This window comes from Lissotriton helveticus, chromosome 8 (assembly GCF_964261635.1).
Source record: "Lissotriton helveticus chromosome 8, aLisHel1.1, whole genome shotgun sequence".
Lineage (NCBI taxonomy): Eukaryota > Metazoa > Chordata > Amphibia > Caudata > Salamandridae > Lissotriton > Lissotriton helveticus.
In genome coordinates this window covers 282,135,700-282,712,415 of record NC_136069.1, presented here as the reverse complement: position 1 = coordinate 282,712,415, position 576,716 = coordinate 282,135,700, and the positions used below count along the sequence as shown (strand labels likewise).

Genomic DNA, 576,716 nt, shown 5'->3' with positions numbered 1-576,716 from the left:
ATAAGGATATAGCATAAGTCATTTATGTTACTGGTTGGTTTTCCATCATTACAGAGTTTGGGGTGTAAAGACAATCATAATTTGCAGGACTTCCGTAACATGCCTGTTTACTAGCATACCCTTTAATGTGGACCAAGTTATCACTACTGCAACCCTTCATATAGCCTTATCTGTGAGAGATATTAGCCTCACTGGGTAAGGATCTATGGGATTTGGCCTTTTAACAAACTACAAACAGTGTAAACTTTAAGAACCTACTACAGGAAGAGTGTGGGTCCTAGATGCAAGAAATTGGTCAAAATCAAGAGGGTGGGGGTGAGAGGATCCCATAGTCAACATCTTATTCTAAGATTAGAGTCATATTTTGTATATTTTAGTGAGGGGGTAGAATGAATTGGGGGTCACTTTTTCTCGTATTTTATTTACTGTTAGGGCGTGATGGCTGTGCTCTCCGCCTCTCCCCCACCTACTTGCCCCCACACTCATCACTGCTCTCAGGTGAAATTCCTTCCAGGTTTTACAAGGCCATATGTATTTCAGCACACAGCCCCGATATGGGGCGCTGCATTTTCCTGTTTGGAAATATGATTGATGAAATACTTTTGTGATATTGGGTCTAAGACATTGCCCGGTTGCGGACAGGAAGCAGGAGTGATTTTAATGTTTTAAACATTGATTGGATAGTGGACCGCTACGACGAAGCTGCTCGAGCCCCGGACTCCTCGAGGGTCGCCTGCTGCCCTCTCCAGCCTGGGACTCCGCCGTCTCCTCTGGCTCGTTTTTGCTTGTCCTGTGGGGCCAGCTGCCCACCACCCGACCGGCGAGATCTCCTCGAGACGAAGCTGCCGCTCCCCTGACGCTGATGGGGACATTATCGACTGGGCTCTGCTCTGCGTGATGAACAACACGATTAGGGTGGCCCCCTGCCCCCCAGTCCCGTTATAAGCGGAGACTGCCGCTGGAGGGGACTGCGTCGACGGGGCTCTGCACTGCAGGATGTACAAGGTAAGCGTGGCCCCCTGCCCCCCAGTCCTGGTATAAGCGGAGATTGCCGCCTGACTGTGTCGCCTGAACTCGCCCGACCCCCACCTCTCCCAGCGTCCGGACCTTTCCCGACCTTTGCGGCAATCCTCGCCTGTGCCCCTGGGGCACCGCAGCCTTCTACCGGGTGCTCGCCTCCCGCTCCACTGAACTCCCCCCGCTGCAGCCCCAACCTCACTGATCTTACCTGAGGTCCCGGGGAGCTTCATCTCATGCCGCTTTCAGGCTCCTTACAGCACGCGGGCTGAGCGGCTGCGAGGCATCCAAAGAACTGCTCGGCTGCCGACTTGGAGCTCTTTATTGACCCTCGAGCACTGCATTATTTTGTATCTGCTACGTGCAGCCAATCAACATTCCTCAGCTGCCGTACCTCTCCGTATTCACATAAGGCAGCCTCTACAACCTCGTGCGCCCAGACCCACCTAAATATAAACAATAAAATATTTAAGCTATTAAATAAAAACAGATAAACCCTACAAAACGGACTCAAAATGGCAGCCCTGGACAGAGCCCATAGAAAGAGGACTGCGCCTCTAAACAAACAAGGTCCCCTAACTGGACCTTAACCAAGCTTGCTCTCAATCAGCTACAATTAATAGAGGACTACACGAATCCAGCCTCTAGTAACTGAAAGAGGACCGCGCAACCACTAGCTACGGAAACAGAAAGAGGTCTGCTCACTCCTATAATCTTGGGGCGGCCATCTTGTAGTGGCACTGACTGACTGCAGTAACTGTAAGAGGACTACGCAACCACTAGCTATTGAAACAGAAAGAGGACTGCTCACTCCTTCAATCTTGGGGCGGCCATCTTGAAGTGGCACTGAATGTCTTCATCTTTTCAACAACCAGGACAAGCCGTTACCCCCCCTTCAAGCACCGCTATCCTTATGGCCATGTCCACAATGACTGCCGCTCACTGATTCCAGGTCCCCACGAGTGTGCCCACTCCAAGCCAACATGGTGGGCCCTGGTCTAACTGCCTTTGGGACAATCGCTTACACCTTGGTCTACCCCCCAAACCTCTCAAAAAGGCGCCTCAAAAGCCTACAAACACCTCACCCTGAAAAACCACCCCGAAACCCTGATCTCGGACCTTCGCTTCTGTACGGACATTGGCTTCATCACTAATGACCTCGTTTTCTACTCCAGTAGAACCCCCGCTTGGCGCAATACCTTTTCAATACTCCTTAATGTCCGCTCTTCTAGGATCATTCCATATGGCACCAAGCTCACAATAGTCCCTGCAGCAACCCTTCAAGCTACCCTCACAATCACCCTCTACAAGAGCGGCATTGTACTGATCCAAGCCTCAACAAAAAATCTTGAAAAATTCTCAGATCTTTTTATCACTCTCCGTAACCATGTCACCGGGACGTCAAACAACTCACGGCCTAACCTTACTCCAACACCCCTGCCCAACATGGAACACCGCAACCCCCTCACTATTCCTACCAACCTCCTTAACATTTCGGATCTGAGACCCGTGATTCCACCCGTCCATGATCCCCAACCCAACATGGAACACCGCAACCCCCTCACTAATCCTACCAACCTCCTTAACAATCCGGACCTGAGACCCTTGATTACACTCGTCCTTGATCCCCAATCGGATTCCACGGCTTCCATCACAGCACACCTCTTACACATCAAGCCTCCCACAACCACCCCGAGCGAAATAAACCCTGGACCCTTGGTCTCCTCCCGACATGCTCCCCGCTCGGACGCTAAGACCATTACGTCATCTCCATCTTGTCCTGTGGCAAATCAAGCCAGCCCCGCTAACACTCAAGTCATCCTCTCAACGACCCCCAACACAGCCCTCCCTTGCCCTACAACCACCCGCTCCTCAGTGATTCTTCCTGTAGCAGGTCCTGCCAGCCCCGCTTACACCATAGCCCCCTTTCCATGGCTCCCAACACAGCCCACCCGTTCCCCCCAGCCCCCCTCCCCAGCGACTCCCGCCGCTGCAGGTCATGCCAGCCCCGCTAACACTTGCCCTCCAACCCCCTCCTCCTCAGTGACTCTTCCTGTAGCAGGTCATGCCAGCCCCGCTAACACTATAGCCACCCCATCCATGACCCCTAACACAGCCCACCCTTGCCCCCCACCCCCCGTCCCCAGTGACTCCCGCTGTTTCAGATCATGCCAGCCCCGCTAACACTCAAGCCACCCCCCCATGACCCATTGCACACCCACCCTCACCCTCCAACCCCCCCTCAGCAGCTATCCACTCTCTGCACTCCAGAGCCTCCAAAATAATTCAGAGCTTCCACTCCTCCATCCTCGATCTTACAAACCTCCTCCACGTCGCCGAACTCTCTCTCTCAAACCTCATGCCTCAGCTGTCCTCCCTTTCTATCCCAGAGCTTCCCAAACGCCCTCTACCGACAGCCTTGAGACATCTCCGCCCCCGCAAGCACGCTAGCTGCCTATCTGACGAGGAAACCCTTGACCTCACCCTCTCCTACAACTTTACCCTCCCCAAAACTAACTCACAAGACCTCACTGAAAAGGAAATCCAGGATCTTCTCAATGACCATAACGCAGCCCCTACCTCTCCTTGCCTACCTGACGCGAGTGCCGCTTACCCCATCTGCACGGTCGCTATTGACCCATACAGATCAGCCTCCCTCCGCAATAGAAGGGCGATCACAAACAACCTTGCACCCGTACCCCTGTCCATCCCGACCTCTGCTACCACCCCCCTCCCTGATCTGTCTTGGCTTTTAATCAACTGCCGTTTCGCAGTAAAGCATGCAGCCGATGTCGCTGCTCTCATTCTGAACAACAACACAGACGTAGCCATTCTAACAGAATCATGGCTTAATGATGCATCATCCCCATGCCTCGATCTCTTAATCCCCCCCAACTTTAACATTACCAGACTAGACAGACCACATAACAAAAAAGGTGGTGGAATCGCCTGCATCCATCGCTGTAACCTCCTTGTCACAGAGCTTCTAACAGATTCCACTGGTTCCTGCGAATACCTAGCCCTCTCAGTCTGTAGTAACACCACCCACCTATGTAACCTACACATTTTTTACCACCCCCCAGGCACTAACGAATCCTTCACCGACTACCTCATGGAAGTCATCACAACCAAGTACTCCCCCAACACTTTCCTCGGCGACTTCAACCTGCACTGGAATGACCCCAACGATCCTCATGTCAACACCATGAAAGACCTCATGACTGATCTTGCCTTGACCCAAGCTTGCCCCCTCCCAACCCACTCGAAAGGGGCCACTCTAGACTGGATCATCTCCAATGAGACAATCGCCAAACTCATATCGATCGACCCTTGCGACTGGTCAGACCACCATGCCATCACCTTCCTGCTACCTGGCACACGCAGGACATGGACACCACAACCGGTGCTCCCTAAACGCTGGGCCAGAGACACTAAAAACCTTGACCTCAATGAACTTGAGATTCGCTGCATATCCGACCTCCCCCCCGCCCCCACCACATCACCTCGGTCAGTGACCTAAATGATCACTACTCTGTCACAATGTCGAACATCTTGGATGACCTAGCCCCTCTTAAACTAAAAAGAACTCAAGTCAAAGTTAGAAACCCATGGTTCACTGGTTCCCTCAACGACGAGAGGAGATCCCTCCGACAAATCGAAAGAATCTGGAGACAGCACCCCTCGGTAGATCACCTAAAACTTCTTCGCCAGGCCAGAAATACTTACGACAAGAATATCATCAACTCAAAAAAGGAGTTTTTCAGAGCGGAATTAGGAAATGCCCGGAACAGACCTCGCAAACTCTTTGAGATGGTCAAACTTCAATCGAACAAACTGTCCAAAACAACGAAAGAAACCCCCAAGTCTCTCATCTCCTCCGAGGATTTCTCCTCCTTTTTCGCAAACAAAATTAAAGCCCTAGATATCAAACTCAAGGCTCCCTCACTCCCCCCTCTGAACCTTGACCTTCAATGTCTCTCCCCTTGCCGCCATTGTCCGCACCGAAGAATCTAGCACACTGGTCCAAATTCACACCCTATGATGAAGACGCTGTCGCTAAATTCCTCTCAACCCTGAACCCTAACAACCATTTCAACGACCCGCTCCCCTCGAACTGTCTCGCGACTGTTGACAAATCCATTATTCCCAGCTGGACTGCTATAATCAACGCCTCTCTCCGACAGGGATCAATACCGGCCTCACTGAAAGCTGGCCAAGTCCTCCCCATTCTGAAAAAGCCGTCATTGGACCCAGCCTCTCCAGACAACTTTAGACCAATTTCCAACATTCCTCTTTTGGCCAAAGTGCTGGAAAAGTGTGTCCAAACACAGCCAAGTCACCACATCAACAACTTCCATCTACTGGACGACTGCCAATCCGGATTCAGACCGGGTCACAGTACTGAAACCACCATGCTCCACATTGTCGATGATGCTCTTCTAGCCCTTGACCAAGATAAAACCTGTCTACTGATCCTCCTCGATCTATCCTCCGTCTTCGACATGGTCAACCACGAGATCCTACTCGAACGCCTTAAACTGAGAATGGGATTAGATGGTACAGTCCTCGACTGGTTTAGTTCCTACCTTCAAAACCGATCTCAGAGATTCTTAATCAACGGTGAACTGTCCGCCCCCTCCATGGTCACGGTGGGAGTCCCGCAAGGATCAACGTTGTCCCCCACCCTCTTCAATCTCTATCTTGAACCCCTTGCCGAAGTCCTTCGCACTGCAAATATCTCCTTCCATATGTACGCTGATGACACTCAGATCTACATAAAAATCTCTTCCCTTGCGGAGATCCTCACCTTGAATGAGGCCCTGAAGCTGACCGTCAGATGGCTCTCTTCAAACCAACTTAAACTCAATGCTAAGAAAACTGAGTTCCTTTTAATCTCCCCGCCCAAGAACAACCATGAGATCCAGACATGGATTAAAGCCATCACTGCCTTAAACTGTTCTCCAACCATTGTGGATTCGGCCAAATCTCTGGGAATTACCTTGGACCACAACTTGAACATACAAGACCATGTCAACGCAATGGTCAAATCTGCCAGATTCCACTTAAGCTACCTATGGAAATTGAAACCCTTTCTTGACGCTCCTGACCTAAAACTAGCAGTCCAATCATTAGTTATTTCTCGACTGGAATATGGTTGCTCCACCCTCTCCGGCTTACCTAGGATCTCGCTGGCTCCCTTAAAAGCCTACCTCAATGCAGCCGCCAGACTACTTACAGGCTCGAGAAAATTCGATCACATCACTCCTCACTTGAAAGCTTTGAACTGGCTTCCCGTTGAGGCTAGGATCCACCTCAAACTGGCATGCACCACGCACAAGGCTTTACACGCTAACTCCCCTGCGTATCTTGCACAGAAGCTTGTGTTATCTGGAGGAAGCAGAAACTCACGATCGGCTAACACCCTCCTCCTCCGGCCAGCACGCTTTAGGAAAACAAAAACCTACAATCGAGCCTTCGCCGGATCTGCACCAAGAATATGGAACTTCCTCCCTCCGGACATCAGAACAATCCCCTCCCTTGCACGCTTCAAAAAAGTGGCTAAATCCTTCCTCATGGGTAAATTCCTTGGCTAAACCTGCTCCTCAGCTACCTAAGAGACTATTGCCTCATCCTGCGACCCTGTACAGTACTCGTGTGATTTCCTGCCTATTGTATGACTTGTGTCTCTGTAAAATACCCCGATGTATAGTCTCTCCTTTCCCAAATGTGCAGTATTTGTTGGAATCTCCTGCCTACCTTATGACCCTGCAATTCTGTAAGCTCTATGATGTACAGGTCCTGTGATATACTGCGCTCTATACTACCCTTTGAATATGTAAAGCGCTCTGATACCCTCACGGGTCAAGTTCTATAAAACCTTAAAATAAATAAATAAAATAAATAAAATAAAACATTGTTTGTATGTAAATGTATACGTTTTAAGATGACTGGAGTTTCTTTGGTAGCATGTGTGTATACGAATTGTTTGCATTGCCTTGTTGGCATGATAACAAACTGCAATGAAACTAAAACTCAACTAGTTGTACTCTCCCATTATTACTAAGTCTCCTCCAACTGCTAATTGTGAAAGATGTAAATCTATGAGTGACTGGGTGTCGTCTTCTACATTTAATGTCTTGACATTGGTACCTTGCTTTCATGTTCAGTTTGTTTTCTCTTTGCTTAAGTAATTACATCCGGTTTTTTGATCCAGATAAGCCTTTGAAAGAAGTTAATTTCATTCTGTTATGGTTTGTTGCTATGCGTGTTATGGAGGAAAGAGTTTGTTAGGTTAACGTGACTGGAGTGTTTCAGTTGCTTTCCGTAACACTTTTCGACTTTTAAGACCTAATTAGGATTTCCTATAGAATTTTTTTTATTTCTTTTTTCAATCAAATTGTGAGACACTGTAACTCTGAAAATGAAGAAAATCATGTGTAACTGCATTGCTGTTGCAACCTGTAAAAAAAAAACCCAGAAAGAATGATTTATATTTCACTGGATGAGCTTGATTACAAAAAATATATATTTTAAAGTACTGATGCTAACATTTAGGAGAAACACTGAAAAATTAAAAGTGCAAATTTCCAATGGAACATATATTTACAGTCACTTTTTCATGGATCGTATGGATTTAGGTTCTTGTTGTATTAACTAAAATGATGAGCTTTCAGTTCAGGAGGATGTCTTTAGCAAAAGCAAAGACTTTGAAAATTGTTTTTTTATTTAATCTAGTCCTCGTGGAATTGATTTTGTTATCACGTTTTCTACAGGAAAGAGAATAAGAGAGTTCAGAATTGTATTTACGTACACTAAGGTTGCTAATTTTCTATGCAATGAGAGTGTGTGAAGATTTCTGGTGGAGGATTAATTGAACACTAATGCATACCCTCTGTTCTTCTAGTCTGCATTCCCCAAGAAAACAGAAACGGTCAGTGTTTATTAAAGATAAGGGGGAACAGGAGAGCATCAGGTGAAAATAAGTGTACACTGAGATGTAAATGTAAATTGATACTTGTATAGCGCACTACTCACCCGCAAGGGTCTCAAGGCGCTTGTACGAATACCGCTGTGGAACCCATCCTGGCTTTCCCTGTGAGGTGTCCACTCCTGGGCACCCCCAAGGTGGAGGCCAGGCATCCTTAGCGTTGTGGGGGCAGTTGTGGAGATTAAGCAAGCTATTGCCCAGAGTTGCAGAGTGGGACCCATGATTGGAATAGGCACCAAGGCGAGAATTATCAGGTCCGTGGAATTTTGAGCCCAAGACCCACCGAGGCGGGGAATTGAACCCTGGTCCCGGGCTAGACTCTGCATCAGGGTCTGCCGCTCTAACCATTGAGCCACACTTCTCCAGATGTAAACTAAGTAATAAACTGAAAAGAATAGAGAATTACCAATAACTAACATCTGTTACATTCTCAGTGGCAGGGAGAGTTGCATTAGCAGCACAAGGAAAGATCAGAGTCTAACTTAATAAAGTTCAGTTGAGAAAGGAACAGGACTCTCAACATTCAGAAGATAAATCTGTAACATTTGAAAGCCTGTCTTTTTGTCTGCTTTCATCCACTCCTCTTCTCCCTGACAAGTTGCCAAATTCTTTATGTAATTCACCGGGATTTGTCAGTTTGGATTAGATCTGGAAGAAAATCATCGTCTTGAAATCCTTGTTGTTTCCACAGCATAAAAGAAAATTGGGTTAGTGCTCAAGATTGCGACACATAGCGCTCACTCTAGATGGCTGAGGTGCAACTTTACTTCGGACTTCCCAAATCTGGGTTTATCTAACACTAAAATCGTGACCCATGGTACGGCCAGCTGTAGTACGTACCTTCTTGCGAAGCTTCATAAGTTTGACCCCACCAAGATCAAAGTTGTTCATTTAAGATGCACTGAGGTGACTGAGCCACCATGCAACAGAAAGAAGCAGAAGTACACAAACAAAGTGGTAGCGTCAACATAGATGAGATTATTTCCATTGCCCATCAGATGAGGCACCGGCCCTGGCCAGAGAACTCTCTGGTACTGTGAAGGAAATCCTTGGCACTGCACAGTCTGTGGGCTACAAACATAATGGAAGGCCACCACATGAGATAATTGACAATATAAATAGTGGTGCCATCGAATGTCTAGCTAGTTAAACAGTTGGAAATATGCACAGTTTAATAAAAAACAAGTTTCTGCCTTCATCAGTCGAAACGTTTAACACTCATGCCTTTAATACTTTATTAATATAATCACACCGCTCTGTGTCACTTATTCACAAGAAAAGAGGGACTAGCATAGCCTGTGGAACTTTATTTTGAGTTGCATTGCCCTATGGAAGTTAGTTTCTTGAAGCACAATTTTGGGGGCTTAACATTTGTCAGCCAACTAAACAGAGTATTACATTTACACCCATTAGTTAAGCCATTGATATTTAAATATATTATTTTTAGTTGCCTATTTAACCGCTAAAAATTAACCACGTAGTCCAACACAATGTCTTCAACTGGCTACATTGACCTCAATAAATTGTTAGACTTCTTTGTTTATCTTTTAGGTTTTATCTTTTAAGGTTTCCTTTCTCTAGAAATCCTTAACGTTGCTAGCCCTCCCTATTAAACCCTCTCATACACTCCCTTTTTGCAATAACCCTGGCTGCCTCTAACTCACCTTGACCCTTCACCAATTCCACAGTGATGCCTTGGATGAGCACCATTTACACAATACCACTAGGTGCTGGGTAGAGACTTATACCTGACACAATGTAAATCACATCAAAATAGAATTAGCTTTACTTCGGACATCTGTTTTAAAAATCATAATATACCTATTTAGTACAGCTTACCATATTGTATTTGTGTGAGGATACATTTGTTTTAGGCTTGCTCCCCATTCTAACCCAATTTACATAGTTCCATGATTAAGCCACCATTTCTAAAAATATATTTATATCACACAATCTATTAGACTTCAACTTTACTGCAGCTAACTCAGCTACTTGTGGAAGACTTAATATGGATCAATTTCAGAGAAGTAGTTACATTTTCCCCTGCAATGACTTTTAAACATGACTAATTTCACTATCTGTGCATCCATGCCAAAAATGTCAGAATAAGCTGTCTGAATTCCTATCATTTTGAGGGTTCACTCATCATTTCTGAGAAAATCTGAAAGATAAATTGTTGACTCTGAAGGAATTCACTGGCTCTTTTATATGGTTGTCAGTAAAAATTACCAAACTTGTTTGAGAAGGGCCTGCAAATGTTCTTTAAAATGGTCATCAGTGATATGTACCAAGATGGTATGAGAACAGCTTGCAGATTTCAGAGGGCTGAAGGGAACTCTGTGAGCTCAACTGATCATCAAGTCCCATTTGATCTGGTAGAATGTAGTCTCTAAAGAGTGTCCCAATTACTGCTAGAGACATAGACATATCTTCTTGTTACTCTGGAACTCTAGTGGTCCAAAATTGCACCCTCTGGCACGAGTTTCCAAATCCTGTACCTTTCCCTTCTCTGTGTGCATTAATTTACTTAATTGACTGAGGACTGAGTGTTGGAATACACATCTTCTATGAATAATGCGCGCTGACCAAACTCTGTCATTCTATCAAAAGTAATTTTAGGTCCAAATTGTCCATTTTAGAATTGAGAGAGGCTATTGCAATTTCTTGGGAAAGTTTTAACTTTTCCACATTTTTAAGAATATACCCTCATAGTTTCATATCTGTCTTAGTATTCGGCCTACTGGTTTAGTTCCACTTTGCACATTTTGTCACGGGAAGGTTTACTACCTCTTACTACAGGGAACTCAGCAGGATTTACTCTATCCATTGTTTCCATGCTGCAGGTGGCTGCTAGTGTGCTTTTGTTAGGGTCAGTCGTTCTGGGTGCAGCATTACTCCTGTGTCTGAAGCATTTCTGTTGTTTCCTTGCAATTGTTTTTATGTTCCATTAATAGTCTGTTTGGACTGCCATTCTCCACTGAACTCTTCCGTTGTGGGACCAAATTTCTCCATATTGGATTGTGTATGAGGGAGTTCGCCTCTTTTCCCAAATGTGTTACGTATGTGGGACCAAATCCGGTTTTGAAAGTTGCAGGCTTTTTCCTTTTTTTCCGACCCTCCAGATCCTGGACTGATATATTTACACAGTTTTCAGGCTGGATAATGTTAGGATTATGCCATTAGGTGGCGCTAACGAGGGCTATGTGGGGTTCTGCCTGTACATCAGTTTATGTAAAAAAACACTCTTCAGCACATTTCACACCTTGCTCCAAATCAGATTCCAGGTCTGGTTTCCTCACCACCATCCTAATGTATAATAGTCATGGTCAGTAGAATTATGCAATTTGATGGTTGTCGCTTTTTCCACATAGATTTGCCACATTTAGCAAAGAAAACAAATTGTTTATAGCTAACAAATTAGAATTATTGAAAATGCAGCAACATGTGTTACCACTCACTGGAAGGCCTTTTGCAAAGGTAGACTAATCATTTTTAGTTGCTTATTGCTGTATTTGGATATTAAACTGGTACTGATGAGATGAAACCTTAGCCCAGACATATGTAAAAATGACAAAATATTGGATAATGTCACAAAATGCGCCGCAGATGTTGCATTTTATTGCCAAATAATTTAGTCAATTCTGATACATAATTTGGTCCTTCTCTCTCCCATAATTCCAGTAGCCCTGTTTATAGTTCTTGCAGTTCCTTCTTTTGTCAAACCTTGCCAAAACCATGCCCCAGGGAAAGAGTCATATTCAGTATCATTGTTCCTGGTTCCTACGGATGTTCTGAACCATATATACACCTTTCTGGACTTTTCTGTTTCTCAGCTCCGAGCCACACTCCATTTCTAATTTCCATTTCCCTTTTTTTGCCTTCTAGCTCTCCTAATCTTCCCTTTTCCAAGTCCCAGTGCAGCTTTCTCTCCATTGGTGCACCACTGATTCCCAGCACTTGCTCAGTTACTCTTATATGTTGCTCTCCCTGCACCTGTGTTCCTCCCCTGAGCTTCCAGCTATTTCTGCTCTATGAGCTCAGTGCTCTGTATTCTCCCAGTTGTCTTTACTGAGGAGCCACTTTGTCTAGCTGCTTTGCTTTAAGGAGGTCTTCTAGTTTCTGTGTGCTTTGACCATCTTATTTGTGTCACCATTGCTTGTATTGCTACATTACTATCTCTGATTTTGTTCCTTGTTGTTGCAAATCCCCTATCCTTGTTTGGATGCAGATTCTTTGTCTTGTATTCCAGTGTTCCTAGTTCTGCAGACATACTTCCAGTCCTGTCCACATTTTGCATTCCAACATTCCTAGTACATTCTGAGCATTCCAAGTCTTGTCCTTCTTTGTGTGCAGATTCCTTGTCCTGTATTTCATTGTTCTTGATCGCCATACCTCCAGTCCTGTTTTTGTTTCTTAGAATCCGGTTGGGCTTTTTCTGAGTCTTGTTACTGTATGTAGTTGCCCTTCCTCCTGTCCCTTTGCCCTCTCAGAAAAAGTGATGTTCCTACACGTAATGTGGAAGTGCCCCTAATTGAATCCCTTCTGGAAGGAAGTAAAGGGAACCCCCTTGGGAGCACTGCAGAGCTCCATTAAGAATTGAATGTTTAATTATTTGTTTTGGGGCTATAGAGTGCTTAAATCATGTTTAGACCTATGAAACTATACTGTAACTTGGAACTGATGGTTACAAAATGAAATGAGGTCAGATCATGGGTTGGCAGGCACACCACCAGTATAAATGAGTGGAAAAGGTGATATACAAACTGAAAATATGAATATGAAGCAGAGAATGCCCAAAGAAACACTGGACAAATTGGATGCATGGGAAACATAGAGAAAGCTATGATACAAAATGAACAATAACTTACGGTGTGATAAAAATGGAAAAGGACTTGGAGTTTGTATCAGCGTTTTTCTGTAGGCATAAAAGGAGTATGATGTGATTAATTGAATGTTGCTAAAATTGGATATAGATAGGTACATTAAGATGATGGACCTTTAAAATAAGTAAATCGAATTGTGCACTGCTTCATGTGAAAAACCAACAAAAATAAATGTAAAAGAAAAGTTGTACAATTAACTATTCCTCATGAAGCAGGAAGTGCTAGGGATTAGTCTGAGTGTTCTTTTGAGGGTGTTCCAAAGGATACTTTCCTTGTGCTGATCTTGTCAATGCTGGTCAGTTAGTATGTGAGGAGAGTGTATTGCGAGCAGCTGGCCATCCAACAAAGAATGATGGCGGGTCCTGTCAGGTTCAAAGATTTTGTTATCGACCGAACTCTCTTTTGACAAGAAGAAGAAGATGTCTTATTCCATGTACTTGTTATTATTGTGTAATCTCTACCCATGTTTTTTCCTTTCCTCCTATCTTGTCTTTGCGTCTGCTTCCCCGGTATGCACTGTTATGTTATTATGCTTCCTGCTGTCTTGTGAATATGAGGTAAATATTCCATTAAATAACTGTTACAAGCACTCTGGTCTTGACACTCCGATAGTGACATAGTGCCCAGTTACTTGCTGCTAATCTTCTTTAAACCGGTTCCTGGATTTCCCTGTCACAGTTCTTACACCATGAGCGAAGGCTCCTGTTCACAGAAAAGCTAATTCCTTCAACATGGCCCCATCTCCTTCCTGGCATACGATATATAAAGATAGTTGTCAGAACCCCTATCAGAGGGCCATAAGGCAAGCAGGAACTACCAGACACAACCATGTGGTTTGTGACATTTTACTAGTGATGATGTGGGGCCTGGCCTAGTATGGGTCCTAAGCAACTGGGCCAACTACTACCCCTTCAGCACTTGACTCTCAGTGGTAGCGCCAGCCGAGCAGTTGAAAGCTCTTCAGAGGGAAGAAAGTGCAAGGTAGGCGAAGAGACAACTCAAAATACCCAAAATGACTCCAATAAGATGACTGTCCAGTCCAATATTGATCTTTACTGTAAGAGTATGTATTACAAAAGCAAAACATAGCACACTAAGTGAGCCGCAAAAGTAGTCTCTCAAGACTAATGCATTCATGCTTGTCAAGTGTTGCCCCTGCGGGGTCTCTGGTTCCCCCTCTCCTCCTTCACTCTATACTCGGCAGCCCTGGCAGAGTTTTGGAGGTGACCCCAACTGCTGCCACATTAGCGATGCGTATCTAAGTCTGACTTTGGCTTTGAAAGTTTTGAGTTATCCTGGTGGTAAACTGCCGGCCTGGAACAAGTCTCAGATGGGCTTCGGCCCTGCTTCCACCTTACCCCAACCACTGCCTTCAGAAGAGCCCAGCAGCCGGGGTGCTTCTCTCCCCGTGCTCCACAATGAGCAGCTCAAAGCGGGTCCTTCCTGTGGTCCTTGTGCTAAGGCAGTCGCCAAAGGCAGTGACTTCCAGTTAGAGAGGCTCATTCTTCTTTGCCTTCCTACCAGTAGATCAGTGAAGCATATGCACTTCGTCTTTAATGTGAGACAGGAGTAGGTTATTCATGATGCACACGCTTAATCCGTGTTCATCCAAGGACAAATACCATGAATCCATGTATTTTTGCAGCTGGGGCACTCGGGACATGGGTGCATGTCTGTTACCAAGCGAGGGACTTTTCTGTCCCAACAGAAGTACACTGACCTCACATTCTGTGATATTCAATTACCCATAAATCTGAAGCCAAAACCTCGTCGGCCAGGATAGAAGGGAATCTTTCCCTGTGTTGGGAAAGTTTAGGACTAGGAGTAATGAAGATTACTGGTAAGAAGCAGGGCATTTCCTCCTCAAATATATGATGCTTTACTCTTTAAAAAACTAAAACCAAATGACACATTATAGCCACTACTGAATACATTCACAGTTCTGTGCAGCATGCAACACAAAAAAAAAATGTTACACAAATTTCCCTACAATACAAATCTATAGTGGTAAGAGGAGATGACCAGGTATGTCGCATTACAAACTTCTAGCATTGATGCCCCTTTGGCCCCTGCCCAGGAGGAGGCAATACTACTTGCCGACCTTCCTTCAAACAGTCCTGTCAAAGACTTTCCCTGAGTTTCATATGAAGTAATGATTGCTAATTTTAACTATCTACTCAAGGTAGCCCCTAAAATGTTTCAGACCTTGACCTGCCAGATCAAACATGATAAACAAAGCATCAACATTCCTGTAAAGCTTTGTTCTGCTCAAAAAGATAGCTAATGGGGGCGTGGCCAGCGACATGGTGGAGTAAGACGTGTCTCCACTAGGCTCTCGGTGCCCTGCTGTAATCCGTCGATTTAATAGCGTTGAATACTTCACAAACCCTGCCAATTTAGAGCCAGAGAGGCTCCGGGACCTCTGCTGTCGGACCCGCTTGCAACCCTGCGGGAGAAGAATTGAAATCGGCGCCGTGAGGGAGACTTTAGCTGGCGAAGCAGAGCGGAGACAAGATGGCGGCTGAGTCGAACCCTTTGGCCTGAAAGCGGCTCTGCCCGAGCCCCGACGTTTGCACCCCCTGGAACTCTCTGCACCTGCCGGATCGGCGCCGGAGCCCAGCATACAGGGCGGAGAGCCTGTCCCCCCCATCCGACCCCCGGTGCCTGCTGTGGGGGCTTGCGGACGGCTGCGGGGATTGACGGAGGCCTGCAGGGAGACTGGCCGCCCGGCCCGGGAGAGGAGGAGAGGAGCGATTCCGGAGGGAGATCGCCGGAGGGACGGCCCTGCGCGACCGGCGGAGCGGGTACGGAGGGGGGCTGACCCAGCTTAGAGGCCCTGGGGGTGCGCTCTTCTCCTCCCCCCCTCCCCCCCTCCCCCCGGAGAAGAGTCTCCGGCTCCCGCCGGCCCTGCTTTGCCCGCGGCTGCCCGGCCCGGCTGCGGGGGGCCCCGGAGGCAGACCGCTGCTGGGAACTGCGGTGTCCTTGCCTGCTGATGCGTGCGGAGGCGCCCCGAGCTCTCGACCCCTCCCCCCGCGTTCCTCGGCCGCCGTGGTGTGGAGGAGGCTCCCTGGACCACCTAGAGTGGGCTCTGCGGCCCCCGTGGCCATCGGGAGGAAGAGAGCCTCGTACACCCTGGGCCACCCTGTGGACTGCGCTGTATAGCGCCGGCGACTGCTGCCCTGTGACCGGGCCTGGCTTCCCTCCCACCCGACCTGAGACCTGAAGCGACTGGGGCCCCAGTGGAACACATCACACTGCCCGGGGATTACTGGGTGGAGGCCCACGATTACCGCCGCCTTCACGAGGGGGGTCCTGCCGTGAGCGGTGGGCGCGAGGAAAAGGAGGGGGCCCGCTGCCTAATCCGCAGGTAGACCCGCGCCCGTGCCCTGAATACCTCTCCGCCCTCACTCTGAAGGGGCCTGAACCGGAGGATTCACGCCCTCCATAGCCTACTATAGCCCTTTGGCCGCACCAAGAGCCTCCCGCATAGGGCCAAGCATGGGGAAAAGGGATCCGCCGCCGCGGCCGGCCAGACAGGAAACCATCGACAGTTATGCCACGACGCGGTCGCAGAGGGAGACGGCCCCGCAGACACCAGACGCACGCTCGGACACGGCCATAATTATGGAGGCGATCCAGGCCTCGAGGGCGGATATTCAAAGCTCCAGGACGGCACTTGAGACGAAAATAGGTGAGGTGGGCTCAGAGGTTCTCTTGCTACGCCAAAATTTCCGGAATCTAACGGAAAGGGTGACTGCCACTGAAACCAGAATTGGCGAGGCGGAGGACTCACTTGCCACGCTCCGGAAAGATATGGTGGAGCTGCAGGCGTCCCACAAACAGCTGTTATGGAGGGTGGACGATGCCAAAAATAGGGGGAGGCGCAACAACCTCCGCTTTGTGGGCTTTAGGGAAGGCATTGAGAAGAACGACGTAGCGGCCTTCCTCCGCGACTGGTTGCAATCGACATTTTCACAAGCCCAATTTTCGAACTGCTTTATTATAGAAAGAGCGCACAGGGCTCTGCTCATGAAACCTCCAGAGGGGGCTCGGCCACGGCCGATCATTGCCCGCTTCCTCAACTTTGCGGACAGAGACCTCATCCTGAGAGAGACGAGAAAACAGGGGGAACTCAGACTGGAAAATACAACCATCATGATCTTTCCAGATTATAGTCAGGATGTGCAGAAACAGCGCCGGTCTTATGACTCAGTTAAGGCAAAGCTCCGAGCTTTACATATATCCTACATGCTACTCTTTCCAGCAAAACTGAAGGTGCTTTATAAGGGCAGATCGCTCTTCTTCAACCATCCTGAGGAGGCCTGGCAGTGGCTGGAGGAACGGCCGATGCTCCGTGAAGCAGAAGAGGAGGGTCGCAGGATCCGCACAGAACTGGCGGCAGCCAACTTCCGGAGAAGCCCACCAAAAACGCAAAGATCCCACATCCCGAGAATGAAACGACACACATCCTCCCCGACAAACTCGGATAGGCCCGCGATAATCAGAGGAGAGGGTAACCGAGGTATGATCGCGGAGGAGAACCCGGCGCCGGGGTCCAGATTCAGCAGCTTGGCTCACCACACCGTCGAGGGGATGGAGGATACAGAAAATGACCATCTGTCTGAAGCTGAGGATTTGATAGACCGCTCGCTTCACCCACTGGTAGCAGCGATCCGTGAGATGGAACAGGGAGCGACTGGGGGAGCGGATGACCGTGATATGGACACGCAGGATTCCCATTCATGAAGAAGTATGGACCAGATAGCCGTGACGGCAGGGCACCACTGCCGAGGACATGCAAGTTACAACCACTACTCTCTGAGTATATTCTGACACTATTGTTGTTTGTTTGCCTAGTTGCCACCTTTGGTGGCCCACGGGACTGGGGATCCCCGTCCTATTGTTGGTCTGTTACCTGAGCCGGGGGCAAACACGGCTGATGCCCTAGTCTCAGTCTAGTTGGGGGGGACAGCGGGAGGGCGACAGACCTTTACCACCTGTAAGTCCTGTGCTTCATTGGTTACGAGTATGGGAGGGATGGGAGGTGAAGGTGGGGAGGGGGTGGGGGGGTGTTGGGAAGATCAAACAGTTTGGTGTTGGGGTTGTTGGGAGGAGGGGGGGAAAAAGTTGGTCATGCAGTCAAGTTTACTGGTGTTCTATGCCGCGCCCCCACACCGTAAGTCATTCCCACATGCCCGGGTATGCCCCTGGGTACACCAAGACATATCACATGACTGTCTGGGCCGCCTACCATGGGGGGGCCGTCCGCCTGACTACGACAGAACAGCACCATGCTAGCCGACCACGACGCACACCTGGAAGGCAGGGGTGGACTTAGTATCTTGTCTTGGAACGTGAATGGATTGGGCAGTAAGATTAAGAGGGGACTGGTCAGCTCGTATTTGAAACGTACAGCCCCGGACATCACGCTCCTGCAAGAAACACACCTCAAGGGTACTAAGTGCGGCTTCCTAGTTAGAGGTCGTTTCAAGCTACTGGCACACGCAGGGTACACTTCGGACTCTAGAGGAGTCGCCATTATTCTGAAAAAGACCACTCCATTTCTCACAGCACGAACATGGACAGACCCCCAGGGAACATATGTGGCTGTAAAGGGGACATGGAACAGATGTGCCTACACTATAGTTTCAGTCTATGCACCACCGAAACTCCAGGCCCCCACACTTAAGAAAGTGGCGGACATTCTGCTGGAAACAGCTGATACCATACAGATTGTAGGGGGAGACTTAATGACGTAATGGATGTCTCTAGGGATAGATCCAGCACGGCACTGAGGAGGGAGACTCAGACCCCTTATCACAATGGGCGATCAACCTGGGCCTCACGGACACATGGAGGTGGCTGCACCCTGAGGCACGGGTCTACTCATTCTTCTCGGGTGCCCACCAGGCCTTCTCGAGATTAGACTATGTCTTTCTGGCCCGCCAACATCTGACGATACAAGACGCTGCAGAATACAAAGCTAGAGGGGTTTCGGATCACTCCCCACTGCTAGTCAAACTAGGGGCGAAACGCCAGGGAGATAGACGGCAATTACACTTAACGGCATGAGACCTGCAGAACCCAAACGTCTTACGGGGACTCAGAGTGGACATTAAAGTCTATGTTGCCGAGAATGAGGGCTCAGTGACTTCGAAAGTGGTTTTTTGGGAGGCTTTCAAGACAGTTATGAGAGATAGGGCAAAGAATAGGCTGGCGGAAGAGCGAAGAAAGCTCCACACTGAGGCCGAAATCATCGAACAAGACATATTGGATCTGGAAAGGGAATGCCAGACCTCGAGAGACCCAGTGGCAATCAGGAGACTCACAGATAGACAGTCTCAATACAGAGAGCTGGTGACAGGAGAGGCGAAAACCCAGGCACTGGCCACCTTGCATCGCCTATATGATGTAGGAGACAAGTCTGGCAAACTCCTGGCGTGGCTCAGCAAAAAAGAAAGGGCCGAAAGATGGGTGGAGCAGATTACAGACTCTCAGGGAACGACACAGCAATCAGATGTACATATAGCTGAGGCATTCGCAGACCATTATGAACATTTTTATGAGTCTAGAGATTTGGGGACACGGGAAGATGCGCTACTGTACATGGACCAAACTGATCTCCCGACCTTGTCCACTGAGGACGCAAAAGCGATGGACTCGGACATTGCACTTGACGACATATCTGATGCACTGGCCAAACTGAGACCGGGGAAAACACCAGGCCCCAATGGCTTCCCAGCCGAATTCTTTAAACGAACGGCTGATCTACTAGTAAAACATCTGAAGGGTTTATATGAGGATGCCCTCCAGGAGGGTAGGCTCCCCCCTGATCTGACCATAGCTACTATTGTCCCTATCCACAAGGACGGCAAACCAAAGGAGCTCTGCGAGTCTTACCGTCCAATTTCATTATTGAACTTGGAAACGAAGCTATTGGCCATTATCCTGGCTTTCGCAGCTGATCCATCTTGATCAGACTGGGTTCATACCAGACAGGGCTACCAGACTGAATCTTAGGCGCACTCACAATTGGCTGCAGGAGGTTGGAGATAGGGGAGACCCGCACTGGCTCTTGTCCCTAGATGCGGAGAAGGCCTTTGATGCGGTGCACTGGCCTTTCCTGGAGGGTGTCTTACAGAAATTCGGCTTTGGGCCGAATTTCCAGAAATGGGTGCAGCTGCTGTATACTGAACCGAGGGCCAGGGTGAGAGTGAACGGAGTCCTCTCACGGGAATTCAAAATACGACGGGGGACCAGACAGGGATGCCCCCTCTCCCCACTCTTATTCGCTCTAACGATAGAGGTCTTGGCGGCTAGAATACGCCAGAACCCGACCATCAGGGGATTTCAGCGGACCGAAGGAGATGTAGATGAGGAAAAGATCTCGCTTTACGCAGATGACGTCCTCTTATATGTCACCTCGCCAGAGACGTCGATCCCGCAGCTATTCCATGAATTGGAACTGTACGGTGAACGTGCCGGATACAGAAAAAACTGGCATAAGTCAATCCTATATGACCCCGCTGGGAGAGAGGTGTGGCCAGACCTCCCGAGACGGCTGCTCACCACGACTGCGGGATTTCAGTATTTGGGGGTCTACCTCACTTTAGATAGACATGTCTCATACACACGTAACATTGAGCGTATCATGGTTAACTCCATTGCGGTGATGGACCGCTGGAGACAGCTTCCGCTCACCCTCCTAGGCCGAGCGGCCATGTATAAAATGATTGTCCTCCCCAAGTACCTGTATGCCCTTCAAAACGAGTACTACCCCCTCCCCCCGAAAGTCTTCCCCAAGATGCACGCGGACCTTCGTGCCTTTATATGGCTAGGCAAACAACCCAGGGTGGCCCTGACCACCTTACAGAGGCACCAATATAGTGGGGGGATCTCGCTCCCGAATCTGGAAGCATATTACTGAGCGGAACACCTGGCCCCGATAAACAAATGGATACATGCGCAGGCAGACCACCCTTCATACGCACTAGAGCGCCACAAATTAGCACCCAGACACATCCTTTCCTAACTATATGGGGGAAATAGCAAGAAACGTCTACTACCGGCAACTGAAATCACCATTCAGGCCTGGAGGGCATCCACGAAACGTATGGGGTGGGACGGGAAGCCAACGAAACAAACACCAATCTGGCACTGCACGTGGTTGGCGGAGCTCCACAAACTGACGGGATACAGTAGGTGGGACGACATAGGGATCTCCACGTTGGGAGACATCCTGGCCAAAGGGCAACTGAAAACATTCACGGCTCTGACCACGGAATTCGGCCTACACCCCACACAGAGGTACAAATACACTAGATTACAACACGCATGGGGGCCCCAGAATATTGACACCGTAGATCTGGCAGAATTCGCCCCACTTGAAGGCAGACTCCTGCAGGAACATATTCAGCAGAAGGTGGTATCTCTGACCTATAAGACCCTCACGAACAACATGTTGGGGGACCTGGCCAGGCTACGACAACAATGGGAGGCAGACGTGGGGGGCATGGAAGACATTGACTGGGAACTGGTCTTAACACACTCCAGGGATGTAGCAGTTAAATCCCGACTCCGCCTTATCCAATTTAACGTGCTCCATAGAACTTACTTTGACAGGGTGCGGCTCCAGAAGGTGGGGAAGACAGATGATGCCAAATGCCTGCGATGTCACGACCCCAAGGGGGACTTCTTTCACGTTCTGTGGTCGTGCCCTAAAATACAGGGGTACTGGTCAGATGTTTTTGCGGAAATGTCGGCAATACTAGAGACTCCATTGCAGCTCGACCCCAAGCTGGCTCTGTTGGGCATGACAATTGACGTAGACCTCCCGCGCCCTCAGCTGACCTTCCTAGTACTAGCTTTAGTTGTGGCAAAGAGGGACATTGCAAAATACTGGGGGGCACCAGTGTTACCATGTCTAGAGGAGTGGAGGGGGGGCCTTGATATGTATATGGCGGCTGAGAGGGTTACATATAAGGCAAGGGGGTGTCCCAGGAAGTTCAGAAAAGTGTGGGGGAAATGGCGAAATTATCACGGACTGGATGCTGGATTGTAAGGGTTCATGGAGGGAGGTTCAATGCGGCGGACAAAGAGACTTTCTAATACTGGACACGCCGATGATGTTGTGGAAAACCTATCTGGAGCTTATTTTTGTATGTGAATTACATGCCTTCTCATGGGTAATGGCTGGGACGGGGCGGCGGGAATGGGGGGACATGCATACTGCACTTTATGGTAGTGATGACTGCATTGTTAAGTTTGGAGAAAATGTCAATAAAAACGGTTTAAAAAAAAAAAAAAAAAGATAGCTAATGCCCTCTTGAGATCAAGGGTACGTACTCTTCACTCATCCAAAGAAAATCAATGGTATATCCAAAGATGGTAAAGAGGAGCAAATAACATGTTTTAAAGAAATAAAGAAAAAAATACGAATCAGAAACCGAGAAACTAACGGAGCTGTAGCTTCTATCTCATGGATTATAAAAGCCTATAGTAGTACCCATTGTGCCACAAAGTTGATACTGCCAGACTTAACTGAACCCCATCATTGTGAAAATCAAGGAACGTAACTGGCTCAATCATAATCCCAGAAGCTCCTCTCTTTTTACACCATTTATCAAATGACTACCGGTGGCAAGAATAAGATTTTAAAGTTTATGCGGGTCTAGATTGTTGGATTAATAATGCTACTTCTGGAGAACAACCCTTTGCTTCTATGCTCAACCTTTCAATATCCATGCCTCTAGCTGCAGATGGGGAAGAACTATTAGGCATCTGAGCTGTCTTCAGTAGATATGGATCTATTGGGATCATCCACCTAGGCTGAGCAGCCAGCTGAAAATGTTATTGGAACCAAGGATGACGGCTCCAGCGTGGAATCACTATGAGAATTGTCGCCCTATATTCCATTAACTTCGGCTTCAGCGGAAAAGGAGGAAAGCCATAGAGGAAGGATCTGGGCCACTTGAAAATACAACATTTATCTTCCATGTTGGTTGGCAAGGCATAATTGGGTAAAATTCTGAAGCCCAGCATTCTCCCCCCATGCAAAAAGACCTATGGCTGGCCAAAAGTATTCATTAACTGCTGGTATATAAGATTCATCAATGATAAGACTGTCATCAGAGGAAAAACCCTGCTTTAATAATATACTGCACAATATTCCACTTCCTTGGCAGATGAACCGCTCTTAGAGAGAGCCCCTTGTTCTCTGTCCATTGACATATTGACTCAGAGATTGGACTGGACAACCCCCTTGATAGTTGATATACCTCATAACTGCCTGGCTTGTCTGTTCTTATCTGTACTTGCTGGAGAGAGGTCTGCTGAGTAAAACTGAGAAGGGCTAATTAAACAGCCTTCAGCTTCCTCCAATTGGACAAAGCTTCCAGCTCCAGGGCTGATCACTGCCCCGGTACCCTCAAACCGCACACCAACCCTACCTGCTGGCATCTGTATTTACTACTCTGGTCATGAGTGTTTGGGAAGGAGTCCCTCCCAACATAACCTCTTCCTTCAACCACCACTGCAGTGTTTTGATGAACCTCCTAATCTACGGAAATTTCCCACATATAATCTTGGGTCTCTGAATTCCAACATCTCAATAAATGATTGACCAATTGGTCCAAATGTTCATGGAAGAATCATCATTGTTAAGGACATGAGACACTGAACTCTCAACCAGTCTCTGACCGATGGGGCTCCACTCACCAGAAGGCTTAATAGTTCCCCCTTCAGCTTCTGAACCCTTGGTAGAGGCAGAAATACTTTGTCCAAGATTGTATTGAAATGGGCTCTTCCAAAGTGCAGATGGCACTTGGTTTTGTTAAGTAAAAATCTGTATTGAAAGATCACAGTGCACACCTCTTCGACATGTAGTTGTGGCTTAGAAAAAGAAGAGGAACAAATCGGTGAATTAATTAAACATGGATACGAATGAATTTCTTTAGAGTAAATAAAGCCCACCAAAGCAGCCAACACCTTGCTGAAGACCCTTGTACAGGAAGCAACGCCAAAGGGAAGTATGTGGAACTGGCAATGCTCCTCCAGGGCACAGATATGAAGAAATCTTTGCGAGGCTGGAAGAACCGGTATATGAAGATAGCATCCAGAAGAAATAATCAGGCTAAAAAGTCTCCTCTGTTTATGAATGGAAGCACTGCCAGCAGAGATAACACTGTAAACCTCATGTATGGGATGAATGCATTTACCAACTTTAGACCTAGCTCTTGACTCAACTGCCCTGTTGTTTTTCTCAGAAAAAACAAGGTTGAGTATGTCCCTTTTTGCCCCTGATTTAAAGAAACCTGAACTGATCCTTTTTCTTAAGAAGCGTTTGCAACCCATCCAGCAATGTCTTTTTTTGGATTGTTCGGAAGCAGGATTAGAAAAAGAGTCTGGAGGAACAGAATGAAACATTATTTTGTAACCTTCTTGGATGTCTTGCAGAGCCCACGTGTCCTTGGTTGATGTCATCAATACAACAACAAACAATTTTAGCTGACCTCGTACAGCTAGAGGTTTCTCTGAATCAGCATAGTCAGGACTTAAGAGCTGGCTGCCGCTGGTTTGCTCCCAGGAATTTTCTGACGGGGGGCACTCCGACCATCTCCACTCCCTCAAAAGGGTTGATTGCAATGAAAAGCTGGTCCAAACGCTATACTGGCTCCAATGTATTTTCCTCTCAATGGCTGTTTCACTGTTGCAATCAATTTCCTATTGTCTGCTGATTTCTTAATCATGGTGACTTCTAAATAATTTTGATACAGCAAATGAAAGCTTCATCAAAATATTCTTTTGGGATGTATCTGCTTTCCAAGATCTCATCCACAATTGATGTTTTGCTGATACTGATGACCCTGCTGCTGCCGCTTCACTAAGACAGTCGAAGGATATATCAGACAGAAAGCATATTTGCTGCTCCATGATTGCCAGTGTTGGAGTGATAGCTCCCTTCTTCTCCAGTGGGTCTGTTATTCCTTGAACATCCTTAATCAACGATTCCATCTAACAAATGGAATATACTGCTGTGCTAATAGAAACATTTGCTGCAGCATTTCTTCTCTTGATTACCAAGTCCACCCTTGTATCCCCAGTGTCAGATAATAGTGCCAAGTCCGGCTTTAGGGCAGTGTGACTGGTGCGGCCGCTCCAGGCGCAGACCTGGAGGGACGGGGGGGGGCTGTGTTTAGCAATAACATAGGATCTAAAAGCCCCTGCTTCAGAGTTCCTTGTGCGTTCAGTTTTTAGGCAGCAATGAAAATGTCATGTTAACTCATGTGATTAAGGGTCCTTCTAGAGAGAAAGATCATAGTTTTATCTTGAGGCAATTTTGACTCACCATAAAGTAGCACAGAAGGGTAATATGCCTGCTGCAAATAACAGATCTGTATTTTATGTGGATAGTAAAGCAAACCTTCACCAGCGAGTTGAAACAAATGACATGTATTTGAGAGAGGTCCTACTGAGAGATACGGGGCACTTTTGCTTGGGTGGTTGTGAGGGAATAGGAGGAGGAGGCCATACGGGGGAGCGCCAAAATAGATAGTTGCACCGGGCACCACCAGCGCTAAAGCCGGCACTGAATAGTGCCATGGGTTGATAAGTCAACCATAAGCAAGTCAACCTTGACAATAGCAGGGAGTTCATAAGCAAAGCCCTGCAACTGATATCTTAAAACCATGGAATACTAGGTTTGTCCACATCGCTCCATTCTACATCTGTGACCTTTTTGAGGGTGTTATGCTGAGGCAGAGTCTCTGTGTCTTTAATTTGATAATGGCAAACAGAGTCCTCTGACCACTAACAGGTATTCTGGGAAAGGGGCCTTTATTTTTAATATGTTGCATAACCACCTTTGGTTCATGACCCTGAATATATCTTCATTTGATCTCTTCCTCCATGCCCTTATCATCAGGATCAACAAAGTCAATGAAAACCTTCTTGGGTGAAGAAGTAACTTCTCTTGCCTGAAAGGCAGCTGAAACAGTGATTTCAATTATATGCTGCATGGCAGACAAAGTTAGAATCCCTTCACCTTTTAGGTCAGACCACATAGTGCCCTTTAGCAGTAGATTTCTTATTCTCCTCCATCTCATCTATAATCAACTCACTATCAAGCACCACATAAATGTGCCTTCATTAAACTATCATCTTTGGAGGGCATGACCAAGATGGCGGCATGAGCAGACATACAGCTCCGGAGCTCCCGCTGACGGCCTGCCATAGCACCGGCTTCTTGGCCCTTTTAGCAATCGTCGGCCCACGCATCGAGACAGTTTGGTTCGGACACTGCCGAGCTGTTAATCTGGGGCAGTAGCAGAGTCTGGACGAGCGTGTTTCCCTGGCAGTGAAACGTAGCCCGGACAGGGTGACACGCCGACGTGGCCACGAGGAGAGGCGTGAGATCTACGGACGGGCCCGTGCGTGGCCCGGAGAGCAGAGTATTGGTCCCTGCATAGTCCGGCCCAGTAGGAGATCGGAAGGCGGAGGAGCTTCAGGACCGCATTGACTAAGACCCAGTGGGGCACGGAGGAGTGAGACCCCGGGCCGCCATTTTGTAGAGGTGACTGCCGATCCCAGGCTTGCACGGTGACTGGGGCTTCCTCCTGTTGCGGGGCAGCGGTATTCCCTGCGACACAGATGAGCAATCGGGGGTCAAGTGACGGGGCGGCTGCCAACCACCAGACTGCAGTGTTTGGAGTGCAGAGGGAGGAGCTACCCGTACCCGTGTCTGGGCCTCCTCCCCAGACTGGCAGGTAAGAGCGAGAAGCTCGAGAGGCGCCAGAGGAAAGGGGGGGTAGAGAGCAGCCCCGGCGGGTGGAGCTGCCGGCTGCTTTGCTGAACTGTGAGGGTTTGAAACGACTGGCTGGACGTGCAGTGGCCGGGCCGCTGGGTGAAAGGGGTCCGACTAGTGGCACGGCCTTGTGGGCCTCACCAGCGACAAATGGAGGGGACTGCTGACTGGCTGTAAGAGGAGGGGTCAGCCTGCGCTGATACAGGCTGCAGAGCTGCAGGGTTGCGCCAACGGAGGCCCAGTGAGTCGCTAAGGAGCGGATAGGCGCCCTGGTCCGCCATTTTGTGAGGGTGACTCCGCCGACCCCGGACTCGCACGGCTGAGGTTGAGGGCCCCACAGTGAAGTTGATGCCCCCCTCATAGCGGTGAAGCAGTGCAAATCCAGCGGTATTTCAAGTGACTCGGATGAGACGCTGTGAAATGTGAGGTAGGAGGGCCACTGATCGCCGGCCCACCACGACTGGGGTGCGGAGGGAGGAGTAGACTGTGCCCGAGCCTGGGCCTGCTCCTTGGGCTGAGTTGGAGGGTTGCTGTGCTTCGAAGGCGCCTGAGGGGGAAAGAACTGAAGTGCGGCCCGACATACTGCGCAGCAGGTGGAGGAGTGGCCGCCATTTGATTGACTGTGGTAGCGAGCACGGACAAGTTGAGCAGACGACGTCCTGGTCCCTGGGCGACATGAGCCCATCAAGAGTTCCATCCTTGTGGGCCCTGCCGGTGGAAATCAGAGGAGACTGTAAGCCGCCCACGAGGGGAGAGGTCGGCCAGCGCTGCTGCCAGGGGCTTCAGTGAGGCACCAGGAGGTGGGGAACTGCACGGTTACTGACCGCCACATGGCGATCGCCTGGGTGCAAGAGAGCATGACCTGAATTGGCGGCTTTAATGTGGGTGTAGAACTGCTTGGCTGGACGGGGGTCTACTGCGTGAGAGTGAGAGCTGAGGACCCAGCCTGAGATGAGTAGATAGTGCCATAATCCAATCGCAGGGCAATTGGCCTGTGAGACACACACAGGACTGACTGGGGGCCCTGGGAGCCTGGAGGAACCCCCACGCCGGGGCGCATGTCTGGGGAAGCCTACTAAAAGACGGACCGGCCACTAGAAATCACATGCAGACGGCCAGGGATCCCGGACAGTTTGGCTAAGCGCCACACTATGGTGCTGCTTTGGGGCGAGTGTGAGAGGCGAAGGCGCCTACCTTTGAGAACGGTGAACCACCGGTGGATATGGGTGTCAGTCGGAGCGAGAGGTCCAGCCTACTGGAGGGAGTATATAGTAAGAGACGCCGAGGAACCCTACCCTGAGTGGCTGCACAGCCTCTGGGTCACCCGGTCCCACCAATCATTGCTCCCTATTACCCACCAGCACCACATACAGCGAGAAGGCCAGACATCCCGGCCCCTGACCATGGGCGTCCGCAGACATTTTTCCAGGGGGGGGCAAAATGTTAACGTCATCACCATCCTTCAACATGATGTGTGCCAGGTGGGGCACAAGAAACACTGGGGCGCAGAACTGGGATAGATTCAATTAAATGCCAGGAATCCAGGACATGTGACTGACCCTGCCACAGGCCAACAAACACCACCTGTAGGGAAAACGCTAAACTTTCTGACAAGGTGCTTTATCTCTGTCTACTAGGTGTGCAGACTTCCGGGTCCTCGATCCAACACCAATCAAGGCTGTCTTCAGCACGATTCAATTTTTATCAGAATACTTTAAAACAACCTATGATTAAAGCACGAGATTAAATATACTGTATGCACAGTGTATGTTAGGGATTATTTGTAGCACACATATTTGCCAATATTGGCTTCTTGGTGCTAAAATTCATGATAACTTGTATCCAAAGTTAAAGCACAACGTCAAAATTAGTAATAAATAATGCATCAATCACACACGCTAGTGATTCGCCAATGGGTGCTCCCTTTACTAGAATTCCCTGGGCATTGCTAAATTTTACACACATTCAATTAATTTATAGAAAATAAAATGTATAGGTCCAAATGTTAGCTATATTTTCGAAAAGACACTTAGGGTCCCTCTACGTGTAGTCAATGTCAAACTGACAACGTGCCCAGGTTTAGAGAGATGTGCTACCCTCGTTCTTTTGGGGTAGAGGGTTAAGAGGTTCCTTGCTTGCTAGCGCTCTGAGACCTTCGGGGGATTTATGCGCGATATAAATGCAAAAAAATGGAAAAATGGAAATGGAAATAATGGCCAGCTCCCTTATGCGGAAGCCCGGCACCGTAAATGTGTGGCACATGCGGCGGCACATCACAGGTCCAGAAATACTGAGTCTTACACAGTGGTCGAAGTGGGGGAAAAAAAGTAGGGGAACAGTGGGCGGAGAATCAAAGGGCAGGAATAACCCAAGGATTGGATCTATGGGTGGAGCCAGAGGTGTGGCCAGAATGCGCAGACATCCCAATTTTTAGTATTTGTTTGGCATTTCACGGCCCACTTTAATCAACCAATGGATACACATGATTATTTAAGGTTATAATGAGTTATTGACATTAAAATATATTCACAAAGTGGGATATGCTTCTAATCACAGATGTACCAAATACGATAAAATGTTGAAACACAAGCCATTTGTCTCCGAGCCATGGAGTTTCTGTCATCAGCACTACTCCCTTTTTCCACAACAGCAATTCAAACATGAATGGCAAAATATCCTAGTTTGCAAATGTTTTCTCTAAAATTATGGCTCTGCCATATTTGCCTCATAAATGCAAGATCTGCTGCATGATCTGACCATTTAAACTAATAAATTGTCTGTAGCTCAAACATATCAAAAGTTCATATAAAATGTCAGTTTTGTTGCTGCGGAGTGGATGGCCTATTGTAAAGGTTGACTGATCACCTTTCTCACTGCTGCGTTTGTATGTTACACTGGTACTAATAAGGCAAAATCTTTCCAGAGACTGTTAGCATGTGTACACGTGTCAAAATAATAAAATCTCTGAAAATATACTGCATTACGCTGCAGCCTTTTTTTAATGCATAATTTAGTCAACACTACGGCATAATGTTGTCATCCTTTGCTGCATAATTAATTCCAGTGGCCCCACAGCAGGCAGCACATGTTAAAAGTGCTTTTGAATGAAGCCGGGTGACTGTAAGTTTGCGAACTTAGTTTGGTGTGCGTGCAAATCCTGCATTGGCAATCCCTGGTGAATTGCAGCTACTACTGCTGAAACCAGGCCAATGGAGGTACCTATGGGTGATGCAGACTGCCTCAAGGGCAGGGCCATCCATAGCACTGGTGGTGTCCTGTGCATTAATGTTTGTTAGTGCCCCCCCAATGACCACCTCTGCCATGGATTCCCTCACTACCACCCTTTAACTGTGCCCCCCAAGTTTCCATGACCACTCTCTCTCGGATGCATTTAATTTGATTTACAGCGCCACTCATACCATTGTAGGGTGTCAGAGCACTTTACATCACACACATTACACAGAGACAATCAATATGTGTGTAAATCACTGTATAGAAAATGTTACATAAGACTAAGGACTACAAGGTGTAGGAGTCACATGACAACCATACTAGTAGCCCGTATAGTTTTATAGTGATTGGTCTGGAGAAACACAATACCCGGAATTTAAAACATAATACCATGGTTGGGGGTTCTCCTTAATAATCAGAATTGATTTCCGTCCAAAAGAACACTTTTTGGGACATTAGGATAATCAAAGACTTGGGGTGGGGGGGAACATAACGCTCCAATTTATACCTTGCAGTTTGTATGCAGCTCTTAGATGACAGTTAATAGCTCACTGTTCTAAGTTAGGATTTTAACTTATAAACTGCAAGTAATAAAAGGATCTCTCTGACAAAAGCAGTAGCCCACTGACCTATTTACATTATGTGCACTTTGTGATCTGCATGGCGCATGTTCTTTGCAGCCGGTACATTAACCCTCTGAGCTACCTTTCCATGAGTCAAAACTTCCACTAGACAAAATTCTGATCTCTCTCTAGGAAGAACATTAATCACCAGAGTCATCATGACATTTTTATTGTTGCCGAAAATTGCTGGAGGCCAGGAAGGAGGCAGCAAGCATTTTCTTTTTAAGTTTAGAAAGCTTTTATTGAAGAGTATAAGCAATGTAAACATCAATACAAAAATGTAAAGAAACATAGCAATGAAGATAAAATGAAAGTAATAAAATATACAAATGAAGGAAATGTCCCAAAAAGGGACTAAGGAACATTACTAAGGGAAAAAGCTTTTAAAGATTTTATTTAAGGGGGGAGAGAAAGGGACGAAAGGAAGAAGAAGAGAAAAGTAGGAGAAAGACCAGAGAAGGAGGAAGAAAGAAAGAGAGAGAAAGAAGCAAGCATTTTTAAAACCATAATATACTTGCAAACATGATGCCTCCACCTAAAGTCAGCACCCGGTGCGGTCACACTGGTTGCACCGCCCTAGAGCTGGCCCTTCTCAAGGGTCCTGTGACCTCAGTGACAGGGTCACTGTTGCTCTAGGGTGTGCTGCTTCATAGGCGTGCCCGCAAGACTGGCGGTGAACTTCAGTATGGATAGCGGTGGACAAGCCTTGAAGGTTAACCTACACTTGTCATGCTACGGTCCACCTGCTGGTGCGAATACACCAGGACTTCTAAGGTGTTGCGAAGCCTTCTAAGGTCTAGCATGTGATTGTGCTCTCGCAGGAGAGTGGTCTGGTAGACTGGTTATTAAGGCTAAACTTGGTTCCCAGTTCCAAATTCAGCAGCTCTGACCATAGTGCCACATCCTCTCCCCCACTGAACACCGTACTGCCCCACTGAGAAAAACTCCCACTGTCTTCAACTACAACCCAATTGTTGCCCGCTATAAACACCTGGATGCGGCTCAATTTAAATTACGCACTAGACAAGAGCAATATGCAGCCTACAAAAGAAAAAGTAACAACATCCTGGAAAAAAGCAAACACTTATAGGGGATGCAAAATTTAGCAAACCATGGGAAATGTAAACAGGAACAACATGGTTACCTTAATGCTTTTGCACTCACTATTCAGAAAACAGTGAGTTTTTTTCCTGAAAAGTTAAGGACACGACTACAGGGCCCTGCATGGACCCATTTCAATGGCCATTGCTTATATCCTTACAAAACGTAAGCAGTATTGTAAAAAGACCACATCCCTGGACGCAGAGCCGCAGCACACATTTTGTTTTCCAATCCTCACATTGTAGTACGCCCAGGATTGGTGCACTAGTTCCAAGTCCAGGGAAAACAAAGACAAGAAAACAAACTCTGTAAAAGTGGCGTGTTTCAGTGTGAATAAAATCAGTTTGGCTAGTTTCCTATCACTCTGTCTTACTTTATTTAGTTATTTATATATGTTTAGCCTTTTATTCCCAATGCTGCACTTTGGAATTAAAATGTCAGAAAAATATGACATTTCCAACAAAAGCGTCTTTCTTTTTTGGATCCATTTCACAGGGAACCAAATAAAAGAAAGGAGAGGAAAGAGAGTTAGAACCCCGTCTTGAAGTCACGTTTTCATGGGCTTCCGCAGGGTGGGCAAGGAGGGTCGCTCCAGGGGGGGGCAAGTGCCCCTCCTTGCCCCCCCCTGCGGACGCCCATGCCCCTGACGTTCTTTGCGGTTGTGGTCTTACTGCTCCGGGGGAACGTGTTCAGCTCACAGCTCTTCCGGAACTCAATTAAGCGCCATATGTCCACTTCCAGAGGACGCAAAGTTAAGACATTGAAGGATTTGTTCGCCAAGGCCCAGGCGGGTCAGCAGTCCACGAGCATGGCTTCAGGCACTGCCCAGCCCACATCTGAGCGGGATGATGGAGCGGAACCGATTACCAGGGCATTCTTGGAATTCATGTTTGTCGCACTGAGAGAGGACATCCAAGCGCTAAAGGAAGAATTTACAGAGGAAATAAAGGAGGTTCGCAGATACATGGCGGCATAGGTGGGCGAGTTGCTGAGCTAGAGGCCAAAAGCGACGGAAGAGACACAGAAATAGCAGCACTGCAGCAGGAAGTTCTCGGGATCCATGACCAGCAAGTTGATCTTCAGACCCACTTTGAAGACCTGGAAAACCGCTCCCTGAGCCATAATATCAGGATCCGTGGAGTAAAACTTGAAGACGACACGAAGGACCTTTTCAGGTATACAAGGGAGCTACTCAATCACTTCATAGGGAGGCTGTTGGAAACAGAACTCCGTCTGGACAGAGCACACCTTGGGTGGGCCCCCCACGAGCCTCTTCAGCTCTGTCACTAGACATCCTGGTCTGTGTGCAAGATTATCGCACCAAAGAAGAGATCCTCCAAAAAGCTCGACAGCTACATCCTTTGATGTTTCGCGATCAGACACCGGTTCTGTACCAGGATTTGTCAGCACTCACCCTGCAAAAGCGTAGAACCTTTAGACCCATCACTGCTTATTTAAAACAGCGCAATATTTCCTACAGTTGAGGCCACCCATTCCGCCTGGTGTTCCGAATGGACAACAAACTCTACCAGCTACGATCCCTGATGGAGGCCTGCCGCTTGCTGGGCGTGGATCCTCCTATGGAAGAGAATCATACGGTAAGCCCCACAGCGGAACTGGACGACTTCAAGCACCGGAGGCGTCAACAGGGCCGAAGACGCCGTGCTAGGAAACCTCCTGCTGCAGAAATCATAAAGGGCCAGCAAGCCGTACTTGAAGCAGCATCGACGGAGCTGACCACATCCCAACCTGGCTGAACCTTAAGATATAATAGGGCCAATTGATTGTTTGTTTTTTGCTCCGGGCCGTTGGCGGGAGGGGGGCTTTTCGGATCTTGACGGACTAACCGAATTAACCACACTTCCAATCACCTACGGATGATGGACAATATGTCTTTGTTCTCTTTTTTCCAAATATTGCTTTGGGGGGTGGGGGTTGTTTGTGGGTGCGTTCCGGTGTTCCTTGTCCACCTTCCTTTCAGAGCTAGCATAGGCCCACACCACACGGGCTCTCTAGGGTGGAAACACATCCTGTGCCTTGATAGTATCAGATTCCGCGCCCCACTATTGCTTTTTATAATACTACCAGGGTGAATGCCTGCTACCAAGCTTAAAATTCTCACCTTGAATGTGAGAGGTCTTAATAATCTAGTGAAGCGCAAAGCGGTTCTTTTGTGTCTAGAGCATACCCAGGCAGATATCAGTCTGCTGCAGGAGACGCACCTTTTGTCGAAAGATTGTCACCGCCTCCGGTCCCAGAAGTTCCCAACTCAGTTCTTTTCTTCAGCCACCACTAAAACGGCCGGGGTTGCTATCTTGGTGGCCCAGCGGTTTAGTGGAGGCCGACATAAAAGATAGGCTACTGACTTATAGATTTGCCATAGGCGGTTCCACGTTCATTATTGGTTCAGTGCATGCTCCTAATGAAGGCCAAGAGCGGTTCTTTCACTCTGCTCTTACAGAGGCCTCAGCCACACCGATCGCCACGTTCTTCTGGGGGGAGATATAAAGCTGGTTCTTGACAACACCTTAGACAGATCATGTCAACGCACACCTCAGACGGGCGCCCTTTCCACAGAGGGTCTGACCCGTTTACATGACTTAGGGTTCAGCGACCTATGGCGTAGCTTCCACCCCCAGGACCGCGAGTACTCGTACTATTCCAATGCACACAAAACATACGCCCGGTTGGATTACCTGCTGGCATCTGCGCCCATACACGCACTTGCAACAGAGGTAGAGATAGGGTTCACCTCCCTTTCAGATCATGCCCAGTGACAGTTGTTCTCTCCCTTCCACCAGCCCACCGACCCCCTAGGACATGGCGCCTCAGAGAGACACTATTGCACCGCAAAGATGTGGTTGCACGGATACAGCGAGTCATCACTGACTACCTCTCTCACAACAGTAACACTGACACCACTCTTGCAACACAGTGGGAGGCACTGAAGGCAGTCATTAGGGGGGAGTTAATAGCCATCTCCGCTGCAGTCAATATTGAGCACAGTCGCAAGCAGGAAGAACTTACCCAACAGACTAGGGAATTGGAGCAGATGCACCAGAGAACAGGAGCCCCTCGAGTGTGGAGGCAACTTAAAGCTGTGCGCCAACAGCTTGCAGCTCTCGACCAAGATAGGGCGGAATTCGCAGCCTTGCGGCAGAGACACGTTTATTATACGGGGGGGATAGGTGCGGGCACCTGCTTGCCCATAAATTGTGCAAGACTAGACAAAAGCAAAGGGTGCAGTAGATTCTCCGGAAGGACGGTAGGCGTGTCTCGGAGTACAGCGACATTGCTGAGGCGTTTCGTGATTTTTACGCCGACCTCTACGCTAGCTCTCCACTTGAGAGGTCAACTGGGGCGGCCTTCCTCGACTCCATCCCTCTACCAGCTCTAACTAAAGATCAAGCCGATTACCTCGACAGAGACATTCGGCCAGAAGAAGTTATCGCAGCCATTTCGCGTCTTAAGCTAGTGAAAACACCCAAGCCGGATGGCTTTTCTGCTGTATTTTATAAGAAATTCTGTGCCCAGGTCGCCCCTCTCCTCACTCGACTTTTTAATTCCTTCTCAGAGCTCGGTGCGATCCCGGGGGACCTTCTGGAGGCCTCCATAGCAGTAATCCCCAAACCGGGGAAGGAGAAGACTCAATGTGGGGCATATCGCCCTATCACCCTTCTTAACGTGGATCTTACACTATATACCGGGATTCTAGCTTCACGCCTTGCACCTCACATGACTGGTCTGGTTGATCCGGATCAAGCGGGCTTCATCCCGGAACGCCAAACTTCTGATAACACGAAACGGGCCTTGCATCTTATCAAAAAAGCCACACACACACAGGGGGAATACATGATGCTGGTTATCGACGCCGAAAAGGCGTTCGGTAGTGTCCACTTGCCCTATCTGGAGCAAGTTCTGGAAAAAATGAGGCTGGGCGTGAAATTTCGCACATATGTCTTGAACTGCTATAAGTTTCCAATGGCCACAGTTCGAGTCAACAGACGCACATCTCCCCGGTTCACCACTGAGAGAAGCACAAGGTAGGGGTGCCCTTTGTCGCCCCTCCTTTTTGCTCTCTACATGGAGCCACTGGCCAAAAGGATGCGGCTCAACCCATTGGTTACAGGGATCAAATTTAGCAGCTACGTCCATAATGATTAGTCTTTTCGCTGATGATGTTCTGATTTCATTATTTAACCCGCGAGACGCGCTGCCAGCATGCCTGGAGGACTTAGATTTCTTTGCACAAACTGCTGGGTTCAAAGTGAATATGGACAAGTCGGTTGCCCTGGACCTGTCTCTGGAGCGGCCCACTTGGGAACATTTTCAAAGCTTACTCCCTATTCAATGGGCGACAGAAACGATCCCATATTTGGGGATCCAGTTAGCCTCCTCGCTTTCGAAAACGGCTATTACTAACTACACCCTACTGCGACAGAAAATCCGGCGGGAACTGGGGCGATGGAAACATCACCCTTAGTCGTGGTTAGGCAAAGTAGTCGCTGTCAAGATGACCATTCTTCCACAGATCCTGTATCGGTTTCGTACCATTCCTCTCAGGCCACCTTCTGGCTGGATACAGCAAACGCAATCAGAACTTGCCCAGTTCAATGGAATGGTCGGAAACCATGCCTGAAACAGAGGTTGGCAATGCTTCACCCAGAGGGAGGGGGACTGGAACTCCCCGATCTACAGCTCTACTTCTAGGCTGCACAATTGCGTTTACTGGTCGAATGGAGTCGATGTGAGTCAGAGAAACATTTGTTATTCCAGGACCAGGCGGTAGCCGTCAGACCCCTGCAGGAAATCCCATTTCTTCGCAAACAACAAAGACGACCTAACTTATATGCTTCGTATATCACTAGAGTCCCAATGGAGATATGGGATCAAACCAATATTAAGCACAAACTTACCACTTTCCTGTCTTCACTCACTCCATTGATGGACAACCCAGACTTCACCCCGGGTATGGACACAATAGCTTTTGTGAGGTAGTGGCCCTCTGGGTGTCGATACCCCTACCACATCTATTCCACAGAGGGAGTTATCCCTTTCTACCAATTTAAACAAGAATATGGGGTGCCTGAGATGGAGATACTTCAATATGTGCAAGCGCGACATTGGACGCTCAGTGACCAAGTCGGTCCATGGCTGATAGGCATCTTCTTCCCTATGAGCATTGGATTATTACACGCAAGGCAGACAAAAAGCTAATATCCGATTTATACAAGATGCTCCAGGCCAGATTTGCCCACACTTATAGCTCCGGACGGGCACGATGGGAGAGGGAACTGGGCAGGACACTCAGTCATAAGAGTGGGAAGGCATATACTATAGAGCACGTCACTCCACCTATCACATGGGATTTACTAACACCCTCACAAAGATAGCAACCTACTGGTATTATACTCCTGAACGTATCCATGCCATGGACCATACTAGAGAAGTGACATGTTGGCGGGGCTGTGGACAAGTAGGCACATTAGTACACCTGCTGTGGGACTGCGCTCACCTCCAATCCTATTGGAAACAAGTACTGGACGAAGTAGGTACATATTTTGACACAGAAATTCCACGACTTCCCTCATATGTCCTTCTTGGCTTCCCAAATCTTATGACCTATCCATTGCGCTCTCGCAGAGGCCGCCAGATAGCGATTGCGCTGAGCACAGCAATGCAAAATATACTCACACACTGGCATACCACCCAAATCCCAACCTTCACAGGCTGGCTACACTGCTTGTGGCAGGTACTTGGTATGGAGAAGCTAACACTGACCATGGCAGGGGAGGGACCCAAATATATCGAACTGTGGCAACCCTTTCTGTCCCTGTTAGCCTTGGAATTTCGGGAAATTACTTGCCCTCGATACCTCCGCTTACTGTGCCTCTCTGATATGAAACAAGTGACATAGAGCTAGAGGCAATGAATAGCCTAGATAGCTTCGGTGGTGGACTTGGAACACGGGTGGTGGGTGGGAAGGGGAAAGGGAAGAGTTTAGGGGTTTTCGGACTGTTCTGTTTTTCTGTTTTTTCTTATCATTTATAGTATATACAAGGCTTCTTTACATTGGCACAGACCCATTTTAGCACTGACGGATTTAACTTGTCCTTTTCGGGTCCTGGATTTAGCAATGTTAAAGGATTCGATGGCGAAACCTGCATGTATGTTTTTGTATATGCTAAAAATTTTCAATAAAAAGATTTAATACTAAACTATCATCTTTTACTCATGCCACTTCCTGGTTACCTGTGTTACTAGACATTACATAATCAAATTAGAATGTGCACTCTAAAGCCAGACTTTCGTAATAAACATGTTTTGCCTAGCAGTGCGTTAAACAGAAGCTTGCAACTCCGCTCACTAAATACAAGGCTGCCAAACAGGAAGGCAAAAGACCAGCTGTGCACCACTTATTCCAATGCGCTTGCGCTCTATCCTTCATCGATTTGCTCTGCTTCAATACAATTCTATGTCTGGACCAGGAGTTTAGATTATGCTTCTCTTTTATTACTGTATTTAATAAAAACTAGCATTGGCAAAGCCAATAGGTCTTGCCTTTGGGACCTTCTAAGTGTTTAGCTAGAGCTTTTGGTTTTGCTAATGAGGTGTTGATGCACTGGTGCTGAGGTGGTGCTGCACAGAAGTTGTGTTGGTGCTGAGTTGGTGATGTGCTGGTGTTTTTGCACCAATGCAGAGGTGGCACTGAGCCAATGATTTTGTTGTTGCTGTTGTTTGTAGGGTTATAGTGCTTTAAAGTTCTATGAACAGTTAATGACAACATGCTTGCACTATATAAAACACACAAAAAGGTAAAATACCTTACAAAATACACCCGAAGTTTTGATGTCCATGGAGAGCAAGAAATGCCCATACTTTGCCAGGTCTCATCTTAAGAAATGCAAGTCTAGACAAAACCCTAGATTTATTAAAGGAAATGATATCTCAGAAAGGAGTCTTTGTAAAAGTTTACACCTTTAATCTTGCTTGATTGAACACATACTTTTAATAACATTTAAATTATAGTTTATAATTTGACAAGCTTTCGCAACAATATCACCCAAACCAATTTACTTCCTTTAGTTCAATTGACTGCTTATTCCAATACCACTGCAAAAGCAATATATTTGTTATTAACGATACATTTGCAAGATAATGACTCATTTAAACAGAAAGAGCAGGCATGTTCAGTAGCAGGGTCTATGAGCATTGGAGGAGCAAGAGGCTTTAACAGTACTAAGCTCACGCAAACGACTGTCTACGGATGAACAATGGCCTCGCAGTGTAATATTTCATAACACTCGTGGAAGGCAAAAAAAACTGGATCACAAGAAAAATGTGTACAGCCCACACTGTATCTCCTTCTGTAGCACCAAAACAACTCAACACGACCAGGGCAGCAGAGGCGGGAAAGGCAACACAGGTAATGCCTCGAATGGCGCTACGGCCCTGCCACCGTAATAAACAAGCATTTACAATGCAATGGTTTTGCCTTTGTTAAAGTTAGAGCTATTGGCATTGCTCTTGACATTATTTTTATTTATGTTTTTTTTTAACATAAATAAATGGCATTGTCATTTACAATGCCACTAGCTTTATCTCTCGCAAATGACACACACAAACACACACAGAGCCCCCCACACAGAGCCCCCACACACACAGCCACACAGAGCCCCCCACACACACAGCCACACAGAGCCCCCCACACACACAGCCACACAGAGCCCCCCACACACACAGCCACACAGAGCCCCCCACACACACAGCCACACAGAGCCCCCCACACACACAGCCACACAGAGCCCCCCACACACACAGCCACACAAGGCTTCCTACACACACAGCCACACAAAGCTTCCCACACACACAGCCACACAGAGCCCTTCACACACACCCACACAGCACAAGCAGGCAACAGGAGCACACGGAGGCACAAGCAGGCAACAAGGGCACACGGAGGCACAAGCAGGCACAAGCAGGCAACAGGGGCACACGGAGGCACAAGCAGGCAACAGGGGCACACGGAGGCACAAGCAGGCAACAGGCGCACGAAAACGGAGGCACAAGCAGGCAACAGGGGCACGAAAACTGAGGCACAAGCAGGCAACAGGGGCACACGGAGGCACAAGCAGGCAACAGGGGCACACAGAGGCACAAGCAGGCGACAGGGGCACACGGAGGCACAAGTCGGCGACACACACACAGGCATACCGCGCCCCAGGGCTCTCACAGTACCCCCAAAGAGCCCGGCTCACACCACAGACCCTTCTGTAAACATGCGTACAGACCAGCTCGGACCACCTCCGAAAGCCCTCTGGGGAAAGTTGGGCGTTTGCAGGAAACATTAAAAAATTGTAGTAAAACAATTGAATGTGTTGGAACAGGAGACCTCGAATAACAAAACTGTATTTTTTTTTTTTTTTTAATGAAAGAAAGAAAATGGGTGTCTCCTTGAAAATCTTGACCACTAACCAGTGCAAGCTGCAAAATTCACTGGCTGAGATCTGCTCAGAAGACGCAGACACCCCCGATGCCCCCCCCCCGCACACCAGGAAACAGACCATCGGTTCTAAGAAAAGAAGGAACTCACTTGAACTTGCAAACTTAATTGGGGGGAAACGTATGAACGCTCACAGCAGGGGACTGGCGATTGCACTCAAATGAATGAGAGGCGTGTGTCCCAAATGAGGGGCGTGTGAGGCCCCAGTCATCAATAACACCTGACCCCCTACAAGTGAATTTGTGTGTAAACACGAGCAGGTCGTCTAGAGCCGCAGATGTCTGGCCTCGGACGTCCCTTCGGAAAGACGCCCAGAGGCACCAAAGCCGGGACACACCCTCACCCATGGCTCCTCCTACCCGAACCCTCAGGAGATGCGCCGTCTCTAACATAAACACAATCACGTCTTGTAAACTCCCCTGAGTGGCCTCTCACCTGAATCCAACTTCGGGCACCCCCTCTCATAGACGCCCCCTCAGATGAAGTCTAAACAACAGATATCCCCTCTCCCTGCTCCCAGGAGACACACACCCGCGACACTCAAAGAAATCCCATCTCCCCCACAAAGCAAAAAAGTTGAAACAAAAAGTGTGTCTCCTACAATGCAGCGGGAGGGGGGCGGGAACGGCCACACACTGACAGCGGAGGGGGGGAAAGGGGGGTAGCGGAAACAGACACACACCTCACCCCTCGCCTTATTAAAGCGCTGAAATAAATACGGGGGTGGGAACGGGCAACTATGTCAGTCGGCGGGCACCCCCTCTCATAGACGCCCCCTCAGATGAAGTCTAAGCAACAGATATCCCCTCTCCCTGCTCCCAGGAGACACACACCCGCGACACTCAAAGAAATCCCATCTCCCCCACAAAGCAAAAAAGTTGAAACAAAAAGTGCGTCTCCTACAATGCAGCGGGAGGGGGGCGGGAACGGCCACACACTGACAGCGGAGGGGGGGAAAGGGGGGTAGCGGAAACAGACACACACCTCACCCCTCGCCTTATTAAAGCGCTGAAATAAATACGGGGGTGGGAACGGGCAACTATGTCAGTCGGCGGGCACCCCCTCTCATAGACGCCCCCTCAGATGAAGTCTAAACAACAGATATCCCCTCTCCCTGCTCCCAGGAGACACACACCCGCGACACTCAAAGAAATCCCATCTCCCCCACAAAGCAAAAAAGTTGAAACAAAAAGTGCGTCTCCTACAATGCAGCGGGAGGGGGGCGTGAACGGCCACACACTGACAGCGGAGGGGGGGAAAGGGGGGTAGCGGAAACAGACACACACCTCACCCCTCGCCTTATTAAAGCGCTGAAATAAATACGGGGGTGGGAACGGGCAACTATGTCAGTCGGCCGAGCTCCGGTGTACTGCCCTCTGTCTTGAAGAGCCACACCCTACACTAACCTTAATCGTACACGCCATAAAGATATTTCTCTCTGGGGTGCCGTGTTTGTACAGCCTTTAAGCTCGCTGGCCTTCCTGTGCGCTCTGGGTCCCCTCCCGCCGGGCTGCAGTCAGCTCCCTAGCTCTACAGATCCCGCCTGTATGCGAGACCTTTCTACGGGTGCCGACGTCACAGTGCTACACCAGATCAGCTCACATGGCGGCAACAAAGCAAACGAGAGAAGGCGTGCAGCGGACATCCCAGGACTCGTGGAGGGGGCGCCGAGTGCCGTCAATGGCGGACCAGATTCGGGGGCGTTCCCGGCTTTCGGCTGATGTCGCGTGACGTCGGCAAAAGCCAAAGAATCTCGGGAACGCCCCCGAATCTGGTCCGGCATTGACGGACAGGCCCCTCGTCCAATGGCTATGCTCCATTTATGGAGCTAGCCAATAAATGACGGAGGCCGTTCCAAACCACACTACAGTTCTCATCAGGTTTTCGCCTGCGCGAAAAAGATGCGCAGAGCGCATCTTTTCGCCAGGCAAAACCTAAAAATGGACTTGCCTGAATGTGTTCAACCAATTTCTCTTACGAGTGACAATCTCCCCTGTATAGTGTAATCGTGGAGAGGGAATGCGCAGCTAGAAAACTGCAGGAATCTCGACATCTAGTTCTTTGGGCGTTGCGGCTACAAGGTTTTTAGTGTCAGTGAGCAATGGGCGCGCAGCCTATGATAGCAGCACAGGAGTAAAAGTTCTAAGCAAAAATTGTATTGGTGGTGCAACTGGGTGAATGGAAAACCTTACTAACCATTCATGAGTTTAGACCAGCAAGCTGGATAAAACCCGTATATCACGATAAAAGAAGTACCCTATGCACACACATCTATTCATCAGATAATCAATAAATTGTCAAAAAATGTAATAAGTAACACAATTAAAGTTGCAGAGGAACGATGATTCTTTTTGTAGAATAAGATCTTCAGTTCTTTATTTGGTCAAACATGTAACAGCAGCCAGCCGACACGTGTTTCATTGCTTATGCGAATCTTCAGGGCTTAGGCACTATAAAAGAACTTTTGAAGGTCGCTCTACCGGTGATATTTCCGACCCGGTAAGGCCCTTGACCAATTTGAATCAAAACGAAGACGTGAAGAAGGTTGCTGTCGATTATGTGAAATCTGACAGGAATTCCGGGAGCTCTGGGACAGTGAAAAGCGGAAGGTCGAGCGGATAGCTCAAACCATCGAATTCTTGAGTCGTAAGATGCCACTCATTAATAAAGTGTAATTGTTCCAATTTTTAGGAGTAGTATCAAAAAATAACGCGACGTGCGCGACGTTAATCCTGCTCCTGGGTCATCGTGTTCTAAGTATCGAACCAACTTTTATAGTTCTTTGGACGTTACAGGTCCATTTTAACAATGCTGGGCGCAAGAGGTATGAGATGAGAAAAAAACTGCTACATTCTACCACACTGTACAGTTCCTCTGATGTGCAATGCGGCATTTACTTAGTGAATATTGCAAAAAACACAGTTGATGGACAGAATGTAGAACAATGTCATACATTCACCCCAGTACAAAGATCTGGGCCTAAATCCATCGTTTTTTTGCACTCCACACCACCCTGGGTTAGACACTGGCTATATGCAAATCAGCTCTGACCCTGTACCTCATGGGAACAGTCCAGTCCGAACTACCAAGCCATGTCTTTCCCAGACCGGAATCAAGCATCCAAGGACCGGTTTCTGGCTATCAGCCTTCATTCAGCCTGGATAGCTTGACTCCAGTGGTGTGGAGAGCCTGGGACTCACGTCTGAGCATACCCAGCCCACTCGGGGTGAGAATTGCAAAAAACACAGTTGATGGACAGAATGTAGAACAATGTCATACATTCACCCCAGTACAAAGATCTGGGCCTAAATCCATCAGTTTTTTGCACTCCACACCACCCTGGGTTAGACACTGGCTATATGCAAATCAGCTCTGACCCTGTGCCTCATGGGAACAGTCCAGTCCGAACTACCAAGCCATGTCTTTCCCAGACCGGAATCAAGCATCCAAGGACCGGTTTATGGCTATCAGCCTTCATTCAGCCTGGATAGCTTGACTCCAGTGGTGTGGAGAGCCTGGGACTCACGTCTGAGCATACCATTGTCAACGCTCCGTCCATCATCACCTTTGGTTTTTCTATGTTCGCTCTAAGTTGGCAGGGTATGCTCAGACGTGAGTCCCTTGCTCACTTTGCCATGGGAGTCAAGCAAGCCCGGCTGAAGACGGCTGTAATGCCAGAAACCGGTCCTGGGAAGCTTGATTCCGGTCCAGGGAAGACATGGCTTGGCAGTTCGGGCTGGACTGTTCCCAGAAGGCACAGGGTCAGACTGATTTGCATATAGCCATGTCTGAACTTTGGTGGCGGAGTGAGCTAAAGAACGGTGATGGATTAAACCCAGATCAGTTGACTGGGGGTGAGTGTGTGTATTGTCATTGCTCCGTCCATCATCACCTTTGGTTTTTCTTTGTTCGCCCTAAGTTGGCAGGGTATGCTCAGACGTGAGTCCCTTGCTCACTTTGCCACTGGAGTCAAGCAAGCCCGGCTGAAGACGGCTGTAATGCCAGAAACCGGTCCTTGGAAGCTTGATTCCGGTCCAGGGAAGACATGGCTTGGCAGTTCGGGCTGGACTGTTCCCAGAAGGCACAGGGTCAGACTGATTTGCATATAGCCATGTCTGAACTGGGGTGGCGGAGTGAGCTAAAGAACGGTGATGGATTAAACCCAGATCAGTTGACTGGGGGTGAGTGTTTGTATTGTCAACGCTCCGTCCATCATCACCTTTGGTTTTTCTTAGTGAATATACATTTTATGCTACAGTTACAAAACAGATTAGTGATTGTGGGACCTAATGAGCAAGCCCTTCGCACAACAGTCCAAGTCCCCGCAGCCAATACACATTTAATGTGGTTGTCATAGGCTAATGATGAGATAAGCAACCACCTCAGGTTAGAAGGCTTTTTTTGTGCCGACACGGCGAAGCAGTTTGTTTTATCATAACAACCTTTAGGTAAAAAAAGAAAATTCTGAACGATGGCAAGCTTTTTTTACTTGCCTTAGGAAACTCGGGTCCCGAGGGGATCATGGCACGAGCCGCTGTCCCCTTGGGGAATTTCGTACGGTGGATCAGTCCACACAGCACGTGAGGGCTCTAGGCAGTCGGGGGGCAGGGCTTATCAGCACGAGCAGAGCAGGCGGCGGTTAGGGAAAATTGTGTTTTTTTTCTGTGAGGGGTTTGGGAGGCTGTCGTTTTTGTGACACAAGCCTTGCCATTTCTTCAAGGTTTGGTGTTTTTTTTTTCTTGAGGCTTTGCTACAGGATGGCAGAGTCAGAGGCTGTCAAGGAGGCACTGCGCATTATTTATGATGCAGGTCGTGAGGACCTATTGCAGCCTAGTGTTTCAACTGTTTTAGCGGCAGTGGGGAGACGCCCGAAGTGGATGGCAGCCCAAGGAGTTTCAGAGGCAGTGGCAGCTTGTTCACCTGCGAAGAGCCGGTCGCAAGGGACTGTCGGTCGTGCTGAGGTGGAGCCATCAACGCTGCAACATAGAGGTTGTGCGGCGCGCCGCAGCTGAGTCAGCAGGTCACAGGCTACCAGATGTCACTCGCTTCCTGACAAGTCTTCAGGTCAGTTGTGGGCGGTATCTTCTCTCCGCATGGGTCGTGCTAGGAGGAGAGTACAGGGCAGGGGTGGTACTGCCTCCAGAAACCTTACTACAACAAGTTCCCTGTCAAGCAGGGGGAGGGGGGGTTGTTATGACTTTGCGGTAAAGGAAAACATTTTTTGCCTCCACCTCTGTCAGCTTTTAAGAGAGCGCACATCAGTGGCAAGGTGCTCACAAACATTGCTAATTTTGAAGGAATGTCTTCCATTAATATTGCGCCTCCTGTGTCTTTTGAGGGACGCTCTGCTATTTTGGTGGATTATTCCACTGACAGTGGTGATGACAGTGATGGGGTGCAAATTTTGGCAGCGGGAAAGCACAATAGCCCGAACAATAATGTTGCGCAGGTGCAGGGTACTGCAGGGGAGGGAGCCGTTCCTGAGGTGTTTTTGGCTACGGTGCCTAGGGCCCGCCTGGGGAGTATGCCAACTCATACTTACAAAACAATATGAACACTTTAGCTTTTGATTTAACGGACTCGGCGTTGGAGGAGGTTCAGGATTTGGATGGAGTTGGCTCACTGTCTCACAATATAAACCCTATGTCACGTTCTGAACCTCCTGGTTATTCTTCAGGATGTGAAGCTATTTTTCCGGAATCTCGTTCTCCTCCTTGTTTCTGACAGATTTCTTTTGACTCTGCATTAGGGCCAAGCCGAGGGCAATGGGTCTGGGTGGATCATGCCACTCCTTCATCTTCGGCAACGGGCAGTGCCACGTAGGTTCGGGATGGTGGTAAATTGGTAGCGGCGTCTGGCACAAGCGGCTGGAAGTCTTCATCTTACAAGGTCCCGCAGATGGTGGCGGGCGTTTCCAAGTACAAGAAGGGGAAGCAGGGTGCGGCTGTTGGTAAGGGTGTTGTTTTACAGATTGGATTAAAGGCGGATTTTGCTGTGACCAATTGGGATTGTTATGATGGTGGGGTGGGAGACGGGGAAATGCCGAGTGGGAGTAATACTGATTTGGTCATACCAGATGAATATGCTGGTCAAGGTTTGGTGGATGAAAATATACATGAAGGTTTTCTATTCGATGATGGGGTCTTTGACTTAAGAGCTATGGGTCAAGAACAAGTCGGGTCAACAAAGGGGTCGGGATCAACTGTTCTTGCTAGTATTTTTCAGAGGTCACGAGCGGACAAGACAGTGGAGCAGGAACGGTTTCAGGGGCAACTATGGCGAGAGGATCCAAAGGAGTTCCAGAAGCGGGCTACTCAATTGACATCAGGTAGGCCTCAGTGGTGGTCTTCGTGGCCGCAACCTTTGACAGACAAACCCAATGTACGTTCAGTGGGGGTGGGTGATGACTCAGTGAAGGAAGGTTCAGGTTTCGGGACAAGAGAGCAGAGCAAGAACGGGTTCGGGGGCAACTACGACGAGAGGATCCAAAGGAGTTCCAGAAGCGGGCTGCTCAATTGACATCAGGTAGGCCTCAGTGGTGGTCTTTGTGGCCGCAACCTTTGACAGACAAACCCAGTATACGTTCAGTGGGGGTGGGTGATGACTTAGTGAAGGAAGGTTCAGGTTTCGGGGCATGGGGAGACGGTTGGTAAATCTGCAGAACAGGTGAGAGTGGGTTCAGGTGCTGTGGGATAAAATAAGGCGACAAGTACTGATAAACAGGTTTTGGATGGGTCTGAATTCTCCTCTGGGCAAGTTTCAGGTGCCGTTCACCCCATACATAAAAAATTACCTTACATGGGTTTGTCCATGCCCCTGGGAACGCATTTGGCTGAAAAAACTAAGAAGAGAATTTGGGACCACAAATTTGTTGACATCTTCAAGCTCCTTCATAGGGATATTCAAGTGAAGGATGGGTCCAAGGAAGAAGAGTGGGAGCTTTCGAGGCATCCAAGGGTTCCAAAAAATATCAAAAATTAGACGGCAGCATTTTTAATCTATGCAAGCATCTATTGTGAAAAACATCAGGACAGGGCTGTCGCAATGTTTAAGTATATTGATATCATACGCAAAGCACACTTACAGCCTGGGGGTTCGCATGGCTCAACTATGATGAGGAGTTTAGGGCTAGAGTAATTCTTTTTCATGATAAGCCTTGGGAGATGTGGATCAGGAACTGTGGCTTCAGCGGATGTCCTCGACTCAAACGCCCGCGACAACGCATACTGCAAGCGGGCTCCCAATTACTTATCGGCCCTTTCGGCCTCGCCCCGCCCAATTTGGGGCGGGTGTTGTGGGTAGAGGACACCTACCAGTTACGGGATCCTGTTGGAACTTTAACCCCTTCACTGCGGGGGTTATTCCCCCGCTGTGCTGAGGGGGAGGGGGGCGCGCACAGCGCCCCAATGCTCATGACGAGCTCAGCTCGTCATGAGCTACGGCCCTCCGGTGCTCATGACGAGCTGAGCTCGTCACAGGTACATTGGCTCCCGTGGAACGCTCAGCACAGCGGGGGAATTCTCCCCGCACCTGAGCGTTCCACGGCCCATGACGAGCTGAGCTCGTCATGAGCACCGGAGCGCCGTGGCTCATGACGAGCTCAGTTCGTCATGAGCGTCGAAGAGGTTAATCGAGGTTCCTGCATCAGGCAATGTTGCAGGTTTAAGCACGAATGTTCACAGTGCGGTGGGAAACATGCCATCATCCAGTGTTTTTCCAACCAAAGGTTTGGGGATCAGGGAAAATCACCAAGAGGTAGGGGAGCTTTTCCGTAATTTATCTCAAAGGGCTCATACCCAATTAAGGAATCGGTTATGACTCAGTGGTTGGAAGGGTATCCTGATGTGGAACCTGCTTCAAAACTCTATTAGGGTTTAAAGGAGGACTTTAAGATAGGTTACCAGGGTCCCCGTTATAATAGATGGTCTGACAATTCAAAATCGGCTATGGAGTTGCCTTAAGTGGTTCAGAAGAAATTGGATTTGGAGATACAGGAAGACAGGATAGCAGGCCCATTTAAGCACTGTACTTTGAATAATTTGATGATATCTCCGTTGGGTTTGGTTCCCCAAAAATTGTCAGGTGAATTTAAACTAATCCATCACTTATCGCGGCCGGAAGGCCAGTCTATTAATGACTTCATTTCCCCGTCAGACTCCAATGTGTCTTATACATCTGTTGATGATGCACTGAGGATGGTACGCATAGTTGGGAGTGGTGCGGAACTTGCTAAATGTGATATCCAGTCAGCGTTTCGTTTACTGCCCATTCACCCATCGGATTTTGAGCTGTTGGGCATGTTTTTCAATGTTTCTTTTTACATAGAGAGAGTCCTCGCAATGGGTTGTTCGGTGTCATGTGCACTTTTCAAAAGGTTCAGTACTTTTCTGCAGTAGTGTTTTCCAGACAAAAGGGGTCACAAACAGGTATGCCACTATTTAGATCATTTCTTGTTTATTGGCAAAGCCCAGTCAGATCAGTGCCACTGATGCCTAAACATTTTCCAGGAATTGGCTGAGGAGTTCGGTGTTCCGTTGGCTCCGGGAAAAACTGAGGGTGCAGGTACCAAACTTTCATTCTTAGGTATTGTAATTGACACGGAACTTAAGATGGCTAGGTTGCCAGCGACTAAAATGAGTGAGATTAGGTCCTTTTTATTGGAGATCATTGGCAGGGACAAAATTCAGCTCAGGCAGGTTCAGCGTCTATTCGGGCTATTTGAATTTCGCTTGCCGAGTGGTGCGTGCTGGCAGGACCTTCTGTAGACGTTTGGGGATAGCGAAGTCTGGGGCATTTCTTCCTCATCACAGGATTAGGCTCACCAAGCAGATTAAGGAGGATTTACTAATTTGGCTGCAATTTTTGAGGGATTTTAATGGAGTCTCTCTATATTTTGTGGAGGATGATACAATCTGGCATTTTCAAAGAATTTCAGACGCTTCTGGTGTCAGGTTTGCACTCCGCAGGATCCGCATGTAGCAACAATGCTCCACCTCCGGACCCTCCGAACACCCCGAAGTATATACACAGGGTGTTCAGACGATACGGTGAGGGAAAAAACCCCAAAAGGGGAAAAACCCAAAAGAAAAGAGAAGAAGGAAAGGGCAGCAGGGAAAAAGAAACTGGAAACAAAAGTACAATGGTTAATACGATGTTAATTGCTACACTCATGTAATTCTCACTAAAGCACCACCCAGAGAGTCACCTGCATGAATTGCGAACAGACCCCATACTGCAGTTTCTTCAGCCTTCCTTCTGACCTGTTTAACACAAGAGAAACTTATAAACATGAGGCTGTAAACACCATCTGCCTAAATCTGTGATTCTTACTAGCAACATACCCTATAGCCTCCATACATTAACATCTGGAGCGTGGTTCCAAAAGTTATCCAGAAAAGCACCAAAAAGAACCGTCACTCCGTTAATAAGTAAAGAAACCCAAAATATCCTTTTTGTCATCCCAAAACTCCTTAGGTACACTGGTGTAAATGACTCCTTTACACAATATGCACAGTATATGCCAAATAATGTTTAATCCAAACACGGCATGGTGTAGTGCCTACTACTACCATCCGCTTTGGTATTTATAATCCCATCCAGAAGTTGAACGAACTCCACATTACAGGTTCATGCCGGTAGTGCGGAGGTCCTCATCCACCCCTGCACTCCGCCACAAGTTATTCCACGAAATGTATCAGAACCAACACGCCACTGTTGGATTGCACAGTGCGTGCGTCCATGGACTCTGCAAAATCCCAAGAACTGCTTCCTCGCAGCCGCGAGGTCAAACAAACATTCAGAGCCGCTCCGCTCCGTTGAAACAGGAGTTAGAACAGTAAACAATTATACGCGCTAGCCAGCGCGATCCACACAAGAACTAAACGCAGTCTCAAACCTCTCGACGAGTATTTGGAAGGTCAAAGACATCACAGGAAAACTCCGGGCTCAAGGAGGAGCAGCCGCTCCCTCCACACAACCAGGATCACGAGCACCGATTGCCAAACTCCGCCCAAGGATATCCTACCCAGACGCCGGGAATTCTGGGATTAGTAGTTAAACCCCCGGTCCTGCTGGGAATTGTAGTCAATTGGGCAGGCGCGCTGACTACAACCTGACAGTACGCCCTCCTCCCAAGCGCCTCCTAGGCCCAGGCTTCGCAGGACACCTCCTGTGGAACGCCCGAACAGCCCGAGGAGCATTGATGTTGTGCACTGGCTCCCACGAATCCTCCTCCGAACCATACCCTTTCCATGAGACAAGATACCAAAGCGCCCCTCTACGGAATTTGGAGTCACGATTCACGAATGGATTTCACCTCATACTCCAGATTACCATGGCCCGCCACAGCAGGAGGCGCTGAACGGCGAGAAGAAAGGGCTCTCTTCAACAGCTGCACATGGAACACAGGATGTATACGCAAGGCAGCAGGCAACTTCAGTTTGTACGCCACAGGGTTGATTTGTCGCACAATGGGGTAGGGGCCAATGAAACGCGGATGGAAAATGCTCCTTAGTTTGAAGCGTATGTATTTGGTCGAGAGCCAAACCTTATCCCCAACCTTGAAATGAGGACCAGGAGTGCGATGCCTGTCCTCCCATCGCTTGTACACCTCCTTGGCTTGTAGCAAACGTTTTTGCACTGCTCTATGAACTCTCCTTAAGGTCTGTACATGCTCCCTTACCGAGGGCTGGTTTACCAAATCCGAAGGGATGTTTACTGGCAGGGTGTTAGCATCGAACCCAAAATTGGCCCTGAAAGGTGACATACCTATGGAGCTGTGCCAGGCGTTGTTGTACGCCAGCTCCGCCATCCACAATAATTCCACCCATGACTCGTGCGCTTCCTTAGAGTAGCAGCGCAGATACTTTTTAAAGTCTCGTTCAGACGTTCAGTCTGCCCGTCTGTTTGAGGGTGGAAACTGGTAGAGAGCGCTGACTCTATCCCTAATGCCTTGCACCACATACGCCAAAAACGAGCGATAAATTGAGGCCCTCTATCAGACACGATGACTCGTGGAATGCCATGCAAACGTATGACTTGAGAGGACAACAGCTGCGCTGTTTGACTAGCAGTGGGAAGGGTCACACACGGTATAAAATGCCCCATCTTGGTTAGATTATCCACAACAACTAGAACTGCGGTGTTGCCCCGATCAGATGGTAGTCCTGTGATGAAGTCTAAACTTATGTTCTGCCATGGCTGATCAGGGGTGGGCATAGGCATCAGCAGACCTTTCCTTCTGGTGTTTTCCCCTTTTGCTCTGGCACATGTATCACACCTATTTACCCAGCAGTTAGCGTCTCTGACCAGTGACTCCCACCAGAAGTGTCTTTTAAGCAGATTCACGGTCTTTGTAACCCCAGGATGTCCAGCAACAGGAGCTTTGTGACACCAACGGAAGGCCTTCTTCCGTATCTCCTCCGTAGGTAGAAATAAACACTCCCCCTGGAAAGGCAAGCCCTGTTTCACCATCCGACCTGGTTTGGCAGCCGCCCACCGGATCCATGAACCCAAAGACCGGGAGCCCTTGATGTCATCCAGAAACCTTTCTGCCCGGACCACACACACCACCTTAGCTGCCGGGATGATGGAACACGCCTCCTCGCACAGTTTCATAGGGCTCTCCTGTCTGGAAAGAGCATCAGCTTTCCTATTTTCCGAGCCCGGACGAAACGTAACCACGAAGTTGTACTCGGAAAAGAACAACATCCACCGCATTTGCCTTTGCCTGAGATGTCTAGCGGAGGACATGTACTGCAGATTCCTGTGATCTGTATACACTGTCACCGCCTGACAAGCCCCCACAGGTAAGGTCTCCACTCCTGAAATGCCAGTTTTATAGCCAGGAGTTCTTTCTCCGCTATGGAATAGTTGATCTCAGCCGGACTCAACTTCCTAGATAGATAGGCAACCGGATGAAGCTGACCCGTGTGTGAATTCCGCTGGGACAGGACTGCTCCTATGGCTTTATCCGAGGCATCTGCCTCTACAGTGAAAGGATGCTCCAATACCGGATGGGCCAACACAGGTGCCGTGGTGAAAGCTCTTTTCAGAGCCCCAAACGCTTCCTCAGCATCCCTTGTCCATTCAAAAGCCTAGCCTTTCCGTAACAGCCTAGTAATGGGGATAGCAACCTGAGAAAAACGCAAAATGAATCGGCGGTAATAGTTCGCGAACCCCAAGAAACTCTGCACCTCCCTCACATTCTTTGGGGCTGGCCAATCCCTAACCACCTGCACCTTTCTTTCTGACATCTGCAAACCGTTGGGACTGAGATTTACTCCCAGGAATTCCACTTCAGTTACCCCGAACTCGCATTTACTCAGTTTCACGAATAGTTGATGTTCTCTTAGTTTGTCCAAAACCATGCACACATGAGTGGTATGACAAGACACGTCCTGTGAATAAATCAGGATGTCATCTATATACATGACAACGAAGTGGTCCACATATTCCTTCAGTACGTCGTTAATAAAAAAAACTGGAATGCCGCAGGAGCATTACACAGTCCAAAAGGCATCACCAGATATTCATATAAGCCATATCGCGTCTTGAACGCCGTCTTCCACTCATCCCCCTCTCTTACTCTGACCAGGTGATATGCTCCACGGAGGTCCAATCGAGTGTAAATTTTGGCCTCTCTCACTTGGTCAAGCAAAACCGAGATGATGGGAAGAGGGTATCGGTTACGGATGGTATTTTTATTCAAGATGCGATAGTCCACACACGCTCTCAAGTCCCCATTGGCCTTTGCAATAAAGAAGAGAGGAGAAGCAGCTGGAGAGCGGGATGGCCGGATGAACCCCAAACGAGAGTAATGCTCTATATACTCTTTCAAATGGGCTGTTTCAGGTACTGACAAAGCATATACTCTGCAGGACGGTATCGTGGCCCCCTCCACCAGATCTATGCGGCAGTCATATTCTCTGTCGGGGGTAGAACTTCTGCCTTTGATTCACTAAACACGTCACTGTAAACTGAGTATTCTATAGGTATTGTAACATGTTTTTCCACAGCAGTAGCTGCCAAAAAAGGGCTGCCTAACGTAGTGACATTAGCAGAGACACATGGCGCTAAATGATCATGACAATGCGCAGGAATGAAGTGAAAAGTTTTCGTCTGCCAATCCACCACAGGGTTGTGCTTCCTTAACCAGGGCATACCCAGAATTATTTCGTACTGCGGTGCAGCTATTATGTTCAAGGACAAGACCTCAGTATGCACAAAACCTTGTACAACTACTGACAATCCCAACTCACTGGTTCTTTCAGTAATCTGGCCTGATGTTAAAGGTTGCCCATCAACCGCTAGTACTTCCTCTGGAGTCTCCCTAGAGACACGAGGTAAGGCCAAGCGTCTCACCAAGCCTTCATCCACAAAATTACCCGTGGCTCCAGAATCTACCATCACCATCACCTGATATCTTTCTAGGTCACACTCTAGTGTCATAACAATCACCAAGTGAGGTTCTGTTTCATCGTCACCCAAGGAGGACAAAGAAGTGAGTTTCCAAGCAGGCCCTCTCTCTTCACTAGAAGCGTTGTCTCCCGTCAGCTCACCTTCCTGCACTGTTTTTGATACAGCAACCTTCTTGAATCTACTGACATTCCCTGATGTCTTGGGTTTGGAAGGACATTCTCGGACGTAATGTCCCTTCCTCCCACAGTACATGCACAAGCCCTGTACTCTTCTGGTCTCCCTCTCTTCCCTAGATAAAGGGGCTCTGAGCGCTCCTATCTCCATAGGTTCGGGTGGGTTTTCAGTCCCCCCAGTCGCCTTACGCGGGTTTCTCTCACCACTGTAAACCCCTTTTTCCCATCTTCTTCGATTACACCCCCTGTCGGACAGACGGCTATCCAGCCTTAACACCAGATTCACCATGTCAACAAAAGATGTAGGTTGAGGATCAACCTGTGCCACTACATCTTTCAAATCGTCATGTAAACCCTGATAAAAAAGGGACATCCTTTTTTCCTCCGGCCATTCTGCTTCGGCCACTAATCGGTTGAAAGCGGTTAGATATGTAATTAACTCACCCCTGCCTTGTCTCAAGGTTAACAATTCTCTATCCGCACTGAACGTCGTTGCTCTGCGGTCAAAAACCCTCTCAAATTCAGTTTTAAACGCTGACCAATCCGAAAGGATGGCATCGTCCCTTTTCACTAAGGGTACCGCCCAATCGGCCACATCACCCACCAAATATGAAATCAAAAACGCCACTCTAGAATGATTAGTAGGGAATGATGAAGGTTTACATGAGAAATGCATGAGGATTTGAGTCATAAAGACATGCACCTTACGGGGGTCCCCCGAAAACCTTTCAGGAGTGGCCCGTGGAATGGGAGGTGGCACCGTAACCTGGACATTAGAGGACGAGGCTGAAGCATTAAAAGGATTACTGCTCAAACGCTCCACTTTGTCTCGTAAAGCTGCAGTTTCAGCTTTGGACGAGGCCAATTCCTGCTGTACCAATACTAACGCATGCAACACATCCTCCATAGACGCCATTGTTGCTACAAGCGGACCGGGCAGAGCGAAAATTCGTGGGCTCGTGATTCTGTCAGGTTTGCACTCCGCAGGATCCGCATGTAGCAACAATGCTCCACCTCCGGACCCTCCGAACACCCCGAAGTATATACACAGGGTGTTCAGACGATACGGTGAGGGAAAAAACCCCAAAAGTGGAAAAACCCAAAAGAAAAGAGAAGAAGGAAAGGGCAGCAGGGAAAAAGAAACTGGAAAACAAAAGTACAATGGTTAATACGATGTTAATTGCTACACTCATGTAATTCTCACTAAAGCACCACCCAGAGAGTCACCTGCATGAATTGCGAACAGACCCCATACTGCAGTTTCTTCAGCCTTCCTTCTGACCTGTTTAACACAAGAGAAACTTATAAACATGAGGCTGTAAACACCATCTGCCTAAATCTGTGATTCTTGCTAGCAACATACCCTATAGCCTCCATACATTAACATCTGGAGCGTGGTTCCAAAAGTTATCCAGAAAAGCACCAAAAAGAACCGTCACTCCGTTAATAAGTAAAGAAACCCAAAATATCCTTTTTGTCGTCCCAAAACTCCTTAGGTACACTGGTGTAAATGACTCCTTTACACAATATGCACAGTATATGCCAAATAATGTTTAATCCAAACACAGCATGGTGTAGTGCCTACTACTACCATCCGCTTTGGTATTTATAATCCCATCCAGAAGTTGAACGAACTCCACATTACAGGTTCATGCCGGTAGTGCGGAGGTCCTCATCCACCCCTGCACTCCGCCACAAGTTATTCCACGAAATGTATCAGAACCAACACGCCACTGTTGGATTGCACAGTGCGTGCGTCCATGGACTCTGCAAAATCCCAAGAACTGCTTCCTCGCAGCCGCGAGGTCAAACAAACATTCAGAGCCGCTCCGCTCCGTTGAAACAGGAGTTAGAACAGTAAACAATTATACGCGCTAGCCAGCGCGATCCACACAAGAACTAAACGCAGTCTCAAACCTCTCGACGAGTATTTGGAAGGTCAAAGACATCACAGGAAAACTCCGGGCTCAAGGAGGAGCAGCCGCTCCCTCCACACAACCAGGATCACGAGCACCGATTGCCAAACTCCGCCCAAGGATATCCTACCCAGACGCCGGGAATTCTGGGATTAGTAGTTAAACCCCCGGTCCTGCTGGGAATTGTAGTCAATTGGGCAGGCGCGCTGACTACAACCTGACAGTACGCCCTCCTCCCAAGCGCCTCCTAGGCCCAGGCTTCGCAGGACACCTCCTGTGGAACGCCCGAACAGCCCGAGGAGCATTGATGTTGTGCACTGGCTCCCACGAATCCTCCTCCGAACCATACCCTTTCCATGAGACAAGATACCAAAGCGCCCCTCTACGGAATTTGGAGTCACGATTCACGAATGGATTTCACCTCATACTCCAGATTACCATGGCCCGCCACAGCAGGAGGCGCTGAACGGCGAGAAGAAAGGGCTCTCTTCAACAGCTGCACATGGAACACAGGATGTATACGCAAGGCAGCAGGCAACTTCAGTTTGTACGCCACAGGGTTGATTTGTCGCACAATGGGGTAGGGGCCAATGAAACGCGGATGGAAAATGCTCCTTAGTTTGAAGCGTATGTATTTGGTCGAGAGCCAAACCTTATCCCCAACCTTGAAATGAGGACCAGGAGTGCGATGCCTGTCCTCCCATCGCTTGTACACCTCCTTGGCTTGTAGCAAACGTTTTTGCACTGCTCTATGAACTCTCCTTAAGGTCTGTACATGCTCCCTTACCGAGGGCTGGTTTACCAAATCCGAAGGGATGTTTACTGGCAGGGTGTTAGCATCGAACCCAAAATTGGCCCTGAAAGGTGACATACCTATGGAGCTGTGCCAGGCGTTGTTGTACGCCAGCTCCGCCATCCACAATAATTCCACCCATGACTCGTGCGCTTCCTTAGAGTAGCAGCGCAGATACTTTTTAAAGTCTCGTTCAGACGTTCAGTCTGCCCGTCTGTTTGAGGGTGGAAACTGGTAGAGAGCGCTGACTCTATCCCTAATGCCTTGCACCACATACGCCAAAAACGAGCGATAAATTGAGGCCCTCTATCAGACACGATGACTCGTGGAATGCCATGCAAACGTATGACTTGAGAGGACAACAGCTGCGCTGTTTGACTAGCAGTGGGAAGGGTCACACACGGTATAAAATGCCCCATCTTGGTTAGATTATCCACAACAACTAGAACTGCGGTGTTGCCCCGATCAGATGGTAGTCCTGTGATGAAGTCTAAACTTATGTTCTGCCATGGCTGATCAGGGGTGGGCATAGGCATCAGCAGACCTTTCCTTCTGGTGTTTTCCCCTTTTGCTCTGGCACATGTATCACACCTATTTACCCAGCAGTTAGCGTCTCTGACCAGTGACTCCCACCAGAAGTGTCTTTTAAGCAGATTCACGGTCTTTGTAACCCCAGGATGTCCAGCAACAGGAGCTTCGTGACACCAACGGAAGGCCTTCTTCCGTATCTCCTCCGTAGGTAGAAATAAACACTCCCCCTGGAAAGGCAAGCCCTGTTTCACCATCCGACCTGGTTTGGCAGCCGCCCACCGGATCCATGAACCCAAAGACCGGGAGCCCTTGATGTCATCCAGAAACCTTTCTGCCCGGACCACACACACCACCTTAGCTGCCGGGATGATGGAACACGCCTCCTCGCACAGTTTCATAGGGCTCTCCTGTCTGGAAAGAGCATCAGCTTTCCTATTTTCCGAGCCCGGACGAAACGTAACCACGAAGTTGTACTCGGAAAAGAACAACATCCACCGCATTTGCCTTTGCCTGAGATGTCTAGCGGAGGACATGTACTGCAGATTCCTGTGATCTGTATACACTGTCACCGCCTGACAAGCCCCCACAGGTAAGGTCTCCACTCCTGAAATGCCAGTTTTATAGCCAGGAGTTCTTTCTCCGCTATGGAATAGTTGATCTCAGCCGGACTCAACTTCCTAGATAGATAGGCAACCGGATGAAGCTGACCCGTGTGTGAATTCCGCTGGGACAGGACTGCTCCTATGGCTTTATCCGAGGCATCTGCCTCTACAGTGAAAGGATGCTCCAATACCGGATGGGCCAACACAGGTGCCGTGGTGAAAGCTCTTTTCAGAGCCCCAAACGCTTCCTCAGCATCCCTTGTCCATTCAAAAGCCTAGCCTTTCCGTAACAGCCTAGTAATGGGGATAGCAACCTGAGAAAAACGCAAAATGAATCGGCGGTAATAGTTCGCGAACCCCAAGAAACTCTGCACCTCCCTCACATTCTTTGGGGCTGGCCAATCCCTAACCACCTGCACCTTTCTTTCTGACATCTGCAAACCGTTGGGACTGAGATTTACTCCCAGGAATTCCACTTCAGTTACCCCGAACTCGCATTTACTCAGTTTCACGAATAGTTGATGTTCTCTTAGTTTGTCCAAAACCATGCACACATGAGTGGTATGACAAGACACGTCCTGTGAATAAATCAGGATGTCATCTATATACATGACAACGAAGTGGTCCACATATTCCTTCAGTACGTCGTTAATAAAAAAAACTGGAATGCCGCAGGAGCATTACACAGTCCAAAAGGCATCACCAGATATTCATATAAGCCATATCGCGTCTTGAACGCCGTCTTCCACTCATCCCCCTCTCTTACTCTGACCAGGTGATATGCTCCACGGAGGTCCAATCGAGTGTAAATTTTGGCCTCTCTCACTTGGTCAAGCAAAACCGAGATGATGGGAAGAGGGTATCGGTTACGGATGGTATTTTTATTCAAGATGCGATAGTCCACACACGCTCTCAAGTCCCCATTGGCCTTTGCAATAAAGAAGAGAGGAGAAGCAGCTGGAGAGCGGGATGGCCGGATGAACCCCAAACGAGAGTAATGCTCTATATACTCTTTCAAATGGGCTGTTTCAGGTACTGACAAAGCATATACTCTGCAGGACGGTATCGTGGCCCCCTCCACCAGATCTATGCGGCAGTCATATTCTCTGTCGGGGGTAGAACTTCTGCCTTTGATTCACTAAACACGTCACTGTAAACTGAGTATTCTATAGGTATTGTAACATGTTTTTCCACAGCAGTAGCTGCCAAAAAAGGGCTGCCTAACGTAGTGACATTAGCAGAGACACATGGCGCTAAATGATCATGACAATGCGCAGGAATGAAGTGAAAAGTTTTCGTCTGCCAATCCACCACAGGGTTGTGCTTCCTTAACCAGGGCATACCCAGAATTATTTCGTACTGCGGTGCAGCTATTATGTTCAAGGACAAGACCTCAGTATGCACAAAACCTTGTACAACTACTGACAATCCCAACTCACTGGTTCTTTCAGTAATCTGGCCTGATGTTAAAGGTTGCCCATCAACCGCTAGTACTTCCTCTGGAGTCTCCCTAGAGACACGAGGTAAGGCCAAGCGTCTCACCAAGCCTTCATCCACAAAATTACCCGTGGCTCCAGAATCTACCATCACCATCACCTGATATCTTTCTAGGTCACACTCTAGTGTCATAACAATCACCAAGTGAGGTTCTGTTTCATCGTCACCCAAGGAGGACAAAGAAGTGAGTTTCCAAGCAGGCCCTCTCTCTTCACTAGAAGCGTTGTCTCCCGTCAGCTCACCTTCCTGCACTGTTTTTGATACAGCAACCTTCTTGAATCTACTGACATTCCCTGATGTCTTGGGTTTGGAAGGACATTCTCGGACGTAATGTCCCTTCCTCCCACAGTACATGCACAAGCCCTGTACTCTTCTGGTCTCCCTCTCTTCCCTAGATAAAGGGGCTCTGAGCGCTCCTATCTCCATAGGTTCGGGTGGGTTTTCAGTCCCCCCAGTCGCCTTACGCGGGTTTCTCTCACCACTGTAAACCCCTTTTTCCCATCTTCTTCGATTACACCCCCTGTCGGACAGACGGCTATCCAGCCTTAACACCAGATTCACCATGTCAACAAAAGATGTAGGTTGAGGATCAACCTGTGCCACTACATCTTTCAAATCGTCATGTAAACCCTGATAAAAAAGGGACATCCTTTTTTCCTCCGGCCATTCTGCTTCGGCCACTAATCGGTTGAAAGCGGTTAGATATGTAATTAACTCACCCCTGCCTTGTCTGAAGGTTAACAATTCTCTATCCGCACTGAACGTCGTTGCTCTGCGGTCAAAAACCCTCTCAAATTCAGTTTTAAACGCTGACCAATCCGAAAGGATGGCATCGTCCCTTTTCACTAAGGGTACCGCCCAATCGGCCACATCACCCACCAAATATGAAATCAAAAACGCCACTCTAGAATGATTAGTAGGGAATGATGAAGGTTTACATGAGAAATGCATGAGGATTTGAGTCATAAAGACATGCACCTTACGGGGGTCCCCCGAAAACCTTTCAGGAGTGGCCCGTGGAATGGGAGGTGGCACCGTAACCTGGACATTAGAGGACGAGGCTGAAGCATTAAAAGGATTACTGCTCAAACGCTCCACTTTGTCTCGTAAAGCTGCAGTTTCAGCTTTGGACGAGGCCAATTCCTGCTGTACCAATACTAACGCATGCAACACATCCTCCATAGACGCCATTGTTGCTACAAGCGGACCGGGCAGAGCGAAAATTCGTGGGCTCGTGATTCTGTCAGGTTTGCACTCCGCAGGATCCGCATGTAGCAACAATGCTCCACCTCCGGACCCTCCGAACACCCCGAAGTATATACACAGGGTGTTCAGACGATACGGTGAGGGAAAAAACCCCAAAAGTGGAAAAACCCAAAAGAAAAGAGAAGAAGGAAAGGGCAGCAGGGAAAAAGAAACTGGAAAACAAAAGTACAATGGTTAATACGATGTTAATTGCTACACTCATGTAATTCTCACTAAAGCACCACCCAGAGAGTCACCTGCATGAATTGCGAACAGACCCCATACTGCAGTTTCTTCAGCCTTCCTTCTGACCTGTTTAACACAAGAGAAACTTATAAACATGAGGCTGTAAACACCATCTGCCTAAATCTGTGATTCTTGCTAGCAACATACCCTATAGCCTCCATACATTAACATCTGGAGCGTGGTTCCAAAAGTTATCCAGAAAAGCACCAAAAAGAACCGTCACTCCGTTAATAAGTAAAGAAACCCAAAATATCCTTTTTGTCGTCCCAAAACTCCTTAGGTACACTGGTGTAAATGACTCCTTTACACAATATGCACAGTATATGCCAAATAATGTTTAATCCAAACACAGCATGGTGTAGTGCCTACTACTACCATCCGCTTTGGTATTTATAATCCCATCCAGAAGTTGAACGAACTCCACATTACAGGTTCATGCCGGTAGTGCGGAGGTCCTCATCCCCCCCTGCACTCCGCCACAAGTTATTCCACGAAATGTATCAGAACCAACACGCCACTGTTGGATTGCACAGTGCGTGCGTCCATGGACTCTGCAAAATCCCAAGAACTGCTTCCTCGCAGCCGCGAGGTCAAACAAACATTCAGAGCCGCTCCGCTCCGTTGAAACAGGAGTTAGAACGGTAAACAATTATACGCGCTAGCCAGCGCGATCCACACAAGAACTAAACGCAGTCTCAAACCTCTCGACGAGTATTTGGAAGGTCAAAGACATCACAGGAAAACTCCGGGCTCAAGGAGGAGCAGCCGCTCCCTCCACACAACCAGGATCACGAGCACCGATTGCCAAACTCGGCCCAAGGATATCCTACCCAGACGCCGGGAATTCTGGGATTAGTAGTTAAACCCCCGGTCCTGCTGGGAATTGTAGTCAATTGGGCAGGCGCGCTGTCTACAACCTGACATCTGGAGCACATGGCTTCGGCATTTTTTGGGAGGGCCATTGGTGTGCGGAAAAATGGCCTCCACATTGGCTACAACAGGGCCGAATCATAGCCTTTCTTGAATTGTTCCCTCTCATTGTGGCTGTTTTAGTTTGGGGGAGGAGTTTAAGGACAGGAATGTTCTTTTTCATACTGACAATATGGCTGTTGTGGAGCTAATTAACAAGCAAAAGGCAAAAGATGTGCATGTGTTACACCTGTTGCGTGTTTTTATGCTGCAGAGTCTCAGATTAAACATTGTGTTTCGAGCGAGACACATTCCAGGTGTTAATAACGCAATTACGGATGCTCTGTCTCGATTCAATTGGCAGAAATTTCGCAGTTTGGCGCCAGGGGCGGATGGCTGCAAAACTTCAATCTCGAAAGACATCTGGGCGCTGGGGGAATGAGAATCGTTGATCTGGTGGAAAACTCTATAGCCCCTTCTACTAGACGCAGTAATCGTCAGGCCTGGTTGGAGTTTTTAAGTTATTTTAAGTTACACAAAATGGATCTTTCTACAGAGGGTATCAGAGAGGTTATGTTACGGTTTGTTTCGCATTTGGTCAATTTGGGGTTATCTCATACAACAACCTCAGGAAAATTGGCTGGCATTTCGTTTTATAGTCAGTTGTAGTGGGGACAGGAGTTTACGGGGGATGTTTTATTAAGGCATATGTTGAAGGGTCTGGGGAGGAACATTCTTTTTCTTTGGAGTTACGTGAGCCAATCACTTTTCACATTTTGCAACAAATTTTAAAGCAGTTAACAGTGTGCTGTTATGATTTGTGGGAGGTTTCACGTTTTAGACTTTATATGATTTCGCTGTTTTTTGGCGTTTTTAGAGTTTCCGGGTTGTTAGGTTTGCGGGATCAGAAAGGCATGCAGGTAGAGGATATTCAAGTGCAAGGTGGGTTGGTTAGGATTCTTTTGAGGAAGTCAAAAACTGATCAGCTGGGTAAAGGCACTTGTATATTTTTAAAGGGTAGCGGAGTGCATGAGTGCTGTCCAGTAAAGGAATGGAAGTCATTTTTTGTGTCCTTAGGCCTGCAACCTGGGGACATATTCATTCACAAGAATGGGCGCAAAATTACTAGTGGACAACTATTGTCAGTTTTACGTAAAACTTTGTCATTGTTGGGGAAAAAATCTGCACTTTTTGGGACTCAATCTATTCGGATAGGGGCAGCGACTGAAGCGTACAGATTGGAATGGTATTTGGATGACATTAAAAAGATTGGGAGATGGAAATCTGATTGCTGCACATGTTATGTAAGGAAATGAGATGTTATTTACTATGTGGACTAATTTTGGTTTTTTCCCACCTAGGTCGTGTTAAAAGTTCCGTATCATCAAAGAGTTGGACATGGATAGTGGGCCATTCGTTGGTAAAATGGTCAGCCGGCTTTGCCCAACAGCAGATTTATGGCCGAGCTCTTGGTTTGCCTAGCAAGGGACATGAAGTTGTATGGAAGGGGAAAGGGGGGAGGAAGTGGGATGATTTATTTCCTATGCTTTCTGAGCTGTTTTCTGCTAGAGGTTTCCCTGATTTATTAATAATTCATTTGGGGGGAAATGATCTTGTGGCATTGTCTGGTTTATCCCTTTTGAAGAAAATGAAATTGGACTTGGCGGTGCTCAAGAATAACTGGGTAGGTACAAATCTGGTTTGGACTGAATTTATTTACAGGCACCATTGGAGGGGAGCTCGCAACCACACGGCGATGGAAAGAGCTCGCAGGAAACTCAATCGGGAAATGAAAATCTTTTGTTCTGCAATGGGTATAACGTTTTTAGCTCATGATAATATCACGGGTGCGGAATATCATCTTTTGAGGGAAGACGGGGTGCACTTGTCACAAATGGGCCAGGCATGCTATTTAATGGAGTTGAGAGATCTACTGGCGGATTTTTGGTGCGAGAATCTTTGGTGTTCATTTAATATTCACTAAGGTTTATGGCAGCAAACACTTTTGGATTAAGGGGGGGAGACCAGGAAAACTCTCTGGTTTTCCTGGGTGGCGTTTTTTCTTGGGGGTTGGATGGTCTGGAGCAGCTTATCCTTCCCTCTGGGGTGGGGGAGGGGGGTTGGAAAGGTTGATTGGGATTGTGCATTTCATGGGGTATTTTTTATGAGAAGTCTTGTGGGGAATATTTGGTTGAATAGCAAACAGTTTCAAGAGTAATGACAATGTGGTATTTGTTCCAATAATGTTTATTGTAGCAAGATTCTAATTTATGTTGCCTGGCCTAATAAAGTGACCTCTTATGCTAAGTGGAAATATGTGGTGTGGTTGTTCCTACTGCCCGATGGGGTCCCAAGGGGATCGCGGCACGAACTCTGACCCCTTGGGGAATTTCGCACGGTGGAACAGTCCACATAGCGCGTGAGGGCTCTAGGCAGGCTGGGGCGGGGTTTATCAGCGTGAGCAGAGCAGGCGGCATTTAGGGAAAGCAGTGTTTTTTCTGTTAGGAGATTGGGAAGCTGTCGTTTTTGTGACTCACCCACCATCCCTATAAGAAATACAATTTTTAAAAAAAGTCACGTTAGGTCAGGTAGCATTTTCCTGGTTCGCTGATTTTCCTTTGGGGCGTTTTTTCTTGGGGGTTGGATGGTCTCGAGCAGGCTTATCCTTCCATCTGGGGTGGGGAGGGGGGTTGGAAAGGTTGAATGGGATTGTGCATTTCATGGGGTATTTTTTTTTTTTTTTTAAACCTTTATTGTACAAAGAAAGCTCACAAATACGGGCCTACAACCCCACGGGCTGGCCACCACACGGTAAAAAACGTAGCAAAGGAGAATAGGTTCTTCACAGGATATGGCACCAGGAGCACAGGAGAAACCACAAAGGCCATCGAGCAATCAGCACAAACAGGATAACAAAAGGTTAATTTTCTAATACGGGGCGGGGGAACAGAAGAATAACGGGCCGTGGAAGAAACAACAAGGGAGGGGCCGCGGCAAGCCGCCATTTTATGAACACAGGATGAAACAATAAGCCATACAAACATAGCTACCAAAGAATATACACATAATCGGAGTACAAAGAAGCTACAATGGCATCAGTCAAACCACGCTCACCCGTCACCGCCCCCACCCAAATTGAGGAGACAGAACCAAAAAGGCCCCCATTGCAAAATACAATACGATACGCACCCCAACGGAAATAAAGAGACCCCCATAAAGGAGGAAGGGGAAGAGGGAAAAAGGGGACAAAAGAAGGGACTCCCACCAAATCACGCACCCCCAGGAGACAATACAGAACAACATGACCCGGCAAGTGATATACCAAAAAGTCGATACCAAAATAACCAGCGGGCCACAATCAGACACACACCGGAATACGAACGCCACAGAAACTCCCCAGGGGGACACGTGAGGAGACAGAGTCCCGAAAAGGTGAATACACAAGAGCCATAGAACAAAAAAAAGGAAGAAATAAGGGGGGAAAAAGACCCCCCAATAGAGACAGACCCCCCCTACCCACCCCTAAGCCCACCCTGCACCCCTGCAGAAGGCTACGGCCTACCCCCCCGCAGCGCGCCTGTCGCCCTAATTAGAACCCGAAATATAGCGGAGCAAAGTGAAGTCGGAAACAGAAGACAAAAACGGGAAGGGCAAGGGAAGGGAACACGGGATGGGAGACACATACATACACCTACACGGGGGAGGGCCGGGAAACAGGAGGAAACGCACCCGGCCACCCGCCTGAGTCGAAGGTCCGAGACCCCGGGAAGCCAAAGATTATCAGGTTACAGTCCAAGAGCACCAAACAGTCACACATAACCATACCAGGACACGTTGACCATCCAAACCAGTACAAGACTACCGCACGCAGATGCCAGTGCACATCAGCCCTGTCCCTGTTTGTCCAAAGTGGGAACAGTCCGGTCCAGCGAGGTCCAGGCCACGAAGAACAGAAGGCAGACAGCAGGAAAATCCAACGGCAGTCCAGAAAATACACGTGAAGGACAACACGGAAGATCCAGGAAAGTCACGAAGTGTAGCAAACGATGCAGGCACAGGTCCAAGGATATGTCCAAAGAAACCGACCCATCTGGGCCAGCACAGGAGAGATCGCCGGGCAGCGGCGGCAAAAAGGAACCGGGAGAGTCATGAAGGTCAGGCCGAGCAAAATCCAGTTCCCGGGCCAGAGGCAAAGGAGGCAGAGCCGGAGGAGGAGGCACCATCAAGTTCCGCACACCCACGGACGCGGTCGTAGCCGGGGCCAATTCTGCCAGGATAATTCCAGCCGCACCCCGCAACGGCAAAGCCACATCCGGCCGTGGGGGCCCGGGAGGCCCGTAGCGAGGAACCATCTCCGAAGTAATGACAGGCGCGGCCACCAAGAGTCGCCAGGAGAGCAGGGCATCCAGGACCTCTTTAAGTGTAGGAAAACCTTTACAGTAATCGTCACCCGGGCCATGCGGCGGGCCTCCAGCGCTCGTCCAGGCCCGGCCAAGACAATTGGGGTCGGTCGCCATTTGAGAGCCCAACAAAGCCGCGCGGCCCCCAACCTCCGCCGGGGCGACGGCAAGGCAAGTGTAGTCGCGCCGACCAGCGGCAGAGCACCCCGGGCAGGAAGGGGGGCCACCAGAAGAAAGGGACCTCACCGGCCACCCAACGCCGCCGGACCCGTTCTCCGAGTCCGGGCGGCAAAATCAAAATGGCCGGACCGGAGAACAAAGGGGGAGCAAGCCAGATACACGAGGAGCTCCGGCAATGGAAGGCAGCGCCCCCTCCAAAGGCCTCCTCCCCACGGGAATCAGCCAGGAAGGACCTCCGGCCCACACGAACAACGGCCTTCCGACCACCTCCACCGCGCCCCGAAGGGCAGCGCCGCGGGCTCCGTCCGGGCCGGGAGCCAGCAAGAAGATCCAGGCCAGTCCGCCTCCGACTCCCCAAAATTATCGTGGGCACCGGATCCACAGCAGCCAGGACAACCGGAACAAGAGGTAAGTGCCTGCAGGGCGTCGTAGCACTACCACACAGCAAAGAGGGCTTCCCGGGGCAGGATAACAGCAGGATAAATGTGAAAATACAGGCGGGCGAACGGAGCCGAGCTAAAGCGCGGCCATCTCGGTCGCGAGCTAGGCTCCTCCCCCCTCATGGGGTATTTTTGATGAGAAGTCTTGTGGGGAATATTTGGTTGAATAGCAGAAAGTTTCAAGAGTAATGACAATGGGGTATTTCTTGCCTGGCCTAATAAAGTGACCTTTTATGCTAAGTGCAAATATTTGGTGTGGTTGTTCTTATTGCGCGATCTGCCCTGGTAGAAGAGTGAACATTTCTGTCGGACATTTCACCTTTCTAAATCCATTTCCTTGCGAGCCCAACGTTGCACGCGCTGGGCTCTGGGAGCAGGCGCAAGCCTTGCCTTGCCTCCCCTTGCACCAATTCAGGGAGGAAACGCTCAGGCAAGGGTGGAACAACCACTTTATTCTGGTGCTGCAGATCACAGGTTGCCGAAGGCAGAGTGGAGTGTTGGCTTCAGTTCAGCAAACAAAACAGAGAGAGAAACACATCATAAAAGAAGCACATGAAATAAGTTTCCGAACCCAAGGTCATTTTAATTCTTGGTTACATCAAAAAGGGACGTTGGCTTTGATATTCCCTTCTGAAAGGTCATTGCTTTTTAAACATTGTCATTAAAGCGAAGGATTTCACTTTAAAGTGTGCTATCAAAGGGTGCAGGGATTGCAAGTTGCAGAAACTGTAATGTGCGATCAATTGTTAGTCGACTCACTAAAGTCCACTTAAAATTAGATGAGCACTTTTAGTGAGAGCCACTTTGATACAGCCTGCTAAAGTTGCGCTTCTTCCACTATTTGAACATTTGGGAAAAGAGATAATGAGAGAAAACTTTTCTAAATGTCCTTTTTGTGTTCATTTTGACCAAGTCCAAACGAAGGAATCCTTGCTCCAAACTGTCAAGTTTTTATCGCACTGCAGGTGAGCTAATGGTGGCCGCCTCACAGCGCAGGGACAATAACATTACCACCGGTAGGTAGGTTTATGTTAAGTGTGTTTGTACAGCACATTGAATCACTTGTAAGCCCCGAAGCGCATTTGAATCCGGGAACCTTTACGTTTCTGGGATTCTCGCTGATGGGAGTCAAAGGGACCCAATGATCTTGTGGTTTAATGAGTCATGACTGTTGGATAGTAGCCAGCAAAATTGGGGTAGATTGGTGTTGTTTGACAATGGATTATATTGGAAGTGCGTGTAACAAGAGGGAGAGAGAGGACTAGATAGCTAGTCCGAGTCCCCGAGGGTTTATATGTGATTAATCAAAGAGGACTAGCTTAAGTTGACCAAAGTGTTGCAGTACTCTAATTAGTTCTGTCACGGGCACCTTGTTGGTGTATTCATGAAGCCCTCACCCACCAACCTAGTTGGAGGCATGCTTCATCATCGGGCCCACCCAGTGACACCTAGTATGTCCCGGGTGTGGATTGGAAGTTGCCAGCTAGATCTTGCTATGGATTTGTGAGGCACATTAGGTTAATTGATGTATGCCCTGAAGGGCATTTCCATTTGTTTAAGTTTTGCTAAATTGTACATTGTTGCTGCTGAGCTTCAGGTGGGTTTGGAGTTTTGCAACATCTTTGCCTATTATGTGTCTGTGATGCTATCCGGGTGTATGTGGTTCAGTTGGTTTAAGTTCTCCATCATGCTGTGTATTGTTGATGCGATGAACACTCAGCTTTGAGGCTTGGAGGCATTGTGTGCATGAGGGTTCCAAGGGTTTTGTCTAAGGCGTACTGTTGCAGAAAGGTGGTGTGAGTATAAATAAGTATGCAGTTGAGGTTACAAGCACTTAGCCAACATATGGCCTAGCACCCTGTTTTGCGCTTTATGTGGCCACAAGTTGTATCTATGTGTTTGTGTAACTGAGATGTTCTGCGCACAAAGGAGGGTTGATCAAGGAATGCACGTGTGAAAACGCGCTGAAAGTTTAAAAAAAACAAGGAATGCCCGTGAAAGAGAGGGCGAGCAGGAAGGGAATCCGGGAGTGGTGCATGCGTGCGCCCACAGTCTGCTCTTTTTTGAAGCACATACTCGTGCTTATGGCACGCTCCTGCTCGCTCGGGCAAGGTGGATGCCGCCACAAGCACGAGTATGTGCTTTGGAAAAGAGCAGAACGATGGCTAAGGGTCTCCTATGCCGCACATGCACGCTGCGTAGGCGAGACCTAAAAATGATAAAGAAGGTTAACAACTGCAACTCCCATGAGTCACAACAGTAAGCTCCCCTCCCCTTTCCTCCTCAGTTCACCAATCATAGTCTTTTATCATAGTCCTTTGAAATTGTCAAAACTGAGAGACACCATCTTGCTGCCTCTTTCTTTGCTGCCCAGTAGTCAAGATAAGAGCATCTCAGTTTTGATTCACTCTGTCATTCGTTGTATTTCTATTGTATTTTCTGTTGTACTTATATTGTTGCATATTGATTTATGTTATTGAATAGTGGTCTATCATGCATTGCAAACTGTGTCCTATAATTATTCCTTTTTGCCTGTGGTAAGTCTAGCATCTGTTGGGTGGTACCTTCCACCGCTTTCCCGGTCAAAGCAACCTTCACATTCCTTTTAGATGGCTTACTCCCAGCACTTTCTCCGATTCACCCTCTTACCCCCTTTCCAGAAAAATGAAGTGTCCTGGTTGGGGCTGTAGTGGCTGACCGTCCATAGCTGTGGTAGCAAGGACTGCGCGCATGGACCAATTGGGCATTGTGCGCAGTCCTCTTCCTATGTCCACTGCCTGTGCTTCCTGAGAGACGGTCAGTGACCCCAGTAAATTAAAAGGAGTGAAAGACAATCCAACTCTGGGCCGCAATAACAGAACAGGAACGTTTGGCATGTTCCCGTTTAAACTTGACATCTTTTCATGAATATTGAACATTGCCATTTGATGTACATTTGATGTACATTTCATTGCGTGCTTGTGCAGAATAATATTCTCCGAAATGGCTTTTGATTAAATTTCCACTTCGTAGGTATGTTTGTTTTGACTGCTCTGCGACAAGTTATCTCAATAGAATCAATACCAGAGGTCTGGCTGGAACTTCGGCTTGGTAATTTGGGTGATGTTTATAATATAAATTACATCACTTTCTTGTTTTGTTAGAGGGGCATTTAGCTGGCACTGAGAGGTTGCCTCATGGCGAAATTTCAGCCCAGCTGATTCCTGTTTACCTCTTGCGAGGAATGATGCCCAGCTCTCCAGCAAGATAGGCACCCTACTGATGACACTTAACCCATGGTCCTATTCCTTACCCACAGGTAACAGGGGAGTTAGATCACCCTACAGGGATTCTGGCAGATTCGCCCATCCTACGCATACTAGGATAGGTAGCACTAGGTAGGAGTACAATATATTACAGTACTTATATGCAAGCATATATTCTCCACAACAGCAAAATAGTTGAACTGTTTAGCTTATTCACTATTCTCATAATGCTAATCATGTTATTCTGTTTTCTTCTATTGCTTATTGAAGCACACATATTTTATGCAAGAATCCCAATGCTTCAATAGATTTTGAAGCTGCATGTTGTGTATTTCTTGGGTATGCATGAGTTACTAGACAAAAGGGTTCTAGATCTGTTACCATGATTTACTTGGGGAGTCAGGGTTGTCAATTTCTGAGGTCGCACAATCCATTTGTTGCCTTGTCAGGTTAGAAGGTTAGGTGTACAGATGGTGCACTGTGAGCTAGCAGGACTAAGGGCAACTATACAATCTTCCTTTGAAGCGTCTTGTAGACTAGAGACTAATGCCTCCTCCTCGCCCTGCCGTAAGATCCAGGGGGGAAGTGCGTCCCTCTCCTATTTTCGTCCCATTTCCCTAGAAACCTCCTTGATAATAATGAAGGGCCTGAAATCTGGCTTCCCTTCGGAACCTTTCCCTGCAAAATTTCTTGCCTTAATTGCGGAGATACTTAATCCTACAGTCAATAGCATTCTGAACTTGTCTTTTTGCAGTGGCCAGGTTCCCTCAAATTGGAAGAGCACCAAAGTCATTCCTTTGCTGAAAAAACCTTCAGCTGACCCAACAATACTATCCAATTACAGACCTATCTCATTACTATTGCTTTTTGCAAAAACAATAGAAAAATTCTTACACTCGGTGATCACCAACTTTGCTGAAGTAAATAATCTCCTCCATACGAGCCAAGTCGGGTTTCAGACCAAACTTTAGTACAGAGACAGCTCTGCTTGAGGTCTCTGAATCCATTAAAGAGACCCTCAATAATGGAGGGAAAGCGGTATTGATCCTTCTGGACCTCTCTACGGCTTTCAACACCATTCCTCCCTATCGCCTCCTGCAGAGACTGCTGGAGTGCGGCCTAGGGCAGCACAGTGTTGAAATGGTTTTCCTCCTGTTTGAAGGATAGAAAACAAGAGGTCTGCCCCCCCCTTCGCAGCCAGTATACCTCCCTTGAAAGTCGGTGTTCCGCACAGCTCCATCCTGAGCCCAGTACTGTTTAATCTGTATATGGCCCCCCTGGCCACTCTGGCGGAAGCTGGTGAGGCAATGATTATATCCTACGCCGACGACAGTCAGTTGTTGTTTACGTGTAGGAAGGGGGAGAACTTTAACAGGGTTAAGATTAATAATTGTCTGACAGAAGTTTTCTCCTGGTTCAGACTTAACCAACTCAAATGCAACCCCGAAAAGCCGGAAATTATCTTCTTTGGTACCCCTACGCAGGATGTCTGGAAACAATGGTGGCCAGCTGAAATGTCTCCTCCCCAGGCAGGGGTTAATACTGTCAAAAACTTGGGAGTAAAAATGGACGATGCCTTATCCATGAAAACACAAGTCCAGGCAGTAGCTGACATGTGTTTTGGACTCCTGAAAATGCTCAGGAAATTTCTCTACCTGCTGCCAATCCCGCACAGAAAGACGGTCGTACTGGCCCTTGTCATCTCCAGATTGGACTATGTAAATGTTCGCTATTTGGGCCTGCCGAATTTCTTACTGAACAGACCTAGAGACTGGATTTCCCACCACTTGAAGAAACTGCATTGGCTGATCGTCCGCTACAGTATTCTCTTCAAAGCCCTAGTCCTTGCTTTCAAGGCGTTACACGGTCTGGGGCCCATTACATCCACAGAAGAGGCTTATATTACGCTCTACACAGATCCCTCAGATCAGCACACCAACATCTGATTGTGACACCTACTTTTTTCAGAGCCCGTTGTGGCGGTCGCTCCTTTCAATTGCAAGTTGCCCGTGCATGAAACACCCTGCCATTACCACTCAGGCAGCCCACGAACCTACTGGCCTTCAGGAAACAGCTGAAAACCTGGAAGTTCCAAAAAATACTTTAATGACTGCCCCCCCCCCCCCGACTATGAGTTTTTTCATAGGTCTCCCGTCTCTCCTGTCATAGTGCCGGGACACTCTGTTGAGTAGCTGTGCGCTCTACAAATCCTTTTTTAACATAACATATCATATCCTGAAAGTGTGCGTGGAATCAGTCTTGCATAGTGCTGACGTTTATGTTGTAAAACAAACACACATTTTTTACTGAGAAGGTATAAGCCGTATGATATGGCATTACCAATGTTCTAGCTCGGGTTCTTATTTAATGGATCACCCGAATAGTTTTCTTTTGTGTACCGAAAGGCCCCTACTAACCAAAAACGTCTGTAGTGTTAGGGAAAATTCCCTTCTGCTGAGTAGGCAACTGCTATGTATTGGCTGTAGGCTGCTCAAGCTTGAACCTTTCAATGGATCATCCCATAGTGTCACCCTCTCTGAATTCCACATATTCATATGGCTGACAACTATGCAGCAATTAACATAACAGTAAACTGCAGACATGCAGTTACTCAAATGCTGCAACATCGTGGGCTGCCCCTTGCAGGTGGAGACGTTACCTTCGTGGTTGAGGACCATGAAGCATTCAGGACAGATGTATTGTATTAATGGGTTACATTCCCAGCAGCAGATGCATGAACAAGACATTTTCATGCCTACACTGAAACTACAGTTCCTAACAACTTCACAGCTTATGAAGGACTAGAAATACCAATAACATACCAAGAACACCAAAAATTGGTTTGAAGGTACCCTACCACACATATCAAATGATGTTAGGCTAGGTCCCCTCAGCAATGAGGGAGCAACATGGCCAGTTTCAGTCAGTTATACACCATACCCAGAAATACCAAATCTGATCGCTGCACAACTACATACATTGTACACAGGTCTAGTCAGACTATACAGGTGTTTGACACAGTTCATCATGCGAACAATAACAGTAAATCATGCAAGGGCTGTACATCCACAATTGGCTACACCTGGAATTAGTTCAGTGCCCACCAATGCTGTCATATGTAAGGTAACCATCAGACAGGAGGAAATTCCGTTCTGGATTGCATAAAAAAGGAATCCGCTTGAAGCACTGTTTCCCCATACAGGACCTGAAGAAAAACAGAGTCCTCACAATATGCTTGCCAATGGGGATGGCTTCCCCAGTGGAAGACTGCGCCACGTGGAGTATAGTCTTTGCTGCAGTGTATACCAGAACACATGGTACACCCTTATTAACTGTTTTGCCAGTAGTGCTTAAACAGATCCAAAATGAGTACGGGGGATCTGCTCAACAGGAGAACACTAAAAAATGCTATAATTTGCATAACTGTGATAATATTAAATATGCCAGATAGCTATGAAGATATTGATAGACGTTCCTCTCGTTCCTTTCAGGATTCATTTTTAAAAAATTTGGAGAGAGGGGAATGATCGGAGTGCAGATCCGAGGAGTACATGAAACCAAAGAAGGACTCACAACACTCTTCTGACTTTATAAAACAGGAAGACAAACCCAAATAGTCCAAGCCTCAATTCATAAAGAAGTAGATAGCTGGCATTAAAGTCAAGCATGCCAAGGATATTGAGGACACTGCTTCTAAGTGGGGAGTGGTTCTGACCATACTGAACAGCGCAGCAGAAGTCACAATAATTCACCGGTATCTTATGGAATGTCTGGCGGCAGTAGCAAGGAGTGACTGTATCGAGGTGGAAACACCGGATGGGAGACTAAGTGTCCCGCATCAGTTATATGAAATGCAACTCTAAATAGACGGGGATATACAATTTCCAATAAATGTTCTCTTTTGGGAGAACTTATCATTCCACTATGACATTCTCTTGTCTGAAAAAAATTGGCTACCAGAGTTTGTTATGGATTGCCTCAGAGGAGAAATGGTAATTTTACCTGCCTTTTCCGACCTCGTCCCAGATGCAGTTAAACATTCTTAAACCAAGGTGTGGGCCTTAGCGCAAGCTCCTACATTTCACCGCAACCATGTGGGGTGAGATGACGCACGGTTCACCTTATTACATCATACCTGTGAGGTCAACCCCACTACCTCGAAGACAATACCCCATTAAAAATTAGGCTAAAACAAGTTAGAGAAATCCTCATACAACTTGAATACCAAGGTGAATTAGAGAGTTGCACCTCCCCTATGAATAATCTTTTGTTTCCACTAATGAAACCAGACCATTCATATCATTTGGTGTTAGATTACAGACACTTGAAAACTGCTACATGCACATTCGCTGTACAGAACATGCATAGCGTGGCACTAATGAACAAGATAGTGTATAAAACATCCAAAACAACATTAGACATCTTGAATGTATTGTTCTGCCAAAATATATTGTCTGAAAGCAGGTACTTAACTACATTCAGCACTTTAGGTTTATATAGGCAGTTCTGTTGATTGCCTAAAGGATATCAGAATAGCCCAGGGCTGTTTTCAGCAAAGGTAACAGAAATTGTACAACATTTTGACAACCAGACATTGTCCTATGTTGATGACATTTACTTGATTGATGTTGATCTATGAACTCACTTGGCAACAGTAGATGGCATAGTTTTGAGATTTTCTTCACATGGGCAACAAATTTAATTTCAAGAAATAAAAAATCTCAGTGTCCTGTTCTTGGAGTACGAGTTTTCAAGTGAAGGCAGAAGCCTCACAACACATTTCTTAGAGGAGTGTGCACTTCTGCAATGACCAAACATATTGAAAAAACTCCAATCAATATTGGGTTTCCTACATTTTGGCAGAACATACATTCCAGGGTAAAACCGTTCTACGACTTGATTCGTCCAGACTTTTCAAGCACACTTTGGGCATCTGAACACACAAATTCACAAATTCACAAATTCACAGTCCAAGCTGACATGTTCAAAACACTTGCACCAGTAAACACCACAAACCTGGTGATCTGTATAATTGCAGGTGCATTAGGAGACACCGATGTCACATTCAATTAAGGAGACATTGTACCAATTGCATTTAAATTTTAAAAAACATTTATTTGTAGTGTTATTTGCATGAAACGTAGCTGATTACAAACACATGCATTTCTCGATTTGTATAATATACAAGGTAGTGCCTGAGAGTAAACAGAGTATAAATAATTTCGCTTCTCCACCTCTCCCACTAGACCCACTTTCACAGTGAACAAAAACTTTCCCATGGGGAACGTCGTCTGTGTACATCAGTAACTCAGTTCCGGATCGGATTCTTCAGGTGGAGGGGCGCATATGTTCCCTCAAAAGGTGTTCCTTTTCCCCCACACTCGAGTCCATTTCCGGGCTCACCCTCTATGAATAAAGACTGCCTATTCCGCTACCATAGCTCTGTCTAGGTCGCAACACCACTGCTGGTGAGAAGAGACCGTCTGCGCTCCCCAATGCTGAGCAATGTTCCGCTTAGCCAGTGTGACAAGTTCATTGGTTACCGGTGAAGAAGAGATCAGAATTTAAAGCCTTGTGTTTAGCGTTCAAGGCGCTACAGGGCATAGTACCCGAATATCTGAAACAGCACTTGCTGTGGTATCTCTCAGGCAGAACATTGCGTTCAGCTCAGAGCAACCTTCTGCAGATGCCTAAATTCAGGAGAGTTTGCTGGGTAGGTAGTAGTTTTCTTCTCAACACTGTCAAACTGTGGAATTCACTTCCTTTACCCATAAAAAACTGCCCAACACTACCACTGTTCAGAAAGGCTTTGAAAGCTTTTCTCACTATAATGCTTAATCATCCTTTATCTCTGACATATCCTCCACTGTAGCGCCTAGACGCCCTTGGGCATTCGAGCGCATATACATTTTAAATTCATTCATTCATTCCCAGGGTCGCCCAGTCCTGCTCTGCATGGTTAGGGTCTGTTGGCTCCCACACATTGAGAAGGCACCTCCTTGGTTCAGGGGAGACGCTGAAGCCACATACCCAAGTGATCATGGCCATGACAGCCCTCCAGTATTGTGTGATGTTGGGACAGTCTCATAATGTGTGGTAAAAGGTGCCTGCCAACACGCAGCCCCGAAGACATAGTGGTGTATCAGTCCTCCCTATTTTGTGGAGTGTTGTTCTGGTGTAGTATGTTCTGTGCAGTATTTTGAGTTGCACGAGTTTGAGTCTGGAGGGGATCGCCACTTCTCACAAGGATTCTAAGTCCTCCTGCCAATCCTACTCCTCCACCTCTCCCACCTCAGCCTGCCATTTTTCTCTAAGGTTGTGTGTGGGATCTTTCTGATGGTTAACCAATTTGAGGTATGTTAGATAGATTGCTTTTTTGGTTAGACAGTCCATCAGTAATCAATCCTCAAGGGGCGCGGACTCAGGAGATCAGTTCCTGGAGGTATGGCTCTCGTTAGTGCATGTTTAATTTGCAAATATCGGTATTGCTCCATCTTTGCCATCTGATACGTTGCCTGTAGCTGAGCAAAAGTGACCACCACCCCTTTTTCCACAGGTCCCCAACCTGGGCATGCCTATTAGATCCCATCGGGAGAAACCTTTACTAGTATGCAGCTTGCCCAACCTTGGGGTGTCCCAGAGTGTTGTGTGTTGTGTTAGCACTCCCTCTGCCTCAATTGACTTGGAGTAGGAGTGTGAGACTGTAGTTGGTGTGTTTTTCAGAGTGTATAAAAACCTGGGAAGAGCCATCATTTTAAATAAGGCGGCTCTACCCAAGAGTGTCAGTGGCAGGGAGTGCCAGTATTTCACGTCACTATAGAGGCTTTTCAGGGGTGGCAATAGATTACGCTCAAAAAATTGTGCAAGGTGAGGTGTGATATGCATGCCCAAATATTTTAACCCATCTTCTGCGATCTGGATCGTAACACCCCGGGCAGGCGTGGAGGGGGGCCCATAAGTATATATAAAACCGATTTTGCCCAGTTAATAGTGTAGCCCGATAATCTACCGTATGACTCGCAGATGTCAAGCAAGCAAGAGAGTGACCGTCTAAGGTTTGCCATGTATAGCAAGATGGTGTCTGCATATAGAGAGATTCGGTCCTCCCAACCCTCCGCCCACCTCAATACACGTATCACAGGATCTCCCTCCTTATCCACGCCGCCAATGGCTTGTGCACTAAAGCAAACAAGAGGGGGGACAGGAGACATCCCTGCCTGGTCCCGCGCCCCAGGGGAAAGTCTTCAGAGATCGGCCTGTTGACCACTACATGTGCCAATGGCTGTGCATACAGAAGTTGAATCCAGGAACAAAATTTGGGCCTGAAACCAAAATGTTGCATCACCGCAATTATAAAGGGCCATTCCACCCAGTCAAACGCCATACTGGCAAGAAAATGATTGCCTCTTCTTGGATAGTGGGTATGCGAGCCAGCACGCCATAAGTCTCCTGAGGTTCATCGTTGTGTTCCGGCCCGGCATAAAGCAGGATTGATCGAGGTATACTAAGGTCGTGAGATAGTGCTGGAGCCTGGCCGCTAGCGCTTTCACAAGTATTTTCGCTTACTTGTTGAGGAGCGAAATTGGGCAGTAGGAGATGCACTCCTGTGGGGGATTACTTGGTTTTGGGATCGCTTTAAGCGTTGCTACTCGCTGGTCTCTAGGGAGAGTTCCCATCTCTAGACTGGCCTCGTACATTCTCAGCAGATGCAGCACCAGTGTGTCTGCCTCTTTTTTTCATTAAGCTCCACGGGAATACCGTTGGGACCCAGTGCCTTCCCTGGTTGGAGCCCTCTAATGGCTGCAGTGATTTAATCGACCGTGAGATCTGCCTCTAATGCCTGTACGTCCTGCGGCTCCAGCCTTAGCAGACGTATATCCTTAAGGAAGGCCAATGTCTCCTCCACGGATGTCGTTGCAATGGGAGTGTATATTGTTTCGTAGTGGAATGCTGTGACTATGGCGTGTGGATCTGTTACTGTCTCCCCAGTGGTCAAGTGAAGTTGTGCTACCCAGCGACTGGCCCGTTCCTTTTTATCTAACCAGGCTAAGAGTTTGCCGGCCTTGTCCCCAACTTCATAGATGGTGTGCTGTGTTTTCGTGACTCTTGCCTTAGCTTCCTCCCACACGTGGTTTCGGTATGCTTGTTTTGCAAGGCATAGTATGTGGGACGTTGAATCAGTGGGTTCCGTTGCATGCGTGCTCTCTGCCCCCACCTGCTGTGCTTTGTCCCGCTTATGTGCCGTGATCACGAAGATAGCCTGTCCGCGTAGGGCCATTTTATATGCTTCCCATAGTATGGTGAAAGAGGTCACTGACTGTACATTTTCTTGGAAATAGTGCCCTGAAGTTTTATGTAGGCCCTTCCATATGGTCAGGTCTTTAACGTACCCAGGATATATAGGATATGTACGTCTCCTCCCCGTGAGGTGGGATGTGCATGTCACTAACGTAGGGGAATGGTCCAATATACCTCTGGGGAGGTGTTTGATCTCCAGTACTCTTTCTAGACCTGTTGGTTAGGTGAGAATGTAGTCTATCCGTGATAGGCTATTGTGCGCACCCGAGTGGTAAGTGTACTGACGTTCTTGGGGGTAACGCGTGCGCCAAATGTCTACCAGCCCAAGTGCGTCCAGGAATTCCCAGAGGTGTGACGAAGTTGTCCCCTGGTCTCTCTGTGGGTGTCTGTCCCATGTGGCATCCAATGCGGCATGAAAGTCGCCCCCTATGATTAGTTCCCCGGGAGGTAGTGTGAGCAGGAATTTACCAAGGGCTGGAAGGGCGAGATTGTGAAGCACCTGAGGAATATATACGGAGACAAGATTGTATGCCTTTCCTTCCAATTGACAGGAGAGTGCTGCAAAGCGCCCCGATTGTCCGTCCACATCCCGGTTGTTGCCAGTGGACAGCTCTTCTAGATCAAGATCCCTACCCCCTGGATCCAGATGTAAATTCAGAGTGTGCCACCATTTTAAAGCCCCATCTATCCAATGCTTTAGTGGCTGTACCCACCAGATGCGATTCTTTTAGAAGGGCCACAGACGTAGCCTGCCTCTTAAGATGTTGTAATACCAGTCCCCTCTTTATTTTGTTACACAGGCCATTTACATTCCAGGATATTACGGTAAGGGGGGAGCTCAGCATGTGTCCACTCTCCGGTTGCGAGTGTGTACGGTCAGGTATTATGCCCCTTGGGTACTAGAGCGATTGTTACACATCAGATCAGATCTAGTGGTGTACCAATTCCATCTTGCACTGACCTGGTATCAACTGTAGGTGTTCTTGTGTAAACGACTTGAAATTAACAAACTTAAACATGAAATGAACCCCTCCCTCGCTGCTCCCCGGCTAGACAGATTCCCCACTACCGCCACCCCAACAGTGCAGAGTGCTTTAATCCCATAAACAGTACTTGCGTGCGGGGGGAGGGAAGTCCGGGAAACACTTTGAACATCCCCCTGCCCAAAGACAATGTTGTTAGGTTTAGTTTGTGTACCATCGGGTTTCAATTGTAGCGTCCCCATCTGTGATCCAGACTGGCCGGCCCGGTTTAGTTACCCAACGCTGTCCATGCTCGGATGCCGAATCTCATTGTAGGCTTCAAGTAGATTCCTCTATTGTTTGGATACCCTACTGCTGGGTGCCGCCCATCTTCATTTTCCTGCCTCCGCCTGTGGATGGTCATCATTTTCACTACCTTCGTCTCTTGGGTCCTGTGGTGTCGCCCCCATTGGATGCCGTTGTTGTTTTCTGCCTGCACGTCATGGTTCTCCTACCTGACGCCAGCCCTCAATCCAGTCGTGGGCCTCCTCGGGTGTATAGAAGAACCAAGTTTTCACATCCGCCACCACCCGTAGCTTTGCCTGGAACAGCATTGAGTAGGCAAAGTCTCTGCGTCGGAGTTCCTTTTTTACTTCAAGGAAGCTTCTCCTTTTCTTGGTGACCGCCGCTGTGTAGTCTGGAAAAAATGAGACCACTAAGTTCTCTATGCGCAATTGCGTAGCCACTCTTGCTTTCTGCAGTATGGCATCTCGGTCACAGAAGTAAAAATTACGAGCCAAAATTGGTCGGGGGGGGCCTACCCCCCGGCACTCTGTGAGCCCTCTCTACAGAGAAAAAACTAGAGAGTCCCCTCGGCTGGAGCCTTGTCGTGATGAGGTCCTCTATGTAGAGGTCCATTGCTGGCCCCCCTTCGCTCTCCGGAACGCCCGTAAATCTAACATTATTACATCGAGATCGTCCTTCTTGGTCATCAAGCTTTGCTGCCATTAACTTGTTTTCCTCTTCTAACTGGTTGACTTTCCGTTGCAGGGTTGTGGTGTCTTTTCTGAGAGTCGCCGTTACATTCTACCTCTGATACTCTTGTGGCCATTTTTTGAAAATCGGCGCGGAGGAATGAATCGTCCGCTAAGATCGACCCCACTGTCGTCGGGACGCTGGTGAGGGCGGACATGATATCCTGCAGCGTGACCTCGGACTGACCCTCGGGCGTAGGGTTTGTTACTTTTGGGGCATGTCGTTTGGACACGTCCAACAGGTCCTTAGAATACGCATATTTGTCCAGTTTGAGCTGTGGGGCCGTGCGTTGGCCTCTGCCCCCATTGATATCCGTACACTGGGGCAACGTTGTGCCTGGTCCAAGTGCGGTACAAAAGGGGGTGGTGATGGACCACCCCCTTTTGTACCGCTTTTGGCCACCATAAGTGTGGCAGGGTATGCTCAGACTGAGTCCCTTGCTCACTTTGCCACTGGATTCAAGCAAGCCGGGCTGAAGACGGCTGTAATGCCAGAAACCGGTCCTCGGAAGCTTGTTTCCGGTCCAGGGAAGGCATGGCTTGGCAGTTCGGGCTGGACTGTTCCCATGAGGCACAGGGTCAGACTGATTTGCATATAGCCATGTCTGAACTGGGGTGGCAGAGTAGGCTAAAGAACGGTGATGGATCAAACCCAGATCTTTTGACTGGGTGTGAGTGTTTGATTGGTTCAGATGCTCCGTCCATCACCACCCCCTTTTGTACCGCTTTTGGCCGCCATAAGTGTGGCAGGGTATGCTCAGACGTGAGTCCCTTGCTCACTTTGCCACTGGATTCAAGCAAGCCGGGCTGAAGACGGCTGTAATGCCAGAAACCGGTCCTCGGAAGCTTGTTTCCGGTCCAGGGAAGGCGTGGCTTGGCAGTTCGGGCTGGACTGTTCCCATGAGGCACAGGGTCAGACTGATTTGCATATAGCCATGTCTGAACTGGGGTGGCAGAGTGGGCTAAAGAACGGTGATGGATCAAACCCAAATCTTTTGACTGGGTGTGAGTGTTTGATTGGTTCAGATGCTCCGTCCATCACCACCCCCTTTTGGTCCAAGTGCGGGGCAGTACTCGCTGCTGCCTGCCTTGTGACTATATGTCACGCGAGGCCTTTCGGGTTTCCTGCCACGCGGTGAAGGTAGTGATGGTGGGCAGCGTTAACTTAGGTCTCAGTTCCGGGTCTGGGCGACTCCCCTGTAGTCTTCGCGCCAGGTAGTATTAAGAGTCGCAGTAACCCCACCCGTTGCCCCGCATTGTTGCCGTGAGCAGGGTTCTGTCTCAGGGTGCTAACTGGTTCGGTACGCCTGTTGGAGCCGCTGCTTTCAATCTGCGGCCATTACTGACGTACCGCTCAATGTTCTTGAGCCGCCCCATGCCCATGTGTGTGCCGGGGCTTCTGACCCGGGTCTGCGTGCGTCCCTGTTTGAGCTGTTGGTGGACCGAACTCTCTGGTCAAGGATGGCATCCCCCCTTCACATCCCCGGTACCTCTGTAACTGAAGGATGGCAGTTGACGAGTGGCATGGGCACTCCTGCGCGGCTCTGTCGATTTAGCAACCTGCCCTCTGGTATATGCTGCTCCGAGTCTTCAAACAAGCCTCACACCGTCTTCTCAGCCCTCGGGCGGCAATGTAGTTTGCAGCAGGACAGCCGGTTTCACACAGGACCGCTGTTAAGCAGTTTCCCAGCCCGGCGGCTTTGATGAGGGCGCGCCGGCTCAGGCGCTCTCCCGCTGGGTAGCGGTGTTACGCAAGGCCCCTGCTCCAGCGCATGGAGGGCGCTTCCTGATCGCGTGTAGTGGTTCCCTTAGGATTTATGTTGCGGGCTCCATCTGGGGTCGGATGGTGCCCCACGTGTTCCGATGCTGGAATTCAGTCTTTGGGGTCAAATTAGTGCACTGATGATGTGGCGGATTCTTGGGGATTTCTCTGCATTCTCTGAGCTCCTATAGGCTGCAGCCATCACGCACGGCTGCAAGCCACGCCCCCTATGTAAATTGCATTTATATATAGATGTATAAATTAGTTGTGCACAGACAGAAAACAATTCTGATGGCGGTATAGACTGCTGTGGTGAGGGAAAGATCATTGGCTCAGGGGTAACAAATAATTGTCATAAATCCAGTTCCAGCCTTTGAGGCTTTCACAAAGGCCAGCTTTCCATCCATGATGGATACAATGTGCCAACTCACTTACAGCAACAGATGCTGACTACATATTTGACTCTACACTACAAACACAAACATATCTGCAATATGAAAATTAATATCTTCTGCCCAATAAAGTCATGCCTCTAGATCAGTGTAATTGCATCATCTATACTGATGGTTCTGCCCAGGCTGTCGTAGAGACAAAGCACCAATACACTGCCACGTGAGCAGCAGTTAAGGGTCGTATGGAGGATGGAGACCTACACACAGTCACTTGCTGATTGCACAGTGTAGCTGGCTAAACTGAAAGCTTTAATTCTGGCACCTTAAATTACAGGTCCCGGATTCCTCAAACCTAGTGTGTGATTTGTATGATTATGTCTAGTTGTACAATTAGTACTTACACTACTAGAGTCAGAATGGATTCAGAGATGCCAAAAGGTCATAATAAAGCACAAGCTGCTTTGGGGACAGGTAGCTAAACTAAAAGTATGCTTGTGGCAGACTCATGTGATTCACACTCTGAGTCCTCAACGTGTAGGAATATTTATTGCAGGGGATTCCATAGCTCATGAAGTTGCAAAAGCGACAGTGCAACTGTCGCTGCAATTACTCGTTCTAATACAAGGATAGATGGACACATCAGGACGGCTGTCAACGCTGCTTGCTATGGCACCCAGTTACTGAAGATTTTCCAAATAAATACTCCTACCAGTTAAGGTCACAAAACATTCCATTTGCTCTTATTCCCAGAGAAAGGGTCTAGCATCTGCTCATGTAGGAATGGCAGCTACAATTAAATTATTGCAGCAATGCTAATGGTAGCCAGGTTCATACAAACAGAACAAAGACTTTTTCCTTAAATGTGTAAATTTGCCAACAGACTAATGTTTCTATCATAGTACGCCATTCACAAACACCTCTATTGATCACAGACAAGACTCTCGCATGTGTTTATCTGGACCATTGTGGTCCCTTACAATCAGATGCAGCTCACAACTCCATCTTGGTAGCAGTTGATTCCTGCTATCAATTCGTATTGGTATGGTCAGAGTGACTGGCTGATGCCCGAACTGTAATAAAAGACCTGCAAGTCAGACACAAGCAGTAGCCACATTCCATTTGGACCAGGGCCTGGCTTTTGCCTCCAGGGCTTACAGTAGTGGTTCCCAAACTGTGCGCTGTGCCACCCTGGTGTGCCGCCAAAACCAGCCAAGGGCACCGCCGTCACAAATGCTGATCATAATCCATTATGAATTACACCTGCCTCTGGAATGCAGGCTTGGTGCACAGAGCCTGGTGACCTCTAGGTTTTGAGTTTTCTGCCTCGTAGTGTAATAATTTATCATAAGTGAAAAAAACACACAGTGACAGAATTTGCCCTCATTGAAAGTGTTTTCACTTTGTTTGAGCATCTGTTGAACCATTCCCAAGCGAGGACAGCAGGGCAGGAAACGGTATGGTATTTTTTATGAACACGTACCACTGGAATTGGCACCTCCTCTCAGAGGATGTTTCCAAATCAATGGCACAAGGACATTAAGATTCACTGTATTTCAAAAAAGAATCGCGGTCCACAATGTCCAATGCTCACAGTGATGGATATTTTCATTTACTTACATTTCTGTTAGCTTTTTTACAGTATTTATGAAGGATATAAGATTGGGGATGCATAGCCCATATGTTACCATGTGATACCTTCACTGTTTGACTTTGTTAGCACTGAATACGATCCTGTGTAATTCCAACACGGTTGCACAGTACAAGTGTCTTCATTTCTTTACAGCACTGCTGTGTATTTGCCCATATTAATAACACTGAGGAACACATCGAAAGTTGGCCTTTTTCATTAAAGAGGGGGTAGGGAGATATTGGCTAAAACCTATCTTATTACATCAAAATAAACCCAGAAGTGGCTGGGGTTCTTCCTCATAACAAGATGTCCAGTTCTTTTGCAGAGTAACAGTTTTCACCAGTATGCTTGTCCGTATTTGAGGATGGCTTTTTCTGATGCTGGAGCCACATTCAGGGTTTTGGTCACTATATCCGTCCTGGCTCTGTGCTCTGCCTTTCAATTGAGGCATTTGATCTAAGCCAGGTAGTAGAACATTCTAGACAGATTGCTCTCAGGAGGTATATAATCTTGGGGAAAAAAAACATTTTGATCGCATTTACTCTGCCTATAAGAGAGAAGTACAGGTTATCAAGGCACTTGAGATCTTTCTGAATTACACTAGTTATTGGCTTTAGGTTTATATTAACAAGATTTTCAAGGTCAGATGTAATTGAGATGCCTAGATAGGTTGCATGTTCCGTCACTCTATTATCGCTCATTGAACATTCTTTGCCTAGAACAATCTGGGTTTTCCCTTGATTAAGAGCATATAATGACAAATCTCCAAATTGTTTTGCCCTTTCCTCTATTGCCGGCATGGCCCTACATGGATCAGTTGTAACAATAGCGATATCATCCGCATAGGCTAATGTCTTGGTCGGAAAGGATTTTAAAATTACCGGCTTGATTGCTCTATCTTGTTCTAGATGTCTAATAAATGAGTCTATATAAATCGCAAAGAGTAGAGGAGAACACGGGCAACCTTGGCGAGTCCCGCGTGAGATTCTTAATTCTTCTGTCAGACTGCCATTTACCATCACTACGGCCCTAGGCTCTATATATAGTTTTTGGACGGCATGAATGTACCCGTCTTGGATCCCTATTTTGGCCACGCTTTTTCCGTGTCGGGCAAGACCGGCGCCATCGGGTCCCCTGCTACCTCCATCCCATCAAACAAGGTGATTACCCGATGAATATGATTAACGGTCGATCTCCCTGGTGTAAAGCCATGTTGGCTCGGTGAGATGACTTTGTGCATTAAAGGGGCAATTCTGTTTGCCAGGATTTTTGCATGAATTTTCGAGTCTGAATTAATTAGGATAATAGGACGGTATGAGCCAAGCTGTTCCGGGGTTTTTTTTTTTTGGGAAAGATAATTATTTTTGCCCGGGACCAGGACTTCGGTGGCAAACCCCCTTTAAATATATGTATGATTAAGCCCACCAGAATTTTTTAAATTTGATTTAAGAACACAACAAAAAATTCTGAGGGGATACAATCTAGCCCAGTGGCTTTTAATTACCCCTAAAATGTCATCCTCTGAGGGCAGTTCTTCTAGGCTATTTGCATCCTCTATATCAAATCTAATAGGTCGGGAATTATCTAGGTACTCCTCAATTTCTGACTGATTGGCCTCTCCTGCCCCCAAGTATAGATTTTGGTAAAACTGCCAAAACGCGTCCCTAATAAGTTTGGGGTCCTCTATTCGGGATCCGAGGGTATCCTCAATTTTGCGAATTACATTTGATGTGGCCTGTTGTCTCATCCAAACTGCTAGCTGATGCCCAATTTGTTCGTTGACTTCGTATTTCCTCTCTTTTTGAGCTAGAGCTTTTTTGATAGCTTTCTCAGTAAAAATATTCCAGACTTCCGCTTTTGCAATTGCCACCTGATTCTGTAATTTTACCACCTCATCTCGACTGATTTGGGAACTACTGGTTGTGCCATCTATAGGGCTTCCTCGGCTTTCCTCACATTATCAACCAACCCCTGCATAACTACCCGGTTCTGTTTGTTAGTTTTTAGTGAGTACTGCATAGTTTCTCCCTGCACCCCGGCTTTTAGCGTGTCCCAAAAAACTTCAATTGGAGCGCTGCCTTCATTATCCTTTAAGAAGGTGGGAATCCACTCCTTCATATGTTTGCAATAGTTTTCGTCTGTCAGCAAGGTTTTCTCGAAGGTCCATACATTAGGTGTAATAACTCCGGAGTCTAGCTCCAATGCACAGATAAGGGGGTTATGATCTGACAAGATCCTAGGGAGTTTCATTATCCGGCATTTAGATTTAATGGAGTTGGACACAAAGAAATAGTCTAGTCTAGCATGGGTGAGATGTGGGTTGTAGTAGAACATCTCACCCATTCTACTACCAAGTTCTAAGGTTGTTTAGAAGGAGTTTCCTAAGTCTACCTATTGACATTGTAATTCATACAGAGATGGGCAAGCCAGTTCAGTGTTCAGGTAGAGGAGAGTATGATGTGAATACATTTGAGGGAGAGATATGGAAGTTAGGCAGGATGTTTTAACCTTAAAATCTTGTCTTCCAACTGCAAGTTCCGTCACAGTGTTTTTCCTGGATGCGAGTGGTTAACATAGTGCAGAGTAAAGACCATTCCAATCCTTAAGGGAGGATTCTGACGGAATCTCTTTTCCTATTCCATTCCCCTTTTCCCCCGGTGGCTGCAGGAATACAGGTTTGCTACTGGGCCTGTGCTTGTAGTCGTGAGGGAGATTTGGGAACCTGGCACCTGCTCCTGTGGAAGTACCAGCACTAGTAAGTTGTTCTGAAAGAGTTCAAATGCCTTCACTGCAGCCTACTCCCATTGCAAATGTGTTAGCTTTTAATACATTATTTAATGTATGTGTCAGTACAGTGTAGAAGTGAAGCATACAAATGACTGACCTACAGCAATGGGATCCTGTAGTTCAACTGGGCATTGTGAAAGTTTTTTTCCCATCTCCATATTATGGCTATTGCTGCTGTTGTGTTGTTAATTACAGGGTTTGTATAGGCAGACCATATTTAACAGCACTAACTTTCTTAATTGAAGGTATAACACCATTAGAGTCAACCCCCAGTTTTATACAGCCTCCAGAGCTGCCTAACATAGAAGAAACAGCCTCCAGCAAGGTCATCAACGTTGATGACTTCTCTTCAGGTTCATCTGGCCCACCTCTACTGCATACATTTTACATTTTCCTAAAAAAGACGTATTTTATCCCTCCATGGATATACATTTGGATTACAATTTTGTTACTTTTTCTCATTCTTTGGATTGGTTTTGTGAAAGTCTTTTTCTTGCTTCTGAACGGATATTAACTCCCAGAACGGTCTGCTGTTGAACTGGTAAACTTGGTTTTAACACCCCATAGTTCATCACGCAAAGTGTGAAGAGACCTTTTCCTGGTAAACATTTCTGCTGTTTCGGTTCCTGATGGAATTTTTGGGATAAGGTTTCATATGATGTAGTTATACCGACTGAAACTCTTCAAATTCCATATGTATTTGATATTTTCTTACATGATGTGATCACTACTAATACTATCTCTGAAGACTGGGACATTGATACAGTACATGAAATGCTAGATGATCTACAGCATTCTACCGTTTTTAATACTGAAGAAATGTATGAAGGCACAGCTAATTCGGATAAAATGTTCTGTTTTCAACATTATGTTCACCATTTTTTGCATAAAGCAAGTACTCTCCGTGCAGTCTTTAATTACACACAAAGGGAACACTGCCCTACTCCACCAGGAGATAGCTCAAAAACATATGCACAGATGTTTGCGTATATACAATTCGGCTGACCCACAGTCTTATTACTATAAACTCGTACCTGCTAAGGCAAAGAAAAATAAGCTCAGTCACGCAAAGTTGATATACTCTGCATCTTTTTTTCCCAACTGTCGACACATGGGCATGACTTTTGGAGAGACACTGTAGATTTGAAACCTATATGGGGAACTAGAGATTGGCATGTGCTGGGGAACAAGTCTTTATTTAGGGCATGCCTTTTACCACTCCAATTGATTGTCCTGAACAAAACTGTGCAGCAAATGTCCTGACTTGGTCTGGCTAAGATATAAGATTTAAATGCACCAGAATTCCCACATTTAAGCTATTTGCAAATTTGCAACGGTTCACAAATTATATGGAGGAAATGTTTGACAACATGCTTCACAATGGCACACCCAATTCTTCATGTAACAGTCTGAAGGGATGGTTGGGTGGCCATTAGATACTAACGGATGTCAGGCCTATTTTCTTGAAAACACCAGAGGGTTTGAGATCAATAAGCCCGACCCATAAATTGTGCAGACAAAACACTCTAGGTGGTAACAACATACAGTGTTGGGAAGTTATGCCTATATTGGCTAAGAACAAATAGAATAATTGATGGACAGAATGTAGAACAATGTCATACATTCACCCCAGTACAGAGATCTGGGCCTAAATCCATTGTTTTTTTGCTCACCAGGCCATTCCAGTTGTGACCCAGCCATATGCAAATCAGTCTTGACCCTCCACCCAATGGGAACAGTCCAGCCGGAACTGCTAGACCAGGTCCTCCCTCGACTGGAAACAAGCATCCTAGGACCGGTTTCGGGCTTTCAGCACTCATCAGCCAGGATAGCTTGACTCTAGTGGCATGGAGAGCACGGGACTCACGTCTGAGCATACCTGTTCCACTCGGGGTGACAAATGCAAAAAGAACAATTGATCGACAGAATGCAGAACAATGTCATACATTCACCCCAGTACAGAGATCTGGGCCTAACTCCATTGTTTTTTTGCTCACCATGCCATTCCAGTTTGGAACCAGCCATATGCAAATCAGTCTTGACCCTGCGCCTTATTGGCTAAGACACTCAACATTGTCTCAGGTAAAAATAACACTTGTCTCTTATTTCTGATGACATTGGACTACAGGACTTTTTACTAGGTCCTCGAAAACCATGTCAAAATCACCTTCTGTATGCTGTATACAATGAAGTGTGGAAGGTTTCACAGCAGGAAGCTGATGAGATATTGCGTGAAATTGACAGGGCAAATTTAGAAAGGGCTCTGGCAGTAGTTGATAATGGTATGACTACTTTGTCCTCTAGGATATACTTTCTGGGTAACATTGTGTCATCTGTAATTGACATCATACAGAGTGACATGTCTTCTTTACAACATGTGCAGTCACAACTTAGGTCTATTATGATACTGAGTTGGACTCTACAGAAACGTTGTGCAGGTCAAGTTCCATGGAAACACCTTAATGCCACAAGCTTGTTTTTACCTTACAATCTTACCAAACAACAAACAATCATGGCCAAGAAGGACACAACATAGAAACACCTTCCACAGATTGGATAATCCACAGCTTTATTTCCCTGCCAATTTCATCTTTTCACTTCTAATATTGCTTACAACACTATCAAGTAGGCAGTTAGGAAGTGCTAGGAGAGGGTTATTGTTAGACTTGGCATCTTTTGGCGTGTTTCCCCTAAGCTTTTGCTTTATGACCTCCTGGTTTTGACTCTGTTTGTGCTGGCTTAGTGTTTCTGCACACTTTTCTCACTGCTGATCAGTGGTAAAGTGCAAGTGCTCCTGTGTTAAAATGTGTTATGGATGGGTGTTTCCATGATTGGCCTATTTGAGTATTTGAGTGTGCCAGGGCCTGTAAATCAAATGCTGTTAGTGGGCTGCAGCACTGGATTGTGCCACCCACACAAACAGCCCGTAAATGTAACTCTGGCCTGCCATTGCAGAGCCTGTGTGCAGTCTGGTACTGCCATGTCTACTTGGCAAGTGCACCCACTTGCCAGGCCCTAACCTTCTCTTTCATATAATTCAGTCACCCCATACACCCCTAAGGTAAGCCCAAGGTACCCCTGAGGGCAGGGTACAGTGTATGTGAACGGTAGGACATGCCCTGGTGTGTGTGGCATGTCCTGCTAGTGAATTACTGCCAAATTCGTTTTTCACTATTGCAAGGCCAACTGATCCCCATGGGCCAGAATGGGGAGTTTGTTTATAACATCTTAGAAAAATAAGTGGCCCTGGGAACTAGGTAGGAAAATAAAGTTTAGTATGCCTGAACTCAGAATCTAAAGATGCATCTTTTAGTGAAGGTGATTTTTACATTCTGGGTTTGAAAATACCACTTTTAGAAAGTAGGTATTTTCTTGCTCAGCCATCCAGCAGGCCTCAGCTGGGTTTGTGGATTAACTGTCTGGACTTTGGATGACAGGGGCTGGGGAGCAGCAGTGGCTCCCATAGTCTACGTTGGCCAGGAAAGGGCTGAATAGACATGGGCGGCATTTAGAGTAGGGGGAAGAGATTTCCTTGCATCTGAATGGGCCTGGTCTGCCTCTGACAATGCAGTCTCCACCTCCTGCCAGGAAGCCACACCAGAAAAGGCAGAACTGGTTCTGGCTGGGCACAGACAATCTCTGCCTGAGAGGACAAAGGATTTTGGGCTATAGAAAGTGGAGCCCAAATCCCTGAACTTTAAAATTCTTTTGGACCAAGAAGACTGCTAAGAAGAAGAGCTGGAGAAGCTGTGAGGAGGAACTACCACTTTGCTGTGTGCTTTGCTGTGTTGGCATGCAGTGGCTGCTTCTGTCTTGGGCAGTGAAAGGACTGGACTGAACTTTCTGCAATCTACTTTTGTGAGTTTCTCCAAGAGCTTGAGGTAGAGCTTGCCCCCTATTCAAGAAGTCTCAGGAACAGCAAAAACTTCAAGCTCTTCTGCCCTCAGCACTAGGAACTGTGTGTTTTGTGCTGCAACAGAAGAAAAAGCAACCCGACGCCGTCTACGACACCGCTGCCAACTCCGTGTCCTGAAGGCACTGCAGAGGGCACGGCCGCAACGCGACCCTGGTCTCACCGATGACACCTGCTGATGCCACTATGAGCCGCTGCTCGCACGCGACCTGTGGGCACAGCTGCGCTTCACGACAAAGCCTTGGTATCCCCGACACCGCCGCTCCACGCCAAATTCGACTGCTTGCTTCTTGGTTCGAGGGTACCGCTCGTAAAGTTACACAACGCACCGCCCTCATCCCGCACCGCAGCCTTGGCCTACCAACGCTGGTGCCATTGGCTCCAGTTCGTCAGCCGACAGCGCTTCAGCAACGACGCTGCCGCTGCTTGCACCGTGACCTGCCAACACAGCGACGAGCACCGCATCACTTCGCATCGCGACCCTGGTCTCACCGACGACGCCATCTGATGCTGCCACAAGCCGCTGCTCACACCGTGACCTGAGGGCACCACACGCCTCACTTCACACCGCAGCACCCGACGCTTGCCAACGCCAGCGCTCCTGACTTCAACCGCGAGGAGTTCGATCTGCAACGTGTGTGAGTTCAAGGGCCCCAACGACTCCTGCACTGACCTGCGGAACCGACGCCTGCGGACGCTGTGCTTTCTGAAGCTCAACGAGAGGTCGCCGAAGCCCTGCATTTCTAAAGGTACTGTTTTGCGGGTTTTCCCGACACCATAGTTGAGTCGCGACGCCGCGGTCAGCCAGAATTGTTTGGATTTGTTTGTTCAGGGCACCGTGATAGCCCCGGATGGAGCTATCGACATCAAGGAACTGTTTTTCAAGGTTATTTTGATAACTGAAGATTTTTAAGTACTGTATTGTGGATTTTATCATTTTTGATCTTGTCTTAAGTATATAAAAATTGGATATTCTTCTAAACTTGTGTGGTGTCCTTTTGTAGTGCTTACACTGTAGTACTGTTGGTTATGTGCAAATGCTTTACACGCTGCCTCTAGGATAAGCCTGACTGCTCGTGCCAAGCTACCAAGGGGGTGAGCAGGGTTTATTTTAGGAGTGTAACTCCCTTATCCTGAAGAAGGTTCCCTATATGGACAAAGGTACTTACCTCTGCCAAATAGAGACCCCCATTTCTAACAGTTATGTACACAAGTCATGGATCTCACCTTTGAAATACCGCTGTAAGAATAGTAAGACTGAGGTCTTTCTTAGTGGGACTGACTGCAAGAGTACCTTGGGACATTCCTTAGTTTGCAGGAAAGTTTTGCTTCATGACGCATGTAATGCATATAAGGTAAACTTGTCAGGTTATCTGAAGGGTTCCCCAGCTGCTGTGATCCATCCAGATTTCAGATTACTCTCTAATGGGCGTTATTTGATGTTGAATGATCAGAGCTGTGGGATGAAACATGGAGTTGCCCAACTGGTGACGGTTTCTGTGGTTGTGACCTGTTGCACGTAAGTACTATTTCCTCCTGCTTGTACAGTTAGGGATGCAACGCTTTGGCATTCAATAAAGCAGCGTTTCCCAAAGTGTGGTCCGCGGACCCCTAGGGGTCCGTGACACATTCCCAGGGGGGTCCGCAAGACTTGAGTGATTAACGTCAGTAGAAAAACAAAACGCTTATGAAGTGTGAATGTACTTGGCGCCGGGCAGCAAGAGCAATACAATCTGGGCCCCCAGGCGCACAGTACATGAGAGGTGTGAATGTTGCTGGCGCCTGGGGCCTGGGCGGCAAGACTGCAGTGAAATTTGGTCAATCACCCTTCAGCTATAGGTGAAAGCTGAAGGGTGATTGCCCTTATATTGTGCTATTTACTTCTGCCCATCACCCGACGTCGAGCTCGCACAGGAGTGCCTGCGTTTCCTGTTCTGTTTGTGACAAGGCCCAGGGCATTTTACTATCTGTCCCCATTTGCCCTGAAAGCAGCTGCGTGGCGAGATAGAAGAGCATTGGAGGCTGGAACTGCATGTAAGTGTTTAATTCGTGTGTGCGTGTTTCTGTGTGCATGTTTATGTGGGTATATTGGAAAGCAGTCCAAAATCTGTGATGCACCCACTCAGGACTACAGCATACCAGATGAGTAATTAGATTTGTAAATACGTGCGCTTTTCACAACTTCCCTGAAATTAAAATGATTCATGAATTTTAATTTTTTCTTTTCCTTTCGCTGACTGCAAAAGCTTCTTAAACCATACCCAGTAGTGACTGTATATTTCCAGGTACAATCTTCTTTACTGATGACCCTTCCCCTTTACTTCTTGTCTTTTCATCTGCTGCACACTTGACTATAAATTAATATAATGAAGGCCTAGGATTTCATGGCTTCAGGATTGATGCGCTGTAGCAGTTTCCACACACAACCACTTTCTTCACATTCCTCAGTTTGATCCAGCTGAGAGTCAGAGGTTAAGAATAGCACTTTTGTAAAACGTTGTGGTGGGGACTTCCCTGTGCCCTAATTTTATTTTTATTTTAAAAGTGTTATATAGCGTTAGCTTTACCCGTAGGTATCAAAGCGCTTTACATACCTTCTCTCTCACTTTAAAATGTGCAACAGTCAGTAATAGGACTGAGAGCAAGCCTGTGGAACAAGATGCTCACACCACACGTGGGAAAGCGTGACATCTCCCAAGTGTCCCTCGTGCAGTACCCAGGAGCGACAATAAACGTGCCCACAGAATATGAGTTAATGATCATTAATGTATATTTACACTTGGGTTTATCATGAAGAAAATACACAAGCACGGTGAGAAGCATCAAGTCTGTAATTAGGAGTGACATTTAACAACTATGCGGTACAAAAGGGGGTGGTGATGGACGGAGTATCTGAACCAATCAAACCATAGCCAATAGGACTCGCATTAGGAAAGTGTAAGCTATTGGCTTTGTGAATAACAATGCTATTAATTTATATATTTTCTAAGCCAACACATATTAAAAAAAATGAGTCATTTACAATACCAATAGCTCACACTTTTCTAATGTGAGACCTATTGCATTGTAAATGCTTGTTTAAATGATTTTTATGCTGCGTGTGTCAGACAGGCCTGTAGGGAAACCCGCAGATAGAGAGACAAATCTGTACTCATAGTTGTTGAATGCGGTACAAAAGGGGGTGGTGATGGACGGAGCATCTGAACCAATCAAACACTCACACCCAGTCAACAGATCTGGGTTTAATCCATCACCGTTCTTTAGCCCACTCTGCCACCCCAGTTCAGACATGGCCATATGCAAGTCAGTCTGACCCTGTGCCTCATGGAACAGTCCAGCCCGAACTGCCAAGCCATGCCTTCCCTGGACCGGAAACAAGCCTCCTAGGACCGGTTTCTGGCATTTCAGCCGTCTTCAGCCAGGCTTGTCACTTTGCCACTGGATTCAAGCAAGCCTGGCTGAAGACAGCTGAAATGCCAGAAACCGGTCCTAGGAGGCTTGTTTCCAGTCCAGGGAAGGCATGGCTTGGCAGTTCGGGCTGGACTGTTCCCATGAGGCACAGGGTCAGACTGATTTGCATATGGCCATGTCTGAACTGGGGTGGCAGAGTGGGCTAAAGAACGGTGATGGATTAAACCCAGATCTGTTGACTGGGTGTGAGTGTTTGGTTCAGATGCTCCGTCCATCACCACCCCCTTTTGTACCGCTTTGTTCGCCATAAGTTGGCAGGGTAAGCTCAGACGTGAGTCCCTTGCTCACTTTGCCACTGGATTCAAGGAAGCCTGGCTGAAGACGGCTGAAATGCCAGAAACCGGTCCTAGGAGGCTTGTTTCCGGTCCAGGGAAGGCATGGCTTGGCAGTTCGGGCTGGACTGTTCCCATGAGGCACAGGGTCAGACTGATTTGCATATGGCTATGTCTGAACTGGGGTGGCAGAGTGGGCTAAAGAACGGTGATGGATTAAACCCAGATCTGTTGACTGGGTGTGAGTGTTTGATTGGTTCAGATGCTCCATCCATCACCATCCTCTTTGGTACCGCTTTGTTCGCCATAAGTTGGCAGGGTATGCTCAGACGTGAGTCCCTTGCTCACTTTGCCACTGGATTCAAGCAAGCCTGGCTGAAGACGGCTGAAATACCAGACACCGGTCCTAGGAGGCTTCTTTCCAGTCCAGGGAAGGCATGGCTTGGCAGTTTGGGCTGGACTGTTCCCATGAGGCACAGGGTCAGACTGATTTGCATATGGCCACGTCTGAACTGGGGTGGCAGAGTGGGCTAAAGAACGGTGATGGATTAAACCCAGATCTGTTGACTGGGTGTGAGTGTTTGATTGGTTCAGATGCTCCATCCATCACCACCTCCTTTGGTACCGCTTTGTTCGCCATAAGTTGGCAGGGTATGCTCAGACGTGAGTCCGTTGCTCACTTTGCCACTGGATTCAAGCAAGCCTGGCTGAAGACGGCTGAAATGCCAGAAACCGGTCCTAGGAGGCTTGTTTCCGGTCCAGGGAAGGCATGGCTTGGCAGTTCGGGCTGGACTGTTCCCATGAGGCACAGGGTCAGACTGATTTGCATATGGCCATGTCTGAACTGGGGTGGCAGAGTGGGCTAAAGAACGGTGATGGATTAAATCCAGATCTCTTGACTGGGTGTGAGTGTTTGATTGGTTCAGATGCTCCGTCCATCACCGCCCCCTTTTGTACCGCATTCAACAACTATGAGCACAGTTCTGTCTCTCTATCTGCGGGTTTCCCTACAGGCCTGTCTGACACACGCAGCATAAGAATCATTTCAACAAGCATTTACAATGCAATAGGTCTCACATTAGGAAAGTGTGAGCTATTGGTATTGTAAATGACTAATTTTTTTAATATGTGTTGGCTTTGAAAATATATAAATAAATAGCATTGTTATTCACAAAGCCAATAACTTACACTTTCCTAATGCGAGTCCTATTGGCTATGGCAATGCTTGTTGGTAGCAAGAAAGGACAGTGCTGTTGTGGTGCTGAGTGATGATGTGGTTGGGCTGAGTGATGTGGTGGTGTCCCCCAGAGTGATGTGGTGGTGTCCCAGAGTGATGTGTTGGTGTACCCGAGTGATGTGGTGGTGTCCCCAAGTGTGATGTGGTGGTGTCCATGAGTGATGTGGTGGTGTCCCTGAGTGATGTGGTGGTGTCCCAGAGTGATGTGGTGGTGGTGTCCCTGAGTGATGTGGTGGTGCCCCTGAGTGATGTGGTGGTGTTCCTGAGTGATGTGGTGGTGTCCCCGAGTGATGTGGTGGTGTTCCTGAATGATGTGGTGGTGTTCCTGAGTGATGTGGTGGTGTTCCTGAGTGATGTGGTGGTGTCCAAGAGTGATGTGATGGTGTCCCTGAGTAATGTGGTGGTGTCCCCGAGTGATATGGTGGTGCTCCTGAGTGATGCCCCTGAGTGATTCCCCTGAGTGATGTGGTGGTGCCCCTGAGTGATGTGGTGGTGTCCCGGAGTGATGGGGTGGTGTCCCAGAGTGCCACCCATTTTTTAAAAACAAATACTTTGGCAGTCAGTTTATATGCATGAACTTGTGGATTATCTTGCCCAAAGAGCACTGAAGAGAGTGCAAATTCAATGTGGCGACGGTCAGATCTTCGTATTACCAAATTAACACACACTGTACACACTTGGCTGGCTGCAGCACTCACTTGCGAGTCCCCGCACCACTGCAAAGGTACACGTCTGATGCGTGATACTTGGCTGCTGTGCCTGGCCTTGAGCAGGGGGGCAGGGGATGCATGGAGCTTCGGAAGGTTTGGGACACCCTTGCCTGCAAGGGCTTCAGGGGCTTGTGTTCCGCTCGTGATGGGGACTGAGCATGGGTCATGTTAGTAGGTTGTTGCTGCATATGAATATGTGCAATATTGTGGCTCGTAGACAGAAAGATTTCTACGGTGAGACCTTGCAAAAATAGTCAAACATTGCAATTAGAAGGACCTACATTTTATTTCTAAGTAAGGTCTCATTGACAAATTGTGAACTTTGTGTTTTCCAATACAGTTTGTGGAAAAATGGTGCGGAGAGAATTTGTGTTTATTATAACCGTCTTTAAGCACATGAGCACAAGGGACAAAAAGAAGCTGCGACAATGAAAGAATCGCCGTTTCTCATATTACGCATCCAAGACCCGGGTCGCAAATGTGTAATTTGAAATTTCCCATAGTTGTACCACGGTCTTTCATTTGTCAGTAAGCGCTCTCTCGCCTCCGTTAACCTCGTGCTTCTCCATTTATTTTTGGGTTCACAAGCGTTCGTTTATTATTTTATTATAGTTATCGTTGGATTGTAGTTGTTGCACTTTTAGATCTTTTCTTCTCAATTCAATAAAATATTTTTGTAATTAAAAGAGTTCTTCGTTTTAGAATAAAAAATTCCCCCTGTCAAACTATACTAACAAGTAAACTCAACTTCTGAATGTGCACAGCCTTTGGCCAGCCGGGCCCTGTGCCTAACCCACAATTAAGCCTGGGTGGAGTTTGCTTCTGCCACTCCTTTGTTATAACTTTCCAGCATGCTGCAGACTTCTGTACAGCACAGCTTAAAGACATAGGCAAAGTCAATATCTCTGGCTAAACACTTATAAGGTCCCAAAGGCGAGAACTATTGGCTATGCCAATGCTTTTTCTTTCAGCCCCACCTTGCCCCTGCTTCTAAATTTAAAGAGGACTGTAATGGAAATACTCATCTGATAGACTCACGGAAGTGAGGACTGTACCACTGACCCTCCCGGGGGAGACTGAGCTGGAATTCAAAAGGTGTTTTGCTTCGACAAAAGAATCACCTACATATCACTGATCACCAGGTTGACAATGTAATATATTCTTGTTTGGGGATTAGTTTGCACACAAAGACCTACTCCCCTGCTGACTTTGAACAGGGCTGTCCTGTCATGGGAGGTCAACCTCGAAGCTGGTGAACCGGGTTTGAGTCTCAGCAGGGACGCTCAACATCATGTGATTCTGGGCAAATCACTTAACCTCCCAGTGCCTAACAACAATGAATGTGTCCATCTGTAACGAAACTGGTTGTCATGTAAAGTGCTCTGATACCTAATATCCTCGTGTCTACTTTGCGCTATATAGAACTCTTTAAAAAAAACTGTATGAAGGTACAAAGGTCTGAACCTGGAGGAACCAGTCACTAGGGTCTTCGGGGAGCTACGAGTTGCCCCTGTGTAAAAATCCTATTTGTGTATGCCTGAACGGTTGTGGAATATGCTCCCTTATCAGGACCACTTAATAGACAATGTGTAGCCTTTGTGGTTTGTTGTTGGCACGGGATGGAGGCAGTGGGCACCTTAACAGGAGAGGGTCTCGTCAGGTGCCATGTGAGGCCTCTATAAAATATGCCTTAACTGCACTGCTCACCCATTAGTGGTAAAATGTTGTTCTACTGTCTGTGACTAAAGATTATGCCTACCAGGTGTTTATGGTAATTGGAATAACATTGTTCCATGATCTTGCTGGAACAATATGCCTCCTATGCAGATACCATACTGCCATCTCTTGCACTTCCATGAGGAACTCCTACTGTAGGGCTTAATTGTGCTCTATACACTGGGCTCATCGATGTGTGTACTATCTTGTTCGAATTTTCACATTGGTTTGCTACTTGGGGCATGTCTTTATTATAATGTGCTTCATAAATGTATAATACTTTTAGACCTTTTTAAACGGTGTATAGGTAAACATGCTAATAATTCAGTCATTCAGCCTGTTTCAGCGAGGAAGGGTCACCACTTATAGCCTCTGAGAGGAGAATGTATAGGTGCTGCTATGGCTGAGAGCAGGAGGCTTGTACCACTAACTAATACACCACTGTATGCATACATGGCCATGCCAATGGACCCAATTCAGGCTCTCTCCCGCCTGAAATTGCCTCTGCTTCGATAGACGTAAATGGAGGAAATACATTCTCTAAACATTTTTTTAAATAACCCACTTTCCTCTTCTTTTTTTTATTTTATTTTTTTATTTTTAAAAACCTTTATTTGCAAGAGACAAATAGAAACAAAGATGTGCCTACAACCCTCTGGGCCGGCCGGTGCAGCATCTCAAAACAACGTTAAGGTACACAGCTCATCAGCCGACAACCAGGGGTCCGGCAGCCATGGTGCATGACATCGATCAATCACAAAACGACAGGATATAAAGAGGTTTCATTTTTTAAAACAACTAAACAAACGAAGAAGAAAAAGACAAGGCTATGCCCGAGTTGTTACGTCCGTTTCATAAGATGCGGGGCGAGTCAGACCTAGAACAATAGGGAAAGACAGGAGAATCTTCAGAGGATAAAAGAAAAAGGGAGGGGGGGAGAGGGGGGACCCAGCGCCAGTGGTCTAACAAAAATACAGCACGGGAAAGAGCCGAAACACACAGCTAAGGGGAACAAGGAGTATCAGGGGGATCAGTGAAAGGGGGGTCGCAGACATCCCCACGGAACGAGTTCCATTGGCCCCATATCCTACCCCATTTTTTGGGCCTGCCACGGGAGACATACACAATCTTTTCCTTGAACATGCACCAGTCCATACTATCTTCCCACCCGGAGACTGATGGAGCCCTCTGAGATCCCCAAAATTGTGCAATGTCCCTCTTTGCAACCATGTTCCCCAGCGTCACCCATTGAGTCTGAGCAACATTACAATCAGTCGGCTCCCATACATTCAAAAGACAACGCCGGGCTTCAGGCAGCAACTGAACATGCGTAACTTCACTCATCACCGCATACACTCCATTCCAAAAAGATACAACCTCCGGACACTCCCATATAATATGGAGGAAGGTGGCAAGCATACCACAGCCCCGCCGACACAATCCATCCTCTGAAAAACCCATATGCATCAGTCTGGGACCCGTGACATGAAATGAAATGAAATGATGTGGATTTGTAAAGCGCGAATTGCTGCCCGGAGGCGTCCAAGCGCTCAGAATACCATACACCCACCAGAGAGGATCTACCGGGGGCAGGGGAAGAGTTAGTAGGGCAGACTGAAGAGAAGAGTTTTCAGCTGTTTGCGAAACGCAGACATATTGGAGTTAGCTCGGAGGTGAGGGGGTAGGGCGTTCCAGGCCCTGGCAGCATTATAGGAAAACGTCCTGCCTCCAGATCTAGACCTATTTATTCTGGGAGCCCTTGCGAGGAATGTCTGACTGGAGCGGAGGTTCCTACTGGGAGTGTAATGGGTGATTAGGTCACGGGTAATCGTGGGACCAGTGTTCCAGAAGGCCTGGTGTGCAATACACATTGCCTTGAACATAACTCTGTGGCGCACTGGTAACCAGTGAAGGCTGACCAGTCCGACCCTCACTGATTGTCTGCGGGGAAGCTCGAGCAGAATGCGAGCTGCGCAGTTCTGCACTATCTGGAGCCTTCTCAGGGTGTATTCTGGGGCGCCGAGGTAGAGCACGTTATTGAAGTCAAGGCGTGACTGTATTAAACCCTGTATGGTCACCAGTTTGGCTTCCATGGGGAGGAGAGGAAGGATTTTCCTTAACATCCTCATGATGCCAAAACAGGTGGCTGAGAGTTTTGTGGCTTGTACGTTGAAGGATAGGGAGCTGTCCAACCAAACTCCGAGACTTTTAATGTTGTTTTTCGGGGTTGGAGGGGGGCCCAGACAGGATGGCCACAGGGTGGTGGGCAGGCTGAGATCTAATGGGCCTAGGAGCATTAGCTCGGTTTTGTCCCCATTCAACTTTAGGGACGATAGGGACATCCAGGTCTTCACCTCCTCAAGGCACTCTCTAAGCCCGCCTGACGCGGGTGGGTTGGCTTCCTGCGCCAGGGAGACCACCAGCTGCGTGTCGTCCGCATATGAGATGATCTTAACTCCAAATGGACGGACGACATCAGCCAGTGGCCTCATGTACAAGTTGAAAAGTACTGGACTTAGAGAGGAGCCCTGGGGGACTCCACATTTCAAAGATTTTCTTGTGGATACAGACTCGCCATCAAACACTCTGAAGGATCTATCCTCTAAGAAGGACTTAAACCATGACCAGGCTTTGTCCTTGATCCCGGCCCGGAACATACGGTGCAGCAAGGTGTCATGGCTGACCGTATCGAAAGCCGCGCTGAGATCAAGGAGGATCACTGCCACTGATCCTCCTTGATCCAGGATTTTCCTGGCTTCCTCTGTGACCATAAGGAGGGCGGTCTCAGTCCTGTGTTTTGGTCTGAAACCCGTTTGGGTGGGATCCAGTATATGGTGGTCTTCCAGGAAGTTTACCAACTGTTGGTTTATGTATTTTCTAGGAGCTTACTTGCCCATGGGAGCAGGGAGATGGGACGATAGTTAGACAGGTCGGTAGGGTCTAAGTTAGGTTTTTTCAGTAGTGACCTAACCATGGCCTGTTTCCATGCGGTCGGAACAGTGCCAGAGGAGATTGAGGCGTTTAACACCTCCCTGATAATGGGCAGAGTGACCTGAGAAGCTGCCATTATTATATCTGGCGGGGCTGGGTCATTAGGGGAGCCGGTTTTACTTTTCGTGCTAAGGATTCGAGGGTGATGAGATCCAAAGGAGGAAAGTGGGTCAGGGTGGGTGGGGACTGATCGGTTGGGGAACCTATGGGATCCAGAGGTGGGACTACGCGGGTCAAGCTTTTGGGGGGAAAGGCTGAGTAAATAAGATTTACCTTCTGATGAAAGAATTCCGCAACACTATTGCAGTGGGTAGTGGACTTATCCGCCTGCAAGCTGAGAGAGGGTTTCGTTAATTTTTTAATGATTTGAAAAATTTCCTTGGGTTTTGATTTTGCGAGCAGAATTCTCTTGGAGAAATATGTAGCCTGAGCCGCTTTTATTAGAGTTTTATATTCCCTGATGGCTTCTCGGCAGTAGGTTTTATTCTCTGCTGAGTAGTCAGAGCGCCATCGTCTTTCAGATTGCCTGCAAAGGCGTTTCTTGTCCCTGAGAGCCTCCGTGTACCATGGTGCGGTTTTGTGGGAGCGCTTAAGCGTGATACTTTTTTTGGGAAGTATGCCATCTAAGGATTTAGTAATCCAATTGACATATGCCTGGTTGGCTAGACATGGGTCAGGGATAATAGGCGGTGGATTACTAGTAAGTTTGCTAGACCAGTTGTCAACTGCTAGGCGGGACCAGGCTCGACTGAATCTCGTGATTGGTACAGGTAGTGGGGGTTTAGGCGTAGTCCAGATTATGGGGACCAAAAAGTGGTCCGTCCAAGGCAGGGGGGTGGGTGCAGTTGTTAAGAAATCTGAGCAGTTGCTAAAAACAGGGTCCAGTAGATGGCCCTTCATGTGCGTGGGAGTGGTAACACGTTGGGTAAGTTGCAGAGCTGCAAGGTCGTCAGCCAGAGTCGAGGCTATATGGTCTAAAGCGGAGTCGAAATGAAGGTTTAAATCGCCTAACAAAGTAAAATTGGGAGTAGTGTTGAGTCGTTCAGCCATGCTTGAGGGTAGACTCAAGTGAAACTGCTTCAGGGGGCCTGGGGGGCGGTAGATGAGGATGCCAGAAAAGCAACTGGTTGGTGAGAGTTCAATGTTAAAAGCGAGGCTCTCACAGTCCGAGATGGTTTCAGGGGCAGCTCGGCAGTGAAGCTGTTCTTTATAAATAATTAGACATATACCCGGTGTAGAATTTTCAGCTGAACGAGTCGCAGACGCGCCGGAATCGCAACCTCCTTAGGAGAGGATATCGCGGCCTGCCAATCCTCATCATCCAGCTCCAGTCCGTCATCAGTCCAGGAAGTACGCAGATGAAGAAGCAAATCCGACCGAGTATTAATAAGTTTCTTATATATAAGAGAGATAGTGCTGTCCGGCACATGTCCGTCCAGCACCCTGTCTTCCAGGGGGGAGCTCTCCGGGATGGCAGACCCAGCCGGAAAAACCGACCCAATGGCATGACGAACCTGAAGGTACCGGAAAAACTCCGAATCAGTCAAACCATATTCCTGTTGCAATTCAGCAAAGGACTTAACCCTGTCCTTAACCCAGAGGTCATCCAACTTACTGATCCCGATGAGGTCCCATCTATCAAACCCTTTTGAGGTCCACAACTCACCCAGCCTCTCCGCGGCAAATAGAGGGGTCGCTCTGGTCAGCCTATCTGTCCATCCGGTAGCCGCGGTCGCGCTGCCCCATACCCGCACCGCCACTCCAGTGGGTCCCGTCAAGTTCTTCCTAGCACCCCGAGAATAGAACGCCCTGTAATAGTTTCCCCCGGGCAAGAGCCACCGGTCCATTTCGTAAGCAGGATTCGGAACTGGACCATACATAGCATGATTCACAGCACTCAGTTGAGATGCCCAATAATACCGTCGTATATCAGGTAACGCAATGCCCCCATCGTACCAGGGTAACGTGAGCTTAGCCAACGCAATACGAGGTCGGCCAGCCCATACCAGCTTCCTTTGGAGGCCCTCAATTTCGCGGAAATAGCTAGTCGGCACTAGATCAAGTGTATTTTGCACAACATATAAGAACCGGGGAAGAGACATCATTTTAAACAGGGCCGCCCGTCCCAGGGGGGATAAGGGCAGATTACACCAAGCCGCGACGTCCGACCGAAGTCGGGCGAGTGGAGGCAACAGATTCCGATCATAGCGCAACACAGGGTCAAGTGAAATATAAATACCCAAATACTTAAAACCCTCGGTGCGGACCGGGATCGGGCACACTCGGGGCAAAGAGAGAGGGTCACCGGTAAGCGGGAAAATACAGGATTTGGACCAATTGATAACCAACCCGGAGTTACGTCCAAAGGAACGCAGGACATCAAAGAGGACTCCCAGTGACTTACGGGGGGACGTCAAATACAACAAAATGTCGTCGGTATATAATGAAACACGGTCTTCAAAATCAGGGGACCACCGAATACCCTTCAAGGAGGGTTCCCACCGGAGCCAGGCGGCCAGCGGCTCGAGCGCGAGGGCGAACAACAGCGGTGACAAAGGACATCCCTGCCTCGTGCCTCGCCCAAGAGTGAAGGGCCTTGAAGCTCTACCATTTACCACCACCTGCGCCAACGGTTGCTCATACAGGAGTTTAACCCATGCAATAAATTTCGGCCCAAAACCAAACTTGGCGAGAGTAGCCCACAAATATGGCCACTCAACCGTATCAAAAGCCATCGAAGCATCAAGAGAAACCAAGATGGCCGGCTCACCAAGAGATCCCGCCCTCGCTATGACGCCATGCAGTCAACGAAGATTGAGTGCAGTATTACGCTGGGGGATAAAACCGGACTGATCAGGGTGAACCAGTCCGCTAATCACCGTGGCTAGTCGGTTTGCCAGTAGTTTCGCCAATATCTTGGGTTCCGCGTTCAAAAGCGAAATCGGGCGATACGAGGAACAGCACTCACGGGGTTTGCCGTCTTTATGAATGACCACAATAGAGGCCAGCCTCTGGTCTCTAGGAAGACAGCCGAGGTCACGCGACGCCGCAAACATACGCAGCAGATACGGCGCCATTTTATCCGGGCATAGCTTGTACAGCTCGACCGGTATGCCGTTAGGGCCCGAAGCCTTTCCTGAACGAAGAGAGCGAATAGCGAGCGCGACCTCATCGATGGAGAAATCAGCCTCCATTAAAACCCCGTCTGATTCCGAGAGACTGGGCAGCTCAAGATCACGAAGTAGCAAGCGCGAGTCCTCCTCCGGCAAGCCCGAAACTGGCGCATACACAACCCGAAAGTGCTGGGCAAACACCTCAACTATCTCAACCGGGTCCACTACTCGCACTCCATCAACTCTCTCAACCACAGGCACCACACGATTCAGTCTGTCTCGCTTATCCAGCCATGCGATCAACTTCCCTGCTTTGTCACCCACGTCGTACAGAAGCCCCTGTTGCATACGATGCAGTGCCTCAGCCGAGGTAGTAACCAAGGCTCTGTAATCAGATTGCTTAAGAGCCAAAACATGCAGCGTCTCAGGCGTAACCTCAGCTTCCAACCGCTCCTCCAACACAGTAATCTCAGACTCCAATCTCACCACCTCTTCTTGTGTGCGCCGCTTCTTGTCAGCAATTAGGGATAAAGTCTGACCACGGATAACAGTTTTATAGGCCTCCCATAAGGAGACTGGGGAAGACACCGATCCCTCATTTTCAGCAAAATAAAAATTCATGCATTTGACCACCTCTGCTCTGATCTTAGGGTCCTGAAAATGCCATGGATTTATCGGGGCAATTCGGCCCCCATTCCCCAAACAGATATCCAAGTTGAGCCATATCGGGGAGTGGTCTGAGATCCCTCTAGCCAAGTGTTTAATTTCACGCACAGAGAGCAACTGCACCACCGGCACGAGGAAATAGTCAATTCTCGAGAGACTGCCATGAGCCCCCGAGTGGAAAGTGTACTGAAGCCGGCCAGGGTGCAGCTGCCTCCAGCAGTCGGCCAAACCAAAGGCATCCAAGAATTTCCCCAACCATAACTGCGAGGCAGGGAGGAGCCTGGGGGGGCTACGATCACTCTCTCCATTCGCCACAGAGTTAAAGTCCCCACCCAACACCAGTAAGCCATCGGGCAAACCAAGGACAACCTCACCCAAGTCGGTGAATGTGGTAGATTGCAGCCCAGGCGGGACATAAATAGACAGTATGGAAATCAATTTCCCCTCCCATCTCCCCGTAATGCCAGCATAGCGGCCCCTGTCATCCAGCACCGTGCTATCTATCTCCAGGGGAAGGGAATTCCTGACCAGGATACCAACCCCTCTTGACCCCGAAGTAAAGCCGGAATGTGCCACCAAACGATAGCCTCTTCTGTCCAATGCATGACATGTATTGCCCACCAAATGGGTCTCCTGAAGCAAGACCACATCTGGGGTGTGTCTCTTCAAATATTGTAGCACAATCCCACGTTTTATCCTGTCCCCAAGACCGTTAACATTCCAGCTCAACACCCTGAGTCCCCTACCCCCCATCCCGGAAGAAGACCGACCGCCCCTCCCATCCCGAAACAGACACATGAAAGCAATTGTAAAGCAAAGCACAGCCTCGAAACCAACAAAGAGAAAAGAACCCCACCACCACCCCCAAGGAACCCATCAAATTCAAACCCCCCTCCCTGCACCCCTGCGGTAGACCTAATAGCCACCCCAACTTGCAGTGTGCCTGTCGCCCCATTGAACTAAACTACAGAAAGAGAGAAAAAGTCCCCAGAGGAGGAAGATCCCCGAACCCCCCCACCCCCGGGCATTCACACAATGCTTGAAACAAAGTCTCTAAGCCACTGCAGCGGATGATGGCTCGCCGATGTAGACTCACTGCTCCTGGCCCTCCACGCCTCCCTCAGCGCCTCTCTAGTCCTCCGGGCCCTCATGATGCGTCGACAAAGTGTCTAACCAGTCACTAACCACCTCAGGGCGGTCAAAGAAGAATGCACGATCAGCATGTTCGATTCTCAGGCGGGCCGGGAAGAGCATAGCATATTTCAGTCCCAGGTCCCTGAGTCGTCTTTTCACACCCGTAAAGCCCATCCTCTGTTTCTGAACTGCCTAAGTAAAGTCAGGGTAAAAACTAACTGAAACGTTCTCAAATTTAGTGGGCCCATTGGTGCGCGAAGCTTGCAGGATAGCGTCCCTATCACGAAAGTTGAAAAGTCTAGCAATTATGGGCCGCGGAGCGGCTCCCGACTTTGGCTTGCCACCCGGAACACGGTGGGTGCGCTCCACAGCGAAGAATTTACTGAGGCCTTTCGGCACCAGATGCTTCAACACGAGGTCCTCCACCAGGATATCAACAGGCATGTCGGCAGAATTCTCCGGGACACCCACAATGCGGACGTTATTGCGCCTGGCCCGGCCCTCGAAATCTTCCAACCGATTGGCAAACAGGTCACAAGTAGTCCTAAGATGGTGGACCGTGGTCTGAAGGTCCGAGACATCCGTGGTCAAACTAGCAGTCTTGAGATCGAGAGATTTGACACGCTCATTCGTTTTCCCAAGGTCCGCTCTGATGAGGGTGACATCAATCGCCACCGTATCAATCTTAGCCGCTAGTGTTTCATATTGCTGACCCATGGCGGATTGGACACTCGCAATAGCGCCCATAACGTCCTTCAACGTTGGCTCCTCGTCATCAGGAGCACCATCCCCAGCTTCTTCCAGGGCACCACTCAATCCGCCCGGGGAGCCCCGTGGTCGAGTAAATCGATCAATGGTCTGAGATTGGGTGACCCCCCCTCGGGACGAGCCTCTATTGCCGCGCCTCTCAACGACTGTTCTGCCCGTCATGTCGTGGAAGGAGCTCCAACGGGAATTGTAGAATCAAGGCAAAGCGAACTTCGTCGTGGCAGGCTCTGAACTGCGAGTGGATAAGGGCGCAGCATAAGCAGCAGGCTGGCAGCGATAGCAGAATCGGAACTCGGATCTGGAAGTGAGCATTCACTACAAAGAGAAGAAACGAAACCGAAAGTACACCAGGGGCAGCGGGCGTGGCTTATCCGCCGTTGTTGTTCGATCGCCACCTGGGTACCTCGGGGACTCAAGCCCCCGGCTGGCATACGATATAGGCCTCAAAGTTCAAAGCGCAGCAGGTCCAGTATCCGACGGCCAAATCGATTTCTGAAAAGAACGCTGGCATCAGCAGGGCTTCAATAAAGAGCACCCATCGTCAAAATCAGGATCTTGCACAGGATAGTCACGGGAGGCGGAAGGGGTATCGGGAGCCCTTAGCTCACGCGTCCATCTTGGAATCGCGCGAAGCTCCTCCTCCTCTCACTTTCCTCTTCTAAAATGTTTGTATGTATTGTGTATGCATTTAACTATTCTCAATGTCACATCAGCTGCTCATGCACAAGAACCTGGAGTGGAATACCACCCCAACCGGATGCACAGCTATTTTCCTTTGCATATATAAATGCCACAATTTCAAATTTCACCAATTTCTTTATTTGTTGTTTTTCTTTCATGTAATCCAAATTTTCAGTTGTTCTTCACATTCCTCATGTCACAAGGGAGACGCTTACATTATTACTTTATGCTTAATGCTGCAAAAATGCCAATCCAGGCCTTATCCTGCAACATGCCAGTATACATAAGCTTTATCCACAATCATTGTTCGTGTTTACCCAATGCATTTCAGGCCCATTTTTGGCCCTTCATCACGGGAATTTCTGAAAATTCAAACGCATCAATTAGACTTATGATTCACAATGCATCTTCAATAATTATGCATGACATCCCATTGATTGATGTTTCCCCAACACATCAACGTATTCCCGCTACAAAAACATAGTTAAAAACTACCCCTCTTTGGATACTCGAACTGTTTCTACTATAGTTACCCCACTTGTTTAAACCCCCCTCGCTAGTCACAAACACCTCCTTAGTTCCATCCCGGCAATCTTAGATCGAACTTGTTCGAAATACATCATCATTACTGTTAGTTCGTACCTGTAAAGCTGTAATCAGAAGCATTCTCCCAACGTATTCACCATTACACCAAACCTTCACCGTCAGTTCACTCCCTGTTTTAACATCACGTGTCTCCACCTCTTAACTCCACCTGTTCTTAAACACATTTCTCCGCCCATCCTTCGTCCTACTTCAATATGCTCTCTGCCTACAAGTCCCACAGTGCCCTACTTATGGCTACCAGTACATAACTAATTCAGCAGTTCCCAGTGTCTATCCCATCCTTCTTAAATAATTAACGTCCCAAATATCCAATGCTCATGCCATGTCCCATGGCTGCCAGAAACCATACAGGAAACTTCTGTGACACTCAGGTGTAAATTGAATCTCAACCTCAGACCAACGGTCAGTGTGTAGCAGAAAAAATGACTTTCTGAAGTGTTCTCGCTTAACTCCAACCCTGATGATATTTTCCCATATTTTTGTGCGAATCTCTCTGTGCAATCAACAATGGACTGCTTCCACAATGGAGGCCAAATGAATGAGCTATGTTTAATTAAACTGAGCAAGTGGAATTACTTGAAGCAGTGTACATAAAATTCTCATATCAATGCATATGATTTGCTAGTGTCTTCTGTCTTTTCAACGAGTGCTAAAACAGTGTTAAAATCTTCTTACAGGTGCTGCTTCATCTCTAAACGTCAAAGCATATGTAGTCCGGAAACATCTGATGAGGGCAACCTGTAGTAGGTAAAGTAGTGAAGGTCTACTATGTGCCTCACCAAAAAGCTTGGATAGAAATTGATTCCATAACCTGTTGTGAAATAGACTCGTCATTTGTATCCCAAACATAAGGAAGATGGATCGCTGGCTTAACCTTAAGCGGAAAGCCACTGAAGAAATCAATGATGGGCCATCATGGTCAATACAAAGTGATTTAAGTGAAAAGAAAAGGAAGTATCGGAGATACGATGGTGAATATTTACTAATGGGTTTCACATGTTCAGGTTCAGGTTCAGAACATGAACTGCAACCACAATGCGTGCTATGTTATGAAATGTTGTCAAATGAGGCCATGAAACCTTCTAAATTACGAAGACACTTGGAAACTAAGCATAAAGAACATGCAACTAAATACATAGAATTCTTTAAAAATAAAGAGCAAGAGCTCCTAAAAAGTAGAAAAATAATTAAGAAAACAGCAACAGGATCTGTTAATGAAAATGCTCTGAAAGCTTCATATGAAGTGTCCATGCTCTTAGCAAAAGCTGTAAAACCTCATACAATTGCTGAAGAACTAATAGCACCTGCTGCTAAAGCCATGATGACGGCAATGGTTGGAGAAAAAGCAGCAAAAGATTTACATTTGATGCCATTATCTAACAACACTGTAAAAAAGTGAATTGACAAAATTTCAGGCAACAGAAAGGAACAGTTGATCGAAAGAATTTGTAAAAGTCTACATTATAGCCTGCAAGTAGATGAAAGTACAGACATAGCGAATAAATCTCATCTCCTGTGCTATGTTAGATACGATTTTGAGGGGAACATTATTATGGAATTCAGTGGTCCAAATGCATAGGAATCAGCACAGATGGGGCATGTGCCATGTCTGGGAGACTAACTGGACTTGTAGCACGAATAAGGGAAATTAACCCTTCAGTTGTATGGCATCATTGTTGCATTCATCGAGAATCATTAGCCACTAAGAAGATACCAGAGTAATTAAAAAAGGTCTTGAATGAGTCAGTCAAAATTGGAAATTTTATTAAAGCTAGGTCACTAAATTCAAGGCTTTTTGAACAGCTTTGTCAGTCCATGGATAGTGTTCACCATCAGCTTTTGCTGCATACTGATGTCCGATGGCTGTCTCGTAGTAGAGTTTTGTCTCGGCTTTTTGAATTAAGAGATGAAATCAGAGTTTATTTCACTGAACTGGAATCTCCATTTCCACTCCACGAGCGTTTACATGACTATACTTGGCTAGCTATGCTGGCATATATGGCAGACATCTTCACCCATTTAAATGCACTCAATTTGAGTATGCAAGGAGTATGTATCACAATTTTTAATGTTGAAGACACGATTGAGGCAATGATAAAAAAATTAGACTTATGGACTTGTCGCTTATCACAAAGAAATTTTGATTCTCTTCAGAACCTGAAGACATTCTTGGAATCTGCTGATGATGAATTATCGAACAAAGTCTTAGAACTTTTTATCCAGCATATCCAAGATATGCGGTGTAGTTTTCACCAGAACTTTCCACTTCCAGATGAAAGCAAAAACTGGATTAAAGATCCTTTTAATGTAGATATTGACAATTTAATGGGCCTGACCGCATCTGAAGAAAACGGTTTGATTGAAATCTCTACAGATAGTGCACTTAAACTTCAATTCAAGGAAAAGTCTCTGAGTCTGACAAATTTTTGGCTGCATGTACGAACAGATTACCCTGAATTATCGCACAAGGCACTTAAGGTTTTACTTCCTTTCCCCACCACATATTTATGTGAGAAGGCTTTCTCAAATCTTATGTACCTTAAAAATAAGTGCAGAAATCGCTTGCAAAATGTTGAATCTGACCTAAGGATTCAACTTTCTGAAATAAAACCAAGCATTGAAAAGTTAGTAGCCGAAATGCAGCACCATCCTTCCCATTAAAATGTTTTGATTTTTGCATATTTTTCAATATAAAATAATAAAAGCTTTAGTAATGCAAGTATTTGTTTCGTGTGTACTTGTTTGTGTATTTTTTGCAAATTACTGTTTTGATTTTTTTAAATTGAAATTGTACAAATTGCTTGGGGGTCCCCGGCTTCCAGTAGTGATTCAGTGGGGGTCCTCAGGAGTCAAAAGTTTGGGAACCACTGCAATAAAGCTTTCAAATGTGCACTTTGATGCTTTAAGCAGACTGAAAACATTATTGTTCCAGAAGGATGTGGCCTTAACATCTGCAAGGGAGACGTTTGACCTTCAAGCTGCAAGGCCTTCTTCTGAGATACCTTCTCTACTCTGCACTACTTTTCCACCCCATTTAGGGGAGCTTGTACACAGCATTTTTAACATGCTAGTACTGTTGGTATAGCACACTTTTTAAACAATTTGTTCCGGTTTGGTTAGTACCTTCCAGACGGTCTTTCGAGTTATTCCATCATTCATACACTCCATGCCTTGCAAGCATTTTTGGAGGTTTACACTTGTCCTTTGCCAAGTTATCAGGACAGTGCTTTTATTCTTCTGCTCCACAGTGGATGCCCCATCACGAGGTTAAATGGGAATGGCACTACCAAATGTGCTTCTGTTTTGTGAAGGAATGATGCAGTCCTTTGGCACACTCTTATTTGAGAAACTGAATGACTACTGGTTCTTGTCCTTTCAGCCTGTCTGACTGCACTGCGTGCAGCCAGTTTTTCCGTCAGCTGTGCACTTTTTAGTGTGCCCTGAATATATGCCTAGGAATGCAACTGGTTCAATCTCTGGACATAGTACTGCTGGTGGCTCCCTTAAAGACCCACTTGTACCATTGACGTTTGCGCTTACTGTTGCTTCTAAACCCATGGTATGAGCCTTCCTAGGATGCTTCAGCTCCTGGTGGTCTAGATTCTGGCTCTTCTTCTTCTGATTTGGCACTAGCCACTCCTCCCTTGGTGGGTGCTGAGGGGGATGGACTAGGACATGTTTGCTCTATGGAGCTGATGTGTTGGATGCATCTAGGAACATCGCCTGTGGTTGCTGGAAACAGCATTCTTTTGTCTAATACTCATAACATGTAAACAATCTGGCATTTTCAAGCACTACAGTTTTTTAATTTGCCCTTCTTTTTATTTGACTAAATTGTACCCTTTTTTGCACTCGCTATTTATATTGATTTTAAAATAATTTGGCTTTCTAAATGCTTTCATTTTCAAAAGAGCACAATGCTTTTTATGACTTTAGGTTTCTATACCACCATATATTGTAGCATTCATTGTTTTTAGGAAGCTTTTTAGTCATCTCACGTCCAAGGCATGGGTGTCATGTGGTCACGTTTTAGGTCTGAGTGGGAACATGTTCACGTTTATACTTGACATCTTTTCATGAACGTTGCCATTTGGCACACATTTCATTGCGTGCCTGTGCAGGATAAAATTCTCCGAAATGGCTTTTGCTTATATTTCCACTTTGTAGCCATATTATCACATACCTTGAACGTTCTGGACAAAGGCTAAGTTTACTATGCAAAATATTGTTGTTTATTTTGACCACTCGGCGAAAGAGCAATCACAATAGAATTAACAATAGCGGCCTGGCTGGGTCTTCCATAAGGCGACATGGGTGATGTTTAATATATAAACATATAGAATTCACAAAAATTGTGAGGGTGATCCCTACATTGGTGAATAGCACACAGTGTTTTTAAATACCCCTCACACACCAAAAGGACCCTTGGTGTCATGCAAAAACAACAATTGATCAACAGAATGCAGAACAATGTCATACATTCACCCCAGTACAGAGATCTGGACCTAAATCCATCGTTTTTTTGCACTCCACACCACCCCAGGTCAGACATGGCAATATGCAAATCAGCCTTGACCCTGTGCCTCATAGGAACAGTCCAGCCCGAACTGCCAAGCCATGTCTTTCCTGGACTGGAACCAAGCATCCAAGGACCGGTTTCTGGCTATCAACCTGGATAGCTTGATTCCAGTGGTGTGGAGAGCATGGGACTCACGTCTGAGCATACCCATCCCACTCGGGGTGACAAATGCAAGAACAACAATTGATGGACAGAATGCAGAACAATGTCATACATTCACCCCAGTACAGAGATCTGGTCCTAAATCCATCGTTTTTTTGCACTCCACACCACCCCATGTCAGACATGGCAATATGCAAATCAGCCTTGACCCTGTGCCTCATGGGAACAGTCCAGCCCGAACTGCCAAGCCATGTCTTTCCTGGACCGGAACCAAGCATCCAAGGACCGGTTTCTGGCTATCAGCCTGGATAGCTTGATTCCAGTGGTGTGGAGAGCATGGGACTCACGTCTGAGCATACCCATCCCACTCGGGGTGACAAATGCAAAAACAACAATTGATGGACAGAATGCCGAACAATGTCATACATTCACCCCAGTACAGAGATCTGGGCCTAAATCCATCGTTTTTTTGCACTCCACACCACCCCAGTGTGTTGGAGTGACAATATTTGTCTAGTTGCTGCTGCCCTCACAATAATTTTTTCTAGGTCACTGAACCTCTTTGAGTTGGCTAAGGATCGACATATTACCAATCCATTGTTCCACTCTTTATGCTCCTGTTTCAGGTTCTCTATTGCAGAAATCTTAACAAAGGAATTCAGGCACATACTAGCCTTTATTATTTTTTCACTTTTCTGTAAGTACCAGACTTTTCAAACAAACGTGAGTAAAGTGGGGATTTGTGTACCCTGTCCTAAAGAAGGAGCTATGCTCCGAAACATGTTGACACACACAAGAGGTAACATACTTTAATATACAAATTACCTCAAGTTTTCACCCCTTTTAACAGTACCAGCACGGAGGTACATTAAAGTTTTTTTGCAAACCCCACGTGCCAGGTCCTTTTGTAAATTTTTCACTCTATTCACTATAACCCCACCTCTCACCAACACTTAAATTACCCCCAATACACCACACATAGCTAAAAAAAGTGCTCCCGCGTAGTCGTAGTGTAGCAGCACGCCGCATCCCGTAGAGGGGTGCGAAGACCCCGATGATGAAGCATGACACCAAGGGTCCTTTTGGTGTGTGAGGGGTATTTAAAAAACACTGTGTGCTCCCCACCAATTTAGGGATCACCCTCACACATTTTGTGGATTCTACTTGTTTAAATAAATCTGTATAGGGAGAACGAATCCACTATTACTCTCTCTCCTTCCCCCTTTTTCTTATTATTGTAATATATAAACATTGCTTCCTTGTTTAGTTAGCTGGCACTGAGAGGTTGCCCCAGGCTGGAATTCCAGCCGAGCTGATTCATGTTTACCTCTTGCAAGGGATGATGCCCAGCTCTCCACCAAGACTGGCACCCTGATGACACTTACCCACAGGTAACAGGGGGAGGTAAAACCCCCTACAGAGATTCTACCAGATTCACCCACCCTAGGCACACCAGGGTAGGTAGCACTAGGTAGGAGTACAATATATTACAGTGCTAATATACAAGTCGTAACTAGACATAATATCAAAAAAAATATATAGAATGGCCATAATATCGAAGTAAAAATATAGAATGGACAAAATATCGAATGGACACAATATAGTGGTTAAAAATATTGAATTGAAGGTAAGTAATATAATATAGATTGTCAAAATATAGAAGTCAAAATATCGAAGTATATAATATAGGCATTAAAATATATTGAATTTTTAATAATATCACATTTTTTAAAGTGTTTTGTATGTTAGTATATGTGTGAAAAGTGTATATTATTTTTGTAATGTATGTTTAATTTATTTTAAGTAATGATTTTTATATTATTTAATTTTTGCGTTATTTAGTTCTGTAGCGGGTTGTGGGTTTATAGGGGAAAAGGGTGGGAAGCAATTTAATTATATTAAATTAAATATTAATTTTTTGAAATTACTTATTATTTTTAATTTAATATTGCTTTTTAGTTCTGTAGTGGGTTGTGGGTTTATAGGGGAATAGGGTGGTAAGTAATGTAATTGTAATTAATTAAATATTTTTATTTATTTATTGGTATTCATTTTGAAGTTATTGTTAATTAATTTGTAATTGGTAATTAATTTTTATCAATTGATTAATTGATAATTATGTTAATTTTATTAATTTATTTTCCGTATCGGGTTGTGGGTTTATAGGGGAATAGGGTGGGAAGTAATTTAATTGTAATTAAGTAAATAATTTGTGTTTATTTATTGGTATTGATTTTTAATTTATTGTTAATACATTTCTAATTAATAATCATTGTTTATTAATTGGTAATTAATTTGATTAATTGATAATTATGATAATTGTATTAATTTATTTTCCGTAGTGGATTGTGGGTTTAAAGGGGAATAGGGTGGGAAGTAATTTAATTGTAATTAATTACATATTAAAAATACTTTTTGTGTATTGATAATTGATTTACTGTTAATTAATTATTAATTGGTATTAATTTTTATTATCGATTAGTTTTTATTATTGAAAATTAATTAGTTGTTAATTAATTATGAATAGGTAATTAATTTTAATAACTAATATTTATTAGTATTTCTAGTTGATTAATTATTACATAATATTAAATTGGTAATTAATTGTAAATAATTTTTTATTGGTATTGACATTTAATTTATTTTTATTAATATATTAAATCATTACTTTCCCTACTGTTAAACTCACTACAGTGGGAATAGTAATTTTTACCCCACGCTATCCAACCGTTTCCCCACTGTTGCACTCACTGGAGTGGGAATAGTCATTTTTACCCCTACGCTATCCAACACTTTCCCTACTGTTGCACTCACTGGAGTGGGAATAGTAATTTTTACCCCTACACTCTCCAACACTTTCCCTACTGTTGCACTCACTGGAGTGAGAATAGTAATTACTACCCCTATGCTATCCAACGCTTTCCCTTCTGTTGCACTCTCTGGAGTGGGAATAGTTATTTTTACACCTACGCTATCCAACGCTTTCCCTACTGTTGCACTCTGGAGTGGGAATAGTAATTTTTACCTTCCCGCTATCCAACGCTTTTCCTACTGTTGCATTCCCTGGAGTGGGAATAGTAATTTTTACCACTACGCTATCCAACGCTTTCCCTACTGTTGCACTCACTGGAGTGGTAATAGTAAATTTTACCCTCCCGCTATCCTACGGTAAAAATATTGTATCTTTTTTATTAATATTACGTTAATATATATATATATATATATATATATATATATATATACATATGTATTAAAAAATAAAATGGTATGTTTATTTTGTTTTACTTACATTAATTATTTATACATTTTAAGGTTATTTAAGTATTTTTAAGTATGTTTTATTTAATTATATTTATTATTTCATTAATTTTAAATTTGACTAACTATATTTTTTACAACGATATTTTTGAGTCGATATTTTTTTACTTACCTGTTTGTAGATAGGAATTCGATATTTTTGCATTCTATATTTTGTCAAGGATATTTTGGTAAGTTTATATTTTGGTATTCTATAGTATGTCAGTGATCCATACAAGCATATTCTATCTATAACAGCACAATGGTTAAACTGTATCTTATTCACCATTCTCATAATGCTAATAACATTAATCTGTTTCCTTCTATTGATTATTGCAGCACACATATTTTATACAAAAATCACAATGTTTCAATAAGTATTGGAACTGCATGTTGTGTACTTCTTGTGTATCTCTTTGGGTGTGCATAAGTTACCAAATGAAAGATTATAGATCTGTTACCACGATTTCCTTGGGGAGTCAGGGTTGTCATGTTCTGAGGTTGCACAATCTATTTGTTATGTAGTCAGGTTAGGGGTACGGATGGTGCACTGTAAGCTAGCAGGACCAAGGCAAACATATCCTGATGGTGTGCATGGAAACTTTCTGACGTTTATGTTGTCCAACAAACGCACAGTTTTAACGGAGAAAGTATAAGCCGTACGACAATTTACTCGCACCTATTGGACGCCTTACCCTCCGGAGGCAGTCAGGGTTGCAAGAATTATGAGCACAGGTGGAGCAGAATAAATGATTACTCCTTAATTTGACTAATCGTATGTTAATCAGTGTGTTGATGCATTAATTTGTGATATAATATGACGCAGTATCTACATAAATTAAGAAGCCACAGTTATATATTCTTAGTATAATGCTTAGTTATGGTGCATTGTGTTAACCAAGTGTATTGTGAACACAGGCATTACTGTGAGTAGGCCTTAGTTAAGCAGAGTTTTTCTCATTTTATACATGTCAAGTTCTTTTCAAAATGCTCTCACGTTTTCTTTTTGAAGTGATATAAAGCCCCAAAATTAATGTTTTGTGAAAATCAATCCATTCCATCTAACAGTCAGCCAGAACATATACTATGCATGTAAATGTAATACACGTAACATACAAAAGGCTCGACTGCACTTCTCCAATGACTTTGTTGTCTTGAATCATGCAAAGAGAAAATAATGCAATTTGTTGGCATCAATGAGTTGCTTCTCACCCCATTCAGGGATCACAGTATCCTAGAAAAGCATGCTTGCTATTATTGAGTAAACATATAGGACAAAAAACATGAGGCAAACTATGGTCATGTTAGTTGAGGAAGTATTCACAATTGTTTAACCTGTAAGCTTACACTCTGCGAGACTATAAATTATGCAGTACAAGTGCATCATTAACAAGGTAAGCTACCTTACAATAAATTGTAAGGATGCATATGTCACATTAGCAGAGTGGGGGAAAAGCCTCTGTAGTCACACTCTGTAATGTTGAGTGGGAACATAATATCACATCCAGAAGAAACACCGGGAAAACAGTGATGTGCTTGTTTGGGAGAGTAAAAAAGAGCAAGCAGTAAGTCAAATGCGAACTCATCGAATTCAGTCCGAAAACGTAATGGATCCCTAATCACTCACTTCCTCAAGGGTGCCGTGTTACCAGCCATACCTAGTTGTACCCCTTCTCCTCCCAATAAGTGAAAAGGGAAGGACACACCATCCATTTATGTCGAGTTACAACAAAGGCAGGGGCTTCCGTTGCGTTCCTGCGTCACATTGTGGAGTACGTGGCCCTACATGCGTGTTGGACAAAGAAAGGCCACAAGGGAGTTGTGATTTTCGTGGCCTAGTTTAGAGCCCTGCTCAGGTGCATGCACGTATGAGAAACACAGCCCATGGGAGCTGGAGTCATAGGGGCCTTATGCAAGACTTGTACTGAGGAGGTTGTAAAACAATAATGATAAGTGTGTAACTACACAGAGTAAATAAAAGCCTAAGCCATCAAGGTGGGGGAAGGTAGGTGCTGAAAGGTTTCATGAAGCGTGTGCGTGTTGGTAATGCAAAGCACCATGAGAGGTGACTTCTTAATGGCCTTGAGTGAGATTTGAACTCGGATGCGTACGCATAGGAAAACACAAAGCCATATAGGAGTTGTGGTTTCAGAAGCCTTTGCTTGACTCGGATTGGGAGCGAGGTATAGTGATTGTGCTTATTGTTGTATCCAAGGAAGACCAAGTAGAATATATCAGGGAAAGGAGATTTATTCTCCAGGAAAAGTACAGCACTCAGATCCAACACAGTGTTTCTTCATTCAGCTCCAGCATTCAACTGACTGCTTGAAGCCTACCATTCCATAACTGCTAAACATCACAGTAATCAAAAGATGCATTCCCATCTAAGTTACAAGATAATATAGACACCTATCTAAAACATAACAAAAGAATAAAGACGAGTACAACATAATAATTAATAATAAATTACAGAATATAACACACCTCCCCTCCTATACCAACAAAGGAAACAAACAAACTAAGTAATACGATCTTCAAGAAATTTAGGTTTAAATTTCAACCTTGAACTAGACCTTATGCAAGAATTAGATAAATTGGAAGACAAAGCAGAATCATTGACAATTTCAGCAGAAAAAACATCATCAATAGATTCATCAATTTCCCCAAGACAATGTTCAACATTTTCTTCCAAAAGTATATCATCTAGTTGTAAACTCTCTGTTTGGGAGGTTAGATCTCCAACATGGAAAGATATACCCCCTGCAGCGCTAGCCAAATCCTCTTGCCCATGACAAACATTATCAGAAGTAATAGTGTTCTCTGGATGTTTCACCTTGGCAACATTCCTTTTACTCCACCACTTGCCACCCAAGACCTTAACAGCATGTTTACTTATCTTCCCTATCATGGTCTCTGGATAATATCTCAAACCTCTTACTTTGAATGGTCTCTTAATCCTAACTTTATCTCCAACTACAAACAGTTAATCTTTTACATGCTTGCTTTCATCATATCTAACTTTAGATCTAATCTGAGATTTCTCAACCTTCCTTTTGACTTGATCTAAACAGGGAACACCCCACTTCGAATTATTTTTCTTAACAACCCATTCGGGGGATAACTCATTGAAAGAATACCTCCCCCTAAGCATAGCAAAGGGAGTTACTCCTGTGGTAGCATGTGGAGTATTGTTGTATAACAAAATCCTGTCACTCACAACCTCTTGAACTTGCAACCCAGAAGACGAAGCTAATTGGATAGACTCCTTTATTATGCGGTTCACTCTCTCCACAAGACCATTTCCTTGTGGACTGTACAAAGCAGTGGTGAGATGTTTAATATCAAGATTACTTAAAAAATCTTTCATGTCATGTGAAACAAATTGCACCCCATTATCTGAAACCAGAAAGGCAGGTATGACCTAAGACCTAAAAAGTTGCGTCAAAAACTTAATCACATTCTCAGTGTTAGGATCCCTCATACACTTATACGACACCCACTTGGAGTGGTAATCAACTACTGTAAGGATGAACCTAAAACCTTGATTCAATCCCCCTACTGGTCCCAAAAAGTAAATCCCTAACTTTTCCCATGGACTTTCCGGAAAACTGACAGGACATAAAGGGGAATTCACCGTGTGCAAAGACTTCTCAGCACGTGCAGACTCACCGCAGTTGCTCAACAAAGTATCCACACAAATATCCATGCCAGGCCAACAGTAATGCAACCTTAATCTTTTCTTGGTGCTGGTAATTCCACCATGACCTTTGTGAGCTAAAGCAATGATTTTGTTTCTAATAGAAGTTGGCGGAACAAGAAGGGAACCTCTCATAACGAAGTTATTCGCCATACTCAACTCCTCCTTAACTTTGGAAAAAGGAAGCAATTCCTTGACTTTCCCTGGGCCATCCATTAGAAATGAACTTTTTTACCACAGTTAAAGAATTGTCTGCAGAGGAAGCTTGCCACCAGTCTGACTGAGAAACAACCTCTTGCATTAACTTCAAACCTTCCACCAAGCTAACCACCATTTCTGTATCATCAATGACAGTATCAAAATCAGGACCATTTGAAGGACACCTTGACAAAAACTCAGCCTTGAAATTCTTCCCCCCTGGAATATGTCTCATTACAAAGTTATAATCATATATCTTGGAAAAAAGCAGAACTAGTCTTGGGCTAGCATTTCTCAAACCCTCATCATTCCATATGTGTATAAGTGGCTTATGATCTGAAATCAGAACAAATTCTCTTCCCCACACATAAGTTGAAAAGTGTCTAACCCCCCATATACAGTCCAGAGCCTCTTTTTCTATGGTGCTATAGTTTTTCTCTGATGAAGAAAGTTGGTGGGATGCAAAAGCAATGATGTTTTCATAACCATCATCCATTTGACTCAGTACAGCACCTAATCCAGCATTACTAGCCTCAACCGTGATTTTTTAATTTTTTTTTATTAAAGACCTTTATTGTTCCAGACAGTCGATCTCATATGCACACAGCATGTAGCCTACAACCCACTGGGCCGGCCACGATGGTTGGTAAACAGGGAGTGCTGGGCAAGATGACACAGCCATTCAGCTGACAACCCTGGGGTCCGGCGGCGTAGTTTAAGGAGAACATGCGGACATAATATAGCACTTAGCACGATGAAAAAGCAGGTCCATTGATTTTCCCATTTTCTGCAATAAGTCATGTAGGCACGTCAGCGCGTCCGTGACATTTGTGATATCTGGGCAGCAACCTATATCCACAAAGAGTGTGTAGTGATAGAGGCAAGTACTAGGTATGGTGTGGACAGGTTGTCGAGGGATTGAGAGTGCTATATGCGGGAGGTCGCTATAAAGTGAGCACGTGAATAGTAGTATAGCTCACTAATGCAGGGAAATGAGCTCGCATCGCTGGTGACGGCAGAGCATGGCCATTATAATCAGGGCTGGGATATTCGACAACCTAATACTCATGGCGTCTCTCAGTAGTAGTCATGTGGGTGCACACAGCAGTGGTGCAAGATTGCTTCCATGTTCAATCTTTCAGTGTCAGGGAGGGGATCCGTCCTCGCCGTGGTGTGCAGTGTGCGTGTACAGGGGAGGACCTGATGTTGTCACGTCGGGAGTGCATCATGCCATCAGGCATGTGTTGTCTCGTAGCAGTGTCGCTGCATGTGGAATGTCGCTGTCTATAGCAATATAGGGTTCGGTCGGGGAACATGACCGATGCGTAAACAACAATAAGTATAAGCGCAACTATGGAGTAATAGCGGGGCGGGAGTGAGAGAACTGCAGTGTTGTCAGCGTGGTATGCGATGAGAGGTCTGTAGTTAGCGATCCCGGGGGGGGGGGGAGAGGGCAGCGAGCTGTTCCAGGTGTTGGGGCGGGTGGCGAAAGTGATCAGGGGGAGAGCGAGCACGTGGGCGTAATGCAGTGCACGTGCGGTCATAGCGGGTGAGCGAGAAGCAAAAGTGCTAGCAATGGCATGGGTGCAGTGGCAGTCAGATAGGAGGGGGGAGGGGGGAGGGGGGAGGGAAGAGGGGGGTGGGGGCGAGGGTCACAGAATTCCGGAACATCTCGTGTCAGTGCGGCAGTGGCAAGTCACGCCATCTCAGTGCGCCTCACGTTCCTGGCAAGCCCGCTGAAAGGAATTAAGGAAAGCGTCCCAAGTCTGCGCAATAGGAAACTTCCGGAGGCCTGCTGTTTCCTCCCGGCAGAGCACTGCACTCTCTGCCCGTGCCCAATTAATGAAGGATGTGTGCCAGTGTCGGATGTGCGGGGGAGTAGCAGCCTTCCAATGTTTGGTGAGTAGGCGTTTGGCTGTAATGAGACCCATGTCCCAGAACCGTGTTGGCACCTTGTTCAACTTCGTGTGTTTGTAAAGCCCCAGTATACAGGCTTCCCATGTGCGTGGTACATGTTCGCCGGTGCATTGTGTAAGTGCAGCTGTGACCTCTTCCCAGTACGATTGGATATTGGGGCAGTGCCAGAGCATGTGCAAGAGATCCGCTCCCACTAGGGAGCAGCGCTGGCAGGTTGTATCTGTAAGGGAGAAGTATCTGTTGATTTTGTCAGGTGTGAGATAGGCCCGATGTAGAATGTACAGCTGGATAAGCTTAAAACGGGGGTTGCGTGGAATATTGGTCGGCCCCAGCAGTATTCTCTCCCACTCTTTGTCCGTCCACTCTCTGCCTCTGTCGGTCGCCCATCTCTTCCTCAATGGCGCGAGTGAAGGCTGCGTGTGTGCCAAGAGGGCCTGCGCCAGCCAATGTATAACATGAGAGCCGTTGCCCATGACATGTAGATATTGCATGAATTGATGCATCGGTGGTTCCTCTGTGATATCTCCCCAGGGGGTGGTCAGTGTGCGTATTATAGCTGCATGCAGTAGGAACTGCCCGGCTGGAAGGTCCGTGTTGGCGGCGAGGTCCTCAAATGAGAGTAGCTCGCCCTCAGCGTAGAGGTCACCCAGTGTCTCCACTCCCGTTCGTGTCCAGCTGGCCAACTGGGTCTCCGTCAATGCACCCTTCGCCCCAGGGGTGCCTTGGAGAGGGAGTATCGGAGCATATGGTGTCGTGGTCCGGGTGAGACGCAAGCAGCGGAGGAAGCACTTGCGTGCTACCGCTAGGTGCAGCTGGGAAGGACAAGGGGGTCGTGCCAGGGGGTGGAATAATGCGCAGATCTGCGCCTGGGTCCAGACAGTGATATCCGAAGCTGTGTCCTCTAGATTCTTACCACTAAGCCATCCTGACACCCACTGCAGTTGCGCCGCCAAGTAGTACAATTCCATGTTGGGAATCGCCAGGCCTCCTGAGACGGTAGGCATATATAATTTGGCCAGGGCCACGCGGGGCCGGCCCGTATTCCAGATGAGGCCACGAAGCAGTACCTCAATGTCCCGAAATATTTTAGCAGGGACATAGGTCGGAATATTGGAGAAGTAGTACAATAGTCGCAGCAGGACTATCATCTTGGCCAGTGCTACACGGCTAGGCACGTTTAGGGGTAGGGTCTTCAAAAAGTTCATCTGGGCACGGATAGAGGCAATCGCTCTCATCAGGTTTCCGTCTAGGATATCTGTTGGATTCCGATATATGTGTATGCCCAGATAGCGGAATGTGGTAGGGTACCACTGCAGCCTTGCTCCGCCGAGGTGTATGTCGGCTTCAGGTGTGTCCGGGTTGAAGGAGTAAGCTCCCGATTTAGACCAATTGACCCGTAGGCCCGACATTTCCTCAAAGACTTGGAAAATGTCTGCGAGAAAATCTGGGATTGACGTCAGATCCAGGACGTATAAGAGCAGGTCGTCCGCGTACAGCGAAACCGCATGGAGACCGTCCGCCAGTGGGATCCCCCATTCGTCCCCCCGTGACCGGAGAATCGTGGCTAGAGGCTCCATAGCTAGGGAGAACAATAGGGGCGACAGGGGGCAGCCCTGTCTGGTGCCTCTGCAGACACGGTCGGTGTCAGAGATCAGTTTACCAGTGCGGACTCGGACCGTTGGTCCGTGGTAGAGCAAGTCCACCATGGCTTCATAGCCGCCTCCTAGGGCGTACTTCTGTGGCACCGCCCCCAGGTATGGCCACTCGACAGAGTCGAACGCCTTCTCCAGGTCTAACACCAAGCACCCCGCTCGAGGCCAATTTTGAACAGCGTATTTCTGAATACGGAACAGACGGCGTATATTATGGGAGGTGTGGCGTGTGGGCACAAAGCCATTCTGATCTCGGTGTACCAGGAGGGGAACCAGAGGTGCCAGTCTTCGGGCCAGTGTGGATGCTAATATTTTATAGTCCGTGTTTAGGAGGGCCAGGGGGCGATAAGTGTCAGGTTCGCACTCCGCAGGATCAGCATGCAGCAACAATGCTCCACCTCCGGACCCTCCGAACACCCTGACGTATATGAATACAGGGTGTTCAGACGATACGGCGAGGGAAAAAACCCCAAAAGGGGAAAAAACCCAAAAGAAAAGAGAAGAAGGGAAGGGCAGCAGGGAAAAATAAACTGGAAAACAGAAGGGCAATGATTAGTACGACATCAATTGCTACACTCATGTAATTCTCACTATGACACAACCCAGCATATCACCTGTATGATTTGTGAACCGGCCCCATACCGCAGTTTCTTCAACCTTCCTTCTGTCCTAATCAACACACGAGAAAACATATAAACATATGTTGAATACACCACCTCCTCCTTAATCAAAGATGTCTGTTAACAACCTACCCTATAGCCTCCCTCCATAACTCTGGAGATGATACCACAGTAATCCATGAAAGCACCAACAAGGAACAGTTACTCCGTGAAAGTAAAACAGCACCCCAGGATCCTTTTATGAAGTGCCCAAAAAACTCCTTGAGTTCACCAGTGTAAATAGCTCCTTTACACTGCAAGAAAGTACTTGTCAAATTAATGTCTACTCCAGACACGGCATGATGTAGTGCTCACTACTATCATCTGCTCTGGTACTTGTAATCCCATCCAATGAGAGAACGAACACAAAGTTACTGCTTCATGCCGGTAGTGCGGAGGTCCTCATCCCCCCCTGCACTCCGCCACTTGAATTCCCAACGTACATTAAACTGAACTCCTCTCGCACCGCAAGGGCAGACATTTGAGTGTTTAAAGAATGGGACTCGAATGAATCCAATACCAATGTTTCCTCGCAGCCGCAAGGACTAACAGCCAAATTTAAGGCAGCACCGCTCCGTTGAAATAATCAAAAGTAAATCAGGAAACAAACATACGCGCTAGCCAGCGAGTAAACAGTCATGTAAGCCTACAGTCTCAAAAACTCACGATGAAGTCGGCAATCCCTCGAAACAGCAGAAGAACGCCGGGCTCAAAGGAGGAGCAGCCGCTTCCTCCTCGCAATCAGAATCACAAGCCTCGAGCGCCCAACTCCGCCCAGGGATATCCCACTTGACGCCGAGGATGCTGGGAATTGTAGTTCAACCCCCGGTCTTGCTGGGAACTGTAGTTCGTTGGGCAGGCGCGATGTCTACAACCTGACAATAAGAGCCCAGTCGCGTGGCATCCATACCAGGTTTGGGTATGGATATCAAGGTAGCTTCGCTCAGAGTGGGAGGCAGAGCGGAGTCCTCCGCGGCTACTGTATACATTTTCAGGAGTTTCGGTACTAGAATGTCTGAGCCAGCTTTGTAAAACTCGGCCGGTAACCCATCCGGGCCAGGGGTTTTACCATTAGACAAATTGAAGATGGCGTCACGGAGTTCCTCAGATGTGAGTGAAGCTCCAAGCTCATCCTGTTGTGCAATAGTTAATTGCGGCATCTGGAGGGGGGCTAAATATCCGACTATGTCTGGGTGGGGGTCACGGAGCCTGGAGAGATACAAAACTTCGTAGTGCGCCGTAAACGCTTTGTGGATGTGGCGTTGCGCATACTGCAGGCCCCTCCCCTCCACATGTATTGCTGCCACCGGGGCTGCCCGGTCCTCCCGCGATATCAACCACGCCAGTAATTTGCCAGGTCTATCGCTCAGATGGTGTGTGCGTGCCGAGTGAGCTGCATAGTTAAGAACTCGCAATCTCTCCAGAAGGCGCGTGTGTTCCGCTCGCGCTTCTGTCAGCGGGTCAGCTGCGCCACCCACTGCGTCCCGTTCTCTATCGAGTAGGTCGGCCTCTAGTCGTGTTAGGTCCCTTTCCAGCCGGTGCTGCATGTGTCCCTGTGTACCTAGGCAATGGCCCCGAATCACTGTTTTGAAGGCATCCCATTCAATCTGGGGAGAGGACGCCGTGTTCGTATTTTCCTCAAAGTATTGGGCCGTCTGCGTGAGCAGAGAGTCGCGAAAGGCTGCATCCAGTAGCAGCGCCGGTTGGAGTCGCCAGGTGGGGATGGGTGGATGTGGGCGTTCCCATGCAATGGTCAGGAAGTGTGGGTTGTGGTCCGAGTGCGTACGCCCCATGTAACATGTGTCAGTAACAAGGGGAAGGAGGTCTGTGGACACCATGAATCTATCCAGGCGCACGTGTAGGTTGTGTGCGCCAGAGTGATAGGAGTACACTCGTGTTGCGGGGTTGTGAACCCGCCAGGCATCATGTAGATCCCACTGTGTAGCCCAGCCCAGCAGTGCCTTCGTGGTGCCATGTGTCGGCGCGTTGGTTGTGGGTGGGAAGGAGAGGTCAAGAGTTGTGTCCAGCACGCAGTTGTAGTCACCTCCCAGTAACCATGGGGCTGCATGCCAGGCCGCCAATGTCGTAGAGAGGCGCGCGAAAAAGCCGCTTTGGTCCGTGTTTGGGGAGTATAGGGAGACTAATACCACCTGTTGCCCGTCAAGCCTGCCCCGAGCTGCCACATATCTACCCTCAGGGTCTATGTGTGTGTCTATAACCACCCAGGGGGTCCCAGGCCGAACCCACAACAGGGCGCCTCGCGCGTATGAAGAGTAGTTTGTGGCGTAAAGCTGCCCACGCCATCTACGTTGCAAAGCGCGCACTTCTACAGCATTTAGATGTGTTTCTTGAAGTAACGATATGTTGATTTTGTGACGCTTAAGGTAGGAATATATCTGATAGCGCCTAGCTGGTGTGTGCATACCCCTGACATTCCAGGTACAGAGTTTGATCTCAGCCATATTCGTCACATGTGTAGATTCCTTTCTCACCCGCCCGGTCCAGCCCCGCAGGAGGAGTACTCCGTAAGCTCCCCGCCACCACCCCTGTCCCCAGTTCACAACCAGACATCATCGCAGTGCCAGAGCAGTTTCTCAGGTGTGCAAGTAAAAATTGGGGGAGGAGGGTATATAGGGCCGAGAGAAGGTAACATTGTAGATAATACCAAAAAGGCAGCCAGACAACATGTCGCCGTCCAAACTCTTAAATGAGCTATAGTAAACTATACAGTTCTAAGGGGGTGGCAATTAGTGTTCGCAGGCAAAGTCCGAAGAACAACAATGTCCACAAAAAGGAGTGTTGCCTCTCCCGGGCTTAAGAAGCGAGGCCGTGTCAGGCGAGCAGCCCCAGGTCATACCCGCCCCAGGCACTGTAAGTTATGAATAAGGAGGGGGGGGACGCGGGCCAGTAGAAAACAGTTTCGGAGCCCGTGAGGGGTTCTTGCTCTCAGGGGGGGTCAATTAAAGGCCATCGGTGTGTGTGTTGTCACAGCAGTTGCGCCGAGCACCTCAGGGTGGAGGATAGGGTCGCAGGTGCATATCGAGGCGCTACACACTGTGTCTTAGCGTCGTTCAGCTCCTGTGGTCAGGAAATAGCTCGCGGTAGGTGGGATCAGAGATCGTGTACTCCAGGGTGAAACAAATCAATACTAGACTCGCCGTGCCATTTCCTTGCTTTAGTGAAGCAAAGCTTGTGGGTCTCTTCAGCCCAGGAGATCCACAGTTTGAGGCGTGACGTCCGGAGGGTCCGTGGAGTGCTGGGAGTCCGGTAGGCCATAGATTGCCTCATCGTCACTTGGAATTGTGGTTGGGCTAGCATTCGGGGCATTGGACGGAGTCGGGGAGCTGCTGATCTCCGTGACTCTGCGAAGTGCATCTTGCTGTTCCTGTAATATTAGGTCTGCTGGCGGGGAGCACATGGGCGTTTCCTGGGTGCGGGGAGGGGTAGGAGTCCTGCGTCTGCGGCGCCGTCTGAATCCCCTGGTTCGCGGAGCCGTGGTGGTCCCCCGCGCTCTCCGAGGCATCTCAGTTACACCCCCGTCCAGCCAGGCTTCAACCTCGTCTGGGCTGGTGAAGAAGTGTGTTTTGTCCTGCGCTACCACTCGTAGCTTAGCGGGGAAAAGTAATGAGTATTTGAGGTTTTCTTGGCGTAGTCGTCTCTTCACTGCCAGGAAAGAGTGACGTTGTCTCTGAACTTGCACTGTGTAGTCAGGAAAAAACATCACTGTGGCATTATCTATCCGGATGTCTCCAAGTTTCCTGGATTCTCGCAGGATCGCGTCACGGTCCCTGTAGTTGAGGACTCGGAAGATCAGGGGCCTGGGATTGGAGCTAGTGGGTAGGGGCCGTGTGGGGACCCGGTGTGCCCGTTCCACCACAAAATGAGCCAACAGAGCTCCCTCCGGTAGCAGTTCTTGTATCCAGGCTTCAACTCGTCTGACTGGATCCATCCCTTCCCATTTCTCTGGAACGCCTACCAAGCGGATGTTATTTCTTCGTGCTCGCCCTTCCGAGTCTTCAGCACGCTCTTCTAAGATTTGCACTCGGTTGAGTAGGTCCCGAACATGTTTGTCTGTTTGGCTTACAGTAGGCTCCAGTGTTGACACTGCCACCTCCAGAGTTGAAGTGCGGTCCTGTAGTTTCTTATGATCAGCTCTGAGGTGGGTCAGGTCTATCGCCACGCTGTCTATCTTGGACTCCATGGAGGTGCGAGTTTGTTGGAGAGATTCCTCAAGTTGCTCCATAACAGCCAGGACATGGTCCAGTTTGGACGTCACTTGGTCCGCGTCCATTTTAGACGCCGCCTTGGGAAGTTTCCCTTTGTTCGACGTGACTCCGGTGCCGGTCCGTGTCTTCACTCCTCCAGACATGGGCTAGGCACAGTGGTCATGCCAGGCCAGTGTATCAGTGTGGCTGCGCAAGTCGCAGATGCAGGCGGCCAGTTTGCAGTGTCCCAGGAGTACGGTAGGCGCAAGCACAGCGTAGGCCCTGTATGGTGATAATGGCAATGGTGCTTCGTAGTGTCCGTAGCTCCGCAGGTACAGTGTGGGTGTCCGCGCTCGCAGGTATTCAGAGATGCAAGGCTGGGTGTAGCCAAGTAGGTGTGTTCGCAAGTGGCCGAGTAGTCCCTCTCACAGCCGTGCCACCGCGAACGTCTCGGTGGCGCAGGGCAGAGGCGTCGACACGTGGCAGCCGTTCTGTCACCGCCGTTCTCGGGGGCGCGGTAGAGAGGTCGCTACGGGGTGCCTATCATGTGGCAGCAGCTCTCAGTCTGTACGGAAGGGTTCTCGCTACCCCTACCCCTCTAGGCAGCTCGTAGTTCCGTGTCCCCGTATGCTCCTAGGCCGTGATGGCAGCGGCCCCCCGCACTCGCACCCAACGGCAGCAAGTGATGAGCAGGGTGTAGCTCTCACCGCGGCTGCAGCCACTGGTTCACATGGCACCTGCTGTGCTGCACTCCTGCTTTTCAGTCCCTCGATATCACGGGCAGCTGGTGGCGTTCAGTCGATTAGGGGGCATCGTGGATGTCCCCCGGAGTACTGTGGCTGCGCCGCGCCCCGGAAGGCGCGTGTTGTTGCCGCTGGGGGCCAGCAGAGAAAGCGAAGAAGAAAAAAAAGGGGGGGGAGCGCCGTCCCGTCCCAGCCCCAAGCAGGGTGCACTGAGTGTGTGGATGGGTCACGAGGCTTGGCTGTGCTTGTCTGGCAGCAAGTCTTGGGCGTCGATGTGCGTGGGGGAAGGGGGGTCGCCTCCAGTTCCTCAGCCCCCAGCCCCCGTGGTCACTCACCAACGATGCGATAGCAGTGTGCTGGGTCGATAGGCGGCGCTCCTCAGGTGCCGCCGGTGTGGCTCCGCTGCCCCACGCTGTTCGGGCCTCCAGTCCGGCCAGACCCCCCAGTTATGGCATCGTCCTGTGTCTCCGCTCCTCGCTGCCTCCCGCTCTGTCTGCCCGCAGTGGGTGGCGGGTTAATGGGACCAGCGATCCGTCCGATGTCGGCCGGCAGCTCTAGTGGCCGTGTGCAGGCCGCCGTCGGGCGCCACAAAGCTCCGGGGAAGATGCGTGTATGCCGCAGTGTGCGGCCTGGCCACAGCTCCGAAGCCCCGTCCTCACGCAGACAGAGGCCCAGGGGTGGTCGCGACCTCGCCGGCTACCGCCTCGCTGTGGGTGCCGGTGCGGATCCGCTCGTCCGATTCGTCCCCCAATCGATCAGTGGTTGGGCAGGGGGTAGGTGAGGGCTCACCTGCAGTTTCCGGCTGATTCAGGAGGACTGTACCGGAGAAATGGCCCGGGAGAGGGGAGCTCAGACAGGAGCTCTACCCGAGCACGTCGTCCTTCATCCCGTTCCAAGCCACGCCCCTCATCAACCGTGATATAAGAGGTTGAATCTTCATTGAATGGTTTAAGGGGCAGGAGCATTTATTATCAAATCTTTCAAGCTTTCAAATGCAAATTTTTGTTCATTACCCCATAAGAACTTAACCTTATTCCTAGTCAAGTGCCTTAAACGTTCACTAATAAGTGCAAAATTTTGAACAAATCTTGAATAAAAGTCACTCAACCCCAAAAATGACCTCAACTGATCTTTGTTAGAGGGTTGAGCACATTCTCGAATAGCTTTCAAGAGGTCTTGCTTAGGACTAATACCATTTTGCGAAATGACATGACCTAAATATTCCACCTCACTCAGAAGGAACTTACACTTTTGTTTTTTGACTGTCATACCATATTTGTTAAGGATGTTTAATACTTGATCCAGCTTGATGAGATGCTCATGGACAGAATTAGTAGAAATCACAATATCATCTTGGTAGGCTAAAACATCTTTGACATCACTTTTTTGAAAAACTGAGGCCGCTGACGCCAGGCCAAATGGTAATCTCAAAAATCTAAATGGGCCAAATGGTGTGTTGAAAGTGGTCAAGTCTTTAGAATCATCATTCAACTCAATTTGATGATAGGCCGTCCTCAAATCTATCGTAGAAAAAACGTTAGTACCTTTTAATTGAGCAAGCATATTTTGGATGCGTGGTAGGGGAAAGCAGTCTACTTGTATATTCTGATTTAGTGATCTCAAATCCACACACAATCTGAGCTCATCACAATTCTTTTTGAGCGCGACAACTATGGGAGAAATCCATAAGGATGAATCAATTCACTCAATCACACCATCCTTACACAGTTGATCAAGATGAACTTTAAGTTTGCCCCTGATACTTAGAGGTACATGCCTAACCTTGTGCATTGTTGGAATGGCATCAGGCTTTAATATTATCTTATGTTCAAATCCTTTAACCGATCCCAGCTTATCTGAGAACACATCTGAGTATTTATTGATAATGGTCTCTAAAGAGTAGCAGTCAGCAAGTATAGAATTGACCCTGCTCGAACGATCTAAAGAAATGGGATTGTCAGTACCTGGTCTCAAAACCTTCCCAAATTTTCCTTGATCGTTCCAGCCGAGAATATTCTTACCCTTTTTTGCTACGTAAATTTTGGACACAATAGTTTTGTCTTCAAAAGTGAGATTATCATTAAAGTATCCCATCATTGCAATCTCTTCTCCGTCAAAAGCTACTGTATGTATATCAGGGGGTATCAAGTCAACTCCCTGCCACTCTTTCAGAAAAACACACATCAGAGAGAATAGTGACAGGAGACCCAGAATCCACTGTAACCTTGACAGATACATCACCAATCTTGATATCACATACTGGATCGCAACTATTTGAGCTCTGATGTGAATCAACCATTTCTACAGACAACAAAATCTTCTTCACCGTATTTTCTTCCCTATGAGACTGCAAATCATCAAGGTCTATGGCTTCAACATGCTTAGTTTGAGATTTAAATTTACAAACAGCTGTAAAATGACCAATTTTCTTGCAATTAGTGCATTGTTTTTCAATGCTGGACAAGTCGGAGAATTAGCTAGATGTGATTTAGAACCGCATCTAAAGCATTGAAACGATTTATCAGATTTCTTCCACTCTCCCTTAGTAGATTTGTCTCGAGAAGTGGTCGATGGCGATTGCTGTGAAATTTTATTCACTAGCTCTGTAACAGGAGGTCTATTGTTTCCAAGTTCCTTGGAAGCTGAAACAGATCTTTCAATACCCCTTGCTATTTCTATAGTTTCAATGAGCGACGGATTTCTACAACATAATATCCTTTCTTGAACTTTGTTACTATACCAGTTCACAACAATCTGATCTGTGAGGTATTGTTCAATGGGACCCTCAAAATCACATAACGCAGCAAGAACTCTGATTTCTGCTAAAAAATTATCAACACTTTCATGTTCTCTTTGTTTTCGAGTTTAAAACGTATGTCTCTCCACAATTATACTTGGCTCATACTTAAAATGTTTTTCTAATCTCAACACAGCTTCAGTGTATTCATTCCAATCATCAGATGGTGGGCGGATAATTTGTGGCTGATGATCAAAAATTCTCTGACCCTCAGCACCCAAAGCACTATACAACATAGCATTTTTCCTAACAGGTGAAAATTCCCCTCCAACAATAGCAATGATATAGCTGTTGAATGACTTATACCATTGAACCCACTTAATTTTAGGCGTACCAGGTTCTGGAAGAAAAGGGGATGGAAGTACCGCAGTTTGAAGAGCCATAGTAAACAATAACACAAAGGGAACAAATAAATAATGATAATAAAGAAGCTGTGAATGCTTAAAAAATATAAATAAGGCCTGTAGCAATTGACACAGTATTAATATTTTAAAAATAAGTAGACAATTCATTAAATTGTTCTACTAATTAAAACTCAAATGGAGGTATTGTAATTTGTAAAATGAAGTGAATTATAAATGTAAAAGTCAAGAGTTTGTAATGACACACAAAGTAAAGTAAACATTCTAAATAGTGTGCAAAAAGACGTACTTGACCAGTTTGAATTACCACAATCTCAAACCGTGTAGAACACCAGCATAAACTCACTTGAGATTACAGAGTTTGTCAAAAAACTGTCATATTTCAAGCTGCGCGCATCAGCGTTGAGTGACGATGCGCTAAAAATATATTTTGAGCTGTGCGCATCAGCGGTTCAAGAAGATGAGCTCGAAGATCCAAACAACAGCGCGTTACCAAGTCAACAAAATGGCCGCCACGCAGCATGATGACGCTTCAGTGATGCACGTTGCGTGATGATGCTTCAGTGACGCGATGACGTGGCTGTGAACGTTGCTTGGAGACCTTGAGTAGTGACGTTTTTTAGAGGACGACGCTTCAATTGAGAGACGCGATGAAAGAAGTGTGTAGCTTCACTCGGAGACGCTGTCCAGTGACACTCAGAACGACGCTGTGCAATGGAACAGCATGACGAAGAGGGAGAACGATCCAACTGCGGGTTCCACTGAGATGGGTAAGCAGTTCACATTTCAAAAATTTGAAATGTCGCAATTTGCATCGGGAACTCCAACAATCTTCAATGAAGAACTTAACTCCCAATTTATTCAAACTTTATAAATAGAAAAGCGCCTTGTAAATATTCAAGAAGGTCTTGACAAAAATTGAATAATGAACTAGATGAAAAGTTGTACACCATATGTAAAGGAATATAATTAAAAGTTCGACGTGAGGGGGGCGTGGCTAGCAGCCGATGATGGCGGCAGCAACCTAGAGAGGCTCCCGTAGCGAGGCGGCTTCCCGCAACAATCCGCATGTCTATCCGCTCACTGCTCAGTCCGAAGAGGGTGTCCTGGGTGCGGTGACCGAACGGCACCGGTACTGAAAATTTGGGAGCGCTTGGACCCCGGCATCGGGGCGGAACCTCATCTCCGTCCCTTGTGGAAGACGGGCCTGGTGACGCGAGGCGAGCCCCGGTGTCGATTGATTCCTGTGGCCGGGCGGAAGTTCATCCTCCCCGGCGCACCCATCCGGAAGTAGCCGACGACGCCATCGTCCTACACTCTTGGCTGGCGATCCTCCCCACCGCCCGATCTACCCCTCACGCTGAGTACACGGTGACGCTGGGCAGCTGTGCCCCTTGGCTGCGCTCGACACAAGCCGGCGGACCTGTGCAGCACCAGTCGCCATTTTGCTTGATTCAGCCGAAGCCGCCGCAGCTCCGCGGCGGCCGGCGGCACTCGAATAGCGCCAGCAACCACCCGTTTTGGCCCCCCCCCCTTTCTGCATTCCCTTCCCCCCCGTGGACGGTTATGGACCTCCGGTCTGCCCCATCATAGACTTTGTCTTGCTGAACAGTAATGGCGGGGAAGGGACAACGGCAGATTGCTGCTCAGGCGAAGCTTGGGAAGTATGCCTACGATAACCAGTCATCCACCCAGCCTGAGCAGCGCAAATCATTGGGGAAGGGCGCTGACAACGACGGCGCTAAAAAGGCCACGCTGGACGACGTGCTGCGGGCGCTGGAGCAGGTGCAGGCCACGGTGGGCTCGACCGCGGCGGAGGTTACCCTTATCAGAGCCGACCTCCAGAAAATGAGTGAAAGGGTGAAGCAGGTGGAGGTGGTGAATAAATCCTTAATAGAGGACGTTTCTGAACTACAAGTAGCAATGGAGAGGCTACAGGCAGACAATAAACTTTTGAAAAGTAAGTTGGATGACCAGGAGGGGCGCTCCAGACGCAACAACGTCCGTATCTTGGGGGTTCCGGAGTCTGAAACAAAGGGGGCCATGGACCTATACGTTGAAGATCTTATAAAGACCAAACTGGCCCCGAAGGGACTGTCCAACTTCTTTACAGTGGAGCGGGCCCACCGGGTCCCGGGAGGGACGCCCGCCCCAGGGGCCGCCCCGCGCCCCATCTTGGCGAGACTCTTCAACTTTCGGGACCGCGATGCAATCCTCCAGGCCGCCAGGGTGGCACCGCCCATCCAACTCCAGAATTCTCGGATTTCGTTCTTTCCTGACTATACGGCGGAGGTCGCCCGTAGGAGGAGAACATTCCTCGAAGTTAAAAAGTCGCTTCGCGACCAAGAACTGCCGTACTCCATGCTGTTCCCGGCCCGGCTACGAGTGGTGGCGGACAAGAAGGTCTGGTTTTTCGACTCGGCAGAGAATGCCAGGGAGTGGCTGGATGGCTGGCGCACTGTGGCCCGCGCCTCTAACCGTCGACGCAACAGGTCGGGAGAAGGGAGCCGGCGGGGCTCACGCTCTCCACCCAGAAACAGCGGGAATGGATCACCGTCACAGGAACACTTGGGGGATGCTGGAGGCGAATGATGAGACCACGAGGGACCACCAAGTTACTCCTGAACTATGCTCCCATTCTGATTCTTCATTGAGTCGTTAATGGACACTGGCCCGGACGACCCGTGGGCTACAAAGGGACCGCCTGCTTTGGGGGACACTCTCCCCCGACGTGCAAGTACTCTGTTTCTGATATGGGTTAAGCGCTCTGCTAAGTTGGGGTGGCGGGCAGTTCTGAGTCCGTTTGGCAGGGAGGCAGGGTGGGGGGTGTTGGGGGGGGGTTTGTTTATTTTTACGGGAAATTCATGCTATCGATCAAAAATGTAGAATGTACTGTGCTATTTACTGGAACGATGCTGGGAGGGTGGGCCATGTGCTGTTGGTTTTTGTCCCTAAGTTTCGATGGTGGTGGGTGCACGGCCTACTGTGAGGCAGGCGGGTGAGACGCGATTGGGCGGCTCCTCCCTCAAGATTCTGGCCTGGAATGTGCGCGGTTTGGGTGATAAAGTGAAGCGTGGCCTTGTTCTGTCCGAGGTCAAGCGTCATAAACCTGACCTCATACTCCTTCAAGAGACCCATCTAATGGGTACTGCCACCAAGGCCCTGGACAGGCGAGGGTATGCAATGTTGGCCCATTCAGACTTCTCCACTGGGTCCCGAGGCACGGGTATCCTGCTCAGAAAATCCTCTACTTTTATCACCCTCAGCACGAAAACTGACCCGCAGGGCTGTTTTGCGGCGGTGATTGGTCAGTGGGATGGGCGCCCACTGACTGTAGTATCGGTGTACATCCCGCCGTCCTTGCACTCAGTGATGCTACCTGCCCTGGGTGGTTTCTTGTTGTCCCTCCCCGAGGGAGACACCTTGTTAGGCGGGGACTTTAATGCCCCTGCCGACCCACAACTCGACAGGTTCCCAGCAACCGCTCTCCCCGGGGGTCCCTCCAGATTCCAGAGGTTCCTGGGGGCATTGGGGCTGGTAGACATATGGCGACACGTCCACCCAACACAGCGACAGTACACCTTTCATTCCACCGTCCATAATAGTCTGTCCCGCATTGACCACTTTCTGGCGTTGGGGGATGGGTTGCAGCGCGTCGAAGAGGTGCTCATTCACCCTAGGGGCATCTCTGATCATTCCCCATTAACTCTCACCATTACTTCACAAACACACTCGCGCCACCGCGTCTTCCCGATGCGTGCCTCATATCTTAAGGTACCTAAGGTCCGGAAGGCACTGCAGACTTCCACGACACATTACTTCATGGAGAACGAGCCTACCGCAGCCTCGGCTGTGGTGCTATGGGAGGCCTATAAGGCCGTCCTGAGGGGGCAAGCCATTAGCTCCATAACTTCGTATAGACGAGAACAGGCGGCGGAACACTCGGCGCTCGAGCTACGACTGCGCGAAACAACCGCTGCCCATGAAACAGACCCCACTGACGACACACTGCACGCGCTCATGCTAGCCCAGCGTCTCTATACCGACCACGCTCGACACGTTATACAAGGTCACATCGCTGACACACAAAACCGCGTGTATGATATGGGGGACAAGGCAGGGAAAATGCTGGCTTGGCTAGACAAAAGAGGTGGAATTGCCAGGGGGATTCAACAGGTTAAGGACGAACAGGGGACCATTCATACGGACCCAGCTCAGATAGTGGAAGCATTGGCGGCCCACTTTGAGAGGGTCTACACCCCGGAACGGGACGTCACTGCGATTGCGGCCCAAAGCGCATTGTATGATCTGCCCATCCCGGCACTGTTGCCCGAAGCGGCGGCTGAGCTTGAGACACCTTTTACTGCGGACGAACTACGGATTGCCATTGGGGCCCTACGTACGGGCAAAGCGCTCGGGCCGAACGGCATCCCAATTGAGTGGTTCCAGGACCGCACTGCTGTTCTTAGCCCATACTTGCTTCGAATGTATGAGGAGTGCCGTACTACGGGGGTGCTCCCGTTAGACCAACGGACGGCCACGATTGTGGCTATTCCTAAGCCTGGTAGGCCCCCGGAGGAATGCTCCTCATACCGCCCTATATCCTTACTTAACGCAGAAAGTAAAATTCTGGCGAAACTTCTGGCAAACCGTCTCATGCCCCACCTCTCTGACTTAATTCACCCGGACCAGTCCGGGTTCATGCCCCACAGGAACACCTCACTCAATTTACGACGGGTGCATGGGGTATTGGCCAGGACGGATGAAATCGGCGAACCCGCGGCCATTTTGGCCCTAGATGCAAAGATAGCCTTTGACATGGTCGAATGGGCTTATCTCTTTGAGGTTCTCCGGTGCGTGGGTTTTGGCCCTGTCTTCATCTCGTGGGTTAAATTACTGTACACCATGCCGGTGGCGCATGTGGTGGCGAATGGCCACGTTTCCCGCTCCTTCCCGCTCATGCGCGGCACCCGACAGGGTTGCCCTCTTTCCCCCCTGCTATTTGCGCTGTCGCTGGAGCCTTTGGCAATCCGCATTAGGTCCACCCCCTTGCTTAAGGGGATTCAGTGGAAGGAGGGATGGGAAGACCGTATTTCGCTCTACGCGGATGATATGCTGGTCTACCTGACGGATCCTGAACACGGCATCCCGGCTCTCTTACGCATCTGCAATACCCATGGGGAGGTGTCTGGCTATACCATTAATTGGTCTAAATCCGAATTATACGCCCTGACGGGCAGCCTACCCGCGGTTGGCTCAGCCTGCCCCCTACGGCTGGCCGGCTCGTCATTTAAGTATCTTGGTATTCACGTCACGAGTGACCCGGCGGAATACGAAAGATTGAACCTGGCGCCTCCGCTGGACCGCCTCAGGCGTGATGCGAGCTTCTGGGCAGGATTACCGCTAACAATGCTGGGGAAAGCAGCCCTCTTCAAAATGAAATCCCTGCCCCGCTTTCTATATATTCTGGACAATGCCCCTTTTGCGGTGCCCCCCAGGTACTTCAAGAGGGTGGCGGCGGTGGTCTCTGGTCTGCTATGGAATAATCGCCCGGCACGGATAGCTCACGCCAAGCTCTGTAAGGGCTGGTACGAGGGTGGCATCGCACTTCCTAACCTCCAGCTTTACTATTGGGCGGCCCAGCTTAGGCCGATCAATCAATGGCTGCACGCATCGCAATCGGACCCTGCATTCCAGGCGGATCGGGCCCAGCTTGGGGCTGGTACCCTGCTGGCCCCGCTTTACGATAAACGTAAACTCAGGTCGTTGAAGGGGCCCACTAAGATCACGGTGTCCACCTGGCATGCAGCCACCGCTGCGCTGGGATGGAAAGACACTATCACCAAGCTCACCCCACTCTGGGACTCACGTGCTCTGGGCAACCTTCGGACCAGCAAGGGGTTTTCCCGCTGGGACGATATAGGCATCTCAACGGTGGGAGACATGTGGGACCATGGGGCGGTCATCACGTTTGACCGCCTGAAGGAACTTTACGAGATGGGACCGCATGAAACCTATCGGTATGTCCAGGTTCGTCATGCTCTGCTGGCGGTTATTCCGGTGGGGTCGACTCTCCCGGAGTCGTCCCCGCTGGAGGATCGCCTCTTGACTGACTATATGGTGGAAAAGGCCACCTCCCTTACCTACCGGAAACTCCTAAATAATTCCCCAGACCCGCTAGTGCCTCTTAAGGGTAAATGGGAACAGGAAGTGGGGGAGTTGGATGAACACGAATGGAATGAGGCACTGGCATCCCCCAAAGACGCGGGCATATCCTCTAGAATGAGACTCATCCAACTCAAAGTTCTGCACAGAACATATTACACCAGAACATTGCTTCACCGCATACAGCGAGCCCCTGACCCCTTCTGCTTGCGAGGCTGCGGGGAGGAGGGCACACTATTCCACACACTCTGGGACTGCTCCCTTATACAAACCTATTGGCGTCAGATCCTGCGCACCGTCTCACAAGTGCTAGAGGTTTCCGTGCTTCCAGAGCCTCGTCGCTGCCTTCTTAATGTGTGGGAACCAACTGACTTGTCCCGGCATGGCCGCCTCTGGGTCACGATTGGAATGATGATGGCTAAGAGGGATATTGCGCAGCGCTGGGGGGTGGCAGATCTACCGAAGGCCTCGCAATGGTGTGTTAATATGGACAGGGCCATGGTCACGGAACGGGCAGTGTATTTGACCAGGGGGTGCCCGGCCAAGTGGAACAAAGTTTGGTCCCCATGGAATGCTTACCGAGGTGAGATTTGCGAGCCACTTCCTGAAGATGACGCACCGGAGTCGGACGAGGAGGAGTGAGTGTGGGGGGAAGGCTTGTTGGTGGGGGAGGGCGACACCGGGTGGGGGCGGGGTACCATAATGGGACGACTAATATTGTGCATACCGAGGTGTACAAAGTGCTGTTGACATGGACTCTGAAGTACATTCCCACCTAAATGGCATTAGGTTTCCTATATCGATGACAAAGTGATTTCCCGAAGTTTGAATGTTCTTTCTTTAGGTATAAAACAGAAAACGAAAACCTCCTAATTTCGGCATGGACCATTCGCAATCCCCTCTTCACAATTTCTTTTTGGAGCTTTGTCCTCATGTCCTCACGACCGCAGGTGTACTTATACTATGATAATATATATTTGTTTGCTTAACACTTTCTTAGCGGCCGGCCCGGTTGGGTTGTAGGCGACAAGCTGTGTAACACCTGTGAAGGCTCAATAAAGGTTTTAAAAAAAAAAAAAAAAAAAAAAAGTTCGACGTGAAGCATCAACAGTCAATTAATAAAGAATTCAAAAGTATCAGGAAAGTCAGTAAAGTATTAATTTCTATGAGCCTGCATCGATATATTCACTAGAAATGCAGCAAAGCTCCCAATAGAAAGTAGAACATAAATTCAATGTGCACTATATAGATAGTTAAGTAAAAGTAATTTTTTAAGTAACTTATCTGGAGTCAGTCTTCAAAATCCAGGTGGATAAAGTCTCAATTAGAAAACAGTGCAGGTCTGGAAGGATCTTTTAGAAAAATGAAATTCCAAAAATGAAATTAAAGATTGGTCCGTGGAGTGCTGTCTTGACCACCTCGTCGCCAAATTTATGTTGTATCCAAGGAAGTCCAAGTAGAATATATCAGGGAAAGGAGATTTATTCTGCAGGATAAGTACAGCACTCAGACAGAGTGTTTCTTCATTCAGCTCCAGCATTCAACTGACTGCTTGAAGCCTAACATTCCATAACTGCTAAACATCACAGTAATCAAAAGATGCATTCCTATCTAAGTTACAAGATAATATAGACACCTATCTAAAACATAACAAAAGAATAAAGACAAGTACAACAGATTAATTAATAATAAATTACCGAATATAACACTTATTTATACCGAACCTTGGGGAAAGTGGTGATAGTGGATCCACCTATAGTTTGCTGTGTCAATTAAAGGCAACCTTAAAGAGGAAAAGACATGGCTTATTTTTTATTTAATTCTGCTAATATTGTAAAATTAAATCCTGCGTGTGACTGCGCATACTGAATACAAGTCTAAGCTGTCAAAAGGGATGGGAGATATATGCTAAAACATTTTATGAAGGGTTAGCCTTGTATCTCTACTAGTCATGCCTGTGAGGAATGTCATATTTCTGGGTGTACCTCTAATCATCGGATGGGAGTATAACAAGGTGTAGGAAGCTGGTTCTGTATATACTATACCAAAGTGAGCTATAGTGTGCGCAGAGTCCAGTGGAACCCAAAAGGTAGGCAGAGGTAAAGTTTGATAGCACCTCACTCTCTATTTGTGGTAGTGTGGTCGAGCAGCAAGGCTTTATCACAGGACAGTGTTAAGCATTTGTTGTACACACTCAGTCAGCAAATGAATTCACACACTCAAAGGCGGAACTTCAGACCAATTGCTTTTGTATACAAATATTTTTTTAGTTATTTTATTTCCTAGAACCAAGCAAGCCTGGCACAGGTAAGTGATAAGTACTTTGCAGTAAATATACAGTTGAAATACAGTATGGATTGTAATAGTATATGCACTTTGTTTTGACTTACAGCATTGTTCCAGAGAAATTAAATGCTTTGTAAATACAGTACATAGACTTTATATAGGATTTTCAGTAAGATTACAGGTAAGTTACTTTTGAGATTACTTTTCTTATACTGAATAGTATACCTGGATACTACTCTGGCACATTTCCTGCAACAGGTAAGTAAAATCGTTTTTGTTAAATAGTACAATTTTAAAGATTTCTTTAGGTTTTCAAACTCCAGCACTTAGAATCTTTTCCAAGAAAAACAGTCAATTTTATCCTATGGAGGAAAATAGTGTTATTGGTTTTAAGGTAAGTAGTTGGTAGTGGGAGTTGAGGTTCTGGGGGTAGACTCAGGGGTCCCCCCAGGGTCTAGGATGCACTTTTGTTACACCCTCAGCGACACTAAGGCGGCCGGGTGCAGAGTGCTGAGGCCCAATGTTATCAAATAGGGGCTAGGGGGCCTCCGGTTGGTGGCTGCTGATGAGCAGGCCACTTGGTTGTGGGAGCAAAGCTCCTGGTGTTTAGCTCAGGGCAAATGGGGAAACAGAGTAGCACCAAAGGTGCACCCTCCGCGGCACTGGGGCAGCCGGGTGCAGGGTGCTGTTTCGACGTTGGGCGCCCTGTTGTGTGCAATGGGGAACCTCGGGTTTGTAAAGGCACTGCAGGCTAGAGGACGAAGGTCTTCTGGGTGTGACCACCACTTCGAGAGGTAAGTTGGGATGTTGGGGGCTGGTTCTGCACCGTCGGTTGGGCCACCCAAGGCCGTGGGGCGTCGGGTGCTTCTTATTACCATCTCTTGGTCGTGGCTGGGAGGACCTTCTGGTTTTGAGCTGTAGGCGTTGACTAGAGGTTTGAGGCAGGTCAGGGGTCGCCGGATCTCGGTTCAGGATCGCCGGGGGACCTCCTCATGGTGTTTGCCCATTCAAGCTCGGGCTGTGGACGGGAGGTGCAGAGTGGTGCGGATTCCCGGTGTCTGGCCGGAGCCAGAGGTTGCAGATTAACAAATCTGGTGTTCATGGGAGACACAGTATTTGTGGTTGAAGGCAGGCAGGTCCTCTGGGGTTTTCGAGGTTGCTGGATGCAGGACACATCAGGATTTCATAGGAGCAGGTTCGAGGTGGAGACAGGCCGGTAAGGCTGGGGCCAATTCAGTGGGCGTCTTCCTCTTGTTAGCTTCTGCACGGCTGTTCGGTCCTTCTTTATTCTGGTCTGAGGTAGCAAGGTTCAGGGTTGCCCCTAAATACTAGATTTAGGGGTGTTACAGGTAGGCAAAAAGGTTGGGACCAATGGGTCCCTTCCCTGGGATGGGTACACCCCCTATTATGCCACCCTGCAGTGGGAGGGTGGCATACGCCTTTCCCTTGTTGGCTGAGTCCCCCCATCTGCAAGATGGTGGGGACTGAGAGTTGTGCTTCACCTCGCTTCCCAACCTGAGGGGTGGAGTTGGCAGAGGTGGGCACACCTCTCTTCCACACTTGTTTTTCCCGCAGGTTCTCCCACCCAAAGAGGGGGCCAGAACCAATGGGGACCAGTTGCTGAAATATTTGGGGAATTCTGTGTTACCCATTTGATATAATAATCCTAACAATGACTCCTGGTATTTATTGCACATCAAAGCTGCAAGTTACACACAGTATGTACAATATATCCATTACATTATGGCTTTCCCAGGGCAGCCCATGTGCACATATTCCTGAATCACTGTTTTCGAAAGTATAAAGTAAAAATAACAACTGGCTTTTATAGTAGTTCAAAGCTGTAAACTGAATGCAGTAAGCCCTGCATTGTTTGTATAATTTGCAGATTTACATAGTATAGCAGGGTGGAGGGTATCGCTAACGACACAGACTGGTGGACCAATGATAATCATCCCACCCTTTCTCTGATTCAGAACTCCTGGGAATTGGAGTCCGAAGAATGGTGGAACCGGCAGGACAGCAGAAAGGAGGACTGTTCCTTTAATACGGAAGAGGAAGACAGAGAAGGCACACCCCCCTGTGACGCGCTGGTATGCCTCAGCGGAACCTGCATGGAGCAAGTAGTCACGCCCCCCTGTGACGCGTGGTCGAGAGGAGTGGACAAAAACCCGGAAGGAGAGGGATCGGGGTGTTCCGACACCAGGGAGGAGAAGAGTGGAGAATGTGTGAGATACGAGGAGGAAGGACGGAGTGTGGAGACGGCGGAGGAGCGGAGATGAGGAGAAGCAGTGCCAGGAGGCCAACGTTTACACGAATCGCCCAGCCACGCTCACGGAGGAGTGTGGCTCACTCAGGTGCGTCAACGTGTGGCGGGCTGGCTTGGGAGGCGTGGCAACGCCTTGTAGATAGTATAAATAGCGTGTCACTTTCCCTACCGGTTTTTCCCTTACCCCCCTTGCCTCCTTTCCTCACCTTAGTCCCTTGCACCTGTCCATCACGCTCACAGTTAAATAGCACGCCAACGCACCGGTGCCCTCACGTCCTTGGTCCCCCTGGGGTACAGACAGCCTGAACAAAATGCTAAGAGCTCTCTTTTTCCTTCCTGCATGTGGCGTTGGGCGACTACCAAGGACGAGGACCCCGCCGACACTAGACTGAGGGGAACAAGTCCCAGAAGACCCCGGAGCCTTACGGACACCCTGAATCCGGCGACCCTTGTTCGGGAAAGACTTACTCAAAGGAAAAAGAAAACGTTTATCCAAATAAAACCTCATTTACCCCATTCAATTGTACGTGTCCCTCCTTCTGAACCGCCACACATGGCCAGCCTTGTCACCACTTAAACTTGCCAATAGCAAGGCCTCCTACTAAAAGGGCTTCTAAGCTGCAAGCCCGAGGTCATGGGATGGTGCAATATGATTGCAATGCTGTTTTAGGGTGGCTGCTGGCACTTAAATGCATATGTTCGTGCCACCCTTCATTAGAATGGCATGGGATGAAAGTGATTTTAAATGAAACTGGGGAAACAAATGGTTTGGGATTTTCTCTCTCTCTCCACTTAACTTTGGGGATTTCAAGCTCCAATCTCTTAACAGAGTGCTCCTTTATTTATTTATTTTTTATTAACATTTTGTGAGCTTTTAATCAAGTTACACAACACCGTGTTCGATTAAATGCATTACAAAGGAGATACATCATCAGTTCAATTGTGTACAGATCCTTATATATCAGTGAACATAACCTTGTCTCTCAAATTCTTCTTCTAATCGTAAGGTACCCTTGGTATTGAACAGTTTGAATCTTGAAGGATTGGAGGTAGTGCTCCTTTATTTGACTCATTATTGTACCTTCACCTCACAGGACCCTCTGTCACAAGATGTAACCCCAGATATAAGCTTCTAAGGGCTACATGTACAAAGCATTTTTGAAGTCGTAAATGGCCCAATTCGCAGAATCAGGATGTTTGCGACTGGAAAAATGTTTTTGGGGGAGTACAAAGCCCAAAATGTGATTTGTTAAGTTGTTACCGAATCACAATTTAGATTTTATGATTCAGTATTAGGAAGGGGTGTGTTGAGGGCATCCGTTTCTAAAACCAAATTGGAATGGTCTGTACGAATGTTCTGCGACCGAAATACGGTTGCAAAACATTCAGAAGTTACCGCCAATTTCAAATTGGTGGTAACCAGTTTGCAAATGGGAAACTGTCCCCAAGGGACATTTTCACCTTTGAGAATGGTGGGGAAAATATTTTTGAAGAGCAGGCATTGAGCCTAAGACTGATGCCCCCTGGACATGGGGCCAATGTGAAGAAGAGGAATTCCAGAAGCTAAAGGCAGCCTTACTGAGCAAGTCAACAATAGCCTACTTTGATCAAAAACGCAGACTGAGCTACTCTTTGATGTGAACCCTGTAGGCCTAGAAGCTGTGCTCACATAGGAAGTAGGGCCAGAGAGATAGGTGCTGCTGGTATGCGTCGGTAAAGCACTGACACAGACTTAAGCATGATATGGCCCGATAGAAAAGGAAGCCCTAGCTATCAAGAGGGCATATGGACACTTTCACTTGTACGTCTGCAGAAGGCCATTCAAAGTGGTCACTGACATCAACCACTCGTCCAGTTAACCTGAGGGATGGGCCCACACCCACTGCAGCGAATAGAGTACTGGGCCATCCAGCTGCAGCACTACAACATGGAGGTGGTTTACGGACAAGGGTCCAAGAACCCGGCAGCCATCCTCTCACCCCACCTCGCAGATGGAAATGATGACAACACAGAGGCGAATGTAGAGTGTGTCAGCATGGGGTCACAAGGAGCCTGCCAGAAGGCACTCACCCTACGTGAAATTGAATAGGGCACCAAGAAAGATACAATGCTAGCAAAGGTGACAGATGCCTTGCAGAGAGGCTTATGACGGAACTTCCTCTGATGTCATTAGGTGGCATGGCCCAGATATGGAGAGGCTCACAAAGATGTGGAGGCACTCAAGACTGCCTCAGAGGGCTCGACAGCTAGTAATCTCTGAAAGCCTACAACACCAGGTGGCAGTGCTGGCCTGAGGTGGGCATCAAGGGGCGCGAAAGTATGAAGTTGCGCATGTGAGAGAAAGTGTGGGTCCCAAACCTTGAAGTCGCCTTAGATGAGATGGTGCAGCGATGTCCCTTATGCCGACTCTCCAGCATCTAGGAAGCAACTGTACCAATCATTACAAAAGAACGCTGCACAGCCCTGAGGTCCAAAGTGAGTTTGGGTTTTGAAAGCTTCCCCGACTGAAAAGTAATCGTAGTTCCAGTGCACAGTTATTCGAAGAACCCCATCGCCGATGTGGTCGACTCAGCGGCCTTTGTTACCTAACACTGCAAAAGTGCTAGAAAAAACATTTGTACTAGTTAGCCTTCCAGAGGAGATCAAGACAGACAAAGGGGCACCCCTCCATGGGTTAGAATTAAAAGAACAGCTTGAGCACCTAGAGATACGACATTGCTTTGTCACGCCACAGTGGCCACAGGTCAACAGCGAGGCAGAGCGCTTTATGTGCACCCTAAACAAAGCTCTCAGAATAGCCACAGTGAAAGGATTCAACCTCCAAATATTCTTGCAAGAGTATCTGGGATCATCGCATTGAACCACATAATGCTTTTTGTGGTCTCTAATGCTCAAAGGACCCAGAATGACACCATTCTGGTCTACCCGGACTGGACTCCATCACCTTATGACCCTGTGAACACCCAAGCACGGCACACACAGAAAAACGTGCGTGCAAGCTTGAGGTGGCGAGCTGCAACACGGCTGATCTCGCCAAGTGACAAAGTGATAATTAAAGACCGAAAGCTTGGGTGGAAGTTCAGGACACCTTTCAAACCCAGAGTGTTGAACGTGATCCGTGCTGATGGTACCATGGTCACAGCCTGCAAAGGCAGTGAGACAGTCACCAGGAACATTTCATGGTTTCAGAAGGTAGACCTTTCCGGCCAACTGGAGCTGGAGACAGAAGTGGACGTCACTACTTTGGAAGGCACGCCCAAAACACGAGAGTCCTGGTATGTCGCTTCAATTGACTAACTGGTGCAAAGGACAGTAGTGGTGCAGACCCGCGCACCTGCCTGAACACTTGAGACAATAGTCCGCTCTTGCCACTGATGGAGCAAGGTGTCGAACAAAATTTTGTTCAAACTTCTGAAGTTAATCTCTCATAATCATAACTGAACTAATATGTTTGTGGTGAATTTATTAATCAACGTAGTATAAGGGTTTTTGCATCACTACACATGGGTTAACTAATGTGCTTTCATGTCGCAAACGCAAAAGAAGAAAAATTAAACTAACCTTGTCTATTGTCTTTGTCAGTATTAAATGCGGCCGTTTAATTAATGGCATGTGCTTATTTGTGTGCTTATGTTAAGTCTTTTCTGTGACAAAATGCATAAAAGAGTTCCTGCAGTTCCTGAAGGAAAGGTAGATATAATGCTGCTTATATGTGCTTCAGCTAGGTAACATAATTAACAGGATTAATTAGTAAAGGGGGTTGGGTAACAGAATGGGTTTCAATTCTTTTATTAATTGATGTCTTGTGTTTGTTTGATAATAGTTTCCAAAGTAAGGCCTAATGGTGGTTCAGCTTGTCCAGAGTGAATCCTTGCACATGCGCAGCTGTGAAGACTTTTACTGCAGAATCATCATGTAATTTGGAAAAGCAGTTTTTCAGCTGAATTAAACGTGCATCGGAGAAAGGCTCAAGGACAAGAACTTGTTGTGTCTGCCAAGGCTAGGAAGTTAAAGATTGAAGCTTGTGGATAATGTTTCTTTTCTGAGGAAGTCGGAAGACGTGCTATTGAGGGACAATGGGGCTTATGTAAAGGCCCGAGCTTGGTGAAGTAGCGGACGTGATTTAACATTTTATCGTGGACTGACATTGCACAGCCAATGAGAAGCCTGAATTTTCATGAAAAGATGTATAATGTAGTTAGTTTAGCTAGAAAGAAAGGTATAAAACCTGACACTTGGAGTGGAGAAAAAAACTCTCTTCTTTCCGATTCCGGATTGACGTGCATGCTGTTGGATTTTTGGCGCACGTAAGGACCGCAGACTTTAAATGATTTTTCCTTTCTAGGTGGAGTGAGAATCAGACAGGGAAATAGATTTAGGGAATGGAAACTGTTATTCTGCTAATATTCATGTTTTCTGAATTCGCTTTGAAGATGTCAGTTTATTAATTAATTTCCTCACTAAAAGCTGCTTTCTTGAATTGCTTATGAAATAAAGATTTTCAAACGTTAACGCTTTCCTTATGAATAATAAAGTAAATAAAAATTAGATTTGAAATGACAAGCTGGTCTTGTTTATTTATGATCTAGTTACCATCAGTTAATTCAATCGCCTAAGTGGATTGATTACAAATTGATTTATGTTAAAACCATGGGTATAATAGTTAAACTGCAGTTGTATATAATTATGTAGATAATATGTGAATAGATTTTATTAATCAGGCCACCAGATTCAGTCGTTCAAAAATTGTCTCATTGGTGGTATGGGCCTTAATAAGTGTTTCATAATTAATGGTGAGTTTTGTGGGAATCAGTAGTGTTATTGAGACAGTTTTTCAATAGGAGCGCTGGATCAATTCTTTGGTAGCAGAGTTCGGTTACTATGGTAACTGACATGTTACATGGTAAATACATAGGATCAATGTTTAACATATGTTGAATTTGTTGAGTTTGTTAAGTTGTTATATGTAGTCGAAAGGTTTTTTCCAGCAGTGTGAAAATTCCTGGTTGTGCCGGCAAGAGAAGTGTAACAGGTGAAGTTACACAGTGCATTTGTTCTGTTTCAAATAGTGGTGTCGTCGTATATCACTAGTGTTGTGGATGTACAGCACAAGTTTAGGGATTTTAGGTGTGTAAGGTAAAATGCATAGTGAAGATTGTCTATGAAATCGTAGCTTTTGAGTATAGGGACTTGGAGCCTGTTTTAAAACTTACTGCGAAAAGAGTAGTAGAATTTAGCCAAGCTTGAGTGAAGGGTAAGGAAGTGTCGTCTATCTTACTGGCGAATGAGGATTTCTTTTGGTGGGTTAGAGTCCTACTAGAGATTTCATGTATGCATGGTTAGGGATTTTTTCCTATGAATGTGCGTAAATGAATTTGTAATATTCTATTGAGTTTAACTCTGAATTGTCAAATATGCATTCAGAGGGAAACGAGTTCGTTATTACCTGTTAGAAGGGTAGAGTAGCCTTACTTTATCGATGAATTTATATATTCTGTGAAAATAGCGTTGTCTATTTCACGCGAAAAGAATACTTGAATGATTGAGAAAGCTATCACTTTATTTAGTGAAACAGACAAATGGTTTGTTTATTTGTGAAGTTATTAACAGAATTCAATCGTAAGATTTGTAAATATGGCGTTTTAAAATTGTGAAGGAGGGGTTCAGTTTAAGGAGCGGAGCGAGAGACAGAGAAGCCGCAGCAGCAGCGTACGTCACAAGAGTCGCGCTGTGATTGGCTAACATACGTCTCAGTGCTTACACAGATTGGTTCACGTGACTAAGGCAAGCTTACAGCTGATTGGCTTATCCTGAAAAGCAGCAATTCTATTGGTTGAGCAGAATACTGACATAGCTTAACCTGATTGGCTTGTTGGTGAGTTTCGCGCACGGATTGGTTGGTGTTGCAGAATAACCACTTCCTTGTTATAAGTAATTACGATCTTTTCCGAAGTAAGGGAAATTGATTAAAACATGGATTATTATTTCCGGAAAGAGAAAAAGAAGCTTTCATGGTTTCAGAAATTGAAAAACAAACTTAAACCTGACAAGAAAATTGCAACGCGAGGTGGAAGATTAATTCATAAGTACAAAACACCTGCAGCGTATATGTTGGGTGAATATGGTTATCATACTTGTCTTTGGATTGAGAATTGGATGGAGTATACTAAAAATGATGGTGTATTAGCATGGCCAGAAGATGGATCTTTTAACATGGCAGTTTTGAAAAACTTAAGAGAAAAAATGATGAAACTTGTATCAAAGCCTAGACCTACTCAATTTGAAGCTTTAATTGAATGGGAGGATGAAATGTTTGAGTTACAACGAGAGAGTAGAGGAATATCAAGGGGAACAGGACTAGATCTTAATAGAGAAACACATCAGGATAGAATGCGTCGATGGAGACGTGGAGACATGTGTGATGGCTTGTACCCAGTGAGACTAATTGATGAGGTAACTGGACAAAAGTGTACCAAAAAGACAAATAGAAATAGTGAAGAAAATGATTTAGAAGATCCGGTATTGGAAGAAATGTATACTAGAAAACCGCCACCTTATCAACCAGTTTGCACTTGGACTTCTCCAAGTGCCCCTCCAAGAGAAATTGTTGAGGAAACATCTCCTAAAACAAATCCTGATCATAGAAAAACACCTGAAAGAGTAGAAACAAGATGTAGTTCAAACTTATCTGGAAAGAATAGAAATTATGCTGAAATACCAGTTCGTAGAAATTAAACTCCAGTTTTTAATAATGAAACCCCAGTTCAGAGAAATGTAACCCCAAATGGAAAAAGAACAGAAAGGTATGAGGAATTACAGAGTACCTCAGAAAATATTCGTTCTACGAATGAATTAATACAGCAGTTAACTAAAAGCATGGAAGCAGTAACAGTACCTGTAACAATCGGACATGTTCTTCCAGTATTCGATCAAAAAGAAATTAGACATTCAGCTTTGACTGTTCCACTAAATTCAGAAATACAGAAAGTGACTAAAATATTTTACTCAGATTTTCTGAAATACATCGAGAGAAAATGATGATGCCTGACTTAACTTTTAATCAAAGTTTAACAAGTAAAACTCCATCTGGTGCAGAGTCTGATTCTGGAACTCCAGAAAAGAGTCTGAATAAAATAGATTTAACACAAACCCCAGAATGTAAATTACTTGATGTTGAAAAATTAAAAGCAGATATTGAGAAATTAATAATTGGAACAATTGGAACTGACAGTTTGAAGTGGTATCAGGATGATGAATTATTGTTTATTTGCAAAAGCATAACATGGAAAACTAAGAATAAATATGATCAATTAGAGGAGATGGCTGCTGAATTAGAAGTGGATTTGAATAAGCAAAAGAATTTGCAGAAACATTACAGACTGGATTTTTCTGAAAAAGATATTGAAAATATGAAACCTCAGGAAGAATAATTCATATAAAAGACTTAATTGTGATATTGAGAAAATGGGGTGATTTAGCTAAATGGAGAGTGAAATAGACAAAGAAAATAGAGGAAGACAGAACAAGCTTAGCTTTTCCTGTCAGAGAAAAGAAAGAGGAAGTGGAAGTGGTAAACGAATTACCAATGAGAGAGATACCGGGAGGAGGGTATGTACATGTTCCTTGGACAAGGCAGGACATTTTAATGTTCACAAATGATTTTCCACGATTAAGAGAAAAACCTGTAGAATGGTATCGACAGGTAGACAGGTTTGTGAAAGTTTAAAAAGTTTTGTGGATTGATCTTGATGGATTTTTTGACATAGTTGTCCCATCAGATCTTTGGGCAGAATGTAAAATTTCTATAAATTGGCCTACAGAAGAAGTTCCTCGACATAAGGTAACAGGAGCTCCTTCACCAGAGGTAATGAGAAAGTATGATCAGGTAATTGTGTTTCTAAAAAACAAGGTTCCCCCAAAAGAGATAGACTGGGTTAAAATAGATAGAACTACCCAAGAGCCAAAAGAATCAGTACATTCATTTTATGAAAGACTACTGCTGGTATTCAAACAATACAGTGGTTATGAAAATTTAGTGCAAAGGATATGAGCCATTTTATATACAGATTTGTATATGGCTTGAGACCTGAAATTGGTGAAATGATAAGAACAGGAATAGTTGGTTGGCAATCAAATTCAGTAGATGAGATTCTGAGAAAAGCAAAATACTGCTGTGATGAAATAGATGCTAAACAAAAGAAGCTAAAAGAAAAAGCTATGTGGGCACAGGTAAAAGTGGCTGAACAGCAATTAGCAACTTTAGGAAATAAAAATGCTGACCAGAATCAAGGAAAATTTAAAGGTAATTATAATAAGCCAAAATTGATGGGAAATATAGAAGAGTTAAAATAGAAACACCCATGTTTTAATTGTGGCGAAATTGGACACTGGAAGCATGAGTGTAAGAATCCGCCCAGAAATTATTTTAAAAATGCATCATTAAATCCACAGATGCAGAATGAGATAAATCTGCAGCAACAGCTACAGCGACAGGTAGTGAATCAGCAAAGTCAGATACCACAACCGCCACTTCCAAACTGTGTAAATGTGCAGAGATACAGTGCAGAAACAGGATTCACCGGAGGTGAACAGGTAAACAGACCGCCAAGAGTGAATGTGTCAAATGTGTCACAACAATATTGGTTGAAAGAAGATGGTGGGAGTGAATCTGATGATTACTTCTGACGGTGCCTGAGAGAGGAGGAAGAGTGTGTGCTTGGAGCCACTCTTGAGGTAGATCAGTCTGGTCCATTTGCAAATGGTAAAATGAATGATGTAGAAATTACTTTCCTAGTGGATACAGGTGCTACCAGTACTACTGTTAGATCAGTGGAAATAGAAAACCTCCCTCTCTCTGGTGAAAAGATCCAAGTAGTAGGTGTAGCTAATCAACAAATTAAAACAGATCTAACTGAACCAGTTGAAGTTGAAATAGGTAAATTTAAAGACATGCGTACATTTGTAGTTTGTAATAGCAGTCCTGTAAATCTTTTAGGTAGGGATATTCTCTGTAAGATGAATTGTAAAATATATTGCTCACCGGATGGTATTGAGCTACAAACCCCAGAAGAAGATGGGCTTTACAAATTAACAATGGCAATGGTTGAGGCAGAAGAAAGTAAATTATTTCCTGTGTTTGATAAAAATAATTTACCTGAAGAATTAAAAGACACAGTGAATGTTAAAATTTGGGTTTTCACTGGAGATGAAATGGGTTTGATGAAAAACGTAGACCCAGTAAAAATAACAGTAAAACAAGGAGCAGATTATCCAAACATTCCTCAGTATAAAATGAAAGCAGAAGTAATTGCAGGAGTTATTCATGTAATAGAAAAATTCATAAAACAAGGTGTTCTAAAAGAAATTGAGAGCAGCCCATGTAATTCATCGATTATGGGAATTAAAAAGCCAAACGGTACTTTTAGGATTGTTCAAGACCTGAGAAAAGTTAACAAAATTGTTGTTCCATGTTGCCCAGTTGTGCCAAACCCAGCGGTAATTCTATATCCGATTCCGCATGATGCAGAATGGTACACAGTTATTGACTTATGTAATGCATTCTTCACTGTTCCATTGCATCCAGAAAGCCAGCAAATTTTTGCGTTCAGGTTCAAAGAGCGTATTTTAGCATGGTGTCGTATCCCTCAAGGGTACACAGAAAGTCCATCTATTTTTAATCAGTTGCTAAAGAAATCCTTGGAAAATCTAGATTTACCTGGAAAATCTGCGTTAGTGCAATATATTGATGATCTCCTTGTGGCTGGAAAAACAAGAGATAATTGTGTAACAGATACCATTACTCTTTTAAATCATCTGGCAGATGAAGGACATAAAGTATCTCCTGCAAAATTACAGTTTTGCAAACAAGAAGTAAAAAGTCTTGGTCACAGAATTGCAAAGGGAGTCAGACAAGTGACAACAGAAAGAATAAAAATGATTCAAGCAATGCAACCTCCAAAAACACAGAGACAGGTTAGAATGTTTCTGGGAATGGTTGGTTATTGTCGCCAATGGATTAGTGGATTTTCTGTAATTGCAAAACCACTGCAAAGATTGACAAAAGCAGACATAAAAGACCCGATCAGCCTAACAAAAACTGAGTTAGAAGCTTTTGAACAGTTAAAAAGAAGTTTGTGTGAAGCTCCAGCATTGAGAATGCCTGACGGAGTTTGAGCTGTATTGCAGTGAGAAGGATGTACATTATCAGTTCTGATTCAGAGACATAGAAGACTGAGAAAGCCAATAGCATATTTCTCAGCTGTTCTTGACCCTGTTGCAAAAGCATTACCAGGTTGCTTGAAAGCAGTAGCTGCAACCAGTGTAAGTTTGGAACAAAGTGAAGGAATAATAATGGGATTTCCTGTAAAAGTATATGTACCACACTCAGTTGATATTCTCCTCACAAGAAGCAGGACACAACATTTGACAAACAGTAGGCTAACAAAATATGAAAAGGTTATCCTTGGCTCAGATAATGTTTCGATTGCGAGATGTGCGAATTTAAATCCTTCTACATTATTACCTGACACTTCTGAAACAGAAATCAGAGATGAGGCTGTTGATCATGAATGCTTGGATGTATTAGAATATTGCACAAAACCCAGACAGGACATAAAAGATGTCCCATTAGCTGAGTCAGATTATGTTCTATTTGTTGATGGTTCATGTTTGAGAACGGAGGAAGGTGTTCTGAATGCAGCATATTCAGTTTGCACAGTTGCAGATGTAATTGAAGCCTCCTGTCTCAAAGGAATTTGTTCAGCTCAAGTAGCAGAATTGATTGCTTTGATTCGTGCATGTGAATTGGGAAAATTGTTACCATTGTGACTGATAGTCAGTATGGTTATGGCGTAGTCCATGACTATGGCCAGCTCTGGTCTCAAAGAGGTTATTTAACTTTTGCAGGATCACCAATCAGAAACGCAGAGCTGATTAAGAGACTGATTGACGGAATTCAGCTACCAGAAAAAATTGCAGTTGTAAAGTGTACAGCACACAAAAAAGGAAAGGACTACATAACAAAAGGAAATTCATACGCTGACACAATAGCAAAATTCTGTGCTAAAGAAAATATGGCAATTAATCGGGAAAAAGCAAATGAACATGTTTTGAACTCACTTATGTTAACATCTGTAGTTGAGACTTGGCAGGGAGTAAAACAGTTGCAAGATGAGGCAGATGATGAAGAGAAAAACACATGGTTGAAAGCAGGATGCAGACAGAGAGAAGAAGATGAGATTTGGGTTTACAAAGATGACAGACCAGTAATGCCAGACAGCATGATTTCTGACATGGCACGCATGTATCATGGTCCAGGACATATTGGCAGAGATTCAATGATTAGATTATTTAGACAAACATGGTACAATCCAAAATTCAGAATAATTGCAGAATCCCTTTGTCAGAGGTGCCTTATCTGCCAACAGATCAACCCAAACAGAAAAAACTGTTGTAAGCATGGGAACCATAGGACGGGAGGGTGGTCCATTTACCAGATGACAGCTTGACTTCATTGACATGCCACCTCACAACAAACTCAGATATGTTTAGATGATAGTCTGTTTGTTTTCAAGATGGGTGGAAGCATTCCCAACACGCCGCAATGAATCAATTACTGTGGCAAAATTGCTTTTGAGAGAGATCATACCAAGGTATGGATTTCCTGTGACGGTCGAGACAGATCGTGGCACACATTTTGAAAACAGACTGCTACAATTGGTTACAATTGGTGGACATAAAGCAAAAGTTGCACTGTGCTTACAGACCAGAAGCATCAGGTGTTGTTGAACAAGTGAACGGTACAATAAAAAACAGAATAGCAAAAATGTGTTTAGCTACAGGAATGAAGTGGACTGATGCACTTCCACTTGTTTTGATGTCTTTGAGAAGCATTCCAGATAGAAAAACAGGTTTGAACCCTCATGAGATCTTAATGGGTAGGGTCATGAGGCAAGCATTTGTTCCAGTTGATAAACTGTTGAGCATTAATGATAGCATCATAATGGATTACTGTAAAAATCTATCTGATGTGGTGACTTCTGTGTTCCATCAGGTGGGAACTGAAATAATTACAAAAGAGAAAGAACAAGCACATGATTTGTTACCTGGAGACTGGGTGAGGACAAAGGTTCACCGAAGAAGAAACTGCCTAGTACCAAGGTGGCAGAAGGCAAGACAGGTGATACTAGTCACAACAAATGCAGTAAAGTGTAAGGGTTTGAAGAGATGGATTCATGCTAGCCACACCATACGAGTGCCAGCACCTGAGAATCCTGACGAAGGTGATACAACTGCTGATTCAGATTCAGAAGAAGAACCTGAAAGAAATCGTAATCCAGATCCTGAAGATCGACAAGAAAGTCGACATCTGGAAGATTCAAATGCGAATGAGGCATTGAATGAAGAAATTGTGATACAAGATTCTGAAGACAATGAGAATGATGAAGTTCTGCTAGATCAAGAAGCAGAAAAAGAGACTGGAGAAGTAGTGATTCAAGATCAAGATCAGGAGAGTATTGAAAAGCAGATTGGAAGCTCTGGAAGCAGGAACGAAAATTCGGAAACTGCGAAGTTGGAAATAATCGAAGAAGAAGAAGAAGAAGAAGAAGAAGAAGAAGAAGAAATTCCAAGTACCAGCTATAAGGATATTGTTCCTAACATAGTGAAACTGCCGAGTAAAGAAGTTTCTGAATCTAGAAAAGAATCTGATACAGTAAAACTGATTATCAATGAATCAGCTGATAGCACAGAAAGCGAAACAGATGAAAGTGAAGATGAATCAAAGGTGAAAAGATCAAGGAAAAGAGATTGGAGAGTGGAATATAATTCAGCGGAACCGAAAAAGAAATTATCAAGAAAAGGAGATAATTGGCCAAATGAAAACCAAGGCCTAAAGTTCAAGTTAGCAAAAGAGCAAGTTAATGAGATCACAAGTCAAAAAGAAGAAAAGTCAAAGAAAGTTCAAGTAGGAAAGAGAATAAAAGTGATAAATAGCAGAGCAAAAAGAGTAATAAAGCCAAATCAAAAGTACAAGTCCCCTGAGTGGACTTATTTAATCATTCCTCCAGTAGTAGAGGTAAATAGTCAAAGTAATTTTAATGATGCAAGTGATAATGATTGCTATCATTCTTTAGGTGACACAAGGTTGAAGATATTGTGTTAGGTGACACAAGGTCGAAGAAATTGTGTTAGCTGGAAAACACATTGATGTATGACATAAAGTCGAAAAAAAGCTGTTAGAAAATAAAATTATTTGCTAAAAAAAAGAGGGGAGTATATTTCAGTAATTTTTAATTTTTTTATTTTAATTTTTATTTTTAGGGTTCTTGTTTGTAAGAAAAGATGCCTTCTTATAATAATAATTTGAGATGTTCGATTCTCAGAAGATGTTGCAAATTGTCTTCAATATGTGTAATCTTGATTATTTTAGTCTGGTTACTTCTAGCTGTCATTTTTCCTTTAGGAATAGATAAGGAAATGTATAGAACTAATATGACTAGTAAAGTTGTGGTTAAAAATGATAAGGCTGATAAGACTAATAGAATCATTGAACATAAGCCAGAAATTCATCAAGATAGATCTGTAGGAGATTTTTCTAGTAATACCTTCTCAAGACTTTTATCTGAATATGTTAAGGTGATGGATGCACGTTTAAGTAAAAGATTTGCTGCTATAAAACACTGGTTTCAAGAAATTGGTAGTTCAAGTATAGGTAAAATAGTTTCCCTTTAATAGTCATAGCTATAGTAATACTTTTGTTAAAAATCAGTTGCATGATACACAAGAGAAGAAAACATGTAATGGAAAAGAAAGGAATTTACAAACTCAGGAAGGAGAAAGAAAAAGAAATAGAATTAGAAGTTTCGGAGAACTCATTCTGAAAGTTGCCGAAAAATGAATGAGTCTAAACTCTAGAAATACTAATAATAAGAAAGTCCAAAACATGTTCAAGGGTTTAAAATTTTAAAATTTTAGGTATTGTTTGGTGATTTTAAAATCACCAGATGAGGGAGTTGATGGAGCAAGTTGTCGAACAAAATTTTTTTCAAACTTGTGAAGTTAATCTCTCATAATCATAACTGAACTAATATGTTTGTGGTGAATTTATTAATCAACATAGTATAAGAGTTTTTGCATCACTACACACGGGTTAACTAATGTGCTTTCATGTCGCAAACGCAAAAGAAGAAATAATAAACTAACCTGGTCTATTGTCTTTGTCAGTATTAAATGCAGCCGTTTAATTAATGGCATGTGCTTATTTGTGTGCTTATGTTAAGTCTTTTCTGTGACAAAATGCATAAAAGAGTTCCTGCAGTTCCTGAAGAAAAGGTAGATATAATGCTACTTATATGTGCTTCAGCTAGGTAACATAATTGACAGGATTAATTAGTAAAGGGGGGTGGGTAACAGAATGGGTTTCAATTCTTTTATTAATTGATGTCTTGTGTTTGTTTGATAATAGTTTCCAAAGTAAGGCCTAATGGTGGTTCAGCTTGTCCAGAGTGAATCCTTGCACATGCGCAGCTGTGAAGACTTTTACTGCAGAATCATCATGTAATTTGGAAAAGCAGTTTTTCAGCTGAATTAAACGTGCATCGGAGAAAGGCTCAAGGACAAGAACTTGTTGTGTCTGCCAAGGCTAGGAAGTTAAAGATTGAAGCTTGTGGATAATGTTTCTTTTCTGAGGAAGTCGGAAGACGTGCTATTGAGGGACAATGGGGCTTATGTAAAGGCCCGAGCTTGGTGAAGTAGCGGACGTGATTTAACATTTTATCGTGGACTGACATTGCACAGCCAATGAGAAGCCTGGATTTTCATGAAAAGATGTATAATGTAGTTAGTTTAGCTAGAAAGAAAGGTATAAAACCTGACACTTGGAGTGGAGAAAAAAACTCTCTTCTTTCCGATTCCTGATTGACGTGACATGCTGTTGGACTTTTGGCGCACGTAAGGACAGCAGACTTTAAATGATTTTTCCTTTCTAGGTGGAGTGAGAATCAGACAGGGAAATAGATTTAGGGAATGGAAACTGTTATTCTGCTAATATTCATGTTTTCTGAATTCGCTTTGAAGATGTCAGTTTATTAATTCATTTCCTCACTAAAAGCTGCTTTCTTGAATTGCTTATGAAATAAAGATTTTCAAACTTTAACGCTTTCCTTATGAATAATAAAGTAAATAAAAATTAGATTTGAAATGACAAGCTGGTCTTGTTTATTCATGATCTAGTTACCATCAGTTGATTCAATCGCCTAAGTGGCTTGATTACAAATTGATTTATGTTAAAACCATGGTATAATAGTTAAACTGCAGTTGTATATAATTATGTAGATAATATGTGAATAGATTTTATTAATCAGGCCACCAGATTCAGTCGCTCACAAATTGTCTCATTGGTGTTATGGGCCTTAATAAGTGTTTCATAATAAATGGTGAGTATTGTGGGGATCAGTAGTGTTATTGAAACAGTTTTTCAATAGGAGCGCTGGATCACCACCAGCAGTACAATCTCAGGCCCAATCCGCAGTCGAGCCAGTTGCTCAAAGACTTTGCATGCCAAGCTTCAATGCCATGTTGGGAAGGGATATAGTGAGCCACCCGGACCTCCCCACGACATCTCACTGCTCCAGATAAGAACCTTACACATCCTCCGGCCAGAGGCCCTATAATAAAGGGACTCTAAAGCAGACTCCATCATAGCACCACACCTCCGAGACGTCATCAACGGCTCCCTCAACTCCGCCACCTTCCCGGAAAGCTGGAAACACGCAGAACTTAGCGTCCTTCTGAAAAAACCCACAGCTGACCCCACCGAACTCAAAAACTACCGACCCATCTCGCTCCTTCCATTCCCTGCCAAAGTCATCGAAAAAGCCGTCAACAACCAGCTCGCCGCCTTCCTCGAAACCAACAAATCCCTCGACTCCTCACAGTCCGGCTTCCGAGCCAAACACAGCACGGAGACCGCCCTCATCGCAGCAACTGACGACATTCGAACTCTACTGGACAATGGAGACACAGTCGCCCTCATCCTCCTCGACCTCTCCGCAGCCTTCGACACAGTCTGCCATAGCACCCTTCTACAGCGCCTCAGAAACATCGGAATCCAAGGAAAAGCACTGGAATGGATCACCTCGTTCCTCACCGGAAGAACCCAGAGAGTCCGCCTCCCTCCATTCAACTCAGAGGCCACTGAAGTCATCTGCGGCGTACCCCAAGGGTCCTCACTCAGTCCGACCCTCTTCAACGTATACATGAGCCCGCTTGCGGCCATCGCACGCCAACACAACCTCAACATCATCTCCTACGCGGATGACACTCAACTGAGCCTATCACTCACCAAAGACCCTAACACCGCCAAAACCAACCTACATGAAGGAATGAAAGAAGTAGCCGAGTGGATGAAGCACAGCCGTCTGAAACTGAACTAAGATAAAACAGAAGTCCTTATCTTAGGTACCTCCCCCTCCGCCTGGGACGACTCTTGGTGGCCAGAGGCCCTCGGAAAAGCACCCATCCCGACGGACCACGCACGGAACCTGGGCGTCATCCTGGACTCCTCACTCTCTATGAACAGACAAGTCAACGCCGTTTCATCATCCTGCTTCAACATTCTTCGCATGCTCAAAAAAACATTTTGCTGGATCCCCACCGACACCAGAAAAACGGTCACCCATGCTCTGGTTACAAGCCGCCTGGACTACGGAAACACCCTATACGCCGGTATCACAGCTAAACTCCAGAAAAAACTCCAACGCATCCAGAACGCATCAGCCAGACTCATACTAGACATCCCGCGTAAAGACCACATCTCTAGTCACCTGAAAAACCTCCACTGGCTCCCCGTCAATAAGAGGATTACTTTCCGCCTCCTAACCCACGCACACAAAGCACTTTACGAATCTGGACCCGAATGCCTCAACACACGACTTTCCTTCTACACCCCCGCCCGCCAGCTACGATCCTCCAACCAAGCCCTGGCTACCGTACCTCGCATCAATAAAACCACCATGAGAGGTAGATCCTTCTCCTACCTCGCAGCTAAAACCTGGAACTCACTCCCCACTCACCTTCGTCTCACTCAGAACCATCTAGCATTCAGAAAACAACTTAAAACTTGGATATTCGACAAGTAACTCCCCACCCTTCTTCAAGCGCCTTGAGACCCTCCGGGTATGTAGCGCGCTATATAAATCTTTTGACTTGACTTGACTTGACATGGACTGCAAGTGGTCTTCTGCCCATACCCTCACTGTGTGTGCATTCATTTAGCGACAGTGATCAGGCCGCGCTTAGCAAGATGAACTGGGTATAGCCTTGCCACAAGTACCTATCTATGAACTTCATTGCTTCGTGTTACTCACACATTTGGTAGTAACTGAAACTGACCTAAAACCATGAAAACGTCACACATAAGTATTATACTTGGTGTACTTGATTTCACTGCTTTAGTTGTACTGACAATATTCTATTCTATTCTAAGAATGTTCTATGGCTCCTAGCAACTGTGCTGTTTATTCAGTTGAGCTGGAGTTGCTGTGGGAGTTGGTTGTTACCTTCTCTCTCCTCCATGTAGCCTTAATAAACCTACTTACTTTAATCCTGGCTAGAGTGATCACTACAAAATTACTGGCGACGATCCAAGGCTACATGGTGCTACCTTCGCGTGTACAAAAGGGCACAGGGTCAGACTGATTTGCATATAGCCATGTCTGAACTGGGGTGGCAGAGTGGGCTAAAGAACGGTGATGGATCAAACCCAGATCTTTTGACTGGGTGTGAGTGTTTGATTGGTTCTGATGCTCCGTCCATCACCACCCCCTTTTGTACCGCTACCTTCGCGTGTAACACCACTCAAGAGTCTTCTATAGACCTTACAACTTCAATCAAGTCACAAGCAAGTCATTTCTTTGTGTTCAAAATTGTCACAATAAGGAACCTGCATCTACCATATTTGACACAGTGAGCACTTTCCAGTTCTTGTGCGATCACTGAGATCAACAAAATGGTAGGACATTTATTTTCCTTATTCTTCCATTTTGACTAACTCTCCTTCCTGCGCACTGCTATAATTATTTGGAATATCACATCATTTGTGAAAAACTGTTCAAATTGACTTTCTGCTTTCGCTAATCTACCACAACTTTCAATCGCCAGCATTACTAAAGCTGTGCCGCGCGTTAGCTGTATTTTTCAAAATGTTTGCCACGTGCTAGCAGCATTTTTCAAAGTGTTGCCTTCTCGCACTAACTCTCGAGCCTTGGACACTGCCACAAGCCTTCTACACTGCCTAGCAACCTTGTTACCTGGGAACTGTCTCATTTTTGCTGGCATTCTCCATAGAGCATTCTTCTCCCTGCTTCGCTCTCTTCTTCTACAAGACAACGCTTCTATTTGTGACGCATCTGCTATTGACGACATACGTTTCCTTTGTGCTGTCTTCACGTCATCTCACGTTGCGGCCGCCATTTTGGTTTGGTCAATTCAGATTGCTTTCTACTGTATTTCCTTTGGGCGAACAGTGTATCGCACGGTGATACACACACCTTTTGTTACTCGTTTTCAAACAATTTTGTTGCAACGCTTCTCCAAGCTGAATCTACTTCGTTCAACGCGGTGACACACATCAGTTTTGCCTTTTGTGTACTGCCTCTACTTACCTATGTTTTCGGTGACACACACACCTTTATGACATTTAGCACTTTTTACTGATTCTACGGGGATACACACACCATTTTTATGTTTCGCCTGGCGTCCGCTACGCAGCAGCGTTCACGCAGGTGAAATCTTATGTTAGAACAGTGTGGCCTTAGTTCCGCCTCTCTCTTCCATTGGCTAGCTCCATAAATGGAGGTTAGCCATTGGAAGAGAGACCTGTCTGTCATTTACCGAGGCGATTGGTGGGCGTTCCGCCGATTTTTTCCCTTTCCGCCCCTTTTAAAATGTCATGCGGCTGTGGGCGTGTGTTTCCCCCCCCCCCCCGTGATGTTTTCGTCTTTTTCGAAGTGCCTTTAGCGGGAGTGGTCGGCGAGATTTAAGTTGCCAGGAAGTTGTTGTTATTTGCGATCAGGTAAGCAGCATTTTGTTTATAATTTTATTTGCATGTGTATCCCGTCTCATGTCGTCTCTCTTTTTGTACATGTACCCCGTCTCATGTCGTCTCCCTAAATGTTTCTCTTTGCACGGCATGCCCCGTGTTTGTACGTGTACCCCGTCTCGTGTATCCTGTCTTATGTCGTCTCCCTGTTTGTTTTACGTCTTTGTGTGTGTGTTTGCTGTCGTCTCTACATGCCCCGTGTTGTGAATGTTTCTCTTTGCACGGCATGTTCCGTGTTTGTACGTGTACCCCGTCTCGTGTATCCTGTCTTATATCGTCTCCCTGTTTGTTTTAAGTCTTTGTGTGTCTTGTTGCTGTCGTGTTCAAGATAAAGGTAAGTGCGACACACTTCCGATATGCCCCGTGTTTGTACGTGTACCCCGTCTCGTGTATCCCGTCTCATGTCGTCTCCTTGTTTGTTGTTGTGTGTTTCGTTGCTGTCGTCTCTACATGCCCCGTGTTGTGAATGTTTCTCTTTGCACGGCATGCTTCAAACACATTGTTTTTACATTTTAGATTTTTTTTTGCTCGTTTTCGGCTTGTGGCTTCTTGTGTCCTTTTCCTCAAGATAAAGGTAAGTGCGACACACTTCCAATATGCCTTGTGTTTGTACGTGTAACCCGTCTTATGTTGTCTCCCTGTTTGTTTTACGTTTTTGTGTGTCTTTGCTGTCGTCTCTACATGCACACTTCCGACATGCCCCGTGTTTGTACGTGTACCCCGTCTCATGTTGTCTTCCTGTTTGTTTTACGTGTTTGTGTGTCTCGTTGCTGTTGTGTGTACATGCCCTGTGTTCTTTATGTTTAGCTTTGCACAGTATGCTTCTAACACATTTTTCTTGATTTCATTTCAGCTTTTTTTTGGTTTGTGTTCGGCTCGTGGCTTCAGGTGTTCATTTCCCCAAGATAAAGGTAAGTGCGAGGCTTGCGACATGCCTCGTGTTGTGAATGTTTACTTGTGCATAGTATGCTTCTAACTGATAGTTTTTTATTTCAGATTTCTTTTGGCTCGTCTTTGGCTCGTGGCTTCAGGTGTCCTTTTCTTCAAGATAAAGGTGAGTGCAGCGCTTGCGACATGCCCCGTATTGTGAATGTTTACCTTTGCATAGTATGCTTCTAACAGATATTTTTTGCATTTCAGATTTCTTTGGCTCGTGGCTTCAGGTGTCCTTTTCCTCAAGATAAAGGTGAGTGCAGCGCTTGCGACATGCCCTGTGTTGTGAATGTTTACCTTTGCATAGTAGGCTTCTAACACATATTTTTTTATTTCAGATTTATTTTGGCTTGTTTTCGGCTCGTGGCTTTAGGTGTCCTGTTCCTCAAGGTAAAGGTAAGTGTGACGCTTGCGACATGCCCCGTGTTATAAATGTTTAACTTTGCACAGTATGCTTCTAACAGATATTTTTCGCATTTCAGATTTCTTTGGCTCGTGTTTGGCTCGTGGCTTCAGGTGTCCTTTTCCTCAAGATAAAGGTGAGTGCAGCGCTTGCGACATGCCCCGTGTTGTGAATGTTTACCGTTGCATAGTATGCTTCTAACAGATATTTTTTATTTTAGATTTATTTTGGCTCATCTTTGGCTCGTGGCTTCAGGTGTCCTTTGTCTCAAGATAAAGGTAAGTGCGACGCTTGCGACATGCTCCGTGTTATGAATGTTTAGCATTGTACGGTATGCTTCTGACAGTATGGATGCTCCTGAGATCGTGTTTTAGGTAAGTTATCTGTTTGTTTATTCTTACTAATGTAATCTCCCTTTGTAATCTCCCATTATTATTTATTTCTCGGTCTAACATGCCCCGTGTACTGTATGTTGCAAACAGAATGAGGTAATTAATTTTTTTTATATGTTTACTGTCTTTTGTAATGTAATTGCGTTTTTCCTCTTATGTTTTGTTATTGATATTTATTTTTTTCTTTGGTAATGCCATTTTTTTTGTCTAAGTCTTTTATGTTTTTTGTCGAAACTGCTGTTTGTGGAATTAACTTTTTGAGTTACGTTAGGTTGGGGCACGTTCTTATGTAATCTGCGTTTGGCTATATGTTGGAGAGAGTTCTACAAGCAACGATACCCTACGCAGCAAGATGAAGGTAAGCGCACGTGTTCAGACTTTGTGCTCTTGTCGTGTTTTTAAGTTTTTTCATTTCAGAATTCTTTTGGCTCGTCTTCGGCTTGTGCATAGTATGCTTCTAACACATCGTTTTTTATTTCAGATTTCTTTTGGCTCGTCTTCGGCTTGTGCATAGTATGCTTCTACCACATGTTTTTTTCATTTCAGATTTCTTTTGGCTCGTCTTTGGCTCGTGGCTTCAGGTGTCCTTTTCCGCAAGATAAAGTTGAGTGCAGCGCTTGCGACATGCCCCGTGTTGTGAATGTTTACCTTTGCATAGTATGCTTCTAACAGATATTTTTTGCATTTCAGATTTCTTTTGGCTTGTGTTTGGCTCGTGGCTTCAGGTGTCCTTTTCCTCAAGATAAAGGTGAGTGCAGCGCTTGCGACATGCCCCGTGTTGTGAATGTTTACCTTTGCATAGTATGCTTCTAACAGATATTTTTTTATTTCAGATTTATTTTGGCTCGTTTTCGGCTCGTGGCTTTAGGTGTCCTGTTCCTCAAGGTAAAGGTAAGTGTGACGCTTGCGACATGCCCCGTGTTATAAATGTTTAACTTTGCACAGTATGCTTCTAACAGATTGTTTTTTATTTTAGATTTTTTTTGGGCCATCTTTGGCTCGTGGCTTCAAGTGTCCTTTGCCTCAAGATAAAGGTAAGTGCGACGGTTGCGACATGCTCCGTGTTATGAATGTTTAGCATTGTACGGTATGCTTCTGACAGAATGGATGCTCCTGAAATCGTGTTTTAGGTAAGTTATCTGTTTGTTTATTCTTACTAATGTAATCTCCCTTTGTAATCTCCCATTATTATTTTTTTCTTGGTCTAACATGCCCTGTGTACTCTATGATGCAAACAGAATGAGGTAATTATTTTTTTATATATCTTTACTGTCTTTTGTAATGTAATTGCGTTTTTCCTCTTATGTTTTGCTATTGATATTTATTTTTTCTTTGGTAATGCCATTTTTTTTGTCTATGTCTTGTACGTTTTTTGTTGAAACTGCTGTCTGTGGAATTAACTTTTTGAGTTACGTTAGGGTGGGGCACGTTCTTATTTAATCTGCGTTTGGCTAGATGTTGGAGAGAGTTCTACAAGCAACGATACCCTACGCATCAAGATGAAGGTAAGCGCAAGTGTTCAGACTTTGTGTTCCTGTCGTGTTTTTAAGTTTTTTCATTTCATATTTCTTTTGGCTCGTCTTCGGCTCGTGCATTGTATGCTTGTAACATATGGTTTTTTCATTTCAGATTTCTTTTGGCTCGTCTTCGGCTTGTGCATAGTATGCTTCTAACACATGTTTTTTTCATTTCAGATTTCTTTTGGCTCGTCTTTGGCTCGTGGCTTCAGGTGTCCTTTGCCTTAAGATAAAAGTAAGTGCGACGCTTGCGACATGCTCCGTGTTATGAATGTTTAGCTTTGTACTGTATGCTTCTGACAGTATGGATGCTCCTGGGATCGTGTTTTAGGTAAGTTATCTGTTTATTGTTACTAATGTAATTTCCCTTTATTTTTTTTTTCTAGGTCTAACATGCCCCGTGTATTGTATGATGCAAACAGAATAAGGTAGGTACATTTTTTTTATATCTTTACTTTCTTTTGTAATGTAATTGGGTTTTTTCCTCTTATGTTTTACTATTGATATTTATTTACTTTTGGTAATGTCATTTTTTTCGTCTACTATGGCTTGTTCGTTTTTTTGTAGAAACTGCTGTTTGTGGAATTAACTTTTTGGGTTACGTTAGGGTGGGGCACGTTCTTATTTAATCTGCGTTCGGATAGTTGTCGAGAGAGTTCTACATGCAACAATATCCTACGCAGCAAGATGAAGGTAAGCACAAGTTTTTAGACTTGGTGCTCTTGTCGTGTCTTTAAGTTTTTTCATTTCAGATTTCTTTTGGCTCGTCTTCGGCTCGTGCATAGTATGCTTCTAACACATGTTTTTTCATTTCAGATTTCTTTTGGCTCGTCTTCGGCTTGTGCATAGTATGCTTCTAATACATTGTTTTTTCATTTCAGTTTTCTTTTGGCTCGTCTTTGGCTCGTGGCTTCAGGTGTCCTTTGCCTCAAGATAAAGGTAAGTGCGACGCTTGCGACAGGCCCGTGTTGTAAATGTTTAGCTTTGCACGGTATGCTTCTATCACATTGTTGTCGTGTTTTTTATTATTTTCATTTCAGATTTCTTTGGATCGTCTTCGGATCGTGTCTTCAGGTGACCTTTGCCTTAATATAAAGGTAAGAGCGACACTTGCGACATGCTCCGTGTTATGAATCTTTAGCTTTGTACTGTATGCTTCTGACAGTATGGATGCTCCTGGGATCATGTTTTAGGTAAGTTATCGGTTTATTGTTACTAATGTAATTTCCCTTTATTTATTTTTTCTAGGTCTAACATGCCCTGTGTGTTGTATGATGCAAACAGAATAAGGTAAGTACATTTTTTTTATATCTTTACTTGCTTTTGTAATGTAATTGCGTTTTTTCTCTTATGTTTTATTATTGATATTTATTTACTTTTGGTAATGTCATTTTTTTCGTCTACTATGGCTTGTTCGTTTTTTTGTAGAAACTGCTGTTTGTGGAATAAACTTTTTGGGTTACGTTAGGGTGGGGCATGTTCTTATTTAATCTGCGTTCGGCTAGATGTTCGAGAGAGTTCTACATGCAACGATACCCTACGCAGCAATATGAAGGTAAGCACAAGTTTTCAGACTTTGTGCTCTTGTTGTGTCTTTAAGTTTTTTCATTTCAGATTTCTTTTGGCTCATCTTCGGCTCGTGCATAGTATGCTTCTAACACATGTTTTTTTATTTCAGATTTCTTTTGGCTCGTCTTCGGCTCGTGCATAGTATGCTTCTAACACATGTTTTTTCATTTCAGATTTCTTTTGGCTCGTCTTCGGCTCGTGCATAGTATGCTTCTAATACATTCTTTTTTCATTTCAGTTTCCTTTTGGCTCGTCTTTGGCTCGTGGCTTCAGGTGTCCTTTGCCTTAAGATAAAGGTAAGTGCGACGCTTGCGACATGCTCCGTGTTATGAATGTTTAGCTTTGTACCGTATGCTTCTGACAGTATGGATGCTCCTGGGATCGTGTTTTAGGTAAGTTATCTGTTTATTGTTACTAATGTAATTTCCCTTTATTTATTTTTTCTAGGTCTAACATGCCCCGTGTGTTGTATGATGCAAACAGAATAAGGTAAGTACTTTTTTTATATCTTTACTTGCTTTTGTAATGTAATTGCGTTTTTTTTTATGTTTTCTTATTGATATTTATTTACTTTTGGTAATGTCATTTTTTTCGTCTACTATGGCTTGTTAATTTTTTTGTAGAAACTGCTGTTTGTGGAATTAACTTTTTGAGTTACGTTAGGGTGGGGCACGTTCTTATTTAATTTGCGTTCAGCTAGATGTTGGAGAGAGTTCTACATGCAACGATACCCTACGCAGCAAGATGAAGGTAAGCGCAAGTTTTCAGACTTTGTGCTCTTGTCGTGTCTTTAAGTTTTTTCATTTCAGATTTCTTTTGGCTCGTCTTCGGCTCGTGCATAGTATGCTTCTAACACATGATTTTTTATTTCAGATTTAATGTAATTTCCCTTTATTATTATTTTCTAGGTCTAACATGCCCCGTGTGTTGTATGATGCAAACAGAATACGGTAAGTACATTTTTTTTTATATCTTTACTTTCTTTTGTAATGTAATTGGGTTTTTTCTCTTATGTTTTATTATTGATATTTATTTACTTTTGGTAATATAATTTTTTTCGTCTACTATGGCTTGTTCGTTTTTTTGTCGAAACTGCTGTTTGTGGAATTAACTTTTTGGGTTACGTTAGGGTGGGGCACGTTCCTTTTTAATCTGCGTTCTGGTAGGTGTTCGAGAGAGTTCTACATGCAACGATACCCTACGCAGCATTATTAAGGTAAGCGCAAGTTTTCAGACTTTTTGCTCTTGTCGTCTTTTTAAGTTTTTTCTTTTCAGATTTCTTTTGGCTCGTCTTCGGCTCGTGCATAGTATGCTTCTAACACATGTTTTTTTCATTTCAGATTTCTTTTGGCTCGTCTTTGGCTCGTGGCTTCAGGTGTCCTTTGCCTTAAGATAAAGGTGAGTGCAGCGCTTGCGACATGCTCCGTGTTATGAATGTTTAGAATTGTACGGTATGCTTTTGACAGTATGGATGCTCCTGGGATCGTGTTTTAGGTAAGTTATCTGTTTATTGTTACTAATGTAATTTCCCTTTGTTTATTTTTCTAGGTCTAACATGCCCCGTGTGTTGTATGATGCAAACAGAATAAGGTAAGTACATTTTCTTTATATTTATATTACTGTTGGTGATGTCATTTTTTTCGTCTACTATGGCTTGTTCGTTTTTTTGTAGAAACTGCTGTTTGTGGAATTAACTTTTTGGGTTACGTTAGGGTGGGGCACGTTCTTATTTAATTTGCGTTCGGCTAGATGTTCGAGAGAGTTCTACATGCAACGATACCCTACGCAGCAAGATGAAGGTAAGCGCAAGTTTTCAGACTTTGTGCTCTTGTCGTGTCTTTAAGTTTTTTCATTTCAGATTTCTTTTGGCTCGTCTTCGGCTCGTGCATAGTATGCTTCTAACACATGTTTTTTTCATTTCAGATTTGTTTTGGCTCGTCTTCGGCTCGTGCATAGTATGCTTGTAACAGATATTTTTTTCATTTCATTTTTATTTTGGCTCGTCTTTAGCTCGTGGCTTCAGGTGTCCTTTTCCTCAAGATAAATGTACGTGCGACGCTTGCGACATGCCCGTGTTGTTATTGTTTACCTTTGCATACTATGTTTCTAACAAATATTTCTTTCATTTCAGATTTCTTTTGGCTCGTCTTTGGCTTGTGGATTCAGGTGTCCTTTGCCTCAAGATAAAGGTAAGTGCGACGCTTGATACATGCCCCGTGTTGTGAATGTTTAGCTTTGCACGGTATGCTTCTATCACATTGTTGTCGTGTTTTTTATTATTTTCATTTCTGATATCTTTGGATCGTTTTCGGATCGTGTCTTCAGGTGTCCTTTGCCTTAAGATAAAGGTAAGTGCGACACTTAATACATGCCCCGTGTTGTGAATGTTAAGCTCTGCACGGTATGCTTGTAACACATTGTTTTTTTATTTCAGATTTCTTTTGCCTCGTTTTCGGCTAGTGACTTCAGGTGTCCTTTGCTTTAACATAAAGGTAAGTGCGACGCTTGAGACATGCCCGGTGTTGTAAATGTTTTTGCTTTATGTTTTCGCCTCAGTTACATGTTCTTGAGATTATTTTTTGTTTTTAAATTTGATTGTCAGGATTCTTTTGACTAGTGTCCGGCTCGTGTATTTAGGGGTGCTCGTTTTTTTTAGACGTAGTTTTTAGCTCCTGCACGCATCGTGGCCTAAGCTCTGTGCGTCAGGTCCTGTATTCGTGTTGGTTTCTTTGCCTTGTGTCTTCATTGTAAACCTTTTTTTATGTTTTAAAATCAATTACATATTTTTTACATTTAGTTTTTCAGGTTTCTTCTGCCTCCTGTACGGCTTATGCCTTTAGGTCACCTGTTCCTCGTGTACAGTTCGGATTCTAATTTTAAAATGTATCTTCCATTTGGTGCTTTTATCATTTTTTTTAGGTTGCTTTTAGGTCGTGCATAAAATAAATAATGTAAGTTCGATATTTTGTGTTGCTATTTTTTCTGTTCGGTATATTGGCTTCTGTGCTCTTAGGATGTTTTTATTATTTATTTTCCAAGGTTTCTTTGCCTTTGTGACCAGCTCGTGTCTTTAGGTCACCTGTGGCTCGTGTACGGCTCGCTCGTTTCTTGTTTGTTAAACGGATCTTATGTTTTGTGCTCAGGTAATGCATTTTCTGTATCTATCTAATGTTTTATTACTTTGCACTTTCAGCTCTCCTCTGGCTGCTTTTTGTGTTGGGTCTTCCCTATTTTTATTAAAATACTATGTCGCTTGTGTTACTTTATTTTACACTGTACTTTAGATAGATGTTAGTATGCTGTGAAAAGAGCTCATTAATGTAAGAATGCTTAGTAATTTGCTAAAGTTACTTGTATTAGAAGTGCATGCTTTATTTATTTTAAAGAACTTTAGAATCGACGGTTGCAGGGCTTTGTATCAAATGCCTAGACATTTTGGAGCCGCTTTTTGGGCGGTTTAACTGCCGAGCTTTCACATTTACTTTACACGTAATTGACACATCCTTACTAACAACAACTTAATACACTTCTCTCCAGACATGCCTTTCATTCTTACAAATAAGCACGGCACCTAAAGATTTGCATATGTGTAGACAACTACTTCTCATCTTCATACTGTTTTTCAACACTACATGCTGTCTTCTTTTGTTATTTAATTGAAGCAACTGCCTTTTTTTTCTTCTTTTAGATGATTTAAACTTCAACAGAAACAATTCTGATCAGAATAAGGTTAGTCACATTTTTTTATAACTTTACTTGCTTTTCTAATGTAATAGCGTTTTTTCTCTTATCTTTTAATATTGATATTTATTTATTTTTTGGTAATGTCATTTTTTTCGTCTACTATAGCTTGTACGTATTTTGTACAAACTGCTATTTGGGGAATTATCTTTTTGTGTTACGTTAGGGTGGGACACGTTATTATTTAAGCAGCGCTCGGCGAGATGTTCGAGAGAGTTCTACAAGCAACGATACTCTACGCAGCAAGATGAAGTTAAGCGCAAGTTTTCAGACTTTTTGCTCTTGTCGTGTTTTTAAGAATTTTCATTTCAGATTGCTTTTGGCTCGTCTTCAGCTCGTGGCTTCAGTTGTCCTTTGCTTCAAAAGAAAGGTAAGTGCGACTCTTGCAACATGCCCCGTGTTGTAAATGTTTAGCTTTGCACGGTATGCTTATGACAGTATAGATGCTCCTGGGATCGTGTTTCAGATAAGTTAGCTGTTTAATGTTTTTATTATTTTTACTTTACTTTTTTACGTTTCTTTTGGCTCGTGTCCGGCTCGTGTATTTAGTTATCTCTTGTTTGTCTTCTGGTCGAGTGTTCTTTGTAAAAGTTGACTTTGGTTTTGTTCTCTTGTCGTGCTTTTAAGTTTTTTCATTTCAGATTTCTTTTGGCTCGTCTTCGGCCCTTGCCTTTAGGTATCCTTTGCCTCAAAATAAAGGTAAGTGTGACGCTTGAGACATGCCCCGTGTTGTCAATGTTTAGCTTTGCACGGTATGCTTCTAACACATTGTTGTCGTGTTTTTTATTTTTTTCATTTCAGATTTCTTTTGGCTCGTCTTCGGCTCGTGGCTTCAAGTGTCCTTTGCCTTAAGATAAAGGTAAGTGCGATGCTTGAGACATGCCCCGTGTTGTGAATCTTTCGCTTTGCACGGTATGCTTGTAACAGATTGTTTTTTCATTTCAGATTTCTTTTGGCTCGTCTTCGGCTCGTGGCTTCAGGTGTCCTTTGCCTTAAGATAAAGGTAAGTGCGACGCTTGAGACATGCCCCGTGTTGTCAATGTTTAGCTTTGCACGGTATGCTTCTAACACATTGTTGTTGTGTTTTTTATTTTTTTCATTTCAGATTTCTTTTGGCTCGTCTTCGGCTCGTAGCTTCAGGTGTCCTTTGCCTTAATATAAAGGTAAGTGCGATGCTTGCGACATGCCCCGTGTTGTGAATGTTTCTCTTTGCAGAGTATGCTTCTAACAGATTGTTTTTTCATTTCAGATTTCTTTTGGATCGTCTTCGGCTCATGGCTTCAGGTGTCCTTTTCTTCAAGATAAAGGTAAATGAAACGCTTGCAACATGCCCCGTGTTCTGAATTTTTCGCTTTGCACAGTATGCTTTTAACACATTGTTTTTTCATTTCAGATTTCTTTTGTGTAGTGGCTTCTTTTATTTTGACATTTTATTTACACGTTTCTTTTGTATCGTGTCCAGCTCGTGTATTTAGGTATCTATTGTTTGTCTTCTTGTCTAGTGTTCTTTGTAAAAGTTGACTTTAGTTTTGTGCTCTTGTCGTGTATTTTAGTTTTTTCATTTCATATTTCTTTTGGCTCGTCTTCGGCTCGTGACTTCAGGTGTCCTTTGCCTTAAGATAAACTTAAGTGCAACACTTGCGACATGCCCCGTGTTGTGAATACGGCTCGTGCCTTTAGGTCACCTGTGCCTCGTGTACGGCTCGAATTCTATTTTTAAAATGTATCTTCCATTTTGTGCTTTTATAATGTATTTTTTTTTGCTCGTTTTCTGCTCGTGCATAGCTCGTGTCCTAGGCTCTGTTCATTGGCTCCCTATGTACGTGTTTGCCTCGTGTCTGGTTCGTGTCCTCGTATTTGTGCATCTCTTCCTCTTTTCCTGTTTAAGGTATGTATGCTCATGTTTTCGTGTTGTACGTAAGGCGATATCTTCTAGAGTTCTACAGTCAACCATACTTGCCGCAAAAAAAATGAAGTAAGTCTTTTTTTGCTGCTAATTTTTCTGTTCGCTATATTAGCTTCTGTGCTTTTAGGATGTTTTTATTATTTATTTTCCCATGTTTGTTTGGCATTGTAGCCGGCTTGTGTCTTTAGGTCACCTGTGGCTCGTGTCTTACTTTTTAAACGTATTTTTTGTGCTCAGGTCATGCATTTTCTGTATCTATCTAATGTTGTATTATTTCCCACTTTCAAGTCTCCCATGGCTGCCTTTTGTCTTGCTTCTTCCCTAATTTTATTAAAATACTATGTAGCTTGTGTTACTTTATTTTACACTGTACTTTAGATAGAGAAAAAAGATGATTAATGTAAAAATGCTTAGTAATTTTCTAAAGTTACTTGTATTAGAAGTGCACGCTTTATTTATTTCACAGAACTTTAGATTCGACGGTTGCAGGGCTTTGTATCAAATGCCTAGACATTTTGGAGCCGCTTTTTGGGGGGTTTAACTGCTGCGCCTTCACATTTACTTTACACGTAATTGACATGTGCTTACTAACAACAACTTAATACACTTCTCTCCAGACATGCCTTTCATTCTTACAAGGAAGCACCGCACCTAAAGATTTACATATGTCTAGACAACTACTTCTCATCTACATACTGCTTTTTAACACTACATGCTGTCTTCTTTTGTTATTTAATTGAAGCAACTGCCTTTTTTTTGCTTTTACAGGGTTTAAACTTCAACAGAGCAACCATTCGGGTCATTTCTTGAAGAACTCCCTCCGGTGCACTTCGAGAGCTGCCGTTTCTCTGCTACAGAACAGTAAGTTACTTTTTAGATTGCCAAAAAATCGGCTTTTCGTTCATAGTTTTACCATTTGTTACGTTACTTTTATTTTTACTCTTGCTTAATTGAAACAATGTTCTACATTTTAAGTTTTATTCTTAGGCTTTTAGAATTGCACCAATGTTAGAAGTTTGCTTTTAGTAACTAATTTTACGTGCAATGTGTCTTAAAGATTTGCAATGCTACTTTTACAACTTATTTAGAAAATACCGTTCGACATCATGGAACTGTTTCAATATGTCGAAGGATAAATCTTTATCTGTTACTGTTATTTTGTAACGCTACAATGTCTTTTTAGAAAAGGTATACAATTCCACAGCGGAAAACACAATGTCTCCATCATGTACAGTAAAATATATTCGTAACTTTATTTTCAAAGCTTTTCGCAGTGTTTTTCAATTACATTTTAAACGTTTGTCACATTGTTTATTGTACTGAACACGTACTTTTTATTTAAATGCCGCGCTTACTTTTTAGATAGCAACAACTGTATCCATTACTTGTAGTGTTATTTTTAGTGCAGTTCTTCACAGGCACCAGTCCCCTCCGTGAACATCTGCTCTGGCGCACAATTTCAATTCCAGCTTCACACGGTCCTTGCTTAAATGCCCCTCTGCATGCTGCACACGCTCTCACTGACTTTACTTACATTGTAAGCATTTATTAATTATTTCGGAATATCTAACATAGATTGCATAGATTGCAGTTTGCTATCTCATTTATAGATAACTCGTATTATCGCCTTGTCTGTGCAGCCACCTCTATCCCCCCATACTATCGCATTCACACATCTTCACATTCTCTATTACAAACAACTTTCTCTACAGCGCCTAAGCTCAAGGATTGTCCTCGCAGATCACACAGCAGCAAACACCAAATACAATCGGCCCTAGCAGGATAAAAGGCCCATGTTTAACTTCCTTCCAAATCAAACATTAGTCCTCTCCGTGAACATTTGCTGCAACGCAATCTCTATTCCATCTTAAAACGCTCCTTGCTTACATGTTATTTAGCATGCCGCGATCCCCCCCTTACTGCCCCTGTTTAAGTTCTAAAAGTTGGATCGTTTTTTTAAGAGTGTAGGCCATATATCAGTAGTATACTTCCGTGAACATTTGCTGCAACGCAATCTCCATTCCAGCTTAAAACGCTCCTTGCTTACATGTTATTTGGCATGCCGCGATCTCCCCTTACTGCCCCTGTTTAAGTTCTAAAAGTTGGATCGTTTTTTTAAGAGTGTAGGCCATATATCAGTAGTATACTTACATGAACATTTGCTACAACGCAATCTCCATTCCAGCTTAAAACGCTCCTTGCTTACATGTTACTTGGCATGCCGCGATCCCCCCTTACTGCCCCTGTTTATGTTCTTAAAGTTAAATTGTTTTTAGAAGTCTATGCCATATATCAGTAGTATACTTCTTATTGTATTATGGGATATTCGACCAGTCCCCTCCAAGGACATCTGCTCGGGCGCAATATGTCATTTAAACGGCTTCAGACGCTCCATGCTTAAATGCCCCTCTGCATGCCATTGTTCCCCCCTTCACTAGCCCTAGTTAGCCTATACAGTTTTCTTCATTTTTAGGACTGTCTGCTATATATAGCTGTATTGAACTTTACATTTTATTCTTAGTTTTACAAACACTTTCCTCCGTAAACATTTGCTAGGGCGCTCAAGCTCATTTGAACAACTTCAAATGTACTATACTTAAATGCCCCGCAAAAACGCCCACCCCTTCACTGACCTTAGTTACGTTTTAAAGATTTGTTTTTTTTAGGAGTGTCTGCTATATATTGCAGTATTATACTTGTAATTGTACTTTGTGTTTTCGCTCATAACTTGCACACATGCCACACTTTTTCTTGCATTGCACTTTCCTACGTAGTATGCTCACTCGCATTCTCACACTTGTCGGCACTGCCCTTCTCAGCCATTATCGCCCTTGCAAATCCCCACATCCTCTACTGCGATTAACTTTCTCCACAGCGCCTTACCTATCCCATTATCCGCACAGCCCACACAAGTAAACACACATTCAAATAGACCCTAGAAGGATGAAAGGCCCGTGTTTAACTACCTTCAATCTTAAACACCAGTCCCCTCCGTGAACATATGCTCTGGCACACAATCTCCTTTCAACAGCTTCAGACGCTCCTTGCTTAAATGCCCCTCTGCATGCCGTCCACCCTTTACTAACCATAGTTACGTTCTAAACATTAGTTCATTTTTAAGGGGGGGGATATCTGCCATATATTGCAATATTATACTACAATTTTTTGGGGGGTTTTTCTTTCCTAAGGTGCACACATGCCGCAGTTTTTCTGTATTGCAATTTCATACCTCATGTATCAGCTAACTCGCACTGTGACCCTACAAATTGATTTCGGTGTTCTCTTTCCTAACGTGCACACATACCACACTTTTTCTGTATTGAAATTTGCTACCTCATGCATTTTCTGTATCTATCTAATGTTTTATTATTTTCCACTTTCAGGTCTCCTCTGGCTGCCTTTTGGGTTGGGTCTTCCCTATTTTTATTAAAATACTATGTGACTTGTGTTACTTTATTTTACACTGTACTTTATAGAGATGTTAGTACGGCGTGAAAATAGCTCATCAATGTAAGAATGCTTAGTAATTTGATACAGTTACTTGTCTACTTCTCATCTACATACTGTTTTTCAACACTACATGCTGTCTTCTGTTGTTATTTAATTTAAGCAACTGCCTTTTTTTTATTATTTTACAGGATTTAAACTTCAACAGCAACAATTCGGGTCATTTCTTGAAGAACTCCATCCGGTGCACTTCGAGAGCTGCCGGTGCACTTCGAGAGCTGCCGTTTCTCTGCTACAGAACAGTAAGTTACTTTTTAGATTGCAAAATAAATCGGCTTTTAGTTCAGAGTTTTACCATTTGTTATGTTACTTTTATTCTTACTCTTGCTTAATTGAAACAATGTTCTCCCTTTTAACTTTTATTCTTAGGCTTTTAGAATTGCACCAATGTTATAAGTTTGCTTAAGTTTGCTTTTAGTAACTAATTTTACGTGCAATGTGTCTTAAAGATTTGAAATGCTACTTTTACAACTTATTTGGAAAATACCGTTCGACATCATGCAACTGTTTCAATATGTCGAAGGATAAATCTTTATCTGTTATCTTTATCTCTCTACTACTTAACTATTTACTCTCTACTACTCTCTACTCTACTACTCACTCTATTCTACTCTCTACTACTCACTCTCTACTACTCTACTACTCACTCTATACTACTCTCTACTACTCACTACTACTCTCTCACTCTACTACTCACTATTTACTCACTCTCTACTACTATCTACTACTCTCTACTACTCACTCTCTACTACTCTCTCTACAATCCACTACTCACTCTCTACTACAATCCACTACTCACTCTCTACTACTCTCTACTACTCACTCTTTACTCTCTCTCTACTACTTACTCTCCACTACTCACTCTCTACTACGCTCTACTATTCACTCTCTACTACTCTCTATTCCCAACTACTCACTCTCTACTACTCTTTACTACTCACTCTCTACTACTCTACTACTCACTCTCTACTACTCACTCTACTACTCTCTCTCTCTCTACTACTCACTACTACTCACTCTCTACTACTTTCTATTACTCTCTATTACTCACTTTCTACTACTCTCTCTACAATCCACTACTCACTCTCTACTACAATCCACTACTCACTCTCTACTACAATGCACTACTCACTCTCTACTACTCTCTACTACTCACTCTCTACTCTCTCTCTCTACTACTTACTCTCCACTACTCACTCTCTACTATGCTCTACTATCCACTCTCTACTACTCTCTACTCCCAACTACTCACTCTCTACTACGCTCTACTACTCACTCTTTACTACTCTTAACTACTCACTCTCTACTACTCTACTACTCACTCTATACTACTCACTCTACTACTCTCTCTCTACTCACTCTCTACTACTCTCTACTACTCACTCTGTACTTCTCTCTACAAAACACTACTCACTCTCTACTACAATTCCCTACTCAATTGCTCTACTACTCTCTACTACTCACTCTCTACTCTCTCTCTGCTACTTACTCTCCACTACTCACTCTCTACTACGCTCTACTATTCAGTCTTTACTACTCTCTACTCCCAACTACTCACTCTCTACTATGCTCTACTACTCACTCTCTACTACTCACGCTCTACTACTCTACTACTCACTGTACACTACTCTCTACTACTCACTCTACTACTCTCTCTCACTCTCTACTACTTTCTACTACTCTCTACTACTCACTCTCTACTACTCTCTCTACAATCCACTACTCACTCTCTACTACAATCCACTACTCACTCTCTACTACTCTCTCCTACTCACTTTCTACTCTCTCTCTACTACTTACTCTCCACTACTCACTCTCTACTATGCTCTACTATTCACTCTTTACCACTCTCTACTCCCAACTACTCACTCTCTACTACGCTCTACTACTCACTCTCTACTATTCTCTACTACTCACTCTCTACTACGCTCTATACAAGCCACTACTCACTGTCTACTACTCTCTACTACTCACTCTCTACTACTCTCTACCCTCCCTCAACACCTGCTAGTACACTCAGTCTCTTCCAAACAGCTTCAAACGCTCTATACTTAACTCACCACCTGCATCACCCTCACCCTCTCACTGCTTCTAGTTTAGGTCTACTAAACACCATAGCAACAATGAGCAAATTACTAATGTCTTTGAAACACTTTTGCATTTTAAGCACGCCACTTCTTTAAACACACTCTTTGCTACCTCTCGCATTTTTACGTTAATAGCTGCACAAGTGCAACCATCCCTTATGTAACGTTCATGTATTGTTTACTTTTCTTTACGTGCAAACTAATTTTTGTTTTATTGTTATTTACTTACACAGAAAAAACAACCAGCCGAACCATTTCTTTAAACAGCAACATCTATTATACATCTTAAACGTTGGTTACTAAAACACAGTAAGTTTATTATTTAACAGGATTTTTTAAGGGATCATGTATTGTAACTCTCTAATGCATTCTCGCTTTACTGCATACTCTCTTTAACACATACTCTCTTTAACACATACTCTCTTTACCACGTAAGCTCTTTACCACGTAAGCTCTTTACCACATACTCTCTTTACCACATACTCTCTTTACCACATACTCTCTTTACCACATACTCTCTTTACCACATACTCTCTTTACCACATACTCTCTATACCCCATACTCTCTATACTCCATACTCTCCATACACTCTTTACCACGTAAGCTCTTTACCACATACTCTCTTTACCACATACTCTCTTTACCACATACTCTCTTTACCACATACTCTCTTTATCACATACTATCTTTACCACATACTCTCTATACTCCATACTCTCCATACTCTCTTTACCACATACTCTCTTTACCACATACTCTCTTTACCACATACTGTCTTTATTACATACTCTCTTTACCACCTACTATGCTCATACCCACTCTGCCCACACATGCTATGCATACAGCCGCACTCTAGACACAAGACCGCTACACACACACACACGCTCTCTACACACATTTTCTCTACACACATTTTCTCTACACATACAGTCTCAATGCATACACAACATAATAATACAATTTAAGTTTACACTTTCAATGTACTACATGCTATCTGCACACATGCTCTCTAAACACGCGCTCTCTTTACACACGCTCTCTTTACACGCGCACTCTTTAAACGCGCTCTCTTTACATAAGCTCTCTTTACACACACTCTCTTTACACACGCTCTCTGCACACGCTTTCTCTGCACACGACCTCCCTGCACGCGGCCTCTCTGCACATGTCTTCTCTGCACACATCCTCTCTGCACAACTCCTCTCTGCACACCTCCTCTCTGCACATGCCAGCCTTCTCTGCACATGCCACTCCTCTCTGCACACGCCCGCCCTCTCTGCACCCGCCCTCTCTGCACCCTCCCTCTCTGCACACGCCCTTTCTGCACACGCCCTTTCTGTGCACGCCCTCTCTGCACGCACAGAGGGTAGTGCAAGGAGTGTGGTGCAAGAAGCATTGTACAAAAAGCATGGTGCACCAAGCCCAAGGCAGAGAGTCCAGTGCAGAGAGTGCAGTAGACTAGTGTGCTGCACTATAAGTTGCCAATAGCTGTTGATGAAAAAGTGAGTGCAAGTACTGGAAATTTCAATTGTATTACTTTGAGGCATGTTAGACCTAGATAAAAAAGACAAAAAGAGATTACGTTAACAACATTGAACAGATGGCTTATCTTAAACATAGAAACAGGAGCATACATTCCGTTGGAAGCATTCCGTGGAAAGTGCTGAACACTTATTACATGGAGCATGTTCGACCTAGAAAAAAAAGACAAAAAGATAAAATTAGTAACATTGAACAGATGGCTTACCTTAATGTCTCTTATTGCACTCTCTGTACCACGCTTTCTATACCACGCTCTCCGTACTATGCTCTCTGTATAATGCTCTCTGTAACATACTCTCTGTAATATACTCTCTGTAACATACTCTCTGTACCACACTCTCTGTACCACACATGTCATGACACAAGTGTTGCACTTACCTTTATCTTGAGGCAAGGGACACCTGAAGCCACGAGCCAAAGACGAGCCAAAAGAAATCTGAAATAAAAAAATATCTGTTAGAAGCATTCTATGCAAAGGTAAACATTCACAACACGGGGCATGTAGCAAGCGTCGCACTTAACTTTATCTTGAGGAAAAGGACACCCGAAGCCACGAGCCGAAAACGAGGCAAAAGAAATCTGAAATCAAAAAACAATGTGTTACAAGCATACCGTGCAAAGTTAAACATTTATAACACGGAGCATGTCGCAAGGAACACACTTACTTTATCTTGAGGAAATGAACACCTGAAGCCACGAGCCGAAAACTAACCAAAAGAAATCAGAAATCAAAAAACTATCTGTTAGAAGCATACTGTGCAAAGCTAAATATTAACAACATGGGGCGTGTCACAAGTATCGCACTTACCTTTATCTTGAGGCAAAGGACACCATACGCTCTTTACTACATGCTCTCTTTACCACATGCTCTCTTTACCACATGCTCTCTTTAAAACATAATCTCTTTACCACATACTCTCTTTCACACATACTCTCTTTCACACATACTCTCTTTAACACACATACTCTTTACCCCATAAGCTCTTTAACACATAAGCTCTTTATCACATACACTCTTTACCACATACTCTCTTTACCACATACTCTCTTTACCACATACTCTCTTTACCACATACTCTCTTTACCACATACTCTCTTTACCACATACTCTTTAGCACATACTCTCTTTAGCACATACTCTCTTTAGCACATACTCTCTTTAGCACTTCTCTTAATACATACTCTTTATGGATACTCTTTAATACACAAAATTTCCTACATACTATCTTTTGACATACTCTGTAATACACAAACTCAACAACACACATTTAACACTTACAATTTAAATACGATCTGTACTCACTTTATCCCCCTTAATACTATACTTTACTAGTTACTCTATTTTACATACACTGCTTCTAATACTCGCTTTACAACTTCTTATATACTTTGCACTGTCTAAACTTTACTGTCTTCATATTTTTTTTCTTTTTCTCTACTTCCTACTATAAGTTGACAAATGCTTATGATGAGAAAGTGAGTGCAGGTGAGAACCAATCTGCAAACTCCAATGGTGTTACTTCCGTGAGGCACTGTCAACTTTTTCACAACTTTTTTTTCATTTTTCTATTTATATTATCACACTAATAATACACTTTACGGCTACTAACACTCTGTGCCCACACTCTCCTACACACTCTCTAACACACACTCTCTACACATACAATCTCTCTACACATACATTCTCAACACATACACTACATATACTCTACACACTTGCTCTGTCCACACCTACTCTGCTCACACCTGCTTTGCACACAGCTGCACTATACACACAAGCCCTCTACACACACAAGCTCTCTACACATATTTTCTCTACACATAGTCTCAACGTATACACTACATATACGCTTTCTATACACATGCTTTTAACACACAAACTTTCTACCCACAAGCTCTATAAACACATGCTCTCAAAAGTAGTTCTCTACAACATACTAATACCATTCAGTTTACACTTTCAATGTTCTACATGCTGCCCACTCTGTACCCGCCCTTTCTGCACACGCCCTTTCTGCACACGCCCTTTCTGCGCACGCCCTCTCTGGACGCATATAGGGTAGTGCAAGGAGTGTGGTGCAAGAAGCATGGTACAAAAAGCATGGTGCACCAAGCCTAATGCAAAGAGCCCAGTGCAGAGAGTGCAGTAGAATATTGTGGTGCACTATAAGTTTCCAATAGCTGTGGATGAAAAAGTGAGTGCAAGTACTGAAAATTGCAATTGTATTACTTTGAGGCATGTTAGACCTAGAAAAAAAGACAAAAAGAGATTATGTTAACAACATTGAACAGATGGCTTATCTTAAACACAGAAACAGGAGCATACATACCGTTGGAAGCATTCCGTGCAAAGTGCTGAACACTTATTTCATGGAGCATGTTAGACCTAGAACAAAAAGACAAAAAGATAAAATTAGTAACATTGAACAGATGGCTTACCTTAATGTCTTTTATTGCACTCTCTGTACCACGCTCTCTATACAACGCTCTCTGTATAATGCTCTCTGTAACATACTCTCTGTAATATACTCTCTGTACACCACACTCTCTGTACCACACATGTCATGTCGGAGGCATCGCACTTACCTTTATCTTGAGGCAAAGGACACCTGAAGCCACGAGCCTAAGACGAGCCAAAAGAAATCTGAAATGAAAAAACTATCTGTTAGAAGCATACTGTGCAAAGCGAAATATAGACAACATGGAGCATGTCACAAGCTTCGCACTTACCTTTATCTTGAGGCAAAGGACACCATACTATCTTTACCACATGCTCTCTTTACCACATGCTCTCCTTAAAACGTAATCTCTTTACCACATACTCTCTTTACAACATACTCTCTTTACCACATACTCTCTGTACAGCATACTCTCTTTACCACGTACTCTCTTTCCCACATACTCTCTTTACTACATACTCTCTTTACTACATACTCTCTTTACTACATACTCTTTACTACATACTCTCTTTACTACATACTCTCTTTACCACATACTCTCTTTACCACATACTCTCTTTACCACATACACTCTTTACCACATACTCTCTTTACCACATACTCTCTTTACCACATACTCTCTTAATCCACATTCTCTCTTTATCACATACTCTCTTTATCACATGCTCTCTTTCACACCTACTCTCTTTCACACCTACTCTCTTTCACACATACTCTCTTTCACACATACTCTCTATCACACATACTCTCTTTCACACATACTCTCTTTCACACATACTCTCTTTCACACATACTCTCTTTAACACACATACTCTTTACCCCATACGCTCTTTAACACATAAGCTCTTTCCCACATAAGCTCTTTACAACATACTCTCTTTACCACATACTCTCTTTGCCACATACTCTCTTTAGCACATACTCTCTTTAGCACATACTCTCTTTAGCACATACTCTCTTTAGCACATACTCTCTTTAGCACTTCTCTTAATACATACTCTTTATGGATACTCTTAATACATAACATTTACTACATACTATCTTTTGACATACTCTGTAATACACAAACTCAGCAACACACATTTAACACTTACAATTTAAATACGATCTGTACTCACTTTATACCCCTTAATACTATCCTTTACTAGTTACTCTATTCTACATACACTGCTTCTAATACTCGCTTTACAACTTCTTATATACTTTGCACTGTCTAATCTTTACTGTCTTCATCTTTTTTATCTTTTTCTACACTTCCTACTATAAGTTGACAAGTGCTTATGATGAAAAAGTGAGAGCAGGTGAGAACCAATCTGAAAACTCCAATGGTGTTACTTACGTGAGGCACTGTCAACTTTTTCAAAACTTTTTTTTCATTTTTCTATCTATATTATCTCACTAATAATACACTTTACAGCTACTAACACTATGCCCACACTCTCCGAAACACTCTCTAAAACACACTCTCTACACACACACTCTCTCTACACATACTCTCAACACATACACTACATATACTCTACACACTTGCTCTGTCCACACCTACTCTGCCCACACCCACTCTGCCCACACCTGCTCTGCACACAGATGCACTATACACACAAGACCTCTACACACACATGCTCTCTACACACATTTTCTCTACACATAGTCTCAACGCATACACTACATATACGTTTTCTACACACATGCTTTTTACACACACGCTTTCTACACACATGCTCTCAAAAATAGTTGTCTACAGCATACTAATACAATTTCAGTTTACACTTTCAATGTTCTATATGCTCTCTTTACACGTGCTCTCTTTACACGTGCTCTCTTTACACGCGCTCTCTGCCTCCTCTGCACACCTCTCTACACACGCTTGCCCTCTCTGCACGCGCCCTCTCTGCACGCACCCTCTCTGCACGCGCCCTCTCTGCACGGGCCCTCTCTGCACGGGCCCTCTCTGCACGCGCCCTCTCTGCACGCGCCCTCTCTGCATGTGCCCTCTCTGCATGTGCCCTCTCTGCAAGCATGTTAGACCTAGAAAAAAAGACAAAAAGATAAAGTTAGTAACATTGAACAGATGGCTTACCTTAATGTCTCTTATTGCACTCTCTGTGCCACGCTCTCTGTGCCACGCTCTCTGTACCACGCTCTCTGTACCACACTCTCTGTACATCGCTCTCTGTACAACGCTCTCTGTATCACAGTCTCTGTACCACACTCTCTGTGCCACTCTGTACCACATTCTATATTAATGTGCAAACTGCAATAGTGTTACTTATGTAAGGTACTCTCACTTTTTAAGCATTTTTTTAAATTTGTATATCTCTATCATTACACTAAGAAGAAATTTATATTTCTATTACCACTCTTTGACTTCCATTGTCTAACACACATTCTCCTACACACTCTCTAACACACTCTCTGCACACACACTCTCTCTACACAAAATTTCTCACCACATACACTACGTATACTGTACACGCTTGCTCTGTCCACACCACCTATGTCCAAAGTGCTGAAGACTCATGACATGGGGCATGATAGACCTAGAAAATAAAAACAAGAATATATTAGATTAATCTCAAGGAACAAATAGCTTACCTTAAACACGGAAACAGGATAAACATATCGCCAGAAGCATTCCATGCACAAAAAACAAAGACAACAGCAACGAGACATGCAAAGACGTAAAACAAACAGGGAGACGACATGAGATAGGGTAGACGTACAAAGTGAAAAGAAAATTATAAACAAAATGCTGCTTACCTGATAGCAAATACAAAGTACTTTCTGGCAACTTAAATCTCCCAGCTCACTCCTGCAAAATAAACTTTAAAAAAGACCAAACATGCGGAAAAACAAAAAAGAAAAAATCCGTTCACTGCCGCATGTATGTAGAAAACATGTATGTAGAAATGATGTGTGTATAAAGCATGTATGTGTGTAAAAAGCATGTGCGGCAGTGTCGCACAATTAAAATCTTTTGTATTTCAGTACGAGGCTTTAATCTGCCTCTGTTTTCCATTAGCAAGCTCCATAAATGGAGACTAGCCATTAGAAGAGAGATCTGTCAGTAATTTATAAACAAAATGCTGCTTACCTGATCGCAAATAAAAAGTACTTCCTGGGAACTTAAATTACGCATGCCTACTCCTGCAAAAGACACTTTGAAAAAAAGCTAAACATGCTGGAAAAACAAACAAAAAAAACATCTGGCCACTGCCGCATAACGTTCTCAAAGAGGCGTAGAGAGAAAGAATAACAAGAACACCCATGAATCTGCTCGGAGAATTACTAACAGATCTCACTTTCAATGGTTAGTCTACATTTATGGAGCGAGCCAATGGAAAACAAAGGCAGATTAAAGCCACGTACTGAAATACTAAAGATTTAACCTGCACGACACTGCTGCACATGCTTTCTACACATATACATGCTTTATACACACATGATTTCTACATACAAGCTTTTTACATACACGCTTTTTACACACATGCTTTTAACACACACGCTTTCTACAGACAAGCCCTATAAACATATGCTCTCAAAAGTAGTTCTCTAAAACATACTGATACAATTTAAGTCTACACTTTCAATGTACCACATGCTATCTGCACACGTGTTTTTTTTAAACACGCTCTCTTTACACGCCCTTTCTTTACACGCCCTCTCTTTACACGCCCTCTCTTTACACGCCCTCTCTTTACACGCCCTCTCTTTCCACATGCTATCTGCACACGTGCTCTCTTTACACACGCTCTCTTTACACACCCTCTCTTTACACACGCTCTCTTTACACGTCCTCTCTTTACATGCCCTCTCTTTACCCGCCCTCTCTTTACACGCCCTCTCTTTACACCCTCTCTTTACACCCCCTCTCTTTACACGCCCTCTCTTTCCACATGCTATCTGCACACGTGCTCTCTTTACACACGCTCTCTTTACACATGCCCTCTTTACATGCCCTCTCTTTACACGCCCTCTCTTTACACGCCCTCTCTTTACACACCCTCTCTTTACACGCCCTCTCTTTACACACACTCTCTGCACACGGCCTCTCTACACACAGCCTCTATGCACAAGACCTCTCTGCACAGGCCCTCTCTGCACAGGCCCTCTCTGCACACGGCCTCTCTGCACACGGCCTCTCTGCACACGGCCTCACTGCATACGGCCTCTCTGCACGCGGCCTCTCTGCATGCGGCCTCTCTGCAAGCGGCCTCTCTGCACACGGCCTCTCTGCATGCGGCCTCTCTGCACGCGGCCTCTCTGCACGCGACCTCTCTGCACACGCGCTCTCTGCATGCATGTGTGTAGAGGGCGTGTGTAGAGAGGGCGTGTGTAGCCAGGGCGTGTGTAGAGAGGGCGTGTGTAGAGAGGGCTTGTGTAGCGAGGGCGTGTGTAGAGACGGCGGGTGCAGAGAGGGCGGGTGCAGACAGGGCATATTTCAAAGAACATGTGTAAAGACCCTACACGCCCTTTACACACACACCCTCTACACATATGCTATCAACACAAATGCACCTATAATACACACGCTATAATACATACTCTCTTTTAACATACTTTGTAATACACACTCTCAGAAACACATATATAACACTTACAATTCAAATACCATCTCTACTCACTTTATCCCCGTTACTACTATACTATACTAATTACTCTATACTACATACACTGCCTATAATATTTTCTTTACAACTTGACATATACTTCACACTGTGTAATCTTTACCGTCTTCATTCTTTTTTACTTATTTTTCTACTCTTTCTACTATAAGTTGACAAGTGCTTATGATGAGAAAGTGAGTGCAGGTGAGAACCAATCTGCAAACTTCAATCGTGTTCCTTCCGTGAGGCACTGTCAACTTTTTCACAACTTTTTGTCCTTTTTTATATGTACATTACTAAACAAATAATACATTTTATGTACCAACACTCTGTGTCTACACTCTCCTGTACACTCTCTAACACACACTCTCTACACACACACTCTCTCTACACATACACTCTCAACACATACACTACATATACTCTCTACACCAACTCTGGCCATACCAGCTGTCAACACCCATCTCTACACACACACACACGCCCTTCTACACACATTCTCTCTACACATAGTCTTAAGGCATATACTACATATATGCTTTCTGCACACAATTTCTACACACATGCCTTTATACACATGCTTTCTACACACAGAACAAATCTGCAAAATATAATAGTGCTACTTACATAAGGCACTGTCAACTTTTTGACAATTTTTTTAGTAGTTCTATATATACAAAATCACACTAATAATACACTTTAAGTCTACTAACACTCTAATGTGGTCTTTGCACACGCGCTCTCTGCACACGTATCTGTACAAAGAACATGTATAAAGAGGTCTCTCTACACATGCACTCTCTACACATGCACTCTCTACACATACACTCTCTACACATACACTCTTTACACATGCACTCTTTACAGACGCACTTTTTACAGAAGCACTCTTTACAAAAGTACTGATGTACTCTTTACATACGTACTCTTTACACACGTATTATTTACACATGCACTCTTTACACATGCACTCTTTACACATGCACTCTATACACACACACTCTCTACACACAATGTTTAATACACACTTATCAACATACAATATAATACAATATATGCTACACTATTCTTTATAACTTACTGTAATACACTTTTCATTACTACTAATGCATTAATTAAAATACTCTTTGCTAAATACTTTTATATACTAAAATTGTTTAAGAACATACAGCAAATGTTATTATATTAATATGTAAACTCATTCATAATGCTTGTTTTCATTCTTCCCTAGGTTGCCAATTGTTTATTTAAAATCAGACGTTGGTAATTGTTTGTCAGAACATCCTCAGTGAAAACATCATCAAGGTAAAAGTATCGGTTTTCTTTATGTATCCACCTGTAATTATAGAAATCGCTAGAAAAACAATAGAGAACACATATATCAACACTTAATATAGATATATACATATAAACATATATTTATATAAATATATATATATATATATATATATATATATATATATATATATATATATATGTATTAACACCTACATTGTCAATTGTTTCATTAAGAACAAGCATTGCTAATTCTTTATAAAACAATCAGCAAGGTCAAAGTCCCTTTTTTAATATTTATCCACCTGTAACAAAAAAAACATGTTAACACAATCAATAGACAAAATATATACCAAAACAAATATAACTCTTCATTTTATATATATATATATATATATATATATATATATATATATATATATATATATATAAAATATATATTTATATAATACATAAAATATAAATAGGTACTACAAAGTCTAGCTACTAAACAACAAGTTCCATTATATAAGCAAAACATAAAAGGTTAGTACTTAAAAGCTAAAAGAAATCAATAAACATATTATAGATTTTGCGTATTTTCCTTCAATTATACTTACTTTAAAAACAACTATATATATATATTTATATATAATATATATATATATGTGTGTGTATATATATATGTATACATATTTATATAAATATATATACGTAATGGTAGATCAAATGTATATATATTTTAATTAAATCCTTAATTTACAGTTTAAAAAAAAAGTTAAACTTCATACGTTAATAAATATTTTGCAAAACATATTTGCAAATAAAGTAGCTTAATATTTTCTTTAACTTCCCATATAGCCAAATAAGTAGTGCCTTCAAATATTTTAGAAATAGTTTATATATATATATATATATATATACCAAAATAAAAGGCTAGGACCCAGCTATACCAAAACTTCTAGCAATAAAATAATTAGTTTGAAAAAATATATTTTCTAAATTTCAAAAAATAAGATGCCAATACTGCCAGCAGATTATCATCAAGGCCATTACAAATTTTTAGCTAATTCAAGAGGGTATCAATGCTTGCCAAATAGTATGTTTGCAATTATACACAACTATTACAAAGATGCAAATACATGCAAATACATGGACTAAAGAAGACTTGCACTACATTATGGAATTAGGTGATGCTTTATATACAGATATGCATTCTATTAATAAAGAACAACTTATGCATCCAGATGATTTACCAAATTTTATAGAACACAATATGACTATCTATTCACTTCAGCTTAAAGAACCTTCTTATGGGAACATATTACAACAATTTGACCCTTCATTTCCAAATTTGCAAAAAATATTAAAACCGGCACTTGATTTAAACTCAAGTGTTTTACTTTGCATGGAAATTTATGTAATATCCATTTTTAGAAATAACAATTCATACTTTGTATTTGACTCACATAGTCGTGATAAAACTGGAATGCCTCACCCAAATGGAACATGTATTACTATACAGTTCATATTTGAAAAACTTAGAGTACATCACAAAGCTGGCACACTATCTAAAGAAACCAAATATGAATTGCGTACTCTATGAATTAACTCCAATACAATTGAGTACGATTCAAAAAAAGTCACTTCAAAAAGCAATGGTGATTAATGAACAAAATAGAAATGCATTAGCACCCAAAAATCTGTATGTGCATTCTACTAAAGCATGTCAAAATGTTTTCACACAGGCATTTGAAGCACGTATAGAAACTGCAAAAAAAAACATTCAGGGATCTAAATCTAAAGCAAACACAATTTTTTGTGAGAAACAGCCATTAGCATCTTTAGATAATACTCCTAGTACTTGTACATATTCCAGTACACTTTTAATTCCAACAACAACACATAAGAATATGTCTACAACCAACAGCAAGAACATAAGTACAACACAATATACTAATACACCACAAGAGACTACTGCTACTAACACATATGCAAGTATACTTAAGAAAACACTTAAGAGCAACACAGAAAGAGAACATATTAATAACACACACATAAATGTACAACAACAGACAATATCAACAAGTAATTTACATACCAACACATATTCAAGTAATTGCTATTATACATGTACACCTATTACTGAAAGTAATACCATAATACTTCCTGAAAGTATAAACAACAGCACATTGCACAACAAGCAAACTAACACAAATAATACCAACATAGATGCAAATATTTTAACACAAGCACAACAAGAATTAGATTTTTTAAATAACACACATACACAGGAAAAAAATACACATAGTACTAATAGTATTCAATATACACATTCTCTGCAAAATAGTATATTTGCTATTCTACAGAACTACTGTAAACCAGCATATATTTGGGATAGTGTAGATTTACATTGTATTATGAATCTCGGAGATGCTTTGTACACAGAAATGCACTCTGTTAATGAACAACATTGTATGCAATCGCAAAGTTTACCAAATTACATACAAAGCAATAACATAATATATGCTATTAAGCTCTAGAATTGCTTTAGAGACGAAGTAACAAAATCAGCACAAACTTCACATAGTAAATTTATATCAACATTAACTTCTACAATTAATTCACAAACTGGTGTATTGATCTGTATAGGTAGATATACACTTTCTGTATTTAAAACTATACATCCATACTTTATATTTGATTCACATAGCCAAAATGAAAATGAAATACCACATCCTAATGGAACATGTATTGCTATACCAATTGACTCTATTAATCTTATTATGGAATACATCATAAAGTTAGCTGATAGAGAAAAGATTACAAATTCAGTGAGTATTACTTTAGAATTAACTACAGTGAACATAAAAACAATTAGCAAAAAATGTTTACAGAAAACACAAAGAAACCATAGAAAAGGAAATGTTAAGTCTATAAAAAGCACATATGTCCATACGACACATATATCTCTAAATGCATTACCAGAGATTCCTTCAACTAACTTACAAGTAGGAAGTACAATTATTAACACACAAAGCAGCAATAGTCAAGCCAATGGACTGCATTTAACAACACACAGTTATTCGGCTTCACACATAACTAATAGCAATACTGATATAATGAACACAGTAACACCTGATATTGAATCCGAAACTCAAACAAAAAATAGTATACAAATTCGAGAAAATATCAGTAAAAGGAAATGAAAACATACACAAGACAGAGAAAATAGACTTAATAATACTAGAAATGTTACAGGTCAAACAACAAAGGATATAATTAGTATATTTCATGCAGAAATAAGATATGGTCCTGAGTACACTTGCACTATTTGCAATCAACTATGGCATAAGCAAAGTCTACAAAAAACAAACAATATTAGTAAGCGGGCAAAATTCATAGAATGTAACATTAGCAAATACACAACAGATGAGTTATGCCAAAGATGTTACACATATATTTGTAAGGGCAAAATACCTCCATGTTCAGTTTATAATGGGATGACATTTCCTGATATCCCAGCAGTCTTACACTTGCATAACTTAGAAGAAAGATTAGTATCACCAAGAATACCTTTTTTACAAATTAGAACATTACCACGTGGATTCCAAAAATCTCTATCAGGTGCAGTAGTAAATGTACCTGCAGATGTTATGACAACTGTAACTATTTTACCAAGGCAAATTAATGATAACATGACAATCCCAATAAAATTAAAAAGGAAATTAAGTTATAAATCTTATACCCATTCAGAAAATGTTAGACCAAACAAAGTAAAACGTGCAGCTTTATATTTGGCAACTACTAGCACTTTGTTTCAAGAATATGGAATCACTGTTAATAAAGATTGGGATTATACAACACAAGATATACATTCTTGTGATGAGACTTCAGATACAAGTAATTCATCTGATTCCTCAGACAACATTCCAGCAGGAAATTTAGATACTATGTTAGATAATGAAACAATTACTACAGAAACAAATAATATTTTAAGTGTAGCACCTGCAGAATATAACACCCCAAGAGGCTTATATGAAGACAAAGATTCAGAATATTTAGCATTCCCAACTATATTTTGCAGAAAACGAAGGCCAACTAATAAAGAAAGGCATGTCCCAATACATTACAGCACAATCTGTCAATCAGAAGTAAGAAGTAATGACCTAAGAGTAGCAAAGTCCATTACTAATCTTTTCTTTAAAGTAAAAGCATTACACATAAAACAAATACAAAGCAAAATATTTATCTCTCTTAGAAAATACTTTAATAATGGAAACATTATAACTGCCAAAGACATAAAAGATAAATTAGATACCATTTTACAGTTTAATGAAGGGTACAAAATACTAAAAACAATACGTAGTTTACCACCATATTGGGAGCAATGCAAAAAAGACCTCTTTGCTATGATTAGACAATTAGGATTACCAACCTTTTTTTTAACATTATCAGCTGCAGAAACTAAATGGTATCACTTAATTAACATATTATTGAGAATAGAAAAAAGACCAGAATGCACAAAAGAAGAATTTGACAATATGTCATGGGAAACAAAATGCTAATTAATACAGCAAAATCCCATTACATGTGCAAGACATTTTGACTTCCAAGTTAGGAAATTATTTAATTGCATTTTATTGCATGAAAGTAATCCAATTGGCAAGATTATTGATTACTTTTATAGAGTGGAATTCCAACAACGTGGATCACCACATATACATGCTATAATATGGATAGAAAATGCTCCACTATATGAAAGTTCTGATATCAATGAAGTCACTACTTTTATAAATAAGTATGTTACATGTGCAAAATCCCAAGATCCAGCTATAGAGTCTTTAATACCCCTACAAAGACACGGCCATACAATAAACTGCCGTATCAAACATAAAAGAACATGCAAATATCATTATCTAAGGTATCGAATGCCTGAAACTTTTATACTAGAACCAATAGAGCTAGACAAAACAAATACAGAGCTCTTACAGCAAATTGAACTAATACATCTAACTATAAACACCCAAGAATTCCAAACTTATACTTTTGAACAGTTTTTAGATTCTATGAACATAGATCTACAACAATATACTTTATGTATACAATCTGTTATAGAAAAAAATACTATTTTCCTAAAAAGGACACCAGCTGAATGCTTTATAAATAACTACAATCCTACTATTTTGCAAGCATGGCAAGCAAATATAGATATACAATATATCTTAGATGCATATGCATGTGCTTTGTATATTGTTTCATATATTAGTAAATCGCAGCGAGGAATGAGCAAATTAATTGCTCAAGCAGCTAAAGAAGTATATCACAATCCAAGTATTAAAGAACAACTTAAGCATATAGGTAACAAATTCTTAAACTGTACAGAAATAAGTGCACAAGAAGCAGCCTATCTTATACTACAAATTCCTTTACGGAAAAGTTCTAGATCTTTTGTATTTATTAATACAAGTCCTAATGAAAAGCGGACATACTTATTAAAAGACATAGAAACTATCAATTTGTTACCAGATGCATCTTGTAAAATACAATATGATAATATTATAGTGAGGTACAGCAAACGCCCTGAAGAATTAGAACAATGTACATTAGCTGACTATGCATCTATGTATAATGAAAAGAAGAAATGTAAGAAAAAACAAGAAACAGGACATGACAATTTCCTTACTGAAAATAACTTTCATAGCTCAGATGAAGAAGAACTTGAAATTAATTTACAAGATGAAACAGAGTACATAAAAGAAAAAAAGAAAAAGTAATTCGCTATTGCAGATTTAACGTCAAAAATGACTCAGAAAATTACTATAGAGAATTGTTAATGCTATATTACCCATGCCGAAATGAACAACAAATAATCAATAATAAAGATACCTATTATGAACGATATCTACAACTTAAAGACACAGTTGACTCTATTCATAATAAATATAATAAGCATAATAAACAACTAACAACTAATAGCAATGAAAACAGTATATTAGATCCATTACTTACCCCAATAGATATAGAAACAGATGACACCTTATCCTATGAAGTACATGATAATGAACGAAACCAAAAGGGAGAAGCGTAGAGGTACTGATAGAATCACCCTCCAAAGTAAGCTTTTATAACCACAGAGATTCTATCAAAAAAGTGAATATGTGATATTTTTTGTATATATACTTTTTACCGTTTACACCAGGGTGCTAGGCTCTCTCTTACACATGGAAAGATGGGAGCACAATGTGCTTGTTAAAATACCCCTCACATTCTAAAAAACCAAGTAGAGTCATGCTTCATCATAGGGGTCTTCTCGCCCCTATAACGGGATGGGGCGTGCTACGACCAGACGGAATACGCGGGAGCACTAAGATGTGACAGAGGCTATGTGTAGGTGTATAGGAGTCAGTGAAAGTGTAGGGACCTAACACTAGTGAGTGTGCAAAAAGTGAAAAAATGGAAAAGATTTAAAAATTCCCTGGCTAGTAGAAAAAAACATTTATTAACTTCTCCAGCTGGGAACATTAAGAAGGGGTTGTGTGGTAGAGCATTAGCTACTACCTTGTCGACATGTTTCGTAAGCAGTCCCCTACTGCTTACTCATCAGGACCAAAAGAACAGTCCCTACTGTTATTTACTCAGTTTCTAACAGGTAATGCCTACTGTCCTATAAACAACCAACAAAAATAAGTTGGATGTTTAGGCCTCAGGGCATGAGTTGGCCCACGGGAGGCAGAAAAGATCGACCTATTATGGTCTCTGTAAGAAAAAGGAAGAGAAAAACCAACATAAATTTATGCACGGACATTGTTTTCTAAGTGGGAGAGAAAACAAACAAATAGGTTTTTTCTTGTAGGAGACCACAATTTCAAATGTTTAAAAGCGGTTCTACTTTCATACATGAAAATCAGCATGTATTCATGTGTCTCTTAGTATCACTGCCCTATGTGGGAGACACCAATGGTACCGTTTTGTCGGGACCTTTGTCATAATTTCACACACACACACTACCAATCGTGACTCAATGCACTAACAACACACTAACAAAAGAGGGGAGGGGGACCTCCTTGTAAAATGTTTCAGAGTTCGGAATGGTGACATACTTATCTCAGCAGTTATCATGCCCCATGAGGTTTTGCAGGCGAGGGGTAATCTGCGCAGTTTTACTGAGAAAGACAAAGGTTCATTTCAGGTGTTTGTTTCTAAAAAAGCGCAGCGAGATATTAGTGCGTTTGTCTACCCCCGCGACCTGTTTATTAAAGACTCAAGGTCGGAGTCTATTACTTACGTCTCTGCTAGCAAAAGGAAAGCATTGTTCCTACCCCCGTGCACCTCCGAGGATTGCCGGGCTCAAGTGGCTTGATGTTTTTGAAAGCCGTTATGCTTCCGCGTTCATTCCGCGCTGGGTACCGCCCCCTCTGTTTTGTGCTAGAGCGTCAACCCGTTAAGATGGCGGCCCATTTTTGGCACAGCGAAGGCGCAAAAGATGCGGAAGTCTTTTTTCTTGTCTATTAAATTGGATCCTAGTAAAGCAATGATGTTATAAAACTTTTCGAGACCTGATTAAATATAAATTCAAATTGGGCAAGTCAATTAGAATGATTTAAAAGGTTTCTTATTTTATAACTACAGCCTCGTGATGGTTAGTAGTAGCGATATGAAAAAGGAGGGATTTCTTGGGGGTTGATATTTCTTACCGCAGTGGATCTGTGTGCACGACATTTGCGCAGAGTACTTATAAGATATATGTAGAGACTTATTGCTGATACGCTCTCACGGTGGGAATGACTGCTGAAGGGAGATATGCTGGGGCTAGCCTACAGTTGGCTCCAGGGTATGTCATCATTCAGCCCATGTTTATGTGACTGGACGCGGAAAACCCATCGCTGTTCTTTTTCCAGCAGGAATCTTTCGTTACTTACTAGTTCTATTACTGTCCATTTAATTTCCTCGGGTTTGTGGTTCATTTCGAGGAAATGGTTGGTAAGTTTTGTACTTGTTTTTTTGCATTTGATTGTGCTCTTATGTTCGCCAATCCTAACCTTGATTGCCCTGCTTGTCATGCCTACATATTCTAGTTGGCATGGGCAGGTAATCAGGTATACAACATTCGCACTGTTGCAGTTGCTGAATGCCCTTTGCTCCCACACCGTGCCATTCCTGAAAGTTATTTTCTTACTTTTCTTGGTCAGTCCACATACCTTGCATCCGCCACATGGGTAGTGACCTTGGACAAAGTTGGGGTTTTTTTGTATGTTGATGTCAGATTTTGGTCTTGTGTGGACCAGGACATCCCTCAAGCTCTTTGCTTTCTTATGTGCGAACATGGGTTTTGATATGTCCAACCCCCCGCTGTTCAGGATTTTCCAATTCTTGTTTATGATCTTGGTCACTAAGTTTGAGCTGGTGTTATAAGTGGTCACGCAGATCGGACGTTTTTCTTCCTCTTTTGCTGTTTTCTCTTCCAACAGGCTTTCCCGGCAGTTGTTTCTTGCTCGTGTATAGGCCTGATTTATAACATGGTCAGGATACATCCGTGCTTTTAATTTCTTTTTGAGGTCGCTTGACTGGGTTTTAAAAGTCTCAATCTCAGTGCAGTTTCTGCGTAAACGCAAGAACTGTCCATATGGTAAATTATCCCGCAGATGTTTGGGGTGGAAGCTATTGTACATGAGGAGACAGTTCTTGGAAGTACTCTTGAAATGAGTCGTGGTCATCAATTTCCCATTTTTAGGAAAAATATTTAGGTCCAGAAAGACCAAGTTGCTCCTGGATACCGTGCTGGTGAACCTTAAGAATTCGTCCTGCAGATTTAGCCATGTTAGGAACTGTCCCGAATCCTTTTCATCTCCATCCCAGATGATAAGGATATCATCGATGTAACGTTTCCATAATCTGATCTTGGGTCTGAATGGGTTGTTGGGGTTCAATATTTTCGTGACCTCTAGATGATGTACATATAGACCAGCTATACTAGGGGCAAATGTACTTCCCATGCTGGTCCCATGCTTTTGTACATACAGGGTGCCCTCATACTCAAAAAAGTTCTCTTTTAAAGCCAATGCACAACAGTTCATTACCACATTACGCGGTGTTTGGTATTCCCAAAAGTCCTCGAACAGAACATCCTCAATGATGTCTAGGGTGGCTTGGTGGGGCAGACTTGTGTATAGACTCTCAACATCACAGCTGATTAACAGCTGGGTTTCAGGATCAAAACGTATCCCAAGACTACGGATACTTTGATCCATCGGCTCCTTTTTTAGGGGCGCGCCAAGGACGACCGAAAGGAAGGAATCGGAGAGGGTCCACAGTCCATTGGAATACCGAGGAAGAAGAAACTCCTCGAGTCGCAACGAGGAGCATGACGGGTGCCACAACGAGCAAGAAGTGAGCCTGATTGTCAACCTTTCAGACACCGAACTCACCCCTCCGCAAAGAAGGGTTTTGGACAAAGGCCTGGGATATGTGCCTACAGCCAACATGGACAAATTCCATCTCTGCCAAGAAGTCCAAGAATTCATGCGACGCTTAAAACTGCAAGTCTTCTTTAAAGACAAAGAGGACACCTCAGACCATGGGGATACAAATCTGAAACCCAAATCCAATTTTACACCTTTGGACAGCACCCTTCCAGTCGAACTCCTTGCTTTTGAAAAGGCAGTAATGAAGGATTTAGAGAACATAAATCCGAATGAAAAGCGCGTTTTTCAAAACACCACTAGTGAAGAGAGACAGGCTCTACGCGACTTGAGTAACAACAGAAGACTGATAATAAAACCTGCCGATAAGGGTGGTGCAACGGTGATACAGAACGTGGAAGACTACGACAAGGAGTGTAGACGGCTACTGCAGGATGAAAGAAACTACAGAGTCATCAACAATGATCCTACGGTCAGCATACAAACCAAGATAGGCACAATGGTCGAGGAGGCACTATCGCACGATTGGATCACAAAGAAGGAGGGGGATTTTCTAATTCAAAAGAATCCAAGAACCCCCTACCTGTATACCCTACCAAAGATCCATAAAAACCTCCAAAACCCCCCCGGGAGACCAATTGTCTCGGGTATTGGGTCGGTTCTGGAACCAGTCTCTAGGTTCGCAGACGCATTTCTAAGACCAATGGTCCAAAAAACATCTACGTATCTGAAGGATACAAAAGAAGTGCTAAACCTTCTGGAAGGGATACGTTTTGATCCTGAAACCCAGCTGTTAATCAGCTGTGATGTTGAGAGTCTATACACAAGTCTGCCCCACCAAGCCACCCTAGACATCATTGAGGATGTTCTGTTCGAGGACTTTTGGGAATACCAAACACCGCGTAATGTGGTAATGAACTGTTGTGCATTGGCTTTAAAAGAGAACTTTTTTGAGTATGAGGGCACCCTGTATGTACAAAAGCATGGGACCAGCATGGGAAGTACATTTGCCCCTAGTATAGCTGGTCTATATGTACATCATCTAGAGGTCACGAAAATATTGAACCCCAACAACCCATTCAGACCCAAGATCAGATTATGGAAACGTTACATCGATGATATCCTTATCATCTGGGATGGAGATGAAAAGGATTCGGGACAGTTCCTAACATGGCTAAATCTGCAGGACGAATTCTTAAGGTTCACCAGCACGGTATCCAGGAGCAACTTGGTCTTTCTGGACCTAAATATTTTTCCTAAAAATGGGAAATTGATGACCACGACTCATTTCAAGAGTACTTCCAAGAACTGTCTCCTCATGTACAATAGCTTCCACCCCAAACATCTGCGGGATAATTTACCATATGGACAGTTCTTGCGTTTACGCAGAAACTGCACTGAGATTGAGACTTTTAAAACCCAGTCAAGCGACCTCAAAAAGAAATTAAAAGCACAGATGTATCCTGACCATGTTATAAATCAGGCCTATACACGAGCAAGAAACAACTGCCGGGAAAGCCTGTTGGAAGAGAAAACAGCAAAAGAGGAAGAAAAACGTCCGATCTGCGTGACCACTTATAACACCAGCTCAAACTTAGTGACCAAGATCATAAACAAGAATTGGAAAATCCTGAACAGCGGGGGGTTGGACATATCAAAACCCATGTTCGCACATAAGAAAGCAAAGAGCTTGAGGGATGTCCTGGTCCACACAAGACCAAAATCTGACATCAACATACAAAAAAAACCCAACTTTGTCCAAGGTCACTACCCATGTGGCGGATGCAAGGTATGTGGACTGACCAAGAAAAGTAAGAAAATAACTTTCAGGAATGGCACGGTGTGGGAGCAAAGGGCATTCAGCAACTGCAACAGTGCGAATGTTGTATACCTGATTACCTGCCCATGCCAACTAGAATATGTAGGCATGACAAGCAGGGCAATCAAGGTTAGGATTGGCGAACATAAGAGCACAATCAAATGCAAAAAAACAAGTACAAAACTTACCAACCATTTCCTCGAAATGAACCACAAACCCGAGGAAATTAAATGGACAGTAATAGAACTAGTAAGTAACGAAAGATTCCTGCTGGAAAAAGAACAGCGATGGGTTTTCCGCGTCCAGTCACATAAACATGGGCTGAATGATGACATACCCTGGAGCCAACTGTAGGCTAGCCCCAGCATATCTCCCTTCAGCAGTCATTCCCACCGTGAGAGCGTATCAGCAATAAGTCTCTACATATATCTTATAAGTACTCTGCGCAAATGTCGTGCACACAGATCCACTGCGGTAAGAAATATCAACCCCCAAGAAATCCCTCCTTTTTCATATCGCTACTACTAACCATCACGAGGCTGTAGTTATAAAATAAGAAACCTTTTAAATCATTCTAATTGACTTGCCCAATTTGAATTTATATTTAATCAGGTCTCGAAAAGTTTTATAACATCATTGCTTTACTAGGATCCAATTTAATAGACAAGAAAAAAGACTTCCGCATCTTTTGCGCCTTCGCTGTGCCAAAAATGGGCCGCCATCTTAACGGGTTGACGCTCTAGCACAAAACAGAGGGGGCGGTACCCAGCGCGGAATGAACGCGGAAGCATAACGGCTTTCAAAAACATCAAGCCACTTGAGCCCGGCAATCCTCGGAGGTGCACGGGGGTAGGAACAATGCTTTCCTTTTGCTAGCAGAGACGTAAGTAATAGACTCCCACCTTGAGTCTTTAATAAACAGGTCGCGGGGGTAGACAAACGCACTAATATCTCGCTGCGCTTTTTTAGAAACAAACACCTGAAATGAACCTTTGTCTTTCTCAGTAAAACTGCGCAGATTACCCCTCGCCTGCAAAACCTCATGGGGCATGATAACTGCTGAGATAAGTATGTCACCATTACGAACTCTGAAACATTTTACAAGGAGGTCCCCCTCCCCTCTTTTGTTAGTGTGTTGTTAGTGCATTGAGTCACGATTGGTAGTGTGTGTGTGTGAAATTATGACAAAGGTCCCGACAAAACGGTACCATTGGTGTCTCCCACATAGGGCAGTGATACTAAGAGACACATGAATACATGCTGATTTTCATGCATGAAAGTAGAACCGCTTTTAAACATTTGAAATTGTGGTCCCCTACAAGAAAAAACCTATTTGTTTGTTTTCTCTCCCACTTAGAAAACAATGTCCGTGCATAAATTTATGTTGGTTTTTCTCTTCCTTTTTCTTACAGAGACCATAATAGGTCGATCTTTTCTGCCTCCCGTGGGCCAACTCATGCCCTGAGGCCTAAACATCCAACTTATTTTTGTTGGTTGTTTATAGGACAGTAGGCATTACCTGTTAGAAACTGAGTAAATAACAGTAGGGACTGTTCTTTTGGTCCTGATGAGTAAGCAGTAGGGGACTGCTTACGAAACATGTCGACAAGGTAGTAGCTAATGCTCTACCACACAACCCCTTCTTAATGTTCCCAGCTGGAGAAGTTAATAAATGTTTTTTTCTACTAGCCAGGGAATTTTTAAATCTTTTCCATTTTTTCACTTTTTGCACACTCACTAGTGTTAGGTCCCTACACTTTCACTGACTCCTATACACCTACACATAGCCTCTGTCACATCTTAGTGCTCCCGCGTATTCCGTCTGGTCGTAGCACGCCCCGTCCCGTTATAGGGGCGGGAAGACCCCTATGATGAAGCATGACTCTACTTGGTTTTTTAGAGTGTGAGGGGTATTTTAACAAGCACATTGTGCTCCCATCTTTCCATGTGTAAGAGAGAGCCTAGCACCCTGGTGTAAACGGTAAAAAGTATATATACAAAAAATATCACATATTCACTTTTTTGATAGAATCTCTGTGGTTATAAAAACATGATAATGAACGGCCATTATATGACCTATCATTTGATTTAGGCATTAGAAGTACAAGTATAGAAGAAACACTGACCAATAACATAATGTCAAAGGAGCAATATGACAGTATAATGCAAAATCTTACAGCAGAACAACTTAACTTTATATATCATCATTTGCATTGGGTAAAAACAAAAGAAACACCCTGCTACACATTTTGTACAGGTGGTGCAGGAGTAGGCAAAAGCTTCTTAATTACAGCACTTTACCAAACATTAGTACGGTATTACAATACAAAAGCTGGAGAAAATCCAGATAACATATATGTATTGCTTACAGCTCCAACAGGCAAAGCAGCATATAACATTCAAGGAAAGACACTACATAGTACCTTTAAAATACCAGTTTCGCAAACACTAACTCATAAACAGCAAACTCATGAGAATAGAAGTACACTACAAAGTGAGCTAATGCATCTTAAATTGCTAATAATTGATGAAATATCAATGGTAGGAGCTAATGTATTTAATTTCATACATAATAGATTACAAGAAATAAAAATGTCTAATCTCCCTTTTGGCGGAATATCAATATTAGCAATTGGAGATTTTTACCAATTAAAGCCAGTTTTTTACTCATATATATTTGAAAATCAAAAACATTCCTACAGGCCAGTAAGTACCAATTTATGGCAGACACATTTTAAGGTATTTGAGTTAACTAAAATAATGAGACAGCAAAATGACTTGGCATTTGCTCAACTACTAAACCGATTAAGAGAAGGGAAACAAACTAATGAAGATATAATACAGATACAAACACGAGAAATAGAACCACCTGAAAACATTAGCAAAACTATCCCTTATATTATGGGAACTAAAAATGAAGTGAATAACTTTAATAGTGCAGTTTTATTGGAACATATAACACAATACCCAGTTTACACAGCTACAGCAATAGATACAGTTGCATCAGACCTAAGTGAAGTAGTCAAAAAAAATACTAAAACAGTTACCCACAGATGCAACTAAAACAATGGGCCTGCCATTCATATTACATATTGCATTAAAATTAAGATATGATTTAACAAGCAATATAAATGTCAATGATGGATTAACAAATGGTGCAACAGGTATAGTGGAATTTGTAGAAGCTATCAATAACAGCCCAAGTGTAATTTGGATTAAGTTTGATAAAGAAACAGTTGGCAAATTAACAAGGCAAGAAAATAGACACATATATCACAGTAACATTTTGCCTCATTGGACCCCAATTCATGCTATAACACGACATTTTCAATTTACACAGAAAAATATGACAATTATACGCAAACAATTCCCATTGCGACAATCATCTGCACGTACTATACATAGGACACAAGGAGAAACTATTGAACACCTTTACATACACTTTAACAATAGCAAGGTACATCATTTGCATTACGTAGCTTTAAGCAGAGCTAAATCTTTAGCCAACATATATATTAAAAACTTTCAGCAAGACAAAATAGCTGTACATCCAAAAGTACATGAAGAAATGACACGCTTACGGACAGACATGCAATAGCAAATATCAGTACCACAATTAGATAGCTATAGCCAACAGTGTAATATAATTGTCCATAACATACGGTCCTTGCAAAGAAATTACACTGCTATTAAATCAGACAAAAATATCATGAATAGTGATATTATATGCCTCACTGAAATAAACACAACTAGAAAAGCAGATAGCAATAGTTTTTTACTAGAACAATATCATCTACTAATATTTGATACATTTAATAATCAGCAAACAAAACATGGAATTGCCATTTATTACAGGAAAAACATTTTCTTATTGCAATATATGAAACACAACACGTAATTGACATTTTATATTTTACTCACCTTCTTAATAATTGTGAGTACTTATTTGTTATTCTAAACAAACCACCACATGTACGCCTACAGACATTATTGCAAGTTTTAACTCCCATAATAAACTTTTATCCAAATTATAAATATGTAATCATGGGAGACTTCAACATTGATTTAACACAAATGTCACAAAACACAACATTACTATTAGAATATATGCTAGAACAATTTCAATGTCACCAAAAAATACAACAATACACAACAGACTACAATTCAACACTAGATCATATCTATACTAATGTAGATTTAATGCACTATGGTACATTAGAATCATATTATAGTGATCACAAAGCATTATGGGTAGCAATTTAAAATGCAAACAGTATCCTTTAACATGTTCTTTTATTACAGATAATTACAAAGGGGAAAACATTATCTCCAGAATGTGTACTAACATTTACTCTCGTGTCAGATGATTTCCATACAAGAACTCAAACAAACAAAACAAGAAGAAAGCAAACCGTACCAAAAAGCCATCAGAGCTAACATTGTGAAATGTTCGACAAAAACTAACTATAAGAATGCAAAACAAGAAAACAAAGTATTATACCATCTGGCACTAGCTGGTCAAAGTGCTTCCATTAAAGCAACATGCTACAATGAGGACTTTTACAAACAAACCAAAGAAGGAAATGCAATTATAATTCGGAATTTCCTAACAAAAAATGATGTAATAATCATCACAAAGCAAACAAAGATATCAAGAATTATACCCTTAACTATTCCTCTGGAAATTATGCAAGAGGCAGAATATATACTACAGCCGCCTGCTCCACCAATTTCTCCCATAAAAACTGTCAAAGAAGCTAAATTGCGCTCTTTAATGAGCATATCGGGAACAATCTCTGAGGTACGCTCATTAAAAAATACACATTTTTCACACACACCCTTTCACACACTCTTTACACACACACCCTTTCACACACACCCTTTTACACACACCCATACACACGTACTCTTTCACACACACTCTTTCAAACACACTCTTTTGCACACACTCTTTCGCACACACACTTTCTCACACACTTTCACACCCACACTTCCACAAACACACTCTTTCACACATACTCTTTCTCACACATACTCTTTCACACACACACACACTATTACACACCCACCCTTTAACACCCATAGTTGCAAACACACATTCTTTAACACACACACTCTATACTCTTTCACACACATACTCTTTCACACACACACACACACACTATTACACACCACACTCTTTCACATAGTTACAAACACACACTCTTTAACACACACACTCCTGAACACCCACACTCTTTAACACCCACACTCTTTAACACCCACACTCTTTAACACCCACACTCTTTAACACTCACCCTGTTTAACACCCACACTGTTTAACACCCACACTCTTTAACACCCACACTCTTTACAACACACACTTTAACACACACTTACACGCACACTCTTTCACCCACAATTTTTCACAACACTCTTTCACAGCCACACTCTTTCACAACCACACTCTGTCACAAACACACTCTTTCACAAACACACTCTTTCACAACAACACTCTGTGACAAACACACTCTTTCACAAACACATTCTTTCACAAACACAATCTTTCACAAACACACTCTTTCACAACAATACTCTGTGACAAACACACTCTTTCACAAACACACTCTTTCACAAACACACTCTTTCACAAACACACTCTTTCACAACAACACTCTTGCACAACAACACTCTTTCACAACCATGCTCTATCACAAACACATTCTTACACACATACAATCTTTCACACCTACAATCTTTCACACCTACACTCTTCCACACCTACACTCTTCCACACCAACACTCTTTCCCAACAACACTCTTTGACAAACAAAATCTTTAACAAACACACTCTTATACAAACACACTCTTTAACACTTGCACCCTTTCCCAACAACACTCTTTAACAAACAAAATCTTTAACAAACACACTCTTATACAAACACACTCTTTAACACTTGCACTCTTTAACACTTGCACTCTTTCACAACGACACTCTTTCACAACGAAACTCTTTCACAATGACACTCTTTCACAACGACACTCTTTCACAACGACACTCTTTCGCAACCACACTCTTTCACAACCACACTCTGTCACAAACACACTCTGTGACAAACACACTATTTCACAAACACACTCTTTTAAAAACACTTTCACATCCACAATGCTTCACATCCACAATGCTTCACACCCACACTCTTTCACATCCACGCTCTTTCACATCCACGCTCTTTCACATTCACGCTCTTTCACACCCACGCTCTTTCACAACAACACTCTTTTACAACCACGCTCTTTCACAACCATACTCTATCACAAAAAGAATTCTTTCACACCTACAATCTTTCACACCTACACTCTTCCACACCAACACTCTTTCCCAACAACACTCTTTAACAAACAAACTCTTTAACAAACACACTCTTATACAAACACACTCGCACTCTTTCACATCCACAATCTTTCACACCCACACTCTTTCACAACTACACTCTTTCAAACACACATTCTTTCACACCCACATTCTTTCACAACCCACTCTCACACCCACTCTTTCTCACCCACACTCTTACACACCAACACTCTAACATTGTACAAAAAATTGTTACCAATATTTATGTTTGTCTTACAGGAAGAAGAAACAAAAATTATCTTTATCGCTGGGCAAGAAACAAAACTAAAATCAATAACTGTGATCGACACAACAGACTCAGTAAAAATAACACTTTGGAGAGAAGCCACAGACTTCCCAGTAGAAATGGGTTCCTACATAAAAATGACTCACCTAACAGTGCACGAATTCAACAACAATAAAATATTAAATACGACGCAGAATACACAATTTCAAGTAAGTACAAAATGCTATACAATATTATACCTTACTCTACTAATCAATGTATACTACTAACTTTTTTAACAACTTTATAATACTATAATAACACACTACTAATAACTCTCCTACTTAATACTCACTATCTACAACTATAACTCTATACTACACATTCTATGACTCACTACTACAAAAGTCACTAATATTCTCCTACTCACTCCACTACTCACTCTTTACTATTCGCTCTTTACTACTCGCTCCTTAAAAATAACACTTTGCTACACTAGAATTAATACTCACTCTTTAATACTCACATATTACAAATATCTTTTACCTACTCTTACTTTACTAGTCACACTTTAATACTCACACTTTACTACACACACTTTTGTATTCCCTCTCTAATACTCTCTAAAATACTCCCTCTACTACTCTACTCCGTACACTACAAATATCTAATAATCCATACACAAAATTCTACTCACACACTAACAACTCTATTAACAACTTGCTACTACTCTCTAATAACACTCAACTAATAAATTTCAACTATATGCTACTCACTATTTACAACTAAAAATATATGCTACTCATTTTACTAATACATACTACTATACTCACTAATACTCTCTACTACTCACTCCACTAATAACTCCCCTATTAAATATTTACTACTCAATGTTTAGTATACACTCAAAAGTACTGCTAACTTTATACTCCCACTTTAACACTCACTCTTTAAAAATTACTATACTAGTCCTTCAACTACTCTACACCAAAATGTCTCTACTAATAACTCAAATACTCTCTACTAACACTCCGCTATTCACTATACTCCCTACTTATTATACTACTCTACAACTCACTACTACTACCTAATACTCACTCTATTAATAACTATTTTACCTACTACTAACTCAACTATTAACAGCACACTCTCTACTCCTCTACTATACACTCTACAATAATACCTCTCTACTATATTTACTCACATCTATGCTATCTTCAATTACCTTCACCAGTTATTAACTTAATTGGTCCCTGCAAATAACAATTATTTTTCTCTTTAGGTCAACACAAAGAAAATACATGGGAAAAAAATGGAGGGAAAGACTTAACAAATTAACACTTTTCTTTTTTCTTCACAGAAAATACAACCACCACAAGAAGAAATTATTCTAACTATATATGGACTGGAAAGTGCAAATCAAGAACAAAGTACTATTACTGTACAAATTGAAGATGCTGAAAACTTTCAATCAGTTGAAAATAATAATACAGTTCTAATGGACTACTTAAACATCCCAGATGACATTGACGACTTTGAAGAAGCTGTAATACAATACCTGCCAAAAACAGTTAATGTAATTTTCCAAAATGGAAACATCATACAAATACTTGAATAATAAAATAGTGCACAATACTTTGCTTTTATAAAAACTGAAAATAAAAAATATAATAAATATATAAACTTTAATAAAACATGTTAAACTTTTTCTCTTGTATTTTCATTATTATTATTTACAAACTACAAAAAGATATATTACTGTGCAAGGAAATATATATGAAGGCTCAAAAAATAATGCTCTCATGTTTTTTTAAATACCTACTCTTCTCATTCACTGTGCATCTGCAACTCATTGCATTGCAAATGCAATGGATCTTTCTGCACTCAAAAGCACTGCATAGGTATTGTCGCATTCCTTTCTCTTAAAAATCTCTACTGGTTTACTTACTAGTACTCTAAGAATTGATCTTTACTTGATTCTCAGTGTGTGTGTAGCTCTAAGTGTGTGTATGTGTGTGGCTTTGTGTGTGTGTGTGGCTCTAGGTGTGTGTGTGTGTGGCTCTGGGTGTGTGTGTGTGTGTGTGGCTCAGGGTGTGTGTGTGTGGCTATGGGTGTGTGTGTGTGGCTCTTAGTGTGTGTGTGTGTGTCTGGCTCTGGGTGTGTGTGTGGCTGTAATTGCTGTCTGCTGAGCTCATTTGTAGTGTACAATAGGTCTCACATTTGCAAGAGATTAAGCTAATGGCAATGTAAATAACAATGCCATTTATTTATATGTTTTCAAAACCAACACATAAATACAAATTTTGACATTTACAATGCCAATAGATCAAACTTTTCAAAAGGCGAAACCATTGCATTGTAAATGCTTGTTGCTTTGTGTGTTCTGTCTCTATATTTCGTCTAATATTGTGCCGAGTCGCCCTCTGTGGCATGAAGCCCGCCTGATCCGGGTGGACCAGGTCCGTAATATACGGTTTAAGCCTGGTGGCCAAGGCCTTCGCAAGGATCTTTGCCTCCGTGTTCAGTAGGGAGATGGGGCGGTAGGACGCGTGTCTCTCCGGGGGTCGCCCGGGCTTAAAAAAAAACACCACCTCAGCATGACACCAGTCCGGTGGGAGCCCCCCATTCTCACACGCCTCCTCCACCACTGGCCGGAGATGTGGGCCCAACTGGACCAGGAACCGGAGGGAAAATTATACTGCCGGTATAATAGTTCCCACACCTCGTCCGAGACTGCTCTCGGGGGGAGATCATCAATGAAATGCTGAACAACCTCGGCCTCCAGGCACTCCCGGGGCGCGTACTGCTCCTCGTAGTACCCGGCAAAGCTCTCTGCTATAGCAACAGGTTCGAGTATAGGTTCCCCGTCGGGGGTCACAATCCGGGGCAGCGGCTGAGCGTGCAGGAGGCCCTGACATAGGCAGTGTAACATCTTACATGATTTGTCGCCCCACTGGTAGATCCGACTACGGGTGGCCAGCCAGGCCTGTCTCGCCTCGTCCACAAGAACTGTGGCATATTGCTGTTGCGTCAGTACAAGTTGTCTTCTGGCGGGACCACCATCCTCCTCCCGACCCCTGCGCTCCAAAGCCTCCAGCTCCGCCTCGCGCTGCACCAGGTCATCCCGTTTCTCCCGCCGGGCCGCCGCGCACCAGGATATATCCACACCTCGCAGTGTCGACTTCATGGCTTCCCAGAGGACAGTTGGGGAGTCCACAAAGCCAATATTAGTGGCCAGGTACTGTTCTATTTCAATAGTCATATGCGCCCTGTACTCATCTCGCGTCAAATGCCAGGCCGACATTTGCCACCGGAACGGCTGCCTAGACGGGCCTACAGTAAGTGTGATAATCACCGGCGACTGGTCAGAGAGTGCCCGCGGCAGAATCTCCGCCGATAGGACCTTATGGGCCAGCGCCCTTGGAAGGAAAATGTAGTCTAACCTGGAAAAGGACTCACGCGCCGCAGAGAAGTATGTGTAGTCCCTACGCGCCCCATGTTTATACCTCCAGGTGTCTACCCAGTCAAGCCCTGAGACCAATGCATGCAGCCTGGTGGTGGATCCCTCCCCCCGGATGGTGGGTCGCCGCGGCACTTCGCCATCTATCACAGCTCCTGTTCAACACATTGTTCCAGTCCCCCCCTACAATGGATAGGGCATCAGGCATGGCACCCCAAAGGGACAAAAGCCTCTCAACCAAGGACCACTGTAGTGGCGGTGGGGCGTATACACTACCAAGAGTCACTCTATCACCACCAATATCACCCTGCACAAAGAGGTATCTACCCTGGGTATCCGTCCAGATGCGTTTGTGTTCATAAGGCACTCTACGGTGTATAAGGATCGCAACCCCCCTGGAGCCCCTCGTAAAGCCAGCATGATAAGCATGCGTGAAGCCTAAGCGCTGGAGACACAGCGCCTTCGTGCCTAGCAGGTGGGTTTCCTGCAACAACAGTATATCTACTCCCACTCTTTTGACGTACTGAAATATCGCTCCACGTTTCATCTTGTCCAGCATCCCCCTTACATTCCAACTCAAGACTCGTAGCGAGCCAGGGCCTACCCGCCTTCCCTCCCCAAAAGCGGACATGTGAGCAGTACAGCATATACAGAACGAACGTCTCCAAAACACAGCTGTTGTGGTACATCGCAATTAATGAGCAACAAGGCATGCGCAAACACTCCCCCCAACCCCCTAACCCCAACCCCCGACCCCCCTCCCTCCCCCCTCCCTCCTCCCTCCCCCCCTCCCTCCTCCCTCCCCGTACCTCCCAAACATGGAAGCACCTGTCGCGGTCGGATTGAAGCCTGGTCCCCAACGGGAGAACCAGAACCACATCCTCCAATGGATCCCCTCGTGCCAGCCCATAGGAACTAGGCTGTCACTCCCACCCACCCATACTAACCGGGTTGGGCACCCAGCCTATGGCAACAGTGCACCTGAGCATCCGCACCCACCATATGTAATGAGTCGCGTTCATGTCCCACAGTAATCAAGACGCATCAATTTGCTGATCCTGTGCGGGCCCCTCCTGGCGGACGACTGAGCCAGAGCGCGAGCCCCTGTCTGAGCGTGATCCCCTGCGGCGCCGGTGCTGGCTTCTGAGGCCCTCCCGGGCGACTCCACTTGAGGATGAGTCCGATTCTCTGCCCCTGGCCACGTTGACCCGAACTTTCACAGTTTCATCTGTCCACTGGAAGACCTCCTCAGGAGTGTCAAAGAACAATGTGCGGGACTTGTAGACCACCCGCAGCCGTGCCGGGTAGAGCAGCGCATACTGGAGCTGGCGGCCCCGGAGGCGGGCCTTAGCCGCAATAAACGACTGGCGCTATTGCTGCACCAGCTTCGTGTAGTCTGGAAAGATCAGGATATTGGCATTGTCGTATGTGAGCGTGCCCTTGGCCCTCGCTTGCCGCAGGATGGTATCACGATCTGAGTAATTCAGAAACTTGGCAATGATCGGCCGCGGGCGCGCTCCACCCGGGGGTTTCTGCACCAGCGCCCGATGGGCCCTCTCCACTACAAAGCATCGAGATAAAGTGTCCGCCGGGATCCAGCCCTCCAACCACTGGGCCAGGAAGCGCTCCACCTTGTCCCCTCACAGCCCTCCGGAAAGCCAATGAAGCGGAGGTTGTTCCGTCCGGTGCGCCCTTCCGCATCCTCGACCCTCACGGCCAGGCCCTTCTGTATCTTTTCTATGGCTGCGACTTTCATCTTTAGGATTGAGACATCATCCTCTACCTCTGAGATGCGAGTCTCCGCACCCGTGATGCGCTCTACTGCATTCCGCACACAGCCACAGAGGCCCACTGTCCGTCCCGCAAATTCGGTGTGTCGCACTCCTGGGGCCCGCAATCGACAATACCCAGGCAACATCAAGGAGCCTCACGCATAAGTCCACCAGTGGTTCAGGACGCCGCTGGAACCCCCCATCGGGGCCCGACCTGGCCCCCGAAGCACCCAGTCACTGCAGCCCGACTCACCACAGCTGCGACGGTCCCACCAGCCGCCTCCGCTGGACCTTTGTTGCACGTGACAGGGCCGGCGCACTCTGCACTCGCATGAGGTCTCCCCGTGGCACAGCTCCGCCGATGGCACTTGTTTCCTGCAGATCTGGTCGGGTCCGAGGCACTCCCCAGCGGCACGAAGGGCCCTCTGCTGACGAATAGTGCCGCCCGGGCGCGTCCTCTCGCAGGCCCACTCTGGAGCGGGAAGGCGTCTAAAATGGCGGCAGCAGCTCCCACCGGTCACCTCAGGGCCCGGTCCTGCTTCCTCAGGCAGTGCGCTGCTGCAGCTGGCGGCGGCTCTCCAGCAAGGGGGCACAGAGCACAGGCCACGCAGTCCCCGCAATGAGCACGGGAGTCGCGCCCCGCCCCCAGCTGCTGCCGACAGTCGCGCCCGGTCCAGGCGACTCCAAAATTGAGGTCCCGGCGTCGTAGGCCTCGTCGGACCCTGCGGGCCTCGCCACTTCGCCAGGTCTCCGCAGGTCCCCCAGAACCGCTACGGGGCTGCAACCGCCGCCGATCGTAGCCCCGAGCTACAGCAACAGCCCGGTCTCGTTGGGTGCTCTTAAGAATGCCCAGGGCAGGATATTCTCTCAGGATATGTGTAGGCTGGTCAGAGCTCGCGCTCTACACGACCGCCATGATCGCCGGTGAAGCCACGCCCCCTAGCCTCATGGTTTTTAGACAAAATTCTTTTAAAAAAACTGAATTTGAAGACACAGACTCCTACATGTCAACTTTACGCAAACTTGCTGCAGATTGTAAGTTTGACAATTTCACTGATCAATTGATCAGAGATCAGTTTGCCTCTTTAGAAGAGACTATAAAAATCACCAAAAGTTTTTGCATTTCAATGGAATCTCTCAAAGAACTTGATGAGAAACTTAATGATGTTGTTAATGTTGTCAATTCTTCCAAGCAACATGTCAAGCCCAATGCTAGTTCATCCAACATTTCTTCTGGTTCATCCAATATTTCCTCCAAGCATAAACCCCAAAGCTTCACAATTGTATTAACTCCTTCCATGCTAGTGACGGAACCACTCCGCCACGAGCCACTGGCGTGCTGTGCTCATGACGGAGTGGTTCCGTCACGCCGGGGCCGCTCCACCCACGCGGCACTGATTCCCCGCCTGTGCTGGCGAATTAGTGAGTGGGCGGTGTGAGAAGTTGGCCTGATATATGATGCTCACTAGTTGTAGTGATCACCCTGTATCAGTCCAAACAACCCTTATGGTGATTGGTTGTAAGTCAACCTTATAGACCAGCTATCCTAATGGTAGCATGGACAAATCAGTCTTAGGCTAAACTCTTTTGGCATGTGAAGCCAGCTGTTTTACCACAATATAACCCCTTGAATACCAGATGAAAGGACACCACACAGGTTGTTATGAAAATAAACAGTATATTTATTAATAACAACACCTCTGAACTCTTTATGAGGTCAGAGGGCTAAGCACATGACAATCTCTTTGGAAAAATACGATAAGTTGCACAATATTACAATGGTGCCCTAGAGGCACGACAAACCATATACTAAGTAAGTGGAATGTGAAAGTCGATAGAAGGAATGGAGCTGTCCAGAGGCTATAGGATCGATGGGACCACGCTACACTAACTCTAGGTAAGTAATAGGAGGCCCACGGAACGCGTGTGCAGAGTGTGAACTCACACGCGAGATGCGTAACAACGTCTATGGACAGTACAGTTCAAGTTAAAGGTGAGTACGGACAATCCTGACTAGTTAGGACCAAAACGACTGTGGAACTAGACACTAGGACAGTTAAACTACCCTTGAGCACCGAAATGCTCTTGTTACCTCACCCACGGGCTGCGGGTGCATAGGTGTCAAAGTGTGTCGGGTTCTCGCGTTGAAGTCTATGGAGCTTGGAAGAAAAGATGCTGCAGGCGACCAGGGGGAAGATGTCCGGCGTGATCCAAGGGTGGATCAGTGAAGAAGAGGACCTGAAAGCAGAGGGGACAGTGTTCAAAGTCACTAGCCAGTGACCGGTGTGGAACCAGATGCTGTCGTCGCGATCAGGTGAAGAGTGGACGCTTGACTCTGCAGCCACGTGGACCAGGAGATGTCTTCGACGACCAGGATGGAGGCACGAGCTGTCCCACGCAGGCTCTTGCTGTCGGCGGTGTCGGATCCGGGATTGGAGTCAACAGGCCTTGGCAAAGGCAACCCACGCGGTGAGTGGAAAAGGCGTCTGGTGCGGACTAGGAGAGTCCGGGGTGCCCCTCTTTTGGAAGGGAGCAAGGGCCAGTCTGGATTGTGAGATTATCCTGCAGATCCCCTAGGAGAGTAGGGCGAGAGGCCGCCAGATGAGCGCCGAGAAACCCGGCGTCCAACTTCCTAGCTGTGGGGGGGCGGTGGCAATTGACTGATTGCCGTTGGCTCGAGGCGGACCATGCAAAGAATACAGCAAAATGGTCCAACCAAGTAATTGGGAGAGGCTTTTGAACCAGCACCGGGAAGTTGGAGCAAATAGGATCAAGAATATGTCCCCCCTTGTGAGTCGGATCCATCACCCATTGGGAGAGCATGGCCAGCTGGAGGTTTTCCATGAAGGCCACGGAGTCAGCAGACTCCAAGGAGTCAAGATGTAAATTAAAATCCCCCAAGAGAAGGTAGTTGGAAAACCTTAATACTCTATCAGCTAAAGCGTCTCCGCAAGCATCTAAGAAGACGCCCGCTGGGCCCGGAGGACGGTAAAGTAATGAGCCCCCCCAATGTGAAATGAGGTGACAATTGGAGATTGAAATCCATAGCCTCACAGCCTACCCATATGGTGGAGGACTCACAGTGCAGAGCCCAACATTCTCTATAAATAATGGCAACGCCGCCCCCTCTCCCCAATGGGAGGTCAGTCCGATGGATTTTATACCCCGAGGGGGTGGCAAGAGCAACGATGGGATCATCAAGCCAAGTCTCCGTGATGAACAATAGATCCAGATCATTGTCCAACACCAAGTCAGCGACATCAGCATGATGTCGCTTCAGGGACCTGGAATTAATAAGGCAGGCTTTGAAGGAGCCCTGGGGGCAGGGGTCGGCCTTCGGTGGCGCCAGTGAGAATTGAGTAGATGGCAGAAAGCCGCAGTCCGGACAAGGGGAGATATTCTCTGGGTAGGCAGAGCTTGTGGGATAGGAGGGGCAGCGCGGAACTCTCAGTGACCTTAAGGCAGTGCCAGAGTACTGAGTGAGCTTGCCCTTGCGGCACGTGGAAGCGAATCCAGCAGCATGACTTGCCCTGAGCCCTGTCTTGGCGCAGACGGGCTTTCCTTCGGCGCGCCATCGGCGCTCGTCCGCTGCGCGTACGGCACAGACACATTAAAATAGGGAGGGGCCAGTGCTGGGGAGATGCGTGGAACGACTGGACCGCTGACCGCGCCGAGCGCGTGTCACGTCCAAGAAGGCCGCTACCCGGCCGAAAATGCGGATAGGGGTGCTATGGAGCCGTGGCGGCAAGAATACAGCCCCGAGCAATGCCGAGCACCAACAGGTATTGCTAAACTGTAAGATACTGTTTTTAGCACATCTAAGTGAAGCACAAATCAAAGATAACTGGCAAGCACTGCCCCCCCAAATTCGCTTCACACACACCAAGAAAATTCAAAAGCAGCGAGCAAAAGTTAAAAATAGCAGCAAGCTAACAGGAGCTAGATATTGAGCGTGATTTTTTGTTGTTGTGCGTTTTTTTGGGTTTTATTTGGGAAAGAAGGAAGCTATGTTATACTTGGTGTACTTGTTCACATTGCTTTAGTTGTACTGTCAATGTTCTATTCTATTCTAAGAATGTTCAATGGCTCCTAGCAACTGTGCTGTTCAGTTGAGCTGGAGTACTGTGGGAGTTGGTTGTTACCTTCTCTCTCCTTCAAGTAGCCTTAATAAACCTACTTACTTCAATCCTGGTCAGCGTGATCACTAGTAAGCCATTTGTAAACTTGGCAGTTAACCCCCATATGCTGCAAACAAAGCAGGAAAGTAAAGGTCTCGCCCCCTGTGCTAAACAGGATTGGGTTCTGGCCACGCTGCGCATGGGTCAGACGCACGTCTCACTAAACCACGTTTCTCTCTAGTCTCGAATCCCAGACACCATTCTGATCTAGATTAGATTTCGCTCGCAGACGCACAACACAGTAAAAGTACGCACCTATAAAATATCACGCTAGGCTCCATTTTGACCCAATCAGAAACTTGTATTTGAAGCGTACCAACGTGGAACGTGTATCCTATTCAGCCATTGGCTGAAAAGTAAAACTGGACTTCTTCTCTACCTACGCGTCATTGGTGCATCCGAACAAAAACATTGTGACGCTAAATTGGCGCCGCTGTCCCGATGAGTTATTTCCGGTTGCTGTCAAAGAGGACGTCACATCCGGACTGGGAGAAAGAGGCTTGTTTTTTTGTTCGTTGGCGCAGTTTTCCGTTCCCTTCTCGGATTGGCCGAGGAGTGGGTACGGCGCTTGCTGGGTCCCGGGAACAGAGAGGATGCTACTCCCGTCTGATGTTGCGCGTCTGGTATTAGGTGAGTAGCTAAAGGAGATATTACATAATTATACTTGTCCCAGTAGGGAGCATTTAGTTATTAGTGTTGTGAGCACAGCATAATCTGTATGACAACATTTCTCGTATTGATATGAACCATTACTGCGATATCAACGAACCTAAGAACAGCAGAACTATTACACAGAACTGCATGGGTTCTGCGAGTTCGCTATTCGAACCAGTTCAGACCCCCACAGTATCTGTCTTACAACCAACGAACTGCAGTATTATTTTCAGAGCTATTTACATACTGTGCAATACAATCATAATGTATTAATAGAAGAGCAGTCCGCACTGGTCGACCAATTGACATCTGTCTACCAATGCAAAGGAAGAATGGAGCAGACCATCTATATACTTCAGACTCTACACAAATATATGCATTTGTTTTCACACTAACTTGTACAAACCACTTAGAAGGCTGCTCTTAAAGAAACACATTTTAATTATTTGAGATTTATGACCCCCAGTGATTACCTTTGGATGTCAGAGTGCAGCTTATTGCGGGTGGCAAATGTGGCTGAAGCCAGTTTTTAAAATCAATCAACCAATCATTTATATAGTGGAGCAGTGTCACAGCTGGGGTATCTGGACACTGTGGGTGTATTGTCTCAGTCGAAAAACCAGGTTGTGAGTTTCTTTCTTAAGTCCATAAGGGAGGGTGCTGTTCTAAGATGAAGGGGAAGGTCGTTCCAGGTCTTAGCGGCAATGTAGGAGAAGGAGCAGCCCCTCCAGTAGTCGCCTTGTAACGGTGGGGGTACCACATGGGTCAATCTTAAGCCCTCTACTATTTAATCTGTACTTAACCCCACTGGCGAAAATCATTAACTCATACTGCTTTGAAACCGTATCGTACGCCGATGACACCCAGCTGCTCATCACTTGCGGTACAGATCACATCGGCACCCGTTCCCATTTTAAAAACTGCATGGTTGAGATAAGCAGTTGAATGAGGAACAACAAACTCCAATTGAACGCTAGTAAAACCGAAATTATTTTGTCCGGGAAGGCTGAGAAATGCTGGACACAAGAGTGGTGGCCATCGGAATTGTGAGTATGTCCCTCCCCTAAATCTGCAGTACGTAATTTAGGAATAAAAATAGACCGTGCCTTGTCTATGAAAAATCACATCACCAAAGTGACAGGGACTTGCTATGGTATAATGCGCAGTCTCAGGAAGATCTTCATGTGGCTTCCTATAGAAACCAGGAAACCTTTGGTACAGGGCCTGAACGTCAGCCATCTTGATTATGGCAATGCCCTGTAAATGTAAATGTAAATGTAAATGTGCTGGACTTGTAAAGCGCACAGCTGCCCGTAAGCGTCCCGGCGCTTGCTTAGGGAACCCGTCCTGGTATTCCCCTGTGAGAAACCCCGGCAGGGTGTCCACAAGGTGAAAGCCAGGCATCCCGCCGCGAGGGGCCGTAGTGGAGATTAAGCAAGCTATTGCCCAGAGTCGCAGAGTGTGACCCCGTGAGTTGAGTAGGCACCAGAGCGAGAATTGTCAAGTCTGTGGAATTTTGAGCCCGAGACCCGCCGAGGCGGGGAATCGAACCCTGGCCCACGGTCGATCTCAGCTTCCGGGTCTGCCGCCTCTAACCACTGAGCCACGCTTCTCCAGTACGCTACACTTAATGAGGACCTGCTGGCAAAACTGCAGACCCTCCAGAATGCAGCGGCCAGATTAGTCCTGGACCTGCCTTCTAGAACAGCCTCAGCACCCTGCCTGAAAAAGCTCCACTGGCTCACCATTCGCCAGAGAAGCCACTTTAAGATCTTGAGCATAACGCATAACTCTTTGTACAACAACGGGCCCAAATACCTCCCAAAAAAACTTAATTGGTATGTCCCCAAAAGATCCTTAAGGTCCAGCAACAAATCATTCTTGACCCAACCGACACAGTCACCGTTCTTTTTCCTATCTGGCCCCTTTGCTTTGGAACAAACTGCCCCCCCACCTCAAATCCATCACTGAACACAAATTATTCCTTAAAACCATAAAAACCTGGCTCTTTCCCAAGTAGTCCTACCATACTGTATCTAGCTTCACTTGTGGTCAACCGTTTTTGTGCTGCAAGCGCCTTGAGACCTTACGGTGATAAGTTGCGCTATACAAAATCCTTTGACATGACATGACTGCTGCAGCGGATGTGCGTAGGGGCTACAGAGGAGGAGCGCAGGTGTATAGTGGGTCAGTGGAAATCCAAAGGATGGTTGATGTAAGCTGGTCCTTGATCATGTAGAGTGTTGTAATTACGGTTACTGCCGCATGCCATGGCTATGGCGCGTGACCGTAACTGACTCACAACTTACCTGCACGAGAGCGGGGATTACGTTGTGTCCACCTTCCCCATCCCATTTGTTCCCCCAACATTCTACATTCCATGGTTACCGTTAATGCAGTTAATCTTAACGTCTTCACCAGACAGTTGCACCTGAGCTGCAGGACCGTGTAGACGTGCATAGTGCTGTTACAATAAATCTTCACGTAACAAACCTCATCGGCTCTGCTTCATTATTACAAGTGGCAACGAGCTGACCGCCCCTCACGTCAACCAGATTACAGCAAAGAGTTAATCAAGATTTCAACAGGGGCAGTAGACTCACAAACTTGACGTGAGCAGTGCTGAGAAGGTGAACTGTACGAAAGAACTGAGGAAGCTGTGGGGGACCATCACAGCAAACGTTTCCTGTGAGCGGTGTTCATAGAAACCGCCACCTATGATCTCCATGCCATTCTACAGCACATTGCGGGGAGATTTGTTTTGTGCCAGCTACCTGTGGGAGACATGTGGAGCCCTTAACTGTGCGTGCAGAGATAAAAAAAAAAAAGAAAGTTCTACTTTATTGCCTTGGTCCTGGGGGTCTAAAATCTTATAACCAAATGGAAAAAAGCAAGAGAGGGTGATAATGTATTCAAACATGCTTTAGATGATCTTGATGCACACTTTACACCAATTGTTTGTGTAGCTGTTGATCGCTACGAATTTTCACGAAGAAAACGGCAAAATTTAGAGCATTGATTAACATGTGTCTACTTTAAATGCATTGGCTTTAACATGTAGATTTGGGTGGTTCCAAGGTGAGTTTATACGCGATCAGATCATTATGCACGCTAGTAACCTCAACATACAGGACAAACTTTGCGTTAACAGTGAATCTCCTTTAAAAGAAGTGGTTGCTTTAGTCAAAAAAGCAGAACTCACTGGTAGGTGTGCAAAAGCTGTTTTAGAGGAGACCAATGAAGTTAAGTTAGTAAACACAACTAATGCCAATAAATGCAAGACGAAGAAAAATACCAACACAAACAGTGTAAATATAGATCTTAAGAAAAAGAACAATGATGAAAAAATCTACATGAAGAATTCCATTGAGGACACGGATAGGAAATGTTATCATTGCAGATCTTCTTCGCACCTTGCTGATTTAAACAAATGTGCAGCCAGATTTCAAAAATGCACTTCCTGTGGCTTGATAGGACACTTCTCTAAAGTATGTAAAAGGAAATTTTACAAATGTTGTAAGTCAGTTCGACACATACAGAGTGACTTTTGTGTGAAATCTGATGAATCCGATTCAAACAAAATCAACAATGTATTTTACTGGATCCTAACAGTACTAATCCAGTCATGTCAATTGAGGATAACAATTAATTTAACAACATCTTACTCCGAGAATACCCAGAAGTCTTTTCTGGAAACGTGGGATTACTTCAGTTTTCAACAAAATTGAATTAAAAGATAATGGCTAACCATGTGTTAATAAATAATTTACAAATATCATTCAGAGATGATGTTCAGACAGAACTCAACAGACTAGTCACTAATGGGATCATCGAGAAGGTTGAATCTGCTGACTGGGGTTCACCCTTAGTCGTTGTAAAACAACCCAATGGCAAAATCAGACTTTGTATTTATCTTGGAGATCTTAATAAGAATATAATTGTTGACCAATTTCCACTGCCACGTATTAATGAACATTTTAATGCAACTAAGGATATGAAACTGTTTTCCATCATAGATTTAAAGTCTGCTTACCACTAGGTGCCTTTGCATATTGATAGTAAAAAGTACGCAACCTTCATTACACCGTTTGGTTGATATCGCTACACTCCGGTACCTTTTGGTTTAGCTTCGGCCGCAGCGCTTTTTCAAAGGATAATGCCATCCATCTTTGAGGGCACTGTAGGCATAAAGTTCTTCCAAGACAATATCCTAGTCATGGGCAGCGACAAAAAGGAACACGATGCACGTTTGAAGCAGGTGTTTGAAATTTTAAAACAAAATGGGTTAACTGTTGAACTAGACAAATGGAAATTTACGCAAAACAAAGTTGTGTATCTAGGTCTTTGCATCAGTCAAGATGGTATTAAACCCAAACAAGGTCTTGTTGAAGCCATCCTCAGGGCACCTGTCCCACCAGCAAAGATGATGTAAGAGCATGCCTCGGTTTAACCGAATACTATTAAAAATTCATACACAACTTCTCAGAAAAGACGTACCACATTCAGCAATTACTCTAGAATAAAGTTAAATTCTATTGGTTCCAATTGTGCCAGAATGCGTTTGACCACATTAAAAAAGAAATAAGTGGTGCACCTTTTCTTAAAGCTTTTGATCCTAAAGCTCAGATTTTCATTACAACAGATGCCAGCAACAAAGGGCTTGGAGCTGTTCTTTCACAGAAGGACTCTGACAACAATGATTGGGTGGTAGCTTTCGCGTCTCGATCACTGACCACTGCAGAAGAAAGGTATTCAGTGATAGAACGTGAAATGCTTGCATGCTCATGGGCTCTTAACTACTTTAGAGTTTATATCTGGGGTTACAATGTTCATTTACGAACAGATCACAAACCCCTTATCAAAATTCTTTCATCGGCAGGCTTATAAAACACTTCTCCTAGACTAAGTAAAATGTATGTTAAATTGCTAGATTAAAGCTATACAGTTGAATACTGGCCTGGTGTCAAGAACAAAGTTGCAGACTTTCTAAGTAGATTACCTTTACCTAATGAGGAAGTCCATGAAGATCCGGAAGACAATGCGACAGTAGCTCTACTTTTTAATGAAGATTTTGATGGTATTACAAGAACAGAATGGAAAAAACACATGCAGAGAGATTTCATACTACAAAACGTCTGTAAATACATCAAAAGTCAGTGGCCTGATAAAAAACACCTTGACAAATAATGCCACGATTTGTTTTGGGATCTAAGAAACGAATTAAGTGTTGAAAATGATATACTATTTAGGATAGGAAAAGCTGTTCAACCCCCCCACCCGACACGCTCAAAAATAAAATTCTTAAACTTTGCCACATTGCACATTGGTCACCTTGGAATCTCTAAGACTAAACAAAGAATCAAAAACAACTATTGGTGGCCTGGGGGTCGATAAACAAATTGAAGTCCTAATCAGAGACTGCCTAAGTTTCAATGACTCAGACAAAAGTCTCACGGTTTCAATAATATCCACGAGCGTGCCATGGGAAAAATTAGGTTTGGGCATAACTGGGCCCATTGAAGGTCATGATGATGTCATCAAATACATTCTGGTGGTCATGGATCATTTTTCAAAATTGCCAGAGATCAAAATTGTTCCCAGTGCTGATAGTACCTGTGTCATTTCATTTTTCGGACACACTTTTCATGAGTGAGGGGTTACCCAAGTGCATCCTAACCGACAATGGACCACAATTCTCTTCTGATGCATTCAAATCGTTCCTTGAGAGGAATTGTTTAACTCGCAACATGACCTCGCTCTATCATCCTGAAGGAAATGGACTCGTTGAACGCTTCAACAGAGTCATTAAAGGCAACCTACAATTATCCTGAAATAGCAATCTTAATTGGGAAGAAGAGATTTTTAAGCTCATATGGGCTTACAGAATCACACCCAGTGCCAGCACGAATGAATCTCCTTTTCTCCTCTTGGGGAGCAGACAACCCATTAGCAGAGACTTAGAGTGGATGCCAATATCAAAACAAATTGAATGGTCACCTTAAACCATCAGAAGCAACATTGAGAAAGCACTGAAAGCACACATGTGCTATAAAGAATGGTATGACAATAGACATGGTGTCAAGGATCACTCGTTTAAGGTTGGTGGGTCAGTTTGGGGAAGGTCCAGGATGAGTCTGGCTGCCGCATTCTTTATGGTCTGGAGTTGTCCATGGAGCTGGGTAGAGATGCTGACAATGAGGGGCTTAGTGATGGTCTTCAAGATTCTGTGGAGCGAAGGGTGTGGAAGCGGGAGCAGGCGCTTTGACTTGTAGTTTCATGGACAGTTCGTTGTGGATAATGGCTAAGTTGTGTGCAATGTCTGTATGTGTGGGTGTTACCCCAAGTTCTGCTGGGCACCAGCTGTGAACCCATTCGGGAGTGTTCTTCCTAAAGATCAGTACTTCTGTCTTGTGGGAATTGAGTTTATGGCAGTTATCTTTCAACCAGTGGGCTAAGTTAATCATGGTTTTGCAGAAGTTGGTGCTAGGGGTGGAGGGGTCTTTGGTGAGCAAGAGGAGAAGTCTAGTGTCATTTGCGTACGAAATTATGTTGAGGCCGTGGTATCTGACAATGTCTGTGAGGCGGGGTCATGTAGTTGTTGAACAGGTGGGGTTGAGGGATGATCCTTGGGGTACGCCGCATATGATGTTTTTGGGTTCAGAGCTGAAGGGTTGTAGCCCAGATGCATTGTGTGAGTCCTGTAAGGAAGGAGGCGAGCCACATGAGGGCGTTTTGTTGTTTGCCGATGTTTTAGAGTCTGTTGATCACGGTGTGGTGGGAAACGGTGTCAGACGCTGCTGAGATGTTGAAGAGGCTCAAGGCCTCAGTCTTTCTGTGGTCGAGGAGGGTGATCAGCATAGTCTCGGTGCTGTGGTTGGCACGTAATCCTGCTTGGAAGGTGTCAAGTAGGGGGTTTGTTCCAGGTGTTCAGTGAGCTGTTGATTGATGGCCTTCTCAAGCTGGATACGGGAGCAGGGAGATCAGTTTATAATTTTTGAGTTCACTGGGGCCGGCGGAGGGTTTCTTTAGGAGGGGTCTGACCTGTGCATGTTTCCATCTGTCCGGGAAGACTGCTGAGGCGATGGAGGTGTTGATGATGCTGTTGAGTTCCAGGCTGATTGGGTCGGTTCAGAGGTTTAAAAGGCGGTGGGGGCAGGGGTCGGTGGGTGCCCCAGAGTGGATGGATGACATGATGTCCGTGTTTGTCTGTGTGGTAAGCAGACACCATGTGGTAATCATTCGGCGGGTATGTGCTGGTTGGACAAGGCTGTTGTGGTTGATGGCCATGGGTCAAAGTTGTTGTAGATGGTGGTGATTTTGCTGTGGTAGTAGTCCGAGAGGGTGTCGCATGGTTCTTAAGGAAGGGTGAATGGTGTTATCTGTGGCTGTAGGGTGGGAGAATTCCTTGACTATTTTGAAGATTTCTTTCTTGTATTGAAAAGGCTGTGATAGCGCTGCCTTGGTTTCTTTGATGCACAGGTGATAGTTGCTGTGGGCTGCTTTGTGAGTGGCTCTGTCAGAGGGGTTCCTTGTAGTGTGCCCTCGTTTCTCGAGTTGGTAGCAGTTGCGCTTGGTGGTTCTGAGCTCTAGGGGGGTACCAGCTGGCTTGTTTTGAGGTTTTGTTGCTCGTTTTATCGGGGCATCTCTGTCTGCGCATTCAGTGATCCATGCAGAGAAATTCTGGATGGCCTGGTCAGGGTCTATTGAACTTTTGGGTTGGGTGGTGCTAAGGGCCTGTATCCACTGTGTCTCCGTTACCTTGCTCAAGCTGCAGTGGGAGGAGCTGTGGTGTTTGGTGATGGTGTGCTGAGCGTTGGAGATTGTGAAGTGAATGGTGGTGTGGTCAGTCCAGGTGATTTCTGTGACGTGGCTGAAATAGATTCTGTTGCTCTAGGTGAAAATGGAGTCAAGCGTATGTCCGTTTTGTGCGTGGGTTCGGTGAAGAGTTGGGTGAGGCTGATGTTGTTGAAATTCTCCAAGTGGGAGGTGGAGTTGGTGTCTGCAACATGGAAATTGAGGTCACTGAGTAGGACGTAGTGGTAATAGATGGCTAACGGGCGATGATGTTGGCAGTGGTTCGCAGAAAACCGGTTGTGGCCCTGAGGGGGGGGGGGAGGGGTTTTGTATAACAGGGTGGCTCTTAACATGGTTTTGGCGATAGTCTGTAGTTGGAAGTTGAGGTGTTTCATAAGTGGTGTGGAGATGTCGCTGGTGGCGATGCAGCGGATGGGTGTGTTGGTGCGGCTCAGTGAATGGTCTTGTAGCCTTCGGCTGTTGCTGTGGCAGTGTCGTGGTCGCGCGGAGGGGCTGTGCTATGTTTCAGTAATGAAGGCAACGTCTGGGGAGAGGGTGGTGATGGTGTCCCAAATTTTTGTGGTGTGTCTGCAGAGGGATAGAGCGTTTAGCTGGATGCATTGGAGCTGTTCCGGCTTGTTTATGGTCTTCTTTGTGTTGGCGACGTGTGCTCCAGTGCCGGATGGCGGTCCTGTGTCACAGGAGAAGCGGCAGTGATTGCAGGTGAATAGTATTTTGGTGGATGACAGGGAGGCAGTGTAGCAGCTTTTGTTACGATATCCGGGGTTCATAGCCAGCAGCTCATTGGTGGTGCAGACGCGGAAGGGCCAGGGGTCCTGGCGCTAGGCACGGTCCATGCGCTGATGGGTTCAGACAGAGTTGCCTTTGGCGCGCCAGCAGCATGTCTGTTGTGGCCCTGTGGGCTCCATTAAGTAGGTCCTGGGCAAGGCACTGGATGGCAGGAGGTGAGAGCAACAGGAAAAGGCAGCAGCGGGGAACAGCAATAAGGGGCACGCAAACTGCATAACAGCAGTAATGGGCACAAGACTAAATAAAACTACACAAAACTATAATGGGCATAATATCAACAAACTGACTATACATAAGGAAGGCTGACTAACCAGGGCTCTAACGCTAGCAGGAACAGAAGCTGAGCTGGGCACTGCTAGTCTGGATGGGAATGCGGAAGGCAAAGGCGGGCAGTAGAGGGTGAGAGCAAGAACTCTCATTTGCTCACGAGCAGTGGGCTGCTGGACTGCTTGGGGAGCTGGCACAGGACCTGCTCCAGGATCTACAGGTAGATTCTGGTGAAGCATGTAAGAAAGACTCGCTGTTTTTGATATCTTGTCCCAGCTAACTTACCTATCAGTCCTTCTGAAATCCTGTTATTGCTCACAGTTTCGAGACAGTTATTGGTGAAGTGCTTCCAGGACGATGTTTCTATCAATGACGGCTCATTGAAAGAACATAACCATAGAGTATACTTGGTGTTAAATGGGCAGGAGGAGGCTGAGATAACTTTAAGTGCTTAAAAGTGCAAGTATACTAGAGAGGAAATGCCTACCTTGATCATATTTTAATAAACAAGGGAGTGAAACTGATGAAGGAACTTGTGGATTCCTATTGTGCTTTTTCTAAGCCGGAAAGTAAAGAGTAGGATGTGACCTTACTGGGCATGGTTGAGTTCTATGGTTGGTACATACCCAGCATCTTGAGTAAATCAGTTGCTTGTGACATTTTTTATAGAGCGAGGGGCGTGAATCTGAATTTGAAATGTTGAAGTACTAGTGTACCTGACTTAATGTATTTGTACCTGGAATTGAGGTTATTGTGGTTATAGACGTGAGCGGGAAAGGACTGGATGCAGCCTTGTTTCAATGGAATGGCAAGGGAGAAAGGGATGTCATTTGCACGAAGAGGTCAGAGAGAAGCTAAACTACTTCGTAATTGAGGAAGGCTCTGGCAGTGAGTTGGGCTTTCAGGAAATTACAGGTTTTTAGTAGGACAATATCTTTACAGTCTGGGTTAATAATAAGCCACGTCAGGATTTTCTTATTCAAAAAGAACCGGACTTAAAGAATATACATTTTCAATGAAATACATATTTGGTGTTGCAAATTGTGTGACTGGAGTTTGTGGGTCCTTTGAAGGGTGAGGGGGGCACACCATAATTAATTGTAGCCATGGGCCTGTTCTCGAGGTGGCCAGAGTTGTTGTGTATAAACATTGTTACATCCAGCAGAATTATACACTTCCTAGAATGTTTGTTCCGTCAAGGTGTTTGTTGCTGATGGACAGTGGTGTCCAATTCTTTTCTAAGAAGGTTGTGCAATTTCTTTGTTGCTGTGGCATTAATCACAAACAAATGTTTCTTGTGTCATCCGGAGAGCAATGGTATGAGTCACTGGTTCAATAAAGGAGGGCTGTTGGGAAGGAAGAACAGACTGGATTGTTAAAGGGTGCTTCAGAAACACATTGTGGTATACAGACACCCTTCATTCTACCACTGGAAATGCACCATTTCAACTGATCTGTGACTGGAAGCACCACTCTGTATTGATACCAGGTTGGTCGGGCTGGTTCTCATTCACATCTTCTCCCATGAATGCAGATACAATTGTATCCCACTTATGGGCAACAACAGGTTTTCTCATCCTTCTCTTGTACTCCCATATTCAATAGCTTCCTTGCACATACCATCCCCTTTAGAACTTCCCATTACCATTTAGACTTCCCATCACCATTTAGTCAGTTTGGCACTTTCCATTGCTTTTCAGCTTATCTGTCGTTCCCCCCAGTACCATTGCTGGTTCTATGAACCTGCTGCTGATTTTTATTTTTTTACTTTTGAAATGTGGAAAGAGGCAAAAAGAAATGGACTTAAGTCATACTGTCTGTCGATCAGTAGCTTCATGGACAAAAAACATAATCCATGCCAAGAAGTCTGCCTCCTCCTCCTTTCATTTTAGATGTTGTTCCCATGCTTCTGTACAAAATCTGTTAATCCTCTTGAGCATAATATAAGTTCTGTATAGTAATTTACGTTTATTAGTTTAAATCATGTGTTCCTAAAAACACACTGGGCAGTACTCCTGAATACATCCCAATCAACATTCTCAATATGTTTATCATATCCGTCACCCATTTCTCTTGTTTACTGTGAGCATTTAGCCACGTCAAGGAGTGCACAACACAGAAGTGACAGTCGTAGCTCCATTTAGTTGTAAAGATTGTTCTGAGCCCTCTGCAAAAGGGTGGTTTGCAATGACCTACTTTCATATCTGCTAAATCATATCAATAACCCATACAGTATGATGTGCCGTATCGGTAGCTCATGGTCTCTGATTAACTGATGATAAACCCTTGAGGGTCCCTCCCTCATATATGTCGCCTATCATTGCAAGCTATTTTCGTCCCTTATCTGCAATTCCCCCATTCACCCCTGTTTTAGAGGGCAGGCAGTGTTCCTAGGGCATCTCTGGTTTGTACTTTGTAGACATCGGTCCTGCATTACTGGAGGACCCCCTGTCCGTCTTGATAATCCTTCTGTGCAACCTCTAGACTTGAGTATATCTACTAAATGTTCCAATTTGGGAGCTTTGCTTCCCCCCCCTCCGCCCCCCTGGTATGCCATGTGTTTGCTCACCTCCATGTTGCCATGTGTTTGCTCACCTCCATGTTGCCGCCCAATGCAGATGGGCTGTCAAATAGTGCAACTCCTAGTCCAGGATCACCAGCCCATCCTCAGTGGTGGTGAGACTGAGTTCAGCTAGTTCCACCCTGCTTCTACCCAAGCCCCATATCAAATACAACAACATATAAAATGATATAGAATGTGTGGCAGAGCCACCATTTTCTTAAGAACTATTTTTTTTTCATCTAGTAGGTCTGCCTCCAATCAGTATATCTGTATTTTAAGGTTACATAGTATAGTGGTCATCCATTTCAGTTTGTGTGCACTTCCCTGCCCGTAGTTGGGTACATTGAAAGACACTGGATTTACTCCAATACGCCCTAAGCCTGAGGCCATACTAAATAATTCCAGGGGCTCATTAGCACGTGTGGTTTCTATGTGGGCATCATCATTTAAAAATAGCAGCTAGTCATCCTTATAATGATATGCATTGGAGCTTGCCACCCATAGCTATGATGTGAAACTGGTCCCTTGCAGCAACAGGTTCTCAAGTGGCTCAGTCGATGTGACGGAGGGTAGCAGGATAAAGAGCACCTTACATATGTTCTTCTACCTACAGACTATCATTTTGAAATCACCTGCGCCACACTATATAGTAGCAAGGTTCAGCCTCGAAATGCATCTCTCTTCCCAATCTGTTATATTACAATATACAATTTTCTCCAATGTAGTGTGAGAGAGCTTTTTCGACATCCATAAATAGCACCACCACTTTAGGGAGTGGATCTGCCAACTCATCTAAAATATGTTGCACATACCTTAACGTCGCAGCTTTGCTAGGACCTGGGATAAACCTCCTCTGATCTGTAGCTAGATCAATTGTATCAGGGGGTGGAGTCTTTCTCAAAATGTTATATTTGGTGTTCACCGAGATGGATCTGTACCACACCATGTTTGTCGTACCCTTTCTCAGATTGTAGTGTAGTTCCTATATTCCCAATAGGCTCTGCGCATTGGAATAATATCTTCAGTAGTGTAGACGTAGGACTGAGGTTAACTAGGTCTTTTACTGACGATATTAGACTTAAGTTTTGTGTGCCAGCTAGCTCAGAGTTCACTACAAACTTTCTCGAATAGGCGAGGAGGATTTTAACCATCCTGGATAGACAAGAAGGGATTTAGTTTCTGACAACCATAGAACATGGCAACTTTGCTCTCCCTGATCAAGAGTATATCTCTAGAGTCGCGTGAAAACAAAAGACAGCTATTTTACTCAGTCAATACGTGCATACTTAGTTTCACCAGATTGTAGAGAAAAGAAGAGACGGGCGTTTTCAATAAAAGGTGTTATTTATTGATCAGTCTCTTTTCTCATACAAGAGAAATGAATCGCTACAATTGTAATACTGATGGTTAAGTAAAATGCATTCAGTAAAAGCAGGATTATAAAATAATACTGTAAAAGCATTGATTTGGTTTCTTAGCCATATGTTACTTTAAAATGGATAAAAGATATACATACATATATACATTGACTAATCGTACTCAACTGGTGCTTCTAACTACGCCTACCCCGGTGTACCTGACCTAAGCCTAATACATGGGAGGGAGTAAGTAAGTAGCAGTTTAAGTTAAGTTTGTTTTGCCAAGAGTCTGACTCAAGAATTCTCTGTAAGGGGTTAGTCAGTTCAGTACCTGGGATTTAGAAGGCAGGAGGGCTGGTATCTCTTTCTCAGGACTCTGTATCCCAGTTACCCACGAGGGCAAGCTGGAAACGCTGGAGGCTGGATTCCTCGGCAAGAGGAAAGGCAGCGTTTTTCCTCAGCGCGTCAAAAGGGGAGGGGCAGCGTCCGTGGGCTCTCGCATCAGCTGGGCTCTCCGGCAAGTAGTCGCTGCTCCAAGCTCATCACCACCGTGTCTTTACTTAGGGCAGTGTCGGTATATTTATACCTGAGAGGTGCCGGGTTTGACGTAAGGATGGACATAAGACGTCAATTAAGAACTGGTCGTTCTTACATTCTTTACAGGAGTTCTCGAACGAAATCAAAACCATAGCAGCGGGGATTTCCCCGGTTTGCTGGAGGCTTGGTTTGTTTAGAGAACTCGGTGTGCTTTCTAGGGGGCTGGAGGAATAGTGCTTGCTTAATGTGACAGCATGCGCTATGACTAATTTATGAAACTGGTTTCTGTGCCGTTGTATGGATATTAGTGATTTATAACCGGACATGGGTCAGAAATTGGAGTATCGTTACAGGTCCCTAGATAAACACACTACACCCACTCCACGAATTCATTTCCATATTTACTAACCTAATCAATAGTAAACATAACTAATAGTGCATGTGTATACCGAACCACCCCAAAATACATTTTTTGCATTTGAAAATAGGCATATTCGAAATACACGAAAATGAGTATAGGTACTGTATGCATTCAAGCAGTGTAATCATTCAAAAAAGGGATGCACAATTTATCTCGGCATGAATGATTTGCGAAAATAACACATGAAATGGCTCTTAATACAGAAGAAAAAAGGTGCGAGACCACTCCATCACATATAAACACAATTACTTGTAAATACGCTAGAGGCTGAGGTAATGTATTGTCTCTAGAGTTCCTAAAAATAGAAGCTCTGTTCTCTAAGAATAGTTCTACTTTAAGCAGAAGATAAATGCCAACAAGTAAATATTTTGGATTTGGGAAAAAAGTTTTCGTTTTCAGGGGAAGAAGGAAAAAATTGTCAGTAGCTTTGTTTTTAAAACCGAAGGCCAAATTCAGAGTTCAGGGAACGCTGTGTGCACGTTTGCTTATAGTCACTCTCTCTGTTCTGGTGAAAACATCATTTCAGACAGATTAAAAAAAAAATAAACAGTTTACTGCCTCAGGTGAAAGTTCGACCAAGTTGGAAAATGTCGCTACCATGCAGTCGTGCGCATGTTCGCTTTCAGTGATGTTTTGATCAGCATTGCTTACAGAAGGCCGTACCTGGTTGATGCTGCTTTCATCCTGTACTTCACTACCCTTCAATCGTAGTGGTGAAGTCTCCACGAATGCCGTCATCAGGATAGGTAGCCGCTGGGGACAGCACAATGCATGAGCCTTTACTGGACCCAACAAAGTATCTGCATCCAATGGTACTTCGGATTGTAGTGTAAGACATGTGTCCAACACGCATTCCTCGCCGCATAGCATGCATCTCAATACAGGTAAGACACAATTCTGCCATATGGGTCTGAACGAAAGAAACCAGGTCATATTCAGATCTCTTAGCCGGGCTAATCCAAGGACTTTAGTTATGCGGTCCCGATAGCGTATAGCTAGGATCGTTTCTTCCATTGTTGCTGGAGTCTTGTCTGTGCCATGGCTTGCCATAACGAAGCAGGAGTAGCAAAAATAAGATGCCTGCTACGAGTCCCAACAGGAGTGGAAGTCCGCCAAAGACAGAATGGACGAAATTGGGAAATATACCCAGGACTGCTTTGAATGGGGTTAACAGTCCCGAAAAAACGGTCTTAAATACACTCGCGATACCATTCGTATCCGAAATGTTTAATATTTCGTTTAGCATTTCTGCGAAGTGTAGGGGGCAATTTGTCGATAACAATGCATGTATGTCTTCCGTTGTCCTTGCAACTTGGAGATCATACGTTTTTTTTTGATGACGTCAAGTGAACTGGCGTCTGTAGGAGCACAGTCTTTATTCTGCTTAAAGTATCAATTCGAATAGAAGAGATTTTCAAACTGGGCCAAATTTTTCCCTCCCTGTCTGGAGTGTCGTTGGGAAACAATACTTGCTCACAGCAAGTGACCATGGAGCTCACGCTTACTAGATAAGGTTTTCCTGGCAGTAAGCCACAACATCTGTGATCTACAATTAGAATGTAACTCCCGTTAGAAAGTCTTCTAAAGAATGGTTCTATTTTTGTTGCAGGTGTGCCGAGCTGGTGACATGAAAGGTTATTTGAAGCCCCTTCACATGCCCCATGTAAACTTATACCCTGACATAGAAGTATACCACTTAGTGATTTTTCACAATTATTACCACTAAGAAATACACTCTGTCCTGTATTACTATAACGTGTGTGTATAAGGTAAGTTCCATGTTGACTTAATGTATCCTTCACCCAACTTTTCATACTGGCCTGCCTGTATAAATTTCTGGCAGTATCGAAATTGGAAAGTCGTTATCGGAATAGTTATGATTCCATGTATTATCCATTCAATGACAGGTCGTTCTGACATTGTCAATGGTAATCTCTCAAGTTTTTCAATGCTCAGAATTGTATACTCTGCACCCTTTTGTGCCAAGCTGATTTGTGTATCAGTAAGGTTAAAGATACCGAATAATGACGTTGTGTTGATTAAACGCCAAGGCACGTAGCCTGAACGCAGATTTTGTAACGTCCAGCCAAGCTGTACAATAGAACGCAATTGGGACTGACCGTGTTGTAACATCAGTAAGTCTTGCTCTATTATATCGATTGCAGATGATACAATACTGTCCAGTGAATATATTCTGGAAGACAGAGTCATTAACCCATTGTCCACAACAGAAAGTGATTTTTCCAAATTAACACGGTCAATTTCCCGTATTTTCTCTGCTGTTTCAATTTGAGTTACTTTCCAAGCTTCGTTGTAAGCTGCATATATAGAGGCCGGTATGAAACGTTTTTGACGCTGTTTGCGTGGTCCCATAATGAAATCACGCAAGTCAGCACCTTCTTTAAGTAAAGTCAAGTGTTGCTTAATTTCTGCCAGTGTGGATGTTCTTAGCCATTCGAGGCAGAGTTTTCCTACACAGTATGTAGTTACAATCCCTGGATGTTGTCGCTGGGAGTATCTAGGGTCTGGCCTGGTTAATGTGAACCCCTGTTTTTTGTTCAGGAATCTATCTTGACAGTTATTTGTGTCTGTGGGCCAGATCAACCATTTTTTCCAATCAGGATGTGTTCTGTTTTGGTTTATAATATGGGATACGTCTATCTCATCATCTGTAGTGTTATCACTGTCAGGTGTTGGTTTTGGAATAGACGGTTTGTTTAAGTCTTTAATTTTGGCTAGGCCAAAACAGGTTGTCTGTTGAATTGTCAATCAAGAATATAATTTGTTCTGGGATCATGCAGGCTCTAAACAATGATTCTATACCTTTGACCTGCCAATCTCTTGTACCCCAGATTGTTTTCGTTTCAATGTTATTGTTCCAGAAATCAAAACCGAATGTATTCATTTTGTCAAAAAATGTCTCTGAATAGATTAATTTTGTATTTGTAAGCATGGCTTTCATTCCTGTCTTATTTAACAGTTTGAAATAAAACGTTTCTGCATTACTTGTGTTAAACCCTGAGAAATATGGAAATTTTTCATAAAATGTTTTCGAACTGCCTTTTGGTGGAGTTGCACAATGTTCCCATTGGTTATAATTAAAAACATTTCTAGGTTGAGCAGATATATGCAGATAATGGTTACCATAGTGGTTGTAACAGTACATCTGGTCATAATTAGATGAACCCTGTAAATAATCATGTTCTGTAAATTTAGCTGACATAACTAGGTCTGACATCATACCATTAATACTTTCAAAATCCCAATCATCAGCGAATGTGCTTGGTTTTACAAAGTCACTTAATGAAACCTTAAATTGATGAGGATACTTCAAGAGCTCGACCGGGCCATAGATTTCGTAATCAGTTTTGTCCCATGCTACCCCACCGGGTATAGGATTGGCTGTGAAGTTTACTGAAGAAAGTTCTCTTTTCTCGATGTGTGAAGACTTGTGTGGTTTCAGGACCAAGTTGATTTTCTGACTTGCTGTGTCCATTGTAACATATTTTCCCTCAATGAAATGTCCCAAGTATAGTACCAGGATGAGCCAAAGTATGAGGACAAATACACCTTGTGCCACCCAAAATTCAATCCATGGAGAAATCCGATAGGTTTCTTGTAGTTGATGAAACAGTTCTTTTGTTTTGTCTTTAAAAGTCTTTGATGTTGTCGGCTGTTCCTCAGGTTCGCTCGGATCCTCAGAAAAGTCATCGAAGTTGATGAAATAGCCTGATGCAGTTCTGTCAATTGTTTCAATTGCTTCTGGATTCCTTTTTAGGTCTCGTGGCGTAACAGCGCGTCAGCGCTGTGTCCGCCAGGAGATCTTTTGTTGCTGACTCTGCTTCCCAGGAGACAGCACCTGGCCGCGCGCATCTCGCAAAAGGCAATCGGCGCAGGCCACGCGCGCGCGAACGCGCTCGCCGTGGCTGTCTCCTGGGAAGCGCAAACATTACAGGCACACCTCTCCCTGCACGCATTCGCACACAGAGACACACACGAGCACACCTACACACACACGCACGCGCACACACATACAGAGACCACTCCCCCCTCGCCGCCGCATACATACATACATACATACAAGCGCACCCCCCCACTAAACCCCACTTACCGCCATTCTACACTTCTGCAGCCTCCGCGGGGCTCGCCCTCGGCCATGGGAGCCCCACGTCACCAGCACTGCTTCTCTCCGTGGGCGTGGGCTTCCGAAGACGGAAGTCCCGCCCCACGGAAGTCCCGCCCCACGCAAGGTTTCTGTTTCGCGCTATAGCCTGATCCGATCCAGATCAGCCCCGAGGATTAAAGGGGTGCCTTTCGGATGCTGGCCCAGGGCTCAAGCAGTGTGGAGAAGTATGTCGTCGTGACACAGCAAGGCAGGATTCACAGACCTAGCTAGGCTTGAGTGCCGGCAAAGTTGCTAGATGAAGCTATCCAGTCTCCCCCCGCTATCCCAACTGTCCAGGGGGGGGCAGCGATAAATCCCAACAAATTGCGATGGGGTGCAGGTCCCGGGGGTCCAAGTCCGTGCTCAGCACCGAGATAACGTCCTTCGCCCCCTAGGGGCACTACTCCTCCCCCGGGGCCAGCGCCGATCGCTCCTCACCTCAGTACTCTCCCCCCCACCTGATCCTGCGGGTGATTAAGGGGTGTCGCAGAGCCTGGGCAGGTACCAGGTACCGGGATCCGTACAGGCCGTCCCAGAGAGCCGCCATCGATTCTTCAGAGCCCCCGGTGCAGCTCGCTGACAGGAGTGGGGACAGCCGGGCAAGAAGTTGTACCCCAGCAACACCCGCACCCCCGTCGCTCAATGTAGGGCAGGATTCAGGCTCACTGGCAGGTGGGAGTCGCTCCCGCGGCTCCAGCAAATTGGCGGGTGAAATCACCACGGCTCCCCGTATCCGCTGCCTCGGGGAGCCCGCAGAGCCGCTCACATTCCCCAGCGCGGCTCGCTGTCAGGAGCGGGGACGGTGGGGCAGGAAAATGCACCCAAGCAAAACTCTATTGCTCGGTGCAGAGCTGTTCTCAGGCTCACTGGTAGGTGGGGATCATTCCCATGGCCTTTGGCAAAATGGCAGGCGGGATCGTCTCAACGCGAGTTTAAGCTATTGGCATTGGAAATGACAATGCCTTTCATTTATGGTTTACAAACCAAAACATAAATAAAAGGCCTTGTCATTTACAATGCCAATTGCTCAAACTTGTTTCTCTGTCTCACCTTCCTCTCTCCCAACTTCACCCTCCTTTCTCTCCACTACAACTTGCTGCCCCACCCACTTCACCCTTCCACTGACTCAATTACAATAACTTTTATTCAAGTATTAATTATTTCAAAAAATTAAAAGCCATTGTTATTTGTAATATCAATACATATAAGTCACATAAATACAACACATATTGCATTACAAATGCTATAGGTGTTATATTTGCAAAAGCTATAACTATTGGCATTGTCATACACAATGCCAATAACTCAAACTTTAATGCTACGAGACCTATTGCATTGCAAATGCTTGTTGTTTTTGGAATTTTCTTTGTTGCATTAGCATAGTCAGTGGTTACATCATTGTAGACTGGTGTTTCTTGATGTAAGATTTGGGTTTCAAGAGGTTTAAGTTCCATGGCTTTGTTGCATAGTCCTTGTTGATTCACTGTAGGTTTATCAAATGTGATTAGTCTCTCAGTTTGAACCTCTATGTTTGTAGCAAACTTTGGTGTTCTGCTATTTCTTGGGAGTCCACTTGGCCTACTACTTATTATCGGCCACATGATTGTGGTTTAACCAGGTCGATGGATACAACTCGGTTCTCCTTTTTACCAGCAAGGGGCGGTAGTACAACTGATCTTGTTCAGTTGATATCTAAGACAGGTACTGCCTTTCTGTAAGAAGGCCCAAATTCCTTCTTCACCGTTATTTTCTCTCTGACCAGATCCCCGATTTTTGGAATCCAGACAGGCCTTGCTGGGACAGGTGGTTTCTCTTCAGTGGTTGTTGGCTGTTGTTTAAACTTTATGTTGCTCAGGTCTTTTCTTGTTTCATTTAAGTCCTGTAAAATAGCCAAACGATCTTTGATATCAAAGCATTTCTCTTTAACCACTGAAGTTTGACTATCGAGGTCCTGGATTAACATTCTAGTCCCAAACAATAATTCGTACGGACTGAGACCTCTCCGAGAATTTCTTGGCAGATTATTAACACTACGTTGGACACTTATTAAATGTTTGACCCACCCAGCTCCCGAACCTAATACCTTTGCCGTTATAGATTGCTTTATGTCACGTTTTTTTCTTTCCACAATTCCGTTTCCCTCAGGATGAAAGGGACAAGAGTACCGCAATGCAATGCCCATACTGGTCATGGCCTCCTTATAAGCTCGAGAGCTAAAAGCAGGACCCTGGTCAGAATGTAGCATGCCAATTGCGTATGTGCCGATAAAGACTCGCAAATCTTTTATAACAGTTCTGGCGTCAGCCGAGCGCTGGGGCCACATCCAAATAAATCTCGTACATGAATCCAGTGCGACCATGATATATTTATAGTTGCCATCCCTTTGTAAGGGACCGCAGTGGTCCAGGTAAACACATGCTAAAGGTTTATCTGAGATTAGAAGGGGCGTCTGTGCTGGTCGTTTCACGGGTGATACCTTCATCCTTTGGCATATTTCGCATTCTAGAACATAGTTCCTAGTTTGTCTTCTCATGTGTGGCCACCAGTATCTCTGTTTTAATAGCGATACTGTGGCTGTAACGCCAGCATGTACAGAAGCGAGCCCTTCGTGTGCCGCTATAATGAGTCCTAACCTATATTCCATGTTTGGAATTGCCCTATCCCCCACTCCAGGGATTCGAGCAAATGGAACGTTATTTGCATCAGTTATGTATGAGTACTTTACTGGAAAGCCTTTCGGGAGTGTTTCTATCGCATTTTTTACTGTAGCGCTGACAGCTTGTAATATTTCGCTGTCTATTTTTGTTTTTGACCGGGTGATAGCGGCTACGGAAGCCGTTTGGACAGCTGCCTTCGCTGCTTCATCAGCCAATGAATTCCCTGCAACGTAAACGCCATCACGTTGATGACTCAGTGTATGTATCACGTGAGTCTTTTGTAGTTCCTTTTGTAAAAGAACTACTTGTTCCCAAAGCGTTTTGTGCTTGATTGTGCCACCTTTTGCGTCTTTGAAACCGTTCTCAACCCAGATCTGCAAGTAATCATTATAAGACTGCACGCAATAATATGAATCGCACACTATGAGTGTGGGGAATTCACGATCGGTATTTTCAAGCGCCATCTTAAATGCTAGTAGTTCTGCTCGCTGAGCTGTACAATCTCCTAGAGATTGTGTTTTAGTGACCAGTGGTCTAAATTTTCCTCCGTGCCAGTGACCTTTAACGATCGCGCACGCAGCACTGTAAGCTTGTTTACACCCAACTGCGGGCTGTGCTGATCCGTCTGTATATATTATACAGCTATAGTGTTCTAGAGGCAGGATTTCAGTCGGCAGAGGACATCAAATTCATATTGGAGAAATTCTTGTGTTTTTAAATTAGGATCAAATTCGTATACCACGTCTGTTGCAGCAAGAGAATTAACCCACTGTATCCATCTCGGATGTAATGCTTTAGCATTTGGAATGCTTGCCTTTGTTACCGCCTCTAGGGCTGGTATTGATGTAACGATGATTATTCGTTTACCTTGTGCTAGGGATCTTTCTTTCGCTACAGCAGTCTGTACCGCGGTTAGAATTTTTTCCGTTGGGCTAAATTTTATTTCAGATTTTGTGTACAAATGTGATTTGTATGCTATTGGTACCGTTTCTCCCTCATTAGAGGTCAGGTATGTGAATCCGCATCTTCCTGGGATGACCCGAATTACAAGGTTGCGTGTGTTATCACATGTTTGCAATTTTGTTTTAGCTAACATATCTGTTTGCAATGATCTCAAAATCTCTGTGTGTTTTTGAGTCCAATTGATTGTTTTAAAATCTGGTCTTATTAGGTCATAGAGAGGTTTAACTCTCTCTGCATAATTTAGAATGTACGTTCTACCGAAATTCAGGAAACCTAGAATTGATTGTAAGTTTTTCAGCGTTCTTGGTGCTTGGATTACGGCACATTTCTCTAGGAAATTGTCTGCCAGGCTTTTGCCTTCACTTGATAATTCATATCCTAAAAACAGGACAGTTAGATGGGCAATTCTTAACTTCTTGAAGTTGAATTTGTAACCCTCTGCTGCGAACCCAAGTATTATGGTGTCCACTCATTTCAAGTGAGTATCCAAGTCATCATCTGTTAGATAGATGTCATCGACATAAGATAATGCCTCATCATCATACATTTGTAGTAACTCTGTTACTCTCGCTGAGAATAATCCTGGGCTGTTCTTGAACCCCTGTGGCAAACAACAGAAATTTTTCTGCGAGCCATTTATTGAGAAAGCGGTCAAATATCTGCTTTCAGGTGCTATATTTTGACAAAAGAATCCATTAGAGATGTCTAATGTTGCACTATGCTATTCATTAGTGCTGCACTGTGTGAGTTTTGTACTGCAAAGGTTTGCAACATGAGTTTAGGTGTCTGTAGTCCAAAACTAGACGATATGAATCATCTGGTTTGGAGACAGGAAACAAAGGATTGTTCATTTGTGAGGTGCATGGTTCAATCAACCCCTGGTATTCAAGTTGATCTAAGATCTCCCTGACCTGTTTTTTAGCTTCTTGCTTAATTGGGTACTGCCTCTGTGCAGTTGGTTGTGATTTTAACTGGATTTTGTGAGGAAAAGAGTCCTCATCCCATCCCACATGGTTTTTATATAATGCAGGAGCTTGGGCTACTGCCCACTTTCTTGCAAGTGTATATTTTTTATGAATTGGAATGTGATTTGAGAAGGCAGGCATAATCATTTCTTCGCCATGAGGGCACTCCCTGACAAACTCTGGTGGCCAGTCTTTTTCAGCTAAAAGGATGTCATAGCCTTTGGAGAGATTATCCCAAAATAGACCCCTTATTTTCCTAGTCTTATCTCCCTCTATACGTAATGTTATTTCGTATATTTTATGAGGTTTGCTAACTCTGGTGTCTGCAGTTTCCACATGAATGTATTCATTCGTGTCCACTGTCTCCAGATGATTCATCAGGATCTTGCGAGCTATGCTCACTTCTGCTGCGCTGTCTAGCATTGTCTGAGCCCACTCTCCGTTTTTCAGCTGTGTCCTCAGGATCCTCGGCATGTTTGATTACTTTAATACTGGCTACCTTCTTCTTTGGAAATTGTAACTTTTTACTTTGATGAGCAGGTTCCTTGTCTTTGGACTTGAAGTGCTCTTCCCTTTGTTCTGACCGTCCTCTTCTTTCCAATTTCTGCGAGGAAGTCTGAAAAGATCGAGAGGGACGTGTATCAATATCTTGATATCTATCAGGTTTCTTCAAATTATCCCTATTTCTAAGGTTGTATTTTTTCTCAGAGGGCTCCCTCTGGGGAGACTTGTGTCCTTGGTCCGGAGATCTCTCTCTCCGCCGAGGAGACCTTCCTCTGGACTGGAATCTTTTTTCTTTGGGAGTGGATTGTTTATTTCCATCCCAGTTCTTTTTTGGAGCTGTTAGATTATTTTTAATAAATACCTTTTCAGGATTTTCAGTTAGTTGGGGTTTCACTGGTTTCCCACCCAAACTATCTCTTCCTAGTTCTTCATAGGATTTTTCTATGATTCTGGCAAGTTCAAATGGTTGTTCTGCTATATCTGTTTCTTTCAACTTCTGGCGGATCGCCACAGATGCTGCTTCCCCTTTTATGTTAGATAATAATAAAGCTGAGACCTGCTTGTAGTCTTTCAGTAATTTCATACCCAGAGTTAAAGCAGGTTCTGGACCGTATTCATTTTGAATCTGTCTTAGCACATCAGGTATTACCGCCATGGACGGAACACCATGTGTTTTTGTGTAAATGGAAGCAAAGACTGTGCCCCAAGTGTCACAGTCCTCCACATGTGGTGCGATCCCCATTGGAAGGCAGATAGTCAGAATTCTGTGTTTCTCAGTAGGGGTAGTATCCGGAAATACCGCCTATATTTGAGTGATTTTTTGTGCTAACCAGAATGGAATTTGTTCCCGTTTTGCGGGTACTTTACCTAGACATGATTGCATGTTTTCTGGTGTGATTTTATTTGTGTTCCCCTGATGAGGGGTCAGCTGTGGAATTTTAATAGCTGGTTGGACTGTTGAAGTCCGCATTACATATTGGACTAATTGTCTGTGTATTTTAATCAGTTGTTTTAGCTGTGCTAAAAGTTCTGGTATTGACATTTTTTCAATGTCTGGATGTGGTGTGTAGCTGGCTAGAACCAGCCACGTTGCTCCTGGTCTACCTAGTGGACCGAGCCTTGTGATGTGATTATTATGTTTTAGGGCACATTTAAACCAGAGCAGGTGCTCTTTGTATTTTAATGGGATTTCCACCTCCTCGAAAGGAGTGTAGTCATCCAGAGGTTCCTCTATTTTATAATAGTGGAACTCTTTTGTGACAGCGTTTGCTGCTGGAAATTTTATCCATGAATAGAATACCTCTGTCTGCCGATATTCGTGTGCCTCAATTACGAATATGACTGTACCACCTCTTGGTGTTAGTCCATTTTCTATAAGTTTAAGTGTTATAGTTTTTCTTATGCTGACCGGGATGAGTATTGCATCCGGGTCCTGTTGTAGGAGACTTGTGTCATCCGCTAGGAGTTGAGCTGCTATTCTAGCTGTCTCCCTCTCTTCTTCAGTTCCTGACATTTTTACTGACAGAAAGGTTTTTGTTGCAGATCAGGTTTCCAAGGAAACAAAGATTAGGTGCACAATATTTTGGAACACTGTATCCTTCAACGTTGAATATACCAAAAACCATACATAGGAGTCTTCTCCTACTAAGTTTGGCGGATTTTTAACCTTTTACCCACTCCAGACGTCTTTGGAGTATTTATGGGAGAAAGGGTCTGTGTGAAAAAGCACGACTGAGTTACTCTAATGCCTTGCGTTAGATTTATCGCCTTACCAAACGTTGGGCGCCATGTAGTGTAGTTCCTATATTCCCAATAGGCTCTGCGCATTGGAATAATATCTTCAGTAGTGTAGACGTAGGACTGAGGTTAACTAGGTCTTTTACTGACGATATTAGACTTAAGTTTTGTGTGCCAGCTAGCTCAGAGTTCACTAGGAACTTTCTCGAAAAGGCGAGGAGGATTTTAACCTCCCTGGATAGACAAGAAGGGATTTAGTTTCTGACAACCATAGAACATGACAACTTTGCTCTCCCTGATCAAGAGTATATCTCTAGAGTCGTGTGAAAACAAAAGACAGCTATTTTACTCAGTCAATACGTGCATACTTAGTTTCACCAGATTGTAGAGAAAAGAAGAGACGGGCGTTTTCAATAAAAGGTGTTATTTATTGATCAGTCTCTTTTCTCATACAAGAGAAATGAATCGCTACAATTGTAATACTGATGGTTAAGTAAAATGCATACAGTAAAAGCAGGATTATAAAATAATACTGTAAAAGCATTGATATGGTTTCTTAGCCATATGTTACTTTAAAATGGATAAAAGATATACATACATATATACATTGACTAATTGTGCTCAACTGGTGCTTCTAACTACGCCTACCCCGGTGTACCTGACCTAAGCCTAATACATGGGAGGGAGTAAGTAAGTAGCAGTTTAAGTTAAGTTTGTTTTGCCAAGAGTCTGACTCAAGAATTCTCTGTAAGGGGTTAGTCAGTTCAGTACCTGGGATTTAGAAGGCAGGAGGGCTGGTATCTCTTTCTCAGGACTCTGTATCCCAGTTACCCGCGAGGGCAAGCTGGAAACGCTGGAGGCTGGATTCATCGGCAAGAGGAAAGGCAGCGTTTTTCCTCAGCGCCTCAAAAGGGGAGGGGCAGCGTCTGTGGGCTCTCGCATCAGCTGGGCTCTCCGGCAAGTAGTCGCTGCTCCAAGCTCATCACCACCGTGTCTTTACTTAGGGCAGTGTCGGTATATTTATACCTGAGAGGTGCCGGGTTTGACGTAAGGATGGACATAAGACGTCAATTAAGAACTGGTCGTTCTTACATTCTTTACAGGAGTTCTCGAACAAAATCAAAACAATAGCAGCGGGGATTTCCCAGGTTTGCTGGAGGCTTGGTTTGTTTAGAGAACTCGGTGTGCTTTCTAGGGGGCTGGAGGAATAGTGCTTGCTTAATGTGACAGCATGCGCTATGACTAATTTATGAAACTGGTTTCTGTGCCGTTGTATGGATATTAGTGATTTATAACCGGACAAGGGTCAGAAATTGGAGTATCGATACAGGTCCCTAGATAAACGCACTACACCATAAGGTAGAATCTCCAATATAGCCTCTTGTGTTGTAGGGGCTAGGCATATTTCCCTTCTTGGAGCATTGAACACAGCCATCACTGGGCTGCAAGTGTAAGTATGGTTCATAAAACTAAACAGGGAGACCATCGGAGCTGGGAATTTTTTTCCCCTAGCTATCCCCTAAATACCTGGAGTTTTGTTTCCATGAGATTGTAGTGTTGGTGTCTAGTGTGTTTTTTGAACTTTTTACTTTTGGAAAGTGACACGTTGCCATCTGTGTGCTCATCGATGCTGGGTTGAAAGCATGACGGTTTTGATACCAATGTCCGATTCTAAACTCCATGAATGTTAGAAGCTTGTCAAATGTATCGGAGTTAATTAAGATTTATTTTCACATGTTTCTCCCTTTCTCTAATCACCTGCCTCAAAGGATTCTTGAAAATGGAATCTTACATCGATTACTTTACTCAAGTTAATTTTAAGCCCTGAAAATCGCCCAAATTGATTAACTTGTTAAACAATCCGTTGCCGTATATTATCTGAATAAAAGAATAATTATATCTCCTCCCCAAATAGGCCACAGTTATCCTCCTTACTAGGGCATCCCTTCTTATCAACTTTGCCAGGAGCACTAATAGAGGCCACACTGTACTGGAGAAATGAAGCCATCCCTTCCTGGTACCCCAATTGAAAACAGTTCAATGATTAACAATTTTAGTATATATGAATGTTTGTTTATATGGATTTACACAAATGCAGAAGCTTTGGAATTACGTTTTTGATATTATTAGATATTTTAAGCTGCTGCTTTTGATTTTGGGTGTGCTCAAGAGGAGTCCATATATGAAAGACTAATTTTTCGTTTTTTTTGTCAAAGCTTTGTGTCAAGTATTTGTCTTCGGAACAATAAGAAATACAGACCTCTCCCCTGCTCTAAAATCCCTAAACTGGCTATCGTATGAAGCAAGAATTGAATTAAAAATTGCATGACTCGTAAAGTGCTACATTTCAATATCCCCTGATATCTGGCCAAAAAGCTAGAAAAATTAGGTTGCAGACCTTCGCGAAGTGCGTACACCCTGCTTATGAAACCCCAACGAAACCATAAAAAGAAAATGGGCTCCAAAGCTTTCTCGGTTGTTGCACCTAAGATATGGAATTCTCTACCACAGGATGTTCGTCTAATCTCAACTACCGCATCCTTCAAAAAAGAAGCAAAATCTTTTCTGCTGACTACGTTTTTACCCTAAGACAACATCTCTATGCCTATTTAAATGTAACCATATCAACTACTCTTTGATGCTTGACCATCTTATTGCTGACTATTTTTTGAGATCAAGCTTATTACTCCATTTATTTTCATTGCTATGTTTGTCATTCAAACATGTCTATTTTACGAGTCCAACTAATACCCTACCTCTCTTCATGTAAAGCGCTCTGATACCCACTAAGGTCATGTTCGCACTATACAAAACGTCATATATAAATAAGTAGCTTCTTGCTCCCACACGTCCCAGCACTGTGTTAAAATGAGGAGATCGTGTACCATTTGTAGAGTGTGTGGCACACAGCACAGTTTCTTTTTGTGCCTTTACATAGAGCATGTATTTTGGAACTTCATCTTTCTACTTTGCATTATGTAACATAATTGCTGAATGATTATGGCTAAGTGATCAAATGAATATAACTTATAAAAAACTTTTATTCATACAAATTGTCTATAATCGGATGCATAATGCTTGTACTGTTACATGGCGAATTTAAAAACAGCATACTTAACAATCTAAATGTCTTTCAATGCAAAACAATAACCAAATCCTGATTTCATGTACATAATTTCAACATATAAATTGATGTAAGAGTAATGCTTAGGAATTGATAACCTTCAAATCAAGTCCTAAGTGTCAACAATGAGTATTTGAATGTTTATCAAAAATAGATTATAGATAATTAAAAACAAAGAAAATTGTTTAGTGATACATATATCCAATTTGAGAGACAATGAAGTGGCTTTGATCGCAGATGGATCTTCATGGAATTGTGTCGTGTCTACGGGCGTTTCGGCGACCCAAACGCCTTCATCAGAAATGCCTTTACAATTACAAAGTATGGAATATTCAGATCCGGTAACTGTAATCTGATATGTAGGGAGAGGGATTGGAAAGGGTAACGCGATCAGCTAGTTCAAACTTAAATATTTCTTGTGGGATGAAGTGACCAATCGGAGGAGGAAAACTCCACTCAACCAGGTGATAAAGGAATGGAGATAATCTATATGTGAACCAATCTTGTGAAGTTAGGATGGAACAAATCTTTTCAATAATGGTAGCCCCCAGCTGCTGTTACGTTAAGGTCTTGTATACATGTCTACTATCTCTCACAATATATGCAGGAGAGTAAACCGTCTGGAAACATTTCTGCATTCCGCTTCACCTAAGCGCCTATTCATAGTCCATTTTAACATCAGAAGTCTGCAAGAAGGTATCAACTTACAAATTCGGGGTTGATGTCTCCAGAGGGTGATATTTTATAGAAGTGACAAGTGAACTTAAGCATAGAAAATGTTCTTTATTATGTAATAGAATTGTCAATGAAAATAAACATTTTACCTTATTTATTTGACATTCAGGATATTTGCAACAGGAAAAGCTTGCTTCTACATGCAGTGCTTTTATAGCCGAAAGCCCAGACCTAAAGGAATATGCAGAGCACTATACAGACGAGGGGTTTGTGCCTGGTTGTTTACTGGTAAGGAATTTGTTAATTATGACATGTATCAAATGAATGCTGATGATTTTGAACGATTTTATTGAATTCTGTGCCTCCTTTTAAGAATGCACACTTTCTCTGTCCGGTTTCCTACAATGTGAGCAGTTAATGTCAATTTTGTTGTCTGCTACAGTTCTTTTCAGCAGTTGCAGTCCTGGCACTGGATGTACCTAGGGTTGGTGCTTTTATGATAAAGCAATATGACCACTAAATTATTGTTTTTCTTTTAAAGAAGCCTAAAGCATCCTGGTTATTTGTTTGCTCAAATTTGTAAAGAGATAGCAGTGGCATTTTCATGTCTCACTTCTATACTTTGGCTAGCCGTTATTGGTTTGGATTGGCTTTTAATATTTCTATACTTGGAATTCAGTGGGTCATTCTGTGAATTTTGTGTATGGATGCTCACTTAGTATTGCTCAAATTCACTTAAGGTGTATTAACCTCTAGGCATCACCCTTCGACCTCCTTGTATAGTAGTGATCCCATCAAATCACTGCTGTTGTATATTTTGAATTCAGTAGCACCTTACAAGTAAGTTTGGGCGGTGAACTCTGCTCCGGTCATGGAGTTTGCTGAGTTTTCCACACTCTGTGTTACGCGGAGTTCCGAAAAACTCCGCTCCGCGTAACAGAGTTTTTTCCTCGTTCGCGTTCATCAACGTCAAGTTGGCGAATAAGGAAAATCCAGTTGTCTGTGAGCAAGTAGAGGGCTGCCTCTAAATTCTCCTTGTCCCTTTCCTGATTGATGGTGCATTCTACCCCTCCAGCTGTTGCCTCTGTTCACGTTCACAGATGCAACCCTCTTGCTCAAAAGCTCCTCCTCAGCCAGTATCATGGGCAGTAGAATCCAGTTTATTGCTGATTAAGTATGGTAATGCACAGTGCAGCTTTATTGAGGAGATTAATCTACCATCTTATTCCACACCACACTCCCCAGTTCATTCGTTTTTCTTTCATCTCTTTACTGTCCCAATGCCGGCGCAATCAAGTGTCAGATATTTATTCCAGTGTTTGCTTATACATTGCTCAAGCGTTGGAGGCACTCTCCCATTGCCATTTTTGACTCTTGATCATGAAGTACGTGTGTGTGTGTGTGTGTGTATGTGTGTGTGTGTGTGTGTGTGTGTGTGTGTATATATGTGTGTGTATGTATGTAAATATACACATGTATATATGTTTATGTGTGTGTGTAGGAAACTGACACTTTATGTGATATACCACGAAGTGGTTATAATGTGTAAAGAGTCCAGATATTCCCCCAGAAGTGTACAGGGCTCAATGTAAACCCAAAGTGCTCTATTTTTGGTAGTGTGGTCGAGAAGCCCTAGGCCTAATACAGAGGAGTGTAAGACATTTGTTCTGCACACAGTGATCAATAAATGACACACAACAAAAAAAGTGTACGTTAAAAGGTAAGTATGTTTTTCCCGAAAAATACTTTTCTCTTAAAAAAAAATACAGTGCAATTTTTCAGTTTTGCAATTTTAATCTATGAGAGGAAAACAAGAATGAAGTTTTGCAGGTAAGTACACAACTTACAAATCCAGTCTTCAGGGTCTGTGGTTAAGAGGCAGGGTTCAGGTTAGCACCAAGACTGCACCTTCGGCATCACACGGGCGGCCGGGTGCAGAGGTCAAACTCTGGGCCAAGCTCCCAATGTTAACCAACTAAGTGGGCATGATCGAAGATGTGCTGCTCACATGTGAATTAAATGGTGTTGGGAGTCGATCTCCTGGGGTTAAGGTAATCCCAAGGGGGGGCCTCAAAGCAGCACCAAACTTACATCCTCAGAGGAACAGTTGCTGCCGGGTGCAGAGTGCCAACAAAGCGTCGGGCACCAAATGTAAATCAATGGGAGAGATCGATTTAGAAGAGGTTGCAGGCGCTGGCCAGCAGGCAGGATGAAGAAAATCCACTGCTGCCCAGGTAAGTTCTGATGCTAGGGGATGTAGGGACACCGTTGGTCAAGCTCCCCAAGGCCCAGGGGCTTTGGGTGCAGGGGTGTATTTTGGTGTCGGGAACAGCTTACCGGGCAGGTTGCGGTCAGGGGGAGTCTTCAGATTCAAACTGCAGGCATTGAGGTAGATTCCGGTAGGGGTCAGCCCATGGTGGACTCTGGCTCAGAAGCACTGGGGAACGTTCGCAGGACCGGTGGACCACTTGGACTCGGGCCATGGTCGTCGGCTGCAGAGGTGGGTTGGAGGCCATTTTGCGGTTCCTCAGAGCAAAGTTATTTTTCTTTAAAGTCTGTTTCTTCTGGACAGGCATTCTGTCCATGGGTGATTTAGAGTCTTTGTTGAAGGGAAGCAGTCCTCCCAGGGTTTTGGAGGTTTCTGGGCCTGCAGGTTGAGTGACTTTTGTAACAAGGGCAAAAGGCAGAAGACAGGCCGGCTGGGCTCGTGCAGATCCCGTCACTGGTCCTTCTTTTGTCTTGCTTCTGCGGCTCTTTGGCTTCAGGGCTTCATAGGTAGTCAGGAATCTGATTTTCGGGTCGTGAGGTGCCTTCTAAATACTAGATTTAGGGGAGTTACAGGGAAGTGACAAGTAGGGACCAATGGGTTCCTTACCTGGGGTGTCTACACTCTATTATTCCACCCTCCTGGAGGGGGGGGGGTTATAGCCCTAGCCCTGATTGGATAAGTCCTACCATCTTCAGGAGGGTGGGCACTGAAAATGTGCTTCACTTCACCTCCAGCATATGAGGAGTGGAGTTGGCAAAAGGGAGCATACCTTCTTTTCTCACTGTTTTCCAGCCAGCTCTCCTGCAAGGCCTTTTAAAGGTTCCCTCTTGAGCACTCTGCTTATCCTTTGGGTGGAGGTGTGACCCCTTCGCCCAGGATGTGCTTGGTCTCTGGCCTCAGACAGCAGGGAATCTCAACCCAGGGATCCAGAAACATGTCTGATGGTGGCAGGCTGCCTAAAGCCAGCCAGAGACCACACCAGGGTTTGTAGGTATTCAGGGGTCACCACTGAGGTGCCCTGTAGGCACATGTTTCAATAAATTCCACATTGGCATCAATGTGGGTTTGTGAGAAGTTGTTAATTACTAGGCCTGGGTGGTAAATTCCGTTCCGCTTGCGGAATTTGGGTAATTTCGCGTTCCACAAAGAACGCGGAATTGCCTAAAATTCTGTGATCCACGGCTTCGCAGAATTTTTTGCGTGTTCGCGATATTTCTCCCTGAGCATGCAAACAGCGTACGCAAACAGGAAAAAAGCATCACGAACGGGCAGAACAAGCAATTCCATGTGTTTGCGGAACCTTTGCGTGCTCGCAGAGATTTTTTACAGTTTTGCGGAGCGCGACTACGCAAATTCCGCCCACCTCTATCTATTACCAAACACTCCTGGGTTCAGTAAAGCCATCATGGTGCTGGGGAATTCGAGTTTCCAGCCCATGTACTCTGTATGGTTGCATGGCCTTGTTGGGTGTCCTTTGCGGACCCTCCTCAGTCCCAATGCCCTAGGTACAAGGATACCATTTACTAAGGACTTACAGGTTGCCAATCGTGGTACAGTTTTGTGTGTGTGTGTGTGTGCACATACACACACACATGCAGGTCCTTGGCAGAGTCAAGGATTTAATACTCATTAGCATGAGCTAATTTTATGAGGATTTTTATGTTACAGCTTACCAGACAGCGCAGTTGTATGGTATGGAAAAGACATCTTGGGGAGTTTCAGAAGTTGACCTAGGAATGCATTATTAATGTTGCTTGCAATTGGTTTTGTAACTCACATTCTTTTGCTTTTTCCTTTGCTGGCTCATTGCACCATCAGGATTCAAGCAAGCCGGGCCGAAGACGCCTGAAATGGCAGAAACCGGTCCCCGGAAGCTTGTTTCCTTCCCAGTGTAAGAATTGGCTTTTGTAGTCTGGTCTGCCCTGTTCCCATGATGCACTGGGCCAGGGACAGACTAATTTGCATACAGCCAGGTTCTGAAACTGGGATGGTGCAATGAGCTAAAAAACGGTGTTGGATCTAGCCCTGATCTTTTGACTGGGTGAGAGTACTCTGCTTAATTCAGAGACTCTGTCCATCACCACCCCTTGTTGTAACTAATTTTGTCCACCCTAAGCGTGGAAGGGTATACTCAGATGTGAGTCCCTTGCTCATTGCACCATCAGGATTCAAGCAAGCCGGGCCGAAGACGCCTGAAATGGCAGAAACCGGTCCCTGGAAGCTTGTTTCCTTCCCAGTGTAAGAATTGGCTTTTGTAGTCTGGTCTGCCCTGTTCCCATGATGCACTGGGCCAGGGACAGACTAATTTGCATACAGCCAGGTTCTGAAACTGGGATGGTGCAATGAGCTAAAAAACGGTGTTGGATCTAGCCCTGATCTTTTGACTGGGTGAGAGTACTTGCTTAATTCAGAGACTCTGTCCATCACCACCCCTTGTTGTAACTAATTTTGTCCACCCTAAGCGTGGAAGGGTATACTCAGATGTGAGTCCCTTGCTCATTGCACCATCAGGATTCAAGCAAGCCGGGCCGAAGACGCCTGAAATGGCAGAAACCGGTCCCCGGAAGCTTGTTTCCTTCCCAGTGTAAGAATTGGCTTTTGTAGTCTGGTCTGCCCTGTTCCCATGATGCACTGGGCCAGGGACAGACTAATTTGCATACAGCCAGGTTCTGAAACTGGGATGGTGCAATGAGCTAAAAAACGGTGTTGGATCTAGCCCTGATCTTTTGACTGGGTGAGAGTACTCTGCTTAATTCAGAGACTCTGTCCATCACCACCCCTTGTTGTAACTAATTTTGTCCACCCTAAGCGTGGAAGGGTATACTCAGATGTGAGTCCCTTGCTCATTGCACCATCAGGATTCAAGCAAGCCGGGCCGAAGACGCCTGAAATGGCAGAAACCGGTCCCCGGAAGCTTGTTTCCTTCCCAGTGTAAGAATTGGCTTTTGTAGTCTGGTCTGCCCTGTTCCCATGATGCACTGGGCCAGGGACAGACTAATTTGCATACAGCCAGGTTCTGAAACTGGGATGGTGCAATGAGCTAAAAAACGGTGTTGGATCTAGCCCTGATCTTTTGACTGGGTGAGAGTACTCTGCTTAATTCAGAGACTCTGTCCATCACCACCCCTTGTTGTAACTAGGCTTAGGCTCTCCAGCATCACTTCATATCTCCCTTGCTAAAACCTTATTTACCAATATCCTTCCGAGAACTCCTGGTCTGTAAACAGGCCTGTAAATCTTGTTCTCATCACATTTACTGTGCATTTAAAGACAGAGACTGACTTCAAAGTGATAGCATTTATGGACGGAATGCAGATTGTTCTCCCCATGGAGTAGGGGTGTTACGGTGTCTGAAGATAGATTGGCGATTATTTGCAGTTAGGCAGTCTTAACCTGTAGCTTTGACATATTTAATGTCTCCAAGAATGAAAACAAATTTCCATGGCAACCACATGAAACACTGATATGTACGTACTGGCGAGCCTTCCAGTACTGTAGGGTGTTGCTGTGTGGGCGGGAACTTTTTTCTTCTTTTTTGCAGTTTTATATAGCGCGAACTTGACTCAAAGGTATCAGAGTGCTTTACATGAGCACCAGTTACATTACACAAGAACACATTTGTTTTTGGTAGGCACGGGTAGATTAAGTGACTTGCCCAGAATCACAAGTTGTTGAGCCGAAACTGAGACTCGAATCTGGTTTCCCAGGTCCGAAGTCGTTAGCTCTGACCGTTATGCCACATCCTTTCTCTTGAACGCCGCCCCTACACCTTAGGCCAAGTGCCCTGCCGCCACTTCACTAGCAAAATCATTGTAGGGGAGTGCATGCGGAGCAGCTCATTGGTGACAATAGCAGCAGCCAGCAGTGGACTCTAGCAGGGAACACTTGCTGAGATGTCATGTTCCTGTCTGAAAACTATCTCAATCTCTCTAAAAGCATGGACGCAGAGTGGGGTAGAAATCCTGCCTTACGATCGCCCTTGTTGAAGGGCTCCTAATACTCCATCAGAGTATCTTAAAGCTAATGAAAGCTTTGTCAGTAGAGCAGTAGGTGCAGGGGCATCGGGTGCAGCAGTTTATGGGTCCTCTGCATCCCACTAGAGGTTGGATTTTACTGTCCAGGTAATGGCAGGGGACCCATTTTCGTTGCCTGGACGTTGCAAAGGCCACCTTGCTACGTCTTTGCTGAGGGCCCAATGAGCATGTGTTTTTTAATAAGTTTTATTTCAGTTGGTGGCACTGTTCATCTGTAAAAGCACTCTACACTCACAAACTATGTTTAAGCATGTTTGCTCGGGGAGAGGTCCTCTCTTCCTGCCGTAGAGGCTCCTATGCACCAGGCAAGTTTTTCTAAATTGCTGGCTGGAAGCAAAGGCCTCAGAAAGCGGGGTGGATGGGAGTGCCGCGTTCACTGAAATGAATGACCATGTGGCATGAGCAATCTCTTTTGATAACCAATTTTATTGAGTTTCAAAGACAGGAAGAATACAGCCCTTGTCATTTAATTCCAAGCATGTTACATTGATTTGCAGTCGCGCTTAATTGTGTGCTATACACACTGTGTCTTGCGTCTGTCCAAAATATCGCACACAATGAAAAAGTCTCACTACATAACCTGGCCCAACCATTTATCCCCCACCTGACAATGCTTGGTTGGACATCTCCTGGCTTCGTACAGTGGCCTTTCTTGTTCCGCCCACCAGTCTACACCTTTGCGCTATTTGACTACACTAGGTAGGGTGGGAAATTTCCATGCAGCGGCAATGTCTCGCTTGGCCACCATGATGGCAGTAAACAGGAAGAGCTTGTCCGCCCGGGACACAACTTAGATGTCCATAACTCCCAAGAGCAGGTTCAGGGGACTATGTGGCACCTTCCAGCCCAGGATATCAGTCCGCTCAGATACCAGTGTTTCCCAATACAGGGTGAGAAGAGGACATGCCCACACCATGTGGTAGAAGTCTGCCGGTTTTGAGCCACAGCGCTCGCCAGATGGGGTGGCCAGCAGTCCTGCCCGGTTGAGGTGACGGGGTGAGATATGCAAAATGAAGATAGTACAGTTGGACCATACAGAGCCTAGCTGAAATAGTAATGGTTTTAGTAGCCATCACGGCTTCTCGCAAGTCCACGTCCTCCAGAGGGCCCAATCATACCTCCCATCGGTGTCTAAGAGAGTCAAGTGTGATTGGGCTGTTGTAGGTCAGTGAGTAATAAATCCTCGATACCCCACGCTTCCCCAGATTACCCATCATGATTTGGGCCTCCAGCAGACTAAATTCTGGAAGCAAAGTGCCTATGCGAGGTGAGAGTGTGGCATAGCTGTAGGTATTTGTAGAATCGCGACATGTGGCATGAGGAATCATAGAGGGCAAATGACTGAGCCGTCAGGGTAACAGGAAATAGGCACGCAAGATCAAATGTATAGCTCCAATTCTGCCTCAGGGGACTGAGGTGCCCCACCTCTGTTACTTCCTACGTAAACCACCACCAAGAGTGTGCGCCCCGTTTCCTTGCTTTGCCCCCACTGGTTTATATAGCGCAAACTCGATCCGAAAGGTTTATTTATTTATTTATTTATTTATTTATTTATTTATTTATTTATTTTATTTATTTATTTAAACAGTTTTATATAGCGCTTCTGGACCCAAGAGTATCAGAGCGCTTTACATAGTGAGAATAAGAACAAATCAATTACATATTAAGTAAAAAATAAACAATTGGAAATGAGCAGGAGAAATTAAGAAAATAAAATAACAAGTACAAGGCGGTAAGATCGCGACAGGCATTAGTAAAGCATAGTAGAGGCAGTACAGGGGGATTTGAAAGTAGTGCTAAGGAAATGGGTGAGGTGGGGGGAGGGTTAGATGGAGGGGGGAGAAAGTAGGGTGATAGAGAGAGAGTGATAGAAGGGTGATGAGCAAGTTCAGGATCGATAAAAATTAAGTGCCCCAGTATTTATTGAGGAGAAGAGCTTTGAGTCTCCTTTTGAAGAGAGGGTAGGAGGGGTTGCAGCGAAGGTCTTTGGGAAGTGCATTCCAGATAGTGGGGGCATTACCAGAGAATGCACGAGATTGGGTCTTTTTGCATTTAAGTTTGGGAGGGATAAGGACAAGGGAGTTAGCTTTACATACGCACCAGTTACATTACACAAAGACACATTCTCTCTTTTTTTTTTGTAGGCATTAAGTGATTTGCTCAGATTCACAGGATGTTGAGCTGATTCTGAGACTCAAACCCAGTTCCTAAGTGGCAGCTCTGCTGTTACACCACATTCTCTCCAAAAGCCTTCAGCTTCTTCTCTTTCCAAGCCTAACAGAATATATGTTATGAACCACAGACTGCGCTCGTCAACTCTGCCTTCACTGCACAAGATAGTACTAGGTTCTCCCTCGTCATGTGGGCAAGCGACAGGTTAAGTATTGGAACTTGGGATTTGAAGTGTTCTCCTTCCACCACTCATACTGGAAGTGCTGTTATGTATGGAGTGTGCCCTTCTGCTGGATTGTGGCGTTTCCCGAAGCGTGGACTCTGCTTAGAAGAATGGAGCTTCCTTTCTCGCTGTGCTTGTCCTTCAACCCGTGTCCTCATTCTGCCTTCCTCAGTGTCGGTGCCTTACTGCATCGCTACCACATGCCAGTGTCTCTAACTTCCAGAGTCAGGACATCTGTGTCTTGCTGTTCTCGTGTTCCTACTACAGCGAACAAGAATTGCGTAAAAAAAAGTCAACGTCGACGTTTGCAAATATTGTGGCAACACATACTGCAATTTAGAGACAATGATGCATATGCACTCTCTCACCCTCGAGGGATGTGCCAATGTGTAGCAGCTAGAATAAGACATATACGTGTCAGAAAGACTCTTGCCTGTCAAAATGGGATATGCATAAACAGGGGTACCAATACATAACAAACATTGGCAATGCCAATAGATCGTACCTATGGGAGATCTGTTGGCTTTGCAATGTTTCTTAGCCATTTTGCAACATGTCTGAAAGTAAAGATAAAAAGTTCCATAACACAGCCAGCTTTGACTGTGTCGTAGCACTTTTTTTTCCTTTAAATTACAGCCATGCTGTACTGAAGCCAGCGCTGCTGTACAGTATGGCTAAAACAACACTGGCAAAGCCAATTAAAGTTGCATAGGTGATACATATTCCCTTTGTCAATGCTTATTTATTTAGTTGTCTCCTTATTGTTGATTCAGAGACTTATCCTTGTATGATTATACACTTCTACTTTTTTGTGGTTTTAATTGTGCGATTTGTAACAAAACTTACAACTGTTTAAATGTGATAACTTTATCTGTTATATTTTTCAGTCATTATTTGGAAAAAACTTGACGACAATTCTTAATGAGTATGTTTCCATGAAAGCAAAAGGTAAGCCTAATTGTTAAAAAAATTCATACTGTTCTTTCTCTCTCTGTATGTTGGTAAATTATTTAAACTTTTAATGATGCTGAAATGTTAGTTTCTATATTACGATTTTTAAATCAATAAACACTATAATTTTTACCATGCATTTCTTTATGTGCCAATGTGCAAGACGTGGAGCGTGTGTCCTCTTGTGTAGGTTTAAAAGATCTAAGTTTATTTACCTTTTACAAATTCTGCATGAGGTTTGCTTCCCGTTTTAAGTTTCGCCTGAATGGTGCCACCTAGCTACGCCTTGAGTCGAATCTACCATTTTTAGTTTGTCAAGACGACTCCTCACTAGTTTTCAGGGAAACCAGACTACCGTATTGCTATGTGGGTGAGGGGCAGGGGGCATTGAGGGCAAGTGTGTAAAAAAAATTACAGCCGCTGGATCCCATGGAGCTCACCTCCAGAGATGAACAAATTCATGTCCAATTGTTAGCTATTTTTGATGTGCAATTTGTAAATACCAGGAATTCAAGATTCTGTGCCTCATTGTTAGTACAACATGCGTGCAAGTCAGTTACCATTCCATTTGCTTCACAGGCCCCCCAAAAACGACAAATATGCTGCATTTGTATATTTTTTTGTTTAAAATCTTTTTTTTATTTTCTGTCAAACGCACACCACAGGAGTATTAGATACACAGCGGTAAGCCTACAACCCTATCCAGGGCCGGCCGCGTGATTGGACAGTGCAATAACTTCGCTAGGAATCTATGCAGAAAGGTAGATTGTACACAGCGTTGCGCCTACAACCCACGAGGGGCCGGCCGCGTTCCATATTGCAGAATGTAACATCATCTGGTCCTGTGGGGAGGCAAGTCCCTTAAGGCCCACCTTCGTAACAAACAGGCAACTAGCCCAGACTCAACAATCAGCCCAACGGGGCCCAGGAGCCCAAAGAATGGTAGAGATAGAAGAGGAAAGGATAGACGAAGAGAAATGAGCAAAAAGAGAAAAGGAGGGACAGGAAAGCGAGAGTAGGAGTGACGTGGGGAGGGGGAAGAGGGGCGATAAGTCTGACCCATTGTCGTTGGCGATAGGGTCACATTGCAGGGGGGCAGCAATGGAAGCAATCTGCTCGGGTCAGGGGGGATAACAGCATCCTCAAATAGGCGCAGCGTCCTGAGTTTGGTGGGCACGTGGCGCGCATGTTCAACAGTACAGAGATATTTAATTAAAGGTTGCCAAACCGCCTTAAAGCGGATGTCGCACGCCTGCAGCCGTGCTGTAAAAAGCTCCATCGTGACAACATGCCATAAACGCACAAACCAGGCTGCGATTGGAGGAGCTTCGTTTTTCTTCCAATACAGGGCCATAAGCTGCTTGGCCACTCCTAACATTTGGAGCGCCAAGGTCCAATCGCTCCTGGTGAGTGCCTTCAGGCCAGCAGGTTTAATACCTAGTAGGATTGTGCTCGTGACTTCAGGCAAAGGGAACCCCAGCACCCTCATGATGTGGCTAAGGACCTTTTTTCCAGAATAGAGTCAGCGACGGGCATGTCTACCAAATATGAATGCAGATCGGCACCTTCAGCACAAGGGGGAGGTTGTAGGGAACATCTTGTGGAGACGTTGGGGCATGTAGTACCACTGATTCATGAGCTTATAGGCGTTTTCCCGCTGCGGGATCCTACGGTACATTTGGGGATATCATGCCAAATCCTACACCACTGTGCAGGGGTAATGTCCGTGTCTGATACTGCTTGCCATCTGCATTGATAGGGGTGGGAGGGCGGCGTTTTTGGATGCTGCAAAATCTGGGAAATAAGCCCCTTAGATTCAGCAGGATGTCGGACCAGCCGCTCAAAGGGGGTGAAGGCGCGTGTGGCCTCCTGATACACTTCCTCCTCAGACACCCAGTGCTTCAGCTGGGCATATTGCAGCCTCGCAGCCAACGGAACACGGAACTCTTCCCTACATTGAGCAAAGGATTTAAGCTTACCCTCCTCGAACAGATCAGTAATCACCCTGCAGTCTCCCTGCGTCCATTTGGCAAAGGCATGCGAGTGATGCGCCGGTGGGAAGGACGGATTCCCTTCTATCTGGGTGTGCGGTGAAGGAAATGTCATGAGGCCTCTGCATACAGCTACTTTATCCCATACGTCCAGAACCGTTCTTGTGGGTACCGCAATATAGGCGCTCTTGGAGAGTGCCGACCGATAATGCCAGGCAAGGTCCCAGATGGTTCGCCCCGTCACTGCCTGGTCCATGTGCAGCCATCCCTTCTCACTCTCCGTCACCCCCCATTCCACCACAAATTGGAGGTGCGAGGCCCAATAATAGTCCACTAGGTTGGTACATGCCAGTTCCCCCCTATCTCTCGATGTCATCAGGAGCTTCTGCGAGAACCAAGGTCGTTTCCCACCCCAAATAAAGTTTGTGAGGTCACGCTGGAGGTCTCGTATACAACGTAGCGGAATGGGCGTGTGGAGGCACTGAAATAGATATAACATTTTAGGGAGGATCGACATCTTGATGGCATTGAGTCTGCCTAGCCATGACAGCACCAGGGGTCTCCACTTCCGCAAGTCTTCGAGGACCGACCTTCGACATTCCCGCCAATTTACTTGTGTCCATGTGTCCAGAGAGGGAGTGACCTGGAGGCCGAGGTAGCGGATGCCTTAGGAGGCCCACTGGTTTGGCACTAGCTCCTTCAGGAGGGGGATCTCTTCCTTCGGGATGGTAAGGTTTAGGGCCCAGGACTTGCTATGATTAATTTTGAGGCCAGAAGCCGCTCAAATAGGGTCAGCGCTGTATGGAGTGCCGGGAGGGACACCCTGGGGCGTGTTAGGGTAAGGATGAGATCGTCTGCGAACAACGGCACCTTATTCTCACGTCCTCCCATGGAGATACCATGTATATCGGTCGCCTGACGAATCATCTCTGCCAGTGGTTCCACCACAGGGGCAAATAGTAAGGGTGAGAGGGGGCACACTTGTCTGGTACCCCTATGAATGGTGAACGGTTACGAGAGCTGTCCGTTGATCCGAATCCTAGCCTGCGGGGCAAGATATGGTGCCATGATCTGAGTGATCATGTTCTGACCTAACCCAATTTTACATAGGACCGCCCGCAGGAAAGTCCAATCCACCCGGTCGAACGCCTTCTCCGCATCTAGCGACAGAAGGCAAGCTGGAGTTCCCCAGTGGTGCGCTTTCCATACTAGTTGCGCAATTTTGTGCACGTTATCCGCCCCCTGCCGGTTGCCGATGAAGCCAACCTGGTCTGGGTCTACAAGACTCGGCATATGGGGATACAGACGCTTCACCAAGAGTTTGGTGTAGATTTTAAAGTCAGTGTTTAGTAGAGCAATGGGGCGGTAGGATGTACACTGTGCGGGATCCTTCACCGGCTTCAGGATCAATGCTATCTCCGCCATACCCATATCGCGGGACGGTCCCTCCGTATCAGTAAACGAGTTATACAGCCTTAGAAGATGAGGCCAAAGCTATGACTGAAACATGCGATAGAAAGACAGAGGTAAACCATCTGGCCCCGGAGTCTTCCCAAGAGGAAGATCCCTCATGGCTGCTGCTACCTCTTCTTGGGTGATGGGGCCTTCCAGGGTCTTTGCATAGTGCGGGTGTAGCGGCGTCCCTGTGTAGTTGCTCAGGATGTCCGCCACCACTTCTGGAGATGGTGGCTCCTCCCTATACAGTGCAGAATAGTAAGCCCGGAACGCCTCGCTCTTGTCACTCTCCGAGGTGACTCTCGTCCCGTCCGGAAGCTGGACATTGGCTATATTGGCCTTGGCGGCACGCGCCATCAGCCGCCCAGCCAACAGCCTGCCCTCCTTGTCCCCTCCCTCAAAATATTTCTGCTTCAAGGCCAGCAAAGATTTTTCCGCCCTGTTAGTGCGGAAAAGCCGAAGCTGCCCTCTGAGGTTGGCAAGCCGCCGTCCTGGATGCCAGCGAAGTGCCACCCTGATCTCGTTGTTCCTCTAGCTTTATGTCCTTTGCCAGGCTATCTTCCAAAGCCCGAGCCGCGCGCGTCCGTGCAATCGAGAGAGTGGTGATGTGACCCCGGATCGTTGCTTGAAGGCATCCCAAACCACGGGAAAAAGCGTCTCTGGTAGGTCGTTACTAGCAAAATAGGAGTCAATGGCCATTCTAATACTTTCTACATCAGCTGCATCCCGGAGAATGCCCGGCGGCAGACGCCACTTCGCCTCTCGAGCAGGACAAGCGGCCGAGTCCTGCAGGAGCAGCTCGACATGCGCATGATCCGATAGCGAAATATCTGACATGGAGGCTCCCAACATGTCACGCAGCAGAGCATGGGAAATGAAAAAATAATCTATACGGGAGTACAAGCGATGGGCGTGAGAGTAGAAAGAATAGCCCCTCAACCCCGGGGAATGGTAGCGCCACGCATCAAACAGCCCCAGTTCTGCTACATGAGTACGCAGTGCGGAGGACATGGCCCCAGCTCCGCTAAACGAGGTATCACTGCGATCCGCTTCCGGGTCCCAAACTAAGTTAAAATCCCACCCCCCCAAATCAGCGAGGGGTCTCCTTGAGGGACATGTTCTTTCAGGAGTGATCGAAGGTACCGATCCTGCATCTGGTTGGGTGCGTACACATTACATAGAGTAAAGATGTGGCGCCCAATCCCGACACTCACTCTAAGAAAGCGCCATCCCCGCTCGCGAAGGGTTTGGCCTCTCCCCGCCTAATGCCAGTCCTGCACAATATCGCTACACCTGCTGTCTTGGTGTCTGCCGCAGCCCAAAATTGGAGAGGGTATCTAGGGTGAGCCATGCGTCCAATATCTGCCTGTAAGACATGGGTTTCCTGTAAAAATATGATGTCAGGGCTCTGCTGCAGAAGGTAACGCCATGTTTGCCGCCGCTTATTGGGGGAGTTCAGGCCTTTGACATTAAGCGTTAAAACCTTTAAGGGGCTAGGCAAGTGAGCTGTCATGATAAAATCCAAACAGGGGTCATCCCCCCCCCCATCCCATCTCTGCAGCAGCATATATCCGCCGGGAAGATCAGCCACCTCACCCCACACTAGGCGCCGCCTCCGCATAGCCCCCAACCCAACGCACACAGACCAGGGAAGAAAGAGAGAGAAAGGAAGCAGTGAGAAGTAGAGAGAAGAAAGGTACAGAGGAGAAAGGTAATAAACCAACAGTGGCCAACCGGGCCAAGTCCATCTGTTCCCGTCACCGAGCATCCTACACCCTAGGGTTCGGATTAGCCCAGGGATGTCACTCCCTCAGGAATCAGCGGGGGTAAGGATGCAGTTGGCCTCAAGTTTGTCGTGCAGGGGAAGCTTGGCGTCCCCCACCCTAAAAGGAGGGAGCCAGGGTGTAGATCAGGGTTGGACATCGATCAGCAATCCGAAAAGTAAGGACACATGTCAGAGGGGATATGCTTCTCAGTCCAGTGCAGGCGTGCACTCAGTCTGTCATGGGGTCGAGGGGTGTGAGCTAAGGTCTTCCTTATCCCCCTCAAGGGATCGTATGTGAGCGATAATATCCTGCTTGGCCTGGGAGGCAGACTGCTCATCTACTCGTGGCGAACGGCGAGGGCGAGACACAGTAGTCCAGGATGATTTGGCAGGCACGTGTTGCTGGTGTCGAGCGAGAAGGGCTGGTCGGCAGAGATGTCGGAATGCGAAGCAGTTGGGCCGCCACCGTGTAGGTTCGCACCACTAGGCATTGAAAGATGAGGGCAAATGGGTGCCCCCACTGGTACGAAATGCCCATGTCTCGCAGTTTCTCCGTCACGGGCTTGAAGGCACGACGCTGCTTCAGGGTGTTGGGCGCCAAATCCTGAAAGATTTTAATCTTGTGTCCCTCGTGACAAAGATCCGGCTTAGCACGGGCCGCCTTGAGGATAGCCTCCTTTTCAGTGAAGAAATGGACTCTAGTTAAGATGTCCGGGAGGAGACCCGGCCTCCCTGCGGGCCCGGAGACCCTGTGGGCTCGATCCAAAGCCGGCAGAGAGGCATCCTCATCCCCCCCATACCTCATGGAGGAGTCGAGCCTCGTAGGTCATGATGTCGTTCCCCTCTGCACCAAGAGGGAACCCCCGAACACGAAGGTTGTTCTGGCGACTCCGGTTTTCCAAATCTTCCTGCTTTACTTGAAGCTCTATGTGTTGCTCTTCCAGCATTGCAAGACGTTGCCACAACTGCTCTTGATCCTCCGTGCGAGCATCCACTGTTTTCTTCAGCCCATTGGCTCGGTCCCCCCTTCGAAGCCAGTCAGTCACCTCCCTTCGAAGCTCTCGCACACAGGAGTGTACCTCCGTGCGCAAAGCGCCGATCTTCGATTTGAGGTCAGACAAGAAGGATGTCATGAACGCCTGGGTCACTGGTGCCGAGCCTCCTTCAGCCTGTGGCGCCACCGCATTGGGAACCGATGCTCCCGCCCTGTCCCACATGGCTACCACGGTGTTGTCTCTGGAGACGGCAGTCGGATCCGCCTTGCCCCCTTGGAACGCGTCATTGCCAGGCTGGGGATGTCTTGTTGGCCACCAGGCCGCGTGATCCGTGCGCGCTTGCTCCGATGTAGGCGGAGAGAATTACTCCCCAGCCACTGAGCGTAGAGGCCCCGGGAAGGGTATAGATTACCCGGCCACAGCAGCGCACAATGCCAAATGTCCCAGGGCCGCCCGGTGAAGCAGTCTCTAAATGGCGGGGGAGCGCTTTTGTTAACGTGCCGCTCTCCTGCGGCCCCCAGTCCCCAGCCGTGCTGTACCTGATATGGGCCCCAAGAGCCCCGCAGTGAGGTGGTTGAAGGTATTCCCACCGGGTCCCGCACCACGTAGTCCCCCCGGTTGGGCGCCACCAGGCTGCTCCTCCACTGGGCCGCTTCTCCTTCGCCCTCTGTCGCCCTGCTGTAGGCCCGGCCGGTGCAATCCTCAGGACGCCGCCCGGCAGCCCGCCTCAATCACCACTTATCTCTGCTGGTCGATGCGGACCCCTACAATCCAGGGTCCCGATGTTTCATTGGAAGGTCTCCCAGGTGCATCCACAGACAGCCCAGTGACCCAATGCTGGATGGTGGAGTCTCAAAATGGCGGGGGGCTCCCACGTACCGCCGTGTCTCACATTCGCAGCCCCCAGCCGCGCCGCTTCCGCCACCAGGTCAAGCGCTCCTGAAGTGCCAACTTGCAACCTAGTGCCCCCAAAGCTGGTCCGTGGCAGAGTCCCAAGATGGCGGGAGCGCTGGTCCGTGGAAGAGTCCCAAGATGGCGGGGGCGCCCGCAGTCCGTCGCGCCTCACACTTGTGGCCCCGCGCCGTACCTGTGATCAGTTCAGATGGCCCGCAGCTCAGGCTCTGCTCGTAACCCCGCCGAGACTCGTGCCGCTGCGAGTCTCCAGACGTGCTCCTCAATGCAGGTCCCGCCGGTCCGGCCAGACGTCTCCTGCCTTAGCCAGCCCCAATGCAGAGTCCACCACCGCTGCCACTGCAGGATCGCCAGCCCGTCCTCGGTAGATGCCTCCAGCCACTTCCGAAGCAAAAGCATCGCCAGGCACCCCACCGCTGCTCAATGCAGACACCGACCCGGCAGTGTCTCAGGAAATCGCCAGGTCCGAAACAGGGCCCCGCCAATGCTCACACAAAATGGTGGCCCGCACCACTGGGTCCCAGTCCTCCTACCACAGGCGGCGGGCAAGCAGCGGCAGCTCTGCACCCGGTCCTCTACGTCACAGCAATCCGCCTCCGCCCCGAGGGTGAGAGCCACCACCTCCAGGCAGGCACCACAAGTCAGCCCCCACTAGGCCTCTGGAATGCCGCTCGTCGTCACCAGCTGCAACATGGGCCTCCTCAACTCGACCTGCAGCTCGTCGCCAGCACGACCCCCTCCGCCACCATCAGACAGCCGAAGGGGTTGGCGTCATTGGTCTTTCCCGCCTCTGCAACCCTCGGAGGCCCTGGGCGATCGCCTTGAGAGGGGCTCCGTCAGGGGCTCACAAGATGGCAGCCTGCTCAACCGGACCTCCAAGTCCCGCATTCCTCCGTGCCTCAGAACGCAGCCGGGCAGTGTGCTGCCCCTCAGCTGGTGGCCCTGGTCACCGCCGGCTATGCCCACTCCAAAGGTAAGTGCCGTGGCTCCCCAGCTCCGCTTTAATTGCTTAAAATAGTGGCGGCCCGCCGGAGCTCCCCGGAGACACGTCCTACACCATCGCTGGCTAAGCCACGCCCCTTGTATATTTTTTTAAATCACATTACAAAACATTTATGCAATGACCACCCAAATAATTGTAAGCAATGACTAGCAGAACTGATAATGGAAATAAACACTTTGAACAATTACTGATTGCTTCATTATTTTTTTTTTTTTTTTTAAATCTGTTTATTAAATGCAAACAACAAATAAACATAAAGAAAAAACAGAAAACAAGGCAATACAGTACAAATACGTCATGTCGGTGCCGGGGGGGGGGATACACATTCAAATCAAATGCCAGAAGTAGATGATGAGACTGGGGGAGGGGGAGGAGTCCAGGAGCAAGCAAGGTAGCTAAATTCCCGTGGAGGAACCACCAGGTTGGGGGGACGACGGGTCAGTATCCAGTCCCGAGGGTGGGGGGAGGAGGGGAGTACAGATGCCACCACGGTATTCGTTCCATTGATTCCAAATTTTCCCCCATTTGCGGGGCGTGCCACGGGAAACGTACACTGTCTTCTCCCTAAACATGCACCAGTCCATGCTTTGTTGCCACACCAGAACTGATGGTGGCCTCTGGGCACCCCACAACTGAGCAATGTCTCTCTTAGCAATCATATTACCCAAGGTCACCCATTGAAGCTGCGCCAGGCCATAATCATTCGGCTCCCAGACATTCAACAGACACCGCCTCGCCTCCGGCATGGATCGCACACCCGTGACCTCACTCATCACCTCATGCACACGAGTCCAATAGTTCATAACCGCAGGGCATTCCCAAATAATATGGAAGAACGTACCCACCAGACCACAACCACGCCTGCACAGTCCATCAACAGAGAACCCCATTCTCACCAGACGAGGACCAGTTACATAGACCCTATGAAGAATTTTGAGCTGGACGAACCGGAGGCGCGCCGGGATAGCCACTTCCTTCGGGGAGGAAATCGCCGCCTGCCAATCCTCATCGTCGAGTTCCAGACCGTCACTAGTCCACACCTCTCGAAGGTTACTCAGTAAGTCGGTTCTAGCGTTGATCAACTTCTTGTAAATGAGTGAGATCGTGCTGTCAGGGACATGCCCGTCTAGCACCTGATCTTCAAGCGGGGACGCCTCCGGAATATCCGAGCCCAGGGGAAACACAGACAAAATCGCGTGTCGGATTTGTACGTATCGAAAGGATTCTCTATCATTCAAGTCATACTCTACTTTCAGCACCTCAAACGTCTTGACTCTACCCCTGATCCATACATCATTCACCCTGCTGATACCGATCACGTCCCACCTATCGAAACCCTTCGACTTCCAGAGGGAGCCAAGTTTCTCCGAGGCATAAAGCGGGGTAGCACGGGTCGGCTTATCAGCCCAGCGCCGCTGTAGCGCGATGCCACACCTGCACCGCTGTCCTAGTGGGGCCCGTGAGAGATCCGCCAACAGATTTCGCATACAGAGCCCTGTTATAGTCTCCACCAGGCAGCAACCATCTATCCATCTCAAACGCCGGGCTTGGCAGAGGACCGTAAGTGCAATGATTGATGGCCCCCAGTTGAGAGGCCCAATAGTAGCGGCGGATGTCCGGGAGCGCGATACCCCCGTCGTACCACGGGAGCGTCAGCTTCGCAAGAGCAATACGAGAACGGCCCCCCCCCACACCAATTGTCTCTGTAGACTTTCAATCTCCCGGAAGTAACAGGCTGGCACAATATCAAGAGTATTCTGCAACGCAACGCATAAAGGAACCGAGGGAGCGACATCATCTTAAATAACGCCGCCCGTCCCAGAGGAGAGAGAGGGAGCCTACCCCATGCTGTCACGTTGGCACGGAGGCGCTGGAGAGGGGGCAACAAATTGCGTTCGTAACGAAGCACAGGGTCCAAGGTGATAAAAATCCCCAAGTATCTGAATCCCTCCCGCACCACCGAAATAGGACATCCACGAGGCAGGAGAGGGGCCTCGCCGCATAAAACATAGATGCAAGACTTCGACCAGTTGATGACCAAACCGGAGTTTTTACGGAAAGAAGTTAAAATGTCAAAGAGGACGATCAACGACTTCTGAGGCGACGTAAGATACAGGAGTATATCGTCTGCATATAAGAATATTCGGTCCTCAACCTCCGGAGTCCATCTAATGCCTTTCAAGGATGGTTCCCATCTCAGCCATGCCGCCAACTGCTCCAAAGCAAGGGCGAACAAGAGAGGGGACAAAGGACAGCCCTGGCGCGTTCCCCGACCAAGAGCAAAGGAGGCTGAGACACGACCGTTGACCACCACCTGAGCTAAGGGGTCGGTATAAAGCAAATGCACCCAGGCAATAAACGAGGGGCCGAAGCCAAATTTAGAGAGAACCGCCCACAAATAAGGCCATTCCAACGTATCGAACGCCATGGTGGCGTCCAAGACGCCAAGATGGTAGGTTAACGCAGAGTCGCCGCTCGCGCGAGGACTCCATGCAAGCGCCGAAGATTAAGTGCTGTGTTACGATGGGGTATGAATCCGGACTGATCCGGGTGAACCAGATCGCCTATAACCGCGACTAAGCGAGTGGCAAGCACTTTGGCCAGAATCTTCGGTTCGGCATTAATCAAGGATATGGGCCTAAAGGAGGCGCAGCGGTCACGCGGCTTGCCATCCTTGTGGATCACCACTATGGAAGCCAGCCTTTGGTCGGGAGGGAGGAAGCCTGCCTCCAATGATTCCAAGAACATCGCTCTCCGATATGGTGCTATCACATCCGGACGGAGCTTATAGAGCTCCACCGGGAGCCCATTAGGACCCGAAGCCTTCCCCGAGCGAATAGCCGTGGCAACCTCATCAACTGTAGGCGGAGCCTCTAAAAGATCCCTGTCAGGGTCAGACAAACGAGGCAGCGAAATATCACGCAGGAGCACGTGGGAGTCCTGTTCCGGTCTATCAGAAACGGGGAGTACACTCCCCGAAAGTGGGCAGCGAAACATTCAACAATATCAGCAGGGTCGGTGATACTCACGTCATTCACATCAACAATCACAGGAACAACCCGACTCGCACGTTCCCTCTTATCCAGCCAAGCAAGCAATTTCCCCGCCTTATCCCCCACATCATACAGTCGTCCCTGTTGCTCCCTGCTCATCTCCCTTTCAGCATCAGTCACCAGTGCTCTATACTCCAAGTTGTTTCAGACCCAAAAGGTGCAGCCTCTCCGGGGTGACCTCGGCTTCCAACTCCCCCTCAAGAACGGTGATGTCATTTTCAACACAAACAACTTCCTCCCGCCTACTTCTCTTGACACTGCCAATCATGGAGAGAGCCTGGCCCCGTATAACAGTTTTGTACGCTTCCCACAACGTGACAGAGGAGGACACAGAACCCACATTTTCGGCAAAGTAGAGGTCAATCGTTTTAATCAGTTCCGCCCTAACACTGGGGTCGCGGAGATTCCAGGAGTGGATCGGGGCCACCCTACCCTCCGACCCCAAATGAGGTCCACCACCAACCACAGCGGTGAATGATCCGAGATACCCCTAGCAAGATGTTTCACCTCCCGTATGGAGGAGGCCTGGGAGGAGGGCATCAGCACATAATCTAATCTCGAAAGACTGCCATGGGCACCAGAATGAAAGGTATACTGCAATTGCCCAGGATGAAGTAGGCGCCAGCAGTCGGTGAGCCCCAAAGCCTCCAGGAAATCCCCCAACCAGGACTGTGACTTCGCAATATCTCGGGGAGGGTAGCGATCACACAGCCCCGACACTACAGAGTTAAAATCCCCACCCACTACAAGCAGACTCTCGGGGAATCCCAAAATCACTCGTCCCAAATCAGCATAACTGGCAGCCTGGAGACCCGGGGGCACTTAGACAGAGAGCAAGGTGACAGCCCTTCCCTCCCAGCGCCCCACAATGGCAGCGTACCGTCCCCTGTCATCAAGGATAATATAGTCAACAGCAAGAGGGAGGGAGTTCCGAACCAGAATGCCCACCCCCCTGGAGCCAGAAGTGAAACCCGAGTGCGCGACGAGACGATAGCCACGCCTATTCATTGCGTGGCACGTATTGCCAAGCAAATGCGTCTCCTGAAGCAGGACCACATCAGGGGACAACCGTCTCAAGAGCTGCAACATCACGCCCGTTTAATCCTATCTCCCAACCCGTTCACATTCCAACACAGTACCTCAAGTCCCCTAACCCCCATCCCAAAGGTCAACCCCATCCCCACCCCACACCGTGTGCGACACTATACGACAGGAGATTATCAATAATATGCCTTGAAGAAAACAATGAAACAAAAACTGTAACCCCCAACCCCCCAATCAACCCCATACATCATACCCCCCACCCCGCACCCCTGCGTAAGACTCAAGAGCCACCCCAACTTGCAGTGTGCCTGTCGCCCTAACATACAACTATTCTACAAAAAGAACCCCAGAGGAGGAAGACTCGCCCATCCCCCCGCCCGCACCCCCAGAAGACAGCATGACAGCAAGCAATAGTGGCATAGCACCAAACCACAGCCAAAAAGTCAACACGATGGACCAGGAGCCGATTCAGCCCCTTATTCCTGCTCCACCGGGCCTCCCTCCGCACCACCGGAGTATCCAGAGTGTTCAGAACGATCCGGGCCAGGGGGCAATGTGTCCAGCCAGTCACTTGCCGCCCCCGGATGATCAAAGAAGAATGTGCGCTCGTTGTACACCACACGTAACCGGGCCGGGAAAAGCATGGCGTATTTCATGTCTCTAGTCCGCAGTCTCTTTTTCACCCCCTGGAATCCTAGCCGCTGTTTCTGAACCTGCTGGGTAAAGTCCGGGTAGAAGCTGACGGCAGTGTTCTCATAAGCCGTAGGACCAGATAGGCGCGACGCTTGCAGGATTGCGTCCCTGTCCCGAAAATTAAAAATCCGAGCAATGATGGGTCGCGGAGTGGCGCCCAGCTTAGGCGGACCACCCGGGATCCTGTGTGCACGTTCAACGGCAAAAAACTTGCTGAGGCCTTTGGGTGCAAGATGATTCAGGACCAGATCCTCCATCAGCAGGTCCACCGAGGAAGCCTCCGAAGCTTCCGGGACACCAACCAGACGGACGTTGTTTCGTCTTGCACGGCCCTCGAAGTCGTCCAGGCGGCGAGTGAGATAGTCACGGGCGGCACGCAAGTTACCGACCTCTGCCTGTAAATCGGAGACGTCAGTAACAAGACTAGATGTCTGTAGATCGAGGGATTTGACCTTCTCATTAGTTTTCGCGAGGTCAGCCCTGATCAAGGTAACATCAACAGCGACCGTATCCAGCTTGTAGGCCAGGGCCTCATACTGTTGACCCAGTGTGGCCTTCATCCCGGCAATGGCGCCCATGACGTCCCACAACGACAGCTCATCATCCAGCGGGGAGTCTTCCCCCATCGTGGCCGGGGATTTAGTTGGTCCACCCGGAGAGCCCTTTACGAGGGTGTATCTGTCCATGACATTTGATTGCACGGAGCCCCCTCTCGTTGCCGGTCTGGTCTTGCGTTTCTCTCCCTCAGGTTTGGCGGCCATCTTAGTTCGTGCGCCCCGAAGGGTAGCCCTAGACCTAGTAGAAAAAACTAAAATCGATGCGCCCGCAACAATATAGAAATGAAGATGCAAACCAATCACCAAGTGATAAGTGACAGGGGGCCGAGGCACCAGTCGGTGAACAGCGGTGAGGTGAAAAGCGGCATGCCAGGGCGATCGAAACAAAGTCAAGTAGGACTAGGCACCTGAAACGAAACTGAAAGTAGACAACTGGGCAAAGGAGGCTCGCGTGATCCGATGTTGTTCAATTACTGTCCGGCTGGCAGAGAACCAAGCCCGGGGGCAGCACCATGGAGCAGGCCGAAAAAGTTCAAAAGTCCATATCTTCAGCTCCCGATGTCAAAATGTGAGTCTGAAAACGGATAAACGATCAGCAGGGCCGTGCCAGTAATAACCCGTCGTCCAAGTCAGGATAGAGTTCAGGATAATCGGTGGAGGTGGCGAAGGTCCGGGAGCCCTAAGCTCACGCGACCATCTTGGGTGCGCGCTAAGCTCCTCCTCCCCCCCAAAAAAAAAATGATTGCTTCATTATTAAGTCCTGGGAATGGAGCCGCAATGGAAAATTTAATTTACTGCCCCATAGATTAAAATTAAATTGCTTCTTCTGCATTACACATGAGCTAGTGTCAGATGTTTGCGGTGTGCTGGAAAATTGATGTTTGTGAAGGATAATCCAAATTACTAATTAAATGTGTTGTTCCCTTTTATGTAGTGTAAATAGAGTGGCTTCAAAACTTGGGCATCTGGGGATGCTCTTTTTCCAACTCCTGTTTTTACTATTTTATTGGTCAGATTACTTTTACCGGACCTTTTCAGTTTATTCATCAGCACATCGAAATAACAAAATCTGCAGCACTGTTTAACCCCTTGCATGCGCATGACGAGCTGAGCTCGTCATGAGTTGCACCGATCGCATGCTCATGACGAGCTCAGCTCGTCATGTAACGCGGCTTTTCGCAAAAAGCCGCACAGCGCAAAAATAGCGGCCGCACGCATGCGGCTAAAATGTTAATGCCCTTTATTTATTTTACATGCGCAGTTACACTTTGCCGCTTTACAAATGTTCCCAGTTTGAATAGTGTTTACTTGAGACCCATGGAGATAACCTTGTTTGCCCAGGAGCATACAGTGCTTTCAAGTGGAGAAGTCCAAATTGGAGCACAGATCTTCTGGATTCACTATCAGAAGTGTCACCAGGTCTTCTCCCTCATGGCTAATGAGTATGACAGTCTCCCCAGCATCACATTCAGAACATTAAACTATGATGGCTGTGCGATAAATTTATTGCGAGGTGTGATGGCGATTTGTGAGAGGCAGCTAGCAACTGAAGACACATGTGAGTGACCAGGTGAAATTAGACTGATATTTTTTATGCAGCGCACCAAAGTAGATCATCTGTAACTGCTTTGCTCTGATTCATGTCCCATGCGCTTTAAAGAGCAATTAAACCAGCCTGGCTGTTAGCATTGTTTGTGGTGGAAGGTATCTGTGGAACTTGAAATGTGTATTCATTGCTCTGCATTGTCCTGTGCCATTTGTTTCAGTTAGACTAATGAAAGATCCAACTAAAAAGACTTTGAATTTCTGAAGTAGAGGAGATTTAACTGGAAGTGCAATCCCTTCTTAGGTGTATTACTTTAGAATGCCTGTCTTTATAGCATGGGGACATGCAGCAGGTTTGTTTAAGTTAGACTAATATAAGATACATCTCTGGAGATTTTGGATTCCTGAAGTAGAGGAGAATCGACCAGAAGTCGAATGTATTCTGTAGTGTACCACTTTAAAAGGGCCCAGCTTGTTGGCACGGGGACATGCAGATGTGGTTTTTGGGTCTGAAAATGTGCTCTGTCCCAATGCACGTATGAGAATATTAGCTGCTAATGTCAACAAGATCTGTAGGTGGATGCCTCTAGCTTGTCCTGTGTGAGTCTAACCCCATCTCATATCATGAATGGGCCAGTTCACAAAAATGTGGAAGACAGATGAGGAAACTCTAGCACAGGGAGATAATGATATTTACATGATCACTTTGAATTGGGAAAGTAGAAAAGAAAAAACTCCACGTCTTACAATTTATGCACCAGGTCAGTTACGACTACCTCTATCATAATGGACCATAAAAATAGTAAGCAACCTGTTACAGCTGTATGGATCACTGTACTGTGAATCAGTTTCATGGTCACGCTTACCCTTGTTTGTAGCAAAATATGTAAATGCAGAAGAAATAGTATGGGGATAGTTTATGTAGAAAGTGATTTAATAATTTGGATTTCAGGGCTGCAAAATTAAACGTATTGACAAAGCCAGTAGGTGTGACCTTGGCAAGCTGGTGTGATGATTTAAAAAATATATATATTGTATGAATATTGCCATATCATAGCACTACTTTTTCAAACTTTTAGGCATGCTGCACAGCCATACTGCTGTGCAACAAGGCTAAAAGACCTTGTCTAAGCCAATAGATCTCGCATGGGTGAGACTTATTGGCTATGCCAGTGCTTGTTAAATATGAATTTAAACACATTCCTGCCACCCACCCTTTCCCCCTCTGATGGGAATGCCATTATTATAATGAGGGGCAAGTCAATGTTTTTTTGTACAATATATCTGGCCTTTTTAAACACACAAAAGGTGATGGAAGGAATGCTTGCAATTTGTCTAACCACTGGCAATCACTCAGGGTAGCATCCCAACCCAGCATTCTTTTGCTGACCATGCCACCTTGGTTGAGACCTATCCATAAGCAAATGAGCCTTTACCCTGGTCCTCATGGAAACAGTTAAGCCTGATTTGATAGGCCAGGTCGTCACTGAACCTGGACACAAGTAACCTAGGGCTGGTTTGTAGGAAGCTGGCTCTTTATTTACTTTACCAAAGTAAGGTATAGTGCGCACAGAGTCCAGTGGAGCCCCAAAGGTAGGCAGAGGTAAAAGTAGATCGCGCCTTACTCTCTATTTTCGGTAGTGTGGTCGAGCAGTAAGGAGGTATCGGAGGACAGTGTTAAGCATTTGTTGTACACACTCAGTCAGCAAATGAATTCACACACTCAAAGACTGATCTTCATACCAATTGTTTTTGTATAAAAATGGTCTTTTAGTTATTTTATTTTCTAGACCCAAGCAAGCCTGGCACAGGTAAGTGATAAATACTGTGCAGTATAAACAGTTGTAACACAGTTTGGATTGTAATTGTTTATGCACTTTGTTTAGATTACAGTTCTGGTACTATAAATGCAATGCTTTGGAAATACAGTACATATACTTTGTATAGGCTTTGGAGTAAAATTACAGGTAAGTCACTCTTTAGATTACTTACACAGTGCAGTATGCCTGGATACTGCACTGGGACATTTCCCGAAAACGGGTAAGTAAAAGCGTTTTTGTTATTCGGTACAGTTTTAAAAGGATTTCTTAGGTTTTCCAACTCTACACTTAGAAACTTTTCATAGAAAAACACTCCATGTCATCCTATGGAGGAAAATAGTTATTGGTTCAAAGGTAAATACTTTGTAGTGGGAGTTGGTATTCTGGGGTTAGACTCAGGGGTACCCCATGGTGAAGGATGCACTCTTGTTACACCCTCAGTAGCACAAGGTGTAGGAAGGTAGATCCCAGACTATGGTTGCCCCCAACTTTTTGCCTGGTGTTTTGCTGGTTTTCTGACTTAGTTCACCTGGGGCCCTGCTATTCAGGACCCCAGGACTACTGCTCTCTCTGTAAAATGGATTCCATGTACCTATAGGTACATATCTAATTGGATACTGAGTCACCTTATCAGTCCCTGTACAGTGTACCTTAGGTACCCAGGGCATAGGTGTGCCCAGGGCCTACCAGGGGCTGCAGCATGTATTATGCCACCCCTGGCTGGCCATCCAAATCTGACACAACTGGCTGCACGACAACTGGGGCAAGGTGGTGTAATCACCCTTTGCTTTAGATATAGTATTCCTATATCTAACCCTAAAATGGGCACACAGATCTCCTATCAGTCACTCCTATGGCAGTCCTTGACAATCCTGAAGGCAGAGTGCTTGGAATCGTATGAGATAGTGCTCTGGCATGAGCTGAGCCTGTCTGCGGCTTTCGGGATCCATCCCTTAGCCGTTTCTATGATATCGCATACCATATACTCTTAAGTGCATTATAATCCTCGCGGTTATATGCCAACTCTGGTATCGCTTTATCAAAACATGTCGAGTAAGGTGTCATACGAATTGGAATACTAACCCCTCGCCAATTCTGGCGACGGGGTTAGCATTCCACCCTTCTAGAGGGACACGACATGTATGTAACCTGTAACCCCGGTTAAAGTTAGACAGAGCCTTAGCTCCACAAAATGGATGCTGCCATCGAGACACAAGTCTGCCCTCCTGCTGCTGGGAGTCCTCCCAGCCCAGGAGGCAAGGACAAAGGGGTTCCTGCCAGGGGGGTGCCAGCACCGTCCCAGACAGGATTTTGTGTATCCTAGGTAGGCAGGGCTTTAGAGGAAGGTGACTGCAAGTGGCACCCCGGTGCTCACTGTGCATAGGCCGGCTGGAACCAGTTCCAGGGGCACTCCAGCCCCTGATCTGGGGAAAGCCCGCCAAAGGAGAGGGGTGTAACCACCCCCCTCCTAGTCCCACCCATAGGGCAGGACTTAGTCGCGTGCCAGCCCCTTTTTGCAGGATAAAGGTAGGAACTGGCCCCCTTCCAAAGCAGATCATCTTTGAATCCTGAAACTACTTTCCACGAAAGGAACTCAAGACTTCTTCCCAAGATTCTCCCTGGTGACTAAGGAGTAGTCACCCTGCAGCAGCAGGCACCAACCAAGCATCGCGGTTTGTTGCCAGTCTCTCCTCCGGATCAAGACTGCTCCAGCACGACGAGAACCGGCTTCCCTGGCACCTCTGACCTCAACCTACATCATCAGCCCAGCTGTGATCCGTGGGTGCGACGAGACCTCGAGGGACCGGCCATCTTCAGAACTGCACAACGCTTGTCCAGCACGACCACCGAGTGACCCTCGACCGAGTGCTTTGGGGTAAGAGAAGCCCCGACCCTGAGCAGCTCCAGCACCGAAGTTCAGCCCCCCTGCATCCACGAGATCTGCGTGGAGCCCTTCTGCTCTTTGCTGCTCACCGCGTTGTCCAGGTCGCTTGCCCGTTGGCTAGTGGCCCTCTCACGACGCTCCACGACGACAACCACTGCTGGTCTGGTTGCTCCAGACTAGCCCTTGCTCCCCTCCAAAAGAGGAGCACCCTGGACCCTCCTGGTCCACTCAAGACGCCATTTTAGGTCCACCGCGTGGGCCTTGCATTTGCCAAGACTTGTTGCCCAATCCTGGGTCCAGCGACGTCGACAGCAAGAACCTTCGTGGGACAGCTCGCACCTCCATCCTGGTCGCCGACAACGCCTCCTGGTCCGAGAGACTGCAGAGCCCAGCAGCGCCCACTCACCTGGCTGAGGTTACTTCGTCCGGTGCCATCCTGGTGCCCACTCAAATCACTGGCTAGTGATTCAGAACTTGGTCCCCTCTGCTTACAGGTTTCTTCTTCCCTGATCCAGGCTTGGATCACCACGAACTCCTTCACTGGTCGCCTGCCAGCAACTTCTTTCTTCAGGCTCCTGGATCTTCAACGAGGGTTTCCGACGCAACTTGAACCCTATGCAGCCGCAGCCCCTGGGCTAGGTAAACCAAGTACTCCGGTGCTTCAGCATAGTCCAACACTCTAAGTGTTCGGATCCACTCTTTTTTTCGACCCACCTAGTCGGGTTCGCCCGAGAACAGTAACTTTGTCTTTGCTAGCCTCCATAGACTTTTTCCCGCCTTACGCGTGAGAGTTCCCACTCTGCACACGACGTCCACAGGCCTCCTGCTTCTTATCTAAGGGTTTAGTATTGTAGGCCTAGCGTTTCTAAAGTCTATGAGAATAGTTACTTACCTGCTAGTAATTCGCATTCCACTTTTGTAATATATGGTTTTTCGTGCCCCTCGGGCATTTGTGTAAATTGTGCGACTTAAAGTATTTTCGTAAGAGTTTTGTTGTGTGCTTAGCTCCCTGACTCATAAAGAGTTCAGGGTAGACTTGTTATAAATAAATATCTGTTTATTTTCATAACAACTTGTGTGGTGTCCTTTCACTTGGTGTTCAAGGGGTAATGTGATGGTAAAACAGCTGGCTTAACACGCCCTCTAGAGTCTTAGCCTTAGACTGCTCGTATCCATGCTACTAGGATAGCTGGTCTATAAGGTTGAGTTACAACCAATCATCAATAAGGGTTGTTTGGACTGATACATAGTGATCACTAGAATAGTGAACATTATATATCAGGCCAACTTCTCACATTGGTGAGCAGCGGTTGGGATTTGAGCTTGCTGTTGTTTTACCACACATATCCTAAGAATATCATTTGAAAGATCACATCAGTACTAAGGTACACATAACTTAGCTTAGAATACTCTGAGTTCTACTGAACCAGCTGTTGTAGCTCCTAGGGCCTAGCACACCCTAAACTACAACTCTAGCAAGGGATCAGTAGGTAAACATATAGTGTAGGTAAGTGCACCACTTACACCTCACTAGAAAAGCATGTCTACCCATGGAGAGTCTACTGAGACTCCCCTTGTGGTTATTGACCCTCCACAGGTCAAATCAAGATATGCAGCTCTCAGTTTCCAGGAGATGAGACAAGTGTGTACCTCCAGGAAACTGAAACAGGGGTGTAACCCCACCATTCCCTTTCTGATAGGTCTCTTAGAGACATATGATGCTAGGAAAGCATCTCAGGGAGATGGGAATATGCCAGCCTTAGAGGGACACCTTGGTGATCCAGACCTCCTTGGCACTGAAAATGCAGTTGAGGAGGAGAATCTAGAGGAACTCTCTGAGGGTGAGGCAAACAAGGGTCCTGAGTTAGTCAGCAGACTCACTAGGGCCAACTTAGACCTACTTGGGCAAGGATCTGGGGGACCCCAAGTACTGACCCTAATGAGGCCTAACCTTGGAGTTAGAAGAGGTAGATCTCCTTCTAGGGACTCAAGTATATCTCTGCACTCTGGCTTAACCACTGAGCAGTACAGGTTACTGTTCAGGGATACCCAGAAAACTCAGTCTCAGGATTGGGCTGACTTTGTTGATTGTGCCACTAAGGCTTTGGAAGGCTGGCTATTGGGTAGCAAGGTTACTGACTTCACAGGATTATATAATCTTATTATGAGAGAGCAAGTCTTAAATAATTGTCAGAACCAGTTATTACACCAGCACCTGGTAGACTCTGATCTGACCTCTCCACAAGAATTGGGTAAGAGGGCAGACAAATGGGTCAGAACCAGGATTAGGCCTAAGAACCAAGGCGGTGACCAGAAAAAGGAATCAACCAAGCCTGAAGAGAAGGGTGGGAATAAATCTGCAGATCAAACCACATCAGGGCCCCAAAAATCCTCTGAGGGGGGTGGGTCCCAGAATCCTTCCAATGCCCAGAAGAAACCTTATTGTTATCCCTGTAAACAGGTGGGTCATTTGAAAACTGACAGCAGTTGCCCAAAGAACAACAATAAGGAGAACATACCCCCAAGTAACATTCCCAAACCTCCTGTTACTACTAGTAGTAATCCCCCAGGTGGTGGGAGTGCCCCCAAGAATTTGGGTGCATTTACTTTGGGAGTTCCTGGGGACTCTGGCCTAACCAGGTCCCCTGACTTAGATACTTTTGTCTGTGAAAATGGCATGGGGTTTGCCAACTTCACTACTTGTCCCAACACTATGAGCAAGTACAGACAGGAGCCCCTCATCAATGGTTCAAAAGTTGAGGCCTATAGAGATACAGGGGCTAGCATCACCATGGTGACTGAGAGTCTAGTCCCCTCAAGGCAACTTTTACCTGGTGCCACATACCAGGTGACCAATATTGATGGAGTACAGAGAAATCATCCCATGGCAGTGGTAAATCTCAGCTGGGGAGGTGTCACTGGCCACAAGAGAGTGGCAGTGTCACCAAACTTGCCTGTAGATTGCCTACTGGGGAATGATTTAGAGCTCTCAGCCTGGGCTGAGGTAGAGCAAGAAACCCATTTTAAAATGGTGAACCTCCATGGTAAGGTTAGTGGGGCAGTGGTAGCCACAGCCCCAGTCCAAGATGTCCTCCCTGAACAGGTCAGGAGGGCTGTGCCAGTCACAGCCCAATCTCAGACAGCTTCCTTCCCAGAAAAGGTTAGCAGGGCTGTGATGGTCACAGCCCATACCCAAACTGAGTCCCTTCCTGAAAAGGTTGGTGGAGTTGTGATGGCCACAGCTCAAACTCAGACAGATGATAGTGTTGTGAGGCCTGAAACTATGGATCACTCCACTCAGACAGAGAGCATTGAGGAGGAAGAGAAATCTCCCTCCCACCAGACTTTAGGAAAGGATCAGCCTCCTCAGGGAACTGACCTAACCCCTTGTGAAGAAACTGCCCCAGAGGTAGTCAGGCCTAGCCTGGCAGAGCCCCTGATGTCAGTGGACCCTTCCAAGGTGGGACCCAGTCTGGAGCAGGTAACCTGCCCCTCTCTACCCTGCCTCAGTCAGCCCAGGGCTGTAGAGGTCAGGGAGGCCAGTGGTGGACCCCAAAGGGCCCCCTGTCCAAAAGAACTTCCCAATCAGCAGATTAAGGGCACTGAAGCTAGTAGTCCTAGCCAAGTGAAAATAAAACATACTCCTGAGGGATCCCCCTTAAAACTAGTTAGGGACCTCCCACAGATGGACACTGTTGGGCACAGCCAAACTTGGGACCTGAGGGCCCCAGACCTGACCTGTCCCTCCAGTAAGCCAAACAGAGGGACCCAGCCTCCAGCTTAAGTCAACCAGAGGTTGACCCTGAGAGCTCACAGCAACTCAGTCCTGGAAAGAAAGGCACACATGGTAGATGGTAATTGGAGGAAGTTGAGCCCAACATTAGTGGAGCCTCACTTCAGTACTCCATTTCAGCACCAGCCTTTTCCTTTGCCAAAACACACCACAGGTAGAGATTCCCTATGGTGGAGACCCTCAGATACCCTTAGGGTGAGGGATTGCTTAGTGGACCATGAGATAGGGGGTAACCATGCCGGTGCTGGTACTTCCTTATATGGCCACTCAGGCAATATAGGCTTACCTGGCAAGGATAGCCTTATCTCCTTTCGTTTGGGGGGGGGGGGGGTTTATGTAGGAAGGTAGATCCCTGACTATGGTTGCCCCCAACTTTTTGCCTGGTGTTTTGCTGGTTTTCTGACTTAGTTGACCTGGGGCCCTGCTATTCAGGACCCCAGGCCTACTGCTCTCTCTGTAAAATGGATTCCATGTACCTATAGGTACATATCTAATTGGATACTGAGTCACCTTATCAGTCCCTGTACAGTGTACCTTAGGTACCCAGGGCATAGGTGTGCCCAGGGCCTACCAGGGGCTGCAGCATGTATTATGCCACCCCTGGCTGGCCATCCAAATCTGACACAACTGGCTGCACGACAGCTGGGGCAAGGTGGTGTAATCACCCTTTGCTTTAGATATAGTATTCCTATATCTAACCCTAAAATGGACACACAGATCTCCTATCAGTCACTCCTATGGCAGGCCTTGACAATCCTGAAGGCAGAGTGCTTGGAATCGTATGAGATAGTGCTCTGGCATGAGCTGAGCCTGTCTGCGGCTTTCGGGATCCATCCCTTAGCCGTTTCCATGATATCGCATACCATATACTCTTAAGTGCATTATAATCCTCGCGGTTATATGCCAACTCTGGTATCGCTTTATCAAAACATGTCGAGTAAGGTGTCATACGAATTGGAATACTAACCCCTCGCCAATTCTGGCGACGGGGTTAGCATTCCACCCTTCTAGAGGGACACGACATGTATGTAACCTGTAACCCCGGTTAAAGTTAGACAGAGCCTTAGCTCCACAAAATGGATGCTGCCACCGAGACACAAGTCTGCCCTCCTGCTGCTGGGAGTCCTCCCAGACCAGGAGGCAAGGACAAAGGGGTTCCTGCCAGGGGCGGTGCCAGCACCGTCCCAGACAGGATTTTGTGTATCCTAGGTAGGCAGGGCTTTAGAGGAAGGTGACTGCAAGTGGCACCCCGGTGCTCACTGTGCATAGGCCGGCTGGAACCAGTTCCAGGGGCACTCCAGCCCCTGGTCTGGGGAAAGCCCGCCAAAGGAGAGGGGTGTAACCACCCCCCTCCTAGTCCCACCCATAGGGCAGGACTTAGTCGCGTGCCAGCCCCTTTTTGCAGGATAAAGGTAGGAACTGGCCCCCTTCCAAAGCAGATCATCTTTGAATCCTGAAACTACTTTCCACGAAAGGAACTCAAGACTTCTTCCCAAGATTCTCCCTTGTGACTAAGGAGTAGTCACCCTGCAGCAGCAGGCACCAACCAAGCATCGCGGTTTGTTGCCAGTCTCTCCTCCGGATCAAGACTGCTCCAGCACGACGAGAACCGGCTTCCCTGGCACCTCTGACCTCAACCTACATCATCAGCCCAGCTGTGATCCGTGGGTGCGACGAGACCTCGAGGGACCGGCCATCTTCAGAACTGCACGACGCTTGTCCAGCACGACCACCGAGTGACCCTCGACCGAGTGCTTTGGGGTAAGAGAAGCCCCGACCCTGAGCAGCTCCAGCACCGAAGTTCAGCCCCCCTGCATCCATGAGATCTGCGTGGGGCCCTTCTGCTCTTTGCTGCTCACCGCGTTGTCCAGGTCGCTTGCCCGTTGGCTAGTGGCCCTCTCACGACGCTCCACGACGACAACCACTGCTGGTCTGGTTGCTCCAGACTAGCCCTTGCTCCCCTCCAAAAGAGGAGCACCCTGGACCCTCCTGGTCCACTCAAGACGCCATTTTAGGTCCACCGCGTGGGCCTTGCATTTGCCAAGACTTGTTGCCCAATCCTGGGTCCAGCGACGTCGACAGCAAGAACCTTCGTGGGACAGTTCGCACCTCCATCCTGGTCGCCGACAACACCTCCTGGTCCGAGAGACTGCAGAGCCCAGCAGCGCCCACTCACCTGGCTGAGGTTACTTCGTCCGGTGCCATCCTGGTGCCCACTCAAATCACTGGCTAGTGATTCAGAACTTGGTCCCCTCTGCTTACAGGTTTCTTCTTCCCTGATCCAGGCTTGGATCACCACGAACTCCTTCACTGGTCGCCTGCCAGCAACTTCTTTCTTCAGGCTCCTGGATCTTCAACGAGGGTTTCCGACGCAACTTGAACCCTATGCAGCCGCAGCCCCTGGGCTAGGTAAACCAAGTACTCCGGTGCTTCAGCATAGTCCAACACTCTAAGTGTTCGGATCCACTCTTGTTTTCGACCCACCTAGTCGGGTTCGCCCGAGAACAGTAACTTTGTCTTTGCTAGCCTCCATAGACTTTTTCCCGCCTTACGCGTGAGAGTTCCCACTCTGCACACGACGTCCACAGGCCTCCTGCTTCTAATCTAAGGGTTTAGTATTGTAGGCCTAGCGTTTCTAAAGTCTATGAGAATAGTTACTTACCTGCTAGTAATTCGCATTCCACTTTTGTAATATATGGTTTTTCGTGCCCCTCGGGCATTTGTGTAAATTGTGCGACTTAAAGTATTTTCGTAAGAGTTTTGTTGTGTGCTTAGCTCCCTGACTCATAAAGAGTTCAGGGTAGACTTGTTATAAATAAATATCTGTTTATTTTCATAACAACTTGTGTGGTGTCCTTTCACTTGGTGTTCAAGGGGTAAAGTGATGGTAAAACAGCTGGCTTAACACGCCCTCTAGAGTCTTAGCCTTAGACTGCTCGTATCCATGCTACTAGGATAGCTGGTCTATAAGGTTGACTTACAACTAATCATCAATAAGGGTTGTTTGGACTGATACAGAGTGCTCACTAGAATAGTGAACATTATATATCAGGCCAACTTCTCACACAAGGGCAGTTGGGTGCCGAGTGATGAGGCCCAATGTTATCCAACGGGGTATAGGAGGCCTCCGGTTGATGGCTGCAGACAAGCAGGCCACTGGGTTGGGTGAGCAAAGCTCCTGGACTTAAGCTCGCAAAGCTCCTGGACTTAAGCTCAGGGGAAATAGGGGTTTAGGCCAGCACAAAAGATGCACCCTCAGCGGCACTGGGGCGGCAGGGTGAAGTGTGCTGTTTTGGCATCGGAAGCCCTGTAGCTTTCAATGGGGAGTCTCCGGTTTGCAAAACCACTCCAGGCTCGGAGACGAAGGTCTTCTGGATGTGGTCACTACTTTGAGAGGTAAGGTGGGATGTTGGGGGTTGGCTAGGTACCGTCTGTTGGGCCTCCCAAGGCCGCGGGACGTCTGGTGGAGGGGTGCCCTTTAGGGTCGGATATTCTTAACAGCTCCTGGTCGTGGTTGGGGGGACCTTCCGGTTTGAGGCTGCAGGCATCGGCGGAGGCAGATCAGGGGTCGCCAGCTCTCTGGTCAGGATCGCCAAGGGGACCTCCTCATGGTGTTTGCCTACTCGACCTCGGGCCGTGGGTGGCGAGTACAGAGTGGTGCAGATTTGCGTATTCCGGCCGGGCCAGAGGTTGTTGATGAACAAATCTGGTGTTCACGGGAGACAGTCTTTGTGGTTGAAGGCAGGCAGGTCCTCCTGGGCTTTCGAGGTTGCTGGCTGCAGGACACACACCGGAATTTCACAGGAGCAGGTTCGAGGTGGAGACAGGCTGGTAGGCCTGGGGCCAAGTCAGTGGGCGTCTTCCTCCTTGTTAGCTTCGGCACAGCTGTTCCGTCCTTCTTCTTTTCTTGTAGCTGGTTCTAGTCTGAGGAAGCAAGGTTCAGGGGTGCCCCTAAATACTAGATTTAGGGGTGTTAGAGGTAGGTGAAAGGTTGGGACCAATGGGTCCCTTCCCTGGGGTGGGTGCACCCCCTATTATGCCACCCTCCAGTGAGAGGTGGGCATAAGCCTTTCCCTGGTTGGCTGAGCCCCCTATCTGCAAGATGGCTGGGACTGAGAGCTGTGCTTCATCTCTCCTCCCCCACCTGAGGGGTGGAGTTGCCAGAGGTAGGCAGACCTCCCTTCCTCACTAGCTTTTCCCGCCGGTTCTCCCGCCCAAAGTAGGGGTCAGAACCAGTGGGGACCAGTTGTTGGGAGCAGAAAGTGTCCTGGGGAAAGCTCTCAAAGGTGGCTAGCCTTTGAAGCTTCCCCTTCGTGGACCCTGCCCATCCTGGAGGAGGAGAATTCTCACCTCGTCCCAGGATGTGCATTGTTTCAGGCTCCCGATAGCAGCAGGCTCTCGACCCAGAAACATGTCTGGTGGTGGCAGCTGAAAGCAGCCCTTCAACCAGGACACTAGTGGTAGGTTAGTTTTCAGGGAGCATCTCTAAGGTTTTTCATTAAATTCCACACTGCCATCAGTGTGGGTATAATGCGCGTAGAAGTTTGATACCAAACTTCTCAGTTTTCAGTGTAGCCATTATGGTGCTGTGGAGTTCGTAATGACAAACTCCCAGCATCATATACTCTTAATGGCAGCACTGCACTTACCATGTCATAAAACCTAAATATTCAGGGTGTATTAGTTGGATATGACCTTTCTAAGTATTTTTGCCTATATCTTTGCCTGTATACTGTTCTCTATGTTTAAAAATGAGATGGGTCTATAGGACTCACGTTTATCAGTGGGCTTGTGTAGGAGGCTGGCTTAGTATCTCGTGCGCTCTAATTCAAATTTGTACACCCTGCACTAATCCAGACAACCATTATGGTGATTTTTAGTGGTCTTTGATAACCATATAAAGCTCTCAAAGTTCTAGCTGTGGAGAGCAGCCTTGAGGTTTATCTTGAAGGAGTGTAAAGCAGCTTGTTTAACCATATTTAATCGTCAGTGTAGATGTGATGAAAAAGAACCACACAGTGTTTTATAAAAAGAAGTCTATTTATTATACAACACAATCACTAACATATTGGTATATCTCCTACCTGAAGATATCAACACAACACACAAGAATACTTTGAAATAATAAGGTAAGTAGTACAAGTATACACTGGTCTCTAGGGGGAGACTAAACCATACATTAAGAAAGTGGAATATGAACTACAAAGGAGAATGAGACTTGGACCAGAAGACTCAGAGGAGCTGAGGACACAAGTAGCCAGCCATGGTAAGCACCCAGGAACCCCACGGAGGCTGTGTGCAGAGTGGAATTACAGCTGCATGCCCAATGGAAGTCAATGGAGGAGTTGTGGCTGCCGTTTTTATATGATGACCCTTTCCGGAGGAAAAAAGGTTGGAGAGTCCCCCCACGTGTGGATGCCCCAGGAACCAGGCTACCTGCACCAGGGAAATCTGGGTGCATAGGGACGAAGTGAAGTCGGAACCTGCTGTAGATGACAATGGGAGACCTTGAAGAAAATGCCTCTGGAGAAGACTGTGAAGGAGTCCGGTGATATCAAAGGGTGGATCCCTGAAGAGTCTATGTCACTCTGAGGTGACCAGGAGGCACAGAAGCACAATGGCCACCTATTGTGAGGTTCAGAAGAGATGACGGTGACCTTGTTGCTGCAGCTGTGCTAAGGAAGACCAGGAGCTGTGCACGAGCTGTCCCGCGTCAGAAGTCGATATGGAGGTGGTCGGTGTCCAGTGGGCGCACTGACAAGCCTTGGCAGCCGAAAAAATGCTCTCGTTGGGACCAGCAAGGTCCAAGGGACTCACCAAGAGCAGGAGAGTCAGAGAAGGCCCGAGCAAGCAGGGAATCCTAATGAAGCAAGAGTAGACCCACAGGTCGAAGGCACAGGAGTCGCTGAAGGACCTCAGTCAGCTCACGCTGAAGGACCTCAGTCAGCTCACCACAGATGTAGGCCCATGGTGCAGGGGATGCAGTCAGGACGTTGATCTTCGGAAGATGAGGTGCTGAAGGCTTGAGCTTCTTGTAGCCCAAAGATATTTAGAGTGCAGAGCCAGCAAGCCTTGGCACCAGCAGGTCGATGCGGTGTATAGGGACAGGGGTTTGGTCCCAGCGGCTCGACGAGGGCTACTGTCCTCAAAATGACTCAGGAGACTGGTCAGGCCTTTAGGAAGCTGAAGAACCACCACCTGTGTTGCTGGGCCTCGGGAAGTCCTTGGACGTCAGGAGCAGAAGAATGCTCAGCTTCGTTGCAGTGCTGCAGATGCAGGGGAGTGACTCCTTCATTCCAAGGGAGATTACTGCGTATGTCCTTGATGTCCACAGGCCTTCTGGAGAACCTTGATGAAGCACAGACATAGACGATGCAGAAGACTTGAGGAACAGCGAGACCAGGAGCAGCAGGAGTCTTCCTTGATGCAGTCTCTGTTCCAGTCCAATAAAGTACAAGTGTTTAGATGGTTGAAGAGTGTCTTGCTTTCAGAGGTGAGTCTTGTTCCACTTCGAATCTAAGGACCTACCCACAGGGAAATCCTTATGTACCCTAGGGAGAAGGTTGGAACGACTTGCCCCCCCCCCCCCACCTCCCCCCTCCAGAGGAGAGGCTGGACAGAATTTAGGATACTCCCCTGTACTTTGTCCAGTTTTGCTCCAAAGTGGAAATCAAGGATTCCTGAACTGGCTCAAACCGGAGTATGCAAGGAAGGCACACAATGTGCTCTTAAAAGCAGTCTGATGGTGCTGGCAAGCGCCCCCAACCCAATACACGAGGTCCTGTCTGGGGAGGTGGTTACACCTCCCTGTGACAGGAAACCTATTGTTCTGCCTTCCCCTGCTGGAGCTCAGCTCATCAGCAATAGGGCAGAATCGGCAGCAACACCAGCTTGCTGACAGACCTGAAAGGCTGTTACCAGGAGTACATGGGAGTTCTCTGAGGAGCCCCACATTACTTAGGTTCATACTTCCAGTACCGCAATTGGTGTTTGGGTGTGATTCCAAAATGTCGGAAAACAAACATGACCAGGTTTGATGCATCTATCATATAGTTGGACATCTCGTAATGAATGATGTTCACAATATATCTTAAAATGGCTGACCACACTTGCAAAGCCTGGAGACTCGACTCTGGGGTTTGTAGGGGTGTTCTGCTCATTCAAGGGCAATTGTGGATGTATCAAAGTACTTACCAAAACCAATTTAGGGGAGAAGGCACAGGTCCTGGGGGTCCTGATTAGCAGCAACAAAGCAGACTAAGCCAAAAACATACTGACATCAGGCACAAAGTGGGGGTAACTATACTAGATAGATCCTACCTTCCTACAGATTGTCTGTTTTGAGCATCACAATGATGGATGCCATGCATAGGTCTCTTGGGAGAATGCCATCTGCCTTGACCTCCAGGAACGTGTTACAGAGCGATTATATTTGCTTACTCGTGAAGTCTTTATAGTATTCTATGGAGAACCCATTTGGTCCCAGGGCCTATCCCAGATTGGAGATCCTTAATCACATCTCTTATATCTCCTTCCTCTATTTCCACCTCCAACCCATACTGATACTACCTGAATTAAGTGGGGGAAACAGTATCCTTCAGGAATGTTCAGAGCCCCTCGTCCTGTACTGCAATTGTGCTTCTTTATTCATTGCTGTAGTATTCAGCAAAAGCTGCTGCATCATCATAAGCTCCTGCTATTTTGGCACCACCTTGTCCATTCAACACTGTGACGCATCTATTCCCCTGGTATAGTCTATCAAACCAGTCCAGTGCTCGAATGTAAGTTGGTTTATTATGATTGTATTGAAGAAATGATATATCGTTTTATAGCATGTGAGCTTGTACGATAGGGGGGAACTAGTAAATAATGCTGTGTGTGATGTTTATGTAACTATTGACTGCACAGTGCCATTACACTGCCAACGTAATTTAAACAATAAAATAGGTTTAAAAAAAAAAATCAAACCTTTCCAGTAACTACTTGCATGCCTTATTCCCAGTGACATAAAGTCGTTTGTGCATGGTTAGATATTGGTTTTGTGCCTCACTATAGGTCACGGTATTCTATTTGATTATGTTTTAGTTGATACTCTACTGGTTTGTCTGTGGTAGAGAGTTTCTCCAGTGTCGGTATTTCTTTGTATGTCTGTTCCATCTCTCTTCGGTCTGAGTTTTTTTAGCTGCTTTATAAGCTTCTCATACCAGAGACTCAACCTGCATACTGTTTTCAGTAAAATATCTCTCTCTGGCTTCCCTGTCTTTCAGCATTTCTTCCAAGGACCTAGCCTCCATCCACTCCCATTTTTATTCTCTTCACCCCAAAATTCTACCCATAGTGGGTAATGATCTGATATGCCTCTGGCCAGACAAATGAGCAGCCCTGATTTTGCTTAGTGTATATCTATAAGTAGTAAAGTAATCTATATGTGAATGGCAGTGATGGACCGTTGAATGGGACAAGTATCTTTCGTGTGGATACTGGATCCTCCAAATATCTGTTAGTTCAAAAGCCTGCAAGAATTTTGTCAACTTGGTACCTGTCTCCCTGCCCACTTTGGGATCTGTCCACGTCGATTGACCGTGTAAGGTTCAAGTTGCCTCCCATCACCAAAGTCCTTCCTTGGATCTGAATCAGCAGAGGTCCTATCTTTGCAACTACTCGCTATTCCTCAAACCAATCCCATGTTTCTTGCAGTGTCTGGCAGTTCAACATCTTGTGTTCGGCCATTACTCCCAGTTTTGTTAGGAACTTCATCATATATTTGATTCTACGGTTTCTCAGTTGTCTTTTGACTGGCTCAAAACTTAGTCATTGATTTTGGACCAGAACAGTAAAGTCCGATAAGATACGGATTGACACTTTTTCAAAGTGGAGTTGACCCTGTTTTCTAGCCTCCTGGAAGATAACATCCCTGCCCTGCGGTTCAATGATCACTCTCGGACTTGGGGAGGTGGGGTAAAAACATTGGAAAGTCCTTAAGGCATAAGTGTATTTAGGACCCAATGTTCTGCAAGGAGCTGTACATTTGGTCCCTCCATTCTTCTACTTACACCTACCATTCTTATATTGTTCCTTATGGATCTCCTATTAGAGTCCTCCAGTATTGCCCGTGCCATTTGATTGTTTTTCTGAAGTTTGGTTTCTCAAACTGAAACTTTAATGTGGGAAATACATTTGTGCTTACTTGATCACAGATTTTACGCAAGTCTGAACTGAACAGGTTGACCTAGACATTGACGGCAATGATTTTTCTCTCAAGTGTGGTTGTTTGTTGTTTACTATAGTAATTAAGTTCCTTAATGCATGCTCTGGTTCCTGTGTCGTTTGATCACTAAAATATCTGATAAATCGCTCCTTTTCCTCCATCTCCCCAACCAGAAGTTTTGCTCTGGAAAAAAAGGCATACTAGTCTATCTTAGTTTGTTGCTTTTTTTCCAGCCCATTTTGTATGATTTCAGGCTCTGTATCGCCACCATGGGTGGCTTCAATGTATTCCCTACTGTGATTTTGGTGGCAATGCGCACTGCACCCCACCAGCTACAACGGGGTGTTCGTCCGCCAGGCTGAACGCAAGGGCAGGCTCTGTTTGTTAACCCCAGCCTGATCGGTCAGGGGGCTCTTTACTATTTCACGGTCTTGTGAAATTGTAGTTCGTCCAGTGGGTGGTTACTGTAATCCAAATTATCTCTATTCCATGAAGATATCCCTGAGAGAGGTCTGTTTGCGTGTCACATATATAAGAACATTTGAAACAACGTACAAAATAAAAAGGAGATTGGTGCACAAATTGGAAACCCTTTTCTTCTGGGCTTTTGATTTTGCCTATAGATGCATTCTGGTGCATCTTATTGTGTGTTTATTCCCGAGAGAGGTCCTCTCCTTTCCCTGAACACCCCAAGGGTCGATTGGTTACCCGGGATGCTGGTAGTGGCTAATTCTATGTGAGTCTGCTTATTTCACCACAGTGGCGCTGATAATAATACACCATGAGCCCCTCTCGCCGATGTCGCACTTTACCATTTTCTGCAGTGAATTGTATGAAAATTGTGGGCTCTAAAGTGATTATGGAAGTCCTCCAGAAATCATTCTTCCCCTGTGTGGGATGCAATTGTATGCTATACTGCTCATCCATTTTGTTGCATCATTTACATTTCTCATACATTCCGTGCATTTGAAGGGTATTGACTGTATTAAAAAAAATAAATGTAAATTGATACTTGTATAGCGCACTACTCACCCGCAAGGGTCTCAAGGCGCTTGTACGAATACCGCTGTGGAACCCATCCTGGCTTTCCCTGTGAGGTGTCCACTCCTGGGCACCCCCAAGGTGGAGGCCAGGCATCCTTAGCGTTGTGGGGGCCGTTGTGGAGATTAAGCAAGCTATTGCCCGGAGTTGCAGAGTGGGACTCCATGATTGGAATAGGCACCGAGGCGAGAATTATCAGGTCCGTGGAATTTTTGAGCCCAAGACCCGCTGAGGCGGGGAATTGAACCCTGGTCCCGGGCTAGACCTCTGCATCAGGGTCTGCCGCTCTAACCATTGAGCCACACTTCTCCACTTTGAATTAATAACCATACTTTGCTTAGCTAGCAATGCAGCTATAGTTACAAATTTATGTCCGAGCCACTCAAATTCTAAAACATTTGTTAAGGGCATCTTTATTTATCCTTCCTTTTAGCAGGGTGTGTAAAATTGTTTAAGTGCTTTGGGAAATTTTTAAATGTAATTGAAATGTTGTGAAATTAAGCTTTTGGGGCAAAAGTGGTTTGCCAGCATCTTGTTTTCATTGAGATACTACCACACATAAAAACAAACAGAAGAGTGGTTCTAGCAGAAATTGTTTCTTGCCCAGATCTTTCCATGTATATCAGTCTCCTGCACGTGGAAATTATATAGAATTGCATAATGTGATAATTTGCACGTTTTCACAAATGTTGCATACAGTGAACATAGGCAATTTTGCAAATTTCATGGGCTTAGTTTAAAATTTCTGGCCTGGCTTAAGGCCATCCCTGAAGATCGCAGGCAGCTTCCCTCCCAAAATCAAGCAGTAGCCAGGCATAGAGTAGAAAATCCTTTTCCTCTTCCACTTGGGCCTTTACGATCAGTATGGTTGTATATATTATGCAAGGTATAATGTAGCTTCTACGTACATTTGATAAGATATCAGTCTTCTGTTAAAATCGATACTGTTTCAGTAAAGCAGCTGGCATTAAGCCATTACTATAACAACATTTCTTTGGGTGTTCTCTTTCTCATGTACTCGTAACAGGTATAGTTTCAAGGTGTCTCATCACACGTAATAGTTTGTATATATTTAATAGCAGTGACTTGCACCCGACTGCTGATACCTTGCAGTAGTGGAAGCATTAGTTAGCATAAGGAAATTCCTCCTGTCCAATTCTAATGAGTTGCTCATATTTCAGGATAACCATAGTGTACGTTACAGTATCTAGTGCTTCATGTGAATTTCCAAATTTTGTTTGGGGGAATTAGGTCAAGATGTCTGCACCCCTTGAATTTCCATAGTGTACTTTACAGTATCTAGTGCATCATGTGAATTTCCAAATTTTGTTTGGGGGAATTAGGTCAAGATGTCTGCACCCCTTGAATTTCCATAGTGTACTTTACAGTATCTAGTGCATCATGTGAATTTCCAAATTTTGTTTGGGGGAATTAGGTCAAGATGTCTGCACCCCTTGAATTTTCATTGTGGCAATAATTAAGCGCATAAGGAATCAGTGCATGTACTGCATACAATATTTTACTTTAGTCACTAGGTCATTTTTAGGTCTCGCCTCTCAATGCACATGCGCATTGAGCGGAGCGAGACTATAGGGGCTTAAACAGACTTTAAATAACTGGCAATTTGATGCTGTGCCCGTGCGCTTTTAGGTCAATGCGCAAGCGCATTGACCTAAAATGCGCGTGCACAGCATCAAATCGTCAGCCATCTGTTGCCCAGCTTGGTGCCGCTCCACCCCCTGCGGCATCAAAGGCTTTCACGGCCGGCCTGCCGTGCTTTCAGTTTGACGAGCGCTGCATTGTTTTCACGGCCGGCCTCTGGCCGTGACTCGCATTTCTCCTTCCTTCGTGCCCAGCCCCCCTCCCAGCGCTGCCTTGTTTGTGTTAGCCTCCTATTCAAGACAATTTATTGAGGCGCATATGGCTGCACAGTTGGCTCTCGTCGACCATTGAATCCATTTTTACCATAAACAAGTACCTGCGACACGGCTAATGAACTTCTCTGCAGGCTATTGGATTTCACTTTTTTCTTCTTCATTATCCCGACTTTTTCTTCATTTTCCCTTTCCACAAAAAAGATTTTTTTTTATGAAGTCACACATCAAAGAATTTTTTTTTGCAGAACAAGTGAGGGTTGCATTTCAGGAAAGAACGAAACAGTGCAGTCACGATGCAGGCAAACGCTTGCCCTTTGGCAATAATTACATTCCAGTGGCAACGGTGCCAGAAGTGAAACTTGTGTAAGATACCACAGTCACTGATGTGTCAGCTTACTCCTGCTAATAAAATACTACAGTCACATGTTTCGAAACTGAAATAATTCGGAAAAATAGACCTTTTGGTCAGAAAAGCCACCGATGTTTAACCTTAACCAGCAGAGCTACCTTTGCATCTGGAGTTTCCGATTGCTGTTTGGTTCACATTTCTTAATTTTTTTTTCACTTCTCAGCACGACATAATATCAATTTCAACTGCAACATGTTAGGAATCAGCAATATGTTCCTTAACGTAGTGAACACACACTGCATCAATTATCCCTACAAACAAAACTCCTTCTCTTCCAGCAGGGTAGCTTTCCTAAAAACCAAGACCCCAGGTGTTCCTCGATTTTCCTCAGTGTTAGGAGCCAGACTCACTGCCAGCACTTTTTCTTGTTAATCTCTTTGGCTTTCCTTCTTTCCTACATACTTGCCTTCTCGACGAATTCAGCCACCCACTGATGTATTTCATTCAATTTAAATCTCCTCCCCTCCCCAGCCGCCAGCACCTCCCCTCTCTCTCCCGGCGGAATACATGGTTCCTTTCGGACACTTTCGTTTGTTAATTAATTAGAGCTCTACAGCCAGGCTCGCATTTCTCCTCCCCCTCCCCAGCCGCCAGCACCTCCCCTCTCTCTCCCGGCGGAATACATTGTTCCTTTCGTTTGTTAATTAATTAGAGCTCTTTGTCTAACTCTTACACGTAAGCTTACTGGGCTGGGCTGTGGATGGCTCCGATGCGGGATTCCAGAAAAAATCATTAGCGGTGCATTAACAGGCAATGATATCACTTCCTGAGTTTCCGCTCCTGTTTGTGTTTAAATTGTACAACAGGTGTTTATTTATATACATTTGGACACTGTGCGGATTTTATAGTAACCACACAGCGCCCGCTTCAGGGACGTCGAGCTTTATATTATTGTCTTTCCTCACGGGTGCTGAGGGGGAGGGGCATGGCTGCTTTGTGTACATTCCTCCTGCTACTGCAAAATGAAATGCAGCTCCACCACCGCAGAACACGCTGCTCTTAGTTGGCACTGAATTATCCTGCACATCTCGCTTGTTGCTCACAGTTCACTTTAAGGAGTACAATAAGCTCCACTTCCTCATAGTTCAGCATACCGGCATGTTGAGGGTCCGTGAGTGGAGCAGGATACAGCGGTAAGTGCACCCAGTAAGACTGCAACCATACCAAGGCTCAGTCATCAAGTTTTAAACTGATACATATTAGGTTTTGTTATCGCAGTCCCTCAAAATATTTTGTCACGCATTTCAGAGCGCCAGTACTTGCTTGAATTACTGTGCTGGTAATGCGTTGGAGGTCAGAGTTATGATCAGCCCTTTACAGGTCACAAACTCTCGTGGCTGCCAGCTTTTGACCCAGCTTTACTTCAATACTCATGGGAGTCCTGGCAGCTTCTTTTCCCCTCCCCTCCTCCTTTCGCTTTTCCTGTTGGTCCCGTCAACTTCTCTACTCCACTCGGACCCCTCCACCTCTCCACCTCCCCCCCTATGACGGAAGTCACAGCAGATTCTCTGCATTCTTTCTTTATTACACACTTAAAGTGCACAGCTTACACCATTGAAAATCCTCCTATTAATTAAAAAAAATTAAAAGCCATTATTATTTGTAATATCAATACATCTAAGTCACGTAAATACAAAACATGTTGCATTACAAATGCTATAGGTGTCACATTTGCGAAAGTGATAACTATTGGCATTGTAAATGACAAAGCTATTAATTTAGCTATTTTAAAAAACAACACATAAATAAAAAAAATGTCATTTATAAGACCAATAGCTCAAACTTTCCTAATGCGAGACCTATTGCATTTCCAATGCTTGTTCTGTTGAAATGTGCTGCTAGACCTTCTGGGTTGTGTCGTACCATAGCTCCGTCAGGATCACCTCAGTTCCCCTACCTCTCTTGTTGACTTCAGTATCATTGTAGTGCACTTGATGGCAAATTTATCAGTATTACTAGAGCATTAGCCAAGCAGGACTTTTGCCCTTGATGCAGTACCAAGACTGCTACCTACAATTTGTAGCAGATAAGGGACAATGTTAATGAACTTGTCCCTTCCTATGCTGCCTTCTAGGTATGTTATTTCTCAAGTGAGCTAAAAACAGAAATAATAAATCACTGTCTATTGAGTTATATCTATTCATCCTTCCTGACATCTTTTCTCCGTTTTTCTTTTCTTTCTGTTTTGTTTCATCACTAGCTCCCCCAAAATATCACTAGATATTCCACTTCTCCAAATATTGTGAAAGGCTGTGCTACCTTGATTTGCACATGTTGTTTCAAATCTGTAATATGAATACTTAAGATGTCAATCTTTGTCTTTCAGAAACGACGAGTGAAGTTCCAGCAATGGTATCATCGTTATGGAAGAAACTGGAATACACAATTTCTCAAATTAGGTAATCAATAATTGTTGCATTTTTGTGAACATTACATTCGGCAATTCAGTGTTACCTTTATAATAAAGTGAATATTTATAATGTATGATTGAAATGAAATAGTTGTTGTGGTGATACTTGTGTACCAGTATGAACTCAAATTAAGTGCTCCATGGTCAGCCCTTGCTCTGAAGAGGAGAAATTGCCTCTCCTGGTGTGAACGAACAAGAGATGCAAACCAACCAGGCTCTGATGCTTCAGGCTCCGGGAGTAGGTGGTCTTGGTTTCCATCGTTTATGTCCACTCTCTCAGCTGGGAGACTGGCAGGCCTTGGCCCCCAGATTACAGGCAGAGGTTTTGCTGAAATTCTCCTCCTCGCACAGCTCGACTGGCTGCTTGACACATGACCATTCTGAGGGCCTTGAGCTCAGGGCCGGACTGGGAACTGAAAGCAACCCTGGCAACTTTTACCAAAGCAGCCCCGTCTGGCACATAGCGAGCAAACTTAGCGAGCAAGCCCGACTACTACTAGGAGGCTTTGAGGGGGTTCTCCACCCAATGAACATTTTGGAAAAAGACAGACCAATATGGTGAATTTTACAGCACATTTTTCATTACATATTCAATTGTATTAACTTTCAAAGCACAGTAAATAGTGGATTACCCACCCAGTCATATGTACCCATAGACATTCTTTCAGAGAGCACCAAAAATAGACACCAGTAGTAAATCAGAGATAACAAAGTAAAAGTGAGACCAGCCCCCACATGAGTGAAGATATTCTATTGCTGGGTTGAGATTTTATTCTTCTAGTGCGAGTACTTCGAGTGGGAGGATGTGAAATTGCATTCACAAGATAAGGAGGCGGTTCTGCAGGTTTATTAACTTCATATTTGGTCTGGCATATATTTTCTTCCTGTCCCATAATTTTTAGGTTTGGAGTCTGATTCCCTACGAGTTAGCAAGAAAAAAGGGACAAACAGACTAACCAAAAATTACTGTTATGGTGATTCAGTACTCTTTCTGTCCTGGGCGGTATTGCTGTCCCTCTACCCATTTTTTTCTTTCGCAAGATCACGCTACGTGCTCAAGAGCTAATTTGGCTTCTTTAAGTTAAAGATGTATGGTTTTCTTTTCAGAGTTCCCTCTTGTTTGGTTAGAATATTGACCAGCCTTAAATGTAGTATACCTGAGCATCTATGAGTTTTATATTGTGGGTGTTTAAATTAAACACTTTTTAGTTAATTTTATAGCATGATTAAGGTTAGGAGTGTGTTCTTAGAATCTGTGAATATGGAGCCATATAGCAGTGCAGTTCTCTAAAGCCCCACAAAAAATTAAGGGGATTCTTTTACTCGCATGCCTTTTTAGAATGGGAGTGTGAAATTTCCTTCATTTGAGCTTACACTGTAAAAAACAGAAAGCATTATGGTCCAGTTTTGGGGCTATATCTTCAAACAAATTTAAACCAAATGTCTTCTTCCCCAAGTCTAATCCCCTAATGTTATTATTAGAACTTTATTCCTTCAGTGTAGTCTAATAAGGTGGTTCTCAGACTGATATTAAAATTATACATTTAAAACAGTATGCTAACTATGATTACCTGCGGTTTCTAGATACATGCTTTTAAAACTGTACAGAGAATCTGAGCATGAGTCTATGCCTCTGGTTGCATGGTAAATATGAATTCAATATGGTTTTACTAATGTTATCGAAATATGGTGCACAGAGTGGATGTGGCCAGTGTAAAGCTTAAAACTATGTTTTTAACCAGGTATTGAATTTCTGATCGTTGAAATAGCCTCACACCAGAAGAACATTTTTGGGGCATCTCCCCATGTACGTAGTTTGTGGAAGTATTTAAGGAATCCAAACGATTTTATTAGGATTAGGCATATAGTGTAGCACGCCATTAATTAATTAGGATGTTTTTCTTCACCTGTGCTCTCAAAGAAATCTTTCTGCTCACCGAAAACTGGGTCCTTCACCCCGGGTAGCATAGGTGAAATTTGGTTAATGTTTGTAAAGCAACTAATCTGTACTGCAGTGATATATATTTTCTGTGTTGCTTTTAAAGAAATGATTGCTCAATTTACGTTTTTAGGATGAAGAGTTATTTAATAGTGTGTACTTATTTTGAGTTCTATGCTTGAGCCTTTTGTCTTTTTTTGTAGGATCATGCAAAATTCTGCTTCATTTTCTGCTCATCAAAGAGGTTAGTTATTTCTGGATCTAATGTGGTTATTTATGTGATAATTATACATACAGTTGCCTACCCCTGCTGGGTGACACTGCATAAACGGCTCAATTCACTTCACTTATTAAACTCTCTTCCCCCTATTGTGTTACCTTCAAGTTTTTTAGGGTCACATCTGATAGATCCTCTAAGGCCCCAACATCAGCTGCTGTTGTTTTGGATAACCGCGGTTCTGACAGGTGTTTCTCACTCAGCCCTTATTGAGTTAAGCTCAAGTAAAATGGACGGTGTAGGGAGAAACCTGTCCGAATCTGTCATTGAACAGTGATATATTTGGAGCACCTCCCTACAACAAGTCTGATAAATAGAAAAAGCACAAGACAAAGAAGTTGAATTGTTTTTGGCTTCGCCATTCAAATGCTGTGCTTTCAGGCCTTACTCCTGCACTCCACTGGTGGAGCCAGCGTCTTGACCTGCTCTGCGAAACCCTGGGTTCCCAAGAGCTAGGATGGTTCCCGGCCAACGTAAGGAATAGTACGATGCCATATTTGGCTCACCGACTCCCTCTGGTGCACCTCTGGGCCTCACAGAACTGCAAGATGCCCAAGTTGGTTTACTGCCAGAGATCCCCCCCCCCCGCATCCGCCCCCAAACGCCCGCTGGGCCTTCTGGATCCACCGTCTGACGCAGACTGACACTGCACCGGGTACCGTTTTTCACCCCTTTTCCCCTTAGGCGGTGTCCCCGACGATACCAATAGCGCTGCTCGACGACAAGCACATAATCATCACCAACTCTGAGCCAGTACCACCCCAGCACTGTTTGACATTGATGCCTGTGCCATCCAAGCCCTACCAGCCTCTGGACTCTCACCCCTAGATAGACACTTCCTTCCTGAAGGGATAGATGAGAAGGAAGGGTTTGATCCTATGGAACAGACCTTGATCCACCAGAAACCTGGTACAAGGAACTGGGTGCCGCCAGTGGTCTGGACATTACCCCTGGCTCTAGCATGCTTTCCCCTCCTGGACCGGTTGCGGAGGAAGGCACATCCTTTGCCACGTGATACTGTCACCAGTCAAGGTCCAGACCAATGTCTTGACAGATTTGCTTCACCCAGGATCGGGTTCAGCTAAACCCTTGCTCCCCTTCAGTGAAGCCCGCATCGAAGTTCTCTTGGGGGGGCTGGTCCACACCTTGCACAGAGGCTCCTGTGCACCGTATTATTGCCCTAACTCATCGTCCCGCCCCAAGAGACCCATCCTTCCTCTCCCAACACACCTCCTCTGAGAGCCTAATTGTGCTGGACTCAACAGCCAATGTCTGTCATAGTGCATTCGCTTCCACTTCACTGGACATGAATGCAAGAGGCTTGACACCTTTGGAAAGTACATTTTTTTTTCTTCCTACGGCGTAGCTTTGCTGTCCGTGAACATCGCATGCCTCTTGGGCTGTTATTCCCATGCGTTGTGGGACTCTGTTGCACAGTTGCTTCCATTTGAGGGCTGAGCCATCCTAAACCAAGCCTCATGGATGGTTGGGATGCAGCACAGTTCACCATCAGATGTGGGCTGGACACATGTACTTCCTTGGTAGATCCATGGCTTCTTTGGTGGCACTCTGTCCCCACACCTGGCTGCTCTCCACTGGGTTTTCGGTAGATGCCCAGACCTCCCTGATTGACAGGCCCTAAAATGCGTAGGGGTTTGCAGGGTAATTTTAGATTTTCCTCCAAATTAGGTAGTCGACCTGTCAAGGAAATGGTTGAAATATAGAAGGCTAAAGGAGTGACTACTGCCACATATGGGGCTGGCATCTGGGGTTATGCCTCCTCTACTGCTTTGCAAGTAGAAGAAAATAGTTTTTTTAAATGGCTTTTATGTCTACCGTTTTCAGTTTCTAATACAATTATACATCAGGAGGTTGGCTTGCAGTTTTTAAAAGCTATTTTCCTGGTGAGACCTCTGTTCTTATGGCTTTCCATATGGGCAAACGATGAGACTGGTTTCACCAGATCAATTATCTCAGATTGTTTAATCCTAGACAACATTTTAAGTATCCCTTGGCTATCGTACATTAATTCTTCCCTTGGTAGTTTGTTTAATTGATCTATCTGGTCGGACCCTATTTGGGTATTATTATTAACTAAGAGGAGGATTTAAGATACCCTTTACTGTATGGATTGCATCAGCATATGGCAGTTAATAGAACAAAATCATCAGTTATTTTTTATAAGTGACTTGATTTGGAGGAGGGTGGAAATAACTATCTATTGCATGTGACAAATATGCAGCATCGTTTTGTGCTGGTAAGATTGAGATGTGGCATTGTGCTTCATCTAGTGGCTTTCCCAAATATGAAGTTCTGTCCTTTAGATATTACCTTTTGCCCGTGTGATGGTCTAAGTGAGCAAAACACGTTGCACTTTTTATTGTTTTGTTAAATTTATCAGAATCTTAAGTGTTTTTATCTTAAACCTATGTTAATTGTACAGAATGTCAGATTACATAAAGCTGCTATGAAAAATTTGATTGCATTAAGAGAACCCTCTGTGTGCTATAATGCTGCCCTTTTTATATTGAAAGTCTTTTATTTGAGGAAAAGTCTCATGTGGACCCTTGAATTATGTTATGTTTTTAAGTACTGTATATAACGAATACATGTAATTGAATCCAATATTGAGATGTTTTAATGTATTTAATATATGTTTTTGCTCTTATGTACTTTGATGGCTGTTTATAATATCTGAATAAACTTTTATGAATCAAATCGCTTCACCGGGTTTTACCTGATTTAGGAGGTACACCGAGGTTAGAAGGACGCCATACTTCTCCCTGAGGCTTTACACCTCCACTCCTAGTTCTCAGTCTTCTGTTCCCGGTTCTGTCCTCTAATGCCCACCACGCGTGCCAAGCCTCTGCTCTCTTTATTTCTATGGCTCCCTCCCTTACCCCTTCAGTGGTCCAGGCCATTTCCAGAGGTCTCCTGCCTTCACATGCCTTCGGAAGCTTCACACAGCCACATCCGTCTCTCGTGGCAGGGCCTGCCCTCATCTCTGGAGCATCTTCCATACTGGGGTTCTGGGGTTTCTGCTGCCACAAACCGTGACAGCTGCCTCTTGCACAGGCTCTTGTTGCAGGAGTCACTGCTGCTGAAGGGCTCAATTGGAGCTGTCTTGTCAACTCCTAGGATGAGGCTAATTTTATCTCATACCCATCGCTCTCTAGTCTTGCAGCCCCTTCACGGTCATCCTTTTTTTGCGGCACCAGCACCACATCTTTATCCCAAAGGAGGTTAAGTGTGCTCCTGGGCAAATCTTGGCTCTTCCCAGAAGCTAATTATTTAATGTTTTTTCTTTCCCCATGTATTGCAAAGAGGAAAGCTTGCACCAGAAGTAGTATTTTAGGATATTAATGGTTGCAGATTTCATGAATTACTCATTCATTGGTGGGTGAGAGACCTTCATGGATTGCGGCAGGCTCGCTTTGGTTCCTTGTTATCCACTAGCTGGTTAGAGCCTGAACTTATTTCACATTACAACATTTGATAATACTGGGGGTCTGTGTTCAACCCATTCTTTGTATACCATAGTTCTGTGACCTGTGCTCTTGCTATTTTCTTCTGTATGTGCGGCATATACCAGAACAGTCAGGCTGCAGGAGTTAGATCCTGTTTATCTGACTTGAGCTACAGCTACTGATCAGTAAGCCTGGTTCATTAATGTGGGTACTTGCACTCAGGTTTGAGCTCTCTGAAGACATTTACTTCGCAACACTGCCATGATCTTCATGTTGGTTATGATTTAACATATATATGTTAACCAATATATTGTTGATCATACCCATGTTGCAGCATAAACTCAATCTGACGACTCTGCCATAAAACAGTTATTGCAATTACACTCTGAGATGTCTGTATGTTTTATGTAAATGACTTCTAATCAGTATTTTTGTTTATCCTGTAGCCAGAACAAGATTTGGTTTAGCGGATATGAGACGACAGAGAATGCTAGAGTCTCTCACTACTTCAAGTTTATCTCAACAGTTAGGACCAAATGCTTCTAACCCTTCAGTTGCTAAACAACTCACTGTCCGCTGTGCTTTGCAAGCAAAACCCAATCCTTTGTTTGCAGGTTCATCTGGCACTTTGGAAAACAAGTTGTCTTCAAATCATGGTATGTTATTTGTTATGACTGGCTTAACGTTTTCAACTCGAACAATCGGAAAGCTATTTAACTTTTTCTATAACTGTTTTTTGCTTCTCTGCACCCACACAGGTAGTACTTTAGAGTCCATATAGCAGTGATTCTTGTTTTGGGATTTTATGACTTTTTCAGAGTGTTTTTTTTCATTATGTCATTTTCCTCATTACTTGCAACCTTGGCGTAAAAGTGCATCTGATGAGGCAAATAGAAACTAATGCATTGTAAGACAATTATTGCTGTTACTTTTAGCATCTCCTGAAAAACTGCTGCCCTAATTGATGATCTGCTCCTGGGCCTCCTTCCTAGATCGTAGCCTCCCTATGTTTCCCCCTCCATTCCTGCCTACTTCCTCTTTCCCCACCTGCTCCCTCTTTCCCACTCCCTCAGTTCCTGGGTGTGGACGATGGGTGGTGCCCGTGAACCTGAAATGAGAAGAATTACTGTTTGACCCCTCACATGATTGGTCAGTCTATTGGTAAATGTTCTGCACCTATTTGGTTATTTGGAGTGTACTGCAATTTGGTATTTTTTGTTTTTCTTTTTTTGTTTATTGGTTTTAATCCGTTAAATTGCATAGTGAATACAACAGCAAGCATCCCACTTGCAATAGTCGGAGGCACAGTAACTACAGTAATTATCATTCTTTTTCCAGTAAATATATTCCAAACCCACCCACACATGTCCCACAAACTAGTAAAGAAAAAACAAAACCATACAACCCAACTCAGGCAGGCATGTAAGTATTGCATTACATTACATTTGAGGCTTTATTCAAAGGTAGCGCAGCATTTGATTCGTACTTGTCTCTGATAGTGCACTTGTCTGAGTATTCCAAGTTGGTTTATATCAAGTCCGGGTTTTCCTAAAGGTATGCAATTAACGGGCCCAGAAATCTTTAGGTCTAGACACAGCTGGAAGCTCTTTAACATATACCTCAAGTTGCTCTTTGCAATATACAAGGTCCCAAAGCCATTTCCCCAGCGAAGGTACTGTTTTTGCACTGAAGTGCATAGCAGCTGCCTGGTTAGCAAATAATGTTGACACAGCAACAATTCGTCTATTACATAGTTTGACTGACTTCAGTAGTCGTAACAAACAGAGTTCTGGTTTGCATGCAGTCCTATCTTGCACAATATCCGTAAGTGTTTTTACCACCTTCTGCCAAAATTTAAATATACCATCACATCCCCACACCAGATGAATAAAATCTGCATTGTCCTATCCACATCTAGGACACATCGCATCCCCCCACAAACTTGAACAATTGGGCTGGCGTATAGTACACTTGATGCAGATATTTGAAATGTAAAATGCGGAGCTTACATTTGGCTGTCAGTCTCCCAGTCAATTGACAGCAGGACTCCCAGTTTTCACGTGTCATAGGTGCCTCTAGCACATTGTTCTATTTGTCAAATGAAGGGGAATTCAGCCCTTCATTCTCCCGTTGGGAGGCCCTTAACAACCTAGTGATCAACCCCCTGCTTTCCTTCCCAGTTCGAATCACCTGTAGCGCCCCCCAATGCATGCTGCTCCTGTGGGAAAACAGCTCAAGAAGCGTACTACAAGATGAAGTATAGTGTAAGTGAAACCATGCATTGCCTTATATGTTTGTCCCGCCTGGAAATCAAGCAGAGAGGGGAACGCCCCATTCTTGTACATGTCTCCCAGAGTGGTAATGCCAGCATCTCGCAAAATACCCAATGCCCAGCTCTCCAGCGCCGCAGAGATGTCAGGGTGCGCAGCAATTCGCATACCTGGTGCATATATACATTCCCGTCTCGCACGAGCTGCAAGCTTGCGCCACACCCAGGCGGTACAGTTAACTGGGTTGATTTCCTTCCTGGAGCAGTCTTTACCTTTATAGAGTATCCTAGCTGTCAGCAGTACAGGGTGCGCAGCATCTGCCTCTACCACTAGGTGCGGCAAAAATGTCTGAGGAAAATACCAATAATACGCAAATTGTGCCTGTGCACAGAGGTAATATAACCATACATCAGGTGCCTCAAAACCACCCTGCTCAAACAGCAGTGTCAGTGTGCCAGCTACATCTAGGCTGTTGTTTGCCAGCCCACAGCAAGGATAACAGACAAGATTTCAGTGTCTTGAAAAAAGTGTCATCCAATTGTATTGGGATATTCACCAATAAATATAAAGACTTAGGTAAAATACTCATTTTGGCCACCGCCAATCTGTCTGCCAAAGATAGCGGTAACCGGGTCCAGCCTGCTATTTGATCTGTGATTTTGGTGATAGCACGGCCATAGTCCCTATGGATCCATATCCCAAGATATTTCACAGGGTCAGCTGACCAGGCAAGTGGATATCCAAGCTCAAAGGGAACACCGTGGATTATTCCCACTGTATCCCTAGCCCCGAATACCTTTCGAACTGCACATATTCCCGCAGTATGGGCTCCCGATATCTGTCCGGTTCACGCTCATACAACATCATGTCGTCTGCGTAAAGCAAGACCACCAGCGGCCTTTGTTGGAACCTCAAGGCCGCCCTTGTGCGTTTTTTGTCGCAGCTTACAGGCTACCGGCTCTAGTGCCAGAGAAAATGCAGCAATGTTGGGTTCCCATGCAAATCGGCAAAGCATCAGAGACCCATCTATTTACCCGCAGCCTAGCGACCGGGTTTGTATACAGCAGGCGAACCCATTTCGGGAAAAAGGGTGGCAGTCCCATTCTTTGCAGAACATATGCCCCCAGTGTAGAGAATCAAAGGCTTTTGTCGCGTCTAACAGCACAGCTACCGCTGGCAGCCTGGGCAACAAATAATGTAACACAGCTAAAATAGTGCGCAGATTATGTGTGGTTGATCTATTAGGGACAAATCCTGACCGGTCAAGTAAAATCAGATTTGGAATCTGAGGCTGATGTTGGGTGGCAATAACTTTCGCTAAGATTTTTGTGTCTTTATTTATATTGGAAAGTGGTCTATAAGATTCACACTTATTTGCTGCTTTGTCAGGCTTTAAGAGCGTGACAATCAGGGCTTCCCTGAGAGTGGGGGGCAAAACGCCGGTGTCATAGGCTTCGGCAAATACCTTAAGTAGTTGCGGGGCTAAAGTGTCACAATATGCCTTATAGAATTAGCTAGGCAGGCCATCAAGCCCAGCCACCTTGCATGTCGGGAGCGTCATGATAGCTTCCTTGACATCCCCCACATTGAAGGGCGGAGTCTAGTATTCACGCTGGTCTTGCGAAAGCCAGCCCAGAGCGATATCCTCCAAATACCCATTGATCTCTTAGTTACTGGCCCCTTGCTTAGCTCCATAACGTTTTGTATAGAAGTCCTCAAACACCCCATTTATATCTGCAATGGAGTGACATGCATTGGACTCTTCATCCAGCAGCTCACCTAAATACTCCTGCCCTTTAGGCAATGACAAGTTGCGGGCTAGCGAGCGACCCGGCCTTCCCCCTTCTCCCTAGTATCTCGCTTTGCATCTCCTGGATTTATGCAGAATCTCCTGGTCAGCTGTACTGTTATACTCCAATACCAGATCTCTTATTCGTGCCAGAGTTGCAGCAGTAGGGCTTATTTCATATTCACGCTCTAATGATCTTTGTCGCTAGATCACTTAACCTATTCCTGATATCCCTTAATACCCCTGCCTGAGCCCGATACATTCCCCCCCTTATCGTTACGTTAAAAGCCTCCCAGAGCGTGCCAGCACTTTCAACTGAACCCTCGTTCTCTAGGAAGAAGATTGTAATAGCCACACCTATTTTAAAGCGAAATACTTCATCAGGGAGGTATGACTGCACATCAAGCTCCAGCAGAAATGGAGAGTGATCAGATAGTGTCTTAGCGAAGCCCGCCACCTCCGAATAACGGTCTAGACTAGGGTCCAGGCATACATTGAAATCTCCACCCAAGATTAGTGTAGATGGAGGAAAAGGGAAATGCGCCTCCACACATCATTGAAAAAGCCCGGGTCATCAACGTTTGGCCCATACGTGTTCACAAACAGAACCATTTTTCACCTAATTTTCCCTGCACAAGCAGCACTCTTCCCTGATCGTCTATGTCCGACTTAATCAGCAGGAATGGCATACCACGCTTAATCGAAAACACAATCCCACGCGAATAGGAGGAGAACGATGCTGTCACACGAACACCAGCCCATTTAGCCCCCACACTGGCTTCCGATTGTTTAGTGAGATGCGTCTCCTGGAGCAACACGACTTGCACATCCTGCAGATCGAGGAAGGCCAACACACTCCTGATTTTTCTGGGTTGTTTAATCCTCTAACATTCCAGGTGATTAATTTTATTGTACCACCCATACCCGTATGGGTGGTACAGTGCACATGTACATTTAAATTACTCAGGCTACCAATCTCATGAAAAACCTTCAGATAGTACACTGCAACTACATTCAACCACACCTGCCTATTTCCACCCCCATCCCAGCCCCCCACCCTCTTCAGCGCCCCCAACTCGCTAAAGACAAACCGATACAACAAATCCCCCCCCCCCCACAAACACCCAACCTTTCCAGAGAATTTGACAGGGTATACCCAGTGGGGGGTACAAGAGTGCAGTACAGCCTCCCATCTAAGAAGGGTAGTGGCCAACTCATATATAGTCAGACCTGATCTGTCTATCATTGCGCACCATGTCTTTAGCACATCCAATTCAACTTTACCTAAGCCAACTATTCAGCACATTTTCTGGGGGCCGAGCCTGACTCCCCACGCCATTTGGTATTTTCATGCAGATGTTTCCTCCTTTTTTTTGTTTTTCACAAATGTTCTTCGAGATTGAGTTGCAGGTTTTTTTATGTGGATAATGCTATTATTGCGCAAACTGTGTGATGCTTACATATGATTCTGTGTTTATTGGTTTATTTCATTAAAAAAAAAATGTAATCTCTTTGGAAAACTAAAACAGTATCTGAAGCATTCCAGAACATTTTCAGGTTAAAAAATTCAGCAGTGCAGCATTTTCGGTTACTTCTATTCGCCCATTTACATATATAGTATTCTCTTCGATGCAAGTTAAAATGTGGATAAACATTTGGTCCTCTTTGTACATTTTGTTCGAAGGCTTACTTCGCCTTACTATATAGATGCATCCAGCATTTCTCACTACTTGTATATGTGTACATATAAAGCCTACTATTCATTCTTTCAGCTTATATATCAAAGCCTCAGGCCTTTTTTGGTGGTTAACAGAATATCCAGCAGTTAGTGATCTGAATGTCACTCTTGCATACATTTACTGTAGCTTGTTAAAGTAAGCAATACGTTTGAGTCCTTTCTTATTCTTTTTAAGGTGGGAAATCATCATCTACTGCAGTTCTGGGTCAGAAGGACGGAAAACACACACACCTGATGTCTCCTGGAAGGCGAAAAAGGTAAGTAATCAGTTAGGTTTGTCGAAAGTTAGCTTGAACTTCCAAGCTCTCTTTGCAAATATCTCTTTATTTATGGTTTGTAATGAGCACTTGCTTTGGTAAAGGAACATTAGCACAGACCGCATGCTGCCTTTTAATTATCATCACGTCTCTGTCTTGAAATACTGCCAAGATGAAATTACAACCATTCTCATCTCCAAGCACAAAAGGAGGAAAAGCAGAGAGCTGTATAGTGTGGGGGTGGGGGTTGTGTGGTAGTGTGTGTGTTTTTTGGGGGAGATGGGGGTGGAGAGGACTTCACATTATTAGGGCAACCCTTTTCAGAACAAAAATGACACAACCTCTCATCCAGCTCAGCAAAAGGTGGGCTAAATCGATGTCAACCAACCACTATAAAAAAAACTACAAAAACATAGTTGTATGGCCAAATCTCTAAACATTAGGTCAAGTGCTCCATGCGCTTTGTTTCTAGAAATCTTTGGACAGCCAGCACTTGTGCAAACAAATTAGTCTTTTAACACCAACCACTGTGCGGAAACTGAAGTGAGGCATCACTGTTCATAGGTAGAAACTCTTATTTAAAGATTCATGTTCTGCATCTCTTAGTCGGGAAACTAAAATAGACAGGAGTGGGAGTAAAGAAGCACATATTACTTGAGAGTGGGCATGAATCATTTGGCAGGGAAGGTATGGCGGAACATCTTCAGGGGAAGCAGGTGAGTAAACGGATTTAACAGCATCATGGATTGCGAAGCAGACCTGGAAAGAATGCTGGTGAGTAAACTGATTTTATGGGAGAGGGCAGATAAGTGGGACAGAGCAGCAAAGCAGAAGAGAAAACTGATTTCACAAAATAGCATGCAAGGGAAATTAAATGAGTAGGGAGCCAAACGGGGCAACAAATCTGATATTGGAGTGCATCAGGAAGGCGGCATGGAAACATGGCAGGAGAGTGGGCAAAGAAAAACGATGTTACTGGGCAGTGATCTTTAAAACTGATTCTAAAGCATGGAGCGGGGTGAGGAGAAATGATTTCACATGAGTATGTGGTGAAAGTGAATTGAATAGGGGAGTTACTGTCAAAATAGAGTTTTAGGGGAATGTTAGGAAAGCTGATCTGATGGAGTGACTTGAAAAAGATTTGACAGGAGAATTTGTTGGGAAACAAGAGTGTTGGAGATGGCTTGGAAGAACAGTAGCGTTTAGAAACAGGAGAGTTACTTTGATCTCAGGAGGAGGCAGAGAAAAGAAATAGGGGAGACTTTTTCACAAGTGTAGGAAATTGTCCCTTTTTTGCATGGTTACCCCCCATTTTTTGCCTGACATCTGATGCAACCTGACTTAATATGCTCTGGGTCCCTGTCAATCAAGTTCCCAGGGCCTATGTTCTTTCCCAAGACTGTAACTTTGCATCCAAAATTGGCACATCCCTGGCCCCTTATAAAAAGGCACCATGGGTACTGTGACCAGGGAAAGCCTCTAAGGGCTGCAGCATCTATTGTGCCACCCTTAGAGGCTCTGAACCTTAAAACACATATCCCTGTGTGTCATGCCTGCGATCCACTGCCTGAGGCCTAGGTAAGTCACCCCTCTAGCAGAGTGCACTAGCCCTAAGGTGAGGGTACAGTCATGAGCCCTGTACCGCTACCATGTCTAAGTCCATTCTTAGACATTCGAAGTGTAGTAAAGCCATAACAAGTATATGGTCTAGGAGTTGCTCATTACGAACTCCACAGCTCCATAATGGCTTTACTAAAAACTGGGAAGTTTGGTAGCAAACACCTCAGTACATTAAACCCACACTGATGTCAATGTGGGATTTGATGTAAAATGCACCGAGAGGGCATCTTAGAGATGCCCACTTAAAACCAACCAGCCCTGGTCTGGTTCCTGAAAGGCTGCCCGCTGTTTACCATCACCAGACATGTATCTGGACCCTTGGGTAGAGAGGGAGCCTGTGCTCTCTGTGTACAGAAACAAAGCCCATCCTGTACAGAGGGGTCATGCCTCCTCCCCCAGGGGGGGGGGGGGGGTTTAGCCTGTCGTCTTTTGTCTGAGGATTGGAGGAATTATGTCTTGAGGGACACCCATATATATCTTGGACTGGAACTTGGGGGCAGTAGTTCTGCGTACGTGGAAGTTGTTCTTGGCAATATATCAGACCTTTTAACCATTCCTTAAACTTAGGGGGCCTTCTTCTTCCCTACCTGCATGCTACTCTGTGTTTTGCTATAAGCAACCCAAGTGCCACAAATCTCCTGGCTGATATTTCCACTTAGTCAAAGCAACAATTTCCCTTTGGATTGTTTTAAAGCACACTATTAATGACTCATACCGCATACATGCCAAACACACTTCTAACACCAGAGAGTGTTACAGGATCTCCAAAGCTGATATGTAAATGTTTTATTACAATGAATTCTATTAAAAAAACATAAAAATACATTAAAAAGCAGGTCAAATATTACACCTAAATTGACTACTAATGTGAAAATTCACATACACAAATTAATACATATAGGTTCAGTACGGGAGAATAAGATAGACAATGAAAATTTGTCATTTGGGGCACTAATCCAATCGCAATTCCATGATCAAAACGTCAATATGTACAGTTCTTTCTATTGACCAACACCAATTTGATTTAGTGCTTTTGTTGTAGCAGCGCAACGCGTTTCGGTGGTTTATACTGTTCCAGCCACCTTGATATCTCCCCAAGATTTAATCGAAGTTGGTAACGTGATAATACTCCATTCTTTTGGGATCTGGCTTCTCAAAGTAAATGGACCACATGCAGCATTTCCCTTAATTGTATTGTAAAGTACTCTCAAAGAGCCTTGTCTCCAGGATAGTCTCCAGGTTTTCAAATCTCCTTTGTCAACATGCAACTGGTTTTAATACGAAGGAGAGTGGGTGCAACAAGGAAACTTTTAAAACCTGGAGACTTTTCTGTCTCACAATTACAGATTAGTTGAATTGCATTTTTCTCATGCACTACTAATCTACAGGCTCTTTGAGAATTCTTTTCAATAAAATTAAGGTTGATTTACTTTGAGGAGACAGCTCCCAAAAGAACTGAGTGTTATCATTTTACCAACTTCCCATACTGTTCCTTGGGTTGTCACCGATTCTATATTGCGTTTGAGAAAGTCCTCTAATTCCTGACCCAGTTGAGCCCTGAAAGGGACATCTAGCAGCGCTATTGTAGCGAGGTGCCAAGATGTGTATATGAATGGATTCCACGGAGGGAGCATCCGCATGTACACTGGGGAATGGTCTGAATATGTGTGCTTTAAGTGTTGTGTATGGGTTACCCCGGTTGCTATTCCCCTGGAGACCAGCCAGATGTCCATCTGGAGTGCATAGTGGAATAACATGTTCCCTCCCTGTGCGTCTGGTGGGCGTCTAGCCATTCGTCTATTAGTCTGTGTTCTTCTATAATCTGCTGTATTTGGCGTTGGGCCTTGGTGTAATGCTGTGGCTGGGGATGGAAGCGTTCAAGTGCTGGTTGTATGGTGAGGTTAAAATCACCTCCCTAAATATTATGTGATGTGCCTATACTTATGACCACCCCCCACAGTGCAGTGACAAAGGATTTGTCATCTATACTGGACCAAAGCAATTCACTAATGTGACCGACTGCGATGCCACCCTCCCCCATACCACACAGTATCTTCCTTGAGGATCGTTTATAGCTCTCTCTTCCATGTAGAGAGTATTCTTTTTCATGAGAATGGTCGTTCCCCTCGAATATGTGGAGTACGATGAAAATCTGTGTGATGGCCATTTTGCAGCAAATGTGGAATTGGTTTCAGTGGCCGAATACGTTTTTTGCAGCATGGCTATGTGTACAATCTGCCTATCTAAGTATGCCAGAAGATGTTGCCTCTTACGTGGTTCCCCCAGTCCCCTGATGTTCCACGTTACTAGGCCCAGGCCTGGTTGCTGCCTGTCATTGTCCATGTAGATTTGAGTCGCTAGGGAATTCTGTTTCTGATGAATACATCTGCCAACATTCGGAAATTCTTTTTGTAGCTTTGCGCCGACGTGGACGACGTCACAGAAGCACGGCATTGCGCGTGGCTCCGCTGACGTCACCGACTCCATAATAGACTCACTTCGGCGTGATGACATCAGTTCCCTTTTTTCCACGTCGTCGACGCTAACGGTTTTCGAGGGATCCTCTGTAGATTTGATAGTAACTTTGTTACTGTTTGTTGGTTTTCGTGTTTCTTGTATCGGTTTCTCCTAAGGAGATGTCGTCGAAGAAGACCGGATTCAAGCCGTGTGGTGAATGCGGGAAGATGATGTCCATCACGGACCCGCATGAAGATTGCGTTTGGTGACTGAGCTCAGACCATGATGTCCAAGGGTGTCCATCCTGTAAGAAGATGAATACCAAGGCCACTTCGTGATTCAGAGGCTAAGCTCCTGATTGCCAAGATGAAGAGTAAAAACAGGGGTGTGGAATTTAATAAAATATCTACTTGTCCATAGGGCAGGTTGCTTGATAAATGTAATGTACTTGTCCTGTATCAAAATCCACTTGTCCCTTTTGTGCCATGTTATGTGGTGACAAATTATGACAGCAATGTCTTTATGTAAGAGCTCTGATATAGCATCACTAATTATGTCAGGGCTCGTACCATAGTAGGGTCTGAATACTAGCAATTCCCTTCTGTTGCTACCTTTCTGCAGGTCTACATACTGGGGCTGAAGGTAGTGGTAAGCGATAGTTCAACGGTTGGAATTCCCTTTCGAGTCTGTGCAAACCTACTGGCTTGCATGTTTTAAGGGTTTTCACCAACTCTTTTCTAATCTTTTCCCATACTGAAAAAGCTTGGAAATTTACTCCTGACAGTGGCAGACGTAAAACCTCTTACGGGGTTGGAAAAAAGTGGTTGGAGGAAAAGTGAACTTGAATCATTCAGATTTTTACATGAGCAAATCTACACATACACATTTGCTCATGTTAAAATGCAGTTCATAAATGTTTTCTAGGAGTACTATTTCTTGGCCTACTTCTGTAAATTCTTATGAATTCATGGAAACTGTATATAATGCACTTAATGCAAGAATATATACCATGGATGCACTTTTGAGACTTTCTTTAATAATTGGGCCTCTAATTAGGCCTGGCGTTAACCATGACCTTTTCTGTTTTCAATAAAATTCTGTCCCTCTCTCTCTCGATCTATCAGCTGGCTTCACTGTGAGTGACAGTATTCTGCTCTTTTACAAGGAGCATATTGGCACACAAAGTAGCTTTGTTCAGTGCATGGAACTGCTGTGGCAATGAGACCAAAAGTAATTTTCGCTTTTGCCAATGCTTGTTAGAATGGTGAGGGCCCAGCAGCTCTCACACCGATAAGGTTTTACAAAAACCATGCCTAAACAAGTCACGCATTGACAAAACCAAAAGGCTCACCACCAATTTCTGACCTACTGGCTTTGCCAATGCTTGTTTATTTTTGTTTCCCATAATCTTATTTCAACTGGTTACACTGATTTTCCATTATGAATATTTTTGGGAAATGCAAGCATACATCAACATGTTACTAAGTAGTGCTGCAAAGATATGGTACCTAAAATCCTACAGTAGTTTAGCAAAATGTTTTTTTTTTTTCCTACTTGCATTTTCTTGGGAACATTTTATTGTGAAAGCCAATAATAATCACTTGTGCTTTCAAGCTTCTGCACATATTTGCATATACTCATAGACGATTCTGGGAGCATTATACATATATTTATACTGGAACCACCGTCAGTAGTGCAGGCCGAGCTTACATTTACTTTTAGTGCTCACCCTAATAATAAAGGCTTTGCATTAATGAACCATAAATACAAGTTTGAACAGCATTAACACATGGACACACATATTCCCTTAACTGTAGGCAATGCCCTTCCCTGATCCATAATGTGGTACTGTAAACTGGCAGCTAAAGGGTTTGTGCTGTAGGGGGTTGGACCTACTTGTCCCAAGGACAAAATACACATGAAAACTTGTTGCCCTTGACCCCAAACAATATGTCCCCGGCCTCGGGCTATAGGAATTCCACATCCCTGTAAAGAAGACAGGAAGAGCTTGAGGTTCCGATCGAGGCGGTCGAGGTAGAGGTCTCGTTCAAAGTCACCCTCGAGGTCGTCATCGGGGCATGCTTCCACGTCGACAAAAAAGAAGCACAAGAAGAGGAAGCATGGGTCTCGACATCATTAGGAAAGAAAGGTTCGGATTCGAGACCGAAGTCGCCAAGCAGGAAGCATCGGAAGGATGTTATATCTCCTTCTCCTAAGGCTCTGGATCCGGAGGGTGAGGCCTCGCCCATGGAAGGGCGGAGTCAACCTGAGTTTCTGCTCCCTGCTTGGGTTTGTTGCTATCTTGGTCTCGTTGCATTTCTCAATCTATGCCTGAACTGGTCCACTGCCCACCTACCCCCTCCCACAGCGGCTCCCCCAACTTTCTGTGAATTACCCCCCCTCACCCGTGCCCTTGAAGAGTCCAATATACCCTCAAAACAACCAAACATACTCTATTTCTCTATACCAAGTCTTTTGTTCTACTCTCATAGTTAGCACATGTTCTGAAGGATACACGGTGAGATCCGGAATTTCAGACATCTCGATAAAGGGGGAAAGTATTTAACATAGGGAAAGCAAAAAAGAAAACGAGTAACACAAACATAACGACGTAGGGAGGGGGGAGGGGCCAACTGAGAGGTTATTCGAACAGTGCATGGAGCTGGGCCTGGCCTGATTTGCTCACAATGTCACATGTAATCTGCTTGTTACACTGCTTTAATGCATGACCTCGTGTGCTTTCAGATGTTGTCATACTCCGAAATGTGCCATAATGAGTCCGTCGATCTGTGTACAAATGTTTATAACGATGCCTTGAGGGGGGTTTTTGCTTGTGTTTTGCAAAAAATTGAAAAATAAAGTTTAAAAAAACCCAACATAAGGACGTAAATGGAGTAGTCCGGTCATTCGCTCCATGTTCAATAGAGGAAATTCCTGCTGGGGCTTGTTGCATAATGGGCGAAGCAGAACCTCCGCTCAGGCCTAACACCATGGGGGGAGGGTGTCCGGGATAATAGTATAGAGCACCTGAGAAGTTCAGTTTCGGTTAGGGTCTATGGCTCTTTGCCCATTCCTGCTCTAACGTGCCTTCTTTTCACATTTCCGTTTGGTGATTTTTGCTTTATGGACCTTGAGTCATGCGTTGTTGGGTGGTTCTTTGCGTGCAGCAGCTTATTGAAGTTTTTAAAGGTGCATCACGTGGGCTGTCTTTCGTCTGAACAGTTCGTGATCGGTCTTGCTGTTCTCATGGTTGTTTCATTCTTCGTCTAGCCTTGGTGGAGTGGCTCTGTTTCCGGACGGTGATTTTCCCGCCCAGTTGGGGCTTCTAGGCGTAGATTTGATGTAGTTCATAACTTGTTGTGGGGTTGTGCAAAAATGTGGTTGCCTTGGTGTGTGATCATTAGCCTGTCAGACAAGAGCATGGCATACGTGATGTTGGCTTGTTGCAGTTTTTTCTCACCAGGCAGGAACTTTTCGTGGCTTCTTGGACTGCCAGTGTGAAGTCAGGGTACAGGGCAACATTGTGGCTTTCGAATGTAAATGATTGTTGTTTCCTAGCCTTGCATAAAGCCGAATCCTGATCCCTGTAGTTAAGTAGTTTTGCCACTATGGTCTTGGGGGTTGGGGGGAGGATGATTCGCCAATGTTTTATGTTCTCTCTCCACCACCAGCAGCGGGGAGAAGGCTTATTTCCCAATGCAAGTGATCAGCATGTGTTCCACATATTCCTCCATTTTTTCCGTATTAGCAGATTTGGGCACTTCTACCATGCAAATATTGTTTCTCCTGTACCTATCCTCTAAATCTTAATTCTTTGCCGCTATTACCTTCAGGAGGCGGTCCATTTCTTTCACTTGTTTGCTTTTCATTTGCTTTTTTAAAGAGTGCAAACTTAACTGAAGTCTGGTGGTTACCTTGCTGCATTGGAGCTCATTGTACATTTGTTTTTTCGACCATATGCATGCATGCAGTTCGGGTGGGCATACAAATCCGCTGCAAATACATTCACCTCACTGTTTGGATCAGCTACTCAGCTGAAAACTTCGTCTTGGAAGAAACTAGCTGCAGATAGAAACATGTTTGCCCTTTGAGACACCCATACAATTGTTCTTTCGTCAAACCCTTTGGCCCTTGTTCTGGCTAAACCAGAGACAACACATTGAAGATCCTCTGCTATCTGATCAGTTGTTAGAGGTGGACGAGGGGAAGCCCTCGATCTTCTAAGTGGATGGGAATTGAGTTTTATTGTCATTGCTTTCTCAGAAGACTCGTATTCTTGTTGTAATTCACTGGTTTCTGCTATTTCTTGACACGTTTTTTCCAGGCTTTCTTCCATTGTATACGACTTGTAGCACTTGTTGTTAGAATGATCAAATATTTGATCCTCTTCACCCATCAGTTTCAGTCTTGCTATATTTCTGCAGCATCTCAAACTCTTTTGTCCAGCCGCAGTTGATGTTAGCTTTCCTTTCAGATTAGTTTGGCATCTGACACATTTATCCTTGTTGAAGGAGCCCTCAGATTTTGTAGTTAGCAACACTCTGTCAGGAGGTAAAGATCCTCCGCTACCACCTGCTTCACTCATGTTTATGAATTTGAATTAACGGAAAACCTGATACAAAAACAATATTAAAATAAATTACAATAGGGGAGAGGAGTTGGCCTAAGGGCAAGGGTGGTCGACCTTGAATCTGGGGTACTGGGTTCGAGTCTTGGCAATGACGCTGAACATCCTGTCATTCTGGGCAAATCACTTAATTTCCCCGTGCCTCACAAAAATGAATGTGTTCTCATGTAATGCAACAGGTGCTATGTAAAGCACTCTGATACCTGATTCGGGTCAAGTTTGCGCTATATAAAACTGTAGAAAAAATTTAAAAACTACAAATATTATTGCTAAAACACATAATTATAGAGCTGCCATTTTGGAAAATGGTGGAAGGGATGCTCTAAGGAGTTATTTTCTGTCTCTATAAGAGTACTTGACCCCCAATTCCTATGTTTTTAAGCTAAAAGAAGTATATAGATCTTTGGTTCCTAAAAATTTTCCACCCAGCATTCTGTCGGCCAAAGAAAGCTCCCGGGTGGTTTAGGTTTATGCACAGGGATGTTTGCTAGGGTCCCCTTCATGCTTGCACTTTTCAGAGTGCAACAACTCATCTATTAATGTGCGCTAGGGTACAGAGCTCAGGTGTACCCTGTGTTGGGTTGTAGTTATCCTAACGGGCAAGGTTTGTGTCCCCCATACTCCTTTCACCAGCTCTGTTTTTTGCTATTGTGTGCTCTCTACAATGGCTGCCTGTGCCGTGTTCTCACTTACTGTCCTCCAACTTCCACGAGCGTTTATGAAGGAAGTTCTGTGATATATACTCTTTCACCACTCTAACTCATCTCAAACCTCATTCTACTATTTCCTCCAATGTACTACCCTATTTCTCACCCTATACCGCTCTCAATATATCCCCTACCTCAAATATCTGACTCCTCAAACCTCATTCTGTTACTCTTTGCAATGCACTACCGTATTTCTCACCCTAAATGTTCACACTCACGCCAAATTAATCCTTTCTAGACTCCTCCCTCCTCTACCCCTCCTTGCATAATCTCATACCTTTTACTATTCAGATCTCCCAAACAAGCCTTTTTCTGAACCCTCCCGTCTGACTCTTCCCTCCACCTCACCTTTACTCCTCCGAGACGCCCTCCTACTGCTATGAACTCCCCACCGCCCCCCAAAAAAAACTTCCCAGACTCTTCCCTTTTCTATTTCCCCCACTATTCCTTTTCAATCCAAATGACAGACTAACATGGTCACCGCTCAAATTAATTTCTTATTTCTCTGTACTAATTCCCCACTAATCTTGTTTGGGTTCTGGAGTAGCTTGCTCATTAGGGGGTAGCAAGCTCTTCCCTCTTCTATCCCTCCGCTATCCTTTCTACAATCCACATAACAGACTAACGGGTCCACCGCACAAATTAATTTTGTTTTTCGCAATACTAATTCCCCATTAATCCCGTTTGAGTTCCGGAGTAGTGTGCTACTTGCCGAATAGTGCTTCAACACCTCATCAGTGGTAGCAAGTGCTGTATAAATCCAAATTCTTCCCGCTTCCATCCCTCTACTATCCTTTCAATCCAAATAACAGACTAACATGTCCGCTGCTCAAATTAATTTATTATTTCACTATACTAATTCACCACTAATCATTTTGGGTAGTAAGCGCTGTATAAATGCAATTACAATATATTTATTTATTTATTTAAGAATTTATAGAGCGCACAAATACCCAAGCGTTTCTCGGCGCAATGAACTGTAAGGCTAGCGGGTAGGCTTCTGTTGCTCAAATAACCAAGTTTTCACTTGTTTCCTAAAAGATAGTAGTAAGGGGAGCAGATTCCAAAGTTTAGCCGTTGCCACTACAAATCTTCTGTCGCCCCAGTTAACTTTGTTTGTTCTGGGAACGGTCGGAAGGTTCGTGGCTGCGGAGTGTAGAGCTCTGCTGGGCGCATATGCCCAAAAGGCTTTTTCCAGGTATTCAGGCCCTGTACCATGAACTGCTTTATAGGCAATGCATAACGCCTTAAATTTAGTTCTGCTTTTTATGGGCAGCCAATGGAATTGGCTCCTAACACTGGAGATTGGCTTAAACTTTGGAGTACCTGACAATATCCTAGCGGCTGCGTTCTGTATCCTTTGCAGCCTATTCAGCAAATTTTTTTTGTGCATTAATTAACAGGCTGTTGCAGTAATCAACTCTAGACATAACTAGAGCACTAATGAGAGTTTTTCCAGCACTCATTGGGAGATAGGCTAGCAATTTTTTTATCATCCTTAGTACGTAAAAAGACGAAGAAGCCACCGCATTGACATGCTGTTTAAAAGTGAGGCTCTCGTCAAACAGGACGCCTACGTTTCTGGCCTTAACAGGAGTAGGGAGTAATCCCAATTCCTCAGGCCACCAATTCCTCAGGCCACCATGTCGGAGACCATCTCCGCGTGAGGTTGCCAAAAACCATTACAACGGTCTTGTCCGAAATTAATTTAAGGCAGTGGTTTGCCATACATGAGCTGATGGCCAGCATTTTTTGGAAAAATTAGGAGTGTTGTGGCACACCGAAGTGTAATGGAAGTTCAACAGAGTAATCTGTAACAAAAGATTTCTAATCGTTTCTGGGCTCCTCAGGAATGGTCCCTTCTGGCTGGTAAAGGACTTGTATGATACTAACAATGTCAGAGGAGTGTGGAAGATTCCCACACTGTTTCCTGTGGTGCTCCTGCTGGGCCAAAAAATGGCTTCTGAAAGTCTTTCAGGTAATCAAGTTCCAGTTAGTCATGCATTTATTCATGTGTGTCACATATTTAAATCATATCGACTCCAAAAATATTTGTCCAAAGTTCCACAATGAAGATATTTCAAGCTCAAAAATCCCTATGCATTTCGGGACGAAAGTCCCTTCATCAGGGGACTTGGGTAATCTAAAAGGAAACAAACACTGATTCAGGGAATGGACGCAACCCTATGTATGAAGAAGAAAAATAAAACGAAAAAACGGAAACCACTCCAAGAGGAAAAAGAAGAAAAAAGACCTTGTGTAAGGTGGATGAAACGTGATGTTAAAAAGGCTCAAACAAAGTAACAATGAGGTGGTGAAATTTTGTGAAAGAAAAGAGGCTTCACAAATTTGGCCCGTGGTGATGTGCAAATTAACGCTAGCATATACGAATGTTTTAACAACTTGTTCGAGTGAGTGACACCAGAGAAAATCACCGCAACGTGTATATGTATATATACCAGACTCATAGCGCAGAAAAAAAAGGTAAGGCAACGTAAAAATTAATTCTCACCAGTGTTCCGAAATTACCACTTTCTGTAGGCGGGTGTCTAGGAGAGTCAGTTCACGGAAGTGAAGAGGTGTGTATAAACGTAACCAGGTGAACATAGAAAGCAGACTACGGAGAGTGCGAGACGGTGTCTCTAGGGTGATTAAATTCGGGACACTCGGAGTTCTAAAAAACTCAAATGTACTATGAAGCTAAACAAAGTCATATTATCTAAAGCAAGTAAAACAATCAGTAGATAAACAAACATAGATACTGGATGCAAAATCGGCTATGTATTCAGGTTTCGGCCATCTTGGATAGGGAAATCGTAACGGGACATTCACATAAGGTGATGTGTAAAGTTAGGAGGAAGGAACGAATAAAGAAAATAATGAGGAATGTACAGTCTGAAAAGTGGAAGAAATATAAAAAAATGAAGGAAAGGTTAGGGTGAGAGGGTCATCACAGAGTATAGAAAGAAGGTAAGAATGGAAAAAAAAGGATGATGTGGTGTATAATAAAAAAATAGAAAGTAGAGAATAAAGGGTTGATGTGGAAAATGCGTCAATGAAACACCAAAGTAAACACAATAAAGTAGCAAGAAAATCAAATGTATGACAGAAGCATGTTAAAGGAAGCAGCTGTACTCAATACGGTCATTGAGTCCTTTAGGTTGGCACGAGTCCAACTTCTTTATCCAAAAAAGTTCACGCTGAAGTAATTTTTTTCAATTATCTGTGCCCGGTCTCAAAATTTACGAGACCATCACCATGAATGCTTTGAAAGAAAGTTTCAAAAAACCCACTCCGAAGATCAACAACTTCAGTTTGAGAGAGTCTAGAGCACTCAGAGAAGTCACCAATAACAAGGAAATCACCTGTTGTAAGGCTGACAAAGGGGGAGCACTGGTTATTTTGGACCAAGAGTTCTATCATAAAAGCTTGACCGACCATGTGAAGGATAAAGAATTGTACATGAGACTGATTTCAGACCCAACGGACACCTTCTTGATGATTTTAAAGACCATTTTGGGAAAGGCCATGGAAATGGGAACCATTACCCAAAAAGATTGGAAGTACTTGATACACCCTCATCCTAAGTGTCCCAGCATACACATGCTGCCTAAAATCCATAAAAACTTGCACCAACCGCCGTTCCGGCCTATTGTGTCCACAAGGAATTCCATCCATGAACCGATAAGGAAGTTCATTGATATGTACCTTCAGCCCATCGTGAGGAGCATGTCCACGTACATACGTGACACCTCTGACTTTCTCAATCAATTACAGAAAGTGACTCTAGATCCTGACATTCCACATACTCTGGTCACCATTGATGTGTGTGCTTTGTACACTTCAATACCACACAACAGAGGCATTGAAGCTATGGAATCTTTTCTACTCTCTCATCCAATGCAAGACGATTTAAAAGTGCTACTACTCGAACTCATGCAATTCACCCTATATCATAGTTATTTTACTTGGGACAATGAGTTCTACATGCAGCTAGTGGGTACATCGATGGGCAACTGTGCAGCTCCTAGCTACGCGAACCTGTTCATGCACCGACTTGAACTTGTTCACATTTTAAACAACGCTGATGAGTCCAAGAAAATTGAAACGTACTGGAGATTCATTGATGACATTTTTTTAATTTGGGCCGGACCACCTGAAGAGATACCTGAATTTATCTCTTATATTAATGGTGTGGATGATCACATACAATTCACCCATAGTGCACATACCAATAGCTTACCTTTCCTGGACGTTTTAGTTACCCTCGAAAACGTCAGGATAAAAACATCATTGTATGTGAAAGCCACCGATCGAAACAACGCACTATTGTACACCAGTTGCCATCCCACCCCCTTGAAGAAACACTTACCTCTTTCTCAATTAATGAGGGCCAAAAGGATCTGTTCCGAACCTGAGGAATATCACCAAACTGAAAACAACATTCTGCAGAAATACAGAGAGAGAAAATACCCTGAATTTGCCTTGCAGGCCGCTCGAGAACGCAATAAATCGAGGAACAGAAATGATCTCCTAACCCCTTGCATTAACCCAACCAACAGTGCAAGACCCGTCTTCGTGTCTAGATATTCATCCAGAAGTTTGTCCATCAAAAACATTATCATGAAGAATTGGGATATGATTCAATTCAAACTGCACGCCACTGTTCGCATACCAAAGAGCAAACAATTTGAAAAGTCTGTTAGAACCTGAACCCAAATTATCTGACACAGATTATTCAGGGACTAGACCATGCCACAACTGCAGTCACTGCAATAATATCATTAGAGGTAACTTCATCAACCATCCTCAGTCTGGCAAACAGGTCAAACTAAGAACTAACGCAACTTGCGATTTCATGAACTTGGTCTATCTACTGAAATGCCCTTGTGGCTTACCATCAAAGTCCGTCTGACCGAGCATAAAAGCACCATAAGAAATAAGACCATGAAATCCCCCCTAGCTGCACATTTCACCTCATCTCAACACAACATCTGCCAGTTAAGGTTCCTTGTACTGGAGGTTGTCCCAATGAGACCGGGCACATATAATCGAAAACAAATTACTTCAGCGTGAACTTTTTGGATAAAGAAGTTGGACTCGTGCCAACCTAAAGGACTCAATGACCGTATTCAGTACAGCTGCTTCCTTTAACATGCTTCTGTCATTCATTTGATTTTCTTGCTACTTTATTGTGTTTACTTTGGTGTTTCATTGACGCATTTTCCACATCAACCCTTCATTCTCTACTTTCTATTTTTTTATTATACACCACATCATTTTTTTTCCATTCACTCCTTTACATTCTTACCTTCTTTCTATACTCTGTGATGACCCTCGCACCCTAACCTTTCTTTCATTTTTTAATATTTCTTCCACTTTTCAGACTGTACATTCCTCATTATTCTCTTTATTCGTTCCTTCCTCCTAACTTTACACATCACCTTATGTGAATGTCCCGTTACGATTTCCCTATCCAAGATGGCCGAAACCTGAATACATAGCCGATTTTGTATCCAGTATCTATGTTTGTTTATCTACTCATTGTTTTACTTGCTTTAGATAATATGACTTTGTTTAGCTTCATAGTACATTTGAGAGTTTTTTAGAACTCCGAGTGTCCCGAATTTAATCACCCTAGAGACACCGTCTCGCACTCTCCGTAGTCTGCTTTCTATGTTCACCTGGTTACGTTTTTACACACCTCTTCACTTCCGTGAACTGACTCTCCTAGACACCCGCCTACGGAAAGCGGTAATTTCGGAACACTGGTGAGAATTCATTTTTACGTTGCCTTACCTTCTTTTTTTTCTGCACTAAGAGTCTGGTATATATACATATACATGTTGCGGTGATTTTCTCTGGTGTCACTCACTCGAACAAGTTGTTAAAACATTCGTATATGCTAGCGTTAATTTGCACAACACCACGGGCCAAATTTGTGAAGCCTCTTTTCTTTCACCACATTTACCACCTCATTGTTACTTTGTTTGAGCCTTTTTAACATCACGTTTCATCCATCCACCTTACACAAGGTCTTTTTAGGTCTCGTGACCTATCAATGCGCATGCGCATTGAGAGAAGCGAGACTATAGGGCTTTAAACAAAGTTTACCTAACTGTGGCGATTTGGTGCTGTGCCCGTGGCTTTTAGGTCAATGCGCAAGCGCATTGACCTAAAATGCGCGTGCACATCACCAAATCGCCGTCTGTTCCCTCAGCCGCACTCCAGGCCCCTGCTGCTTTCACACCCTCTCCCCGCTCCGCCCCCTCCCCTGCCCGCCGTATCGCATTTCTCCTCCCCCCCCTTCTCTGCCTTCCCTCCGTCGCTCGGCCCCCTCCCCTGACTGCCGTGTCGCATCACCAATTTAGGAGCCAAAATTAGAATTGAGTAAAACATTCTCAGCGAAATAATTAGCAACACAAACCTGCTACACCAACTTGCGCAGAAAGTAGTCATACCCCATAGATCACGTGATCTACCAAGACTTCAAACAAACAAAGTGTCACAACTCTATAGGTTAGCTTAAGGAACAAAGGACATGCACCCCACTGCATACATTATGGAGAAACAACACTGAAAATACTCTAGCCCCACACGGCTTTGGCTAAGGTCACAATGGCGCACCCACCATTTGGAACTCATTCAAAGGGAAATCTTAAAGTCCAATGGCCGGCGGCCGCCTTTGAAGTGAAGCTTAGCTTCACTTCAAAGGTATCCGCTCCCCCCGCCCCCTGCTTCACACGACTCACGGCCGGCTCGTATTTCTCCTCCCTCCCTCGCCTCCCTCCCTCAGCACTGACGACGCAAAAGATTTACCTCCAGCAGAACGTGTCTCATCGAAATCACAATTGAAAGAAGCCTGCAGGGCCAGGCAGAGATACCTGAATCGTGCACCAACACAAGATAACGTACAACAATTAGCTGCCATTTTTTTCAGTTAAGTGAGGCGAGTTTCACGTGACCGACACCGAGCCATCGTGAAACCTGCTGGACGGGAAGTTCCAGTTTTAAATCCACGGCCGCTTCAGGGGCGTGCACCACTCTCTGTACACAATAACAAAGGCACACATGCACTGCGGGTCGCGCGCCTCTCCACGCCTGACTGCGAGGCCTGTTTACGTGCATCCTCTTACCTGCGCTCACCCCGTCTCGTGGTGCTTTGTTTTTCTGCCCATCTGGCGCCTTCCTGTCCAAGTACTTTGTGATGTGCTCGGGCAATCCCTTCAAAGGGGCGACAGGTGGAACCAGAATGAAGATTGAGCGTTGTCTGATTGCGCTTAACCCACCTCATCACGGAAAGGTGTTTTTGACGCTATTTTTTTATAGGCTTTTACAGACTTCCCGTTCAAATCCTCAAGTTACAATACATTATGTGGAGGTTAAATATGAACTGCTACGGTCTAATTTGAAAAGGTATATTTTTAATATTGGTTATTCGATTCTTAATTTATGAATAGTTCTACCAAATGCTTTGATGCCTACGTGCACCCAGGGCTCACATAATGTGTGTCCTTCATTTATATGTGCAGTTTGCATCCCATGAGCTGCAGCATTTGATGCCCTAATGGTTAATTTTAGAGCACAAACTTTGTTGGGTTAACAAACCCCAAGGCTCCCCAGTCTTGATTCCACAGCTTGTATCTTTGAATGGGTGTTGCTGAACAGTCCTCAGATCGGCATGTTGTGGTTCCTGCTGTAATTGTAGTTACGCATCCACCATGACATCCACCGCCACATCCACCACCACATCCACCACATCCACCACCGCCACATCCACCACCGCCACATCCACCATCACCACCACAACCACCATCACCACCAACACCACCCCATCCACCACCATATCCACCATCCCCTCAACATCCACCATGACATCCACCACAACCACCACCCCATCCACCACCACCACTGCATCCACCACCACCACTGCATCCACCACCACCACCGCATCCACCACCACCACATCCACCACCAACGCATTCACAGCATCCACCACCACATCCACCATCACCACCACATCCACCATCACATCCACCACCACATCCACCATCACATCCACCATCACCTCCACATCCACCATGACATCCACCACCACATCCACCACCACATCCACCACATCCACCACCACCGCATCCACCACCACCGCATCCACCACCATCACCACACCCACCACCACTACATCCACCACCACATCCACTACAACCACCACACCATCCACCACTACCACCACCACCGCATCCACCACCACCATCGCATCCACCATCACCACATCCACCGCATCCACCACCACCACATCCACCGCATCCAACACCACATCCACCATCACCACCACATCCACCATCACCACCACATCCACCACCACATCCACCTCCACCTCCACATCCACCTCCACATCCACCTCCACATCCACCTCCACATCCACCTCCACATCCACCTCCACATCCACCACCACATCCCCCACCACATCCACCACCACCATATCCCCCAGATCCACCACTACCACATCTATATGTGTGTGTGGCTCTGTGTGTGTGTAGGTGCAAATGCAATGTTCTTGGATTTTCGTCACAATAAAATACACTGAACATAATCTTCACAAAAGTTATTTACAAACGTTTAAGCTATTGCCATTATAAATTACAATAACTTTTATTTAAGTATTAATTATTTACAAAATTAAAAGACATTGTTATTTGTAATATCAAGACATCTAAGTCACGTAAATACAACACACATTGCTTTACAAATGCTATAGGTGTCACATTTGCAAAAGTTAAAACTATTGACATTGTAACTGACAAAGCTATTCATTTTGCTACTTTCAAAACCAACACATAAATAAAAAAAGTGTCATTTACAATACCAATAGCTCAAACTTTCCTAATGCGAGACCTATTGCATTTCCAATGCTTGTTTCTTCTTTTTCCTCTTGGAGTGGTTTCCGTTTTTTCGTTTTATTTTTCTTCTTCATACATAGGGTTGCGTGCATTCCCTGAATCAGTGTTTGTTTCCTTTTAGATTACCCAAGTCCCCTGATGAAGGGACTTTCGTCCCGAAATGCATAGGGATTTTTGAGCTTGAAATATCTTCATTGTGGAACTTTGGACAAATATTTTTGGAGTGGATATGATTTAAATATGTGACCCACATGAATAAATGCATGACTAACTTTGACTCATGAACTTGATTACCTTAAAGACTTTCAGAAGCCATTTTTTTGGCCCAGCAGGTGCACCACAGGAAACAGTGTGGGAATCTCCCACACTCCTCTGACACCGATGGCCAGCATGCCATTATGAAAACTAGCCGCCACTGCCTCCCTGTCTTTATGCACTGCTAGCACAAGTTGTGTGTCATCAGCATAGGACGTGAGACCCATTCCAAAGTCTTGATTACTTGTGCTAAGTCAGTCACATATATATTTAACAGGGTGGGACTCAGCGACGATCCCTGCGGAACACCACAGTGAAGAGAGCAGACTGATGAGTTATAGTCATCCATGCTGACTGCCTGAGTCCGTTCGGAGAGAAAAGAAGACAGAAGAGCCTTGGCCTTTTGTCCGACACCCAAGGCTGAGACACAGTTGATCAAGGTGGCATGATCAACCGTGTCGAAAGCTGCTGATAAATCCAGAAGTACCAGGACTGCGGCACCTCCTCTATCTAGCACCATTCTGATTTCATCTGATGCTTTGATAAGAGCAGTCACCGTGCCATGTCCTTTCCTAAAACCAAATTACGTGTCATCTAATAGTTTATTCTCTTCTATAAACTGCGCTAGCTGGGTATTCATAATTTTTTCCAAGATCTTCGCTGGTAAAGGTAAATGTGCAATAGGTCTATAGTTTTTAGTTTTTCTTGTGTCAGGATTGTTTTTCTTTAGCAATGGTTGAATAATGGCCTTTTTCCATATTGAAGAGTAGATGTCTGAGGAAAACATAGCATTACAGATGCTCATTAAATTAGTACCCATCAGGTCTGGAATCATTTTTAAGACTGACGGGAGGCATGGGTCAGCCGGGGAACCTGATTTGACTGTCTTAACCAGATCAGTGACCAGTTCCCCCGACACTGGTCTGAATTCCATGAAACTGGGGGTTTCATGGAATTCAATACAATAAAGTGAATAAATAATATGAAAGCGGGCGGGTGCTAGGATGTCACGGGTGGAATAGGGGAGAGCATTAAAGAAAATAGTGCTCACCAACTTATAAAGCAGACCGTGTAACACCACCAGTAAGAGGTCCAGTCGTCATGGGAGATTACTAACGGCAACAAGCCGGCACCAAGGAGGTACTAACCAACCTCATAATGAATCGGAAACCAGCGTTTACGAAGGACAATGACACAAGCCTCTTACAAATATGGGCGGAAAGTGGGTTGGGCTTCCACTGTATACCCTAATGCAGTATGCCTCGCAGAGCATGCGCACTGCCACTAGGCTTGACCTAAAAAACTCTCCCCGGTTAACGTAGGGCTCACACAACACAGGGCAAAGCAGTAACAACAGCATGGCTTAGGCATGTTCCAAGTCTGGAAATTTTTAAAACACACCCCTTGAAGTCTATACATACTTTTACAAGACACTACTGTTTGGACAGATACGCAAGCTGAATCTTGAGTTGGTCAAGAAACACTTTGAAATCTTTTAAAGTGATTCTTTTGCCACTCTTGTGGAACAAAACATTTTCTTGGAATTTATTTTCCCTATTGAATATGCTGTTTTCTCATATCATTGCAAAGATAGCTGTAATATAAATTTATTTTTTGTTTGCTACCCTGTTCAGCCGTACATTGAATTTAAATTTTAATTAACTTGGATTTAGATCATTCTTCAAAGTTAATTCCATTAAAGACTATATTTTCCAAGGTGTTCCTGGGTCTGTGCAGGCAGTGGGGAATTATTCAGTGTTTGAGTTCAATGAAGATTCCTATGATGCAAAAATATTACCATAGGTATGTAACCTTTCATTTTGTCGTTTTGGCATACAATTAAAATTGGATAACAAGCTGTTACTATATATTGAGTATGACATAGTAACGTGACTACGTGGTGGGTTGCAATGTCAACAGGTTTATTGTATACTTAATTGTGTTTATCAAACAGTTAATTAGGTACTATGTTTCATATATAATAAAGTATGGAATCCAGATTAGGCTAGCTCGCAGTATAGATTTATGTTTCTACTTTTTTCTAATGTACATATCTAATCACCCTACAACCTGTGCATATATTATCAAAGCAGCAGTGCAAAAAAAAAACATATTTCCAAATTAAGTGTTTCCACACCACTTGTCTGTTACATGTTTGTACGATAAACATCTTCCTAATGTTAGTACCTATTGAGTTTTCGTTATGTGATATCTAATGTTATAAATAATGTAGTACATGTGTCATCGGTGATGCCATCTATTCTATCTGTTGTGATGGCGCTTGATGTAATATATACTGTATTGTTTGCGGATTAGCGTTTCAAAACTTCTTTAGTAGTTACACTGCCCTACATATTTGCTTTGACATAACCTTATTTTCCTGTAACTGTTTATTTGAAGAAAATGCCCTCAATTGCTTAATTATTTTATTTGTTAACGTACACCGATTTTGTATTTCAGCGAGGCTCAGAGAAGAAGATCCCATTTAACTGACAAAAACGTTGAGAGTTCAAGTTTTGTGCTGCTAGATGAACAAAATGATCATTTACAAGAACTCATTGATGGAAATTTCCCTGTGAGTATTGACTTGTATGACTCCATGACAAATCTGTGTGGTCACGGTTTTCCTTTAATTGCTAATTATTGGTATTATCACCTGTAATTTATCTAGGAAGTTTATTTTCTAATGCAATATCTGATGAAGCCTTTTAGAAAATGTAATTGGATGCTCTTTTGCATTCAGTGGTTGCTTATTTTCTCGATTAAATAAATAGGGCTACCTACAGCAGTTATCCCACAGGTCACAATAGGCTCCTTAAAACAGATTGTGCTTCAGTTATATATTCTCCAGTTAGCCTGGTAAACCCAGTAAGCTTGTGTCCGATCTGCTTGATCCATTATATGTCGATTCCTTTGCTTTAATGAAGGAGTATGTTAATGTATTTCATCATGTAATGTATTTCATCTGCTGGGAGGAAAAGTGAGAGCAGCAGATTATTTTTTTAATAGTTAACATTTTGAATTTGTTTATTTTGCAGAAAATGGTTATTGAGAATGCCAGAGAGAAATTTCTGAGCAGTAAATCCCTGCAGGAGAAGCTTGCTGAAAACATTAATAAGTTCTTAGGAAGGTAATACACTGCCATATAAAGAACATTTGTTCTGATGTTACCTCCTATTGAAAGTGTCTATATTTTAATATATTTATGTGGTTGCAGTGATACTAATATTGCCCAGGCATCAAGACCAACAGACAGTTCTGCTATAGACACTGACAATGCAATTGATGAAATCCTTGGACTTGAGGTAAAATTCAATATTCAATGTGATTATTACATGGTAAATTGTTATCTTCAAGCAATTCACTTTTTGTCTTTAATTTACTGGTATTTCATATAATGTGAATGAAAAAAAATAAGATTTAAAAACACTACATTTTTTATTTGATATGTGAGCCTGTGCTTTGTTTATAGAATTTTGTAATTCCTATATGTGCTAACATCCCTTGTTTATGTATTAAAGTCACTCTTTTCAGCAATAGTCATATACTGCTGAAGGACTTTGAATATGTTCTGTCAACCTTTGTGCAACTCATCATTTTTTTATCCTGTTTTCTTTTGTATCTAATGTTGAGACATTATCTAATGTTGAGACATTCCCTAATGTTTTACGGTTTGGGGAAATTGTTTAAGTAGAAAATCCAAAACTATAAACTAGGTATTTTTAAAAAGTATATTACTATTTCATACAATATTATTTTTATATTTGTTTTATAAGGTGAGGAATCTAACTGCAGATTCCTCACCTTTTGAATAGACCAAAATATTTCCCCTGGTCTCAGGATGGATTCAGAAAATCTTCATCAGTATTCCTGTGCACCGGCAGGTCGTACTTGTGGCTCTGCATCCATGTTATTTCGCACCGGATATAACATGCACAGCCCTATATAGGCACCACCCATGTACGCTGACATCAGTTCATTTTTTTTTGCATTCCAGCAGATACAGAGCTACCCCTCTTTTCTCGGAGACCGCCTTTTTGACAAACAAATCTACCAGTGTGCAAGGAAAAATGTCACCGCCCAAATCTAGAGGGTTCAGACCTGGTGGGAATTGTCACAAACCGCTGTCTGTGACCGATCCACTCATATTTTGCCTGTGATGCCTGCAGTTCAGCCCACGCCTCCAAGGCCCGCAGCTACTGTGCCTTCATACACCCCAATGCCATCTGTAACCTGGAAGTGAAGCTTTTCGTGGCAAAATGCAGCAAGACTCCATGTCGCAATCGGTCAAAGTTTAAGTTCGGGTTCTGGTCCCGCTGCTGAAGTCGTTCCCGCGACAGAGTGCCATTGCGGTCAAAATCCCCAGGAAAGTTCCAGATAAAACACAAGACGTACAAGCGCTTTGCCGCACCGCCCTGTCCCTGATAAGGCACAAGGGCTTCACCGTGCCTCCAGGTCGCGCTCCTGAAGTTTTTCCACTTCTGAGCCCTTTCTGACCTTTGTCCCATGGCAACGCTGCAGCAAATTGAGGAATTTAATGAAGACATGCTGCAGTTTTTTGCCATATTGCCAGCTCCCTCAGGCATGCCCTTGGTCTCCAGGAAGCCAAGAGGCCTCCCAACTGGGCTTCTGCCGGCCGTCCGCCCTCTTGCTTTGCTCTTGGTTCTGGACTGACTTTGGTGCCGGTCCCCTCCCCAGTAGCACAACCGAAGTCGAAATCAAGTCCTCAGATGCTTGTGATATCAACTCAGAACTACAGTGGCCAACCCACGGTGCTTTCCAGCTCTGAGACTGCACCGACCCACCTTCGACCGAGACAAAGAGCTGCTTTAACTGAGCCACTCTTCTGTCACTGACACAGTGTCTTTGCTGTCAAGAACCCATGTCTGCCACAAATGCACCCCGCCTTCTATTCAATAATGCTCTTAACATTATGCTTTTAGGGACTTGGTCCAAACCTTGCTCGGTCCCACCTATTAATCGACAGATTGCCAGGCATCTTTACCCTATTCTGCGTGACCCCTACTTCCTCACCCAGCGCTCCACTCCTGAGAGCCTTCTGGTGCAGACTTCGGCTAGCAGGGTAAACCTGATTTAGTTTAGAATTACTCCTCTATAGGAAGATGGCTCTGTATATGATATTGCCACTAGGTGGTAATACCATGGACAGAGTTAAGGGGTTTCCCAAACGTGTACAGGGCTCAATGTAAAACCCAAAGTGCTCTATAAATGGTAGTGTGGGCGAGCAATAATACTCACAAAAAAGGGGAGAGGGTCAATCCAACTCAACTACCCAAAACCCCCTGGCACAACATGCGAACACCAAGAGGGGTAGAGAGGAAAGTGATAAAGTCAAACTGATTGACAGACATAGGCATAAATAATGCATTAGAAAACTGCCCTCGCTCACACACAGGTGTGTGTGACATGCTTCATCATCGGGTCTGCCTACAATCCATCCTGCCGTAGCCACACTCAGGATGGAGCATAGGGAGGGGGAGGACAAAACAACATATAACACAAACAAAAAAGTGTATCAGGGTGTTAATCCCCTTGTGACTGGGTGCTGTGATAGAATTGGTGCATTATAGGGAGTGTTTAAAACTACCTCATGGGTGCCCTATTCAACCCTTTTATTCGTGAGCCCCAAGGCCAGGATTAAAATTGATATAGGATGGATGTGCTTCTGGGGAGTATTAGGTTCTCCCAAGCATCCCTCCTGTAAGTGCTCTTGTCAACATGTTTCGACCATTCAATTATGTGCCAAACTTGGTCGCTTCGGTCTTCTTCAGGACTTCTATCAGTCCCAGTCTTTTACCCACCTTACCTTATTCCAGTAAATAATAAGGTGGCAACAGGACCCCAATGGATCTACCACATGTGGAGGTAATTCCCACCAACACGGGAAACAAGTACGAGTTTATCACAGTGGTATACTCGAACTGCGGAGGTGCAGAGAGGGCCCCTAAGAACACAACCGTTCTGCAGGGAAACCCACGCTACTACATGTCTGTCTTTTCCTCGCAGTGCAGTGCTCAGCCTTGGGCCCAAGACAGAGGATTGTACGACATTTATTGCTCAACAGTGATCAATAATAGACAAACGACTCAGGAAGGAGATTCAGACCTCCTATACTTTGTACTTTATTTTGAGACCAAGATCTTCGTAATAAGGTAAGTACTTTTTTATTTAAAAATACTTTGCACTAATCGATTCTTAGAATATTTCAACACAGTCCAATGTTATCCTATGGGGAAAATAATACTATGGTAAACAGGTAAGTATTGCACTTACAATCCCAGTCTTAGGAGCCAAAAGTCAGCAGGGGCATTGGGTCAGGTGAATACCAAAATTGCACTACCAGCGACTCAGGGACAGCTGGGTGCTGAGGTCAAAATCTGAGTTCGGCCCAATCCTTTCCAAGGGAGATAGGGGGTACCTGGAGCCACACTGCTTGCAGGTAAGTAGATCGGTTGTAGGGGCCAAGATTTGGAGGTTAGGTTAAGCACAGGGGAGCCACAAAGCGGCACCAAACATTCACCTCCAGCCAAACAAAGGGGCAGACGGGTGCCGGGTGCAATATCAACGTCACGCGCTCAGTGCTTCTTAATAGGGCGTTGGGTGAAGGGGTGCTGTTGGAGTCTTCTTACCGAAGCCATCGTGGTCGGGGCGGCTCCGGATTTGCACTGCAGGCACCGCCGTGGATGGCAGGAGAGGTCAACCAGCACTGGACACGATGTCAGGATTGCTGGGGAGACTTCACTGTACCAGTGAGCCACTCCGGCCGTGGGTGTCCGGTGCAGAGTGAGCAGGGGACACGGATGAACTGGAATCTGGAGTCCTTGGAGTAGGTTTCTTCAGGATAGGTCTGCTGTCCACAGGAGATTGAAGTCTTTTTCAAAGGCAGCATTCCTCCCAGGAGTTTCAGAGGTCACTGGCTGCAAGACAGTTCGCAGAAGCTGGAGACAGGGTGGTAGGGCTGTATCCAGGGTAGTAGTAATCTTCAGTCTTCTCTAAAGGGTCGTCGACTTTCTTCTTAGGTCATCGCAGATCTAGTTTCTAGGTTTGCGGGAACCACCTAAATACTAAATTCTGGAGGCCTTTTCGGGGAGGAGCAGGTAGGGCCTATGGGCACTTTGCCTGGGGTGTCTACACCCTCTGTTATGCCAACCACCTGTGGGTAGGGAGGCATAGACCCAGCCCTGATTGGACGGGCTACCTTTGAGGTACCCTCTGACTACATGGTACAATAAATCTCACACTGGCATTAGTGTGGATTTATTGTAAGGAGTAGTTTGGTACCAAGCCCTCCTGTGTTCAGTGACGCCATCATGGTGCTGTGGAATTAGAGTTGTTGAGTTCCCAGCTCATGCACTCTTTATGGCTTCAGTAGCACTTAAAAAATTAGGAAAATCGACCCCAATATTGTAGCGGCATATCTGCTCATGCAGATATGACCTAACCTGTGGTACAGGGGGTAGAGGTACCAATTGGGGATTTGTTTTGAGGAAACAGCACTGGCACAGGGGACCTTGCTGGCAGGGTCCCTGTGCATTACATTTGAAACCACATCAAAACCAGGCAAAAAGTGGGGAATCAACCATGCAAAAGAGGCACTTTCTCACATGGGTCTTCTCTACAAGTCAGGCCTTATGCTCTGTGAATGCTAGCTGCCTCTTAGGTCGCTAATCTAATGCTTTGGGAGTCTCAGTGGCTCAGGTATTGCCCATAGTCCCGGAAGAGGCCTTTGCTATTTTCTCTCAGGCTGTGTAGTATGGTTGTGATACGGGTAAGTTCACCATTCTTGTGGGTTGGACACCACTTATTCCCTTAGTAGGGCCATTGGCACCTGTGTGTCCTTCACAGGCATTCCTGGATGCGGTTCACTGCCTTTCTGGGAGACGTCCAGGCCAGTCATATGGGCATGCCATTTGATGGTTCCATCTTTTAAGCAGACTCAGCACTGGAGTACTTCAAAGACAGCAGGACCTCAGCATGCTCCCTGGGCCCTTCTGCTCCTACCTTTCAGCCTTGTCAGCAGTTTTGCCCCCTCTGTGGCTTTGTTGGGGGCTTCCGGTATCTCCAACAACCTTCGCTAACACAGTAATGACCCTAACCTTTTTGTGGCTCCGGCACCAACAGGAGAGGGCAATATGGACGGCGCGCAGACCAGTCTTTTATTCCAAACCAAACAACCACCCACAGCTGCCGTGTCCCCTAAGCTTCTTTAGCATATCCTTGATGGCGAATAGCATTCCTGTTGGATGCAGGCTCCACCATTTTCTGCCAGGGTAGTAGGCCATGACTTCAGGCAAATGAGTCCTACAATTACTTCAGTGGCGTTACGCCTTACCATTTCTCAAAAACTCGCTGCACCTTCAACTATCTTTAGATGGGATAATGGAAGACCATCTGTCTTGCTCTTCCAGCAGGAAATGCAGGCTTGTTGGCCAGAGGAGCCATAGAGAGGGTACAGGCACCAGACGTTAGTCATGTTTGTTATTCCCGTTAATTCCTGGTGCTGAAAATGTTTGGGGGTCTCCGTTCCATGTTAGACATTTGTCTTCTCAATGCTTTTCTGCAGTAAGATAAGTTAAAAATGCCTACCCTAGCACAGGTCTTGTCTGCTCTCGACTCTGTGGCATTGGACATGCAGTACACTTATTCCCATATCCCCGCCCTGCAGGCCCATAGTTATTACCTGTGGTTCGCGGTGTGCCACAAGTATTTTCACTTCGCTGTGCTCCCTTTTGGCCTTACAAGCATCCCTCGGTTGTTCACAACAGTGATTTTTTTTTTTAAACAAACTTTATTGAGTTTTCAGAATCCACTCAAGCGCGTCATACACATCCGCTTAGAGACGACATTATAACAGCAGAATTGAATAGACCGCTTGTGACCATAATATGGCAAGGCCTCGCAACCCGCTAGTTTGTCTGGGACGCCCTATCCTTTGTTGCCAGAAGAGTAGTCCCTCTTAATGGAAAGATCATATTCCTTCCTGCAAGCAGCGTGGTCCCAAGAAGCTGAGTCATGCGCCCCCTTACGTATGCGGGCCTTGCCCACATCCATGCAGCAATTCAGTTAACAAGGAACTCAACCCCCTCCCTCCCACCTCAACCAACCCCCCCACCCTAGACCCCCCCATAACCCCACCTCCCTCCTCCCCTCAGACATGTCGCTTCCCTATCAGCACCTCTGTTGCACAGTATGCACGTCACACTCTCCGACAGATTCCCTATGTCAGTGTTCCATGTCTCACCCGTGATGATGCACCCATGGCAGCGGTCCCCCCCCCCATCCACCCACTCATCCTGTGATCTGTGGTCTCATGTTGCATAGAGGACACTCAAAGCCTAAAGGATCAGTCCTCATCGTCAGCTGGATTTTTAAGCAGGTCCACCATCACCACCCAAGCTCTCGCTGTGTCTCACAATTTGTCGTTATCAGTTCTCTGACTAAGCTGGAGTCGGAGGGCCCCCTCGCAGTCTGTCCACTTTATAAAGTCCCTTAACCAGCGTGCAACACTGGGTGCTGTGACCGCCTTCCAATGACTAGTGATTTCACGTTTGGCTAGGACTAACCCCAAATCTAGGAATTTACTGGTGGTTTTGTTACGGGCAGTGTGGGGGAACCAATGCAGCAAGCACACCCCTGGAGTATGCTGCAGCTCCTGATCCGTCACCTCTGTCAATTTAGCCAGGACCTCTCCCCAATACCCCTGGAGCAATGGGCATCGCCAGAGCATAAGCAAGAACGCAGCATCCTCCAGTCTGCATCTCGGACAGTGAGTGCAGAAGCCAAAAAACTCGTTAATTTTGTGAGGAGTGAGGTACGCCCGTTAAAACACATATAATTGGATGAGTTGAAATCTCACATTGCGAGAGCACTTCCATGCCCGTTCCATTAACATCTCCCAGGGCTTCTCTTCTATAGGCCCTCCTAAATCAGCCTCCCATTTAATGCGCAATCCCGCAAGAGGAGCCCTCAAGCCCTGTATCAGTCTCTGATACAAACACGTGACCGCCTTGATCTGACCCACGAAGGTGACCACATACTGGCAAGGGGGGAAGACCTGTGGCTCCTCCAGCCCTTTTTTCCGGTGCTTGCGCACAGCCGCCATCACCGCTGCATGCAGAAGAAAGTCCTGAGTAGGCAGTTCGTGTCGTTCCATGAGGTCTTGGAATGGTAGAAGAGTACCATCTTCGTAGAGATCATTTATTTTTAAGAAGCATGTTATATTTAAAAACTTGTGACATACTATTTTGCCCAGTTTTTACCGATTTTCTTCAATAAACAAGCCAACTTTAAAGGGGTATAGACAACTGTTGTAGAAACGCTGGAAAAACTGTTACGGCTCCTTCGTTCCACCACCACTAATTCATCATGTCCTGTTGGTGGCAGTTGAGATTGTTGTTTGTTTATGGCTCATGGCGATACAATCTTGTAGAATTGAACTTAGCCTTATTTGGCTTTTTCTCTTTGATAAGCTTTCCAAACCTTTCAGTAACAGCTCTTTGTAGCATGAGCTGAGGTAGATCACATGTTCTACACATTCCTACCATGTAGTGTTGGCTGTAGGTATTTGCAAGTTGCCCCAGTATTGGAACTTTCATAGATTCCCATGCTTTTTATCATTCCCCGTCATCAGCCTGGGAGCCTCGGTAAATAGAAAATACCATAGCAGTATGCACAAAAGAGAAAGTAAGGCCTAGGTCTTATCTCATTTTGTAGCCCATCTACCTCTTTTTGTAAAAGAGAGGAAAAACTTGCAACAACCAATCAGATCAGCCTCACCCCATAGAACCCTCCTGAGAGAGCCTCAGATTCTCTACCGCACGTTGTGCTAAGGGAGTCTCCACTGAGCTCTGCTCAGTTTTCTCTTCAACTTTGGTATTTTTCTTCATCAAATCTCTCTTCAGGATGTCAGAAAAGAAAGCTTTGTTCAGAGCATGTGCTACCTGCTCAAAGAAAAGGCTATATATATTTAAGATAAGCATAAAGACTGCATATATTGCTTATACCCGGATCACAAGGCCACTGATTGCAAGATCTGCAGGACCTTCTTCTCCATGACTCTGAGAGACCGGGAAGGAAGACTTCTGACTTGGCTACAGGAGATGAAGTCACAGAAAGAGATTCTTTCTAGTGATAGTAAGGATTCCTCCTCAGCATCATCTTCGAGGAGGTCCACAAAGAGGGGTAGGTCTTCCCGTTCTACATCTGCTGATCCCCCTGCTAAGTCCTCTCAAAAGACCTCTGAAAGGTCTAAAAGGCTTAGTCCCAAAAGATCTCCTCCACAAGGTGCAAAGGAGAAGGAGGTACTTGTTCCTGAGGTGTTATCTGGTAAGAAGGGAAGTCCAAGGTCCTTCTACTACCCCTTCAATATCTGAAAAACAGAAGATCTTCAAGACACCTTCAAGTACACCTTAGGAGGCAAAAGGGGAGAAGAAAATCCGTCTGTCGACGACAGTTTCCTCAGGTACGTCGACGACGACGTAAAAAATCCAGCTGGTTTCAATTTCAGCTCTGTCGACGGGCAAGTTGTCGAGAGCTTCGCCGATATCGTCGACGATGACTTCGTCGATGATACAGCCTACCTCTGTTTCGTCGACGAGATTGACAACCTCGATGTCAACGGTGATGACCCCAGCGAAGGTGTTGGCGGCGACGAAGACGACATCGATGGCGACGATGTCAATGACGACGGCGACGATGATTATGACGTCTACCTCGTTGACGGTACCGTCAACATCAGCCCACCGTCGGCGACCATTCCACCGTCGACGAAGGTTCTTTCTCCAATGACGACGATTCCCTCGTCGTCGACACCGCAGACGATCCAAAAAGTTAAAATTTCTATAACGTAAAGACTGATTACTCCGGAAATGACGTCACCCCGTAGGGTGACACCCTTACCTCCAGCTCTTCTTCTGGAGGAGGAATATTCTGACAAGGATGAAAGTCCATATGGAGATGCTTATAGTCCATCTCAACTCCAGGTGAAGTACCAGGACTCTGATTCGTATGATTGTTACTTGGGTCAACATCATCCAGAGGCACAATTCATTCCTCGTGGTACACCTCAGCAAATATCTCAACAAGGCATGGTGGCCATGCCGTCTTCACTAATAAATGACCTACAGCTGATGTTGTTGGATTACAAGGAGGTTCCCATCTCAAACCTCTGAAACCATGCAACCTTCCCCGCCACCACCTCCGCAGCCTCCTTCTACTTCTGTGGCATCAGCATCTCAAAGGAATGAAGGACAACCTTTGTTAGAAGGGCATGAGGTAGTTACAGTACAGGATGATGATGACTCTTCGCATGAGGACCAGAATGTGCAACATGTCCAAAATATTGACGCAGAAGGGGACGTTATGTTATCCCAGATCGGGCTTCACCATCTCCAGACCCTGTGGATTCGCCTCCAGCGGACATGGGGGGTTTCCATAATCTTATGGAAAGAGCATCTAAAAGATTTGGCCTTCCTGTTCCTGTGTTGCAATCAGACTGTTTCCTCTATGATTTTAAGGACCTTACAAAAAATCGGTCCGTTCCGTACCCATAGTGGAGCATGTTTGGAGTGAGGGCAAGAAGGTCATGCAGTCTCCAGCTACTGTGATTCCGGTTGTACCGCATCTGGAGAAAAAATATAAAGCTCCGGAGGACAGTCCTGCCTGTCTTATTGGCCAACCTAGACCGTATTCTGTTATTTCTCAGGCGGCCTAAAGAAAATCAAGAAACCCGTCGGCACCCCTGACTGCGCCGCCGGACAAGGAGGGCAGGCGCCTGGACAATGTGGGCAAGAGGTTTTCCTCTATGTCTAGCCTCCTTGTTAGAGCCTCTAACGCACTAGCAATTTTAGGACGATATGATCGCCAAATGTGGTGCGATCTTTCTCCTTTTATTGATCAGCCTCCAGAGAGTGCCAAAGCGGAAGCGAGGAAAACCCTAGAGGAAGGTGAACGATCTTCATTGGAAATTATAGATTGTGCAATGGATATTGCTACATCGGCTTTTCGCGCCTTAGCAGGTTCAGCGGTACTATGGCGTCTGGGTTGGCTGAGATATACCTGGTTTCGCCCTGAGGTGCAGAATAAAATTCTGGATCTGCCCTTCGATGGAGATATGCTGTTTGGCAAGCATATAGATGACGCTTTACAGGATATAAAGAAGGATACAGAGACGGCAAGGTCTTTGGGCACTCTTCAATATAAAAAGGTTCCTTTCCGGGGTGCAAGAGGAAAAGGTTTCTCTACGTATAGGGGAGGTTATCAACCACGCTACTCCTCCTATTCACAATCCTCTCTATCATTCAAGCCTCAGTACTCTCAATGACAAAATCAATCGGTGTCTTTCTCTCGCCAGTCTTCAAGAGGTAAACAGGGACGTCCGGGGAGAGATACCTCTAAACGGCAATAGCGGCTTCCTGGCTCTGCCTACTGCTCCTTCCCCCCTTGTAACATCAGTAGGGGGCAGGATAACACATTTCTCAATTGCTGGAAGATCATAACAGATCAGTGGGTCCTAAATATAGTTCAATTTGGCCATACACTGGGATTTCAAGACCTCCCAGAGCCCCTCGCGCCACAGAATCAATACATCTGCTCCTGCTCCGTCTCGAAGTTTGTCAACTGCTCTCCAAGGGAGCGATAGAGCCAGTGCCACTCTCTCAAAGAGGAAAAGGATTCTGTTCCAGATTTTTCCTAATTCGCAAAACTGAGGAGAAATGGCGCCCAATCTTAGATCTGAGGGAGCTCAACACCTATCTCATAAAACTCTCCTGTTGAATGGTCTCTCTTCAAGACATCTTGGGTCTTCTAAATCCAGGGGATTACATGGCGACTTTGGATCTCCAGGACTCATATTTCCACTTTCCGATCCACCCAGCTCACAGAAAATATTTACGCTTCACAGTAGCCAAGAGCCACTTTCAATTCAAAGTTCTACCGTTCGGGCTCAGATCCGCTCTGCGGATATTCACAAAGGTATTGGCCCCGGTAGCAGCATACCTCAGTAAACAATCTCTAGAAGTGTTCCCATACCTAGACGATTAGTTCTCAAGCAACAACAAAGGCAGTCGAAAGTTGCTTCCAACTTTTCAATCATCTGGGTCTGCATCTCAACAAAGACAAATCTGTCTTTCTTCCATCCAGAAAGGTCAAGTTCCTGGGTGCCATTCTGGATACAAGAAGCTGCAAAGCTTTTCCTTCGGAGGAAAGACAAAAGAAGCTAATCTTCTCCGCCAACCAACTACAAAAGAGACGGTCCCTGTCAGTCCGTCTATACAAATCTTTCCTAGGATCGATCTCCTCTTGCATACCATTAGTTCCGCATTGCAGACTGCGAATGCGTCAATTGCAAGAACAGCTAGACTTTCAATGGCGCCAGGTGGAAGGCTCTTTCGAGGACAAGATAAAGGTCACTTCTCTAATGAGGAAGGCAGCAGTTTGGTGGGCTGTCAAGGAAAATATCTCAAGAGGTCTCTCTTTCAGGATGGCTCCATCCCCTTTGATTCTAACCACAGATGCCTCAATGGAAGGATGGGGCGCTGTCTTACAGTACCTCCAAGTGAGCAGTCACTGGAACCCAGGGCAGCGCCTTCTCCATATCAATCTTTTGGAACTCAGAGCGATTCGCTTAGCCTTGCAAGCTTTCCTGCCGAGGGTTCAAGGTGCAACCGTGCTGGTCAGGACGGACAACACAACGGCCATGCATTACATAAACAAGCAAGGAGTTGCGAGGTTTCATCTTCTCTCGAAAGAGGCCCAAGAAATATGGGAATGGGCGATTCTCCACAGAGTTGTCCTTTCAGCGGAGCATCTTCCAGGCACCCTCAACACAACAGCAGACACCTTGAGTTGTCTGAAATCGGCCTGTCACGAGTGGGAGTTGGATCAAGATATTCTGGACGAGGTTTTTCAACGTTGTGGCACTCCAACCATAGACCTGTTCGCGACTCCAGATAACAGGAAATGCCGACTCTATGCAAGCAGGGACACCATCAAATGTCTCTGGGGAATGCTCTTTCGATGTCTTGGTCAGGCGCATTTGTTTATGCCTTTCCTCCAATTCCCCTCATCCCGCGGCTTCTAAGGAAACTAAATACGGAACCTTGCAGGATGATCTTAATAGCACCAGCGTGGCCTCGCCAATTCTGGTTCACGGAGCTTCTCCTGCTTTCTCAGGACCATCCATTTAACCTATGTCCAATTCCATCTCTATTAACAATGTCCCAGGGACAAGTGGTACATCCAGATCCGAGCTCTCTCCATTTGAAAGCTTGGCTCCTGAGCACAGAGAATTTCACAGTTTAAATATCCTTCAGGACTGTGGGGAGATTTTAACTCTAGCTCGTGCACCAAGTACAAATAAGACCTATTGTGCCAAATGGAAGGGCTTCTGCCTGTGATGTCAATGTGAACACATCCATCCGTTCTCTTCGGCTCCTCATCAAATACTGCCTTACATTCTGTCGCTGGCAAGGTCAGGCCTTTCCCACTCTTCCATCAAAGTACATTTGGCGGCTATTTCAAGATTCAGAAGAACCGCTTCTGGTCCTTCTCTCTGGTCTGCTAGGATTATCAAGCAATTCCTGAAGGGTCTTTTCAGGGTCTTCCCTCCACCTCCGGCTTGTAATCTTAATCTGGTTCTGGCTCACCTCATGAGACCTCCGTTCGAGCCAATCCACAGGGTGGACTAATTTTTGTCTTGGAAATTAGCTCTCCTTTTAGCCCTCACTTCAGCTAGGAGAGCTGCAAGCTCTCTCCATTTTAGAACCTTTTCTACAATTCAAAAATGACACTTTGTTTTTAAGGACCAATCCGAAGTTTATTCCAAAGGTCTCTTCGGATTTCCATTTAAACGAGCCAGTGGTTCTAAAGTATTTCTTCCCTAGACCTACGTTTCCTGCAGAACAGTCTCTACATTCCTTGGATGTCCAGAGATGTCTCAAATTTTATCTTGAACGCACGAAGGATTTTAGAAAATCTTCTCGACTCTTTGTGGCTTTCAGTGCCCCTCGAAAAGGACTTCCTCTCTCAAAACAAGGAATCTCACGCTGGATATCAAGTGCAATTCATTAGTACCACTAAGCAGCAGACAAACCGCTGGAGAGACATGTACGAGCTCACGCTACAAGATCAGTTTCATCTTCAGCAGTACTCTTCGCTGGAGTTCCTATAAAAGACATTTGTAGGGCGGCTACATGGAGCAGTGCTCATGCATTCATGAAGCATTACTGCCGGACTATTTCTTAAGGAGCGAAGCGGCAGTTGGTCAATCAGTACTGAGGAATCTATTCCAATAAGAGGTGAGCTTTCCCTTCCTCCTTCCTATAATTGCACATTTTTTATCACATGTTTTTCCAATGTATTGTTACAAGGTGTATGATTGTCATATGAAGATGTTTATACAGAGATATGTTACTACTCGTGTAACAAAATGTGCACTTGTGGCTTACTGCTAGCTACTGTGATACAAAGCATGGGAATCTATGAAAATTCCAATACTGGGGCAAGAAAACAAGTTACTTACCTGTAACTTTGGTTCCCCAGTATTGGTAACTTTCATAGATTCCCATGCGCCCACCCTCCTCCCCTGGGAAAGCTCAGCCTTCAGCAAAGGTGGTTTCTGTTACACAACGGCTGCGAAAATCCGAGGCTCTCTCATGAGGGTTCTATGGGGTGAGGCTGATCTGATTGGTTGTTGCAAGTTTTTGGTCTCTTTTACAAAAAGAGGTAGATAGGCTACAAAATGAGATGAGGCCTAGGCCTTACTTTCTCTTTTGTGCATACTGCTATTGTATTTTCTATTTACTGAGGCTCCCAGGCTGACGACGGGGAATGATACAAAGCATGGGAATCTATGAAAGTTACCTATACTGGGGAACCAAAGTTACAGGTAAGTAACTTGTTGTCTTGTTTTTCTTTAACCTCTTCGCTGCTAGGCCTTTTCCCCCCCTGTGCTAAGCCATTTTTTGGCGATTTGGGGTAGTGCGCGCTTAGGCCCCTGTAACTTTTTGACCACATAAGGTATCCACGCCAAATTTGTGTCCTTTTCTTCCAACATCATGTGGATTCTAAAGCTGCCCAGGGTTTGTGGATTACCTTGGAGGGGTCCCAGAAATTAAGCAAAATACAGTGAAATTTTAGTTTTTTTCAGAAAAATTGGAAAAACGGGCTGCAAATGAAAGCCTCTGGGTTTTTCCCTGCAAATGGTATCAAAAAAGGGTTTGTGGGGCTGAAATCTCCATTTTCTCGGCTTTTAGGGAATGACAGTCTTTTGTCAGAGAACCAACATTTTTCACACAGTTTTGGCATTTTTCTGGGACATAGCCTATTTTTGCTATTTTTAGAGCTTTCCACCTCCTTCCAGTTAATGGTAGAAATGAGTTTGAAAGCAATAATGGATCCTAGAAAGCTATACATTTTCGAAAAGTAGACAAAATTCTAAATTCAGAAAGGGGTCATTTGTCTAGATCCATGAAGGTTTCTTTATCGAAACTAACAGTTAAATATTGGAATAATTGAAAATTTGTTGAAAAAAACAGCCTTTTGTCTCAACGTTTTCACCTATAACTTCTTGTAATTTTGACAGCTCTTGGAAAGCAATATACCGTTACATCCGTTAGACCTTCCTGGTTGTGGGGATATATAGGACTTGTAGTTTCACCAAGAACCCGACGAACCCAGAACCAAAAACTGAGCAGCAACTTGCAATGGTATTTTTTTATTTACTGGGTATAGAGCACTTTTTCTTGGAAAATGTATACATGGAAAAATCTGTATGAAAGACACCTATGTATTTCTGATTTGGGTACAAATTATAGAGTTTAGAAACAGTATATAATTGCACATTTCAAAATTGGGAATACTCATACTAGCATGAGAATTATTGGTAATTTTTTAAAAAGATTTTTTTTAACACAATGTCTTTCATTGGGAAGGGAGAAATGCATGAAAACTCAATTGGTAATAACAGTTGATTTACAAATCTGAATTACCCTAAGTCTCCCGATAAAAACGGTACCTCACTTGTGTGGGTCGGCCTTGTGCCTGCGACAGGAAACGGCGCAAAATGCAATGTGGTCACACCTCAATTTTGCAGTTAAAATTTGACCCTTTTATGGCAAAGTGCCTAGCTGTAGTTTTTGCACCCTAGCTCTGCCGGCACCTAGGGAAACCTAGCAAACCTATACATTTTTGAAAACTAGACACCCAGGGGAATTCAGGATGGGGTGACTCGACTGCCTACCACCAGGTTCTGTTACCCAGAATTCCTTGCAAAGCTAAGAAATTGACCAAAAAAACGCATTTTCCTCACATTTCTGTGGTGGAAAGTTCTGGAATCTGCGTGGATCAACAAAGTTCCACCCACCCAGCGTTCCCCCAGGTCTCCCGAAAAAAATGGTACCTCACTTGCGTGGGTAGGCATAGTGGCTGCAACAGGAAAAGGTCCAAATCGTACGGTGGTGAATTTAAAATACTCTATAGCAAAACTACCTTGATTTTTGGGGGGGGGGGGGGGTGGCACCTGAGTTTTTGGCCCGGGGCTCAGCGGCCATCTTTGGAAACTACCAAACCCAAACAGTTCTGAAAACTAGACACCCGGGGGAGTCCAGGGAGGTATGGCATGCGTGGGTCCCCCAATGTTTTCCTACCCTGAATTCCTTGCAAACCTTAAAATTAGGTAAAAAAATCACTTTTCTAAACTTTTTTGCGTGGGATCTCCGTGCCGGTAAAAATGTCCTACCACCCAGCGTTCCCCTTATTCTCCCGAGTAAAATGATACCTCACTTGTGTGGGTGCCCCAAAGCAGAACAGGCTAAAAATGAATTTTTAAAAAATGTAGTATTTAGGTTTGACAAATTAAGCACCCCACCTTAGTCACAGGCCTTTGACCCACCCACATAAGTGAGGTATCATTTTACTCGGGAGATCAAGGGGAACGCTGGGAGGTAGGACATTTGTGCCGGCAGGGAGATCCCACCCAAAAATGTATTGAAAAGTGTTTTTTTTAACCTAAACTTAAGGTTTGCAGGGATTTCTGGGTAGGAAAACATTGGGGGACCCACACATGCCATACCTCCCTGGACTCCCCCGGGTGTCTAGTTTTCAGAACTGTTTGGGTTTGGTAGTTTCCAAAGATACCCGCCAAGCCCCGGGCCAAAAGCTTAGGTGACCCCCTCAAAAAATAAGATAGTTTTGCTAAAGGTAATTTTTAAGTCTCCACCGTACGAATTGGGCCTTTTCCTGTTGCAGCCACTATGCCTACCCACGCAAGTGAGGTACCATTTTTATCGGGAGACCTGGGGGAACGCTAGGTGGGAGGTAATTTGTGTGAGCCCAGTGATGCCACGCTTTCCCACACGTAAAAGTGTGAAAAATCTGTTTTTTTCAGCTAAAATTGAGGTTTGCAAGAGATTCTGGGTGAAGGAACGTTGGAGGATCCACACAAGCCATACCTCCTTGGAAGCCCCCGGGTGTCTACTTTTCAGAAATGTGTGGGTTTGGTAGGTTTCCCGAGATGGCCATCTAGCATGGGGCCAAAAACCCAGGTAACCCCTCGTGCAAAAGCTGGTGGTTTACAGGCCATTCATACACCTTTCGTACGTGTGACACATACAAAACATTCGCACCGCCAGCCGCGGACCCATCACATTTCAACACTCACACCAGCAGACAGCACCATTCAAGGGCCCATCACTTTCACACACCCACATTTCTGACACTGCAACTACACAAAATGATGGACTGCGTGGAGTGTCACTCAACTAGCAGTGTGTGTAGTGACCAACAGAAAGTAACTACTCACACACCGGCAGCCGAGCGCCAGTCCACCCACACCACCATCCAAGCACCAGTCCACCCACACCACCATCCAAGCACCAGACCATGCACACCGCCAGCCAAACACCACTCAGCGCACACCGACAGCCAAGCACAACTCCATGCACACCGCAAGCCAAGCGCCACTCCGTGCACAGACAGCCAAGCGCCACTCCACGCACACCACCAGCAAAGCGCCACTCCACACACACCGCCAGCCAAGCACCACTCCGTGCACAGACAGCCAAGTACCACTCCACGCACACCATCCAGCCAAGCTCCATTCCACACACACCACCAGCCAAGCACCACTCCACACACACCACCAGCCAAGCACCACTCCACACACACCGCAAGCCAAGCGCCACTCCACACACACCGCCAGCCAAGCACCACTCCGTGCACAGACAGCCAAGTACCACTCCACGCATACCACCAGCCAAGCGCCACTCCACACACACCGCCAGCCAAGCACCACTCCGTGCACAGACAGCCAAGTGCCATTCCACGCACACCATCCAGCCAAGCGCCACTCCACACACACCGCCAGCCAAGCACCACTCCACACACACCACCAGCCAAGCACCACTCCACACACACCACCAGCCAAGCGCCAGTCCACGCAGCCTGCCAGCCAACCACCAGTGCACACACACCACCAGCCAAGCACCAATCCTTGCACTCCACCAGCCAAGCACCATCCACTCACACCGCCAGCCAAGCACCTAACCATGCACTCCGCCAGCCAAACAAAAATCCACACACACCACCCGCAAAACACCAATCCATGCACTCTGCCAGCCAGGCACCAGTCCACGCACACCACCAGCCAAGCGCCAGTCCACGCACACCGCCATCGAAGCACCAGCCTGCACACACCACAAACACATTTAGAATTCTTTTTTTCAAAATAACACTAAACAAATGGAAATACCTACAAATCGGCTAACACAAATTCTAAAACTAAACACATTGCACTAATGCCAATCCTTGAAACAAACTAAAATTTTTTACAGAATACAGACCAGGCAATTCACTTTACAGCTCATTAAAACTCTCAAAACGTCTTTTGCGTGTGGTACGATTTAAAACAAGCTGACACACACAATCCAGGCTTAGGACAGTCAGGGCAGTACATACGAGACTCCTTCCGCACGCCTCTTCGCCAACAGACTCTGCATCTTCTAGTCGGAAAGTCTCTTGCGGAAGTGGGAGGAATGTATTCAGCAAAGTTGCGATCTTTCAATCTAGCCACATCCTCCACCACTCCAAATCTAGGAACACTTGCCTGCTCCACTAGTACAAGGCTGCCTATTATAGACTCCTGAAACTTAACAAAAGTCATCTTCGACTCAGGACAAGACTTCTGGAACACAACAAAAGCATTAAAGGATGCCAAGTGGAAAAGATGGATAGCCAATTTCTTGTACCAAATGTAAGCCTTTCGAAGAGCAGCATAAGGTTCCAACCTCTGATCTACTCTGTCAACACCTCCCATGTACTTATTGTAAGCTAAAATGCACACAGGTTTGCGCACTTCAGCACCCTGACTCCAAACAGGCACAGGTACAGTACTTTCATCATGGATAGTAGTCAGCATGTACACATCTCTCTTGTCTGAAAACTTCGCAGCTAGAAGCTCCCCACATCGTAATGCACTAGACTGTCCCCGCTCAAGCCTTTTGCAAACAAGTTCCTTTGGGAAACCTTTACGGTTACAGCGCATTGTGCCACAAGCAACAGTGCCCACTTTGGCCAACTCCTTGAACAACCGCACACCAGTGTAGAAGTTATCTACATATAAATGATGGCCTTTGTTAAATAATCCTCTACCAAGTTCCCACACAATTTTCTCAGTCACTCCAAAAGTGGAAGGACAACCAGGAGGGTTAATGCTGGACCCTGAAATTGTAGACATATCCAGTCTCACTGTCACACAGCATATACAGTTTGATTCCATAGCGTGCCCTCTTACTAGGAATGTATTGCCTAAAAACCAAGCGGCCCTTGAACAATAGCAAAGACTCATCCACTGCAATTTCTTTACCAGGAGCAAAGATCTCAGAAAAACGATCAACAAAGTGATCAAGGACAGGCCGAATTTTAAACAGACGGTCACAATCAGGGTGATCGGGTGGCAACGCTAAACCATTATCAACAAAATGCATCATCCGAAGAAGAAGCATATACCGATCACGACTTATGACTGCTGGAAATATAGCTGTTGCCATCAAGGGACTAGTGGACCAATATGAAGACATTGATGGCTTCCTTATCAAATCCATCAAAAAAGTTAATCCCAAAAACTTCTTCATCTCTTAAACATTTGTCCACCGGGTAGCTCTAGAATGGGCTTAAGGCTGGCACTGTTGTCCCTCAAAAACTGTTCTGTATACAAATTAGTTTGCTCAACAATCTTTTGCAAAAACACATCGTCAAAAAACAACTGAAAAAAATGTATTGGCAAAAAATTCTCAGTATTCACTCTACACCCAGGAACACCAGTGAACTCTGGCAATGCCGGCTGCACCATGCCAGGGGGAACCCAGAGGCCATCCCTGTCAACGGGGGGAGCAGCCACCCCAGCCTGCAGCCCAGAAGCCTCTTGCTGCTGTACACCAACGGGAAGCCTAACAGCCACAGATACTTCTGGCTGCACAACACCAACAGAAAACATAGCATCCCCAGAGGGCTCTTGCTGCACTACACCAACGGGAAGCCTAGCAGCCTGAGATGCTTCTTGCTGCACTACTCCACAGGGAAACCAAGCAGGCCCAGATGCCTCTTGCCGCTCTACACCAATGGGAAGCCTAACGGCCCCAGATGCCTCTTGCTGCACTACACCAACAGGAAGACTAACAGCACCAGATGCCTCTTGGCGCACCACAGCAATGTGAAGCCTTTTGGGCGCAGGCTGCAGCCCACCTGCCTCTTGCCGACGTAAAAAGAAAGGAAACCTTGCAGCCCTAGGCAGCAGCACAGATGCCTCTTGGCCCACTACCGGCACATCAATGTCCTCCTCTACCATAGGCACTTCATCAGCACTAAAAGAAGATTCATCATCCGATGATTCCATGCGAAGAGAAAACTCACTGCCTGAAACTTCTGCCCCTACCTCGGGGTCCGAATCGGACTCAGTCTCTGAACCATGGTCAGAGGAAGACTCAAAAAGCAAACCAAGAACCTGCTGAGCAGTAATCCTGCGACTAGCCATTATCCTTACAAAGCAAGAAGACTGCACACACAAGTGAACAACAACCTACACTGTGCAAAGTAAGAAGTAAACAAGGTAAGGCTTTCACACAAAGAACAATACAATCCAAAACAATTTCACTCTTACCAAATATAGCTACACTCACCAGCACCTACTCTGCTGAGACACAGCAAAAAAGAAATGATATCCCACTAGAAAGAATTTTTTTTTTACAGATTAGAAAACAAAGTGCACATCAAGCACTAATGCTGAAAAAAAACACAGAGCCACACAAACTGCTATAAGTACACCTTTTTCAAAAAGACAATCATCAAGGGAAAGTAGTACAAAATACATTCACTTACCAAGCACAAGCAACTACACAAGCAAAACCAGCAGTAACAGACCCGCAACCTACAACAATCCAAACAGCAAAAGCCTGGAACAAGACAAAAATGGAGAAGAAAAAAAAATTACTACCACATTTCACAAACAATATAAAAAAAACAACACACAAATTTGCCCCCCAAATTTACATTCGTCCAGATGGGCCATCAAATAGGGCTTAGACAAATTGGGATTAGGTGAGGAAAACCATCAAGACACTGGTTAATTTTTTGAAGGTTTTTTTACTGCCTGACCCCTTTGGTGCCAGTCGGTCTTTTGCTCCTAACAGTACCCCCATCATACGGGGGCAGTAAGGACAAAAAAAGACCAACTGGCACCAAGGGAGGCGGCCAGTAAAAAACAACCAAAAATATAACCACCATTGGAACCAAGCCTTGCCCAAGGGCTCACTTCGACAAACTACAAAACTAAAATCATAGGGCCTAGTGGGCCAAAAAACAGAAAAGAAAAGGGACAATTCGCCCCCAGGGGGGTAGGGGTGAAGCAGAAAAAAATTCCTAAAACAAGTTCCCTCTAAGAAGCAAACCTTGCCCAAGGGGTAGCCGCCATAACAAAAAAAAACAATCCCTGGTGCCTAGTGGCATTTTCAGCAAAACGGGCAAAAAAGGGCCTATTTGCCCCCGGGGGGGGGGCAAAAATATACATAAAAAAATTAAAACCCCTCCAGGAAGTGACCATTGCACAAGGGGTCATTACAAACCATGCAAAAAAAACAGCCCTGGTGCTAGCGGCAATTTTCTGCCCCCCCCCCCCCCCCCCCCCCCCCCCCAGGAGGCAAAATGTAAAAAAAAAGGGCCAATTTGCCCCAAGGGGGGGCAGAAATTCAAAAACATAACTACTTGCCAACAGGAAGCGACCCTTGCCCAAGGGGTCGCTTCCAAAACATATACATTGCCCCAAAACAAATCCCTGGTGCTAGTGGGGAATTTCTGCCCCCCTCGGGGGGGCAAAACGGCCGAAAAAATGGGCTGATTTGCCCCGGGGGGTGGGGGCGGACAGAAAATCAAACAAAATCAAAAAGATTATCACAGCCCACCTGGAAGCGACCCTTGTCCAAGGGGTCGCTTCCTAAAAACTAAATTTAAATCCCCTTGTGCTAGTAGGCATTTCCCGCCCCCCCCCCCCCCCAGGGGGGAAAAACGGGCCGATTTGTCCCCAGGTGGGCAGAAAATCGAAAAGTAAATGTCTGCCCACCTGGAAGCGACCCTTTCCCAAGGGGTCGCTTCCTAAAAGCTAAATTCAAAATCCCTGGTGCTAGTGGGGGCATTTCCGCCGCACGATCGCGACGCTGTGCGCGATCGTGAGGCAGAAATGCCCTGCAAAGAGACATTAGGGGAGAGGAAAATCTCTTTCCTCTCCCCTGATGCCTCTTTGCGGCTCCAAACCCCCCCCCCCCACCCCCCCCAGCACGAGAAACCTACCTGTTACCTCGGCGCGCAGGAAGCAAATGGCTTCCCGAGCGCCTGGGAATCCCTGATGATGTCAGCGCGCGCTGTGCGCGCTGACGTCATCAGGGATTCCCATGGGGAGGGTCGGGGGGGGCAGCTGCTATCCCCGTACTTTGCAAAAAGATCGCAGACCCTCGGGGGGGAGCGCCAGCGCTTCCCCCGAGGGTGGGGCGACGAGCTGGGCTCGTCATCAGCGCACGACCGGTATGCACCATGACGAGCCCAGCTCGTCATCAGCCCCGAAGGGGTTAAAGCAGTCTTCGATTAAGTTTTGTCTTGTGACTCCTTCCTGGATCCCACAATGCAACTGGACAAAGACTCTACATAAGATTGTTTTTACCCCTGTCAGGTTTGGACATTTTTCTCGAGATCTCGGATCCTCGAGGTATGACTAGGAACTATCGTCGCCAGGCATCAGATTACCAATATAGGGCACTGAATAAATTAACTTCACCATCGTCGTTTTGAATTTTTCTAGGACCGGAGGGGTTTATTGAGGACTTGGTCATAAGACAATGACTTGTCAGTGGTTGGATTATAGAGAGCACGCCCCTCCAGTCTGCCCTAAATTTAGTTTGACATTCCTTTGGGACCAACATTGACTGTATAACCTGTTTGCTTCAAGCCCACCCATAAGGTGTTTACAAATAAAAAAGACTATTTGTTGACAGAAGGAGTGTCACTTGGCACATTACAGAATGTAGTGAGACCACCAATCAAAGCATTAGCCAGTCTTCAGGTTGAGGACATTGAGAGACATTACTCTGATAAGGAAGGTCCATCAGGCATGCTATCAAAACATGCTGAGGAGATTCCCGACTGTCTTTCCTCTGAAAGGCATTCCGTGTAAATGTTGCACTAAGGGCAAATACATTCCTAAGAGCACCTATACCTTATCCTATACTGGAGGACCAACCCTTTGGGCTTTTGCCAAGAAGGCCGAACGCTGACTGCGAGGTAGTCTGACATTGAGCCCCAAGATTCAACAAATTAGTTCTTAACACTCTGCTTAGGCTGTGATCACCGGGCCTGCTTGGCACCAGGATCCACTCTTGTCTCTGAAGAACCCATGGCCTAGAGGTTTAGAGCCTCAACCTAAAAAGAGACCAGCCAAGCTCCAAGGCACCGAGTCGACACCATTTGCCTCGAAATCTTCACTTCAATTAGTAGGGGAAGCGAATCTCAAGCTGTTTGCTGTATACAGTTTTTGAAAAGGAGAACGTTGTGATAATTCATCCTAATTTTGTCCCTTAACCACTTGAATGCTGAAGATCAATATTCCCATTGTTCATGACGAGCTGACCTTGTCATTAGCATTGAAGCAGTTAAGTAATATTAGCCTTCCCTGTCAATCATTTCCCCTTCAACCTTTTTGCAAGAATCTCTCCTTTCAAGCAGAAGACTTTACACTTCCTGAATGTTAAAAATTCAATACAATTTTATCTTCATTAAACTAAAGATATTAGACACTTAAATAATCTCTTTGTTAATTATGAGCCAGTATGTTTAGCCAATTTGAAACAGTTCATTTTATTTCTAGGTGCATTGTATAGGAAAGTGCCCCTTTTTGTCATGGACACCCCCACTTTTTGCCACCGGTTCTGATGTTTTTCGACTGATGTGCACTGGGAGCCTGCTAACCAGGCCTCAGGGCCAGTGCTCGTTCCCTAAAAACAAGCTAAAATGGTCTAATTGGCACACAATTTAGTACCTATGTAAGTCACTAGTAAATGTTACCCCTTACTTAGGGCATGGGTACTAAAAAGGGTCCCTAAGGGCTGCATCCTGTATTATGCCAGCCTAAGGGGCTCCTATACAAATTGCATGCCGCCTGCCATTGCAGACTGCATGTCATGGTGCAAACCATGAATTAAACCACAACATCGCACAACCACTGTGTGCCATGCCTAAGTCATTACATGTAATATATGTACGTCACAACTTCAGCAGGCCTTTTAGCACTAAGGGTGCATTGTACTAAATGTGAGGCTATATCTGCATGAGCAGCTATGCCCCTGTACTGTCTAGTTCAATTACTAGATGGTACAAGTGAAGAGGGAAGCCATCTTAAGAGCATGCAGTGAGCACTGGAATTTACGAGTTACCCAGCTACATGATGGCTTCAGTGAAACCTATAGTATTTGGTATCAAACACTTTGTCTTAATAAATCCATACTAACCCCAGTACTGGATTGATTTTGACATGCACCCAGAGGGCACCTTGGAGATGCCCCCTGAAACCTGTTAGTACTCTGGTGTGCTGGCTGACTATTATTGTCCAGCCTGCCACCACAGGTGAGAGTCCATATTATCTGAGGCCAGAAACAGTGCCTGCTCTGGAGGAAGTTGTTCACACCTCCTCCAGCAGGATGGCTAGTGATTTAGCATATCAAGGCCAGGGACTTGAAAGCCCCTGCCGCATTTGATATGCAACTCAGACTTCCCCCAGATTTGGGAGGTACAACCCTCTTTCCTGAGGTCCATTTGGCACCAGGACTGATGGGAAATTAGCTAAGCAGTAGGCGTGTTTCACCACTGAGCTAGTCACACGCCCAAGATGGGCTACCTGATGTGCTCCACGAAAGAGGGATTCCACCATCTTGTTTTTTGGTGCAGTTAGGAACTCTGGGACAGGGTTGTGCCCACTTCCCACAGGAAGTGATCAAATAGGGGTGTAGTGACCCCAAAGTTAAGTAGTTCATTGTCTAATACCCTTCACTTCTCTTAACACTTCAAAATTTAGTCTTTAGGTGGCCTCCTGACACCAGAAACTCAGATTCACCTGACTAAAGATAAAAAAAGGACAAAAGAGAGCAAAAAACGAAAGAACTGTGGACTAGCTGTGTACATGATACAAAAACTGCCTGCTTCTTTCTCGACAGTTGCAAAGACCAGCTGTGCATCCCCCAAAAGCCTCGGAGGGCTGCCAGAACTTCACCAACCAGCCAGCATCTCCCTTGAAGTGGAGGACTGCACAGTCCAGTTCACCAATCTGCTGACCACCAGGTCCACTGACGCAACAGCAGCTGCTCAATAGGTCATTTGGTGTCCAGGAGGTCAGCCCGGTCAATCCATCCAGTCTTCGAGACTCTGATCCACCCTGGAGGCTCCCTGCACCAATAACCGATGTACTAGAGACTGTTGCAAGCACTAAGGCTTGTTTGTGTCCACCACTGTCGGCAAAACTGACCTACGCTACCAGGAACTCCAGCAAAACCAGCTTCACGCTTGAAGTCATCTTGCTTTGTTTCTTCTTCCTCTTCTGAAGGTGCACCTAGAACTGTGAGAGCCTCAAACTCACTGACCCACCGGACAAAACACATATGCCCCCGAACCCCCCAGCCCAAGTCCATTGAAACCGGCTGTGTCTCTGTGGCCCTGAGACCCTCGAGCCGAATCTCCTCCCCCATTCCCCCCCCCCCCTTCCTTCAGGTTCTGGTGAAGTGGTCCCCCAGTCCCCACTTGCAGACTTTTTTTGCAGGTACTGTTCCCCATTGACTTCAACGTGTAGCATTCAAGGCTACCACTATGAAATGCACCTCTGTACTCGTGACCTAGTCTTAGGACACCCCCGCGCCGCACGGCTACCAGCTGTAGCGTGTACCCCCCGCCTGCCTCGCTGACCCTGCCTGCTGCCGGCTGACAACGCCCCCTGCCGTCGCTCGGCGTGGTCTCCTGCGGTCTAGGTATATGTGAATGTGAATTTCTGTTGCCTATTTAGGCATTTGTGCCCCTTTATTTTTGCTTCTCTGTGACCCATTGTGCAAATAGTTTGTTTTTCGCCTGTCCCCCTGTGCTGTTCTCCCCTCTGTTAACCCCTGTGCCCTCCCGCCCCGCTCCCCGCCTCCGTCAGGTTGGCCACGCCCCCTTTTCTCTCTGTGCCCTCCCCGCCTCCCAGCTGCTCCTCCCTCCCTCCCTCGCACTTGGCCATAAATGGCGACCGTGCAAACGCGCAGCGGGCGCGCCGATTGTGCGCCCGTCAGCGCCCGGACCTCGCCCAGTGTCAGGACCCCTGGCACCCGCAGACACCAGCCCACCCGCCGGACCTACGACGCCACCGAACTCTACGCACTCAACGCCGGTAGAATCCCGGGCTGCTATCGAGCCACCCCGAGACGCACCCACGGACCCTTCTGCTGCCTCTCCTGCAAGTTCACCTGCTTATGGACCTGCACCACACCAGCACCGACCAAGCCGAACTCCAGCAGCAGCCACCTCAAGTGCATCCTGCTCAACACCCACTCCATCCACAGACACGCCGTCTATCTCTGGAACCTGCTCGATACCACAGCCCCAGACGTCGCCTTCCTCACGGAAACCTGGATGAACGCCTCCTCAGCGCCCGACATCGCCATCGCCATCCCAGACGGCTACAAGATCATCCGGAGGGACCGCATCAACCAAACAGGAGGAGGCATCGCCATCGTCCACAGGAACTCCATCCGCATCACGACCAACACCGACGACAAACTCGCACCCGCCGAACACCTGCACTTCCAGTTCCACATCAACCCCAAGACCACCCTCAGAGGCACCCTCATCTACAGACCCCCGGGACCACGCACACAATTCAGCGAAGACATCGCCGACTTCATCAGCCCGAACGCCCTCCCCTCCGCTGACTACATCCTCCTCGGGGACCTCAACTTCCACCTGGAGAACAACAACGACCGCAACACCACCACCCTGCTGGACAACCTCGCCAACCTCTGTCTCAAGCAGCTGGTGACCACCCCCACCCACTACGCCGGACACAAACTCGACCCTGTGTTCTCATCCAGCAAGGACATCGCCTTCAGCCACGCCACCGGACTCCACTGGACGGACCACAGCTGCGTCCACTTCAGCTTTAGAAGGACCACGACCCACCACCACCAGCAACAGGTCGCACGCAGAAGCTGGAACAAGATCACAGCCGACCAGCTCACGACCTCCCTGAGCTTGAACCCTCCCACCAGCGTAACGAACCCTAGCCAGGCGGCCACCAACCTCGCGAAGTGGATCAGCAACTGCACAGACAACCTCGCCCCTCTGAAGACCTCGCCCAGCAGACCCGGCAGCAAGAAAGCCCCATGGTTCACCGACGAACTCAAGAGCTCCAAGAAGAACTGCCGAGCCCTCGAGAAAACCTGGCGCAGAGACCCTACACCGAACAACATGACTGCCCTCAAGCTCGCCACCCGAAATCACCACCAACTGATCCGCGCCACCAAGAAAACTGCATTCAAGGAACGACTGGACAACAACGCCCACAACAGCAAGGAACTCTTCAACATCGTCAAAGAGCTCTCTTACCCCAACGCCGGTAACAACGACCTCACCCCTTCGCAAGACCTCTGCAAATCCCTCGCCTCCTACTTCCACAACAAGATCGCGGACATACACAACAGCTTCAGCCCTCAACCGGCGCATGCCACGACTGAACCACCGCCCCCCACCACCACCCTCCGCGCCTGGACCCCGATCAGCACCGAAGACACCATCCGCACGATGAACTCCATCCACTCCAGATCTCCGACCGACCCCTGCCCTCACCACGTCTTCAACAAGGCCGACGCAGTCATCGCACCCCACCTGCGAGACATCATCAACACCTCCTTCGACACCGCTTCCTTCCCGGGGAGCTGGAAGCACGCCGAACTCAGCGCTCTACTTAAGAAGCCATCAGCCGACCCCACCGACCTCAAGAACTACCGCCCCATCTCACTGCTCCCGGTTCCTGCAAAAGTCATCGAGAAAACCGTCAACAAGCAGCTGGCCGCCTTCCTCGAGACGAACGGATCCCTCGACCCCTCGCAGTCTGGCTTCCGGGCCAACCACAGCACCGAGACCGCCCTGATCGCAGCTACCGATGACATCCGAGCCCTGCTCGACAACGGAGAAACAGCGGCACTCATCCTCCTAGACCTCTCCGCAGCCTTCAACTCTGTCTGCCCCCGCACCCTAGTGCAGCGCCTCAGCAACGTCGAAATCCAGGAGAAGGCACTGGAATGGATCACATCGTTCCTCGCTGGAAGGACACAGAGAGTCCGCCTCCCCCCGTTCAAATCAGAAGCCACCGAAGTCATCTGCGGCGTCCCTCAAGGCTCCTCGCTCAGCCCAACCCTCTTCAACGTCTACATGAGCCCCCTCGCAGCCATCGCAAGCCAACACAACCTCAACATCATCTCCTACGCCGACGACACCCAGCTGATCTTCTCCCTCACCAACGACCCCGCCACCGCCAGAGCCAACCTACACGAAGGGATGACAGACGTAGCCAAGTGGATGATGAGCAGCCGCCTGAAACTGAACTCGGACAAGACGGAAGTCCTCATCCTGGGTTCCTCACCCTCCGCCTGGGACGACACCTGGTGGCCCCCCGCCCTGGGCAGCGCACCCAAACCGACAGCCACGCACGCAACCTGGGCTTCATCCTGGACTCCTCCCTCTCCATAACCAGACAAGTCAACGCCGTCTCCTCGTCATGCTTCAACATCCTGCGCATGCTACGGAAGATCTTCCGGTGGATCCCCACCGAGACCAGGAAGACGGTCACCCAGGCCCTCGTCACCAGCCGTCTGGACTACGGCCACTCCCTCTACGCCGGAACCACCGCCAAACTCCAGAAGAGACTCCAGCGGATCCTGAACGCCTCAGCACGACTCATCCTGGACATCCCCCGTCGCAGCCACATCTCCGGACACCTGAGAGATCTGCACTGGCTCCCGGTCAACAAGAGAATCACCTTCCGTCGCCTCACCCACGCACACAAGGCCCTCCACAACCAAGGCCCAGGATACCTCAACAGCCGCATCAACTTCTACGCTCCCACACGCCAACTTCGATCGACCGGCCACGCCCTCGCCGCCGTCCCCCGCATCCGAAGAGCCACCACAGGAGGAAGATCCTTCTCCTACCTGGCCGCCAAGACCTGGAACTCCCTCCCGACCCACCTCCGCCTGACCCAGGACCACCTCGCCTTCAGGAAGCAGCTCAAGACCTGGCTGTTCGAGCAGTAGCGGACCCACCCCCCTAGCGCCTTGAGACCCTCCGGGTGAGTAGCGCGCTATATAAATGTTGTGATTGATTGATTACTCGAACACCCCAGGGCAGGTAAAAGTGAACTCTTGGTGGTTTCTTGTTCCTTTGCCCCTACCTACCTTAAGTCCAGAACAAAAGTCCTGTAGGTTGTTTGCAAGTGACCCTATGCAGTGTATGCTTCTCCCATAGGATAACATTATCACGTTCGAGGCTCATGCCTCAAATCTGACAACTGTATTTTCAATGTTTCTGAAACTTTCTAACTTGAAAAGTATTTGCAAGATCTGGAAGAACGTGGTGTCTAAATTATTATAAAAACCTTATTTTTTATAAATTGGTGTTGGATCTCCTTATTGTGTGTCTCTTTTATTGACTTAGTGTGTGCAACAAATGCCTAACAATCCCCTCTGATAAGCCTAAGGTTGCTCGACCACGCTGCCACAAATGGAGCACCTTGGAATTGTTAAAGCAAGCCCCTGTACACTAATGAGGGATACCAGGACTCTCTGCACAGTGCACCTCATATTGGTGCACTGTATAGAGAGCCAGCTTCCTACAGATTGGCCCCTGGATGGTATTCTGTTTGAGCAATGCTAATAAGACTTTGTCGAAGAGTCCAGAGCCCATTTCTCAAGTGCCGAAGCTGCATTACTAAGAAAGCTACCTATTGCTAACATTTGTACAGCAGCCAATTAGTGGTCAGTATATGGTAATTGCAGTAATTGCACAAATTGAATTTTTAGAAAATGGTGAACTAACAGAAAATGTCCGCAAGGTAAATATAAGGGAGAAGTGTCAGGTCTTGTAAGTAGAACCGTTGCATGGCTTCTATCAACATGTTAAAAAAAAAAAGTTGATTTTCAATTCCTGGTCCCATTACCCAGTTTCCCTTGGAAAAACTTAAATGTAAATGTGAATAGACCAGTGAGCTGGCACTCAAAGATTTAATAGGTTACTATTTTAAAGAGCTTAATTGTTTATAGAACGTTTTATGTCCATTTTGATCCTTTAACTCCATTTCTGTTTTTAGGGTGGAGAAATCCACATGTCTGATGAAGCTATTCAAGATATCCTACAGCAGACTGAGTCTGATCCAGCATTTCAAGCACTGTTTGACTTATTTGATTATGGTGAGTTTTTTTTTACATGCCACTTTCATTTTCATAGGGATGTTTGGAAAGGGCAGTCTTTGTGAAGTGTTTATTGTCCTCTTTCAGGTTCTTTTGGTTTATAAATAGCCCCTGAGTCCAGGTGCACCAGTCATGACATTGTGACATAGAGGTAATGGATACCAGCATGATTGCACATCCCTCAGCTCTTTTTGTGCTTTTAGATCAAAGCATTTCATGCATTGTAACCCCACTCTGGGAGGTTGGCATGCTAGAAAATAACATTTTAATTTCTTAGCAGGTTTAGAGCTAAATATCCTCCACGTTTTTGAATCACTTCTTTCATTAGCCTGCGACTCTGGTAAATTTAAAAGTAAACAGTGGCATGGAGCTGAGAAGTATACTAAAGGCCACGCTTTCCTGAACTCTGTCAGGGTTTTTCACTAGTGGAGCTATCTGCTGGGCACAGAGTCCCATTATTTGCCTCATGAAATTGGCAAGAGGTGATTGCTGACTTGGATTGCAGGGTCCTATGGGTTTGGACATTGTGTCAGTTGAAAGAGCACTCGCCTGCGCTGATAAGAAACCAAGATGGCAGGTGCACTTCAAAGGACATTGGCAGGGCCCGAGGACCTCTAGTGAAGGTGTATATTCCAAAGAGCAGAGTTTTTGGGACCCTTTTGATGAATACAGAGACAAGTTAAACGTATTTATCCGGGACCAGCTCTGACTGAGGATTTTGATCGGTGCATTAGGGAGGGAGGCAGATTGGTAGTGGAGGCAAGCCATTTGTGATATGAGCATAGGATTGGCTACAAGGAGAAGGTGACACATCATTCATGGAAGCTGGGCAGTGTTGGACCAACAAGCTGCAGGACACAGTATTTCATCATACCTTACAAGAGGAGGAAAATAATGATGCTACGATTACAAAAAGGTCAGAAGATGATAAGAGCGCTTGATGTAATTGTGAAGAAACCTGAGGTGATCATAAGTTGTTGCCTTGAGTGCACTCCAAGTTGGGAAAGGGTGAATTCTAGAGTCTTAGGAGATCAAAGAACAGTGTTTTCACGTTGGCTGTGAGTGCTCCTCCCCGCTGCATTCTTGAAGTGATGAAAGCCTTTTTTCAGGTCACCTGACACCTCTAGGCCACTTGTAGCCATTGTTAGCGAGGGGAGCCTTCAGACAGCCCTCTAAATTGCCCAGCTCATTTGCTTCCTCTCCAAGTGGCATGACCATGGTGGTGCTGATCAACAGATTCTGGTGTAAACATCTTTGTAGGAAGACTTCACTGTTGAAGCTTCCAGTATGACAATAAGGGAATCGCCTTGTTCTCAGATTGGAGCTCAGAAACACAAGAACGAATGGCGTCACATAGTGATGGTGCAAAAAAGAGTTTTGCGATTTGGCATCTCTGCAACACAGGAATTCAGCCACGATGAGTGTCTAATGGCAACAAGACCTTCCTCCTCATTGAGCTAAATTAACAAGATTTCCCTTTGGATGGTATTAAAAAGAACTCCAAATTAAGTTGATAATTGAGTTTGCCCTAGTGACTGTTTATTATGATGTATTTTCTATTTCCTTATTAACACTCCTATAGGTATTAGTTGAAGTGGGTGATTGGAGATTTTATTTGAACTGTCTTAGTCATTTGGACCTCACCTATAAGATCATCCAACCCTCCCTCCATTGTTTTCTTACATTCTCCATGTCCCCGCCCAGTGGTCGACATGTGGAGAAGTAGCTTTTCATTTTTAGGTATGAGAAAATGTGAAGAATAGGTTGCTAGTCAACAGTAGGGGACTTAGTTTGTTATGGTTTTTATAATTATAGCTGTCCGGCCGTACAGGACTATAGCAATAAAACATTCAATCCTACAAGAAATAGCAGTATATTTTAAATATGTCATAAGTTTTGTGCCGGCCAGTTTTGCTGTATAAACGTTGCATAGCATTACCTATGAGTAAAGATAATCCTTTGATGCATTTGTAAACGAAACTGCTGTACAGTAAGGCATAATCTAGGTGATAACAAAAGCTATTGACTTTCTCAAGTCTATCATGAAGCATATGGTAAACTGATCATATGAGGAGTTGGTACTTAATTCAGTTTCCCCAAATTCTTTGGAATTTTTGGGACGTCTTCTTCCTTCACAGTCTACTTTTCAGCAGCCATGCAAAAGTCCATGTTAGCCTGCCACCTGTCTACGGTTGTATTCCCAAACAGTTTTACGGGGTATCATGGTCTCCTGGTCTACCTTGGATCCTGTTTTATGTCTTCATTGCTTGGATTTTATTTACTTTGTTTGGTTGCCTACACCAAATCAGTTTTAGCTGTACTCTGTGAGCCTTGCGTATGTGTCTACTTTGACAGATGCAAAGTGAGTATTCTAAGCATGTTTTGGGTTGGATTATAAAGTTGTCTGCTTTGATCTTAGGTATAAGTTATAAGACCGTGTTTCCTTGCTGAGCGAGTGGGACATTTTATCAGTTAGTTGAAGTTACTGTTTGCATGTTCACCTCAAAGTCGGCTCCCCATTTGATTACGTTTTTGTCCATCCATAGGTATAAGACCTATATCAGTAGTCCATTTTTAAGTGCAATATTGATTCAAGTATACACTCCATTAGGATTTGTTTTGGCCTGTTAAACCATGGGGGTGGCTGGTTAAAAAAATAAAAAGGTGTTTGCATTAATGGGACTTCTTGCAGATACTCCCTTGAATGACTTGTGCGATATTATCTGAACATCAGTACTAACCGTTTGCTTGGTGTAGAGCAAACCCCCACTAACCCTTCCATAGCCCTATTTACATGTTTTGCTGATGATTTACATTTTTATTAAATCAAGTAATTTATGATAATTCATGCTTTTGTTCCCAACCATGTTTCAGCAATGCCTGTGGTCTGAGATTGTAGCTGTAAATCAATGTTTCTGGGCTGAGGGGGTTTTATGTTTGATATGCAAGTTGATATCAGTTGGGACAGGATGGTTGGGCAGTGTTTTTTTTCTTCTAGATTCCTGTTCTGTAGTGTCTGTTCAGTTAGATTGTCCAGACTCTAATCACTAGGTAGGAGTGGGGGTCTGGGGAGGGGTTTGTTTGTGTGTGGTGATGTGTGGGCCCGCACAAGTGTGTGTATGCATGTGTGTCTCCAAAGTTTTTTTATTTTCTTCTGCTAGTGGTTAACATTATTGGTCTGCGTTTCAGATAGTTTAATCTTTTTAATAGTTTGACGTTTTATTGCTATTTGACCTTTTAGTGTGGAGGGGTATGATTTGATTTAGATTGGGATTCTCTGCCTCCTTTTTTCTGACAATCTGGATGTTAGGTGTGTTTCATGTTTTCCATTTTCTCCTCCTATTTTCAATGTTTCTTAAAACTCTTTCAGGGTTTTGTCACATTCCCGAATAATGGCTATGATGGTTTTATAGTTCTTTATTGTGTATTTGTTATGGTAGTGCATAATCTCCGCAATTCTGAGCCTGCGCTCACTTAAATGTCTGCGTTTCTTGTATCTCTGAAGGATTGCATAAATATTTCTTGACACACCTTGGTGGTTGCTGTGTTTAAGATTAGGTCAGTTAATATTTTCAGATCATGATTCTCTGGCAGGAGCCTGCTAATATCATTCCTGGATTATTATTTAAAAACTGGTTCCTAATCTTTATTGCTGATTTTTAGCATGTTAGTTTCTGCATATTTGATTGAGGCTCTCCCTTTCCCTGTGTCATAGCTTCAGCTGGGAATGGTCAGTATCTTGATTTCCATAAGCTACTTCAGTGTTTTTGTCCTTCACATTCAGCTTTGAAAGTAGTGGGTGTCAGCAGATTAGTTCTCTGATTTTCCCTCTTAGATTGTCCCACTTCATTTTTTCCATCTCTTTCATTAATGTTTAAGTTTCTTTGGTTTGAGAGTGATACATTTGATTCTCCAATACCCCAAAAAGGATTGCACTGACTCCTCTTTAGCATCTATGTTGGTTTAAGACCCACTGCATTCTTTGCAAGGCAATCCACACCAGTGGAAAACAGCTTGTCTTGTAAAGCAACTGTATTTCTGTTCCCTGAATATAATGCCCCAGCTCAAGCCCACAGCCAACTGGTGATCCAGAGGGCTTAGAACGAGCCTTCTAACATGCAATTTTATCTACACCTTTGTGTTCTGGATTGGCCTATTCAGTACCTAAAGCACACTCTGCCTTTTATTGTACTGTACAGGTTGTAGGTATAGGTACCTATATTGTAATTCGGAAAAATACAACCATGAAATTTGAAGACACTCACTTTGGTGATTCCTCTGTAAACTCAAAATGTATCGTTGCAGTATGAATATCTACAGATCACATGCTGTGCACTCTCCTAGTACTGTATGTTGGGCTTGTATTATAACTTGTTTTTCTTCTAAGTTGTTTTAGTTTCGAGATTACATTTAGTTAATAGGCGGCAGCCTCTGAATTCAAATAATGAAACCAGCGATGGGAAAAATGAAAATGGCATGTAGTTAAAAGGGGCACGGCATACAACAAAGTGTGTTTACACATGCATAACACACTATCTAGGAATACCCAAACTAACATTCAGTGTGACGCCCCACATCAACTATCTACCTCCTGTCCCTAATGACGGCACAGACTGGTAGGGGGGAGCTGGATAAAAGGGTGGGAGAGAAGATGAAGCAGCAGGACCGTGTGCTGTGTGAGAAGAGATCCTTCCCAAAGAAACAAAAAACAAGCTGTCTTCACTTTTCAAGCACTGCACTCGAGCTTGTGGCGGCATCCACCTTGTGGGAGCGAGCAGTGGCCATATGCTTGTAATTAACGTGGCCGCGCCGCTGCTTGCTCCCGCAAGGTGGATGCCGCCACAAGCACGAGTGCAGTACCGTTTTACCATTCACAAGGGAATGACCAGCGGAGATAGCCGATCTATAACAGTTAATGGATCTATAGGTGAGACCCCTTTCGAATTGTTCAACCAGAAAGTTTACTACCTCAAAGATAGGTTCTTCCAAGGAATCCAAGTTTCTTTCCACGCACCAAAGTACCCATCTCCTCCATGTGTTGTTGTATCTGTAGTGAGTACTGGGGGCCCAAGACTCTGCGAGGAGTGTGGCAGCCGTTGACGAAAGTAGTGAGATTTGATTGGATCTCCTGACACCCTCCAGACAAGAAGGTTAAAATACCCGTTCAGGATTAGGGGGTGACCTCGTCCATCTACGTCTGTGAAAAGGTAATCTTGGTAAGGAATTAGGAAAGGAGGGTTGCAGGCTAGTTCCAGAGAGGTGGGGAACCAGGCTTGGGAAAGCCAGAAGGGAGTGAACAGAACGAGGCAACATTGGTCTTGTCTCACTTTCTGAAGAACTCTCAGGATCATAGCAAAAGGAGGGAAGGCGTAGGCTTTTATTCCTTTCCAAGATTGGAGAAAGGCATTTACAACTAGAGCACCCGTGTCGGGCATCCAACTGAAGTACTTCTCCAACTGGAAAGTTAGTCTGCTCGCGAAAAGGTCTATTTCAAGGGGAACCCCAAATATTGTTGAGACTCTGGAATAGGGAAACATTGAGTTTCCAGTCGCTGTAATCCAAAAGGAACCTGGAGTTCCAATCCGCGTAGATGTTTGATTTCCCCGGTAGATATTCTGCTCTCAGAGTGATCTTGTGTTCCAGGCAGAACATCCAAAGTTTTTTGGCTAAATTTGAGAGATCCGGAGATTTGGGACCTTCCAGACGATTTATATAGGCAACAGCAGGCATATTGTCCATCTTCAGGACAACTGATCTGCCGTGGAGAGAGTCTCTGAAGCTCATTAAGGCATAAAGACCAGCTGTCAGTTCTAAGAAGTGTATGTGGTAAGAGGACTCCTCTTCCGACCAAATACCGCCCGTATTCTGGTTGTGGAGACAAGCTCCCCAGCCATGGAGGTTCGAATCTGATTCCAAAACAAACTCTGGTATAGAACCAAAAATTGCTTTGCCATTCCAAGCCTCTAGGATCTCTAGCCACCAGGATAGTTCTGATCTGGCTTCTTGATCTAGGGCAGTGTTTCCCAAACTGTGGTCCGCGGACCCCCATGGGTCCGTGACACATTCCCAGGGGGTCCGTAGGCAGCAATTTTAAAAGCACAGAAAAGTTTCTTGTGTAATTAGCAGCTTTCCAGCAACAATAAAAGTGTCAAGATAATGCCAGTGATTAATGTACCTGCTGGAGAGCGAGGCGAGTTTTGTTCAGTGGCAACTTTGGCTTAACTAATGTAGCACAGAGGGTTAATGTGCCTACTGCAAAGAACGTGTAACATGCATAGGTTCGAGGTTACTGCTTTTGTCACAGGAATTATTTTGTTACTGTGCACTTCATAAGTGGCAATCGAAATCTAGCAGGGGGAACTAAAAACTGTAATCAAAGAGCTGCTTGCAAACTGCATGGTTCAAGTTAGTAACTTAGGTTTTTCCCAGTTATTCATTATCCTGATGCTGCTAAAAAGATTTATTTGGGCGGAAATACATTTTTAATGTTACTAGCCTCTGTGTTATGTTCTGAATCCTGAGTTTGTGCTTTTCTAGACCAAGCACTCTTTAAAAATGCCTGCCAGTATGAATGACATGTGAACCTTGTAGTCCCCTTTACCTTATGTAACATTTTATATACACACTGATTTACATGTATGATTCAATGTCTCTATATGTGTGTGATGTAAAGTGCTCTGACATCCTACAATGGTATGAGAGATGCTATAAAACAAATGACATACATGTGACAGAGGGGCTGTTCCTTCAATATAAAATACTAAGGGCCAGATGTACGATCCGTTTTTATATGCGCGAATGGGTTCGTGAACCCATTTGCGAATGCAAAAACCTATTGGGCCATGTACATAGCCTATTTAAATAGGTTCCCCAGGGGACCCCTGGGGACCCCTTCCCCTTTGCAAATGCATGCAAAATTATTTTTAAGGGCAGGCAGAGGTCCCAGGGACCTTAAAAAACCTTAAAACGTTTCATTTTCTTTTTTTTTTTTAAATGCATGCTAAACGGGCTGCATTTTTTTAAAAACTGCTTTATTTAAAAGCAGTACCAGACATGGTGGCCTGCTGAGCCCAGCAGGCCACCATCCCTGAGAGGGCGGGCATTTCCAATGGGCTCGCAAATTGCGAGAGGCTCATTAATATTAATGAGCCCCGCAATTTGCGACCCCCATTGGTAATCCCAAACAGTGTTAAACACACTGTTGTACATTTCATTTAGCGACTCACAATTTGCCACGTGCATTGTGTCGCCATTTGCGAGGCGCTAAATGAAATGGTCGTACATCTGGCCCCAAAATCCTTAGTACTTTGAGTATTTGTTTTGTGTGGACACGTGTGTTTTTTTTTTTAATTACTGTTTTAATATTTGAAATTTAACTCATACAAATTGCTCAGGAGTCAAAAGTTTGGGAACCACTGATCTAGGGTAATGAGCTCTTCGTACCAAAATCCAGATCTCAGAGCTCTCGCTTTTACTCTTTGAAGAGCTTGATAATTTAGGGGACCTGGGAAGATAGCTTGAATAGAGGAGGACAAAAGAGCGAGTAACCTCGCTAGTTCCCTTAGGGAAAGATTTTCTCATTTCAGGACATGTCTTAGCTCCTTCCTGATCTTGGTAATTTTCTTTGAAGGTAGAAGAAGGAGTCACTTTGTTGTATCCACCAAGAAACCTAGGAATTCCATAGTTTTGGAGGGTAAAAGTATCGATTTTTCGTTGTTTATTATAAATCCTAGACTTTCTAACAGATCCATTACACTCTTTAGATCTAGGAGTATCTGAGAATGGTCTTTCGACAATATAAGGATGTCGTATAGATAGACAATTAGACAAATGCCTCTTTCTTAGGGAAGAGGCAACAGTTCTCATAACTTTGGTTAAACACCTTGGGGCAGACAACAGCCCTAATGGTAGGGTTTGAAACTGATAAAGGTGGTTCTTCCACAAGAACTGAAGGAAAGGTTGGTGAATCTTGGCCATTGGAATTGTAAAATAGGCATCTTTTAAGTCTAGTTTTACTAGCCAATCTCCTTCTTGAAGTAGATCCCTCAAGAGATGGATACCTTCCATCTTGAAGTGCCTGTAGACTAGGTATTTGTTTAGAGTACTTATAAATCTCATTGCTTCCAAAGGAACTTCCAATCATAGCTCCTTTCTGGAGCATAAACGAAATCTCCTCTTCTACAATGTTGTGATATTCTATATTGAGAGGTATATCCTTTGGAAAGAAGGTTTGAGTATAGATTTCTTTCAAATCTATCTTGAAACCCATGACAGTGTCTAGAACCCAAGGATCCCGAGTAATTAATTCACAGTTCTGAAAAAAGAACCTGAGACGCCCTCCCACCTTTTGGGGGGAAAGAAGGGATAGGGAAAGGGGTAAGAATGCTCACTTTGTGCGCCAAAATGAAGCGCGAACATTAGGATTCGGTCAAAGTGTGTGTAATAGAAGCACGAGGATTGAGGTTAGTGAATGCAATGGAGAGGCAATACAGTATTACGGTTTTAGCTTGCAAGAGTTGGGAAGAAGTTAATCTCCGAAAATTGGAGATCAGTAGGGAGGCAGGGTGCCAAGGCTTGGGGAAAAAAGCACATATTAGCCAAGTAAGGGCAACACAGTTAAGCAGAGGAGGCATATTGTAAATATAATCAGCATTAAAGTGTCTTACAAAAGATAAACTAGGAACAAAGACAAATGAATAAAGGAGTAAAAAGGTTCATCTTATCAGCTCGGAGCCGCATCTAAAAGAGGCAGATTGTTGTTGGCTCATGCCTATTATATGTTACTGGTGTTCTGGAACCTTTGCTTTATGATGTATGCGACTGCTTGGAGACTGCATTAAAAGTGTTATGCATAATGTAGCCTCCGTTCTTGTAATGAAATCCAGCAGCAGTCAGTTATAAAGCTGCTACTTAAAGTTCCTTCCTGACATTTACTAAACACTTTTATGTGGACATTTACACCTGGCAAGAAGCTTTCAAATCGTATGTAAAATATTATTTCATACGTCTTCCACTTCTGCTTGCAAGTCAGCACATTAGGGGTTTATGTATTGACACTCAGTTTGTGCACAGCTTGTGTTCTACAGGTAAACATTGCAAACAGAAACTTTACTTATCTGTAACTATGTTTGCAGCCTGTAGTGCTGTAGATTCGCATGCACCCCACCCATCTGTCATTAAGTGAGCACATACAAATACGTGTAAGAAGTATACCTACAACTTACAGGTTTGCCAGTACACAAACATCATAATGCTTCACTTTATACACACTCATATACTTACTCATGTGGCCAAACCCCAATCTAAAATGCAGTCTATTCTGATGCATCATGGGTTTCTGGAGATGAACTACAAGTCACCTTGAATCCAAATCTCCTTGTTTGAAAAATAACTTGTAATGTTTAGAACCCACTACTAGAGAGCAAAAGTATGCAGAGCGTCTGACTCAACATTCACAGGCCACACACCGATTGTTACATTAAGTAACTTTTTTGTTCTCTTTTAAATCTCTAACCCTTTTCCTGCTTACAGTACTTTGCTTCTTGCAAGGCAGATGGCCGTATTTACACAATTGATGACTGTTCACAAAGTTTTCTGTTCACACTTCCAGAAAGTATGGGTCCCTTTCCGTCAGTAGCCATTTTGAAATGCTCCCCACATCTTCCGAACTCTGTACTAATATGACCTCACTCAATACTTCATTTAGTGAGACAATCTTACAGTTCCTGCGATGTCCATTTTGTGCATGCAGTAAACTATCAAGGAAACCGAGTTCTTTGATAGTCTAACAGCCTGTAAGCAGTCCAAGCAGCAGAAGGAAATTCTTTATCTCTCTTTTTGAAATTATTTTTTTGAAAATGTTATTTTCTGTTGTGTTATTGCTTGTTGGGTCTGATTACTTTTGTTCATTATGGTTTCTGGAATTAAGGAGCCTACAGAGAGGAATCCTTCTTTGCCTGTGTGCATCTCCAATGGCCCTCACATAAATTGTATGCTTTGGAGTTATTGTGGGCACTTCATTAATGGTAACTGATGCACCGAACAAGCTGGTGTCAAACGTTTTTGTTGCTTTATTTGCCTTCATATAGGTAAAAACAAGGACGACAAAAAAACAACTGAAGAGCCTTGTACTCACCCTGAAGATATAGTTTATGATAGTACTTTGGCGGAAGATTGTCCAGACTCTGTGAAAACGTCCTTGCCTCTACAAAGTGGTATGAGCTGCACATTTTGAGCAAGTAGTTCAAAATACAACCTAACTGATATTAATTATTTTGTTAAAGATTTTAAAACATATCTTTGTGCTTTAACAACCTCAGAATGCTTATATTTAATGTATGACTTTTGTTTTAATTAATGATTTTGATTAATTTAATTGAAGTAACCTATCAAGCATTGTTATGTCATGCGTATTTAATTAGAAAGCTCACTATCACCTGTGAGGGTATGATGGTGCTTGAAACATTTGTAGATAAAAAGAAAATTGAATATATAGAATTGGTTTCTAAAATTACACTCCATATATATTTCCATTCCACATATTGAGTGGGATATTGTGACCTTAACTAATCTAAACACATATATGTCCTACCATAAATGTAATTTGTTGTGCCTAAGATGTGACATCTCCCCTGCCCACTTTGTCCATGTGACCTGGGACTGCCCCAGTATTTGCTCCTAGTGGAGCATAGTGCTGGACACTCTGCGGAGAGCAACACAGCTCTCAATTGAGTCCTCAATTAAACAATGTCTCCTGGGGGTACTCCCGACCCCCAAGGCCACAACTCGTATGTAGCATGAATTCGCTATGCTCAGGCTGGTATTGGCGAAAAGCTGCTACATCCCCCCTCCTGGAGAAATGGAGGGCGGATTTATGCGAGTAGCAGAAGAACGGTGGCTCCGGACGGTTCGCACAGAATGCAGACCGAAACTTTGGGTATTATGTTGGAGAGCGCGCAGGGGACAAATCACCATGACAGGACCAACACTGACCACCTGGGGGACGATGCCGGGACATCCACACTGCGCAGATGTCCAGTACTGTCCCCCCTACCTCTGCCCCCTTATAGTCACATAGTGATAATAAATACCAGGCTCCGACCCATGCTGCGGTAGCACCCATGGGCCACATACACTCATATGTCCATGTCCAGCAGACTCATATACCAATGTCTGGTTGACCCTGCAGATGAGCAAGGCACCTATTGCTGGTCCATCTTTGGTGTGTGCCTCCCCAGCCCCCCACCAAGATACACCCCAACGGGGTATGGGAATCAGAAGTATGGGACGTTGCACCACGTAAAAAACCGTGCTTAAATATCAAATAAGGACACGCAAATACAACTTATGGGAGAACGCGTATACCGCCAAATGCTGTCAATAGCAATAATACGTTTGTACGTTTAGAAAATAAGTACAACTATAAGTAGTAATGTGTTCATGCAATTGCAAATGGACCACCTTAGGGGCAGGACATAAAGGGTCCTAGAATGTTTCACCCGCAATATAGCCGGGATTACAATGTAAGATTACCTCCTGTATGGCACCTCCTAAAGGATGCGCTCTATGATCTGGGAACTGTACCAAGATGCTCTCTTGCCCGGGCAACAGTATATCACACGGATGTTTATAATTTAATGTCTGTACATTGATTTTGATCCGCATGCTAATAAAATATATATATATATATATATATATATATATATATATATATATATATATATTTAAAACAATTTGTAAAATAAATGTCATTTGTTAATGCATCAAATTAAGTGCCTTTGTTTCTTTATCACACAGTTAGTGGAAAGGATCTCACAGATGCTACCAGGAATTCTTCCACTCCAAATGAAGTTGCAGTAAACAATATTAGTGTGGATAACACTCCTGCAGGCACTTCTGAGAATTCTTTGGACAAAGATGGTAAGAACTAAGTATTTTACAAAGCACGACCCAGGACAATGTACCTGACGTTCTAAAATGTAATATATATTGTGACAGTGAGTGTGAGAAAGTGCCTCTATTGACATGAGTCCCCCACTTTTTGCCTAGACATTGATGTGGTTTCAATTGTAGTGCACATTGTCCCTTCCAATCAGGTCCCCTGTGGTTGTGCTTCTTGCCTAAAAACGATTCCCCAATTGGCCCTTCAGGCACCTGTAAGTCCCTAGTAAAAGGCACCTGGGTACCAAAAGCACGGGGACTGAAGAGGGTCCCCTAGGAACCCCTCCTTAGGCCATGCAGACTGCCACTGCAGCATGCATGGCCTGGTGTAGACAAAATGACAATGTTGACATGGCACACTACCTGTGTTCCATGCCAGAAAGCACCGCCTAAGTTATAGGTAAGCCACTCCTCCAGCAGGCCTTTCCAGTCCTAAGGCAGGGTGCACTTAATAGTGTAAGTGTCAGTGAAGCTATAGATAGTATATGGGCTGGAAACCCGACAACTCCAGTTCCACAGCACCATGATGGATTCACTGAACACAAGAGTTTGGTACCAAACTACTCCTCGTAATAAACCCACACTGATGCCAGTGTCTGATTTATTGTAACATGTACTCATAGGGCACCTCAGAGGTGCCACCAGAAAATCTACCAACCCTGGTGTGGTCACTGACTGGCTTTAGGCAGTCTGCCATGCACAGAACGGTTTCTGGACACCTGGGTGGAGAGCCTCTACTCTCTGGAAGCAGAAGCAATGCATATCCTGGACAGAGGTGTCACACCTCATCCTCCAGAATGTGCCAGTGGTCGAAGGGGAAGCATCAAAGGCCGACTGCCTTGTAATATGACCTACAGCCTCTGCTGCTAGCAGCAGATTGCAGTCCTTGGTTTACACCCTCACTTTGGGTAGGAAAACCGACAGGAAAGCTTAGAAATGCTACAAGGTCTGCCCAGCTTTGCCAACTCCACCCCTCAGATGGAGGAGGCGAAGATGAGCACACTTTTGAGGCCCCTTCATCTTGAAGATGAGGGGACTCCTCAAATCAGAGCTAGGTCAATGCCCCCTCCCACAGTAGGATGGCATAATAGTGGGTGTAGTCACCCCACGTAAGTTGCCCATTGTCCCTAACTACTACTCGCCTATAATGCCCCCTACATTTAGTATCTATGTGGCTCCCCCAGACCTGGAAACTACTCCTGCTGACATAAGAAGGACTAAGAGGACGCCATGCAGATAAGACTGTTGACGCCCACTGACTTGTACTGTGCACTACCGGCCTGGCTGCAGCTTCAAATACCCTGTGAAAAAACGATACCTTTCCTGCAGCCAGCGACCCCCACAACCACTGGGAGGACTGCTTACCTTTGAAGGTGCACATTTCTTTACTCAACTATGCACTTTACAGCAAACTGTGTGCTTCATAAATCCAAAATGGTAGATGCAAGCCTTACTGAAATTCACCGTCTTCTGTCTAAACTGTTTCTTAAAACCAGACCACTTTTTCTGCACACTAATCTCATATTTTCACAGTTTTTGGTGGTGGCTTCGCGTTTTGACGCGGAAAAGTCTTCTGATGAAAACTGATGCCGGCGCGCCAGGGTGGGGCATATATGGCTCTGCTGACGTCACGTCCATTGATGACGTGGCGCCGTCCCCGGCATGCAGAGGTGCTGCTTCCGGGTCCAGTCTGACGCCCGGGGATATTCTAAGTTAAGGAATCTGCGGCTAGACTATGTCTCTACCAGATACATCGTTACCAAAGGTAAATAACTTGTTCGACGAGGCAATAGACTGTGGCGCTAGGCAGAGGCTGCAGGGAGCCGTGCACAACCCATGGAGGTCAGGGCTACTCCAAGACCAAGGACAACACAGGTGGCACACCATCAGAGGATGCTTCCACGCCGAAGAGTGCTCAAGAGAAGTTGAGGGACACGAAGACAAACGAGAAGTTAACTTTGATGTTGAAGAGGTAGTTGATGCAGAACATTATTACAAAACAACAGGCCCTTTAAGTCAAAAGCAAGAAAGGCAGACCCAAGGCCCAAATGGCCGATATGCAAAAGAAGTATTTTTACAAATCCTTGAAGGTGCTTCGAATACGATCGAAACCACAGGAGTGCAGAGGGGTCGAGGATGATCAAGGAGAACTCTGAATACCTTCGACTCTAGAACTACACAACAAGAAGCAGGATTTCCTCTATACAGATGAAGGTCTTTGACAAAGACAAAAGTGCATAAGAAGAGGCATGGGAGGATTTCAAACCTGACTCATCAGAGGAGGCTGTGTAGTATTACACTTCAAGGCCCTCACTACCAGATGATCTTCAGTCTACAACTCCCTGATAGAGCAAACAGTGGACATGTATGAAGTCCCGCTTGAGGAGGAGGAGACGACTCTTGCTTTCTCCTGCAAACTCACATGCCGAGCCTCAAGAAAAAACAGTTTCTCCCACAGCTGACAAGCATCTTGGACCAAACAGAGGAGGCCTTTTGAGAGTCCCCTTTCTTGAAAGTGGTCACATCTTGTGTTGAGTAAAGGTACAATCAGTCTACACAGTAACCACTGTTTATCAGGGGCCATGTAGTGGCTAACTCCATAATTGTCGAGACGGGGAGGGAACAACCATATATCCACTGGTCAACTCCTGAACTGAGAGATTAAGAAAGTGGAGGTGGGTGACACAAAAATTGGAGAAGCCAGGCTGCAATCCAGTGGAGAATTGTGAATTCCAGTACCCTCTTCAACCGCTATTGCAATCAATTATGAGAGGAGATTGAAGACATAATGCAGTGTCTCCCAGAGCAATATCATGAGAGCAAAAGCGGTCATACAATAGGGCAAGATGCTCACAAGCACCTATGCCACAATGGCAATACTCCTCCGCACCACTATAGCTTTTTTGCGAATAACATGAGAAAGCGGTCAAACCCAAAGAGGTTCGAGGTCCGCTGCCTAGTCACTCATTCACCTTCCTTCCCCCCATGAGACACTAGTGGAAGAAAGACCGGGGTAGGTGGATCACGGAATGGGAGTCAATCAACTCAGAACGATGGGTACCAAATATCATACGACACAGATATTACATCAAACGAATAAAAAGGGGGAAAAGGGCACAGGGGAAGAAAATGAACTCGTCTTCAACAAGAAGCCAAAGAGCTCTTTCAAAACAAGCTACAGAGAAAGTACTGAAAGATAAGATCATCAAGGTCTTGTAGTCTGAATACTTGGTGCCAAAGCCAGATCAGACTATAAGACCAATACTGGAGTTGCAATTAGTAAACAAATATATAAAGAAATGATGCTTCAAGATGACCACACTTCAGGAGGTCACCCCCCTATTGAAAAGAGGCCACTACATGGCCACGCTGGGTTTCATAGAAATCTACCTACACATGAAACACCAACATAAGTAATTCCTCGAAATCTAATCGAAGCCGGGGACTGCAGAGGCGGCAACGGGCAGCTGTGGCGAAAGGAAGAAGTGGGGTCTTGGAGACAGCGGAGAAGTGCCCCAAGGACTGACCGCCGGCGGACCGGAGAGCGCTGTCGGGCAACTTGCTGCGGTGAGGCCTGAGAACACCGCGGAGAGGCGGAGAAATCTGCTCAGGTGACGGCACACCAGTGGGGGCTGCTCTAACCAAGGATAGCGCACTGTGGCAACGGAAACTGAGAGCCTGGTAGCCCCCTCGCGGCTGCGGAAGAGGCCGCGGCTTGAGGGAGAGAAGTGACTGAGCTGATGGGGCCTCAGGCGCTGTGCAGTAGCCCCGAAGCGAGCGGCGGGCAGAGCTACCCTAGAGGCAGCGAGGAGGTGCTCCGACTACTGGCAGCCGATGAGGCGATGAACAAGGCCGGGCAGTTCACTACGGGTCACTGGAAGGGACCGTGCATAACGCAGCGTAGCAGAACGGTCTGCTGCAGGAACGACATACCAGCTGATGTCGCTCACAACTGGGCGGGCACCCCTGGGGGCATCATTGATGAATGCTGGGCAACTTCGAACAGCTGATACCACAGGTCGAGGGGCACGAGTGGCAGAAGCGCCCACACGGATAGAGACCTCCAGAGGAATATACCTGCACCGGGCATAGCGGAGATCTGAGAGAGCAAGGCCTGAGGCGTGGGTATTAGGCATACCTTAGCAGACATTGTGCAGCGGGCACAACCACCAGAGGCTGGGAGGCGGCCTGAGGGAAGACTGAAGGAAGCAACCCTAGAATCATACGAAGCCTGAGGTGAAGAGTGTTGGGGTGACAGGTGCCAAGAGAAGACAGCGCAGGGGGGCACAAGGGTGGTAGCCATTGAAGAGCAGCCGATCGCATGGACCAGGAACCCGACGCGCAATAAGCCCGACCCAGCCAGCTGTAGTGGGATGCGGGCTCGCACTGGGCGCCGCACCAAAGGGCAGCTAGGGGAGCAGCCAGTTGTGACACAGAGTGGCCATCGGAGCCGTTAGAGAACCACTTGCATTTGCTGGCCCTCTTAAAGCTGAGAGAGCAGAGACCCATCATGAGAGATGGGGAAAGTACCCAAGCGGAAAGGATGTAGCGCCCTCAACATGGGGGGAACCGGAATCCAGACGGACGACGAAAGCATGGAGTTGGGAAAAGATGCTGCTACCATGCGGCCCACCTTGACATATTTCATGCAGGCCATTACAGCCTCCAGGGAGGCATTGGAGGTGAAAATAGATGCAATAGGAACATATCTAAGCCTATTGAAAGATGATCACCACAAACTAAAAAAGAGAGTGGCAACCACCGAAAAAACACTACATGATCTCCCTGAGACAGTGGTCACCTTACAAAAATCACTAAGCGAGGTGGAGACCAAGATTAAAGTTCTTGAAGCAAGAGCTGAGGACAGTGAGGGTAGATCTCATAGAAATAATCTACGCATAGTGGAATGTCCTGAAACAGCAGAAGGCATGGACGGACATGGTACGATTTCTGGAGGGGTGGATTAAAGCCGAAGTAGCCCCGGAGGGCCCCTCCCCTTTTTATGCATGGGAAAGAGCTCACAGGGTCCCAGCCAAACTGCCCAGACCTGGGGCCCCTCCTCGTCCTAGTGGGGCTGCTCCTGCATTTTAGAGATCGGAATCATGTGCTATACCAAGCCTGTCAAAAGCAGGACCTGCAGATGGACAACAGCAAAATCATGATATTCCCAGACGTTACCAGGGAGGTGCAACGTCAAAGAGCCTCGTTCCTAGCTCTCAAAAATAAAGTACGGCAACAACAGATTCCTTATGTGATATTGTTTCCAGCAAGATTATGAGTGGCTGATAGTGCAGGTGTGCATTTTTTTACTACACTGCAAGAAGCATGGGAGTGGTTGGACTCTAGACAAGGCCATGAAAGGCGTAATTCCTCACCAGCTCTGATACAGAAGCACGCAGAAAAGAGCAAGAGTATGACTTGGGCGACGTTCTCCAAGGAGGTCAGATCCGAAAGGCGCAAAGCACTGCAAGCGGTTGCGGAACTTGGCCAGGGTGGCTCCAGTCCTAGGTCAAGCAAGAGTGGTCAGGAAGCGGACAGATCAGATGGGTCGTTGGCGGCCAGCTCTAACGAAGATTCAGACACTGAATTGCCGGAGGTCACAACCCAGACGACGGATGACATAGCGTGATGGGGGCAAGCCGAGAAGAAGAAGCAGTTATGCATCACGATGCCAGATTGGCCTGTGACTGAGAGAGTGAGCGCTGAGGTCATAACTCCTACTGGCCAGACAGAAAAAATACAGCATATGAACTAGGGCTGATGATCAAGTCAAGACACGGGGGATATGGCCTGCTGGAGCTCCGGGCCTGTAGGGTAAGCTACATAGCCCCACAACCCCCAGAGGACTTTTTAGTAATTTAGTTTGCGTTTGGATGGGAACTAGTTTGCTTGTACCTGTCCTGAGGAATGAAGTTGGGTTTCTTGTTTAATTCAGGGGTTGTTTTTAGGGGCCAGATGTTTCCAAACTGAGATAGCTACTGGGGAGGAGACAAGACCAGCACCGTGGTACTCCCCATAGATCTTAAATGCATATCTTGGAATGTGGTGGGGTAGCACACTACGTTGCGTACTTGGTTGTGTACTTAGTGAGGAGAGGAGTGCAAATCGCGCTGCTGCAGGAGACACCCCCAATGGCAAAAGAAGGAGCCGCACTCCAGCGTAGATGGAGGGGCCAGGTGTTCTACACAAACTACTCAGCCTTCGCCAGGGGAGTCCTAATTTGGGTGCGGACGGGAGTACCTTTCCAGTTCAAGGGACAAATAATCGACCCTGAGGGGAGGTATGTCATATTGTCAGGCCGATTGGATGGAAGAGATGTAACACTGGCAGCCTTTATGGTCCTAACACAGAGCAAGCCTTGTTCCTGACTCAGCTCTGCAGAATGCTGGCTCTAGTGGTGACGGGATCATTAATACTAGGGGGGGACTTTAATTGTATCACAGATGTGGGGTTGGATCGTTCCCACCCTCCTCTCCCTGGCGCTCCCATACATAAGCTAGCACAGGTGCGACAACACTGGCAGCAGCGATGGGGGTTAGTGGATACCTGGATGGCGCAACACCCTGGGGACAGAGAATATTCCTTTCTCTCAGCACTGCATGAGCCACATGTCCGACTAGATTCCATACTGTTCTCGAATGTGTACAGACCAGCCAATATCTTGCCAGAACAATTTCGAACCATAACCCATTATTACTGGGACTAATTTGGTCCAGTGAGTGACCTAAAATCCCGACCTGGCGCCTGAGACCTAAAGCGTTGTAGGACCAGGTCTTTCAAATGACAGTGGGCACCGCTATCAGACAATATATTGTAGACAATACAGGCACAGCGGCAAACAAACTAATAGAGTGGGAAGCCTTTAAATTAGTTATACGAGGACGTTGTATCTCAGAGATGGTGAGAGTACAGAAGGTGCCTCTGCAGGACACACTGGTGGCTGAGCCAAAACTTCGAGACCTACAGACGTAAAGGCCAGAAAGGAGAGAAAAGCAGGAGGAGCGCCTGACAGCAAGCAGTAGCCAAACCGGTGGAGAGGTTACGTTGCTTTGACTACAAAAATGATATGATCTGGGCTCACTCTGAAAGGGACAAATCTGGGGCCCTACTGGCCTGGTTGGCTAACAAGTCTAGGAGAGGCTCGGTCGTACTAGGGCTAAAAGGGCAGGTGGGAGAGATTCGCCACTGACAACAGGATGTTAATGGATTATTACACAGCCTTGTATAAGAGTAGACTGTCTCCGGCGAATGAGGAACTTGACATCTTTATAAGCAACATAGAGCTACCTGTAGTGTCAGAGGAAATAGCAGAGTCCCTGGGAAGAGACATAGAGTTGAGCGATGTGAGGGGGGCCATCAAGAACATGGCCAGGAATAAGATGCCAGGGATCGACGGACTCCCGGTAGAATTCTACTCCACATATGTTGAATTACTAGCTCCCAGACTGGTAGAACTATATAACCAGGTGAAACAGGAGGGAAAACTACCTAGCTCAACGAGAGAACCGGTAATCATCCCGTTGCTGAAACCAGGGAAGCAAGCATGGGACAAGGCAGCATACAGCCCACTCTCTAAGCTAACTTGCATTATAAAATTCTGAGCCGCATTCTGGCCACTCGCCTCCTCCCGCATATGACAACACTGATACACCAAGACCAAGCAGGCTTTATCCCCACCAGAAACACAGTATTAAATGTCAGACGACTACTGCCTGTACTTGAGGCTAATTCCTGTTACAGGAATGAAGTGACCATCTTTGCAGTAGATATTGAAAAGGCATTTGATAGTCTTCAATGGACTTATCCATTTCAAGTGGTAAGAAAATTCGGCCTGGGGCCTGAGTTCACTGAGTGGACGGCACTGCTCTATAAGGTTTCCACTGCCCGGGTTACGATGGGCAGACTAATCTCTGAGGCCTGCAGAATAGAAAGGGGAATAAGACCGGGATGTCCGCTTTCACCCCTGCTGTTTGTCTTGGCTATTGAGCCGCTGGTGGCCAGGGTTAGAACAGGCCAGTATTTCCGGTGACTAGAAGTGACCGGGCAAACATGGACAATTTACTGCTGTTTCTGGCCGATGCGGGGGGGAAGCGCTTCGGGGGGCTAAGGAGCTCCTAAACAGACTAGGGAGGGTGGCGGGCCTTAGAGTGAACTGAGCAAAATCGTGCCTCTTCCCTGCCAGAGCAGACAGGTTGGGACCACAGGAGACAGAGGGTGTCCAGTGGGAAAACCGATGCTTAACGGACCCGGGAACTCTGATATACCACACCCAATGGGACATATTTGAAGGTAATGTAGGGAGAGCCTTGAGAGGAGCCAAGGGTAGCTTTGACTTTTGGGGGACCCTTCCTCTGTCAATGGCTGGCAGTCACCCTTCTGAAGGTGGCAACTCTACCAAGGCCTTTTATATTATTTTGGAGCACTACCAGTTTGGATCCTGGCGCGAATGTTCAGCCAACTGAAAGCACTGGTGACAACGTTCATATGGGGAACCAGTAGGCAGAGAGTAGCACTCACCACTCTTATGAGCCCAAGAGCAGAAGGAGAATTGTCTGTGCCCGATTGTGAGTACTATTACCTCGCAGCACAACTACAGTGGCTCACAAGGTGGGTGGCAAACAGACTCAGAGGTACAGTAGTTCAGGGAGACGTGACCCCAAGCCTGCGGCTGCTGTTGCAAGTAATACTAAGGCTCCCCATTCAGGACTGTGGCATCACCACTGAACTGAAAACAGCACACAAATGCTGGAATAGGAGCCTACGAAGATCTAAGACTAAATGACCTTATACCCCGGAGATCCCGTTGGTAATGTTTGAAGTGCTGCCTCATGGGGATGACTGGAGTAGACCGGAGGCCTGGGGAGAATGGCCGAATGGCTTAATTTCCAGCCTGTCACTGAAAGAGACGTCTTCAACATCATCACCAAACTTAAGCCTTCCTCCCACACCAAAGACCCACTCCCCTCCAATCTTGTCCAAAACCTCAAACACATCATCACTCCTTCCTGGACCGCGATTATCAACTACTCCCTTGCCACCGGCTGTGTCCCCTCTTCCTTGCAACTTGGACAAATCACCCCCATTATCAAAAATCCACTGGGGGACCCAAATGACCTCAACAATCTCCGTCCCATCTCCAACCTTCCCCTTCTCTCTAAAGCCCTGGAAAAATGCGTCCTTCTCCAACTAGACAGACATATTGAACACTTTAACTTACTTGACCCCTTCCAATCTGGCTTTAGGAGAGGATGCAGTACGGAAACCGCCATGCTCAACATTGTAGACGACATCCACCACTCACTCGACAATGGCGAATCTAGCCTTCTGATCCTCTTAGATCTCTTCGCAGCGTTTGATACTGTTAATCACTCTGCTCTACTTAATGTTCTTAGAGGTAGATTCGGCCTAAATGGTATGACACACAAATGGTTTGTCTCTTACCTTCAACACCGCACTCAACAAATCAAAGTCCATAACTGCCTATCTAACCCTATCCCCACCTCCTTAGGAGTTCCGCAAGGATCTATCCTCTCTCCCTCTCTCTTTAACCTCTTCATGGAACCCCTTACACTCATTCTCAAACAAGCCGGGATCAACTACCATCTCTACGCCGACGACACCCAACTCTACTATAAGATTAAAACTCATGCCGACATCATTCACCTCAACAACACCCTCATCAAGATTCAAGCCTGGTTCCACATGAATCACCTCATACTTAACCCCCAAAAAAACGAAATTATTCTTTTTCCCCAAAAAAACAACCAGCTCCCCATTCAGAACTGGATCACAGACCTTAATGCCCTCAACTGCTCCTTATCCCTGTCCGCCTCAGTCAAATTACTAGGGATCTACCTTGACAACCTCCTCACCCCCAAGGTCCACATCAACAATTCTGCCAAAGGGGCCCTCTTCACTCTCCGCCACCTTAAGAAAATCAAGCCCTTCATCCCAAGAGATGACTTCAAACTAGCTGTCCAATCCCTTGCCCTCTCTCGCATTGACTACGGCAATGCCATTCTTACTGGAATTCCCAAGATCTACCTAGCACCTCTAAAATCTGTTCTCTACCTTGCAGCGAGGCTTATCACAGACTGCAAACGATTCGACCACATTTCCCCTGCTCTCAAAACCCTTAAATGGCTCCCCATTGAAGGTAGGTCCACTTACAAAATGGCCTGCATTACACACAAAACTCTCCATCAGAACACACCATCCTACCTCACTAACAAACTTAGTAAAGCCGGCTGCTCCCGGTCCCTGAGAAGCACTAACTCCTTCCTTCTTATCCCCCCCCTACTGAAAAAGAAAACCGCTCAGTCTCGATCCTTTTCCGGCAATGCTCCCTGCATATGGAATGCCCTTCCCACTAACCTTCGATGCAATCCTTCCTATTCTAGCTTCAAAAAAGAACTCAAACTACATCTCCTCAATGAATACTGGGGACCCTAACCCCTTTCTGCTCCCCTACACCGGCCACTTCTGTCCGACCGTAGATGCTTCCGCCCCCCCCTTCCCGGTGACCAGCCCTACCTGCCCTTCCTCTCATCACATCCTTTCCCTGTCTACCACCCTCGCATTCCCTTGCACCCCCCGTCCGTCGTCAACCCTCAGCCCTCATCATCCCTCTCCAACCCCCTCCACCTACTGCCCTGCCCTCCCTTTCCTTATCAACTTAACTGACCACTATCTTCCCTTTCCTGACTGCCCTATTTTCCCAGCGCTCTTCTTAATCTTGTGCCTTATGTAATTATAATTATCACTTTCTCCACAGTATGGTGTTTTTTGTCTTCCCATATTTATCTTCCTGAAGTCCCCCATATGTTGACTTATATGTTGTGTATATACTATACTGTTATGTTTTTGGGGTCCCTGTTTTTTTGACCATCTGGCTCACAAAATATAAAGCACTCTGATGCCCCCGGGTCCAGCCAGCGCTATATAAAACCTCTAAAATAAAATAAAATAAATAAAAGGCAACCTGATCCCATTTAACGACCTTAGAGAGAGATATGACATACCTGGGAGGATTTCCTGTTGCATACCGCCCTCACGGTAGCGATACAAAAACACTGGTGGGAGGGACTCGCATAACTGCAGACATCCGCGGGTGCCATTATATAATAACAGCGGCTGGAACCTTTAAGGCGGTCACAGGCCATTACAGGCGACACACGCATGAGACACTCCCTCCTCTGAGTAAGTTGCATCAAAAATGGGAAGCAGATTTAGGTGAACCTATAGCTGAGAACGTGTGGGGGGTAATTAGTGGAAAGGGCATGGAAGAGCACTAGAAATGCTAGGTTTCAAATGGTACGTTTGTGTTTTGCACAGAGCTTACCTTACACCGGGCAAGATTAATAAATATTTTAATACGCAAACAGCAGCTTGCCCACGCTGCAACATGGAAGGAGCAGAATTCTTGCACATGTTCTGGAGCTGCCCGAAACTCGGAAACCTCTGGGAAGGGGTACCCACAGTCTTAGCTGATGTGACTGAAAGAGAAATAGCAGAAACACCTGGGTATTGCCTGCTACACTGGTTCCCCCACACGTCTAAAAATAAAGTGACGAGTAAGTTCCAGGACCTTGGCCTGTTATTAGCAAAAAGGTACATCACCAGCCACAGGAAATTCAGAGGAGGCCCTAACATACTCAGATGGAAAAAAGATTTCATAAAATGGGCAGAATGTGAGGGGACAGTCAGGTTGCGAAAAGGCACTGGAGACAGCTAGAGCATGTTGTTTGAGAAGATGGGGACCCCTACATGCAAAAATAAACGTGCTAGCCGTAGGGGAATTGGCATTAAAGGGAAAAGAAGAAGCTAGAAGCAAGTGTACAATAATCACAAATTCTAAATTTTAGGACAACATAATAATGATTATACATGAAAACATTGTGCATTGTAAGTCAATGACCATGACCATGTTGAATTATTTGTTATCAAAAGACTTTTTAATTTTATCTTATTTATTGTATCGAAATATCAAAACATTATTTTCAATTTATGATAAATAACTAAAATTGTCAATACCCAAAGAACAATACAATATAATCATGTATTCATGAGAAAACAATGCAATTGATTTACGCAAGTAATTAGACAGTTTGTTGCATTGCACATTTATATATACGAAGGAAGATCCAGATAATTCATGATCAATGGGAAGGCTGGTGGTAGATGGAAGCCACACGCGTTTCGGTTGAGGTGCCTTCATCAGGGGACCGTCTCAACTTTGTCTGCATAAAATACATAATAGGCATGGTCTCAGGATATATATGCACATATGTTAATGAGATTTCCTGAAATTATATTTAATGTTTTTCTAACATTTAAGATTAAATTGTTTTGGTTAGCCTTGTTCAGTACCAATAGGTTGGGCAAACATCGAGTGGAGAGATTTAGAGAATTTGGAAATTAAAAACATATTCTATTTATAGAATGTGTGGGATAAAACCTGTTTATTGACTTGCTTTTTGGGATAGAAACCATTTATACCCAGAGAGGTGTGTGTGCATTACAAGAATTAGCTTGAAGAGCGTGAATTAGGAAACTGCATGTGAACTAGATGGGTGAAGTGAGCATGCATAGTTTGTGATATCATCTAGTGAATAGTACTACATGCATATCCCGTGTGTCTCACATGTGAAAAAGGCTTCTTAAGAATGTAGTCACCTATTTCTTTATCAGCAAGTAGATTATTGAAAATAAGCCATCAGTTTATTTTCTCTGTGGTTCATTTGGTGTATCTGATTCATTTAAGCCTAGGACAAGATGTAAAAACAAATGACTAATCCTGAATAGAACCTGCAGGGCTATTTTACTCTTTTAAACATGTAGTCATTACTAATCTTTGGTACCTATAGCTTAGGTAGAGAATCCAAGTTTAGTGTGGAACAAGATGAGTTTTTAACAGCTATGTACTTTTCTCAAAACACTATGAAGTGTTTGATGTTCAAATTCCTCATTTTATTATTTTCCTTTTTATTGATGCCTGCAAGGTATACATAACGTATAAAAAGATGTTTTATTAGATGAATATATTCTTATACACCCGCATCTGAAACAAATGGCTATTTCTGAATAGAAACTGCATGGCTATTTATCTTTTTGGGATATAGCTTTTAACTTAAACCGTCAGTAGTCTTTAGTACCTGTATATACGAAAGATCCAAATCTTGTATGAAGCAGGGTCCTTTTTGTCTTTTGAGCGCTTTTCTCTAAACACTGTGAAGTGTTTATTATTCAAAGTACTTGATATATTATATTTCACTTTATTTATCCTTGCAGGGCATATATAAAACAAATAGAGAGGTGTTTTATTAGATGGATATATTTTTATGCACCCGCATCCAGATATGTGGTAATTAAAGCCTAGTTACTGCGGTGGCATAATGTCATACTTACAGTTTAATAAAGCTCTTTACTATGTGCTGAAATTGTGTAGGATATGATTCTTCCTACTTATCTAATGAAGCAAAATATAACCGGTGGCCTGACGTGAGATATGATCGCTCACTCACCAAATACAGTTAACAAAAGTGAAGGAATAGGACCAAAAGATGCCCCACCAAGTTGCACAGCGCTCCATGGGTGCATCATCTCCCTTGTTTGGAAATCATTATTTTTATTTTAACTTATGTTTTTAGTGAATTCTAATAAATGATCCATGAACCCGACTACAATTGTAGATACACATCGGGCATTTTCATTTAAAGATGTATCATCCATATAAGATCTAAAAAAGTGGGTTTACTAAAGGTGCCCTTCTTGGATAAATAAAGTTGATTGTAGTATATTTTCATTTTAGCATTTTGGATGTAACTGAAGTGCCTGTAGTGGTAACTTTTTATTGGTGTCATTTTATTGCTTGTTCTCAGGGTATATCCTGGTTTAAACCCTTTTTTATAAGTGTTCAATGTAAAAATCCAATACACCTCCGGCGTTTCCTGACTGTTTCAGAATCTTGACCTTGTTTAGGTTGGATTTTTTCTACAATGAACCATTTTATATCATCTGCTGTGTGGTTCATTTCGGTGTAATGTTGTACCATAGGTGCTGTCATTTTTTGGTACGGATTGCTGATCTATGTTCAGTCAGGCGGATATTGAGGGTATGTGCTATCTCACCCACATAACCCATTCCACATGGAAAAATTAAAAGATATATTAAATCTTTTGTCTTGCAATTTGTCATTCCCTTCAACATAATGGTCTGTCCATTGAATTGCAGAGAACTTGTCTCCAATGCCAGTGGACAAACCCTGAACGTGCTGCATTTGTAATGGCCTACAACTGGCTGTTGCCCAACAATACTTTTCTGTATTGGGTTTTGTATTGGGGCGTATGCTAGAGCATGGACAGCGTTAGTGGAATGGCTAAAGAACCCAGAGAATGAGGTAGGAGAGGACCCAACAGGAGTGCCCCTGGTTGGCGAAGGCTGAACCCTGCACTTTTGACACCACTGAATGACAAACAGTGGAGCAGATATACAGCGGTAGTTACTCTCCAAACTGAATAAGATATCAGCAATGACCCATAATAGCAGCCAGCAGAGCAAAGAGAGGGGCATTCCTAGTTCAGGTAGATAAGAGATGGGCTACGTGCGACACGCCTGTGGCGGTGACGAGGGTGTATGTGTGGGGGGGGGGGGGACAGTTGGGGCCAGTTTATAATGTTGAGCATTGATTATTTCTGATGTTAAGGTCTGAAAGTACAGAATTTCATGGACTGAATACGATGCAACTTGTAGTACCTTTATTACATTGATAGAGGGGGTGGGGGCCTTGAGCTAATGGCATGACGCTCCAGTCTGCCTTAGACATGTAACTGCAGACCATTCATTGAGGAGTACAACTGAATATCTGTAATTTACAATATTGATGTACCTTGTTGAATATTTGCTAAAAACTCAATAAAGTATGTTAAAGAAAAAAATCATCTTTCAAGAGGGAATTGCCCTATCAAACGATTGACCAGGGATATTTGCATATGCTTTAACCCTAATTCCACTAATTTCACAGGCAAGCAGTGATCAATGACTCTAATCTTGAAAGTGCCAAAATGGGCAATACATGCATGGTTTTTAGACCTGCTAGAGATGTCATGGGGAGCAATAATAGAACTACCCCACTCCCAAAACCTCCTCACAATGCAGAATGGAGAGGTATGCCACATAGAACTAGAAAACCTCGGACTGGCAGCATGGCTCGTAAAGACTGAGAATTTGGAAACTTATGTCTCCCTTAGAGAAGCATTGAAATCCTGAGGGAGGCCCACAACACGAACATGCTGTACATTCAAGTGGAATAGATATGTTTACTGGTGCAGCAAAGAAGAATTCCTGTAGGCTAGAACACAGGACACCACAGACATTGGATACCTTATTTACCTTTTAGATGACACCTGACTTATGCATTCATCAAGGGCCACATGGTGGCCATTGGCACATATGGTAGGGAACAAACAGGAAGAAGCCTTTTCACTGCACACATAATCAGAAAATCCCTGGAGGGAGCAAAGAGACTAGTACCATCACGGACAGTACCCACACCTATGTAGAATTTAAAGTTCATGCTGAGCTAGCACATGGAGTCATTTGAACCGATGCATAAGGCAGAACTCAAGTATTTGAAATTAAAAGCTATATTCCTAATAGTGATCACCTCATTACAAAGTCATGGAGTGCAGGCTTTAATTACAGAGGAACTGGCAAGTACACAAGAACAAGTTTTTTTTTTTTACATGTTTTGATTGGCATTTAAGTATTACAATGCAATTATACAAGAAAGAGCAGGAGCTTTCACCCCATTTACACAGTGGGTATCCTCTTCACGGATAAGCCTCATTACTGCAAGCATAATACCGGTATCCATTCATCTAAATGTCAAGTGAGGTTATAAGTGCCCAGGGACCATTTTCTGTTCACTATGAACATAAGCAGAACTTCAGATTACATATAAAAATGCACTTTACCGGTTGTAGTCTGTGACGGAACGTATACAGATATCCATATTCTTAGCTGCTTCATAGCATCCTGGTCATCCGAAAGTCATGTCTGTGGATGCATACATGCTGTTGACAGCAATCATAATGATAAAACATATAAACAGTTATAATAGAGTTGTCTAGTGGGCATAGAGGGGTTGGTGACAAAGAAAAGCGTAGCAGGAGCTCCTAACAAGTGTGTAGAGTGTCTTGCCGGTGGGAAGAGTGCGGTGGGGAGGGGGGGGGGGGGGGGGTAAAATTACATTCTGTCGACTCAGGCAGGCCACCTCTCACCTTGTAGAGACTAGTCAACTACGTGATTCTAAAGCATCCTTGGTTGACTGTGTGTTGATCAAGGCATCCGGTGCAGTAGGGTGTCTGAGGCGTGTAGTGCCTCCGCCCAAAGCATCGCTAACGGACGGTGCCTTATTCCCCGGGCATCTTCCCTAATTAGGGCCCTCTCTTCCGCTCTGGCCCATGTGTTAACATCCCTTTCCCAGGCATTGACTCAGGGGCTTGCTTTGGTCATCCACTTCAGGGCTATGCGCCGTTTCGCTAGGATCAATGCAAGATCCACGAATCTAGTGCCTATTTTGTGTGCCTTGGGCCTGGGGAATAGTCTGCGAAGCCAACCATCTACCGTACAATGGAGTGAGTGCTCCAGTACCCCATTAAGCGCAGCAATTGCAGCTTCCCAGAAATCCTGCAACTCTGGGCAGGCCTACATCCTATGTGTAAACCCAACATTTGGCCCCTTGCATCCCGGTGTTCACTTGCATACATAGCCTGCAGTCGGTGGGGGGTCAAGTACGCCATGTAATGTGCAAGTAATTGAATTGGACATATTTGGAACTGGTCCTTCTGGAAACGCGCCTACGGCTCTCCTTAGATCTACTCTACGTCTGTCATGTCCCTACCGAGTAACAGCGCCTCCCCTGTCCCGGGTCCCAGACAGCAGTTTTGTGATCATGTTTAGTTGTGCTCTGTAAAGGCATTTCACAAGTTGTCGTGTCGGGCCCAGAGTCACCAGCGCTTGTAATACACCATGGGTATCTTGTTCCCCTCGAATCCCAGGCCACATCTCCCTACATGTCTTAACCATGGCATAGTAGGTCAAGAACTGGCTGGAAGGCAGGGCGCACTGATCTGTGAGGTCATTTAGCAGAAGACGTTCCCCCAGCAGGATTCAGTCACTGACCGTTACGAGACAGTTACAGACAGCTTTACGCCTATCCAAGGACAAGATGGTTATGAGAAAAAGCCACTATTCCTCCCAAACGTCGTAACACATTTTCAAGCTAACCAATTAACTTGTACATTCAGCTACCTGGGATTTTTCAGCACACAAAGACAAAGGCTGAGAGGTCCTTACAGATGTTAGATGTAAGAAAGGCAATAATGTATTACCTATTGGATATAAAACCGATCGGGAAGCTAGCACAGTTCCCTTTACACCAGCTACCAAAGGTTCACTCAGGTCTACCATGGCATGATGGACAGGACAAACGATATAGACATGTTAAAAAAGAGCCTGAGTGACATTGAAGGAGGCCAAAGGCTCATTCTACAAGGAAAAAGGGTACACCAGTTGCATTCATGGAAAATGTCTCCATGAATGACATAAGTAAAGCAGCGATGAAGTCCTCCGTACATAATATCACAAAACACTATTGTGTGGACATTCAAACCAAGGGAGAGACACCGTTGTGACAGATGTTTCTAACACACCTGTTTGGAACATGCACTCATTTCATCAGATTTTCCAGGAGAAAGGAATACAGCATGTGAATCCAAGAAAGATTCACACTGCAAAACAAAATTTACCTCTACGACTACCTTTGCACCTTCAAGAGTTTTCTGGATTCGCATGCGATCGATGCGCCTGCCTCCCCGGAAATAAGAAGGATCAAACAGGCATATCAACGGTACAACGAAATGAAGTGGAGGAAAGGTTCACAAGCCAATTATTCGCAAAAAGAGAAAAAAAGAATCTCAAGATGGCGACTATGCACAAGAAATTCCGTGGCGCATGTTTGACGTCACAGAAAGACAGACATATCACCAAATGGTGGTTGACTTCGCCCGCAGTGGGAAAAGAAAAGTCACAGTTCTGGACCTAAACATTAGATGGGGGAATAATGCACAGCATGTGAATCCGAAGGGCAGTTGCTTACTATGCTGTGCAAACAATGTGCTATTGCTGCAATTCAAAAAACAACTAAAGAGTGACTTGTCGGTGCTGTGGTCAAAGTAATAAAGCCCAAGGCACCAAAAAGTATCGAGAAATACAACCTCGCAACAATTATTGTGACTAGGCAGTTATTGAGCAGGAAATGGAGAAGGAAAGAGAAACACATACAAAAAGGCATATAAACAATAACTCATAATAGATTAAGAAAAAGAACCCTCACTCACCCTAGTGGTGACATGCTTCATCATGGGGTTCCCACTGGAGGAACCGAATGTCCCTCCAGTGGTGCTTCAACGCCTGAATTGCAGCGGAGCAGGTTATTGTGAAAAAAGGAGTTGTTTCTTTTTATAGATATGTGTTCTGTGCAAGTGATAGTGAGGATTAAAAAATATCAGTAGTACCAAAAACAACTTTATTTGGTGGTCCGCTGATATTGTTTAAAAGCAGTGTGTTAGATATTAATAGTGGTAATTTTCTTGACCACTTATATCTGTTAAGAATTAGGTCAACATGTTTCAGCTGTCTGAGATTGTTAATGCAGCTTTCTTCAGGACCAAAAAAGTGAATATCCCTGGTGGTCCGCGCTCGCTAAGGCGTGTCCAACCAGTGGCTATATAGTGTGTTAAAAAATTTTGTTCTCTAAAAAATTGTTTATAGTACCGGAATTTCTCGGTTTCAGCACCCTAGTATTTCCAGGGGCAAGGAATCTGTAATTATAAAGCACAACATTAATGCGTTTCAAAACCTTTCTGGTAATTAAATACAATAAATCTTCTCATGCATATATCTCATACATTTCCAGCATTTGAAGTCACTCCCCAGTAAATTGCTATTTCCAAACCAAATTTGGGGTAAGTAAGAGGAAGGACTCGGGATGATTATTTCCCTGTCTTTACATATGCTGTTTTATTAGTTTTGTTTGTTTAATAAAACGTATCCATAACATTATTATCATGGTTTAGACTCGTCAGAACAAATGGCCATCAGTAATATATTCTTAATACACCCGGCTAAGACGAGTTCCAAAAGGCAGTCTGTTGAAAAATGCCATGGTGCAAACAAAGTAATTGACCCAGTTCACTGACAAACATTAAGAATGAGTCTCTGTGGATCCCACGCTTAAAAACGCGAACCAAGAACTCAAGCGAAATTTGTTAAAAATATTAAACGGAAAAAACCTTGGTTTGTTATACTTACAGCACGTAACTAAGGTGCTGTCTTCATAGGCTTAGCGGGGAAGGCTTTCTTCACGCTACGGCCACTGTGTAAATAAATAGATTAAATATTAACATCAAACTGGGTTTGAATATGTAAAAACCCTCGAGGTTTCTAAGTTTGTCCCTCAGCACTTACTTCGCTCGTAACGGCTCGCCGCCATGAACCTACTCAATCCACTGCTGCCGCCCGAAGAGTGAATTCCCCGCCGCGGCGCGTCAGTAGAAAAGGGAGGTCGGGGGTAGATCACGTGTTCACAGTGAGCTGAGCCTTAAAGGTATACTCGCAAAAAGTCAGCGTTGTCTAAAGCGATAAAGATTTTAGCGTTTATGCAACAATAAAACTAAGGGATCCAGAACCCTGACATTGTCGTAAATAAAGTAAATAGGCACTGAAAAGCCCAACTGTTCAAAACACGTTTAGGGCATCATAGGAAAATACCTTAATCCCCGAACACACACTTCTTTCCTTTTGACAATAGGAAAAAACTTTATTGACAATAACAATCTGTAAAGCTATAATCCTGATTTTCTTATTGATTTTCTATACGGGTACAACATTGTTAAAGCTGCTTACAGTTCAGATTGGGAAAAACCTAGTATTTAAACCCCCACTCAGGCCGCAATTACGGGTATGTGGCAACAATTGTAACTTATGTCATTAAGAATAAAAAATAATAAAGTAATGTCCTCGAGTGCCACCTATTGGGCTATAAAAATAGTTCTGTTATATTTTATTAAGGCAACTCATAGGAGAAACGTGCAAAAGTTGTTAAACTGCAAAGCCGTACTAGTTATCAGTTAGTATCCCAGCAAAAGCCACAGAGGAAAGGTTACCATGATTTTATCCCATCAGTCCAATGTTGGCTCATTGTTAGTAGTAGGGAGCTTTTCTGATATGAAAGAACCCGGAATAGGGACTACATCGATCGCTGGATTAAGGCGATAGCATGATCTAGAGGAACATGCGCTAGGGAATGGGGCAGTGAATAACGTTACAAATGAAATGCTATACTATCATCTCTTCATTACTGTTCACCAGGGAATATTATTTATTTATTTATTTATTCAAAGTTTTATATAGCGCGAACAAGATCTTTGCAGATATCAGAGCGCTTCACAGAAACAGGGGGTGATGGCAACAGGAGGGTGACTAAACATATTATTGGGTACAGTATAATAGTCAAAAGCATGATCGGATAGCAGTCATGTGCTGATAAAATACCAATAGACAATCAGGTAAGCAATAATATAGGACGTTGCAAAGTCTTTGATCCAACTACGATAGATATCAGGAGAGCTTAGGCTATAAGGATGGCATATACCACTTTCTTAGCGTTACAGAGAACAAGGGGTAGGGATATCAAGGGGGTGATTCAACAAACTAACGTGTACAGTATAGTAATAGGTAGTGAATGAGTAACATAATAGGATCGTAATCAAATAAGAATATGATAACATTAAACATTAAACAGTCAAGTAGCCAGTGATATAAAAGCGGTGCAAAGTCTCTGATCCAACAACAATAAAGTTCAGGTGAACTTGGCCATAAGGATGGCTTTCACCTCTTTCTTGAAGAATGCAGTGGAGGAGATAAGTCTGGTTTCAGGGGGAAGTGCATTCCAGATCCTGGGTGCCATTCCTGAGAAGGAGCGTTTGTAAGTTTTTTCCTTCCGGAATCTGCGAGGTTTCAGGAGTAGATTTTTTGTACTTCTATTGGATCTCAAACCTCCTGATATAGTCAACTTTTGAGTGAGGTAGTTGGGTGCCTTGTGGTGTACGGCCGAGTGTGTCATAACGGCAATTTTCAGCTGTATTCTGGCTTCAAAGGGCTGCCATTTCAGGGATTTCAAGTCAGGGGATATATGAGAGTGTTTTCTTGAGCCAGTAATGAGTCTCGCGGCAGCGTTCAAGGAGGCTCTTAGGGGTGCGGTTGTTGATAGAGGGAGTCCGCTGAGGGCCACAATTCCATAGTCTATGCGGTTGATGATTAGGGCTTGTACAGCAGTTTGGAAGTCTTTGACTGGGAGGAAGGGTTTAAGTTTCCTCAATGTGTTGATTTGGAAATTAGCTCCTTTCGTTGCTTTGCTAATGTGCTGTTGCATGTTGAGCTTTGCGTCAAGTGTGATGCCTAAGGATTTTGCATAGTCCACGATGGTGGGTCGGACATTGAGTGCTGTTAGGTGATTGAGCCAGATTTGGGTGGTGGTAATTTTCGCAGGGGGTGATATAAGAAGGAACTCAGTTTTCAGAGCATTTAGTTTGAGGTGATTATCGGCCAACCACGATTGGGTGTTTCTAAGTGTATAGTTCAGAAGTTTGATATCTTCCGGGGATTGAACCTTTAGGTAAAGTTGAGTGTCATCAGCATACATATGGAAGTGTACATTGGATGCTTGGAGCAAGGTGGCGAGTGGTTCCATGATGAGGTTGAACAGTGTGGGTGAAAGGGAGGATCCTTGTGGGACGCCTAAATCTACTGGCACAGGTGAGGACAGCACATTGTTGATCTTGAACTTCTGAGACCGGTTATGTAGGAAGGAAGTGAACCATTTGAGAACAGTCCCGGATAAACCCATTCTAGTGTTTAGCAGCTCCAGTAGGTTCTCGTGTTTGACCGTGTCAAATGCTGAGGAGAGGTCAAGAAGGATGAGGAGGCATGAATCATTCCGGTCAAGGATTTGGAGGGCGTCATCAATTATGTGTGTCATGGCCGTTTCCGTGCTGTGTTTCGCTCGGAAGCCTGATTGATGAGGGTTGAGGATGTCAAACTGGTCAATGTGTTTTGTTAGTTGGAGTTGTACACATTTTTCCAACAGTTTGGCCAAGGTGGGGATATTGGTGATAGGACGGTAATTGTTTAGGTCAGACGGGTCAGCTGTAGGTTTCTTGAGTATGGGCGTGACTTGCCCCACCTTGAGGGAATCAGGGATGAGACCTTGTTGAAGGGAGCTGTTAATTATTTTGGTCCAGAGTGGGAGGAGCAAGGGGGTGAAGTCTTTTACAGCATTAGCAGGTAGGGGGTCTGAGAGGTGATTAGAGGGCTTCAAGGTGCCGAGCAGTTTGTGTATTGCTTCTTCAGAGTAGGTGTCGAAGGTCGTCCATGATGCGTTATTTTTAGGTTGAGTGTTAGACATTCTGATGTGGCTAGGGTATCGGCTTACATCATTGAGGAGGTCAGTTCTTATGTTGTCGGTCTTTAGCTTAAAGAAAGCAGAAAAGTCTTCACAGTGTGGGATATCGCTTGTTGTGTTGTTTGGTTCGAAGGATTGCGTCTTGGTTTGGGTTTTGACTAGTTCGAACAGTTTTCTTGGTCGGTTTTTTGCTTGGTCCAGCTGGAGGCTAAAGAAGTCAGATTTCGCATGCTTGATTTTCCTAAAGTAGGCATTTCTCTTGTTCTTAAGCGTTTTGTGATGCAGTGTTGAGGGGTCAGATCTCCAAGTGCGCTCTGCAAATCGATTCTTCATGTCCCTTTTCCAGATCTTGGATTTGGTGGGTTGAGCCGGGGTAGGTTTGACTTTTTCATTGATAAAAAAGGTGATAATGTGGTGGTCTGACCAGTCACAAGGTTGGATTGCCCCCAGTTGGGTAGAGTCCTCTGTAGCGATGATGAGATCGAGTATCGCGCCTTTATCGTGTGTTGGGCTGTTGCATATTTAGGTGAGGTCAAGCGCATTAAGGAAAGTTTTGAGACTGTTCACCACTGCGTCTTTCTGATCGTTCCAGTGGAGATTAAAGTCACCCAGGTAGATTTGAGTGATCTGCCGACCAGCGTTGGAAGTGATCGTGTCCATGAGTTGTTGGGTGAAGGTGGTTGTCCCCAGGCGGGTGATAGATGAGATGTAAGGCATATACTGGTTTGCACTCACTGGAGATATCGAGGCTGAAGAGTTCACAGGAAGTGAGGGAGGGGGAGGTGACTTTAATAACGGAGAGGTTGCTCCCAAAAATGCATGTGATCCCCCCGCCCGTCTTGCCGGGCCTGTCGAGTCTAATGATGCGGTAATTGGGGGGAACTAGAATGTCCATAATAGGCGTAGAAGCTTCAGTTAGCCACGTTTCAGTCAAAATGGTTAGGTCAAGATCCATTGATGTGACGAGATCTGCAATGTCGGAGGAGTGTCTCTGGGCCGATCTGCAGTTGAGTAGGATGCATTTGAGTCTGGGGGAGAGGAGGGTGGTCGAATGTTCTAGAGATAGGGGGACTTTTCTGAGGTTGTTGGGGACGGAGCTTCTGTTACTTAGAGTTGGGTGCCTAAGGGGATTTGTGAGAATTGTGGGTATGGGGAGGTGTGTGGAGGTTGTGTGTTTTACCGGACCTGGGCCAAAAGAGCGCAGGAGGGTGCCTAAGTCGTGGTCCGACAGGGAGTTGAGGGCGCGCCGGGGGCGGTGGGTGTTGTTGCGAGCGGGCATAGTGGGCCAACGCGGAGAGAGTTGAATGCGAGGGCCTGTGGGGAGGGTGTGGCGTTTGTTGGATACAGAGGTGGTCGTTGTAGGTCGGGGTTGTCTGGGGTGTGTGTAAAGAAGTTCTTTGATGGCGTGGAGCTCGTCTTTGACTTGTAGGAGTGTGGATAAAATCAAGTCCAGAGGTGGATTGGGGCTAGTGTTGGTGATGAGGGCCGTGGGCGGGCGGTTGAGTAGGGAGCTGGAAAGCCAACTGGGGACGGAGGAGTGGGACACGCTAGCGTTAGTGGTAGTGAAGGGCTCCGCGGTAATAGAGGGTGGGGTGGTATTCGATGGGTGAGAGAATTTGTGGGTGAGGGGTGTGGGTAAGGTAGGGGGAGGGTGGGAGGTAAAGGTGGGGCCATCGATGGGAGGCGGTGCCGGTGAATTGAGGGATGAGTGAGGGCTGAAGACAATAGGGGTGGCAGGGAGGTAGTGGGGGCTGAGTATGGGGGGGAGAGAGGGGGGATGTTAAGGTATGGGGGGTTGCGTGTTCTGAGGGTCTAGTTGGGAGGGTTGGGGAGTGGGGGGGGGGGGAGTGGGGAGGGAGATAGGGTGGGAGAAGGATCTGCCGCGGGGGGGGGATATAAGCTCCGGGCGGGGGTGGGTTCAGCGAGACTCGTAGGCGGTGTGAGGTGGGGGAAGGGAGGGTGGGGGTATGGGGGATGTGTGAGGGGGAATGATCTTCGTCAGTGAATGCGGGGTGTGGGGGGTTAAGTCTGGTGTGTGACTAACTATAGCACTGGGGGGATGGGAGAGGTGTGTGTCATTCCGCTGTTGCGATGGGCAAGGCAGGTTATATTGAGGATTGGGGTTGGGGGGTGTTGTGCAGCTTGATGTGTGCGGAGTGGAGGTCCGCCGTTTGGCGATGTGTTCTAAGAAGGTAGGGAATAGGTTGTCGAGTCGGTCGAGGTTCCTATCAGTGGCTTGGAATAGAATGTTCCCGTTGTTGTAGATGGTGACGGTGGCTCTACCTGGGAAAACTTGGGATGGTGTGATAGAAAGCGTTAGGCCATGAGCGGATTTACTGGTGGAGGAGATAGTGAGAATGGAGAGGAGCGCTTTCCTCCATTGTGCTCTACGCAGAGTGTAGAAGATGATATCGGTGTTTGTGGCTCCATTGATCAGTGAAAAGTAGGTGAAATACTAGGTAGGTACTAATAGGTGAAGTACTAGTGAGTACTCGCCAATGTTTGTTTATACAGCGAGTGACTGCATTCAACAATGGATTAAAAGTAGTTACTAGTTCTAATCATGACTGGGAGAAACCCCTTGTTTCATTCAAACGTGCGAGAAGCCTCAAGGATGCTCTTTTACACACCCGCCCCAGAAAACAGGATGTCACCAACACTGAGGGGGTTTTAAATGCATGGGGCTTGCCTCCGATAAATGGTCATTACCCATGTGGTGGATGCACAGTGTGCCCTCTGACAAGTGCCACAAAAACCCTGAATCTAGAAGAGGGTAAAGTGTGGCATCAAAGAAATCACACCAATTGTAACTCGTGCTATGTGATTTACCTAATTACCTGCCCCTGTGGGTTAAGATACATAGGAATGACAACTAGACGAGTGAAACTAAGGATTGGTGAACACCGGAGTAATATCCGGTGTCATAAAAACAACACAAAACTAACATCCCATTACTTACAGCAGAACCATACTCCTGATGAATTAAAATGGACTGTGATCTAACAATTGGCCCAGGGCGCTGAGGCCAGTTTATTCGAAAAAGAACAAAGGTGGATATATCGCCTTTCATGCCATCAAACCGGCTTGAATGATGATATTCCCTGGGGAACAGTAATGAAGAGATGATAGTATAGCATTTCATTTGTAACGTTATTCACTGCCCCATTCCCGAGCGCATGTTCCTCTAGATCATGCTATCGCCTTAATCCAGCGATCGATGTAGTCCCTATTCCGGGTTCTTTCATATCAGAAAAGCTCCCTACTACTAACAATGAGCCAACATTGGACTGATGGGATAAAATCATGGTAACCTTTCCTCTGTAGTTTTTGCTAGGATACTAACTGATAACTAGTACGGCTTTGCAGTTTAACAACTGTTGCCTTAATAAAATATAACAGAACTATTTTTATAGCCCAATAGGTGGCACTCGAGGACATTACTTTATTATTTTTTATTCTTAATGACATAAATTACAATTGTTGCCACATACCCGTAATTGCGGCCTGAGTGGGGGTTTAAATACTAGGTTTTTCCCAATCCGAACTGTAAGCAGCTTTAACAATGTTGTACCCGTATAGAAAATCAATAAGAAAATCAGGATTATAGCTTTACAGATTGTTATTGTCAATAAAGTTTTTTCCTATTGTCAAAAGGAAAGAAGTGTGTGTTCGGGGATTAAGGTATTTTCCTATGATGCCCTAAACGTGTTTTGAACAGTTGGGCTTTTCAGTGCCTATTTACTTTATTTACGACAATGTCAGGGTTCTGGATCCCTTAGTTTTATTGTTGCATAAACGCTAAAATCTTTATCGCTTTAGACAACGCTGATTGTTTGCGAGTATACCTGTCGGGGCACGGGATCTCTTAGTTTTATTGTTGTATAAACGCTAAAATCTTTATTGCCTCAGACAACCCTGACTTTTTGCGAGTATACCTTTAAGGCTCAGCTCACTGTGAACACGTGATCTACCCCTGACCTCCCTTTTCTACTGACGCGCCGCGGCGGGGAATTCACTCTTCGGGCGGCGGCAATGGATTGAGTAGGTTCATGGCGGCGAGCCGTTACGAGCGAAGTAAGTGCTGAGGGACAAACTTAGAAACCTCGAGGGTTTTTACATATTCAAACCCAGTTTGATGTTAATATTTAATCGATTTATTTACACAGTGGCCGTAGCGTGAAGAAAGCCTCCCCCGCTAAGCCTATGAAGACAGCACCTTAGTTACGTACTGTAAGTATAACAAACCAAGGTTTTTTCCGTTTAATATTTTTAACAAATTTCGCTTGAGTTCTTGGTTCGCGTTTTTAAGCGTGGAATCCACAGAGACTCATTCTTAATGTTTGTCAGTGAACTGGGTCAATTACTTTGTTTGCACCATGGCATTTTTCAACAGACTGCCTTTTGGAACTCGTCTTAGCCGGGTGTATTAAGAATATATTACTGATGGCGATTTGTTCTGACGAGTCTAAACCATGATAATAATGTTATGGATACGTTTTATTAAACAAACAAAACTAATAAAACAGCATATGTAAAGACAGGGAAATAATCATCCCGAGTCCTTCCTCTTACTTACCCCAAATTTGGTTTTGCAAATAGCAATTTACTGGGGAGTGACTTCAAATGCTGGAAATGTATGAGATATATGCATGAGAAGATTTATTGTATTTAATTACCAGAAAGGTTTTGAAACGCATTAATGTTGTGCTTTATAATTACAGATTCCTTGCCCCTGGAAATACTAGGGTGCAGAAACCGAGAAATTCCGGTACTATAAACAATTTTTTACAGAACAAAAATTTTTAACACACTATATATCCACTGGTTGGACACGCCTTAGCGAGCGCGGACCACCAGGGATATTCACTTTTTTGGTCCTGAAGAAAGCTGCATTAACAATCTCAGACAGCTGAAACATGTCGACCTAATTCTTAACAGATATAAGTGGTCAAGAAAATTACCACTATTAATATCTAACACACTGCTTTTAAACAATATCAGCGGACCACCAAATAAAGTTGTTTTTTGGCACTACTGATATTTTTTAATCCTCACTATCACTTGCACAGAACACATATCTATAAAAATAAACAACCCCTTTTTTCACAATAACCTGCTCCGCTGCAATTCAGGCGTTGAAGCACACTGGAGGGACATTCGGTTCCTCCAGTGGGAACCCCATGATGAAGCATGTCACCACTAGGGTGAGTGAGGGTTCTTTTTCTTAATCTATTATGAGTTATTGTTCATATCCCTTTTTGTATGTGTTTCTCTTTCCTTCTCCATTTCCTGCTCAATAACTGCCTAGTCACAATAATTGTTGCGAGGTTGTATTTCTCGATACTTTTTGGTGCCTTGGGCTTTATTACTTTGACCACAGCACCGACAAGTCACTCTTTAGTTGTTTTTTGCATTTCATTATTGGGGATATAGGAGTGATCCTCACTCTCCTGTTGTTGATATATACTATTGCTGCAATTCTCAGTTTCTGTACGAGACAAAACATTTTCAGAAAAATAGAATCCATGCCGCTCGCTTTATTTCTTTTTTGAGGTAGCTGTAGTAAGCATTTTTAATTGGAAGGATATTCTGTCTACATGAGCGGTACGTATTGTAAACCCAAAGAGTAACCAATGGGGTGATCGACCTATTGTGATGCATAATGTTTAGTTGTCTGTTATAATGTATCTGAGAAGAACACAGTTGTGTGCTTAAGTTGACATTTTCCTACTTTTGAGAAACAGCTCATGGTGTAATAAACTGGCTGATATAGATATATAAGAAAAACTAGTTATCAAAATACAATTCAGCACATTACTCAAAATTTGTAATATCTAAATGCCTATTTGGTATTTGGCATGCTTGTAATGCATATTGTATCCCGATTGCTCTATAGACTGTGTGGACCTTGTTATTTCAGTTACTAGTAGTACTTAATTTGGCCTGGTTGGTTGCACCCATTTTTGGTGACCGGAATTTAACTTTACCTCATCAGACTTTGACCCAGAGCAAGAGAGGCTGAAACACAAGAGGGGAAAAAGAATGAGTGACAGAAAGTAAGGATGAAAAAACCTACAAGAGTGAAATAAAGTGGCAGGAAAGTATATAGTGGTGGAAGGAAGGGCGGGCGTATATGCCACAGCAGAAGTTGCATGAACACTAGCCGTTATACTGGCCACCATTTATATACAAGGTGCAAACACGCCTGAACGATGACATTTGGGACCGATAGAACATATTGTATTACTGAAATTAGTTTCAGCCTGGAGTCGATATTCCCGACTTGAGATTTGACTGGGTCAAGATAGCCCTGAGGAAGTCGAAAGGTGAATTGCCCACTGACGAAACATGTGTTGGATGGGAAAGGACTCTGAACTAATAAAAGAAAGAACTTAAAAATATATGGATATCTGGATGACTTACATTACTGTTTTTTGTACACTATTGGATGTGCTTAGACTAGAGGCTTGTGTCAGTTGTTTAACCTCTTTGGTTTCAGGGATGACATCTCCTCTTTTGAGCACCACACAAACTGACATTTACGTATTAATATTTGTGCGCTTTGTCTTGAGCGCCGAATTCCCTTATTCTCTCCTCAGCTTGTAAACTAATTAAACCTAGACATACATTAGTCATTTCTGGTTTTCATTTACGTATGGGAGCTTGAACTGTAGAGTGGACTGTACTTTGTGCTTACATCTAACAGACATACCCACATGAACATAACTCATAATGAACTGGTTTAAGATACAGAGAGAGCTGCCTTTTAGTTATGTAAATCAGACTGTTTTCTGAACAAAATCCTAAAGATCCAGATGAAACGAAGTGCTTACCAGATAACTATAACCATCTTCTTGATTGGGTGCTTCTACTACTTGTATGTTGTTTTTACCATTTCTTTTTTATCAGCTGTTTTTCTTTACTTTAAAAACTAGAAAATTAGTCCATGTTAAAAAATACTGCACATTTGTCCCGTACAGGTAAATTTACTGTCTAATCCAGCAATATTATGACACTTACATTTTTTGAATTGTAAACAAAGCTTTTCTACTTGCAGGTAATACTTGCAGAAAACATGTCTCATCAGACAAAATATGTAACTCGATGACCAAACGTCCTGATAACTCTGTAGAAAAAAAAGAGAATAGTAAACCAACCACAGTTGGCTTGAGCATGGAGAAAGAGAAAGAAAAGTTGGACACAGATTTATTAAATGTTGAAAGTAACAAACAAGTAAGCAACATACAGACAGCTGTCACTCCTGAACATGATATGCCGGAATCTGAACATCTGCAGAGTCCTATGGATGAAGGGAAGAGTCCAGTTGAAGTAACTCCCAGTACTCCCATCTTGTCTATGGTGGAAACACAAAGTGAGATCGTAATGGAAACTGAAAAGGAATCGTCAGTCTCCGAAGATTTCCCTCCTAATGAACAAAGGCTTCCTGGATTGGAACTTAGTAAGTCTGACGTTCCAGAGCATTCACTAGTTACTTCAAATGTTGAAATGGAAGATATTTCAAGTAGCAAAGGTAGGAGACAAGACCTCGAGTGTGAACCCGATATATTAAACATTGCCCCCTTATCTGAAGAACCCTATCCAAAGCCTTTTGTGTCAGTAAAACAGTTTAGGAACAATGATCATGAAGGTAGCACTGTACCATGCCAGTCCTCTGATTGTAGTAAGGAACACACCACTTTAACTAAAAATGCCTCAGTGTCACCTCATAGCATTCACCCGATTCCCCGCGATCCAGTTGATGCCCATAATATTTCTGCTCGTTTAAGTCCCTCACTGAAAGAAGCCTCTTGCCAGCCTAGTTCAGAAGAAAAGCAGCATCAAGTTGAGCCTGAGCCAATTGATGCCCTTAAATCCCCTGTAAAGAATGTTGATACACAGGCTGCGTTTTCCAAGGCAATTGTATCTACTTTAACAGTGCCAAAAGAAGCTGTGCCTTCTGCAGCAACCAATGTAGATAGAGAAAATCTTTTACAAGCCATATCAAGCATAGAGAAGGAACATTTAATTACCTCTTCTCCAAGTACTACTGTGGCTACTGCATCATTCAGAGATATTGTTCCCGGTTCAGAAAGCGTATTTACTGTCATAGACTCTAGCACTGTTCAAACATCTGCTGGTAATGTTCCTTCCAGCAGCAGGCACTCATCCGAAGTAGATCCTTCAAGCATAATGTCCTTAAACATCATAATCAGTGATGAAACATCTCATTCAGGGGATACCGAGCTAAGCAATGCTGTGTCTAGTATCAGCGGAGACAATGTACCAACTATAATATTGTCTTCTCCAGGTAAAATACAAGTCCAAAATGCTGGCACTCCCAAGAGTGCATCTGCTGAAGAGTCTGTACCCTCTTCAGAAAAAGTTGCAGATGTAGTCTTTGTGGATCAGTGTCTTCCTCTGCACACACTCGGCGATCAAGCTTCCAGTACACTTAGTTTTAAGGCTGAAGATGGCACGGTGTTTACCCTTGCACCCAGTCTTTCCCAGGATGGTGGATTTTTACAGCTCATACCTGCAAGTACATCATTTGGACATTCAAATAATGTTTACATCACCACTTGCATGCCGAATAATGGAACCTTCCGTGGTACTGCATCACAGTCTAAAATTACTCCTATATCTGCCAAGAATCAATCCCAAGTTCAGACCCCTCCTCGACCAAGAAACATGTTTCCTGTGGGACAGACTTTATCTCCTAAAGTTTCTCAAGGTAAGTAGCAGTAGATATAATAAATAATTAAGTACATGTTATTTCAGTACAGAATTTGGTCACCGATCTTTAAAGTTGTCATTTTATATTGTTTTATGCCGATTTACTATATTGTTTACTATATTCCCATCTTGTAAAATTTTGGTAAATTTTAGACTGTGGCTAAAAATAAGATTAGATGCATTGGGCTTAGTTAGGATCTGGTAAGTTGAGGTATGTGACGATAGGTGGGGAGAGGCAAGCCTTCTTTTTTGGCTAGCCTTACAGTTAGGTTTGCTGGGAATAATGCTAATGGCGCTATAATTATATGATAGAAGCGAAGTGACAAGCTTTTGTTTTAGTCACTGCGCATGTGCACTGTACTACAAAAAGGGGTGTTCTATCAAAGCTGATAATCCAATGAGAAAGAAAAGGAGAGAAAAGCATTTGGAAGGTTGTTTCTGTAGTAGGGGATCTCTGTGTATAGTCATAATCTAGTGAATAGTCCCACCCATGTGCGCGGACCCCGGAGCAATCAAAAATAATCTCTTAAGTTGTCAAAACATGCAGAACTGCACAGACACTTAAGAGAGAATTTAAAGACAGCTAATGCAGCCTATATCCACAGGCTACTCTGTCCAGTACTTCAACTAGGAATTCCACCAAAATCCACAAACAGCACAGCCTGTCCAGGGTTTTCTATAGAGAAAACCTTGCCTTTAACAGCAAAACCCTCTGGAATGATAGAGAGGAAGAAGTGGACAGACAAGCCCCATAGGCTGCCATTATGTGGCTCAAAACAGGATACTGTGCCTTTAAGAGAACTTTCCAGAAGCCTCACAGTATCCCAGAATGCACTGCAGGTCCCTCCTACTTTCAGTTCTTTTTTCCGGCTCCTGCTAGCAGGACCCTGGAGCATTAGCTCTTCTTTTTTGAGCTTTTTCTATATTATTTTTGTGATAAATTTGGATTTTTACAGCTTCACTCGACGTCTTTGGCCTTTATCTACATTCTGCTGTGTTTTTTTGGCAGAATTTCTGCAGTATTCTTGTCTTGTACTACTTCTAGTCTGACAAGTGCTTTGTCTGCAGCTGTACTAAAGACCAAAGCTGGAGCTCACAGGTTTGTATTCTGTGTTTGCCTGTGTCTTTTGACACCTGTCTTCTCTGTGACTTCTTTTCTGGGAAGCTTCGGCTCACAGGTTTGGAACAGAGGAGTTTGAAGGCATCTTCAGCCTCTGGGTAAGGAGAGGGTGGGTCCTCTACCGAGTCCCATGCTATAACCTCTGGGGTTCTCCCCGGTAAGGGCACGTCTGAGCTATGACCTATGACGCTGTTCCGGTCGGCTTCGACGTCGTGGAGTGCCTCGACGTCATGGAGTGCCTCGACGTCATGGAGTGCCTCGACGTCATGGAGTGCCTCGACGTCATGGAGTGCCTCGACGTCATGGAGTGCCTCGACGTCATGGAGTGCCTCGACGTCATGGAGTGCCTCGACGTGGATGGAGTGCCTCGACGTGGATGGAGTGCCTCGACGTGGATGGAGTGCCTCGACGTGGATGGAGTGCCTCGACGTGGATGGAGTGCCTCGACGTGGATGGAGTGCCTCGACGTGGATGGAGTGCCTCGACGTGGATGGAGTTGCCTCGACGTGGATGGAGTTGCCTCGACGTGGATGGAGTTGCCTCGACGTGGATGGAGTTGCCTCGACGTGGATGGAGTTGCCTCGACGTGGATGGAGTTGCCTCGACGTGGATGGAGTTGCCTCGACGTGGATGGAGTTGCCTCGACGTGGATGGAGTTGCCTCGACGTGGATGGAGTTGCCTCGACGTGGATGGAGTTGCCTCGACGTGGATGGAGTTGCCTCGACGTGGATGGAGTTGCCTCGACGTGGATGGAGTTGCCTCGACGTGGATGGAGTTGCCTCGACGTGGATGGAGTTGCCTCGACGTGGATGGAGTTGCCTCGACGTGGATGGAGTTGCCTCGACGTGGATGGAGTTGCCTCGACGTGGATGGAGTTGCCTCGACGTGGATGGAGTTGCCTCGACGTGGATGGAGTTGCCTCGACGTGGGTGGAGTTGCCTCGACGTGGGTGGAGTTGCCTCGACGTGGGTGGAGTTGCCTCGACGTGGGTGGAGTTGCCTCGACGTGGGTGGAGTTGCCTCGACGTGGGTGGAGTTGCCTCGACGTGGGTGGAGTTGCCTCGACGTGGGTGGAGTTGCCTCGGCGTGGGTGGAGTTGCCTCGGCGTGGGTGGAGTTGCCTCGGCGTGGGTGGAGTTGCCTCGGCGTGGATGGAGTTGCCTCGGCGTGGATGGAGTTGCCTCGGCGTGGATGGAGTTGCCTCGGCGTGGATGGAGTTGCCTCGGCGTGGATGGAGTTGCCTCGGCGTGGATGGAGTTGCCTCGGCGTGGATGGAGTTGCCTCGGCGTGGATGGAGTTGCCTCGGCGTGGATGGAGTTGCCTCGGCGTGGATGGAGTTGCCTCGGCGTGGATGGAGTTGCCTCGGCGTGGATGGAGTTGCCTCGGCGTGGATGGAGTTGCCTCGGCGTGGATGGAGTTGCCTCGGCGTGGATGGAGTTGCCTCGGCGTGGATGGAGTTGCCTCGGCGTGGATGGAGTTGCCTCGGCGTGGATGGAGTTGCCTCGGCGTGGATGGAGTTGCCTCGGCGTGGATGGAGTTGCCTCGGCGTGGATGGAGTTGCCTCGGCGTGGATGGAGTTGCCTCGGCGTGGATGGAGTTGCGATGCTCGACGTCGTTGGAGCGGTGATGCTCGACGTCGTTGGAGCGGTGATGCTCGACGTCGTTGGAGCGGTGATGCTCGACGTCGTTGGAGCGGTGATGCTCGACGTCGTTGGAGCGGTGATGCTCGACGTCGTTGGAGCGGTGATGCTCGACGTCGTTGGAGCGGTGATGCTCGACGTCGTTGGAGCGGTGATGCTCGACGTCGTTGGAGCGGTGATGCTCGACGTCGTTGGAGCGGTGATGCTCGACGTCGTTGGAGCGGTGATGCTCGACGTCGTTGGAGCGGTGATGCTCGACGTCGTTGGAGCGGTGATGCTCGACGTCGTTGGAGCGGTGATGCTCGACGTCATGGAGCGGTGATGCTCGACGTCATGGAGCGGTGATGCTCGACGTCATGGAGCGGTGATGCTCGACGTCATGGAGCGGTGATGCTCGACGTCATGGAGCGGTGATGCTCGACGTCCTGGAGCGGTGATGCTCGACGTCCTGGAGCGGTGATGCTCGACGTCCTGGAGCGGTGATGCTCGACGTCAGGGAGCGGTGATGCTCGACGTCATGGAGCAGTGATGCTCCTTTTGGGGCGTTGATCGCTTGGGCTCCGCTGTCTTCCGTTGGGTCCAGACGTCACCGTTATGGATGGCTCGGCGTCTCGGTGGTTGACACCGTAGTGACATTTTGACGTCGGAGTGTTGGTTGTCGTAGAGACAGTCACTGTCTTAGTGATGGTGACGTCGTAGTGAGGTTGATGTCATGGGCCGGCGCTTGACGCCTGGGTCTTGTTCCAGGCCTCGCCCCGTGGTGAGCCTCTACTCGTAGGAAGGGACTGTGTGTTCCCGGCACCGTCCACTCACGACGCCGAGCAGTTGATCAGCGTCGAGGAACCCTTCTGATGGGGAGTCTGTGGCTACTCACCTCGTGTAAGCGAGGGACGTTGGTCCTTTTGCTTAGTTTTGAGTATTCGCATACCTACTCATCGGCTAGGTCGCCTCCTGCTCTGCCACCACTGGTGAGACCACGGGGATGTTTCGGAATTCTCTAGGTTCCCTCTCCCACCTACCACCCCGGGGGCCTTTGGCCCCTCAGTCTGCGAACCCCCGTGCCTTGATGCCAGGGATGTGTCTTCCATGAGTACGGGGAGTCTCTCTCCGACTCTTAACTGGTTGGCTGTACTTAACTTTTGTCCACTACCACCTGCCAGGAGGTTCTGGCTTCGAACGTACTCCTGACTTGGTCGCAGGGGTAGTGGCATGTAGACGTCATGCTGTGGCCCGCTGTTGCTGGGCCGTTGTGGTAAGATCCCTGTGTGGGGGTGTTTTCTTCACGAATTAATGGTTCCCCTGCCGAGAGACAGGAGGGAAGCCTTACAAGAGATAGTCTAAAGGGACTGATAGTTTCAGATCTAAGCATCGGTGTCGGAGCGGAGTTTTCTCTCCTGCCGACCCCCAGGTATGGTGGGTTTGCCCTACGTTGCCGTGCTTGTATTCGTCGGGCGTCTCTGCAGCCTGCGGCTCAGCAGTGTGCTTCTACTCTCCCGTTTTTTGGGCAACCCTTGGGCTGCCATGAGGGTAGTGAGTGGCCCGCAAGAAGTCTGCATCGGAGACTTTTGGAAGGCTGTAGGTTTGGGGCGTGGAAAACTGCTTGAGGCCTTCTGCCCTTTATAGCGGCGTTTATCCTCCCAGGATTTGTCTGTGGCCCGGGCCGCCATTTACTACTTCACAAGTATATTGTGCGCATACGCGGGAGAGCTTGATGCTCCTCGGCGAACAAAAGCCGCCGGGTCTAAGTCACTCTTCGGTTCATCAGCCCTCCGCCAGCAATTCCTCCGGTCAGCTCGCGGTTTCAGCTGCGCGAGCTCCAGGCGGGGGGCGATATCCTGTTAAGGAAAAGGGCGATAGAAGATGTACCTCTGTCTCAAAGGGGAAGAGGTCTGTACTCCCGGTTCTTTCTGGTTCGCAAGCAGGACAAGAAAGAGTTCAGGCCCATTCTGGATTTGCGACAAGCAAACAAATGGATTCGCAGAGAGAGAGGGGAACTTCGCATGCTGTCGTTGCATCAGGTTTATCCTCAGCTGCAACAGGGAGATTGGCTCTGTGCCATAGATCTACAGGATCCCTACTTCCATGTGCCCATTGCACACAAACACAGGACGTTCCTGCGATTCCAAGTCAGCGCCAATCATGATCAGTACACAGTACTGCCAGTCGGGCTGAAATCTGCGCCCAGAACATTCTCGAAGTGCATGGCAGTGGTAGCTGCACACCTGAGGAAAAATGAGGTGTTTGTCTACCCGTACCTGGATGATTGGTTGATCAAGGCCTCCTTCTTCTCGGAAGCTCACACACTTCGAGAAGACGTGCGTTCTCTTGAACAAGCTGGGGTTGCACATCAACATGTCCAAGTCTGTCCCGATTCCGGTCCAGTGCATACAGTACTTGGGAGCCTCCTTCAATACGATGTCAGCAAGCGTGTCTCCTTCAGAGGAGAGATGATCATCACTCCTTCGGAAGGCTCAGGCTCTTATGACCGCTCCATCTACAACAGTGAGGACGGTGTCTTCTCTACTGGGGTCGATGGGCTCTTGTATCCTCCTCACGCCACACGCACGGCTGCACATGTGACCATTGCAGGGGTGCTTGGAGGATCAGTGGGATCAGAGGAAAGGATCTTGGAACGACAAGATACGACTGTCTCTGCGTGCTCTTCAGTCTCTGAAGTGGTGGTGTTCAGCGGAGAATCTCCTCAGAGGGGTTCCCTTTCACAAGGACATTCCCACACAGACTATCGTGACGGATGCGTCTCTCCATGGCTGGGGGGCGCGTTCCGGAGAACTTGCAGATACAAGGAACGTGGTCCCCGATGGAGTCCACGTATCACATCAATTTCCTGGAACTCAGAGCCTTTCACTTGGTACTGAAGGCGTTTCTTCGGTCCTTCCAGACCAACTCTCTGCTTGTACAGACGGACAATACGACCACGATGTATTACCTCGACAAGCAGGGGGGTTCGAGTTCGCGCACTCTGTCGCAGGAGGCGCAGGCGATCTGGCGCTGGCTTTTAGCCAGAGGACTGACGATAACGGCTACCCATCTGCCAGGTATGCAGAATGTTCAGGCAGACGCACTGGGCAGACTGATTCAGGAAAACCACAAATGGGTCATAAACGACGAAGTACTAGTCTTCGGAAGGTGGGGGACTCCAGACGTAGATCTGTTCTCCACCGCCGAAAACAGCTAATGCCGAGACTTCGCCTCCAGGTACTACCAGCAGGGGACGCTGGGGAATGCGTTATGGATTAACTGGCGAACAGCTTTCTGTACGCTTCTCCACCCATTCCCCTGATTCCGGCGGTACTCATCAAGCTGTCCCAGTCCAGGGCGCGGATGATCCTGATTGCCCCGGAATGGCCCAGGCAGTGGTGGTTCACGGACCTGCTTCACCGGTCTCTCCTTCCTCGCATACGGCTGCCGTGCAGGCCGGACCTTCTCACGAAGTTCGGGGGGGCAGATGTTGCCCCCCGACTTCTCGTCTTTGAGTTTGGCAGCATGGCTCCTGAGATAGTGCAATATGGCCATTTGAATCTACCAGAAGATTGTATGGACATACTGGAGGAGGCTATGCGACCTTCCACTAGGACCTCTTATGCTTACGAGTGGGAGAGGTTTTGCATCTGGTGCAAGTCCAAGGATTATGACCCAACAACGTGTAGGGAAGATGTCATCCTTCCGTATCTTCTACACCTGGCGCAGTCTGGCCTTAATGTCCATTCCATTAAGGTTCATTTTGCTGCGCTGACTGCCTACAGGGAATGGCCTTCACAGACTTCCTTCTTTCAGATCCCTGTGACCAAAGGTATTTTTGGAAGGCTTGAAGAAAGTGTTCTCTCCTGTCCGGCTTCCTTCGCCTTCATGGGAATTGTACGTGGTGCTGTCCAGATTGATGAAGGAGCCTTTTGAACTTTTTCACAAGGCTTCGTTGCAGCACCTGTCCTGGAAGGCGGCGTTCCTCGTGGCCATTACATCGGCCCGCAGGGTGAGGGGGATTCAGGCGTTGTGTTGCCAAGCACCTTATACTATATTTCATGCTGATAAGGTTGTTATGCGTACTCGCCCTAAATTTCTTCCAAAGGTTATATCTGATTTCCATGTTAACCAGACTATGACTTCACCTACGTTTTTCTCAGAATCCTTCATCTCCAGCGGAAAGATCTCTGCATTCCCTGGATGTTAGGAGAGTGTTGAAATTTTATCTGGATAGAACCAAGGATATTCGTAGGTCAGACCAATTGTTTATCAATTAGGGATCAGTCAGGACCGGTCTCGTTACCTCTAAACAGTCCATCTCGAGGTGGATTGTGTCCTGTATACAATTGTGTTACCAAAAGGCTAATAAGACCTTAGAGGGTAAACCTAAGGCTCATTCCACCAGAGGCAAAGCTGCCACGACTGCTTTGCTCCGTAATGTTCCTATTGCAGAAATCTGCAAGACGGCACTTGGACGTCGGTCCATACCTTTGTTAAGCATTGCTGTCTGGACACTGATGCCAGGACAGATGCTCAGGTTGGGCAGGCTTCGCTGCGAAATCTGTTCGCACGGTAGTGGTGTTATTTCTCTGTTCTCCACAGCCGCTTTGGTGTGGGGATGGGCTTGCCATTCTATTCACTAGATTATGACTATACACAGAGATCCCCTACTACAGAAGTAGTAGTTTCTGTCCTGTAACTCCAGTTCTGTAGTAGGGGTATCTCTGTTATAGTCATAAGCGCCCGCCCTCCTCCCCGGTGGAGAGAGATATTCATGTAAGGCATGCTACAGGTCTGTCGTGTTACGCCTTCAAAAAGAACTGAAAGTAAGAGGGACCTGCAGTGCATTCTGGGATACTGTGAGGCTTCTGGAAAGTACTCTTAAAGGCACAGTATCCTGTTTTGAGCCACATAATGGCAGCCTATGGGGCTTGTCTGTCCACTTCTTCCTCTCTATCATTCCAGAGGGTTTTGCTGTTAAATGCAAGGTTTTCTCTGTAGAAAACCCTGGACAGGCTGTGCTGTTTGTGGATTTTGGTGGAATTCCTAGTTGAAGTACTGGACAGTGTAGCCTGTGGATATAGGCTGCATTATCTGTCTTTAAATTCTCTCTTAAGTGTCTGTGCAGTTCTGCATGTTTTGACAACTTAAGAGATTATTTTTGATTGCTCTGGGGTCCGCGCACATGGGCGGGACTATTCACTAGATTATGACTATAACAGAGATACCCCTACTACAGAACTGGAGTTACAGGACAGAAACTACTCCATGTGCTTTAATTTTTGCCTGGGGAATCCCAAACCTGGTGAGGGATTGAATATTACTACTTTTGCAGTTGAATTGTGTAGTGCGATGCATGGAGTAAACCTATTGATACCAAGAAACATTCTGTGCGCAAATGACAGGATTATAGGCCATGTAATTCATGAGCAGGAGAAAAGTGGCGTTAACAGGTGATTGACATTGGTTAGTGGGATTCTCAAATTGTGCTAGAGCTGGAATATTAACGGTGTCTTCATTATTTTTCTGCACAGTACACTATAAGGAAGCTGCTTTTCAAACAGTTGTCAGAAGTCATTCATAAGATAGCAACTAAATGTAAGCTGCTGATCCTGCGATATGTAAATCTACCTGATGTGACGTGAGCTTAGTAGTATCATTTGGCAGCGGTGTTTGCATTTCTCTGCATATAAATGAGCTTTTGGATCATTGAGCGGTTGCAAATTTGTTTTTCCAGCATTGGATTTTAAATAGATTCTTTTGTTGTTTGTATATATTCCCAACGGCTGATTGGAATCTTCCAGTAGTGGCTAATTTTTACAGTAAGTTGTGCTCACTTTTACATAGATCCCTTGCCCTACAGGGATCCCTCCCTGCAGCGCCTCCCTTGTCCTGATTGATACCACATATGCTTATGCATTGGAAAGTCCTCTGCCTCTTCATCTACTTTATCTGAACTAAAGGGCTATCTTGTCTCTACATTTGTCTGGGGATTCTGTAATGCATCATGAACCTGACCGTGTGTATGTTTTAACATTATGATGGAGTTTAAGAACAAGGTCTTGTTTTAGGCTTCTGCAAACTGTGGTTATAGGAACATGTCAAGGATGACCCGACCTGCTGTGGGTATACAACCTGTATTCAGGCCATGCTGTTAAAAAAAATGGAGGCATGAAGGAGGTGTATTTTGTAACTGAGCAGGAATATAAAAAGGAAACTGCCACAGTCGTTTACTGCACAGCGTGGCTATGGAACACCAAAAAGGGTTTGCCAAGTGCAGAGGAAGATGCTGAAAGATGTAGGAAAGGCCAAATCGAAGTGAGGATAGTGAAACAGCTTAGCTGAAGGAAAGGGAAAGGCAGTGCTTGAGGGAGACAAGATATTGACCAAGGAAGGATAGCTCACATTTTACGTAGAATGTCTGAGAACTACACTAGAATGCCAAAGCAGATCATTATTGAATGCAAGGAAAGGTCTTCTGGCATTTAGGAGTCTGAAAAGGACTGACAAATCAGATAATGAAATGTAATCCCTTCATACCTGGGCATCCCACAGTATAGGAAGTCGGGGAGGGCTGTGGAAAGCCTGATTATGTTGTATTACCCCATGCATGAGTAAGCCCCTATAAGTAAACTCTAGTCTGTGGGGTCTGTATGAGTTTCCCCCAAGGATGTTCAATCTCCTGGCCCCAAGGCTCATCACCATCCGAAGACGCTGGTGACCAGTGTCAATCAGGTTCAGCTCGACCATGCAGTTTGAAGAAGAATATCCAGGCTTCCTCTTTGTACTGGAGCATTAACCAGACTGTGTTGTGAAGACGAGGCCGGCCCTTTTGCAAAACGTGTCTCAATGCTGAAAACCCCAGGAGGCACGTACAAAATTGTCTAGACCCTTTCATCAGATGTATGTGGGCTTTTAAGCGTCATTCACAGCTGGCTAAAACATAAATGCCATCGTTCGGAAAGGAGGGAATTTAGGAAAAAAACGGTAATTTATTTTCACTATTGATAAATAGTGAAGTGGAGGAAATTTTAGGCAGGAGATTTATAAAATCAGGAGTCTTCAACCTGATTTGAGTGTGTTGGGGTGCCTGCTACAACCCCTCGTTGGCATTCATTTAGCTCATTTTAGGTCCATTCTCTTCCCCTGTCAAAGGCTAGCATGAACCTGGAGAGTATTGTCAGGAAGGTGTATGGGATTGTGTCATGTGTCCCTCACCATACAGATATCTACCATGGTGTTTGTTTGTTGTTCATCAGCCGTGACTCTGAGCAATGGTAAAATATGGTGAAGTTCAACCCATTCTTGGAGAACTACAAACTGTATGAAGTCTAATAGATGCTGGCAGACGATAGGTTGGCCTCCAAGGATGATATGATGCATAGACAGTATTCGATCATAGTTGCCACAGGCAGGATTTTGGTTCCTGGGCATGCCTGGAATATATGAGTTGCGGACCTGAAGTACAGGTTGGAGTGCAAACCTGGCCTTCAACATCTAAGAATTGATAAGGAAATAGATGGTCCACTGTCTATACCAGCTTACACTGTCACAAATGCTACATAAGGTCTTTCAGCAAAGCACAATCTCCCTTACATTTGTTTTCCCCTCCACTGTTCCTCTGTAGTGCTTTAGGAGAATGGGTATTGCAGACCATTTGGTCCACCCAGAAGCAACCATGATGGGTCCAGTGAGAAAACTGAGCCTCGCTTAGCCACGTATGGAGTATTTCCCACAAGTCCTTAATGTGGGACAACAGGCATATTAAACAAACCGCTCAACCACTGTTTCTGCTATTATATTACTCTGCCAAGCCACTTAGATGGAACGCTTAGTGAGTATGATGTGGTTCTTTGGCTGTATTTTTATGATGTGGTAGCAAGTAATGTCAAATGACATTCCCCTAAAGCTAGTATTTCCAATAGAGGAATGACACTTTGGCATCCCTAATTACCACGTCATAATGTAATACCCAATGAAAGGTGTGCAAATCCTGCATCTTCACTTCTCCTCTGCCTTATTAAGGCTGCTCTTGTGGGTATGTGTGTGTTTGGTGTTGGAGCCAATCCTAATTCTGCTACTCCCAGGGCTAAAATTAAGTCTAGTCAGAGATTGCCTGGGGCCTGCACTGACAACACTGAAGCATTTTTGTCAATCACTGCATTATGGCGTGACATCATCAACATTGCTGAGAAAGACTGCCCTTATGACTAAGCTGCTCCAGCACTGGCTTTGCGTAACTATCTGAGCTGCCGTCCCATTGGCTTGATTCCTTCAGCTGGGCTGTTCAGCTGGGGTGAGCGATGCACACATACCCATGCCTTGCTTAAGTAGTGGTTCCTTCATATGGGTGTTCGGACTCAGCCCTGCCACTTTTTTTTTTTTAAACATTTTTATTTGCATTTTTAAAACAGTGCGATACATTGCCATGTAGAAACACAAAATATATTAGGCACAGTAGTTTGTCAACAGAAACTAGTAGAATTACAGCACTAACACAGGAGCATCTCTGTCCAACAATCAGAACATGGGTTGCCAGCAAATATCGTGGTTCCAAAGCAATATTCCGAATCAGAGCTCGAGCTATCAGTATCAGAAGGTGGGTCACAAATGTTTCCCCTATACTTATTCCATGCCCCCCAAATCCTATTCCATTTCTTGGGACAACCTCTATTGCGGAACACTGCCCGCTCTGCAATCATCGCAGCGTCCATATCTTGCTTCCAAGCTGAAACTGTTGGCGACACCCTCCCACCCCACTTCTGCGCTATATTTCTTTTTGCTACCATCATGCCAAGTGTCATCCAGCTCTGCCCATAGCGTGTGAGGTCATTGGGTTCCCATATGTCTAAAAGGCAACGCTTGGGGTCAGGCAGTATGGAAAGTTCCTCTGATTGAGACATGGTGCGCATCACCTGAACCCAGTAGTGTGCAATTCGTGGGCAATCCCATATTGTGTGGTAGAAGCTCCCTACTTCCCCGCAGCCCCGCAGGCAGTATGGGTGTGAAATCCTTTTCATCTTATGCAGTGTGTCTCTAGTGTAGTACGATCTGTGTAGCATGCGTAGTTGCACCAAGCGGAGACGTGATGAGACGCCCACTTCTTTCGGAGACGCAGTCTCCTCCTGCCACTCCGAGTCATCAATGTCTCCACAGTCGCGTGCCCATTTCTCCCGCAAGGCCTCCAGAGGGTCAGGTAAATTGTTTACGAGTTTTCGGTACGTCAGAGATGTCGCCTTTGACGGCATAAAGTCAGTAAGTAGCCTGTCCTCGAGCGGGGACGCTTCCGGGATGATCATCTCGGGCGTTAACGCTGATGTCAATGCATGACGTATCTGCATATACCTGAAACGTTCTGTCAGTGCCAGATCATATTGCTGTCGCAGCGTCTCAAAAGGCAGCATCTGTCCCTTCTGCCATAGATCGCCAATGGTCGAGATGCCTATATCATCCCAGCGGTCGAAGCCTTTGGAGTGTCTGAGTTTCCCCAGCTGCTTTGTGTACCACAATGGGGTTAACTGTGTCAGTACTCCCTGCCATTTCAACCTGCTCAGTGCCGCGTGCCATATGGTGAGTGTGTGTTGTAGTGGGCCGAACTTCATGGCAACTAAGGATTTATCATAAAGGGGGGCCAGCATTCCAGAGAACCCCAACTGTGCCCTGTCTGCCTTTAGAGCTGGTTCAGACTGGGGGAGATGAAGCCATTGGTTAATGACCTTCAACTGTGATGCCCAGTAGTAAAGGCTGACGTCTGGGAGCGCTATGCCCCCGTCTTACCAGCTTCGCGTGAGCTTGGCCTGTGCTATACGTGCGGGCTTAGGACCCCACATCAGCACCGAGACTTGCGATGTGATGGTTTTGAAGTATGCGGGAGGGACAGGGTAGGGTGTATTTTCTAAAACGTAGAGGAAACGGGTTAGGGCCATCATTTTGAAAAGAGCCGCCTTTCCTAGCAGTGTCAGCAGCAGTGATTCCCAGTGGCGTATGTCACGTTTGAAGCGATCAAGAGGAGGCTGTAGGTTATGTGTATAGAAGTCGGCAGGGTTAGCTGTGACGTGTATACCCAGATATTTAAACCCATTAGCAGAAGTCCGCAACGGGCAGGCGTCCGGCAAGTGCGGTGTGGGACCATGCAGTATGTACATGGTGGATTTGGACCAGTTGATCGAGTAGCCAGAAGCTCGGCCGTATGTCGTGCAGACATCTAGAAGAGTGTTAATCAAGCGTTTGGGAGAGGTGAGATATAACAGAATATCGTCTGCGTACAGCGATACTCTGTCTTCCCACTCGTCCGTCCAATGGAGGCCACTGATAGTGGGCTCCCATCTTATCTATTCTGCCAACGGTTCGAGGACCATGGCAAACAGTAGTGGGGTCAGTGGGCAACCCTGACGCGTGCCCCTAGACAGTGGAAAGTCCGCCGAGATGTGGCCGTTGGCAGCAACATGCGCCATAGGCTTTGCATAGAGTAGACGGATCCAGGAGCAGAACTTCGGGCCAAAGCCAAAGTGACGTAGCACCGCAAATAAGAAGGGCCAGTGGACCGTGTCAAACGCCATGTGCGCGTCTAGGGACTGTATCACCGCTGGTTCTAATAAATACGTCGCGCGCGCCAGTACACCATGTACTCTCCTTAAATTGAGCGCCGTGTTTCTGCCGGGCATGAAGCCAGACTGGTCTTTATGTATGAGTTTGGGTAAATGGGACGTGAGGCGCAACGCCAACAGCTTCGCGAGTATTTTAGCCTCGGCGTTGATGAGGGAAATCGGGCGGTAGGATGCACATTGGTCAGCTGGTTTCCCCAGTTTTAATATAGCTACAATAGTGGCCGTGCGTTGATCTAATGGAAGTATCCCTGCCTCCAAGCTTTCTGTAAACATGTGCAGCAAATGCGGCGCAAGCGTGTCCGCCTGTTGCTTGTATAAGTCAACTGGTATACCATTTGGTCCCAGCGCCTTACCCGTCTGCAGGGCCCTGATCGCCAATTGCACCTCGTCGGTCGTTAGGTCTGCGTCCAAGGCATGTGCCTCTTCCTCCGTCAACGCGGGCATTTTGAGATCTTTAATGTAGGTATATGCCTCTTCCTCCAAAATCGTGGACGCGGAGGAGTACACCGTTTCATAGTGTTGGGCTAGCATGTGTACTATTGTGCTTGGATCTCTAATAGGGTCTCCTCCCTCCAACGTCAGTTGAGCTATCCACCTGTCCCGTCTGTCCAGCCAAGCCAGTAATTTGCCCGCCTTGTCACCCACCACGTAAATTTTGTATCGTGTGGTGGACAGTTGCAGCTTGACTCCCTCTGTTAGGTGTGTTCTGTGTCGATGTTGTGCCACTTGTAAGCTGTGCGCCTTAGTGGGGTTCGGGTCAGCCGCGTGCCGTGTCTCTGCCTCAGCCACTGCCGTTTCTAGAGCCAACAGTTCCGCTCGCCCCTCCCGCTTATGCGCTGTAATGGAGACTAATGCATGTCCTCTAACCACTGTTTTGTAGGCCTCGCACAGAGTGACAGAGGAGGACACCGAGCCAGTGTTGTCCCGGAAATAGTGTTTAGTCCCTACCTTTAGCTCCTTCTTGATCTTAGGAATGTGGAGGTAGGCAGCGCGGATTGGATAGGTCCGACGCCGTGTGGGCTGGTGGTGTGCATAGGTAATTAGCAAGGGAGAGTGATCTGAAATGCCCCGTGGTCGGATATCTACTTTGACCACAGTGCCCGGGCCACCCGCCGAGCCAAGTAAATAATCAAGTCTGGTGAGACTATTATGGACGCTTGAATGGTAGGTAAACTGGCGGTCCAGGGGATTGTACTTCCTCCAGAGGTCCTTCAATCCCATAGCTGTCAGGAAGCCCCCCAACCGTGTTGTACCAGCTGGAGCTAACTTCGGGGGGACTCTATCCACCAAGCTATCCGCCACTAAATTAAAATCTCCCCCGAGAAGCAAATCCCCCCCTCAGGGAGCCCCAGTAGGAAAGCGCTAAGATCTGACAGGGCCGCCGCCTGTAAGGTAGGCGGAATGTAGACTGAGACAATATTAAAGGGTTTTCCCTCCCACTGTGCATGTATTGCGGCAAATCTACCCGCTGCGTCTGACCTAACAGACTGTATGAGCAGGGGGAATTATTTCTTTACCAGGACGCCGACTCACCTGGATCCGGAGGTGAATTCGGAGTGGGCCACCATCTGAAAACCCCATCTGTCCATCGCCTTCGTGGCCTTGCCAGTGAGGTGTGTCTCCTGTAGGAGTACCACCGCCGCCCCCTCCCTTTTAATACACTTCAAGACCAGACCTCGCGTAATTTTGTCACCAAGGCCTCGGACGTTCCATGAGAGTACAGATAGGGACGGGGTTACTCCAGCCGAGCCGTCCTGTAGAACAGTGCGTGTGTCAACCCCCATCATCAGATTTCGAGCTGTCGGGCCCCTATGGATCAGTGTGCTAAATAGAGTACAATCAGTTTCTGTGATCCAAAACACCATACCGTTCAATTTAGATCGGTGTATCGCAAGAAAATAGAACACAACGAACAACAAAAAACATTCCCTCCCCCCTCCCTGTCGTGCGGACTCCAAACTGCCCGCCACCCCAACTCAGCAGAGTGCTCATGATCCCTGTCAAAAAACAACGTTGCCTATAAGAGCATAGGGGGTGAAAGTCCAAGGAGGACCAGATAGACCCCAACAGTTCCAGAGTCCCAGCTCAATCGTGAATGTCTCAGTAGCAAGTAAGGGAGGTGAACCCCAGTCGGGAAAGTTCGGGCTCACCGCCCACAGTTCACAGAGGAAAAAGAGAAATACTTCCCTTGAGGTAGCAGGAGTCATTCCCCAGAGTCCGCGGCTGGGTCGGTCTCGATCTTCTCCTCTTGCCCGGTCATATCAGGCTCGTCGGATTGTCCTTGTCTTCTGCGCCTTCCGTTCTGTCTGCCAGAGCCCTCCGCCGGACGCCACCCCTCGAGCCAGTCGTGCGCCTCCTCCGGAGTATCAAAGAACCAGGTTTTTTTTATCAGCCACCACCCTGAGGCGTGCCGGGAAGAGCATGGAATAGGGCAATTCGCGAGATCTCAATGTCTTTTTCACCTCAATGAAACTCCTTCGTCGCACCGCTACCGCCGTCGTGTAGTCCGGGACAATTGAAATTTCTGAGTTTTGAATCCGTATGGGTGGCGCGACCCTCGCCGTTTGCAGAATGGCGTCGCGATCTCTGAAATTGAATATGCGCGCTATAACGGGTCTCGGTCGCGCCCCGGGACCCTGTGCGCCCGCTCCACCGAAAAAAAAATTCGAGAGGCCTTTTGGTTGCAGCGTGTTTCTCACGAGGTCCTCTACATAAAGGTCCATGGCAGGCCCCCCTTCCGATTCTGGAAGGCCAATTATGCGAATATTATTGCGCCGAGAGCGCCCTTCTTGTTCGTCCATCTTGTCTGTCAGGAATTTGTTGTCTTCTTCTAATTGCGTCACGCGTTTTAGCAGTGACGCAGTGTCCGAGGTAAGCGTCGTTGCGACCTGCTCCACCGCAGTGACCCTGGAGGACATTTTTTGTAAATCTGCCCGCAAAAGTGTGACATCTGTCGAGATTGAACCCACCGTGGTCTGTACCTGGTGCAGGGCCACCATGATGTCTTCCAGCGTTATGGCAGGGATAGCGCCGCCCTCCGCACCCTTAGCGCTGGCCCTCTTTTGCTCCGACAGTGGGGGAAAGTCCTTGGCATAGGCAAATTTATCGAGTTTGCTCTGCTGGGCCCCACGAGTACCTTTGCCGCTCATTGTGGGGGGGATTGAGGAGTGCCGCCTCGGGTCACACTGGATAAAGTTAGCGGGCGCGTAGATTGTGGGTTCGCACCTCCAGTCGAGCCAGGCAGGCCCGAAACAGAGAGCGTCCGGCGATCGCCTCTCAAGGTGTTCCACGTGTCGCCCCTTTCACCGCACACGTCGCCGAGGCGCTGCGGGGGGACACCAGTCGCAGGTTCCAGCAATGTCCACCCAGGCACCAAGTCGCCAGGTCTGCTCCGTCAGGGGGGCCCAAAGTCCAGGAATGCGCCCCAGCAGTCGGCGGGAGAGCAGGAGCGTGTCCGGTATTCGTGAGCCCCAGAGGGGCGGGAAAGGCGCAGGCCCGGGCCGCTGCAGTTCTCGGCGGCAGCGGCGGACCCTCCGGTTCCCCGTCACAGCCGGTCAGGAGTATGGCGGGAAGGCAACAGTAATCTCGCCTGTCCGTTCGCTGGGGGCGAAGCCGGGTGGGAGGGAGGGCCGTCGCACCACTCACCAGCCGCCGGTTGCCTCAGCTGTGCTCTGTGATGCCGCGTGCCGGCAGTCGCTGGCGCCCCACCGGCGGTCGTCTCAAATCGAGGCCGGTGCTTATGGCGCGGTTGTAGGCCCCAATCTCGTCCTCGATGCAGCTCCGGGGTCCGATGTCTCAGAGAGCTCGGAGCAGGGTCGATGTGCGCCGGTTCACCTCCGCCACAGGGTTTTTCAGCTTGGGGCTACGCTGGAGCAGGATAACTGGCCGGATATTTACGGGGAATCGGTCTCACCCTCGGAGCCTCACTAGGTCGCGGCCATCTTGGTTAATCGCCGGCCACGCCCCCCAGCCCTGCCACTTTTTTAACACATTTTTAATCTGCAGTAAAGTGCTCAGTAGATCAGTGCACTATTTACTGAAGATGAAGGGGACAGTCATAACTGCCTGGTACGCCCCCTCACCCTCAGGCTTTCCAGGTCATTAGCCAAAAGCCTTGCTGTGCATGAATGGTCATGCATCTTAGAGAGCCTGCACAATCGACAAGTTCAGAAACTAGTCCTGCTACAGGCCTGGAAAGCCAGAGTAGATTCTAGAAAAAGTGATACACAGAATGTGAGTGCTTGTATGCATGTGCAGGCTGATCTGCGTATTTGTGACTGCCTATGTCTATGTTTAAATGCATGTATGAGTGTAAATGCGCTTGCTGTCTCTTTTCATATTGGATGTAATTCTTGGCATGTTGGGGCCATCCTGAGCAAGATGGTTCCCAGCCTGGGCACAGTGCTGGCCATTACTCATTGGTGGTAATACATTGCATTACTTGGGCCATGCATAACAGGTTGATGCCCCAGAGAAAATGCTGGCCCTAGCATATTGGTGGTAATTATTAGCCGTTTGAGGCTATTTGTGGCAGGAGAACCATGGAGGATAAATCATATCTGTAGTTTACGCCAAAGAAATATTAAATTTTTCATGGACACTCGTAACCTCAAAGTTTTCATCTTTTAAAGTCTGGACTGGATCGGAATTTTTTTCCAGCAATTATTCCCATGTGCTGGTAAGCACGTTTATTAATCGACCAATAGCATGATCATAAAAACAGCATGAAACAAAATACAAATACACATTGTCCCAAAGTACATAAGTAGAGTCATTTCATCAAGTTTTGGTTTTGAAACCTTGCCTAAAACAAATATCAATTACTCTGTCTAGACGATGTAGGGTCTTCTGCTGTGTGCACCAAAAGGCTGTTCAATCAAAATAGCATACTCATAAATAGAATGCTGAGGGACACGCTCAACCTCTCTAAGGGCACACCGTCAAAACCCCTGGTAAACTTAATCAAACCACAACATGGAGGGAGCGTGAAAAATTACAACTTGAATTTATATGATTTCTATTTCTTTGTCATTAAACAAACAGTTCACAACAATTCCAAAAAGTAGTCTTTCAAGCGAAAGTATTGAAGTTCGTTTTCTTTATTCTGAAGCATATGTTGTCAGTCAGCTTTCAGAAGAAACAACCTCATTTCCTATACAATGATTAACGGTTGACAGCCAACGCGTTTCGTCCCCATCCGGGACATCATCAGGGCTATAAATAAGGAAAAACATATAGTGTCACCATGAAATCATATCACATTTGAATACACAATCTAATAAATAACATTCCTCAAATTAACATGTTGTCATCCAAGCAATTTCATGGTGACACCACATGTATAGGAAATGATGTTGTTTCTTCTGGAAGCTGACGCTCCCACTATGTTGTGGTTTTGATTAAAACAAATATCAGTTTTTTTTAAATGTTCAGTATTTACAGTTCTAAAATAGCTATACAAGCATAAAAAGGTATGTTTAAATGGATCCAACCCTGGCAATTTTTCACAGTGGGGCTTTCGATCTCTGCCACCAGGCATATAATCGGTTATCTTGTAATTGCAAAAATAAGCCATTGTGTTATGTGTTGGACAGGCCACATGAAGGGCCGCTCTCCCCCGGCCCAACCAGGCCCGAGCCCAGCCACGCAAGTACCACACACCACCATTGCACGTCCACCGTCCCCGCAGGGACCCCTACACTCGAACCTGTTGACCGCATAGGCCGACCCACTACCGGCCTGCGCGCCCATCCTGGGCGCCATCTTGGACACTCCACCACGAGGCCGCCTGGCCCCCGATCGACCTCAACCCTGGGCCTGGCCAGGCCTCAGACATTCCGGCACCAACGTCCACCCAGGAGGTGAGCGGGCTACTTGGTCAGTCAATGGGAGCAAGAGGTGTCGATGGCTCTCCCCCGCCAAGTGCCGCTCGCCCATCGCCTCCCCGGGCGCTGGCTCCACCCCCCTGCTGGGTGTCGGGACTCCCTCATCCCGGACCTCCCGACCTCCAGGTGCGAGGGTCCGGACATCAAAGCACACCAGCCCTATAACTGGGGCAGCTCCAGAGCAGGACGGGAGTTGTATCTTGGAGTCGAGAGACGCAAAGAAGAACTCATCCTTGACGGACTACTGGCGCTGCCGTAGCTCTGTCTTGTGCACCCTCGTCTTGCCTGCTGGCGCTGCCGCGGCTTTGGGAACCACCCTATCCTTCATCGTCGTCGGGACCTGCTGGCGTGGCCGCGGACCGTTTGTAACCACCACCTTCATCGGGACCTGCTGGCTCTGCCGCGGACCGTCGTCTTCCTTCATCCATCTCGGGACCTGCTGGCTCCGCCGCGGCCCGTTCATCTACACCACCGAGCTCGAGGATTGAGAGCTATTTCCATCTTTTTGGTAACAAGACTGTCCCGCTACCCTTTTCCCAAACAGAGACCAGAATAGAGGGGACCCCTGAGTCCAGACCTCCTTGTACCATTCTACCGTACTTGAAGAATTGCCTATAAAGTATCGTTGAACTTTATCATTGTGTGGTGTCCGTCTGTGGGGGGGAAGTTACTTGTCTGTACGATTCACTGGAGACGGCTCTCCCCGGAGACCTCTCCCCTTATCCTCGGCCGACCCTCCCGGTCCGTCTAACATTGGTGGCAGCGGTGGGATCCGAATCACCGCATAAACCGTACAGAGAGTAGCTCACCCCACGGCGAATCACGATGTCAACTAAAGACAGCGGATCAACGGAGAAATTCCAGATGGAGAAATTGGATGAGTACAGCCATCGTGAACTTAAACAGTTCTGTATCGAATTAGGTATCGCTACCACCGGACTAAATACCAAAGATGACTTTAAGCAGGCCCTAGAATCTTGGGCAGAAACCGGGGCTGCCGGAACCCCCGATCAAAACATCGCAGCACAAACCCCCATGGCCCCTGAAGAGCGAAGAACGGGTCTCTCGCCAGACGAGATCCAGGAACGAGAAAGAACCCGACTACACGAGCTGGAAATGGCCCGGCTCAAAATGGACGTTGAACTGAAGTTGGCCGAACAGAAAATCAACTTAGAGCACCTGCGTCTCCGAGAAGAAAGAGAGGAGAAACAGAGACAAAGGGAGCTCGAGGAAAAGAAACTGGCATATGAACATGAGCGGAAACTAGCTGAAATCGACCTACGCAAACAGAATAAAGAAGCAGGGGTGTCCGAGCAACCCCACACTCCAGGGGCAACAGAGAAGAAGGTACACATCCCCAAGGATGTCGTTCGAGAATACTTCCGAGAGGACGACATCCAGCAATGGTTTAAGGCCTATGAAATCGCTATGACTGCACACCGGATCGATAGAAGCGATTGGGGGGCCGGTCTGTGGGGGAGATTCCTCAATGAGGGCCGCGACGCCCTGCTACAACTCCCGGACCACCAGATGACCTCCTATGACCATATGAAAGCTGCACTCCTCACCCGCTATGGCCTCACACCCGAGATGTACCGTCAGAGGTTCCGAGACTGCACCCGCATCCCGGGTACAACTTGGGTGGACTATGTCAATTACTTTAGCCGAGCCTTCGAGGGCTGGATCAAAGGAAGCAAGGTCACAACCTACGAACAACTGTTCAATCTTATGGTATGGGAGCATCTGTCGAACAATTGCTTCATTGAACTTCGCCAGCACCTCCTCGACAGCAAGTTAACGGATCCCCGGCAGCTCGCAGCCGAAGCTGACCGGTGGGAAATCACCAGAGTGGGTCGAAATGGGTCCTACGAACAGAACCGGAACAACAATGGTCAGCACCGTCCCCGAGGAGGAGGAGGCCAAGGACGCGGAAGAAGCAACGCTCCGGTCACCCCCACTACCAGCACCACCCCCCCGGCCAACCGGGGCAGCACCCCAGCGCGACCGGGATATCGAGCCAATGGTACCTGCCATCGATGCCAACGAGTCGGACACTATGCAAACGACCCAAACTGCCCCCAGTACCAGAGCCCAAGACCCCGCCAAGTAGCCGCTGCTGCTCTGGGGGAGGAACAGATCTCAGAGGAACAAGAAGAATATGAACAGGAACACCAAGAATGGGAGCCAGCCGCCATGGCTCTCGCCTGCCTAGGGGGGAGAGACATGGTCCCACGGGTCCCCCTACCCGCTAATACCCAGAAGTACAGCCAATGGGTGGGCATCAATGGACGCCGGGCTGAAGCCCTTCGTGACACTGGGGCCAGTGTAACAGCCGTCCGCTGTCACCTGGTGACCCCCGAACAATACTTACCAAACATTCTCTGCCCTGTACGTTCAGCCGATAACTCAGAAAGTCTGTGTCGGATGGCCTGCGTCCCCTTCGAATGGGGAGGGGTCTCCGGCATGTTGAAGGTGACGGTCCGAGATGATGCCCCCGTAGACTGCCTCCTGGGTAATGACCTGGAAAGCTCTCCATGGGCAGCAGTCGAACGAAAAGAGCACCTGGGATGTTGGGCGTCCCGGACTGGGCGTGCGTCACCACCCGGTCCATGACCGCCCGTGCCAACCCCCGCCCAGAGGAACCCGAATGGCCGGCGCCACCGCCTCCGGTCGCCCCCGCCGAAACCACCGACCGTGACGTCCCCCCCGAACCAGCTCAACCTCCAGACCTCGCTAACCCCGACCAGTGGCCTCAAGAGGGGGGGCCCACGCAAGAACAATTTCGCCAAGAACAAAAGACCTGTCCCTCCCTCGAGGGACTCCGCCAGCAAGCGCTAGCCCAAAGCGCAGGGGATACCTCCGGAACTCACTGGGTCTACTGGGACAATGATCTGCTGTACAGTGAGCAAAGAATCGCGGAGCTGGGGGCCAGCCGAGTCCTAGTGGTACCCCTCCGTTTTAGAGACTTTCTGCTAAACCTGGCCCACGATGTCCCCCTGGCAGGACACCTGGGTCAAGACAAAACCTATAGCCGCCTGGTGACCCACTTCTTCTGGCCCAAAATGAGGGACAATGTACACCAGCATTGCCGATCTTGCCCCACGTGCCAAGCCAGTGGAAAGAGCGGCCGCAAACTGAAAGCCCCCCTGCAACCTTTTCCCGTGGTCACCACCCCGTTCGAGAGGGTCGGAATCGATATCGTAGGGCCCCTGGACCCGCGCACAAAACAAGGCCATCGATTCATCCTGGTGCTAGTGGACCACGCCACCCGCTACCCGGAGGCTGTTCCCCTGCGGACTGTGACAGCCCCGGTAGTCGGCCGGGCGCTGATGGGGATCTTCTCCCGGGTGGGCTTCCCCCGGGAGGTCGTCAGTGACAGAGGCACGAACTTTATTTCAAAATATATGAAGTCTCTCTGGCAACAGTGCGGGGTTACCTACCGGTTCACGACCCCCTATCACCCTCAAGGAAACGGACTCGTTGAGCGGTTCAACCGCACGCTCAAAGGGATGATCGGGGGGTTGGAAGAGCCCCTCCGTCGCCAGTGGGATGTGCTGCTGCCGTGCCTCCTCTTCGCCTATCGAGAGGTTCCCCAGAAGTCCCTGGGCTTCAGCCCATTTGAACTGCTATATGGACACCCCGTGCGGGGACCGCTCAGCCTAGTCAAGGAAGGCTGGGAGATGCCCCCTCTAAAGAACCCACCAGATGTTTTCCGCTACCTCCTAACTCTCCGCAACCAGACCCGGCGATTCCGAGAACTAGCAAAAGCCCACCTAGAGGCCAGTCAAGAGGACATGAAAAGGTGGTATGACCGGAATGCCTCCTCCATCGAATTTGAACCTGGGCAACAGGTATGGGTGATGTCCCCCACCGAACCCTGCGCCCTACAAGACAAGTGGACAGGGCCCTTCAAAGTGGTCGAGCGCAAGGGTCCGGCTACCTATCTCATCGACTTGGAATCTTCCCGGAACCCCCTCCGGGTCCTCCACGCTAACAGACTGAAACCGCACTTTGTACGGACAGAACTCAGCCTCCTGATGGCCACAGACAATGGGGATGAAGAGGACTCCGAGCCCCTCCCTGACCTTCTACGAACTCGGGAGAAAGACGGCTCCGTAGATGGGGTCCGACTCTCAGAGGCCCTCACCCGAGAGCAACGCCAGGAGTGCCGAGTTCTCCTGTCACAATTCGCCAGCCTGTTCTCCCTCACCCCAGGTGTCACTTCCTGGTGTACGCACGATGTGGACACGGGGGACAGCCCCCCTATCCGCCACCGGGCCTACCGCGTGCCAGATCGGGTACGGGCCTGCATCCAGGAAGAAGTAGCCAAAATGCTCACGCTCTGGGTCATCGAGCCCTCAGACAGCCCCTGGGCCAGCCCTGTGGTACTGGTCCCCAAAGCAGCTGCCCCCGGCACCACACCAGAACTCCGGTTCTGCGTCGACTACCGGGGCTTGAATGCGGTCACCAGGACAGACGCACATCCCATCCCCCGGGCAGATGAACTAATCGACCGCATGGGAGCTGCCCGCTACCTCAGTATCTTCGACCTGACGGCGGGCTACTGGCAAATCGGCCTCACACCCCGGGCACAAGAACGTTCTGCCTTTTCCACTCCCGATGGCCATTACCATTTCACCGTCATGCCCTTTGGCATGAAGAATGCCCCAGCAACATTCCAACGGCTCGTCAATCAGGTCCTGGCGGGGCTCGAAGGATTCAGCGCCGCCTACCTAGACGACATCGCTGTATACAGCAACCATTGGTCCGAGCACCTCCACCACCTCCGAGCAGTGCTGCAAGCCCTTCAGCGAGCTGGCCTCACGATCAAGGCCAGCAAGTGTCAAATTGGGCAAGGGTCTGTAACCTACCTCGGGCACCAGGTGGGAAGCGGCCTGGTGGCCCCTCTGCAGCTAAAAATTGCCGCCATCCAGTCCTGGCAGCCCCCCATCACCCAGACCGAGGTACGAGCCTTCCTGGGCCTCACGGGCTATTACCGAAGGTTCGTGAAAGACTATGGTACTATCGTGAGGCCCCTCACAGAACTCACGTCAAAAAATCAGCCCCAGAAAGTCAACTGGACCCCAGAGTGTCAAGCTGCATTTGAACAATTGAAAGCCGCCATGTGCTCCGCCCCTGTGCTCCAGGCCCCCGACTACAGCCGGGAGTTCATCGTCCAGACGGATGCCTCCGACCATGGCATTGGGGCAGTCCTGTCTCAAGTGAACACCGAAGGCCGTGATCAACCGGTGGCCTTCATCAGCCGGCGACTCCTACCACGGGAACAACGCTGGAGCACCATAGAGAGGGAGGCCTTCGCGGTGGTGTGGGCCCTCAAGAAGCTCCGGCCCTACCTTTTTGGCACACCCTTTCGGGTACAGACCGACCACCGACCCCTGCAGTGGCTGATGCAGATGCGGGGGGAAAACCCGAAGTTACTACGCTGGTCCATCTCCCTACAAGGGATGGACTTCACAGTTGAACACCGGCCTGGGCCAGATCACGCCAACGCAGATGGCCTGTCCCGGTTCTTCCGCCTCGACGAGAAGAGTCCCCAAGAGGATGGGTAACTCTCCCCGCCTTCAGCTGGGGGGGACGCATGTTGGACAGGCCACATGAAGGGCCGCTCTCCCCCGGCCCAACCAGGCCCGAGCCCAGCCACGCAAGTACCACACACCACCATTGCACGTCCACCGTCCCCGCAGGGACCCCTACACTCGAACCTGTTGACCGCATAGGCCGACCCACTACCGGCCTGCGCGCCCATCCTGGGCGCCATCTTGGACACTCCACCACGAGGCCGCCTGGCCCCCGATCGACCTCAACCCTGGGCCTGGCCAGGCCTCAGACATTCCGGCACCAACGTCCACCCAGGAGGTGAGCGGGCTACTTGGTCAGTCAATGGGAGCAAGAGGTGTCGATGGCTCTCCCCCGCCAAGTGCCGCTCGCCCATCGCCTCCCCGGGCGCTGGCTCCACCCCCCTGCTGGGTGTCGGGACTCCCTCATCCCGGACCTCCCGACCTCCAGGTGCGAGGGTCCGGACATCAAAGCACACCAGCCCTATAACTGGGGCAGCTCCAGAGCAGGACGGGAGTTGTATCTTGGAGTCGAGAGACGCAAAGAAGAACTCATCCTTGACGGACTACTGGCGCTGCCGTAGCTCTGTCTTGTGCACCCTCGTCTTGCCTGCTGGCGCTGCCGCGGCTTTGGGAACCACCCTATCCTTCATCGTCGTCGGGACCTGCTGGCGTGGCCGCGGACCATTTGTAACCACCACCTTCATCGGGACCTGCTGGCTCTGCCGCGGACCGTCGTCTTCCTTCATCCATCTCGGGACCTGCTGGCTCCGCCGCGGCCCGTTCATCTACACCACCGAGCTCGAGGATTGAGAGCTATTTCCATCTTTTTGGTAACAAGACTGTCCCGCTACCCTTTTCCCAAACAGAGACCAGAATAGAGGGGACCCCTGAGTCCAGACCTCCTTGTACCATTCTACCGTACTTGAAGAATTGCCTATAAAGTATCGTTGAACTTTATCATTGTGTGGTGTCCGTCTGTGGGGGGGAAGTTACTTGTCTGTACGATTCACTGGAGACGGCTCTCCCCGGAGACCTCTCCCCTTATCCTCGGCCGACCCTCCCGGTCCGTCTAACATTATGTCTGATCAAAATATACGTAACGCTTCCGATGGGCGTGAAAAGGAGAGCAGTCGACAGACTGGGATAATCCATGTTTTCCTTATGTTACTATAGGCACGACACAAAAAGAAGGTGTCCAATTGTCTCTTGTACATTCAGACATATGGGGCACATAGAAGTGATTGTAAAATTGGCCCATTTATTTTCCCATTCATTTAGCGGTTGAGCCCCAAGTCTGAACTGGATGTAAAGTGCTGGTGCCTCTGGTGGTTCAATTTCATCCATTAACATGTCAAAGTTAAAACAGCTCTTAACATTTAAAAATTGCACGGTTGAAGTGTCACGTGCTGCATTTTCAATGCTGAAGGAGTTGATAAAATCCCAATATCTCTTCTTTAGCAAGGGGGCCATTCTTTTTGTAATAGAACCAGGGGCCTCCCACATCATATCCAGACCCGGGCGATACAGCCATTTTCTAACCCTCTTAAACCAAAGCAATTCACCTTTCTGTTTTTGAAGGGTTAATAATTACACCACTGCCTCTTTTACGTGGATCTCTGTATTATTAACCTAGATTCTGACCCAGAACATCAATGGTTTAAGGTCAGCAAAGTGTGAAATAGATTTAATTCTTAGGTCGAGGCGCAGTGGTAAAATTGGGGTATTAATGGGAACATTAAGTATTGCCCTAAGGAATTTATTTTCTGCTACCTCTAACTTTTTAGTGTTCTCCAAACCCCACAATTCGGCTCCATAGAGAGCTGCACCTAAGCCTTTGGCCCTATGTATCTCCAGTATAGGAGAAATTGGGCGAAAGGTTGAACATCTTAACCTCCTTGCTATTGCGCAGTCCACTTGTAGTAGTGACGACTCACTCTTGTGAATTTGGGGAGTCCATGCTAGATTGTAACTAATTCTGACTCCCAGGTAGTCAAATACCTTAACCTGCTCTAATTGTTGAGTGCCCAATATCAGTTTCCCCTTTGATCGTTTGTAGGGGTTAAAGACAATGTAATTAGTTTTTGGAGCAGTTAATTTCGAGGCCCGGTCTTTGCAGGCTTTTGCAAACTTGTTTAAGGTGTTTTGGATACCCTTTGGGGTCTTAGAAATAAGGAGTGTGTCGTCTGCGAGTAGCAAGGTGGGTAAAAGGCTGCCCGCAAGTCTGGGAGGATCACCTCCGCAATCATATAGCTCCTGGATCAACCCATTGATGTACAGGGTGAATAACGTTGGGGCGAGCACGCACCCCATGGCGTACGCCTTTGGAGATTGCAAAACTATTATAAAGGCTGCCATCTGACTTCCACCTAATTCTCGCATAGTTATCATCATGCAGGCGAACCAGTAACTGGCAAGTGAAAAGATCACTTGGCAGTTCTAATTTCCTCAATGTGGCCCACAATTTGTTATGATCAATGGAGTCGAAGGCTGTTTTAAGGTCAACAAAAGCAACATTTAAATGACCCTTCAAGAGCTAAACTTCCTTCCAAATTGATAACAAAAATCTAAATGCTTGGTCCAGGGTGCGTGTCGATGACCTAAAGCCAGCCTGCAGGTTGGAGATATTATTTTCTTCCATCCAATTTTGAATACTAAAGAGTTTCTGGGAGACATCTATGAGACTTATCAGTCTATAATTTGAGGGGTCCCCTTTCTCTCCTTTTTTAAAAATTGGTATTATTTCTGCTACTTTCCATGTCGGGGTAATATCCCCCTCGCTGAATAACATTAAAAACCCTTTGAAACAAAGGGCCCCAAATATTAGGCTTTGCTTTGTAAAAGTCACCTGGAAGTCTATCTAAGCCAGGGGCTTTTCCTGCCTGGAGTAGGTTAATTGCTGCTATGATTTCTTTTATGGAGAACCCTTCTGAATGTTCCTTTATTTGCACCAGGGTATCTTCACCTACAGCTACCATAGTTCCTTCTCCTAAATTCGGGGCCTCTCTAGTGTAGAGTTTTGTGTGGCTAAATATAAAAGTCATCTTCACTGACCTGCTTAACCTGCCTTTAGTAAGCAGGTGCCAGAACATTTAACTATCCTTCTGCTTTGAGGCCTCAACCAGTGTATGCCAGTTATTGGCCTCCCAAGTCTTTTTTTGCTCCGGCCTGTGTCCTATTATGCTACTTCCACTATTCATAATGATCTCTTGAACTCCTTGCTTTACTGCTTCCGTTAGGTTATCCTTTGCTAATCTACAATCCTCATTGTACCATGGGGCAGTGTTTCGTTTAAGAGTATTAAAACTAATAGATTTGCTAAAATATTGTCTAATGCTATTGGACAGTTTCTGGTAACTAGCTAGGATAAGCTTGTGCTCATTGTGGTCTAGGTCGCTAACTACCACAAGGGTCTGAGCCACTTCTTCATAGATTTTTGGGATTAATTGCCCGTCTGCTTCCACACTGGGCCATTTAATACGTCTATTATTGTTCGTCGTTACAATAGTTACTGTATTTTGCGAGGTTTGATTCTCAAAGATTGGCCAATTAGCTACAAGCAGAGAGCATTGCGGTCACTGTCATCACGGATTAAGACAGTCTTATCTTTGACATGGGACCACATGTCAAGGTCCACCATGATGGAGTCGATTCAACTTTTTATACTAACCCTCTCAAAAGTAAATTCCACTGCCACATCAGCCGGTGTCTGCCCATTGCAGGCGTGCCATGTACAAGGGTAGGGGACAGTACCTGCTGACCCGCTTTAGTAAGTGATTTAATGGGAGGTGTAAGTAGTTTTTTTTTAACACCCCTATCTTGCTCTTCTTCCTGCAGTAGCTCTTGGATATACGCCACTGACTTTTAGGTTGTATTAAAGTCACCTGCAAGAATGAGTGAGGGCCCTCCACTACATTTCTCTAAAAAGTCAACTAATGTTGTTATTGTTTCAGAAGGCTTATAGTGGCTTCTGAACCTATTGTAGATATTAATAAGTCTAATTTGAACACTACTTTTTGGCCATGACAAGTCAATACCAAGAATCTCCTGAGAGTCTACCCCCAGGTTCTTGATTCTACAGTTCAGCGCTGTCCTGACCCAAATTAGCAGCCCTCCCGCAGGACCTCCCACCTTAGATGGCCTAGCTCCGATGCTAAATGTGGTGAACCCCACCCTATGTACCCGCTCTGTCGCCCAGGTTTCCTGAAATAGGCATACATGGTGACGGTCAACCATCCTGCCCCATTCCGGATACCTTAATTTGGATTTAATACCGGCAATATTTCATGAAACGATCTGTAGTGATTGATCAATACACTCACTTCCCCATTGCCATTAGCTTGGTATAGAGTTAACCTTTGATGATGTATAAGATGCTTAATGGTAGTTTTGCCCTTCCCCGCCGTGTTATCTATAATTGTGTTTCCCTCAACATGGGTGGTTATGGCTGCACTGTCTACCGGGCCCCTGTCCCTTGATTTAGTCAGCCATGACTATCTAAGTCAGTGAGAGCTTCAAATCTATTACTGACTTCCAAGGGAAAGTGAACTTGCCGTCTTGCTGTAGTATGGGGTGGGTGGATAATTTTTGGGGGATTTGATCTAGTCTGCTTAAAATGCCTATAGAAAAAGCCAAGGGGCATTAGTTCGTTTTTATATTCTAGTTAATGTCCAGGTTGTCTCCTCCGGCTATGGAGTAATTGCCTTGCAAGTTCTGGAGATCTGAAATTAATCACTACAGTCTCCGTTTGCTGTCTTCCGTAGGGGTCTAACCCAGTGCGCTCTGTGGGTGTACACGATATTGTGGAAGTTGGAACTAGAAAAATCAATGTTATGTGTGAGCCAGTGACCAGTCTTATTCTTTAATTGAATAAAGAATTTCTTTTTCTCTCCTCCAAGTGATGGTACATTACTTAGAATCACCACGTAAGGGCAGCAGTCTTGGTGAAGGTGTAAAGTTGCATGATTGCAGCTTCCTTCGCCTAAGAGAGCATCGTTCGATTGTATAATTAACTGCCCGTGGTGGAACCAAATCTTCCCTATCGTGTATCAAACTAGTGCTAGTAGGATCTGGGTTTCCACCATATTACCATCCCTACTATAGTCTACTGGTGTGACATGGTCATTCATTTGCTCACTAGCCTTCGTTAAGGGTTGCAATAAGTTACAACTGTGTCTTTCTGCCTTATTGCTAGGTTTCCCACTGGCTTCACCCCCTTTATCGTCTCCTTTGCTCACAGACCCAGAGCATCCCTGAGCGCCACCCCCTTGGTGCTGCTGGGAGGTGCAGTCTGCTGGCCGTTCCCCTCACGGCTTGTGGTGAAGCTACCAGTGTCCTGCGCTGCGGGAGCCCGCCGGTGGTTTTATCGCGCGTCCTGGTGCGGGAAACAGCGTTCCTGCGCGTCACCCCCCTTCCTGCGCGTCACCCCCTTCCGCATGAACGCTTCTCCCGATCTTTGTTGGTGCTTGGCTGACCTCCAAAAATGCTTCTCCAAAGTTTACTAGGAATGTCTACCCCAAATACTACATCAGGCTCTAAGACGTGCCATATTTGTCAGAAACAGTTGTTGGTTTCAGACCTGCATGACATCTGACTTTGCTGACTTTGATTCATGAACAATTTGAAGTCACACAACCAATGTTCCCTGTAATTCTGATGACCTTCAAGAGGCAAAGCTTTAGGACTCCAAGCACAAGCAGCAAAGCCAGTCACACTCCTAATTGCACTTCCATTCCAGCTCAAGTCTTGATCCTGATTCGGGTCTCTGTCTTCCTCTGGTAAGTTTAAGACAAAGGCCAAGGACCAGTCGTAATGAAAACAAAATAAGAAATTCCCACGTCGCTCTAACTCCGTGGATAGGCCGTGCGGTTGGAACTCAAGACTGAACCCTGTACCAGTTGTTCGATTTTGCTCCCATTCCATAGCTGGAGCTGGTGTACAGTAAATCTCCTGTGCCATCTATGTCTCCGCAGCAGAAAGAGGCCTACAAGACAGCAATGCTTCAAGTTTTATGGACAATTCTTTTTCCCTCTGGAGCGCATTCAGGTCCCATGAATCCGTAGAGGCCCCAATCTGGCTTTACCAGCAGTGCCTTCCCAGGGCTGACTGACCTCATTAGACCTCGGCCTAGTCCCTCAATGGCGCCAGGCTGGCCTTCTTCTCCTTTCTAGATTGCAACCTCAGAGCTGGCCGGACTGAACAGACCCAGCTTCAGAGGCATGGTCCTGGATCGGACTCAAGCACCAATCTCCGATTCAGAGCTGATTTAGGCTACATCCAGGCCAATATCTTGTTATGAAATCAAAGTCACAGCCAGTGATTTGGAGGACTCTCTGACAGTGCCTTTGTCTCAGCGCCATTATCTTCAGCACCATGAGGCATTATTCAGCTCATTTAGGCTTAGATCGGCTGATAATTTGTGCCCCCCCCTCACAATACTGATGATGGATTATATATATGGCTCCAGAATGCAAGCAGTCTTGATACCTCGCAAGAGACAGAATTAGACTCCCCATTGGAGTCCCCCTTTGAGAAAAGAACCTCCATTGCTATAGTGGTATGCAGGGCCGCAGAGGTGTTAGAACTGCAGTTGCCTGTTGTGGAAACTAAGGCTAATCTGCTTGGTAAACGTTTCCGACTTCGCACTTAATCTTCAGAGTTTTTACAACACTTCAAGAAAACCCTTGCGGACAATCTAGCTGTGGCATGTGGAAAGCCCTGCTTGGCGCCGCTCGTACGTCACCCCATAGTTAGGCGCTACTGGCCTGATCTGAATGGCTTAGCTTTTTTAAGTTGGTATCCACCATTGGAAAATTTAGTAGTTTATTCTTTGGCCAGGAAAGTGAACCCAAATGCCTTTCCTACTGCTGCGCCTGATAGAGATTTTAAATGCATTGATATGCTTGATAAGAGGTTCTTCTCCTGCCAGTTTGGCTTTCTCGTCTTTTAACACAGTCTGCCTCTTGAGTACATACTCCCATTTCCTTTGAGATATGGCAAGCAAGATCTGCCCCCCCCCCCCCCCCATTCCTGAGTAGTTTCAAAATAAATGCCTTTTCCCAGATGTTCCAGGATGGGAATGATGCATCCAAGTACATTTTACTGCCCAGTCTGGACACCACAGACTGTGTGGTTCATGCTGTGGGCACTAGTTTAAAGATCATTTCATGACCAGGCCTTTATTGTTGCTTGATGTGATGTGTTTCCAGTTCAATACCCAGATGCTATTAGATGCAGAAGAACATGTTAAATCCATGATATGCAGCACACACAATCAAGGAGTGCCATATATGATACAAATCAAAAGTCCCATAATCTGTTTAAAAGGCTTCCATTAGTCTTCATTCCATAAAGTTAAAAACAGCCAATATGTTTTGTTCCTTCGTTGTGATGAAACTTCTTCATGGCTAGTTTTTTTTGGCGAAAGCTCTCTTGTCACTAGAACAGCCTGTAGTCCAACATATTGTAACGCACAATAAATAGTGTAAAGGAGCAGCACAACTGGTATGTATATACAAAGCTAATGTTTGCTGCACATCACAGTATGTTGGACTACGTGCCATTCTAGTGGAGAGACCTTCTATTGAACAATTTGATTGTGTGCACTCTATATCTTTGATTTAAATGACTTCTGGATATGCTTTGTGATGATTCCAGGCTGTTAGGAGGCAAGGCGGGTTCAGCTTTAGAGTGCTTTAATGCTAGTGGTTACTTAGCTCACTCCTTGGGCTTTCTTTTCCAGGCAGCTGGTACCATCAATACATCTTGACACTCCGGGGTTATTCTCAGTGCCTGGTTTCTTCCAACTGACAGTCCTCTCAACCTGTTCAGAAGCCCACTGAGCTCTTTCGAAACTCCAAGGGGCTTCTATGGTGTCAGAGGATAAAGTCAACAACATGGCCTGCCCTCATGTTTCTCTTTTTCCTCCAAGCTGCTCGCATTCACCTTATGTAGTCCCTAGCAGCCAGTGAACGACCGAATATGCTTTTACTCGACCTACTGGTGAGCAGTTATCTCTGTCCATTTATCCTGCAGTTTGTTCATCAAGGTTAGTCCCTTCCATTTCTGTCAACATCCCCTCCAGTTCTTCTTGTTTTCACCTAGACTTCCTCAGAAAACAATTCCATTCTTGTCCAAGAGATATTCAGAGGTAAACAAGGTAATTCCAAAGAAGAGGGACATTGGGTGCCATTCCTGTTACTTCTGTGTGCTCTAGGACAACAGTGAGCTCAGGCTAGTTTTGGACCTTATTCATCCTAGAGTCCCATAGGTGTTTCCTCCAATTTGTTATGGTGAGATAACACTTTCAATACGCCATTCTGCCATTTGGGCACACCTCAGCTCGCCGGATATTCACAAAAGGGATGGTGGTGGTTGGGGTCCATCTTCCTAGGCTGGGTTTGCTCATCTTTCTGTACCACAACTGGCTGATGGCAGAGCCACCGCAGTCCGCCTCAGACCACCTGCGAACAGCCACCTTGTAACTTTCTTTCAGGGTTCTCTATCAACAAGCCCAAATGTCACCATCGGCTGGTGTAGAGCATTCCTTTTATTGGGGTAGTTGTGGTTGTGGTTCAGTTAAATGCCTTTTGTCCCCTGCAGCCATTCTGGGACATTCAGGTTATGATACCAATGTTTCATGCTTTGTCTTGGGTTCCAGCCTAGATGGTTCTGAGGCTTCTTTGTCTTGTGATCCTGTTTGTCCTGTTGGGGCCTCATTCCCATTGGCACATGCAGGCCATGCACTGGAACTGAGGCGGCCTCACAGACATGTGTCTCATGGAGCCTTCTTTGGCCGGTGAAAGATACCAACCTGACTTACAAGAGACCATTCTCCCTACCCTACATATAGTTCACAGAGGTGACAGATGCATTGGTTCTTGCCTCGGGAGGTGGAGATCAGAGGCCTATGATCCCCATTGGAGTTGAGGCACCTCATCAACTTTTGGGGCAGTGTACAGCTGGCTCAAGGACTCTGCCTCTTATCAAAGGCCAAACTGAGCAGGTTGCGACTGACGACATTACCACCCTGTAACACTGCAAGAGACTGGGAGATGTGGAGGCGAAGGGTCTGCCAGGAGGCACTGAGTCTGGCTCTGACTAGATCTTTATGGGATTTCCCTGTCTGCCAACCATCTGGCTGGATCTCTGAACACCAGGGCAGAGAAGCGCAACAGATGTTATCTAATTGACCACAGATGGCATCTGGATATATATACAAGGTGTGGTTGCCTCTTGGAGAATTCCTTGAGTAGATTTTTTTAGTACTGCTGACTGTCTTGCACATTGTGTTTACTTCTTCATGCAGTATCAATGAACTACAGGCACTGTCAGGGCAACCACCATATAACATGTTATTGCAGGATAAGGGGGTGCTTTGAACTCCGACTTTCTTTCGGACAAAATTGGCCATGTGGAACAGTCCATTGCGCTCCCTGATTTTTTTTCTGTGCTGCTTCTCTCTAAGGAAGAGGATAGAGGTCATTGGTGGTGCCCCAAGAGAACCCATAGCTTTTATACCGATCAGATTAAGGTGCACCGAGTGTATGGCCAACTTTTTGTGGCGCTCTCTGGTGTTAAGAACTGAGGGTCAGCCCAGAACTGACTTTATCCAGATGACTCATTCATTGCATAAATGTGTTCTATGAATGGCACGCAAGGAACCCTCTAATGACCTTCGGGCGAAAGAGCATTAATGCCTTGTCTGGGAGTGTTCTGTGTTGGAGATCTGCCAGATGGCTTCATGGGTGTCCATCCACAATTTCACCAGGCATTAGTGCCTTACCTCTCAGGAGGACCATTTTGCTCCCTCAGTTATACAGAATTTCCTGACATGAAGTCTGTAAGAAAGTGGCTCTGCATATACTGAACCAAAGTAAGGTGCAGTGTGTATAGAGTCCCCAATCCCCAGAGGTATAACAGAGGTTAAATTCCGATCTGACCTTACTCTCTAATGTGGTAGCTTGGTCGAGCAATAAGGCAGTATCAGAGAACAGTGTAAAGCATTTGTTGTACACACTCAGTCAGCAAAAGGTTTCACCCACTCAAGAACTGAACTATAGGCCAATTGTTTTTATATCAAAAGATAGTTTTATTTTTATAATCAACAGTTATCAAAATATACTTTTATCAATATGAGTGACTTTGGGTAATTACTTTGCAGACAGGCAATAGACTTGGTAAGTACAATAGTTACTGGGGTTGCAATAGGCAACACAATTCTAAACACAATTTAACATTGAGCTCAATGGGTTTTCTATAAAAATGCAATAGATTACTTTCAGGATTACTTTGCTAACCACAGGACTGGATCCTGGATTCAGTCCCGGGACCTAAGCTGTAAACAGTTAAGTAGAAGCGTACTTTTTAAAGGATATAAATGTATTTTCAAAGTTAACACTTTGAAACTTTTCAGAGACAAAACTAGCAATGTTATCCTATGGAAGGAAATTCAAGTCACAGGTAAAGTAGGTTCTCATTACTTTTGTTATCCAGTACTGGACTCATAGATCCAACACTGGGACCTCTACCTAAGACAGGTTGGTATTTACGTTTCAGCAGTTGGTACGATGTTTAAGGAATATTTGTGATTTATAAAAATCGACAGAAGAAATTTCATAGAAAAACAGTCAATGGTTTCCTATGGAAGAAAATGCAGGTAACTGGTACATACAGTTAAGATTACTTTTCGCAGTTCAGCACTGGACTAGAAGGTACAGCACTGGCTTCTCTCCTGATTCCAGGTAAGTATTTCGGAAATCGTTATTCGGCTGATTTTAGAGGAATATTTTAAAGTTGCAAAAATCAACACTTCGAAGAAATTTCAGTGAAAACCAGTCAAGTTAGCCTATGGAAGGAAAGTGAGTTATCAGCTTTCCGGTGAGTACTCAACTGGTGAGGTTAAGGTTCTGGGCATAGACTCAAGGGTCTCCCTGGGTCGGAAAGGGTCAGTTTTTACACCCTCAGTGGCACAGGGGCAGCCGGGTGCAGAGAGAGTAGGCCCAATGCAAACCAATAGAGGGTAGGGGGCCTTTGGTTGGTGGCTGCAAGCAGGCAGGCCACGCAGCTGTGGGAGCTGAGCTTCTGGTCACTTACTCAGGGCAAGTGGGGAAGTAGAGTAGAGTAGTAGTTGCACTTCCAGCGGCATTCGGGCGGCTGGGTGCAGGGTGCTTTTGAGCCGTCAGGCGCTCAATGGTATCCAATGGGAAAGTTACAAAGTGAACAAAGGCTTCAGGCTCGGGGACGGAGATTGTTCAGGTGCGACCACCACTTTGAGAGGTAAGTTGGGTTCTTGGAGAAGAGGTAAGTACCCCAAAGGAGGGCACAAGGGGCCGTGGGGCGCCGGGTGCAGGGGTGTCTTTGGCTGTCAGGAAATCTTACCCTCGGCTAGTTGCGGTTGGGGGGGTCCCTGGTTCTGAGGCTGCAGGTGTCGTTTTGGTCGTCGAGGAGGGTCTTTGGGCACTGTCGCCAGGGGGACGTCCTCGTGGTCTTGGATCACTCGGGCACAGGCCGGGGTCAGCGGGTGCAGAGTGGGCTGGTTTTGCAGTTCCCGGCTTGGCACCAGGGGTATGGTTGTTGGAGCAGAACCTCTGCCCAGGGGAGTCCCAATCTTGGAGAGGGTCAAGGCAGGTAGGTCCTCCGGGTTTCCAAGGTTGCTGTCCGCAGGAGTCGCCAGGATTTAGCTGAGGCAGGTTCCAGGGTCGACAGGCCGGTAGGGCTGGGGCCTAGTCAGTTGGTGTTGTCCTCTTAGCAGCTGCACGGCGGGTCGTCTTCTTCTTGATCTTCTTTCTGGTCTTCTTATCGGGATCTGAGGAAGGAAGGTTCAGAGCAAGGGCAGGGACCAATAGGTCCCTGTCCTGTGGTGGATACACCCCCTAGTCTGCTACTCTCCTGTGGGAGGGGGACAGGAGCCTAGCTGTGATTGGGCTGGGCTCCCCATCTTAAAGATGGCCGGAGCCCGGGGTCGTGCTTCACCTCGCCTCTCCCACCTGAGGGGTGGGGTTGGCACAGGCTGGCACACCCCCCTTCCTGACGTAGGGTTTCCCGCCAGTCTTCCCACCAGAGTGGGGGTCAGAACTGGTGGGGGCCAGTTGCTGAGTACAGCAAGTGGTCTGGAGAAGCTCACAAAGGCTGCAGGCCTTTGAAGCTTCCCCCTGCCCATCCTGGGTAAGGAGACCTAGCACCTTGCCCAGAATGTGCATTGTTGCAGGCCCAGGAGAGCGGAGGGCTCTCCACCCAGGGGTCCAGCAACATGCCTCTCCGTCCAGACGTGGATTGTAGGTTAGGTTTTCAGGGGGCATCTCTAAGATGCCCTCTGGTGCATTTTACATTAAATCCCACACTGGCATCAGTGTGGGTTTAATGTGCTGAGAAGTTTGATATCAAACCCGTCAGTCTTCAGTGTAGCCATTATGGTGCTGTGGAGTTCTTAATGACAACCTCCCAGTACCATATACTCTTGATGGCATCACGGCACTTAAAGTGCCCAGGAATGGCCCTGGGTACTGTAGGGGCCCAGGGCTTATGCACCTGTGCCCACACCGCTGGCATAGGGCACCCAGCTAGAGGGGTGACTGAGATATGCCAGGGCAGTGGATTTTGTGGGCATGGCACACAGGGATATGTGCCATGTCGACTTTGTTTAGTTCTGTACTTAGATACTCAGCCTGCAAAGGAAGTGTGTGGGTGTCAGGGTACAGGGCCCCTAAGGGTGGCGCAATAAGTGCTGCAGCCCTTAGGGGTCTTCTCTGGTCACCATGCCCTGGGTACCTAGAGAACTATTTACTAGGGGCTGACAGGTGGCTATAGATGCCAATTGGGTTTTAGCTTCAACACAGTTTTAGGAAAAGAACACAGGCCCTGGGCACCTGGTTGGCAGGAGCCCAGGGCACACTCAGTCAAAGCACATCAGCAGTTCAGCAAAAAGTGGGGCATACGAATGCAAGAAATTCCTGGTTAGAAGTGTCCATTAGAAGAATAAATTATGAGTGGTACCTTTTATGACTCCGCACGGCCTCTTCTGGAGCTGGTGAGAGGTCAGCACACCTGTACGGGGACTAGGCTAATTCTACTCTGAAGCCTTTTAAAGATAGCATAGCTATTTTTCACTCCCTAGTCTTCTTCCCACTTCCTCGCCAACTGCACTAGTTTCCATGCTCATTTTGCGCTTTTGTACGAGGCCCGCCATACCTCTGAGCTGTGCTACCTCCACACGGGACCCAGCAGTGTTGTGACCAAGGTGCCTACATCCCACAAGTCTACGGCCAAAGTGCCCACAGTCCAGCACACCCCAACCTGCCAAACCTTGTTAGCGTGCCCTTAATAGAGCACAGCTACCCTATAGGAGTCAGAATCCAGCAAGTCTTTCTGGGTGGCAGGCGATCACTTCAGACAGGTGGGTCTTGCAGATAGTTTGCAGGGGTTATGCTCTGCTATTGCTTTCTTTCGTGCCGCACCTTCTACTGTCCCCACAACGACTGACGGTGGACAATCTCTCCATTTTGTGGCAGGAAGTGAAAGCTGTTATGGCTGAAGGGGCTTTCAAGATGGTGCCCGCAGCAGAAGTAGTATTTAACAACAAGATGCCAATACTGTCTCACTATTTTCTTTAAATCATAACAACCATAGGAAGTATACGCTATGGTCCATTGACACAACAATGTCTGAATGAATCTTTTGTTTTATTTTTAAATTTTCTTCTCAAGCAAAGACTTTTGGTTATCATTTCACCAATTCATTATACATTACAAGACCTCATATACATATATGAATTTACACACTATTTACAAACAACCTTTGCAGCAGAAGTAGGGCATGGTTGTTATTCCTGATACTTTCTGGGGCCCAAGAAGGATGGAGGCCTTCTAGACCTGTGCCCTCTCAAAGCGTTCCTCCAAACGGAGAAATTCGGGCTGCTCTCCATGGCCCAGGTCTTGTCTGCCCTCAACGCTGTGGACTGGATTGTGGTGTAAGACCTGCAGGACGCCTATTTTCATATTCCTGTCCTGTCGGCCCATTAGCGCTACCTGCGGTTCATGATTTCACTAGTGCCCCTCGAGTGTTCAGGAAAGTGGTGACAGCTCATGTTCTCAGGTCTGGGGTGTTTGTTGTGAACCACCTCCAGACTGTGGCAAACCTCCGGTCATCTTTGGGGTTTACTGTTAACATGCCCAAGTCACACCGACTCTTTCTCAGACGCGCCCCTTCATTGGAGCTGTTCTGGACAAGGTTTGGTTTGGTGCCTTTTCCCTCCAGGAAAGAAAGTCCAGGACATTCAGCTGTGGTCCTGATCTTTCGGTCTCATTGCGGTTGACTCTGTGGTTGCTGGCATGATGGCATCCTGCTGGTCGAGCACATCATGTGGCATATGTGGGTTCTACAGTGAGATCTGTAGCCCCAGTGGCCCCAACATCAAGGAGACCTCTCCGACCATGACTAGATTTCAGAGGAGAGTGCAAATTATCTGCAGTGCTGGTTACTGGACCTCGATTGTGTCAACTGCAGAAGCCTCTCCTTTCCCCACCCAGGGCTGACAGTGGTGACCAATGCATAGATTCTTGATTGTGGCGGCCATCTGTATAAAAGTGGAGATTAGAGGCCTTTGGTCTCCGGTGGACTCCCATCTCCACATCAACCTTCTGGTGCCAAGGGCATCCACTTGGAGTTGGAATCCTTCCTGCCGCCAATCAAACGGAGGCTGAGGTACACGTGCTCTTGCACAATACCACCACCCTGTGGTACTGCAGCTAACAGGGCTAGTTGGTGTCACAGGCCCTGTGTCAGAAGGCCCAGCTCCTCGGGAAATGGCTGAAACACCAAGTAATTTTCGTGGTGGTGAACCACCAGGCAGGATCCTTGAATGCAAGGGCGGATGAGCTCAGCCGTCGATGCCTAGCGTGTCACAAATGGCAGTTAAACCGGGAGGTTGTGCAAGGTTTCTTCTGCAAATGGGAATACCCTTGTGTGAGAAGTTGGCCTGGCATATGCTGTCCACTAGTTATAGTGGGCACCTTGCACCAGTCCAAACAACCCCTTAGAGGTGATAGGTTAAAGACAACCTTTATTGAAAGCTATCCTAGTGGTAGCTATGGAGAGCAGCCTTCAGGCTAAGTCTTGAAGGAATGTAAAGCAGCTTGTTTTACTAGTCTTTAATCTCTTGAATGACCAAATGAAAGGAGAACCACACCAGGTGTATATATATAAAATATATGTATTTATTCTAAACACACCCTACTAGTCTCTTTATGAGGCTAGAGGTCAAAGCACATAGGTTACACTTAAGATCACACAGTAAATTAGCACAATATGCGTTGAGCCATAGGGGCATACCAAACCATATATTAAGAAAGTGGTATAAGAACCACAACTTGACCAGACACATGGCCTAGAGCCTGTAAAATCGCTGGGGCCACAAGGAACCACCCAAGGTAGTGACACAGGGACCCATGTGAGACGCATGCAGTGTGAGAACACAGCCGCGAGACGCCGTTAGCTTCTATGGGGAAAGTCGCAGTTGAAAATTTAAAGATTAAAGACACTTAGGAGAGGACTTTTAGCAAACCCCTTTAGACTTAAGGGGTTCTAGGGCCAACACCCACGGGAGCACCGGAGTACTCTAGTTACCTCACCCAGGGAAGCCGGGTGCATAGGTGTCTTTTGGTGTTGGGAATCGTCGGTGATTTCAATGGCGATCTGCTGAAAAGTGCTGCTACCGTCTAAGTGGAACGTGTCCGGTGGATAGAAGATGAAAAGAACCTGAATGCAGAGGGGACAGTCTGGGTCACTTGCCAGTGACCAGGGGCACGATAGTCGGATGCCCACCGATGTCGGGTGATTTCAGGTTGAAGAGGTGAAGCTTGATTCTGCAGCCACGAGGACCAGGAGGCGTCAATGACGACCAGGAGCTGGATTCGAGCAGTCCCACGAAGGATGTAGAGTGCTGCGGCGTCGGTGACCGGATCGGACCCAACAAGCCTTAGCAACAGCAACCCACGCAGAAAGTGAAGAAATGCTTCAGTGTGGACCAGCAAGGTCCGAGGGACTCACCTCGCGGTGGAGAGTCAGGGCATGTCTGAAGCAACCAGGGAAGCCTAAGGAAAATCAGAGGTGCCTTCACAGGGACCCACCAGTTGACTGACCAGTGATCGCGAAGGGGCCCAGAGCAGAAACACACAGATCTGGCTCACGGAACACTCATGGATTGTAGGCCGGCAATCTTCGGTGTAAAAGGTGCTCGGGGCTTGGGCTACAAGTAACCCAAAGCACAGCCTCAAAGAACGTTGAGAAGCTGATGCACTTGCAAATGTGCACATTGTCCAGGAGTTCCGGTTTCACATCACACACGAGGGCTGCGGGTCTCAGCTTTGCTGGGGACTCGGGTCGGCCACTGAGAAGTCTGGAAATCCACCTCCTGGGCTGCAAATACTTCGTAGTCCGGCAGGAGCTTCGGAGATGCAGACCGACAAATGCTTCGTTGGTGCCTGCCAAGCAGGGGAGTAACTCCTTTACTCCAAGGGAGATTCTTCAGTCATCTAGTTGTAGATTGTCAAAGTTCCAGGATACCTGTAGCAGAGTTTCGTCCAGGTGTAATCTAAAGTCCTTTAGTCAGGGGTTCCTTTCTTATACCCAAGGAAGGAGTTGGACATACTCCGGGGACCCACCTATGGGAGGGTTTGGAAAGAGGGGTGGCTACACCCATTTCCTTTGTCCAGTTTTGTGCCAGAGCAGGGGCACGTAGCCCCTGCAACCGGTTTGTACTGGGCTATGCACAGGGACACCAAATGTGCCCCCAGAGCAGATTTCAAAGCACTCTGAGTGCACTCACCCAGCCTCAATACACTAAAGCCTGTCTGGGAGGTGGTTACACCTCCCTGTGACAAAAAAACCTATTGTCCAGACCTCCCTTGCCAGAGTTTCGTCCAGCAGCAGGAGGCCAGACTCTTGTCTGTGGCTGCAGCATCCATTTTGTGATGCCAGAGCTCTTTTAAACTGGTACCGGGTATACAGGTGTGTACATGTCTCTCCCTCTAGAAGGGTGGAATTCTACCCCTGCCGCCAGGACTGGTGGGGAGGGGTGGGAGGTGGGGAGGGGGTTGGGTGGGTAGGATTTCAAAGTGTTTGACACCAAACATAACATGTTTCTGTGCAGCCATTCCAAAGTTAGCATTTACTGCGAGGTTATAATGCACTTGAGAGTATATGGTCTGGCTGCATCACAGAACAGCCCCAAAGAATAGATTCCGAAGGCTGCAGAGGGGCCCTGCTCATGCATGGGCACCCTCTCACACACAACCTAACACCCTGCCTTCAGGATTAATAAGGCCTGCCATTAAGGTTACCTATAGATTTATATGTGCAGTGATTTAAGGTAGATATAGGTAACCTATATCTAAGTAAGGGGTGCATACACCACCTTACCCAGGCTGCAGTAGCAGTCCTGTGGTGTCATTTTGGAAGGCTTCCCAGGGGTGGCATAATAAATGCTGGTGCCCCTGGTAGGCCACTGGGGTATCCATGCCCTTGGTACCTAAGGTGCTATATACTAGGGACTTATAAGGGTACCCTAGTAACCAAACTGTAGTGTACTTGGAATCAATTTAGAGAGGAAGCAGCTAGGCTGGGGTCCTGGATAGCAGGACACCAGCCAGACTAAAGTCGAAAAACAGTGAAACATCAGCAAAAAGTGGGGGTAACCCTAAGAGCAGATCCTACTCTCGCACACACACCCACCCCCTCCAAACGCAGGGACATTAAACTAACCTTGACCAGTTGAGTCTTCATGTTCTATGTGGAAATATCTGGAGAGTCCATCTGCATTGGCATGGTTACTCCCAGGTCTATGTTCCACTGTATAGTCCATCCCCTGTATGGAAATGGACCACCTCAAAAGTATAGGTTTTCACCCTTCATCTGTTTTAGCCATAAGAGTGGCTTATGGTCAGTCTGAAACGTGAAGTGAGTGCCAAACAAGAATGGCCTCAGCTTCTTCAGAGCCCAAACCACAGCAAAGGCCTTCCTCTCAATAGCTGACCAACGTTTCTCTCTGGGAGTCAGCCTTCTGCTAATACAAGATACTGGCTGGTTGTGACCTTCATCATTTAATTGTGATAACACAGCCCCTACCCCCAACTCAGATGCATCTGTTTGGACAATGAATTTTTTGGAGTAGTTAGGACATTGCAGATAGGAGCAGTGCACATGGCTTGATTCAGGTCATCAAATGCCTTTTGACAGCTAACTGTTCACCGAACTTTCCTTGGCATTCTTTTGGAAGTTAAGTCATTCAGGGGTGTCACAATGGATCCATACCCCTTAACAAATCTTCTGTAGTACCCAGTCTGGTCCAAGAAAGCTCTGACCTGAGTCTGGGTGGTTGGAGCAACCCAGTCCACCGTGGTCTGGATTTTGCTCTACAATGGTTGAACCTGGCCTCCACCTGCAAGGTGGCCTAGGTACACAGCCTGACTCTGCCCTATCTTGCACTTAGTAGCCTTGATAGTTAGGCCTGTTTTCTGCAGGGCCTCCTAAACATTTCTCAGGTGGAGCAGGTGATCCTCCCAAGTGGAGCTAAAGACAGCAATATCATCTAGATATGTTGCACTATAGTCTTCCAGGCCTGTTGGGACTTGATTCACCAACCTTTGAAAAGTGGCAGGTGCATTTTTAAAAACAAAGGGCATCACCACAAATTGGTAGTACCCAATAGGGGTAGAAAATGCTGTCCTAGGCTTTGTATCATCAGCTAGTCTGATATGCCAGTAGCCAGCTGTCAGATCAAATGTGCTCAGAAACGTGGCTGAGGCCAAAGTATCTATAAGCTCATCTGCTCTGGGTATTGGATGGGCATCAGTCCTAGTGACTGCATTGAGACCCCTTTAGTCTACACAAAACCTCATCTCTTTCCTACCATCCTGGGTGTGAGGTTTAGGTACCAAGGCAACTGGACTAGCCCAAGGGCTATCTGAGGGTTCAGCAACTCCCAAATCCAATATCTTCTGGACTTCAGTCCTGCTACAGTTCCTGACATGGTCAGGTTGCCTGTAAATCTTATTTTTAACATGCAGACTGTTCCCAGTGTCCACTTCATGAGTGCACCAGGTAGTCTGACTTGGAGTTAGAGAGAACATATGTCTGAACTGATTGAGCACCTGTCTGCAATATGCTTGCTGATGGGCATTGAGGCTGCCTGCCAAGGCTACACCATTCACTGACCCATCATCAGGGTTCTGTGAGAGCAGGTCAGGGAGTGGATCACTCTCTTCCTCCTGTCCCTCATCAGTAGCCATGAGTAAGCCCATGTCTGCCCTGTCAACATAATGGTTTCAGTCTGTTGACATGAAGCACTCTATGGGGACTCCTGTGAGTTCCAAGGTCTACCAAATAGGTAACCTCTTCCTTTTGTACAACAATTGTATGGGGGCCACTCAACTAGTCCTGGAGGGCTGCTGGGGCTTCAAGCTCCAACACCCACACTTTCTGACCTGGCTGGTAAACAGTCAGCACAGCCTTTTGGTCATGCCAGGCCTTTTGCGATTCCTGGCTAGCCTCAAGGTTTTTGGTTGCCGTTTTCATATACTCTGCCATCCTGGAGCGAAGACCAAGTACATAGTCCTCTAATTCCTGTTTAGGGGGTTTGAGAGGTAACACCTATCCCTCCTTCACCAGACACAATGGACCTCCTACAAGACAAAACAGAAGTTCAAAAGGGCTGTCACCAACCCCCTTCTGAGGAACCTCCCTGTATGCAAACAAAAGGCAGGGCAAAGGGATGTCCCATCTGCGCCTAAGCTTTTCTGGCATACCCATTATCATGCCCTTCAGGGTTTTGTTGAACCTTTCAACGAAACCAATGCATTGTGGGTGATAGGGTGTGGTGAATTTGTAATTCACTCCACACTCCTTCCACATTGCAGTCAAGTAATTAGACATGAAGTTAGTACCTCTGTCTGAAACTACCTCCTTAGGAAAGCCCACCCTTGAGAACACTCCCAAGAGGGCCCTTGCCACCACAGGAGCTGTGGTGGTCCTAGGTGGAATGGCTTCTGGGTACCTAGTGGCATGGTCCACCACCACCAGGATAAATCTGTGCCCAGAGGCTGTCTGTGGATCCATGGGACCAACTATATCAATCCCCACTCTTTCAAAGGGAACCCCCACCACAGGTAGTGGTATCAGGGGAGCCTTTGTTGTACCACCTGCCTTACCACTGGATTGGCAGGTGACACAGGAGCGACAAAACTCCTTGGTGTCTTCAGACATGTGGGGCCAATGAAAGTGAGGGACAATCCTGCCCCATGTCTTGTTTTGGCCCAGGTGACCTGCTAAGGGAATATCATGGGCTAGTGTTAATAGGAAGCCCCTAAACCTCAGAGGTATAACCAACCTCCTGGCTGCTCCAGGCTTGAGGTCTCTACTCTCTGAGTATAGGAGTCCATCATCCCAATAGATCCTATGGGGACCACTAGCATTCACAGCAGCCTCAGCAGCAGCTTGCTGTCTGAGGGGTTCAAGAGAGAGACACCTCAGCTGCTCCTGGTTCAGATATGCCCTGGAAGGGCCCCTTGTCCCCAGAAATGCAACCCGATCAGGCTCCAGCTCATCTGGGACAGTTACTTCCTCAGGACTAAAATCATCTCCCTCAAGAGACTGTTCGTATTCTGAGTCAGGTGGAAAGGCACTGCCTTTACCCTACTGCTCCTCTACATGGAAGGCACCTGGCCCATTCTTCCAGAATCCATGGCCTGTTCAGGTTTTGACATTTTGGCCTGTGCCAACACAGCAAACACATGTGCTGGGATTCCGAACACTTCTGCATGGGTCCTGAGCTCCACTTCAGCCCAAGCTGAAGTCTCTAAATCATTGACAAGCAAGCATTCAACAGGGAGGTCTGCACTTACCACAGCCTTCTTGAGGCCAGTTACCCCTACCCAGGAGAAATTAATAACTGCCAGGGCATGTTCAGTCCTGACATTGCTAGCATCGGTCACTTGGTACATTTCACCAAGTATGATCTGCTCAGGAGCCACAAGGTCTTGTGTCACCATTGTGACACTTGCCCCTGTGACCCTGAATGCCAAAGCCTCTTTTCCATTAATCAAAGGCTGCTGTCTATTTGCCCAGATTACTGGGACTCACAAAAGAGGACATATCCATGCCTCCATCACAGATCAGTGCAGCCTGAGTTAAAACCCTAACCAGGCCAGAGTCCATCTCAGAACCCAGGGTTAACCCTACTACTCCCTTATTCTGAATACCACCACTTGGACCTGAACTAGGGGGAACAGTTGCCTTGAGGGCAATGGAGGCTGGAGTTGAGTCTTTGGACTTATTACAATCACTAGACCAATGGGTTTTCTGTTTACAGATTTTACACCATGGTTTCTTTTGGCCTTTTCCTTTGGATGAATGGGACTCCTCACCAGATGCAGATTTTTGGGGACCTTGAGAAGACTTTTGGTCTTTACCCTTTTCCCCACCCTTATCAAAGTTCTTAGAATCTTGCTTCTTCTGGTCACCACCTTGGTTCTGTACCTTCTGCTTCACCTTGGTTCTTACCCACTTGTCTGCCTTCTTTCCCAATTCTTGAGGAGAGGCCAGATCAGAGTTCAACAGGTACTAATGCAACAGGTGATTTTGACCATTTTTAAGGATCTGCTCCCTCATAATTAAGTTGTACAATCCTGTGAAATCAAACACCTTACTGGCAAGTAACCAGCCCTCCAGAGCCTTAGTAGCACAATCAACAAAGACAACCCAGTCCTGAGTCTGAGCCTTTTGGGTATCTCTGAACTTTATCCTGTATTGTTAAGTGGTTAGGCCAAACTCTCTGCTCTTCAGGACTGTATATTCATCAGCATCCTCTTCTCAAACAGTGAGGCGCTTATCTCTACCTTTGTCTGCAAAGGAACTTCACAAGAATGCTGCCCACTGCTCCTGGGGGACCTTCTGAACTTTACAGACCCTTTCCAGTGCAGTAATCCACTTGTGGATGTCATCCCCACTCTGGTAGGAAGGGGCAATCTTGCTTAAGTTAATATGGTCATGAGATCTCTCTCTACCACTAGGGGTGTAGCTGCCACCATGGGGCTCTAGCCCCAGCTTCTTTCTATCTCTTTGAAGTTCTAGGGCCTCTCTTTCCAAGGATATCTGCTGTCTTCTGATTCTAACCTGAGCTTCCTCATACTTCAGCTGCATTTCTCTCTTCTCCATGGAGGGAAGAGACAGAGGTCCCTATAAATGTGTCAGAATGGACAGACTCCTGAGAAGGAGATCTTGACCTTCTAGGCACACCTCCAACTCTCCCTGGTGGGACATAGAGAGGGCCTCCCTGGCCTTCTTCCTCATTTCCAGGAGGAGCTGCATTTTCCAGGTTACGGTCATTGTCACCTTCCTGGTCAGCATCAGAGGTCAGGTCCGGGTCATTTTCATCCCTGGGCCTTTCCTCATCTGCTGCCCCACCCATACTGCCTACCCCTCCCGGCCCTGAGGCCTTTCTGAGCTCATCCAACAGTAGTCCTTCTATGAGGCGTTGGTTGTTTGCACTTTCGCCTGTCTTCAATCTCCTAGTAGTACACAATGCTCACAATTCCAAGAATGGCAATGTGTCATACTTGGATGCCAGTACAGTACTAACATCTGGCAGGGACCCACTGGTTTCTGGCCTTGAAGACATAACTAATGAGGTGTGGTTTATGCACCTACCTGCTCTAGTGTGGCCTACTAAACTCTCTTGAGTTGTAGAACGGGTGTGCTAAGCCCTTGACATACAACTCTAAGTTCAGTAGCACTTACTGTAGTTTTAAGCCTGTATTATATGTACCTTCGGTACCTTTAGTGGTTTTCAGTTAGTCAATCACTTGAGATTATCTCGTAAAACAATGGCAAGATTGAATCCAACCTCTGCACACCCATGTGAGAAGTTGGCCTGGCATACGCTGGCCACTCGTTATAGAGGGCACCTTGCACCAGTCCAAACAACCCCTTAGAGGTGATAGGTTAAAGACAACCTTTATTGGAAGCTATCCTAGTGGTAGCTATGGAGAACAGCCTTCAGGCTAAGTCTTGAAGGAATGTAAAGCAGCTTGTTTTACCAGTCTGTATTCTGTATATACAGCAAAAGAACTGCTGAGCAAGAACATATCGGGAATAGACAATGGAATAAATGCAGTACAGTTGGAATTCTCAATCGCGGGGAAAAATAAACAACAGCTGATCCTGGTCAATACTTACCGAAAGGTTAAAAAAAAACGGCGCCAAGTCCTTGGTGTCAGAATTGTTGAATCTTATAACAGAAGGTGAAACCCCAAACCTTATTGTAACAGGTGATTTTAACATGTTTCTCTCAAAGAGCAAAGGATATAACCACCCAATAGAAGACAAATTACATGAAAGGGGGATCCCTGTACTGGAAGAATGCTCATGGGGTAAACAAACAACTTTATCCAAAAATGTATTCATCGACTTAACAAATTTGGGCCTCATTTCGATAAACTGCCTGTCTCCGGGGGATCGACCCCAAGCTGCCACCTTTCACAACTTTAATTCTAGCACTGCGAAAGATTATACCTTTCTATCTCTTTCGCTTTTTTCACTAGTATATGATTTCAAAATTGGTACATCCGATTGTAGTGATCATCTTCCGCAAGAATTGACACTGATGGCACAGGGGACAGCATTAACAACTCCAACCAGCATGCAAAATTTAACGACTACGTCAAAATGCAGAAGAATCAAATACAAAATAAGTGATCCAGAAAAACTTTCTAGAGAAGCCAAGACCTGCTGGGAAAGTGTCAAGCCATCACATGACAATAGCATTACTGCCTGGGAAATCTTTTTGAAAACCTTTGGCTTAGCTAACTCAAAGTGCAATTTCTTACAAAAAACGTATGCACCAACGAGGCAAAAATATGACCCACAAGCTTGGCGGACATGTAATTCAAATACTCACCCGCTGACACCCATATCTCTGAAACTAACACAAATAAAATCTGCAATCATTAAAACACTCCGCGGACTAAGGAAAAATGTGAGTGACAAACACCTATTGATCGATCTGAGGTCATTAAAGATCAACAAGAATAAGCTCTTGTGGCGAATAAAGCAGGACTCCACAGAATAAATATGGGCAAAATTGCTTTACGACGCAAGGAGTAAAAACAGCACGAGATTCTGGAGCACTGTCAATGAAATTGAGAATCCTAAAGCTCCCAGAATAAATTCGCATATAACGGAGGAGAGCTGGGTAGAACTTCTAACCAACCACTTCAACAACGCAATTGACAAAGTAACACAAGACCTAGAAGTTGGGGAAGAATTCAAGAGGGGCCAGAAATTACCATCCGAGGAGACCAACTTCCCAACTTCCCAGGCTCAACAACACAGATCAAGGGAAGAATAGCAAAAGGCCGGAACGAGAGAGCCTCTGGGCCAAATGGAACCCCACCTGCCCTCTACAAGCAAGATCCAAATTACTGGGCCGAACAATTGCTCCCACTCTTTCAATTATCGCCCGATCTACAAAAAAGGCTCCAGGAACGAAGCCAAGAACTATAGACTGATTACTCTTAGTGATATAGATGCTAAATACTTTTCTGGGCTCCTACTAGAAGAGCTTACAGCCTGGGCATCAAAGAAAAATCTAATCCCCATTAATCAGACCGATTTCCAAAAAAACATAGGGACTACAACAAACATTCTGGCCCTCTCCCTGCTAATAGACTCTACAATTAAATACAAAAAAATGCTATATGTGTGCTTCATCGACTACTCAGCTGCATTTGACAGTATAGATAGAGGAAAACTCTAGGCCAAGCTCTCAAGTTGGGACGTAGATCCCAAACTCCTGAACCTATTAATCTTATTGCACACAGAAACCTGGATCCAAATAAAACTGGGGGCAGGCAATTGTCTATCAAGGAAAATAAAAACTACAAAAGGTCTGAAACAGGGGTGCGTTCTCGCACCGACCCTGTTCAACCTCTTCATGTCCGACCTTTCCGAAGACCTTGACAAATGCAACCATCACTCTCCAAAATTAAGGGGCCTGACTTTAACAAACCTATTGTACGCAGACGATTTGATACTAATAACCCAAACTCCTGTTGGCCTTCAACACCTCATCGATACAACAATCAATTTCTCAGACAAGAACGGATTAAGGATAAACCAAGGGAAATCAAAGGTGATGATATTAAACCAAAAAATCAAAAAGCAACACCCACAGTGGTTTCTGCGAGATCAGAAGAAGATGGAAACTGTTAAAGAATATAAATATCTGGGTGTAATTTTCGACTCAAAAGGCTCTTTCAAACAACAAAAAAAGGCAATTAAGGACAGAGGGGTATCACTGGCCATTGCAATAAAGAGCATTAAGAGCAAAATAGCTGGTCCAAACTTAATCCCCCTGCTAGATGTTCTACAAGCGAGATTATTGCCATCGATAACCTACGGCAGCGAATGTATGAGAGGGCGAGATGAGTGCACCTTAGACAAAGTAGTAGCAAAGTCGATGCGAATACTATTCAGTCTACCATCGTACACCTCCCCAGCTCAATTAAGGCTTGAGTTTGGCCTACAGCAACAACAATTAGCACGCAAAGGTGCTTATTCAAAGTGCTGGCACAAAGTAAAGAGTGCTGAGCTGGGCACCTTGAATACTTATCTATGGAAGGAGCTGGAAAGAGATAAGGACAGCCCTGCAATGGCCTATCTCCAGGCAGCAATAAACACCCTTGCGCTAAAAGACCTTTGGGAAGCAAGCTGCACGCAAAAATGCTTCAATCGGCTCGTCAATAAAACTGTCAAGATCCTATCCCTGGAAGAAGACAAAGCAGTTCTAACCAGGAGGACGCATGGATGGTTTGTGATGCAGAGTTACACCAGGCTGCAACCACGGGCATACCTAGGCACTGGCTTCTCAAGGGCGGCAAAGGAAATCTTCTTGCAGTTGAGGATGGGGGTAATACCGTCAAATGAACACCTACCCCCATGGAAATGCTCGGATTCAAACATAAAGTGCAGACTCTGCAAGGATACTAAGGAGGACGTACTGCATTTGTTATGCAGCTGTAAAGCCCTAGATACTGAAAGAAGGAGATATCTAACACAGCTGTGGAACCAAAAACGCCTGCGAACTCGCCGACAGGCATTGCTGGCCTGATTTAACGGGGAGGATATTCAACTAGCCTGCAGACTGGTTCACTTCATGAAGTCAGTAAACGTCGCACTAAACTTAGCCGTTACTCCATGAACTGGGAAAACCATGACCAGCGGAAAACTCCGACAAGTAAAGAACCTTTCACTTGCGACTGCTTGTCGGAGTTTTTGACTTTCCTGCTACTGCAATTACAAAAGCTATTCAAGGACAGTGCCTCACAGGTTTTATTGGGTCTTCAACTTTTCCTTACTTAAGGATAGCACAAGATGCACTTTTGCAGACGCTGATTCCTTTTTATATTTATTAATATTGCAAATTAAGAAATGTTTTTATACTAATGTGATTGTATGAAATGTCAAATTTTTATATCCAGTTTTATGTACTTTAAATGGCGCGCAACCAAGTACTTTTTATGAATAATTGCAAAGATTTTTATTAATCAGGCAATAAAGAAATTACTTACTTCCAGTCTGTATTCTCTTGAATGACCAAATGAAGGACAACCGCACCAGGTATATATATGTGTATATGTATATGTGTATATGTATATTTATATATATATATATATATATATATATATATATATGTATGTATATACATATATATACATATATATATACATATTTACAACACCAAGTCCCACAGTCCTCGGGACTCGTTTTAAATAAAGAGCACTCAAAGCCGCTGTAGCGTGGTTTCGCCAAGAATTTTAATAGCAGAAGACTATTGCAAATAATTGTCAAGGTTACAAACGCGTTTCGGCGTTGCCGCCTTCGTCAGTGTAAACCAGCATTTTTTTGTTGTGTTATTTAAATAAAATCCGTGATGACAACCTGTCACATGTTCTAAAAAGAATAAACATAAAAAACGGCACAAGGCTAGTAATTCCATCATTACTTATGGCGGCCATCTTATAATGGGTAAGTGCTGTATTCAATTAATCACATACATATCACTCTGAACCACAATATCAAACCATTAATATGTCTACATGAATAATTCATACATTTGAGACAATCAAATCATTCATTTTGTCATTCATGTATATATGTGGATAGTAAATCATAATGTTATATATAATTTTTTATTTTATTTATCGGCCGTCTATTTTCACAGTGTCGTTATTTCGCAAAACCCATAACGATCCCGTTTTAGGGTTTTGTCGAAAAGTTCACGTTATTGGGATGGATGGAACAATTACCTATCTTAGGTTGATGCAGTCAAGCCCTGAATGGGCTGATTTCAAACTATCCATGTTATGTATTCATTATAAAGGCAGATTCATTGCCATATGTTCCTTAATTTTTGATTACCTTTTTCATTCATTTTCCTCCCTCAGAGAGAAAGGGATTGGGTAGACGCTGTTTTTATTTTTCTCTTATTTAATTCATTTACTTTCTCAGGATTCTAGGATATTCATGTGGTAGAGGGACAGGGATGTTAAACTTTCAAATATGAGTCCACATCTCTTCTTCATTGTTCATCCCCCCTGGGGTCTTAGTCTGGAGTTGGATAATGAACCTAGATTCTAAGGTTCTCAGTTTCTTCACCCAGTTCCCCCCTCTTTCTATTCTGACTAATTGGTCCAGTATAAAATAGGTTAGTAGATTGCTGTTACTGTTGTGCATTTGTTCAAAATGCCGAGCTACAGGGTAGCTTTGGTCCTTTGATGTAATAGCCCTCATATGTTCAAGGACTCTAAGTTTCGTTTGCTTTATTGTGCTCCCTATATATTTCTTCCCGCACGGACATGTTAGACAGTATACCGTGTAGTCAGAATTACAGTTAAGTAATTTCAATATCCTGGTTTTCGTTTTCTTTCCTGGTACTTGATACTCTTTGAACTTCTTTGAGTTTTTACAGGCTTTGCATTTCATACATGGAAAAAAAACAAAGATAGTCGATTTTTTCTTTTTCTTACTCTCATAATGGCTATCAACTAAGTGATCCTTGAATGAGTCTCCCTTCCTGTATGAAATGAGAGGATAGTTAGATAAGGTTTTACCTATTACAGAGTCTGTCTTTAAAATTTTCCCATTTTTTCTCATAATGTTAAAGACTTCTGGTGATTTCTCTGAATAGTCTGTAATCATTCTGATAGCTGATTCATTAGATTTCGGTTTGTCTATTAGTAGGTCATTTCTTTCTACTAAATTGCTTTTAGTCTCAGCTTGATCTAGAATCCCCTTACAGTATCCTCTCTGTAAGAATCTCTCCCTAGATTGGTTCTTCGACTTCTCAAATTCCTGTTGGGTCAAGCAGTTGCGTTTCATCCGCAAAAACTCTCCCAGGGGAATGTTATTAATCACACTACGGGGATGATAACTTTGTGAGTGCAGAATTGTATTTCCCGCAGTAGGTTTTCGATAAACTGCAGTTTGAATTATGCCATCTTCCACATAGACCCGAAGGTCCAAGTAAAAGACCTCACTCTTACTGATAGTGCTAGTGAAGCTGAGGTTTAAGTCATTATTGTTGAGTCTGGTAATGTATTCCTCAGCCTCATCCTGTGAACCCCGCCACACCAAGAACAAGTCATCGATGTAGCGGGTCCACAAGATGATGTTATTTATCCACCGGTCGTTGTCCCCCGCCCAGGCCACGTGCTTCTCCCACCAGCCCACGAATAGATTCGCGTAGCTGGGGGCGAAGCACGTGCCCATCGCGGTCCCCTGGAGTTGTAGATACAGTTTTCCTGAAAATAAAAAGATGTTATTTCTTAAACAGAAATTTGTCAGTTCCAATAACATTGCATTGTGGCTTCGATATTTAAGAGATCTATTGTCCAGAAAACTCTTCATTGCCACTAGGCCATCTTCATGCCTAATTGACGTATATAAACTGGCAATGTCAAGTGTAATGAGGATCATATCCTCCTCCCACTTAACGTCCTGTATAATTCTCAAAAAGTCCTTTGTATTCTTCAGATATGAGCTAAGATCTTTCACAAACGGAGAGATGAAGCTATCAATATACGTTGAGGTTTTCTCTAGTAGACTGTCTTTTGCAGACACGATTGGTCTACCTGGAGGCCACACTCTACTTTTATGCACCTTGGGTAGGTGATAAAACGTGGCTATTTGAGGGAATTCACACTTTAAGTTCTTCCAATCTTTAAGGTCCAGGATTCCATCATCCTTCCATTTTGTGATCAAGTTGTTGAAGGCTATGATGCTCTCTACATGTTTCTCCCTTTTAATTTCAGTGTAATGTTCTTTGTTTTTCAATTGGGAAAGTGCCTCATCCTCATATTGGCTGCGTTTAAGGATGACGATGTTTCCACCTTTGTCACTAGGTTTAATTATGATATTTTCATCCTCTTTTAGACCTTTAATTGCTGCCCATTCATCTTTTTTCAAATTTCTTCTTTTCCAATTAAATAAAAAAAAAAAAAATATATATATATATATATATATATATATAATCCACCGCTCCAAAGGACACCGCAGATGCCGCACCCTTACGGAGAAAGAACGGACAACAGTCTCAGGTAGCAGATTGATATCTTTTTTTCTTTTTTTCTTTATTTGTTTTGCATAAAGTGCAGCAGTAGTGCCCTAGACCGGACGCGTTTCGGCGACCCTGTCGCCTTGTTCACCTTGTCGCCTTGTTCACCGGAAATAACGATATATATATATATATATATATATATATATATATATATATATATATATAGTTATAGTTGGGATCGTTTTCCATAGGAAATCCGCAACATTCTATTGGGAATAACTTTGGCGCCGAATGAGGGATCTGCCTGTAATTCTCCTTAACTTTGCCTCGCTGCGCTCCGCTCCTTCCCTGAACGTTTCGGGGGATCCGTCAAGCGGGGGCCGAGATAAAAGGGGGGTCCCAAAACGTGTTTTCCCCCATGTTAATTTCCATAGGGCGGTTGGACTCACTTTTAGCCCGAACGGCTGAATGGATTTCCACCAAACTTGGCAAAATTGTAGGGACTGGTACCCCGATGTGCCTTTGCTATGTCTCAAGATATATGCTCCAGTGGTTTTTACGAAAATTAACTTTGAAAAAATATATATTGGGCTACATTGGGCTATATATAGGTTAGAGCCCAAATGTAGCCCAATGTAGCCCAAAGATGGCCACCAGAGACAAAAAAAACAAATGTAGCCCAAATATCAGCCAGATGTAGCCCAACTATAGCCCAATGACAGAATGTCCCAGAGTGTTCTAAAGAACAACTAGAGCGCTAACAGTCTTACTTATGACAAAAGTATGGCACACCTGAAGTCATCTTGATTGGAATAAAGTGTTAACACTTAAAACATTTAATTTGCAAAGGAACAAAATGAGGGGGTTCATTTTGCCATAGAAATTATGATTAGTGCTGAAGAAAGAAAAATTAGGTCACATTTTGAATGACTTCTCAAATCCTCTTATATTTCATTAAAAAAATTCTGATATGCAGTCTCCCAAGATGGCCACCAGAGACAAAAGAGCCCAAATGTAGCCCAAATATCAGCCAGATGTAGCCCAACTATAGCCCAATGACAGAATGTCGCAGAGTGTTCTAAAGAACAACTAGAACGCTAACAGTCTTACTTATGACAAAAGTATGGCACACCTGAAGTCATCTTGATTGGAATAAAGTGGTAACACTTAATACATTTAATTTGAAAAGGAACAAAATGAGGGGTTTCATTTTGCCATAGAAATTATATATATATATTACCTACTGGCGGTCGCCTGTAGGTAGTTATAGTTAGGATTGATTTCCATAGGGAAATCGCAACATTCTATTGGGAATAACTTTGGCGCCGGTTGAGGAATCTGCCTGAATTTTTCCTCAACTTTGCCTCGCGGCTCTCCGCTCCTTCCCTGAAAGTTTGGGGGTGATTCGTCAATCGGGGGCCGAGATAAAAGGGGGGGGTCCCAAAACGTGTTTTCCCCATGTTAATTTCCATAGGGCGGTCGAACTCACTATCTGAAAGAAACAGGTTAGTATTAGATTCCTTACCTTAGAATATCCCCAGGCGTCAGTCTGGATCCGGAAACTTTTGCGTGGCAGTACCCCTGCGCGTCGGTAGGCGTCGTCTGCAGGCGTCCCCTGCGGCTCCGCGTCGTCGGCGTCGTGCGCCGTGATGACGTCGCTGGAGTATATAGACGCCGCCTGCGCGCGCTGACGTCTGTTCTTCTTTTTTCCGCGCCAGTTAGCGCAGATCCGAAGAGCAGTACTCCGGTCTTTTGACCAAGTTTTTGTTACATCTAACTCTTTCAGGTGCCGGTAGGATGCCCGGTTTTAAAAGTTGCGACGGGTGCGACCGCATGATGTCGGTCACCGACCACCATCGACTCTGCCTCCGGTGTCTGGGCGCGGACCACGACGTGGAGTCCTGCGTCGACTGCCGGGCCTTGACGAGTAAGGCTAGGCGGGAGCGGTCCCGCAAGCTGCTCGAGCTCCGGGTGTCGGCCCCGCGTCGAGAGCGGTCCCGGTCCGGCCGGAGGTCGAGGGAGCGGTCGAGAGAGCGATCGCGGAGCCGCCATGAGCGCTCCGGGAGTCGTCACCATTCCTCCGGTTCCTCAGGTAAGCGACACAAGAAGTCGGGGCGTCGTCACCGTACCCCCGACGCCCGCGTGATGCGGCCGGGGGTTCGGGTGGCCCCACCCCCGCGGCCCCGCGTGGGTCGCCGATGCCGTCTGCCCCATACCCGTCGGTCCCTGGGGAAGGCGCGTCGCGCGAGGAGGTTGAGGAGTTCCTCATGGCTATGAGGGCGATGTCTCCTCCGGCGGGGCCTACGGCGCCTGCGGGCCCGTCGGTCCCGTCTGGGGGCCCGAGCGGTTCGGGTGCACCTGTCCCGACGCCGCCGGGTGCTCCGGCCCCGGCGCCGCTGGGCCCTTCAGGGTCGTCGCTGGCTGGTCAACCGGCCTCTCCGGCGCCGATTCCATCGGGGCAGCCCGTGGTACCGCCTCCGCGCGGCGCCGTGACTCCGCCGTCGGTTCCGGCCGGCGTCGGGGCTCCGGCGCCGCGCGATGCCACCCCCATTCCCTCTCTGACTCCTGATGCGGAGTCGGACCGGCATCGTCCGACGCCGAGTCCGGCGCCGTTGGGGCCCCTTGGCTCCGAGGAGCCGGTCTATATCGTTGACTCGAACTATGGCGATGAGGACGATTATGGAGAGGGTTGGGAGGGGTCTGAGGACCCTTTGTCACGAGCAAGCCAGTACGATGTGGACTGGGTTGGTGATTTAGGTGATGCCAGTGGTCTGGACGAATCGCCTAACCCTGGGTTTGTCTCGCCTCCCACTGTGGCGTCGGAGGCTGGGGCTGCCTATTCGGTGGTACTGATGAGGGCTGCCAAGGCCTTGAGCCTTGAGCTCCCCGTCACTAAGGTGAAGCCTAACATCCTCACCGAGGTATTCAAACCGCAGTCATGCCCACAGGAGCCTCTGCTGCCGTTTAATGACGCCTTGACGGATGTCCTTTTGGGCACCTGGTCCAGGCCCGCTTCCGGTCCACCTGTTGACCGAAACGTTGCCAGGCGTCACCGTCCGTGTTCGGACGACCCTGCCTTCCTCTCCACCCATCCCTCCCCTGAGAGTCTGGTGATCCAGGCCTCCACTTCCCAGTCCGCATTCCCGACGGCTCCGCCCGATCGGGAATCTAAGCGATATGACCAGTTTGGCAAAAAGGTCTTCTCGTCTCTGAGTGCAGGACTGCGGTCTTGCAATACCGCATGCCTCTTAGGCCGTTACACCCACTCTTTGTGGGATACGGTCGCGGAGTGTCTGCCGCAATGCCCGCAGGAGGTGCGGGACAAGCTCAACCAGGCCTTGGTTGAAGGCCGGGACGCGGCGAGGTATTCCATACGGTGTGGTCTTGACACGACCGACTCGCTGGGAAGGGCGATGTCCACGACGGTGGCGATTCGTCGCCATGCTTGGCTGAGATCCGCCAACTTCTCGCCGGATGTCCAGAATGCCCTGATGGACATGCCGTTCGATGGCAGTCGCCTGTTCGGCGACAAAGCGGACAACGCGCTTGAGCGCTTCAAGGACTCCAGGGTCACGGCCAAGTCCTTGGGTCTCTCGACCCAGCGCCAGCAAACGGGTTCGTTTCGCTCCTTTCGTGGCCACGGAAGGGGCGGTCCCACACGTGCTGCCAGCCACGCACCACAGAACGCTCCTCAGCGCGGTGGCGGCCGTGGATTCCGCCGTGGTGGCGGTCGGGGACAGCGGCGAGGTCAGTCCACACCTCCCCCCGCAGCAGCCTCCAAATCCTCCTATTCCGAGCTTTCAGGCCCATGTGACGCCAGTGGGTGGCAGGGTTCGCCATCACCACTCCCGCTGGCGCACTATCACATCGGACAGGTGGGTGCTGAAGCTCGTCCGAAGGGGCTACTCCCTCCCCTTCGAGACCTCTCCTCCAGCCATGCCACCGCAGAACCACCGTGTGTCGGGGGACCACTTGACACTTCTGCAGGAGGAAGTTACGGCCCTCTTGGCCAAGGGGGCCATCGAGCGCGTTCCTGGGCCAGAAGTAGGGTGTGGTTGCTACTCCCACTACTTTCTGGTGCCCAAGAAGGACAAAGGGGGCCTACGTCCTATCTTGGACCTACGGAACGTCAACGGCTTCCTCCGGAAGGAGAAGTTCAAGATGTTGACTTTGGCTCAGGTCTTGGCTGCTCTAGACCCGCAAGACTGGATGGTAGCGTTGGACTTGCAGGATGCGTATTTTCACATCCCCGTCCTGCCGGCCCACCGGCGTTACCTGCGGTTCACGGTAGGCCACGAGCACTTTCAGTTTATCGTGCTCCCATTCAGCCTTACCAGCGCCCCACGGGTGTTCACGAAGGTGATGGCGGTGGTCGCAGCTCATCTGCGCCGGTTAGGGGTTTCAGTCTTCCCCTACCTCGATGACTGGTTGTTGAAGGCGGGCTCGCCCCACACAGTCGTCCACCACCTCCAGATGACGGCAGACCTCCTGCACGAGCTGGGGTTTTCCATCAATGTGCCGAAATCACACCTGTGTCCCTCTCAAAAGCTCCTTTTCATCGGAGCGGTTCTCGACTCGGCGCAGTTTCGGGTTTATCCTCCGGAACGGCGGGTCCGGGATATCCAGGCCTTGATTCCCATCTTTCAGCCGTTATCCCGGGTTTCGGTCAGGTTGACGCTGCGGCTTCTGGGGCTGATGGCCTCCTGCATCCTTCTGGTGCATCACGCCAGATGGCGGATGCGGGCTCTGCAGTGGGACCTGAAGTTTCAGTGGGCCCAGCATCAGGGCAACCTTTCCGACCATGTCCTGATCTCGGAGGGCACTGCGAGACAGTTGCAGTGGTGGCTTACGGACCGCGATTGGGTCAGAGGCAGATCCCTCTCCCTTCCCCAACCGGAGCACGTGGTTGTGACGGACGCGTCCCTCCAGGGCTGGGGTGGCCACTTGGGAGAGGCGGAGATCAGAGGCATCTGGTCTCCGGCGGAGTCCCGGCTCCATATCAACATGTTGGAGCTGCGGGCGATTCGCCTAGCACTGAAGGCATTCCTCCCCTTTGTCAACGGGAGTGTAGTGCAGGTGTTCACGGACAACACCACCGCCATGTGGTACTGCAACAAACAGGGCGGTGTGGGGTCGTGGACCCTTTGCCAGGAGGCCCTGCGTCTCTGGCAATGGCTGGAACGTCAGGGCGTGACTCTGACGGTTCAACACCTGGCAGGTTCTCTGAACGCCAGGGCGGACGAACTCAGCCGTCGGTGCTCGGTGGATCACGAATGGCGTCTGAACTCTGACGTGGCGAGAGGCCTCTTTCTGCAATGGGGAGAGCCTTGGTTAGATCTATTCGCCACAGAAGAGAACGCGCAATGTCATCAGTTCTGCGCTTTGGAGTTTCCAAGACGGCACTCGCTCGGCGACGCCTTTCGGCGCGAGTGGAGTTGCGGTCTGTTGTACGCCTTTCCGCCTATACCACTTCTGCCCAGAGTGCTGAAGAAGATCAGGCGCGACCGGGCCCAAGTTATCCTTGTGGCTCCGGACTGGGCTCGAAGGTACTGGTATCACGAGCTACTCAGCATGTCAGTCGGTCCCTCGATCCGCCTGCCCCTTCAGGAGGACCTTCTGTCGTAGCAGCAGGGGACGGTCCTCCACCCGAACCTGTCCAGTCTCCTGAAGTCTGTGATGTGATTCTGGCAGCCAGGCGTCCCTCCACAAAGTCGGTATACGCCTGCCGTTGGAACAGATTTGTGGCATGGTGCACAGCAAAGGCTGTGGATCCCCTTTCTGCCCCTCTTTCCGAGGTTCTCCTCTTCCTTCTTTCCCTTGCCCAGCAGGGCTCTGCTCTGGGCACTATCAAGGGCTATCTTTCTGCCCTTTCCGCCTTCTTAAGGCTACCTGATCAGCCATCTTTATTCAAGTCCCCTATTGTACTGAGATTCTTGAAAGGCATCACGCACATGTATCCACCTGCTCCGTTCGTGATGCCTCAGTGGGACTTGAACCTGGTTCTGACATTCTTGATGTGTGCTCCCTTTGAGCCGCTTCCTTCCTGTCCTCTCCGTCTTCTCACTTTAAAGACGGCCTTCCTGGTTGCCATCACCTCTGCCAGGAGAGTGAGTGAGCTCCAGGCTCTTTCTGTTAAACCTCCTTTCTTGTCCGTTCATCCTGACAAGGTGGTTCTTAGGACTAGACCTTCTTTCCTGCCCAAAGTGGTTTCTGCTTTTCACATTGGGCAGTCCATCACCTTACCCTCCTTCTTCCCGCCTCCGCATCCTTCAAAAGATGAAGAGCGGCTCCATCGTCTGGACCCAAAACGTGCGCTTTCATTTTATTTGGATCGCACACGCCAGTTCCGGGTGGATGACCAACTGTTTGTTGGCTACGTGGGTGAGAAGAAGGGAAGGGCGGTACAGAAACGAACCATCTCTCGGTGGGTCGTCCTGTGCATCAAAGCATGCTACTCTTTGGCTCGGAAGGAGCCTCCTGTTGGGCTGAGGGCCCATTCCACTCGGGCCACGGCGGCTACTACTGCCCTGGGCCGGGGAGTCCCTTTGCAGGACATTTGCCAGGCGGCTACGTGGGCCTCGCTGCACACCTTTGCGAGGCATTACTGCCTGGACAGTCAAGTCCGGAGGGACGGCTTCTTTGGCCGTTCGGTCCTCCAGGATTTTCTGGTGTAGGATTGTATTGGTTCGCAGACCCACCACCGGGGTTGGTATTGCTGGGGTATCTATTCTAAGGTAAGGAATCTAATACTAACCTGTTTCTTTCAGATGAACAAGTTACTTACCTTCGGTAACGATATATCTGTAAGAAACAGTAGTTAGTATTAGATTCCTTACCGCCCCGCCCATCCTCCCCGTTCTGCGAACTGATACCTAGGGTTAAGGACATCCCTTTCAGGGCCCTAGTTTCACATGGCACCAGTGTTGGTTCTCACATGGCTCTGCGTGTTCTGGCGCGGAAAAGCTGTGTGCAAAGAACTGACGTCAGCGCGCGGAGGCGGCGTCTATATACTCCAGCGACGTCATCACGGCGCACGACGCCGACGACGCGGAGCCGCAGGGGACGCCTGCAGACGACGCCTACCGACGCGCAGGGGTACTGCTACGCAAAAGTTTCCGGATCCAGACTGACGCCTGGGGATATTCTAAGGTAAGGAATCTAATACTAACTACTGTTTCTTACAGATATATCGTTACCGAAGGTAAGTAACTTGTTCTTTAGCTCGAACGGCTGAATGCATTTCCACCAAACTTGTCAAAATTGTAGCGACTGGTAGCCCGATGTGCCTTTGCTATGTCTCAAGATATGTGCTCCAGTGGATTTTGAGTAATTTAGGATCAAAAAAATATATATATCTATAGGCGCGCCCCGGTACGCGTACCGGGCGCGTACCAGCGCGCCACGCGAGTTCGCGAGCGGAAAGCTGATTGGCTCTCGGGTGTCTGTAAACATTCCAAACAGTCCGGAGCAGCCGCCATCTTGTGTCTCGGTAGGATCGAGACACAAGAGGTGGCAAAAAACAAAGGGGCAAATGACCGAAAGGGGGCAGGGTAGACCCCCCCTGACCCTCTAGGTTTGATGTGGGGGCCATAAAAGGCTCCGCGGGGCAAACATTTAAAAAAAAAAATATCGATTTTCGCGGGGGGAGCGCCCGGTACGCGCACCGGGGAGCGTACCGGGGAGCGTAGCATGGGGAAAACCCAGTTCATTCAGTGCGTCACCTCTACGACCGTTTCTTGCGTCAATACACTCCTTTTGCATACATTACACCTGACGTAGGTATAATGTGGCGCAGGGGTTTACAAAGTGACGCATCTACCTAGATGCGTCACTTTGTAAATATGACTCAATAAGGTGCATTTTTAACAGCACTGGTGCGTCACAAAAAGTGACGCACCGGTGGCGTAAAAGTGACGCATGGCCTCATAAATGAGGGCTTCAGTCTTCTACTCATGCGTCATATTAAATATATGACGTATTATGTCGCAAGTACTTTTAGATACGTCAGTATTTCAGACGTATCTGTAGGCGCAAAAGTGATGCAATGCTGGAGAGTGTCACAAAAATGATGCAACTCCAGCAATGCATCCTTTAACATGGGGCCAGGCCCCATGTGAAAGGGCCTGCATCAGTCTGACGCCTGCTGTGAGACAGGCGCAAGTTTTGGACGCAACAGCGTCATAAAAGTGACGTAGTGATATCTCAGAGATTTTACTGCGTCACCTGTACGACCCTTTCTTGCGTCATAACGTCCCTTTTGCATACATTACACCTGACGTAGGTATAATGTGGCGCAGGGGTTTACAAAGTGACGCATCTACCTAGATGCGTCACTTTGTAAATATGACTGAATAAGGTGCATTTTTAACAGCACTGGTGCGTCACAAAAAGTGACGCACAGGTGGCGTAAAAGTGACGCATGGCCTCATAAATGAGGCCTTCAGTCTTCTACTCATGCGTCATATTAAATATATGACGTATTATGTCGCAAGTACTTTTTAGATACGTCAGTATTTCAGACGTATCTGTAAGCGCAAAAGTGATGCATTGCTGGAGAGTGTCACAAAAATGATGCAACTCCAGCAATGCATCTTTTCTTACCCTTCCACACCCCCGTTCCTTTTCTACATTTTGTTTGAATAACCACATTCCCCATGTTCACTCTCCTTCTCCTTACTTTCGTTCCCAACACTCACCTTCTTTCAGTCCCCCTACTTCACTTCCTTTCTCCTCTCATACTTTTATGTTCTTTCTTACTCATTTTCCTTTCATTTATCAATGCACTCCACTTCACTTACTCTTTTTCATTTTTTTAAGAATATAGCTCTTTGATGAGAATTGGAGGTAGTTCTGAAAAGAACTTTTTTTTTTCTTCTTTTTTCTTTTTTTAGAACAACAAAAACAGGGAATGGAAACTGCTCAACAGGAGCAAAAAAAAAAAAAAATTAGGGCAGTGATGGTTCTCCCATGCTCGAACCATGAGCAGAACACTTTGCTCCCCACAGGAAAGTAGCTGATCACAGTATCTGCATTTAAGGGCGCCTTTGTTAAATGCAGGCTGAATGTTCGGAACCTGCTCTTGTGATCTCCCCCTCACCGATGGTGTTCGTCCTCTGGTTGATGTAGAGGCCCCATCACTGGGAACTTCTTGTGCCAGAGCCCTGACACTTTCCCGGGCAAAATTCAGGGGGTGCCTTCTCTCCACATGGCTAATCATTGTGGAGTTCCCAAAAGAATATTTTTTAGTGGGGTCACCCCGTGACAGGACTGTGTGACAGATCCTGCACTCCACTTTTGGAGCATTTACCTTCTTTTGGTGATCAGGTATGGAAAAAAATTTCCAGGTGAAATTTTGGCTGAGGAGGCTCTTCATCGATGCATTCATTGGAGTCATCTTCACTGCTGGATGGTCTGGCAGCCATGATAATCCAAGATATCCAACAAAGAACCGACAGCAAAACAGGCAGGTCTTTCAGTCACAAAAGTGAAAGAAGAAGTGAAGGAAATGGGTGGGGATATCATTCTTTATAAAAAAAAAAATGTTAGCAACCAATGAAAAGTGTTATTTTCAGGTCACATGACCTAACGCGCTTACGTAGCGCGTTCGTATGCGCGTGTGTGCTTCCGTGTGCGCTTACGCCGTGCGTATCACGCAGACGCGGCTACGCGATACGTTACAATGTTGTTTTCGTTCGCGGCAATAGCGCTAACGGGACGCTCACCGGTGCGCGCCCCGGGGCGCGCCGTAACACTACGCTTACCGGTGAGCGCACCGGTACGCGCCCCGGGAGCGCTCCGAGCAAAAACATTTTTTTTTAAAAACTATTACATAATTATACAATATAAAATTCAATTCAATATCACATTTCATACCTATAGAGATTTGCTATTAAAAAACCTATGAAATTCACTTTTAGTTTCTATTTTTGAATGTGTTTCCAGGGTTACATTATAGTGAAAGGAGGTCTGTCACTCTGTCGCAAGGATGGTGTCATCAGTGATGTCATGAGTGATGTCACTGGCCATGTCATGAGTGATGTAATATGTGACGTCATCAGCAGTGCATTGTACGCGCAAGTTATAGTGAGTCCAACTAACTATAACGTGGGAATTTCAATGGTTTTATGCGAGTAAAACTTCCAGCTAACTATAAATGGTGTGAAACCTATGGTTTTTTCAGTGAATATATATACATATATATATATATATATATATATATATATATATATATATATATATATATATATATATATATATATATATATATATAAAACCATAGGTTTCACACCATTTATAGTTAGGAATTAGCATTTAAAAAACCTATTAAATTCACTGAAAAAACCATAGGTTTCACACCAGTTATAGTTAGGTGGAAATTTTACTCGCATAAAACCATTGAAATTCCCACGTTATAGTTAGTTGGACTCACTATAACTTGCGCGTGCAATGCACTGCTGATGACGTCACATATTACATCACTCATGACATCACTGATGACATCTCACTTCACAGGACTACGTTGACCAAGAGTCCCGGTGTTGCCAGACTCCACCCACTCAGGGATGACGACGCCAGCTGTTCAAACTAAAACGCGTTTGACCAGCGTGAAGAGAACTTGATGTTGAACTGCGCACAGTCCATGAGGAAGGGGCGTTTGTGGCCCCGAAACGCGTCGGACCCAATTTTAATTCAAGGGAACCTGTGAACATTGCAGAGGAGCCAAATACAGACCGGAGGGTCGGATGAAGCGGTGAGCCCTCCCGAAGCGCTTGCGCAATTTGCTCTACTATATTCAGGCGGCCAGCCTTGGTCGCGGAAGGAGCTCCACTCTGATGGCGGAACATGTATCCTGTCCTAAGAGACTGAGGCGAGACCAAGCACACTCGCCTGTCAGCGCAACATCCATTTGAATAAAACGTGATGCCCGCAGCTTCCCTCCCATCCTACTTAAGGATCTTAAATGACAGTAATAAAAGTGCTGACACGCCAGCCTACTTAAGGTTACTATTTTATTTCACTTCACAGGACTACGTTGACCAAGAGTCCCGGTGTTGCCAGACTCCACCCACTCAGGGAGGACGACGCCAGCTGTTCAAACTAAAACTCGTTTGACCAGCGTGAAGAGAACTTGATGTTGAACTGCGCACAGTCCATGAGGAAGGGGCGTTTGTGGCCCCGAAACGCGTCGGACCCAATTTTTATTCAAGGGAACCTGTGAACATTGCAGAGGAGCCAAATACAGACCGGAGGGTCGGATGAAGCTGTGAGCCCTCCCGAAGTGCTTGCGCAATTTGCTCTACTATATATATATATATATATATATATATATATATATATATATATATATATATATATATATATATATGTATATATATATGTATATGTATATATATATATGTATATGTATATATATATATGTATATATATATATGTATATGTATATATATATATGTATATATATATGTATATATATGTGTATATAAAAGAAATCAGAGCGCACCTATGTGGTAATACTATGCACACGAACTACGAGCACCAGAAGGCCACAGGATGGCCACGCCCACTGGGGGAAGGTGTTTGGAACTTAAATTGCGCGTGTGCAGCGCGAACTTCTTTTCTTTTGCTGCCACTGATGAAAGGACATCTGGTCCTGAAACGCGTCTGGCCATAGCAAGGAGTGCCAGTTCTTGTGGAGCGACTGCTGGCAAGATTGCAAAATAAATGTGTACCTTCATACGAGGCTTCCTGTGGATTTCCTCGCTTAGTGTGCTTCCTGAACTGACTGATTTGTAACGGCTGGCACGGCCGTTGAGGAGAGACCACTGCCTAAACAGCGGGCCCGCCCCGGCCTACAACGTGCTGGGAACATCGGGAGGAAGGTGTGCACGCTCTATTTCAGGGCTGGAGCCTGCACAGGTACATTTTGCTCTCTACGAAGCGGGGCAGCCGCAACATGAGAAACAGGCATTCACCCACGAGGGAAAGATTGAAATTGCACGAACTAAAAGAAATCAGAGCGCACCTATGTGGTAATACTATGCACACGAACTACGAGCACCAGAAGGCCACAGGATGGCCACGCCCACTGGGGGAAGGTGTTTGGAACTTAAATTGCGCGTGTGCAGCGCGAACTTCTTTTCTTTTGCTGCCACTGATGAAAGGACATCTGGTCCTGAAACGCGTCTGGCCATAGCAAGGAGTGCCAGTTCTTGTGGAGCGACTGCTGGCAAGATTGCAAAATAAATGTGTACCTTCATACGAGGCTTCCTGTGGATTTCCTCGCTTAGTGTGCTTCCTGAACTGACTGATGTATATATATATGTATATGTATATATATATATATATGTATATGTATATGTATATGTATATGTATATGTATATGTATATGTATATATATATGTATATATATATATATGTATATGTATATATATATGTATATGTATATGTATATGTATATATATATGTATATGTATATATATATGTGTATATATATGTATATATATGTATATATATATATGTATATGTATATATATATATATATATATATATATATATTCCAAGCTCACCCTACTAGTCTCTTGAAGCTAGAGGTCAAAGCACATACGTTACACTTAAAATCACACAGTAAATTAGCACAATATGCGTTGAGCCATAGGGGCGTACCAAACCATATATTAAGAAAGTGGTATAAGAACCACGACTTGACTAGACACAAGGCCTAGAGCCTCTACAATCGCTGGGGCCACAAGGAACCACCCAAGGTAGTGATACAGGGACCCACGGGGGACGCGTGCAGTGTGAGAACACAGCCGCGAGACGCCGTTAGCTTCTATGGGGAAAGTCGCAGTTGGAAATCTAAAGATTAAGGACACTCAGGAGAGTACTTTGAGCAAACCCCTTTAGACTTAAGGGGTTCTAGGGCCAACACCCACGGGAGCACCGGAGTACTCGAGTTACCTCACCCAGGGAAGCCGGGTGCATTGGTGTCTTTTGGTGTTGGGATCGTCGGTGATTTCAATGGCGATCTGCTGCAAAGTGCTGCTGCCGTCGAAGTGGAAAGTGTCCGGTGTGATCCAAGCCTGGATCGAAGATGAGAAGAACCTGAAAGCAGAGGGGACAGAGTTTGGGTCACTTGGGAGTGACCAGGGGCACGATAGTCGAATGCCCACCGATGTCGGGTGATTTCAGGTTGAAGAGGTGAATCTTGATTCTGCAGCCACGAGGACCAGGAGGCGTCGACGGTGACCAGGAGCTGGATTCGAGCTGTCCCACGAAGGATGTCGAGTGCTGCGGCGTCAGTGACCAGATTGGACCCAACAATCCTTGGCATCAGCAACCCCGGCAGAAAGTGAAGAAATGCTTTGGTGTGGACCAGCAAAGTCAGAGGAACTCACCCCGCGGTGGAGAGTCGGGGCATGTCTGAAGCAACCAGGGAAGCTCTAGGAAAATCAGAGTTGCCTTCACAGGGACCCACCAGTCGACGGAGCAGGGATCGCGAAAGGGCCTCGAGTGGACACACACAGAAACTGGCTCACGTAACACTTGTGGAGTGTAGGCCAGCAATCTTCAGTGCAAAAGGTGCTCGGGGCTTGGGCTACAAGTAACCCAAAGCACAGCCTCAAAGAACGTTAAGAAGCTGGTGCACTTGCAAATGTGCACAGTGTCCAGGAGTTCCGTTTCCACGTCACTCACGAGGGCTGGGGGTCTCAGCTTTGCTGGGGACTCTGGTCAGCCTCCGAGAAGTCTGGAAATCCACCCCCTGGGCTGCAATTACTTCGGAGTCCGGGGGGACCTTAGGAGCTGCAGACCGGCAAATGCTTCGTTGGTGCCTGCCAAGCAGGGGAGTAAATCCTTTACTCCAAGGGATATTCTTCATTCATCTAGTCGTGTAGATTGTCGAAGTTCCAGGATATCTGTAGCAGAGTTTCGTCCAGGTGTAATGTAAAGTCCATTAGTCAGGGATTCCTTTCTTATACCCAAGGAAGGGGTTGGACATACTCTGGGGACCCACCTATGGGAGGGGTTTGGAAAGAGGGGTGGCTACACCCATTTCCTTTGTCCAGTTTTGCGCCAGAACAGGGACTGGTAACCCCTGCAACCGGTTTGAACAGGGCTATGCACAGGGACACCAAATGTGCCCCCAGTGCAGATTTCAAAGCACTGTGAGTGCACTCACCCAGCCCCAATACACTAAAGCCTGTCTGGGAGGTGGTTACACTTCCCTGTGACAGGAAACCTATTGTCCAGATCTCCCCTGCCAGGGTTTCGTCCAGCAGCAGGAGGCCAGACTTGTGTCTCTGGCTGCAGCATCCATTTTGTGATGCCAGAGTTCTTTTAAACTGGTACCGGGTATACAGGTGTGTACATGTCTCTCCCTCTAGAAGGGTGGAATTCTACCCCTGCCGTCAGGACTGGCAGGGAGGGGTGGGGGGGGATGGGGAGGGGGTTGGGTGGGTAGGATTTCAAAGTGTTTGACACCAAACACGATATGTTTCTGTGCAGCCATTCCAAAGTTAGCATTTACCGCGAGGTTATAATGCACTTAAGAGTATATGGTCTGGCTGCATCACAGAACAGCCCCAAAGAAAAGATTCTGAAGGCTGCATAGGGGCCCTGCTCATGCATGGGCACCCTCTCACACACATCCCAGCACCCTGCCTTCAGGATTAATAATGCCTGCCATAAGGGTTACTGATACGTTTATATGTGCAGTGATTTAAGGTAGATATAGGTAACCTATATCTAAGTAAGGGGTGCATGCACCACCTTACCCAGGCTGCAGTAGCAGTTGTGTGGTGGCATTTTGGAAGGCTTCTCAGGGGTGGCATAATACATGCTGCCGCCCCTGGTAGGCCTCTGGTGTTACCTATGACCCTGGTACCTAAGGCACCAAATACTAGGGACTCATAAGGGTACCCCAGTAACCGAATTGGAGTGTACCGAAAGTACTTAGAATCAATTTAGAGAGGAAGCAGCTAGGCTGGGGTCCTGGATAGCAGGGCCCCAGCCAGACTAAAGTCGGAAAACAGTGAAACATCAACAAAAAGTGGGGGTAATCATAAGAGCAGATCCTACTCTCCTACACCATGGCTTGATCTGATCACCACTATCAAGAACATGCAATGTCAGCACTTCTGTGCGTTGGAGTTTTCCAAGGCATCTCTCGCTCGGAGACTCAATTTGCCTTGAGTGGAACTTGATACTCCTGTATACGTTTCTGCCAATACCACTCCTGCCCCGAGTTCTCAAGAGGATCAGCACCAACTGGCCCCAAGTAATCCTAGTGGCTCTGGTTTGGGCATGGAGAGTATTGTATCCAGAAATTCTGCCTTTGAGAATATGTCCTTCAATCAGGCTGCCCCTCTGGAAGGACCTACTATCTCAGCAACAAGGCAGGGTTCTGCACCCGCGACTTCGTACTTTTCAACGTCATGCTTGGAGATTGAACAATGACTGCTGAACACCTTCAGCCTTCCTCCTGAGGTGGTTGATATAATCTTGGCAGCCAGGCATCCCTCGACGAAAAGTGTACCTGTCATTGGATAAATGTATGGTTTAAAGCTGTGCACACTAGATTGACCCCTACGGGCCAAGTTATCTGATGTTCTGTTATATGTTCTTTTTTTTGCCTGCCAAGGCTTTACTTTGATTCATAAAGGGGGTGGTGATGGACAGAGTATCTGAATTAAGCAGAACACTCCTACCCAGTCAAAAGATCAGGGCTTGATCCATCACCGTTTTTTAGCTCACTGCACCATCCCAGCTCAGAACCTGGCTACATGCAAATTAGTCTGACCCTGGCCCAGTGCATCATGGGAACAGGGCAGACCAAACTACCAAGCCAATTCTTTACTGGAAAGGAAACAAGCTTCCGGGGACCGGTTTCTGGCATTACAGCCGTCTTCGGCCCGGCTTGCTTGAATCCTGATGGTGCAGTGAGCAAGGGACTCACATCTGAGCATACCCTTCCACACTTGTGGTGGCCAAAACGATTCATAAAGGGGGTGGTGATGGACAGAGTATCTGAATTAAGCAGAACACTCCTACCCAGTCAAAAGATCAGGGCTTGATCCATCACCGTTTTTTAGCTCACTGCACCATCCCAGCTCAGAACCTGGCTACATGCAAATTAGTCTGACCCTGGCCCAGTGCATCATGGGAACAGGGCAGACCAAACTACCAAGCCAATTCTTTACTGGAAAGGAAACAAGCTTCCGGGGACCGGTTTCTGGCATTACAGCCGTCTTCGGCCCGGCTTGCTTGAATCCTGATGGTGCAGTGAGCAAGGGACTCACATCTGAGCATACCCTTCCACACTTGTGGTGGCCAAAACGATTCATAAAGGGGGTGGTGATGGACAGAGTATCTGAATTAAGCAGAACACTCCTACCCAGTCAAAAGATCAGGGCTTGATCCATCACCGTTTTTTAGCTCACTGCACCATCCCAGCTCAGAACCTGGCTACATGCAAATTAGTCTGACCCTGGCCCAGTGCATCATGGGAACAGGGCAGACCAAACTACCAAGCCAATTCTTTACTGGAAAGGAAACAAGCTTCCGGGGACCGGTTTCTGGCATTACAGCCGTCTTCGGCCCGGCTTGCTTGAATCCTGATGGTGCAGTGAGCAAGGGACTCACATCTGAGCATACCCTTCCACACTTGTGGTGGCCAAAACGATTCATAAAGGGGGTGGTGATGGACAGAGTATCTGAATTAAGCAGAACACTCCTACCCAGTCAAAAGATCAGGGCTTGATCCATCACCGTTTTTTAGCTCACTGCACCATCCCAGCTCAGAACCTGGCTACATGCAAATTAGTCTGACCCTGGCCCAGTGCATCATGGGAACAGGGCAGACCAAACTACCAAGCCAATTCTTTACTGGAAAGGAAACAAGCTTCCGGGGACCGGTTTCTGGCATTACAGCCGTCTTCGGCCCGGCTTGCTTGAATCCTGATGGTGCAGTGAGCAAGGCTTTACTTTGGGCACAGTTATGGATTTAAGTTACCTTTCAGCTTTCTAACTGTTGCCAGATCAGCCCACACTGTTTAAGACACCACTTCTGATGGGATTTCTGAAAGGACTTCAATACATGCTTCCCCCTTCTCCCTTTGTAATGCCCCATTGAGATCTTAGTCTGGTCCTGATTTATCTGATGTGCCCTTTGTTGGAGCCGCTCCACAGCTGGCTCTTAGGGTTGTATACCATTAAGACTTTCGCCATCACCTCAGCACAGCTATAGAGTGAGCTTCAGGCTCTTTGTATTATTCCACAATACACTGCCTTCTTCCCTGACAAACTTGTTCTGCGAACTTGGGCATTCGTCCTGCCGAAAGTTGTGATGCATTCCACGTTTGTCAGACCATCATGCTGTTGGCGTTCGTTCTATGCTCTTCCTCACCCCTCTGAGGTGGAGGAGAGACTTGTACGCTTGGACCCCAAGAAAGCACTGAACTTCTACATTGAACATACCAAAGAACACCGGGTAGACGTTGAGCTCTTTGTTGGGTTTGCTGGAGCAAAAAAGGGGAAGGCTGTGCATAATGTTAATATTAGGTACATTTGTAAAGCACACTGTTACCCTGAGGTGTCCTGGCGCTAGAGCCAAAGAACAGAACATAGCCTGAAGGTCCTAGTTGCTAAAGAGCCACATTTTAAAAACCTTCCTGAATTCAAGCAGGGCAGGGGCCGTATGAATGGAGAGGGGTAACTCATTTCAAGCCTTGACCCTGCCTATAACAAAGCTTATTCCACCCCAGTTAGCTTTTTTAATCTGGGGACCACCAAGGTTCTAGTGCCTGAAGACTGCAGGGTCCTATTTGGTACGTACCATGCAAACCTCTGTTTGAGATGATCGGGCCAGTGTTGTGAAGCACCTTCTAGGCAATACACAAAGATTTTAATTTTTGGATTACTGACTTGACTGAACAGAATTTAAGGGGTGCCAGACAAGATACTGGCAGCTGCATTTTGCATCATCTGCAGCTTCTTCATATCTTAGTGCTGCATGTTCACATACAAACTGTTACAATAATCCAACCTTGACAGAGTAAGGGAAGACATACATTTTTGGCGGATTCTAGGGAAATGAAAGGTAAGATTATTTTGATCATCCTTAGAATAAAGAAAGTTGACGTCGTCCACGAATTGACCTGGTTAATAAAAGAGAGAGCTTATTATCTATGATCACTCCCAGATTCTTAGCTTTCAAGAATGGCATAGGTAGTGACCCTAAATCCTCTGGCCACCAAGCCAGGGACCAACAGGAAGGGTTATTTCCATATAGGATGACCTCCGTTTTGTCAGAGTTTAATTTTAGGCAATTATTACTCATCCAGGAACGTATGGCCAGCATTCAGTCATGGATATTTTTGCCATTATTGTTGTCTTGGTTAGAGACGGCAAAGGCAATTTGTGTGTCGTCGGCATAGGAGATCAGGACAACCCCAAAATATTTAATTACTGGCGTCAGGGCTGCCACATAAACATTAAACAGGGTAAGGGTGATGGAAGAGTCCTGCGGAACACCACAAGAAAGAGTGAAAAACTCAGAGATGAAGGAGTTCAGGGCCACAAACTGACTCCTGTCTGAAAGGAAGGAGAGCACCAGATTCAGGGCAACACCCTGTACTCCTATTGATGGTAAGCAATCCAAAAGAATGTCATGATGGACCGTGTCGCAGAGAGATCCAGTAGGATCATTGCCACCTTGCCTCCTAATCAGAGAGGATTCTGTGCTGTGGTCCTTTCTCAAGCCGGTTTGTGTGTCAACTAGCAAGGGAAGAGAACCATCTCCTGCTAGATCGTGATCTGCTATGCTTTGGATAACAGACTGCCTCCAGATGGACTGTGTGCTCATTCTACCAGGGCTAAAGCTGCTTCCACTACAATATTATGAAGAGTCCCTGCCCTAAGCGTTTGCCAGGCAGCTCTGTGGGTGTCCCTCCTTAAGTTCAGGAAGCACTATTGTCTGGATAGTCCGGTTCACAGAGAGGGGTATGTTGCCCGCTCTATCCTGGAAGACTTTGTGGTTTGAGTTCATTCACAGCTAGCCTCCAAATATATAATGCGTTGGTATGTATTCAGAAAGTGAGGAATCTGTGGTTAGAAGTATTTATCAGAAGAACAAGTTACTTACCTTCAGTAATGCTCTGTGACTCGATCTAGCCGTAGATTCCTCACCGACCCTCCCATGTTCTGTGATTGAACTCTATCCATTAATAAGATCCCAAGTCTAGGAATGTGCACTCTGTCCACTAATTTGCTTTTGGGGCTGTGCGTTGGGGATGCAGGTAGTATCGAGAGTGTTAGACCTGTCTGCCCTATGAGTAGTCCCTCCTAATTATTTATTTATTTATGTTTGTCCCCTTTATGCCCCTCAAAACCTTTAATTTTTATGTCCACTGGGTTTTCAGGTGTTGGCCTAGGGGTTAGGTGCTCTTTGCCCTCATAGTCTTTTTCTTGAGGCCTAGGTGCTTTCCTGAATAGATTTACAAGACCCACAAAATGGTCGCCAGTAACTGCCACAACTGCCAACTCAGGAACTGGACCCATAGGGTAGAATAGGAACATTCCAGAACCTTCTGGTCCCTTCTGGACCTTCTGAGGACAGCCTATATAAGGCCAGGGACAGGGCAGCCATTTTGGGAGAGTGACCAGAGGAGCTTGAGTGAAACCTGGTGAGGAGTAAAGCAGTAGCGAAGGGAGGAAGGCGCACTGTGAGGGGCTAGATCGTCCCACGGGCCGGCTGCTCTACTGTGCTGGTGTGTCCCCCTTCCTATTGACTGAACCCTGGCATCGCTACCTCAGCTCTAGCTCCAAATATTGAATTGTGCCTCAGAGGGAAACGTGGCTGGGCCACTCTGGAAGAGCGGTATACTGGCCTGGGAATTTACCCAGAGAAGCACCCATTTGTAGGGGGAATTGGTTTCTGCCTTTCTGCCCCTTCGGGACCCAAACTGGTCTGCTACCGTCAGGTGTGTGGAGGAGTGTCACATCGGCCCCCCACCCAAGGTCCTGAGCGTCCATAAGACGAAGGGAAGAATCATACCTTGCGGAGGCTTGCCACTATCTTCCCTGTCTCTGGACTGCTGACGCCTCTTCACCAGCCCGTTGGGAAAGTCCAGCGGGGAGAGCCGCTTGAAGATAGTATCTGTGAGGCGGCATCGTGGAAGTCAGCGAGATCCCGGAAGAAGGGGGCGGGATCCAGAGAAGGCTGACCCGCGTTCGTTCCCTCCCTCTCTGACGCCTGAGGCGAGGGCGGGACACTGAGCAGACCGCGACGCTGAAGGAGAGTCGCGGAGTGATTCCGGCTTCTTCAACTGCCCAGAGCTGTTAGCGCCACGTCTGGAGACACCACAGAACGACGTTACCGTGGTGAGTGAAGGAAGCGAAGCTGTGTGACTGGACCGAGGCGAAACTCCCGGTAAGACTGTGGGGTGAAGCGCTGGGCCGGAATGGGCTTCGCTTTGGCCTGGCAGTGGTAGGCGAAACTCCCGGTAAGACTGTGGGGTGAAGCGCCAGACCTGAATGGGTTTCGCTATTGCTTGGCAGGGAGAGGTGAGGAGAGCCTGAGTCACAACAAGTTACCGGCGTGGGACGGAATAGAGACCAGACCTCTGAAGCCGGCCGGAAGCGGGTCTGGGGTAATCTTTAGACTGTTTTAGCACAACCGAGTGGAAGAGAAGCGGGGGACAAGGTTGCTAAATCCCCATAAAGTTATGTGAACCCCATCGAAACATTTATCTGAGCATTTTGAACAGAAAGGAACAGGGAGGAGTATCATAGGCAGAACTGGGTAGGCGTCTAACTGACTCTAATTGTATGTGAAGTCAAGACCACATCATTGTAGGATTTTGCTAACAGAATTGAATGAACAGCCTAATCTGAATGTAGGGAATATCTATGCTGGTTGACTTCTAGATCTATGACGCATATTTTGCTTCTCTAAGGTGCAGGAGTGTTACAGAACTCTCCTTTCAGAGTGAAGGAACACAAGTAAATGCCAGTAATGTTTTTCTTTTTCTTTTATGAAACTGTCTAGTTGCTAATTCCATGTGAAGCTATTTTATGTACTGTAACTAAAGACTGCTAAGTATCAAAAGGGAAATCAGAGAATTCTTTTTATAAAGCAAACTGTATTTTTCCAAAATTGGTGTAGTGTCCTTATTTTTGAGTGGATGGAAGTTATGTTACCCTATGTGACTTGGAGATCCCAGGTCCAACATAATTGGTGTCTAGCGGTGGGATCACAACTGTGTTTGCGTCCACTCTGAAGTAACAAAGTGTACTCCACAGGCCTACACCTGGAGTTTTCTCCTGGCGGACTCCCTAATTATATTTTTGGTTTTCCAAATTTACTCCTGGTGGTGGGTGGAGGTAGCTTCGAATTGCCCCTTTTGAACCAATTCTTCCCGAGTGGTTGTCCCTATATCTCTCATAAGCAAAATGGAATTTGCTCTGGAGGAACTGGAGACCTATACTACAGCCCAGCTTAGAGACTTTTGCCAGAAGATGGGAGTTTTTTTTAAGCGTGGTGCCAAGAAGGGGGAACTCCAGACCAGTTTGAGGGCTTGGGTGGCAGCACATGGAGAGGGAAAGGAGGAGGAAGAGGGGACGGACCGGGACACAGTCATAGGAGTAGATGGATTGTTCCAACCTGAGATGGGGAACATACTACCAGGACCTAGGACCTTTTCAAGGGAAGGCCGCAGTGTCTCCGGGAGAAGCTTAACCGAAGCTGAACTAGTGGACAGGAGGGAAAAGAGACAGCTAAAGGGGGAGTTAGCCAAGATGGAAAAGGAGAAAGAGGAACAGAGGATGGCTCACGAGTTGAAACTTAGGGAGCTAGAACTCAAGGCCCTACAGATAGGACCCTCCAATTCTCCAAATGGTGGCAGCGAAACAAAAGAACTGACCAGGGAATCCAGACCCTACCTACCTAAGGATATAGTTGCCAGCCACAGCCCAGGGGATGATATCGCCAAGTGGCTGGCTGCCTATGAGGTCTCCTTAAGAGCCCATGGGATCCAGGAAAAACACTGGGGGGGTGGATTGTACAAGTACATGCCTCCTGCAGGACGGAATACACTATTGGCCCTAGAGCAGGATGAGCAGACCCACTACCCCACCATGAAAGTGGCGCTGATCAAAAAGTTTGGACTGACCCCAGAGAAGTACAGGCAAAAGTTCAGGGGAAGTCACAAGTTAGGCACACAGAATTGGGTGGATTTCCTGGTCTATGCAAGGAAGGCACTAGAGGGTTGGATACAAGGCAGCGAGGTGAAGGACTATGAGGGGTTGTATGACCTTATTCTCAAAGAGCACCTACTCGAGAAATGTTTTCCCGAGCTGTGTCAACACCTGGTGGACGGCAAGCTGACCAACCCCCGGAAGCTTGCAGAGGAGGCGGACATCTGGGCAAGTACCCGGGTGTCCTCAAAGGGGACTGGAGGGGATTCCCAAAGGGCCGGACAGGGCGCCCCCCAGAAGAAAGAGGGGGGAGATAAAAAGAGGGAGTTCTCAAAAGGCCCCCAAAACAGTTTCCAGGGAAAGGGAACGGGATTCATCCCTAAGGCTAACCCGCCCAGAAACCCTTATCCTGGCCAAAGTCAGCAGCCAAGGGTTGTCCACTGTTTTGATTGTGGTGGTGTTGGACATTATAAGGGAGACATCAAGTGCCCAAAGAGACCACCCCCTCCCACCGGAGGAAAAGCCCCGGGAGTAGCTAGTGTAGTGCTCGGGAGGAGTTGCCCTTAGATAAGGGGGGTGAGTGGGCGGGTGTCACCTTAGTGTCCCTGGGAGATCGGGAGATGGTTCCTAAGATCCAGGTGCCCTCAAATACTGTAAAGTATGGGCAATGGGTCACCATCAATGGCCAGAGAGGGGAAGCTCTGAGAGACACAGGAGCCAGTATGACTATGGTAAGGAGTCAACTGGTGTCTCCAGAGCAGGTGATTCCACATGTCCTCCACCCCGCCGCGATGGCTGATGGCAGATTGGGCCACTACCCTGTGGCCGAGGTTCCCTTTGAGTGGGAAGGGGTTGCAGGTTCACTTCGAGTTGCCGTAAGCCCTGCCGTGCCAGTCGATTGTCTGTTGGGAAATGACATGGAGCACAATGCTTGGAAGGGGGTGGAATACCGGACTCATTCGGAGATGCTGGGTACACCTGACTGGGCCTGTGCAAGCACAAGGTCTGCGACTACCCGGAGAGGGAGTTCGCCTGGGCTGGAGCCTGGAACAATGGCCCAGCCCGCTGCCAAAAAGGGAAAGAACCGAGGACAGGAGAAGCCTGCTTCGGCTTCCACGCCCCATGGGACAGATCGGCCACCTGCGGTGGTGGACCAGGAGTCTGTGGGGGAGGAAGTAGTCTCCCTGGAGGACCTACCTATCCCTGCTGAGTGGCACGTGGAAGGAGGGCCTACCAGGGAGGAGTTTTGTAAGGGCCAGAAGGAGTGCCCTACCCTTGAGGGACTGAGGCGACAGGCCGAAGCCCAGGCAGCAGGGAACGTTGCAGGGCACTACCATATTTACTGGGAGGACGGACTCCTCTACAGTGAACCCAAGGTACCTTTGCCCGGTTCATCACGGGCCTTGGTAGTCCCTCAACGATACCGAGCCTTTCTTCTAGAATTGGCTCATGAAATTCCCTTGGCAGGACACTTAGGACAGGACAAGACCTTTGCCCGGCTTGTCCCCCACTTTTACTGGCCTCAGATGAAAGTGGCATCCGACACATACTGTCGGACGTGTGTATCCTGTCAAGCCAGTGGGAAGACAGGGGTGAAGCTGAAAGCTCCCCTGGAACCACTTCCTGTCGTTAGCACCCCCTTTGAAAGGGTGGGCATCGACATTGTGGGGCCATTGGATCCACCGACTACAGCTGGTCACAGGTTTATCCTGGTTCTGGTGGATCACGCCACACGGTACCCAGAGGCAATTCCTCTGAGGACTGTTACTGCACCTGTAGTGGCTAGGGCCCTGATGGGGATCTTTACCCGAGTGGGTTTCCCCAAGGAGGTTGTGTCCGACAGGGGGACCAACTTCATGTCAGCGTACATGCGGGCTATGTGGAAGGAGTGTGGAGTTACCTACCGGTTTACCACTCCTTATCACCCCCAGGCCAATGGCCTGGTGGAAAGGTTCAACAAGACCTTGAAAGGCATGATAAGAAGTCTGCCTGAGAGCCTGCGGAGGAAATGGGACGTCCTCCTACCCTGTTTGCTAATTTCCTACAGGGAAGTGCCACAAAAGGGAGTGGGCTTCAGCCCCTTTGAGCTACTGTACGGGCACCCTGTGCGTGGACCTCTCAGCCTGGTGAAGGATGGATGGGAAAAGTCTCCCAGAAAGCCTCCCCAGGATGTGGTGAGCTACATGCTGGCCTTCCGGAGCCAAATGGCCAAGTTGTGGAAGCAAGCTTCTGACAACTTGGAAGCCAGTCAAGCAGTAATGAAAGAGTGGTGTGACCACAACGCTCACCCTGTGGAGTTGGAGCCTGGCCAGAAAGTGTGGGTGATGGAACCTGGAGAGCTAAGTGCTCTCCAGGATCGCTGGACAGGCGCCTTTGAGGTGTTGGAGAAGAAGGGTAAGTCCACCTACCTGGTGGATCTTAAGACCCCTCGACAGCCCCTACGGGTGCTACATGCTAATCGCCTCAAACCCCACCATGAGAGGCCCGAGGTCATCTTGATGATGGTGACTGATGGAGGAGAGGAAGCGGAAAGCGAGCCTCTCCCTGACCTTTTTTCGTCTCAGGAAAAGGATGGGTCGGTGGAGGGAGTGATTCTCTCCCCATCCCTAACTCCTGAGCAGCGGGAGGACTGCCGCCGGATATTGGAGCAGTACTCTTCGTTGTTCTCCCTTGTCCCGGGAAGGACCCACCTGTGTACCCATGATGTGGACACAGGAGACAGCCCACCAGTGAAGTCTAAGACCTACCGGCTGTCAGACAAGGTGAAGGCCAGCATCCACGGTGAGGTTACCAAGATGCTGGAGCTAGGAGTCATTGAACCTTCCAGTAGCCCCTGGTCCAGTCCGTTGGTGCTAGTACCAAAAGCTGCTCCACCGGGCACCACTCCAGAACTGAGATTCGGTGTGGATTACCGGGGTCTAAACTCAGTGACCAAGACTGATGCTCATCCAATCCCTAGGGCGGATGAATTGATTGACCGGCTGGGAGCTGCCCAATACCTGAGTACCTTTGACCTTACTTCAGGGTACTGGCAGATCTCCCTTACAGATGGAGCAAAGGAAAGGTCAGCTTTCTCCACGCCTGAGGGACACTACCAGTTCTGTGTGATGCCCTTTGGGCTCAAGAACGCCCCTGCCACTTTTCAGCGGCTGGTGAACCAGGTCCTCTCTGGAATGGAGGCTTTCTCCGCCTCTTACCTGGATGACATTGCCGTCTTCAGCAGCAGTTGGGAGGACCATTTGTGTCACTTGCAAGCTGTTCTCCAGGCCCTGAAACAGGCTGGCTTGACAATCAAGGCCAGTAAATGTCAGATTGGGCAGGGGTCGGTTGTGTACCTAGGCCACTTGGTGGGTAGGGGAACAGTGCAGCCCCTCCAGGCAAAGATTGAGGCAATCATGGCCTGGGAACCCCCCAAGACCCAGACTGAGGTCCGAGCTTTCCTGGGCCTCACAGGATACTACCGACGCTTTGTGAAGGGGTATGGCACTATTGTAGCGCCCCTCACAGAGCTCACATCCAAGAAACAACCTCGACGGGTAGTCTGGACAGAGGCTTGTCAGCAAGCCTTTGTGAAGCTGAAACAGGCAATGTGTGCAGCACCGGTCCTGAGGGCCCCAGATTTCTCCAAGGAGTTCATTGTCCAGACAGACGCATCAGAGCATGGCATTGGGGCAGTGTTATCGCAACTCAATGAAGAGGGTCTGGATCAGCCTGTAGTCTTCCTGTCCAGGAGACTGCTTCCCCGGGAACAGAAGTGGAGTGCAATTGAGCGGGAAGCTTTTGCGGTGGTATGGGCTCTGAAGAAGTTGCGGCCATACCTGTTTGGCTCGCACTTCCTGATTCAGACTGACCATCGACCTCTTCGTTGGCTGATGCAAATGAAGGGGGAGAATTCCAAACTGTTGAGATGGTCCATCTCCCTACAGGGAATGGACTTCCGGGTGGAACATTGGCCTGGAGTGGAACACGCCAATGCAGACGGTCTCTCTAGGTATTTCCGCCTTAGTGATGAGGACTCCCAAGGGGTTGGGTAGCTCTCCCCACTTTCAGCTGGGGGGGACGCGTGTTAGACCTGTCTGCCCCTTGAGTAGTCCCTCCTAATTATTTATTTATTTTTGTCCCCTTTATGCCCCTCAAAACCTTTAATTTTTATGTCCACTGGGTTTTCAGGTGTTGGCCTAGGTGCTCTTTGCCCTCATAGTCTTTTTCTTGAGGCCTAGGTGCTTTCCTGAATAGATTTACAAGACCCACAAAATGGTCGCCAGTAACTGCCACAACTGCCAACTCAGGAACTGGACCCATAGGGTAGAATAGGAACATTCCAGAACCTTCTGGTCCCTTCTGGACCTTCTGAGGACAGCCTCTATAAGGCCAGGGACAGGGCAGCCATTTTGGGAGAGTGACCAGAGGAGCTTGAGTAGTGAAACCTGGTGAGGAGTAAAGCAGTAGCGAAGGGAGGAAGGCGCACTGTGAGGGGCTAGATCGTCCCACGGGCCGGCTGCTCTACTGTGCTGGTGTGTCCCCCTTCCTATTGACTGAACCCTGGCATCGCTACCTCAGCTCTAGCTCCAAATATTGATTTGTGCCTCGGAGGAAAACGTGGCTGGGTCACTCTGGAAGAGCGGTATACTGGCCTGGGAATTTACCCAGAGAAGCACCCATTTGTAGGGGGAATTGGTTTCTGCCTTTCTGCCCCTTCGGGACCCAAACTGCTCTGCTACCGTCAGGTGTGTGGAGGAGTGTCACATCGGCCCCCCACCCAAGGTCCTGAGCGTCCATAAGACGAAGGGAAGAATCATACCTTGCGGAGGCTTGCCGCTATCTTCCCTGTCTCTGGACTGCTGACGCCTCTTCACCGGCCCGTTGGGAAAGTCCAGCGGGGAGAGCCGCTTGAAGATAGTATCTGTGAGGCGGCATCGCGGAAGTCAGCGAGATCCCGGAAGAAGGGGGCGGGAGCCAGAGAAGGCTGGCCCGCGTTCGTTCTTTCCCTCTCTGACGCCTGAGGCGAGGGCGGGACACTGAGCAGACAGCGACGCTGAAGGAGAGTCGCGGAGTGATTCCGGCTTCTTCAACTGCCCAGAGCTGTTACCGCCACGTCTGGAGACACCACAGAACGACGTTACCGTGGTGAGTGAAGGAAGCGAAGCTGTGTAACTGGACCGAGGCGAAACTCCCGGTAAGACTGTGGGGTGAAGCGCTGGGCCGGAATGGGCTTCGCTTTGGCCTGGCAGTGGTAGGCGAAACTCCCGGTAAGACTGTGGGGTGAAGCGCCAGACCTGAATGGGTTTCGCTATTGCTTGGCAGGGAGAGGTGAGGAGAGCCTGAGTCACAACAAGTTACCGGCGTGGGACGGAATAGAGACCAGACCTCTGAGGCCGGCCGGAAGCGGGTCTGGGGTAATCTTTAGACTGTTTTAGCACAACCGAGTGGAAGAGAAGCAGGGGACAAGGTTGCTAAATCCCCATAAAGTTATGTGAACCCCATCGAAACATTTATCTGAGCATTTTGAACAGAAAGGAACAGGGAGGAGTATCATAGGCAGAACTGGGTAGGCGTCTAACTGACTCTAATTGTATGTGAAGACAAGACCACATCATTGTAGGATTTTGCTAACAGAATTGAATGAACAGCCTAATCTGAATGTAGGGAATATCTATGCTGGTTGACTTCTAGATCTATGACGCATATTTTGCTTCTCTAAGGTGCAGGAGTGTTACAGAACTCTCCTTTCAGAGTGAAGGAACACAAGTAAATGCCAGTAATGTTTTTCTTTTTCTTTTATGAAACTGTCTAGTTGCTAATTCCATGTGAAGCTATTTTATGTACTGTAACTAAAGACTGCTAAGTATCAAAAGGGAAATCAGAGAATTCTTTTTATAAAGCAAACCGTATTTTTCCAAAATTGGTGTAGTGTCCTTATTTTTGAGTGGAAGGACGTTATGTTACTGAAGGGTGTGACGCAAACTTAACACATGTGCCTTTGAGTTAAGCCTTTCCATTTAGTGCCAAGCTACCCTATGTGACTTGGAGATCCCAGGTCCATCAGAGAGCAACTGACATCAGTGTGCCGGGATGACACCTATATAGGCGCCACATATCATTTCCGGAGCCCAACTGTGTCTGCTTGGAGCTGCAAGGACCCACATTCCATTCGCAGAGTTACTGCTGAAAAGGTTCCGGATCCAGTCTGACTCCTGGGAAGTATTGAAAAGGTGAGGAATCTACGGCTCTACTGTTACAGAAGGTAAGTAACTTGTCCTTCACTTTTTGCAGTTCTGCTATTTATGAATTATGACCTGAAAATGATTTTAGATCAGTTTGTGTAAATGCTCTACCCTTTGAGTCTTTTCATATGAAGGGTAAAGTCTCCAGATTACTGTATAGCCTCCCCATATGGCTCATAGTTGTCATTCGTTAAGTTACTTTACCGCAAAAACACTTCTGAGATCTAGAAAGTCTAAACCGTATATAAAATTCTAAAGGGGATCTCTCAACGATCGTCTGATCTATGTGTGACCAGTACTTATACGATATTTTTCCTTGACTATTCTTTCACGATGCAGAGCTGAGACGCTCTGTAGTAGGTAAGACTATTTGGGAATACCAGACCCCCTCTGACTCGGTGGTTTCAATATTTCCCTGATACCCTACAAGCCCTCCACTGTCTTACAGATTGAATCAAGGCTTGTTGAAGACAGTTTGGTGCCTTCTTGTCTTTAGTAACGGGTAAAGTCTGGAATACATACAGCAACCTCAGTACTATATTTTGTTTTATGTTCCGCAGTGCTACCCAGCTATGGGATATACAGGCCCCTCTATCTCCTCTAGTATGCTTTTATATCTTGAAACAGTACTTGCATGTTCACTGATTACTACCCTGTGATCATTGCTGTCAGTTTCACCCCAAAATAGCCAATTGAACCCCTAGTAATCTCAAATGTGCTTTTATCCCCAAATTCTTGTACCTCTTCCTCCGATAGGCCTATAGGTAGGAGTTCTAATTCATGTTCGTTTAATTCACATTGGGAGTTCCTCTTGTGTTCCTCCCCACACTTTGAACAATGGTAGTAATGACATCCCAGAGTTTGACAATCCCAGAATCACATAGTCTCCAAATAGACATTGTATGATCTGTTGCTCCAAATCAAAGTTATTTGATGGTGGTGTTTCCCCGTATTCTTTTTGCCAAAGGTTCTGTGATCAGCAATTTGGGTAGGGGCCATTTCTGTCTAGTGCACCTGTATAGCTTGATGCACCTTGCACCTTGAGGGGCACCTTGCCAACCATTACTCTGGCTCTGTGTTCTATAGCTTGCTCAAACCTTATTGAGAAATTGTTTTCCCTGCCCAAGTGTCTCCATCACTGCCTCCTTAAAGGATGAGTCCACCCAGTTAAAGTCTTTTTCATTTTCCAGCGTCTAGTGCCAAAAAAGCAGAGTCCAATCTTTTGTACTTTGCAAATGTGTCAGCCTTTAAAAATTATTGAATGTCTGCTTGCTCGCTACAGACCTCGAGTGCTCCCTATATATAATTATGGGCAGCAGAGGTGCCAGTCAGTCCTCAGCTTGTTTAGAGAGTGCAACACTATTGGCATCTTTTTTTGCGGGGCAATTACCCCCACCCCAAAGGAAATATCCTATAGAAATCTCCACAAAACCTGTCTGAGCTTCCATTAGTTTGAGTTTTATTAGCCTTTCATCTCAATTTTGCTCCTACAGCGGTGCTCGTAGTTCAGTGGCTTGATTCTCTGACATGCAGGGCTTCCTAAGATGGTCTGTTTAGAACCATCCCCGTTATTCTCTTTAAAATAGAGCTTGGCATAAAAGGAGGTAAACCTTTCTGCTTTAAGACATTCTGCGTTAAGCTACCATTCGGTTTCTTCAGGCCATATGTCCCCTCCCTATTTATTTTTTCCTTGAGTTTGAGCCAGGACTATATTGTCCTCATCTCCTGTTTCATATATATTTAGGGCCAAAAGTACATTCTCTGCTTTGTTGACCAGAAGCACATTTAGTTTATCCCTTTTGTAGTGACCACTCTCCAGTTGCCTTTAGAAACTGAATAGTTATATTTCTAGTCTCGAGTTTTTCCTCGAGTAGCGTTTGTACCAAGGCCTTCTCACTCTTAGCAGCTGCAGCAAATGATATCAGCAGCCCTATAATGATGGGTTCAAAAGCATCCTCGTACATAGCTGGAGTTATGTCTTCCATGTTGTTGTTAACTAATTGATAGTCTACGGTTTCATTTGTCATGGCCCATATATTTGCCCTGCCTCCAAATTCTATCCCTGCGAGGTTTTGTTTAGTCAATATGTATGAACCACATCTCTGTGTGATCAGATACCAGAAGAGTCTGTTTTGCCCCCTTTACTTGTTGCATTGTATCATGGCAATTCTGATGGCTACCCTCAAACCGCAGATTCCTGATGTTAAAATATCCCACATGGCCAGACTGGATTTGGAGATTTTTTCCTAGCAAAAAGATGGTGACCTTAGTCCTAACTTGGATCTCTGCTTCCCTCAGCTCCTGCTTACAGAAGGTCAGATTCAGAATGCCCATATTGACCCAGATTCTATTTGCTCTGAAACCCATTGACTGGATGCTGTTCTTGGATCTGCAAGACACATATTTTCATATTTATTTATTTATTTATTGTACGCTGTTTTGTATAGGGCGAATTTGGTCCAAGGGCAAAAGAGCCCTTTACATGAAAACCAGACATCTTACATCAGACAGACCTTACAACTTGTCCTTTTATTTATTTTTAAGACACTGGGAGATACATGCCAAGAATCATAGGATGTTGAGCCGAAGATGGGATTCAAGCCTGGTTCCCCAATTTCAAAGTCATCAGCTCCAGCTTTTAGGCCACATCCCCTTCTCATATGCATGTCCTGCAGTACCTCAGGCATAGTCCGAGAGTCAAGGTAGGCCAGGAACATTTTCAGTTTACTGTGCTCCTTTTCGGCCTCACCAGCGTCCCTCTGGTGTTCGTGAAAGTGATGATGTTAGTAGCCTATCTTCGGCGGTCGGGAGTTGCTGTGTTTTCATACCTTGAAGACTGGCGGCTGATACAGATGAGCTGCAGCCTGACGTGGACTATCTCTGGATGATCATGAAACATTTTAACATCGCTAGGTTTCACCATTCATTGGGGCATCCATGATATGTTGGAGTTTAGGGATTTACCTCTCCAGTAACAATTTTTGGACATTTGTTATGATCCTGATGTTTGAGACTCAATCCTGTTTACCGGCGAGGGTGGTTCTGATGATTCTTGACCTCTTAGTCTAATGCATTCTCCTTTTCAACTACCCCAGGTAGCACATGCAAACCATACAGTGGAACTCGAAGTCCCAGTGGGCCCAATACCAGGTCTGCTTTTCCAACACCATCCAGATCTCGGCAGTATCAGCTGACATTCTACAGAGGTGACTGACAGGCTGCATTTTGTCCTTACCACTCTCCCTTTGCCACAGAGTCAACAATGGTGCCAGAATCCTCACTGCTGGGTTGTGGAGGTCACCTGGGGGTGGTGGAGATGAAAAGGCCTTGGTCACCAGTGGAGAGCTGGCTTCACATCATTCTTCTGGAGTTCTGGGCCATTCTTCTGTCCCCAAGGGCCTCCTGCCATTATTCAAGGGGAGGCTAGTACAGGTTCTCACAGACACCACCACCACCAAGTGATATTACAACAAGCAGGGCGGAGTGGGGCGTCTTGAGTCCTGTACCAGGAAATTGTGCACCTCTGGTGATAAGGGGAGTTGCAGGGCGTCTCTTTGGTCGCCAACTACCTAGCAGGGTAATTGAAAGCCACAGTGGATGAGCTGAGCAGATTGTGTCTGGCAAATCATGACTGGTCTTACATCACAAGTTGGTGCATAGGCATCTTTTTCACCACCGTCAAGAACGCTCCATGTCAAAACTGTTACTTGTTGGAGTTTTCACACCTGTTAGGAGAAAAGGAGCACAGTATTCCTGTATGTCTTCCAGCTACTGTCCGGGTCCAAGTCATGCTGGTGCCACTGTAGTGGACTCTGAGAGTCTGGTACCTGGAAATCAGCATGAGTATGTCACACTCGCCCCCCTCAAAAAAGCCACCTGAAGACATATCATGAATGCAAGCTGGTTCACCCCTGCACTCCAGGAATCTAGACGCTTCTGCAGATGACTCGAAAAGACATGGAGGAACAACAAAATCCCGTAAACATGCACCGCCTACAAAGCAGTCACCACCAACTCATCAAATCCACAAGGAAGAAATTCCTCCAAGACCGAATCCCCACCAGCGCACGCAACACCAAAGAGACCTACTCCATCATCAAGAAAATTGCCAAACCCTGCAACGAAACAGGCGTTCAACCGTCCCAAGACCTCTGCAACAGACTCAGCACCTCCTTCCACCACAAGGTTAAGATAATCTACTATATCTTCGACATCCAAGACTACCTCACCGCTCCAGCTCCCCCTCATGCAACATCACCCAACTGACCCTTCTCAAATGGATCCCGCTCACCACAGAAAACAACTTGAAGACCATGAAAAGCTTTCACTCCGGAGCACCATCAGACCTCTGCCCACACCACATCTGCCATCGCACCCGAACTACGCCACACAATTAACTGCTCCTTCGAGACTGCCACCTTCCTGGACGACTGGAAACACTCCGGAGTCAACCCCCTCCTCAAGAAACCCTCTGCGAACCTGACTGACCTCAAGAATTTCAGGCCTGTCTCCCTGCTTCCCTTCGCAGCCAAGGTAATCGAAAAGGCCATCAACACACAGCTAGCGAACTTCATTGAAGCCAACAACGTCTTGGACATTTCCCAATACAAATTCCGAAGCAGCCACAACACAGAGACCGCCCTACTTGCCGCCACCGATGACATCTGCTCCCTCCTTGACCAGGCCGAAACGGCAGCCCTCATCCTCCTAGACCTATCCTCTGCATCTGGTGCAGTCTACCACAGCACCATAGCCACCAGACTCCTCGACGCCGGCATCCGCTGCTAGGCCCTCGACTGGATATGCTCCTTCCTCACTAGCAGAACCCAACCGGTCAGAATATTCCACCCACTCTCTCCCCCACCCCCTCCCCACCTCTCATATCCGACAGAGACCATCTGTGCACTGCCCCAGGGCTCCTCCGCCAGCCCCACCCTCTTCAACATCTACATGGTCCCCCTAGCAACCATCGCCAGGAACCACGGTCTCAACCTAGTCTCTTCTGCCAATGCCACCCAGTTGAACCTCCCCCTCAACAACGAACCCAACTTCACCAAACAACTTCCAAGAAGGGATTTAAGCTGTTGCCGCCTGGATGAAGAATAGCTGCCTGAAACTCCACTCAGAAAAGACAGAAATGCTCCTCCTTGGCTCCACCCCTCCGTATTGAATGACTCCGGGTGGCCCTCGAGAATCCCCCCACCCCGACGGACCACGCACAAAACCTTGTCATCATATTAGACTCATCACTCACAATGAACTGCCAGATAACAGTGTAATCTCGACCTGCTTTAACACCCTCCACATACTCCAAAAGACTTTCAGATGGATCCCAAGCGAATCCAGAAAAACTGTCACCATTACACGCACTCATCAGCATCAGACTGGACTATGACAACGCTCTCTATGCCGGAATCAATAAGAAACTCCTTCGCAAACTCCATACTGTGCAGAATGCCACAGTTAGACTGATCATCAATATCCCCTGTCGCATTTGCATCACCCAACACCTCCGCAATATAAGCTTTATATTCCTTACCCATGCATACAGGGCCCTTCACAATACCAGACCTGCATCCCTAAACAGCCGCCTCTTCCACGCACCCAAAAGACACCTCTGGTCAGCCCAGCTCTTTCTGGCCACGTCCTTTCTTTCAACAAGTCTAAAACGGGAGGAAAGTCCTTCTACTTTGCAGACAAAGCCTGGCACACCCTCCCCATCCACCTCCGGCAATCTCCCACATTGCCCGAGTTCAGGAAGGACCTCAAGATCTGGCTCTTCAGATGACCCCAGCACTCAAGAGTCGCTCTTCCTCCCCAAACCCCCCCCTTCCCCCCCCCGCCCGGTGCCTTGAGTTCCTCTCGGGTGAGTAGATGAGCTTTACCAACCCTGATTGATTAATTGATTAACCCACCAGTTCCATCATCAGTACATACAGTTCAAAGGCTACTCTGATTTTGCCTATTGACAGTGGCAGCCTTCTCAACCAGTTCAGCAGTTGGCGCAAACGTTTTGCTCCTCCAAAAGACATGATGTGACCATGGCCACCACCCAGAGCAACAATATTCCACTTTCTCACATGCTGCAATGATTTCCAACCTGCTTTGATTTTTCTCTTACAGGACCATGCCCAGCTAGTAGGGTTAATTGTTGTTACACAGCTCGGAAATAATCACCTCGGTTGGATGGATGCTGCAAATTATTCACAAATGATATGCCCTGCCTTTTGTTTCATCCCCCTTCTATCACACCATCCTTAGACAGGTTTCAGCAGATCATGCTGCCATCCTACAGCAGGATGTCAAGTCGTTTTTGGTACCAGAATCAGAAGTGTGTCACTCCCACTACTTCCTAAGCCCAGGAAGGACGGGGTGCTTATTTTATATCTTCATCCCCTAAATGCCTATATATTGAAGGACAAATGGAAAATGCTCATGCTGGCTAAGGATTTTTGTGACCTGGATCTGGGGGATTGGATAGTATCATTTGACTTGCAAGATGCATAATTTCGTGGGTGCCCCCTACAGTCCCACAGATACTTCCTTTGGGCCATGGTGGGGCTAGAACATTACAGGTATACTGTTCTACCGTTCAGCCTTGCCTCTTGTCCTCTCAGGTGGTCATGACCCATCTTCGCAAGTCAGAGATTCATATATTCCTGTATCTCAACGACTGGCTTCTCAAGACTGGCTTGCTGCAGTCAGTCGCAGACCTACTTCAAGTGACAATTGCCTTTCTCTTCTCCCTAGGCTTTTCCATCAGCTAACCAAGGTCCATTCTGATGCAGAGGATTCCCTTTATATGACCTGTCTTGGACGAAGTGTGGTTCAAAACCTTCACTCACCTGCAACTAGCAAAGAACTTTCAGGATATGATCCCCATCTTTTGGGGCTTGATTCAGAGTGTCAGTGAGACTCGTTCTTGTGCTCCAGACCTCATGCATCCTCCTTGTCCAATGTGCTGGCTTTCACACTAGAGTCTTGCAGCGGACCCTCTGTTTCCAGTGGGTGCAACACTGGAGCTGTCTGTAGCACAACATCAACATCTTAAAGGAGATAGATCAGGACCTTCGGTGGTGGCAAGTGAACAGCAACTTAACAAGCACTAGCCCACTCACTCCACCCCACAAAGAGCCCAATGCAGTGATGGATGCATCATCTCTGGGTCGGCACGGTCATAGGGAAATGTGTAGATCAGGGGTGTGATGACCGCAGAAGAACAAAAGCTCCACACAGTCCCTCTTACATGCTTTGTGCTATTCAGCAGACTCACAAGGCCTTTCTGGTGTCAATCAGGGGTAAGATAGTCACAGATGGCATCTTAATTCTGGGTTGTCTCTGGACATATTCAAAACTTCTGCACTCTGGCATTTCTGCCAAAAGGATCCTTAGGGGATGCATTCAATTTACAGTGGAGCCCAGGCCTTCTGAATGCCTCTCCTACCTTAGGCTCTGAGGGGTGTTAAACAGACAAGGCCTTGTCATCTTGATGGCACCGAAATGAGCTCTGAGTGTTGTATCCTGACCTGTTGCACCTGAATACTTGCCCTCCGAACCGTCTGCCTCTCCGGAAGGAGATCCTAACTCAGCCACAAGGCAGGCAAGCGACATGAACATCATTTGTGAGCAGTGATCCTGTCCTAGACCTTTGCCTCGCTGCTACTTGTGAGTCCATGCATAAATTCAACAAGCTCTACTGCCTCAATAGTCAAGTCAGCAGAGAGGGCCACTTTGCCTGCTCAGTTCTGCAGCACTTGTTGGAGTCCACCCTTCAGACCCTTTGCATTTTGTGAGGTACTGCTTGGGTATCTAGTGGTGAGGAACATGCGGTTAGAAGTGTCTATCCCTGTTAATTTGATGACTCTTCCTCCTCAAAGGGGGGCGGGGGTGCAATAAACATTCTGATGGATACTGTTAACCACTGATTTATCAGCTTATAAATAGCCTCATGTACCAGATTGAATTAGCAAAATTCAAAGCCGTGCTCCTGAGTGCTGGCAGGTGCTGACAAGCGACTCTGCGTCAACGCAGTTATGTTCCGAAAGTTTCTAACAGAGCGGATAGTAGCACCTATACCCTATGATGTAAATTCCTTTCTGTTCCTTCAGGCACAGATCCAGAGCTCCGCTTCTCTTTTTCTCTTCACTCATGAAGAGACATTTTTCCTCCCAAAATATTTTTCTTGTGTTCAAAGGATGTCCGCCCCTAAGAGTGCAGGGTTTAAACCTTGTAAGGACCGTCACAAACAGATGCCTATGACGGATCCTCACGAGGTGTGACTTTGATGCTTGGGTTTTTCACATAGCTCCAGGGTCTGTGATGACTGTGCCCAGGTGAACCCGAAACTCAACAGAGATCCCATGGTGAAGCTTGACATGTCAAAGCACCTGAAGGCTTCATGCACGTCCTGCTCCAACTTGAAATTTAGAGTGCGGACTCGCGCTCTCCCTCAAATTTGTTCCCCAGGCTGATTTTCCTCACGATCAAAGTCTTCAGGTAAGTCAGAGAAGAAGTAACAAAACTCTTTCCATCACTATTCGGAAAGGCTTGAGGATGTTGCCGCCCCTCTCCATCTTTCTCCTGGCCCACCGTGAAGCTGTGCCCGCCATTCGGATTATCACTGACTGATTTGCCCTTTGTGCTTTCTGGACCCCTTGAAACTCACCTCAGGTTTTGTACAGGCGTCAAGCCCTAAGCTAGCCCACTTTCATCAATCCCGGAGGAGGACTTGCACTCTATTTCTCGGTCCGACTCCAACCAGACTTCAGCTCGATTGTGGTAATGTCCAGATCTTGACATGCCGCAGCCTGTAATGAACCCTTTAGACTCAGATACCATTCAGCATCTGCGCACATATATTGCACCATCTTTTTGGCTCGACTCTGGGCCAGCCTAATTGAGATGACAATGGAGGGATGGGGAAGAACGTATCCCTCCTTGTGATGCTGACAACTGTTGCATGGATTTACAGGAGGCCAGTGAATGAGATACCCCACCTGAAACTGGCTTGGTTTTCACCTCCTGTACCAGCGACAGAGAAGACTTGCTCCTTCGCCAAGTAATTCAGACTGCTGCTGAGGTCCTTGACCTACACCTTCCCACTATGGAGGTTAAAGTGGAAGTCCTCAGGGGGGTCCTATAGTCTAGCCAGTCCTTGACTGAACCCTTTTTGGTGAATCCTATAGTGAGATACTGTTGGGCACTTGAGATAAATCATGCTCTGCCCCTGCCTCCAGTCAACTGATAGGTCACCCGCTACCCGTATGTTTTGGCTCAGCATTAGACAGCTGAGAGTTTGATGGTACAGGCATCCACCGGTAAGGTAAACACTAGCCCTTTTTCAGGATACTCTAGCTAACCACAAATTCCGCAACTTGTTAATGGGTCTCAAGTTAGTTTTAGTAGATTCTCACTTTCAATTTATGACTGATCCACGTCTGAGGGTGCAGAAAAGTGTAGGATCATCCAAGACACAGCAGCCAGACTGCAATAAGAAACTTCTACCCTGCATTCATGTCTCAACACATCTCAAAGGCCTCACTGGCTCCCCATTCACAAACACACACTTCAAGCTCCTCTCACACTCTTAGAAAGCCCTACACAATGTAGACCCTACAAACTTTAACAGCCACCTCGGTTTCCACACCCTGAGCAGAAACCTGAATTTGATCCGCCATCTGCTTGCTCACGTCGCTGCATCTGAATAACTGGAGCCGCTATCTCTTACTTGGCTCCTAAAGCATGTACAACGTCCCTCTGCACATCAGAGCCAGCATTGCCCCTTCTTTCCAGCTCCTAGATTCTCTCCCGGGTGAGATGTGCTTTTTACAAATTGTGAGGTACGCCAGAGCAATTGCTGTTAAGAAAAGAAATCTAGGTCCCATCCGACACCTGAGATCATTCTAAACGTGAATAATATGGTTAGATAAAATATCCATAGGAAGGTGCAGTAATAAAGGTGATTAACTTGTTTTTTACAAAACAGCTAATCTTTCATTTAGATGTATTTTTTCTTTTAATGGGTGCATGACAGATTTTATCATCTGAACCTTTGATTTATTTATAGGCTCCACAATTATATTTGCCTCCCCTGTTCAACCTGGAATGCTCCAAATGGGAATGATACCCTTGTCAGTTGTTGGACAAAACAGGAATGCATACACAGCCTATCCTGGTCAGGTATGTGATAAAAATCATTTCTAATTGTATCCCTCTTTATTCTGTATGAGATAAAATTAAATGTGTAATATATTTTCTCCACAGCTCTTGCGAATGCCTGCCGCAAGCCCTTTGGGCAACAGAGGAATGGCTAAACAACCCATCCTGCCAAAAAATCCAAAACCAATCGGATCAAAATCAACAATACATACAGGTAAGCTGTTGTGGCTTTAGAATGCTGTTGTGATGGTTTCCTCTGTGTTGGACTCATTGAGCGCTTTGCAACTATCTAGGTTCATGGTTTGCAGTTTATATATTCAGAACAAGAATTCCATTTTAAAATACATTTTTGGGGTAATTGTTCAGTAAAAATGGTCTTCAAATGTGCCATTATCCACACAGAAAGGTTAAGACCACAAAAGTGCATAGTGCTTTTACATGCACAGTTTAGGGAGGTGGGAGTAAAAGGGACCGCCCTTGCGTGGCTTGAAAGCTTTCTTGCGGACAGGCAACAAGGTGTCAAATTGGGCTCCCACAAATCCATCTGTAGGAAGCTCACCAAGGGAGTGCCACAGGGCTCATGCCTGAGCCCCACGTTATTTAACGTATATGTGGCCCCCTTGGCGGACATCATAAGATCTTACGGGTTCTCCCCAATCTCCTACGCTGATGACACCCAGCTGTTGTTTCCCTTCCAAACCATCACACCTGCAGTCCTGCAATCCTTTCAAAATGGAATGAGAGCTGTGGCAGGTTGGATGGCCCAGAACTTCCTCCAATGCAATGTGACTAAAACCGAAGACATGTTGTTTGGAGGGGCCACCCTGCTTTGGTCCCCGGACTGGTGGCCACTTGAGCTAGGACCTGTCCCCGTGCCAAAACAGACCATCAAAGATTTGGGAGTACGCCTAGACCAAACATTGACACTAAAAGACCATGTCAACCAAGTCACGGGAATTTGTTTCCGAGTAATTGGACTCCTACGATGCATCTTCCCCTTCCTGCCTGACACCCACAGGAAAACGCTGGTACAAGCACTGGTCATCGGACGGGTAGACTATTGTAATGGTCTACTCATCTCTGCCAATCAAGAACAATTGTGCAGATTGCAAGTGGTGCAGAACACTGCAGCAAGACTCATCTTGAATGCCCCTCCCCGAACCCCATCACGCCCACTCCTCTCTTACCTTCACTGGCTCCCGGTGAGACAACGCGTCAACTTCAAACTATGTTGCATAATGCATAAGTGTATATATGGGTCCGGTCCCAAATACCTAAGAGACATCTTTGTCCCTTACTCTCCTGGACGTGCCCTGCGCTCCAGTAACACCATGTTGATGCAAGTGCCCAGAGTGACCAGAGCAAGACAGGGAGGCCGGGCCCCTCACTCAAAGGCCCCTTGTTATGGAACTCCCTGCCTCCACAGCTGAGACAAATCCCTAATCTCCTCTCCTTTAGGAAAAAATTTAAAACATACCTATTTACCCTAGATTAATTTCCTCCTGCTTCCCTACACTGTTATCTCCTAATATGTTTTTCAACCCTTACAGAAGCTACGCGCGGAGATACCCCTTCGGGGCTGATTCAGGCGCGTTATAAGAATATAAATAAATAAATAAATACTACCTGAACAGCAGCTGTGCAAGCTTCACTGCCATACAGAACAAGTACCATGCAGTCGGCAGCAGTGCTGTAGTGGTGCTAATAGCATGAACACAGAGCACGGTATAGATAAAAGTAGTGCAAAGTTTCTTTGAAGGAATATCATGTAGAGTAAAAGATTATTTTCACACAGAGCAGGTACTGCTAAATTTGCAGTATGTGTCCTCAAAATAAAAGCTACAGCATAGAAGAATTCTGTGGCAGGACCCAGAGGCGAGGATTAGGCAAATTATTTCTTACATTTATTTGCCAGCAGCCTTTTAACACATTAACACTTCATTAACAAAAAAACATTGTTTCCCATAAACCATAGGGAACATGTCATATCAGTCCATAGCAGAAGTAAACTCGACAGTTTCGTCCCTCCATTGGAATTGTAGGAAGTGCCGATGAGGAGGAAAAATAGAAATCGTCAAGTATGCATCTTTGAGATCTAACCTGACCATCCATTCGTTGGGGCGAAGGACCTCTTGCAATAGATGGATACCCTCCATCTTGAATTGGCGATAAACCAGCCACTCGTTGAATTCCCGAAGTTTGATAACTAGGCGGTAACCTAAAGGGGGCCGTTTCGTTGTCCTTTCTGATGGCCACGACCTCTTGTCGGGTAGAAGCCTCTGAAACTAGAGGAGTCTTGCCATTGCCCTCTGTGGGATTGTTGACCTCTGCCGGAGGTGCTTTGGAATGAACGGCCACCCAAGCGCCCCCTGCCAGCCCGGAGGAAAAACACGCGTTAAAAATTAGCTTTTCCGTTGATTGGACATTGTCTAGAGAATTGAATGTAAGTTCCAGTTCAAGTTCAGGAATTTGTATAGCGCACTACTCACCCAGAGGGTCTCAAGGCGCTTGAGGGAGGGTGGATGTAGATACAAACCTACTGAGCTCCTTAACAAAAGGATCTCCGAAAAGTCCCCCTTGGGCTACCTGGCTCGCTTCCGAAGTGGCTAACTCGCCCAACTTGGGATCTAACTTGATCAATAAAGACCTGCGCCTTTCCGTGTAAATCGCACAGTTGGCATTTCCGAAAAATATCACTTCCGGGCCCAACGTGATAGAACTTCCAGAGGTCTTGGCGTCTTCCACCATGTCAAATATTTTTACTAGTGGGCTGGAACATGGAGAAGCTTGCTGTCTATTCCCTTTTTGGGGTCCCTAATATACTTTGTCAAAAATGTAGCCATCCGGGCGTCTATCTCGAGTGGGGGTGTCGGGGGCGGGGGGCTTAGCAAGAGGAGCGGGAGAGGTGCGCCATGACCGCTGATGGTCAGACTCCCCGTCTGACCCCTGAGGGGAGTCATCCAAAGGTTGGGTGGATGTTTTCCCTGTCCATGTTATCTATCACAGGGGGTTCTTCCTGTGTGTCTCATTGCGGAAGAGAGGGGGTCTTAGTACCTAGGAAGGCTAGCTTAAGTCTGGCGAACGCGTCCAGATCAACCCCATCAGGATGAGCTCGTTTGCGAGGTTTATCTGGGGAGCATCAGTGCTGCGATCTTGAGGTTTAGGGGCGAAAGGCCCAGGAAGGTCTTCCTTCTGGGGGAGGGCTGGAAGGCACCTTTGTGCTAGCTCAACGAGCCTCTTCTCAAGGGGAGTCACTGCCTTCGAAACTGCCCTCACTATAGAGGTGTCCACCGTGTCACAGAAATCCTCTGTAATGGGGAAATACTGGACGACCTCCTCTTCGTAGTAGTCTTCCTCCTCCATAGTTAGGCACTAACAACAATTGAGGAGGGTAAAACTAGAGTTGAGCAACCCACCAGGTAAGAGGGGTCAGGTAACACTGGGACCAGCCCAGTAAATATAGACACCTTAAAAGGTAAGGGCGCAACCGGGCTAAAAAACCTGGGATAAAACAGGCCCTTCAGCTAGTGGGGAAGGAAAAACTCCAGGCCCAAAACAGGCTCACCCCATACTGACACCCTCAGGATCTAAGCAGGTCTATTCACTGGCCTGTGCAAGTCTGCACATGATCAGCAGCTCACACGCTGCACTCCTACCCCACAGGGTATCAGGCTCCAGGTCGGCCGGGACAGAGACCACGAGAACGTGGGTGGAGGCGCTCGGCAGCAGGCCATAACTGACTCGCCCTCCGCCCGCTTCTCTGGTGAAAGGCTAATCACAGGGAGGCGCGCCCTCTAGCGGCCGGCAGACCACCGCGCCTCCTGGTCCCGTTACCACAACTGCGGCGGCCGCGAAGGGACGACGAAGCGTTCCCGCGGCTGCTGATAAATGAGCTGGGCTATGACTCATACAAACATCAGTGGGGAAAAGAAGCCCCCCACATTCAAGGAACAAAAGCCAGAATAATACATCTCAAAAACCAGTAAATTAATTGAAAAGGGAGAAGGGAACTCCACACTCACCTCAAGGCTGCAGCAGCGAAGAAAGAGGGATTCCGACGAGGGACAATCCGGGTTATTGGCGAGGCTGACCCCTGATTGGTGGATGGTTGCTATGGACTGATAAGACATGTTTCCCTATGGTTTATTGGAAACAATGTTTTTTTGTTAATGAAGTGTTAACGTGTTAAATGGCTGGCAAATAAATGGAAGAAAGAAATTGCCTAATCCTCACCCCAGAGTCCTTAATAGAATTGAAACTTTCCGTTACGATAGCTAGGAAATTTTTCATTCTTTCAGCCTTCACTCGCATACTTATCAAACGCATCCTGGGCAGCAACGGCAACTCAGAACTGGTTATATTATATGATTTTGAAGCTATGTATGTATGGATACAATGCTGGAAAAATCCCAGTTTCTGATAGATACATCTGCCGTGTGGATTCCTCACCTTGTGAATATCCCATTGCGTCAGCAACATTCGGAAATTCTTTTTGTAGCCTCGCGCCGACGTGGACTCGGACGTCATAGAGACACGACATCGCTCGCGACTCCGCTGACGTCACCGACGCCTATAACAGGCCCACGCCGGCGTGATGATATCAGTTCCCTTTTTTCCGCGTCGTCGACGCTAACGGTTTCGGGATACTCTGTAGCTTTACTGGTGACTTTGTTGCTATTTTTCTTCGATTCTCCGTTCTCTGTCTTTTTTCTTCGATTGTCATGTCGACAAAGAAAACAGGTTTTAAGCCTTGTAGAGAATGTGGGAATATGATGTCCGTTACGGACCCACATCAAGACTGTATTTGGTGTCTAAGCTCTGACCACGACGTGGATGGGTGTTCGTCGTGTCAGAAAATGAATCCGAAAGCTCTACGAGAAAGAGAGTCAAAACTTCTTGTGGCTAAACTGAAGGCGAGTAAAGTTAGAAGATCTTCAAAACACTCGAAGAGATCGAAGTCGAGGTCCAGGTCGAGATCTCGTGAGGCGTCGGTCTCGAAGTTTCATCTGATCATGCTTCCGGCTCTCGTAGAAAACATAAGAAGAGGAGACATGAGTCCCGACGTCATTCGAATGATAGGTCTGGCTCAAGATCGAAGTCTCCAAAGAAAATGAAGTCGAAGGTAATTCCTCCACAAGTGTCGGATCAGGAAGGTGAGGCCTCACCTTCGGAGTCGATAGTCCATTCTCCGACTCCGGTTCCGGATCCGACTCCGACTCCGGCTCCATCTGCGAATCCGGATGACGTCGATGGAGTTCCTGTTGAAGAGGAGACTTCGAATCCTGTTAATTTAACAGATTCTAATCTGCCTCGAGGTCAACCTGAGCATCCACCATTTCCAGCTCCAGGTCAGGACCCTTCTGCGTTTCTAAACGCGATGTATGGTGTTTTCTCAAGATCATGGCACCCCTCTGGAGCACCTTCGGGTCCCATGGGTCCATTGGCTTTTAATTTGGGTGTACCTCACTCATATGCTCCGGCACCATTCATGCCATATATGCCAGCCCCGACCCCGCTGTGGCAGTACCAGGCTCCACCGAGGTCGACGCCGATATCGACGCCGGCTCGACCGAAGTCGCCGGCTCCGGCGTCGCCGGCTCCAAGCAAGTCTATGGAACATCCTTCCAAGCCTTCGGATTCGATTCCGACGTCGGCTCCGGCGCCGTCGGATTCGACACTGGATCCGGCTGCACTTCGAGTTAAACTGAGGTCTAGGAGAGAGGCTCAACGTCTCCTAGATGAACAGAGATTTTGTGAGTCTCATTCAGACTTGGAAGAAGGTGAGCTGGATGGGAATGATTTCGAGGACCTGGCAGAGGCGAGTGGTCTTGAATTTTCTCCATAATGGGCTTTACCTTCGGGGTCTGATACACCCTCTAGAGATGTTCAGCCATACCACGTTGTGATGAAGAAGGCAGCAGGACTTTTAGGTTTGACTTTACCTACTGTCGAATTTAAGTCTAATTTACTGACTGAAGTTCTTAATTCTCCGAACTCAGCGGTGGAACCTTTACTGCCATTTAATGATGCTTTAACAGAGCCCATTATGGAAGTATGGAAGAAACCTTTTTCTGCTCCTGCAGTTTCAAAAAGTGTGGCTAGGAGGTATAGAGTAGCTCCTGAAGATCCTGCCTTCTTGTCATCTCACCCTTCTCCTGAGAGCTTGGTGATTCAGGCTGCTTGTTCTAAGAAGTCGGTTGGTGCTTTTCCGCAGGTGCCTGGCGACAAAGAGGCCAGGAAACAGGATCAAGTCGCCAAAAAGACTTTTTCTTCTGCTAGTATGGCATTAAAATCATCTAATGCCACTTGCCTTATGGGTAGATATGTACATGCTCTTATGGACTCTATGCGTTCATTGATCCCTAAGGTTCCGGAGGATAGCAGAAAAGACTTTGAGGAAGTTTTATCTGACTCTCAAGCGGCAGCCCGTCAGGTCATACAAAGCGGCCTCGATACTGCCGATTCGGTTGCAAGAATCATGAGCACAGCGGTTGCCACAAGGCGTTCGGCTTGGTTGAGGTCATCTGATTTTTCAGCTGATGTGCAGTCTGCTTTATTGGATTTACCTTTCGATGGTGAAGGACTTTTTGGAAAGAAAGCAGACACGGCCTTGGAGAGATTCAAGGATAGCAGAGCTACCGCTAGATCTCTGTGCCTTCAGATCAGAGGTTCTACAACCAGGAAATTCAGAGGGTTTGGTCGCTCTTCCTTTCGTTCATATAGACAAGGTCAGCAGCAGCAGCAACAACAGCAGCAGCAGCAAAATACCTTGTATAGGTCATACAGGGGAAAGCAGAGAGCACGTCCTCGAGGTCGTCAAGCCTCTTCCTCCTCCACCTCCTCCAACCCCCCAGCCACGGAAAAGCAGCCCTAGATCCGCCATTCAGGATCATGTGGGTCCGGTGGGGGGTCGGCTTACCCACTTTCTATGGGATTGGGAATCAGTTACATCAGATCTTTGGGTTCTCAATCTCGTAGAAAATGGGTATGCCCTTCCCTTTCGGGAGTTCCCTCCCAATTACCCTCCTTGCCAAGGATATTGCTCAGAGGAACATCTGTTACTTCTTCAGAAGGAAGTTCTTACTCTATTGAAGAAGGGTGCGATAGAGGTGGTTCCGGAGCAGGAAAGGGGTCAGGGATGCTACTCCCGGTATTTCCTGATACCCAAGAAGGATGGCAGGCTTCGTCCAATCCTGGATCTCAGGATCTTGAATTTTTATCTAAAGCAGGAGAAATTCAAGATGCTCACCCTTGCTCAGGTTCTTCAGGCTCTGCTGGAAGAAGACTGGATGGTGTCGCTCGACTTGCAGGATGCGTATTTTCATATCCCAATCCTGAAGTCGCACAAGAAGTATCTCCGTTTTACGGTGGGATCGCAGCACTATCAGTTTGCGGTCCTTCCGTTTGGTCTTACTACAGCACCTCGAGTCTTCACCAAGGTAATGGCAGTGGTGGCGGCGCATCTCAGAAGATCAGGGATTCCTGTATTCCCTTATTTGGACGACTGGCTGATCAAGGCAGAGTCGTCAGAGAGAGTGCTCCATCATCTGCAGGAGACAACCCAGTTGTTGTACAGGTTGGGTTTTTCGATAAATGTACCCAAGTGTCACCTGGTGCCCTCCCAGCGCAACCTGTTCATAGGTGCTGTACTGGACACAACTGTATGTCGTGCATTCCCTCCCCTTCAAAGGATTCACGACATACAGGAAATGATTCCTTTATTTTACAATGGAGCGGTCGTTCCAGTCCTGAAGGTCCTTCGCCTGCTCGGTCTGATGGCTTCATGCATTCTGTTGGTCAACCATGCACGCTGGCACATGAGGGCGCTCCAGTGGTGCCTCCGCAGACAGTGGTATCAGCACAACGGAGATCTCAGGGAGTCAGTGAGGATCTCCAGAGAAGCTGCGGCGGATCTGTCTTGGTGGGGCGTGGAAGGCAACCTGTCTCAGGGGAAGCCTTTTCAGCTGCCTCCTCCGGTGGCCACAGTGATAACGGATGCATCCACTCTAGGGTGGGGTGCTCATCTGGGGGATCTGGAGGTCAAGGGTCTTTGGTCTCCAGAGGAAAGGTTGCTTCACATCAACCTTCTAGAATTAAGGGCGATACGTTTGGCGCTCAAGGCCTTCCTCCCTTCCCTTCGCGGTCGTTCGGTTCAAGTCCTGACGGACAACACGACCGCGATGTGGTATATCAACAAACAGGGAGGAGTGGGGTCACAGTGTCCCTGCAGAGAGGCTCTGCGTCTCTGGTCCTGGGTTCAGGACCATCAGATTTGTCTGATGGCAAATCATCTGGCCGGGGTTCTGAACGTTCGTGCAGACAGTCTCAGTCGGCAGTTCTCTGCCGACCACGAGTGGAGGCTTCACCCAGAGGTAGTTCACGACATCTTTCGGATGTGGGGGACTCCTCGAGTGGACCTGTTCGCCACTATCGAGAATGCTCACTGCCCGTCATTCTGCAGTCTCCAGTATCCGATGCAAGGAGCCTTGGGGGATGCGTTTCAGTTGAGTTGGAGAAATCAACTCCTTTACGCGTTTCCTCCCATACCTTTGATTCCTCGGGTTCTGAGGAAGATTCGCCAAGGACGGGCCCGAGTCATATTGGTCGCCCCGGACTGGCCAAGAAGGGTGTGGTATACAGATCTTCTCCACCTCTCCTCTCACCCGCCGCTCCGTCTCCCTCTCAGGGCAGACCTCCTCTCTCAGATGGAGGGGCAGGTTCTACACCCCCACCTCCAGACATTACACCTTCATGCCTGGAGATTGAACGGGGCAACCTGAATTCCTTTTCCCTCCCGCCTGACGTTGTGGATGTCATCTTGTCAGCCAGGCGTGACTCCACTAAGTCCATTTATTCTTATGAGTTTGAGTTTAAAAATACTTGTACAGCGCACATACACCAGCGGTTTCTTGGCGCTAAAACTGAAAAGATCTGGGCCTAGGGAGCAAGTGAAGCTAAAAATGTTTAGTCAAAGGCCTTGGAAAACAGGTGAGCCTTGAGGTGTTTGCGAAAATCTAAGTACAGAGTGAGGTAACGAAGTTCAAGAGGGAGGGAATTCCACAGGGTTGGGGCAAGGGTCGGAAATTTCGAACCTCCCCACTTCTTTCTCCGATAGCGAGGGATAGTGAGGAGGGACTGAGAGGAAGAACGCAGTTTCCTGGTGGGAACATAGGGGGTGATCTCAGAAGAGATAAATGCGGGTGCCAAGCCCTGTCGAGCCAGGAAAGTAATGGAGGCGAGTTTGAATTGGACCCGGGCTCGCACAGGAAGCCAGTGTAGGGTTTTCAAGAGAGGGGAGGAATGGTGAAATTTCGGAAGGTTAAAGACCAGGCGGGCCGCCTGGTTTTGTATCTGCTGCAAACGCCGAAGACTATATGCAGGAATACCTGCATATAGGGCGTTGCCATAATCCAGGCGGGACACCACCATGGCCAAAATTATAAGTTTGAGAGCAGAAAAAGTAAAAAAACGGGACACCCTACGAATAGTGCGCAATGAAAGGAAAGAAGAAGATACCACGGAGCTGACCTGAGAATGAAGGGTGAGTTGAGAATTGAGTTTTATACCCAGAGTTTTAACAGAGGTAGTGGGGACAGGGGAGGGGCCCAGTGCAGGGGGCCAAAAAAGAGAGGACCAGGGGCTGGATGAACCACCCGTCAACACCAGCTCGGTCTTATCGGGGTTGAGTTTCAAATGATTGTGGCTCATCCAGTCCCGGATATGAAGCATAACAGATTGAAAGTTAAGAAGAGAAGAAGGGGAAGAAGACAGATTGAAAACAAGCTGGAGGTCATCCGCATAATTAAATACGGCCACCTCCATTTGTTGAAGAGAAAAAATAAGAGGGGCAACATAAAGATTAAACAGGAGGGGGGAAAGGGAGGAACCCTGGGGAACCCCGCACTGAACTTTCCGGACGTCCGCTGTGAAATCACCCAGGCGAACAGCCTGGGTGCGGTCACTCAGGAAGGAGGATAACCAGACCAGAGCAGTGCCCCCGATCCCCGCCGCCTCGACACGGGAGAGTAGGATGGTATGATCTACCGTGTCAAAGGCGGCTGAGAGATCGAGAAGCACAAGAGCCTGGCGTTGGTTGGTATCCATACCCTCCCTGAGGTTGTCCAAGACCGAGATGACAACGGACTCCGTAGAGTGTGCGGGGCGGAAACCAGCCTGGCGGGGAGCAAGAGCTCCATGCATCTCCACAAAGGAGCTCAGGGCGCAGGTGACATAGCGCTCGAGCACCTTTGCCAAAAATGGCAAGAGGGAGATGGGGCGGAAATTGGCGGGGACGGAAGGGTCTGCCCCAGGTTTTTTAAGAATAGGCACAATAACCGCTGACTTCAAGGGGTTGGGAACTACGCCTTGGGCCAGGGAGCTGTTGAGAAGATGAAGGGGGGGATCAGGGCAGGTGACAAAAATCTGACGGAGGATATGGGCAGGACAGGGGTCCAAAGGAGAGCCAGATTTAACCAAGGATACTATGGACGTGAAAGCTTACTTAGATTTGGAAGGGAAAATAGTGAGTTCTCCCTTGGGAGAGGGGCATTGGGGATCAACAAAGGTAGAAGAAGGGGGCGGGATGTTGTCTTTAATGGTAATGATTTTATGGATAAAATAGTTATTGAGGGATTGGCAGAGTTCTTCGGACGGGGCGGGCTTAAGGGTTGTTCGGTCTGAGAGCGCCAGATTCTAAACAATCGAAACTATCTCCTTGGACTGGTTTGCAGCGGCAAGGATTTTAGAGGAGAAGTAGGTGGTTTTGGCCTCCAGGATCTTATTTTTATACTGGGCAAGGATGTTGGTATACTCCAGTCGTAAAATGGGGCAATAACTTCTCCTCCAAGCCCGCTCTGCGCGGCGTACTGTGAGTTTGGTGGCCTTTAGCTCAACATTGAACCACCGATTGGCATCCTTGTCGCGCTTAGAGGTGATGCATTTGAGCGGGGCAACAGAATCACTACCAGCGGAGAGCCACTGATCTATAGCCGCGACCTGAGAAAGGGTAGAAATACCCTGCAGGGAAGGGAGGGTAGTGGTAAGAAGGGAAGAAAAATCTTCCAGGTTGGCTCGGCCCCAAGCTCGGGCCCAGATGTTCTTGGGACGAGAGGGCTTGGCTGGGGGGTGAGTGGGCAGAGAGAATGATAGATGGTCAAAATTTGTCATGTGGTATGGGGAAAAGTCTATTGACCCTTTGAGAGCCCATTTATCTGATGTTCTCCAGTTTGCCCTCTCTCTGGCGCAACAGGGGCTTGCTGTTGCCACAGTGAAGGGCTATCTTTCAGCGCTGTCGGCATTTCTCTGCTTGCCTGACCAGCCATCTCTTTTTAAGTCTCCTGTAGTTTTAAGGTTTTTGAAGGGCCTCACAAATAAGTTCCCTCCTACTCCTTTTATTGTGCCTCAGTGGGACTTAAATCTTGTCTTGACTTTTCTGATGGGTGCTCCCTTTGAGCCTCTTTACAAATGTCCCATGAGACTTCTTACTCTTAAAACAGTCTTCCTCGTTGCAATAACCTCGGCAAGGAGGGTAAGTGAGCTTCAAGCTCTTAGTTTCAAGCCCCCTTTCTTGACCATTCATGCTGATCGAATGGTTCTTAGGACCAGGGCTGCTTTTCTGCCTAAGGTGGTAATTTAGGACAGTCCATTACCCTACCTACCTTCTATCCTCCCCCTCACCCTTCTAAGGAGGAAGAGAGACTACACCGTCTGGACCCCAAAAGGGTGGTGTCTTTTTACTTGGACAGATCTAAAGACTTTCGTTTGGATGACCAGCTCTTCATTGGGTTTGCTGGCTGCAAGAAAGGAAGAGCGGTCCATAAAAGAACCTTGTCGAGATGGATCGTCCTCTGCATTAAGATCTGCTACTCTTTGGCCGGTAAGGAACCTCCAGAGGGTATAAGGGCTCATTCAACTAGAGCTAAATCTTCGACCTCAGCATTGGCTAGAGGTGTGCCTGTTGAGGATATATGTAGAGCGGCAACTTGGTCTTCCCCTCCACGCTTTCGCGAAGCATTACTGCTTGGATTCCGAAGTGAGGAGGGACGGCCACTTTGCGCGCTCTGTCCTTCAGGATTTCCTGGTTTAGAAGAGTGGACACCCTCCGGGAGTGGGGACTGCTGTGGGACTCTATTCACAAGGTGAAGAATCCACACGGCAGATGTATCTATCAGAAGAACAAGTTACTTACCTTCGGTAACGCTTTTTCTGGTAGATACAATATCTGCCTGTGGATTCCTCACTGACCCACCCGCCTCCCCGTTGTCCACTCTTCTATACCAGAGTTACTGTAATGTAATGTATATATATTTTGCTGTCATGGAAATGTTTCTATTGCTTTCCTGCATTTGCTTTACACTGTGTGTTTTGCCCTTGCTATTGTGTACTGTGTATTCTGTATACCTTTCTACTGCCATTGGTCCGTCCGTGTGCCTCGATGGCACGGAAAAAAGGGCTGAACTGATGTCATCACGCCGGCGTGGGCCTGTTATAGGCGTCGGTGACGTCAGCGGAGTCGCGAGCGATGTCGTGTCTCTATGACGTCCGAGTCCACGTCGGCGCGAGGCTACAAAAAGAATTTCCGAATGTTGCTGATGCAAGGGGATATTCACAAAGTGAGGAATCAACAGGCAGATATTGTATCTACCAGAAAAAGCGTTACCGAAGGTAAGTAACTTGTTCGTCAGGGCTATAAACGCATCTTTAGCCTACCAAAATACACTTGTAACAGTCTGATTCATCTGGAGTTTGGCCTTGTACAGCCAAAATATGATTATCTGATAGAGACTTCTAACTGCAGATTACTTACCTGTGAATTTCCCAGGCATCAGACTGGATCCAGAAACTTTTGCGTGAGCACTGCCCCTGCCCACCGTCGGGTGGCTCCATTTGACTCCGCGTGTCATCGCCGGTATCATAGGTGCTGGTTGTGACGTCACAGTCACCTATATAGGCGCCACCCAGACGCGCAGATGTCAGTTCTTTGCTTTCCGCGCCAAGTGCTGATCTGGAGAAGAGCTACCCTTTGGTCTTTTTTTTGACAATTTTTTTTCGACATTTTGTTGAGGAATTTTTGCCTGTGTTGGCAGATGTCCTCTAGCCATACAGATTTCCAGCCGTGTGGTGCCTCTAGGTTCGACACCTCGCCTCCCCCCATTTCCGGTAGCCTGAGGGACCACCGCTCATTTAAGCAAGCCAATCCCTCCGGTGAGCCTTCGGGCCCCGCAGGGTTAGAGGAGGCCCCACCTGGTTCCACGCCGACTGCTCCAGCCCTGATGCCCGTGGGGTCTCATGATCCAATTCTGAGACGACGCTTGTCCTGCCAACGCAACCTCCCTCGAAGTCTATCCTGAAGTTGATGCCTCCGACGCCAGCCCCATTGTGATACCCATCGACTGAGTCAGATCGACATTGGTCGACGTTGAATGGCGGCGTCAACTGAGCCCAGAGGTTCTAAGTCGTTGCATGTACATTTTCTGATAGATACATCTGCCTTGTGGATTCCTCACCTTGTGAATATCCCCCCTGCGTTAGCAGCTTCCGGAAATTCTTTTTGTAGCTTCGCGCCGACGTGGACCGACGTCACAAAGGCACGGCATCGCGCGCAACTCCGCTGACGTCACCGACCCCATATCAGGCCCACGCCGGCGTGATGACATCAGTTCCCTTTTTTCCGCGTCGTCAACGCTAACGGTTTTCTGAGATCGTCCGTAGCTTTTGCAGTAACTTTGTTACCTTGTGTTGTTGGTGTTTCATTGTCTTCTCTTTCGACATGTCTTTGAAGAAGACCGGATTTAAAGCCTGTGGAGAATGCGGCAAGACCATGTCCATTACGGATCCGCATGAATGCTGCTTATGGTGTCATAGCTCCGACCACGACGTCGATGAATGCCGGTCTTGTAGGAAGATGACACCTAAGGCCCTCCGGGAGAGAGAAGCTAAACTTTTTGTGGCGGCGCTTAAAGGAAGTAAGGAGAAGAAGAAATCGAAGTCGCGGACTCGGCGCTCGAGGTCAAGATCTCGCTCGAGGTCGCGATCGGACTCGTCCTCGCCCCATGCTTCGAGGTCGTCTAAAAAGAAACATAAGAAGAGGACCCATGAATCCCGACATCGCTCGAGGAAGGATTCGGGTTCTAAGCCGAAGTCGCAGGTGAAGCTGGTTGAGAAAGAGGTGGTGTCTTCGGCTTCGGAAGATCAGGACGCCGGAGGTCAGGCGTCGCATCCGAATTCGCCAGGTTCGCCGAAGCAGACAGCGAATCCATCTCCGGTTCCATTCCATCCTCCGGATCGGGAGGATGAAGGTGAGGGGGAGATGGTTGGAGAGGGAGAGGCTCCATTGCCCGAAGGTCTGTCGACTCCGGTGCACCAGCCTGAAGAGGAGGTCGACGTCGTATCGACTCCACGCCCTCAAGAGCAGCCTGGGGGTTCGTACCCAGCCTTTCCGGCTCCAGGTCAGGATCCGACGCATTTACTAAATGCGATGTATGGTATTTATTCCAGGGCTATGTACCCCTCTGGGGCTCCTGTTGGTCCCACAGGTCCGATGGCATTTGGTCTGGGTGTTCCCCAAACCTTTGCTCCTGCACCCTTTATGCCGGCTCCGGCGCCGCATTGGCATTTTCCGACGCCGGCGAGGCCTTCGACTCCGAAGCCATCGACGCCGAAGTCGACGACGCCGAATCCTTCAACGCCTATTTCATCATCCCTGATGCCGAACCCTGAGTGACGTCGTGAGATTCTTCCTCGTCGGGCTCGGCACCGGCTCCAACTTCGAGGGAGCCGACAGTGGATCCGGCCGCTTCGAATGTGAAGCGCAGGTCGAGGTGTGAAGCCCAGAGGCTGATGGAGGAAGAGAGCTATCGTGAGGAGTATTTGGAGGAGGGTGAGCTGCAGGATCCTGAGGACCCTTTTGAGGATCTTTCAGTGGCCAGTGGCCTTGAACTGTCCCCTGAGTGGGATTTGGTATCAGTACCAGACGAACCCTTTAAAGATGAGGCTCCTTACCACGTTATGGTTAGGGAGGCTGCAAGTTTGTTGAACATTGCTTTACCTACTGCTGAGTTCAAGTCAAATCTTCTCACAGAGGTCCTTCACTCTCCATCATCGGTGTCTGAACCATTGCTGCCCTTTAATGATGCCCTTAAAGATCCAATTTTAGAGGTTTGGAAGAAACCCTTGTCAGCTCCTGCTGTGTCTAGGGCTGTTGCCAGAAGGTACAGAGCTGCTCCTGATGACCCAGAATTTTTATCCACTCACCCTCTGCCTGAGAGTTTAGTGGTGCAGGCGGCCTGTTCCAAACGATCAACGGGAGCTTTTCCTCAGGTTCCAGCTGAAAAAGAGTCGAGAAAGCAGGATCAGGCTGCTAAAAAGGTTTTCTCCTCTGCCAGTATGGCGCTGAAGTCCACAAATGCGACCTGCCTGATGGGGCGTTATATTCACGCCCTTATGGACACTGTAAAACAGTTGGTGCCCAAGTTGCCGGAGGAGGATAGAAAAGATTTCCAGGAGGTTATCTCTGACACTCAGGCTGCAGCAAGGCAGGTGATTCAGAGTGGTTTGGACACGGCGGACTCTGTGGCAGGGTCATGGGCTCTTCTGTAGCTACGAGTAGAGCTGCGTGGCTGAAGTAGAGTGAATTTTCTTCAGATGTCGGATCTCCCGTTCGACGGATCTGGTTTATTTGGCAAGAAGGCAGACGCTGCTTTAGAACGCTTTAAAGACAGCAGGGCAACAGCCAAGTCATTGGGCCTTCAGACCAGGGGCACTTTTGGAAGGCGTACTAGAGGATTTAGCAGATCTTCTTTTCGATCCTACAAGTCAACGCAGCAGCAGCCGCAGCAGCAGCAAAACACGCTGTACAGGTCTTATAGGGGCAAGCAAAGAGCCCGTTCTCGAGGCCGTCAAATCTCCTCCTCTTCCCCATCCCAGCCCCCTGCCAACGCAGCAAAGCAGCCCTAGATCCGCCATTCCAGATCATGTGGGTCCGGTGGGGGGGTAGGCTTACCCATTTCCTACGAGATTGGGAATTGATAACATCGGATCTTTGGGTTCTCAATCTCGTGGGGAATGGGTATGCTCTTCCCTTTCGGGAGTTTCCCCCAAATTACCCTCCTTGCCAAGGTTTTTGTTCAGAGGACCACCTGCTTCTCCTGCAGGAAGAAGTCCTGGCACTGTTCAGAAAGGGTGGGATAGAGGTGGTTCCGGAGCAGGAGAGGGGTCAGGGATGCTACTCCCGGTATTTTCTGATCCCCAAGAAGGATGTCAGGCTTCGGCCAATCCTGGATCTCAGGATCTTGAACCTTTACCTGAAACAGGAAAAGTTCAAGATGCTCACTCTTGCACAGGTTCTTCAAGCGCGGCTGGAAGAGGACTGGATGGTGTCGATCGACTTGCAGGATGCGTATTTTCCTATTCCCATCTTGAAGTCGCACAGAAAGTATCTCCGTTTTACGGTTGGGTCGCAACACTACCAGTTTGCGGTCCTTCCGTTTGGTCTTACTACTGCGCCTCGAGTCTTCACCAAGGTGATGGCAGTGGTGGCAGCACATCTCAGGAGGTCGGGGATTCCTGTATTCCCGTATCTGGACGACTGGCTGATCAAAGCGGGGTCACCAGAGAAGGTGCTCCTTCATCTGCAAGAGACAACTCAGTTGTTGCACAGGTTGGGTTTTCGATAAATGTACCCAAGTCTCACCTGGTGCCCTCCCAGCGCAACCTGTTCATAGGTGCGGTACTGGACACTACTGTATGTCGTGCATTCCCTCCTCCTCAAAGGATTCGCGACATACAGGAAATGATTCCTTTATTCTACAATGGAGCGGTTGTTCCAGTCCTGAAGGTCTTGCGTCTGCTCGGTCTGATGGCTTCTTGCATTCTGTTGGTCAACCATGCACGCTGGCACATGAGGGCACTCCAGTGGTGCCTCCGCAGGCAGTGGTATCAGCACAACGGAGATCTCAGGGAGTCAGTGAGGATCTCCAGAGAAACTGCAGCAGATCTGTCTTGGTGGAGCGTGGAAGGCAATCTGTCGCAAGGAAAGCCTTTTCAACTTCCTCCATCGGTGGCCACGGTAATAACGGATGCATCCACTCTAGGGTGGGGTGCTCATCTGGGGGACCTGGAGGTCAAGGGTCTTTGGTCTCCAGAGGAAAGGTTGCTTCACATCAACCTGCTAGAATTACGGGCGATACGTCTGGCACTCAAGGCCTTCCTCCCTTCCCTTCGCGGGTGGTCAGTTCAGGTCCTGACGGACAACACGACCGCAATGTGGTATGTCAACAAGCAGGGAGGAGTGGGTTTGCAGTGTCTCTGCAGAGAGGCTCTGCGTCTCTGGTCCTGGGCTCAGGATCATCAGATTTGTCTGATGGCAAATCATCTGGCCGGAGTTCAGAACGTTCGTGCAGACAGTCTCAGTCGGCAGTTCTCTGCCGACCACGAGTGGAGGCGTCATCCAGAGGTGGTTTGTCACGTCTTTCGGACGTGGGGAACTCCTCGGGTGGATCTGTTCGCCACTCGCGAGAATGCTCACTGCCCGTCATTCTGCAGCCTCCAGTTTCCGATGCAGGGAGCCTTGGGGGACGCGTTTCAGTTGAGTTGGGGCTCGCAACTCCTTTACGCGTTTCCTCCCATACCCTTGATTCCTCGGGTTCTGAGGAAAATTCGCCAAGACCGGGCCCAAGTCATATTGATCGCCCCGGATTGGCCAAGAAGGGTGTGGTACTCAGACATTCTCCACCTCTCCTCTCACCCGCCGCTCCGTCTCCCTCACAGGGCAGATCTCCTCTCCCAGATGGAGAGGCAGGTTCTACATCCCCACCTCCAGACCTTACACCTTCATGCCTGGAGATTGAACGGGGCAATTCTCTCCGACACGATGTGGTGGATGTCATTTTGTCAGCCAGGCGTGACTCCACTAAGTCCATTTATTCCTATAGATGGTCTAAGTTCGTTGCTGGTGTGGGGAGAAGTCCATTGACCATTTAAGGGCTCGTTTGTCCAATATTCTTCAATTTGCTCTTTCCTTGGCCCAGCAGGGTTTTGCGGTGGCAACCATTAAGGGTTATTTGTCGGCCTTATGGGCTTTCCTTTGTTTGCCTGACCAGCCCTCTTTGTTTAAGTCACCTATTGTTTTACGGTTCATCAAGGGCCTTAACAATAAATTTCCTCCCACTCCTTTTATTGTACCTCAATGGGACTTGAACCTTGTTCTTACATTTTTGATGGGTTCACCTTTTGAGCCTTTACACTCATGTCCCTTGAGGCTTTTGTCTTTCAAGACTTCCTTTTAGCAATTACCTCGGCAAGGAGGGTAAGTGAGCTTCAAGCTCTTAGTTCAAGGCCCCCGTTTTTATCCATTCATGCTGATCGAATGGTTCCTAGGACAAGGGCAGCTTTTCTGCCGAAGGTGGTAACTCCTTTCCACCTGGGGCAATCCGTTACCCTTCCTACCTTCTATCCTCCCCCTCACCCTTCCAAGGAGGAGGAGCGGCTTCATCGCTTGGACCCTAAGAGGGCGGTGAGCTTCTGCCTGGACAGGACAAGAGAGTTCAGGTTGGATGACCAGCTGTTCGTTGGATTTGCTGGCTGCAGGAAAGGAAGATCTGTGCACAAGCGCACGCTTTCAAGATGGATAATTTTTTGCATCAAGATCTGCTACTCCCTGGCGGGTAAGGAACCTCCAGAGGGTATAAGGGCTCATTCTACTAGAGCTAAGTCTGCAACATCTGCTCTTTCTAGGGGTGTGCCTGTAGAGGACATTTGCAGAGCCGCGTCTTGGGCCTCCCTCCACACTTTCGCGAAGCATTACTGCTTAGATACCGAGGTGAGGAGGGATGGCCACTTTGCGCGCTCTGTCCTCCAGGATTTCTTGGTATAGAAGAGTAGACACCCTCCTCCGGGAGTGGGGACTGCTGTGGGACTCTATTCACAAGGTGAGGAATCCACAAGGCAGATGTATCTATCAGAAGAACAAGTTACTTACCTTCGGTAACACTTTTTCTGGTAGATACAGTATCTGCCTGTGGATTCCTCACTGACCCGCCCGACTCCCCGTTGTCCACTCTTGTATACCATGTTTATTGTATATATTTATATATATTTGTCAAAGGAAATGTTATGTTGCTTTCCTTTATTGTTTTCGCACTGTGTGTGTAATCTGGACATTGTGTACTGTGTATACTTTGTATTGTTCTACTGCCATTGGTCCGTCCGTGTGCCTCGAAGGCACGCAAAAAAGGGGCGTCAGCGGAGTCGCGCGCGATGCCGTGCCTCTGTGAAGTCGGTCCACGTCGGCGCGAAGCTACAAAAAGAATTTCCGGAAGCTGCTGACGCAGGGGGGATATTCACAAGGTGAGGAATCCACAGGCAGATACTGTATCTACCAGAAAAAGCGTTACCGAAGGTAAGTAACTTGTTCTTTAGGACGTTTCAGGCATTGGTAAGGATTGGGATGGGTCCATGGACCCTTTGGAACAACAGCAAGACGTTTCTTGTGAACAGTTAGAATGGTATGAGGAGCTTGGAGAAGCAAGTGGACTGGACATCTCTCCAGATACTGGTATGCTTGCTCAACCGAGAGTGGCTACGGAGGAGGGGGCATCTCTAATGCCTTGGTGGTGAGGAGAGCAGCAGAGGTCTGTGGCCTGGAGCATCCCTCGGTGCATGTTATGACTAATCTCTTGACCTAGGTGCTCTAGCCTGGGGCTTCCTCGTCCGAAACCCTTTTGCCCTTTAATGAAGCACTGACAAATGTCCTAGGCGTAAGGTCCAAGCCTAGCGCAGGGGCTCCTGTGTACAAGACAATCGCACACCACCAGCGCCCTGCACCAGGCGATCCAAAGTTCCTCGACCAACACCCTACCCCTGAGAGCTTGGTGGTTCAGGCTTCAATATCCCATGGCATATTCCCTTCCATTCCTCTGGATAGGTAATCTAAGCGGCTGAACGCACTCGGGAAGAAGATATTTTCTTCTACCAACCCGGCATTGTGGTCTGTGAACACCACATGCTTATTAGGCTGTTTCTCGGACACCTGTTGGGAAACGGTTGCGCAAGTGCTGCCACAGGTCCCAACGGAGGCCTGGGCCGTGCTCTCTCAGGCAGAGAAAGATGGGAGAGATGCAGCAAAGTTCACCATCAGATGTGGCTTAGACATGACTGACTCACTGGGTAGAACAGTTTTGTCAAAGGTGGCCTTACTGCGCCACGCCTGGTTGAGAACAACTGGCTTTTCAGGCGATGTCCAGGCAAACCTCATGGACATGCCCTTTGACAGGACTCCTCTTTTTAGTGAGAAACTGGACTCTGCTTTGGAGAGCTTTGAGGAATCTCGTGCTACAGCCAGATCCTCAGGCCTCTCTGTTACACCTCGTAGCCAGTCTAGCTTTTCCCCCTTTCGTGGCAATGGAAGGGGTTTTCAACTGTGTCCCATCCAACGCCTTGCGCAGACTACTCCAGTTGTGCAAGACATGGGCGGGGTTCATTCCGATCTCGTGGGAGTGGTAACCTGAAGTCATCTGCCACTCAACTGTAGCCTCCAAGCATTCCATTTTGGTTCTGCAAGGCCGTGTTACTCCATGTTACTCCAGTTGGAGAATTCAACACCATGTCCTCCTCTGAAGATCCATAACATCGGACAAATGGGTCTTGCGAATCATTCAGGATGGCTGTTCTCTTTACTTTCTTTCTTTTCCTCCTCCTTTACCATCAACTCCAGAACGGCTGGTGAGGACCATCTAGTATTACTCCAAGAGGAAGTTACACCTCTCCTGGCCAAGGGAGCTATAGAAAAGGTTTCTATTTCAGAAGTAGGCAGTGGTTGCTACTCCTGCTGATTTCTGCTACCATTAAAGAACAAAAGTTGTGACCGATATTGGACCTTCGGACCATCAATCTCTTCCTTAAAAAGGACAAATTCAAGATGCTCATGTTGGCTCGGGTTTTGTCTGCCCTAGACCAAGGAGACTGGCTGGAAGCATTGGACTTGGAGGATGCATATTTTCACATCCCCATCCTGCCAACCCACAGGCGTTACCTATGGTTCAAGCACTTTTAATTCACTGTGCTCCCATTTGAGCAGACGATTTCAAATGAGAGACACTCAGACACCCGGCTGACAGGAAGCAGCAAGAGGATGTTTACCGTATGAGTGACTAAGAAGGGGGTCACCGGTATGCCACAGTCGGGAATCCAAACGGTTACATGTATTTGAAATTAAACAATGTGGTGAATACTGACCCTCGCCCTAACGAAATTGCCACAACTATAAAGGCAATGAAACATGTTGGCCCTCTAAGGAGTTAGAATGCAACACAGTGTCTTTTAAAGTGAGCAACCCCACGGCAAGGAATAAAGAGGTAAAGTCAGTGGTGGTGTAGCTCGTTTTTAATTCCATATAATGTGGTCCTAAGTCATAGGTCCGCCTTATTTTGGGTAAGGAAGGAGTTGCACTCGGGAGATACTTCTCCGTAACACCAGGACATTTATCAGTGGTGCACATTTCTCTTTCACCATCACAGCACTTCTTTTTCTCTGTTCTTTTTTTAAATTAATTTTTTTATATTATTTTGGATGTGGTAGTGCTAATGATGAGAACCTGAGTCCACTGGTGAGAACCAACCAGTGGACTCCCATGGTGTTACTTTGTGAGGTACTCCACATCTTTTCTCACATTTTTTTCACATCCTTGGTGACTTATTTTGTTATACACTGCACCACACAGTAGGATGTATGAAAAGGGAACAGAATATCAAAATTCAGCAGGGATTCATGATAAGGGACAAAGTATATATACTGACTGCCCAGGTAGCATGCCAAGGTGGACGCTACAATAGACATTGAAATCCTTACAGAACTGTTCAGAAAACAGCGTCAGGTCATACGGTTGTGTAGAATCAGTGAGTGGGGGCTTGACCTGGCTGTTATAGAACCCCTGTAGCTCCTTGTTGAAGATAGTCCTTCTCAGACTCTCCCTTTTATCAGAGCTGTTCTGGACACTGGGCAGTTATGGGCTTATCCTCCCAAGCAGCGAGTCCGGGATATTGTTAATTACATTTATAGAGCACAACTGTTACCCTAAGGTGTCCTGGCACTTAGCTCTACAGTCAAGAAGACAGATTTAAATGGAAGACCCAGAGTAATAATAATTGCAAGAAAAACAAGTCTATAACGCCTTCTGAAAGGACAGCAGGTCTGGAGGGGCCCAGATGTGGAAAGGAATTTCATTCCATGCCTGGGCAGTGCAGGTGACAGAACCTCTACCCCCCTTCTCACCCCCTGTCCCCCCATTGGTTCTTTTGAAATTAGGCACTATCACCATCTTTGCTCCTAAGGAGTGCAGGGCTCTGGTGGGGGTATACCAACTATGACATTGCCCAAGATGGTCTGGTCCTACATCATGCAGAGCTTTGAAGGCCAAACAGAGTGATTTGAATCTGACCTGTTGCCTTATTGGCAGCCGGCGGAGCTTTCTAATTCCTCTTTTGACTGATGTTTTTTTCGGGAGTCCTGTTAGCAGCCTAGCTGCCGCATTTTGTAGTAGTTGAAGTTTGTTCAAATGTTGCTGCTGAATGTTCAGGTATAAGCTGTTACAATAATCTAGTTTAGATAAAAGCAGGGACTATTTGTTGGCTATCCAAAGGCAGTAGATGTAATATTTTCCTTATTATCCTAATCATCCAAAGCGTCTGGAAGGTTACAGAAGTGACCATGTTCACCTGATCTCCAAAAGTGAGCTTATTATCAACTATTACTCCGAGGTTCTTAGCTTTCCTAACGGCTATTGAGAGGGTCCCTAATTCCTCTGGCCACCATCTTAGAGACCAGAAATTAGTGTTGTTTCCAAAGATAATCACCTCGGTTTTGCTCTAATTTAGTTTTAGATAATTGTTAGTCATCCAGGTCTTTACTAACCTCATGCAGTCATAGAATTTCTCACCACTTTCTGATTCCTGATTTGGTAGCAGAGACACCACTATTTGCGTGTCATCCGCATAGAAAATTAACTGAAAGCTGAATGTTTGGCTCAAAATGGCCAGAGATGAGACATATACATTAAAAAGAGTGGGACTCCGAGATTATCTCTGTGGGACCCCCCAAGGGAGCGAAATAAATGTGGAAATAAATTTGTCTAAGAGCACTGTTTGCTTTCTGTCTGTCAGGAAGGAACGCAGTAGCTTCCAGGCCAGTGCCTGAATGCCTTATGCTGACAAACTGTCCACTAAGAGGTCATGGTGGACTGCTTCGAAGGCTGCTGAGAGATCCAACATTATCAAGGCCACGTTTTCTACCCTACCTAATTTCTCCCTGACATGTTCAGTGGATTCAAGCGCTGATGCTGTGCTATGGCCTCCCCTAAAGCCTTTTTGTGTTGGGTCACAAATATCATTGTCCTGAATGAAACTTGTAAGTTGAGAGTTCATGGCCCTTTCTACCAATTTTGCAGGGAAGGAGAACCGAGAAATAGGCTGAAAATTGTTAGCGTCTTTTGGATCAAGATTTTGTTTTTTTAACAGTGGGAGAATGGAAGCGTCAGAATCTCTGCTACCGGTTGAGGAGCAAGTTTAATCATTGAAACCGGGCAGGGATCGTAAGGGGAGCCAGATCTGACAGATAAAAATAAATCCAAGATTTGTTTCTGAGAGAGCTGATTAAATTCTATAAAGACTACTGGCGATTTTGCTACACCAGTATACACTGTATATCGCAGCCACCCTGGGTCAATGGGGGTCACTGTTTCTACCTGTGTAGGAACATGGAAAAAATCTGTTCTGCTCTTTGTGCTTGGCTGCTCGCTATTTTTGGCAGACAGGGAAAGGCTAATTTGGATACTGTTTTGAAAAGTTCTTTAGTAGAGTGTTTGGCCAACGAGATCTGATTGACAAAATAATCTTTTTTGTGTTGATTATCAGCCTTGTATATGCCGTAAGACTTGTTTTGCTTTTTCTGAACAGTTTAGCTCTTTCTCCAAATTCGTTCTTGCCGTTTGCAAATAAGTTTTTGTTCCCAAAGTTTCGCCAAGTACCAAGGAGCTGCAGGCTGCGAACGTTTAGGTTTTGTAATTATTTCAGGGGCCATGTTACTACATGCCTATTCAACCCAGTCTGTATACCAGGATGTGGCCGCTTCAAAATCGGAGGGCAGAGGCACAATGGTGCCAGTCTGGAAGAGCCAGTTCAAACAGGACAGCTGAGGGGTCTGACCAAGTAAGGGGCAGTATGTGAGAAAGTGGCTCTATATATACTGGACCAAAGTAAGGTACAGTGTGTATAGAGACCACCAACCCCAGAGAAATAACAGAGGTTAATTCAATTCAAAAGGCTTTATTCGGTTTGTGCAACATCCATAAAAGCAGAAAAATATGATTTTAAAACACACATATAAAAACATTCAATACATATAATGGTCCAATAAATAATAGTACATAATGCAATTTGTTAGTACATTTTGGTACCTAGTGCTCCTGTTTTACCTCCACTCATGTTTCTGTATCAGGCAGCTAGTGTTCCCGCTCTCCCAAGCTCTTTTTTCTGCAATATTTACTTTGTACTTTTCACTTACCTGAACTGCACCTGATTCTTTTTATCCTTTCCTGGACAGATAGGTTATACTACATTTTACATTAGTATCTCCAAGGGCCATTTTAGGGGATACACATGCAATGCATTTATGTTTAACTTCAAGTCAAGACAAGTATTAAATACTATTAAGAACAATGATAAAATGTAATCACTTCATTATGTTTAACAAATGTTCGCACCCATTCATTTCTGATATACGAGATGTTTTAACAAAGTTTATCGTTCACGTTTTATTCAGTCGATTTTTTTTTGGTTTATGCCCCTTTACAGATTTAGACGATGCCGAAAAATGCATTTTAAGAATTTAACAATGCACCTCGGCATCCACTCCTCCTCCATCAACTGTAGGAACAACAATGCCGGACGGCACCTTCTTATTCCCACATGTTTAAGTAAAGGGATTAACCAGATCTTCCTGTGCTCACTATAAAATTTACAAAAGAAAAGAGTATGTATAGTGGCCTGGGTTGAGCTCTCGTCACACGGGCATGAGGATAGTGCTGTATGCCACTTATTTCGTTCCGGGAAAGCAACCAGACGGTTGAAGATATTTAATCTAAATCTTACAAGCAGAAATCTCTCAAAAGTAGTAAGATCCTGGATTAAATATGGCTGGATGGATAGACTGGTTTGGACAGTAACACTATGTTGCACAGAGGGTTTCGAGGCTTCTTTCGTTAGCCAAATTTCTTCTTAATAGGCCAATGAAGTCGCCTGTAATGCCTTTCTAGATAGTGACTGAATTGTAGTGGGGGCCAGGTAATACTTTTCCAGTACTAGGTCAGATAAGAACCTTTTTATGTAGGCCAACCAACCAATTTTGGATGAGTGATCTAAAGCAATACAGTCTAGGATAATTTGCTGGGTAAATGTATTTTTATCCCCGGACCATATACGATGCCAAAGAGGAAGTGGCTATATTTTTGCCATATCCGTTATATATGAGATTCCCAGCTCTGTGTGACACGCAAAGGTGGATGTACTTTTAGGTACCGCTAGAAGAAAACGGAGGAATGCGTTTTCTGCCACTTGTAGATTTTTCGTGTTTGCATACCCCCACACTCCTGCTCCATATAGCGCGACAGACTGAGATTTAGCTCTGTAGATTTTTAAGAGCTCTACTGGTGGGTGGTCTTCTCCCCAATCTTTTTGAAAAGTTAACCAAAGCCATGATGGTCCTGACTAGATGGAATTTTCTTGACTCTATAGCGGGGGACCAATTCAGTTTATCGTCGATAATGATGCCCAAATATGGATATTGCAGTGTTACATCCAATTTCTCATTATTTAAGAATATGCTCTTTGGTCTTTGCTTCATTGACCCAGCACTCATAACAATATTCTTTTTGTTGTTAATAGGTAGGTTCAACTCACCCATAAACTGGGAATACCTATTTAGAGCCTTCTGAAGTTCTAGGGGAGTTCGAGCCAATATCACCCCAGAGGAATAACAGAGGTTAAAGTCAGGGCTGACCTTACTCTCAAAAGAGGTAGCTTGGTCGAGCAGTAAGGCAGTACCAGAGGACAGTGTAAAGCATTTGTTGTACACACTCTCAGCAAAAGGTTTCACACACTCAAGGACTGAACTCCAGGCCAATTGCTTTTACATCAAAAGGTATAGTTGTTTTGTTTTTAGAACCAACAGGTATCAAAAATATACTTTTCTCAATTGTGAGTGATCTCAAGTAATGACTTTGTAGAAAGAAAATAACTTTGTAAACACAACGGGTACAGGGGTTGTAGTAGGCAACACAATTCTAAACACAATCTAACATTGAACTCAATGGGTTTTTCTACAAAAAATGCAGTTGATTACTTTGTAAATTACTTTTGTAATTCCAGGACTGGATCCTATATTCAGTCCTGGGGTCTAAGCTGAAAACAGTTTAGTAAAAACGTTTTGGTTATTGCAATGATTTTTAAGGAATATAAAGGTATTTTAAAAGTTCACACTTAGAAACTTTTCAGTGAAAATCTAGCAATGTTATCCAATGGGAGAAAATTCAGGTTACAGGTAAAGTACATTCTCGTTACTTTTGTAATCCAGTACTGGGCTCCTAGGTCCAGCACTGGGATCTCTACTTAAGACAGGTAAGTAATTACGTTTCACTAGTAGGTACGATTTTTAAGGAATATTTAAAGTTTTCAAAAGTAAACAAGAAATTTTATAGAAAAGCAGACAATGGATTCCTATGGAAAAAAATCAGGTTACTAGTAAACCCAGTTAGGATTACTTTTGCGGTTCAGTACTGGGGTACAAGGTACAGTTCTGGCTTCTCTCCTGATCACAGGTGAGTAGTTTGGAATTCGGTATTCGGCTGATTTTTTAGCAATATTTTAGAGTTTCGAAACTCCACACTTAAAAGATTTTTCGAGTCAAACCAGTCAATGTTATCCTATGGCAGGAAAGTGAGTTATCGGTTTCCAGGTGAGCACTCCACTGGTGAAGTTAAGGTTCTGGGCATAGACTCAGGGGTCCCCCAGGGTCAGGTAGGTACAGTTGGTACGCCCTCATCAGCACAGGGGCAGCCGGGTGCAGAGGTAGTTAGGCCCAATGTTATCCAATGGAGGGAAGGGGGCCTTCGGTTGGTGGCTGCAAGCAAGCAGGCCACACGGCTGTGGGAGCTGAGCTCCTGGTCATTTACTCAGGGCAAGTGGGGAAGTAGAGTAGGGTAGTGGTTGCACTTCCAGCGGCACTCGGGTGGCAGGGTGCAGGGTGCTTTTGAGCCGTCGGACGCCCAATGTTATTAAGTGGAAAAGGTAAAAAGGGAACAAAGGCTGCAGACTCTGGGAAGGTGATTCTTCAGGTGTAACTTTTTTCTGATGTGATACTCTTAATATACCTGATGAATGCTATTTCATGATTTATCACCTCACGTGGTTGCACTTCGAGTTATCATATTAACATCTATTTATTTTATTGTAAATTGCTCTGCACGAGCATCACACGTTTAGTCATTACCATTGAGTTACTCTGACTAACATCACACATAACAGTGAATTAACGTCGCCAATCTCACTGATAATTTTTCCTAGTCAGTTTATTTAGTCATATTTTAATTGTGTATACCTACAGGTTTGTAGGATGTTATCCTCACAATGAGTTCATTTTTCGGTTTAGATTTCCCCTGATGAAGTGCACTTAGTGCACGAAATGCATTGGGAACGCGCTGTAAATAATTCTTGAAAATGAAAGTCATGAAAATGTAAAGTTCAACTATATGCACCTATACAAAAAGTTAATGAATACAATTATCTTCGAAATAAATGTACATCCAAAGCAAAATTTTCCATTGGATTATTTTGTTCAAAACTCAAACGCTACACAGCGACCTGAGTGCTGTGCCCAGAGGGTCATCCCCTAATCAGAGGATGCTTGAATCATTCATTGTAGTATATATTTGCCATGTTATACCGATATAGATTTCCTCCACTGTTAACAAGGAATATGGGCATGGCTCCTAAAAAGAACCTATAAATCTCTAAAAGTTAGCAAGCCGTTATAACGATGTAAACACCTATAATAGTAAAAGGAATAAAAAGCAAAGCTTCGGAGCATGATTTAACAGTGGCCACACTCCTATTTTAACTGTTACAAACTGGTATTTATTAACCCTGCAGACTCCGTTATGAAATGAATAATGGTGTGCTTTGTGCACTGTTGAGTGTATAAATCATAGAGCAAGAAAAGCGCGTAATATTTTAAGCAGACTAAGAGCAGTGTGATACGCCCCGTATGTTGTCACATTGGCGGCAATTTAATATACTAGTGGGAGAATTGCCTTATTTTATTTTGGGTTGCAGTTATAATTCAGAGCACGCCTTCTTATTGGTGTTAATATCTAATTTGTATTTGTATGGGGTATTTCTAGAGCGCTAACTGTCGCTCCGAAAGGAGCATCCTGGCGCTAAGCATGTGTACAAACCAAATGATAAGTTCTAGATGGGAGCCATTACAAAACCATCTGGCAGACTAAAGATCCAAGTTTTTAAATGCTTCCTGAAGACATTTTCCTGTACCAGGAGTCTGAGGTCCTTGGGCATGGCGTTCCAGGCCTTAGAGGCAAGTACTGTAAAAGTCCTTCCTCCTTTGGTTTTAAGCTTGAATCTAGGGGTGGTGATTAGATTACCTCCAGACGACCTTAGGCATCTCGGGGGATCATAGCGAGTAAAACGTCTTGCGAGATATCTCGGACCTGTCTTATTAAGGGATCTAAAAAAAGTTAACAAGATCTTAAACAGGATCCTTTTATGCAGGGGTTGCCAGTGCAGGGTCTGAAGCACGGCGGAGGCAGAAGATCTTCTAGGTAATTTAAGGACTAATCTTGCCGCCTCATGTTGCACACTCTGTAGTTTTTTTAGCGTAGCTTTTTTGACTCCGGCCATTAGGCCGTTGCAATAATCTAATCGCGATAATATCAGCGCCACTGCAACCGACTTTCTGGAGTCTATAGGCAAGAAGTCAAAAAACTTCTTCAGAGACTTAATGATGCTAAAACAGCTTCCTGCCGTATTCCTTACATGTTGTTCGAAGGAAAGAGAGGAATCAAATAGGACCCCTAAATTTCTTGCAGTTTCTACTGAATGGGGCGGAGCAGGTGACTAGTAGAATCTCGGTTTTATTGGCATTACATCTTAGGTGGTTATTGGCCATCCAACGGAAAACCTCCGTCAAACAGATCTTAAAATTATGTTCCGCATTGGTGGAATTTTTATCTAAAGAGACCACAAGTTGGGTGTCATCGGCATATGATGTTACAAGTATGCTGTATGACTATCAATGCAATGAGCGGAATCATATAAATATTAAACAGTAACAGACTTAAAATGGAGCCCTGCGGGACCCCAGATGAGACCTTTTTTTCGTTGGAAAGAAAAGGGCCCAAAGAGACCGTTTGGGATCTGTTGGTCAAAAAGGATACTATCCAGGCCAGGGCAACGTCTGTTATACCTATACCTCTCAGTCGGTCAATCAGGATTCCATGGGAGATGGTGTCGAATGCTGCCGTGAGATCCAACAAAATCAAGACAGCCTTTCTCCCATCATCCTGCAAAAATTTGATAGCATCAGTAAGCTCAATAAGGGCAGTTTCGGTCGAGTGTCTAGGTCGAAAACCTGACTGTTGTGAGTGTAAAATGTTATGAATATATACATAGTTCTTGATACACTATCTGCTCTGTTATTTTACCTAAGACTGGGAGGAGCGATATTGGATGAAGATTCGACAAGTCAGTGGTGGATTTATTGGATTTCTTCATTAAAGGCTTAACAATCGCTTTTTTCCAATCCCGAGGAACCACCCCAGAGCCTAATGATGCGTTAACAATGGCATTAATGGTGGGGTTCACTGCATCAATTAACTGATGAAGTATCTGAGGAGGGCAAGAGTCAGAGGGTGCTCCTGACTTGCAGGCCAAGAAGACTTCCCTAGTTTGAAGAAGGGAGGCCGGTTGGAAGGCACTCAAGATGTGTCATATTGTCCCCCGTCCCCATATGACACGAGGGAAAAATAGGGGAAAGGACAGGAAAGTCCTTCTGGATGAGCGCAATCTTCTCCTCAAAAAAATCAGCGATTTGATTGCAAAAGACTGCAGAAGGCGGAATTTTCGGCTGGAGAGCTTTACGATGCGTAAAAGATTTAACTATGGAAAAGACCGTTTTCTGCTTTTGCTGTGCCTCATTGATGGCCTTGATGTAATATTCCTTTTTAGCCAGTTTAATGCTGGCCAGGTAGGACTTTCTTTGCTGGACATAGGCTGTTTTGGCTGCTTGATCATAGGATTTCCTCTATTCCGCTCCATTTTTCTGCATAGCAGGTGACCTTCTGCCAACGCCTGCGAAAACCATAGGGCATTCGGTTTTCGCCTTATACCCTGATATTGGCATACTTTCAGCGGGGCGTATTCTATTATAACTTGATGCATCCAGGAGTGAAGACTTCTAGAATCATGGGTCGCATCTCCCGACATACTGGGAGCTTGCAGCTGACGAGAAGAGTTAACCTTTATAGTCTCAGCCACCTTCTTCCAGTTTATGTCAGTAGTCAACTGCTGATTGACCCTAGGCGTTTTTACCTGACCTGGGAGACAGACATTAAACGGGATCAGACTGTGGTCTGTCCAGATTTGTGGGATCGGGCTAAGAATTGATAATGCCGGAAAATTAGAACAAACACCGTCCAATGTATGACCTGCGGAATGAGTAGATAGTGCAACCAATTGGTGCAACCCAAAAATGTCCAGGGTCTGGTAGAAGTTGGTAGCTTGTGCGTCATTTTTTGGTTCCAACTGGAGATTGAAATCCCCCATTAGGGTAAAATGAGGGTAGCGCAACAGGAGCTGCCCTAGGCATTCTCCTATAGAGTCAAGAAATGGAGTGGCATTACCTGGAGGACGATATACCAAACCTCCAGAAAATGAGGCCGATGCATTCAGCATAATCGAAAAACCGATTCCCTCTGCCCCTTTAAGAGGGCCTAAGTTGAATGTGTGACATTTGAGAGTTCTTCTAATGATTAAAGCAACCCCCCCCCCCTCTTCCATACTGTCTATCCTGCCTGAAAATAGTAAAGCCCGATGGAAGGGCAATTGCCAGATCTGGATTGCTGTTGTCGTTGAGCCAAGTCTCAGTCACAAAAAGGAAGTCCAGGTCGAGATCAAGGATCAAATCTCTGATGTCCTGACTATGACAACATATGGACCGTGCATTAATCAGTCCGCCCTTAAATTTACAAGAGCCTGACCTCGTGGCGGCTGCACATGGCAGAGACTCCAAAAGCCATGGGGTGGTCCACTTACAGGTTCTACATGAGAAAGGGCCCCATATCACCTCCGTGGAAGGACAGCTGGAGCATTTACCCGTGTCCTTATACATTAAAAGGTCTTTTCCATTATACAAACGAGTTAATGGGATAGGAGTAGGATTGAATTGGCCGGGACTTGATTGGATTTGACCAGCATATCCTACGGCTGGCGCGGACGGGCGCAGACGGGCTTTCCTTTGGCGCGCCTTCTGCGCGCCACCGGTTCGCCCGCTGTGCCGCTGGGGCCAGATGTTCATTTTATAGAGGTGGAGGAGGGTGGGAGTCAGCGAGCAACTAGTGCGCTGCCCTGGGATCCACCAAAGATGGCGGTACCCTCTCTGATAGCGTGTCTGCGCCGAATCCTCCTAGTAGGGGTCGAAGATTGCAGTGCAACGAAAGCGGAGTGAATTAAAAAGTTACATAAAGTGAGTTAGAAACCAAATTATAACACAGCAATTTTTAATTCTGTCACAATTTTAAAAACTTAATTAGCAGCCTAGAACCCCCGGCTCACGCCGCAGGGGATGGTGAATACACACGAACTAAGTGCGCGGGAATGGGCTCGGTTTAAATACTGTGGAGGGCGGGAGTCAGCGAGCAACTAGTGCGCTGCCCTGGGATCCACCAAAGATGGCGGTACCTTCTCTGATAGCGCGTCTGTGCCGAATCCTCCTAGTAGGGGTCGAAGATTGCAGTGCAACGAAAGCAGAGTGAATTAAAAAGTTACATAAAGTGAGTCAGAAACCAATTTATAACACAGCAATTTTTAATTCTGTCACAATTTTAAAAACATAATTAGCAGCCTAGAATCCCCAACTCACGCCTCAGGGGATGGTGAATACACACGAACTAAGCGCGCGGGAATGGGCTCGGTTTAAATACTGTGGAGGGCGGGAGTCAGCGAGCAACTAGTGCGCTGCCCTGGGATCCACCAAAGATGGCGGTACCCTCTCTGATAGCGCGTCTGCGCCGAATCCTCCTAGTAGGGGTCATTTATGCAGGGATCTGTTACTCCATGCATAAATGTGTTTGTGAATGTTGCCATGTATGTAAGTGTAGAGTGCGTTTAAGAAACAGTGTAGCGAAGAGTGTTTCCATTTGTCAAAGTACCCAATAGTAAAGGTATGAAACTGCAGGTGATTTTATTTTAAAGGCGTTATACGAATACATTTTGTTTCAGTGATAGCATAATTGTTTTGATTTGTTTTCGTGCACGCATAGTGGTCTTAAATGTGAGGTCTAAAAATTACACAATAAATTGTTTGTGTAAACATGTCTAAAGAAAGCAGCTTGTATTTGAAGCACACTTTTAATCATTCCAAATAGAAGACGACACGGTGTGCCCGAAAGTCTGGACTGTCAAAGCAGTTGTAAATGGTTTCACAATCTACTGTAACAAGAAACTGAACTACCCTAATAAACGGAAACAGGGCCTTGCAGTTAAGATCCTTGTCAGTGTTGCTGTAGCATAAGGTATCTTTTCACTGCAAACGGTTTGAAATGAGTTCGCACCTTATTTTCAGGAGAGATAATGGTGCGCCTAGAATTCCGGAGAGGTGTAATAACTTCAAATACTTTCTACAAGTGTTTAATATGCATACTGGGAACCAACATGTAAATGTGTTTTTTTTTTTACTTAAGTAAGCTGGTTGGTTTTACAAACCGCAAACAAACTCGTAAGCACATACACAGGGACAAACGTTTAAATACATTTTGAAGGTAAACAATGTATTTTACGTGACCTAAAAATAAATAGCCAAACTTTTAAATAAGGGCTGTTGTGTCTGCAAGTGTTAGTGCCAGTGCTATAACGCAGTGTACTGGGAATGTAGCTGTGTGGGCTGGATATGTCCTACGTTAGATTAAAAGGAGTGGGTGTAAGGGCCCCAGGACAGCTGTTCTGTAGAGTTTTGGTGATGTTGCGATGCACATTAAACAAGCCCTCGGCATTGCTGTGGTGGGGAGGGGGGGCGGGGAGAGGCAAGAAGGGAAGAATAGGGGAGAGTAAGGGTGAAGAGACGCACGGGGAGCAGCAGCCTTTGATGTGCCGGCCGGCCGTGGGCAGTGAATAATTAGGGGAGGAGAAATGCCAGAGCGCACGCTGGGGGAAGCTTGTGGGAGGGAGGCTGATGGCTTTGATGCGTGCACGCGCTTTTTTCACGGGCACAGCATCAAATCGCCCGTTTGGTCAAGCTCTCATTAAGCCCCAATATGTCTCGACATCTGCAATGCGCAAGCTCCTTGGCAGAGGTCGAGCCCTAAGAAGGGGATCTATTTCAAAGATACATTAATCCAAAAAACCTGGAAATAAATGCGTATGTGTAAAAGAGAATCTCCTCAAAAGTAAGGATACCCAATAGTCACTGCTCGATACCGCCCTAGTCATAATCTGGGCCTCCTCTTGGCACTCCCATCGTGAAGCATAAATGATGATTGTAAGGACCTGATGGTGATGTCCCACATCAAATTATGAATCACTGGATAGCCCTCTAAATGTTAACTGGTAGTGATTTGTGATGGGTAAAAAATTGCAGTCCATGAATTATTTATCAAAATGTGACTTAAAATCGGGTAAATGAGAGAAGCGTTATGTTTATTGCTATCACTCAAATGCGCAAGGTAAAAAACAGTGCAAAATAAGGCAGTTTTAACAAATACCTGCCCGAATGGTTAATAGGTCGAAATGTTTCGGCAGTACATATGGACATTATTATCCTCTGCCTTCCTCAGGACCTCAAATGAAATTGCTACTGCAATGTGCAACATGAACAACAAAAAGTGTGAAATAAGAGGAAATAACCATATCACCTGGAATCCTAGGTGTGTAGTCAAATCCTCTGAATATGGGCTGATTGGCCACTGAAATGGATATATAATAACATTATTCAGTTTGAATGGTTACATATCTAGAAAAGGTAGAAACAAACATCGGGTGTCTACAACTATCAACATCCCGGTTTGGCTTAATTGCCAGCTCCACTAGTGTTTTATGGGTGATAACATAAAGTACATCAAATATATAGCTACATTCATTGATGTGTTGCTACTCCCATCTTATCTATTTAGCAGGAGGATTGAGCTCCACCTCACCTGGCCACTCTGTTTCTGTGACACTTTTCTGTAGAATTATCACGCAGTTTCATAGAGAGACACCAAAACCTTTTTCTAGATACATAGCGCTATAGTGTGTGAAATGACACTTATGGGGGAAACCACAAATATTCTGTCATGTCGTTTATTGGCCAAAGACGTCTATACATAGGTGCCACATGCGTCGCAATTGTATCCTCCTTTCTCATAAAGCGGCATATCCACTCCGATCTACAAATATCCTGTAATATTCAAACCCAAGAGTGTGTAAACATTAATGACACTAGACGGCATTGCTGTTGCGCCATTTTGCTAAATGCTCTTAAGGAGCAATCAAACTATTTTGTAAAGAACCACCAAGTCAATGTTGACGGCGATCAACTCTTTAGTGTAAAAGGTAGCGCTAGTGGTAAAGCCATAAGTGTACCATCATGCCGCTTAACTAAAAGAGAGTCCCCTATCCGCTTACAACCATTATCAAACTGTACAAAATGCCCAGCTGTTATTTCCTGCTCTCACCTGTCCGTCGGTACTCCAGACGGTCTTCTAAGCCGTCTTGGGGAGGTACTGAACAGCTTATCTCCACCATCTTTATCTCGGCATTCCTGGGTTGTTTAGCGTGAGATACGTGAGCGAATCATGTGATCGCATCACGTGGGGAGAGGATTCTGGGTAGTGTAGTTTTTGTTACTTGATGGGCCCGTTTTGTTGTCGCATATTACCGTAAACTGGGCTGCAATAAAATATCGCTCATCAGAGCGAGTCATTGAAGACTAAAACAATTTTAAAAATTGAAAATTAAATATGGAACCCATCTGAGGCACACTCTGTCTGTAAACTTATCAAAACCGTTATCTCTTTAGACACACTGAGTCCTCGTCTCTTAATCCTTCAGTAAGGGAGAGCCCTGGTATATGTGCTCTTGCCATGATTACCCATTATAATTCATTCTGTTCTAAGAGGCATCTTGTGTTGAAAACGGCATTTATATTAGCCGAATTATCCTCATCTCTAGAACCAATTTCTTCAATAAAACTTTATTGCCAACAAAATTTTTGACGAGAAAATTATCTGAAAGAAACCGGTTAGTATTAGATTCCTTACCGTAGAATATCCCCAGGCGTCAGACTGGATCCGGAAACTTTTGCGTAGCAGTACCCTTGCACATCGGTAGGCGTCGTCTGCGGCTCCGCGTCTGTCGTTGGCGCCGGGATGACGTCGCCGGAGTACTTAGACACCGCCCTCGCGCGCTGACGTCAGTTCTTCTTTTTCCACGCCAGCAAGCGCCGATCTTGAAAAAGTTGTACCCTAGTCAATTTTTTACTAACTTTTTCGATCCTTTTTGATCATCTTTCAAAGTCTCATCGACTCCGACGGTGCCGGTGGAGATGTCCGGGTTCAAACCCTGCGTCGACTGCAGCCGACTGATGTCGGTTACCAACCCCCATCCTGTGCCTTCACTGTCTGGGCCCTGACCACGACGACAAGTCCTGCTCCGACTGCTGGCCCTGACGTCGAAAGCTAGACGGGAGCTGTCCCGCAAGCGACTCGAGCTCTGGCAGTCAGCCCTCGAGGTCCCAGTCCGCGAGGAGGTCGAAAGACCGGTCGCGGGGCCAGAGTCACCACAGTTCCGGGAGTCGTCTTCGGGCTCGAAGTCCTCAGGTAGGAGGCACAAGAAGTCAAAGAGGCGACATCGTCTTCTGACTCACCACGACGCGGCCGGGGGTTCGTGCGACACCGGCTCCGCAGGTGTCTCGGCCTGCTCCACACCCGCCGGTCCCTGGGCAGAACGTGACGCCGGAGGAGATCGAGACCTTCCTCGTGGCCATGAGGTCGCTCACTCCTCTGTCGGGTTCCGCGGCGCCTTCGGGCCCAGCGGTCCCGACTGGGTCCCCACGCGGGCCGGGTGCTTCGCCCCGGCGCCGACTTCGGTCCCGATGCCGCAAGGTCTCGCCGGGTCCGGTTCCGGACCCGGGTCGTCGCTGGTCGACCGTACGACCTCGCTGGCGCCGGCCCCCAGGGTGTCTCCCCCAGCGCCGTCCCAGGACGATGCCGTCCCTGGTCCTACCCTCGATTCTGGTCCGGCGTCGGAGTATTCTACGCCGCTTGGAGATTTCTATTTCTACGACCCGGCCCCATCCTTTGCACCTGAGTACCAGGCGAGGGGTGACGAGGGGGATTGGGAGGGGTCCAAGGACCCTCTGGCACGTGAGTGCCAGTCTTCTCAGGACTGGACAGGTGAGCTTGGGGAGGCCAGTGGTCTGGACACTTCGCCCGACACTGGTTTTGTCTCCCCTCCTACCGTGGCTATGGAGGAGGGGGCTGCCTATAGTCTGGTGCTGACGCGGGCTGCCAAGGCCTTTGGCCTTGAGCTTCCCGTCGCGGCCGTGAGGACTAACCTCCTCACTGAGGTCCTTAAGCCGCAGGCAAGCTCGGCCGAGCCTCTGCTGCTGTTTAATGAGGCCTTGTCAGACGTTCTTCTGGGCACTTGGTCCAAGCCCGCTACAGGTGCTCCTGTAGACAGGAACGTGGCCAGGCGCCAACGCCCAGCTCCGGGTGACCCTTGCTTCCTGTCCACCCACCCCACTCCCGAGAGTCTGGTCATCCAGGCCTCTAACTCTCAGACCGCATTCCCGGAGGCTCCCCCCAGATCGGGAATCCAAGAGGTATGAGCAATACGGAAAGAAGGTATTCTCCTCCCTGAGTTTGGGATTGCAGTCAGTCAACACCGCATGCCTCTTGGGCCGTTACACCCACTCTCTGTGGGACACGGTCGTGGACATGCTGCCACAATGTCCAGATGAGGTCCGGACTAAACTCACCCAAGCCCTTGCGGAGGGTCGAGATGCAGCGCGGTATTCCATCCGGTGTGGGCTGGATACCACGGACTCACTGGGCAGAACGATGGCAACGACGGTGGTGATTCGTCGCCATGCCTGGTTGAGCTCCGCCAGCTTTTCGGCTGATGTCCAAAACACCCTTATGGAAATGCCGTTTGATGGCCGTTGCCTCTTTGGCGACCAGGCAGACCATGCGCTTGAGCGCTTTAAGGACTCCACGGCCAAGTCCTTGGGCCTCTCGGCCCCGCGCCAGCAAACGGCTGCCTTTCGCCCCTTTCGTGGCCAAGGCGTGGAAACCACCGTGGCGGCGGTCGGGGACAACGGCGAGGCCAGTCCACACCTGCCCCTGCAGCATCCACCTCAAAACCCTCCTAGTCCGTGCTTTCAGGCCCATGTGACGCCAGTGGGGGGCAGGGTCCGCCATCACCACCACCACTGGCGCACTGTCACATCGGGCAGGTGGGAGCTGCAAATCGTCCGAAGGGGCTACTCCCTCCCCTTCGAGGCGTCCCCTCCAGCCATGCCACCTCAGTACCACCTCGTGTCGGGGGATCACTTGAAACTTCTACAAGAGGAAGTTACGGCCCTTTTGGCCAAGGGGACCATCGAGCGCGTTCCTGGGCCAGAAGTAGGGTGTGGTTGTTACTCCCACTACTTTCGGGAACCCAAGAAGGGCAAAGGGGGCCTACGCCCTGTCTTGGACCTACGGAACGTCAACTGCTTCCTCCGGAAGGAGAAGTTCAAGATGCTGACTTTGGCTCAGGTCTTAGCTGCCCTAGACCCAGGAGACTGGATGGTAGCGTTGGACTTGCAGGACGCCTATTTCCACATCCCCGTCCTGCCGGCCCACCGGCGTTACCTGCGGTTCACGGTAGGCCGCGAGCACTTTCAGTTTACCGTGCTCCCCTTCGGCCTTACCAGCGCCCCACGGGTGTTCCCGAAAGTGATGGCGGTGGTCGCAGCTCATCTGCGCAGGTTAGGGGTTTCAGTCTTCCCCTACCTCGACGACTGGTTGTTGAAGGCGGGCTCGCCCCAGACAGTCGTCAGCCACCTCCAGACTACGGCCGACCTCCTGCACCTGCTGGGGTTCTCCATCAATGTGCCGAAGTCGCACCTGTGTCCCTCTCAGAAGCTTCTCTTCATCGGAGCTGTTCTAGACTCGGCGCAGTTTTGGGTTTATCCTCCCGAACAGCGGGTTCGGGATATTCAGGCTCTGATTCCGATCTTTCAGCCGTTATCCCGAGTCTCTGTCAGGTTGATGCCGCGGCTTCTGGGGCTGATGGCCTTCTGCATCCTTCTGGTGCATCACGCCCGTTGGCGGATGCGGGCTCTGCAGTGGGACCTGAAGTTTCAGTGCACCCAGAATCAGGGCAACTTGTCCGACCATGTCTTGATCTCAGAGGGCACTCCCTACCCCAACCGGAGCACGTAGTTGTGACGGACGCGTCCCTCCAGGGCTTGGGAGACCACATGGGAGAGGCGGAGATCAGAGGCCTCTGGTCTCTGGCTGAGTCCTAGCTCCATATCAACCTTCTGGAGCTGCGGGCGATCCAGCTTGCACTGAAGGCATTCCTCCCCTCTGTCCGGGGGAGTGTAGTGCAGGTGTTCACAGACAACACCACCGCCATGTGGTACTGCAACAAACAGGGCAGGGTGGGGTCGTGGACCCTATGCCAGGAGGCTCTGCACCTCTGGCAGTGGCTGGAACATCAGGGCGTGACCCTGGTGGTTCAACACCTGGCAGGTTCCCTGAACGCCAGGGTGGACGAACTCAGCCGTCTGTGCATGATGGATCACGAATGGCGTCTGAGCTCGGACGTGGCGCAAGGCCTCTTTCAGCAGTGGGGAGAGCCTTGGTTAGATCTATTTGCCACAGAAGAGAACGCGCAATGTCATCAGTTCTGCGCGTTGTAATTTCCAAGGCGGCACTCGCTCGGAGACGGTTTTCGCCGCGAGTGGAGTTGCGGTCTATTCTACGCCTTTCCGCCTATACCACTTCTGCCCAGAGTGCTGAAGAAGATCAGGCGCGACCGGGCCCAGGTTATCTCCGGACTGGGCACGAAGATATTGGTATCCAGAGCTACTCAGCATTTCTGTCGATCCCCCGATTCCTCTGCCTCTTCAGGAGGACCTTCTGTCGCAGCAGCAGGGGACGGTCCTCCACCCGAACCTGTCCAGTCTCTACCTACAAGCTTGGAGATTGAGCGGCGACAGTTAGGGCCATTTGACTTGCCTCCTGAAGTCTGTAATGTCATTCTGGCAGCCAGGCATCCCTCCAAAAAGTCTGTATACGCCTGCAGGTGGAACAGATTTGTGGCATGGTGCACAGCAAAGGCTGTGGATCCACTCTCTGCCCCCCTTTCTGAGGTTCTCCTCTTCCTTCTTTCTCTTACCCAGCAGGGCTCTGCTCTGGGCACTATCAAGGGTTACCTTCTTCCCTTTCTGCTTTCTTGAGGCTACCTGATCAGCCTTCTTTGTTCAAGTCCCCGATTGTTAACAGATTCTTGAAGGGCATCACTCATATGTTCCCCCCTGTTCCTTTCGTGATGCCCCAGTGGTACTTGAACCTGGTTCTAACTTACCTGATGTGCGCTCCCTTTGAGCCTCTTTATAACTGTCCTCTCCGCCTTCTTACTCTTAAGACTGCTTTCCTGGTTGCCATCACCTCTGCCAGGAGAGTGAGTGAGCTCCAGGCTCTTTCCTCTAAACCTCCTTTCCTTTCTGTCCATCCGGACAAGGTTGTGTTGCGGACAAGACCCTCTTTCCTGTCCAAGGTAGTCACAGCCTTCCACATCGGGCAGTCCATCACCTTGCCCACCTTCTTTCCGCCTCCGCATCCCTCTAAAGAGGAAGAGCAGCTCCACCGTCTGGACCCAAAACGTGCACTGTCATACTATCTGGATCGCACACGCCAGTTCCGGATGGATGACCAACTCTTTGTTGGTTACATGGGCGCAAAGAAGGGGCGGCGGTGCACAAACGGACCATCTCTCGGTGGGTCGTGCTGTGCATCAAGGCATGCTATTCTTTGGGTATGAAGGAGCCTCCTGTTAGGCTGAGGGCCCATTCCACTCTGACCACGGCGGCTACTACTGCCCTGGGCCAGGGAGTCCCCTTGCAGGACATCTGTCAGGCAACGACGTGGGCCTCGCTGCACACGATCGCAAGACACTACTGCCTGGACAGCCAAGTCCGGAGGGATGGCTTCCGTCCTCCAGTACTATCTGGTGTGATTATTGGTTCGCAGACCCATCACCGGGGTTGGTATTGCTGGGGTATCTATTCTACGGTAAGGAATCTAATACTAACCTGTTTCTTTCAGATGCACAAGTTACTTACCTTCGGTAACGATATGTTCGAGGCATGTGGGCTGCTGAATTCATATCTGTGCATAGATCGCCGCCCAGTGTTGGGTCCGAATGATTGCACATTGTTGTCCTGGAAGAGGCTTCGAAGTATCACGAGATAGGTGGCTCCGCCCTTGGACTACAGTGTGCATGGGCTTCCTCAGATTGGTTTTTTCCGCCATTGGGTTCCGATGCACTTTCCAGCACTCCAAGTTCGGAATCGAAATAAACTTTTCAAAAAGGCCAAAAAGCGTCTGTATTGTTTTCGATCGGCACCGAAATGCTCTCTTCATAATTTACTTGCACTCCGGTTGTCGAATCGGGCCGTTAGGCCTTCTCGACGCCACGTGGACCGACAGTCGATGGAACGAAGTCCATTCAAATATTGCCCGCAGTGCAACTCAAAGTTCCCGCATACAGATAAGCATCCTGTGTGCAACAAATGTTTATCACCAGATCATAATGAAGATAATTGCCTAGCTTGTGCCCAGTTCTGGTCCAAAAAGACGATCCGGATTCGGCGGGCGGCAAGGCAAGAAATGCAGAGGTCGGCACCGGAGCCCGAGAATATCTTCGACGATGAGGAAGAACTAGTTGACGCCGAAGACTCGGATCAAGAGGAAGATCAATACTCCGAGCACGACTCTGAATATTATATCGACGAGGAAGAACAAATCGTCGAGGTCGAGGAATACGACCAAGACATCATAGCTGTCGAAGACGACTCCGATGACAACGGGGGGCGAACCGTGAGTACACCGCCCCACACAGACACTACACCAATATCAGAGACTCGGGTCGAGGCATCGCCAACAGGCCTTAGCCAAGATCTAAATACTGGTTCTATAGCCCCGCAATACCGCCCAGCTAAGAATATACAAAAAGAGCCTTCTGAGACACGTAATCCAAAGCCGTTCAATCGAAACCGAAAGTCATCGACACGACAGTCTTCGGATCGAACGTCGTAGAACCGAAGGTGATAAACACAAAGGGCGCCGAGCCGAAGGCCAGCGTTCCATATAAACCTTCGAAACCAAGGGCCGTCGACTCGAACAAATCGAGTTTGAGTGCCGAAAAGGGACAAAAGGCTGTCTTCGAAGGGAAAAGGGCTACACCCAAGGCGGTCATCGAAGTGAAAGCGAAAGTAGACCAACCGAGAGCGGTCGAACCGAAGCCCATCCATCCAAAGAAGGTCATCGAGCCAAAGCCGCAGGCTCTGAGGACACCTCTACAGCCGAACAAGTCAGGACACCCAACAAAGGCTATCGAACCGACAAAACTGATCGGTCCGAAAAAAGTGGTGCAACCTGTACAAGAAGTCGCACCGACAAAACCTGTCGGACAGACACTAAAGCCTCAAAAGCCGATCCAGGCACCAAAAACGGTCGACCCGACTAAAGGCATCGAACCGAAAAAGGTCAAACCTAAAACAACGGCGTAAAGGTAAAAGACTGTGGAAGAGGAGATCATCCATCCAGACCCCTCTACAGAAGATCAGTCCAAACTATATATTGACCCAAATACTGGGAAAGTGACTGTTTATACAAGGAAGAAAAAACCAGTGCCTGCTGAAGACTTTTCTAAAATACCACTCAAAAAGAAAAGAGACTGTGCAACCTCTCCTATTCTTTTCCAACCTATCTCTCCAGCTATGCCTACTACTCCATATGCACCATACTCACCTGCACGCTCGGACTACAACCCAGATGTAGACCAGGACGCAGATGTGGATTTTGGATATCCACAAAACCCATATGTAGACCCCAACTCACAGCCATGGGGGGGATGACCCAGACTCTGATGGGGCTCAACCCATTACAGACACAAATGTATACCCAGCTAAGCCATCACCTACAGAAGACACAGTGGCTTTCAACTCATTAATAGACAGATTAGCACTCTACCATAATGTAGATATGCATTCAGATGCTATAGAGGACGATTTTCTGTTTGATACGCTTGCAACATCAGAAAAAAGTGTCAAAACACTTCCAATGTTAAAAGGGGTCCTCAAGCACGCAAATGACATATTAAAAGACACTGCTAGGGCACGTGTCCTCAACCTTAGAATTGAGAGAAAGTATAGGGCTGCACCAGTAGACCCTACTTACATCAGGGGACAACTGCCTTTAGACTCATTGGTGGTATCCAACGCACAAAAGCGTGCTAATTCCCAAACTACTGGAGAGGCTCCTCCTCCTGATAAGGAGTCCAAGATTTTAGAAGCATCAGGCAAGAGAGTAGCTGCTCAAGCAGCAAACTCATGGAGAACAGCCAATACTCAAGCCTTGCTGGCTAGATATGTCAGAGCGTACTATGACAGTTTAGAAGGACTTCTCCAACACTTACCTGAGCCTTTCAAGGAGCAGGCAGATGAACTTATACAGGAGGGAAAGCTCATCACCAATGCCTCCATTAAGTGTGCTCTAGACGCGGCAGATACAGCTGCCAGATCTATCAACACAAGCGTACTGCTTAGGAGACACGCATGGCTTCGCATATCTGGATTTAAAACTGAAGTCCAGGCCACAATTCTTAACCAGCTAATAAACCCAGATTTTTTGTTTGGTCCAGCAGTTGACTCAATTCTGGACAAAATAAAAAAAGGACACAGAGACTGCAAAGTCAATGGAAGCTCTTCAGTCCCAACAACACAGAGGCTCCTTTCGTCGCTCCAACTATAGAGGAGGAGTGCGAGGTAACTCATCACAGCAATCCTCCACATACAAGACAAATACACAATCCACATACAATAAATACACAAACGGGTGGATACCGAGGAAATAATAACAAGGGCAGAGGTCGTGGAGGCAATGCAAATAGATCCTCCACTAACACCAAACAGTGACTTCTTGGCACTACCCCCAGACCATACAACACCGGTCGGGGGAAGACTGCAACAGTTCCTACCAGTCTGGCTAAACATCACTACAGACAAGTGGGTCAGGCAAATTATCCAACATGGCTATTGCCTAGAACTCACATCAACACCACCCAACATACCACCTGTACACCGTCCAATGTCAAAGGAACATATCACGTTATTGCAGCAAGAGGTCATCAGTATGCTGCAAAAAGGGGCCATAGAACCAGTCCCATTCAAACATCAAGGAACAGGAGTATACTCACTATACTTCCTCATTCCCAAAAAGGACGGTTCTCTCAGACCAATATTGGACCTCAGGCCCCTCAACCAGTACATTTTATCAGAGCATTTTCACATGCTCACTCTCCAACAAGTCTTACCACTGCTGCGGCAGGGAGACTTCCTAGCAACTCTAGACTCAAAGACGCATACTTTCATATACCAATACACCCTGCTCACAGAAAGTATCTCAGATTTACTATTCAAGGACAACACTACCAGTTAAAAGTCCTACCATTCGGTGTAACAACAGCTCCACGGGTGTTCACCAAATGCCTAGCGACAGTGGCGGCGCATCTCAGGAGACAATGGGCCATTCAAAGGAACATGTTCCTCATGGCGGAACACATCCTAGGCAAGGACAATCAAATAGCCGACCTGCTCAGCAGCGACAGTCAACAGATGCACGAATGGGAGATTCACCCCAATGTGCTCCAACCATTCTTCCGGCAGTGGGGACAACCGGAGATAGATCTGTTTGCCACACGCGAAAACGCAAAATGCCAATACGTTGCCGCCAGGTTCCCACATCCACAGTCGCAGGGCAATTCGATATGGATGAACTGGTCAGGCAAATTTGCGTATGCTTTTCCCCCAGCTCCATTAATACCGCGAGTGGCACGCAAAATGCGCCAACACTCGCTGACGCTAATCCTAGTTGCTCCCACATGGGCAAGGCAACCATGGTACACAACGTTCCTAGAACTGTCAGTGGTGCCTCATCAAAGACTGCGACTCACACCCAGTCTTTTAACTCAGAGCCATGGAGAAATCCAACACCCAGATCCGCAACAGATGAACCTGGCGATCTGGCTCCTGAAATCCTAGAGTTTGGATACCTGAACTTGCCTCCAGACTGCATGAATATTATCAAAGAGGCAATAAAACCCACTACCAAGGCATGTTATGCAGCAAAGTGGAAACGTTTCGTCATCTACTGCCGTAACAACGATATAAACCCATTAGATGCTTCTACACAGAACATCATTTGCTATCTCTTGCACCTACAACGTTGCAATTTAGCCTACTCATCCATCAGGATACATTTAGCCGCGCTAGCAGCATATCTTCAAAACAGGCAACACCTTTCACTGTTTAAAGTGCCAGCAATTAAAGCATTTATGGAAAGACTTAAACGAGTAATTCCTCCAACACACCCACCTTCACCAGTCTGGAATCTAAACATCGTTTTAACCAGACTTATGGGACCACCTTTTGAGCCACTACACTCATGCGAGATACAGTTTCTTACTTGGAAGGTGGCTTTCCTTATTGCCATTACTTCACTTAGGAGAGTTAATGAGCTGCAAGCCCTAACTATTCAAGAGCCATTCATTCAAGTACATGCAAATAGAGTAGTTCTCAGAACAAACCCTAAATTCATGCCAAAAGTGGGCTCCCATTTTCATATAAATCAAACAATAGAACTGCCGGTGTTCTTTCAAAATCCGCAGACAGTAGCTGAAAGGGCCTTGCATACTCTAGATGTCAAGAGAGCTCTGCTATACTATATAGATAGAACTAAGGCATTTCGAAAGACAAAACAGTTGTTTGTTGCTTTCTCACCGCAACACAAAGGTAACCCTATTTCAAAATCAGGCATAGCCAGATGTATCGTTAAGTGCATGCAGATATGTTATTTAAAAGCAAAACGCACCTTAACAGTTCACCCTAGGGTGCATTCTACACGCAAGCGAGGGGAATCCATGGCTTTTCTAGGAAATATTCCTTTACACGAAATTTGTAGAGAAGCCACATGGTCAACCATACATACATATACCAAACACTAATGTGTAGATGTACATTCCAAACAGCAAGCTGCTGTAGGTCAGACTGTTTTCAAAACTCTTTTTCAGACTGCTGCAGCTGGCACGGGCAACCAACGCTAAGGGAGATACTGCTATACATTCTATGCACAGATATGAATTCAGCAGCCCAAATGCCTCGAACGGAATATGCTACTTACCAGTTAGCATCTGTTCTTGGCATGTAAGGCTGCTGACATTCATATCGCCCACCCACCTCCCCGGTGCCTGTGGCAGCTGCAGCATTCACTCTTTGCATGGACATCTCTTACTGTACTATACTCCATCCCTGCCAATATGGCGAAAAACAATCTGAGGATGGAGAGGATGCCCATGCGCACTGTAGTCCAAGGGAGGAGCCACCTATCTTGTGATACTTCGAAGACTCTTCCAGGACAACAATGTGCAATCATCCGGACCCAACACTAGGCGGTGATCTATGCACAGATATGAATGTCAGCAGCCCTACATGCCAAGAACAGATGCATACTGGTAAGTAGCATATTCCATCTGTAAGAAACAGTAGTTAGTATTAGATTCCTTACCGCCCCACCCATCCTCCCCGTTCTGTGAACCGATATCTAGGGTTAAGGTCATCCCCTTTCAGGGCCCTAGTTTCATGGCACCCGTGTTGGTTTTTATCATGGCTCTGCGTTTCTGGCGTGGAAAAGCTGTGTATAAGAACTGACGTCAGCACGCGAGGGTGGCGTCTAAGTACTCCGGCGACGGCGGACGCGGAGCCGCAGATGACGCCTACCGACGCGCAAGGGTCCTGCTACGCAAAAGTTTGCGGATCCAGTCTGACGCCTGGGGATATTCTACGGTAAGGAATCTAATACTAACTACTGTTTCTTACAGATATATCGTTACCGAAGGTAAGTAACTTGTGCATCTGTTCGAAAGAGGGATGATTAAAAAGACCTCTGACAGGAGGTAACAAGACCAAAGGGATCTTGTGGGCATCCTCCCCTGAATGTTAATATGACATGTTCATTCAGACATTCGAGTAGTCATAGGGGCAGACGATTAGAGTATCACCCAGGGAATTTCATCATTCAGACTAGTCTTGTCAAATCCTAGTCTGAAAACCCATTTCTGCTCCTTTGTCAGCAGAAATGTCGAAATGTCTGTGATGTGGTCTGGAATGAAGGGTTGCTCTAGCACTGTCTATTGAAAATCAGTTGGACCATTGTTGGCCTCTAGAAAGTGGCTTGTCATTCGTGTTGCTTGTTTTTTGCACCGCACGGTGCTTTTGTGTTGTGAGATTCTCAACTTAACTTTTCGAGTTGTCATGCCCACATATCTTAACTGGCAGGGGTAGGTGATCATATATATTAGTCTGTCACTATTGCAATTTGTGAACTTTTTTGTTGCCACGGACAACTAGTGCCAATGTCAATAGTTAGTGATTTCTGTGTTTGTGGGCAAGCTGCATGTGTGCCGCATGGATGATGGCCTTGTACAGCAGGCAAATCCCATACGGTGTCTACAGAATGTGGTATCTTACTCTTTGGTCTTGTGTGGACCAACTGATCTTTCATATTTGGTCCCCGTTTAAGTGCAAAGAGGGGGGGGCTGAATGGAATCTTGACCTGTATTGAGTATGGACCTGTGGTTTCTGATAATTTTCTGAATGTCATTTGACATTGTGCTACATGTGTTTACGAAAGTCAGCCTTTACAGATTTTGTTTCGGCGCAGGAGGTTTCAACAGAGCTTCACGGTTGTTATTTGCTGCGCGTTTTAAAGAGTGGCGCACCAGCTTTTTTGGATACTTCCTCATACTCAGTTGTTTTGAGAGTAAGGCAGAATGTTCCTTAAACCCATCTTTTGTAGAAAAGTTCCTTTGAACGCTTAGGAACTGTCCGTATGGGAGATTATCCCTCAAAGACTTGGGATGGTAGCTGTCATAACATAACAAAGAATTTCGTGACTTAGGTTTCCTGTACAGTTCAGATTGGAGGCCTGAAGGAGTTGCTAGGATCAACAGGTCCAAAAAGGCCAACTGTTTTTTTATCATACCGTGAGCCGCAGGAAATCATTTCTACTGTTAAGCCAAGTCAGAAAAAGATGTAAGTCATCTTTACTCCCTCGCCAAATGTCGAGGATGTCGTTTATATAACGTTTCCACCGTCGCACTGAGTCACGAAAGGGATTGACTCATGTTAATACATGTTCCTGCTTGAAGCCGTGAACGTATAAATTCGCTAGGCTAGAAGCAAAAACGCTCCCCATGCTCGTGTTGGAGATCTGTAAATAGACCGCTTCCTCAAACCTAAAGAAGTTCTCCTTCATAGCAAGGTTTGCACACGCCATGATGAACTGGACCGGAGTGATTGAGTCCAGGTTCCTTTCCATCAATAAGGTAGTGATGGCCTCCAAGGTTTCATCCTGAGGAATGGATGTATATAATGATTCTACATCAAATGATACTAAATAGTCTGTTGTTGTTTCAAATTCAATCTCTGATAATAACCGAAGGACATCTTAAGTATCCTGCAAGAAGATTGGCATCTCGCTCACCATAGGTCGTAAGAAGTAGTCTACAAAGGTAGACAGGGGTTCTAAAATAGACCCCATTCCTGAGATGATTGGACGTCCCGGAGGTGGTCTTTGCGTCTTATGCACCTTCGGCAGGACGTAGAAATAAGGCATGATTGGATGTTCTGTTTGTAAGAAGCCAGCCTCTTGTGCAGTGATCCATCCTTCTGCCACCACTTCTTCCACCACGTGGACAATAATGTTTTTTATTCTTGCTGTTTGGTCCGCTTTCAAGGGGCAGTATGCTATTTTGACATTCAGTTGCCTGAGACATTCTGCACAATAAGTGCTTGTGTCTAACAGGATGATCGTACCGCCCTTGTCGGCTGGTTTGATTGTCAAATCGTCATCGGATGTTAGGCTCCGAAGAGCCTGTTGTTCAACTTTTGGTAGATTGCAAAAAGATATGTTCTTTTTTTTACACCGAGTCATGATGTCTTTCTCCAAGAGTTTGGCCATATTTTAGGTTCGGCATTAAGCAGGGAAATGGGTCTGGAGGAGGAACATTTGTTTCTAAGTTTACCTTCTTTATGGCTCGCCGCTGGTCTAGCGGAGGTGGCCCCGTCCTCCTACTCTTGCTCTCAAATGCGGGGCTAGTTTATCTGGGCGTAGTTTATACAGTTCAATCGGTAGGCCGTTGGGGCCCAGGGCTTTCCCTGACTGGAGGCCCCTGATCGCCTGCGCGATTTCATCATTGGTGATTTGGCTCTCCAGGAAGCTCTAATCCTCCTCAGAAAGAGTGGACAGGCGGATGTCAGGAAGTAGGTCTAGGGAATCCTCCTCGGCTAAGGTCGTACCTGATTGATATACGGCGCTATATTGTACAGCACATTCACTCGCGATTTTTGGGGGATCTGTGGTTTACACGCCTTCTGTGTCTATCCGCTCTTGGAACTAAGTCTGTCAGCCTTTTCTTTTTTGTCCAGCCAGGCAAGTAGCTTCCCAACCTTGTCTCCCCACTCCTACACTCTGCCGTCTCTCTTCATTCTCCAGGTTCTGGCCCGGTCAGTGGCGATACCTTTATACTCGTCCCTCTTCAATTGTAGGATATGCAGTGTTTCCTGAGTCACTTCGCTCTCGAGACTCTCCTCCAGCCGGAGGATTTTATCCTCTACAGTCACTAGTTCTTTCTGTATTTCTTTCTTGACCCCAGCAATCGGGGCCAGAGCCTGTCCCCTGATCACCGACTTGAACGCCTCCCATAATATTTGTGGTAATTCGACTGAACTCTGGTTTTCTTAAAAATATGTCTAGGGCTTGCAATATCTCCTTTAGAACCACCGGGTTCCGTAAAAACCATGAACTGAAGGGGGCTACCCTTCCCACCTGTGTATCTCCCAGGACCAATGTTGGAAATGGGATTTCTGGCTAGCTGAGACTTGCATCAAAGCGAGGCAAAAACCACCACTCTAGTCAGGATAAGGGAGTTACACTCCTAAAATAACCCCTGCTCACCCCCTTGGTAGCTTACTACGAGCAGTCAGGCTTATCTTAGAGGCAGTGTATAGAGCATTTGCACATAACCAACAGTAATGCAGTGTACACACTACAAAAGGACACCACACCAGTTTAGAAAAATAGCCAATTGTTTTATATACTTAAACAAGAACAAATATAATAAAAATCCACAATATATTACTTTAAAAATAGTTAATTCACTAGATGTCTTTAAATTGCAAAAATACGTTGAAAACACAGTTCGTACGAGTAGGTAGCTCGCTCCGAGCCTACCGCGATGCTGAAAACAACAGAGTATCGCAGTTCCAGCTGACCGCGTCGGTACGAGCCAGCAACAGCGTGAACAGTCCAGTCCTTTCACTGCCCAAGGCTGAAGCAACAGCTGTAGGCCAACCCAACAAAGCAACAACACAGCAAAGGGGCAATACCTCTCCTGGAAGCTCTTTCAGCTCTTCTTCTTGGCAGGTTCCTTGATTCCAGCGAGTTCTTTGAAGTTTTTTCTATCCCTCCAACAGGAGGCAAGCTCTATTTCAAGTCCTTGGAGAAAACATTAACAGCAGGATGATGAAAGCACAGTCCAGTCCTTTCCCTACCCAAGACAGAAGCAACCACTGTAGGCCAACCCCTCAACACGCAGCATAGGGGCAGTACTCTTCCTCCAGTTTTCCTGTCCTCCTTCCTGGCAGGTTCCTTAGTTCAAAAGTAATCTAAAGTTCTGGGGTCTGGGCCCCAATATTTATACCAGCAAATCCTTTGTCCTCTGAAGGCAGAGGGTCCTGTACCTAGTTCAAACCAGTTCTGGGTGCATTCTACCAGTGTGCACCTTCCTCCTGTCAGTGTAGGCCAGGGTCATCAGACGCACAACAGGAGGTGGAGCCAGCATTGTGGAAGGCAGGCACAGCCCAATTCAGACCCAGATGCTACTCTTCCCACCCATCTATAAGCAGATAGGTCTATTCAGCCCTGTGCTGACTCACCCTGTCTCCTGGAGTCTCCCCCAGCCCCTGCTACTCGCAAACCAGACAGACAATACACAAGCTAGCAGAGTCAGGCTGGATCGTTAGGTCAGAAAATACCCACTTTCTAAAAGTGGTATTTTCAAAATCCACTTCTCTAAAAGATGTATTTTATCATTCTGAGTTCAGGCATACTAAACTCTAATTTCTACCATGTTCCCTGGGTCAGTTAGGATTATAAGATGTTATAATCAAACTGCTCACTCTGGCCTATGGGGAACAGGTAGCCTTGCAATAGTGATAAACGAAGTAGGCTGTAATTCACTATCAGGACATGCCACACACACCAGGGCATGTCCTACCTTTCACATACAATGCACCCTGCCCCTCCTTTAGGGGTGACTCACATGAAGAAAAGGGAAGGTTTAGGGACTTGCAAGTGTGTGCACTTGCCAAGTCGACATGGCAGCCCCAGGCTGCACACATGCTCTGAAATGGCAGGCCAGAGTTACACTTCACGGACTGTTTGCGTGGGTGGCACAATCCAGTGCTGCAGCCCACCAACAGCATTTGATTTATGGGCCCTGGCACGTGCAATGCACTTTACTAGGGACTGACACATAAATCAAATAGGCCAATCATGGGAACACCAATCCATAACACAGTTTACACAGAGAGCATATGCTCTTTAGCACTGAATAGCAGTGGTAAAGTGCCCAGGGTCCTAAAACTAACACAAACAGGTCAGGGAAAAATAGGAGGAAAAAGCAAAAAGTTTAGGGATAACCCTGCAAAAAGGGCAATTTCCAACAACCAACCTAACCCACACAGTGGAATGAGCAGAGATGCCCTGCGCCAGGTGTTTAACCTCATGCACATGGGTAAGTTGAGAGGCTGGTTTAAGTAAGTAGTTGAGTCGAGACAGGCTATTATGCGCCCCCAAGAAGATATGCTGGACTCTGTCCGGATGGAATGCCCTCCACACATCTGCGAAGCCAAGGGCCTCCAGGAAGTCAGGAATCCATTGACACGAGGGGCATATGTCGCGGGGGTAGCGATCTAAGGAGCCTGAGACTACTGCGTTGAAGTCCCCACCCACCAGCAGGAGACCCTCAGGAAGTGAGAGGGGGAGAGTGCCTAGCTCTGCAAACGTTTGGCTCTGTAGTCCGGGCGGGGCATAGACTGACATTAGAGTTAGAGTGCTTCCCTCCCACTGCCCCGTGATAGTGATATATCTGCCCCACTCATGCGAGCGTGTAGCTTGTATGGAGAAGGGGGAAGGAGTTTTTAAGCAAGATATTGACTCCCCTGGAGACGGAAGTGAAGCTGGAGTGAGCCATCAGCCTATGCCCCCATTTGTTGAGCGCTTTACAGGTGCTACCTACCAGTTGAGACATCTGGGGAGTGTCGTTTGAGGTATTGAAGGACTAACGTACATTCCACCTTATCGCCCAGCCCATTAACATTCAGGCTGAGTAGCATTATACTCTTATCCCAGTGTGTACCCATGAGAACTGTTAATTTGTAAGCATACCTTCATGTGCATTAGAACAGTTGTTGCCTTTTTAACTGGAACAAATACACCCCCCCCCCTGCTTCCTTGCACTCTGGGCTTGAAACTGCCCATGAAATCAACTTGCAGAGTGCCTGTCGCCCAACTTATAAATTAACAGTTGCTAAATGTGGGGGAAGATGCTACCTTCCTTCCGCCCAGCCACCCTTAACTCAACGCAATATCTAATTCCTCAAACGGGGCAGACGCAAATGTTAATAGTGGCAGGAGACATGAGACAACGCCACCAGCCGAAGTTCTATGGGGCCCCTTCAGTTGCCACCAACCACCTCATAACTCAATTGTGACCAGGGGGGCGAAGCAAAATCCGTAGCTCACCAAGTCCGGGACTATGTCACAGTCTGAGTTCCAAACAGTGCGAAATGTCAGCAAGCGTTGTGTTCCTTCCTATCTCTCCAGCCAGTCCGCCACCGCCTCTGGATGATCAAAAAACCAGGCCTTGCCATCTGTCTCGACCCGGAAACAGCATCGCATACTTCAGTCCCTTATCTCTGAGTTTCTTCTTGAAGACAACAAAGGATCGCCTCTGTTTTACTACAGCTTGGGTGAAGTCAGGGAAAAAGGAAATGACTGCATTTTCATACTTGAGCGGAGGCACCACCCTGGCACTCTGTGGGCCCGTTCAACAACAGAAAATTGGGAGAGGCCCTTAGGGTGTAGGTGGTTGAGTATGAGATCCTCGTCAAAGAGATCAGCTGCTTGTCCCTCCTCTTTCTCCGGCACCCCAATAATTTGAACGTTATTACGTCTGGTGCGCCACTCCTAATCATCCAGCTTGTCTTCTGCAAATTTTCTGAAGGTTTGCAGTTCTCGAATATCGTTCTGAAGTTGGGAGGTGCCATCGACGAGGGCAGCTGTGATCACCTCCATTTGTTTGACCTTTTAGCTCATTTTGGCCTTGATTATTTCGAGGCTGGTCTACTACAGTTTGTTAAATCTAGGTGTCACAGCCTCACATGATGCGACTTCGAGTGCAGAATGCAGCGGGCTTGTCTGCTGCTTAATCTTCCGAAGGGGGGTCTCCATGGGATCTTCACTGGCCAAGTTACATTGGCTCTTAGTGAAGTGGTTTAAACCATTATGTTACTATTATAAGGCCTTGACAAACAATGGTCCTTGGTATATACAGCATTTCATCCAACCCTATCTTCTCTGAGGAATTTTCGATAAACTGGGGCGAGTAGGGTGTGTATTCCGAGAGTGAGAGGAGGGTGCATGGATGGCAACTCATTTCGTTGTTTTAGCGTCAAAACTCACTGCTGTATCTGTGCGACAGGCCCCTCCGGAACTTCATTTTAGAAAGAGATTGAAAACTAAGCTGTTTAGACCGAATTGATCTGCCATTGTTGCGAGTGCGTATCACAAGAGCCAGGAGTCCAGCGCAGGGACACCTTGTTTCAAGGCAGCCATGCACTGTATAAGTTTTAATATTATTATTATAATCTGTGTTTTGGACGGAAGCTCTGGTTCCAATGCTGATAGTCTTGCATCTTCACAGCTGTAGGAAGCTGGCACTTCATATGATATACTAATAATTGGTTATATCATGCGAAGAGTCCAGAGATTCCCCCATAAGTGTAAAGGGCTCAATGTAAACCCAAAGTGCTCTATTGTGGTAGTGTGGTCGAGCAGCCGTAGGGTTAAAACAGAGGAGTGTAAGACATTTGTTATAAACACAATGACCAATAAATGACACTCTACCCAAAAGGGAGATCCAGACCAATTTTATAAAAAATAGGCATCTTTCAGAGTTTATTTAAGACCAAGATGTACTTTTAAAGGTAAGTATGTTTTTCATGAGAAATACTTAAGTCAAGCGGGGGGCACAAGTCAGCACCATACTTACACCCTCAGCGGCACAGGGGCGGCCGGGTGCAGAGTGTCAACACAGTTTTGGGTGCCCAGTGCAAATCAGTGTGGGAGATCTGTTTTGAAAAGAGGCTACAGGCTCTGGCCAGAGGCTGAACGAAGAAAACCCAAAGCTGTCCAAGTAAGTTCTGATGCTAGTGGACGTGTCGACACCATTGGTCAAGCTCCCCAAGGTCCAGGGTCTTCGGGTGCAGGAGTGTCCTTTTGTACGGGAACAGCTTACCGGGCAGGTCACGGATGTGGGGGAGTTATTCTCACCGAGGCTGCAGACGTCGAGGTGGAGTCCGGCAGGGGTCAGTACACGATGGATCAGAATATCTGGGAACCAGTGCAGGACCGGTGGAACATTTGGACTTGGGCCGGGTGCAGAGGTGGGTCCGCAGGCCGTTCCTCAGGGCAGAGCTCTTCGGTTTTAAAGTGGTTTCTTCTAGGACAGGTGGCTGTCCACTGGAGTTTTTAAATCTTTATAGAAGGCAGGCAGTCCTCCCAGGGCTTTGGAGGTTGCTGGGCCTACAGGACGAGTCAACGTATGTACCAAAGGGCGAAAAGCAGCATGCAAGTCGGTAGGGCTGGGGCCAAGTCAATCACTGGCGGCCTTCTTTCTTCCTGGTGTGATATCCAGGCTTCGTAGGTCATCAGAAATTTGATATCAGGTTCTGTGGGTGGTACGTAAATACTAGATTTAGGGGCGTTACTGGGGAGGACAGGTAAGGAGCAATGTGTTCCTTACCTGGGGTGTCTACACAGTCTTTCATGCCACCCTCCTCTTCAGTACTAATGCCCTAGGTACCATTACTAAGGAATTACTGGGGGGGTCTGGGTCTGAAGTTGTGCCAATTGTGGTACAGTTTTAGGGAAGGAGCTCTGGCACAAGGGACATGGTTGGTAGGAACCCTGTTCATTTTCAGTTGATACCACATAATTTTTCAGGCAAAAAGTGCAGGCTAACTATTTCAAAACAGGGACTTTTAATGCTGCCTGAGCACTGGACTCACGAGGAACTCAGCTGATGGTGTTTTTAAATCGTAATTTATTGCTGAACATAGCCCCCCATCCCACCCCCTTAGGTCATCAACCAGTGCGGCTGCACCAGTCACACTGCCCTAAAACCAGCCCTAAGTGTTAAGTTTGTCTCCAAGTAGTTGCCATGAATTCGGACTGCCGTAGGGTAAGATGTCACTTATGTAAAGACTTTAGATTCCAGTGTTCAATAGCCATGCCGAACTCTCTCCTTACAAAGCATATATTATTTGCAGTGTTGTATCTTGATAAATAATATTTTTCACCTATTTATTTTTAGGACGTATGGCAAAAAGAAAAGAGGACCCTTTAAATCATCCACCACTGTTTCAACCTCAAAGGTTAGAAAAGTATTTTCGAACAGTTTCTGTTTTTTAATAGAACATTGCTATTTTGCCTGTTTTGATGTCATTTTTTAGTGTGCAGTATTGTAGTAAAGTAAACATGAATTTTCAAGGTTTACCTGTAGAGAATTGTAGTTGAATCAAAAGATTACACTTACATGGAAATCATGATTCTTTATAAATCTTTTATAAATTAATTGGATCTCTTACGAGGCACCAAGTAATGCAACTTCCAAATATACCATAGGCTTGCTAGTGAGCTTGAGTGAAAAGAAACTCTGCTAGACAGTGATGGCCCCTTGGCAAAATCTTGAAGACTCATTCACTGAGAAACTGACTTCTTGGCTAAACCAACAAAATTCAGGAGCACTGCAGGTTTATGGCAGTAACCTAGGCTTTATTTTGAGAATCTTTCTCAACCCAACTGAGATCCATCCCAGCCTCACACATTACTTGAAACTTGGACATCCATTTTCTCTTAATTAGACTTAATTAGTGGAGAAGTGCCACATCCAGGAGTCAAGAGTAGGCCCAGCATTGAAAAAGATAGGGTAAGTGCCCAAAAATATGAATATTTGCCTGCATTACAAATAAAAATGTGTCACAATCAAAATTTCAATCAGGTCCTGATACCACAAGAAACAAAAAGGATTTATTCTGCAAAGATGAGTCCTGGTGTGTCGAAGTGTAGGCGTGAATGATCTACCTAGGAGTCTCTGCTCCCTATGGGGTACAGATTACCTTAAAGACTTTCAGCAAGAAATATGTAGGGTAGATTGCTTGAAGCTTCTTACATTGGCAACAGCTTACGGGACCCCAAAGGTGATTATCCACTAGCTGAGTCCAGTGTGTAGTGTTTCAGGAGGGTAGCAATGGGAGGGGGGTTCGCCTATTTGTTTTTCCTTCATCTGCCTTTGGTTCTCCAGCATTGCCTCTGCACGAAGAGGACCTCCATGCTTAGATTTTGCCATTATTCTTTGGTATCGTTACCAAGGGCGTACATGTAGAAGATGCAACAATCCCTTATCTTTGAAGGCTGCCAAGTCTTTTGTTTCTGTTAGGCGCAGAGATGGGTTTCCTAACCCTGTTACCTCCTCTTTGGATAGCCAAACAGACTTCCTTATAACTGACCACTCTACCTTGCAGCACCAGTGTGGCAAGAAGGCATACATATGCTGGGTTTGGGCCTACTCATCACAGCACTGTGGGGGCTTAGATTCAGAGTCTGCATAGGTGGGATTGCATATCTCACACATAAGGACTCAGGATGCGTTTTCTCTAGCATATGTCTGAAAAGCCCTGCATCTGGATTAAATCCCTTGACGAGTGGCGCTGAAGCCCAAAGTTTGCATGGGTGTGGGAGTGTGTTATAGGTGAATTCAATTCAAAGAGGCTTTATTCGAGCGTTTCTCATAAAAGCAGAATGCATACAAAAATATTAAAACAGTATTAAATGGTTACCTCCAACAAATAAAAGCAAGTGCTTTACATAAAAAGCATAAATATATATACATAAGATATAAAATACAAACTACGTCGGGTAGCTTCAATAAAACCATCCCAATGTAAACAGTTACTTAGCTAACAATTTTTCCCTAATAGACCAAGCCCACCCCATAAATTTCGCTACTGCTATAGCCAATGGCAAGCAAGAGCTAGTGCAAATGATTCTCAGAGCTACAATGCTACTGCTAGTACCTAAGTTTTTACATGCATGTTTTAACCAAATTTGCCTAGGGATAGCATAGGCTTGACAGGCGAATAGAAAGTGTCCAATGGTCTCCTTTGCAGATCCACACGCGGGGCAGGAAATATTTGATGAACCCCGCCACCTGCCAGTTAGGGACCTGAGCGGAAGAGCACCTATCCTCATTTGACATAGAAGCTTCCTATCCCATGGCTTTGTTATCTTGTCCCAGTAAAGTTCATGGTCAGGAGAGATTTTAGATTCCAGATAACATCCTGTCATAGATCTAGAGTCAGTATTTCTCCAGACCCGCTCAGCCACATAGTCCCAATACAGCTCCTTTACAATAATTTTACTAGGAAAAAGTGCGCCTCGCGGGTTATCCCAAAGGGTTTGGAGACCCAGCAAACATAACAAGGATCTAAGGTCTTTTAGCCATTTGATCTTATGGAAAACATCCCCCTTGATTAAGGCCAAAAAGCCTACAGCATAATGCTTAAGTTCTGGAGTAGTCCAGAGTCGTCTCCAATACAATATCGGGCGAAGCATTGCCAAATAAACCACTGCCTTTCTTCCCAGCTCATATCTAAGGGGGAGAAGGGGGGTACTTTTGGGAAGACCAGTAATTGTCCTGAAGAAATTGTTTTCGTAATGAATCGAGCTTTCAAAACCCCACAACTCAGCCCCGTATAGTACTGAGCCAAGGGCTTTTGCCTCATAAACCTGTAGGGCTGGCATGATTGGTTTATTTTTTGATTTTCTGTGTTCTGCCCTTAGGGCTACAGTTAATTGTCTATGCCTTAATGTTGCTAGATCAATATGCTGGGATCATTTGAGATCGTTGGTTATATAAATACCTAGGTAGGTAAAAGCTTTAACTACCTCTAGGGGGCGCTGGTTCATAGTCAGCCTGGAACAGAAATTACGGTGAGGGTTAAAAACCATTAACTTGGTTTTGGCCACGTTAAGGGCTTGTAAAAACCATTAACCATTAACTTGTTTTTGGCCACGTTAAGGGCTTTTGCCTCATAAACCTGTAGGGCTGGCATGATTGGTTTATTTTTTGATTTTCTGTGTTCTGCCCTTAGGGCTCCAGTTAATTGTCTATGCCTTAATGTTGCTAGATCAATATGCTGGGATCATTTGAGATCGTTGGTTATATAAATACCTAGGTAGGTAAAAGCTTTAACTACCTCTAGGGGGCGCTGGTTCATAGTCAGCCTGGAACGGAAATTACGGTGAGGGTTAAAAACCATTAACTTGGTTTTGGCCATGTTAACTTCAAGACCATGCAAAATTCCTCAAAGATGTTAAGGGCACACTGCAGGCCACTCGGAGTCTTTGATAAAATAAAGAGTGTCGTCGGCGAACATTAATATTGGGACCTTAATGTCCGCCAACGAGGGAGCGTCTAAATTAGAAGACAGCATTCTAGCTACTACTCCATTGATAAACAAGGAAAAGAGCAGGGGGCCATTGCACACCCCTGCCGAACTCCTCGCTCAACAGGGAAGTCCGCAGTGACCTCCCCTTGACTGCCCCACTGTATCCTGGCAAAATTCGCCTCATGCAACCTCATAACCAGGGTCAGTAAATCCTCCGGTAGACCCAGTTTCCACAACACTGACCACAGCTTAGTCCTGGGAATTAAGGAGCCTGATGGAGGCCAGGGCTTGTAGCCAGACTAGTCTCACTGCTAGGGAACCCTCCACCTTACAGCGATCCTGGTATGCCAATTGGTTTCTGAGAGAACATAGGGTCTGTAGCAAGAATGAGATCGTATTTGTTCTTGCTGTCTGATTAGGTTACCTTGAGTCCATTGCAGTTTGGTGTTGGAAAAGCCTCATTAGTATCTCCATGCTGGGTAACACCATATTCTATGGAATTACTGGGATGATCTTGGTATGGGGACTCTCTGGACAGATAATTGAGTTTGTTATATTTGTAGACCACAGTATTAGTCATTGAGATGGTCCAACAGGACAGCTGCTTAGTATGGTTTATTTTATAGTGATAGAATGATTTGGTAATCTTCAGAAAACAGGTTGAGGGTTTTGTTGCCTCTAAAATTTAAGTGGTCCTCTGTCTAATATGCTGGTGGATGATGTTCCATAGCAAGCATCATTATCTGTGGTTACTAGTTATATATAAGAAACATGACTGTATACATTTAAGGATGCCCTAAGGATAGCACAAGCCTTAATTTATCATCTATTGTTATCGCATCTTTTTTCACTGATCTATTTCTGCAGCCAAAAGTGTTATGCAACAGCATGTAACGTTGTAGATTAACTGCAATAATTTTATGTCTTACTGAAAGAATTGTATCAGCATGTGAGTTTGTATTTTTAGAGATCTAAGCACTACTTTCCTCTGAGTAGCATGTTCGCATCTCAGTCTAGTCCTTTTCAGGTTGATGCTAAAGTTTACTGGATTTGTTTTTGTAGGTCTGAATCTTCTGACACTGTTCTGCCCTCAGACGAACAAACAAAACCAGAAGATATTTCTCTTGCACCGCCCAGTGCTCAAAATTCGAATACAAAAGTTACTGGAAGTCACAGAAGAGTTTTGTGCTTTGAGGAGGGTACTTCTGCTCTCGAGAAGGCAAGTGACCAAGTGTTGAAACCTCCCACCACGCCACAAAATAAAGAACGTTCGGATAGTTTGTTGCATTCTCTGCAGGCTGCAGTTGGAGCATCACAGTACATTAAAATCATGCAATCAACTGACAGTAATAAAGCGGATAGCAACGCTCCTGTGGTTGAGAGCAATGGATCGCAGTCTGGTGTGACTGGCTCTCGTGTGGCTAATTCAAGTGTGAAAGATGTGGACACTGGCCAGAAAGTTGCACAGTCAGGATTACCATTAGATATCCATGATAAAACCTCAGCGAATAAAGAAAATAAATTGAAAGGGAGTAAAGAGCAGCAACAGAAGCAAGAAGCCCCAAAACTAACAGCCAGCCAGGAGCACAGTACATTTTATGACAAAACTGTGCCGTTGGTGAAAGAAATGAGTCGAAAAGGAATTCTTCCCAACATTCTCAGAAAAAGTCCACTTGATCCACGGAAGGAGGTAGGAAAATCTCACCTAATCAGTCCACTGAGTAAACAGGCTGGAGAAATGCTGCATGACATTCAGATGCGTAGCCCGGCCCCCAGGCAAGCAGATTCCGGGGATTTACCCCTTCCCCGGACTCCTAGCTCTGGGGTGGGGATATTGGACAGTGTAAGGACACCAACATGTAAGAATTCCTCTGAGGAAATGGGGACACCTAGAGCCTTGTTTCTCCCTGCTACACCAGAGCTACAAGGCTGCAGTCCAGCTAGTGAAGCAGGTAGTGAGAACAGTGTCAGTATGGCTGCACATACCCTGATGATCCTGTCTCGAGCGTCTATTGCCAACACTGGTAGTGCCACTCCTCTAAAAGACAACACACAGCAAATGAAGTCAAGGAGCACAACTAAGAAAAGAAAACTAGAAGAGACTGAGGAATGTGAAAGACAAACTAGACTGAGTAAAAAAGACACGCAGAGCCCACCAACACCACTGAAAAAGAAGAAAATAAAGGTGAGTGGGAATGCTACACGCTAAATGCTATTTTGTGAAATAATCTTGCATTATTGCTCATGTTTTGTGTTTGTCTGTTAGCGAACTCTCTAGTAATCAACTGCAGCATCATCTCAGAGTTCTAATGAACAACTAGTGCATTAACATTTTGTATTTGAGACAAATGTGAGGCACTCCTGAATGTCATTCTATTGGAAGAGGAGCTGTTGAATTTAAAGCCTTCATTGAGGAGCAGGTTAAAGTAAATGAACATTGAGATGTTAATGCAGGCATGAAACTAATGGGTTACAAATGTGAGGGGAGTTTTGGGATTTTAGTAATTTGAGGCATAATGTTTTTTAAAAGACCTGGAAATAGTTGAGATGTCTGCAAAAGTACAGCCTCCCTATTCCACGTCTGTTTATTTAGTCTACTCATCTTCTTGTCGTTTAACAACGCTCTGTTCAAAAATACAGTATGCCAGTAACTTGTCCCACCCTGTAAAATCATTGCAAACGGCACCACACGGTGCACCAGAGGACGCTGCTTCTTTCTTCTGTGTGAGTAGATGTTCTACTAGAGTGCAGCTTTCATGATGCAAGTGACAACTTTCTCAATGCGAGCAGTAGCGACCTGTCATGACCGACTGCATTGAGAAATCTCGCCGGTAAGCGGTCTAGCGTTTGTTCTTTACGGGCTGCTTTTCTGATCACTCGCCATGCCAAAGCTGAACCTGTGCCAATAACGGTCGGGGAGACCGCAACTTACCGCCACTGCTCGGGGGACAAGGACTACAAGTCCCACCACCCTTTCTGCGGCGCTCTCTGCTGACGCCAGCAGCAAGCGCCAGGAGGCGCTTGAAAGGCAGAGAGCAGCTTCCGCCCCGCGGAACGCGTGCAGGTGCGCGGCGGGCCCGTCTTATGCCGTCAAAGGCCGGAAGAGGCTAGGCTGGGCTGGGCCACCCCCCTTGCATTTGCAGCCGGAGCAACATTTCACAGTTGGACTGGAAGACTTTGGGAGGAAATATCGCGGACTGGTCTGTATATACCGTTTAGCTGTTCCGCACTGTAGTACCTAGAGTCAGGAGGGCTGTCGGATGATTTTAAGGCAGCCAGACACTTAGGGGCGAAGAGTCAGAACTACACCGGAATAGCAGTTGTTTATTCCGCTTCCATCAGCCTGATTTTAAATGGGTCATTGCTTTGGGCCTCGTCCGGCCTAGTCCTGTTCTCCCCAGATTTCAGTGCACCACCACAGAGTGTAACACAAGATTAAACTAATTCATAAAGTATATTTATGATTTTTATTTTTTAATATCCACCAGTAGGAGTAAGCGAAAGGCGATACCTGCTGCGGTAGGAGGTGGGGTAAAGGGGACTCTTGACGCCTTTCTCACAAGAGCGGAGTCGCTGTTAATTCATGAAATCCAGCTCACAGAAAAGAGACTATCGCTAGACACAATCTTAGATCATAAGCGATCATCCATGGGATCTATAGCTAGGTGTAAATCTCCAAACATAGGGATTTCCCATGGTCAACCTAAACCAAATTCCAGCAATAGTACTAGTGCCCTAGTTCACGCAACCCATATCGCACAGGCGGCTGGTTCACCAACACATCCCACTGATTCGCCCACCACCGATTTAAACCAGTCTCAGATCATCATAGAAGAGGCGGAGGGGCACTCCGACCCAATCTCTGTCGACTGATGGGGCAGGGATAGGGGAAGGAGACCTGGTAGCAGCTGTGGTTCATACCCCTACACAGTGGTCCTGACAGGGGTTTCGGCTTGTAGGGACGATAGAGAAGAAACCCCGCGAAATCTAATTAATAAGACTGCTCATTGGCTGGGTAAAAACACAGGTTTCAATATCTCACACCATAGGCATATTTTAATGGCAAGGAGGGTGTCCTGGATTGGAAGCAGTAGGAAGAGTTTCCCTGGTGACTGCGTGATACTAAATTTAAGACATCCAGAGTTAGTAAGAGACCTTCTCTCCAACCAACGCAGGGGTCCATCCCAGGGTGAGGGTGGGTCTAGCATTAAATTCCTCCCCTTGGGTTTTTTCTATAGGGACACGACGTGCACGAATATGCAATGTGACTATAGGCGGAACTTAGCTGTAACACAATGGGAGGGCTGGACAGTCCTGCTAACTAACTGATACGCACCTCTTCACAGCGCTTCAGTCCTAAAAGAAATAGACTGACTGACATGGGGGTAGTCATCTGAGAATGACGTTACACGGGAGGGCCTGCCCCAACCAGGAGATCTAGGAGAGTCAGGTACCACATTGCTAGACGATCCCAGCCTCAACGTGAGAGACGAAGAGCCTAGTTGGAGGGGCTCAGTGGGAAATTCAGGAAAACTGGGTGAACCCCCCAGAATGTATATTTGCCCCAGAATCGATAGTCCAGGTAGCCCAACGTCGGGAGATATTAAAATAATCTTCTGGAATACTGCGGGTCTGTCATCTAAAATTAAAAATAATAATTGGTTAACTTATATAAAGAAATACCATATCATTTTCTTACAAGAAACATGGGAGGTACATAGTAATGTCCGGGCCTTAGAAGGATACAAAATGTTTTTTGTTCCGGCACGTAAGGCAGCCTCGGGGCATGCAAAAGGTGGTCTGACCACTTATGTCGACCTGAGACTGGAGGAGTGGAGGAGTGTGGCTCAATGGTTAGAGCGGCAGACCCTGATGCAGAGTTCTGGCCCGGGACCAGGGTTCAATTCCCGCCACGGCGGGTCTTGGGCTCAATTTCCTCGGACCTGACAATTCGTGCCTCGGTGCCTATTCTAATCATGGGCCCCACGCTGCAACTCTGGGCAATAGCTTGCTTAACCTCCACACTGGCCCCAACAGCGCTAGGATGCCTGGCTTCACCCTGGGGGTGCCCAGGAGTGGACACTTCATAGGGAAAGCCAGGAAGGGTTCCACAGCGGTATGAGTAATAGTGCCAGGAAACCGCTTGGTGGCAGTGCGCTCTACAAATACTTTGACATTTACTACAAGGAAGATGGGATGATTTGGGATGGGTCTCGGATTGTATGTTGGGAATCACGTACCGCAACAAGGGCCTTAATTTAACCCTTGTTAACTTCTACAATGCCATCACTGTGGGACAGCCCCTCTTATGTCTAACCGAACTGGGGGTCCGGCTGGCAGGAATAGAAGAGCAAGGGGCAATGAGTTCTCAGCTGTTATTAGCGGGCGACTTTAATTGCCACCCGTGTTCCTTCTTAAGAAATCAGCGGGGGAAGTTGGTCGGCTTGCCTAATGACAGAGGGGTGGCACTTGAATCACTCAAGGGAGGAAGGGGCGCTGAGCAAGGTCCTGGGCAGTCACGCCCTCACTCACACCATGGATCTGATCAGAGTGGGGGAAAATAGCCCGGTTAACCCAACCTTTAAAGGTAGGGGAAGGGATTCCATTATTGATTATATTTTTGTCACTTACACGCTAAAGTACTGGATCACAAGTTTTAACATAGAGGTTAGCATTTTTTGTGACCACAATCCTCTGGTCCTGTCTATTAGGGACCCAAATTAGACAAATTATCTCTGCCGACGGGTGGCTGGTGGTTTAATTAAAGCCACCGACCAGGGCAGAAGACTAAGATGGGTCAACATCGATAGCGAAGTATTTTACAGACCCTTACTGGCACAAAGTGAACACTATGTTTGATAGTGTCTGGATTTAGAAGTGGAGGGGGCAGATCTGATCAAAGCATTTGAGGGCGTCGCCCAACAAATTGACGGCCTGCTTAGGAGCAGAAAGACGAACAAGGATCCTAACACTCCCAGGTGGTTTGATCATGAATGCTCCCTCGCTCTTAGGGAACTGAAGTCAGCCCTAAAATCCGTACCCAAAGATAGGATGATGGTGTCAAGCTGTAGGGCGAGGTACAAAAAGACACTGAAATGCCGTAAGATCGCATTGCAGAAGCAGGCCTGGGATAACCTGAGAGAAGCGGCCGAGTCAAAGGACTCGACCGCTTTCTGGAAAGTTATTAATGTCCCATGTTTCCAGAATTTAAATAAACCTAAGCTGGCATGACACTACCAGGGCCTCTTCACTTACGGCAGTACCGCTAATCTGATCACAGTAGAAGCAGAAAAAGTGAGTCCATCTCAGATAATCTTTTTCCTGGGAGAGATAAAGGCAGGGATTGAGGGGCTGACACGAAATAAGGCTACGGGCACTGACGGGATCCCCCCAGACCGCCTCTTGAGCCAGAAAGAACTCTGGGCGCCCATACTAACCAGGGTAATAAACGCAGCAGTGGAGACAAGGATGCCAGCGTCCTGGTCTACGGCCACAATAGTTCCCATATTTAACAAATTCATAGAAATAGCCCACAATGTTACCGGCCCATTTCACTCATTGATGTGACGATGAAAGTTTTAGGAAGGGCCATTCTTAACTGATTAATGGACTGGGCGGAAGAACACAATATTATTACTGATACCCAGTAGGGGTTCAAGTATGTTCGCTCTACCTCAGATCAATGCCTCAATTTATATCTCCTGGTAGCCAAGTACACTGTGGCTAGTGAGGGAACAGTGTACTTGGCTTTCATGGATCTGACGGCAGCATTTGATCGAGTAAATCGGAAGAAACTGTGGGAACTATTGAGGGCTATGGGAGTCGATCAAGGACTGGTAAATATACTAGGAGCATTGCACCAGAACACCTCTGCCCAGGTCAGATATGACGAGGAGGGAAATACCACCAACCCCTTTCCATGCTCAAGGGGAGTGAGGCAGGGCTGCTCCCTTCCTATTTACTTTATATATAAATGGTCTAGCGCTGGTAGCCTTAGGGGTGGACTGTCCACAGATAGGAAGGAGAGGGATTCCTGTGTTGCTGTGTACGCGGACGACGCGGTGCTTCTGGCTCGCACTGCGCGTGGACTCCAGTGCCTTATAGACGGCTTTGTCCGTTTTATGGATAGTCTAGATCTGTCACCGAACCTCACCAAATCATACATCATGGAGATGGGAAAATTACCAACCAGGAAAAATAATTACACAATAGGCACTCATAGACTGGAAAAAGTCAAGGCATTTTCATACCTGGGGATGTTATTTGACAGCCGCCTTAGTTTTAAAGCCCTTGCAGACGAGAAATGTAATACAATAATTAGCTCCACCGGGGCAATTCTGAATTTTGCAAAAAGGCTAGGCCGTTGGTCCCCGGAGCAAATATTGAACTTGTATAGCTCTGTAAGTTGTGCTAAAGTCTTATATGGCAGTGAGGTTTGGGGCTTTATCGACCCACAAAAGCTTCAAATAGAAGAAAATAAATATCTGAGACGGGTACTGAAATTTCCCCAGAGTACATCTTCCTACATTGCTCACGAGGAATTGGGTCTCGTTCATATCAGTGACAGGTTGCAATGGAAACCCCTTATATGCTGGATTAAAATATGGACAAATCCGGAGGCCGCGTTAAGCAAGCAGATAATATCGGACTGCATGGCCCGGGACCGGGGTTGTAATATTCCCTGGCTCAAATACGTCAGGGAAAATCTGACGGCCTTGGGCCATGTCGTATATTTTATCCATCCAACAAAACTGTTAAACCGGGACAAGGGCCCCATTAAGACAGAATTTGTAAATAGAGCAGCAGCAAAAAGGGAAGACAGGGAGCTGACCAATCTATCGGTGAGAATTCACCAACTAACTAAGTCGTGTCTGGGCATGGAACCGTATCTGTCCCATATTCACAACTCCCAGGATAGATTTCTCATGACCCGCTTCAGGCTAAACTTGCTCCACCACATTCTGGCAGTTCCTGCAGGGTACACAACGCAACCAGAGATGAAGGGTCCATGCGGCTGCGACCAACTGTCTCCGCAGGACACGCTTCACTTTGTTTTATTATGCCCTTTCTATACTTACCCCAGGAGATTATTTTTAGAAGGTATTTTAAAGAATGCCAGGTTTAAACAGGCAAAGGTGGCCCTACTGTTTCTGAAATTGTCTGCAGAGCCCCTTACACTTTTTTGTACAGTAAATTTCTTAAGACTGGCTGTGAAATGCAGACCTAGCAGAGGCGAGGGATAAACGTTTCTGTTTTTAATACCCGTTATTTAGGGAATGGGAGGTTATCCCTCTGGTACACATGAATTATCCATTTGTGTTTTGATCTTGTCATTTCTTAATGCAACATGTCATTGAACTTCTTGATGAACCACTCTAACCTAGGACACTTTATGCTAACCCTTTGAGAGGACCCTTGTGATGAACCAGTCATATTTCATGAATTGTTTGTATATAGATTTTTAGCATGGTTTTAAAATGTCTGAGATGTTCTTTTTTATTATTGTACTTTTTATGGTATTGTTTTATGCCGAATAAAGTATTTTGATGACGTGCTTGAAAAAAGAGTCCACCACGTTGCGGTTGGCAGAGTTTTTGCCAAACTCCGCTGTCCAAGTGGAGTAGGCCAAACTCCACAAACTCTACCAAAGGAGCGGAGTTTACCCCCATCCCTAATTAAAGCTCCCCCATCCCTAATTAAAGCTGCATTTGCTCTGCATGTTCTGAGCATCTTTGGTGATTATGCATAGCTTTTCACTGTGCAAAGATTTGAAGTTTCACTATGCTTCTTTTAGTATTTCAGAAATTGTACTGTCCAAGCATGTGTTTCAAGGTCTGACATTTTTCCGCTCCATTTGGAATTATTATTATTATTATTATTATTATTTTAATTTATAGAGCGCGTAGTCACCCATGAGTATCCCAGCGCTAAGATCTATACACCTGAGGTTCAGCAAAGGGGGGGGGCCTGAGACGGGATTAGGGGAAGAGGTGTGTTTTTAATCGCTTCCTGAACCGTAAGTAGTTGGGTTCAGATCTTAAGTCAAGAGGAAGGGTGTTCCAAAGGCGTGCGGTGTGAACCGAGAAGCGCCTACCGCCCGTTCGGGCTTTCTTGACTCTGGGGATGACGATGAAATTTTCCTGGTCGGATCGAAGGGATCTGGGGGCTTTGTAGGGCTTAATGAATTTTTGTAGGCTTGGGGGGCCTTTGTTTTGGAGCAATCTGTGCGCCAGGCTGAGGGCCTTAAATTTAACACGCTCTCTTACTGGGAGCCAATGGAGGTGCTTTAGCGCTGGTTTGGCTGAAGCTCTGACCGATGTGTTAGTAAGGATCCGGGCGGCTGCGTTTTGGACCCTTTGTAATTTATTCAGGGTAGCCTCCGGTGCTCCCAGATAGATGGCGTTACTGAAATCAAGCCTAGAAAGTATTAGGCCTTGAATCAGCAGTTTTTGAGATTTGGGGGGGAGTAGGGGTAGAATCTTTCGCATTGACCTGAGGAGCCCAAAGCAGGTGCCGGCTACCTTTTTTGCCTGTGATGCAAATGAAAGGTCTTTATCAAGCCAGATACCCAAGCTTTTTACCTCTGGTTTAGGGTCTGGGGGCGGACCTAGAGAGGGTGGCCAGATGTTCGGTAGCAAGGAGGGCCCCTTTTGGCCGAGGAGGAGAATATCAGTCTTTGAACCGTTAAGTTTCAAAGATGATTTATTCATCCATCCTTGTATCTGCGAGAGACAGTTGTACAGATCCGCAGGTTGTTGCCTGGGATGAGAGAGGGACACCACTAGTTGTGTGTCGTCGGCGTAGCTGACGATGCTCACTCCGAACGGGATAACAACCTCCTCCAATGGGGACATGTAGATATTAAATAAAGTAGGGCTCAGAGAGGAGCCCTGAGGCACGCCACATTGGAGGGGGGTGTCGGAGGAGCGGGTGTTATTCTCCCAAATTTGAAAAGAGCGGTGACTCAGAAAGGACGAAAGCCAAGAAAGCGCGGTCCCTTCAACACCTACACTCCTGAGTCGGTGAATTAGGAGCTGGTGATTGACGGTGTCGAAGGCCGCACTAAGGTCGAGGAGGATCACTGCCACTGATCCTCCTTCGTCCAAAAGTGCTCTGGCCTCCTCCACTGCCATAAGGAGGGCGATGTCAGTGCCCTGTCCAGGGCGGAATCCCGTCTGGGAGTTTTTAAGCCGGTTATTGCTCTCCAAAAATTGTGAAAGTTTCCTGTTCACAAGTTTTTCCGCGATCTTACTCGTTCCCGGGAGGAGGGAGATTGGTCTGTAATTTGCCAGGTCGACAGGGTCAAGGGATGGTTTTTTTAATAATGCTTTGACCACTGCCGCCTTCCAGCCTGGTGGGACAACTCCCTGTTGAAACGAGGCGTTGATAAGGTGGGTGAGAGGGAGCACAATCGAGGGTGCGACTGTTTTTAGAATCCGTAAGGGGGCAGGGTCCCTAGGTGATCCGCTTTTAATTATATTCAGCGTATTTTCAACCTCTTCTGTTGACACTTGTCCCCAAGAGGTGAGACATGGGGGGGTTGGCAGATTATTGGATTCTTTTTCCTCGTTTAAATTTGTAGCAGGGATGGAGTTGAGGATATTTTGAATTTTTTCCTGGAAGAAGTCTGCTAGTTTGTGGCATTTTTCCTTGTCTGCCTTGGGATCTGGTGGGTCTATCGGTCCGGGGACGGGGACTTTAAGGAGTTCTTTTAAAATGGTGAATGATTCCTTGCTGGAGCTAGCAGAGTGTTCTATTCTTTCTTGGAAGAACAGACTTTTGGTGTTCCGAAGGGCGGTTTTATAATTTTGTAGTGCAGTATGATAGCCATCCTTATTTTCTTTGGTTTTATCCTTCCTCCAGGAGCGCTCAGTTCTCTTACATTCGTGTCGTAGAGATTTGAGCGCTGGGGTGTACCAGGGAGCAGGGGTCACTCTTTTCGTTTGTTTAAGAGTGGTGGTATAGGGAAGGAGTTTATCCAGTGAGGATATGATCCAGGAATTAAATTGTTCATCGGCCACCACCGGGTCCATGGAGAGCACGGGTGTGGAGTCTGAGAGCACCTTGGACCATTCAGCTGGTGCAAGCTTATGCCAGCGTCGGTCTGTCACACGGATTTTCGGGGGTTGAGGGGGTGTTGTGACTAGGTGCCAAGAGAAAGGGACTAGGAAGTGATCTGTCCAAGGGTAAGGGATGGGGGGGCCCGAGGTAATATCCATGATGTTGGTAAGGACGGGGTCTAATAGGTGCCCCTTATCATGGGTTGGTTCGTTGCTGGTCATTCGGATGTTAAATGACCTAAGATCTTGAAGGAGATCCGACGCAGAAGAGTCTGCGGGATCGTTAAGGTGAATGTTCAAATCGCCTACTAGAAGGAAGTTCGGGGCGGCGGATGCTAATTGAGACACCGTATCAGTCAGGGCGTTGAGGAAGTTCCCTAGTGTCCCCGGAGGGCGGTAGATCAATAGTCCCGAGAGGGAGTGTACCGGGGAAATTTGAAGGGCAAAGTGGAGGCTTTCACAATCCTCGACATTGGCATTACTGGTCCTACAGACCAGGTGTCCTCTGTAAATGATTGCCAACCCCCCTCCTCTCTTTTTTGGCCTATGTAGGGTTTGGATAAGATAACCTGGGGGTAGGGTGCTGACGATATCGGAGTCCGTGCTATCAGAGAGCCAGGTTTCTGTAAGAAACAAAGCATCCAGGTCGTGATCCCGTATCAACAAGTTGATTTCATGCGTGTGCTTCGGGAGGGAGCGGCAGTTTAGGAGGCCAAACTCCAGTCCCGGTTTTCGCGAGCAGTGTTCGACTGGGTTGCATCGTGCACAGTTAATAAAGGGTTTACCTTCAGTATTGATGTAGTGGCACTCCTGATTTTTTTCCTGCTGAAAAGCCCAGAGCATATCCCTAGTATACACCAGACGATCATGTGGCAAATCCGGCAGAGTACCTGGGCCTGGGTCCGGCTGGGCCCGGACGGGCTTGCCTTAGGCGCGCCTTCGGCGCGCTGACGGCGCGCCCGCTGCGCCCGTCCGCTGCGCGTCCGGGGATTGCACATGGTTTTATACCGGAAAAAGGGCGGTGGGGGCGTGGCCTCCGGAAGTGGGCGTGGCCTGTGAACAGGCTCGCTCGCTAATGGTGGTGCTGGCGATTTCTAACCCCGTGGCAGCGTTCAGGTCGGCTGCTCGGGTGTTTAAGATACAAAATGAGTGGTGCTAGCAGGTGAGGAACAGAGTGAAATTTTTAAAATCAATTCACACACAAAGTTATTTAAAAATGCAGCGAAATGCAAACAGAGCTCCCGGCTGTGCCTCAGGAGTATGAGATCAGGGGAAGGCTGGGCGTCGGCGCTTTATATAATCAAGGGGGCGTGGCCTCCGGAAGTGGGCGTGGCCTGTGAACAGGTATTTCAACACAATTTTTTTGTTTAAATCTGTTTTATTGATTTTGTTGAAGAAACAGGTTTATATTTAGGGAGGTTACAGCTCAGAATTTGAGACTTCAACTATAGTTCAATAATATTGTTACATGTGACATACAAGAAGACAACATAAGAAGTCAGCATTCACCGCAAAGAGAAGTACATATTTTAATATATTAGCGTAAGATCACATTCAGGTGTCAAGCGAAAATGTTACTAAGTCCTCGTGTGTCCTGCGGAGCTGATAACATGGGATAAGAACATGGGAGAGGGTCCATCACTAGGCCATTGACTCTGTAGTACATCACATTAGTGAAGGAAGGAAAGAAAAGGAAGAGAAATACAAAACGGTCCAACTTGGGTTTCCCCTGCTTCCTTCCAATACCCCAAAAATATATTAAGGTACATATAACACATTAATGACTGCAGCAGATCTTTTTGCTACAGGTGGGGGCTATTACAGCGCTGCTATCTCTGCAATGTAGTGTAGAGCAGCAAACTAGATTACCGTGTCTATTCTACTTGTTCCCAGCTTCAGATCAGTGTGCTCAGAGTTTGAGTACTGGTCTAGTCTGAAGTCATGTAATATAGTGTCCCAATTGGCACTATATTTATCTTACGCAGCCCCAGAGTATCTTCCTTGTGTAGTGTGACACTTTTGGCCTGTGCCCACACCAGCAGCGATTGCTTCCATGCTAGTAATGGGGGTGATTCAGGTGATTTCCATCGCCTGGTGATTGTTTTGCCCCTATCAAACACAGATCAAGAAATCGGGTATGTGACCCTTTTGCTTCTTAATTCCTAACATATGAGATAGGGAAATCCATCCCACTGCCATTCTGAAGCTTTTAATACTTTTAATAGAAAGAAAAACCGAGACCTTTGTTGAAAGCAACAGTAAGGGGAATCTACTTGCCCGTCCTATTCTTCGAGATCCCTTCGGGTCCAGAACAGTCAGTAGATTCTTAACAGGCTGTATTCAATGTTATGCAACTGACTCAGAGCCTCCTTCCTTATGACCGTGTGAAAGGTCTCAACTGACCCTACCAGACAGGGAGGAAAGCCGATACAGCCAGCGTTTGTTGCATCAGGTTGATTTCAGGCAACTGGCAGTTCTGGAGTAAAATAAAATCCAATATATCATCCTCTGAGATCATATGTGAGACCTAGTCGCCAAAGGATGCTAATCCTGGTACACTGCCCAGTAGTGGAAGAGCATTAAGAGCCAGATCTACAGGAGTTCCTTTTGATATGAGAAGTATATCAGCTAGTAAAATAGCGCATTGAGTTAACATTTGCTGCGGACATCTGTTGTGATCTGCAGGTCACGGCTGTGAATATGGTAACACCAATTCGGCAATTCATCTTCCTGAGGTCGCTACATTGAGTACAAAAAAACTGGGTAATAGTAATACCTGTTACAGCACTTAGAATCAACGGAAGTTCAGTATGAAGCGATATATAAACGAAAATAGGACAAATCGTATGAACATCCGAGGAAGGAAATGGCTGAGATACCTAATGCTTATTTTCCAAGAATGAGATATCTATAGTCAGTCATTTAACACTACAACTATTTATGAAAAAGCAAGGAGGACACTAGCGTAGAACATGCATGCCTGATTGAATGAAGAAATTATTGTCTTTTCTGGGCCTCTAACCTTTGTTGTGTTTCATATTCCAAAGCTTAAGAGGTACCAGCACATCCTCCAGCTTATTGCTTACTATGTTTACTGTTTTTATGGTTACTATGTTACCATTTCCTATGTTTACATCATTTGTACTGTGCTACCTTTAGGCCGATCGTTGTTGTCCCCCGAGTGTAAACGAAGATTTAAGCCCAGTCTTTCAAAGACAACTTCTCCATACACATGTGCTAGAGAGATTAGCTGCTCATAAAGGTGGTTGCCTCGTTACGGCTGACTCCCATCTACAGAAGAGGTGTTCCCTTCTCAATTGGCTTCTCTCCAAAACCTTGGATGTGTTACTTTGTGCGGTGCATGTATTTCTTCAAACAAGCATAGTGAGATTCTACATCAGATAATTAGTTCTACTCTTACACCTCAACACCTGTGGGCAGTATTTTATTTTGTGATTTTTGAGCCTCATCTGTACTTTTTCTAGTATCAAAAGCTGCGTTGGCAATGCTTTCCCTCCATTATTTACTCTGATTCTGCAAACCGTAATCAGTTTAGGATAACTTGCTGCACTGCAAGGTCTATAGTCGGCCTTAGCTCTCGATTATCCATGTAATGGACACTGCATTGTAATGCACATGTTGGAGGATCTACATCACAAATCACTCATCTATAAGTGACATGCGGCTCCCATTTCTCTGGCAACTGTGATTCTTAATTTAAATGAATGTCCTTACATGAATCAATGTAACTAAAAATATAAACACGACGTGGCTATCAAAGCCATTAATAAACAATATATTAAAAATAATTGCAACATTGTGGTGAAATTTAATAATTAATTGAACTGAAGGGTGAATTCAGTCTCTGTCGACCAGCCCCTCTCTTCTAGCCCGTAGCTAAACTTTCTTAGCACCAAAACTGCCTTACTGAGTTTTGTAGATGCCCTCTAGGCCACCTACCTTAGCCGAACAACAGAATTGTTGTTGGTTAACATCTGTGCTTGGAGGAGCTCTCTCTCTGTCTCTGTCTCTGTCTCTGTCTCTCTCTCTCTCTCTCTCTCTCTCTCTCTCTCTCTCTCTCTCTCTCTCTCTCTCTCTCTGTCTCTGTCTCTGTCTCTGTCTCTGTCTGTCTCTGTCTCTCTCTCTCTGTCTCTCTCTCTCTGTCTCTCTCTCTCTGTCTCTGTCTGTCTCTCTCGGCGTTCAGCCAGTGACTTTCACTAGGAATGTCTGTAGCACAGCTTGTATGCACCTCCCAGAAAGCTGAAGTGCCTCTCCGCCTAATACATGTCTATAGCAGGCGTGAGTAAAGTATTCTGATTATTTTTAAAAGATCAGACCTCTTGAACAATGATAAAAAATGTTTGAATTAGAATATGAATTCTGTTGTGCATTCACTTAATTAGGCATGCATTATAAATCCCATTTATACAAATATATAAATAATTAATCTATCAAACTATAATAAAGGAAAGGTTACATATTGTGCATATGTAATCAGTACTAAATGCAGCACATGTTTAAAAATAAAGTGCAGTCAGATACTTGAATATATGAAATGTAATGGGGGTATTTTAGCAGAAAATGCAAAGATTTCTCAGGAGTTGATCGCTCTCTAATATCAACTATGGGTGGAATGTTTTTTGATAATGGGTAATTCTGCCTGTGGACATTTGCACCAGCAAGAAACATTCAAAGTCATTTTCAATAGGAGACATTTTTCATCCTAAATTACACAGTGATAGTCAAAAGTATTTTCCACTCTGGTTAATTTTTCCTGTTGTGCTGCTCATACTGGTGGTGCCACAGATGCTGAAGATCTCCAGGCCCTTTATGATCCTCATTCAATGGAGTGGATAAGAACATGTGGCATATGGAACTTCAGGGCTTCTCAAACCATCCACTCTGGTACGTTTCTATAGCGAAGAGCCTTCTTGTTGCAAGTGAAGTAGTGGTTTTCTCGTTCTAACTTGTGGGATTTTATCACAATATACATCTGAAAGAGACACGATGGAACCGGAAAGTTTTGCTTAGCAGTACACCTGCGCGTCAGTAGGTGGCGTCCTGCGGCTCCGCGTCCGTCACTGGCGTCGTCCGCGTCGAGATGACGTCACGAAGAGTACTTAGGCGCCACCCATGCGTGCTGACGTCGGTTCTTTCTTTTTCCGCGCCAGCAAGCGCAGATCCGGATTGAGCACGTACCGTAGTCACTTTTTGACTACTCTTTTGAGACTTTTGTGTCCCCCCCCCCTTTTTTTCTCCTGGTGCACGTAGGGATGCCCGGCTTTAAGTCTTGTGGGACATGCTGCCGTAATATGTCGGTGGCGGACCCCCACGATGTGTGCCTCTACTACCTGGAGACGGGTTACGACTCCCGGACCTGCTGGGACTGTCGAGCCATGGCCCTGAAAGCCTTGCTGGAGCGACGTCGGAAATTGCTGGAAGTTCGGCATTCTTCACACCGCCACTCTGGGTCTAGGGGCTGTTCCCGCGACCACTTGCGGGACCGGAGCCGTCGCTCCTCGGCCTCCTAGTCTTCGCCTTCGGACTCCAGTAAGCAACGCCATAAAAAGAAGTCGAATAAGCGTGTTCACTCACCGACGTCCCCCCGTCGCTCCTCGGAGGCGGACGAGGGAGACAGAAGTTCTGCCTCTGGAGCCTGGGAGTCCCGCGGCCTACCCGCAATACCCGGGTCCGTTGGCGACTCCCGAACAGATGCTTGCTGCCATGGACCGCCTTTTTTGGCCTCGGGCTCCCGCCAACGCGCCTTCGGGCCCCGCGGTCCTGTGTCTTGATCCTGTTAGCCCTTCGGTTCCGGCGCCACAGGATCCTGCGCCGCTGGCTCTAGCGCCACGGGGTCTAGCGCTGCCAGCTCTGGCGCCGCCCTCTGCTCCACTCCCTGGGCCGCACTGGGTGCCGTTTATCCCACACCTGCCCCGGTTCCAGGACCATTTTGTTCCGGCCTGGAATCCGCATTGGGAAGCGGCTCCCGCCGGCGCCATTCGTCCCTTCTCAGGCTCTGGCTCTGCCTCCACGACCTGCTCCCTCTACGCCAGAGGCGGACGATGACTGGGACTGGTCCGAGGATCCTCTTGCCCAGCAATTTATTTATTTATTTATTTTTAAAGTTTTATATAGCGCGAACAAGATCTTTGCAGATATCAGAGCGCTTTACAAGGGAATGGGGGTAAAAAATACAAAGTAATAAAGCGTATATACAGAGTAATATATGAGGTAGTTAGGTACAAGGTGCTAGTTACATAGGTGGGATAAAGGACATGAGGTAGATAACAGGTGAGGTAGTGTCGGTACACAGTGTATAGACAGACAATTGCGTCAATAGTATAAAGTGCAATAATAAGGAGCATATACCTGCTTAAACGTGTTTAGAATATTTAGAGTTTAAAGGAGGGTACAGTTGAGGTAGGTGTGAGCAGGGTGTATAGTCCCACAGGTGCGAGAGTAGTAAGGAACGTTGAGATGGAGAGGGTAAAGTGTGCAAAGTCAACCAGGTGCGTCAATAATATAACAATATAACAGTATACATAATCAACCAGGTGCATCAATGTGATTCAGAGTAAGATTGGGTGGACGACCTGGAAGACGCAGTCGAGCTTGATGTCTCTTCTGACCTGGGATTGACCTCTCCTCCGCCTACTACGGAGAAGGGTGCTTCCTACACCATGGTGATCCGTCGGGCTGCGGAGGCTCTCAATCCCTACCTTCCTACAGTCGCCCTCAAAATCAACCTCCTTACTGAGGTGCTCCAGACGGCGTCTACATCGTCTGAGCCGCTGCTTCTTTCCAGTGAGGCCTTACCGAAGTCCTCTTGGGCACTTGTTTGCGGCCCGCCACGGGGGCGTCTGTGGATAAAAACATCGCCAGGCGTCACCGCCCGCAGCCTGGTGATCCCGCATCCTGACCACTCAACCTACGCCTGAGAGCCTGGTGATTTAGGCCTCGACGTCGCAGAGTGCCTTTCCCACGGCTCCGCCGGATAAGGATTCTAAAAGGCTGGAACAATTTAGTAAGGGGTTGTTCTCCTCGGCCAGCTTAGGGCTGCGGTCGGTTAACACCGCCTGCTTGTTGGGCCGTTAACTCCGACGCAGTGTGGGATTCTGTTGCTCAGGTCTTGCCTCAGCGTTCTGAGGAATTCCAGTCTGACCTTTCCCAAGCAATTGCTGAAGGTAACGATGCAGCTAAGTTTGCCATCAGGTGTGGTTTGGACACAGCTGATTAGTTGGGCAGGGCAATTTCAATGACTGTAGCGTTGCGGTACCATGCCTGGTTGCGTTCAGCTGGGTTCTCGTCCGATGTCCAGGGCTTGCTCATGGACATGCCTATTGATGGCTCCCCCATATTTGGCGATAAGGCACACAATGCACTGGAGCGCTTTAAGGACTCAAGGGCCGCGGCCAAGTCCTTGGGTCTTTCTACAAAGAACTCTACCACTCCTGGGTTTCGTTCTTTTCGTGGCCAGGGCAGAGGCACCCAGGCAGGCTCCTCCACCAAGCCTGTGCAGAACCAGCCTCCGCGCGGCGGTGGCGGCTTCCGCAGGGGCAGGGCCGGGAACCAGCGTGCGGGTCAGTCCACCTCTACCCCCACTGTTTCCGCCTCCAAGCCTTCCTAATCCGAGCTTCAGGGAGCACCCCACGCCAGTAGGTGGCAGGGTCCGCCACCATCTCCACCACTGGCACGAAATTACATCGGACAGGTGGGTGCTGCAGATAATCTGCAAGGGTTATTCCCTTCCCTTTCAGTCCTCCCCTCCAGCCATGCCGCCTCGGTGCCACGGCATGTCGGGGGATCATTCAGTTCTTCTCCAACAGGAAGGGGCCATTGAGTGCCTTCCTGGGCAGGAAGTAGAGAGTGGTTGTTATTCCCACTACTTTCTGGTCCCCAAGAAGGACCAGGGGTGCCTGCGCCCCATCTTGGACCTGCGGGCTGTCAATCGCTTCTTCCGGAAGGAGAAGTTCAAGATGCTGACTCTGGCTCAGGTCTTGGCTAGCCTCGATCCTGGATGGTATTGTTGGACTTGCAGGGCGCATATTTTCACTTCCCCGTCCTGCCGGCCCACCGGCGTTCCCTGCAGTTCACGGTAGGCCAGGAGCATTTTCAGTTTACCGTGCTCCCCTTCAGCCTTACCAGCACCCCTTGGGTGTTCATGAAAGTTATGGCGGTGGTCGCAGGTCAGGGGTATCAGTCTTCCCCTACCTCGACGACTGGTTGTTGAAGGCGCCCGCCTTCAGACTACGGCCAACCTCCTGCATTTGCTGGGGTTCTCCATCAACGTGCCAAACTCGCACCTGAGTCCCTCTCAGACGCTCCCCTTCATCGGAGCGGTTCTGGATTCGACTCAGTTTCGGGTCTATCCTCCCTAGCAACGAGTCAAGGATATTCAGGCTATGATTCCGATCTTTCAGCCTCTATTCCGGATTTCAGTCAGGATGACCCTCCGGCTCCTGGGCCTGATGGCCTCCTGCATCCTGTTAGTGCAACATGCCAGGTAGAATATGCGGGCTCTGCAGTGGGACCTGAAATTCCAGTGGGCGCAGCATCAGGGCAACCTGTCCGACCATGTCCAGATCTCGGCGCGCACTGTCCGACACTTGCAGTGGTAGCTCACGAATGGCGATTGGGTCAATGGCAGATCCCTCTCCCTTCCCCAACCGGAGCACACAGTGGTGACTGATGTGTCCCTCCTGGGATGGGGAGGCCACTTAGGAGAGGCGAAGATCAGAGGCCTCTGTTCTTCTGCAGAGTCCCGGCTCCATATCAACCTTTTGGGGCTTCGGATGATCCAACTGGCACTGAAGGCATTCCTTCCCTCTTTCCGGGAAAGTGTTGTGCAGGTGTTCATGGACAACACCTGCGCCATGTGGTATTGCAACAAACAGAGTGTGGTGGCTTCCTGGACCCTATGTCAGGAGGCTCTGTGCCTCTGGACATGGTTGGAACGTCAAGGCATTACCTTGGTGGTTCAACACCTGGCAGGTTCTCTGAACGCCCGCGCGGATGAACTCAGCCGCCGATGCTTGATGGATCACAAATGGCGTCTGAACTCCTCCGTGGCGCATGGTCTCTTTCAGCAGTGGGAGAGCCTTGGTTAGATCTATTCCCCACCGAAGAGAACGCGCAGTGTCATCAGTTCTACGCGTTGGAATTTCCAAGGTGGCACTCGCTCTGAGACGCTTTTGGTCTCAGGTGAAGCTGCGGTCTATTGTATGCCTTTCCGCCTATACCACTTCTGCCCAGAGTGCTGAAGAAGATCAGGCGCGACCGGGCCCAAGTTATTCTTGTGGCTCCGGACTGGGCTTGAAGAGTATGGTATCCCAAGCTACTCAGAAGATCCTCCCGAAGAGGCAAACGGATTGGGGGATCGATGCTCATACTGTCACAGCAGCAGGGGCCGGTCCTCCACCCGAACCTGTCCAGCCTCCACCTTCATGCGTGGAGATTGAGCGGCGACAGTTAACAGCTTTCAACCTTCCTCCCGAGGTCTGTAATGTCATTCTGACAGCCAGGCGTCCCGGCACTAAAACGGTGTACGCCTGCCGATGGAACAAATTTGTGGCATGGTTCACAGCAGAGGCTGTGGATTCCCTTTCTGACCCTCTTTCTGAGGTTCTTCTGTCCTTGGCTCAGCAGGGCTCTGCTCTGGGCATGGTCAAAGGTTATCTTTCTGCCATCTCCACCTTTCTAAGGCTTCCTGATAAGCCTTCTCTTTTTAAGTCCCCGGTTGTTAACCGTTTCCTCAAAGGAATTGGGCACACGTTTTCTCCCGTGCCTTTCATAATGCCTTGATGGGACTTGAATCTTGTCTTGACTTACTCAATGTGAGCTCCTTTTTAGCCCCTTTATAACTGTCCCTTACATTTTCTCGCCTTAAAGATGGCTTTACTGGTAGTTTTCACCTCTGCCAGAGAGTGAGTGAGCTCCAGGCTCTTTCTTCCAAACCTCCTTTCAGTTCATCCGGACAAGGTGGTTCTCAGGACCTGTCCTTCTTTTTTCCCAAAGGTTGTCCTTCCACATCGGGCAGACCATCACTTTGCCCACCTTCTTTCCTCGTACGCATCCTTCCAGGGAAGCGGAGAAACTCCACTGTCTGGACCCAAAATGAGCACTCGCATGCTATCTGCAGCGTACACCGCCGGGTACTCTGGAGCGGTCACTGGGGGCGCCGAGACGACCACCACTTGCGTCCTAGGAGAATGGGGCGGGGTTGGAGCCGGGTTGGCTAAAGAACGGCGCCGACTCGACCTCCGACGAGGCAACCGCCTGCGTAGAGGGCCGAGAGGGACCCAGGGAGGAGCCACCAGGGCTGGGGAGGAAAGCCGCCGGCGCCGGAACGGCGTTGGCTCGTCCTCCGGTAAGGCAGCCGCCTGTCCAGAAGACTGAGGGGGACTCGGGGACGAACCGTGAGTCCCGGCAACCTCCTGCGACACCACAGGGACCCCCTCGGTGATTTGTAGCGAGGCAGAGGTGCCGTGGGTCAAAGAGGGGAACAGCACCTCAACGACACACACCCCAACACCTGAAGCCGAATTCGTTGGCGCGAAACCGCCGGCGACTCCGCAGAAGGCCCCGTACATGGTAAGGACTCCGCGGATGTCTCAGGAAGAGGTTGAGGGGCCAAGGAAGCCTGTGGAGCCGAAGTGTAGGCCTCTATTTGGGCCCTAGTCGCCCTGACGCCAGGAAACGGCGGGTAGGGTGGCGACGAGCGATGTCCCGAGGGGAACCCGCGCCCTCTGCAGGATGGGGACCAGGCCTTGGTGACAAGCTGTAAGACTTACCGGTGGGCGAGCGACGCCCGTGAGGTCTCCGTGAAGGACGATGCCGTAGTCGGAATCAGCAGTTTCTGGACCCTTCCGAGGCAGGGGACGGACGCGGTGATAAGACAGACCTGGACAGGTGGGCCGAAAGTAGTTTCATCCGGCGCTCCCGCCGGGACTTCGGTTTCAGATGCTGGCAAGCGTCGCAGTCCGTAGAATCATAGTGCTTGCCCAAACACCACATACAAATAGGGTGAGGGTCCGTCCCCGACATCTGACACGTACAAGAAGTACACGTCTTGAAGCCCGAAGGCATTCGCACACTGTTACTCAACGTGTTGCATGCGGAAAAGAAGGAAAACTGACGTCAGCGCGCCGGGGTGGGGCTTATGTGACCTCGCTGACGGCACGCCCACGGACGACATCAGGGCGGAGTCACGTGGTTCGCCCCCGGCGCGCTGAGATGTTGTGGCAAAGAAAAATTTCCGGATACAGTCTCACGCCTGGGGATAATTCTACATTAAGGAATCTGTGGCTAGTTTTCTCTACCAGATACATCGTTAACGAAGGTAAGTAACTTGTACGTTAAGTATGATCCGCACTATGTTCCATTGGTTGTATATTGTGACTAGGAAAAAAATGGCATGCTGATTGATTATTTGTAGGCATCTGGTTGTTGTGATTAGCTGTACATTTTTGAACAGGGTACCTCTTCTATCCCAGGTTTTCGATGCCTTTCTTAGTATGCTTTAGGAGTCCTACTACAGAAGGTGCAAGTAGCCTCTTCCAATCTGGTGTGCCTGGACCTCTACAGAGCTCCTTGGGGCTTGAGTTGCTCATTTGTTGTAGTTTTGGCAGAATGGAGGCAGCGGAGTGGACCCATGTCACACTCACCCTCTTCGGACACTCTCTTCAGTTCACGTGCGCTTGAGATGCTAAAATCCAGGCATCGCTCCTGAGATCCCGGCATCGCTGCTGAGATCCCAGGCTTCATGACGTTGCCCTTTGTTACATTGTCAAATGTTTTCAGTAGTTCTAACTCGTGCTGGACAACCACAAGTGTGAGGGAAGGGAGGATTAATAATTCAGGAGTCACTATGAAAAGTATTGTGTATTCATTTCGCTCTGCTTCATGCAGCTTAAACTAAAATATGCAAGTCACCTTGACACTTCTAGAAAAGATGTTAGAAAGAATTGGTGGCACCTTGTTGCGTGCGAAGACACCTTAAACACAAAGGCTTTTGATTTGCCTTTACTTAATGTAGGAACAATTCTACTGAAGTGATGGGCCAGCACGTGGCCTTTGGACACCTCTACTATCTATTAGTCTCAACCGCTGATGGTTGGATTCGCTCTTCTTGTGTCTTGGTTTGTTTAGCTAATTTCATTCGAACCATCATTCATATTTATATTACTTCACTAGGGAACGCTTTCAAGAATATGATAATGATGACACAGAGTTAGTTAAGTGCCCCATGAACAATCTGCGACCTCTGTGAATCTCTCCCAAATGGACGGTCTCAGACTGTCAGATCAAAAAGTGCTTGGCATGAAGAGGGGAGGAGGGGAAAAGTGAGAGACTCGGCAGAAGGGTGGGGGCGGACTTCATCTAGGAACATGTAGTAGATTTCACCCTGTTGAGCAAAAATCATTGAGAGAAAGTTTATATTCCAACGATAAGCTGTTTGCAATGGTTTGGAAGCGTTCCGATTTAATACGAATTATTCTTACTTGCAGAAACAGAAAAAGAAAAAGCTTCTGGATTCGTTTCCAGCTGGTATGGACGTGGATAAATTTTTATTGTCTCTGCACTACGATGAATAAGACATTGGAAGAAGTCCACTGTCCGCAAGAACAGTTATGCGTTTTGTTAGCTGTTTCTTTTATAGCAGAAAATCATGCTATATCTATGACAGGTTTTGTAAATAGAATCTTTAATTTAGTTTCTCTTTTTTTAATGTGTAAATATTTGTAAGCACTTATAAGTGTGAATTTTCAAATGTGTACAGTTATGCAGATATTTTGCACATTATAAATATTGAAAGAATAATTCTCAAGCTTGTGAATCTGCAAATAACCAAATGCTTTTTTGCTTATGTTACTGTCCACCAGTTATTGTTGATTACTGTGGACTATCTGTTAATGGTTGAAAAGTTTGTTGCGACAGACATACATTTTACTTTGAAATAGTCTTTTGGTATTGAAACCTCAGTTCCTACCCAACAGCAAACCCTATAAATTGTTTCGGTGGTGGCATTAGTCATGAACCCAGACAGCCCTTCCACTTACTTTGTACCACAATTTGAAGGATGTGCTAACAATACTGCTTTCTGCTTAGTCACTATACTTTTGTATTTCACTATTGTGACAGCATTTCACTGTTTCCATAGTATGTTGAAGTATACTGAATTATAGCGCAATGACAGTTTACAAACATGAGCTTAATACATGAAAGGCTTTCTGACACTAACAGATAGTCGAACACTCTTATTGCTCTAACTGAAGGGGTCTCGAATAATCTACTGGCAGTCACAAGTGTGGCAAATGTTCACTTTACATTTTGCAATAAAGATTTGCTGCTGATTTGAATATTGTGTTGTGTTTTGTTTACGTTTCTTAGCATTTATGACTGGGCTTGTTTAAGCATGGAAAGGCAAAATCAAGTCGGGGTTAAGGATGTCTACAAGGAGCAATTTGAGACCAGTTTACATATTTTGAAAATCATTACAAAACATTTGCACGTTTGTTGGTTGTGCTGAACAACTACATCCTGGCCTAGGAAAGCCTCTGACTCAAAAAAAAATGCTTGGTCATTAGTTTGTTCTAATTTAAACAGGTTTGTATGGTGGAGTAACAATCTGATGCTATACTGTAGTAACACATTGAACGCAGGAATTACCACACACCTCCTGAAGAGACTGCAGGCCATTCAGAACTCAGTGGCCAGACTCATCCTCAACCACCTCGGACGACCCACTTCACCCCTCACCCTAGGAAACTCCACTGGCTCCCCGTGCACAAGAGATGTCAATTCAAGATTGACTCACGCCTACAAAGCCCTGCACAACGAAGAACCAGCATGTCAACCACCACCTGAGCCTCCACCAACCCTCCAGACTCCTGCAATCTGCCTCCCTCCCTCTCTCTCACTCACCCTCCACATCCGCCGAAGCAACAGTAGAGGATGCTGCCTTACTGCAAAATCCCGGAACAGCCTCTCTCTCCGGACTTCACGCTCTCTTTAGGAATTCAGAATCGGACCCAAGACCTGGATACTCTTGCAGGTGATTAGCCGCACTTTATAAATCCTGGATCTTTTATGTTCTTGATATTTTGGCCAATTTTACACGCTTTAAATGATAAGCATTTACTGAATCCTAATTGACGTTTCTCTAGCCATGTCATGGGTTTCACTTTTTTAAAGTGGCTATTCACTAAAGATAAAAGATTCAAAGGGCAGGACCTTTGAAATAAAGGATAAAATAACTTGTGAATCACAATTCGTGGTCTATCAGTTATAATGCTTTTGTGGTAAAAAGTACATTGGCTCAACAGTCTGCCCACTCAAAAAGAGAATACTTGAACACACAAGAGCTATCCAGAACAATGATTTTAGTTATTCGACAGCAAAACATCTAAAAACTCACCCGGGAAAAACTTGGAAAGACATGAAATATGCTGGTATCGCCATGGTGAGCGAAAATGAAAGAGGAGGTGATCGAACCAAAAAATTAAGACGCCTTGAATCTAAACTTATAATAAGATTCAAAACAAGAAGCCCGTGGGGATTTATATGAGGAGTTATATGTTCATTTATTAAGTTTCTGATAAATTCATGGACTTAATACTGTATATAATGATAACTCGTTAATGAAATGTACTATTCATGATAAAAATGTGGCTAAATTAGAAAAATGAAATACATGTGATATAGATAAAATTCATAAAATGTTTTTTATCTTGGTACTGTTAAACTGTGATTGCAGCACAAACGACACAACTGGATTATTAGGCACTTAGCCATAATTTGTCAGTATGGACACTCAGTCCATCAGTATATATTTTGCGTTATCCAAACTTCCAATTTGAGTAATGTCGACAACTAACTACTTGTTTGTCTACATATTGCGCAAATGCTAAATAATACTTAAATATTGAATCAAAGATCCACTTGTGCCGTACACTGTGGCAATCCGGTGACATACATTGCCATGATTAGTTAAATATCCAACTTGCAACTACTGAGCCCACAATGCATCTTAAAAGGCTACGTGGTGTCATCAGTTATATATAGTAGACACAAATGAAGGACATTTGTTTGTAACCGTGATCAGGGACAGTTCTTGTCCGAAACGCGTAGGTGGGGAACCTACAGAAAATAAACTAAAGATAAAGTTTCGAAGTGGTGTGCGGCGTCTTCTTCAAGAAGGTTTATTGCTAAAAACTATATATATATATATATATATATATATATATATATATATATATATATATTTATGTATCTGTATATCTAATTTATTTATTTATTTATTTTCTTGTGCCATAGTACAATACATATGTTTGCAGCCAATAAAAGGGCTAAAAAGGCCAACATTTAATTTACAAAATAATTCCATTATATAAAAATCAGTCACTGATAGGAAAGTGACCATGGAAGGTAATTAACAAACTGGCTGCACTTTTTGTGAAGTATCCTTTCTGTGAGAAAAGAAGGTACAGACAGTAAAGATCCCCACAAGGTCTGTATTCTTTGCCCACAGGAAGATCCTCGTGCCAGCTCCCCCTGCAACAGTTCTTTAGTTCAGCTTGCCCCCAGTTCACTATCCCCTGCTGCCCTTTGTTTGTACCTCCTCTGCTGGTTTCTTGCTCTATTTTACCTTTTTTGCTAATTTTTCTGCCCTCTTTTGCCTTTCTCTGTTTTTTTCAGCACACCTTTTTGCCTTTCCTGCTTGTTGTTCTGCCCTGTTTTGCCATTTTCTGCTCTGTCTCTTCTGCTCATTTTTCTGTCCTTTGTTTTGCTTTTTTCTACTGTTGCCTTTTTTGCTTGTTTTCTGCTCGGTTTTCTGTCCTCTGTTTGGCTTCTTCTGCTCTGTTCTGCCTTTTTTGGATTTTCTGCCCTCAGTTTTTTCCTTTTCTGGTTGTTTTTCTGCCCTCTGTTTTTCCTTTTTTGCTTGTTTTTTTGACTGCTGTTTGGCCTTTTCTGCTAGTTTTCTGCCCTCTGTTTTACCTCCTTCTGCTCTGTTATGCCTTTACTGCTTGTTTTGCATTTTTTGCTTGCTTGTTTTTAAGCCGTCTGTTTGGTCTGTTTGGCCTTTTCTGCTCGTTTCTTCCCTCTGTTTCCTTAAGACCTGCCTTTTCGATGGAGACCTTGGACTCCAGCGCCCAGAATCCCCTTGGGGTGACAGTGTTGCACTCTACAAATGCTTATTGATTGAAGATCATCTTCCAGAATACTGCAGCCACACTCTGATGTTTTCTAGAAGAACACTAAAGGACAGAGAGAAGATCAAGCCACATTGACTCCAGCGAAGGAAACTTCAATAAGAGGTT

At 46.3% G+C, this 576,716-nt stretch overlaps 1 protein-coding gene across 2 annotated transcripts; it reads left to right on the top strand.

Moving 5' to 3' along the window:
- The first annotated feature begins 215,535 nt into the window (after positions 1–215,535).
- Positions 215,536–573,755, top strand: NPAT (nuclear protein, coactivator of histone transcription). 2 transcript variants are annotated; one of them, XM_078657048.1, is made up of 19 exons: positions 215,536–215,711; positions 244,445–244,563; positions 253,861–253,921; positions 291,297–291,369; positions 293,523–293,563; positions 297,510–297,719; positions 303,036–303,117; positions 324,144–324,258; positions 324,722–324,813; positions 324,901–324,988; positions 354,619–354,718; positions 364,807–364,932; positions 366,515–366,637; positions 396,241–397,914; positions 490,812–490,924; positions 491,009–491,117; positions 546,202–546,262; positions 550,400–551,522; positions 572,904–573,755. In XM_078657048.1, the coding sequence occupies exons 1-19, from the start codon at positions 215,675–215,677 to the stop codon at positions 572,988–572,990; spliced, it is 4,434 nt and encodes a 1,477-aa protein (XP_078513174.1). In that variant the 5' UTR covers positions 215,536–215,674; the 3' UTR covers positions 572,991–573,755. The 2 variants fall into 2 exon arrangements, with proteins under 2 accessions (XP_078513174.1, XP_078513176.1); XM_078657050.1 differs by having other exon boundaries at positions 215,551–215,711; positions 396,241–396,642.
- The last annotated feature ends 2,961 nt before the right edge of the window (positions 573,756–576,716 follow it).

Bases quoted from the DNA above. Each gene is read 5' to 3' on its own strand.
- NPAT (XM_078657048.1), top strand. From the start codon at position 215,675: ATGCTACTCCCGTCTGATGTTGCGCGTCTGGTATTAG. The intron at 354,719-364,806 runs GTGAGTTTTTTT...GCCTTCATATAG, and splicing joins GTTTGACTTATTTGATTATG to GTAAAAACAAGGACGACAAA. The intron at 490,925-491,008 runs GTATGTGATAAA...TTTTCTCCACAG, and splicing joins ACACAGCCTATCCTGGTCAG to CTCTTGCGAATGCCTGCCGC.